The sequence below is a fragment of the Miniopterus schreibersii genome, assembly GCF_964146895.1.
Source record: "Miniopterus schreibersii genome assembly, chromosome: 4".
Taxonomy (NCBI): domain Eukaryota; kingdom Metazoa; phylum Chordata; class Mammalia; order Chiroptera; family Miniopteridae; genus Miniopterus; species Miniopterus schreibersii.
Genome location: NC_138105.1, coordinates 73,075,495 through 73,556,045, shown reverse-complemented (window position 1 = coordinate 73,556,045; position 480,551 = coordinate 73,075,495). Strand labels below are relative to the sequence as shown.

Genomic DNA, 480,551 nt, shown 5'->3' with positions numbered 1-480,551 from the left:
GTTTGGGTCAGGACACAAACCCAGGACCTTCTGACTGAAGTCTCTACTCTTCCTTCTGCTCAAAGCTATGTTATTCATGATAGTTGGTCTTAAAGGACCATGAGTTGTCAAGGTGTGTCTCTACTAGAGAGTCTGATTGGGAGAGAAGAGTGCCCCCATAGACCTCTGATATTCTTTTTTATTTTTTGAAGATTTTTTATTGAAATTCTTTTAGAGAGAAAGGGAGAGGGAGAGAGAGAGAGAAACATCGATGTGAAAGTGAAACATCAGTCGGCTGCCTCCTGCACACCCCCTACCAGGGACTGAGCCTACAACCCAGGCATGTGCCCTCACTGGGAATCGAACAGGCAACCTTTTGGTGCATGAGCCAACACCCAACCAACTGAGCCAAAATGGCCAGGGTGACCTCTGATATTCTTAGTGTCCTGGAGCCCTGAAGTTTTCCTGTTCCAGAGTGTCCCCAGGCTGGGGACTCTGGTGTGGCATCTCCCCAGAGTTGAAGAAGCATCTGGGGACCATTTCTGAAATCCCAGGAACCAAATGCAGGTCATTGCCCTCTGAACTTTGTCCTGCCCACCCAGCCCCATGCCTATTTCAAAGTCACCAGGGATCAGGTGATAGCATTTGTGAGGAAAATGGAAGCCTGTGTCCTCAGGACTTCTGGATGCTCTCATTTTCTTCCCCTGGTAATTTTTTTTCTCTTTTAAACATGGGCTTAGTCAAGTTTACCAATGTCAGGAGTGGGGCTTGATGAGGAAACAGCTCTCAGGTTGGGACCTAGGACATTCCCAGCCCTTGTGGTTTCTTGGACCTGCCAGTTGATTCTCTCCTTCCTCAAGGTGATCACTGCCATGGCCTCTGTCACTATAGGTGAATTTTACCTGGTTTTGAACTTCACAGAAATGGGATCACACAGGGTTTGCACTCTTGAATCTGACTTCTCTTGCTCCTCTTGTAGTGAGGAGCAGGTGTTTGAGCCTTTTCATGACTATGTAGGGGGAATGGGCACTTAATAACAGGACCACAATTGTTTAATGATTATTCACCTTACTAACTACAGATAAGAGATTTTCTTACAGACCCTGGAAACTGAAGGATGTGTTACAAGAAGGAGAACAGGCCCTGGAGATAAGGCAGCCTGGAGCCCTTAGGTCAAGGACAAAACCTATCTGAAGGGAGACAGTGTTCTGGGCTAATCTTTGCAGCTCTCCAGGCTGATCTTTGCAAGGACAATGAAAGAAGGCAGACCCTGGGAACTCACTAACTTCAAATTTTTTTTCCCACCCACTAACCCTATATAAGAGTTTGTTTAAAATGAAATGTCAGAGCAGAATTTCCAGGGTGACCGACTGCTCTCTCCACACTGCTGGCATTATTGGAATAAATGCTCCTACATGATTCAAACCTGTCTCTGCTTAATTTGGCTCAAGTAGTGACAAGTGGCCTCAGACCTGTTGTGTCTGGTATCATAATGGTCCTGAGTACTATTTTTTATTTTTATATTGTGGTAAAATACATATAACATATAACTTACCATTTTAACCATTTAAAGTGTATAATTCAGTTACATTTAGTACATTCACAATGTTGTGCAACCCTCACAAGTATCTAGCTGCATAACACTTTCATCTCCTTAAAAGGAGACCTGGCCGGTGTGGCTCAGTTGGTTGGAGTGTCATCCCATGCACCAAAGGGTCAGTGCACCTACCCAGATTGTGGGTTCGATCCCCAATCAGGAGGTAACCAATTGATGTTTCTCTCTCACATCAATGTTTCTCTCTCTCTTTCTCTCTCCCTTCCTCTCTCTCTCTCAAATCGATTTTTTTAAAAACAATATCACCAGGCTGGTGTGGCTCAGTGATTGAGCGCCAACCCATGAATCAAGAGGTAACCAGTTCAATTCCTGGTGAGGGCACATTCCTGGGTTGTGGGCTCAATCCCCAGTAGGGGACATGCAGGAGGCAGCCAATAGATGTTTCTCATCAGTGTTTCTATTTCTCTATTCCTCTCCCTCTAAAATAAATAAAAACATTTTTTTAAAAAAACTCCATATCCTTGGGTGAGGATTAAAAAAAAAAAAAAGTAGACTTCCTCCCCATCAGCAGTCACTCCCTATCCCCCCTCCCTCCAGCCACTGGCAACCCTAATCTATTTTCTGTTCCTCTGGATTTTCCTGTCCTGGACATTTTATATAATGTTTGGCCATTTCTATCTGGCTTTCTTTACTCAGCACAATATTTTCAAGGTTCATCCATGTCGCACATGTATGACTACTTTATTCCTTTGTATGGGTGGTTATCCACACATTGTGTTTATCCATTCATTCATTGGTAAATGGGTTGTTTCTACCATTTTACTATTGTGGATAGAGCTGCTCTGAACAAGTTTTTGTTGAGTACCAGCTTTACATTCTCTTGGATCTATACCTAGCAGTGGAATTTCTAGGTCATGTGGTAGTTTTATGTTTAGCTTTTTTTTAAAAAAAAAAATATCTTTATTGATTTCAGAGAAAGAGGAAGGGAGAGGGAGAGAGAGAGAGATACATACATCAATGATGAGAGAGTCATTGATCGGCTGCCTCCAGAACGCCCCCGACTGGGGATCAAACCCGCAACCTGGGCATGTGCCCTGACCGGGAATTCAACCCCGATCGCCTGGATCCTAGGTCGACGCTCAACCACTGAGCCACGCCCCACCGGGCTGTTTAGCTTTTTAAAAAATATTTTTTTTTTAATTTTGTGTGTGTGAGAAACATCCATGTGAGAAACATCAATTGGCTGTCTCCTGCACGCCCCCTACTGGGGATGGAGCAGGAAACACCGCAGGTGCCCCTGCTGGGAATCAAACCTTCTTCAACCTTTTGGTACATAGGACAGGTCAGTGCTCCACCAACTGGACCACGACCGCCAGGGCTCATGTTTAACTTTTTGAAGAACTGCCAGACTGCTTCCACAGCAGCTGTACCATTTTACATTCCCATCAGCAGTGTGTGAGGATTCCAATCTCTCCACATCTTTGCAAATAGGGTATTTTTTTTCTAATAACTGGGTACCAATTATTCACTATTTGTCCATGTCACCTGTTTGGTGGACATTTGGGCTATTTCTGGTTTTTTACTATCATAGATAAAGCTTTTTTGAGCCTTTTTACACATGTCTTTTGATGAATATATCCCCTTCTCCCCCCACCTCCCAGTAAATGCTCAGGAGTCGAATGGCTGAGTGATGGGGTGAGAAATGACCAGGCTGTTTTCCAAGTAGCCTATGTGGGAGGCTGTGCCATCCCATGTCCTCACCGGTACTTAGGTTTCAGCCTTTTTTTTTTTTTAAGAGAGAGGATGGAAGAGAACTTTTTTTTTTAAATACATCTTTATTGATTTCAGAGAAAGGAAGGGAGAGAGAGAGATAGAAACATCAGTGATAAGAGGGTCATCATTGATCGGCTGTCTCCTGCATGCCCCCAACTGGGGATCGAGCCCACAACCCTGGCATGTACCCTGACCGGGAATTGAACCTTGTTCTCCTGGATCCTAGGTCATTACTCAACCACTGAGCCACACCTGGCCAGGCCAGTCTTTTAAATATTCACCTTTCTTTCCTCCTTCCCTCACCTCTCTCACCAACCCTGTTGGTCAATATTCATCAAGCGTGTGTGTTGACAACACTCTAGTTCTGGGAGCTGGAGAGGGGAAGATAGCAGCTGGTCCTGGGTTGAATCACTCTTTGTGTGGAACAGGAGGGAGCCTGAGGTCCCCAAAACCATACGCTTTATGTGTTAACTCATTTCATCCTTGCAACAACTTGGTGCCCAGGCCCTGAGTAAACACATTTAATAAATGAAAAAGAGAGGTTCAGAGAGGTCAGGGGATAGATTCAGTGTCTAGCACCTTGGCCAGGATGTGAATTCAAGGTATCTGACTCCAGGCCTTGCAACAGGTATTCCATTCATTCAACACTTTCTGACAATCTTCCTGTACACCCAAGAGGTCTCAGTCCTGGTCCCAAGAAGACCCCAGCTCTTGCAGGAAGAAGAGCTGGCCACAGATGCCCCCAGCCTGTGTAATCAGGGCTGGGCTAGAGAATGGATCCTGGAGCTGGAGGAATGGGGAGTAGGGAAGTAAGGGTTCTCTCTGGGGAGAGAAGTAAGGTATCCTAAAAAAGGGATGTTGGAATTTGGCTTTAAAGGGTACACAGGAGTGCATCAGACATATGATGTACTCATTAATTTGACAAAAACCTCCCAAATTCTCTGGGCCAACCTCATCCCAAAGACACCTCCAGACACGGAGATTCCCTCACTCTCTCCCCACTGGCTCGGGGTCCCGTCAAGCTCCACCCAGAGACGGGATAGGACAAGACAGCACTATAGGCACCCAATAGTGGCTCAGGACACAAGCCCCGCCCCTTTTCTCCTTCAGGCCACGCCCCAAGCCAGGCTAGGGGCAGAGAGTTCGGAGCGAGGTCGCAACTAGACCTATTTATGTCCCTGGGGGCGGCAGAGAACCATTAAGTGGTAACCGGAGCCACCATCGAGCGCGTCAGTCTCACTAATGACGTGCGTCCCTTCCCTCTTCCTTTCCACCGACGTGTATTGAACTACGATTGTGTGGTAGACGCCGTGCTGGGCCAGCTGAGGGCGAGTCCCTTCCGCCCTCAGTCCTCTCAAGAGGGCTGAGGGTTCTCAATTCTTTGATACCAGATTAATTCATTAATTATTCCAGGCGACATAGATTCCTTGAGCACCTACTATATGCTAGGCGTAGGGGAAACAATGTTTTCTGAAAACCCTGTCCTGGCTTCTAAGGAGCTTGCTGTCTGATTGGGAGACGGACAGGAAAACTGGTATGAAAAGAACAGGGCGTGCGCTCTCCCCTCCCCCAGGAGCATGTCCGCGCCTTTCCCTTCTTCCTCTTCTTCCCCCCCGGGGCAAGTTACCTTTACCTTTCTCTCCTAAGCTCCAAGGGCCCTTCTTTTGCCTCAGTAACTTGTTTCCTGAGTCCATTTCTTCTACAGCGCACTTGTACTTCTGTGACTTTCTAAATAAACTTTCTCTTAAGAAGAAGAAAACGTGGGGTGCTGAGGCCCAGAGGGAAATCCCCCCCCCCCCCCCCCCCCCCCCCCCCCCCGCCTAGGGGGTCGGGGAAGATTTGCAGGAGGAGGGCCATTTAAAATATATATATAGCCCAGCAGGGGGTGGCTCAGCGGTTGAGCCTTGACCTAAGATCCAGTTGATCATGGTTCGATTCCCGGTCAGGGCACATATGCCTGGGTTGCGGGCTCAATCCCCAGTCAGGGGTGTGAAGGAGGCAGCTAATCAATGACTCTCTCTCATCATTGATGTTTCTCTCCCCCCCCTTTCCTCTCTCTGAAATCAATAAAGATATATTTTTTAAAAAATTAAAAAAATATATATATTTATTTTTTTTTAAGAGAGGAGGAAGGGAGAGAAAAACATCGCTTTGTTGTTCCAATTATTTATGCATTCATTGGTTGATTATTGTATGTGCCTGGACGGGAGATGGAACCTGTAACCTGAAAGGTTAGGGTTGGTGGTGTGCAGGCAGGCTAAATAGCAAACTCAGATGGTGGATAAAGAAAAATTAAATTTATTTAAGGAAAGGGGATGGAGGATGGGGATATCCCCAAAGGGAGAGCTACACAGCACTAAGTCAAGGGGTATTGGGTCCATGATGGCAGCAAAAATATACTTGAGACAGTGACACAAGAAAGACGGTAGAAGAAGCAACAAGAGAACCTAGGGTGGGCTGCTTTGGCTCACTGAGAAGTCAGAGAGAGAAGGGGACCTTGGAGACAGGTTCTGGGGGTCTGCCCATTGCTCCCTGGTTGCAAGTCTCATGGGGTCCCCTTGGAGGGAAGAAGGGGGATGGAGATGGCGCTGGCGCGCTCCCCTACTGGGGAGCCCGAAGTGGGTGCTAAGTCCTGAGGGTATTTATCTTTTTCTTGAAGGTGGGAATATTAGGGGAGGTCCCAGAGGAGGGTCTTAATAGAATATTCATCAGCTTTCCAGGTGTGTTCTTTCAGGGTCTGGTCTCCACTGATTAGTTGGCGTCAGGGCAGGTGGTCTTTAGTCAATGAATCTGGTTCTGAGGCAGCTAGGGGTGCCACTTGTCTGGTTTTGCCGCTTTTCTGGGCCGGGAGCTGAAATACAAGTAAGGCCTAGATGTTACCTTTAGGGAAGAGAAGCTCAGGGGATCTAAACTGCAAGGCCAGAGATATGCTGGGGGCCGATAGGTTTCCCTGGGGACAGGGTTCCTGTTTTGCCCCTTGCTAGGCACCCGGGGCTTTCTGCCCTGGTGAGTTTCTGTACCCAAGTTTTCTGTACCCAGATTTCTGTACCTAGCTCATCTAACACAAGCTTGGCGCATTGGGACCGCGCTCTAACCAACTGAGCACTGGGCGAGGGCAAAGAAGGGGTGATTTCAGTTGAAAGCAGGAGGGAAAGCAGCTTATCCAGGAGAAGAGAGAGGAAGGAGTGTTTCTGGCGGCGGGCACAGCGTGTGCAAAGTCCTGCGGGCTAGGTGTGTGGGAGCAATTAAAGAAATGGGAGGCCTAGTCTGGAGGAGGAGGCGAGAAAGGTGGGGAGGCGGAGGAGGGCGCGCAACCAGCTCGCTAGAAGGATCTTGTGGACAGAGCTTTCGATATACGCCCTCTCATTGGCCGTCAGCTGGTCCAATCAGAGGCGGTCACGGGGGCGTGGTCAGAGACGCAGCTGCATCCCTTCCTGCGCTTTCTAGTGCGGAGGTAAGAAGGCCTGCGTGCGCGGCTTGCAGTCTTGTGGTGGGGTTTGGAGGGGCCTGAGATAGATCCCGACCCAGCTTCTCACCCTTGTCCAGATCTGGACCCCCAGGCAGTGCTGTGTGCCGGCATCCAGACCCGAAAACTAAGCCAAAATGCCACCACTGTACCCTCATGTCCCATAGCACTGAAACACAAGGCTGAGTACAACACGGGAGTCACAGACGCAGACCCGAAGCCTGGCGGGGTTCAAACCGGAGCTGTGTCCCTCCCTAGCTGTGCCTCAGTTTCCCCATCGCTTGAACAGCCTCCACTTAGTAGGTTGCTGTGGGGATTAAACGAATTAAACACATTCTGAGCATGAACCAGCCTCTGTACGTGCTAATTGCTCACCAGTTAGTTATTCTGTAATTTATTTGTTTTGGAAATCGACTTGCCACAGGTAGCTCTCTTGAGTAGATGGCTGGCTGGGATTTGGCTGAGGTCTTCCCAAGAAGAGCATATCCACCCCCAGCCCTGTTTCTAGATGCATTGATGTTAATCCCAATAAAGTTGGCATCCTGTTCCTGAACGTAATTAAACATGGATTCACCTGGACATTGCTGTTCTCGTTTTGCATTCTGGAGCCAAAGTGTGTATGTATCTTGGGTCTCAAATGCCATATATATATACACTCACATATACATATATATGCATATATATATACATACATACATGTATATACAATTGATTTTTAAAAAGAGAGGAAGGGAGAGGCAGAGAGAGAGAGAAACATCAATGTGAAAGCATAACATTGATTGGTTGCCTCCAGCACACACCCTAACTGGGATTAACCCAGAAACCTGGGTATATGCCCTGACCATGAATCAAACTGTGACCTTTCAGTGCCCTGGACAACGCTCAACCAACTGAGCCACACTGGCCAGGGCTCAAACGTTTTTAAGACCCTGGAGTGCTTGGGATCCCCGGACACCAAGGGACTCACACTGCTTTGCTTGTCAGTGCCTTAATGGCAGTCCTAGAGGCATGAGAGGCTGGGTTCAAGGTGTAGCTGTGCCTCTTACTGCCTGCTCAGTCTAGGCAAATGCCTTGGCTTCTCTGATCTGCCGGTTTCCCTCCTACCAAAGATAACATCATTGAGGCCCTTTTGTGGAGGGATCTCAGCCCTCTTATCAGACTGGGTGTGAGTCCACAGTGTCTCCAGTTAGTCTAGTGTGGGAAAGGAGGACTCAGAGGGGTGGCATGAATGAGGGTGCAGCCCTGAGCTGGGGCACATTGAGGGGCTTGCTTAGGGGCAGCAGTGGCATCAAGGGCCTGGAGGTTGGAGACAGCAGAGGTTTGGGGTTCCCACTGGTCGCTCTCCTGAGGTAAACTCAGGCCTAATGGTAGATGAATCTCACATGCTCCTGGATTCTCACGTTGGATATAGCACCACCTTGACTCCCAGCATCACTCCTTTGTGCCTCAGTTTCCTCATCTATAAAATGGAAGTGATTGTACACACCTGGAGAGATAGCACATAAAAGGTACACAGCAAGAGCTCAATAATTGTTGAGAGGAAGCCCTTGCATTTTCGTTCTTAAAACTATCATTTTAGAAGATTTGAGAGAATGAGAGCCAGTAGAATGTAGGGGTTAAGGGGCAGAGCTGGGCTACCTGGGTTTGAATCCCAGCTCTGACATTTGCCTGCTTTGTGACCTGGGGCTCCTGACTTAATGTTTTTGTTCTCAATTTCCCTATCTACAGGGTGGGGCAAGAGTAGATTTACAGTTGTATCCACTTTTGATACAATAGTTAATAAGTAAAAATACACCCTGTGACCACATGGCCTGTGCCCATTGTTAAGTACACATGTCTGAAAACTTGCTTTATGACAGTTTCTTTTAAGGGTATTTGGACGATGGATTGTCCACTTGGAAAAAATATGCAACTTTATCTCACTTCACACTCCCCAATTAGTTCCAAGAGAGGTAAAAATTTGACTGTAAATAACACAACTCTAAAAATGTAGAAGATGCTATGAGAATATCTTTATGAAGCTGAGGCAAACAATAATTCCTTAAACAAGACATAGTGTGAGTACCGCAAAGGAAAAGATTGATCAAGTTGAAGAATTAATATTAAATCTAGAGACAGAAAGCAGATTAGCAGCATCCCGGGACTGGGGGAGAAGGGGGGGGGGAGTGACTTTCATGGGGACAGGCTTTCCTTCTGGGGTGATGGAAATGTTTTAGTACAAGTGGTGGTTGCACAATATTGTAAATGTACTAAATGCCACTGAATTGTACACTTTAAAATGGTTAAAATAAGAAATTTCATTGTGTGTATTTTACAGCAATAAAAAATTAAATTAAGAGATTTGTAGCCCAGCCTGTGTGGCTCAGTGGTTGAGCTTTGACTCAGGAACCAAGACGTCACCAGGCTCAATTCCGGGTCAGAGCACATGCCTGGGTTGGGGGCTCGATCCCCAGTAGGGGGCATGCAGGAGGCAGCGGATCAATGGAGTTTCTCTCTCATTGAGGTTTCTATCTCTCTATCCCTCTCCCTTCCTCTCTCTATAGAAATCAATTTTTAAAAAATGAAAACAGCCAACACAATAGCCATCCAGTGTGAGTGCCCTGTCTTAAACTTTACATAGAGGGTGTCCCCCAAAAAATGTATATACACACTTTAAATAATTATAAAGGCTGTGTTTATTAAAATACATTTCATTAAAAAAGAGAGAGAGAGCTTTGTAGAAACTCTGCTCCAGGAGGTGGAGCACAATTCCTTCTCCTTGAGAGTTGGCTGGGTTTAGCAATTTGCTAACAAGGAACAGAGTAGGGCAAGGGCGAAAAAATAGTAACTTACAGTGGATAAACCTGACAGGCAACACTTACCCAGGTGATCAAAGTTAACGTCACCTGTGACATCATGTGGGCATCAGGGACCTCTCGTATAATGTGACAAGGAGGGAAACCCATCTCTGTGACCTTCCCCCCAAATCCCATAACCTCAGTCTAATAATGAGAATATATCAGATAAACCCAAATCAAGGAACTTTCTACAATATACCTTACCAGTACTCTTTAAAGTGTCAAGGTGATGAAAAATACTAAGGAAATCACAGAGGGTGGAGACAAAGAGATAAAATGACTAAATGCAAGGTAGGATCTGGATTGGATCCTGGACTAGAAGGATGAAAGACAGGTGAAATATAAAGGCTGCTCTTTAGTTAATAATAAGTGCCTGTGCTAATGTTTTCATTTTGGCATATATACCCTATAACCCTGTGTAAGATGTTAACATTAGGGGAAGCTGGGTGATGGGTTTACAGGAGTGCTCTATCCCTTTACAGTTCTGTAACTCTGTAACTTTTCTGCATATCTAAATTTTTTCCACAATAAAAAAGTTATTTTAAAAATTAAGAGCTTCTGCTCTGGCGAGGTGGCTCAGTTGGTTGGAGCATCGTCCCATACACCAAAAAGATTGCAGGTTTGATTCCTGGTTAGGACACACACCTAGGTTGGGGGTATGATCCCCAGTAGGGGTGACGATCGGAGACAACCCATCAATGTTTCTCTCTCACATCAAAATTTCTCTCCCCACCCCCCTAAAAATCAATAAAAAAACATCCTCAGGTGAGGATTTAAAAAAAAAATTAAGAGCTTCTGTCCAGAAAATGACACCATAAATAGAATGAAAACAAGCCACACAATAGAAGATTTTTTACAACACATGAAATCAACAAAGGATTTGTATCTAACATGCATAAAGAACTACGAAATAAACAGGAAAAGAGTCAAATTTTTTAAATGGATAAAAAACTTGAACAGGCATTTTGCCCTAAAAAGAAACCAATAATCACATATAAAGTTTCACTTCATGAACAATCAGAGAGCAAATCTAAACCAAAATGAGGCACCAGTTCACCCCCCTCCACTTTGGCACAATTCAGAAAACTGGACAACTCAAAGTGTTAGCAAGAATGTGAAGCAACTGAACGCTTATATGGTGCTGGTTCCATGTAAATTGCTGGAGCAACACAGAAAAGCAATTTGATGTTATCTTGTGAAACTGAGCATGTAGGTGTCCTATGATCAGCCATCCTTACCCATGTTCACCAGCCAATATTTCTGAGAATGTTCCTAAAATCTTTGGCTGTAATAAACCCAAAGTGGAAACAATTTTAATGTCCACAAACTGAAGAATAGATAAGTAACCAATGGTGTTTTCATTAGAGCAAACACTATATGGCAGCAAAAAATGCATGTTACACGCACGACCTGGGGCAATGTTCTAGGCACTGGAAATACACAGTAAACAGGTTTTTGGGGCACTGGCCCACATGAAACATCCCAGCTAAATGTGTGGGGATGGGTGGTGATCAGAGCTGCGCCAGGGTCAGGGCCCAACCAGAGGAAGAGCTGGGGGCATCCAGAAAGTAAAGGCTCAGTTCGAGGGAATCAGGGAAGGCTTCCGATGGAGGGATGCTCGAACTGGGCACTGATGGATAAATAGGAGTTTTCCAGTTACACAAAGGAGTGAAGATGGGATCCAGTTCGAGCATGTGCAAAGATCCAGAGCCTGAATGGCTTAGAGAGAGAGTGAAACAGAGACACAGAGAGCGCGACTTGGGCCATGGCAGAGACACTGAGACTGGACAAAAAGAGGCTCAGAGGGAGACACATGATGGAGAAAGACATGGAAACAAAGATTCAGAGGAACAGAGAGACCCAGGGAGACAAAGAAATAGAGAAAGCGAGGCAAAGAGATAGAGACGTAGAGACAGAGGAATAAAGATACTCAGGGAGAACAGAGACAGCAAACGCACAGAGCGACTCAAGGAGAGAGAACCAGAAGGGACCCTGCGTGGGTGCGGCCGCCCTCACGCACTCGGCTTGGGGAGCTCCTACCCGGCTCAGGCCCTTTAAAGCCGCCTCCACCCCCACGCGCCTCCCGCCGCCCGCCGTCCGTGGAGCCCCAGCCGGGGCGCCTCCGCGCGGTCAGGCGTCCCCGGGCTCCGCCCGGCTGCCTCGCGTCAGCTACACGTCAGGCGCTGTCCGCGCCCCCGGTGCTGAACCAAGATGGCCGGCGGCGGAGGCTGGGCCCCGGCGTGAGCCGAGCGAGGGCGGCCGCCCCAGCCATGCACCAGCCCAGCGGCCTCTGAGCCCGAGCTGACGGAGCCGGTCCGCCGGCGGCCCCGGAGAAATGTCTCTACTTTGCGTTGGAGGTAGGAGGCAAGGCTGCGGGGCGGTGACAGGCGGACCCGATTGGCTTCGGGGTCCGTGTGGATGCGGCCGGGCTCCGGCAGGGGTGGGAGGGTGTCGAGCGGAACACACGCGGCTGGACTTTTGAAGGGGTAGCCCTCGTAGACGCGCCAGGGCGCCCGATCAGTGTAGACGCAGCTGGGCCCCCAGAGGGGTCGTGTTGGCAGCTGCGGGGGGTCGCGTGGTCCTGGCTGCACGCGGAGGCCCGTGTGGACGCCAGCAGGGACCCGAGGCTGTGTCTGGAAACGGGCTAGACCGGGGCGTCTGTGCAGAACAGGTTATCAGGGGGCTTGGGGAAGGGCAGTTTGAGCTGGGGAGTTCGAATAAATCATGAGGGGTACTTGGAAGGAGTCTGTGCTGTGGGCTGGGCTGCGGGTCCTCACCGACGCGGACTGAGTTCCGAATTCGAAGCGGAGTGCAGGAGGGGGGTCCCCAACCCCTGAGCGTGTAAGATCTGGGTAAGGGGGCTCAGCCATCAGGACAGCCGCCAGCTCTAGTAATCCCCCAGCGCTGGGTGTGGAGAGGACTGGGGAGGGGCTGCGGATACCACTCCCCATGCCCTAAGAGGTCTGTGGTTGGGGACTGGGAAGGGGCTGGGGATTCCACTCCCCATGCCCTAAGAGGTCTGTGGTTGGGTTCTTGGGGCGCTTTTTCAGTTAACTCGTTGGCTTCCCGAATTGGGGCTGGGGGAGTCGGCTGAGGGCCTCCCGGCTCCCCGCCCCCTCTAGCACTTCCAAACGCGTATTATTCGGCCTTCTCTGCAGGGAGCTGGCTTCTTGGAGGTGCAGTGTCCCCCTGCACCCCTCCCGGCCCATCCTCACCTCATCCATTTTGTGCATAAGGGAGGGAAAGAGAGGTGGAGTGAAGCTATTTTGGGGCCAGAACGCCATCTGTATACCGAGGTCCACGCCCAGGCCTGTGCTCTGCATTGGGGTGGAGGAGGGAGAGAGACGCGGGAGGGGCTTAGCGGTCCCCACTTCCGAAGGCTGGGGGGGGGGGGAAGCCAGCCCTCCAGGACCCAGGCGTCCCGGGCACTCCTGCCGAGAACTCGGGCTTCGGGAGACCTCCGACCTCCGGCGGCAGGGCGGTGGTGAACCCGGGCACAGGCTTATAGAGGCCTCAACCTTGGGTTTTAAGGACTGGGGTCCGCCTCCCCTACTCCCTTCAAGAAGGCTGGGGTGGGGGAAGAGGTGTGTCAGCCAAGTCTGAGATGTCAGGCTTCTAGAGACATAGGCAGTGTGTGTGCGTACGTGTGTGTGTGTGTGTGTGTGTGTGTCCTTCTGAGAAAGAGCTGAACCAGCTGGACCGCGGCCTCGGCCCAGACCCTGGTGGGCAGGCCCGGGAGCCTCGAACCGTCCCCGCCGCCCCTCCCCCTCCCACACCTCCCCCTCCGCCGCTCCATTCACAAACCCAGCCCCGCCCTCCTGCTCCCCGCCGCGGCGCTCTCCGTGTGCAGATCGCGCCTGGCTGGGCCGGCGTGAACCGCGGGGTTCTTAAAGGGACAGGGGCCTCCTTTCCCGGAGCTCGTTCCCGACGGGCGGGGCCGGCGGTGGCAGAAGGGCCCACAAGATCAAAAGACTACTCACCCAGCTCTTGGCCTATGGAGTTAGGGGAGTGAGAGGTGGAGGGGACCCCCCATGCAACTTCCACGGACTAGGCCTAAAGGGAGGGGGAGCTTAAGATCCAAGTCCCCTAACTGGCCTCTCCCCTCTTCTAAGTTGCCTAGCACTTGGGGGGAGGCGGGGTGGGGGTGAAGAGGTCGGGAGGGCTGGCACTGGAGCAGAGAGCCTATGTGGGTGTTCCTGACTGATTTTCTGCTCTTCCCACCCTGCCTCACATCCTCCGAGCTCGGTTCTTCTGGAAGGTTTGCCTAGTTAGGGAGGAGGGGGAGAATCTCCTTAACTCTGACGCAAACAGGAGGCTGGGATGCGGGGGTGGTGTGAAGGGGGGCAGCAGTAAGAAGGGTGAGGCTTCCTGAAAGGATGACTGGGGGAAGAATTATGTTGGATGATTCTGTGGAACTTACTGGGAGGGAGTCACCAGCAGAGTGGGGGGGGGTACCTGGGAGGGGCAAGGCTGGGGGTGAGGTGGGGCGGGTACAACCCTGAGGTGTAAGGGGAGCAGTATGATGCTGGGAGAGGCTGAGGGGGGAACTTGGAGAAGTGGGAAGAGGGGGAAATGCTAGAAGGGGTAGGGGTGACCTGAGGACAGTGGAAGGGGAGAATGGGAGGGGAGAGGACCAGGACAGCAGTGGAGCTGGGTAGGAGGGCTTTCCATGAGTCTGATCTTATTCTTGGAGTTGAGGAAATACCTGACCACCCAACCAGGGGCCCACCCACGTGCACCCATCCCTGCACACACATGAGCTGGCACCTTCATACCTAGACTTGCCCTGTGTGGACAGAAGTGCTCAGGATTGACCAAGGTTCCATGAAAAACACATCCCTGTGACTGCACACACAGACCAATGTGTGCATTCACAGGCCCGTGCAAATACATGCACATGCATGTATACAGGACACAGCCTGCTACCACAGACATAGTCCCTGCAATATAAGTGTGTGTTTGTACATGCACACACATGTATCCACATGTGTTTGATGAATGTTCACAATATCCATGTTTCATAAAAATCTGCTCATGCCTTAACATGCAGATATGTATCCATATATACATGCTAGGATCCCAAATCTCTAAGAAACACACATGTGTACACATAAGCACATGCCAAGCTATGTGTGTACACACATGACAACACTTGCTTAGACACTCAAAGCAGCCCCTTTGAACAGGTGAATGATGATGCATACAGACACATGCTCATGTATATAGCTTCACATGAGTGTGTACATGCATACAAGTAAACAAATGCACATGCCATAAAACTGCATCACACAGCATGTAACGCTGTCAACAATAAATTAAAAATAATAATTAAACAGACTACCCATCGTACTAAAATGTGTCTCTGTGTTGACATTTGAACCCAGAAATTGAAACATTTTTTCCCTTTTTATTTTTAATGAACTTATTGGGGTGACATTGGTTTCTAAAACCATATAGATTTCAAGGGTGCAATTCAATAAAACATCATCTGCACACTGATAAAAAACCTGCATCACACATACACACCAATGTATGTTTCTACCTGACACATCACCTACAAACCCACATGCATGTTCCACATGCAGTCACACCCTACTCCCCAGCACATACATGCAGACCCTCACCTGCATTCAGATACTGCACATGAGCACATGTCCCTCCACACATGCACACACACATCCATGTACACACATCTGCCTGCCCTTGTAGCAAAAGCAAATATACAGGCAAGCATACATAAATGCAAGCTTACTTCACAACACACGGGAGACCACTCTGTATAGGCCTTGCCTCTGCCCCCTCTCATTTGTTTTTTTATGTGGAGTCCCATTGTCTCCCCCCCCCCAATGCCCACCAGTTCACTTGCTAGGTCTTAGCAGAGTCCTGAGGCACAAATACCAAGTACCACCTGGTTCCTTCATGTAGTCATATATATTTTTTCTCAGCAAGCATTAATTGAGCACCTACTATGTGCCAGACCTACTGAGGCTCTGAGGACCCAGCCCTACTCCTGACCTCACGTTGGTGGGGTCAGAGTGGGAAGGAAATGGAAGGGCTGAGGGAGCCTGGGAGGGGGGCATCCAAGGCTCTCTTCCTCTGGGAAGCTTGCCCTAATATACCCACTGCCATTTGTTTGGTCTTCAAAGTTGAGGGGGACCTAAGAAGAAGGAAGGTGGTGCTCTAGGTAGAGGGAACAACACATGCAAAATCATGGTAGTGTGAATTCAGTTCTAGATCTTCCTATGTGCCTCATGGCATTTTGCCAGGCCACTCAGTGTTTTTTAAAATATGATTTTATTGGTTTCAGGGAGAGAAAGGTAGAGGGAGAGAGACAGAAACATCAATGATGAGAGAAAGTCACTGATCAGCTGCCTCCTGCACGCCCCCTACTGGGGGTTGAGCCAGAAACCCAGGCATGTGCCCTAACTGGGAATTGAACCATGACTTCCTGGTTCATAGGTCGATGCTCAACCACTGAGCCATGCTGGCCGGGGCGCCGCTCAGTGTTTTAAAGGCTCCAAAAATATTTGATGAATGAATTTTGTTTACAAATTAGCAAATGAGTGTAAGGATGAGTTTACCTCACAATTAATAATATCAATAAGAAACACCATTTCTTCAGCATCCTACAAACAATGTTGAGGACTTTTATGCTCATTGTGCTCTTTAATCCTCACAGCAAGTCATTTTACAGATGAGGAAAACTGAGGTTCAGGGAGGATCAACAACTGGCCTAGTGCCACAGAGTCAGAGGTGTAACTACCTGACTCCACAGCCCACTGGGAGGGGGTAAAGGTTCAGCCTCCTCTCAACCTCCAGAACCTGGGAGACACCGACGTCCCTTCCATGGGGTGAGAATCTGTGCTGGGATTGCCTTCCTTCATCCACTCAGTAAACAGCTTTGTCATGAACTACCATTCATCATGGCTATTCTCTTGCTTCTCTCCCAAGAGGCCTTCACAAGTCCCTCTGCTCCTGGATGCTCCTGATACCACCCACCCAGGAGGTGTGTGCATCTGGGTCTTTGCTGCCACCATCGTCATAGGATGCCCTTCAGGGTTGGCTCTGATTCGTCTTCAGGGTTGCAATCTTAGCCACTTCCATAACCTAGACCTCACTCTCCTCCCACATACAATGGACTTGCTCTGTGAGGTGCCAACCAGGACATACTGAGTCCAGCAGGTCTGGGTTTGAATCCCTAAGTCCACCACTTCCTGGCAAGTCCCATACCCGCTTCATTCCTCAATGTGCCCATCTGTAGAATGGGCACACTACTAGCACCCACTGCCTAGGTTTGTTGGAACTCTCCAGTGAGATGAGGCACACAGAGCCATTGACACAATGCTTATTCGTGGAAAGGTTTAATAAGTGTGAACCAAAGACAGAAAAAAATCAATGGTGGTGATTTTATTAACGGGGCCTAAAAGATTTCTTGAAGGGGTCCATAAGGGTAGGACATCTCCTGAGAGCTCACTGCGTTCTCACACCTGAGGACGGCTCAGGAGTACACAGGCGGCAAAAGAGGCGCCAAATTCTTTGAAAGCACACGGGCCAGACAGCGAATTCAGCACCGAGGACAACGCATGAAGGGCGAGTTCAGCGCAGTCAACAGCGGGCGGTGGCGAGGAGGGTTCAGCACTGTGAACAGCATGGGGGCTGAGGGTGCGTCTCGTTTCCAACCAGGGGCAGCACCGCTGGGCCAGGTCTCACAGCTGAGCTATGGGAAGAGGAAATGACGTTATTTCTTCATTTAACACTATTTAATGAGCACCTGGTATATGCCAGGCCTCCTTCTAAGTGGTAGTTGGTAAACAAAAAAGACAGAAACCCCTGTCAAGGTTCTTGGTGTGTTTGTTACACCGGAGGCTCCGGCTTATTTCTGTCTTTGATAAATGAAGAGTCGTCTCTCCCAGATGCAAAGCCAGCAGGGCCAGTGTCTTTATGACAAAGCGCATGTCTGCCATCAATATCACATATGAAACTACCAAACATTCCAATTTATTGCTGAATTCTCTAGGCTTCATCCCTTCCTTGTAGTTTCTTGAGGTGTTCAGACGTTTCTCTTGAGAGCTGGAATCCTCCACTCCCCACCCCCACCCCCAGGCCTGGCAGCTCATGGGCCACCTGCCCCAAGACCGGAGTCCACCTCATTTAGAATCCAGGGCCATCCAGGCCAGGGGCACATTTAAAACCCAACTAAATAAAAAAATAGTAATGATACTATTAATAATAGTAGCCCTGGCCAGTGTGGCTCAGTTGGTTGGAGCATTGTCCTGTCCACCAAAAGGTGGCGTGTTTGTTTCCCAGTCAGGTTACATACCCAGGTTGTCGGTTCAATCCCCGGTGCGGGAAGCAAACAATAGATGTCTCTCTCCCTCTCAAAAAAAAAAAAAAAAAATCAGTTAAAAAATAATAATAGTAGTAATGATAGTATAATAATGCTGATCCTAATAATGATGAAGAAGAAAGAGGAGAGGGAGAAAGAGAAGGGAAGACAGGAGACCAGCTAGCTCTACCTCTCCCCATTTCCCAGATGGAGAAACTGAGGTCCCGGGCCTGGCAGCGCCGGTGGGAGTCCCGAGCCCCTGCTCCCGACTCCACCGATTCTGCCGTGGCCAGCGTCTGCCTGGGCAAGCTCATTAATCAGTCCGCGTGGATGGGGCCCCCAGGGACCGCGGAGGCCGCGGCGCAGGCTGCTGACCCGGCCTGACCAGGTGTCTCCGGCCGCGCCTCCCGCCCGCGGGTCAGAGCGGCCGGCAGCGGGCACCGCCCCCACCCGTCACTCCCAGCCGTCGGGACGCCAGCACCCTCTACGCCCAGGTTATAAATAGCCTGATGCGTGTGACCAGGAGCTTGCGGGGGAGGGAGGCGCTTCCGCCCCAGTGACCCCAATGCCCGGCGAGGGGGGGGAAGGTGGGGGGCGCAGATGTGATGATGACGGTGGTGAAGGCGACATTTATTCGCGACCGTTTACTGACGAGAAGACGGGGGGGGGGGGGGGGACGGAATAGAAAGAGCCTCGGTTCCTTCGCGGAGCCCCATCGGCCCTTCCCCCAGCCCTCTCCTTCCCGGGCCGCTGTCCAGATCCCACCCGCTCCTCCGCGCCCCTCCCGCTTCCGGAGTCCCCTCCCCCACCCGAGCCCCCGGAGCCCCTTCCCTCACTCCCCTCCCCTACTCCTTTCCCTTACCCTGCGATGAGCTCCCTACCCCGCGGGTGCTCCTCTCCACTCTAAGCCCCTTTCCCTGACCCCCCCATTCCTTCCTGAGCCCCCTCTCCCACCCTGAGTCCCCGCGCCTTCCTCTGAGCCCCATGAGGAACATGCACCGGCATCCTTATGTTAGACTCGCTGAAGGCGCATGGGGACCTGAGCTGGCCTCTGACCTCGGAGCCGGACCCCAGACCCCAACGGAACCCACTGCCCTCTGGCCCTCAGAGGCTTCGGGAGCTGGAAAGTGGGTAGAGGAAAGGAGTGGGGACCAGAGATAGAGACCGAGGGAGAAGGGAAGGAAGGAGACAGAAAGACAATGACGGGTGGAAAGAAGCAGAATGGGAGGAAGACAGGGGAGAAACCACACCCCCTAACCCCCCCGAACAGGAGATGATGGAGGACAGATTTTGGACCATTGGCCTCCTCTCTGAGCCCTGTCCCAGATCTGTAAAAAGGGGATACAGTGGGAGCTGCAGGGTGGAGCCCAGGCCAGGTCAGGCTAGACCCCAGCCAGCCCCTGGATCTTCTCAGAGTCTGCCACCTACCCCCTCTCTTCCTCCATCCAACTCTTCTTTCCCAGCTCTGCCAATTCTCTCCCCTGCCTGCCCTTCCTTGAGGATGGAAATCTACATGTCTCTCCTTCTGTCTCTCCGTGTCTCTGTCTCTGACTTTCATGACTTGTTACCTCCACTCCCTTCTTCCTCTTTTTCCTTCCTCTCCCCGTGTTGGTCCCTCTGTGTGTGTGTTTTTCTCAGCCCCTTTCTGTGTCTCTTCCACCGTTCTCCCTCCCCGCTCTGTCCCTGCAGCCCCTCCATTCAGAGTCATCAGGTTTGGAAGCTGGACCTCCCCCAAGGAGGGAGGCCTCGAGTTCCTCGTGCACACAATCCTAAGTGCCCCCGGTTAGCTTCTCTCAGCCCCAGGGCTGAGGGGCTGTGTGGGTGAGCTTCTTGTGACCTGGGCATAAGAGGGGTCCAGTGGGATGGGGGCTGAGCACGCACCCAAGAAAGGGGTCTTTGCAGTGATGTGCCTCGAGTGGAAAGGTGAGGAAGATAAGACATGGTGACTGATTTTGGGTGTGGGGGAAAGAGACAGAGAAAGGAAATACAGGGGGGATACAGAAGGACACACACACACACACACCAGACCTAGAAAACCAGGGAGAGAATGAGTCATAGTGAGACAGAGATGGAAACCCAGAGACGGGAGTTCACTTGCCTGGAGTCACACAGCATAATAAACTGAACCTCATTCCACCAGACTCTACACTAAACTGGTACTCACCTCCCCCAATGCCCAGCCAATGGTCCATGGTCACCCTACCTCTCAAACCTAAACCCAGCTGGGGGTGGGGCTATGATGCCCAAGCATTTGCATTGAAGGCACTCATTCCTTCTCTTGCTCTGCACTCAGTGCTTCTGTGAGTCAATCCCACCTCCACACCCTTACCCCCCAACAGGAACAAACAGTCTTTACTGACAAGTATTTAGAACCACCCCACTTCTGCCCTTCATGGGAATTTTTTCTTCCCTGGCTCCATTCAGCTGTTTTTGCATGATGGAAATTCAAGTGATGGGAACAGAGACACGAACAAGACGGGAGGCTGTGGCATTTGCCCAGAAAAAGACCAAACTGACTTTCAAAAGAGGAGGAAGAGTAGAACCACAATTCTGTTCCTAAAAATGTATCCTCCAGCTTGCTTGCACACACCCTTCACAACCCACTGAAAAACACAAAGGTCCTGCAGGGGTGAAGGATGCTACTGTCTGCGCAGGAACTAAAATGACGCGCGTGTGCCACGGTTGCTGGCGCCAGGCCACCGCCAGCGCCTGCTGATGCTGATCGCACTTGGGAGGGAGACTGAGGGCTGGGCTAGAAAGAACCTTACTCTCGTCATCGTGTAATTGTTTTTATTAGTTTGATTTTGTAAAGTGCGCGTGTATTGCCTTCTCAAACAAAAACATTCATTTGAAAAGAAACGAAGGGAGGAGAAATGTGGAAAGGAGGAGCGCTCAGTTTGGTAACAAGTTAACAAGTTTTAGGTGGAGGTGGAGAGTGAATGGTGGAGAAAGTTGTTGGGGACAGCTGCAGGGTGCAAGAGATGTTGAAAGTGAATGTTTACTACCCTGTGAGAAAAGCCAGTGAAGAGTGAAATTGCTTTGAATCACTTAGGACTGTGGGTTATGTGGAATCTGGAGACTGGACAACATGGGAACCTGACATGTATTTGGGTTGCTCCTTTCGCAGGCGAATGGGACTGGGAAAGCTCTAATAACCTCTCAGCCAGGACTGGGATGTCCTGTTCTACCTCCTCCAGTGCCCCCTTTGAATATTGAACCCCAAATCTTGGGAGTGTTTGGTAGGACAGATTGAGCTGGACAATTGGGGGAGAAGTCTCCTCAGCTTGACAGGAGGATGAGGTCATTGGAAATTTGTCCCTCCTCTCTCCCCCTTCCCCTCCTCCTCCCTCTGTGGCAGTCCTGGAGGGCTTCCTGTGGGAGGCCTTTCCTGCCACCTGCCCAGCTCCGTCTTCTGAATCTTGTTCAACTGAGGGTCAAACCATAGCTGGAGGGGAGAAGCTTCAGGAGAGTTTAAGAGGGAGGGAGGAGGGGCAGGGGTTGTTCCCAGGGTCCAGATTCTTTCCACCCCTAGGTCTGCCTCTGCTCATCTGTCTGATGGCTTCTCTCTCTCCCTCTCATCCCTGCCTCCCTCCTGTCCTTATTTCTCCTCCTCTCCTTGTCTCTTTGTCTCTGTCTCTCATTTCACCTTTGTCTTTATCTTGTTTTTCTCTCCTGTTTGGTCTCTGCATCTGTCTCTTTTGCTCTCTACCCTTGCCTCTGTCTTCTCTGTTTTTTTTCTGTGTCTCTCTCCTCTGTCTCTCTTGTTATGTCTCTATTTTGGTGTCTCTCTCTGTGCCTCTGTCTCTCTCCTCCCTGCCTCTCTCCCCATCTCCCTTCCCTATCTGTCTCTCTCCACAGTCAAAAAAGCCAAGTTTGATGGTGCCCAAGGTAAGTGGCCCCTATGCTTGTCCTGTCCTGTGTTGTCTGTCTGTCTGTTTCTCCATCTCTTGGAGAGACCAGGAAGGGGGTCTGAGCCATTCATTGGTGGGGGACTTGGGCTCTGCGTCTGCTAAGCATCATGGAGAGGGTCAGACATGGCCTGTGGTCCCAGCAATCTCCTCAGCCATCCCCTGAAAACCCCAGGGTAGTTGGGGCTCACCCTGAGCCAATGGCCCTTCCTAGGCTACTAAGAGACAGGTTGGGGACTCTTAGATCAGTCTCCAGATAGGGAAAGTGAGGCTCAGAGAGGTAAGGGAGTTTCTTACAGTAACTTTTGTTCCTGTCTGGGGCCTCAGTCTTTCTAACTAAAAACCAAGGCTGTTGGACATAGTTATTTTTAAGCAGCAGGATTAGGCATTTTCAAATTCCATGTCTCCCTGCACCAAGGCCCCTCCCTTGTGCTCTGAGAGGCTGGTCATGGGGAAACATTGGGGGCTGGGCTGGGCTGGAAGGGATGCACAGAAGCAGAGCAGTATGTTGAACTTGGCGGCCCCGAGCACACACAGCACCTGGGGAATCGCAGCAGCTTGTCTAGAGCTTGGGAAGGGGCACCAGGAGTGCCTGAGCCCCTGCGCTAACTCCTTCTCTCACCGCCACAGAGAAATTCAACACATATGTGACCCTGAAGGTGCAGAATGTCAAGAGCACGACCATTGCTGTGCGGGGCAGCCAGCCCAGCTGGGAACAGGATTTCATGTTGTGAGTCTGATTGGTCCTGCACAGCCTCACCCCATGGCACCTTGCTGGTCCCATTGGGCAGAGGCAAATACCTGAGTATCATCTGGGACTTCCCTTCCTCCTCCCTCTACTCCATGTCCACCTATCAGCTTTGTCTCCAAACCACTTCCCAAATCCAGTCACTTCACTTTCTGGTGCTACCAGCCAAGTCCCTGGTGCCACCAGCCTCCGCCCTGGCCTCCTGCTGCAATCTGCCTCCTGCAATCTGTTCTCCAGGCAGCCAGAGGGATATTTTTAAAACTGCAAATCACATCCTGTCTCTCTCCCCAAATTTGCCTGTGGCTCATCAACCTCAGAACAAAACCCACACTCCTCCCCACAGCCCCCAAGGAGGCCCCTGTGACCTCCCACCAGTATCTCTCTCCATCTTTCCTGGCTCACCTGTCCCAGCCACAGCCACTTCTGCAAGGTTCCTCCAACACTACCAGCTTGTTCCTGCCCCAGGATCTTTGCACTTGCTCTTCTCTTTCCCTCCCTCCTCCTCCCAGCTGGCTCCTTCTGATCCTTCCTGTCTCAGTTCTGTCACCTCCTTAGGGAAGCCCTTCCTGACCACTACCCCAAGCTGCGATGGAAGAGTAATTTCAGGCCTGCTATCAATTGTTATTTTAGTCACTTGTGTGAGTTTTGGACATATTTATGGCCCTGACCCCCAAGAGTAAGCTCCAGGGGGGTAGAACCTAGTCCACCTGTCGCTACTCTGACCCCCATGCCAAGCACAAGGCCTGGCACTCCATAAATATTTGCCTAATCTCTGAATGAATTCATGGCCTGGACCCTCTTCTCAACCTAGAGACACCCAGGACCTGCCTATCTGATGATGGGAACGTGCCATGCTCTCCACTAAGGCTTTGATTAAATAAATTTGCCTGCAACACTGAGAGAGAGGATGCTACTGTAATCCTCATTTTACAGATGAGGAAACAGAGGACCAGAGAGGCTAAGCCACCTGCTCAGCGTCATGCAGCTTGTACCTGGCAGGGTTGGGATTTGGACCCAGGCAGCCCTCAACCCCTGAGTAGAGCCTGGCTGGGGACTGTCAGTGGTAGAGGCCATGAGAGAACCCAGTCAGGATCCTGGAGCAAAGAAGCATCTGGGGAAGGGATGTTTTGGCCCTACAATTCTTGGGGAGATGTAAATGGTTAGAGACAGGGTGGTCCCCAACTCCCAGAAAGCCAATTACTGAATGACTAGGTCACAGTCAACAGATATATTCAAGAACATTCCTTAAGATAAATCTTTGGCAAACTGACAAATTCAGTGAATTGGACATTCACCAAGGTTTCCCTCCAAATCTGCCTATGTCTAGAGTGGGGCCTGCAGGGAAAGTGCTCAGGTATAGGGTCATTCATATACTCAAGGGTGTCCCCATGCGATTGGATAGAGATGACACTGGGAAGGATGCAGGCACCCCAAATGCCCTTATCCTGGGATAATAAGGAGCCACAAAGGGTGTTTGGGCATCTTCCTCACTTAGCTAGCATTCTTGGGATCTGAGGGCTTGAGGAAGGACCGGGCAAGTTGGGGTGCAAGAGGTATGTGATATCTGTCCCAGCCCTTCCATCCCAGCTTGCAGACCCTGAGCATGTAACTTAGCCCTCTGGCCTCAGTTTCCCATCTGTAAAACAAGAACCACTGTGTTACCTTCCTGGCTAGGACTTACCCAGGCTTGGGTTTGAATTTCAGTTGGCCATATGTCCTAAGGTGAGTGAACTGACTTTTCTGAATCTCCATTCCCTCACTTCTGCCCCTTCCTGCCCCCTCCTCTCTCTCCACAGTGAGATTAACCGCCTAGATTTAGGGCTGACAGTGGAAGTGTGGAACAAGGGTCTCATCTGGGACACAATGGTGGGCACTGTGTGGATCCCCCTGCAGACCATCCGCCAGTCCAATGAAGTGAGTTGTGGGCTGAAGGTTGGGGAGGAGTGCCTGGGAGGGGCCCAGAGACCAGTGGCCTAAAGGAGATGGACATTTACCTCCTGCCCTTGACAATGTTCATGTCGACATCTGGGGCTGCAGTGGCAGCTCCAAAGTCACCAGGGTCTAAACCCTTTCCATCATATTTGCTCTTTCTTTCCCTGTGCTTCCTCATGGCCCAGGATGGCTGCTGGAGTATCACCATTACATTTGCATTACCATTAGGGGAGGGAAAGGTGATGAAGGAGGGAGTTTGCCCTCCAAGTTAATGGTCAAACCTGGAGGTTTCTCTTGGTACTTCACTCACATCCCATTAGCCAGAACTTAGTCATATGGCCTCATCTAGCTGCAAGGGAGTCTGGGAAATGTAGTCTTCAGCTACATAGCCCTGGGCCCAGCTAAAAATGTATTCCTATGGAAGAGAAGGGAAGGGATATTGTGGGCAATTAGCACTTTGTGCAGAAGGAAGCTTACAACAGGCCTGAAGGTACTAGACAATAACCTTGGCCTCCTGGCCTTAAGTTTCTTCCTCTCCATTCCTGCCCCATTCTGAGCCCAGCAGCATCTTATTACCCCTGGGCCCTTTCCTGACCTACCTCCCCAACTCCCTTGGGAGGCTTTCTTGATGGCACCTGCTAACATAGTCCAGGCAAGTGAATCCAAAAGGAAGCCTTGAGGATGACCCAAAATTTCCTCAGTGACCCCCCCAGTGGCTCATGCAGAGGACCCTGGACTACTAGTTTCACCCCTACCAGCCTCTCCCTGGGGCTGCAGAAAGCAAATTCCACAGGACATCATTCTCATTTGAGATGAAGAAACTGAGGTTCAGAGTGGACCCCACCTGCTGGAGGACTTATGTCCCTCAACCTAGGGGGACTGGTTTATTCACTTGAGGAGGGGTTTCCTTACTGGATTGTGAGAGCATCGGGACTTTTATATGAAGCTAAGGTCTGCGTAACTCCCATGAGGGATGAGGAGTGATTGTGTAATGCTAGGACTACCCCTGCTAACCCCACAGGGCCCTCTCTCTGGGTCCTTGACTCTGAGTTCCCTGGACCCACCATGTTGTCTGCAGTGGGTCTCAGTTTCCTCATTTGTAAAGTGGGGATGTGACCCTTCCTCTTGGGGCAGGAGGTGAGATGGGGTGAGCAAGACATCTCGTGTGAGCAGATACCTGATCCACCTTGCCTCAGTCAGGACCCTGACCCTTGTCATCCCCCACTCTATCCAGGAGGGCCCTGGAGAGTGGCTGACCCTGGACTCCCAGGTCATCATGGCAGACAGCGAAATCTGTGGCACCAAGGACCCCACTTTCCACCGCATCCTCCTTGACACCCGCTTCGAGCTGCCCTTAGGTGAGTGTTGGGGGCACAGGACCCTTGCCCAGTCCCAGGAGAATGGCCAGGCTTGGGTAAGTCCATACAACCCTCATTCTGAGGACAAGGCTTCCTCTCCCTAGAGGAGAGAGTTTTCTGGTTTTCAGCAAGTCAGTTGAGATGTGCACCTGCTGTTTACAGAGCACATTCTAGTTCCTACAGGTCACCAATGGGCAGTAAATGCTTCTTGACACATGGGACTCTAGTCTGAGCTCCCCTGACTGGTCCTTGGTGAGGCATTATGCTGCAGGGGTGAGCTGGGGTTAGAAGAGAGACAGAGAAACAGAGGCGTGTAGAGATAAACAAAGGCACAGACAAAGAGATACCTTTCCAGGAAGCAGCTTGGTTCTCCCGCTGTTGTTATGCAAGGATGCATCTTCTCTCCCATTCCCCAAGGCAGTGCTGGGGCAGGGAGGGATCAGGGGTATCACCCTATCCCCCACCCACCAGAGACCAGCCCAGTAGGCCTGCAGGATGCACTGGATGGATGCTGAGGGGCAGGAAGGGGCTTCCAGGCTCACAACCAGGGCTCCCCTTCCAGATATTCCTGAGGAGGAGGCACGCTACTGGGCCAAGAAACTGGAGCAGCTGAATGCCATGCGGGACCAGGATGAGGTGAGTATTGACACGGGGGCTTCTTTTCTTTTTGTGTCTGTGTCTCTTTGTCTCCCCAAGTCCTCTGCTCTCTGTCTCTGTTTCTCTCTGCTTGTCTTTCTCTATATCTGTGTCTCTAACTCTTTGTAACCTGACTAAATCAGTGACTCGTGCGGTCCAGTATCCAAGAAGGATGTCAGCCAGGAACATACAGTCTACTAACAACATAAGGGTGATGTCAATTGACTCAAGTTCTGCATTTGCCAAATACTCTCAAGGACATACCGGGGCTCTGAAGCAGTTCTCACATCCCCTCTCTGTCCCACGCCTCTCAGTTCCTCAAGTCACACTTTTAGACTTTCTCCTCTCCCACCAAACTTAGCCCCTGCACCTCTGCTCTTCCAGGCCACCCACCCCTTCTCCTTCTCGGCTCTATATCCCCACAGTGCAAAGACTCAATGTGGCCCAGAAGACAGTCTTTAGAAGGTGAGGGCAGGGAAGAAATAGCAGGCAAGACTACAACACTCTTTAGTGAGAGGTGGAGAGCAAGGGGGCAGTACTCACATGTGAGCAATTGTTGTCCAGCTTCATTTCTCTCTGCCTGTCTGTCTCTCCCTCCTCTCTCTGTCATCTCTGTTCTTTCCCTAATGTGTCTCTCCTTTCCCTCCCTATATCTGTTTCTCACTGTCTCTCTGTGCATCCTTGTCAACATTTGTATTCTCCTCTAGAGGGAGGAGATTTGGGAGGCACGGGGGAGTCAGGATGGAACACAACAGAGGACCATCCTGGTCGCCTGACTTCTGGCCCCCTCTGAGATGAACCCTCTTTCCTTCCCTCCCCTCAGTATTCATTCCAAGATGAACAAGACAAGCCTCTCCCTGTCCCCAGCAACCAGTGTTGTAAGTACCTGTCAATTCCTTTCTTGGCATCCCTTCCCCACCACATGGCTGTTGTGTGTGTAACAAGTCAACTCCCCTCCAGAGATATGGGACGTCCAGAGTGGACAGTATCTGTTCACAGTGTGGTGGAAAGAAGAAGAGATCTGGGACTTGGGTTTGAGTCCTGCCTTGCTATGTGGCCACAGGCATGCCAGTGTCCCTCTCTGATCATTGGAGTCACCCTCTTTGAAACAGGGCATCTGACAGCCTTTCACTTTGAGGGGTCCCAGGACATCTCAAGGCTTAAAAAAACATTTTGCAGACTCTTTAATTCCATTAATCAAATCCTGGATGAGGACCTCTTTCATGGGGCCAACACAGGCCCCCATGCAGCCCAGTCAGAGGGTGCAGACTGTCACCAACAATCCTGCCCACACATGTACAATAGGTGCACGTACAATGGATAAAGGCTGTTTCATTCACCCATTTTCTTAGATGAAGAAACTGAGGCCTAGGAGAAGAAGCAACTTGCCCAAGGTCACACACCTGGCAGGAGGCAAAGCTAAGATTTGAACCTAGGTCTGAAGGACTCTTTCCACTGCACTGCATCTATTAATGCTGCTGATGATAACCTTTCTCTGCCTACGGCCCTCCATCAAGGCTGGAGTTTTCAAGATTGTTTATGTTCCTTGGCCCTATGGACTCTCAGATGCACCCAGATCAGGTCTCCATGGGCCAAGGAGATGTCTTTTTCTTAAAAGTTCCTCCTGAGTCCTCTAGAATGGGGAGGAAGTGACAAATCATAGTCTCAGGGCAGACCCCAAACACGTAACAATTTGTCCCCACCCTGCACCTCAACCTCTTTCTCCTGTTCCATCTACTTCCTTATCCCCCTTTCCTCCTCTCTCACAGTCTCCCCTGTACCCATTTTCCAACCCCGCCCCCCCAGTATGCCCAGGATGGTGATGATGGAGCCTGGTGGGGGGAGGTGCTAGGGGACTGCCTTTGGGGGACCTTGTTCTGCCTTAACTTGGATATGTTACTGAGACAGCCCCTTGGCTTCCCTGCCTGAGGTGGGGGGAGTCATCACTTCCCAGAAGGATTTATAAGCCCCCTCTACCCATGAATGGAGTCATTGAGGATGGGGGGGGGCAGTCAAGGTGGAGGCAGGAGCAGATGACAAATAATACCTAGGCAGGTGGACTAAAGTGAAAGGCGGGTTCAATTTGGGATTAGAGACCCACCTCCTGCATTTACCTCCAAGTCCTCTTGGGAATATCTGATCACCCACATGTCATGGAGGAGTCAGCCAAGGCTCAGAGGAGCCAGGATTGTGGCCCAAGGCATTTTCCCACAATGCCAGGCGCTGGGAATGATGGGGAAAGATTCGGTTCTCTTCCTGGCCCTGAAGTTCAGATGCTGTGCGACTTTAGGTTGCTCATCCCACCTCTCTGAACCCTGTTTCTTCGCCTGTACAATGAGCAGAATGATGAAAAAAACCCACCCAACAGGCGTGTTTCAAAATTTAGGATTTCCAGTTCAATAATTCTTCCCTTATGCACGAGATAGGGAGGGGAAGCAGTAGGGGTGCTGACCCCAGACCTCAGAGTTAAAGGGCCCTTTTCCTAAATGCTCCTGTTACTTCCTGGCTGAGCCTGTGGCCTCCTCAAAAAATGGAGATACCCAGCCTTCCTCCCAAGGTGGTGAGGGACGGCATGACAAATGGCAGTGATTAAAGTGATCCTTGGGGAAGATCCGGTTTAGGAGGCACCTGGGGTCCTGGGTGGGAGAAGGTGACGGAGAATGAAGAGGCGGGGGAGCCTCCCTCCTTGTGTCCCCCCCTACCTGCTCCCTTTTATTATTTCTGCCCCTTCTCTTTGTAGGCAACTGGAATTATTTTGGCTGGGGTGAACAGCAGAGTAAGTACTCAGCTTGATGTCCTGGGAGGCCACAGGGAGGTGGGCGCCTTGGCAGCTCTGAGGCCCCCACCCCTCCACACAGGGAAGCGAGGAGCCTGTGCCAGCGCACTGGGGCCAGAGTACTGGCCAGACCCCTTTCGTGTCCTCTTGCCCCCTGACTATTAACATCTGTCTTGGGGGTCCTGCTCTGTCTGGTGGGGAGTGGGCCCTGCCCTTGGGGTGGAAGGATTCAGCTGGGAGGGGTGGTGTTTAGATGGGAGACTTGCCTGTCTCCAGCTGGGCTCTGTGACCCCATCCCCCCACTCCCCATGTATAACCTCATCTCCTCTCCTGTGACCCCTTCCTCTTTTCGTCTCCCTGTCTTCCTCCTCCACTGGAAATGTCACTCAGAGGGTGGTGGGTGGGGAAGAAAGAGGGTCTCAGAGAGAGCAGGAGGGCAGGGTTCCCCAGGCAGATAGCATTTCAGAAGCCTCAGCTCCAGGGCCCCCTCGCACACACCTTCCTCCAAGTTGCCCCCAGGGGAAGGAGTTGCCATCCCCCTACTTGGATGCCCATGTTGCTCCCTAAGGAAGAGCCCCCTTATCCCCGTGTCTTTACTCTTCCAAAGAAATCCAGTCCTTTAGTGTGAATATGAATCTTCATCCCTCTCTCTCCTCTACCAGCTGGGGGCTCCTCCGCCCCCAAGTGACCCCTGTTGGACAAGCTCCACTCCCCTCTCCCTCCAGGACCAGGGAAACTGCTTACACATACTTTGATCCAAAACACTTTGTCAAAAGCAAGTTGGTCAGAATCAATTTGTTCAGAACAGGCACTAGGCAGACAAGAAGACTTGGTAACAGCCAGTTGGCCACAAACAAACAATATTATCAAAAACAAAGATTTTTTGGTTAAAACCAATTTGGCTAAAGCTGATAACTGCATGAAGAGCAGAGACCGTTGGACCAAAAGCAGACCCTTTTGTCAAGACACAAGTTTCTGAAAGTTGGAAATCGCATTTTGCTCAAAAACTATTTGGTAAAAAGTAGAGTCCGGGTAAAAACAAAAAGAATACAATCAAAAGCAATTTGCCCCTCAAAAACAGTCTGTCAAAAAAAAATTGGGGGAACACACACACCAGCCTCATGTGATTTGGTTGAAAACATCTTGGCTTGGCCAAGGACAGTTTGGTAAGAACACCAGTTTGGCCAAAGACCCAAATAATTGGGTAGACAAATTGTCGAGAGCTTTGAAGGGGATCGTCCAGGTTTCAGATACCCCACTTCAGGCTTTTATAGGATCACAGTTTCACCCTGAAACCCACAAATCTAAGTCGTGGAAATTTGCATCTGCCTCTGTCTATAATCTCAGTGCTGACAGCTCGCAGTGCAGCAGAGGGTCGTCTGAGGACGGGGACAGGATAAAAAGCTTGTAGGTCATAGTGGCCCGGGTCAAATGAGAGACCGGGAAAAACAGTTACCTTGGAAGGGCCAGCTTTGCTAGCTGAAAATGAATTAAGGTTTTTCTAAAGGCAAAATAACTTAGGGAATGAATAACATTCTATGTGAAATATGAATTAATTAAATTTTTTTTTATCACATTTTAAAACTTGGACCTATTTGTCGTATATATGGAAACAGATACAATTAGCTGGAAAAGAATTAAAAAGTTAAAATAACAAAGAAAGAAAAATAGACAAACATCTGAGAAATGAGCAAAAATACTTAAAGGCATAAAAAGGGGCGAGCCACTCCCTTGGTGTTTAAAATCAGCAGTAAATTGATGGCATGGACCCCCCCAATCAGGGGGTTAATTTTTTTTTTTTGCAGCCCATTTTCAACCCAAGTGTTATTTTCTAAATAAATAGAGTCTCTCCTGTCCCACAACAATCTAACATCCCTTGACACCGTTTTCTCTTTACTGAGAAAGTAAGTCTGTTTTCCTTTCACTAAGGAAAACAAACCAAATGAAATAAAACAATCTTTAATTCTTATGTACTACTCAAAGTTTGGCAACTCCACCCTGTTCCATTTTAGTGATAGATTCTGTGTCAGTGGTGGTCTTGCCGACCTAAAGATCTAATGCTTTTTGAGGAACATGTCACCTTCTCAGGGCCCCTTCTTTGTTCCTGTGCATGTGAGTTTAGATCTGGGGTCTCCATTCTCAGATATGAAGAAATCTCTGAGGGTTAAAAGGCATTTGTACTCCACCTTGTCCTGATCTCCCTCCAATTCCTTTGAGTGTTTGCATGGCTCCTGTTCTGGGAAGCTCACTGCCTGATGGAAAAAAAACATTTGCTTTCAGCGAGCCTGGACTTCTGCAAAGTCCATTCTTACATTTGAGCTGAAGGACATCTTCCAATTTGCCACTGTCTTCACATTACAACACCTACCCTGGACCCCAGACTCTAGGTCCAGCATGACCCACATAAAGCAGCAAGGTTTTCACCTCCCTTATTCTAAAGCGTGTACCTCTATTTACATGACCCAGTATCCTTCATCCATTCTGGGAATGATTACTCTTCTTGGGTTAGCAGCCAGTGAAGATCCCCTAAGTCTGAGATACTGCTTTGGCCCCATTGTGTTCTCTCTTTCTCTGCCTCTCTCTCTCCCCCTCCCTTCCCTCCTCACTCTCTCCCCTCACCTCCTCTCTCTTTCAGATGATGACCCTGACAGTGCGGTGGATGACCGTGACAGTGACTATCGCAGCGAGACAAGCAACAGTATCCCACCACCCTATTATACTACTTCCCAGCCCAATGCTTCTGTCCACCAGTATTCTGTTCGCCCGCCACCCCTGGGTTCCCGGGAATCCTACAGTGACTCCATGCACAGTTATGAGGAGTTCTCCGAGCCGCAGGCCCTCAGGTAGCCACCGCGGAGCTGAGGTCCATGTATGTGTGTGTGCGTGTGTGTGTGCGTGTTTGTGCGTGTCCAGCCCCGTCTCCTGGAGTGAAGAGAGGACTAGAAGGCTGGAGGGGGCTGGGGGTGGAGGTAAGTGGGTCTAGAAAAGCAGCATTCGCGCTTTCTTGTAGGCAGTAGAGCCCTTGCTTTACCTGAAATTTTGCAAGAGAATTCCACAAGATTGATAAAAGTAGGTCTGCTTTGGCTGAAGAAAGAGGAAAGTCCAGCAGCCCCTGAGAGGTCCCCCTGAAATATGGGGGCTCCTTGCACTCTTTTATTTTTATTTTTTAAAGTAAACATTTTTTATAAAATATGTTTTTGTTGATTTTAGAGAGAGAGGAAGGGAGAGGGAGAGAAACGTCGATGTGAGAGTGAAGCCTCATTGACTGCCTCCTGCAGTGGGGACCCAAGCCCACAACCCGGCATGTGCCCTGATGGGGAATCCAACTGGCGGCCTTTTGGTGCATGGGACAACGCTCAACCAGCCGAGCCACACCGGCAGGGCTCCTTGAACCTCTTTTCATTATTATTATTATTGCTATTATTATTTTACCCTTGCCGAGGATACTTTCCCATTGCTTGCCAGAGAGGGTGGAAGGGAGGGAGAAGCATCGATACGAGAGAGACACGTCGATGGGCTGCCTCCCGCATGCGCCCAGCCAGGCCGGGCCTGAGCCTGCAGCTGACGTACGTGCCCTTGGAGGGAACCAAAGCCGCGACTCTTCACCCGCAGACCGACGCTTCAACCACTGAGCCAACCACCCAGGGCTCCTTGCTCTCCTTTAAAAAGCCACCGGTGCCCTAGCCAGTTTGCTCAGTGGTTAGACCCCACAAACTGAAGGGTCCCAGGTTCAATTCTGGGCAAGGGTACCTCAGTTGCAGGCTCGGTCCCTGACCCCGGTCAGAGCGCATGGGGGAGGCAACCAATTGATGTGTCTCTCTCACATCAATGTCTCTCTCTCTCTCTCTCCCCCACTCTCTCTGAAAAGCAATGGAAAAAATATCCTCAGGTGAGGATTAACAAAAAAAAAGCTGCCTGGCCGCATGGCTCAGTGGTGAGCATCGACCCATGAACTAGGAGGTCACAGTTTGATTCCCGGTCAGGGCACATGCCCAGATTGCGGGCTCGATCCCCAGCAGGGGCCATGCAGAAGGCAGCCGGTCAATGACTCTCATCATTGATGTTTCTATCTCTCTCTCCTCCCTTCCTCTCTCCGAAATCAATAAAAATATATATTTAAAAAGAAAAAAAAACAGCCACTGGTCCCCATGTACTCTAACTGGGTGGAGGTGGGGTGGGTGCAGGAAGAGATGACTAGTGATGTTGGGCAAGCAGCTAGCTGGTGGGCCCTGCCGTCCTGGTAGTCCCTGGCCCTGTCTTCCTGGCCAGCAAGCATGGGCACAGTGACTTGGAAGCTGCCCCTATTCTGTCCAGCCATCGTCACCACTCCTTTGAAAGTAGGCTGTCCCTAGACCTGTCTAATAGGTGGGTCCCTGGCCCAAGTGGGTCATACCACTGCCTGGTGCAGCGTGCTGGTCCTTGGGCCTGGGAGGTTGGAACTTGAGCCTGCTCTTTGGCCTGACCACCCCAGTCCTGGTTCCCAAACAGGACAGTAACAAACATGATATTAAACAGGTTGAATATTTGTTAAGCACTTAGATAAACAGAAAACATGTCTATCCTTGCCGAAAGTTCTATTGGACAATATGAACTGTACAGAATTTGGGTAAAACGTAATTCGAAGGAAAACTTCATAAATGCCTACTCAAACTTTAGCACTGACCAATACAATTTTTTTGCAAGTATTTGAACAACTATTATTTTGAATTTGTTATAGTTTATATATACCATAGAAAGCTTGGATAGTTTATAGATGAAATATTTTGGAAGGAACTTTTTAAACGCTGAGCATCTACTCTAGCCTCTATTTTTTAGCTCCAAGGAAATGAAATAACATATTCAAGGTAAAACATTTAGTGGCAGAAGTGGGATGAGACTCAAGGAAGGAAGGTGTTCCTGGCAGAGGGCACAGCAAGTGCAAAGGCCTGGAAGTGGGCACAAGTTTAGAGTGTTGGAGGAATGGCAAGAAGGCCAATGTGACTAGAGCAGGGGGAGAAAAGTGGGGACAGAGAGGGAGACGAGGGTGGGAAGGTTGGAGGGTTTGGGCCACATGTGGGGTACAGGGCAGAGCATGGGTTTTATTCCAAGGGTGCTAAGGAGCCTGGTAGGGTTAGGAACAGAGGAGGTATGTGATTGGGTTTATGATTCAAAGAAGCCCCTCTGGGGTTTCCAAGGGAAGCGGGGGCTGTTGGGGATGGGGGTGGATGTTGGAGCAGCATCTTATGGAGATGGCAGAGCCTGGACCAGGGTGGACCCCGAGGTGCAGAGAAGTGCATGCATTTTACATGTGTTTGGGAGGTGGAGCCAAGGGGACCCGTGGCAGGGCTGGCTGTGAGTGGAGGTTGAGGCAAGAAGTGGAGATAGAAGAGCCTGGCCCCTGGTGAATGAAGGGGCTCGGGGGTGGAAGGACCAGGTTGAGGTGGGAGACATTAAGAGCCAGGTACAACCATGTTCAAGTCTCAGGAGCCCTAGGTCTCCAAGGGGACTGTAGTGAGGACACTGACTCAGGGTCCCCAGCATGTGGGTGGAGCACTTGCAGCTTCCACAGGGCATGGACAGGAGTGGCACACAGTAAGGCATCAATGATCACTAATATCATCGACCTGGCCTATTTCCTGTCCACCAGACCACAAATGCCACACGAGAGGGGGTTTTGTCTCTTGTTCTTGGCTGTGTTTCTCTGGCACCTACAGCAGAGCCCGGTGCACAGTAGGTGTTCAAGCAATGCTGAGTGAATGACTGGTGTTGGGCTTGTGTTACTGGGACTGGTGGGGCTCTGTGCCTGGTCCCTGAGCCCCTCCTGTCCCCTCAGCCCCACAGGTAGCTACGCCTCCTCAGGGGAGCTGAGCCAGGGAAGCTCACAGCTGAGCGAGGACTTCGACCCAGATGAGCAGAGCCTGCAGGGGTCTGAGATCGAAGATGAGCGGGACCGGGACTCCTACCACTCCTGCCACAGCTCAGTCAGCTACCACAAGGACTCGCCACGCTGGGACCAAGATGAGGATGAGCTGGATGAGGAGCTGGATGAAGAGCTGGATGAGGACCTGGAGGACTTCCTGGAAGAGGAGGAGGAGGAGGAGGAACTTCCTGAGGATGAAGAGGAACTGGAAGAGGAAGAGGAGGTGCCTGATGACATCCGTGGTTATGCTGAGCACCAGGAGGTGGCCGTGGCTGAGCCCAAGGACTTCAAGCGCATCGGTCTTCTGCCGGCCGCCCCCGAGAAGGAGGACAAGGCCGCGACCATGCCTGCCGAAGCCCCCTCTGTGGCCAAGGTGGCCCCCGAGCCAGCCGTGCCTGAGGAAGTGCCCGCAGCTGAGCGGGCACCCGAGGAAGAGCCCCCCAAAGCTGAGGAGAGGTAATGGAAGGGGGCTGAAGGGCTGTCACAAGGTCACCATGGTCCGGGGTCAGTGGTGTCATGATGGAGTGAACTTAAATGTGGGGAATTGGGAGGGGGAGTTGTCATAGGGTCATGTGGTCAGAGGGGGTTCAGTGGGGTCAGAGGGGGTGAAGCTGAGTCACAAAGTAGTCTTAGGGGCTCTGGGGCTGGACGGCTTGTGGGGCTTGGGAAGTCACAAACGCACTGGCAGGGCCCTGGGTAAATAGGATTAGGAAGGGTCAGAGGGCCAGGAGGATGGGATGGGAGCCAGAGGGCCCAGAGGCGTCAGAGCGGCCATGGGCATGTGGGAAGGGGACGGAGCACTGAGATGGGTCAGAAGGGGGCACAGGTGGGCCACAGTGTCTCTGAAGGGTCAGGCATCACTCAGAGGGTGGAGGGTGGAGGGAGAGCTGGCCTTGGAGCCTCAGGATGCCCCTCACCCCAGTTTCAGGCCGCAAGAAGATGAGGAAGGCCAGGAAGGTCAAGACTCCATGTCCAGGGCCAAGGCCAACTGGCTGCGAGCCTTCAACAAAGTGCGGCTGCAGCTGCAGGAGGTGAGTGAGAGCCCTGCCCAGCTTACACCCACGCCCAAGCCCTCCCCATGACCATGCCCGGACTGGCCATGCCCACTCCCCACTCCTCTAATGCCCCCACCACCCCGGTCCTTTTCCTGGCCCCACCCACACCAGCCCATGCCATGCCCCATGGGCAGCTTGGCCATGCCCACTTCCCCACTCCATCCACCAGGCCTATGCCTCTGTACATCCTGGTCCTTCTGTGGCTCCGCCCACACCAACTTGGCCCTGCTTCTTCTGGCCTTGCCCTGACTCCACCATGCCTGGCCTTACTCACACCTGCCTGGTATTTCTAAGCAGGGAAGGAGTGGTGAGCTGAAACCTGGAGCTAGGTCATGGGTCATGGCCATGTCAGGGGTCAAGCTCATGGATAGGGATAGAGGTTAGGAATAGGGGTAGAGATCAGGATTAAGGCAGTGGTCAGAGGTCAGGGTTAGAATTGGTATTGGGGAAGAGATCAGTGCTCGGATCATGCTGGGTATCAGTGTCAGAGTTGGGGAAAGGTCTGAGGTCGGGTCAGTATTGGAGAAGGAATTGAGTGGAAGATACAATTAGCGTCAAGGTCAAGGTGATGACTGTTCAGATGGGCCACAGGATTGAGACCATGTACTTAGTCCTTCAGTCATTCAACCCGCTCTCGGCTAGACACAGAGCAGTGTTACGATCCAGGGGGACCTTACAAATTTGGGTGAGGCTGGCAAGAGGAGATCCAATCACATTCCCAAAGTCTTCAAGCACCCAATATCAGAGCCACAGAAAATTTCAAATCAAATTTCTTACCAGTTTAAAAAAATAATTTTATTTTGTGACTAAATAATATATTCACATGGTTCCAAATTCAAAAGATAGAAAAGAATTATACAGTGAAGTCTATTGAATAACTTTCACTACATCCACAGATTAATTGAAAAAACAGCAGCTACTGCCCTTGTAATGGAACTAGTGGTATGACAAGAAAAATAAACTTGGTCAGGCTCCCTGGGTTTTATAGATGGGACATAAAACAAATCCAAGGCAATCAGAAAAATTCCCTGGAGGAGATGACACTTAAAGTAGTCAAGATACTTTAATAATATCTCAGAAGAAAGTGTTTCCCAGCCCCCCTCCAACCACGTCACCTTTAGTTGTGCGGGGAGTGGGGGATGTAGACCCTGGGTCTATACTGAGACCTAAATGTTAAATGGACGCTGGTTGGGTTCAGAAGGTGGGAGGGCATACAAACAGGTGGCATAGCTTGGGCAAAGGCCCTGGGGCACAAAAGCACACAAGCAGGTGAAGCTGCAGGGAGTTTAAGGAATGACAGATTCTTATGAGTGTCTGAACCAGCCCCTGAGAATCCCAGGAGACTACAGAAGTATAAGCTCTTATTGGAATGGTGCTAACACATCCCTAGGTTTGACAGACGAGGAGACTAGCACCCACTAAGGTTGATGGCAGAGGGAGCTCCTCTCTCTCCATGTTACAAATGGAAAAGCTGAGGCCCAGAGAAACACAGTAAGGTCCCAAAGGACACACAGTGAGGACTGGGACCCAGGTTTCCTGACTCCCAGCCCAAAGGGGAGACAGAAGTTGGTGTGGAGCCTGCCTTTCCTCGGGGAGGGGCAGCCACACTGACCACATTTGTCTGTCTGCCCCACAGGCCCGGGGAGAAGGAGAGATGTCCAAATCCCTGTGGTTCAAAGGCGGGTGAGTAATGGAGCTTTGGGGGTGGGAGGAAGTTTTGAACCCAGGGCTTGAGGCTGGTTTGCACCATAGCCTCAGTGCAGCAAGGGCAGGGAGAAGTTCCATTTAGATAGGGCATAGATAGGACATGGAACCACTATCATAAGGCACTCAGGAGCCAAAGATAGTAACATGTTGAACCCTTCCAACAAACCCATAGTAGGGGCCACTACTCTGTTTTACAGATGGGGAAACTGAGTCCAGAGAGGTACATGCCTTGCCTTGCCCAAGCCACTCACATAATGCAAAAGTGCTTCCCCCTATGTGAGATAAGGGAGAAACCCATTTTCCCACAGTGCCCATCTGTAACCGTGGAGTGATTTTTTTGCTTTGATTCTGCTTTTAAATCCCACAGATTATTGCTTCAGCTGCTGGCAGTTTCATTAACAATAGCCATTTGGTCTTAAATGGAGCACTTTGTCACATCTAACTTCTTAAGTTACTGATTTTCAGGGGTGTTTTTTTCAGCCTTTGGATGGTGAGGTTAGAGGATGCAAAAGATATTTTAAATTACACCTAAGTTTTAAAATAGCAGCAGGAGAGTGACCTCCTTTGCAAACAGAGACAGGAGCTGTGATTCCCAGATGAGCAGGGGTGCCCCGGAAGCAGGGACTGAGGTGGGGGTTCCTATGTGTGTGACTGATAGACGAAGCTCTCTCTGGAGACACCGGTGTGGCAGGCAGGATCCGGCCTGGGAAGCAGCTTGAACCGAGATGTGGTTCAGGAGTCGCCAGGCCTCCACCTGATTCTGCAGGGGGTGCTCGAGCATGAATTGCATCCCAGAGCTTGTCCAAGAGTCATTGGCTGCCAGACATCTCTCACATTGGCCAGTCATTGGCCAGTGAGAACCTTCTGGAGAGGAGACACAGCTGAACCTTCTCAGGGATGAGTACACATCTCAGTAAAGAGAATTCAACAGGCCACTATGGCGTCTGCCACGGTGCTCATTCAATCTTCCAGCTACGGCAAAACTGCCAAGAGAAAGAACACAATTTCCAGTTTCCTCATTCCCACGGGAGTTGAAATCACCCCTTCCAGGACAGATTTTCAATAAACACGCATATATATTTCCAATTTTGAGCATAAAGAAAGATTTCATTGGTATCTTTATATATTATTTAGGTTTGCCTTAATTCAAATTTTCATTAAACATGGGCACCCGCATCATCTTCCCCCCTCCCAGACGAGGAAGTTGAGGCCCAGTGTCTTCATTTCCTGGGGCTGCTGTGACAAACGACCACAAACAGGGGGCTTAAAACAACAGAAATTGATTCTCTCACAGTTCTGGAGGCAAGAAGTCCAAAATCAAGGTGTGGGCAGGGCCACGCTCCCTTGACACCTGTAGGGGAGAATTTCTTCCTTGCCTTTCTAGCTTCTGGTAGTTGTCAGCAATTCTTAGTATTCCTTGGTTTGTAAATGTGTTACTCCAATCTGCCTCCATTGCCACACCACTGTCTTCTGCTTGTGTGTTTCTCTTATAAAAACACCAGTCATGTTGGATTGGGGCCCACTCTACTCTAGTATGGCCTCATCTTAACTAATTACCTCTGCAATAACCCTATTTCCAAATAGGTCACATTTTGAAGTCCTGGGGTTGAGAATTTGAATGTACCTTTGGGAGGGGGACACAATTAAATTCTTAATACCTTGGGAAATCACATGGCCCGCCCCAGCCTCAGGCGATGTCTGTTGGAGGAAGGGGGACTTCCCTGGGCCCTTGACGTCCTTGTGTGGTGTCTTGCAGCCCAGGGGGTGGTCTCATCATCATCGACAGCATGCCTGACATCCGCAAAAGGAAGCCCATCCCACTCGTGAGTGACCTGGTGAGTGCCTGTGCCTTCCCCCTCCCCCCCAGTGCTCAACCTGTACAACTGCCCATGACAGACCTAGGGCTGGGGGCTGACAAGGGCTTCTCTGGGACTAACGTAATTTAATTTCTGCCCTATGTGCTGCATGGACACTTCAGGCCATGGTGAGTGAGTGATGGTGACCTGGGCCCTGAGTCTCCGTCCCAGACCCCTCCACTGGGATCTTCCGAATGGCCCCAACCCATGGGTACTGAGGAGGAAACCTTGCGGTGTCCTATGGTTCACGGGTGGGGAAGAGAGCAGGTGACTCCCCGCCTTGGTTCATGGTGTGGCTGGTGGTTTTGCTCTGTGGCTGGTGACCATGGCCAAGTCTGGCTCATGGTGGTAGGGTATGGGTGAGTCAGGGGTGCGGGGCTGCTCACCTTTCAGGGTCCCTTCTAAACCGGAACCTCTGTCACTTTCCAATTCTTTGCTGGTTCTGTTCCTGCTGCTGTGACCTGTCTTATTTGTCGTGACTGTGGCTTGACTCTGGCTGGTGGTCCCAAACCATGGCTGTGGATTCTGCTCTCGGTGACAATCCCATGGGTGTCAATCAACCCCATGATTCCTTTGATGTCTTCCCCGCCCCAGTCCCTGGTCCAGTCCAGAAAAGCGGGCATCACATCGGCCTTGGCCTCCAGCACTTTGAACAACGAGGAGCTGGTGCGTGGGGTTGTAAGGTGGGCTGAGCTGGGGGCTTCTGGAGGAAGAGTGAAAGGTGTGGCAGAGACAGACATTCTCCACTCTCCAGGGGTAGATAGCTCGCCACCGGGTTAGCACCCTGTGTGCACAGGAACCTGTGAATCCCGACCGCGTGGGGGCGACGGAGGGACTGAGGTAGACCAGGCTTTGCGCAGGGTGAGGGCAGGGCAGGACAGGGCCCCCAGGTGAGGGCCCTGCGCCCCATGCCGCACCCCCTCCCTCCCCGCAGAAAAACCACGTTTACAAGAAGACCCTGCAAGCCTTAATCTACCCCATCTCGTGCACGACGCCGCACAACTTCGAGGTGTGGACGGCCACCACGCCCACCTACTGCTACGAGTGCGAAGGGCTGCTGTGGGGCATCGCGCGCCAGGGCATGCGCTGCACCGAGTGCGGCGTCAAGTGCCACGAGAAGTGCCAGGACCTGCTCAACGCCGACTGCCTGCAGCGTGAGCGCGGGGCGGGCGCGGGGCGGGCGCGGGGGGGGGGCAGGGAAGGGTGGGGCTGCGAGGGGGCGGGGCTCCGCGGGGAGGGGCAAGAACGGGCGGGACTGCGAGGTGCGAGAGGCTTGGGGAGAGGGGAGAGGCGCGGAGCTGTGGGCGGGGTGCTGGGGCGGGACTCCTTTAGGGGGGAGCCTGGGGGTGAGAGGAGCGGAAAGAAGGTGTGAGAGTCGAAGAAGGCTAGGGCGGGGCTCAGGGACCGGCTTAACTGCCAGGGACGGGGTTAAGGAGAGGCACCCATTCCCCTGCAGAAAACCGGGTTAGGGTTAGCTCAGCGCAGGGAGGGTGCTCAGAGTGGGGGAGAGGTATCAGGGAAGGGGCCGGGTCTTGGAGGGGGCCGGGGATTCAGAGGGGGTGGGTTCTGGAGGGTATAAAGCCTGGCGGAAGCGGGTATTCAGGGAACAAGTAGGAAGTGTAGCTTTTGGGGTGATGGACATGCCCCCCCTCCCCACGGCTTGAAGTGCCCGCAGCAGCGGCTGAGGGAGCTCTGGAGGTGGGGTGCCGGCTCGGGTGAGGCGTGCCCCCGGGACGGTGCCGGCTGCCCGCTTCCGCAGGGGCGGCGGAGAAGAGCTCCAAGCACGGGGCTGAGGACCGCACGCAGAACATCATCATGGTGCTCAAGGATCGCATGAAGATCCGGGAGCGCAACAAACCCGAGATCTTCGAGCTCATCCAGGAGATCTTCGCGGTGACCAAGACCGCGCACACGCAGCAGATGAAGGCGGTCAAGCAGAGCGTGCTGGACGGCACGTCCAAGTGGTCGGCGAAGATCAGCATCACTGGTGAGACCATCGGGTGGCCTCTGGTCCCTTCCTCCCAGTCCTCTGTGCTCCCTCCCAGGCCCCTCCCTTCCCTTTGCTGCGCGGACTGGAGCATGTCTTTCCCAAGTCCACGGGCAAGTGCATTTGTGCCCACAGGTGGACATGTATGCCTCCCAGCGTATGTGCATGACACTCTATCTGGGTGCATCTTGATAAGTGCCCCCAGAATCAGATCCCAGCAAGAGGAGTTGAGGGCACATTATTTATCTGGGAGATGATCCCAGGAAGCCCTGTGGGAGTTTGGAAGCGAAACTGGAAGAGAAGGAGCTCTGCAGGAGGTGCTAGCAGCAGGCAATGCTCTGACACCCGGGACCACTGGGGGAGAGTATTGAGCCCCCACTGCAGTTTGGTCCTACCCTAGGGGCATGGCCAAATCTCATTTGGATTTCCCAGGAGATAGACCCCAAGATAATTTCAGGGCACATGGGTGTCCAGGAGGTAGTCCCAGGAAGCCCTGCTGGGAGCAGGGAGGGAAGGTGCCCTGCAGGTGGGCACCAATGAGCAGGTGGTTTTGTAAATCAATGGAGGTTCAGTCCCACTGGGGAACTTCAGGGGCACAGTGTAGAGAACACACCTGAGAATATTGTGACCCTGGGGCACCTTCCTACCCTTCATTGACTGAGAGTTCCCTGGGTGTTAATTCTCTAGCAAGATCAGCATGTCCTCAGGCTCCGGTGGCCAGGTCACATCACAGGCATCCCCAGCAAGCACCCTGGAGTCCCTGGCAGTGACTGTTTTCAACATACCACCTTCCTTGAGCCCACATTTATATCTGTCCTATGTGTCTTCCAGTGGTCTGTGCCCAGGGCTTGCAGGCAAAGGACAAGACGGGATCCAGTGACCCCTACGTCACTGTCCAGGTCGGGAAGACCAAGAAACGGACGAAGACCATCTATGGGAACCTGAACCCTGTGTGGGAAGAGAACTTTCATTTGTAAGTGCCTGGCTGGGCCCCCGTATCCCATGCAGAGCTCCCTCCTGGGGCAGCCAGAGGGGCCTCCAACACTAGCCCAAGCCAGCTGCCTGACCCTTGCTCCCCCCTCCCCCTGCAGTGAATGTCACAACTCCTCAGATCGAATCAAGGTGCGAGTCTGGGACGAAGATGACGATATCAAATCCCGCGTGAAACAACGGTTCAAGAGGGAGTCCGATGACTTCCTGGGGCAGACAATCATCGAGGTGCGGACGCTCAGTGGCGAGATGGACGTGTGGTACAACCTGGGTGAGCAAGGGGGGGCCTGCAGGGGGCAGGGAGGGGGCCCCAGGAGCCAGCCAAACTGGGGAACCCAATTGGAGGGGAGAGACACAGTGTCAGGAGGGAGTCAGTCCAGGAGCCCAATCTGATGGAGGTGGCAGGATCTGTGGGCCCCAATCTGGTGAAGGAGGCAGAGTCTGTGATCCCAATCTGATGGCGGCAGGAAGCACCCCAGCTGAGAGGATGAACAGGACCTAGGAAATTTTTAGTTTGGTTTGAGAGGGTGAGGGAGAGACAGAATCTCTGTATTCCAGTCTCATGGTGGACACAGGAAATAAGACCTGGGGATCCTAGTCTGAGGAGAGAGGCACAGACCCAAGAATCCAACCTTGGAAGGAAGATTGAACTTGAAGAATCCAATCTAAGAGAGGAGGTATAGTCTGGGCATCCTAATCTGAGAAGTGAGCTACAGACCCAAGCACCCTGTCTAAGAAGCTGAGTAGAATCTGTGAGCCCAATCTGATGGGGGATGCAGAGTCTGTGAGCTCAGTCTGAAGATGTAGGAAGAACCCAGTCTGAAAGGGTTGAGCAGTCTAGGAACTTAGTTGGTTGGAAGAAATCTAGATATCCCATTTGGATGGGGGGGCAGGAAGCAAGACTTTGGGATCCTAATCTGAGGAGAGAGGCACAGACCCAAGAACCCTTTGTAACAAGGTGAGTAGACTCTATGGAGCTTGATCTGATTGGGGAGGCAGGGCCTGGGAGCTCAATCTGGGACAGAAGCAGTGCTTAGGACTCCTACTTTAAAAAGGGAGATGGATACCCAGGAATTTAATCTGAGTGAGGAAGCAATGTCTGGGATCCTGATTTGAAGGGAGAGACAGGGCCTAAGGAATTCTAGTCTAATGGGAGAGACACAAGTCTAGGGAGTCAATCTGAGGAGAAACACCCAGGCCTTAATTTCAGGGAGCCTGAGAGGGCAACAGTTATGCATACATTCAAATAGCCAAGGGCTTGATTGGGAAGTTCTGACACTGCCATCTCTTTCTGCCCTGCAGACAAGCGGACTGACAAATCTGCTGTCTCGGGTGCCATCCGACTACATATCAGTGTGGAGATTAAAGGGGAAGAGAAGGTGGCCCCCTACCATGTCCAGTACACCTGTCTGCATGAGGTGAGGCCTGCTGCTCCACCCTGCCTTCAAAGCTCACCATGATCTTCCACATTACCTCCACTCACAATTTCTGCCTGCCCCAGCTCTTCCTTCCTCTTTTTAGCCACACCATCCACACTCCCCTGGGCCTCTGAAGCTGTCCCTCATGCCATTCTCTCAGCCTGGAAAATTCCTCCCCATCCATCAAGGCCCAGCTTCAGGGTTCCCTTCTCTAGGAAGCCTTTTCTGACCTCCAGGCAGACTCTCACTACCCAGCTCCAGGTCCTCCTTCTGTCCCATCCCTGAACACTCAAGGTTGGGCTGTTTGTGTCTCAGTCTATCTCTTCTAACTGCCTGGGGGCTCCCGGAGAGAACACATTTGTTGCATGAATAAATGATTAAATAGATGAATGAGTGATGAGTGGATGAAAGAATAGATGGACGATGGAGGGATGAGCGGATGGATGAGTGGTTGAACTATTGGAAGTACAGATGAATGGATGGGTGAATTTGGGGGTAGTTGGATAGATGGATGGACAAACAGATGATGGATGGATGAATGGACAAGTGGGTGGATGTATAAATTGTTGGAGGATACATGGTTGAATGGGTAGATGGATGAATTATTGAAGGGACAGATTAAGTTGTAAGTTGTAGATAGAATAGATGGATATGTGGTTGAATTACTAGAAGGAAGAATAGAACTTGGAGATAGTTTGAGAGGGGAGTAGGTGAACAGATAGATGGGTAAATGAATGGAAGGAAGGATGAGTGGGTGGACAAATAGATGGGTGGGTGGATGGATGTATCATTTAACTATTGAAAGTATAGAGGTGTAATGGTTGAATATTGGAATAGTTAGAGAGGTGGATGGGGGAATAGATGCATCAACCGATGGATGATGGATGGATGGATTGATGGTTGACTGGATAGAAGGATGAATTTTTGGATGGACTGATTATGTTGTGGATAAAAGTATGGGATAGGTGGGTGTGTGGTTGAATTTTTAAAAGGGTGGATTAGTGGATGGGTGGTAAATTTTGGGATAATTAAGTGGATAGGTGGGTGGGTGAGTGGATAGATGGACAGGTAGACAGATGGGTGGGTGGATATATAGGTGGATGGAGGGATGGATGGATGGATGGATGGATGGATGGATGGATGGATGAACTGTTAGAAGAATGGATGAGAGATAAGTGAAATTTTGGGTAGCTGGATGGGTGAAAGAGTCTATAAGTGAATTAATGAATAAACAAGTGGACAGATAATGTAAGATGCCCTACTCCTGACCCCTTGCGCCCCCTTGCACTCTTTGACTGCTTCTCCCTTGTTTTGGCAGAACCTGTTCCACTTTGTGACTGATGTGCAGAACAATGGGGTTGTGAAGATCCCAGATGCCAAGGGTGACGATGCCTGGAAGGTTTACTATGATGAGACAGCCCAGGAGATTGTGGATGAATTTGCCATGCGCTACGGTGTCGAGTCCATCTACCAAGCCATGACGTGAGGCTGTAGGCTGGGGTGGACATCAGGGTGAGGTGCAAGAAACTAGGGAAGGGGGTCACCAAGTGGATACTGGTAGATCTGGGATGGAAGGGGTTCACAGAAAAAGGAGTCAGAGAGGAAGTGGTATGGTAGGCATTATATAATTCCCCTGGAGATTAAGACCGTGCCAGTGCTGGGGGCCACAGTGACAGGGATGAGAGCTGGAGTTAGGGGCAGACATGGGCAACTCAGAGAGGAGACAGAGGGAAATTCAAAGAACAAAATCAGGCAGAGGGAAAGGGAATGGTTGGGGGGTTGGGAGGAATCACTCACGATGCTGTCTTGGAGGCATTCTGGGGGAGGGGGCACAGCCTGTCTGGCTGGACACCAGGCCCAGTGCTTCCCATTCCCTTCCACCAGCCACTTTGCCTGCCTCTCCTCCAAGTACATGTGTCCTGGGGTGCCTGCTGTCATGAGCACCCTGCTTGCCAACATCAATGCCTATTATGCGCATACCACCGCCTCCACCAACGTGTCTGCCTCCGACCGCTTCGCAGCCTCCAACTTCGGGGTCAGTCCCAGGCACTGGGGGATGAAGGCGAACCCAAACCTGTGCTGGTGAAACCCTATGCAGCTCCCAGATTTCCAACTTGGACTTGATTTGCTGTGTGACTTTGCACCAGTCACATCTCTCTGAGCCTCAGTTTACCCTTCTGTAGAATGAAAATGGATGTTCTGAGGGTTCAGTTCAATGGTGGACGGGATGCCCTTACTATATAGTAAGCCCTCAGCCAATATGGCAGCCACCCTTCGCTGCTATGTAGTTGATGCCCAAGTCCCTGCTTCCATCATCTTCCTCTTCTGCTTCCCCAGAAAGAGCGCTTCGTGAAGCTCCTGGACCAACTGCATAATTCCCTACGGATTGACCTCTCCATGTATCGGGTGAGAAGTGCATGCATGATGACTTGCTTACCCCCATACGTGTGTGTACCCAAAGGGGACAGCTTCTAGCAGAAGTGCACATGGGAGGACCTACCTCAACATGTAGAGTGTGTTCCTCTAACAAGGATACACGTACATGAGCAGCAGCTTCCCGACTTACTTGGTGTATCCAAAAAGACCTCCCAGTTGCTTCAAGGTATTCTTGCTGACCCCCAACCCACCTCCTGAAACTTGGAGGCTCTTTTTTTTTTTTTTTTTTTTTTTTTAAATATGTCTATTGATTTCAGAGAGAGGAAGGGAGAGGGGGAGAGAGAGAGAGAAACATCAATGATGAGAGTCATTGATCAACTGCCTCCTGCATGACCCCTACTGGGGATCTAGCCCACAACTGGGGCATGTGCCCTGACTGGGAAACTCGAACTGTAACCTCCTGGATCATAGGCCATTGTTCAACCGCTGAGCCATGCTGGCTGGGCTTTTTTTTTTTTTTCCTCAGCAGAGAATATTTTTTTCATTGCTTTTCAGAGAGAGTGGAAGGGAGAGAGAGAGAGAAACATCAATATGAGAGAGACGCATCAATTGGTTGCCTCCTACATGCACCCCAACCGGAGCCGGGGATCAAGCCTGCAACCAAGGTACGTGCCCTTGGTCAGAATCGAACCCGGGACTCTTCAGTCCAAGAGCGGATGTTCTAACCACTGAGTGAAACTGGCTAGGGCATCTTGAGGGCTCTTATATCTCCCCTAAAATACTGTCTCCTATCCTCTCCTAACCTTCTTCCATAACCCCACCTCTCTTCTCCCTTCCAACAGAATAACTTCCCAGCCAGCAGCCCGGAGAGACTCCAGGACCTCAAATCCACTGTGGACCTTCTCACCAGCATCACCTTTTTTCGGATGAAGGTAGGAAAGGGAACCCAGTTCCATTAGCTCTCCAAGAAGGATTCTCTAGGACTCTTAGCTCCTAAACAAGTAGCATTTCTGCTGGAGAGCAGTGCCCTTTCTCAGTCACTCTCTTTTTTCATACTGCTACAATGTTTCCTTAAACCCAAAACCGCTTGTAGTCACTTCCTGGGCACTTCCTGTCTTCGCTTTACCCATCCATGCCCTTCTCCCTCCCTCCAGGTGCAAGAACTCCAGAGCCCGCCTCGAGCTAGCCAGGTGGTGAAGGATTGTGTGAAAGCCTGCCTCAACTCTACTTACGAGTACATCTTCAACAACTGTCATGAACTCTACAGTCGGGAGTACCAGACAGACCCTGTAAGGACTCCAGATGAGGCAGAAGGGAATAGTAGACACCACACCCTGGCCTAAGTCCCGGATCTGCTTCTTCCCAAGTGATTTACCTGCTCTGAGACTCAATGTTTCCCTGTGTAAAATAAGGCCATTAACCCACATATCAGGATTGAGAAAGAGATTCAATGAGATACAAGCTTTAGATAAAATATAGTTACACGCTTAGCACCTGATACACAATAGGTGCTCAATAAATTAGGTTTTAGTTAAACTTAGTTGAGTTTGGCATAATACAGTATGCCTGGAATTGAATCACTGTTCAATAAATGTTGAGTTGAATTGAATTTTTTAAAGATTTTTTATTGATTTTTTTTTTTTTTTTTTTAGAGAGAGAGGAAGGGAGAGGGAAAGAAAGAGAGAAACGTTGATGTGAGAGGGAAGCATCGATTGGCTGTCTCCTGCATGACCTCTACCAGGGATTGAGCCTGTAACCCGGGCATGTGTCCCGACCAGGAATTGAACAAGCAACCTTTCGGTGCACAGGACACCCAACCAACTGAGTCATACCCGCCAGGGCGAGTTGAATTGAATTTTTGTAGTAAAGTTCAGTTTTGGTCATTTCAACTCAATTTATTTGAGACCTTTCAACATGTGTTTATCTACGCATGTAATGTCCCAGGATTGTCAAAAAGGTTTCAAGGAGCTTATGCTCTATTTGGAAGAAAAGATGTATAAATTAAAACCCAGGATGATTAGCCTGAGGTGGCCCCTACCTCAGCTTGGGCTTCTGATAGGAGGTAACCAGATAAGCTGAATTCAGTTCAATTTTATTTCATTCTGTTCATTTACATTCATTTGACTTGAGTTGAAATCAAGTTGCTCTTAATTGAATTGGGTTGAGGTGAACTAGATTAAATTGAGTTTCGTTCAACTATAATCAGTTTAGTTCCATTTATTTCTATTCAGTTGACTTAAGTTAAAATTACTCTTGGCTAATTAGTGAGCAGCACTGAATTGGACTGAGTTTAATTTAATTGGAGAAAAGTTTATTCATTTCCATTCAGTTCAATTGAGTTGAATCTGTTCTTGACCGGGTTTAGTTGGCTTGAGTTAGAATGAGCTGGGTTGTTGGATTAGGTACAGCTGAGTTCAACTGAGTTGGATTCAGTTGGGCTCATTTCAGTTGAGTTTAGTTACACTCATTTCCATTGGTCAACTAAAGTTAGATTGAGTTGGCCTGAGCATGTTAGGTTGAGTTGGATTTGGTTGACTTGGATTGAGTTGGGTTGGGTTGAGTTCAGATCAATTTATGTCCATTATTTTTATGTAGGCTAATGTTGATCTTGGAGAAACTGATTAGGCTAAATTCAATTCAGTTTATTTGCATTAAATTCCACCCAGTTAAGTTTAATTCCACTCTATGAAGTATAACTGGCCCAAGTTCAGTTCCACTGAATTAACTCTGAGAACTGCCATCTGTTAAGCTAAGTGGGTGTGATTTATATTCACTTCAGTGCCATTTGGTTTAGTGGGCTTGAGTTTGTTCAACTAAATTCAGTTCCCTTCAGTTTTATGAGCTGAGTCTAATTAAGCTTCACTAAGCTGAATAGATATGAGCTCTGCTTAGGCCAGTTTACATGAGTTTAGTTCCTTCCCATGCAGACCTCCCATCTGAACCACATACATTTTAATGGGGCCCGTTCATCAGGAAACTCCTGCACCTCAGTAATGAACTGGCTAAAGCCCCCACCCCTGAACACTTTGTGACCAATATCTCCACTGCCCCATCTAGGCGAAGAAGGGGGAAGTTCCCCCAGAGGAACAGGGCCCTAGCATCAAGAACCTCGACTTCTGGTCCAAGCTGATCACTCTCATAGTGTCCATCATCGAGGAAGACAAGAATTCCTATACTCCCTGCCTCAACCAGTGAGTTGTGTGTCTGTGTACTTAATTATCTGGAGGTTATTGTGTATGTGTGTGCACAATTTTGTGTCTTATGTGTAAAGGCATTCATATCTAATTATATATAAAGTGATCACACTTTATATGTGTGATCAATTGTGGGTGTGGTTGTGCCTTGATGAAATATGGCATAATTTGCAAACATAAACATAAAATTGTGTGTATGTACACAATTACTGGTATAATCAGACATGTATTTTATATGTATTGATTTGTGTGAATAACTGTGTACATATGTATATAATTTTATATATGTGTGTGTAGGTTCATAAATAACAATAGATAATGTTTTCTAGTGTTTACTATGTGTAAAATACTCTTCTAAATTTTTTACATTTAAATTACATTATTTCATACATGTATGGATATAATTTTGTGTGTAGTTGTGGTCTGTGGGTTTGTGTATGTCTGTACAATTGTAGAATGGACTTTAATACGCAATATTGTATATTGTGTAATTATGTGTGAATGTGTGCACAGTTTTGGTTTGTGGATTTATATGTCTGTAGAATTTTAATCTCTGTTAGCTGAATGAGCCATTGTGTTTTATTTCTCTCTGAGGTGAATAACTCTGAAGTGCCATGATCTCTTGGTTACTTAGATATGGAGTTAAGATCAGGGGCATTGGATGGATGGATGGATGGATGGATGGATGGATGGATGGATGGATGGGTTGGTAGAAGGATGGATGGGTGGATAAAGGAGTTGATGTATGTTTGGATGAATGATTGGATAGCGGGATGGATGGATGGATGGATGGATGGATGGATGGATGGATGGATTAATAAGTAGATTGTTGGAAGAACGGGTGGGTGGATAAAAGGATGGATGGATGGGGAATGAAGGGAGAATGAATGAATGGATGGATAGACAGATGAGTGGGTAAATGGATGGGTATATGGATGGACAAGGAAGTAAACTGATGGATGGAGGGATATGTGGGTGGAGGCTCAGGAGAAGAAGGACCTCAATGCAGAGTCACTCAGCAAGTTGGTGGCTGTGAGGGAACTTGAATACAGATCCCGCTGTCTGTCCTGTATAACCCTTTGGCTGGGAAGGCCCAAATAGCCTGTGCCAGCCAACTTCTGTCTGTCAAGTTTTCATACTTCCATGACTTTTACCAGGTTTCCCCAGGAGCTGAATGTGGGTAAAATCAGTGCTGAAGTAATGTGGAACCTGTTTGCCCAGGACATGAAGTATGCCATGGAGGGTGAGTGCCCCACCCCTTGTCTCCCAGCCTGGCTACAGCAGATAGCTGTGCCTCAGTGTCTTCTCCAAGACTGTGAGTACCCTGTACCTCATGCCTGAGCTTGAATACCAATGATGGCCAGTGCGGGCACTGCCAAGACAGAGGGTGGCAGATCCTCCTGGCTGAGTAACCCCCCTATTCCCTGCTCTAGAGCATGACAAGCACCGCTTGTGCAAGAGTGCCGACTACATGAACCTCCACTTCAAGGTCAAGTGGCTCTACAATGAGTATGTGGCAGAGCTTCCCGCTTTTAAAGACAGAGTGCCAGAGTACCCCGCGTAAGTCCCCTGCCCAGAACCCAAGCCAGAACTATAGGCTGACACTAGACTGAGGCCCAAAGAGGAGAGCTCACCTATTCAGGGTTCCCTGGGCATTGGGGGCACAGGTGTGGCTCAAATCCAGTGTTCTCCATTCTTATTCATTGGCCTATGGACTCCTATAGCCAAACAATTAATAATCATAAGTATCAGGGACTGTGCTGAGCATTCCTCATCATTTCTCATTTAATCCTTTTGACATTTCTATGAGATGGGAACATCATAATTTCCATTTTGTGGATGAAGAAATAGAGCATTAAATACTGAAGGGTTTGTCCAAAGTGACATCCAATAAGTGACGTAGCTGAGGTTTAAACTTGGATTGTCCGACTTGCAAGCTGTGTTGGAGAGTGGGTTGGTGGCCACCATTTACTGAGGACCTACTAGGTGCTATGTTGGGATCTCAGAGAGTAAACTTATGTGCCCATGGGCAGTTTATCAACGAGGATTTCTGCAAGTCTGGCCTTGTTCTGACAGTGATCACTTGGTCCATTTCATGGGTGAAGTAGCCAAAGTCTGGGAGGGGAGGGGAGCAGAGGAGTGACCACCCAAGACCACAAGGTGAGTTCAAGCAGAGGGTTATAGAGAAAAGAGATGACAGGGTCCCACCCCTCTTTCCATTCCAGGTGGTTTGAGCCCTTCGTCATTCAGTGGCTGGACGAAAATGAGGAGGTGTCCCGAGATTTCCTGCATGGGGCCCTGGAGCGAGACAAGAAGGATGGGGTGAGAAGGCTGATCCACCACTAAACTTCCAATCTCCCCACAGTGTATTTGTTCCCTCGGGGGTCCATTGAAATACAATTTGGGGGCAAAAACTGCCCTTGGGATGAGGCCAATCTCTGAAGGGTGTCTGCAATCTTTGTCTTGTTCATGGTATTTAAAGTCTTTTGTTCGTTCAACAGATGAATGTGAGTTTATCAAGCCTGACCCCACTCACCCACCCAGTGGCTTCTGTATCTGGCTCTATGTCAACCTCACCCCAAGGCAGTTGGTCTCTGGCTCTCCTCGTGGAGAGTAGGAGGGCTGGGCTCTGAGGACTGTCTGACTCTGACCCTGCTCCTCTTTCCTGGCCTCTCTTACCCTACAGTTCCAGCAGACCTCAGAGCATGCCCTGTTCTCCTGTTCTGTGGTGGACGTCTTCTCCCAGCTTAACCAGAGCTTTGAAATCATCAAGAAGCTCGAGTGCCCTGACCCCCAGATTGTGGGTCACTACATGAGGCGGTTTGCCAAGGTGCAGAAGTGTGGGTGGGGTTGGGGATGGGGTCCAGGTGGGGGATGGAGTTGGGATAGGGTCAAGATTGGTGTAAAGTTGAGGTTGGGATTGAGGTCAGGGTCAGGGTTGGGGTTGAGGTCAGGACTGAGGTCAAAGTTGGGGTTGGTGAAATCATTGAGATTGAGGTTGGGTGGAGGTCTATGGAAAAACCAACCCAGACCACTGTGTTGGAGCTGGTCATGCCATAGAGGTTGGAGTTGTGGTTAGAGTTAGAGTTGGCAATATCATTGAGATTGGAGTTGAGGTTAGGGTTTGAGTTGAGATTGGATTGGTGATGTCATTGAAATTGGAGTTGAAGTTAGAATTAGGGCTTGGGTTGAGGTTGAAGTTGAAGTCAGGCTTGAAGTTGGGGTTGAGTTTGAGGTATAAATTGGGATTGGTGATATCACTGGGGTTGAAGTTGGGGTTGAGGTCAATGTTGGGGTTGGTTTTTCCATAGAGGTTGGAGCTGTGGTTGGGGACAGAGTTTGAGTTGAGGTTGGGGTTGATGTCAAGATTGTAGTTAAAATTTGAGTTGAATTTGGGGCTGGGATTAAGGTTGGCAATAGGGTTGAGGTTGGGGTTGGGTTTAGAATTGCTTTTAGGATTGAGATTTGCTTTGGTATTATTAGAGTGAGTGTTGGAGTTTATATGGAATTTGAGTGGGCCCTGGAGTGAGTTTGGAGGTAAACTATGTTGAAGTTGGGGAATTCAGATAGGAATCGAGATTTGGTTTAGGATCAGGTAATACTTGTGGTTGGGGCTGGGTTAATATGATGGTTGATTGCTCTGAAAAAGAGCTGAGTCTACATAAAATAATCACCTTCACGTGGTGGTGTCTCCCTTGATTGTGATGGTTATCCTGGGTGGAGAATTCACACAGCCCAGTGGTCCATCTTAGGCCCTAAAGTGGGTATGAGTTTATCCTTCATCTCACTAGTGGCTCTTGATGGGCCCGCTCAGCCCCAGACTTTCCTCTCAACCACCCTCTGTGTCCTATCCAGACCATCAGTAATGTGCTCCTCCAGTATTCGGACATCATCATCAAGGACTTCGCCTCCTACTGCTCCAAGGAGAAGGAGAAAGTGGTGACCTGCGGGGACCCTTGTCCTCCTTCCCAGCCCCTTTCTGCACCCCCAGGGTTCCATCCTTCCCTGGGCTCTGAAACCTTTGTCTGCCTGTGTGTCCAACTGTGTGTCTCACTGTGTGTTTGGGGGGATCTGGAGGTGTCACACAGCTAGTGTGCCACTGTCTGGTTGTTGCAAATGAAGCCTTCAGGGTGTATGTATGTGAGCATGCAAAGCCTTGATCCCATGTAGGAGAACATGGGTATATGACAAGAACTCCCCTGCTCTTAGAGGCCCAGCCCACTTACTTAGGTCCTTCTTCCCTCTGCCAGTCCCCAGAGACCATCTTCCTCAACACTCCCAGGAACCTGGTCCCAAATACTGTCTTTCATTCTCAGATGACCTTGTGGGACCCCAAGTTTCTCTAGACCTGGACCCTGAAACCATCCAGGATCCCTGGTGGTGGGTGGGGGAGACTCTGAGAAAGGGTCCTGAGCCCTAACTCCCCACTTTGTTCCCATCCCCAGCCTTGCATCCTCATGAACAACACTCAGCAGCTGCGAGTTCAGCTAGAGAAGATGTTTGAAGCCATGGGAGGGAAGGAGGTGAGGGGTGACCACCCAACCCATCCCTGTGGGCCCCAGAGCTCATACCTGATGAATTCCAGCTCAGCCACTACCTCAAACCCAAGCAAGTGGCTTCATTGCCTGTGTCTCAGTTTCCTCTCCAGCCCCTTGATGACCCTTTCCCTGGGTTGAGTGGGAAAATGCCCTAGACATGTGGATGCTCTATAAACCTGACCTGATGGATGTCCCTTTCCCTTCCTCAGCTGGATGCTGAGGCCAGTGACATCTTGAAAGAGCTCCAGGTGAAACTCAACAACGTCTTGGATGAACTCAGCCGGGTGTTTGCTACCAGGTGGGGCTGGGAGCAGGGGGAGGGGGCAGCTCTCAGATCTCTGAGACTGAGGCACCCAGAGACTCAGCAGATGTAGTGGGGAAGACTTCAGGCTTGGAGTTAGATGAGGTTGAGTTCAATCATGGCTTCACTGCTTACTAGCTGTGTGACGTTGAGTGAGTCATTTAACTTCTCTGAGCCTTAGCTTATTCATCTGTAAAATGGGGATAATGATAACAATAGTACCTAAGTAAGGCTGTGTGATGAAATAACATAGGTAAATGTCTTTTCCTGGTGGCCAGTTCTGCTATTATTAATGTCGCCCCCTTCAGTTATATGCCATGGCTCCCTGATGCTGATGATAAAAGGTCAAGGTCCACGGATCAGCATTTATTGCCTCACTGGGTCCTTCCTCCAGAGGCCAGGAGTCTGGTCTGAGCTTCTCCCTTTTATGCCTCCAGCTTCCAGCCTCACATTGAGGAGTGTGTCAAACAGATGGGTGACATCCTTAGCCAGGTGAAGGGCACGGGCAATGTGCCAGCCAGTGCCTGCAGCAGCGTGGCCCAGGATGCTGACAACGTGCTGCAGCCCATCATGGACCTGCTGGACAGCAAGTGAGCCATGTCAGGTGGACTGAGCCAGTGAGGGAGGGGCCATGGGTGGGGCCTCGGAGGCCAGGGCTGGCTTGGAGAGAATTGCTGGAGAGTCATGCTTGCTGGGTGGTGGTTGAAAGATTTGGATGGGTATGTGCATGGAGGCAATGAAGAGATGGAAAGATGGGCGGTAAATGATTGGGATTGGTGAGGAAATATTTGTATGGATAAATGGATGATGGTTGGATGGATAGATGACATAAGGGTTGGGCAGGTGGATAGATGGGTAAATTAAAAGATAAATGCTAGAAGACTAGATGGAGGATAGATGGATAAAAGAATGGATGGATGGACAAATGGGTAAATGAATGGATGAATGGATAGATGAGTGGATGGACAGTTGGGAAAGTATTTGGGTGGATGAATAACTAGATGGATGGATGATAATAATAATAAATGATGGAAGTGTAAATGGGGAGATGGATGGAAGGGAGGGAGAGAAGGAAGAATGGATGATGGATAGTTGGATATATGAAAGAAAGGAAAAGAGGGAGGGAGGGAGGGAGGGAGGGAGGGAGGGAGGGAGGGAGGAAGGAAGGAAGGAAGGAAGGAAGGAAGGAAGGAAGGAAGGAAGGAAGGAAGGAAAAAGAGATGGAAGGAGCATTAAAGTTGGGGGAGGGATCTTTTGGTGGATGGGGGTCAGTTGCTGGATGAATAATGGTAAATTGCCCTCTCCTTCAGCCCTCAAATATCCAATCACAAATTCTTTGTTGTTTGCCGTCTTCCTCCCATTCCCTTCCCCTTCCTCTTGAGCATGGCCCAGCCCCCTCACAGTCCCTAGTCTCTATGCAGCCTCCTAGTCCATTTATCCCCACTCTATTTTTTCAAACAATGTCTTTGTCTCTTTCTTGAATTCTCCATGGCTCCCCACTGCCCTCATTCTAAGGGCCAGGACTTCCTCCCAGACTTTGAGGCCCCACCCTGCCTGGCCCCTGCTGAGCTGTCCAGCCACCATTTGCCTTCCACATGTATCACATATCATAACTTCATCAGGCCACCCAAGGTCCTTGTGCAGACTCTGTGCCTTCTTGGGTGTCCATGGGATGCTTTCCCACCTTGCCAATATGTTGAGGGGAAGGGCCTGGTTCCACAGGTCAGGCCCAGCAGGGCCCTCTCTCAGATATGCCCCTCACCCCCAGCCTGACTCTCTTTGCCAAAATCTGCGAGAAGACGGTGCTGAAGAGGGTACTGAAGGAGCTGTGGAAGCTGGTCATGAACACCATGGAGAAGACCATCGTCCTGCCACCCCTCACTGACCAGACGGTGAGACCCACAGGATTCAGAGGGGATATCTGGGCCACCTTCCTTGTGGGAGCCCAGAGAGCTTAGTGCCAAAGGCATTGGGGTTCAGAGATTGTCCAGGCACAAAGGTCATCTAAGGGTAACAGAAGCCACCAGAGGTCAATGAGGACAAAGATCAGAGAGGTTACTCATGGGTCCAAAGTCTTCAAAGTGTCAAAGAGGTCATTCATGGGTCAATTAGTCAAAGGTCAAAGAAGTCAAGTAGAGTGAAATGACATCTAAGGGACTTAGAGTTCACGTTAGTCAAGAAGCCATTCAGGGATCAGAGATCACCCAGAAAACAGGTCACCTTGGTACTCAAGGCCACCCATGGGGCACAGAAATCATAGGGGTCAGTGGGCTTATCAGAGGTCCTTGGGGGTTCAATCAAGAGACAAGGAGGGGAGACACCATGGACTTCAAAGATCAAAGAGGAACAGAACAGAGGGCTCCCAGAGGTTGGTCAGAGGTCACCAAGAGCATCCAAGGTCAGAGAAGTCAAGTAGAAGTCTGTAGCCATCCAGGAACCAGGACTGTGCCTCTGAGACCCTTTTGGGAACAGCCCAGAAACAGTGATCCCCAAGGATCAGGCTGCCATGACATCTGTGGAGGGGTGTGGCTGGGCGTGGGTACCTCTGGGGAAACATTGGGGGCCTGGAGAGCCTTGGTACCTGGGTTGGTGGCTCAACACAGAGTGGGAGGGCACTCCTGGGTGAACATGGAAAGCTTGGGGATGGTGGCGGGGGTCCCCCCAAGCGGCAATGATGGTGCAGGAGGCTCAGACCTACCTCCTTCAGGCTGGGCTGGGGCATGGGGTTCGCCCCTCAGTGCCCTCTCCACCCTCTCCCTGGCCTTCCTGGGAGACTCATGGTGACTTATTCCCCCCTCCCTACCACCTGGCCCCCATCATGGCTGACAGATGATCGTAAGTAGAGGCCCTTCTGTCCGTCTGTCTGTCCGTCCGCTCTGTGTCTGGACTCGGCCCATCGCGTGGCTGCAGCCCCCCACCCAGTGCCCCCTCCTCACCCACTGCCCCCTCCACTGTCCCACCTCCTGCCTAGATGTGCCTGTGTCTGTCTGGGGTGGGGTATGGGGAGGGGGCGGGGCCTGGAGGGAGGGAGACCATGCCTACCACCCCACCCCATTATAAGTATGGAGACAGTGCCTCCAGGTTCCCCAAACCCCAGACCTAGCACCTTCACGTCTGCCCTAGTCCTTTAGTTGTGAGAACCCCCCTTCCATTATCAGACACCATTAGGGTATCTGAGTATCTCCTAGAAGCTCGGAGGTTCAAAGTCACTGCATCCCCTCTAACCTCCCCTTTGGTCTCACCACCCAGGACCCTACTCAGCTGCTTAGCACAGGCCCTCCATCACTCCTACCCACCCCACTCCCACTGCACATACAGACATACATGAATCCCAGACGCACACCCAAATACCCAGGTGGGAGATGGCATTTTGACTTTGGTGTCAGGCAGACTTGGCGTCAAATCCCAGCCCAGCCTCTCTCTCTCTCTCTCTCTCTCTTTCTTTGTATGACCTTGGAAAGTCACTTTACCTCCCAACCTCCATTTCTTTGTATGGAAAAAGCAGTTAATTGAAGCAACTGAGTGTTGTTGTCACAACCAAATGGGATGATACATTAAAGTGCTCATCCCCATGACTAGTGGAGGCAGTGCTCACTAAATTAGACCTAATGTTATTGTTTTGGTGGTGAGGGTAATATTTAGACACATACCAGGGCATAAATCAGTAAAACCACTTCAGATTCCTACCCTTTGTGAAAAAGACAAGGCCATTACAATATTTAATCTTGTTAAAGTTTACAGAGCTCATCTTATTTCTTGGCAGCTTCAGTGTGTGTCTTTGGCTGTAACCACCTGCTGGCAGTATATCCAACCACAGACAATGCTTTTGTGGGTGGGAAGCTAAGGGAATTGACATTTATTGATTCTATGTATGCCAGACCTCTTAGATGCAGTTTCAGCTCACCTTCATGACAACCTTTTGAGCAAAGTGGATGTTATTATTCCCATTTTGCAGATGAGGAAAGCTGAGACTCGGAGAGGAGAAGTCACTTATTCAAGGCCACATAGTAAATAGATGCCAGAGTCAGGATTCAAATTCAGGTCTGTCTGAATATGGAACCTTTCTGCTTTCCTGTTGACCCAAGAACCAAGAGCCTCATATTTATAATAAATGTAAATGGATTATATTTTGGCAGCAACTTCTTGCCTTTCTCTCTGGCTCTGTATTTCTATTTCTCCTCTCTTTCCTGTCTTTCTGACTCACACGTTTTAAGAATTGGTCATTAAGACACACACACATATATACCCTTGCAATACAGTCACCAGTCCCCTGTGCAGTGCAGATGGCCCTTACCCCCTCCCCCCATAAGTACATCTGTGATAGCCCTGGGTTCCCACCCCACGTGGCTTGCCAGGTTGATCACCCTGTGACATTGTCTCTGCAGGGCACCCTCTTGAGAAAACATGGCAAGGGATTAGAAAAGGTAATGAGGGCCTCGTTGGTGCTGAGGTTCTGAGCTCTGGTGTCTGGGCATGTGTGTGCATGTGTGTGTCCATATGCATGGACAGGAAGGTCAGCTGGGGGTCACAAGTAGAGGAGGTGAGGGTACTAATCAAGACCCACAAAACCAGAATTCAGAGATGAGATGGTTCCCCAGGGACATGGCTTGCAATGTGTGAGCTAATGTGTGCACATACAGTTCCCACCCTTTCACAACAACACCCAAAGGGCTTATCCCAGGCCTGTGCTAAGCTGAAATTTTGTGATTTCAAGAAGGGCCCAGACATTGAGCCACTGCCATGGACTGAGACATGTGTTGTTTTTTATGTAGATTTTTTTTGTTCTAATGGTTGTTTATGGTAAAGAGATGGGAGCTATAGCAACACATGAACAGTTGCCCTTGCTGTGTACTCATGCAGGAGCTATCACACCTGTGTGCACACAAGTGGGGTCTCCACTTTATGAACAGGGATTGTAGGACTTCCCTACTCCCTCATCCAGCCCTTTAGGGGATATATTCAATGTGCCAGGCACTGTACACATGTATCTGCATCCATGTGGGGGGGGGAGTATGTGGGTTTGGGTTTGTGACTGTGCACACATGTGTAAGTGTTTAGGAGTGCACTTGTATATTTTAGCATGTGAGTTCTGCTTGTGTGTGTCTTTGTATGTCAATCTGGATGTGTGAGTACATAAACTGCACACTCATGAATGTGCCTGGGTGTGTGTATGTCGAGTGAACTTGTGCTACCTGTTAGCACGTTTCTTTTAGAGTCAGACCTGCCAGGGTAAGGTCTTGGGAGTTGGGGGACAATAGACCTTGAGCTCTGTCTCTTTTCTCCCCCTCCCCAAGGTGCCCCATCCTGGGGCAGGCTGACTATGGGATGGGAATTTGTTCCAAGGCGATGGGCTGGTTCTAGGCTCCTGGCATGGCAGTCCAGGAGCCTGGCCCCAAGCCCCTACTGGGAAACAAGGGAAAGTGCCTAGCTGGGGAGGGGGTTCAGCATTAGACCCAGGACCTGGGAGGGAGCTCATGGGCTGGGGGTGGGACTGTGCTTTGAAAGGGCAGGAAAGTCCCACTGACTATCCTCCCAGCTGACACTTGAACTCTGACCTCCGCCTGATTCTCTTCACAGGGCAGGGTGAAACTGCCAAGCCACTCAGATGTAAGACCGACCTCTCACTGTCTGTCTGGGTCTCCCCAACCCCCACCCCAACCCATGCCTCCTTCTACCCTTGTGGTCTGTGCCATCTGGTGGCGTTCTGTGAACCTGTCTGTCGGTCTCTTCTTCCTCTGTCTGTCTGGCTTGCTTGTGAGGGGTGGTGGGTGGATGGGGGGGGCAGCAGGCAGGGAGGAGGGGGCGTCAAGGGAAACTGAGGCCTAAACAACTGGGCTCCTGAGTAACTGTGCCTCATTACAGCGTCGGGGAATCGCAGACCAGAAATATGAAGAGTAGGGACAGCCAGGGTGATGATAGCACTAGCAGTGCCAGGCTAACCGGCTTCCACGGGTCAGTTGGTAGATTGTCCATGTAATTCCAAACCTCCCTGCCAGTCCCAGCTGAGGCCCCCAGACGACCCCAGGACCCAGTCATTCAGGACTCATTTCATTGATACTCAGCCCCACTTCATCCCCCTAGGGGGTGTCCCTGTTAGCCAGGGGAGGAAACTGAGGCCCAGAAAGTGTCTGGGATACACCTCAAGTCACCCAGCATGGAGGAGGCAGGACAGGAGACTTTCAGGCCTGGACCCTGTCTCCCCCAGTACTGCCCGTGACTTTGAAACCAAGTGCTAGTAACAGTAAATATTGAACAAAGACACTTAGTTCCAGCTGAACCTTGAAGTGAATATGATTTCCTTCATCTAGATGGCAAAATTTAGACTCAACGAGGTTAAGTGACTTTCCCAGGGCCACACAGCAGAGCTGGGATTTGAGACCAGGCCCACTCAGCTTATTGGAACTATAACCAGGACACCATCTTGCTTGCTTGCTTGTCTGTTTGGGGAGAGGGGTATGTTGAAGTGTGTGTTGGGAGGATTCTTCCTTTAAAAGGCTAGACTAACAGTCTCCCCAGATTACTGGGAGACTCCTCCCACAGAGAGAATGGCCCTGAAGGGAGTGAGGGTTTCACTAGAGCCCATCCCATGGTTTCCTCAAGACCCCCTGACTTTGGGCTGGCAAGGCCCACAAACACCATCTGGGGCTCCCCCAACCCACTGCCCCTCCCAGCCTGCTCTCTCTATTTCTCTTCTCTGTCCCACAAACCTGGGGGCATGGTAGAGGTGGTAAGGGTGGATAGCATCCCCACAGGACTGGGATTTCTGGGGACAAAGTCACCACCTCCTCATCAGCTCCTCCTGGGGGTGGTTCCAGACCTCTGGCTCTGGGACACAACCCTGCTCAGAGCCTTTGGACAAGAACCAAGAAGATGTCCAGGGCTAGGGTGTCGTCAGGGCCTTGGGGACTGGGCTGGAAGACTCCCACCCTTACTTGGCTGTGTCTGTTGTTACCTGCAGGGAACCCAGATGATCTTCAATGCAGCCAAGGAACTGGGTCAACTGTCTAAACTCAAGGTGAGGTCAGGGGTAGAGGTAGGAGATCAGGGTTGGGGGTATTCTTTGGGAGAAGTCCCAGAATAGTGACATGCTTTGCAGGTTCAAGGGACAGGAACCCTATTCAGACTGGCTTAAGCACAATTTATTTGCTCTGGTGTGTTGGAAAGATACAGTTTGATCAAGGGTACAAATCATTTATTCAATAAATATTTATCTAGCACCTGCTGTGTGCCAGTCACATGCTGGGCACCGGGCACACAATGATGAAAAAGCAGATTCACAGTTTTACAGGGATTAGTACCATAGATAGGCGGATCCCTAATGAAAGGCCTGCTCTGCCCACCTGGCCCCTCTCTCTATTCATCTAGGACCACATGGTACGAGAGGAAGCCAAAAGCTTGACTCCAAAGCAGTGTGCAGTTGTTGAGCTGGCCCTGGACACCATCAAGGTGAGAGACCCCACCCCTGCCCATCCAAAGAGGGGAAGCAGAGGGTGTGGCTGGTGTGGACATGGACCTATGTTCAAACCCACCTTAATTCATTCAATTTATAAACACTCCCTGATGACCTTCTGGCAAGGTCCTGAGGAGCCCCAGGCTGGGGGGGGGGGGACACACGACAGTTGAATACAAACATCTTCAGTCTTGTGGGGTCAGGGTACAGTAGAAGGAAGGATGGGAGCTGGAGTAGCCCAGGGAGGGAGCAGCAAGGACTTTCTGGAAGAAAACATGTGGGAGGTGGGTTTTGACGAATGCATAGGAGTTCATAAAGCAAAGCAAACAGCATTCTAGGCAGGGGCCCAACCCATGCAAGAGCATGGAGTCATGAAAGGGGCTGTGGTCCCCATGAAATGAAAACTACTCTGAAAAAAATGTTTTGCTAAAATGGAGTTGGCAACATATTAAAGAAGTGTGGTCAAGGAAGGTGCCTTGAAACCTTAATCAAAGAAAGACAAGAAGCCAAATAAGATCAAGGGCCAGGGTGGGGATGGAGAGGGCCTCACCACCAGTGAAACAAGTGAGTGCAAAGGCCCTGAGGCAGGCATGTTCTAGGGAAGACAGTGGAGAGAAGTCAGGGAGGTTACAGGGTTAAAGTCACAATGGGCCTAGGGAGGGGCTGGAAGCATGAGTGTTATACTGAGGGTGCTGGGAGCCCACTGGCAGGGGTTAGGGCAGGAGTGGAGGTGGGAGAGTAGCAGCACCTGACTTGGGTGTTTTGGAGACCCTGGGTTCATCCAGTGCATCATTGCAGAGGGCAGAGGGATGGAGGAAAGGGCCTGGGGGCCCACCACAAGAGACAGGTAAGGGTGCCTCTGACCTCACCTACCCCACCCTGTGCCCGCAGCAATACTTCCACGCGGGCGGTGTGGGCCTCAAGAAGACCTTCTTGGAGAAGAGCCCGGACCTGCAGTCCCTGCGCTATGCCCTGTCCCTCTACACCCAGGCCACTGACCTGCTCATTAAGACCTTCGTGCAGACGCAGGCTGCCCAGGGTAAGGGGCAGCAGGGTAGCTCCAAGTGAGCAACCTCCCACAGGGGCAGCCCAGCCACGAGCTGCCATTGGCTCATCTGTGACATTTCAGGCGAATTAACAGATCCTTGGCGCTTGTGAACTGCTTGATGTCACGGGCCAATGAGTAATTCGCAACTTGTGGGATAATCGATGACGTCATTGGGCCGGGAGGTGATTGAAAGCTCTGGGAAGGGGCCTCTTTGACGTCAGGGACCAAAGCGGTTGACACATTCTAGGGGCACAACCTGAGGCACGATCGACAGCTTTGGTGACTGGGACGTATGTGACGGTGGGGGGGGGACTAAGGAGTGATTGACAGCTCTGGCATGGGTGGGACTTATGACGTCATGTGGCCAATGAGTGATTGGCAGCTCCAGAGGCGTGACCTCTGGAGGAAGGGTTGAAGGCCCCTGGGGAGGGGTTTCTGTTAGGTCTGGGGCTAAGGAATGATTGATAGCCCAGGGCTGGGCGGGACCCCAACCTGGAGAGGGTGTGGGGAGAGGAAGTTCTCTTTTCTCAAATTCTTTCTAATCTTGCCTCTGTCTCCTGTCCCTCTCTGAAATCACACGCCACAGCTGGGATTTGGGGACAGGACTCCAGTTCCCCTCCCCGGGTACTCTCTGCTTTTCAAAATTGGCTCTAAGAGTACAAACAAGGGAGAAAAGTTTGGCCGCTGACCCAGGCCGAATTCCAGCAGTGGAGGGGGGAGCGGGGTGGGGCCCCTTTCCTCAGCCCAGGGCCCTCCCTGGGGTTCAGGCCTCTACACTCAGCTTCCTGCCCAGCCCACGCTGCTGCTTTTAGTGTCCCTGGTGTCCCCCGGAGTGGGAGGCTGTCTGTCTGTCCATCTGCAGCTGACGTTTCTCTCTCTCTTGTCTCTCCTCCCTCTCACTCGCCGCCCCCTCCGCGCCTCCCCTCCCCCCACGCACACTCGCCCTCCATCCTCGCCCCGGATTGCTCGTCTCTGCCCCCCTTCCCTTTTTCCTCCCCCCTGCCCCGCGATTAGTCCATGGTGGAAAAGGGACTAGGTTTACCCTTAGTGAAGACATTTATCCTGAGAAGGGTACGTGCCCCCGCCGCCGCGCCCTCCCCACCCCGCGCCCGGTGCCCGGTGCCTGGTGCCTGCGCCCTCCCGCCGCGGCTAGTAAAAGGCCCGTCCTTCCGCCTCCAAGCCCCGGGCTGGGCTGCTGCGGGGCCAAGGTGGACAGGGGAAGGACGGCTTGCTGGTTCCACGTGGGGAAGGAGAGGCGATCTGAGTCGGCACCCTTTTCTCCTTAAACGCATCTCTTAAGCCAGACCCCAGCTCTGCCACTCCGTGGCTGGGCACCTAGGGCAAAGGTCGGCCACCCTGAGCCTCAGTTTTCTCATTTCTAAACTGGAGACAATCAAGGACCTTAATTTTAGAGCAGTTTCTGACATTTAATAGCTCGTAGCAATTTTTAGTTGTTATTATTGCTATTATTATGATTATACTTGATATCACTTTTCCGAGCATAGAAAACTAACTTTTTTTCAGGCTCTATGAGCCTTTGTGCCAAGCACTTCTCAAGGATTCTTACAAAGATTCCTTCCAATCGCCACACAAGAGGGTTCATCATTCCATAAATGTGGATACTGAGTCTCAAAGGAGAAGCCACATGCCCAAGGAACCTTACCCTGCAGGGGAGCCTGGGACTTGAGGGTGGGGAGGTGTTGGGAGAGTCACAGACAGGCCTACCAAAGACCCTTCCTCTTGGAGCCAGCAAACCACGGGATGGGGGCGCCCAGCACTGCCCCCCTCCCCCTTCTTACTAGCTTTGGCCTTGGTCTGACCCCTCACCCCTCCCAACCACTGTCCGACTCCCCCTGGCACCCTCAGTCTGGCCGGGATTGAGCTTGCAATGAAGCATCAGCCTTGGGTGGGGGTGGGGGAGGTGAGGCTGAGCATGTGACTGATGGGGGGGAGGGGGGAGAGCCTGAGATGATAAGGAAAGTGGCCTGGGGTAGCAGCGAAGATGGGGGGTGCACGCCCCAATACTGGGGTGCTGGGGGTCGGCAGGCTTCTACGACCCTGAGCCTCAGTAACTTCCCACCCCTCCCAAGTGACCTGGATCAACCTTGGACTGACCCATTCTCCTTCCCCACCCCCACTACCAACTTTGCTCCTGTTCCTCCCCCATGCATGGGGTGCACCAGGTGTGGAGAGCTTCCTAGGGGGCTGGGAAGGGGCCTGGTCGGTGTGCTGGCAGTCACAGGTCCCCAGGTCCCACAGGATGCCCTTCCCAAAGTCACAGAGGGAGGGACGGGGATAGAAGTTTTTAAGCTGCCCTTCAATGATCCTCATCGAAACCAATCAGGATGAAAAATAATAATAATAATAATAATAATAATAATAATAATAATAACCCAATCAGGATGCTTGAGCTGGCGAGAAACAGAAGTGCACTTCACCCTGGCTCAAGCAGACAAAGGAATTTGTTGGCTCTGGAACTAAAAGATTAGGGGTTGGGTTAGCATCAGGAATAGCTGGATCTAGAGTCTTCAACAATGCTACTGGTCACTGGTCTCTGCTGAGACCTCTGTGGGGTGGCCTCTGCCCTCACTTGGCAGAGACAGCCTTGCCAGTTTAGCACCAGAGGGACAGAGAGAATCTTCCTAATAGTTATAGCCAAAGCCCCAGGGCCAACTCCTACTGGTCCAGCTTGAGTCATATGACCATCCCTCAGCCAATTACTGCAGCCATGGGCAGGGAATGCTCTAACTGGGCAGCCCTGGTTCATTTAGACATACCTGAAGTGTGGGATGGATGGTGAGGGCATTTCTAAATGGAAACTTGGGATTGTCTATTAGAAGAGGAATGGTATGGAGGCAGGGAAAATAAAAGAGGAAGTCTGGCTGGAGCAGAATTAGCAAGGGTGAGAGTGGAGGGTGGTGAGGCAGGAGAAGTAACAGTGAGACATATCGAGAGGGACATTGCAGGTCACAAAAAGGACTTGATTACTTCAGAGTGAGATAGGAGGGTTTTGAGCGAAGGAGGAATGTGATCTGACTTAAAAGGTTTTCTCTGGCTGGTGTACTGAGAGAAGCTCAGAGGAGGATTCAAGGAGACAGGGAGGAGTCTACTGTAATATCCCAGGAGTGTGATGATGGGGACTGGGTCAGGATGGAGGTCAGGGAGGTGGGTGAAATTCTGGATGCATTTTGAAGGTAGAGCTGGTGGGCTCTTCTAATGTACCAGTACTTAGAGAGGAAGTGAAGACAAAGAAGGGGGTCAAGGACTGAGGTGTAGGGTGTCCCAACAGTTTGAGGACTGACAGAAAAGGAGGAAATGATAAAAGAGGGTGAGGAGTGACTAGTGTGTAGGGTGAGAACTTGGAGAGTGTGGCATTGTTGCAGCCAAGAGGAGAAAATGAGGCACAGGAAGCCAGAGTGTCAGATGCTGCCAAGATCACGATGTGTAAGATGAAGGCTTAGTTTTGACCTTATGGTGGTCAGTCAAAAGAGAAAACTGGGGGATAGACACATTAGGCTCAGAGAAGTTAAGAGATCTACCTAAGATCACAGAACAAGGCAATAAAAAGCCAGAGCCTTGGATTCTTGGCTTCACCAAGAGTATCTACCACCCCAGCCAACCCTCAGTGCCTCCCTGTCAGGGCTGTTGACCTGGTGCTGCCAGCATGTCGTAGGCGGGAAACAGTCCAGGTCCCTTCTGGTGGGTGGGAAAGAATGGAGCTGACACCAAGCATTCTCCCCTGACCCACCCAGGCTCCAGTGTGGAAGACCCTGTGGGTGAAGTCTCCGTCCACGTTGAGCTCTTCACTCATCCAGGAACCGGTGAACACAAGGTCACAGTGAAAGGTGAACAGCCTGAAGTGGGAAGGGGAGTGCCCCAGCCAGGATGTACTAGGTTCTAAAACAGAAACCAATCTCTTGACTTAAGCAACAAAAACTTTGTCATTAAGAAGAAAAAAGTTTTCATAAAACTGAAAATTCCAGAAGTATACCACCTCCTGGCTGAATGCAGGGGTGCAAACAGTGTTAGCAGGACTCAGTTACACTTTCTCCATCTCCCAGCTCTTCTATCCTTTTGTTAGCTTTTATTTTGTTAATTAGAATACAGATCTGTTTTAGCCAAGGCCTGGAATAACAATGGCCTAAACAAGATAGAATATATTTTTCTCTGAGTTGACTCCAAGGACAGTCAGCTCAGTGCTGACTCTGAGGCATCACAGTGTTGGGGATCCAGGCCCCTGCCATCTTTTGTTGCACTTTCATCTCTGTTTTCCTTCTCTATAGGGTCCCAAAGAACTCAGACCCCACCAGTATCTCAGTCTTCAGCTAGAGAGGAAAGAGAAGTTTAGGTCATTTTCCCTTGTAAGCCACAACCAGAAAGTTGTACACATCACTTCCTCTCACATCTCATTGGCCAGAATTTAGTCACATGGCTACACTTTGCTACAAAAGCATGCTGGGAAATGTAGTCTTTCAGTCAGGCTTTGAAAACCACAGCCCCATGCAGTACTGAGGGAACCTGACCAATCTTCCCCTCCATTTCCTCCAATAGTGGTAGCTGCCAATGACCTCAAGTGGCAGACTTCTGGCATTTTCCGGCCGTTCATTGAAGTCAACATCATTGGGCCCCATCTCAGCGACAAGAAACGCAAGTTTGCGACCAAATCCAAGAACAACAGCTGGGCCCCCAAGTACAATGAGAGCTTCCAGTTGTGAGTCTGGGGTGCTCTGGGGAGGGGGCATTTGCTGGGTTAACCTCAGCCCACTAGGCAGGAAGAATGTCTGATGGGCCAATGGTTCCAGGGCGCAGGAATGTGAGGGGTCACGTCCTAGGTGGAGTTGCTGGTTCCAGAAGCACCTTAGTGCAGGACTCACATCAAGGAGGGTACACTGAGATGGAGTTGACCACCTTGGGTGGCAGGCAGGTGTGATATAACATGATGAAGGCTTGTAAAGGGGAGGGAAAGTCTGGGCCATTTCTGGGGCTGGAGACTCTGGTGGTTAAGGAACGTGGGTGGTCATGGTGGGGGAGGAGGCGTGGGGGTGGGGACTCATGGAGTCAGCAGTGAGCCTTGTCAGAGCTGTTAAGGCAGGTCATCTGGAGGAGTCTCCTGTGAGGGGACAGGAGTAGACTGTGGCTTGGTCTAGGAAATGGGATTGCATGTCATGTGGGATGGGGGTGGGATCACATCTGGATTAGGGTTTCCTGGTGGGCAGCTGTGAGCTTGGTCAAGACATCAGGTGTCTAGAAGAGACAAACCCTGGGGGACATAAATAAATCTGATCAGAGGTACAGAGGGGTTACCTGGGGGTGGGGGTCAAGTCATGTGGGTGGATTTCTGGGTGAGCTGTGAACCTCACTGGGGCAGGGTAATGTTGGGGGCTGTTCTTGGGGGACAGAAGTGCAGAGGGCATCAGCGCTGGGGAGAGTTGGGGCCCCCAAGGGACAACAGTCAGTCCAGTTGTGTTAGAAGAGGGAGGGGCCAGAGGACTTTGGAGTAGTATGCCATCTGACAGAATGCTTGGGAGCAAGAACAGGACCTAGTGGGGGGCATGTGCCTCCTGAGGTGGGCTGGAGTACTTGAGGGGTAGGAGTGCTATCTAAGAGGGCAACATGCAGGAGTGGTGTGGGCATGGCCAAAGAGAGGGGCTCTCGATCAGCTAGCATTTGGGCAGTCACCTGAGGGGTAGGAGCCCAGCTTCATTAGGGATGTAGCCTGGGGGCAGGGGGAGTCATCTGGACTGGGAGCTGAGACCTAAGGGCAGGGTCAGGTGGGGAGGGCATCTTGGGGATCTAGGGAGCACGGGGGAGGGCCACATCAAGGGGAGACCTTGGGTTCAGGTGGGAGCCTGCATTATCTGGAGCAGCAGGATGGTGAGAGTTGGCAGCTCAGCCGATTAAGGGTGTGGACGCTGGGTATCGGGTATCACAGAGTGGTGGGAACATGGCCTAGCCAGGGGGCTCTGGGGAAAGGGTCACTGGGGTAGGTACATGATTTGGCCAGGCGGATGGGGTGCCGTTGGGTGGGGAGCAAAATGGAGGGAAAAGAGACGTGGCAGGGACATTCCTCGGTGGTGGGGGGAGAGGAGGGGAGTCAGCTGGTGTGGACTTGGCAGGGCGAAGGGCTAGAGAGCCAATCACCTAGGGCAGGGTCTGATGGACCTAAAGAGGGAGGTTATGAAAATGGCGGATTGCGCGTGGGTGTGGCGAGCACGGGGGCGGGACCACAGGGCTGATGGAGTGGGAGGGGTCTGGCGTAGGGCGGGGCCATCGATTAGGGACCTACCCTGACGCCCCACCCTCCGCAGCACGCTGAGCGCGGAAGCGGGCCCCGAGTGCTACGAGCTGCAGGTGTGCGTCAAAGACTACTGCTTTGCGCGTGAGGACCGCACAGTGGGGCTGGCCGTGCTGCAGTTGCGTGAGCTGGTCCAGCGCGGGAGCGCCGCCTGCTGGCTGCCCCTCGGCCGCCGCATCCACATGGACGACACAGGCCTCACGGTGCTGCGCATCCTGTCGCAACGCAGCAACGACGAGGTAGCCAAGGAGTTCGTCAAGCTAAAGTCGGACACGCGCTCCGCCGAGGAGGGCGGTGCCACGCCTGCGCCCTAGGCGGGACGCACTGACGGGCAGCACTGCGCCTGCGCGGAGAGCGCGGGGCGGAAGGCGCGTGCATGCAGGGACCCTCCTGAGGGCGAGTCTCCGGGTTCTGCGCGGAGGGCGGTCTGCGCCTGCGCTCTTGACTTAGCTTCCCACTCTGGGGAATTGTGAATGGACGGTGCCCCGCCCCTCTGGGAGGCCCAGCTCTAGGGCGCGGGGAAGGAAAAAGCCACATTCCCTCCTTGCGGCCACGCCCGCAGCGCCTACGGGGCCTTTCGAGCTAGGATGGGAGAACCCGCCCCTTATGAGGTCCCTCGGCTCTGGTCCCCTGCCTCCTGTCCCATGGAAAAGCCATAAGACGGGCCCCCAGACCCCGGGGCCCAAGACCAATTGCCAAGTACGGAACTTTCGGCTCCCTCGAGGGGCGGGCCCAGGGCAAGGGGCAGGGCTTCCCGGAGCGTCCCCTGAAGGGGCCTGGAGGCAGAAGGGACTAGGGCGGTAGTTGGAGGGCCCGGGTGGACCGGAGTCCCTTTTTACGTTTGTGTAAAAAATAAACTGGGAGAGGGAGGAGACTGGAATTTCAAAAGCACATGCGCCCTCCGGCGCCCAAACCCTGGGGGCCCAGGGAAGGGCTCTGGGGCACCCGCATTTACCCCCCACATGCCCAGTCCTCATCGAGTTCAACTCACTCATTTGACAGATGGCAAAACTGAGCCGCAGAGAGTTGCTGAGGCCCAGCGCTGGCCTGCCCCACTCCCTTGGGCATGTGTGCCCCATCCAAGGGTGGGCTGGGATGACCCGACTGAGCTCCCCGTTGCTGCTAACCCCCCTCAGGGGACCTCCCCCAACCCTTGTAAGGAATGGGGGTCTGGGCCAAGGCTACCACTGCCCCCTCCCACCTCTGGCTGCCAAAAAAAAGAGAAACCCCTGCCCTCAGCCGTTTCTGTTAGGACCCCATGGGAGATACCCTGAGAACTCTTAACCTCCTGCCAACAAAAAGAGAATTTGGGATTCCCTGGACCCAAATTTCTCTCCCAGAATTCTCTAGACAGAAAAGAACAGAAAGAGACCAGAAACTCGTGGGGGGGGGGGGGGGGAATCGGTTGAGGTGTGTGTCTGCGTGTGTAGGGTTCTCCAGCACCAGTCCGGGCATGTGATTTGGAAATTTGCTCCCTCTTTTCCTAGATAACTCTTACTCATCCCTCAAAACTCATCACAAATATCTCCTCCTGTAGAAAATCGTCACTGTTCCCCCGCAGGACTTCCCCACCTTCTTTCCTAGAAGCTGTGGGACTGGGGGTGTCTGTTACAGGCTCTATTTTCTCCAGACTGGGGTCTGAGGCTTCAAGGCCCACACAGGCTGGGCACAGAGATGACAAAGAAAGTATGCCTAGTTGAATTATGTCTTGGGGGGCATCTGTGTGTGCCTGCGCACCCATATGTGTGACTGTCCAGACAACCCCTATCAACCTTCCCCTCCCACACAGATCTGGACACACAGGAGGTGTTCAAGCCAGACTGTGGTTGGGTCACAAGACACAGAGTGAAGAGAAGATGAGGGGATGTGGAAGAGACAGGAGAGGAATCCAGGGAGCTGGAAGGGTTTGAACTCAGGAAGTTTCTGTATTGGAACAACAAGGCTCAGAGAGGAGCAGGGCTTTCCCCAAGGCCACCCAGCAAGTATATGCAGTGTCCAACCTTGGATGGCACTTCTAGGCTTTTGCCACCTCACCTGGGGTGGCCAGGGTTCTTAACCCTGATGGGGTCTCAGGGTTGCATTACATCTTGCTTCATGCCAAGAGCTGGCCCAAGTTTTTCCATGGATCAGGAAAAAGATGAAGTAGAGCGAGCCCCTAATGAGGTAGAGGGCAGACAATGAGGGACATCTTGGACAGAACCAATCCCCTCCCAAGAGGGACAGAGACATAGAGTAAGGACAGAGAAGGAGGGAGAGCTTGAGATGGAGGCTCAGAGATGGGGAGCTACAGACAGGGGAGAAAAGGCAAAATAGGTGACCTAGATGGAAAAGGGACTGGCTTTTCTGGCTCTCACCGGTCTCACCTAGAAGGATTTACCTAAAATGAGGAGGTACCTGGCCATGCCCTCCAATCTCTGACTCAGGCACCAGAGCCTGAAACCTCACCATGCCCTCATCAGAGATGCAAAAAAATACTTAACACCCAACTAGAAATCCTTGGGACCTCAGAGACCTTTTTGTCCCCAATGCCCAACTCCTGCGCTGTCCATCTTGCAGATGGGGACACTGAGGGGCAGGACAGAGCAGGAACATCTGGAGTCACCCCAAACTCTGCTGTCTGGGTGCAGAGGAAGGGGAGCTCACTGGGGACTTGGTTTGTATCACGACCCTGTCTGCCGCCCAAACATCCTTTCCTAAGAATTGTCCAGGACCAAAGTTGTCTTCGCTGACACGTGTTGCTTTTCTCTTTGCCTTTTATTTTTTTTTAAAGAGAGAAATCCAGTTGACGGTGTTGAGTAAGACTTCCCCCCATCCCCTGTCCGTCCCCCCCCCCCCGCCCGCCATAGTGACTCTTTCCAGGCTCAGTCACAGGCATAGGATTCCCCATGCATCCCTGGCCACACAGCGAGGGGGGGCTCAGACCCCACCTCTGGCCCCTCCCCTCAGACCCTGAAACCTGCCAGGGAGGTTCTTCCTCTACACACCTTCTCTTAGCATGTGGTTGCAAATGTGAAATCAAAACACTGTTTTAATTCCATCCCGTTGGTCTAGCATCTCCACAGATGCCCCCATTTCTCTGTAAATATGTGACTTGGAACAAATGTTTAAAACCAACGAAAAGTGGTCATGAATGCATGGTGTTGAGATGTTTTGCACTATTCTGATTTTTTGGTCTCTGTAAAAATATTTTATTAACAAGAGACATTAAAAAAAGAAAAAGCACCCAGCCTCAGACACATGGTGGTGGCTTTGCATTCCCAGACACGCAAAAATAGTCACATAGCACCTCTATGTGCAGATGCTGTCGAACATACTTCCTGCCCAGGAACCAACTCCCACAACTAGCATTGCCTCGTTTCACAGAGCAGGGGTTACCCAGAACTCAGCAATCCCACCCTTTGCCCACAAGACTTGCATGTGGGTAAGAAGACTGAAAGCAGCCTCAATTTCATGGTATTTTCACACAGGAATATTATACAGCTATAAAAGTAGGTGAACCACAGTTGTCTGCATGATGTCAGAGGGGCAGCCTCCCAGGAGCCCTGAGTGTCCCCGAACATTCTTGGTGACTGTGCCAGACTGCAGACCTTATCTTTTCCCCAAGACCCAGCAGTTTGTGTAGCAAGACAGGAGGGCCAGGCAATGTGACTTCTGTGTAACTGCTCACTCCTTGACAGGGAAGCTGGCTTGTTTGCTGCTTGCTACAAAATATGCTCAGCCCTTGGCCCCATGTCCCTCAGTAGGTGGGGTCCATCGTGCCACCCAGGGGCATGAAGACCGAGGTACATGCTGTTTGCTGTGCTGTGAAAAGTAAACCATGTTGCTCTGATCCTGAGTCTCAGAGTTGCACCTATGGACCAGGAACAGGTGTCCTTCTGCCATTTTCTGTGAAGGAGGTTCTTCTCTGACAAATGACACAAATGAATCTTAGAAATGTGATGTTGAGTGAGAAAAGTAAGTCCCAGAAGGCATCCGAGAACATGACACCACACTTACAAGGCTCCAAAACTAGCTATACATATTTACACCCACAAGATACACCCACAGAGATTTAATGATACATAGTGTGATTAATAAATAATAAACACGAAACTAAGGATTAAAAATTTGAGGATTCCACCTCACACCCATCAGGATAGCTACTATTTTTAAAAAAGTGTTAGCAGGGACGTGGAAAAATTGGGACCTTTGTGCACTGCTAATGGGAATGTGAAATGGTGCAGCTGCTGTGGAAAACAGTATGGAGGTTCCTGAAAAAATTAAAAATAGAATTACCATGTGACCCAGCAACCCAGCAATTCCACTTCTGGGTGTATGTACCTGAAAAAATTGAAAGCAGAGTCTCAAAGAGATACCTGCAAACCCATGTTCATAGCAACATTAGTCACAGTAGCCAAAAGGTGGAAGCGACCCGAGTGTGCACTGAAGGATGAAGGAATAAATGACATGGGGTCCATCCATACCATGAAATCAGCCTTAAAAAGGAAGGACATTCGGACATGTGCTACAGCATGATGAACACTGAGGACAGTATGCTGAGTGAAATACCAGACACAAAGGGACAAATACTGTGGGATTCCAGTTATATAAGGTCCCAGAGAAGTCAGATTCATAGAGACAGAAAGTGGAATGGGTGGGTGCCAGGGGTGTGGGGAGTGAGTGTTTAATGGGCACAGTTTCAGTTTGGGAAGATGAGAAAGTTCTGAAGATGGATGGTGCTAATGGTGGAACAACAACGTAAATGTACTAAATGCCATGAGATCGTACATTTGAATATGGCTAGTTTTATTTTATTTATTTATATATTTTTTTCCCTTTTAAATTTATCTTTATTGTTGAGAGTATTACAGGTATACCATTTTCCCCCGCAATTGACCCCCTCCACTTCGCTCCCACCCCCTCCCCAGGCCTTCACCCTGTTATTGACTGTGTCCATGGGTTATGCATATATGCATATAACTTCTTTGGTTAATCTCTTCCCACCCTCCACCCCCCCTTCCCTCTTTCCTCTGAAATATGATCATCTGTTGCATGTGTTAATGTCTGTGGATCTATTTAGTTCATCAGATTCTTTTGTTCATTAGCTTCTTCTTAAAGAAGACCCCTCAACATTTCCTGTAGTGCTGGTCTGGTGGTGATGAACTCCTTTAGCTTTTCTTATCTGTGAAGCTCTTTATCTGACCTTCAATTCTAAATGATAGCTTTGCTGGGTAGAACAATCTTGGTTGTAGTTCCATGTTTTTCATCACTTTGAATATTTCTTGCCACTCCCTTCTGGCCTGCAAAGTTTCTGTTGAGAAATCAGCTGACAGTCGTATGGGTGCTCCCTTGTGGGTAACTAACTGCTTTTCTCTTGCTGCTTTTAAGCTTCTCTCTTTGTCTTTAACCTTTGGCATTTTAATGATGATGTGTCTTGCTGTGGGCCTCTTTGGGTTCCTCTTCTTTGGGACCCTCTGTGCTTCCTGGACTTGAAAGTCTATTTCTTTCCCCAGGTAGGGGAAGTTTTCTGTAATTATTTTTTTCAAATAGGTTTTCAATTCCTTGGTCTCTTTCTGCCTCCTCTGACACCCCAATAATATGAATGTTGGGCCTCTTGAAGTTGTCCCAGAGGCTCCTTATACTATTTTCATATTTATGGATTCTTTTTTCTTTTTGCTCTTCTGGTTGGGTGTTTTTTGTTTCTTCATGTTCCAAATTGCTGATTTGATTCTCAGCATCCTCTGCTCTACTGTTGATTCCATGTAAATTATTCTTCATTTCAGTTCGTGTAGCCTTCATTTCAAATAGGTACTTTATTATGTTATTGATTTTCTCAGTTATTTCCCTAACCATCTGCTTAAACATCCTTATAACCAAAATTCTGAACTCTCTATCTGTTAGCTTGCTTGGATCTATTTCATTTAGTTCCTCTTCTACAGATTTCTTCTGTTCTTTCCTTTGTTACATTCTTTGCCTCCACATTTTGGCTGCTTCCAGTTGTTTGTTTCTATGTATTAGATAGAGCTGCTATGTCTCCTGGAATTTGTAGGGTGGCTTTGTGTAGTAGGTGTCCTGTAGGGTCCAGTGGCTCAGCCTCCCCAGTCACCTGAGCTCGGCCTTCTAGGTGCTCCCCTGTGTGGGCTGTGTGCACTGTCCTGTTGTAGTTGAGCCTTGGTTGCTGTTGGCATCACTGGGAGGAACTGACCCCCAGGCCAATCAGCTGTGAGGACCAACAGCAACTACAGCCAGAGAGCTGCTGTGCTGGAGACACCCCTATGGAGCAGGATTTACTTCAGTGGAGCTTTGGTTCACCAAGTGCGCCCCTTGAGTGTGTCACTCGTGGCTGTGGTAGGGTTGTAATCCAGCGTGGTCGAGCCTGACCACCGAGTGCACTGTCTCTGGGGCCTCCCTGGAGGTGCAAAGTCAGCCTCTGTGGGTGCCTTGCCCAGGGCCACCCAGCATGAGCTACACAGCAAACCTTAATTGGCTGCTACTTGTGCTGGGCTTGGAGGTGCCCAGGAGAGGCCAAGCTATGAGCCAGTGCAGGCTGCCGCTAGTGCCAGGCCTGGGGCCACTTATCAAGCCTTATGGGACCTGCTGCTGCTTGTTTGAGAGATTTGAGGAAAGTCCTAAGCATGAGGCTCACGAGGCCACTTGCACAGAAAAGCCCCTGGAAATGGCCTGGATGAGCTGCAGGTGGGAGGGGCGGGGCCTCCGGGAATCACGGGGCGGGGCCAAAGGTGTGAGTCAGGTGCTGTCGATTCAAACATGGCGCCTGCCTGCCGGCCGTGTGCGGGGAGGACTCCCCAAAGGAGCCATGGCCTCCGCCAGCCCTTCTGCCTGGGCGGAAGCCGCCCCTCCGCCTCTCGCCCGGATCTCAGGCAGGTTAGTTCCTCCCCGAGTGTCCCAGGTCCTTTCAGGCCGCTGCCCGGCGCTGGGCTCAGAGGGAGCGTCCGAGTGAGTCCGTGCCGGGCCCTTTGAGAGGAGCTGCTGGGGCTCCTGCAGCCCCCAGGACCCTCAGGGACAGTCCCCGCTGGGTTCACGGCCCGGAGTGTGGGAACATCTCTTCCCGGCCTGGAGCCCTGGGCTGGGGGCCTGCTGTGGGGCTGGGACCCCTCCCTCCTCCGGGAAAACTCCGCCGCCGAGATTCCCTTCCGGGTTTCAACCGTGGCACCAGGTGTGGGCCCGCGGCCGCGTCTCTGCGATTCAGCCCCGATCCGCCCGCCTCTGCGCCCCTCCTCCCGGTCTCGGTGCTTCTTCAGTTCCCTGGTTGTGGGGCTTCTGTTCAGCCAGGTTTCAGGAGGCTCAGAGTGATGGTGGTTCTGTATTTTAGTTGTAATTTTGATGTGGTTGCGGGAGGCGGCAGGTGCAGCTGTTACCTACGCCGCCATCTTGTTTCTCCTAGTTTTATTTTATCTGAATTTCACCTCAATTTAAAAAACCGAAACAGTCTGCCTGGGTGTGGCTCAGCAGCTGAGCACTGACCCAGGATCCAGGAGATGGCAGTTCGCTTCCTGATCCAGGCACATGCCCGGGTTGCGGGCTCCATCCCCAGAAGGGGGTGTACAGGGGGGAGCCAATCAATGATTCTCATCATTGATGTTTCTATCTCTCTCCTTCTCCCTTCCTCTCTCTGAAATCAATACAGATGTATTTTTAAAAACAAACAAACAAACAACAAAAACAGGTGGCTGGCCAGATTTGGCCCATGGACCATACTTTGCCAACTCCTCGACCTAATCAATTCTTCAACTGCCCCTCCTCACTTTTCCCAACCTTAGGCTAACTCTCCACCATCCTCATGCTCACCCACCCTCCACTCTCACCCGAACCCTCAGCCCCAGCCTCGCCCCAGCCTCCACTCCCAATCGCACCCCCTTAATCTACTCTAATCCCACCCCCACTTATTCATGCCTTTTCACCACGTCACCTGCACACATGGCAGGATCACCCAGGCAATGTCAACAAGACACACACTCAGTTTCCTGGAGGGTGTAACACAATTATGTGATTCATGATCTCTGTAAAATTACATTTCATTACATAATTTATTACATTGCATACTAATTACCCTGCTCCTAATCCTGCAGTTACATATAATAGTTTCTATGATTATGCATCCTACAATTACACAATCACTCTTATCATCCCAATACAATACAGAAATAAACAAGAAGGAGGTGGTGGGTAGAAAGCAGCCCCGCCGCACCCAACCCCTTTCCGGGCAGAGGCTGCAAAGCTGCTGCCATGCCCTCAGATTTCCATGTTGCCCGCCATGTGTTTGTGTCCACCAGAGGGAGGCGCCGGTGGGACTTTAAAAAGAAGGAGCTGGTGCTATCTTGTTTTTTCTCCTCTACACTCTGCCAGCAGCCAATGTTGGTGGGCATGAAAAGCAGTTGTGGGTCCTATTCTTGAATCACAGATAATGGGATATGTGCCTGAAGTTGGAGGTTTCAAGGACCCCCTGGCTTCCTGTCTTCCATGATTGTGGGCTCAGTTCCCTGGTGAGCCAGTTTTGCAAAATCATTCCTATAGGACCAGCTGGGGTCCTGCTCCTCTGCACCAGGATTTGGCAAACTATGGCCCCTGAGCTAAATCTGGCCCACTGTTTGTTTTTATAAATGAAGTGGGGGTTTTGATCAAGCCCCTAACCCAGGCATGTGCCCTGACCAGGAGCTGAACCGGCGATCTCTCAGTGCAGGGGACCATGCTCAACCAACTGACCCACACCAGCCAGGGCTATAAATGAAGTTTTATTAGCTAACAACCACACTCATTCATTCATTCAACTCAGTCTATGGCTGCTTTCATTATTCAAAGGCAGAGTTTAAAGTCTTTGCAAATTCCCTATATTAACCCCTTTCCTGTTAAAAGACCTCAAGTGGTTTCTCTTTCCCACCATAACTGTGCTATGATATATAATAAATTATGATACATCCATGGAGCCAGATAATTGCAGCTCTATTGAAGGCTGAATGGGGTGGACTGTATAATGCACGCCCCAAGATATCTATGTCCTAATGCTCAGAATCTGTGAATATTACTTTAAGTGGCAAAAGAAACTTTGCTTATGGGATTAAATTAAGGATCTTGAGATAATGGGGCAATTACTCTGGATTATTTGAGTGTAATCAATCACAAGGGTCCTTACAAGAGGAATGAAAGAAGGTCAGGTGAGGCAGATGTGATGATGGAACAAAAGGCTGGAATGATGCGGGAAGGGGTCATAAGCCAAGGGACACCAACAGTTTTCAGAAGCTGGAAAAGGCAAGAACACCAATTCTCCGCCTAGATCCTCATGAAGGAACCAGCTCTGCTGACACCTTGACTGTAGCCCAGAGAAAGTGATTTCAGATTTCTGGCCTCCAGAATGACATGAGAATAAATGAGTGTTGTTTTATTTTTATTTTTTAAATCCTCACCTGAGTACATGCTGAGAGAGAGGGAGAGACAGACAGACAGAAACATTGATGTGAGAGAGAAACAGCAATTGACTTCCACATGCTCCCCGACTGGGAATTGAACCCACAACCCAGGTAATCAAACCAGCAACCCTTCGGTGCCCTGGACCACTCTGAACCGAGCCACCTCCAACTGAGCCACCCTGTGTTATTTTAAGTCACTATATTGGTGGAAATTTGTTATTGCAGCCATACCAAGCTAAGACAATGAACCAATGGACCTACTGAAGGTTTTTTCCATGAACATGAATCACTTTTCAATTAAAAATAACATTAAAACACTCTGTATATGAAACATTACAGAGAGAATGATGTGGCTCTCCTGGAGGTTAAGAGAGAAAAAGAAAGATCTGAGTTAGATAATTGGATGGAGGGTGGGGCACTCAAAATGAAATTCAGATTCCCAGACACCACCACCAAGCTTCTAACCCCTTCAACCTGGAGGCAGAGCCTGAGAATCTATTTTAATCAGAGACACTTTGATGCATAAAAACCCACCTCATGCTGCAAAGAAGACCCTTCTAGAGACTCATGCCCCCCAAGAGGCTGAATGGTATTGGGTGCAGAGATTCTCGATCCTGGCTTAGTGGGCTTTGGGGGCCTGATCATTCTTTGTTACAGGGCTGCTCTGTGCCCTGTAAGATTTTTAGCTGCTTCCCTACCTTCTGTCCACTCGATACCAATAGCACCCACCCCAAGTGATGATCACCAGAAATGTCTCCAGACATCGCCCAATGTCCCTGAGGGACCAAATCACTCCCAATTGAGATTCACTGGGTTAAAAAAAGATTTGAAAACATCACGTGTAACTATAACACATGAGATGTGACTCCAGCATCCCATAAGAGTGGACTGGTTGCTAAATTCAGATCATCCACACGATGGGAATGAAGAGTTAGGTAACAAGAAAAGGAACTATAGTGGCTTCTACTGAAATACAAAGTGCATATTTCTATTAACCCAGCAATTCCAGCTGTTATCAATTACCTACTGAAATATAAACTCCAGACTTCTCCCCCGGATTCCTTGGTAATCTGTCAGTGGGAGGTCCTAGTTGCCAGTCCCTCGCCTTTTTCAGCCCCGCAGAGCCCTACTAGTCTCAGTTATGGTGAGTGGGGGGTGGGGTAGGGGTGGAGGTGGGGGTCAGGATCCCCGGTGGGGGTTCCCCAGGTGGTGGCATGTGGGGTTGGGAGAGAGAGCAGTCCGTGTGGGTGGCGAGACCCAGGTTGCACGTGGGGCCGCATCCTGGACACTTCCAGGCAAACTGGCTTCTGGTGACTAGGCTGGGAAAGCTGAGTTCGCCGGGCAGACTCCTCTTTGGTCTTGAAGATGCGGCCCGGGCACTGCCCTCGGTGGGAGTGGAAAGCCCTCTCAAAAAAAAAAACACAAAAAAACTCCAGCAGCAAAGATGTATGATACTGTTCACTAAGGGCTGTGATGTTCTCCAACCAAAATGGTCCAAAAAATGGTGGCCCACCCCATCACAGAATAGTCTATGTTACAACCCAAAAAGAACTGGTAGACATCTGTGTAGGTTAGGTAAACAATATGTTGTTAAATTTTGAAAGAAAATTGATTCCCTGTTTATGAAATATAAATGTGTTTCATGGGGGAAAAGAAAGCAGGTTGCAGCAGAGTTTATGTAACATGATCCTCTTTTATATATATATATATATGTTTTCATTGATTTCAGAGAGAGGGAGGGAGAGAGAGAAACATCAATGATGAGAGAGTCATTGATTGGCCGTCTCCTGCACGCCCCCTACTGGGGACCGAGCCCGAAACCCCGGCATGTGCCCTGACTGGGAATCAAACCATGATCTCCTGGTTCACAGGTCAACGCTCAATCGCTGAGCCACGCCAGCCAGGCAACATGATCCTCTTTTTAAAAATGTGTATAGATATGCTCCATAGATAAGGCTAGAAGGCTTTTTTACCAAAATGTTGTGTCTAAGGACGACTTAATTTTGTTTTGTTTAGTTGTATGTCCCAATTTTTCCACAAGGATCACACACAATGTGTTATTTTGTAAACGCCTCAGGTATATGTCTATGCTCCCTAAGAGCTTAAGAATCTTGAGAACCCTGAAGTATTTGACACAGAAAATCCAAATCCCTGAGGTGGGACCAGTGAGGTATCTGCTTGAGGCTGTTTCCCTGAGGTCCCCAGGTGTCCAACTGCTTGTTGGTGCCCCCTGCAGAGCTCCTCCTTCCTTGTCCCATGTCCCCACCTCCATCGGGCCTTCCTGTGGTGACCTCTTGCATACCAAATCCTCATCTTAGGGTCTGTTTTCTGGGGGATTCCAAACCATGAAAGTCCCCCTCCACATTGTCACCTGAAACAATCCTGCAGTTGAGCCCACAGGACAGAAAGAGTTTGGCCATTTGTCCCTGGGCTGTTTTGAGGATGTTTTATGGGACAGGCTGGGCCACAGGGCTCTCATTGCCCCCTCACCCACACTCCCTCCTCCCTCAGTCTCTCTCCAGCACCTGGTTCCATCCCACACCTTGGCAGCAACAGGGGTGGGGACTGGGTGTGGTATATTGGCAGTGAGCGGAGCACTGGGCCAAGAAGAGAACACAGCCCTGGCCGGGTGACTCGGTTGGAGTGTCATCTCGTACACCAAAAAGGTTGCAGGTTCAATTCCCGGTCAGAGCACATACCTAGGTTGCAGGTTTGATCCCTGATTGGGGTATCTATGGGAGGCAACCCATCAATGTTTCTCTCTCACATCAATGTATTTTTTCTCTCTCTAAAAATCAATAAACATATCCTCAGGTGAGGATTTAAAAAAAGAAGAGAACACAGACTTATGTGAAAAATCAACCAGGAATTTAATTAAAAAATAAGCAAGTTATCCAGGATCCGACCCAGCGAGCAGTGTCCATCCCCAAGAGTAAAGGACCACTGGCCGGCTCTGACATTCATTTCTGGCTGAAGGCACAGCAAGGCTGGAGGACATCCTGCGCAAGCTGCAAACAGCACCCCAGTGCTGCCGAGCCCGCCAAAGGCTTCCAGAGAGGAATGCCACTGAGCAGGCAGACAGCACGCCTACACCTGAGATGCGGGCTGGGAGGTCAAGCAAACAGGACCAGAGTAGGCAGGGGAGACCCAGCCCCCCTTCTCAATGTGCCCCCTCCAGGGGGGCTGGGGGCAGGAACCTGCACATGGCCATGTGGTTACTGGGACTAGCAGAAGGCCCTGGTGAGAGAATGGTCACCCTCCCTCCTGGGTGGTGATCTGCACACAGCTCAGGAGACTGGGGGACAAATAAGGACGCAAGCTCAGCCATTCTCTACCCCACTGGGAACCCACAAGGTCTGGCACACAGCAGGCACTCAATAAATGCCCAACACATGAAGAAATGAAAGGTAATTTTTTGTTCATCTCTGTGGCCTAGCACACGTGGGTGATCAAATACTGACTGAATAACTGTATACTGTTTTGTATCACTAATGCCTGGTGCACGCAGTAGGTGCTCTTCAGGTGTGGGGAAGAAACTAATTAAAGAGTGAAAAAACACCCTCCCTAGCACCAAGCTCAGCTCCTGGCACAAAGCAGACACTCAATAAAAGCACTGAGTCAATAAGAACTTTTGTGTCACAAGTACCGGGCACATAGTAGGTGCCTAATATGTTTGAGTAAATGAAAGTGTCTTGTTTATCTCAATATTCTCAGAGCCTGAAATGGTGCCCAACATTCAGTAGGCACTCAATAAATACTTAAATTAATTTTTAAAAAATGAATGTGTATCACTAGTGCCTGATTCTTGTGGGGGGTGTCAATAAATGCTTGATGACTGAGTCATCACTGAGGAAATTATTATGCCTCATTCACTGCCATCATGCATGAACCTGGTACACAGTCAATGCTTTAAAAATGTAAGGCACATGGAGAGATGAATGATGGCTTGTTCCCACCCAATCTCCCAGTGCCAAACACTATTCTTGGCATACAGTAGGCACTCCATTAATGCTGCCTGTGTGCACGATTGCTGAGCAAGAGCTGGCAGGCCACCACCCTGCATGGAGAGTCCTCCGCGGCCTGCCAGGGGTCCCCAGGGGCCCTGCTGTCCCCAGCAAGCTTCTGGAGGCTGCTGTGGTGCTTTAGCCACTGCCCCTCAGAGCTCATCCCGGGCAGCGCTGTCGAGCGGGGACTGTAGCACATCCGAGTTTTTGGCCTCTCGGCTCAATGCCTGCTGCTCCCTCATCTTCTGGGATTTGGCACGGTCCCAGTCAGTCTTGACGTGCTCGTTGTTCCACACGACCGAGGTCTCCGTGTCGCTCACATACCCATCATCCCCTGTGTAGTGTGTGGGGAACACTAGCAGAGGCTCCACAGAGAAGGCACGCAGGTTCCGGGGGGAGAAGTGGGCCTTGTACTCGGACCTGGAGGGGGGGTGAGTGAGGGGCAGCAGTGGGTTGAGAGGAATGGACAGATGAGACAGAAGGGGGTGGCATTCAAATGGAGCCAGAAATGGAGGGGACACACAGAGGAAGTGGGCAGAGAAAAAGACACCTTCCTGGGGGTCTGAGAACCTCACGCCCGCCCCCTCCAGGACAGTTACACAGTGAGACCACAGCCCCATTGCCCGCAGCAACCCCCTCTCACACTGGGTGCTTGTCGAACATGACTGGTAGGAACTCGTCGACGGGCAGCATCTTGGAGAGTGGCCGGGCTGCCAGCAGCTTGCGAGCGCCTTGCAGGGAGATGACGTAGGCCAGTGTCCAATAGGAGTAGTCGGCCTCCACCAGGTTTCTCACACGGGGCACAGCCTTCTCGGGATGCTCCACCTGCATCCGCTTCCGGCCCACATAGCTGGGGTGCAGAATTGAGACCCTGTCACCCTCCTTCCACCCACCAGAGAACACTAAACCAGCAAGACAGGGATCTAGTGAGCCCCTGTCAGGCCCTGGGGTGGGAGCAGGCTTGGCGTGTTTGGGGCACAACAAGGAGCCTATGTGGCTGGACTGGCAGGACCAGAGGGGTCTGTGGCCCTCAAGGAGGAGGGTAGATTTTTTCCAAAGGCACTAGGGAGCCATGGAAGGATCTGGAGCTGGGGAGAATGGGGTTTCTGGGATGTTTTCTGAGGCTGTGCCACAAGGAAGAAGAGTGGGGCTGAGAGGGAAGCTGCTCTGGGTTCAGAGGGCTATGGGGCAGTGGAGTAAGGTGCAAGGATACGGTGACCAGTCAGGAATGAAGGGATGCAGTTACTATTAGGGCTCTGCACACTGTGGGGGGGGGGGGTAACAAACCCCCCTATATGAGATCCCAAAGAACTGTTCCAGAAATATGCTGGCCACACCTGACCCATAGGCCTGAGGCCATGCTCTAAGCCCTGACTGCTCTCAGGTCCACCCCTCATACAGGCTACAAACACACACACAGAGTACCCCTTCTGCCATACTTCCAAGAGCTGGCTGGAGCTATTACCCTGAAGATGCCTTCAGACCTATATGTTCTTCTGAACTCTAGCACCACCCCCAGGTTCCAGCTCCACCCCACTCCAGACCACGCTCCTGAGCCCTGGTCCCAACCTACTCCACACCAGGCCCCTGAGCCCTATCCCCATCCCACACCTCTGAATTCTGGCCCCATCCCAAGCCCCAATTCCACCCCACTCCATACTTTACCTCTGGGCGCTGGCCATGCCCCAGTTATGCCTCTGCCCCAGACCATGCCCCCTGGCAAGGCTCCACCCCCAGGCTTCACTCACATGAGGTCCCAGTCCAGATCTTCCCTCTCCACATCCCGCATGAGGTTCATCAGGCGCCTCTTGAAGAAGATCTCGAAGCGCAGGTCATCCTCAAAGACCAGAGATTTCTGCAGTCCCCTGTCCACAACCTGAGGGAGACCAAGGCCTGGCCTAACCCTGAAGCCAGCTCAGCTTAAAGGCTCTGGGGCAGAAGGAGAGAAGAAAACATACCCCTCCCCGCCACCGTCAACTTCCCCACTGGACTACCACTTACTCAAACATTCAACAACAGACGCCTTGGCCTGGCTGCTCCTTCCCATTGCAGGGCCTGGGACTGTGCTGACACATAGCACCCTCCCCCATGCAATGGCAGGTAGACTACCTCTCACCCTCAGACTTCAGATCCAATGTCACCCACCCAGGAAGCCCTTCCTGACCACCACCCAAAGCTGCCAGCTGAGGACAATTCATACCCTTAGTCCCCCTCTCTAGATGTATCTCACTTATTTCACTCTGATTTATTTCTTTGTGGTTTATTATCAGCCCTCCCACTTCCCAGGGTTGTGAGCTCCCTGCAGGGGACTGAGCCTGTCCCAGTGGCTATCCTGACCCCAGCACCAGCACCAGGCCAGGAGCATAGTAGGTGCTTAGCAAATGTTCCCTGAATAAATGATCTTGAGAATCTTCATGACTGCCCCCTGAGGCCGCCATGACTGTCATATGGGGAAAATGAAGCTCAGGCTGGGAAGTGCCTTCCTGCTTACAGAGCTCAGCCCTCTAAGGGGCAGGGGTGGACTTAAACCCGACCTCCTCTGGCTTCAGGGCCTCTTGGGTACCACAACCTCTGCCCTATGCCATCCACAATGAATCTTAGAAAAGGAGGGCAACCCAAGTGAGCACTCATCACCTCAAATACCCAGACACCCCCTCCAGAGCACCCTCCTACCCTATATGTGGACGCCACATTGGGCTTCATGCCTGGCAGTCCCAGGTTCAAATTCCAGCCAGGCATCCTGACCTATCACAGCCTCTCTCTCCAAGTGTGGCTGATGACTAATAGATGGCTGTTACTTCTATTAGTAAATGTCAAGGCCAGATTCCAGGCTCTAGACATTTGAAAGAAGCTGGGTATGAAGAGGCCTCAATTGGCCTTGGACCCAACCTGTTTTGGAAACTGGGCTCACCCCTCTCCCTCCCCAGTCTCAGTTTCTACATCTGCACAATGGAAGGACATTCCCTAAAGAGAGGCCCTGGGTCCTGCTGCAGCCTTGGAATCTGCCTAGGGAGCAGGCAATGCCCTCCGTGAGCTTTGCGAAGGCTGAGGAGGGCCCTGCCCTACCCACCTTGCCAGACCCTCTACCCTGCTGGACCCACCTCCTTCCAGATGTTATAGTGGCTCAGGAAGCAGCCCAACTCTCCCTTGGTGAGGGGCCGCCCATGGTAGGGGTCCTGGTAGCCGGGCAGCATCTGAATGCCCAGTGCCTCCACCTGGCTGGTGTTCATGGCTCTGGAAGGGGGGACAGGAAGGGGTGAGTGGAAAACCCACTCTGTCTGCCATTCCACCACTAGTTAGTGCCCCTCCTGCTGAGCAGCTGCTTCCCTCTTTAATTACTGGTGCCTCCTCCTGGACCTGTGGCCAGGCGTGCAGGGGCTAGTCTACCCAAGTGTGGCTAGAAGGGTCGGACTCATTTCCCTTCCACCATGGCCCCCACCAGTGTGGTCTACATCCCTCCCCCAGGGTATGGCTCACTTGCCATCCATGACCCCCAGTGCATGGTCTACACCCCTCCCCTCAGAGTTGGACTCACTTCCCATCCACAGCCTCCACCAGCCGGAACTTGATCTCCTGTGCCCACAGTGCCCACAACATGCGTTCCAGCCTGTCCTGCCGTCGCTTCAGGTTGATCATGAAGACCTGTGGCACAGAGCCTCTGTCAAACTCTCTAGCCCTGTCCTCCACCCTCCCTACCCCAGAAGGTCTGGCCCACCTCGTCAAAGCCCATCTTGTCGGGTATCTTGGTAGGCACTGAGACAAACCGGGAGGGCTCTGCTGGGGGGTACTTCACTGCAGGGCAGAAAGAAACCAAGGAGTTGCTTGGGTCATGGGGTGAAGGACATTCCAGCCTCTTTCCATTGCCCCCTCCCTATCCCCTCCATGGCTCCATATCACCCTGAGCTCCTCAGCCTGGGGTAGGAGAACTGCCTGACCTGTCCCTATCCATAACATTGGTGCTAGTCTCTCTCACCTCCTACTCACTCTCCTGTTGGCACACCAAACTCACCTGTTCCTACCTCAGGACCTTTGTACATGCCGGGCCTAGGCCTAGAATACCATTCCTTCCTCCTCTTCCCACCCAGTTCTCAGCTAAGATGCCATGTTGAGGAGAGGCGAGTCTCCTGACTCCCTCAGGCTGAGTAAGATACCTCCTCCCAGCCCCCCCCAACACCAGGCTTCCATCATCAAACCTCCATCCTGCTATCCTAACTCGCTGTCTGTCTCCTGTGAGCCCCGTGGAATGAAGACCAGGTCTTTCCAATCACACTGGGTCCTCAGTGCCCAACACAGGGCTCAGCACACAGCAGGCACTCAATAATCGCTCACAGAATGAACCAAGGACTAGTAACAAGCTGTGTGACCTTGACCTATCTGAGCCTCAGATTCCTTATCTATAAAATGGGCTAATAACCTCTGAGAGGGTTATTCATGAAACGATGCCATGAAATCACACTTGTATGAGTTGAATGGTGTCCTCCCACAAAACTTATGTTGGTGTCCAAACCCCCAGGACCTCAGAATGTGACCTTATTTGGAAATAGTCTTCACAGAGGTGTTCAAGATAGAATGAAGTCATTAGAGTGGGCCCTAATCACTATGACTAGGATCCTGATAAAAATGGAAAATTTGGCCTGGCCGGGTGGCTCAGTTGGTTGGAGAGTCACCCCATACACAAGGATGCAGGTTCTATTCCCAGTCAGGGCACATATGGGAAACAACCGATGAATGTTTTTCTCTCACATCGATGTTTCTCTTTCTCCCCTCTTCTCTCTCTCTCTCTCTCTCTCTCTCTCTCCCCCCCTCCTCTCTTTAAAATCAATAAATACATACCCTGAGGCGAGGATTTTAAAAATGGAAAATTGGGACACAGAGACACACAGAGAGAAGACACACAGGGGGAAGATGGCCATCTGACTGGGTAACACGTCTGCAAGCCAAGCTTTGCCCAGAATTTCAGAGTAGTCATGACTGTTTCCCTTTTAGCTGCTGTGAGCAATGCTCAGACCACATACCCAGGGCGATCTTGATATATTCCTGATGGTTTCTCACAGAAGGATAGGACCTTCAGGTAGACATGAGCTTGCAGAGGTCCCTGCCTGCCCACCAGGCTGGCCCAGAAAAGCCCAGCTTGATGGGAAGTACGGTGTCTGCCTCACCAAGAAAAAAGTCCCCATGTGAGCCAAGGGGCAGACACAGGTCCCTCTGTCTGGAAGAGACCTGGGCAAGGCCCAGACCTGACCCAGAACCTTCCACCTCATAGCCTGGACCTCGTCCAACGCCACCACATCCCAGGGCTTCCTCCCACCCAGAACCCTTCAGCTCCTGGCCACCCCACCCTCCTTGGGAAAGCTGAGACCAAGAGCAGGACTTTGGGATCTTATAACAGACTCAAATCTCCATTGCTTGTCCCTTTCTGAGCCTGTGCTCTACCCCCACAATGAGGGGTATGAATGGTGAGAGCACCTACCTGTGGGGAGGTGGGATCTTGTCACCCTGAGCTTTTCTGCAAGTCTGAAATTTCTTTTCTTTTTTTTAATTTTTTTAAATATATCTTTATTGATTTCAGAGAGAGGAAAGGAGAGGGAGAGAGAAAGAGAGAAACATCAATGATGAGAGAGTCATTGATCGAGCCCGCAAACCGGGCATGTGCCCTGACCGGCAATCAAACCCCGATTGCCTGGATCCCAGGTCAACGCTCAACCGCTGAGCCACGCCCGGCCGGGCTGAAATTTCATTATAAGAAAGATTTTTTGAACACATGAAAAATCATGCGTACAGCCCAAGTCCAGGTACCCACACCCACATGGAGAGAAAATGTGGTTTCACTTGAACAGAAGAGGGACTTACACAAATATCTGAAACCCTTATGCCCTCCTTCCATCTGTTCTGTGTGCTCAGCTCTGGCCCTCAAGAAAGAAACAGGAAGATATTCATGCCCCTGTCATGGTCAAGTTGATAACAGCAGTGCTAATGGTTTCTTGACCAGAAACAATAAATATATGTGAAAATTTAAATTAGGAAAACTATGGCAGCCACAGGGATGCTTCTCAGAGTCCAGTCACAGGTGGGAGTTGGTGACAAGCCCAGTGGGGTTCCTGGCCTAGGCCTGAGCATCTGCATGTAACAGACACTTGGGTATTGTGGGGTCTCACCCTGATGACTTTGCAGCTTCCAGGTATCACCTCAAAAGACCAAAGTCCTTGCATCCACCCCACCCCCTCTAGTGGGGAGTGTGCCATTCCATCTTCAACCACCAGGGGGACAATATAGACACACACACACACACACACACACACACACACACAGAACCTTCTAGAAGCAGGTAAGAGTGGGGCAACTGAGACCAACCGCAGAAGCCCGGACCCTCCCCATACGTATAGTGGGGGGAATGGCTGTGTTGCCTTCCTGGCTTTCTCTGAGATGTGTGTAACAGTGAAGGGCAAAGCCCCCACAGAAGTGGACACGGTACCACTGTCCTCTTGCTCTGGAGACAGCCCATCCCCACTAGGAGGCCCCTCCTCAAGCAGTCTCGATGACAGCTCGGCCCTGTGCTCAACCCATCTCAGGAGCCCAGTAGAGGTATGGCTGCTAGTTTAATAATATGGATTTATTTGTTTATCTAATAGAAAGACATGAGCTTACAACTGTGGTAAAAATATGTATTTCCTTTTTTAAATAAATGTATTCAAGTAAAACAAAAGAGTACACATAAGATATATATTAAATAAATAATAGGTCTGAAGTTTGGAAATGGCCCCAAAAGGCTGTGGCCCAGACACTGCCAAGCACATAAAGGTTCATCAGTGAAAACCTGCTGTTCCCCCTGCTCTCATACCCTCCGTGGCTACCGACTGCCCCTGAGGAAAACACCAGTGTCTAAGGCCACTGTCCTGGCCCTGCCAGCTCTACCCAGCTCACTAGCCCCATTGACCTTATCTGCTCCCTGAGCTTATATGCCTTCCAGCCTCTCAGTCTCTGCATATAATGCCCCCTCTGGCTGCAATTCTCTTCTGGCTAACTCCTACTCAGCCTGCATCTTAATGCCACCTCCTCCAGGAAGCCCACCTTGACTGCCATGCATGGTTGCTGCAAGCCAGTGCTCCCTGAGAGCGGGGACCACTGTCCACCTTGTTCACGCCAGGTTCCCAGTGCCCAGCAAAGGCACTAGCACACAGCAGGTGCTCAATCAGTGTTCAGGGGATGGATGTGAGAAGACAGAGAAAGGGTGGTATGGGGGACTCACCCATAACCTCCAGCTGCACATGGGTGAAACTCTCAGCCTCATCCTGGAGGGTACTATGTGACCGCAGCGGCACTGGCAGAAAGCCATACACCTCCTTGTTGCACACATACATCTGGACCTCTAGAGCCAAAGAAACAACAATCAATATTGAAAACTGAGCAACAAAGTGGCAGTGGCCACCTCTGACCACTGCATCAGCATCACAGCCCAGCATGGGGCCCGAAATTTAAGAGTCCCGCCCACTGTTCTCAACCACCAGCAAAAACCCTTCAGATCTCCATCTAGGACTTGGAGCCAGAAAGAAGTTCCCGCTGGCAGGCAAGACATTGACAACCAAAACTGTTAACAAGCACCTTGCACCACGACTGGCACAGTCCCTACAAGATTCCACACCAACAAACTGCAAAACCGCAGGGGAACAGTAAAGATGCACATTTCGCCTGGCTGGAGTGGCTCAGATAGCCGAGCATCGTCCCATGTACCCAAAGGTTACTGGTTCAATTCCCAGTCAGGGCACATACCCAGGTTTGGGCTTTGAGCCCTGGTTGGGGCATGTACAGAGGCAATCAATCAATGTTTCTCTCTCACATCGATGTTTCTCTCTCTCTCTTTGTTCCTCTAAGTATGTCCTCCAGTGAGGATTAAAAAAAAAAGAGATGCACATTTCTGCACAAAAAGGGGATGCATTTGATGTTAGTAACATTACCTCCATCTGCATTTGTCCTTTTCTGGGTGGTTTAAATTTTTATATTGAGTGTGTATATTTTTTAAAAGGTTAATAACTCAATGAAAATAATTTCCATTTTAACTAGCTTTTTCCATAACAACCCAGATGGCATAAATATTTTAGGCTGCTGGCCTGACAGTTTCTGTTTCAACAACCCAGTTCTGCCTTTGGAACATGAAAGCAGCCATAGACAACACTTAAACAAATGGGAGTGGCAGTGTGCCAATGAAACTTTCTTCACAGGCACTGAAATCTGAATTTCATATAATTTTCAGATGTCACAAAATATTATTCTTCTTTTCATTTTTTCCCAACCATTTAAAAACATGAAAACCATTCTTAGCTTGTAGCCATACAGAAACAGATAGTGGGCTGGATTTGGCCTGCCAGCCAGTTTGCCAACCCCTGATTTAAAGTAAATGACAGGTTAGAATATGGCTGTGTTCTCTTTCTCTCTTTAAAACATTTTTTTCCACTAATTACACAATTAGGAAACAATTATGTTCAACTACAGAAAATTGGGAGAATGTAGGAAAATATTAAGTTGGAAATAGCCTTCAATAAATAGGTCCTAAAGACCTGAGAGGCAAAGACACTCAGCAAAGCCAGGACTGGAGAAAGAATGGGTCCTGGAGCCATCATCTGAACACCTGGATACATCCCCACCTGAAGCCACCCTTGCACCCTGCAGTTTTGGTTCTGTGAACCTTTTGTGGGCTCTGTTTGGACTTGTTCAGTATAGGTTCCAGAGAACCAGCCAAATGACACCCCTGTGACAGCAACCCCCAAGGGCTCACCTGCCTGCTTGCAGGAGAACGCAAAAACAATGATGTCATCGAAGGACCAGGTATAGTCAGTGTGTGGAGGGTAGAATGCCAGGTTCCTGGATGCTGCCTTCCGCAAGTCAATCAAGAAGGTCGAGTGCACCATGGGAACCGCAAAGCAGCCCTGGCGGTCCCGCTTTCGAATGGGGATGTAGGCGGGTGTGCGCTTGTAGTAGCCCTGTGGGGAAGGGGCAGAGTTCTGCATGGGGGTCCCTCAAGGTGAGGCTTGAGACCCAGGACAATGAGACACCGAACACCTAGAGAGCAAGACCCAGGGGCCAACTCCTGGCTATGGTGGGCATTCCCTGAGCACAGTGCTCTGGGCATCGTCAGTGACAGTCTCCACCCCCAGCGCCTCAGCTAATGGGACAATGGCAGATACAGGAAAAACGGTTGTCTACTTGCAGACTTGGCCCCACACTTCAGATCAGCATATGAAGGAGAAAATTAAAAACTGAAAAAGGTTTTAACATTAAACTGGCTTACAATTAAAAAACAAACCAACAGTAACATCCAATGTTCGTAGAATGCTAATTGTTACAGTGTTTGGGAATTAATATTGCAAAATTTATTAAAGTACTACGACTTATGCCCCAGAAAAATCACTTTGAGATTTATCCAATAGAAATAAAATGTGTATGTTCAGCATTGGCTTTAGTGGTATAAACCTAGTACAATGCCTATCGATTGGAGAGCTATGAAATGTTTTGTGGCTATTTTTAAAAATGTGTTTGAGCCCAGCTGGGTGTGGCTCAGTAGCTGAGCATCGACCTAGGATCCAGGAGATCGCGGTTAGATTCCCAGTCAGGGCACATGCCAGGGTTGTGGGCTTGATCCCCACTCCAGGGTGTGCAGCAGGCAGCCGATCAAGGATGATTCTCTCATCATTGATGTTTCTGTCTCTCTCTCTCCCTCTCCCTTCCTCTCTCTGAAATCAATAAAGATATATTTAAAAAAAAAAAAAGTGTTTGAGCTATGTCTATTGTTCTAATGGGATGTACATGTATATTGTTCAATGGAAAAATCAAATTGTAAATTGAAGCATATAATATAATCCAATTTTTATATGAAATAAATCCTACATGTTGTTTATATGTTTCTGGGGACATGAATAAAGGTGTGGAAAGACATTTTTTTTAAAAGCTGAAAAAGGGACTGGCCATTTGACATCCTTTGATTTACATAGAAATTTAACATCAATTCAATTTAGAAGAGAAGTTTTAAAAGCTTCTGGAACAATCCTGAATTGCCCTCTCTCTTCCTCAGACCCTTTACAAATGAGAACTGTTGGCATATAACATTTAGATTTCTTCTTTCTTTTTAAAATCTTTATTGCTGAAAGTATTACAGATGCTCCCTTTTTCTCCACTGACCCCCTCCACCCTGCATCCACCCTCTATAACATTTAGATTTCTATGACACATTTTTAAAGATAGAAACCTCTGAATTATTCACTTTAAAATGGTGAGTTTTATGTTTTCTGAATTGCATGTCAGTAAAAAACAAAAGACAGGGAGAAACAGGATAGGTCAGCCTCCTGGCTTTAGCCACCCAGCCCCTTTCCCCGGCATAGCGCCAACTCCAGCACCCATCCCTTTACTCGACCCTGGCTTTGCCCACAACCTCAACCTCAACCCTGGGGAAGGACATATGGCACAGGCCTGGCCAACCAGAGCCTGGTATGTTCTTTAGTAATTGGCTTCAGTAATTGGTTCAGGGGTAAGAGGAGAGAGGCTGGACAAGGCCCAGTCAGAGAGGACTTCAGCTGAGTGCTGCTGGGATCATTCCCCAAGAGTCTGAAAATAAAGCCACCCAAGGGATGGAGAAAGACAGGAATGTTGTTTGAACATCTGAATCAACCTGTGCCTGAAGTCCCATCCTGGCACTACCACTTCCTAGGTGTGTATGCTTAGGCAAGTCACTTCCTCTTTCTGTGTTTCTGTTTCTGCCTCAGTATTGGGAAGAGGTGAGGAAAGGACACAGTCAAGGACCCTGCCGGGGGCTGTTTAAGGATTATCATGATGGTGTGAAATGCTCACCATGGGGTGGTGTGATAGTAAGTTAGGCCCCCACATGCTTTGCCCAGCTCCCCCCCCCCCAGGCTCCCAGTGCTACCCAAGCAGCCCCCTGACCTGAGAAGTCATCCCACACCAGAAATTGGAGTACGCAGCCCGGGAATCCAGCATAGGCGCGACCACTGTCTTGTTCTCAGCAATGAGCAGCGTCAGCGTGTCAGGGTTCAGGATTAGGTTGTCTGAGTCCACAAACTACAAAACATCCAACAGGACATCAGTGTGGGCCACCTGAATGACCTGGGCTGGGCCACAGCTCAGAATGATCGGGCAGAGGCAGAGTCCTGGGGTGTGAACCTGGAATAGCACATGTGACCCTGGAAGCCACTGGGTGCCTCAAACCACAGCTCTACCCTTAACAAGCCAAGTTACACTCACAAAATGAAACAGGCTACTAAAGAAGGGGCAGGAATGGGCCACACAGCACACAGAAACACAAATGTGTCCCAGACATGGTGCTGTTGAGATACCAGAGATGACAGTGGGCATGCCATGTGGCTCCATTAATGGGAACTTTTACAACAGGCAGTGCTCATTGTAAAATGAGGACGGGGGGGCAGAGGCCACCTCTGTGAGGAACACACTTTTTTCTTTGTGAGTTAGATGCCAATAAAAAGTTCACAGAAATAGGAACTTTATTTTTCTTTAACACCTTGAATGTTGGGGTAAAAAGATGGTAACTTGTGCCCAGCCAGTATTGCTTAGCAGCTGAGCACTGACCCATGAACCAGGAGGTCACACACAGTTCGATTCCCAGTCGGAGCACATGCCCAGGTGCAGGCTTGATCCCAGGTGGGGAGGCACGCTGGGGGGACCAATGATTCTCTCTCGTTATTGATGTTTCTCGCTCTCCCTTCCATGCTCTGAAATCATGAACAGGATCACCATGGTGGGGTGCCTGCTGGTCCCCCCAAATCTGTGTGTCACCAATACCTTCCAGAAAATACCTTCCAGAAAGGCCACACCAGGATGGTTGCTGTTTGTCACATGAACTGTGAACAACCCAGGAGTCTAGCAGCATTTGAAGAAAAACTTCAGCAAATCAGCAACAGAAATTCTTGCGCTGTCCCATCACAATTGAAAGTCATGCCACAAAACTATTAGGTAAGGATATTCCTGTTTACTGGGTTATGAAAACATGCAGGTTACGGTACATTACAGAACTATTAGGAGATGGGTTTTTAAAAAATGTATCTGATCCACAGATATGTTTTCTGTTACCCAGGCAGGATTTTTAGAATGTTTGAATCACTTGAGGTAAACAACAGCAAAAACTAGAGTTCCAGGCTTCTTTGACACCCCGGGAATCCTCAGCTGGAGACAGGAGGTGGCTGCCCCTGGGACAAGCTGTGCAGTTCTGTTATGTTCCCCATCTGGCCCCTTGAAGACATTTAAATTTGTGACCTCTGAATATATGTGCAGTAAAAACAGCCAGAACAGTCCAGAAGGTCCTCAAAAAGTTAAAAACGGAGTTATCATGAGACCCAGCAATTCCACTCCTGGGGATAAATCAAGAGAACTAGAAACAGCCCAGCCGTGCGTGGCTCAGAGGTGGAGCATCGACCTAGGATCCAGGAGATCGTGGTTCCATTCCCCGGTCAGGGCATATGCCCGGGTTGTGGGCTCCATCCCCAGTCGGGGGCGTGCAGGAGGCAGCCGATCAATGACTCTCTCATCATTGATATTTCTCTCTGTCTCTCCCTCTCCCTTCCTCTCTCTGAAATCAATAAAAAGGGGGGGGGGGGGAAGAGAACTGGAAACAGGGACTCAAACAGATACATGAACACCTATGTTCAAAACAGCATGATTCACAATTGCCAAAAGGTGGAAACAACCTAAGTGTGCAACAACAGATGAGCGGATAAACAAAATGTGGTCCATCTGCACAATGGAATATTACTAGGCCATAAAAAGGAGTGAAGCACTGACACAGACTACAATGTGGATGAACTGTGAAAACATCATGCCGAGGGAGAGAAGCCAGACACAAAATGCCACGTGCTGCGTTATCCCATTTACACAAAATCCAGAACAGGCAGATCCAGAGACAGAAAGCAGATCACTGGTTGCTAGGTGGGGGAAGGGGGAACGGGGAGTGAATGCTTTTGAGATGATGGAACTAGATAGAGATGATGGTTGTACAACACTGTGAATGTGCCAAAAACCACGGAATTGCACACTGGAAAAGGTTAATTTTATGTTATGTAAATTGCACCGCAATTAAAAAACATACACAAAAGCCAGAAAGTGAGTCTCTCTGAGAAGTAAGATTACAAGGTTTGTTTGTTTTTTTCTTTCCTAAACTACTCTTATTTTTTCTTATATATTTTCTTACAAGTAACACCCATAGTATATGCAAAAAGAGAAAAAAGAGGCCCTTTTAATAATAATTTTAAAACATTGGACAAACTACTTCACATGCCAATATAGACTTCCAAAGTTCCCAATTTCAAAAATAATATGGTGTGTCAAAAGCTGCTTTGAGTTTTGAACCAACTCCTGGAGTTCTATCCAGGTTTGCTGAGGGGAAAAAGTGAAAACCAGCCAACCTCAAACCATGAAAACAAAACAGACAAGGTGGCCCTGTGTGGGATGGTTCCAAGAAGGACCAGTCCCACCTTTGTGTCCCACCCGGCAAACTGAAACCTCCCTCCCCAAGTCTCTACTTTCCGATCTGTAAAATGGTCTAAGGACCTACAGGACCCCCAGGAGAAGCCTTCCTCCTCCCATGGGATGGCTCTCTCCTCCCCAAAGGGCTCAGGCCAGGGGCCTGGTATCCTCCTGGCACCCTCACACCTAGTCCCCAAGCAGGTCTGAACCCACTGCCTTTCTCCACAGCCCATACAGGCCTCCACTCCAGCCTCCTGCTGCCCCCACTCCTGCCCCAAAAGGCCAGGATCCCATGGCAGCCACCTCACCCTGATTATGCCATCTGTTGTAGGTTGAATGTTGGAAGTCCTAACCCCTAGTATCTGTGACTATGACCTTATTTGGAAATATGGTCTTTGCAGATGTAATAAAAATGTAAGTTAAGATGGGGTCATACTGGATTAGGGTGGCCCTAAATGCAATGACTGGTGACCTTAGAAGAAGAGGAGACACAAAGGAGAGAAGTTGATGTGACCACGAAGGCAGAGATTAGGGTGATGCAGCCACAAGCAAAGGACACCTAGAGCCACCAGAAGCTGGAAGAGGCAGAAAGGATCCTCCGTTGGAGCTTTTTGGGGGAGCATAGTCCTGTTGACATCTGGATTTCAGACTTCCAGCCTCCAGAACAATATACTTCCCAAAATACAGTCCCCCCCAGTGTTTGAGACTTTGTTCCAGGAGCCCCAGGACACTGATACACCATCAATTGCCTTTCTACAACTTCATCACAGCGCTGGCTGCCTTCTGATGTTTCCTCACTCAATTTGGTTTTTCTGGTCACATCCACCTTTCCCAGGACACCAGCAAGGTGGGGCTCAGCCTATGTAGATTTTCACTGTGTCCCCAGGGCCAGGAAGAGGGCACTGGTAGGGGCTCATCAATGTGTGTTGATTGATAAATTAAAAAGGCACAGACCTCAACTCAGGGCCTGGCACATACACAAAACCAGTCAGATTGGCACCACTACGTTCAACCTCCCCAGCGGCCCTGCCATCAACACCCTCTCCATCTGCACCAGGGGAGGGAATTACACCCAGGTCAAGGGAAAAGGAAGGCCCGTGACCTGTGGGCATTTATCCAGCATTATTTCATTCAACACTTAATGTCCCCCCTTTCCCAGAGGTAACACTCGCCCAGGAGGAGGAAGTGAAAATCAGGCCTCAGCAGCTCAGTGTCACCAAGTTCCCCCAGTCCCCAACATATCGTCCTGCTTCTTGAAGTGACCCAGAGAGTGTCATCGAGGGTGTATGGAGATCTGGTGTCACTTGTAATGGCGATAAAAGTAGAGATGAACCAAGTGTCCAACCACAGAGGACAGTTGGGAACACAATCTAATGGTTAGGAGCCCAGGGACCCCAGATTGAATTCCAGCCCTTCCAACTAACCAGCTGGATTGCCTCTGACAATTCACATCCCCTCTTGTGCCTCAGTTTCCCCCTCTGTAAAACGGAGTTAAGGATAGTCTCCACACTCACTGCTCTGCCTTCCCTTTGGACACCCTAGAAGCCTCCTGTGATCCATAGGCAGGGAAACTCACCAAGATATAATCGGCCCACATGTCCCGGGCAGATTTCAGGGCTGCCTGGCGCAACTTCATGACGTGCTCGTAGCGTGAGTCAGACCAATGTTTGGGGCCCTCTTCATCTTGGTAGGACCTGAGGAGAGGCAGCTGTGATGTGGGGAAGCACAAGCACTGTGAGAGCCCAGAGAGGGCCCAGGCTGTGGAGTGGTCAGAGATGGCTTCCTGGAGGAGGGGATGGGTGAGCTGGATCTGAAGGCTGGGAAGAAGCAAGCAAGGGGAAAATGGGAGGGAAGTGCATCTGTAGCAGGGAACATAGCAAGTACCAAGGCCATGAGGGGAGGAAGTCCAGACAATCTACAGAGAAGGAAGAAAGCTCAGGAGAAGGGAGAGCCACTGGGAGAGATGCAGAACAAAAGAAAAATGGAACCTGAAGAATCTGTGAAGCTGAGGGTGGGTCAGAGTAGTCAGAGTAGCCATGGCTGCCACTTAAGGCTGCAGAATTGGGCTAGAATCAGGGGCTGAGGGACTAGGGTTTGGTTGCAGGACAATGGGGAGTCATGGAGGGTGTGTGAGCAGGGGTGCAACTGAGTCCATCTGGGAGGGCTCAGGGCAGGGCCTGGCACTCACCGGGGCTCCTCTGCTGGCCGCCACTCCACGGAGTGGTACAAACTCTTCACGGCCACCAGCCATTCCCGCAGCACTGCCGATGTGTTGTCTGAGTTGTGGTCTGTGGCCACCCTGCAGGTGGAGGGGGACAATCAGTGAGGATGGGGAGCCCAAAGCCGGATGGGGCATCAGCGCAGCGCCTGGGCTCTGAACTCTGGCTCAGCCTGTTATCAGCTACACAGTCCTGGGCAAGACACTTCCCCCCCTCCATGCCTCAGTTTCCTCATAACACAGGGTAAGGACACTTCACTAGCCTGCAGAGAAGATTAAATAAGCTAATTTTAGAAAACACATGAGACACTATTAGTACTGTTGAGCATCTAGGATCTTATAAGGTTATGTACTAAACATGTGCGATTTAATAAAAATACAACTACATCATACAGTTCCACCCCACCTTCCTCCATTCTCTCCTTTGAACTGCACCACCTCAGAGTAAGCTGTGCTCACTCATTCATTCAACAAACATTTCTTAAGCTCAACCGTGCACTTGGATTATCCAGACTAGGGAATCTAGGGTGGGAAAAAGGGACATTTGGGAATCTACTTTGACCATGGAGCCCAGAGCTATTTTCCCAAACGAACTGTTACTAAGTTGACAAGGACAGCAGTGCTAACAGTAATAATCACAGCAGCTCTGGTCGCTGAACGCCAAGCCATGATGCCCAGCACAAGGGCTTCACACCTATTAACTGATTAATCTTAAGAGACAAACCCAACCAGGGTTATATTAATACTCTTTTTTCCAGATGAAGGACACTGAAGCTGGAGGCAGGAAGTCACCAGTCAGACTTGTTCATGGCTGTATCCCAGTCCCCTTCCAGGAAGGGTCACTTACCCTGGGGCCATACGCCACCCACCCACTCCGGTTAGAAGCCTGATTCAGGCTGGTTTCAGGGCAATGCAGCAGAAGTGGAAAGATGTGCAGTTAGCGGAAGTCCAATGTGGGCGCCAGCAAGGCCCTAGCAGCGGCTCCAGGCTCCCTGGAGCCTGTGTGTATTCCAAAGGGGTTTAGAGGGTTAGGCAGGGCGTCCTGCCCTGGGTGTGGTCCTGGATCTGCCCTAACGGGGGGCCAGCAAGCATATCGAGGGTTCGGCCCATTCTTATGCAGGGGGGCGGCAGGAGACAGCAGGAAGAGGGCACCCGTGGGTCCGGTCCGCAGATGGGGACAAAAAGCTGAGAGCGCGCGTGGGTCTGGCCCGCCCTGCCCGGTGCCAGGCAGCGGGCAGGACGCGGCGCGGACACGCCGACGGGGCAGCAGGCCGGACGCTGCGGGCGGCGCCGCACTCACCACAGCGCAGTGCGCTCCCGCGGGTGGTTCAGCCGCTCCAAGGCACCCAGCGTGGCCGGCAGCGCGTGGGCCGCGTTGCGCGCCAGCAGCGCGATAAGCACGCGCGGCGCCTGCAGCGGTGACTCGGGGCTCCAGCGCTCCTCCGGAAAGTAAGCGGCGGCGCCCGGCGGGCCCCCTGGAGGCGGCAGCGCCAGCAGCAGCAGCAACAGCAGCTCTGGGAGCGGCCGCCCGCACCGCCGGCACGCGCGTGGGGCCGCCGCCATCGCGCCACGCGTCGCCTTTAAGCCTCTTTTCTGCCGGCAGACGAGGGCCGTGCCTTAAAGGGGCCGTCAGAGCCCCGCTGCCCTCGCGCGCCTTAAAGGGGAGGAGAGCGCCCGCCTTCCAGGCCCCGCCTCCGGACCGCCTTAAAGGAAAGGAGGGCTGTTTACCCTCGGTAGCCCCGCCCCCACTCCCGCCTTAATGGCTCAAAGTTCAGAATCTGCCCTGCCTCCAAGTGACTGATAGAGCGGGACCCGCTCTTGATGCCCATCCAACTTTGATTCGTACAACCCCCGGGTGTACCAGGCCGATCTGGATAGTTAGGACCTGGTTTGGGACCCAAAAGAGCTGAGCCTCAGTTTCCCTGGCTGCAACGTAGGTGTTACCACCCTGGGTCCCCGACCTCGCCGGGATGCCCTCAAGGCTTGCTGGGTATTAAGTCCACGGACACTGTCGTGTCCAGGCGCCCCGTGCGGGCTCGCTGTGTAAGCCTTAATACGTCCACCTGCACAATAGGCTTATACCAACCCCACGGGGTTGGCATGAAGGGGAACCAAGCGATGCTTTAAAGTGCTGAGCACGCGCTCTGGAGGCAGGATGGGCTTTTCCATAGAAATGCTACCAGGAGACTGTTTTCCAGCACTCGGATGTATTTTCTAATTGATCGTGTTGGGGTCATTCTTAAAAATTAAGTCTTAAGAGTGATGTTGAGATGTATATTTATTAATGTGTGTATGGCAGGGGTTAATATTGCTGGGTAAAATTCAGGGCACAGGTTGTGCGTCCTGACTGGCCATCAAAGGATGAATGTGGGGCAGTGAACTTGGCGAGGATAAACCCAAATCTCCCAGTGTGTCTATGGAGTCAGGTGATACTCGCCCCTCCTTCTCTTCCTGCTCCTCCCCTTGTCCATGCCCTTCCTTTCATTACTTTTCTCTCTTTTGCTTGTTTTCTGATATTTTTCTACAGTAATTATCTGCACAAGTTAAGTTTTTGGCTGAGTCTTTTAGAAATGCAGGCTAATCTTTACTGGTTACATGATTGAGAGGAGGAAAAGGGAGGGGGCCAAACTTGGTCATTGTTGATAGGAGCACAGGGGATCTCTGCTTTTAGGGCATGTTTGAAATTTTCCATAATAAAAAGACAAAAACAAGTTTATGCTCTATGGACCTGGCAACGAAAGATCTTCCATATTAAACAAGAAAAATAGAGTGACAAGTGCACCCTTGTCCTGATACACTGAGAAAAGACTGGAAGGATTTAGACTCCAGGGCAAACAGTGGTTTTCTCAAATTCTTGTTGCTGCAATTTTCCCAGAATAACTTCAACATCCTGGGTAAAAAGAAGCCAGCTGGACAAAGCTGTGAAGCACAAATGTATCTCAGAAGATGGTGGTGGAGGGGGAAAGTCAGGAAACATGAGGAAAACCATATTCTCTTGGGGGAGGCTTAAAACTCCAGGATAGAATGAGAGGAAACCATCTCTGTGGAGTGTGCAGGTCCCCCTCTGAAAGCTGAACCGAGAAGAATATTAGGGAAATCCCTCCGGAACCTGCTCCGGAAGCAGCTGGAAGGCTTGTGATGTGGGAAAGCTGCCAACCTCCAGTGAACAGATGACTTTTCTGGCAAGCAGAGAAGTCCGTAAAAGTTCTCTCACTGAGAAACTTGATACCAAGTTAAAATTTGGAACAAGTAAACAAACTCACAAGGCCCACAGCAAGCTGAGGAAAAAATATCTGTAACCTGGAGACAAAGTGTTAATATCCTTAATATACACAGAGTTATCAGAGATCAACAAGGATAAAATCTCCCGGGGAAAACAAGTAGAGAGAGCCACGAACAGTTCAATAAAAAAACCACGAACATATAAATGGCCAATAAACATATTTTTAGATTCATTTTAGTTATCAAAGAAATTAAAAATTAAAAAATGAAATATGTGTGCCTATCAAATTGACATTTTTTTCTTTTATGAAAATTCCTAATGTTTGGAAATGATATGGAGAATGTGCACAAATCCTGCTGGTGGGAATATGCACAAATCCTGCTGGTAAAAAGGCACAGCCTTTCAGAAAAGGAGTGAGGTGGAGGTGAGTTGGTTATGAAAGCCTTGAAATGGTTCATATGGCCCTGCTGGTGTAGCTCATAGATCCATGAGCCAGGAGATCATGGTTCAATTCCCGATCAGGGCATTTGCCCTGGTTGTGGCTCAATTCCCAGTAGGGGGCGTGCAAGAGGCAGCTAATGGATGATTCTCTCTCATAATTGATATTTCTATCTCTCTCTCCCTCTCTCTTCCTCTCTCTGAAGTCAATAAAAACATATATTTTTAAAAATGGTTCCTATGACTCAGGAATTCCACTAGTAGACATTTATCCATTGGTAATGAAGATGGTTGTAGGCAGATTCAGCTCTGGAATGTCCCTGGAGATGGCAGTGGGCAGGGCGGCTGGACCTCAGTGCAGGAGCCTGGCTGCTTGGAGCAAGTCCCTCTCTGAGCCTCAGTTTCCTCATCTGTAAGATGGAAAGTCATAAGGATGCCAAAAAACTGGACACATCAAATGCCCAGCACATAATAAATGCTCAGTAAGTGGGATATTAGCAATGAAAACTTAATTTGCCCAGCTGGGCATGGCTCAGCAGTTGCGTGTTGACCCAGGATCCAGGCGATCTGGGTTCGATTCCCAGTCAGGGGCATGCAGGAGGCAGCCGATCAATGACTCCCTCATCACTGATGTTTCTATCCCTCTCTCTCCCTCTTCCTTCCTCTCTCTGAAATCAATAAAGATATATTTTTTAAAAAAAAACACCTTAATTTATAAGCATCTAGAACATAAGTGAGCCAAGGAGAGGAACAGAAGAGCTAAAAACCACTCCTAAACACATGAAAAGATGCTTATTTTCATCTCCAAGAACATGTGTTCATTCAAACGAAGCCAAGACACCATTTTCCACCCAGAAGGTATGAGAAATTCCAAGTTAGCTGACAGCCTGGGCAGCCTGTGGGGAAATGGGCCACCTGGTTGTTGTGAGAAGCAACAACCAGGTGGGAACATACTGATGGAGAGAGCTCTGGAGACCACTGTTGAAATGACAAGCACACATGCTCTACACCGTGAGATTTCACATTGGGGGATTTACACACGAAGACCTGCACTTGCCTGAAAAGTACATTTGAGGTTATCCCCTGTGGTGTTACCAGTTAGAGGGAAAAACTAGAAGCAAAATCCACCATCATTTAGATTGTGGTTAAATAGATTAAGGAGTTCACCTACAATCTCTCATTACCAATTGCAAATCACAAAACATTCTGACACCCAGAAGTCTTTATAAGACTGTTTAATCTTCCCTCATCCCAGTAAGTGTGAATATTTATCAGTTTATCTGCAGCGACTGGCTATGGGATATTACCCTAGATCAGTATTAGTTAGCTATAGCTGCATAACAAATGCCCCCCCCCAAGTAGCAGCTGAAAACAACACAGATCTATTATCTCAGAGTTTCTGTAGGTGAAGAACGTGGAAGCAGTTTAGCTGGGTGGGTTTCCAAGGCTCTCATAACAGCAGTTCCCAAGGGAGCTGTGAGCCACTCTAGAATCCCTGCTCTCATCTCACAGAGCCTCTGCTCATGGTGAACCCAAGGCTCCCATCACCACAATCTCTCCTTTCAGTGTTGGGAACTAGTAGCTGCTGGGAGAGGCCCTGCTGAGTTTTGGCAAATGAGATGGGACACAAATTCACGTGCATGTCAGAGCCTATGCTTACAGGGTCCCTCTGTGGCACCAACACACTCCATGTCTCCCCACTGCTCTTGTTCACCATGAGTTTGGCCAGACCAGCCACATCAGAAGACAGGTGGATGCTGTTCCAGGAACCCACTCTTTCAACCTTCCCATACACCCTGTAAAGGAGCCCCCCTACCCCCCATCAATTCACTCGTATGGCCCAAGAACCTGTGAGGTCCTCACCTGCTCCCACCTGGTCCCATGGGGCCTCTGAGAAGCCATCCAGAGTACAGGACACACCGCTGGCACTGAGGGCCTTCTTCAATTCTAAAACAACAGATAACCTCCTGGAACCACCTGGAGAAGCCCCGCCATCAAAGGGCTTCTATGCATTCTCCCAAAGAAGCCACCAGAGGGCAAAGGATAGAGGAACCAGCTCAACCAGGAACCCTAAACAAATGGCTTATTTGAGCCTCTCTCCAGGCCTGTGCCCATGCAGACATTGCTAGCCGATCCTCAACATCTTCACTGAGCCAGATGCTACCAGCTCCACCTCACAACACTGCACTTCAAGCAGATGTCACAAATCCATTGAGGATCGAATCCCCTAAGGGCATGGAAAATCTCTGGAAATGAAGGTATTACTGTCTCTGGATTTTTTTTTTCCCAATCAGAGAATAGCCTTTTTTTATTTAAAGTGTCCTCTATTCGCCGTAGCCAGTTTGGCTCAGTGGTTAGAGCATCAGCCTGTGGACTGAAAGGTCCTGGGTTCGATTCTAGCCAAGGGCTCAACCGGGACCAAGTGCAGGAGGCAAACAATTGATGTGTGTCTCTCACATTAATGTTTCTATCTATCTATCTATCTATCTATCTATCTATCTATCTATCTATCACCTATCATCTCTCCCTTCCACTCTCTCTGAAAAGCAATGGAAAAAATATCCTTGGATGAAAAAAAGGGTCCCCTATTCAAGGGACTTGATTCTTTTTGTTCAGCTACCCTCAGATGGAGCCCATGTCCTCACCCTTACCCCCTGGGTCTCAGAACTCTGTTGTCACCTCTCAAACTGCTCTGTCTGTGTCCCTTCTTCCTCTTTGTGTCCTTCAAATACAGCCTCTCAGAGATGCCTCCCCTCTTCCTACACTCCATCCTCAGGTTGTGGCCCCTCCCTTGTACTCCGCGACACCCAGGCCACCAATTCTGGCACCTCTGCTCCTGCCTCATCCTCATCACTGGGCTTAGTCCTCCTGGTAGCTGTCCCTGCTCGGGCCCATCATTTGTTCCCAGGACCATGCCCTCAGCCTCCTCCCTCATTTTCAGTCTTGCCACTGTCATCCTCTGCTCACACACCCTCCATGACTCCCTATTGCCTACCCAAAAAAGTCTAAACTCTCTGCCTGTCATTCAAGCCCCTGCATGTCTGCCTTGGCAGCCGCCAGCCTCCTCTCCTTCTGTTGTCTTTCCCTCTCTGTGCAGGCCATGTGGATGCGGTGACATTCCCTGAATCACCAAGGTATACTGCTCAGCTCCAAGTTAATGCACATGTCTCAGAGGTCACAACATTGGGTCATGAGTGAACAGACAAGGCAGGAGGGAGAATAGATGGTTCTGGAGCCTTTTCCCAAGGCAAGAGATCCTGAGACGCCTACCCCAAGTCCAAGAACTTTTGGGGCCTCAGTGCCAGCCCACAAAAACACAGGTGGTGATTGTTGAATGACTAAATGTGAATGTCTATCTGAAGTTTTAAATTCTGCCTCCTTCCACTCATCCTGAGAAGTCCTACACACCCCTGAGAGCCTCATTCCCATGCCCTCACTCAGGGATCTTCTATCACTGCCCCTCTAGGCTAGTCCACCTCTGTCCCAGTCTGGACCCTGAGTCAAAAGGCTAGTGTTCACAGGAAGTGAGGCAATGGGTACCCTGGTAGGGCTCAGTATACACAGCCAGGGGTTACCAGGCTCCCCTGAACCATAGGGGGTGAGGCTCACCTCCATCTATCCTCTGCAGCAGGATCCCCCGGATGACATCCTCATAGATGCCCTCGATGGTCAGGGCAGGGCTGCCCACAGCAAGAACATCCCCTTCAAACTCAGGCAGCTCCTGGAATGGAGCTGGGTGAGGAGCTGGGCTGGAGGGGTGGGCTGCTTCGTAGGTGCCAGCTCTAGCTCTGACCCTAGGTACCTGGGTGGCCTTTAAAATGGCCTCCTTTACCTGTATTCCCTCAGGTTGCTGTGCAAATTGATAAAGCAAAGCACATCCCACTTCAACAGGAATAGCACAGGTGTCTCCCCTAGGACCCCCTCCCCCCAGCCACTTCCTCTCAGGAGCCTGTTAGCACCTGAGACCAACCCCTGCCTGGTGCCCCTGAGCCCTGTGCAGCCAGGCCCCTGTGACCTCTCCCCTCAGCCCTTTCCCACCACCTCACTCACCCACCTCCTGCCACACTGGTCTCACTGTTCCCCCAACACACCAGGCACAGGCCTGCCTCAGGGCTTTTGCATATGCTGTGCCCTCTGCCTGGAATGTCCTTCCTTGGGACATGGCTCATGCTTTCAGCTCACTGCCTCTCAAGTGTCATCTTCTCAGGGAGAGCCTCTATGACCATAGCACCCCCCCCAACACACGCGCACTCCCTCTCTGCCTCCTTCCTTCTCTGAAACTTGTGTCACCTGCTAGTATGTGATGCATGTGCCCTCGCCCCAGCTCTCAAGTGACAGGTATCAAGCACTGTCATAGGAGAAGCAGAGGGCATAGTGGAGCCCCAGAGCTCAGGGAACAAAAGTCTCTAACCGTCACAGTGGCTCGGTGAGTGAGCGAGCATTCTGTCCACTTTATAGAGAGACACAGATGCTTGGTCGCCCCACAGGACCTGCCTGCGTGTCCCCTGTTTGCTCACCGCTTTGCAGCTTGGCTCTAGCTGGCTCAGCACAAAAGGCAAAAAGACGCAGAGCTGCCACCCACGGACGAACTTCCTCTGCGCCGAGCCACTGTCCGACTGGAACTTCTGCATGACAACACAGTGGCCAGTCCAGTAGCCCTCTGGGCACCCAGGCCCATGTTCATGCCCTCCCCACAGGCCTCACCTTCAGCACACGCCCCCTGACTTTCTCCAGCTGCTGGGCAGCCTGGTTGCAGTCCAGGGCAGTGGTCAGACACTGGTCTGCCAGCTGCAGGAAGGTGGCCACGCCATCGGCCATGAGCTGGAGGAGGAGGAACTGGGATGACTGCCAGGTAATCCACTCACCGGCCTTATCAGCTTCATTCCCACCCGACTGACACCTCAGCATCCAATCTGCCCTACCAGCCACTTCTCTCAACCTCCTCCTGTCTCAAGACATAGTACCTCCTCTCAGGACCTAGGGATCATCCAGTCAGTGGGTACCTATGTGCAAACTGGTAGAAAGCAGCCTCCCCTCTGGAGGATGGTGCCAGGGTGCCCAGCCTGGGGAGCAGAGAGCCAGCCAGAGTTCAGCCTCATCAGCTGAGCACTCTTGAGCAGTATGCAAATTGAACAATTGTGCCAGGCAGCACTGGGTCTTCTTAATCCCTGCTTCCTTCACTTACCATGTCTATTAGCAGGTCCCATCCCCTTGGCCTTCAAAATATACCCAGCTTCTCTCCACCAACAGTACCCAACTAGTTGGGGCCTCCTCCACTCCTGCCTCCCATAGCCCATGCTCCCCAAGGCAGACGTGGCTTCTTAACTTTAAATTTGGTTACACCCCTCCCCTGCTCACAAACCTGCTGTGGCTCCCCATTGCCCTTGGGACAGAGCCCAGCCTCTTAACCTCATACTGAGGGCCCTGACACACCTCACTGGCACATCTCCCACCTTTCTGCCCTCCCTTGAAACCTACAACACAATGTCTCTAAATTGCTTTATTTTCCCAAAGGCAGACAAGCTTTCTCACTTCCCAGCATTTATACACACTGTTCCCTCTACCCAGGACATGGCTCAACCCCCATTCCTCTGACTGCTGCCCCAGCTTGGAAGTCTTCTCCTGGAAGTCCTCCCAACCCTTGAGATGGATCAAGCACTTCCTCAGGGCTCCCATGGCACCTTGTGCATCCCCACCCCAGCCCTGTTCATCACATTTGATCATTGCCTGGTCATGGGTTCATGTCTACATGACACTGGGAGCCCAGCGAGGGAAGGCCATGTCTTACATGGTCACCATGACCTCCCTAGCACACATGTGGCACCTGCTCAGTGAAGACTGTTGCCCTTGCCTCCCTCCTCCCAGCCTCCCACTCACCCTCACCTGCTGTGCGAGATCTTGGGCCCCAAACACCAGACTTCGTGCTCCAAGGAAGCCAAAGGGTACCATCAACCGCCCCAAGCGACCCCGGCTCCGCTCAGCCTCACGGTAACAGGTCTGCATCAGCTCTGGATCCCATGGCATCTCACCAAATGAGTAAACCTGTGCTCCAATGACAGTCAGGTGAGAAAAACACCATCAGCTGATGGAAAAGCAGGGCCAAGGACTTCACAGCCAATTCATCAAAGGAAAAACACAAATGGGAACACATCTTACCTTGGTTATCACCACAAAAATGCATGATAAAAGTAACAGTGAGGTATGGTGTGATGGACATAAAATGGCAATAAAATGTGGAAAAAAGATAATATGTGGTGCTGGCCTGACTGAGGGGAAATGGGCACACTCAGCCCTTTTGGCACCTATGCCCACCACCCGATGGCCTCTCTGTGCTGGGCCATCTGCATAAGTGGAGTAATCCAACACCATCTGTGCCCTCAAGGAGCTCACAGAAAAGTTTGGGGAGATAGACTGTAGGCAATCAACCGCAGTGGTGTGTAAATGCCTTCATAAGGAGGGAAGCTCAGGCGGCAGCAGATGCAGAGGGGCCAGGGAAAGTTCCTGGAGGAGGTGATTATGAAATGGATGCTTAACAAGTTGAAGGTTTCCTGATGCACAGCAGGCGCTCATTTAATATCAGAACTGAGCTGACCTGCATGGAGCAGAACTGTCTGGGGATGGGTGACCTCTGGCTAAACAGAGGAATAACAGGAGGAAGTTTGGGGGGAAGGTGACTCCACACTGATATTATTAAGTGATACTCTTGTCCTCTTACTCCTTTTCCCCACATTTAAACTGTGCCCCAATGACCATACCATGGTGGTCCATAATAAGTAAAAAGCAGCCTGGAAAAAAAGTTGTTTCGAGGTTTTTCAGAAGAGAAGGTTGTCAAACAACAAAGATGCAAGGTGCATGCAACTCTTGTATGAGTTAATGGCCCAGTGAACCCCTCACCAGCAAGACCTCACCTCTTTCCGCAGCCGGGCGCCGGAGGGACTCCCACGCAGGTGGCGAGACAGGCGGTCCATGCCCTGGGCTAGGAGGGTCTGCACCGCCGCGAGCGCTGCTTGCACCGTGTTCAGCAGAGTCTGCGTGACGCGAGGCAGCTGCTCGTCGACCTTCCCGCGCAGGCACGACTCCAGGGGGCCCTGGACCTCGGCTGAGAGTGCAAAACACTGGCCTGGGTCCCCTCAAGGTGCTGGGCAAATGGGGTCGTGGGGAGACCCTGGGCTCACCAGGGTGAGGTGGGCGGGACGCTGACTCGCAGCGCGGTCTCCACCCATTTTACTGAGAAACGGAGGCTTCCAGTGCGGGGGGGGGGGGGGGGGGGGCACAGACTCAGGGCTCAGGAGCGCAAGCGGGAAGGCAGAGTCCGGGTTCCAGCCGGTTCTCTGTAACTGAGCGGAGAGGGGAGCACCTCCGCCACCTGACTGAACAACCCGCGTGAAACGTGCCGCTACCTGGGCCTCGTGTCCTTTCCAGACCGAGTTTCACCCGCTCCATCCCTGGCTGGGCTCCTTTCCCACGGTCCCGCCCTCCTTCCTGACCCCGCCCCAAGCCACGCCCACTCCCCCACCTCGTCCCCTCCCGCCACGCGGCGCCCTCGGTTTCTCCAGCGCTGCCTCGGTCTGGTCGTCTGGTCCCAGACGCTAGGTCCCGCCCCTTACACCCACCCAGCTCCCCCTTTCCGCTCAGGCTCCCCGCGGGCCTCCGTCGGGCCCGCCTCGTCTAGACCCCGCCTCGCCAGGCCCCGGCCCCCGGGCCTCACCCCGCAGCTTCCCTGCCACGCGCCCCCGCAGCCTCAGCATCTGGTCCACGTCCGGCCGGAGGGTCCTCTCCAGGGCCGCAAGCAGCTCGTCCTTTTCGGGCTGGAAGGCGCGGAGCCCCGCAGAGGCCCCGGCCAGGACGGTGGCGTGAACCGCATCCAGGAGCTGCCCGGCCAGCCCAGGGGCCAGCAGCAAGGGATGGAGGGGTGGGAGCAGCGAGGACGCGGAGAGAGAGGGAGAGTTTAGGCGACGGTCGCGGGAAGGGCGAGGCTGGGTGCCCGGGTCTGGCTCCCGGCCCCTCCGGGCCCCCACCCCCGCCACCGTGTGTTCCTGCGGCACCTCCTACATCCCGCCAGGTACCTCGGTCCAGGCCCAGGCTCTGGCTCGGCCGGCCCCCCGCAAGCCAGGCTGAGTCTGGGCTCGCAGCCCCGGCAGCAGCTCCCACATCAGCACTGCGGTCAGCACCTGCAGGAGAGGGGGCCGTGGGCTCCGCGGAAGGCCGGGAGGGTTCCTGAGGGCCCCGGTGCGGCCTTGAACAGCACTGACCTCCGCGTCCGAGCCCAGCGTCATGTCGTCATGGCCAAAGTGGCCTTGGTGCTGCCGGTAGAGCCGTATGGCCTCCAGGAAGGCATGCGCGGCGGGAGCCTGACTCCGCTGCAGGACTGGGGGGTCGGGGGAGAGGCGGCTCCTCAGGGCCCGCTCACCCCTCCTCTGCTCTCATGTCTGCCGGGCTCCCCATCTCCCCGAGAGGAAGGAAGCCCTCTGCCTCCTCACCGGGTCCCAAACACCCAGGTCTCACCCACCTCCAGACCTTTGCACAAGAAGCGCCCTCCGCGGGGAAAACGCTCCTGCAAGACCATCAGTCCGTAAGGAGCCTTTATACGGTGTAGGGAAGGCATCCCCCGCCGGCAGTCACAGACCAGGCTGCACCGCATTCCCCGCTGCCCAGTTGTATATGTTGGTCCTGTTCCCTTTACCACATGGTCGGCCCCTCATCTTTTTTGGACCCCAACTTTGACATCTCCTCCTCTTAGAAGCCCTTCCTGATCCCCCAGGGGAAGCTCCCACAAGGCTGTCCCCCATCACAGCCCTATCCCATCTGTCTCCCGCCACAACCTATTTTATAGGTAAAGAAACTGAGACTTGGAGTGGATCCCACAGTCAGCAGGAGCAGAGCCCTCTGACCCCAAGCCAGGAGCCCCCACTGCTTGACCTTCCCCAGAACCCACCTGTGCCACGAAGCCGGATGCCACCCTGCAGGGCAAGCCTCCACGCACGCTGCGCCTCCCCTGTGGCTGCAGAGAAACAGAGATGCCTTCGGAAGGGGTGCTGCAGGAACAGGGGAAAGTTCACCGGCATTTCCAGGAGGGGGTCAGGCTCTTCCTGTGTGTGGTCTGAAAGCACACAAAGGTCACATCTTCATTCATTTGCTCTACAATCATTCATTCAACTAGGAGAAAATGACCATGAAATACTTAGAGGAGACCCTGGCGTGGGCAGTTGCTCAATATGCATAAACCATGCTCTAGCTGCAGTATCCTTATTCCAGCTCCGTCCCAAGGGAAAGGTGCCCGGGGCAGACATGAGCAACTCTTCCCAGCACTGTTTCTCAGCCTCTGCATCCTTCTCAACACACTGGCCTGGGCAGCCACCAACAGCCTATCCTGGTTGGCATGTGATCTGAGCCCTGCTTGCTGTGGGGTGCTGGAGCCAGCCACGCCCAAGTTCAAACTTAGCCAAGCCATTTTCTATACACAGGGCACAGTTTTTCATCTCTCTGATCCTGTAAAATGGGCTCAAAAGTATTATCAATGGCCTAGAATGGTTGGGAGGACGCAGTGAGTGAATTTAAGTTTGTTTAATTTATTTGGGGTCTCCTAAAATCCTCAGTGTTTTGTTCTGATTTCCAGAGTAGTACATACAGACCGCAGTAAAATAAAATAATCCAGAAGGTAGAAGTTCCTGGACATCCCAGCCCTTCAACCGCAGCCCCTGGGGATTATAATAGCTGTTAACAGTCTGGGGACATTATTCCAGATTTTAAAATCTGCACAAAGATGCATGGGGTGTATTGTTGTAACAAGATGGGGTTTCCTGGTCTATAAGTTGCCTTTTGGCTCCTGCATACACGTGGGACACCGCCAGCGGCTGCTCAGCTTTCCTTTCTAAGGGCCGGGCCATAACTTATTTAATCAACCCCAAAGGATGGGTATGCATGTGGTGGGTTCCACATCCTCAACATTTCTGTAGACTGTCCTTATTGCTGTATTTGCATCATTTGGTGGCAAGATAGCTCCTGAGTGAAGCCAAGGGTACAATTCTGGCTCCGAGCCTTACTAATTGTGAGCGACGGTCCTCAGCCTCAGTGTGTGCATCTGCGGAATGAGGTAGCTAGTGATGGGGCTGCCTGCTGGGTGGATTCGAGGAGATAACACGAGTCCTCATTAGATGCGTCCAGCCCAGTTAAGCTGCTCCTTTCCCTGTTCCTGCACTGTGTGTCATGGGGGGAGGAAGAGAGAGAGAAAGAGAGGAGGAGGGGGAGGGAGGGGAGGAGAAGGGGTAATGGAGGGAGGGAGTTAGAGAGAAGGAGGGGGAAGGGGAGGAGAAGGAGAGGGTAATGGAAGGAGAGAGAGAGGGAGGAAGTTAGAGAAAAAGAGAGAGAAAAAAAAGGAGGGGGAGGAGAAGAGAGAATGGAAGGGAGGGAGGAAGGGAGAACCCTCCAGGAAACAACTAAATGAACAATACACCCAGCACCAAGTTGCACGATTTCCCCCCACCAGTGCCCATCCCCCACATACTTGCTTTTACCCTTTGCTACTTTGATTCCGGTCCAGTGACCAACCTCTTTCACTCTGATGAGAGTGGGTGTTTCTCTTTCTAGAGTCAGGATGCTTACCCAGAAACAATGCTGTCCCCCAAGGGACACTTGGCAATGTCTAGAGACATATTTGGTTGTCACACTTGGGTTTGGGACTGCTATTGGTGTCTAGTGGGTGGAGACCAGGGATGCTGTTCAACACCCTGCAGTACACAGGGCGACCCTCACTGCAAAGAATGATCAGGCCCTAGTGTCAACAGCACTGAACTAGAGACGCCTGCTTTTGGGGTCCCCAGGAGCCTTACCCGAGGAGTCTGGGCAGAGAGTGTCCAACAGGTGGAGATATTCACGCTGGGAAGTCAGGACTGTGTACCCTGTCAGGGCCGTGGAGCCCAGAGGACGGCTCCCATTTTCATATTCCTACAAAAGGTGTCCAAAGAACCACTTTGGGACAAGTCTAAACTGTGGCTTCCATGCCTCATCATAGGATCAGGGGAAGGTTTGGGGTTAGCTGGGGAAATCCTCCACCTCCCCTCCCTGCCTCCACTGCTCTTTCCCCCTCCTCCATAGCAGAGCACCCAGCCTCCACCGTGTGCCGGGCCAAGTGCTGTTGAGGATTATCTCATTGGATCAGCGCAGCCCCTTGCTTTGTAGACCATCATCACCCATTTCACAGAGGTGGAAACTGCATTCCAGGGCAACAAGTGACCTGAAGGAATTCCCCAGCCGGGAAGCAGGGCACGGGTATGGGCATGATCCACGCAGGCCTAACATGGTTTCAACCTCGGCTCTGCTGACAACCATGAGGAAGCCCCTACCCCTGTCCTGGGCCTCAGTTCATCCACCTGGCACAACAGGAGATGGTCGCCCACTGCAGGCCAAGCACACAGGGCCCCTTGCTTGATTCAGGCTAGATGACTGAAGAAAGGAGAGGGGCTATGCTGATAGCTAGACCCCCAACCCCACTCTGGGGAGCGTGGGATGGAGAATCTGGAGGCCAAAGGGACACAGGTCACTCACTCACCTCCCTGTGGCTGAACCACTCCAGGTGGCCATCCCCACGCAGGACACAGAAGATCGGCTGCCACTGGGGCGGGTGGCCCCGCAGCTGGATCAGGGGTCCTCGGTGCTCACGGACTCGGGGAAGCTTCTGTGGAGGAGGAGCCCTTGGGTACTGGGGCACTGGCCAGTGTTCCAGTGTCCAGATCACTAGGACAGCTCCCACTGTGTCCCAGGTGCCACTAAGTACAGAGCGCGTGGGTGCTGCTATGTGGCACTCCTGTTCTTTATCAAGCACTCTCATAGCATGCACTTGTGTGGGGTCCTTCCAAATATGAACTGATTTATCTTCCACACAGCCCTGAGACAGGGCAGTCTTGTCATCTCCACTTCATCTGGAAGTGGACCCTTCCCCACTTGATTCTCAGATGAGATCCCAGCCCTGGCCAACACCTTGATTGCAGCCTGTGAGAGACGCTGAAAGAAAGGACTCAGAGAAGCTGCATCTAGATTCCTGATTCACAGCAACTGTGAGATAATAAGTGTGTGTTGTTTTAAGCTACTGATCTGTAGTATATTGTTACACAGCACTCACTAACCAATACAAGTGGTGTTGCTGGGTCATGGGGCAGGTGTAGTTTAACTGTATGAGTGAAGGCCTGGCCTCTGTCCACAGACCCCACCGTCAGGCAGGAGGACATTTTCTTTGTCCTGTTTCATTTCCTTTGTCACTCTTCGTACTACCTGAATTGTGTGTTTTGTGTCATCACTGGGTCCCAGAGCAGTGTCTGGTACATAGTTGGTGCTCGTTACATATTTAATGAATCAATTAACTGCAATTGTAATATTTTGATTCTTTGGTGGGATGGTGGGAACTCAGGTGTGTTTGTTAATGATTCTCCATACCTTTTCCCAGCTATGAGAATTTTCATAACAATATTTTTTAAATGTTATTATAGAAATTATATAGCCTGGCCAGTGTGGCCCAGCAGTTGAACATCGACCTATGATTCAGGAGATCATGTTTTGATTCCTGGTCAGGGCACTTGCCCAGGTCGTGGGCTTGATCCCCAGCAGGGGCCATGCAGTAGGGAGCTGATCAATTACTCTCTCATCATTGATGTTTCTGTCTCTCTCTCCCTCTCCCTTCCTCTCTCTGAAATCAACAATATATATATAAAGGAATTATATATAAAATAAAAACATATAAAATAAGTATTATATAAAATGTTCAAACTGAAGCAAGGGGAAGTCCCTCCACACTGCTTGAAACCCAATGTCAGCTGTGGCCTGGCCCAGGTGGCTGAAACCAGCAGCAGGTGGTGTAAGGTGCAGGTGGGGGTGACACCCAGGCCCCATGATGCCCCAAGAGGGACAGGGAGAGCCCTGGTTAGGAGGGGGCTCAGTGTCCACAGTGCCAGGGAGCCCCCATCTCAGGGCAGGCATAGTTGGGAGAAGAGGCATCTGAGAGAAGTGGGAAAACTCACAACCCTGATAGGGCAGGGGACCCAGTGTCAGTAAAGAATATGAGTCCAAGTGCAAATCATGCCTCTGCCTCTTGCTGACAGTATGACCTTAGGCAGATCACTTTGCCTTTCTGTGCCTTGGTTTCTTTGCTGGTCAAAGACCCATTTCTTGGGCTGGTGAGAACTGAGTATGTTGTGCCAGGCACAGGGAAGACCTGGGTGCCATTGCCAGCTCAGCAGACATGTGGAGCTAGAACCAAGCAGCTCCAGGCTCCTCTGTTCCATCCACAGACTATTCCTGTACTATGTGCAGTCACTGTGCGGGCATGAGAAGTGGGGATGAGGGGAAGAGAAGACTATGCCTGGCCCCTGCCCTAGCACAGCAGACCCCTGGAGGTGACTAATGTGTGACCTGGGGTTTTGCTGGAGAAGCAGTGAGATGGGGGTCTCAGAAGAAGCGCCCAACTCAGGCAGGGGCCATGGAAATCCAGGAAGGCTTCCTGGAAGAAGTGGCAGATGAAGTACACGGAGTATCCAGTGGCCTGGGCTGGACGCTGCGGACACAACAGAGACCAAGACATATCCCGTTCTGTTCTCTGCAGCTCACAGAGCAGCCAGTGCTGTGTCCTTGAATGTGGCACTCAGGGCAAGCTTTTTCCAACCTCAGGCTTTTGTACTGGCTGTGCCCTCTGCCTACAATGCCCTTCCCATTCTGGGCTACAGATCTGGCTCCTTCTCATCCTTTACATCTCAGATCAACTGTACCCAACTGTACCCAACAGTGCCCTTCCTCTTGATTTCTTAGCACCTATCAGAAGTTATCCTGCACCATGATATTAACTTTTGGGGGTCATTTTCCCCAATCAGACTGTGAGCTCCAGAGAACAGAGTGGAATATGTCTTGGTCTCTGCTGTGTCCCCAGTGTCCAGTCCAGGATGTGCCAGTGAATGTTACAGTCACCCTAGGTTTTGGCACCAGCAAGGACAAAGGTGTGAGAAGTGCCCCCCCCACACACACACACTGAACCAACGGCCCCTGCAGACTCGCTCACTCAGCAGCCCTCCACCTTCATTTGTGGCACCCACTTTGCTGTGCAGCAATTGGCATCCAGCCAGCTCCTGGGGGACTAGCTCCCGGGAAATCTGCTGCAGGACAGAGGCTGCCAGCTGCACGCGGTATTGGGGCAGGAAGTTCCTCAGCAGGGCATCCACCTGACCTGCAGGGACAAGGGAACAGCGAGGTGGCTGAATCAGGCCACCTACTCAAATCCAAAAGCTACCCCATGCTCCAAGTTCCATTTACCCTTAGCCCTCTGCTGTCTGTTTCCATCCACATGAGGGAAAGGGGGAGTTAAGGGGCTCTGGCTTAATTTGTAACTGATGCACAACAAACTTTAATTGTATAAAGCATAGAATTTAATGAGCTTTCACACATGTCCACCCCCAGAAACCACGATCAAGATAATGAACAGTTTCATTGCTCCTGAAAGTTTTTTCATGCCCCTTACCTAGAGAAATATTCAGAATCTTTTAAAAGCCTTACCCCAGCACAGAGAAACTTTCTGAAGTGATGGAAGTATTCTGTATCCTGTTCTAAGAGGTGATCACACAGGTGTTAAAGTTCTTCAAGCTGTTCCCTTAAGATGCACGCACTTGACTATATGTAAAACATACAGTCCATCCCGCTGCCTGGAATGTGGGCCTAGAATGGCTGGAGCTTCAGCAGCCTTTATGTGCCATGAGGTGACTTCAGGCACAGAAACCACTCATGGTAGAACCATGAGATGGAAGAAGTTGGGTTATCTAACTTTTACCAGCATATCTGCCACTGTACCCCCATAGGAGAGAGTACTAAATCTTTGCCTTAAGCTACTACAGAAAAAACCTGATAACTTGACTTTTCCTAATCTAGATCATGAGTTCATTATATTCCGTGCCCAGCACACAGTAAATACTCAACCATGTGTATGGGGGATGAAAGGTACTGGCTATTCTTTGTCTCAAATCAGAACTGTCACTCAGTCTCTGGGGTCCACACAGAGGGATCTATTGACCCCTGCCCACCTTGGGGGAAGGATTATCCCCCAAGATGTTTGGGCCCAGGGCACCCCCCACCTGACCCATGCCCCATACCCTAAACCCATGCCAAGTCAGGTTACCAGATTTACCAAATAAAAGTACATGACACCAGTTAAATTTTAATTTCAGGTAACTAAGGAATTATTTTTTAGCATAACTATGCCCTCATGCAAAATTTGGGACATATACTAAAAAATTATTTATTACTTCTCTGGAATTCACAATAGGGCACCCCATGTATCTGACAACCCTGAACACTCCTCCCCATCCCCACCCCTCCTGACCCTAGCTCACCCCTCAGGTGCTGCTGCTGCCGCTTGTCCAGGGGGCTTGAAGGCCGCCCGCCCATCTTGCTGCTGTGTCCAGGATCTTCTAGTGTGAAGCAGACATCCCTCTCCAACCCACAGCTCCCCAGGTTCCTCTGCTCAGGGACACCCTGGTATCAGGGCAGCCTGTGAGGATCCTGGATGCTGTGGCTATCAGTGTCTGGGGTCAGAAGCCAGAGCTTGGCCCCCCATTGTGTGTTGAGAGGGTGACGATGCCCGCCCCCTGCCCCACCCCACCCTGCACCTGCGTCCTCCCAACTCCCCTGGGGCCAAGGCCCCAGAGCTGCTGGTTTCTGTAGGGGCTGCCCCAGCAGCCTCAAGAGTGAGTGCAGGGGTGGGAGACAAATATTCTGGCTGGCTTTGGAGGAGGAATGCAGGGCAGATATCTGGCAGGACCAGGCAACCAGTTGGTGTGTGCAGGGCAAGAAAGGATGGGCAGGGATAGGGTGTCTATCCTCACCTGATGCCCACCCCACTGTGCCTGCCCCATGCTGGGCAATGTTGGAGGGATTCAGCCCTGGCTCAGCCACCAGGAGTCCCCAGGCTGGGGAGACAGAGCAAGCCCACACCCCCCGTCCCCAGGGTGAGTATTGGGACTGAGGGAGCAAGTGGTGGGGTCCCAGATGACGACGGTAGGGGAGAGGGGGTCGAGTAGGAGGCGTGGAGATTTAAGAGGAGCACTGGCTCCTCCCTCATCCCCAGCACCTCCCCCAGCCCCACCCACCAAGCATTCATCTCATCTCTATTTCATTCTTTAAGTGACTCTTAAAGGTGCCCTCACTCTCAGGCCCCAGCCCATCTCCGGCACATCCCAAATTCCAAGCCCTGACCTCTAGCACCTCCTGTGGTTCCCCATACCCTAGGGGGAAATGCCAGGCCCTGCAGAGCCCCCAGTCTCAATGGTTCCCTCCAGCCCACTCACTTCCCTGCAGCTGCCGCAGCCCCCATGGACCATTCTAGGCACGCCAACAAAAACTGTCAGGTAGCCGGCTGGGTGTGGCTCAGCAGTTGAGCATCAACCTAGGATCCAGGAGATCGCGGTTCGATTCCCAGTCAGGGCACATGCCCAGGTTGCGAGCTCGATCCCCAGTCAGGGGCAGGCAGGAGGCAGCTGATCAATTACCGTCTCATCATTGATGTTTCTCTCTCTCTCCCTCTCCCTTCCTCTCTCTGAAATCAATAAAGATATATTAAAAACAAACAAAAAAACTGTCAGATAATAAAGTTAAGGGGCAAAAATGGAACAGGACAGGACAGAAAATGCTAGGGGCAGGAAGGGGTCGGGATGAGATGCTGCACCAAGACCTGAAGGAAGCGAGGGCTCAAGCCATACAAAATAGCTGGAGGAAAGAATTGGCAGGGGGCACAGCACATGCAAAGACCCTAAGGTGGGAACAACACAAAGTGGGTGGGATGGAAAAGGGTGAGGGGCAGATGTTAGGAGAGGAGGATGGGGGTCACAGGGGCCACAAGGGGACTTATGGGCCAATAGGAAGGGTGAGTTTCACCCAAGGTGAAAAAGAACCACAGGCAGATCTGGTGCAAGGACAGCTGCTGTCATGAGGAGAGGGGCACAGGAGAGGTGACGCGCCTCAGGAAGGGTCCCACTTGTGGGGTCTCCGTGCCACTATCATTTTTCCTCTGCTCTGGCAACCCCTGCCCTGGACTCTGCTCCAGGGGTCATGGCCACCTGTGCTTGCTCAAGCCCATGGCTGGGCAGCCTTCCTTTCAGCTCCCCTCCCTCCTTTGCTTTTCTCAACCTATTTCCTTCCCCTCTGGCCCTGGACCACTTCCTCACTCTCACATCTGAGTGACTGACACCAACAAGTCGTTGAAGGAAACTTCTCTTTCTGTGGTTTCAACTTTGAGGTTTCAATTCCCATGTCCCCTTCAGATGCCTCTGTGGGACACCCCCGGGCACCCATGCTCCCTACACTCTGTGCCCACTAGTCTCCCACACTGAGGTCCCAGGAGCCAGAGAAGCTGGGTGGGCCCAGCAGATGAAAATGCTGCAGCCCTGGCACAGCTGTGACTAAAGAGGAATCTTGGTCCAGCTGGTGTGGCTCAGTGGTTGAGCATCAACCTATGATCCAGATCAAGGTTCGATTCCCCGTCAGGGCACATGCCCAGGTTTCAGGTTCAATCCCCAGTTGGGGCTCATGCAGGAAGCAGCCAATCGATGTTTCTCTCTTACATTGATGTTTCTCTCTCTCTCTCTAAAATCGTAAGAACATATAAATAAATAAATAAACACAATGGCTGTGTGCAGTAGGAACGCTGCCAGAGTGTGTGTAGTGGGTTGAACTGTGTCCCACCAGAAAGATACATCCACAGGTCACTATAAAAAAAACAGAAAATAACAAGTGTTGGTGATGATATGGAGAAACTGGAACCCTCGTGCACTGTTAGTGGGAACGTAAGATGGTACATCTGCTGTGGAAAATAGTATGGAGGTTTCTCAAAAAATTAAAAAATTACCATATGACCCAGCATTTCTATTTCTGGGTATATCCCTTAAAGAACTGAAAGCAAGGTCTCAAAGAGATATTTGTACACCAATGTTTATAGCAGCATTAGTCACAAGAGCTAAACCATGGAAGCAACCCAAGTGTCCACAGATGAATGGAAAAGCAAAATGTGGTTCATCTACACAGTGGAATATTATTTAGCCATAAAGAGGAAGAAAACTGTAACATATGTGACAACATGCATGAATCTGAGGACATTATGTTGAGTAAAATAAGCCAGACACAAAAGGACAACTACTGTATGATCCCATTTATATGATGTCCCTAGAATAGTCAAATTCACAGAGACAGGAGTAGAATGGTGGGCTAGGGGAGGGGGAGTTACCGTTTAATAGGGACAGAGATTCCGTTTGGGAAGATGGAAAGTTCTGGAGATAGATGGTGGGGATGGTTTACAACAGTGAGAATGTACTGAACTGGACACCTAAAAATGCTTAAGATAGTAAACTTTATGTTATGTGTATTTTAACACATACATACACAATATGTCCACGTCCTAACCCTGGAATCTCAGAATGTGACCATATTTGGAATAAGGGTCTTTACAGATGCAATCAGCTAAGGCTCCTGAGAGGAGTTCATCTTGGATTTAGGGTGGTCCTATATCCAAAGTCACTGTCCTTAGTAGAAGAGGACACAGAGAGACACATGAGAAAGCCATGTGATGACAGATGCAGAGACTAGAGCGATGCAACACCACCAAGGGTTGTTGGTCACCCCTAGAAGCCAGGAGAGGAGCCTGGGACAGACTTCCCCTCAGAGCCTCCAGAAGGAGCCAACCCTGCCGCCACCTTGATTTCACACTGCTGGCCTACAGAAGTATGAAATCAATCTTGTGGTACTTTGCTACACAGCCCCAGGAAACTGATTGAGGGTACCCATTCCTGTCCTCCACCTGCTGGGACAAGGGCTTCGAGTCAGCCTGTGAGCTCCTTGTCCCACTGGCCACCAAGTACCACAAGACAGTGGAGACTTGGAGCAAAGGCTCCTTTTAATATCTGGGAAGGGCTAGTGGACAGGCCCTGTCAGCACCATGTGGCTTTTCTAAAGTGAAACCTAGAGCATGACAGTGGAGGGGCCCAGCCCTAGAACGTCCCAGCCCCCTCAGGTCGCACATGGTCCCAACTGTGGTGTCCCTAGGGATCAGCTACAAAGTGGAATGCTTCTCGAACGGCACGGTCAAGAGTCGAGCTGCTGCCTCATCCAGGAACCAGCAGAGTTTCCCAGTGTGGGGCTGGACAAGGGCGGCAGGGAGCAGGCTGTCTTGCTTGTCCTCCAAAATGCGCTGCGTGAAGAGGGTATGATTGTGAGGACCGGCTGCACCCCTGGCGCTCCTCAGAGCTCTCAGGCCCCCCATGGACTAAGCTACTCTCTAGATGTGATGTCACTCTTCCAGCTGTCCCAGCTTAAAACGGCAGGGACAGGTCCCTTCCTTTCTATCATCTGTAACTATAATATGGGTTTGGCACAACTTTTCTGCAAAGACCAGAGAGTCACTATTTCGGTTCACATATGGGCATGTGTGTTCCAACAAACCTTTATTGGTGGACACTGAAATCTGAATTCTGTTGAATTTTCACATGTCCAGGGATATTCTTCTTTTGATTTTCCCTCCCAACTGCTTAAAAAGGTAAAAACTTTTCTTGGCTGGTGGGACTTGGCCCAGGGCCGTGGTGGGTCAATCCTCTAATGTGACCTCATGGTGAGTGGGCATTATAAACACTGCTTTTTGCCAGCTAGGCCTGCCCCAAGAACTCTGTGCTTATAATCAACTGGCTTCTGATCATGACCCTGTGAAGTCAACTCTGTTCTCACCCCATTTTACAGTCTGGGAAACTAAGGCTCCAGGAGGCCTCTCTCAGGGAATCCATGGGGAGGGGAGCCCTCATGACCCACCTTGTAGATGGGAAAGTTGAGGCTGGGGAGGGGGTGGTGACCTGAGGCCATGGTAGGCACCACTGGCAGGGACATGGATCTGCTGTACTCTTAAGAGTCTGTATCCCAAACCGCAACATTAGCCACCCCTGTGAGGACATCTGGGCCCAATGGTTTGGGAGAAAGAATTATTATTTATTTATATTTAAAAATATTTCTAGTTTCTCCTATAGTTGTTGGTCTTTTCAATGATGGCAATTAAAATATTTTTTCATTTAGTTTTAGTATCTTAATTTAGTTTATATTTTCCTAAAATATTATGTATAACTATACCTCCTTTCTTATTCCTACATTTGATTTTTCTTCTTCTTGATCAGCTTTGCCAGGGGGTTGTCTATTTTTTGGACCTCTTTACCATTAAATTTTTTAAAATATCAACCAATTCATTAATTTCTAACTTTGCTTTCATTTATTCCTTCTGCTGATTTTACTTAGATTTATATTATTGCTCATTTTTCTAATTCAAGAGTAAAGTGCTTGATTTGTTTATTCAACAGTTTTCTATTAATATTTTAAAAAATATTCTAATGCTATGAATTTACCTCTGAGTGTAGCTTTGGCCTCATCAATTTCATTATGTAATTATTCATTTCTAACTAGCCTGTAACGGCAGTTTCCATCTCCCCTTCAACCAATAATTACTGAAGTACCTTGGGATCTGGTACTTCCAGCACAATAACACCTGGGATCATATTCTATCCCTAGACTCACATGCCTGTAACCTTCCTGGGAATGGAGCCCCCAGCTTTACCTTCAGAACAGCTGCCTTGCCTTCTCCAGTTGCCACAAAGATGACAGTTCGGGCTGCGTTCAACACAGGAAGTGTGAGGGTCACACGCTGTGGAGGTGGCTTTGGGGAGTCACTAATAGGGGCCACAATCTTCTCCCGTTCCTGGGGGAGGGAGACCAGGTAGAGAGAGGAGGACAATGTCACTTCAAGTTCTTGAGTACTCATGCAAATCACGCATAATTCACCCATCATTCCATCCCACCCTACTAATCCTCTGGTACTTGATATAAGGCCCCTATTATAAGATGGGTAAACTGAGGCGCAGAAGGATTTAGCCCAGTGGGCATGCCTATTAGCAGAAGCTGACTCAAACCCTGTTTAGGCACCTCCTGGCCTCCCTCTGGAAGCCCCAGACAGCAGAGGCCAGAGCTCAGTGCACTTGGGGCCTGTTGGGTGCACGCACCTGCAGGAGGGGATGGTCTGGGAAGAGTGAGCAGGTATGTCCATCAGGTCCCACTCCCAGGATCAGCAGGTCAAAAACTGGGATGGAGTCCCCTTGAAAGGCCTGGGTGGGAGAAGACAGTCCACAGAGATTGTGAGGAAGGGGCTCGAAGAACACAGAGACAATTGTTTCAGAAAAAGAATCACAAGTAGATATAACAAAGAGAGCAATGCTCAGTCTCACCTGCATAAAAGGGACTCTAAATCTACGAGGTTCTACGTTTCACCTGCCCAACTTGCCAAGAGTCTGGGGACACAACTGTCTCCAAGATGTGAAGACCCAGGCCAGCTACCAGTGTGTCAGAGGTGAGGGCACCCTTGGGGACCCCAGGGCAGGGCAGTGGCCTATCAAAGGAGGAATTCTCAAAGGGGTCAGCCGACTGACCCCAGGGGAGTTTCTGCCAATGACAATCACACAGTGCTACCTACAAAGCTGCTGTTTCACTGGGAGTAGTCATCATGTGGACAAGGTCTCCCTTTGGCTGCTCCAAGGGACTCACCTGTCTCAGCTTCTTGGCATAGTCCTCTGCTGCCTCCTCCACTGGAAGCTGGGGGTTAATGGTGATCACCTGGCTGTCGGGGATGGGCAGCTTGGAGAGCAGGTGGGTCTGTGGCACATGAAGAGACAGTGTCACCAACAGTAATGCACAGGTCATGGAATTGTGGGTTTGCACGTGTGCCCACATGGATCATCCACGCCTGTATGAGTCAGGATCCGGTGGATTCCCAGTGTCGATCCGCCTGGAGACTTTCAAGTCCATTAAGACTGGGGGTTTCCTGGCCCTTGCTTTCACCTGTCTGGCCAACAACACTGTTTGAAAGCCCCCATGGTTCCTTGGCACTTGGGATAAAACCCAGCCCCTCTGTTCCCTCCACAAGGCCTTGCTGACGTTCTTACTCCAGCCTATACACAAGCTATACACTGGGGGAGGTCAGGCTGGGCAGGTTGAAACCCCGGCTCCCCCACTGGCCACTAGGCGACTCAGGCAGGTAAGTGCCCTTCTTCTGGTCTCAGTTACCCCATCTATGAAATGGAGGTACTGACAGCCACTGCCTCATAGGCTATTGTGGGGTTTCATGAGATGATGTGGATCAAGCGTTTGGTAATCGGTAAACCTTCCTTACCACACACACAAAAAAGAGAAAGAAAAAAAGGAAAATAATCACCTCAAGCTTCTATGCAAAAAGAATGCAACACAATCAGGACCCATGTGACCGGAGGCTCCTCTCCTGGTCAAGCCCATCCCTCCCACACCTCCCACACCTCCCACACCTCCCACACCTCCCTGGACAGGTTTTTCTCCTCCAGGCAGGAGGAGCGAACGCAGACAAAGCCGGGGAACCCAGGACAGACCACGGCTCCTCCAAGCCTGTTATCCAGCTTCTAAAACGCTGAGGCCGGGGTTCAAAGACAACCCGCCTCGGAGGTCATAACGCAACAAGTTGCATGGAGACCATGGAGAACTCGTCCAGGTTGTAGAGAAGGAAACTGAAGTGCAGGCTCCACGCCAGAACCCTCCAGCCTGGCTCTTTCCGTAACTCTGCGCTCGCACCAGGATGCGGCACCTGAACTTCCCTAGATATCTGGCATGGGCCACTATGCGTCACTCCAGCCTTTACCCAGACCGTTCCCTCAGCCTGGCTGCCCGATAAAGCACGAAGAGGGGCTTCGAAGCCCCTACCGGCCCATCCAGGTGGCACTGCGGGTGCAGCCTAGGTGGGACCTCAGGGCACCAGGTCGACCACTCCCAGCTCCCATCCAGATAAGAGGCTGAGGGCACAGTGTGATCCGCGGCGGCCCCCGTAGTCGCGCTAAGGCGACCGGCCCCCTGGGCGTGGCCCCCGGCGGCCCCCGTAGCTCTCACCCGGTAGAGGCCGTACGTGCTCTCGGCGTGCTCGAAGGGCACCAGGCGCTCGTCGCAGAAGCCCAGCGTCCAGTGCGTGAGGCTAGCTAGCCCGGCGGGGGCGATGGCGGCGGGCAGCTCGCGGGCCAACATCGAAACCAGGCTGCCGCCAGACAGGCCGAGCGCGAAGCGGGCGCGGGCGCCCGCCAGGCAGCACGCGGCCCGCTGTGCCACCAATTGCGCCAGCGATGCGCCGAGCTCTTGCGGGCTCGAGAAGACCGAGATGAGGCCCGGGGCCGACACGGCCATCGCGACGGCGGGAGGCGGAAGTGCTCCAGGCAGCGGCCAGTGCGCCTGCGCACCTGTTGGCCCTGCCACCCAGGGCTCCCTCTGTACCTTTGGGCCGCTGCCTCTGGCACATGCGCAGCTCCGCAAGTGAAGCCCGAGCAGGGCGGAGCAGTTGGACTCTCTCGGCTCATCGATTTTTTTGCTCGTTGGACCCAAGGTCTGTCCTGGGTTGGAGCTGGCAGAGCCGGCGCAATTGCTCCCAACCGAGTAGTGTCAGGGCGAGGCCAGAAAGGGGAGCCCAGAGCTGGGGAACCCTAAGAGGGGGACCTGGGGTGGGGTGGAGGAAGATGAGACTTCCTGAAGGAGGGCGCATTTTGAGTTCCTGAACCTTCTAACATATTTATCTTGTTGATAGTTGTGTTTCTTTAATTAACATATAAGCTCCATGAAGGCAGGGTTTTGTTCACTGATGCCTCAAAAGTCCCCTGAGTTATGCCTAGCAGAGTAGGAGCTGAAAACGTGTTGAATTCCTTGTGCAGATGCTCCCTGGGGACCTCTGTCTGAGGGCTCAGAGGCTTCCACCATAGCTCTTGCCTGGAGAAGCCCCCAGACTGGTGCAAATAGGATAGAGCTGGTATAAAATAGAGAGCTCTCAAGCCATGGAGGAATCCTAAATGCATCTTCCCAAGTGAAAGCCGGTCAAAAAGGCTACACATTCTATGATTCCAAGTGCATGACATTCTGGAAAAGGCAAAACTATGGAGACGGGGGAAAAAAATCAGTGGTTGTTTGGAGTAGGGGTGGAAGGGAGGGAGGAAGAAATGGGAGCATAAAGAATGTTCAGGGGGAAGAAACTTCTTTTTGACACTATAATGATGGATGCACATTATACATTTGTTGAAACAGAATTTACAGTGAACCCTAATTTAAACTGCAGGCTTGAGTTAGTGATGAAATCAATATTGATTCATCAATTGTAACAAATATAGCACTAATGCAAGATATTAATAATGGTGAGAAAGTAGGTGGGAACTCTGTGCTTTCCGCTTATTTTTCTGTAAAATGAGAACTGCCCTAATAAAGTCTGAATTAAAACAACATACAGCCTGATTTGTCATCAGGATTTTTATCACCATCTCAGAGGGTATTTCATTTTCTGCAGAAGAGTCACAGGCTTTGGGAACTCTCCAAGGTCCCTACCGGGCCACTTTCTCAACAGGAGACCCTGGCAATCACTTCATTCCCCTCCCCGTGCCTCAGTTTCCTCATCTGTACAAGGGGGACCATGATGACACAGAGGTGGTCATGACGTCCAAAGGGATGTTATCCAGGATGCACTTGCTTGTCAGTACACTAGGGGTGCCCCATGCCCATTGGCAGCAGACCCTTCTCCCACCCTCACTGGGTATCTTGGGAGGGCTCTACCTTGCCTCCCTCTACCTGCAAACTGTGGGCATCCAAGGACCTGCCCCACACACTGATGGTTCATCTAGCCTTGACCCAGCCAAGGCCTTGTCCATCCCCCGATACACCCCAGGATCACCCACTCAGTGCCCCCACCCAGACAGTGCTCAGTTCTCGCAAATATTTCTTCCTCTGTCTTCTGGAGACAAGATGAGACAGACACTAATACTGGAGAGGGGGCAGAAGAAGGTAGAAGTTGAGAGTTTAGACTCTGAAGCTTGATGTCCTGGGTTAATATTCCAGCAGCTCTCACCTAGAGCTACAGCCACACCTGCTGGCCCCATACACAGAGGGGCACCCTTCCTGGGGCAGCAAGACATGTTAAGGCACACCCTCTGTTCTGGGCCATCTCATGCAGCTGTTGGAACCCACAGGCAGATTAGCCAACACTTCCCTAGGACCACTGAGGCCAGTAAGGGCTTTGTGAGGCCCCAGAGGCAACAGGGAAGCTGCAAGAATGCTAATCCGAGTCCTCCTCTTCCCAGAGGCCTTGCAGGTATAAGAATAGGCAACAGAGAGCAAGAAGAAAAGGCAAAGTTTGCTTTGCTTGTGTCTGGTGGAGCATGTTCCCCCAGTGAAGATCCTGTCTTCTGAGACTCAGAAAGGGATCTGTGCGCCATGTGGACAGTGAACAACTGGGCTCCCATCAGGCACTGGATATTCTGCAGGTTTATTTCATAAACTCAACTAGAAAACAAAACCTTGGTGCTTGGAAAGGCCCATGCAGAACAATGCAGGGTCATTCGCTATTGGCCCTACCGTATTTTGTTCTAGGTGCTGGATGGTGCTGTCGGAGGAACTGACAGGCAGTCAGAGTGGCCAGACCCCAAAAACAGTACAGGATGAGCCACCAAGGAAGGCAATGGGGATATCCAAGCGGTCCCGGCTGGATTATTTAGGATGTCACCACCAACACAGAGTCCAGGCTGTCACTAGCAAGGCCAGTGAGGACATTCAATGACTGGAACCGCTGAGGCCATCTTAGATGCCACCAATGGCAGACCTCACCCCACCCGACTGCTGCCACTCCCGTGGGTCCCACAGCAGCTACACTGAGTGGGGACACCCAAGGGGCCTCTGCCAGGGTGAGTGTCTGAGTGGTAGGCCAAGCAGCCACTCAACACAATCTTCAAGGTCCTTTCAGCAGGAGCTCCGTAGAGATGCCTGAACAGGGGGATCGGGAGGGGCAACATCCAAATGGTCACAGTCAATTCTGGAAGCTTCCAGGGCATCAGGAAAGGCAGGCAGGGCAGGGGAGACCCACCAGGGATGGGAAGTGCAAAAGGTAACTAGCCCGGCCTAGAAGCGATTTCCAGCTAACCTAGAAGTCCCTTGCTGATGCTCCCTGTACTGAGTGGGGAAAGCAGACCACCCTGGCTCCTCCATTTGGCAGGTAAGGCGGAGGGCCTGCCTGGATTTCGCAAAGGGCTACAACATCTCGGAACCCAGCAGCCTCAGGAGGACTGGATTGGATGGGCTCCTTAAGGCACAGATGAGAGGTGAAGTGGGAAGGCCCTGGTCTGGGTCTAAGACCCAGCAGGGATGACGGACGGAGGCCCCAACCAAACTGCAGCTCCCAGGAAATGTCTGCTCTGCACTTCACAGGAGAACAGAGGAGGGGAGAGGGGAGAGGTGGAGGAAAAGAGGGAAAAGGTGAGTGAGGGCAGATGGGGACAGCAGGGAGGCCAAAGCCAGGAAGCAGAGAGAAGACACACACAGACACACAAGCAGAAGACAGGTGAGAGGGGCAAGGAGACAGCTCAGGGGACCAGGCAGAAGAGAATGAGGGCAGGGGAGAGACTCGGGTTCCTCCTGGGGGGGGGTGCAGTTTCTTAGCCCCAGGAGAGGCCAGAGCTATCTGGCTCCAGCCCACCTGGCTTGAGGGGCCTGACCGGGAGTCTCTGGTCAGCAAAGGAGGAATTTCAAAGGGAGAAGGAGCCTGAGCAGATTTGGGTGTAGACACCCTGGTCCAGGGGCAGGTAGTGTCCCTGCTTCAGGTCCAGGAAGAAGAGCCGGTCCGAGATCTGGCATGGGTCAAAGCCTTCACGCTGCAGACGTGTCTTCTGGATCTTGAAGGTGCCTGAGGGGATGCAGGTGGAAGTGGGGGGTAGGTACGAGGCAGGGGGCTTTCAGGAGCCCCCAACTCACCATCCTCTCCCATGTCTCCAGGCTTTTGCATATGCTCTCCTCTCAGCCGGGAACATTCTTCCCCATTTTGCCTGCCCAATTCCCCCTTGTCCTTCAGGTCCCAACTTTATGCCCCCTTCTCCGAGGGAGGCCTCTCTGACCACTCTCATCACTGCCTGAAACTGTGTACTCCCTGCCTGGTTACCTATCCACCCCCCATAAGGCTGAGGTCTGTCACATAATAGGTCTGGGGTCAGCAACTTAAAGCCCAAGGGCCAAATTCAGCCCACCACCTGTTCTGTAAATTAAGTTTTATTGGCACAAAGCCACACCCATTCATTTACACACTGTGTAGTCTGCTTTTGTAGTACTACAAGGCAGACCTGAGTTATTGGGGCAGAGCTTGTAGGGCCAGCAAAACTGAAAATATTTACTACCCAGGGTTTAAGGAAAAGTTTGCACTCCCTGCAGTGGACAATTAAAGAAGGGTTTTGTAAAAGATAAGGGTTAGGGTTAGTATTAAAAAGCAAGAGAGGGCCAGCCGGTGTTGCTCAGTGGTTGAGCATCTACCTATGAACCAGGCAGTCACGGTTCCATTCCCGGTCAGTGCACATGCCCAGGTTTCGGGCTCAATCCCCAGTAGGGGGCGTAGCAGGAGGCAGCTGATCAATGACTCTCATCATTGATGTTTCTATCTCTCTCTCTCCCCCTTCCTCTCTCTGAAATCAATAAAAAATATATTTTAAAAAATGCAAGGGAGAATACCTACATGCTCTAGAGTTGGTAAGTTCTGTTTTTTTGAAACAAAAATTCAAAAGCACAAACCAAAAGATTTTTTAAAAGGATAAGTATGGCCCTGGCTGGTGTTGCTCAGTGGTTAGAGTATCAGCCTTCACATCAAAGGGTCTCGGGTTTAATTTAGGGTCAAGGACACGTACCTGGGTTGCAGGTTCCACCCCCGGCCCTGGTTGGGGCAAGTGCAGGAGGCAACCAATCAATGTCTCTCTCTCTCTCACATCGATGTTTCTCTCTCTCTCTCTCCCCCTCCCTCCTTTCCTCCCTCCCTCCCTCCCTCCCTCCCTCCCCTCTCTCCCTCCCTCCCTCCCTCTCTCTCTAAAAATCAATGGAAGAAATATCCTCAGGTGAGGATTAACAAAAAAAGGATAAGTATGTGACAAAACTAAGGGTTTCTTTTCAACGAAAGCTACAGTGAACAAAGTTCACAATTAGACTCCCAAGAAGAGACTCACAATGTCTGAAATTGCTAAGGAATTAATATCCAGACCATTATGAGGAACTCTCACAAATCAAAAAGAAAAAGAGGGCGAGGCAATACAAAGATGGGCAAAGGATCCTAGAAAGATCAGAGGTATGAGATGATTTGCTCAAACTTCCATCAGAAAAATGGAGACAATGAAGAGACATACTGAAAATTGCAGGATGTCTAGTGGGTTTGGGAGTGAGGAATGGAAATAAATATGTAAATAAAATAAGAGAAGGGTCCTACACAAGCCCATAATGCCAGCTGGCTGTGAACCATTATGTCAGACTTGGCCCGAGGGCCTGAACTAGGACAAATAAGGGGGTGGGGAGGTACAGCGAACCTGTGGTGTCCACCTGGTGCAGGAGGCGCAGGAAGATGGGCCGGGCATAGGGTGCTAGCACCTTCTGTAGCTCCTGGTACAGTGCATTAAGGCTCAGCTGGCCATGGGGGTCTGCAATGGCTGCCATGCCTGCTTTGCCTTCTACTCCTAGAAACAGAGGCTCAGTTGAGAACACCATCCTTCGCCCACCATGGGACCAGATACACCCTAAAACAGCAGCCCCTGGCCTCTTATCTCCAGTCCCTTCCACCTGGACTAACACTGGCCAATGCAGAAAACATTTTATTGAGCTCCTGCTACACTCCTGCAACCCTGAGCCAAAGTCACTTTCATGATCCCATTTTCTAGATGAGGAAACTGAGGCTCAAATCACAAATGAGGAGTGACTCCAGTTCCAGTGGCACCCACCCGGGCTGTTGTGTGCAGTTGCCCAGGATGTGCACTGCCCAAGGGCACCTGTACCTCTAAGCTCCTCCTGGCCGGGCTCCCCTGGGGATGCCATACCCTAGGTCCACCCCCACAGCCCCAGCTTGCCTGGCACAGCCACCCCATACACAGCCACATCTGTCTGGCCCAGCAGGCGGCTCAGCACACCCTCCACCTCGGTGGTGGAGACGTTTTCCCCACGCCAGCGGAAGGTGTCCCCACTGCGGTCCCGAAAGTACATGTAGCCCAGCTCATCCATCACCAGCACATCACCTGGCAGAGAGGGGAGGGGCAGGTGAGATGACAGCCACCATCCCCACAGCCAACCCCCAGGGTGTGCACACCTGAGAGGTAGGCGCTGTCGCCCTTGCAGAAGACGCTGTGGGCAATCTTCTTGCTGGTGGCGCTCTCGCTGATGTAGCCATCGAAGCGACGCAATGGGTCCCGCTGGTTGATCTGGCCCACGAGGAGGCCGGGCTCCCCTGGGGAAGAGGCCACACACAGGTTACACTAAGAGGGCAGAGGGTAGGGACCCCAGCTCCCAGAGGACTGAGTGAGGACCCCACTAACCTGCCTGGCATGGGATACAGAGACCCTGGGCATCCCTCAGTAGTTCCATGGTGTCCTCATTGACCTTCACCAGCCGAATAGGGTACACATGGGGCAGGATGCGGCTGTTGAAGCCACAGGAGCCCACCTGGGATAAGGAGAACTGAGTTGGCAAGGAGCCCCAGGGTGGCACAGTGTCCTCCCCCATAACACATTGCCTTTCCTGCTCCAAGACCTGGAATAGCACCCCCAGTGTCACCCCAGCTCTGTGACCTTGGGTGTTCAGAAAAAGGGGGGTGTTAAGTAAAGTATTCTCCCAGTACTCCTCCTCTCACCTTCTCAGTCTCCCTTAGTCACAGGAGAAGACCTGCTGGCCTGCCACTTTCTGGTCCATAAAACCCTCTACACTGGCAGAAGTGGGCACCTGGAGTGACCCTGGAGCCATGTGGGGGCACTGGCAGAGCTTCTGCTTACTGCCCACAGAATGTCACCTTGCGTGGATCAGTCCTATGAGCAGAAATGCCTGTCTAATAGGTTTGTGCTGCTACAAACTGTTGGTTATGTTTATTACAATAGCAACCTGGGCTAGTGAGGCCACAGTGGCACCTGGGGATGTCCACTCAACAGATTTGCACAGTGGGGGCCAGGCCTTGTTCTCAGGTGCTGGGGCCCCACCAGCCAGTGAGTCAGAAGAATTCCTGCCACAGTGCTTGCTTTCTTATTACTCTCATCTGTTCTGGGCCTTGAGGAGGAGGGGATTGAGAAGGGAGAGGGAGCAAGGGCATAAAGGAGATAATTGCTTATCATGAAAGCATCTGTTTGCAGAGAGCTGCCAGTGAGGGGCGCTGCACTGAGCTCTCGATGTCTGGTGAGCAGAACACACCCAAACAGCTGTTAACCCCTTTTACAGAAGGGAAAAAATGAGGCCCTAGGAGCCTGAGAGACTTGTCCAATAGGAGAGGATCAGTACCCCAACCTCCTTCCTTGGGGCCCCTGGGCCCTGCTCTTCCTGCCACCTCCCCAGGTAGAAACTGAGGCTCCTAAAAGCTGAGGCACTTGCCTGGCACACACAGCCACTCCATAGACTTAAACTCAGGGGTGACAGTTATATAACTGTGCATACTAGAAGAGGGTCCCCGCATGCAGGGGGTGGCCCAGGAGCCCCCCTAACCCACCCTTGCACTCTGGGCTGCAGTGATTCCCAAACCCAGACTTGTGCCAGACATCCTGCCATGCTCACCTTCCCATCCATGTTGGCGATGCTACAGTTGCACTCGGTGGCCCCATAGAACTCGCCGATCTGGCGCACACGGAAGCGCTCAGTGAACTCCTCCCAGATGGCAGGCCGCAGCCCATTGCCCACGGCCAGGCGCACCTGGTGCTGCCCCTCTGCCTCCCGCACTGGCTGCTTCAACAGGTAGCGGCAGATCTCCCCGATGTACTGGACCACCTGGCAGAGAGGGAGTGGGCCATGGAGCCTGACACCCCAGACCCTGGGCACTAGAACAGAACAGCCCTAAGGTTAATGTGGGGAAAAAGCTCAGTCCTAGCAAGGGGCCTGAAATATGCCTTCTATACAAATAGATGTATTTTGTTCCTCATCAAGGTCCCTTCATGGTCTCTCTATTCCCATGACACTTCCTGGGGACACCTCATGTGCTTCACAAAGGCCAGGGAGGCAAGCCTCAGCATTGATGCCCACAGGGCAACCTCAGCCCAGAGCCCATGTGCTCTACTCTGTTCCCCAGAGCCTGGCCAGCTGAGCCCAAGCTGCCCACAGCGCTGCCCCTCAGATGGGACCACTGTCAGGCATGTGCTCTACACTGCCTCTCAGAATTACAGCAGCCGAGCTCCACCCAGCTGCCCTCCAAGTCACCTTCTCATTGACGCCCCCCACAGGGGCCATCTGGACAGGAGCTGGGAGCTGATCATCAACGTGAGACCCCCAGCTACAACACCCCGGCATCAGAATGATTTTGTACACCATCTGCACACCCCAGTAGATGTGGAGAGACAAAGGCACATCTTAACCATTTTTTCTTTTTTTAAAATATGTTTTTATTGATTTTAGAGAGAGGAAGGGAAAGAAACATCGATGAGAGAGAGGCATCAATCAGCTGCCTCCTGCACACCCCCTACTGGGGACAGAGCCCATAACCAGGGCATGTGCCCTGACCGAGAATCAAACCTGCGACCTCTTGGTGCATGGAATCATGCTCAACTAACTGGGCCACACCAGCCAGGCTTAACCATTTTTAAGTGAACAGTTCAGTGGCATTAAGTACATTCACACTGTTGAACAATCATCCCACCATTCATCTCCAGAAATTTCTCATCTTCCTAAACTAAAACTTTGTCCCCATTAAGCACTAACTCCTCACGTCCCTCCCCCAGCTCCTGGCACCCACTATTCTACTAACTGTCTCTGTGAATCTGACCTCTCTACAGATTCCATATAAGTGGAGTCAACACTATTTGTCTCCTTGTGTCTGGCTTATTCACTCAGCATAACGTCCTTAAGGTTCATCCACACTGTAGCATGCATCAGAATTCCCTTCCTTTTTACGGCTCAAAAATATTCTATTGTGTGGATGGACCACATCTGCTTCTCCATTCATCCACCAATGGACACTTGGGTTGCTTCCATGTTTAGCTATTATGAATAATGCTGCTATGAACATGGGTATTCAGACATCCCTTTGAGACTCTGCTTTTAAATCTTTTGTTTTAAAAACAGTCCTCACCAGACACAAACAGCTACACAGTATATGATTCCACTTACAGGAAATTTCCAGAACAGGCAAATCCACAGAAACAGAAAGCAGATTAGTGGTTGCCAGGGGCTCAGAGAGGGGGATGGGGAGTGACTGCTAATGGGGATAGATTTTCATTTTGGGGTGATAAAAATGTTCTGGAACTAGATAGAGGTGATGGTTGTACATCATTGTGAATGTACTAGACAATGAATTGTTCACTTTAAAGTAGCTAATTTTATGTTATGTGAATTTCACCTCAATTTTAAAAAACAGTCACCTTTCAGAGGTTTTACTGAAACATCTATGCAGGAAGCATGTTGTTGTCTGGGTGGCTTCACAATGATGCAGAAGGAGGGATTTGGGTGGGAGTGGAAAGGCAGCTGATGGCACCTGGAGCCAGTGACAAGTGTTCGAGAATCCCCTACACATTCCTGTCCACATTTATAAGCATTTGCAACCCTCGATAATTAAGTTAAAAATCCAGACTGTCTGCATTTCAAGATTCAGATTAGCAATTTCCCCCAAGATTTTCCCTAAGCAGAACATAAATCTTCAAAAGCAGAGAAGAGTAGAGTCATTGCCCTAAGTGGTCCCCCAGGATACCATGCCCAAAGCCCCTGCCCAGCTTTGTGACCTGAGAAAGTGGCTGAACCTCTCTGGGCCCCACCTGTCCACAGTGCGGTGGCACCTGCCAATTTGCCAGTACCATTCTCTCCCCACCTGCCCCTCCTTCCTCTTGGAGAAAGGTGCTAGCTCCTGTATTTCCACCCCCATCACAGGGCTGAAATCCTCCTCAAGAAGGGGAAAGGAGAGGTAGGGATGTGTCTTAGCCCCGTCTGCTATCAGGAACAGCAGATACCCTCCACCTCTGCCTCACGCTCACCCCACTTGGAAGCCCCACGCCTTGTGGCCTTAAACAGCCCAGGGTGGTGACTGTACCTGCTGCTCTCATTTCCATGCAGCCACCTGCAGAGAAGACCCGGGAAGGAAGGGGAGCGGGCAAAGGCACAGGGAGGTAGAGCCTTAGGGAGCTCAGACAACCTAAGCCCAATCGCAACTGCATTACAAGCTTGTTTCCCCATCTGCAAAACGGGTGTGATGCCTTTACCCACTCCCAAGCAGTTATAAGGCTCCAATGAGTTTATGCGTGGAAGCTTTAGCCCTGGGCTGGACATCAAGCACATGCTCAAAGAAACACTGGTCACCCTTCTGCCCCCATCAGGAGCCCTGGAGAGAGGATGGGAGAGTGGCCCATAATGGAGGGCCCATGGGAGGGGGCGGGGCCTGACCGTGCAGTTGTGCTTGACGCAGTCATCCCAGAAGCGGCTAGCTGAGAACTTCTTGCGGAGGACGACGGTCAACCCGTAGATGAGACACTGTCCCACACCCATGATGTTTCCTGCACAAGGCAAGCTTAGTGAGGGGTCCCTAGTCTCCCGCCCTGCCCCCATCCGAAGCACCCCGTGGTACCTGCGGAGTGATACAGGGGCAGGCAGTCGTAAAGTACATCTGACTCCCGCATACTGTAAGCATGGTGGCCAAAGGCTGCGATGCGGTAGTACCTGTGGGGGCAGGGAGTGCAGGGGCTGGGACCTTCATCCCCCAGGGTATGGGAAGGGGGGGGAGTGTGCTGGGAATGGGGGACACAGCAGGTACCCAGGCCAAATCAGCCCAGTTCCCAGGGGGCTTACAGACTGGCAGGAGAAGTACATGCAGCAAATAAAGAACCGTCCTTGGTGCTGCATGCCCTGAGGAATATAGTAGGGCGAAGGGACAGAGAGGAACTGAAGGTGGCACAGCCATGGCCGGTGGGGGATCCTGTCTGAAGAGGTGACACATTAGCTGAGGCATGGCAAGGAGCTGAGGGGGCGAGCTAGGGAAGGGTAACCAGACAGTGGGCGTAGCACCTGTAAAGTCCCTGAGGCCAGAGGAGCCCAGCCAGATTAAGGAACTGTGAGGGGCCAAGAAGACAGCAAGGGATGGAAAGGAAGAACACATCAGAGAAGTGGAAGGGCCCCACACATGAATGCGGGTTTTATTTTCAAGGCCAAGGCAGATATAGGGAAGTCTGGCACAGGAGAGGTCTGAATCAAGATTTTAAACCCTCCTGTGGCCACTGAGGGGAGCAGAGCCTTCAGGGACAGGAGTGGGGGCAGCAGGAGGCCAAAGCGGGACTGGGTGGAGTGGGGGGGGGGTGTGGAAAAAAGTGGGCATATTAAGGGGACAGGCCCTGCTGACAGGCTGGATGTGGGGAAGAGGTGAGGCAATGAGAAGCCCCAGAGCACCAGGAATAGGGCAGCACTACATCCTGAGATGGGTTTTATGGGGTTGGGATCAAGATACCCACAGACCCCAACAGCAGCTGGGGTTGGGGAATCAGGCTGTAGAGATGACCTGCAGTCATCCTCCGGGCTGGGGGCGCCATGAACCCCTCACCTGCTGTGCACGACAATGGCAGCCTTGGGTAGCCCCGTGGTCCCCGACGTGTAGATGTAGAAGAGTCGATCTGCAGGAGATGAGGGTGTTGGGGACCAGGTGCTGTGAAGGTGGGATGAGGGGACAGAGTGGGCATTGGCAGGGGAGAGAGGCCCCACCCTGGACTCACCATCCATGCCCTTCCCAGGAGACTGGGCCAGGGGAGCCGTGGATGCCTCCTTCAGCAGCGGGTCCAGGAGCTGGGTGTCTGGGCAGATGCCCTCAGGACCCAAGTCTCCAGAGCAGAACTTGAGCAGACTCTTCCCTAGCTGTCCGCTCACCTCAGCCACCACTGCAGCCCAAAACAGATGTGTCATGGTCAAGGATGGGCAGGCCCCTCCCAAGGTCTGGAATGAACTGTCTCCCTGCCCTGAGCACCCACAGGCCCCTGCCCACGACAATGCCCATACCAGCCTCACCTGCTGCCAGCTCCCCTCCGAAGATGAGGGCCTTAGCGCCCGAAGTGCCCAAGCAGAAGGCAAGGGGCTCGCGCCGCAGGTTGACATTGAGCAGAGCGGCCTCCACGCCCGCCTTGGCCAGGCCCAGCCACAACCCCACAAACTCAGGCCGGCCCTCCAGGAAGATGGCCACCACATCACCTGGCGCAAGGCCCAGCTGATGGAAGACGTTGGCCACAGCATTGGAGTAGGCGTCCAGCTGCGCAAAGGTCCAGCACACGCCGCTGCCTGCATCCACCAGGGCCAGCCGGTCAGGCTGCTGCCGTGCCACTGCCTGGAAGATCCCTGGGATGTTGTGGCAGGCTCGCTGGTGCCGCCACAGTTCCAGGCGCACTCGGATCAGCACAGAGAGGCCACTGGGCAGGAGGACGGAGGGGACGGCATTACTGGGTACCTGGCCAGGCCTCCAGGAGACCACCCCAAGCCTCAGTGTCCACATCTGAAGAAAGTGGAGGAAAAGGTCCCTGTACCCCTGAGATCAGCGAGGCTTCAAGGAGGACCCTTTGGTTGGTGGGTTTCTCAGGAACTAAGGTCCAGCTACCAACCAGCCCAGAAAAAAGTAGATTCTCAAAGGTGGCCAGGCCATGCAGTATAGATCAAAGTCACCCTGTCTTCCTCCACCCAGCTTTCTCAGTGATCCTGAGGGAGCCGAGGGCTAGTCCTGTCTTTGTTTCTCTCCTCTGGGACGTCCCAAGCACACTGAGCTGGACTGCTCATGCTCCACCTGCCCCAACCAGACCCTGGGGTCGAGGCATGAGCTGGACCAAGAGACATATTGGTGAGATAGGGGGGACCCAACTCAATGCACATTTGAAGCAGGTGTGTCTCACTTCCCCTTCCTAACCTGCTAGTGGATATGAGGGGATCGAGGGGATCAGAGGCCCCAAGGGACAGCAGGACCCCAAGAGGAAATAACCAGGGCCCTGAATGACTGTGTGGAGGTGAGCAGCCACCAAGGATGCCAGGCTGTCAGATGAGGGAGAAATGAACTTTTTTTGTTTTAAGTAAACAAAATTTGCTTTAGCTCACAGAAACTACTATATGATTAGCACTGTACTAACTTCATGGCCACCTTCCAAAGTAGGGTCCTAAGATCCCCATATGTCAGATGATGAATGAGCTGAGAGCTCAGAGAGGTAAATTAACACATCTGAGGTCACAGAGAGTAAGGGACAAAATAACCAAGAACCAGCTCCCCTGGCAGGGTCCCTAAGCTCCTCCTCAGGCTGGCCACAGAGGCAGGCCAAGTGCCCATGGCGCACACAGCAGTTAATCAATTCAGGTTCTTGAAGGAGAGGCATTGTACAAAGACTACTCTTAGAGATGAAGGAACTGGGACTCAAAGGGTCATGATCCAAGGGCCAGCAGGGGCAGAGCCAAAGTCCAGCTAGACACACTGACTCTGGCCACCAATCTACTAACCACCAGCTTACATAGCTACCAAGAAACCCACCGTTGACTGATGGAAATCAGCAGCAACACATCTGAGCACCTACTGTGTGCCCAGCTCTCCTCTTAGAGCTTCCCTGATAGAGCACCTGAAGAACTCCATAAGGTGGTACTATAGAGCATCTGAAGAACTCCATAAGGTGGTACTAGTGTAACGGCCATGGGGAGAGGGTCATCAGCGAGGTTTGGAACCATAGGAAGCAGCCCCTGCATAGGGACTCCCCGTCCACAGACGACACAGTAAGAAACAGGAACTGAGGCTGTGGCCAGTCACAATCAGATTACTTAAGCACTCAAGGTGTAAGCACTCAAGGCAGGGTCCATACCCTCTCAGCCTGTAACCAGTCCATCCTGCCCTAGTCCCCAGGCTCCCTGAAGCACACCCACACAGGCAAACAGTGGACATCAGTGCTCAGCTCCAGCCACATGCCTGGGCAGCAGCCCAAGCCATCCCCACCCTGGGGACAAAGAGGCTACTCTCCACTTCTGGGTCCTTCCCAAGACCTCTTCTCATCCCTCTGTTCCTTGTGCTGCCTCCTGTTTTTACCCGGGGCAGGAAGAAACCAACAAGGTTAAACGTGGTCAGATTTCATGCCACAGTTACAAGAGGAGTTGGAAGAACTGAGACAGGGTGCTTAAATATTTTCTGAACCCAGGGTCTAAATGCAGCTCCCACCACCACCCCCAGCACAGCACAGCAGCTAAGAACATGGACTCCAAAGTCCTGCCGCTCCCTGGCTATGTGTTCCTGGGCAAATGTAATCACCTCTCTGTGCCTTGGTTTACCAACCTGTAAAATAGGGTTCATAAGTATTTCTTCCTTACAGGGCTGACAGAAAGAATTAGAACAAGGCCTGGTGCATGGAGAGGGTTATACAAGCTGCATTAGTTACTGCTGCATAACAAATTACCCCCCAAATTACCAATGGAAACAACAAACATTATCTCACAGTTCCTGTGGTCAGGAATCCTGGAGTGGCTTAGCAGGTGGTCTGGCTTGGGGTCTCTCCTGAGGCTATAATCAAGGTATCACCTGGGGCTGTGCTCATCTCAAGGTTTTACTAGGAGAGAATTCACTTCCAAGTTCATTTATGTGGGTCTTTCCAAAGGGTTGCCTCACATGTGGCAGCCAGATTCTCCTACAGGGAGTGGCCCAAGAGAAGGCACTCAACAAGGAAGCCACAGTCTTTTTCATTACCTAATTTCAGAATTAATATCCTATCACTTCTACTGTGTTCCATTCAATAGAAGTGAGTCACTAGGTCCAGCCCACACTCAAAGGGAGGGGATCAGATAAGAGCATGAAGACCAGGAGGTGGGGCCATATGCGAGGCTGTCTCCTATAGAAGTGTGTCAAGCCCTGTTTCAGGGACTGAGTAGACCCCGCTCCTGCCCTGTCCCCAGGGAAGACAGGGCCAGGCACAGATACCCTGGCTCCATGGAGTGAAACGGGAGATTTAACAAGCCCAAGGAGGTACAGAGGGCCTGCCAGCCATGCTCCTGTGTGTGCAACCCTGAGTGGAGGCCAGGGCCAAGGCTCCATTTGGGCTCCCCAGGTTCCCAAGAGGACAGGGTACCTGTGAAGGCATCAAGCCAAGAAGACTCCAACAGCTTCTTTCAGCAAGCCCCTCAGAGACACCTCAGAGACCTTCCAAGGATGCCTGCACAGGACACCAGAATCCCTTTCCCAGAGATCCAGTCTCCAGAGACCACCAGACAAGCCTCAGAATACACAGCAACCTCTCCACAGACCCTGAACAACCCCCAAAGTCCCTCACAGAGCCCAAACTCTCAAACAGTACTTGGCCACAGAGAAACCTGTAAATAGCCCAGAGGAGGCACACACCCTTCAAATACTTAATAAGTCCTTTACAGATGCCCCCAGAAGCCCTTTCATTCCTCCCCCAAAAGCCCTAAATAGACCCAAAGTGTCTAGTCAGTCTGGGCAGCCCCCAGAGACCACTCTGTTGCCCCTGTGAGGCCCCAGGGACCTACCAGAGTCCCTAAGGGGCCCTCAGAGACCTCAAAACACCCACAGCCTCACAATCAGCCCCAGTTCTCTGGAACTCCTACCAGCTGTCCACAGACCCCCAAGTTGCTCTCAAGCCCCCTGAGGTCTCCCATGTGATCTCAAGAACCTTGAAATGGACTCATGTCCCTCCAGAGACCCTCAAGCCACCCCTTGCAAGTCCCTTCATTTCCCAGCCCATCACTTTTTCAGGCCCCTGCCCACTCGTAGCCCCGCCCTCACCCAAGCCCCTCCCCCCAAACCCTCAGGGCGTCCCCACGGCCCCCCTCCAGCACTCTACAGTTTGCCCCCAGGGAGCATGGCTGGGGACAAGGCCGGGGTTGCACTCACAACAGATCCCGCCTCGCGGTCTTGCAGACGATGCGCAGGAAACGCCAGCCGCCGCCGCCCACGTACACGCAAAGCGCCGCCGCTGCGCTCCAGGTCCACGGCAGCCCCAGCAGCCATAGCAGAACCAGCGAAGCCACTGAGGCCGAGCCCGCACCAGGAGCCCTCATCCTGGGGGGGCGAAGAGCGCTGAGGCCGCTGGCTGCTCGAGCTCCGCCCCAAGGCCAGGCAGGCCTCGCCCCCAGACTCCGGGCCCGGCCCCCAAGGGCGAGCCCAGGCCACTGGCTACGGGCCCAGCCCCACCCCCTCCTCAAGCCCACCTGCTCCAAACCAGACCCGCCCCTATGTCGCGGACTGGCCACATCCCGGACAGACTCCACCCCCGGGCCAGGGTTCCGTCACGACCCATGTTGGGCACAGGCCTCCTTGCTTCTAGCCCGACTCACACTTCTCTGCCAACTATTAGCACACAGTGCCGGTCGTGCCCCACACACAGCTCTTCCTCTCTCAGTCACTGTCAAGCCCGGTCCAATGCTTCGACCTAGTTGTGGGACTCCAGACCCAAGCTCCACTCTCACGACTTAGCCCTAAAGCCTGGGCCCACCGTGTCCATACCACAGACCCAGGCCTTTCCCAGTCACTTGACCAGGCCCCGCCCCCACTCCAGGACCTAGCTGCTGTGCTCGGTCCCAGGATTCACCCCCATTTCCAGTACCCAACCTGTACAGCCACAAGTCCTGGGTTTTCCTGAAGGTTCCGCCTCTACCACCTCGCCACTCATTGGGCCCCGCCCCACGTTAGGCCTCTGGCCCCGACCGTAAGCACAAGCCCCGGTACACTAGGAACCAGACCCCGTCCTCAGTCCTGGACCTGGCCCGCATTCCAGCCCCAGGTTCCACCCTGGCTACCGGCCCCGCCCCCACGCTCTGGCCTTGTCGCCACCCTCCGGACTCACTCCGGCCCACCTACAGCACCCTAGGCCCCTCCCAACCGGCCTTCCCAGTCCCACCCAAAAACCCCCTTCTGACCTGTGTGGCTAAAAGCTCCTTGGCCGCAGAGCCGAGGCCCGCCCCTTTCCGAAGGCCACAACCATAAAGAGGGCCCCCGGGCCAGAGAAGCAACTGCTAACGAGACCCTGGGGCTAGAACGGCCCAGCTAAGGCGCCCGCTGTCTCCAGGACAACCAAGCTCCGCCTGCCCGACGCCAGGCGTTTAGCAAACACGTGCGTCCGCAGTCGAGGGGCGTGGCCTCCGGGCGCTCGAGGCCCCCCCGCCCCCATGTTATCCAGGATTCCTACCCCGCAGACGTGGGAAGTCCCGGTTCACACTTGGGGCCTGCCTGTACAGGGCTTTTGCCCCAGCTTGTTCTAAATACAAGTCCCAAAGCTTCTTCGATCTTAAACACACATTCCAGGGACCTTGGGAGTCGTAAATTCACACCAGGAGTCCCAGAAGTTTCTATATCCAAACCGCACCTTAGTCTGAAAGATACAAGAACCCGGCTAATTCCAAAACTGTATCCCAAAATCTTGTCAGTTAAGTCTCAATATTAACACCCCAGGAGCCTAGGGAGAACACTATCCAGATCCCTACCCTCCCACAGGAGTCCTTTATTGGCACCCCAAGGTCCTAAATGCTCACCCAGAGGCCCCAAAGCACCCTCCAGATCAGGCGGGGCCAGCGCCGGCCTGGCTGCCCACCGCCCTGTTTCCTGGCTGACCTGCAGCTGTTCACAAGAGCCTGGCTGCTCCCTCGTGGGCTCCCAGAAGCTCAGGCAGGAGGCAGGCAGGCACAACTAACCAGGTCAAGATAGAAAACCCCAAACCTAGTCCCAGCTGGTGGATCCTCCGGAGGCCTCTGTTTTTTCAGACTCCCGGGTCTTGCTTTCCGGCTCTGTGCCCATGAGGGCTTCTGCCCTCTCCTCCTCTCCAAGCTCCCCCTCCTCTGCCCTCCTGCCCACCCCTCCCCTGCTTGTTTTCTTCCCTGCTTGGCAGACCTTCCCAGTGCAATCCTTGGAAGGTGGCCTGAGCCTGCTTCCAGAGCCATTTGGAGGACAAGGCTTGGCAGGCGCTCACCGCCGCCCCCCCTGCTGTCATTGGTTCCCGGTCGCCTCCCGGGGTGGGTGGAATGGGGCGGAGGAGGAAGATCCGGAGGACAGGCGCAGAGCCAGCCACGGGCACACTACTTTCTTGACCAGGGGTCAGTGGAGTCAGCAATGACCAGTAACTACAGCTGCACTCCTATCCTGCCAGATAGCACTATTGTGATTACCCACATTTTAGAGGCAAAAAACTGAGCCCTGGGACTGTCACGCCAGCTCGCAGTTGAGATTCACTCGTTCACAAATGTGGGCAGAGAGCTTGCCCTCCCTCCTCCCCCCCTTTCCTACTTCCCTAAACTTCTCTACCCCTTCCTCTTTTTGCCCCTTTTTCCCTCTTCCTCCACCCCCTTCCTCCCTCCCTCCTTCCTTCTTCATTCTCCTCCCCTTGTTTCTTCCTCCCCTCCCCCTTCCCGCCTCTTCCCTCTGCTCTTCTTCCCCTACTTCCCCCCTTCCCCCACCCACTCCTCCTTCCCCTTCTACTCCTTCCATCTCTCCTCCTCCCTACCCCTCCTCTTCTCTCTCCCCCGCCTTCCTGCTTTCCCTCCTCCTCTTCCTCCTCTCCTTCCCTCTTTGTTCCCTCTCCTCCTCCGATGACTTAAGGTGGCGACAGAACTCCAGCAGTGACCCAAGCTGTTTTCAGTGCACTTATCCCTTTTTATCCCTGTTTATTCCTTATTTATCCTTTACATAAGGGCTGCCCCACACCCCAGTGACATCACGCAACACGTGGCAGCTGTCACTCTCAGTTCCCTTCCTTAGATAGAAAAAATTCCCAGTTCCAAAACATGTTGACTTTAAACAGCTTTTTACCAGTAAAAATAGGGAACTGCAAAGAATTTCAATTCAGGACAAGCACGCTTTAGCAGTAGCCACAGTAAAGTTGCACAACCAAGGAAAGGAATGTTATTTTATAGAGAAAAAGGAGGAAGTTGGGAAGGGTTGCTTTGAGAGCAAGTCCATTGGAGAAAAACGAGAGTTCAGGGAAATGACAGTCTTTCGTTGGCTGGCTGAGTAACTGGGGTTGAGGGAACGTACTTTCCTTTCTGCTGAGGGTCTGTAATTTACAATACCACCCCTAACTGACATGGAGCAGTACTGTGTGAGAGTGCCCCCTGCTGGCCCCCCACTCCATTTTAGTGAGGTTTCCCCCTTATTTTCACACAACCTTACTTCACACAACCTTACAGAGGGATTCCAGATGAGCAATTAAGAAACAGCCTGGCCCTAGCCGGTTTGGCTCAGTGGTTAGAGCATCGGCCTGCCGACTGAAGAGTCCGGGGTTTGATTCTGTGCCAAGGGCACATACCTCAGTTGCAGGCTCCATCCCTGCTCCTCCTCCCTGTGCGTGTGGGAGGCAACCAACCAACCAATCAATATTTCTCTCACATCGATGTTTCTCTCTCTCTCTCCCTTTCACTCTCTCTGAAAAGCAGTGGGAAAAAATAGTTTAAAAATGTCCTCGGGTAAGGATTTAAAAAAAGAAACAGCCCTGCCCTGGCAGTTCAGATGGCTGGAGCTAGTCCAGTACACCAAAGGTTAAGGGTTTGATTCTGGGTCACAGCACATACAGAGGTTATCAGGGCTCATACAGGAGGCAACCTACGTGGGGTGAGGATTGAAAAGAGAAATGGAGGGGGAGGGGAGGGGAGGAGAAAAACAGCCCTATCCCTATTTCACAGAAAGGGAAACTGAGGAGGGCCAAACCAGGCTCTGACCTCTGGCTGGGTGGCCTTGGGTGAGTCACCTCTCCCCTCTATCTTGCTTACCCTCTGGGTAGTAACACTGACTCCTGAAGTGCTGTAAATGAAACATTAATTGCCTACCCACTGCACAAAGGCTGACAGTCAAGGAGGTTCTTATTTGGAGAATGAAGGGGCCAGGCACATACTAAGTGTGGGGGCACAGCCTGATGGACATCTCCCTCCCTGGGGCGACCACAGGGGCCTGCAGGCCACAGCAAAAGTTCTTCAAACTTTCTGGAAGGAGAAAAATGAAACATAAATTGAAATAAAATACTGAAAGATCATAGCATGGGTATTTCACTATAAGTTTAATATAACACTGTGTAAGAGTGAGCAATTTCTCTGCCATAGTCAAGTGCCCACCACAGTAGAGGTATGACTTTCCTGGGTCTGCCATAACAAAGTACAGTAAACCCTTGATTTTTAAGGCCTCTATTTAATGGACTTCTGATTTAATGGACAAAATTTCCAGGCCATATGTCATATGTGAAAATTAACACCCTGTTAATTTCAAAATGCTTTTAATCAAGATTTGCTTATAACTAAATTAAGAGGGGTTTTTAAATTATTATTTTACTGGTGTGTGTGTGTGTGTGCGTGTGTTTGTTTGTTAATCCTCACACAAGGATATTTTCTCCACTGATTTTAGCGAGGTGGAAGGGAGGGAGGGAGGGGGAAAGAGACAGGGGCAGGGGTCAAACTTGCAACCCAGGTAACTGCCCTTGACTGAGAATCAAACCCGAGACCCTTTGGTGCACAGGTCAGTGCTCTAACTACTGAGCCACACCAGCCAGGGCTAGGCTCTGTTTGTTTTTTATTTGAGCCCAGGTAGCCACCAGGAGCCCTTCTTAGTAGATGTTTTTTCTCAGAGTTCACAGACACATCTGGAAGGGACCCATTCATGAAGCCTTGACGTGAATTAAACTCTTGGCAATAAGGATTTTGTGGTTTTCTTTTTATTGTTTAATGCCAATAATAAGTTTCTTTCAGTCTCCCACATTTTCCTAGGCCCTGAAAAATCCTCTAGAACAGGTAGAACACCTGTTAGCTACTGCTACATAACAAACTGCCCCAAACTCAGTGGCTTCATACTGTTACCAGAAAGGGACCAGGACTGTACGACTCGAGTTCAGGTGATTTTGAGATTATATTTACTAAAGCTGGGGACAGTGAAGCAAAGTAAGGGCTTAAGACAGAAGAAGCAAGATCACAGCAACAGGAGTCAGCCTAAGGTGAGCTGCCTAGACTCAGGAAAGGAAGCCACAGTAACAAAAGTGAGCCACACTGAGCTGCATGGGCTCAGAAAACAAGTTACAGAGGCAAAAGGAGGGCCCTTGGAGACAAGTTCAGGGAGTTAGCCTGGGATGAGTTGCTGCTGCCCACTGCTTCCCTGGTTGCAAGTCTCATGGAAATCCTTAGGGATTAGGAATAAAAAAGCAAAGATACACACCTGAGGAAGAAAGGGAGGGCGTAGGTGAGCTCAGGGAGAGTGTGCACTGGCATCCTTTGTCTCAAGGGTTTTTATCTGTTTTCTTTTTTTAAATATGTCTACTGATTTCAGAGAGAGGAAGGGAGAGGGAGAGGGAGAGGGAGAGGGAGAGGGAGAGGGAGAGGGAGAGGGAGAGGGAGAGGGAGAGGGAGAGAGGGAGAGAGAGAGAGAGAGAGAGAGAGAGAGAGAGAGAGAGAGAGAGAGAGAAACATCATTGATGAGAGATCCTCACTGAGGATCCAGCCTGCTACCTGGGCATGTGCCCTGACCAGGAATAGAACCATGATCTCCTGGACCATAGGTCATTGCTCAACCACTGAGCCACACTGGCCCGGCTTTATCTGTTTTCTAAAGGTGGGAGTTTTAAGGGAAGTCTCAGGGGAGAGTCTCAACAGAATATTCAACAGCTTCCCAGGTGTATCCTTTAATATGCTGATACATCAAAATGAGCCTATAGGGGAGTCTGGGATCATTCTCTAGTCAGCTTCACTGCTTTACTGTTTTTTTTATACCCTCACCTGAGGATATTTTTCCCCATTGCTTTTCAGAGTGGAAGGAAGAGACAGACAGACAGACACATGGAGTGGTTGCCTCCAGCACATGCCCCGAGTGGGGCCAGGGATGGAGCCTGCAACCAAGGTACATGCCCTTGACCGAGCCTCTGACTGGAATCGAACCCAAGACCCTTCAGTCCAGGGACTGATGCTCTAACCTCTGAGCCAAACTGGCTAGGGTCACTGCTTTACTTTTATCTTGGATTTGTCTAATTGTGTGTTTTTTGTTATTATCCCCAACTTCATCCATTCTGGGGTTTGGCTGGCACTAATGGCACCATCTGGGTCTCTGTTATCTATCTGTCTAGGGTGATTTAAAATACTCATTCTCTGGTTGGGGAGGAGAAATATAAACCACTTGCTCCTAAGTGTCCTTGTTTAGAGAAGATCTTGTGATTTATTAGTTGGCTATTAATTGCTCGGCCTTGTTTGGCTATATGTTTCAGTTTCCCTCATTCCACTTGCCAAGGAATTTCCTAGCTTCTTATTAACCTTCCTCAATACACTTCTCAGGATACCATGGGTTGCTTGGGTGGTCAGTCCCTCTGCAACATTCTTTGGGTGGCTGGGCTAGAGGATGACATGTGTGGCAGGTGGTGCTGGTTGTTGGCTGGGCATCTAGTTCTATGTGGCCTCTCATCCAATAGGCTAGAAAAGGAGTCTGCAAACCACAGCTTACAGACCAAATCCAGCTTGCCACGAGCTAAGAATGGTTTTTACATTTCTGAATGGTTGAAAAAAGTCAAAAGACTAATATTTCATTACACATGACAATTCTATGAAGTTCAAATTTCGGCATCCATAAATAGCATTTTATTGGAACCCAGACACACAAATTCATTTCCATATTGTCTAGAGCTGCTTTGCATGACAGTGGCAGAATTTAAAGTTGCAACAGAAGACTGTATATCCCACAAAGCTAAAAATATTTATTACCTGGTCCTTTACAAAAAAGGTTTGTCAACCCCTGTGCTACATTGGCTTCCTTGTGTTAAGGGACTCAAAGGATTCAGTTTGGGGGATGCTCAAGAATGAGACATGGGGCCTAGGTGGTGTGGCTCAGTTGGTTGGAAAGTTGTCCTGTGCACCAGCCGCAGGTACCCCTTGAGAAGGGGCCCAGGGGAAGCTGCCTCCTGCCTTGGGAAGCTCTGCGGAATCAGGTCAGAATCAGGTCATGGTTTAGGCAGATTAGTGAGGTTCTAAATTGACCTCCTAAAGATTCCTAATCCTGGGATAGCAGCCAACCAGCAGGCCCAGGGCCATACAAAGTCCCTGCACCCTTTCTTCAGGCCTTAGCCAGGGCTGCCATGGCTTCCCTATTCTCTGGTCGAGTTCTGATCCGAAACAACAGTGACCAGGACGAACTGGATACAGAGCTGGAGCTCAGCCGCAGGCTGGACAACCGACTGGTGTTGCTCTTCTTCGGCGCTGGGTCATGCCCCCAGTGCCAGGCCTTTGCACCGCTCCTCAGGGACTTCTTCATTCAGCTTACAGATGAGTTCTATGTGCTGCGGGCAGCTCAGCTGGCCTTGGTGTATGTGTCTCAGGACAGCACAGAGGAGCAGCAGAACCTGTTCCTCAGGGACATGCCCAAGAAGTGGCTCTTCCTGCCCTTTGAGGATGACCTGAGGAGGTGAGGTGGGAGGGGAGGTCAGGGAGGGCTTCCTGGAGGAGGGGCTGTTACTCCTGGGAGTGAAGTATGTGTTTTTGTTTTTGTTTTATTGTTGACAGTATTACAGATGTCCCACAATTTCCCCCGTTGCTCCCCTCCACCTAGCCCCCACCCCACCCCAAGCCTTCACCACACTACTGTCTGTGTCCATAGGCTATGCGTATGTACATAAATTCTTTGGTTAATCTCTTCCAGTTCCCCCCACCCCCTCCCCTCTGAGATGCGTCTGTTCCATGTTTTTTGGTTTTTGTTTTTTTAATATATCTTTATTGATTTCAGAGAGAGGAAAGGAGAGGGAGAGAGAGAGACAGAAACATCAATGATGAGAGAGTACATTGATCAAGCCCATGACCTGGGCATGTGCCCTGACAGGGAATCGAACCCCTATCGCCTGGATCCTAGGTCAACGCTCAACCGCTGAGCCACGCCAGGCCGGGCTCTGTTCCATGTTTCCATGCTTCTGGGCCTATTCTGTTAGTCAGTTTATTTTGTTCATTAGATTTCACATATAAGTGAGACCAGGTGATATTTGTCTTTCTCTGCCTGGCTTATTTCATTTAGCATAATACTCTCCAGGTCCTTCCATGCTGTTGCAAAGGGTAAGAGATCCTTCTTTCTTATAGCTGCATAGTTTTGCATTGTGTAAATGTACCACAGCTTTTTTATCCACTCACCTACTAATGGGCATGTGGGCTGTTTCCAGATCTTAGCTATTGTAAATAACGCTGCTATGAACAAAGGGGTGTATATATTCTTCCTGATTGGTATTTTGGATTCTCAGGATATATTCCCAGAACTGGGATCACTGGGTCAAATGGTAGTTCCATTTTTAATTTTTTGAGGAAACTCCATACTGTTTTCCATAGTGGCTGCACCAGCAGTGTACTAGGGCTCCCCTTTCTCCACACCCTTGCCAGCACCTGTTTGTTGATGGTGCCATTTTGGCAGGTGTGAGATGATACCTCATTGTAGTTTTAATTTGCATCTCTCTGATGATTAGTGAAATTGAGCATTTTTTCCTATGTCTATTGGCCACCTGCATGGCCTCTTTGAAGAAGTGTTTATTCAGGCCCTTTGACCATTTTTTAAAATATGTTTTATTATTATTATTATTGATTTCAGAGAAAGGAAGGGAGAGGGAGAGATAGAAACATCAATGAGAAAATCATCAATTGGCTGCCTCCTGCATGCCCCCTATTGGGGATCAAGCCTACAACCCAGGCATATGCCCTGACCAGGAATTGAACCCATGACCTCCTAGTTCACGGGCTGACGCTCAACCACAGAACCACACAAGCTGGGCACTTTGCCCATTGTTTTAATTGGATTTTTGTCTTCCTTTTGTTGAGTTATTTATATTTTTTGGAAATTAATCCCTTATCAGATGTATCATTGGCGAATATGTTCTCCCATACAGTGGGTTCCCTTTTCATTTTGATGGTTTCTTTTGCTGTGCAGAAGCTTTTTAGTTTGATGGATAGTATTAGTTTATCGATAGAGCTCAACCTGGTGTTGAGCAGCTAGTCCATATATGGAGAACTGAGGGGCATAGAGCGCAGGGTGCACATATCTGTGTCCATCTAGCCTTCAGGGAGTTTACAACCTAGTGGAGGGACAGACATGAAACAAAGACTCAAGTATATAATAGCAAACTGCAGTAATGTTCTGGAGGAAAAGGAAGAATGCCATGTAGAGATAAAATGGGAAGACCTTGTTGAGATTTGGGGGTCAGGGGGTGCTCATTTAAGGAAGTGGCTTTAAAGAGAGACCTCTAAGGACAGAGAGGTTGGGAGGGCGGAGTATGAGGAAAGGGGAGGGTTTCTAGGCAGAGGGCACAACACAAAGGCTCCAAGGACAGTCCATTTAGGGAACTAGAAGTAATTCCAGGTGTGAGAAGTCAGCAGGTACCAGGTGGAGCAATGCCCAAATACCACCTTCACGCATGTGGATGTGATCCTCAGCATCTCTGGGAGCCACGGAGTGCAATGGAGCTGAGGGAGAGGTGGTTGGAATCAAGCTTTACAATGAGCAGCCCAATAAGTGATGTTTTAGTCTGTGGCTATTTTAGAACTTTTCCCTTTTCTTCACTAAGCCTTTCATTCTTTTTAAACCCCAACTTTTTATTACAGAAAATTTCAAAAATACCAAAAAGTTGGAAGAAGCATAGAAGGAAACCCTTGGCCATTGTTAACATTTTGCCATATTTGCTTTATTTGTGCTGAACTATTTGAAAGTGAGTTGCAGGCTTCATAACATTTTCTGATTTCATTCATTTTGTTGCACAAGTTGGAAGTTTCTGGTCATAGAGAACATTCTCCACCCAAGATTATCAACATTTTAACATTGGCTCACTCCCACTGCCCTCTGCAGCTGAGGGGGTTCTTTCCCAGAATTGGCAACATTGCCCTCCCCAAGGCAGAAATGCCAGCTGCCAGGGCATCACAGCCAAATGCTCACCTTGTTTGAGGCGATCCTCTCAACAAAATGAAAGTGAGCCAGTTTGCACTCTCCACCCCCACCCACAGGACTGCCAGATATAAGATGCCCAGTAAAATACAAATTTCACACAAACTATGAATACTTTTTTAGTATAAGTTTGTCCCACATATTACATGTGATATACTTATACTAAAAATTATTTGTTTATATGAGATTCAAATTTAACTGGGTGTCCTGTATTTTTATTTGCAAAGTCTGGCAACATACTCCTGTGGAATTTTGCAGGTACCATACGTTCTTTGTGTGGAGGCTGGAAAAGGGCCACCCAGGAACCAAGTGGGTAGAAATGAAGAACCGTGGGTGCACCTTTCCCTTCCCCCTTTTCTTGCCTTTCTCTCTCCTAAGCTCCAAGGGCCCTTCTGCCTCTGTAACTTGTTTCATGAGCCTACGCAGCCCAACTGGCTCACTTCTACCACCTCGGTAACTTTCTAAATAACCTTTCTACCATAATTTGAGGGGAAAAAAAAAAGAAAAAAAAAAGAACCATGGATGATGGACCTAGTCTGGCAGCTCCCTTTACTCCAAGATGACTGTGAGGGATTCTGGCCTAGATAGGGGGTTTGGTCCTGGATCTCCTGGGCCTGTGGATGGTTTCTCACTAGCTTTCTCCGGTTTCCTACTCATACTGAAAAGAAAATTCAAACTCTTCATCATGACCCTGTGGACTGTGTGATCAAGTCAGCACCTCAAACTCCCTCCCACCTCAGGGTCTTTGCATGGGCTGTGCCTTCTGCCTGGGACACCCTTCCCCCAGTTCTCCCCCTCCTCCTCCTGCAGATCTCAGCTCAAAAGTCACCTCCTTGGAGAGGCCCTCCCTAACCACCAGCCCCTTATCAGGATTTCTTTATGGCATTTATCAATATTCATTCATTCATCCCACACATTTCCGGAGCACCTACTCTGTGTCCCAGTTTCAGGCAATGGGGACACTAGTGAACAAAAACAGAAATCGGTGCCCCGGTGAAGCTACATTCTATTGTGGGAGAAAATGGAGAAATAAACTATGCAATGTGTTGGGTTCTGAGAGGCACTGAACAGCACCAGATCGAAAGGTAGGTGTTGCGATTTGAGGTTGGGTCTCAGTTGGCAGAGGACTGGGGAGAGTGCACCAGATAGAGGAGACAGACCAGTGCAAAGGCCCTGAGGGGGAGCGAGTCTGGGGCGCTGGAAGCTTCCCCAGCGCCCAGCCCAGGCCGTGCACACAGAAGGCGTTCAGTAAGTACTGGGCTGAGGGATGTGGGGCTCCCGGTCGGGGTCACTGACCTGCCCGCCCCGCAGGGACCTCGGACGCCAGTTCTCGGTGGAGCGGCTGCCGGTCGTCGTGGTGCTCAAGCCGAGCGGGGACGTGCTCACGCCCGACGCGACCGACGAGATCCGGCGCCTGGGCCCCGCCTGCTTCGCCAACTGGCAGGAGGCGGCCGAGGTGCTGGACCGCAGCTTCCTGCTGCCGGAGGACCTGGACGGCCCCGCGCCGCGCAGCCTCACGGAGCCGCTGCGCCGCCGCAAGTACCGCGTGGACTGGGCGGGGCGGGGCGGGGCGCACGAGGCCGGGCTGGAGGGGGCGATCCCGGGGCGGAAGGCGGGGCGGGGGAGCTGTTCTGACGGGGTGAGGGGGCGGGAGGGCCAGAGTGAGGCTCTGTCATGACACCTCCGAGGAGGCGGGGGGGGGGGGCTGTTCTGACCCCTTGGTGGGAGAGGAGCAGACGGACGGACGGTGGGGGGAGGTCTTTGGTGCACCCTCACCTCTCACCCGGTGGTGGGTGGGGCCGGGGCCTATTCTGAGCCCCCCAAGGTGGAGGGCTGGCTAGTGCGGAGTAATCAAAGAGCGTCACGGGTCCGAGGGGAGGGGGCGGGGCGGGGCAGGGCAGGGAGGGGACCATTCTGGGTTCCCACCGGGAGGTGCGCCCCAGCGAGAGACCGGAGCTGGGAGGCGGGGTCCTGGGATCCCCCAGGGCGGGGAAAGGCCGTAGGGGGAGTGGGCAGGGTGTTTCTTTCTTTTTTCTTTTTTCTTTTTTTGTTTTTTGTTAATCCTCACCGAAGGACACGTTTTCGATTGATTTTTTTTTTTTTAGAGAGAGTGGAAAGGAGGGAGGGGGGAGAGACAATGAGAATCGATGCGAGACACATCGATCGGTTGCCTCCCACACGCGCCCTACACACACCAGGGCGGTGCCCTTGGCCAGGCAGGTGCCCTTGACTACGAATCAAACCCGCGACCCTTAAGTGCGTGGGCCGCTGCTCTAACTGCTTAGCCAGGCGGGCCAGGGCCGGGAAGAGCCTTCCTGAGGCCCAGGGCGGGAACTGGAGGAGTCTGTTTTATTCTCCCGCTCACACCGGGCAGGCGACGGTGGGACCTGGGCGGGAGGAGGTCTCGATGTGAGACACCTTCACCTAAAAGGGGGCGGGCCCGGCCCTGTCCTGGTCCTCCAGAGGCCCGGTCTGAGCCTTCTGTCCGGGTCTCCAGAATTATTTTTAAAACCTGGGTGAGGTGGAATGGTTACTGGTTGCAAAATGGGAAAATGCAAATAAAGTCGAATAATCGTGCCGAGAATGCTCAGCCCATCTAACATTAAATGAGTTGTCCATGTTATGGAATTGTGCACCTGAAACACGTATAATTTTGTTAAGCAGTGTCACCCCCCAATAAAGTCAATAGAAAGGAAAAAATGAGTGGTCCGTATATTTAATATGCAAGAGTACAACAATTCTTTATAGTTTATATGGGATGCTGGGGTCCTGAAAATTCCTGGATAGACAACGGAATAGAGAAATAAAAAATCAAAACTTCAGTCTGGAACCACTTCTTGGCTATGTGACTAGGACAGTCACCTCCCCTCTCTAAGCCTCCTTTCTTCCTTCTGGAAAATGACACAAAGGCTAGGTCCTATCTGGCAGATCAGCCAAGAAGCCAGGGCTGGAGCTATCTTCTCCCACCAACCTCTCCAGGTTTTGCCTCTGGCGCCGCCTGAGGGCCGGAGGGTGAGCCCAGTTCTCGGAGGCGGAGCCAAATATGTAAATGAATGTAAACCGCTTATCCTGCGCCCAAGACCCAGAAAAGGTGAGGCGGTGCTGCTGTGGGTCTGGGAGGCCTGGGGACTGGACTAGTAGGCGCCTCATTTTATTCTCACCCTTAATCCACAATCTGCAGGTGAGGACAATGAGGATCAGGTTGGTGGTGCCACCTGTTTCAGGTTCCAGCCAGTTTTCCCTTTGTGGACCTCAGTAAGCCCACCTGTGCATTGGACCCTGCGTGATAATGGCTCTTAAATTCAGTATACCTAATACCAGGTTGCAGGCTCGCTTACAGCTTTTAAAATAAAAAGGTTTGGGGTTTTTTTAATTGATATTTTAGAGAGAGGAAAGGGGAGAGAGAGAGAGAGAGAGAGAGAGAAACATCAATCGCGCGTGCCCCAACTGGGGATCAAACCCACAACCTGGGTATGTGCCCTGATTGGGAATCAAACCCGCCACCTTGTGAGCAACACTAGCCAGGGCTAGAAAAGAAAGTTTTAAAATGTCCTTCCAGGGCAAATCACAGGACGCGTGACCCATCAATATCTTTATTATTATTATTCCCTCCAGCTCACAGTGGTCAGCCTTTCCCTCCTGGGCAGTGAGGCAGGGGAATCCACTCCCTGTCCTCTTGGGCTGTGTGATGTGAGCAAGTTGCTGGCCCTCTCCGGGTCTCATCCTTCCTGGTAAACAGGAGTCATGACCCTCCAGCAGTAGTGAGGAAGGGACAGCTTGGTGCCTGGCCAACGCAGACAAAATCACCCTCAGAGTGTCACCCACCGAGTGTCATCCACTTGCAGGGTTAACGTTCCAAATTGAAGCCAGACACCACCAAACTAGGAAGTCACCTACACACAAAGGGAAGGGCCAGGTCTTGGTATCTGTGAACCACCCTTCCTCAGGCCCCCAACAAATAATGGTGAACTCTAAGAGTGTTGTAATGACCTTTGGCCACTGTAGACTTGTCCCTTTACTTGTCCACTTAAGCTTGTATTTCTATCTCCCCACCAGGTCATTAGCCCCAGAAGGGCAAACTGGGCCTGCTTTAGTCACCACTGGGTCCCCAGAGCCTAGGAACAGGCACAGGGTGGGCTCCCCCTCAATATTTGTCGAATGAATAAACGTAACTGCCTTACGTCTGTGTATCTCCAACACTGAGAACAGAGCTGGGGCTTTGTTCCAAATGAGTCGCTGAACCCCAGCTACCTTAATTTGGGACTTTTCCTTACCTGTAAAACATGGAAAATTCATCCTAACTTTGGTAATGAAGAAAGAGTCTGGGTATGTTGGGCTGAAGCCTGGTAAATTGAATGAATGAACTAATTTTTGTTACAAATGAGGAAGCACAGGGAAGTTAGGGACTTGTCCAAAGTCACACAGCAAAGAAGGAGGCCACGTGGAGCTGTATACAGAGTCACCCATAGTTTCCCCCAAGGTCATTTTATCTGTAAGACACTAGGCTGAGGGCTCAGGGCCCTTAAACTCTTCCCAGAAGAGCCTCAAAATTTGAAACCAAAAAGACCCCCAAAATCAGAAGAGAGACCTGGAAATTCAAAACCAGTGTGTCTGTGAAATTGTATAGAGCAGTGGATCGGAGCCAGGCTGCTGGGTTCGAATATCACCCTGCCTGTGCTAAGCTGTGTGACCTAGGGAGTCAGCACACCTCCCTATGCTCAGCTTCCTCATCTGTAAAGCCCAGGTGATGACTATGCGGTCTTTCAGACCTGAATGCATTAAGGCAGGGGCCAGGACAACTCATTCACTCTATTCTGGATCTATCAGGAATGTGTTACCTGTGAAACCAGTTTTAGATTTAATATTTCACGTTTTGCAAGAATTCCAGAACAGGGGTACCAAGCCATTCATTCATTCATGGGTTCAGCAAGCATTTATTGAGGGCCTGCTGTGTGCTGAGTGTAGTCAGAGGCACTAAGGGAACACAACAGGTTAGTGGAACTAGGGCCACCTTCCTGCTGTTCTGGCACAGCCCACCAGCAGGGGGCGCCCGGACATTGGGAAACTGCCGGATGCAAAATGGGGGAAACCGTACAACGGGATTGAAAAATAAGCAAAGGGCCCTGGCTGGTATGGCTCAGTTGGTTGAGTGTTGTTTCCTGCACCGAAAGGTCTCCAGTTTGATTCCTGGTCAGGGCACATGCCCAGGTTCCTGGTTGGGGTTCGTACGGGAGGTGTCTCTCCAGTCCCCTCTCTTCAATTAAAAAAATAAAAAATAAAAAAATAAGCAAAGGATGTGAATAGACATCTCTCCAAAAAAGATACACAAATGGCCAAAAAGTCCATGAAAAGGTGCTCACCATCAGAAGCCACTAGGGAAATGCAAATCAAAACTGCAGTGAGCCCAGCGGACATGGCTCGGTGGTTGAATGTTCTGACGTGAACCGGGAGTTCTCAGTTCCATTTCTGGTTGGGGCAGATGCCTGGGTTGCAGGCTCAGTCCCCAGTAGGGGCCTGCAGGAGGCAGCCAATTGATGATTCTCTCATCACTGATGTTTCTATTTCTCTCTTCCTCTCTCTGAAATCAATAAAAATATATATTTATTTTTTATTTTTATTTTTTTTAATACTTTTTAAAAAAATATATCTTTATTGATTTCAGAGAGAGGAAAGGAGAGGCAGAGAGAGAGATAGAAACATCAATGATGAGAGAGAGTCATTGATCGAGCCCACAACCCAGGCATGTGCCCTGACCAGGAATCGAACCCTGATCGCCTGGATCCTAGGCCAATGCTCAGCTGCTGAGCCACGCCCGGCCGGGCTATATATATATATATATATATAAATGCAGTGAGATATCACCTCACATCAGTAGGATGAATATAGTAAAACAAAAACAAAATAACAAGTGTTGGTGGGGAAATGAATAAATTGGAACCCTGGTACACTACTTGTGGGAATGAAAAATAGTACAGCCACTGTGGAAAACGTAAGTTAAATATAGAATGACCATATGACCCAGCCATTCCACTCCTGGTATATACAAAAAAAAAACCACCAGGGACTCAAACAAATCGCTGTTCACACATGCTCATAGCAGCACTAGTCACAACTGACGAAAGGTGGGAAAATGTCCTTCAGAGAATGAATGGATAAACACAATATGGTCCATTCATACAATGGAATATTATTCAGCATAAAAATGAATGAAGGCCTACCCAGTTTGGCTCAGTGGTTAGAGTGTTGGCCCTCAGACTGAAGGGTTTCAGGTCTGGTTTCAGCCAAGGGCACATACCTCGGTTGGAGGCTTGATCCTTGGCCCCAGTCGGGGCGAGTGCAGAAGGCAACCAATGGATGTGTCTCTCTCACATCTATGTTTCTCTCTTTCTCCCTCTCTCTGTGAAAAGCAATGGAAAAATTTCCTAGGATGAGGATTTTGGGGGGGGAAGAAGGAATGAAGCACTGACACACACTACGTTGTGAATGAACCTCTAAAACTCTGCTGAGTGACAAAAGCCAGGCAGTGAAGGAAAAGACCACATTGGGTGTGATTCCATTTATATGAAATGTCCAGAACAGGCAAATGCATAGAGACAGAAAATCAATTAGTGGTTGCCAGTAGCTGGGGGAAGGGAGTGACTGCTAACGGGAGTCTCCTTTTGGGGTGATGAAAATATCCTGGACTTAGATGGAGGTGATGGTTGCACAACATTGTGAATGAACCAGATGCCACTGAATTTTTACTTTAAAACGGTGAACTTTATGTCATGTAAATTTCACCTCCATTTTTAAAACTTAAAAAAAAAAAAATAGCCCTAGCCATTTTTGCTCAGTGGTTAGAGCATCAGCCCTTGGACTGAAGTGTCCCGGGTTTGATTACAGCCGAGGGCACATACCTTGGTTGCAGGCTCCATCCCGGCCCTGGTCAGGGTGCATGCGGGAGGCAACCAATCGATGTGTCTCTCTCACATCGATGTTTCTCTCTCTCGTTTTTCTCCCCTCCACTCTCTCTGAAAAGCAATGGAAAAAAATCTCCTATCCTTGGAAGAGGTTTAAAAAATAATAATAATAATAATTTAAAAATAGTGGGGCAATAAATGGTGATGGAAGGAGACTTGACTTGGGGTGGTGAACACATACAGTGTACAGATGATGCGTTGTGGAATTGTGCACCTGAAGCGTGTATAATTTTGTTAACCAATGTCACCCCAATAAATTCAATAAAAAGGAAAAAAAAATAGTAACAACAAAAAAAGTGCCATGGTTAGAACTAAGCCTAGCAGCAAAGTACTAAGTGGGGCCCAGGAGGGCCTTGCCAAGGAGGCGACATTTCTGCAAAGCCTTGAAAGAGGGTGAGCAATCAGGAAATAAACAATCGCAAGGTCTGAAGTTAGAGACTAAGTTATCAAAGTGAATTATTTTAAAATTTGTTCAAGTTTATTTACTTAACCCTCAATGTTTATTGATTTTGGAGAGAGAGGAAGGCGGGGCAGACATCCACGTGAGAGAGAAACACTCATCAGTTGCCTCCTCTGACTGGAGATTGAACCTGCAACCTAGGTATGTGCCCCCCAGGGAATCCAACCGAAACCTTTTTGGTGTATCGGAAGACACGCCAACCAACTAAGCCACCTGGCCAGGGCCAAGTTTCTTTTTTCCTCCCCACCCCCCCATTGCTTTTCAGAGAGAGACAGAGAGAGAGAGAGAGAGAGACATCGATGTGAGAGAAACACATCCATTGGTTGCTCCCGCTCTGGAGCCGACCAGGGCCAGGGTTGAGCCTGCAACCTAGGTACCTGCCCTTGGGCGAAATCCAACGGAATCAAAGCCAGGACCCTTCAGTCTGGCTCTAATCACTGAGCCGGACCAGCTAGGGCCCAAGTTTCTTTTTAAAAAAACAACAATAAGCCCTAGCTGGTCTGGCTCAGTGATTAGAACGTGGGCCCTCAGACTGAAGGGCTCTGGGTTTGATTCCGACCAAAGGGGCACGAGCCTCGATTGCGGGCTGGTTGCAGCCCGGTTGAGATGCGTGCGGGAGGCAACCAATCCCCCCCCCCTCTGGGAAGCAATGGGAAAAATATCCTCGAGTGAAGATAAAAAATAAATTATTTAACAAATAAGCAACAATGAAACAGGTGCTTAGGCCAGCGATGGGGGGATACTTTAATGAGTTTAGGGACCTGTAGGGATCCCTGGATGGGGCCAACCCCGCCCCTTTTGGCCCCGCCCCGCCGGCACCGGAGGCCGGGAGGGGCGCCCGCGGGGTCGGTTGTAGGAGGAGAAAAGACTCTCAAGTTTTCGCAGAGCTCCCTCGTCCCCACTGCGACCAGTACCCCGAGGCCCCTGAAGCCCCTGAGCTTTCAAACAGCCCTGCGGCCCCGCCCCCTTGGGGGTCCCCGCCATTCCCAACCTCCCTGCCCAGGAAAACCTTTCTCCTCGACTGCCCTGGCCCGCAGGACCCCGCCATGACCCTCTCGTACAGCGGCCGGGTGCTGGCCGCGATGATCCTCCTGGGCGTCCCGGCGGCCGTCCTGGCGGCGCTGGGCGCGCAGCTGCTGTTCCAGCTGCAGGCGGGCCGCGCGGAGCTGCGGGGGCCGCGAGCGGACGGGCTGGGTCCGGAGCTGGGCACCGGCCCGGGGCTGCCCGAGGACGCGGCCGGGGCGCTGCTGCCGCTGGCGGCCGCGCTCGCCGCGCTCGCCCTGGTGCTGGGCCTCACCTGCCTGCTGCTCGCCGCGCTCCTCGGCCACCTGGGCGCCGAGCTGGCCAGGGGGCGGCCGGGCCCCGGCAGGTAGGGGACTGGCCCCTCCGCCCGGCCAGAGCTAGGCGAGCCCAGGCGGGCCACTGCCCCTCTCTGGGCCCCAGGCTGGGGGAGAGCTTCCCTTCCTTCCCCCACCCCTTGATCGTGACTCCTTGCCCCCTCCGTCTAGTCCTCCTCTACGCCCCCCTCCTTTCTGACATCCCCGCCTCCCTTCCAGTCTATATTAATTGCAGATTTACAGCAGGTGAAACTACTGCTGTGACCCCACCACTACCACCCATTTTACAGGTGTGGCGACTGAGGCTCAGAGAGGGCCCGGAGTCAGCTAGCTTTGGTGTTGAGAGTGCTTGTCATTTAGGGCACATTAAGCTCTTAGTGCAGAGGGACCGGGGATTGGGGTTGGGGTTGGCAGGTGATGGATGGGTGATAAATGCATGAGTTGGTGGATGGATGCATTTATGGGGCATGGTTAAATGGATGGGTAGCTGTATGGCTGAATACGTGAGGGGGATGGATGGATGGTAAATGGTGGTGAACATTTACCTGAAAGGACAGGTGAGTGGATGGATCCTCACACAGATCTTGTTTCCCCCAAAGCTGGGCTACCCCTCCCTCCCCAGCCTGCCCCAGCCAGCTCCAGCTCCAGCTCCAGCTCCTGAGTCCTTTCTCCCTGCCCCCCTTCATCCTAGGTCTGACTGGTTTTTCTACGACTGCCGCCTCCTCAGACATGTGGCCCTTGGCCTCTTCTGTTGCGGGGTCTCTGTCTACTTAGCAGGTGCGTGCTGGGGATAGGATGTGGGGTGTGCGGCCTTGGGTTGGGATGGCCAGGGCTAATGGTCCCATAATGAGGGTCCACTCCCGAGCCACCCTGCCTGTGTTTGACTCTTGGCTCTGACACTTTCTCACTCGGGGGCCTTGGGAAAAGCCCCTCTGTGCCTCAGTTTCCTTATCAGTACAATGGGATGATAAATTTGTTGCTCCATTGAATTGCTGAGAGGATTTTGAGTTAACCCCCATAAAAGCCGGAAGATGGCACCTGGCTCCAGTGGAGGAGGGGAGGGTTCATAAATGGTTCGTCTTCAGAACACTTCTGATCCATCAGTTTTCTACGTTTGCTTTGAACAAAATTTTCTACGTCCTTGGTGGCTTCGGGAGATAGAGTTTCAGAGGTTGGCATTAGCAAAAAACTGTTTCAGTTACAAATATCAGAATTTCCAGCTCAAGAATGGCTGGGGGGGAGGGGTGATATGATTTATAAACCAGAAATGCAATTTTAAACCCCCAAATATGAAGCAGAGTAAAAATAATTAGCTGGGTGCCAGAGGACACATCACCCTCTCTTCCCTGACTTGTAATAACTTTTCTTAGATCGCTGTTCTCTCACCCACACCTGCTGGTAAAGGCATCAAATCATTAAGTTTTTTTTAAAGAGACTCCTGACATCTTATATTTTGTTGCAATCTTGAAAAATGTGTTGATGGTCCGTAGACTCCATGCTGAGTCATACACAGATCCCCAGCTACCTGATAAACAACCTGTTTTACTGGAAGAGAAAATATTCAGCTGAATGAAAAACAGGGCTTTGCTATTATTTTTTTCTTAGTCCCACAGTAGAGAAATAGAAGTTTAGGAGATACAATTAAAATATGTATTTATGAGATGTGAGCCTAGGGCTCATTGTGCGAATTTGTATATAAAGTGCAGGGAACTCTGCATAACTTTTGCTGTTTGGCTTAATAAAATGCTCCAGATATGGTTTTTTTAAAAAGAGAGTGGATGGAGTGACTCTGGGGCTTGCTGGCCTCAGGTGTGACTGAATCCAGGTGCTCAAATGAGGCCATCAGAAATGCTTCGTTTCCCCTCTTCCCCTAAGACGGATGCTTGTACCTGTGCTTTCGACGTAGTGCCTACAACCTCCAGTCTTTTCATGAGCCAGCAAAAATGTTGGAGACTTAGAGAATAAACTATCCTCATTGTAAAATATGAGAAAACTCACAAAGGGAGACAAAAAGGTAACTATGTCAGTCTCATTAAGCATTAAATTAAGAAGAATTCATTCAACTCCCATCTAGATTCCTTCTGAGGTTAGGTGACAAGGAATTCTTCCTCCTTGGCAAGAATTCCCAGTATGTCCAGCCAATCCTCCATTCATTGCTAACCAGAGTCAAAGAATAATTATATAAAGACCTTTTCAAAAATTAGTTAGGGTGGCACACTCTTTGTCTCTCGAGCACACCTGTGCCTTTCCCCCTCTCCTTCCCCAGGCGTTCTCTTTTTCCTAAGTTCCAAGCGCCCTTCTTTTGCCTCTGTAACTTGTTTCCTAAGCCCACATAGCCCAGCTGGCTCACCTTTTCTACCTCTGTAACTTTCTAAACAAACTTTCTTATAATTTGGGGGGGAAAATGTTTAGAGCAAAAAGGTCTTTGGCCTCACTTTAATATGTCAGATGTGATGCAATGTGGCATCTTCAAAAGCAAGAATGCAGAGCCAAAGGCATAAAAACACCCCACAAAGTGCCAAGAGGTCCTCTGTCAGCCCTGGGCTTCTCTTTTACTAGTTCCCCAGGGGTTGCAGTAAGAAAATTCCTGGGTCCTCATATCCCAAGCAGAAGTCTTAGGGTTGACTCTAATTGCCTGAGCTTGGGTCGTATGAAAGCCCTGGACCAATCACTACAACTAGGGAAGCAATGTTCTCATTGGCCAAGCTTAGGCTCAGTAGTACATACATCACTGATGCCACAGGGGTGGGTCAGAGCTCCTAGACCAGCCACCAGGGTGGGGATAGGGACTGGACTGGCAGTTCTCAATGGGGGCTGATTCTGTACCCCAGAGGATATTTGGCAATACCTGGAGACATTTAGGGTCCTATTGGTATCTAGTGGGTAGACTCTGGTAAATGTTCTACAGTGCATAGGATAGTCCCCACAGTAGAGAATGGTGCCAACTGAATGCTGGGCAGGGTGACAGAGAACCAGTATAGGTCCTCAAGGTCAGGTCACCAACTGCCTTGTTCAGATCAGCAAACTGAGGCCAGAGAGGAGCATGATTCACTCAAGGCCAATCACAGGGATTCAGAAAACCTGAGATCTGGGTGGTTTTAATTGTGGTAAAGTACACATAACAAAACTTACCCTTTTAAGGTAAAATTGGCATCGTGATGATATATTTGTGGGCTGTGACAGGATTAGATGAGTTAATCCATGTGCCTACCATGTTGGACAGTTTTGAATGACTGCCCCCTCCTTGGGAAGCTCTCCTGGGGCTTGGGGAGCAAATGTTTGTTGACTGAATAAATGAGAAATATTTCCTTCCTCAGCACTGTCCATCTATGCCCTGCTGCTCTTTGAGATTGAGACGGGAGCAGCAGCCGCCTCCATCCTCGGCTTGGGTGCCCTGGCCCTGGTGGCCGTACTGACCCACACTCTGCTCCGGGCTGCCCGAGCCACCCGCCGTGGCCTCCATGAGCTGTCCCCACCGCACTTTGAAGACGACCCTGTCCGCTCCACTGAAGTCTCCAAGGCCAGCCCCGGGGCTCAGCCCCAGCAGGGTACCCACCACCAAACTCCCTACTCATTCTGCCTAGACCCTGGGGACCCCCTCAGACCCTCAGTCACTGCCTCGCTGCCTGCAGCTGTGAGGGGCAGCCAGGAGAGCAGCCTGCCTGCATCCCGCATGCACCGGACGTTGTTGGCTGGTGGTGGGCACTGGGAAGGAGTCACCCATGAGATGCGCAGCATGCTGGGCCACAAGCCAGGGGGTTCGGGGAAAGACTCCACACTGGTGTGAGCTCAGGTATCAGGGACAGAGTTGGTGTCAGGTAAAGAGCACTCTGTAGAGATATGCCCAGGATCAGTCACGGTAGCAATACAATTTGATTTCTCTTTCAGTTCACAGCATCCCTGGCTTTTGTCCTCAAGATTGCCTCATGGCACAAAGTGGCTGCCAGGGCCTTCACGTCCTCATTCAGAGAAAAGCAGAGGCCAGGGCTGGCTCAGCATCTTTTCAAAGTCTTCCTGAGAGGCCTTGGGGCCTTTCTGCTTATACTTCACTGACCAGAACAGTCACATGGCCACAATTTGCTACAGGGGAGACTGGGAAATGTAGCTGAGAAGACAAATGAGGTTCTATGATAGGCAGGAGGGGAGAGTGGGGCTTAGGCAGTGGTTCTCTAAATGTCTCCGTCCATTTTACAGATGAGGAAACCGAGGCCCACAGAGGGGCAGTGGCTCACCAAGGGTCCCCCGGCCAGTACTGAGCATCAGAGCCAGGTCCTGTAACCCCCATGCTGCTGACAGTGCAAGTCTCTGCGACTCCTTCCGGTCTGTGAGCGTTTGAAACCTTTGTGTGCAGAGCTCAGAGCAGCCCAGGGCCACAGCAGCCCTGAAGGGCTACACCCAGACTCCTGGCTGTGGGGCTGTGGCTGAGGGCTTCACCACTCCATGTCTCAATTTCCGTGTCTATAAAATGGGGACAGAATTGGTCCCTCTGCCTAGGGCTCCCATGAAACTCTGTAAGCCATTCCAGGGGCCTGTGCATAGTAGGTTGTCAATGTGTGTCAGCCTGTGCTGCTGTCAGTCGGGGCACCTGGTAGCTGGAAAAGATGGGCTGATGGCCAGTTTCTGGGGCTCACGAAACTGACAAGGCTTGGAGTGGATAACTCGGAGCCCTAGGAGTCTCCAGCGGCCCTTGCCTCACTCCCATCCTGCAGGACCTGCAAATAAACTAGCCCTCACTTTCTCCATGTCACTTGAGCCACATCTGAATGTGCTTTGTGGCCAAGCCCAGGCTTGGGGTAAGGGGTGGGGTGACAGGAGTGAGGGCGGGAAGGGCAGGAGTGGGAAACAGGGGGATTGCCTTGGGAACCATCTCCCACAAATCCTCATGCATGTAAATTTTATTGGGGGTAGGGATAGGCTGACCCCCCCTACTCCTACCCCAAATGTACAGATGTCCCCAGAAGTTTTCCAGCCTGCCCCTTTCTGAGCTACATGGGGACTCCAGGGCCACCGAGCAGTGGAGGCTCAGCCACAGCAAAGGAAACTTCCCTGGGACTCTTCCCAATGGGCAGAGAAGTGACAGCGCACAGCAGGAGGACTGGTCCCCAAGCCTGACCCTGGGTAGGGCCCCAGCTGATCACAGCCTTGGCCATCTCTCCCCTGGGTCCCTGGGAAGCTGCACAGACTTCCTCCTCACCAGTGGAGTGGGGTCAGGACATAATGTACGTGAGCATCCTCCGTGGCCTGACACGGGTGTCCAGTGAGCATGGGCTCTTGGCAGGCATGATGAGTAGCAACAAGGAGGGTAAAACAAGAATAAATGTTACGTTTTTATCACGCCTGGTACTGCAGGTGCTCGGGCCAGGTGCTTTCCTGTCCTCAGTTAATCTTCAGGACAACCCGCCTCACAAATGGGGAAGCTGAGGTCCGAGGAGTGAAGCTACACAGCAGCAATGGCTGGAACCCCATCACAGGGATCCAGGACAGAGCAGGTACCTGAGGATACTGAAGACTCCAGTTTCTGAGAACTTGGGGCAGCCTTGGGGACTGAGGGTGGAAGAGAGAGGAGAAAGAGAAGGAACGACCCTGGCTGGCGGCCAGTGCAGAGGGCCTCATCTTCTGGATTGGTCAGGGGAACTAGAAGCTGGACGCCTTGGCCTCATCCCCAGGGCCAGGACTAGGGTGGGAGTACAAAACATAAAGAGACCTAAAAGGATTGAAAACGGGTGTTCACACAAATCCTTGTACAAGCATGTTCACGGTAACACTAGAGACAATCACCGAAAGTGTTCATAAACGAATGGATGAACAAAATGTGGTCCATCTACCTAATGGAATATTACTCAACCATAAAAAGGAATGAAGCACTGACACGCGCTACAATGTGGGTGAACCTTGGAAACATCACACTGAGTGACAGGAGTCAGGCACAAAAGGTCACATATTGTATGATTCCATCTATATGAAAATGTCCAGAGTAGGCACATCCACAGAGATAGAAAGCAGACTGGTGGTTGCCAGGGGCAGGGAGAAGAGAATGAGGGAGTGATTGCTAGTGGAGTGTCCTGTTGGGGTGATGAAATGTTCTGGGAGGACAGAGGTTAAGTTACTACTCAGGGTCACCAGCACTGGAGCTGGGACTGTGTCTCTCCAGAAATGTCCCTCGTCCCTCTCGGTACCTAGGTTCCTGCAATGCCTAGCTCGCAGCGCCCAGGAGCGAGCAAAAGGTGGAAAAGGTAAGGCTTCACTCCCCCTGTAGCCCAAGCTGATGTCAGCTCAGCCTGGGGCTGTTTGGATTGATGTGGCCCTGAACCCTCCCAGATGCTATGAGGGTCCAGGCCTAGCAGGGCTCAGAGGGTTGGGATTTTGCAGGGTCATATGGCAGCTTGGGTCCAGTTAGACCAGAGGCCAGCACAGGTCATACAAGGGCCTGGATCACACACAGTTACCCTGGAAAATGATCCAGGGCTGGTTTCGGGGTGGCCGAGAAGGCAACCAGGGAAAACAAACAGCCTTTGCTTTCCAGCCAGATTGAATTCACAGGCTGGCGCCAGAGCAGCCTGGGCAGGACCTGGCAGGGGCTGGCAGAGTCCAGAGGGAGAGATGGGGGAGATATCTTAGCACCGGAGGCCTACTTTTCTCAAGGCAGCTAAGTGTGTGGGGGAGGGGGTACCTTTTGCATGGTCTCCCCTATTAGACCCTCAGAGCAGGGTTTTGCCTCCTTCCTCTGACCTCAGAGCAGAAGCTTGCCTCCCCCATCAGACCCTGAGTGTAGAACTTTGTCTCTCCTCAGACCAGGCAAGGGAACCCTCTCCCCTCAAACCCTTGTGCAGGGCAGTCCCCCTGCCCCCTCAGACTCCTGGGGCAGAGTTGTTAGACACAAGGGCCCAGTTGGGTGGTCCTTTCAGGCCCCGTGGGACCCATTCTGGCCAATGAGCTGTGAGCAGAACTTGAACAAGGTATTTCTCAGCCAGGGCAGTTAACTGATAGCGCAAGACTTTTCTGAGTCCATCCTGCTGTCAGGACGAGATGGTGGCTGCCCCCTTCAGGTGGATTTCCACACAACTACGACCAGCAGAGTCTGCTGCTTCACCACTGCGGGCACATGGTATGCATGGGAAATAAGCCTTAGCCTTTCTGAGCCAGAGATCTGGGGGCATTCCTGATGGCAGCAGAACCTGGGCCACCTTGATGCTACAGGGATGTGGGGGAGAGCAGAAAAGAGAGAAGCACACATGTGACAGAAAGACAGCCTGGGGCAGTTAATTTCACAAATACAGTCAACTCTCATTATTTGCAGATTCCATGTTTGCAAATTCTCTTACCAGCTAAAATTTATTTGTAACCTTGCAAATCAAAATACCCCTGGTGCTTTCCTGGTCATTGGAGGACATGCACAGAGCAGGGAGAAAGTTGAGTCTGGGAGGCACATGTTCCCAGCTGAGGTGGAACAAGGTGACACTGCCTTCTTGTTCCAGCTCGCAGATTGTAAACGAGTCTTTTTTTCAGTCTATTTTTCACATTTTTGTGCTTTTCCTTGGCATTTCACTGTTTAAAAAGGCCCCCATGCCTGGCCAACGTGGCTCAGCGGTTGAGCATCGACCTATGATCCAGGAGATTAAGGTTCGATCCTCAGTCGGGGGCGTGAGGGAGGCAGCCGATCAATGACTCTCTCATCATTGATGCTTCTATCTCTCTCCCTCTCCCTTCCTCTCTCTGAAATCAATAAAAACATTTTTAAAAAAACAAAAAAAGGCCCTCAAGTGTGGTGCTGAAGTGCTGTCTGGTGTCCCTAAGCTCCTAAAGGCTGCCACGTGCCTTCAGAGAAAGTGTTAGATGAGCTTCGTTCAGGAGTTGAGTTACACTGCTGTTGGCAGTGAGTTCAATGTTAACAAATCAGTATATATATATAATAAACAAGGTGTTAATCACATGACAAAAATGTGACCAGAGTTACTTGTGGAAACCCACTGTTTTCCCAAGGAACCCAGTATTCACTAACTCAGTTTTTGCCACAACCTTATAAAACAGAGCTACTGGGGATAACAAGGATCGACCATTTGCGTCCACAGCACAGCAGAGGAAAAGGGACGCACAAAACAGCTTTCTGGTTGAGAGCAGGCTCTGGGTTCGAATCCCAGCTGTGACCTTAGCAGTACCCTGCTTCAGTTTCCCTGTCTGTAAAGTGGTGACAAAACAGGAGCTTCCCACCAGGCTGTAGACAGGATTAAATAAGATGCCTTGCCTAAGGTGTTGCAGAAGTGGTCCCCATGATAAATGATAGCTGTTACTATTATTACTGCGATACACAAGGATAGAGGAGCAGGACTGGGTCTTCTTTGTGATCTAGAATCCTGGCACAGGCCCTCACTGAGCCTCAGTTTCCCATTCTGTGGAATGGGAGTAGCAACAGGGCCACCTCCCCTCCAAGATTTCACCCACTTGCTGGGTGCATGGCTGCCCTGGCTTGCACAAGGTGAAGACCACGAGCCACACTCAGGGCCAGCATCAGGACTCCAGACAACAGACAGCATAGTGTTTATTGCCCAGAGGACAGCGGTGTGGCCTTTGGGCACCAGAAAGTTTTGACACAAATGACTCGAAGGCACCAGTTCCCATCTAGCCCCCACCCCTGCCTTACAGGGCCTGGGGGCAGGAAACCCCATCACCAAGCAGCCAGGTCCATCCCCTTTGGGGTGGCAGCTCCCCATGTGCCTGAGGGTCCAGAATGCCCTGTGCTGCTAAGGTCCCCAACATGGGCTAGGGTGGGGCAGGGACCTCTTCCCTGGAAGGGGCAAGGGGCTATGACACGCTGGGGGGCAGGCGCGCAGCTGCTGTTTTCTCCACCACGAAGCCGTAGTTGTACTGGGGAGGGGGAGAGCACAGAGTGAGGGAGGGGCTGTGAGGGGTGCTGTGAGGAACATGGAGTGGGGGGCCACTTAGGGACTAAGTGATCTCCAGCCCTGGAGAGGTTGGGTACAGCTGGGGGAGACTGCGGTGGCCTGGTATGGGGGAGGGTCCCAGCACCTACCTCCTCCTCAATGTCTGCCAGCGACTTGATGGTCAGATCAGCAAAGGCAGAGAAGGCCTGGTGGACAGAGGCAGGTCAGTCTTGGGCCCAGGCCACCACCTGGTCCCCTATTCCCTCATCTTCAAGAAGGGCCCTCCTCAATATCTACCTGAACATCCCTTCCCTCTTCCTGCCACAGCCTCTAGCCACCAGCACTGAGCTGCCCCTCTTGCAGCCCGCATTCCAGACAGAGGCCCTTCACTCCCCACCGCTTGGTCTCCAGCCGCCACCAACCCAGGAATGTAGGCCTCAGTGCTGGGGGGCTGGGATAATGGTCCCTGCGTTCCCATGCTAGAAAGGTGATGGGCAGGGGCAGACCAGTTCCCCCAGGGCACAGACTCACCAGAGGGCCACAGCTCTTGCCCTCAAACCGGGGGTGCAGCGTGAAGGGAACCCCATCCATGGCTGAGGAAAGCACAGGGTGGGGGTAAGGAGCTGAGGGGCAGGGGGCTTGGGGCCTGCTGCTGCCCACCCCACTCCAGAGGCCCACCCGACATGCTCCCTTCCTCCTGCCCAGTCTTTTTTTTTTTTTAATCCTCACCAGAGGATATGTTTATTGATTTGAGAGAGAGAGAGAGAGAAACATAAATTGGTTGCATTCTGTACACACCCCAACTGGGGACTAAACCCACAGCCTAGGTACGTGCCCTGACTAGGAATCCAACCGAAAACCTTTTGGTGTAGGGGAGGACACTCTAACTAACTGAGCCACACTGACCAGGGCAGCCCCCCTGCCCAGTCTTTACAGAAAGAGGTGGAGCCAGGCCTGGTTTCAACCTTGGCCCCACCCTTTCCGGCTGTATAAACCTTTGGCCAGCAGAGCCCCACCCCCATGCCTCAGTTTCCAGCTCTGCACTCACCTGAGATGCCATAGAGGTTGGAGGCTTCATAGATAGAATCATTCCTCCGCAGGGTGGAGGCCCTCGATCCCAGTCTGGACAAAGTTCCCTCCGAGAAGCCACCCTTGCTAGTAGCAATGGGACATCCCAGGTCAGCCGTGACCCCCATTACTGCCCCCATCCCAAGCCCAAGGACTCACCTGGGCTGGCTGGGTGGATCCAAGGAGAGGCCCTGCATGTCCCGGCTGAGAGCTCGGGGCTTGGGCACTGGCCTAGGGGCCTTTGCCTTCTTGCACCAGATGGCAAAGCCACCCATGTCCCTAGATGAGGAGGGACAAGGGAGAAGGGTTCTGACCCAAGGAATAGCCAGGGTTGAGAACAGCCGCCAGGAGAAGAAAGGAGGAACCAGGCTTCTGGGTGATCCCAGCCTTTTAGGGAATTTTCCTTTCAGCATCTCAGCCCACATCTTAAGCAACTGCTGGGTCCCATCACTGTACTATATATACTTCAGACACACCAACTCATTTATTCTTCATGATGACCCTACAAGACTAGTACAACTGTCCGTTTTAACATGTGAAAACTGAGGCACAGAGAGCTGCCAGAAGGAATGGGAGGCCTCAGGGGAGTCCCTGAGGGTCAGAGCATACAAATGGGAGTTGGAGGGCAAGGAAGGCAGCCAGAGGCTGGGGAAAAGCCACAGCCTTTCCCCTCAGCTTCTTCTTCCCCCCAGGCGCATTACCTGTGCCTTTCTCTCTCCTAAGTTCAAAGTGCCCTTCTACTACCTCTTTAACTTTCTAAATAAACTTTCTCTTATAATTTGAAGGAAAAAAAAAAAGGCTGTACCCTACTCGAAGGTATCCAGGCACCGTCTTGGTCTTCCCGCTCAGCCGGATGTCAAACACAGCTGTGTCCACAGCCCCCAGGGGCACCAACTTCACACACATTCGTTTCTTCTTGGACACGGAGGCCTCTGGGAGTGGGGGCGGGGGGGGGGAGTAAGAAGAGGAAAAAGCAGAGAAGGGACCCAAAGATGGCTCCAAGATGACTGTTGCCAAGGCACTGTTTAAGGCAGTCACCTGGATGGTGTTAGGGTGGTGGTTAAATCATGAATGATATAGCCATAGGAGGGAACTCCATGCAACTTTTAGGAGCCTTTGAGGCAGGCTCATCTTTGGTGACATGGAGCATTCATGGGGTGACCATGTGCACCACAGTGAGGATGGATAGCTGTGGAATCAGACAGAACTAAGTGCCCATGAGCCAAATCCCACCCAACGTCTGTTTCCCTACAAATGGTTTTTACATTTTTAAAGGGTTGGGGTTGGGGAAAGAATATGCAACAGACACCACCTGGCGTGCAAAGCCTAAAATATTTACTATCTGGCCTTTACAGAAAAAGTTAGCTAACTTCAGCATCAATAGTTATACCCTGAGAATCAAAGATAAATGACAAGACACAGTGTGAGGCAGGGAGAGTCAGATGGTTAGAGCAGGGCCCTCAGGGCTGGAAGGGCAGCTCCAAGGCCACGGAGGGCCAGAAGAGGAGGGGTGCGGAGGAGGATGTGTTAGCTAACCCGAAGAGGAATTGGGGTGTGCAAAAAAAGCCTGGAAATGGAAACAGATAACCGCGCGTGGTTCGGCTTGCCTGCGGTGTAAGATGTAGTAGTAACAGTAATAAAACAGGTCGCTGTTGTTACTCTAGGTGAGAAACTGCCAATTGCACATTTTTACGCAGGGTAGGGCCCGTCACCCCGCCCTGGACCAGGGCTCCGAGTCCTCAGCCAACCCTGTGAGCACCCAGTGAATCGAGGGGGTGGCCGAGGCTCAGAAGCAAGCGCGCCTGTCATCCTTCCATCCCTCTCCCTGGCCCTCCCGTCAGGGGCGGGGATGCGCCCCCACCGCCACCCTCCGACGAGAGCCTCACTGGAGTCCAGGGGGTCGCAGACCGGGGAGAAGCCCGGTGGGAGGGGGCTCTTGTCCAACACGACTTGGATATCGGCCACCACGTTCTCCTGCGGATTCTGGGGGTTGGGTGGGGGAACACAGCGAGCGTCACCCAGCAGCAGGTACGGCGCCCCTGGCGCAGGGCCCCGCGAATGGACGGGGGAGTGGGCGGACCCCGGGGACCCGGAGGTGGGCGCCTCTTACCTCCAGACTGCCCAAGGTGCTGAGGCACAGGAAGTAGCCAGATTTTTGCGCGAAGCTTTTGCCGAAGCTGGCGGGCGCCCCCTCCACAGTGCAGGAGATCTACGGCGGGACGTGGGTCAGCGCCAGGCTCCTGCCCAGGCGCAGCCTCCGGTGCCCCTGTTCAACCCGCCCGCACTCAACCTGCCCCCCGATGCCGCTCACCGCACTGAATCCTCGCGGCGGGGGCGCCGAGGCCGACGACCAGGCCAGGCCAGCCAGCGGCGCGGCGTCAGGCCCGGGATCCATCCTCCAAGCCAAGCGCCCAAGGTGGTGGACCGGCTCGGACTTCAGAGCCGCCTCCGGGCAGCCGAGTTCGGTAAGGGGTCCGAACTACAACTCCCAGAAGGCCTTGCGAGGGCGGGGCTCCTAAAGCGCCGTTTGCGTGTGCTCGGAAAGTCGCGGTCCAATCGCATGGGGACGCGGAGGCACCGCCCCGTGCGTCCCCCAGGTGCGTCGCGGAGCGCAGACGTTTGCGGAAAACAACTGTCCTTTCCTTCTCTGCCCCAGCAACTTCCGCTGGAAAGACTCCGGCTCAGCGCCAGGAGACTCGCTTGGTGCAAGCCAGAACTACGTTCCCCAGAAGTCCTTGCGTTATTAGCGTCTGTGGAGTCTCTTCCTGGGTTTCCCGGGAAATTTAGGGGAGAAAAATGGAAAACCCACAATTCTAGTTCTGGGAAGTCATACCAAAGGAAACTTTCATGGGTTATGCAGCAATTAACTTAGGTAACAAAAAATACGGACCACCATAAGCCATGAAAACTTGGTATAACTTGAGGACTTGTTCACAGATACAATTAGTTTTATATGTATATATATATATATGTTTTTATTTATTTCAGAGAGAGGCAGGGAGAGGGAGAGAGAGACAGAAACATCAATGATGAGAGAGTCGTCATTGACCAGCTGCCTCCTGCATGTCCCCCACTGGGATTGAGCCTGCAACCCAGGCATGTGCCCTGACCAGGAATCGAACCGTGATCTTCCGGATCCTAGGTGGATACTCAACTGCTGAGCTATGCCCGGCCAGGCGGTTGGTTGATTCTTGTATGTGCCCTGACCAGGAATCAAACCTGCAGCCTTGGCACGTTAGAATGACACTCTAACCAGTGAGCTACCTGGCCAGGGCAAGAATGGTTTTTATATTTGTAAATGATTGGGGCAAGAAATCAAAAGAAGAAGAATATTTAGTAACATAGGAAAGTTACATGAAATTCACAAGTCAATACCCATAAGAAACATCCTGGAAAAGACGACCCAACAATGAGATACAGAAATGAACAAACCACTAGTTCCAATTGAAGTACGCCATTAGTTCCACTGCTTTAGGAAGAATGTTGGCTTGAAACTTTAGGAGTTCCCCAGGTGAAATCTGAAACTGGTCCCCATACACAAAGGTCACGCAGAGGTGGCTAAAAAGAGGCAGACCACTTCAGATGGTTAGGTGGCAGTTTAATAAGCAAGGGAATGCATATGAGGCTTGTCTTGAACACTGTAAGATGAGTAGATCTGCCCAACACCTGCCAGAATCTTAAAAGTTTACATAGAGGTCTTATCTGGGCTCAGACATGTATACCATCTAAACGGTCTCAACAACACATTACTCTCTCAAGTTTGTGCACTGAAGTGGCTCCTAGTGTGAAAAAAGTAGGCAGAGAGTACATCCCAAGTACAGGAGGGGGGAGGGAGTCTCTGATTACCCTGGTCTACCTCGAAGGTCAACTGGCAATCACGTCCTTTTGATGACCTCCACCAAACATTTCACCTCTTGTGACCACCTCTCAGCATCTTACGAGTTCCCCCTCTTCTGCAGTGTGCCCTGAGTGGCCAGCAAGGGCTTCACTAGCATGGATGTGGCTCATTTAGCAGCTATGCCACTGCACTGGAGGCAGATACCATAGCAACAATATAGGTACATGCAAGAGAAAGTACAGATTAAGATAATGAATCTCACCCTGGCCAGGTAGTTCAGTTGGTTAGAGCATCATCCCTAAATGCCAAGGTTGAGGGTTCAATTCCTGGTCAGGGCACATATAAGAATCAACCAATAAGCCCAGTGGGTGTGGCTCAGCAATTGAGCATCTACCTATGATCCAGGAAGGAAGGATGGCAAGGGGAGGGGAGGGGAGGGGAGGGGAGGGGAGGGGAGGGGAGGGGGGAGGGGAGGGGAGGGGAGGGGAGGGGAAAAGGAGAGAAAGAAAGAAAGAAAGAAAGAAAGAAAGAAAGAAAGAAAGAAAGAAAGAAAGAAAGAAAGAAAGAAAGAAAGAAAGAAAGAAAGAAAGAAAGAAAGAAGAAATTGAAAGCATGTCCTGAGGAAAGGGGTGCAGGAATGCTCAAGGGAGAGCACAAGCTAGTGCCCTTTGTCCTGAGAGTCATTTTTTTCCCCATTTTTATTTTATTTTATTTTATTTTTTAACATATCTTTATTGATTTCAGAGAGAGGAAAGGAGGGGGAGAGAGAGAAAAACATCAATGATGAGAGAGTCATTGATAGGCTGCCTAGCCCACAACCCGGGCATGTGCCCTGACCGGGAATCGAACCTTGATCTCCTGGAACCTAGGTTGATGCTCAACCGCTGAGCCACACCTGGCCGGCCACTGAGAGTCATTTTTTATTTAAAAAAAAATTTTTTTTTAATATCTTTATTGATTTCAGAGAGAGGAAAGGAGAGGGAGAGAGATAGATAGAAACATCAATGATGAGAGAGTCATTGATCGAGCCCGCAACCCGGGCATGTGCCCTGACCGGGAATCGGACCCTGATCGCCTGGATCCTAGGTCGAGGCTCAACCGCTAAGCCACGCCCGGCCAGGCCATTTTTTATTTTTTTAAATCCTCACCCAAGGGCTGTCCTGAGGGTGGTTTTTTTTAATCCTCACCTGAGGATAAGTTTTTACTTATGAGGATATGATTTTAGAGAGAGAGAGAGAAAGAAAGATTAATGTGAGAAACATTGATTGGTTACCTCCCGCAGACACCCGCATCCAACCTGCAACCCCGGGATGTGCTCTGACTGGGAATCGAACCTGCCACCTTTCAGTGCACAGAACGGCACTCCAGCCGAGCCGCACTGGTCAGGGCTGTCCTGAGGTTTTTTCTGTTTTCTCTAGGGGAGGATTGTAGGGGAGATTCCAGGGGAAGATCTCAGCAGAATATTCATTAGCTCTCCAAGTGTGTCCTTGAGCGCGCTGGCTGATGCATCAGAATGAGCTCGGTCAGTTTCACCTGTCTCGGGTTAGTCGTGCTCTAATTGATTTTCTGGCTCTAATTGTTTTTAATCCTCATTCAAGGATATTTTTTCCCATTCGCTTTTCAGAGAATGGAAAGAAGGGAGGGAGAGAGAGAAACATTGACCAGAGAGAGATACATCGACTGGTTGGGGCCTGGGATCAAACCCACAACCCAGATGTGTGCCCTTGACCAGGAATCAAACCTGTGACCCTTCCATGCTTGGGCCAAAGCTCTAACCACTGAACCACATTGGCCAGTGCTGAAATTGTTAATTGATCGTTATCTGTTTCCCTGACTAGGGTGATTTAAGCCATTCCCTCTTAGATATCTGTGGTTGGAGAGGAGAGATTTAAACCATCAGCTCCTAGGCATCTTTGGTTAGGGAGGATAGGGTCTTGTGATTTATTAGCTGGCTGCTAATTGCGCAGATGTTTGTTGACCTATTTGTCTCAATTTTATTTCACTTGCCAGGGAATTTTCCTAGTTTCTTACTAACCTGCCTCAGTACCAGTAGGAAACAGAACACAGAACGTGCCCGCCTCGCCTTGAGGAGAGGGAGATTGGCAACTTTTACTATCATGGGGCGGACTTCCTCTGTGCCCAGGAAAAACCATATTCTCAACCCACCTCTTGATAATAGAAAGGGAAGTTCTTACCACAATATACTGTTCCTTCGTGAGGCTCCACCGGTGGGCAGGAGTTCTGTGTACACTGCTAGGAGCTGTTGCTCTGTGGGGTATATATCTGGTTTCTGCCCCCTTCCACAGTCGGTACCAAAATGCTAGGGGAATTCTCTTCTTCTGTCTCTGCCACAGCACCCAACCCATGTCTTCTGGAGTCACAGACACATCTAACTCAAATGATAGCCCCACTTGGGGGATGCCCAGAGTTTTAATCTGCTTCACCAGTATTTTTTTTTCTCTCAAAGGTAGCTTGCTGGTCTGATCCCCAGTCCCACATATGTCCTTTCTTTACCAGGCAGTATAAGGGACAGAGGCACTATGCCAAGTGGGAAATAAAAGTCCCCAGAACTCCATGTCGTGGCCAGTGTTGCTCAGTGGTTAGAGCATCAGCCCACCCACAGAAGGGTCGAGGGTTCGATTTCTGGTCAAGGACATGTACCTGGGTTGCAGGTTCAATCCCCGGCCCTTGTCAGGGCACATGCGGGAGGCAGCCAATCGATGTGTCTCTCTGACATAGATATTTCTCTCTCTCTCCCTTCCACTCCCTCTGAAAATCAATGGAAAAAGTACCCTCAGGTGAGAATTAACAACAACAAAAAGTCCTCCAAAACTCCAAAATGGCTATAAAAACTTGTACCTCTTACATGTTCTTTGGTGTCAGATATGCCTGCACCTTATCAATCACAGCCTTTGGGAAAATGAACATCTTACCCAACCATGCAACTCCCAGAAACTTTATGGTGGTGCCTGGGCCTTGAATTTTCTGTGGTTTAACTGCCCATCCTCTTTCACTTGCAGATGTTCCAGCAAAGTTTGCAGTGTCCTGCACCAAAGGCAAGTTTTCACATGCCAACACTATCTCATCAATGTAATGAGCCCATTTTACTGATATGGGGAAGAACAGGGACAGGTCTCAGGCTACCATCTCATGACATTGTGGGGCTGGGTAGCCCTGGGGAAGCACTTGAAGGTCTATTATTTTTCCTTCCACATGAAGGCAAATTTATCTTGTGACACAGCAGCTAGAGATAGACTGAAAAAAGCATTTGCTAAGTCCAGTACAGCCTGGTACACTCCTGGGATCGTGGCCAAGTTATCTAAGATGGTGACAATGTTGGGCACAGCCACATGGGTGGGAGGCACCACCTTGTTCAATTCTTGGCAGTCCACAGTTATCTGCCATGAACCAATCGGCTTTTTTACAAGCTGTTATGCAACGTGCTGAGGTCCCAGAAAACCTCACTGTATTGTTCTTAGATTCCCAAAGAAGTAACTCAAAGGACTGGGTGTGAAAAACATTGGTTTATTAGGACTTACATGTGCACCGTGGAGGGCCAACTGGTGAAGTTGAACTGCTAAGTCCCATCCAGCCTGCAGACAGGTGCACCAGGGATGGCTGGCCCATGCTATTGTTTCGCTGCCACCCAGACTTTTCTAGTACCAGGTTTTATAGAGTACAGAAAACATAAAAACAGGGCATGCAGGGGAGGAGGATGGGTCTGTGTAAGATCAAAACTGCTAGCTGTTTTCTTGACTGAGGATCTGGTCAGGCTCCCAAGGTCTCACAGTCTACTTAGTGATGGCCTTCATTGTCTTCCCACAGGGTAGGAGAGGGAGTTGGAGCTGGGGAAGGGGCCCATGTTCCCATTTACCATACACAAGCCATACCCGGATATTAAAAGCACTGTGCGCAGGGCATACGCTACCCACTTGAACAGTTCTCAGATAGTTTCTCCTATTTCCTTATGCCCTCCACCCTAGGCAATTTACATTGTTTGAGTTACCACTCTTCCCAGCAGTGGTAGGCCTACTGGTTCCCAGTTGGCATTTCTCCACAGCACTGGTTTAATCACTCTAACAGGAGGCAGAATTCACCAACAGAGGGGTTGTATAGTCTTGTAGGGTACCATTGCTTTAAATGGTCTCTGGTATTGGAGAGATAAAAAACTCATATTCTTTCTTTTCTCAGATACAATCAAAAGTTTATTTAGAAAATCACAGAGGTAAAAGAAGCAAGCAGAATTTCTCTAATAATTAGCATACCTATAGCAGGAGCTATTCACCTGAAGGCCATGGGAGAAATGCAGGCCAGAAATAAGACAGAGTCAGAGAGAGCATTTCATTCTGCTCAGGGAGGTCCCCCTCATTGGGCCAAGTCTCCCAGCAGAATAACATAATCCCATCTAGAAGGGAGTGAGAACCTTAAACCCCCTGGACACTATGCAGGCACTGCCAGAGGGCAGGGTGTGTGGTAACATTGCTCATTTTCTCTGCCTCCTGCAGGTCAGAGAAAAGCCACCACCCCACATATCCCATAGCTGCACTAACTACACCTGACACTCTCCCTGGCCTTTTGTGGGAAGCGGGCTGCTACATCAGTAAGCTGGGTAGGAGTATACTCTCTTATCACAAACATTGCCTGAATTTGGGACTACCCAGTTGGCTGGGGTTGTTGCTACCGTTGAGGGGAGCAGAGTTCCCAAAATATGCCTTTGGAGATACTATTTTAAGTTCATTATTTTCAAGAAACAAAAGACTCAGGAAGAAACTTTGTCCTTCCTAACTGCCTAAAAGGAATTTAGAAGAGGACCTGCTCCAGGAAGGGTGAGACATCACAGATAACTATAGTTTACTGTGAACTAGGTGTGAAGGACAGAGGGGAAACTAGCAAGGCCCTTTTGATCAAAGTCCCATTGTTAAAGATGGCCCATCAAACACTTGTTTACCAAACATTTGCTTTTCCAAGTCCATGTGAATTGCCTTCTGACCCAAACCACAACTCCCCTTTCTTCTTAGCTCCAGATGGCACCTAAGGCCTCAAATGCCCAATCTGTCCTGGGGTCTCATGTTCTTATGGCACAATATAAATATGTAATAAAGTTGTCATATATAATAAAGTTCGTTGTTTTCTCCTGTTAATCTGTCTGGTGTTAATGTGATTATTAGTCTAGCTGGAAGAATTTAGAAGGGTTGAAGGAAAACGTATTTTTCCACCCCCACACTGTGCTTTTGCTTTTCTTGGGATTAAGGAGTCCAGTGGCATGGGTGCATCATCAATTTCCTCATCAGTGATCACAATACCCTCCTCTTCACTCATCACTTTCCCAGAGATTCTACCTCTTAGCTCCCAGTCACAAGTGCTTGGACCTCAACCTGAGCGAAACCCAGAATGGTGGCATAACTGTTTGAGAGGGAAAACCCACAAACTTTCTGTTTGCAGGGCCAGGACTAGAATGAGGAAAGTAAGGCACTCGCCTTGGTTGCAAAATTTAGGAGGGCACAGAAATTTTCTTGTTACCCCGGCCAGACATGGCTCAGCAGTTGAACATCGACCTAGGATCCAGGAGTTAGGGGTTCAATTCCCGGTCAGGGCACATGCCTGGGTTTTGGGCTCGATCCCCAGCAGGGGGCGTGCAGGAGGCAGCTGATCAGTGACTCTCATCATTGATGTTTGTATCTCTCTCTCCCTCTCCTTTCCTCTCTCTTTAATAAAGACATATTTTAATAAAAAAATAATTTTTTTCTTGTTATTATCATCCCCATTTTACAGCTGTGGAAACTGAGGCTGAGAGGAAATTGCTTGCCCAGAGTCCCAGAGGGAGGCAGGACTGTTCACACATAGCCTTGGCCTCTGAACTGCAATTGTGGCCCCAAGCTGGCCCTAAAGTTTCAAGGCCAGCACAGTGTGGCTCAAATAAATCAGCTTTACCCAGGGCTGTGTCTTTGTACCTGGGGTCCTGCTCTGGAAGGGGGGGCCCTGCTCATGGTACACACAAGCTCCTTGGGGACTCTTCAAGATCATCCCTCATCCCTTGTCATTTGGCTGTTGAGTGGCTTTAAGCAGTCTAGGCAGAAGGATATCCCTCTTCTGACACCCTCCGTGACTCCCTATGGTCCCCTCTGAGACAACAGGAGGGATGCTAAGTGAACTCCTGCTGGTTCACTACAGAGACCCCTGAACATGAAACCCGGCGTCTCAGGTGAGACCCTGGCCCTGCCTACCCCCAGTCCACCACTCACTTCTCAGCCTCAATTTCCCCAGCTGGGGACTGGACCAATGATGGCCTCTGCCTCTTCAAGTCCCAGTACACAGGAACACAAGGCTGGAATGCCCTAGGTTTTCAGTAACTGCAATTCTCATCCTCAGGAACACAGCAAAGGGCAGAGACTTATGATGGGGTCTCCCCTCCCACAAGAGCTCATGGGCCAGGACCCTGCCTGGAAGGGCCAAGGCCATAATTAGCACTAACAGGACATTTCTGATAAATGAAAGTGAAAGCTAAAGTGTCCTCTTCTGCAGACAACTCATTCCAGAATCTCTCGGCCAGCTCCCCTCCTATGCTAATGAAGGGGTGGGGCGGCTCCAGGCTTTAGAAGGTTTCAGCTTTCTTTCCAGACTTCCTACACCCCACCGGATGGCAGGCACCTTGTACCACCACTCGCCTGTGCCCATGGATGACCGCTCAAATAATCTGATGCTGTGGTGCCACAGGTGGCTGAAGTGGCTACTGGTGATCCCGGTTATGGTGGTTCTGATTGTCCTCGTGATCATCTTAGCTAACAGGCTCAACAGCATCACTTGCAAGGACGTCCTCGGAGCTGAGCAGGAGTGTCAAAACATCACTTACCTGGAGCACCAGCTGAACCAGGCCCAGAGAGTCTTACTGGAGACTAATGCCACTTGCAACCAGACTGTGGTAAGCCACTACCACTCCTAGAGAGGGCCCTGTGCTTTGGGGAACCCCGGGGTCTAGGTGGAGACTGAGATAGACCTTGAAACTGCCCCTCGACCCCTATATCAGGAACCTGAATTTCCCCACCAGGGTTTTGGGGAGCTCTAAACTCTCTCTGGGGTGATGGTATGGGGTGGGGCCTTAAATTCCCCAGAGCACCCAAGTAAGGGGCCTCAGTATCCCCACTAGGATGTGGATGAATCTCCAAACTCCAGAACATTGGTCTGGGGGAGCTAGAAACTCCCCCTGGGCATAATCTTGGGTAAGCAGAAATACCCTCTGGGGGTTCATATGGGGACCTCACCAGACTCTGAAGAAGGCAGGGGCTCTTCTTTTTTTTAAGCTTTTACTTATTTATTTTTGTTTTTATTTATTGATTTGAGAGAGAGAGGAAAAGGGGGGAAGAGAGATTGATTTGTTGTTCCACTTCTTTATGCATTCATTGGTTGATTCTTAGTATGTGCCCTGAGCGGGGATTGAACACACAACCTTGGGGTGTGGGGATGACGCTTTAACCAACTGAGCTACATAGCCAAGGGCAAGGCAAAGACTCTTGATACTTCCATAGCATCCGTAAGAGGCTGGAATTTTCACTTGGGTCTTAACATAGGGGTCCTTGAAACTCCCACTAGACATCTAACTTGGGTTCAGACATCCCACTGTGTTCTGGGTTTGAGGGAACCTCTAGCCCAGGGGATCTGGAAATTTCTTGTAAGATTTCGGCATGGAGAGCCTCCAAATTCCTATGGAGGGGCAGGGCTTGAAACTCCCATTTCGAGGATCACACCCCTTTCAGTGGCCCTGGGAGGGTGGGAGGTTTTGACCATTTTTCAAGGTGGAACACAGGTTCAAAAAGGATTGGAGGGAACCCTGAAAGGGGTTTGGACCCAACCCCCTCTGACCCCAGAGCCTGGGGAGGGGGTCAGGGCCAGAGACAGTAGCCTACCCTGCCTGGGACAGAACCCCAGTTTCCAACACCCTCACCCTTCCACCACATCCCAGGTGACCCTGATGGATTCCCTGAAAATGGAGCAGGCTCAGGGCCACAAGCAACAGCAGCTAGTGCAGAAGCTTCAAGGTGAGAAAAACACAAAACCCCAGGTTCCATTAAGACGGTTTGTTGGAGCAGTCAGGTTTTGAAGAGGAGGGAAGAGGGAGGGTCCCAGAGTTGGGATAGGGAGAGAGGGAGGGGACCAGAATCCAATGGAGGTAGGAAGGGGGCATGCCAGATATCCAAGGTACAGTAGGATGAGGGTGGGGCTAGAGGTGGGGTCCTGTCTCAAGGTGGAGCCAGTTGAGGGTTATGGCTACTGTGTGACACACTCTCTGTCCCTCCTTAGAGGAGATCAAGGAATTGAAGCAGAATGTGCAGAACACATCCATGGAGCTGGAGAGACTAAGGTCTGGACACCTACCCACTCCAGGGCACGTGCCCTTGCCCCTCCAGCCCAACCCCAAGACCCAGGATCCCCTTGGCTGGGAAAATTCCCATTGCTCTGGGGACAAAGTTTGAGTCCCAGCCTTGTCCCTCTAGTCACCCAACCATGGGTGACAACTGCCCACTCTCCTCCCCAGTGACTGGTGGGAAAGGAGGAAAGATTCTGAGGGGGCAACAAGCCCAATACTAGTGGAGCCAGGCCTGGCAGCTGCCTGAGTTATCCCCATCTCCACCCCAGAAAATGGAAAGAGACTTCAGGCAGGGAAGAAGACTCCACCAGCTCCGGGAACACCTTCAGCCTCTGCATGGTCATTGTGCTCCTGCCCCTGACACTGGAAGTTCTGCTGGCCTGAGGTCCCAGGAAGACAGACAGCTGGTAAGGAGGGGGAGCTGGAGAGGGATGGGAGGGAAGGAGGGACAGTCAGGGCCTGGGATGGTGGCCTGCCTGCAGCATGGAGGGCTGGGCACTGAGGAGAAGCGAGGGAGAGAGAGGAAGCTCAGCGAGGAGGGAGGGGTCCAGGAGTGGGACGAAGTTTATGGAGGGTGTGGGGCTCATGTTCTGTCCTGCTCAGTTCCTCCCTGAGTCCCTTTTATTGTCTCTTAGGCCACAACCTGGACTCATCTGTTTCCATCTTGGTTTCCCTGACCTGTCCAGTTCTGATTGGCAGCACGGTTGGGGGGAGGGGACAGCTGGGGAGAGGGCAGGGGGGCCAGGTGGCAGGGGGTGGTTCATGGGACAGCCTTGGGCCAACTCTGATGCTTCTCCCACACCAAGGCTGCCCCCTCAACCCCCAAGCCAGGCAAGTCATGAAGTGGGGAGTCACCTGGTTTTTGCTTTCATGGTCTGTGGAAGGTCACTTTCTTCTGGGTCTTTGGGTTCCAAAAAATAAACATCCCTTTTTAGGGGAACAAACTGACTCTGAAGTTCCTGGAGTATCACTGTGTCACCCCAAGCATCTGGGACCCATTGACATCTACACCTAGCCTTCCTTGCTCCAGAATGTTCCCAGAAACCCACAGGGTTTGGTCAGGTACCACCTCACTCCCTACCCAGCCCTCTTCTCCTCTGGGTTCATCTTAAAGGACTGTACACCTCCATCAGTGTTCACTAAGTGCTCAGCATTCTATTATCTCAATGATCTCCTGGTGCTTGTGGTTCCAATGAGGAAATGGAGGCTATGGGGAGAGGGACACCTTGTCCGGGTTCCTGATCCCTTCCCATGGAAAGTGCAGGGCTAGCTCTGGGCAGTGTGGCTCAGTTGGTTGGTCATCCCCTGCACTGAAAGGTTGCTGGTTCAATTCCTGGTCAGGGCACATGCCTGGGTAGCAGACTCAATCCCCGGTAAGGGGCACGCAGGATCCAGCCAATCAATGTTTCCCTCTCACATGGATGTTTCTCTCTCTCTTTCTCTTTCCCTTCCTTTCTCTCTAAAAGTCAATTTTAAAAATTAAAAAAAGAAAGAAAGTGTGGGGCTGGGACTCAAACCTGGATCTGCAGGCACATCCAGGCAGGGCCTTTGTCATAATTTTGTCCATCCCCCAAAATCTTATTTATTCTGCAGAACCCACCTCCAAAGAGTCTCTCTGCTTCTCCAAAATGGACGGCCACCATCCTGATAGACCCTTCGCCCACTCTCTTGGATTCTTCCACACCCCGTAAATGCTTCCTTCTCTGTTATCTTCCTTCCTCCAAGTTCTCCTGGAATCTGGCTATTGTTCAGGCAACTTCCTGTGCATGGCGTCAGGACCCCTGTGTCTGCCCAAAATTCTGCACTGCCATCAGGTCCTGCAGTCCCCAGAAGAGATGGTCAATAGACCCTCCCTCTATGGCTCCTGTTGCACACCCAGGGACCCCCAAACACCATTCCTGCCACAGGTTCCCCTGGCCCTCTTGTCCCCTCCCTTCCCCTGCTCACCACTCTCTACCCTCCCAGGCCATTTCTCTGCGCAGTTCCCTTCCTGCCTCATTTTGACTTTCTAGGGTGCAGTTTCTCGGCCTCTGCACTGTTGACCTTTGAGCTGGAGTGCCTTCTGTGGTGGGCTTTCTGTGGACTGGTAGGATGTCGGGTAGGAAGTCATGCAGTATCCCTGGCCTCAACCCACTAGGTGCCATAGCCTCCTACCCCCAGGTTGTGACAAAAAAATGCCTTCAGGTATTATCAAGTGTCCCTGGGGTCAGAATCATATGTGGTGAGAACTTCTGCTCTAGAGGATGAGGCTGGAGTGCCCCCCCCCCGCCTTCTGTATCCCCAGCTTGCGGGAGGGCTTAGTAGGAGCTTGTGAAGTCCCTTTATTATGACTGAGTCATTTCACTGCCCACTAATAACCCCATCTAATAAATGAGGAAACAGGTCCAGAGAAGTTTCTGGACTTGCTCAGGGTTCTCAGACACTCCGGGAATTGAACCCTTGACTTGCAACATGTTCCCTCCATTTCCAGGAAACAAACCCTTCCCACAGGACCACAAGACCTCAGTACTTCCTCCCTCCTCCACCATCCTCCACTCCCACTCCCAGCTTGTTCCAAAACAGTGTTGCTGGCCCCCACACCTGTACTGTGTTTCACTGATGAAGGGGGTTAGGTTTGTTCAATAAGATGAATTTGACCTGCTCAATTTCTCCCCCAAACCCCCACACAATGGCCCAATTATAAACTTTTCTCCTTCCTAAAAATGCCCCGCTTCCCTTGCTGGCTGTGGCCAAATGAACCAGAGGCTGAGAAGTCAGGACTGAGATCCTGCAGGTCCGTAAGGGTTCCAACTCCAGCAGGAATCTGGCAGTGACCAGTGGCTGCTGTATGTCCCTGGCCTGAGACTTGGCCTCTCTGGGCTCTGATTTCTTCATGCGGAATAAGAGGGACGGGGGTAGGGGGGTGGGGGGTGAGGACACTGAGATTCCAGTTCACAATGTTTACTCAGCTCACACCTCCTGTTCAACTGCTGTGTGCCAGGCCCAGGCTGGGGCAGTGGGAACCAGGCAGATGTGAGCTTTACTTTTTAGGGGTTCACCCAGTTTGGTGGGGGAGGCAGTTGGGACTCAGTCAATCACCACGTTCAAGTACAGCAGAGCTAAGAGAGCTGATCAAAAGGAGCCTGAGGTAGCAGGGGAGGGGAGGGTTCCGGAGGAGATACACCAAGGGACGAAGGATGAGAAATAGTTGGTCACAGAGAGAGATAAGGACCCTCTGGCAGAGGGAACAGCTAACGCAAAGCTCTGGGGTGGGAAAGCACTTGCCAAAAGGGCACTGAGGAGGGCTGGAGGGTCCCAGGAGGAGGAAAGGAAGTCAAAGATGCCCTGGAGGCGTTGCAGGGGAAAGAGAAAGAGGAGGGGGAGGAAGAGAAAGGGCAGAGCAAGAGTCAGTGGGGAGGTGAAGAAGAGGGAAGTAGGGAGGAGGAGGATGGGGGGGAGGGGATAAAAATGTAGGCAGACCATAAGGAGGTGACGCCAGGAGGGAGAAGAGGAGGAGATTTGATTCTGAGAGAGACTGTGAAACTGGCCTGGATCTGATTCACGCTGCAAGATTGCCCCCTGGCGACCCAGTGGAGAACAAGCAGGGAGATGGGGCCGGTCCACCCTTGCATCTACCCTCTGGCCCTCAGAGTTGGTCACAGAAAGTATGACAGCCTGACCCAGGCCGACCTCAATAGGTCGAGTAGCTGTTAAGTCTTCCAGCCTCGGTTTCTCCATGAACAGAATGGGGACAATATGCCCCTAGCCCCTTGCCAAGTGCCCCCTGTGCTGATGGGCCCTTTGCCTGGATGTGCTCAAGTGGTTGTCACTAAGTCCTAAGGACCTACTGCCATCCCCACTTCACAGAGGGGCAAACTGAGGCTCAGAGAAGAGCATGAGGAAGGCAGAGGCAGGACTGGAATGCAGGACCCCAGTCCTGTCCTGGATTCCAGGAGCCTGGTCTGGCCCCTGGTGGGGACCCAACCCCTCCCAAAGGACTTGAGAAACACGCCCTGGCTGGGTGGACCCGTGGGTGTCCCTGGCATCCTAAGGTGCCAATTAAATGCTTGTGGCCATCTGGGGCCAGAGCTGTGGATGGCAGCATGGCCGACCCTGGGCCAGAGCCTGGGTACGCTTGGCGGGTGCTTGCCCTGTGTGGGGCTGCAGTGTTTCTGGCAGCAGCTGCGGCTGGGGCAGCCCTACTGGCCTGGAATTTGGCTGCTGCAGCCTCCAGGGGGTCTTCCTGCCCAGACCTGGAGCTGGGAGTCAATGCCACAGTGCCCCCCTGGGACCCCAAGCCGGAGGTCCAGGAGCTGCAGCGACAGCTGGCAGAGGCTGCCCTCCGTGAGGAGGCTCTGGCCAGGCGGCTGGACAAGGCCGAGGGTGTCCATCGGGAGCTGGAGGAAGCTCTAAGGGCCTGTGAGGGCCACCAGGTAGGTGGGCAGTGTTGGGGGCTGGGGCATCCAGAATGGGGGGAAAAGAGGATCTGCACACACACACACCCAGGGATGCCCCCCCGTGCCTTGGTTTCCCCAATTCATTTTTTTTAAAGATTTTTTTATTGGTTTTGAGAGAGAGAGGAAGGAGGGTAGAGGGGGGGGGAGGGAGAGAGAGAGAGAGAGAGAGAAAGAAGGAGAGAGAGGGAGAGAGAAACAGAATGAGAGTGGAACATCGGGCTGCCTCCTGCATGCCCCCTACCGGGGATTGAGCCCCCAACCTGGGCATGTGCCCTGACCAGGACTCAAACCGGCAAACCATCAGTGTACAGGAGGATACCCAACCGAGTCACACTGGCCAGGGCAGTTTCTCCAATTCTTCTATTCGAATGAGAATAGCACCATAATCCCAACTCCTACAATGTCAGTTCACCCTTTAGTAAACCTTCTGATCAAGAAGGCCCCACTGTCCTCTGCTATTTGCCAGATAAACGGTGGTGGATAGAGAAGCCCCAGACCCGAGCCCACCTGGTGAGGACCTGTTTTAGCCTTTTCCCTAGGTGCCGATGCAACACCACCACCCTCAGCCAATGTCCCAGCTCTATTTTAGGAAAAGGACATTCATGTCACCTGTAATTAGGGGGCTAAAGTTGGCTTCTTGGAGGAGGTACCAGCCAGGTCCTCCCTTTTCCTCTGGCCACCACCTTCAAACACTTTCTTAACCCTTTCCAGCCCTACCTCACAGAAGAACCATCCCCATCCTCAAAGTCCCAACCACTCATATATATTAATTAATATATATGTGTATATATATTCTGTGCACCTCTGTGTACCAGGCCCAGCAGACGTTGGGCAGTGTGTGTATTTTAAAAATCAAAACAGACCCCTTACCTCCTTCCTGCCTACCTAAGGGAAGGGCCTGGGACAATCTAAGTTAAGAGCAGCCTGCCCTTGGTTCAAATTCTAATTTTGCCTCCTGATAGAAGATGCCCTGAGACTAGCTGCTTTGCACAATGCCTCACAGAGGTGACAGACAACCCATAAACCCAATCACTGCTAACAACCAGGTGGGCTTTTAAACCCCAGTCAGCAAATCTAGATGTAGCTGGGAAGAGAGCCGAAGTCTGAATGCAAAGCTAAACCCTAAACCCTTTCCACATTCGGGTGGTTTGAGGGGGGGAGGGCTAGGTGGAGACCTCCCTCCAGGCAGGCAGCTGTTGCCACGCAGCACCCCAGACTTCAGCGGCCATTACTGTATTTTACAACAACAGGACCCCAAAGGAAATTCCAACAAAGCTCAGGGAACATCAGTGTCATCTCAGTCTCCCCTTCTGCCCTCCCAGGATCCCCCCTCACCTCCCCTCCACTCCACAGAGCCGGCTTCAGGCCCAACTGATGACAATGAAGACTGAGATGGACGAGGCCAAGGCACAGGGGACTCAGATGGGGACCGAGAACGGGGCGCTGACAGGTAGGTGTGTTGGGGCACAAGGGTGCTGCGCAGGGCTAGAGGTGGGAGGAGCCTAGAAAGTTCCTGGCTACGCAAATGAGACGCACATGTGCAAACGTAATGCAAACGACATGCAAATGAACGCGAAAACTTATTAAAGACATGCACACAACATGCAACAGTCACAGAAACGCAATTGCAACAAAATATGCAAACGCCATGTAAACGACTTCCAAAAGCAATGCAAACCTAAGAAAACTGCAAATGACACGTAAACACCACACACATTTAATTCAAATAAAGCAAAGCACGCAAGTAGGCATACTAGAAACTCCAACGCGTGCACGCGCGGGGTTGGGAGCCCGGTCCCCTGCCTGACCGCGCCCGCTGCGCCTGCAGAAGCCCTGGCGCGATGGGAGGCAGCGGCCGCCGAGACCGCGAAGCTGCTGGAAGAGGAGCAGCGGCGCGCACGCGCGGCCGAAGCCGAGGGCGGAGCGTGCGCGGCCCGGGAGGCGGTGCTGCGTGAGCGCGTGTGAGTGAGGGGCGGGGCGGGGCCTCGGGGAGACGGCTGAGCCGAGGGTTCTGGGGAGGGTCCCGGAGCTGCAACCTAGGGGTGGTGATTCGGGGGGACACTCTGAGCGAGGGAGTCCCCATGTGGGGCTGGCACTCCGGAGGCACGGGCTCTTAGAGTCGGGCGTATGTGGGGGGCCCTGGGAGGGTGATGGAAAAAGAAGTATCGAGGACCTGGAGCAGAGCTTCGCGGGAAGGGGCTGGGAGTCCCTGGGGAGGGGTCCCGGCAACGGCCAGGGGTGAAGGATTGGGAGGAACAGTGCTGGGGGACCTCGGGGGTCGGAGGTTCAGGTGTCCACCGGCCCCTCCTCCTTCCCGGCAGTAAAGCCCTGGAAGCCGAGACGGACCTCCCGCGAAGAGTGCCGCACCCCCGGCCCCGCTCCGGGCCCCGGCCCCGGCCCAGCCCCCGCTCCCGCTCTCGCCCCAGACCCTCGGGGGGCTGCCGGCGGCCCGAGCGGCGCACGGGAGGGTGAGTCAACCCCCCGCAGGAGGTGGGCTCGAGGCCAGGAGGACAGACGCTCGGTCCTGGGGGGACACGCACAGAGGTGCCCACGCTGGATGCGAGATGCCCAGTCGGTATCCATCAACGATCAGCTTTAGACCAACCGCTCTGAAGGGAAACAGAAAGGAGACTCCATCCTATCTCCCCGACCATCCTGTGCTTATTCTCCAGACAAGAAACAGGCCCATTTAGTCATCAGCGAGACAGTGCTGATCTGCAACTAAAGGCCCCTCTAATGATAGTGTTGCCCTCATCCCGCAAACATGGGGCCTTAGGGGCCCAGCCCTGGCTTGGGAGTGTCCTGAAGAGGTCCTTTCTCCTCTCCCGGCCTCAGTTTACTTTGTAAAATGAGTGATTGGAATACTATTTAGAGAGTAGGCTTCTCCTTGACACCAAAAACTGCAAAGAAAGCACAGTAAGAAAACGACAGGCCCCTCTTCCTGTGATGGTGGTACAGAACTCCCAAATGGTATTTCAGCAAACAATACCAAGTAACACTTTTTAAACTAGGCCACAGCGACGGTGACTCATAGCTGAGACGCAGGGATGGTCCCCTATTCAGAAGTTTGTTAATAAAATTCGCCATACTGATGGAGCAAATGAACAAGGTTCAGAAAAGGCCACCAAATTAAGGGGCAAGGGGAAGAGAACTGCTGTCAAGTACTCGAGGAAGAGAATGAATAGGTCGACTCATATGAGAGCACTGTTTATACAGGTCAAAAATGAAATAATAATTTCATGTGGCACAATTTCATGTTATTTTTTTTTTTACCTTTATATTTGACACAACTTAAGACTTACAGAAAAATTGGAATATGAGTACAGAGTACTCTTGGGTACCCTTTACCCAGATTCGACACATGTTAACTTTTACCACCTTTGCTTCTCTCTCTCTCTCCCTCCCCCTCTCCCCCTTCCTCCCTCCCTCCCTCCCTCCCTATCTTTATGAAAAACTTGCAGAAATGATGTCTCTTTACCCATAAATACTTGAGTTCGCATTTTCTAAACACAAGGACATTCTCTCACATAATCATGGCATAATTATGAAAATCAAGAAATGGACATTTATAGAATACTGTTATTTAATTTACAGGCCTTAAACAGGTTTTTCCCAACTGTTCTGATAATGTCCTTTATAACAAAAGAGTATTTTGGCTCACACTGTATTTGTCAAGTCTCCTTCATCTCCTTTAACCTGTAACATTCCTCAGTTGGTCTTTGCCTTTCCTAATACTGCATTAAAAAAAAATGTTTTTGTTGTTAAGCGTCACCTGAAGATATTTTTCCATTGATTTTTAGAGAGAGTAGAAGGGAGAGGGAGAGAGAGAGAGACATTGATGTGAGAGAGACATATCGATTGGTTGCCTCCAGCATGTGCCCAGACCCAGGATAGAACCTGCAACCCAGGAATATGCCCTTGACCAGGAATCAAACCCATGACCCTTCGGTTCACAGGCCAGTGCTACAACCACTGAGCAAAACTGGCCAGGGCATACTATTGCATTTTTAAAAAGCCCAGGACAGTTGCCCTAGCCGATTTTGCTCAGTGGTTAGAGCGGGTTCTATTCCAGTCAAGGGCACATACCTCGGTTGCAGGCTGGATCCCTAGCAGGAGGCAACCAATCTATGTGTCTCTCTCACATCAATGTTTCTCTCTCTCTCTCTCTCCCTCCCTCCCTTCCACTATCTAAAAAGCAATGGGGGGAAAAATATTCTCGTGTGAGAATTAAAAACCTAGGCCAGTAACTTTGTGGAATCTGAGTTTAGGTTTGTGTGATGTTTCCTTATAATTTCAGGTTGGCAATTTCGTCAGGAATACTTGAGAAACAATTCAACCTAATAATATTCCCTGCTGTGGTATGATTTCATATATAGAAAACCCAAAAGAACCCAGCTGGTGTGTCTCAGGGGTTGAAAGTCAACCTATGAACCAGGAGGTCACAGTTGGATTCCCCATCAGGGCACATGCCTGCATTTCAGGGTTGTTCCCCAGTAGGGGGCGTGCAGGAGGCAGCTGATCAATGACTCGTTGATGTTTCTATCTCTCTCCTTTTCCTTTCCTCTCTGAAACCAATGAAAACATATTAAAAAAGAAGAAGAAGAAGAAGAAAACCCAAAAGAATGAACTGAAACTTTCCATATCTAAACAACTAGCTAGAAAATTCTTTGGAAGAAAGATCCGTTTCAGATAGCTTTTTTTTTAATACCCAGGAACAAACTAATTTCCATATTAAGTAAGGGGCTCTTGTAAGTTAATATTTAAAAAAATAACTCATAGAAAAATGGATAAAGAACATGGACAGTCAGTTCACAGAAGCATACCAAAAAAGATACCCAACCTCACTCCTAGAAAATAAATGCAAATTGAAACAACAATATGGTACCACTTTCCACCAATTAGTTTAGCAAAGATAAAAACAAAGACAGATTGAAAGTTTGCAAATACACTGTGTTGACACTGCTGTGGGAAAACAAGCAATCCTATATACAGCACAGGTAGAACTGCTCGTTGGTACAACCACTTGAGAAGGCAGTTTTCTAGAATCTCTCAAAATTAAAGTGCAAATACTATTTGACCCATCAATTCCCCTTCTAGCAATTTTCTACAACCATATTTACATGGATACAAAACGATGGATTAAGTGCAATGCAGAATCCTGGGTTGGATCCTCAACAGAAAAACACTTAGTGGGTAAATCAAATAAAACCTAGCGTTTAGTTAATAGTAATGTACTAAGGTTAAACTGTTTGTTTTGACAAAGAATCATGGTATGTAAGATGTTCACAATGGGCAAAGGCTGGTGAAGGCTATTCAGACACTTTGCACTATCCCTGCAAATTTTCTGTAAATTGAAAATTATTCCAAAATTTAAAATGTACTTTTAAAAAGGAGAGGGAGGAAGAGGACAGTATTACCACATTCTTGGTCATTGCAAAAAAATTTGGAAACAGCCCTGGCTGGTCTAACTCAGTTGGTTGGGCATCGACCTGTGCACCGAAAGGTTGCCAGTTCAATTCCCGGTCAGGGCACATGCCCGGGCTGCGTAAAGGAGGCAGCCAATCAAAGTTTCTCGCTCTCCCTATCCCTTCCTCTCTCTCTAAAAATCAATTAAAAATTTTTTTTAATTGGGAACCTCAAGTCAGCCAATTGGGAACTTTAAGTGAGTGTCCATTCACATGGTAGAATACTATACAACTATTAAAGAGGCCAAAGCAGATCTTCTGCGAGATGCATAATGTAAAAAGCATAAGAGCAATAATTCGAGGGAGATTTTTATCCAAATATTTCCAAAGGAAACACTGGTCACAGTTGTGTCCTCTGAGGTGAGAACCAGGGGGCTGGGGGTTGGTGGGGGAGGCAGTCTCATGTTTCTCTGTACATCTTTTTGTAATGTTTGCATTTAAAAAATCATGCACATGTATTACCTTTAAAAAATTAAATTTTGTTTTGAAAAATTCTGAAGAGATTGGTATAGGGAGAGGAGTGGGAGCCCTTGGAAAACTGATTCCTCCTCAGCCAGTCCTGCTCATTACTCGCCACCCACGTGGGGCTTGGTGGCGCCTGGTCAGGGTCTTTCCCTGAGGGGGGCCCGCCTGGATGGGGAGCTGGAGGCGGGGCCCTAACTGAGGAAGTGGGGCTGAGGGGAGAAATGAGAGGGTCTAGCCTCTGTGTTCCCCCGAGGGCCACCAGGGGTCGCCCCAGACTCCTGCCCACTTGCTGCCTGCTAAGGGCACAGAGCTTGGGGCTAAGGGTGGGTCTGAGAACCCCTCAACTGTGGCACAAATCCAGAAGTGAGCAGGAAATGGCCTATCCCTGTGGAGTCAGCCAGAGCTGGAGGCCAGGAGACTGGCCTTTGACTTAAGACGCCCCTCACTGTGCAGCTGTGGGGTCCAAGAGCTGATCTACGTAAAGGGCTGGGTGGAGGGCCGTACAAGGGACCTAAAACATTAGCATTATGCCCTGGCAGATCTGGCTCAGTGGTTAGAGCGTAGGCCCAGGCACCAAAGGGTTGCAGGTTTGATACCCAGCCCCGGTCGTGGCAACCAATTGGATGTATGTCTCTCACACAGGTGTTTCTCTCTCTCCCTTCCTCCCTCCCTTCCACTCTCTCTCAAAATCAATGACTGAGGATTAACAACAACAACAATTATTATTATTCACTTATTCTGCTGGCTCCACCAATTCTAGACCATACCTGTGCAATGCCTGAAACTCAGCTCTGTGGATGGAGGGAAATGGGGAGCCATGGCAGGTGTGTGAGCAGGAAAGGCACAGTCAGATCTGGTGTCAGAGAGGGTTGGGAAAGGAGAGAGGGCAGAGGGGACTTTGAAACCCTGGGGAGACACATAAGCATTGGGGGTGATTTAGAGAGAACAGGTCCAGGTGCCTAGCTGCACCAAGGCTCCCCAGCTGCCCAAGGGAGCAAACAATACTCCTTGGTGGGACCTGCCTCCTGGACCCCACCTGCTTTCCACTTCACAGGGCCAGCCCCTAATCTGACCTTGCTCTCTCCACCTGTCTAATTACCACTCAGAGTCTCTTATCTGTCTGTCTCTTGAATCTCTCTTTATCTCTGTGTCTCCAACCTGTCCCCAGCACACTTTCTCAAGTCCCTACCCTGGCCTCCCCTGTCCATGGTAACCCTGGAACCTCCCTCTGTGCTACAGAGACAGGAATGGGGGCATGAAATGAAAAACCTTGGTGCAGCTGTGGGCCGAGCCACCTGGGATAGCAGCAGGCTGACCTTGATAGCCCTTCAGTTCCAGGTAAGAAAGTGGGTCACCTTTTTTCAGCCGGGAACATGGAGGCCCAGAGAGAACAGGCTGTTCCTCTCCAGAGGGCTCTCTTTGCCTCCTCTGTCACCTCCAAAAGCACAAAACTTAATTTCACTTGAATTTAACCACACCAAACACATTGGCATAAATGTGGAGGGTTTTCTGAACTTTGCAGAAATTTTTCTTCGCCACAAATATCACTTCCTCAAAGACCTTCCAGAAGGACTGTGAGAGTTGTTGTTTTTAAACCTTTATGTCTCCAGGAGGACTTCAGGTAGTGACATAGTTGACTTCCTCATGACAGTTTTTCCTTCTCTGCCCAAACAAAGAACTGAAACCAAATTGATTGTTTTTCAGTTAAAAAACGTTTAAAATTGACACCTAATTTTGGGATGACCTTCTGAGGAAATTCAGACAGGTCCATGCACAAAATTTCCTGTGAACATAAATTATTTTCAGGAAAACAAACACTCACATCAGGGCCGATGCATTTGACTGCATGTGAATCCAAGGGCTGCTCTCCCCTCCTTCCTCTGGAATTTTTTAGACACTGCTCGCAGGGGTGTCGATGGAAACATCCTCTTTGGAGGACAACTTGATGACAGCTGTCAAAATGGAAACAACTTCTTTGTGACTGCTTTGGGACCCAGTGATTTCATTTGTGGGGATTTGATATCAAATCTTATTTTGTTTATTGGGACAAAAATTTTAGGAAAAAAAAATTAGAAACCGTCTAAATGCCCATTGGTCACTATTATGGTATTGAATGTAGTGAAAACCTAAACAGGAGGCAAAAGGAATTAACAGATCCCAAAGACAGAATATTGAGCAAATAGAGGAAGTTACATCATTAGTTTTTTCATTTAAAAAAAAATCTAGCTGAGGTTAGCTCTTTATTTCACCACGTTTTGTTGGAATTTGGGTTTTTCTCGCTATTTCTGGGCTATATGGTTCTTTCTAAGCTACTCTGTAGCAATTTGAGAGTTTTGAGCATCATGTTCCGCTTGAACCATTTGGGGGATCTAGGAGGAGCTTCTAGGCTTCCAGTGGACTCACCAAAGAAGCTCAACCCAAACCCGACCCCAGAGTCTTCTCAGATCCCTGGGAAGAAGCCGCAGCTGCCTCGCAACCTGCCTCAGGAGTACTAGCAAAAAACCTTAGTGACTTAACTCTCAACCCTAGGACCAAATTCTCTTCCCTCTACCAGAATATTCACCCCAACAGCAGGACAGAGAAAAGAACTTACAGGGGCTTGGCCCGGGTCAGGGTCAAGGCAAACTCAACAGGAAGAAGCCTGGAGTAAGGACGTTGGCATCTGTTTGGAAAGAAAGGACGCAGACAATGTTACAGGTTATTAGATGGCGTGCCCTGTCCCTGCTTGAAAAGACACACAGGGGAAGAACACTGTCATTGAATCAAGATTCAGAAGATTTAGCCCGGCTGGGTGTGGCTCGGCGGTCGAGCACGGACCTAGGATCCAGGCGATCGCGGTTCGATTCCCGGTCAGGCCACAGGCCCGGGTTTCGGGCTCGGTCCCCAGTCAGGGGCGTGCAGGAGGCAGCCGATCAATGACTCTCTCATCATTGATGTTTCTCTCTCTCTCTCCCTCTCCTCTCCTCTCTCTGGAATCAATAAAGATGTATCTTTTTAAAAATGTACTATAAGATTTAGATGCAGCTGAATCTAAATCATTATTGTCTGTATCACGGAGATCCTTCCGATCATGTTAGCATGGAGAATGTTTATGACATGGAGTCAACTTAGGCATAAGTCTTATTCTTGTACTGTTGTTTTTTTTCTTGCGAGTAACAGGATATAATGTAGCAGCTTGGAAAAGCAACTCTCTGCTAGGATAGACTGTGTACCAATTTTTGATAACCTACAATGTAAGTTCTGTGTTGTCTTTTTCTCTTGCATCTCTTTCTTGTCTACCTTGGTACCAGTACGTTATAAGGAATCCATGTAGTCTGTATTTGAATGACTTCAATTCCATTTTTTTTTTATTCGACCCAAAGAAGCACTAATAAGTCTTAAGTATTGCCAGTGTGTTGTAGAAGCCTGAAGCCAGTAAGATGAAACCCAACATCAAGTGTTAGAAGCAAGTAACTTGTGTAGAAGGAATGTAAAAAAGAAAACATTGAGTAGTTTGGCTAGAGTATAATTAACATAGGGTGCATTAACTAGATTCTCCGGTTTTTAAAAATTTGAATTGTAACAAATTATTTTTGATGTGTTATTTTAATTTTTAGTAGCAAATAAATGTGTATATAGGGTATTTTATTAAAATTTGAGGCATATTTGAGTACCTTTTTAAAACATTACAAATCAAAGATGTAAGATCAAATTTCCAAAAAGAAACAAATTTTTTATCTTGATACAAAGGCATTAGCATATATATTTAAAACTCTTGTCCTGACATTGTAACAATTGCTCAAAATTGTAGCACATCAGCACCATCATGTCTAGGTGGCTTTTTACTTTTTTGGGAGTTTTTGGTTGCCTTTCTTTTTCCTTTACAACAGACATCATGTTCATATATACATATATGCAACACCTTCAATGTGTCATGAATAGCCAAGATCTTTACTACACACAAAGACTACCCCACTTCTTGGTATTGGCCCAGGTACTGCCTCCATGCCCAACCTCCTCCACTGGACACTTGTGACTCACTCAGGCTCTACCCCTGTCATGTCCCTTCGCCTGTGTTCCCACAGGCCTGGGACACCAGCATCTGGAGGCAGTGCTCTCCCTTGTGACTCAGTTCCTCAGTCTGGTATCAGAGGCTGCACATGATCCATCCCCTCCTACTTAAAAAAAAATACCACCGTTTATTAAGGCTGAATGTCTGCCAGGACTGTGACAAGTGTTTTACAACTGGCTATGTTGCCTCCATTTTATTTATTTTATTTTATTTTTTAAATGTATCTTTATTGATTTCAGGGAGGGAGAGAGAAACATCAATGATAAGAGAGTCATTGATCGGCTGCCTCCTGCACGCCCCCCACTTGGGATCAAGCCCACAACTGGGGCATGTGCCCTGACTGGGAATCCAACTGCGATCTGGATCCCGGGTTGGTGCTCAACCGCTGAGCCACGCCCAGCCCGGCCGTTGCCTCCTTGTTAGATGGGAGAAAACTGAGGCTCAAGAAGGAGGTCACTGGCCTGAGGCCACGCGCTGGTAAGCAGCACAGCCAGAAGGAACTCCCGAGCTCTAAATTGTAACCCTGTATTCACTCCGCCTATATGGCCTCCATGAAGGAAGATGGAAGGTGTCCTTCTCCCACCCACTGGGGGCGGGGGGCCCTGGACTGTGTGTGGGCCTGGCCAACCTAGACGAATAACTGGTTGGGCACCATTTGCAGCCCCCAACCTTCCTCCCTTCGCTAACCAGCTGGGAAGGGTCTGGGAATCACAGGAATCAACGGGCAGCATGGGGACCAAAGGTCAGACAGGGGTTTCCTGCCTACCCCTGGGAACTTCCTCCTTCCCGACACAACTCCTGCCTCCTCGATGAACACCACCCTAGAGTACCCCTCCCCACTGTCAACTACCCCCCACTCCATTACAGTGGCTGATGGGGGGATGGGTCCTCCTGCAGGAACCTTTACCCTGCTGTGACCAGGCAGTGGACAAAAATTGTGTTATTGTTGCTCATCCAGGGTCTAGCCACCTTTCCATCTCCTTGACCATTTCCTCTTGGCCCCATCCCTCCTTCCTGCTACCCTGCACCCCAAGGGGCTAGGGGCTGTGTCCCACTCTGCCTCAAGCCCGAGAGCCCCTCCCAGCTGGGGCTGGGCTGATGCCTCTTGGAGGGCTCGGCATCACCCAGCATAGAGGGTTTCCCTGGAACTCCTGGTTCTGGGGTGACAGGCAGGAGGGCACACCCAGAACCCTTTGCTCCTTGGTTCCAAAATCTCCTGCATGCCCACCTGGGGGTGACTGCAATGAGGATCAGCTCCCACCTATCTGGCACTTTCTATTCACCACCTCACGGAGCCCCAAAATAGTGCTTCCAGCAGGAAATGATAGTAATGATAACAACAGCTTCCCCACATAGCCCTGTGGGGCATCATACATACCCCATCTCACAGAGGGGGAAGCCGAGGCACAGAAAGGAGAAGCCCTTCCCATGAGCTCACTAGAGCCAAGCAGGCTCTCCCTGGCTCCAAGTTCATTGCTGAGTGTGCTGCAACTCCCAGAGCACTTATTAAGCACCTGTGTGAGCCGGGATTGGGTGGGATAACAACTTGGGGAGTCCATGCCACCACTATCCACAGCCCTCCGTGAACTAAGCACTCTGCACAATTTAGCTCATTTAACTGACACTGCCCTTGAGGTGGGCACACATCCGTAGTCAGCCTGCTGGAAGGTGAACTGACAGCTTAAGACCCAGGGGTCCCTTCTCCTCCCTATGCCTCAGTTTTCTCCTCCCCAGGGTGGAGACAATGACCTGAGCTAACATGCTTTAAGTGCTGAGAACAGCGCCTGGCACAGAGCAGGAGCAGGTGGAGAAACTGAGGCTCAGAGAGAGCGAGGAAGCCCAGTCAGCCAGCTGGTGCCCAACCCAATGTTAATCAGAAAGGCCAGCTGACCTTGGTCCCAGCAGGGCCCTGCCCTGCCCCGCCCCACCGCCTTACCCCTACCCCACCCCAACCCCCTGCCCCGCCTTCCCTTCACAGCCTGGGTTGGAGTGTTGAGATAACCCACCACCCCCTGTTTCCTCCAGGCCAGGAAGGAGCCAGGCAGAGGAAGTATTAAGAAGAGTAATATAAACACTCCCCCCTGTGGGCGGCAGGGTCCAGAAAGGGCACAGCCACCACCCAGAGCAGACCAGTGAGCTGAGCAGCACCAGTGCACCGGGCGACCTGGGGAGATGGGCCTGGCCACGGAGCACGGCGGGGCCTACTCGCGGGCAGGGGGCAGCCCTCGCGGCTGCTGGTATTACCTGCGCTACTTCTTCTTCTTTGTCTCAGTCATCCAGTTCCTCATCATCCTGGGCCTGGTCCTCTTCATGGTCTACGGCAACGTGCACGTGAGCACGGAGTCCAACCTGCAGGACACCAAGCGCCGCGCTGAGGACCTGTACAGCCAGGTCATGGGGCTCACGGTCAGCCAGGCCAACCTGTCCAAGGAGCTCAACCTCACCACCCGTGCCAAGAATACCATCATGCAGATGCTGCTGAACGCCCGCCGAGACCTGGACCTGATCAATGCCAGCTTCCGCCAGTGCCAGGCTGAACGGGTAAGGCCAAGGGCCCAACGCTGGCCCTGGTGACCCCAGGAAAGTCAGTTCACCTCTCTGAGCTTCAGTTTCCCCATCCATGAGATGGGAGTCACAGACCCTACATTTTGCGTGAGGAGCCCTAGTAGATCAGCAATGCGTATTTTGTTTGTATAAGTATATCCCTTGCGATATTTTGGATATATTTATACTAAAAAATTAAAATATTCACCCTGGCTGGTTTGGCTCACTGGTTAGAGGGTCAGTCCATGGACCAAAGTGTTGAGGGCTCGATTCCTGGTCAAGGGCATGTTCCTCCATTGCAGGTTTCCTGGACTGGTCCGGGTGCATGTGGGAGGCAACTAATCAAAGTGTCTCTCTCGTGTTGATATATCTCTCCCTCTCCTCCCTCCCTTCTACTCTCTCTAGAAATCAATGGAAAAAATACCCTCAGTTGAGGATTTAAAAAAAAAAAATTTCTTTTAAGTATTTGTTTTCTATCCAGAATTCAAGTTTAACTGAACCTCAACCCTGGGCCCATGACTTAATATGCATAAAGCACCCAGAACACGCCAGCTGCAAATAAGAACTGACTAAATAAAACCCCAGAAAGTTAGGTTCTGGCTTAGTAATAAGTATCGATGGCTTCTATTTGCCTTATGCTGGTGTCCGCTTCAGAAATATTATCTCATCATTGAAGCCAAGAGGTAGAGAGGAATTATCAACCCTTTGCAGATGGGGAAATGGAGGCTTGAGAAGGCGGCTTTCCCGGGGGAGCAGAAGCAGGTGGCTCCCAGGAGAAAGTCACAGCAGCACACGTTGGTCTCATGGAGACTTCACCCCCTTGCACTCATGTTAACCTCATTGGGCAATTTGCCTATGTTTCCTCACACACACACCACACACACACTCTATCTGTGGAGGCCTTGGTACCAGAGACACTGAGGAGGGGTCCTCCTCAGGCCTGGCTGGGGTTGGGAGAGAGGCTGGGTGGGGGCAGCCTTGATTTTTCCCAGGAAGGGTCCTGGCTGGCTGGGGTGGGAGGCAGGGGCAGGGGGGAGAATAAGCCTCTACTGGATTCTCAGACCACCCAACCCTCATTGGACAGAAAGGCCTCCCCCATATCCGCTCCAGGAAGGACCATGTCTTTGCTTCTTGGACCCCACAGCAGGGCATTTCTCCTTTAGACTCCCAAAAAGGAGCAGGTCCCCCTCAGGCCCCCAGAGCAGAGAGGGTCTCCCCTCAGACCCCCAAAATGGGGGAGTCTCCCCACAGCCCCCAGGGATGTATGGGTCTCCATCTGACTTCAGAATGGGGGCAGGTCCCTTCTCAGACTCCAGAGCAGGGCGGGTCCCCCTTCAGATCCTCAGAATGGGATTTATCCTCTCTCAGACTCCCAGGGCAAGGCTGTGTACCCCCTCCCCTGGCTGGAGTGGGTCCCCTCAGATGTCTCACTTCCTGGGAATTAGCCAATTCCGATCATCCAGGACACACACTGCCATCCAGCCCAGGAGCAATCACACTTATCCCAGAATCCTGACTCCCTGTTAGAGAAGACTAAAAATCTAAGAATCTAGATCTTCACAACCTTAAAATTGGAAAATCGTGCTTTTTTCCCCCCTTTGAGTTGACAAATTCCTCTGGGCTTGAACCCCTCAGGGTTTTCTCTTAAGGGGATCCTGGATCCCATGCCCGCCCCCTAGGAAGGGGGTGCCAATGGCTGTGGGGTAGCCCCTGGACCCACCCCAGCCCCCGCTCCAACAGCCCCAGTGTCTGATGGTAGTGGATATGAATCTTGGTCTTTCCCCAATTTGGCAGTGCTAAGAAACATGATTTTTCTTAAATTTTCTGCAAATGCAACTGCATTTCTGGCCCTGAGACCCTGGAAGAGAAAGGAAAATTGAACTCGGTGATTTTTTTAGGGTCTGCCCCACCACTACCCATGTCAAGGCACCAGGACCCTGACCAGGATATGGTCAGTCATCCTGGGACCCCTTTTGACACTTGCTCTAACTGGAAGATACCTCTTTCTCACTTTATGTTTGGATTCAACTCACTTTGTCTCCACCTGCCTCCCTTCCCCTTCTATGGCTGAGGCTTTTGAAAGCAGAAGTCACTGGAACTTCCCGAACTGTTTCTGTGCTCCCCCTAACCCCAGGGCATTAGCACAGGCCCAGCTTCTTAAGGACAAGAAGTAAGGACAAGAAATGACAGAAAGACAAACCCCCTGCACTCTTCATATCTTTGTTATATTTCTGCGAAGGGTTTTGTTTCAAAGTTTGGAAGTCATAGCCTTTGTTGGATTGTAAAAACTTCATTCACATGCCATAAAATTGACCCACTTATTATTATTTTTAATCCTCACCTAAGGATATTTTTTCTATTGCTTTTCACAGAGAGTGGAGGGGGGGGAAGAGAGAGAGAGAGAGAGGGAGAGAGAAACATTGATGTGAGGGAGACACATCAACTCGTTGCCTCCTGCACTCGCTCTGACCAGGGCCCAGGATCGAGCCTGCAACTGAGGTATGTGCTCTTGGCTGGAATCGAACCCAGGACCCTTCAGTCCGCGGGCTGACTCTCCAACCACTGAGCCAAACTGGTTAGGGCTAATTCACCCATTTAAAGTGTACAGTTCAGTGATTTTCAAAGTACATTCACAGAGTTGTGCAGCTGTCATCACAAATAATTTTAGAATATTTTTCATCACCCTAAAAGGAAACCCCGTCCCCATTAGCAGGCACTCCACATTCCTCCCTCCCCCCGCCCGTGGGAACCATGAATCTGCTTCCTGTTTCTTATGGATTTGCTTATTCTAGACATTTTATCTATATAGAACCAGACACTGTGTGGCCTTTTGTGACTGACTTCTGTCACTCAGCATCATGTTTTCAAGATTTATCCACATTGTAGTGTGTGTCAGTGCCTCCATACTTTTTATTGCCAAATTGTATTAATTGTAACGACTTTTGAAGATCAGACCAGCTTTCCCTATAAAGGAGCCAGGCCCTCATGAACTGGGCCAAACTAGGCCACCTGGGCGCTGGATCTGGAGCCCCAGCCCTGAGAGTCTGAGCAGCCCCAAGGTCAGGGGGCCCATAGGCCCCTCTGAGCTCTGTCCTGTGTCTCACCCGAGCAGGTGGTCTACATGAACAACCAGAGGTATATGGCCGCGATTATTCTGAGTGAGAAGCAATGCCAAGAACACCTCAAGGGGACCAACAAGAGCTGCAACGGTGAGTGATCTGGGCAGCGGGGAGCCAGGGTGGTGGCCTCCCCATCCAGTTCCTTGGCAGCCCCCAGCGTTCCTGAGTCCTATCATCCTGTACCTGTAGACTTGTCCTTCATGCTGACCCAGAAGGCCAAGATGCTAGAGGGGGAGCTGGCCAAGGAGAAGGCTATGTGCACCAAAGACAAGGAGGGTCTACAGTTGAGCAAGCGGGTGGTGGAAGAGCAGCTGGCTGAATGCACCAAGGCCCGGGAGCAGCAGCGGCAGGAGCGACAGCTGGCCGAGAGTCAGCTGCAGAAGGTGCAGGACCTCTGCTTTTCACTGAACAAGGACAAGGTTGAGATGGACCTGCACAACCTCTGGCGGGACTCCATTATCCCACGTACCCTCGAAACAATGAGCTACGGCCCATACCATTTCGGCTCAGAACTGGCCTCCATCCGGAGAGCCTGTGACCACCTGCCTACCCTCATGAACACCAAGGTGGAGGAGCTGGCCCAGAGCCTGCGGGCTGGCATCAAGAGTGTGGCCCGTGAGAACTCGGACCTCCAACGCCAGAAGCTGGAGGCCGAGCAGGGCCTGCGGGCCAGTCAGGAGGCCAAGGAGAAGTTGGAGAGGGAAGCCCAGGCCCGGGAGGCCAAGCTCCAGGCGGAGTGTGCCAGGCAGACCCAGCTGGTGCTGGAGGAGAAGGCGGCCCTGCGGAAGGAGCGAGACAACCTGGCAAAGGAACTGGAGGAGAAGAAGCGGGAGGCCGAGCAGCTCAAGATACAGGTGGCTGTCAGCAACTCGGCCCTGGACACCTGCATAAAAGCCAAGGTGGGCTGGTAACCCTGGATTCAGATGGCATTGAGGTTGGATCTAGAGACCAAATTAGTGGTGATGTTAAACTTCGTTTTGAGGTCTGTTTGAGTTTGGGTTATTTAGGACTCGCTTGAGAGTTTCATTGACATTAGGATAGGGGCCAAGTTTAAATTGGGATCAACATTAAGGAGGAGTGTAGGGTTAAGGCTGGAGTTGGAGGTTAGGTGGCTGTAGGGTCCAGGGTTGAGTGAGGGGCAAATCTAGAATATCAGTTGCTTTGTGATCAGGCTGAGTTGAGGCATTGAGGCTGGACTTAGAATTTAGGGTAGGGTCACACATATGTGGTTGTTGAGTCTAGAGTTGGTTTAAGGATTATGGTTATGTATTCATGTAGGATTTTATTGGCCTTAGGATTGGGGTGGAGTTTGAAATTGGGAATGACTGAGAAAGGGTTAAGGATTGGGGTTGAGTTTAGGGCATTGGGATGGGCCTCAAAATTAGTTTGGGGTGAAGATTAGGGATTCATTGAGGGTTGGTGTCAGGGTTGAGAATTGTTTGAGTTGAATTGAAGGGTCAGGGGCAATGGGTTATGGTTGTGAGTGACACTGGGGCTATAGTGAGGGTTAAGGCAGGTCTAGAGAAAGGCTTGACATGTTAAATTTGGTTCTAGAGTTGGGTCAAGGTGAGTTCTTGGTGACTGCCATATCTAGAGTTGGTTTAGGTTAAGGTTAGGGCTCCATCTCATTAGTCTTAGATCTGGAATTGAGTTTGGAGTTTAGACCATAAGGAAAGGTTTAAAAGTTGGGTCAGGAGTTGTATGCAAGGCAGCTGTTGAGTCTAGGGTTGGATGAGGAGTGAATCTAGTATGTCAGTGGCTTTGGGATGGGTTGAGGTACTGAAGTTGGAGTTGAGGCCCAGGTGGGTATAGGTGGCTGGTGGGCCTAGAGATGATTAGAAGTTTGGGGCCAAGAGTGGATTTAGGATTTCATGGACATTAGAAGGGGCAGGGATTGGCACTGAACATGGGTTAGGGGTTGAAGCTGGGTTGGGTTTAGGATGGCTGGTAGGGAGTTGAGTTGTGCTGGCATTGGAATATATTTGAGGTGAAGGATTAGGTGACCCTGGGTTAGGATGGGGATACATTGGGGTTGGGGTGAGGCTCAAAGCTGGATCTAGAGTAGAAGCTGTGTGGGTGCTAATCATGGGGTGGGGCTGGGGTGGGGTTCTGTTTCAGGTAGAGGCTGGGCATCTAAGGTTGAGTTGGAGTTGACTGTTATCTTGGGAAGGTGTTTGTAGGTGTCCATGGTAGATCCTGGGGCTGGGGGAACTGGGTTGGGGATTGGATTTTTCATAGTGGCTGGGTCTAGGTGATGGGTTGGGGTCAGAGTTAGATCTAAAGTTACAGCAGATTAAATTTGTCATTGGGATTGGGTTTAAGTTGGATTTGATTCTAAGGAAGGCTCCATTTTCATGTTGGGATCGGATTTTAGGTAACTAAGTTCAGAACTGGTTTTGGATTTCAGGTTTGGAAGGATTGGCTTAAGGTTGCTCAAGGCATGGCATTGAGAATTGGGGTTGAGTGGTTTACAGAGTGGGTTGACTTCAGTCTAGGGGGGTAGGGTTGGGTGGATGGACTCAGTTGGGGTCATAGATTGGGGTCAGGTTGGTACTGTGGCTGTAATGGAGACTGAAGCAGGCCAGCCCTGCACAGTGGGGTCTCTGTGGAGCTGCCAAGCAAAGCCAGTCCCTGGAGTCCCCAATCATTTGAGGGCAAGTGGGCACAGGTGATGATTATACATCTATTGGCATATGTGTCCTCCATGAGTACCTGTCCATTTCTCCACCCTGGAAGGACCTCAGAGCCAGGTCTCCAAGGGCATGGAGGGGCAGGAATCTCCTTGGCACTCTGATTCAGGGGTCCCAACTTCTGCTAACTTCCCTCTCTCCTTCTTCTCACAGTCACAGCCGATGTCTGTGCCAAGACCTGCTGGCTCTGCCCTCAACCCCCCACCCATCGGTGAGTGAAGGGAGAGCCAAGAAGGGGGGCTGCCACCTATCCCTAGCCCAGGGAAGGGGGCTACTAAGGCAATAGGTTGGGTGTAATCCCCTCTCTTGGCAGACCCAGCTAGCCTGGAGGAATTCAAGAAGAGGATCCTGGAGTCCCAGCGGCCTTTTGCAGGCAATGCAGCCCCATCCAAGTGAGGTACTGGGCAGGTTGAGATGTTCAGTCTCAGTGCTTTGGTCTCAGGACTAGGGGTGGAGGGAGGCTCATCTCACACTTACTGCTTCCTTGAGTGCCTGCTGTGTACGAGGCCCTATTCTGGGCCTTGAGGACACAGCAATGACCAAGATGCATGCTGTTCTATTCACAAAACTCCCTGAGGAGTGGGCAGAAGAGACAGTGATAGAGCCATGATAAGAACAGTGACCAAGAGCCTGTAAGTTTTAGGTGCTTAGTGTGAGCTTGGCACAGTTCTAAGCATTGCACTATTAACTCATTCAACCTGTCAGTTGGTGAGTTACTGTTATTCACACTTTCTGGATGAAGAATGAGGCACAGAGAGGGTAGCGGCATGCTCCAGGTAACACAGCAAGAGAGGAGTAAGCTGAGACTTGAACCCAGACAAGGGAGAGCCTTGGTGAGCAGGGCACCTTTGAGCTGGAGGATGGGCAGAAGCAGCCTGGGGAGGGCAGTGCTCCAGGCCACATCAACAGCCAGGGCAAAGGCCCAGTGGTCAGGACTTGGGTGAGGGAGGGTGGCTGGAGTGGAGGAAGGGAAGGAGGGAGAGCATCTGAGAGTGACCATGGCCTCTCAATCCACCCCTCACTTTCTACTTCTACAAAAATGGGGGCCTCCGAAATCAAGGGCATGGAAATGCTTTGCCAGCTGTAAAGTGCTGTCCACCAATGGCTGGAGCAAGGGGCTTGGGGCCTCAGTGGGGAAACTCAAAGGCGCTTGGCACATTCTCAGGTCATGGCTCCATGCCTCTGCCCCCCTTGCCACCTCCCGGGACTTGGTTATCCATCCAATGACATCCGGTACATCATGGGGAAGGTGACTCAGGCCGCAACCCCAAGAACACCCTGTGCATACTCCCTCTTCAGTAACACACTGCTGGCCTAGGACCCAGGAATTGGCAGTCCCATTTGCAGTTTAGGACCTGAGGTCCAGGGAGGCACCCAAGATTTTAAGTCACATCCTTCTCACCCCAAAGCCTGTGGCTTCCTTCAATTGATTCGTGCCACCAGACTATTTTCTGCCTAGGTCTATTTTAGCGTCAGGGTGCTAAATGCAGGCCTTGGCCCAGACTTCCAGAGATCTGCCGTCAACAAATCAGGGTTCTCTACATGTGCCTCCATCTCCACTACACCTCTTCTTACACACCCTCTCTGCCTCCGAGGGGAGCTCACGCCTTTAAGAACTGGCCCCCTCACTCTGGAAGGCTCTTCCTGGGCAAAATTCCTCAGCCTCAGGCAGCCTGCAGAGAGGGAAACAAGAGGGTAGGGAGAAGCCCCTGCTCTGAGCAAACTGTTTTCCTTTCTCCATCTTGGCCTGGAGCCATCATGGCAAGGAAGGAGGTTCTATTATTATCCCCATTTCTCAGAGAGGGAACTGAGGCCCCAGGGAAGTGACCAGCCCAGGGCCATGCGTCAGCAAATCAGGGCCAGAGCCAGGGCTGTCTCTGTCCCAGCCGAGAACAGGGAAGCTCTTGACATTGTTTACCCCAAATGACGTCCCCCTGAAGAGAAAACAATGTGCTCTTAAGCCTGGACAGCCCCCCCTCCTCCCCGCTTCACTCGGCAGGGTTGCAGGAAGGGCCTCTGGCTCGCTGGGCTTCAGCCTTAACTATCCTTCCCTTGAGAACCGTGCCAGGGATAAGCAGGCCAGGGCCATCAGCCCTGGGTTCAAGTCCCAGCTGGGCCAGCCATTCAGTGGGAAACCGCAGGCGAGTCTGGCCAGAGAATCCTAACATCCAAATTTTCAATGCACCCAATCAGGGCCGAGGTCTGAGGTCCTGCATCAAATCAGCCACCCCGTGATCTGGGAGTTTATTTCCTTTCCACTTTTATTCCTCTGCACTTTGAGAAAGTTTCCACTGGTGCTAACTTGCCCTAAGGCCTCCCACACATGTGCTGCTCTCCCATGTTCACAGAGCAAAGGCAGACCCAGGGCCCAGCATTACCAGGACTTGAGCACAAGGTCTTGCTTCTTTTTAAAAAAAAATTTTTTTTAAATTGATTTAGAAAGGGTGAAGGAGAGAGAGAGAATCCTTGATGTGAGAAACATTGATCAGCTGCCTTCTGCATGTCCTATACTAGGGATCCAACCCACAACCCAGGCATGTGCCCCGACCCCGGTAATTGAACCGGCGACCTTCTGGTGCATGTGAACACACTCAACCAACTGAGCCACACCAGCCAGGGCAAGGTCTTGCTTTTAATTGCACTTTTTTTCTTTTTTGTTAATCCTCATCAAAGGACATTTTTTCCATTGATTTAAAAAAAAAAAAAATCTATTAATTTCAGAGCGAGGAAGGGAGAGGGAGAGAGAGAGATAGAAACATCAATGATGAGAAAGTCATCAATCGGCTGCCTCCTGCACGCCCCCAACTGGGGATCAAGCCCGCAACCCGGGCATGTGCCCTGACCCGGAATCGAACTGCAATCTCCTGGATCCTAGGTGGATGCTCAACCGCTGAGCCACGCCCGGCCGGGCTTCCATTGAGTTTGAGAAAGTGGAAGTGTGGGGAGAGAGAGAGAGAGAGAGACATCGATTGGTTGCCTCCCACACATGCCTTGACAGGGGCCAGGGATTGAACCTGCAACAAAGGTTCAATGCCTTTTTCCAGATTTGAACCCAGGACCCTCTAGTCTGTGGGCTGATGCTCCAACCACTGAGCCAAACCGCCCAGGCCAATTTAATTAATTTTTAAAAACATAATTGAGATAAAGACAAATTTTAATTAAATATTGGTTTAGGGACTATGTGGCTGGACACAGAAAAGTCAGGATGTGGAAGGTTGAAGATGGGAATTGCACCCTGTCTCTGAGCCAGGCACACAGCAAGCATTGCTCAAGTTTGTTGCTATCACAGTTATGACTTGTTTGTTCATTCAACCCATATTTCTTGAGCCACAGCTGGGTGCCCAGGACACAGGGAGGAGTAAGGTACAGAAACTCATGCCCTGTGGAGTTCACAGTCTTGTGGGGAGACAGAGAATAAACCAGACGAATGAGTCATTATATGGCCCCTTGGTGATGGGCAAGACAGAAAAGGGATGAGGAAGTGTGGGAAAGTTAGAATTTTCCACAGGGGGCCAGGGCAGGCTTCCCTGAGGAGGTGACATTTGAGCAGAGAACTAAGGGAGGTGAGGGGGAGCCATGGGAGGGAGGACATTGCTGGGAAGTGTGTACCAGGCAGACAGCACAGTCTATGCAAAGGCCCTGAGACAGAACCATGCCTGGTGAGTTTGAGCGAGGAGGCTGATATGGCTGGAGCCTAATGATTGGAGAGGGAGAGGAGTTGAGACCAAAGAGGTGACAAAGGGACAGATCAGGCAGGGCTTTGTGGCTGTGGTAAGGAAACTGGGAGCCTTGGGGTGGGCTGTCAGCAGAGGAGGATGTGACCTGACTCGGGTGTTGGCGCCCTCTGGTCATAGTTGGGGATGAAAGTGGGAGCCAGGGATCAGTGTTAAGGTGACTGCATTGGTTCAGGTCAGCAGTGGGAGCTTAGGACCCTCAGTCTGTGAAAAACGGCAAAGGGTGACCCACCCTGGTGGGCAGGAGTGAGTGAAGCGTGTGTCAGAGGCTGGAGACGGGGAGGGTGGACCAGAGCCAGCCAAAGAACGTGAGGCTAGGGCCCCAGGGAAGAGCCAGGGAAGGAAGGGAGGGGGCCAGCGGAAGCAGGACTTGGCTGTGGCCCCCTCCTCCCCCACCAGGAAATAGCGTCTGCGCCAACCCCTGACCCCTCACGAGAACCTCTGCCAGGACAAGGAGGGGGAAGGGCATTCTCCACAGCAGCTGGATGACTCCTGCAACGGGTGGGGGCAGGGGGAGTGGAAGCAAGGCAATAATAGTTCTTGGAGTTTGGGGGAACTGTGGCAGGATTTGAGTTCTTGAAGGGGAGGTCTGGTGGAGAATAGTGGGTGGAACCTTGAATTCCAGACCAAGAGGATCTGGCTTTGTCCTGAGGAGACGGGGGCGGGGGTGGAGAGCATGTGAGTAGGGGCAAGCTCTTTAGAAAAACCCTCCTGTGAATGAATGTGTGTGTGTGTGTGTGTGTGCGCGCGCGCGCGCGCGGGGGGTGGGGGGTGGGGGGGGTGGGGGGGGTGGGGGGGGTGGGCAGGGGCTTTAGGGCAAACTCCTAGGATCCCCAGGGCCTTAGGGAGTAAAGGTGAGAGGCAGACAGACTGCGGCAGAGGCCTGGAGGTGGCCTCTCTAAACCTCTGACTTTTCTTCTGTAATAATGAGGAGGCAGATATCTCAGTCTCACCATCCCAAAGAAGTTCAACAAGTAGGAATCTATGGGGGAGTTTGAGCCCTGAAAGCCAAGGAGTTCTTGGTAGCAACAAGGGGCTGGGGTAGGAGGAAGCAGCCCCCTGCAATGTTTGTCCTTCTAACAGTCTGATCCACTGCTGTATTCCCATCTCCTTTCTGCCCTAGTGTCTGAGAAAGCTCCAGGCCCTGGGGACCAAGGGTGGTCCCAACTGGCCTGTCTGCAGACCTGTGGCAGCAAGATGACCACAGCGTGGGATGCAGCCAGGCAATCCCTGGGCAAACGCACCACAGCGGGCGCCCTCGGCCTGCTCCCTCTGCTCGTCCTCACACCCCACCCAGAACCCCTAATACTCTCACAGCCCCATACCTGCACCACAATCCCTCACCCACAGCTGCCACAATAACATCCCACAGACATGGCAATGATGTCATACAGACGGTGACCTGACAGACACTTCTACCAAACCCTGACCCAGTATCACACCCCTCTACACACAGGCCAAGACCCCCACAGCATCCCCTCGCAGCCCTCCCTGTGCCCCTGCCACTCACTCTCCTGATTCCCTTATCTCCCCCGCGCTTCCTCACCCATAGTACTTCAGGCCTGGGGAAGTGAGAACAGGAAGACATTCACCTCCATCCCTGCAAGAGTTTCCAGGCCCTCCTCGCACACCAGGGAAAATGTGGTTCAAGGGCAAACATAGCCCACGGGCCCCCTCATAGCTAGCAGGGGCACTCCTTCACTCCCTCTCCCCCCATACCCAGCCTTGCCTGTGGTCCCTACAAAATGTTAGTGGCACTAAATAAATGTTATCAATCCCTTCAAAGATTCAAGTCATGATTTATGCTTTGAAAAGGCACCACCTGCCTTTGAGCAAGAAAAGACTAGAAAGAAGATAAAAGCTGAGAACCCCAGCCCCAACGACCCTTGGCCAGAAGACCCTTCAACTCAGAATAAACTTGGGGGTATACCACCTTCCCCCAAGGTCTGGGCCTCTCCGTGTGGGAAGAGACAACATTGTTGTCAATTTTATGTTTCTTTAAAACAGCAGATAGTTACGAGGCAGTTTCTTACAAAGCAGATTATCCATTTGTAGCCTTCATTTTTCTACATTTGCAAAGATTCCCCCAAGTCTTGACAACAGTGCTCTGCTCAGTTTACCACAGCCTGTCGTGAATTGCAGGAACTCCTCCTTGCCAAAATTATTCCAGGAACAAAATCACAAAAGTCTTAGGCCATTTGTTTTGTTTTGTTGTTTGTGGCAAGATGGGATGTCAGAAAGGACAGCAGTCTGCTTTGGGAGTGTTTCAACTCCATGATCACTAACCTAGCCGGTAGCTGGGGAAAAGCACGTTAAACACAGGGAAATCACACTGTACTCAGGAGACCGAGCAAGTTTAAAAGCCATAATACCTACTGCTGGGGAAGATGTAAAGAAAAGAGCGTTTTCCTACAGGACTGGTAGAAATGAAAATCTCACCATAGCTCCTCTGGAAATTAGTTTGGTGATATTTAATAAAAGCAAAAATACACCAACCCTTTGACTCAGTCACCCCATTCCTGGGGCCTTATCCCTGAAACATAAAAACTCCAGGAGGGGAAAAAAGCGCAAATGGCCACAGACGGAAAAACAACCTAAAAATTGTGATCTAGAATCTCAGCTTGTACCCCCCCCCCCCACCGGACCTTGATTCCCTCCCAGCCCATCCCCTGGGACAGAGAACAGGGAGGGGGGTGAGTCATGAGGAGCCAGGGCTGGCAACACACGCTTAGGGCAGGCAAGTCTGGAAGGACAAAGGAGCGATACTTCCTGGACACGGAAATGCGGGTGAGAGAAGCTGCTGCAGGAAACACTCGGCTGGGGTCCCTGCCAAGTTAGGGCAGGGGGGTTAGCCAAGCCAGGGCGCCCAGACGAACCAGTCTGGAGGCCCCAAGGAAGCGGGGACATCCCTGTGACCACAAGCCTACTGCCTGATCAGCCTGAAGTCCTTTCCAGCTGAGGCCTGCTAGTCCCAGCCCCCATAAGAGTTTGGGTTCTAGAGCCAGACATCCCCGATTCAAATCTTGGCTCAATCCATCTCAGCCTCCATTTTCTCATCTGAGAAATAAATGTGATATAATCATTATAAACTCTCTGGACATTGGGTAAGGGTCTATAACTCTTGGTTGGCCATACCCTCCATGGCCCCTGATTACCCTGGGCACCAAGTCCAGTTCCTCAGCTCTCTTGTGCCCCTCCCCCTTTGCACAATGAACCCTATCCTTCAGCTATCCTGGACATTTAGTTCTCTGACTAGACTGACTCTTTTTAAAAATACATTTTTTATTGATTTTAGAGAGGGGAAGGGAGAGAGAGAGATAGAAACATCAATGATGAGAGAGAATCATGGATAGGCTGCCTTCTACATGCTCCCTACTGGGGATCAAGCCCGCAACCTGGGTGTGTGCCCTGACGGGGAATGGAACCATGACCTCCTGGTTCATGGGTTGACACTTTACACTCAACCACTGAGCCACACCAGCTGGGCTAGACTCATTGACTCTTAATTGTAATTTGTGCTGTGCCCTCTGACAAGAATGCCTTTTCTTGCCTGACACATTCTTTTTCCTCCAAGGCCCACCCTCAGAGGTCCCACCTCCAGGCAGCCCTCCTGGATGACCCAGGTATAGCCCTGACTTCCCCTGGGGCCTCCCCAGCCCATCCCTCACTCTTTCTGACTGATTCTATAGCTCTGACTCACCCAGGCTTGGTGGCTCTCTGGGGAAGGGCAGGGATCGAGTACCAGTTGGGAGTAATTGGCAGACCCCCTCCCTGACTCTATGGTCCAGCCGCTGGGTGAGGTTCTGACTCTTTGGGGATTTCCTGTGACCTCTATGAAAAAAAACCATGGCTGCTTCCCACAAACCACCTCACCCTTCTTGGAAAAAAGGGACTGTAGCCAAGGACCTTGGTCCAGCCCTGTGCCAGGTCCTAGGGGGAGGCAGGCGGGGGCTCAGGCATCCTGCCCCAAGAGCCTCTCCCTCCCCACCTGGACCCTGCTCACACTTCCTGGGAGCCCTCCAGACCTTCCCCATGTTGTCACATCTGGACAACTACCCCCACTGGACCTACATTATTGCTTTTCTTCTCTGAGCATCAGTTGCTTTTCTGCAAAATGGGCGTAATTGTAATACCCATGGACCCGGCTCTCAGAGTAACCCCTTCCATCCAGTAGCTCTTCATTCAGGGGCCATCCCAACTGCTGAATAAGGAAAGAAATCAATAAAAAGTGACATATTTCCATGAAGTCCATGAAGACATGGTATTGGGGAGTACCCTTTAGTTAGTTGGGTGGTGGGAGCCTCCTGAAGATCCTTTCATACCCTTTGCGGGCCCTACACACCTCCCAGCCTCTGTTCATATGTCCCCTGGAATCTGAGATTGTATCTTCAACCACTGGAGGTGATCTTTCTCTGAGTCTGGAAAAGATCCTGACCTTATTTGAGACTCAGTTTTCACTTCTGGCAAGGGAAGTTGACCATTGATAAACTGCCTGGATCCCCGGGACCCTAGCAGGCTGGAGCCCTGGCGGACTGCCGGGCACCTTCTTTGTTAGAGCAAGGCGCCCTCTGCTGGCTTGTCATGACCATAGCAGGTCCCCCATAAGTCCCTGAATCACAGGCCTCACTGTCAGGCCTTCCTCCCCTGGAACTCACCTCCCTCCTCTCTCCCAGACTCACTCTGCTCCACACTGGCCACCTCCCTGTTCCTTGAACATAGGGCAATGTCCCACCTCAGTGCCTGTGCTGTACCCTTTGCCTGGGACACTCTCACAAGCTTCCTCTATTTGGTTTCCTTCTCACCATTCGGATGTCGGCGCATATGTCACCTCTGCTCTGCAGGGCATCCAGCCCACAAATCCCTGACCAGGCCATGTCCCCTCACTGTAAATTCACACAGTAGCCATCACACCTCACTGGAAGGAGCTATATCTCTAACAAGGAGAGGTGATACCTGCTTGCTTCTATCCATGTTCCCAGCACCCTGCAGTCAGCCTGTTGCACAGAAGACCCACAGTAAACTCAAAATAGAGTCAAGCAGACCTATGTGCAAATCCCAAAGCTGGGGACCTCCACCAACCAACTACTACTGAGTCTGTTTCCTGATCTGTAGAACTGTTCACCGCATTGTGTTGTTATGAAGATCCAGTAAAGGGATGTGTACAATTCTAGACTACAGAGGGTAAATACTCACTAAGTGAGTAAATAAACGAATGAATCAATGAAGACTTCTCTTCTTGAAAGAAGCCAGAGGTGCCCTCTAAAAATAGTTCGCTGTTCACTTGACCCAGAAAACCCCACAAAATCATGCAAATCAAGAGGTTCAAATCTTCGTGTTCACTTTAAGAACATTTGTGAAACAGCCCAGGCCATCAAGGGTACGCATATTTGAAAAGCTACCAAGTATCTGAAGGATGTCACTTTACAGAAGCAATGTGTGCCATCCCATCGTTACCATGGTGGAGTTGGTAGGTGTGCCCAGGCAAAACAGTGGCCCAAAAGGACTGCTGAATTTTTGCTGCACATGCTTAAAAACACAGAGAGCAATGCTGAACTTAAGGGTTTAGATGTAGATTCTCTGGTCATTGAGCACATCCAGATGAACAAAGCACCTAAGATGCAACATACAACTTACAGAGCTCATGGGCGGGTTAACCCATACATGAGCTCTCCCTGCCACATTGAGATGATCCTACTGAAAAAGAGCAGGTTGTTCCTAAGCCAGAAGAGGAGGTTGCACAGAAGAAAAAGATATCCCAGGAGAAACTGAAGAAACAAAAACTCATGGCCCAGGAGTAAATTCAACATAAAATAAATACTAATAAAAGTTAAAAAAAAATCAAAAAAAAAAAAAAAATCAGTGAAGACTAATCTTGGGCCCTAGTCAATTTGGCTCAATGGTTAGAGAGTCAGCCTGTGGACTGAAGGGTCCCAGGTTCGATTCTGGTCAAGGGCACATACCTTTGTTGCAGGCTCGATCCCCAGCCCTGGTCAGGGCATCAGGGCGCATGCTGGAGGTGGCCAATCGATGTGTCTCACATCGATGTTTCTCTCTCTCTCATTCTCTCTCTCCCTTCCACTCTCTCTGAAAAGCAGCAATGGAAAAAATATCCTCAGGTGAGGAGTAAAAAAGAAAGGCTAATCTTGGAAAGGAAGTAGGTCCCCCAGGGTTTTGCAAGTCACTTAAGATACAAGAGACAAAGTTTCAAGATTAATACTAAAAAAGGAATGACAACTTGCAAAGCAGTAAACACACAATGTATGTAGAATACATAAGACAAAACATATTTTACAGGTGCACCCACAAGTACACAAACACTCAAAGGAAGTTCTAGAAGGACACAAGTTATGCTGTGACATCAGTGGGGGTGAGGGAAGAGATTTCCGTGTTTAAACATTTCCAGGTCATCTGAGATTTTTTTCCTTTGGTATTTACAAAATACATTAAAAACTATGAAACAAAGACCCCTGAGATCCTTCTCCCTCCCTCCCAACCCTCACTGCTATTTCCCCAGGATCAGATGCCCAAAGGGACCTCTGTTCAGTCCCACTCCAGGGCCTGAACGCCCAGCAAGTCCCTGTGAGGGAATCTGGCCAGCTAGAGCTGGGTCACCACCAGCAACAGGGAGCTCACTCACTGTTTTGCAATCAAGTTCTTCCCCAAGGAAATGAGAAGCTCACATGGCCTAAGCTATTCCCAGATGTATCAAGGATTCTCAGTGTCCATACAGCTGGTCCAAGATTCAGCAGTCCCCTTACTTGCCCACGCAGAAGTCCCGGAAGATGATATCCAGGATCTCTTCAGTGCCCCCTCCACTGGTGAGGCAGGCCAGGTGCCCCCGGGCAATCCGCAGTGCCTCGGCTGCCAGAGCTACATCTTTAGCTTGCTTGTAGTGGCCAAGGGCGTCCAGGCAACCCTGGAGGTGATGCTGGTGCCTTGCCCGCGTCAGAAGTGGTGGGCCTGTGGATGGGTTTCCACACCTGCAAGAGATAAAGAACATTGTCTCTTAACTTCATACCAATCAAAGGAGGGGATGATTATATTCATTCTGCAGATATAGGAACTGAGCCTGCAGGCAGGTATGTCTCCAGAGCCATGGCTCAGCCCCCACCCTTGAACTTGGGTGGAGGCTGTGGGACAGGCAAGGTGAGGCTCACACTGCAGCCAACTCCTTCCTCAGTGCCTCCAAGAGGCCGTCTAGCCCCTCCCCAGTCAGGCAGGACAGCAGCAGGTGGGGAGGGAGTTCAGGACTGAGGTCTGGGCCCCCAGAGGGCAGCAGGTCCGATTTGTTCAGCACCAGCAACAGGCGCTGGCTGTTCCCGTTGGGGCTCTGAGCTATCGTGGGGGTGACAACCGTGTCCAGGAAGTCGCAGCTGGACGGAGATGCCAGGTCAGAGGCGTCCAGCACAGCCAGAATGAGGTCAGCCTGCTCCAGCCTGGGGAAGCAGGGAGAACCAACTGAGTGACCCCAGAGTAGGGCAATTACGGGCATTGGGTTGCACTGAGTGTGGGAACCAAGCAGAACATTGGGGGTGGAGCAGAAAATGTAGGCAGAGGCCAAAATCTAAGGGCTGCCCTCCCTAAATCAGAGTCCCCAGTTAAATTTCTGATTCAGGAAGAAAGAAAAATAAATACAATAGGGAGAGGAAGGGCCCCGTTTCCCACTACCCTGTCTGCCCACCCACCTCTCACGGGCTCGCCGCACACCCTCCTGCTCCACTGGCCCCTTGCCCTCCCGCAACCCTGCCGTGTCGCTCAGGAGTGCTGGGAACCCAGCCAGGTCCACAGGGATCTCCAGCACATCGCGGGTGGTCCCCGGCTCTGGGGACACGATGGACACTGGCTTCCGGCCTGGGAAGCATAAGGGGGTGAGAGAAACAGGCAGAAGTCAGTGAACACGAGGGAGCCCCTCTCCCAAGCTCCTGCCCCTGGCTGGACAGAGATTTTACCCTCCCTGGCCCCTTCCTGACACCTGAAGAGCTCAGGCCCTGCCCCTGCCCACATCCCACGCACTGAGTAGGTTTACTAGGCTGCTCTTGCCCGCATTGGGGGGTCCTGTGACCACTACGTGCGCCCCTGAGCGTAGCCTCTGCCCGCGCCTGGCATCTCGAAGATGTGTGTTCAGTGCCACCTCCAGCTCTCGCACTTGGCTGTCAGCTGTGGATGGAAGAAAGCAGAGAGGAGGGAGTGAGGGAGCTTCTGGGGGCTGAGATGCCAGGTGTCACCACCCCTGGCCCCCAGGCGAACACACCTTGCTCCAGGATGCCCTCCTCCAGGTTGTCATCCTCCCCAAAGTCGATATAGGCCTCTACATGGGCCAGAGCCTGGGAGAGGGGAAGTATATGGTGTTATCACCCAGAAACCCATCCCCCAGTCCCCTAATTTGCCCAGGTCCAGCCTAACCTAAGGGGTCATATTGGAGGTTCATAGACCAGAAGCTCTTACCCACGGGATGGACAGGTGGGTTCTCTGGGGCAGGGAAGGAGCAAATGGGGACTTGCCTTAGTGATGGTCTCGGCCCAGGCACAGCAGAGATGACCCAGCTCCCCGTCCAGCTGCCTCAGGGCCTGCCGCCGCTGTGCCTCGGTTTCCGCATGGATCAGATCCGCCAGCCCCTCCACCTCAGTCAGGTTCAACTTCCCATGGGCGAAGGCCCGCCTGGTGAACTCACCTGCCTCTGCAGGCCGCAGCCCTGGCACCCTGCCTGCGGGACGGTCCGGGTACTGAGCTGTTGGCCCCCCATCCAGGCCCACTGGCAGGGCCAGACCTCCACCCCAAGACTGTAGACTCACCCAGGGCCTGCAGGACGCCACTCACCACTGCCGGGCCTCCATGCACGTGGAACTCCACACAGTCCTCACCCGTGAAACTTTGGGGACCTAGTGTGGCGAGGAGGCAGAGGGCACAGCCTGGGCAACCGCTTGAGGTGGTCTACTGGGTCATGGGAGCTACAGAAGGTTCGGGATCTGGAGACCCTCACCTGGGAACCAGAGCACTAAGGCGCGGTCCAACGGCTCCCCAGAGCGGGGGTCGGTGAGCAGGCGCAGGCAGGCCCTGCGGGCCGGGGGCAAGTCCCGGGGCGCCGTTAAGCTCCGGAGGGCATGGCCACTGGCGGGACCGCTGGTCCGGATCACAGCGATGCCACAGCGGCCTTGGCCAGAGCTCAGCGCAAAAATGGTGGCCCCGGGTCCGGGAGCCAGGGCGCCGCTGCCCTGGCGCGTGCACGGTCTGGGGCAGAAAAGGGCAGTCAGTGTGCATCTCGGTGACTCTGCCGCAGAGCAGGCAGTTGGATCGAGGATTCGACGGTGGAGAAATACCGCTAGTGGGGGAAGGCTCTGCGGCTGGGGAATGGAGACTGGAGGGCATGAGGTCAGAGGGTGACCAGATTGAGGACTCTGAGGCCAGGTGACCTAGATGTGGGCTCTGCTGCAGGGGAGTGAATGGATTGGGGCATGGAAGAACTTGAAAGGTGTCTCTGCCGCAGGAAACTGAGCCCCCAGGCCCCGCAGAGAGGATTTGGGGCCCAAGCAACGCCCCATGCTGTCACACCCCTTCCCCCAGTATCCCACCTGAAAGGCCCACGTGCCGCCCGGGCTACCAGGGTCCAGAGCCCCCGCCACATGGATTCCAGCCTGCCCGCCCAGCCTAGGGGTTTGGAGTTCAGACAGGAGGCCCCGCCCACTCCACAACCGGTGGTACCGCACTCAAGGATTCTCGACTACCATTGGCCACCCACTGAGGATCTTCGTTTCTATTGGTTGGTGCCTGGGAAAGAGGCAGGGACTGCACATAGGGTTGCAGCGAAATGGCGTTCCCCCTGGCAACATTAGACCGAATGTTTAGGATCCTAGAGCCGCGGGGATCCGAAATACCGGAAATGAGCGGTGGGAAGAATGTGGGCACAGGGCGGCAGGAATTACCGAGAGGCGAGGATTCGAGTCCCGTTTTTCTACCAAGCTACTCCGTGGCATTAAGTGAAGCAAGAACATTTCAGTGGCCCAGGGGAGTGAGTTCCAGGAAACTCACCGGCGCTGGGCAAATCCTGTCCAAACTTTTGGGAAGGTGCCTACTTGTTTTCCTGGAACTCTCCAGGTTTTCACCCCTTCCCAGCTTTCTCTCCCGCCGCTTCCTCGGCCTCGAAAACCCTTCCTCACTTGGCAAATTCATCCTCGGGGCCTAGCTACAAGGTCGCCTCCTGCTCCGGCAGAGCTGAATGTCCTCAGTCTCTGGACACCCTCCCCCAAGTCAGAAACGTAAGCCTCGCGATTACTTTCAGGTTAATCCAGGAGAGCGCTGGATCATAGCGGAGTAAAAAACTGATGGAATTCCTGGCACTGGCTGGGCGGGGTCTCGGGGACGCTATCGCATGGCCAATTCTCTGGTTCTTGGTCGGAGCGGGCGGGCAGCGCACCTGCATTTGGGAAAGAATCAATCGGGCAGGCTAGAGTTCTCATTCCTACCACGCCGCGCCCTGCTCAACTTTTAAATTTGTAGAAAAGGGACGAACAATGTATTCGCTGTCACTGAGTTCTCCATCTGTCACAAGTATACACCAAGCGTCTACCGTGTGCATTTTGAGAACCAGAACAGGCGCCTGCCCTCGTTGGGCTCTAAGGGAAGAGGCAACTCAGGATGGGCAGAAGTTCTGGGTGCCAGACAAAATACAGGACGCCCAGTTAAATGTGAATTTCAGATAAGCAATTAATAACGTTGTGTCCCATGTAATATTTGGGACATACTAAAAATTTATTCTCTTATCTGAAACTCATATTTGTAAAAAGTGATATAAGCTGCCCTAGCCTGGTAATTCAGTTGATTAGAGCGTAGTCCCCATAGGCCAAAGTTGTGGATTCCATCCCTGGTCAGGACATAAACAAGAAGCAACGAATGAATGCACAAATGAGTGGGAAAACAAATGGATGTTCCTTCCTAGACTCTCTCTCTCTGTCAATTTTTAAAAAGTTAAAAAGCCTGGCCAGTGTTGCTCAGTTGTTGAGCGTCCACCAGGAACCAGGAGGTCACTGTTGGATTCCCGGTAAGGGCATATGCCCGGGTTGCAGGCTGGATCCCCAAGAGGGGGAGTGCAGAAGGCAACCAATTGATGATGTTTCCTTCTCATCCATGTTTCTATCTATCCCTCTTCCTTCCTCTCTCTATAAAAATCAATAAAAACATAAAAAATTTTAAAAATACCAAAAGTAATATAAACTTTTAAATGAGTCATTTTAAAATGGAGTGAGGAAAAGAAGAGCACAAAAAAATGAAACAAACAAAAATAAATAAAAACAAACCAGAGACAAAGGAAAAGAGAAAGTAAAATTAAAATGGAGTGGAAGCTGCCATCCCAGAGGAACTGAGGCATGTCTTATGCCTCAAACATTTGGAATGTTAAAACAGGGCAAATCTACCTTTTGGACTGGGTCTAAGCAAATTTGTTTTCCAAAGAAGTTTGCAAAGATAACAAGAAAGATATTATGACTACTGCACTGAAATTTTAAAACATTGTTTAGAGTTAATGTCACTATGTTATGTTATCCGCACCAATAGAAATGCCTTCCTGCCCGGGCCGGGGTGGCTCAGCTGTTGAGCATCCACCTATTATCCAGGCGATCGCGGTTGGATTCCTCGACAGGCACATGCCAGGTTGCAGGCTTGATCTCCAGTCGGGGGCGTGCAGGAGGCAGCCAATCAATAACTCTCTCATCATTGATGTTTCTATCTCTCTCCCTCCCTCTCCTTTCCTCTCTCAGAAATCAATAAAGATATATTTTTTAAAAAAGAAAAAAGAAATGCCTTCCTGCTATTGATGTAATTGTTCGCTTTCTCTTTCTCATAAATACCCATTGCCTTTGTTTCCTAATTGCAACATTATTTGGGCCTCTGCCCTAATCAGTCCTTCCCAAATAGCCATTCTTATTGATCTCAAATAAATTATTTTTGCTTCTCAATTAGAAAGGTCTTTTATTTTTAGGATAACATATCTAACTGGGAGGACTATATTTTTATTTGCTAAACTGGCAACTCTATCCAGTCCTTTCTGAGAAGGTTAGTTACATCCTGATGGATGCACGGGTGGACTGGAGGAAGAGGTGGTGAAGGACGTCTTGGGCAGTGTCCTAGGGCTTGGGCTAAGGCCCTGAGACAGGACCTGCTATAATTATTCACATTCCTGCTTTGGTAGTTGAAGTTATTACCCAGAATTTCCCCAGACCAGGCCTCCCCCTCTTAACCTCTTGTTGTAGTCAGCTCACGCCCTTCTCAGATTCCAAAAGCGCCTTTTCAGATGGGGAAACTCAGGCGGAGAATCTGGGGCGGGCGGAGATGAAACCCAGAATCTGGCTCAGGCGGGGACATGGAGGGAATGCACCTTCGGTGCGGGCGGGAACGAGCACCAGAGCGCGAGGTAGGCGGGCGAGAACCAAACCCAGAAAACAACTAGGGCGGAATCGAGAACCCGAGTGCGACGCGCGCTGGGCGAGCAGGAGACTCAGGTTCGGCGCGGGCGGGGACGAGAAGCAGCGCTCGGGCACGCCGGGACGGCGGCTGGCGCGGGCGGGCGCGGCCTTTGTTTCCTCCTCTGGCGCGCTACGCGGCTGCACCGGCCCCATGCGCTCGCGGACCCCCGGCGCCTCGGCCGCCCGCAGCCGCTGACCTGCCCTCCCCTGCCCTTGCCATGGCCGAAGCTACCTCTGGAGCTGGGGGCACGTCCCTGGAGGGCGAGCGGGGCAAGAGGCCCCCGCCAGAGGGCGAGCCTGCAGCCCCGGCGTCCGGAGTTCTGGGTAGGTGTGCGGCGGCTGCATCAGTCAGGGTTGCAGGTGCCTGGGGTACGCGCGGCGGCTGGACGGGGAGGGGAATTGGGGTCAGCTGACTCCGGCCTGGAGTCCAGTGGAGGGGCCTGGCACTGCGGCTGCGGCAGAGCAGGCGCCGCCAGAACGGTGCAGCGGGCGGGGGTCCCAGCGTAGAGACACGGACACGCCCCTCCTAGAGCCCAGACTCCAGGCTAAGCCCGGTCACTCTTTGGGCTACCGGATCGCAGCCAGGCAGGGATGCGCTTGAGAGTTCCCCTCCGCAAAGGGTACAGAATCATACAGTTTGGGGTTCGAACCCCAGCTCCGCTGTGTGACCTTGGGCGCGTGACTTAAATGCTTTGGACCTCAGTTTCCCCACCTATCTAATGGGGGTAAGAACCACACCCAGATGTGAGGACTCGCTGACATAATATGGTGAAGCTCTCAGGACTATGAGTGAGTGCCCCATCAATTATGGTTTCGGAGGCAGAGCTGGGCATCAAGAATGAGTAAGATTTGTAAGAGGTTCTAGGGGAAGGGCGTTCCTGGAGGAGGGTTCTGCTGGTGCAGGGGCTTGAAGGCAAGGAAACAAGCCAAGGCGAGAGCTTGCAGGGCCTTGAAAGCCAGGCAGAGTGCCCAGGAGCCCTGGCGAGAGTGTGAGCAGGGGCAAGGGCTGGAGGCCAGGCTCCTGGTCCAGAAGTGGCCTGACCCCGGTCTGTCCCCCAGATAAGCTTTTTGGGAAGCGGCTCTTGCAAGCGGGTCGATACCTGGTGTCCCACAAGGCTTGGATGAAGACTGTGCCCACGGAGAACTGCGACGTACTGATGACCTTCCCAGGTACCTGTGCCCACCAGCACAGTACTCAGACCGGGCTCCCCTGAGTTGGGCTCCCCTGAGTGGGAGTCTGTAAGAGGCCTCGTACCCATCCTGGCAAGAGTCATAAGCCCCTGCGTCCCTTGGCAGATACAACGGACGACCACACGCTGCTATGGCTGCTGAACCACATCCGTGTGGGCATCCCTGAGCTCATAGTGCAAGTCCGCCACCACCGCCACACGCGTGCCTATGCCTTCTTCGTCACCGCCACATATGAGAGGCGAGTCCCTGGCCCTGGCCTCTCGCTGACCCTGACACCCAGCTCCCTGCTTTTCCAAGCACCAACTACAAGGTCCAGCCGCGCTATGACTCAGGCGGCCGCCAGGTGCACCATCCCTAGCTCCAGGATGGTGAGCCAGGGTCTTCCCGTGATCCGCCTCCCCTGCCTTCCCGCAGCCTACTCCGAGGGGCCGACGAGCTGGGTCTGCGTAAAGCAGTGAAGGCTGAGTTTGGAGGGGGTACCCGCGGCTTCTCCTGCGAGGAGGACTTTATCTATGAGAACGTGGAGAGTGAGCTACGCTTCTTCACCTCCCAGGTGTGCAGGCTTAGCCCGCAGCGCACATCCTGCACATCCCTAGTCTGCAGGCAGTTACTCGCTGTACTCATGCCCTGTCCCCTGCAGGAGCGCCAGAGCATCATCAGATTCTGGCTTCAGAACCTGCGAGCCAAGCAGGGTGAGGCACTGCACAATGTACGTTTCCTGGAGGACCAGCCAATCAGTGAGTGAGGCGGGGCCCACCCTCCACGTGTGGTTAGTTGGGTGGGCCTCTTAGAGGACAGCCTATTACGGCAGGAGGGCGGGGCCTAGATACAACAATTGGGCTAGCAAAGAGCCGGGTGGGGCCTAGAGCCCACGAATTGAAGGGGCGTGGCCTTAGCAAAGGGTGGGGCTTATCCCCCAAGTGGCCATCCCACAAGAACCTTTTCTGGGTCTGGGATAAGGCAGGAGCAGGACCATGGACAGCACACTCTCGTGTATTGTGCTGTGTGGCCCTGGGCCTCAGTTTCCTTTCCAGGAAATCAGCCATTGCAATTCACCTTCTGATGCCAACTTGGCGCCATTCCTCAGACATACAGAGCAATGAGCCAGTGGCTTTATTTAAGAACGTGGTTCCCCACTGGGACCCCACCCTTCTAGGTTTCCTGTACCCTTTCCCACCTTTGCCTACATCTCCCAAATTCTGGAGGAAAACCAGATATTCCACCCACCCAGAACTCCTCCTCTGAGAAGAGCCTCTGCAGGTTTAAAAGCAGGCAAAAAGTTGTGACTTGGGTTTCAGCCAAAGGGGTATGGCTAGGCCAGGTACAGGCAGAGTGCCAAGGGTTACCATTCTTGTCTCCCAACAGTCCCTGAGCTGGCGGCCCGTGGGATCATCCAGCAAGTGTTCCCGGTCCATGAGCAACGCATCCTGAACCGTCTTATGAAGTCATGGGTGCAGGCTGTGTGTGAAAACCAGCCCCTAGGTGCGGCCTGGGCTGGGGGAGTGCAGGAATCCCAGGAAGAGGGCAGGGCTGACTGGGAACCCCTTCCCACCCACCCACCCCTGTAGATGAGATCTGCGACTATTTTGGTGTGAAGATTGCCATGTACTTTGCCTGGCTGGGCTTCTATACGTCGGCGATGGTATATCCAGCTGTCTTTGGCTCTGTCCTGTACACATTCACAGAAGCCGATCAGGTGCTGGGCATGGGCCAGGTGTGGGCTGGGGCACCTGAGACACCCTCCTCCCTGGGCCAGCCTGGAAAATAGCTGAACCCTGCTCTGCCACCCCCAGACAAGCCAGGATGTATCCTGTGTGGTCTTTGCCCTGTTCAACGTTGTCTGGTCAACACTATTCTTGGAAGAGTGGAAACGGAGGGGGGCAGAGCTGGCCTACAAGTGGGGGACACTGGACTCACCAGGGGAAACCGTGGAGGAGCCACGACCCCAGTTCAGGGTCAGTCAGAGGTTGCTGAGTCCAAGGACTCCCAAGAATGGGGGGTGGAGGTGGGGAACACTCTAAGAACAAAGATAGGAAGTGTGAAATCCAGCTACAGCATCAAAAAGGGTGTGCCAAGTGGCGGGGGGGGGGGAGACCTGCATACCCAGAGGAGAAAGGTGGGAAATTGGATTTGAGAGACTGGGAAGGGGGCACTGGCAAAGCAAAGACATATTGGAGGGAGATAGACTTCAAAGGATTGGTAAGGGTGTGGGGGGACGGGGCAGCCCCTCTGCCTCCAAGCTGGACCTGGCCCCTCCCTCCAACAGGGTGTGCGACGCATCAGCCCAGTGACCCGGGCCGAGGAGTTCTACTATCCACCCTGGAAGCGGCTGTTCTTTCAGCTGTTTGTGAGTGTTCCCTTATGCCTCACCTGCCTGGCCTGCGTGTTCCTGCTCATGCTCGGCTGTTTCCAGTTGCAGGTGATCTCCAGTCCCCAGCCCTGGCCCCAGCCTGGACCTGGTGACCACCTGTCCAGGTCCAGCCTGAGCCTAGAGCAGCTGCCAGGGTGACCCATGAACTCTCTGCCCCTGCAGGATCTGGTGCTGAGTGTGAAGGGGCTGCCCCGCCTTGCCAGGTTCCTGCCCAAGGTCGTGCTGGCCCTGCTGGTCAGCATAAGTGCAGAGGGCTACAAGAAACTTGCCATATGGCTCAATGACATGGGTATGACCTTTAAGGGAAGGTTCCTGTGGGGAGGAAGATCCTCAGTGCCCACAGGGAATCCAGGCCTCCCCTTCAATTGCCCCTTTGATCCCCAGAGAATTATCGGCTGGAGAGCGCCTACGAGAAGCACCTCATTATTAAGGTTGTTCTGGTGAGTGGTAGCCAGCAGGTGGGGCAGGGCAGGGCTCCTGGGGACAAGGGGCAAGAGGATGACCACCCAGCTACTTCCCACAGTTCCAGTTCATCAATTCCTACCTGAGCCTCTTCTACATTGGCTTCTACCTCAAGGACATGGAGCGCTTGAAAGAGGTGAGACCCTGACTCGAGGTAGTGCCCCGCCCCCATGGTGGCAAATGGTGGGGCCAGACCTGGCCCAAGGGGTCCACGGGCTCTCCAGCCCCTCCCCCTTCCTCCATCCCTTTCTCCTTTCTGTCCATCCGTCCATCTGTGTGTCCTCTCTCTGTCTGTTGCCCACCATCTGTCCATTTGCCTGTTCGTCGGTCCCTTCACAGCTCCTGCTCGTCCTGTCCCTGTCCCAGAGCCTCGAGCGGCAGCTTCGGGCGGTGCTGGCCCCGCTCGTGGCCCTGCGGTTCCACCTGCTCCTCCTGTCCCTCCGGGGCTCCTGCACCTGGCCCAGGCCAAAGTATGGGCAGGTGGCGAGCCTGAGGGGCCTCGCTGGGCAGGCAGTGTGGCTGTGCTGGGGGCCTCATGACAAGCTGAGGGTGCATGCCATGAGGGGATAGGGCTCCACTGGCTCGGTGCAGATGGCAGGGGTCACTCAAGGCCCTGGGCAGTGGCTGAGCTCCCAGGTGGTGCTGCAAGCAGGGTGGCCCTGAGCCCACAGCAAGATTGGCTAGGAGCACCATGACTGGTTGGGCTGTGGTTGGTGGCAGGTGAACAGTGATAGAGGCTGCAGAGGCTGGGGACTCTGTCCAGGGTTGTCCCAAAGGGCAGAGTTAGGAACTGAGTTCAGAGGAGGTGCCTGGAAATGTGCTCGGGGAGGGCGGGGGCCCCATCCTCGTAGCTTGTCCTGGTGCCCAGGGCCCTGCCTGCTCCCCACGCAGCCTCTCTGTGCACCTTTCCTGCCCCCAGATGCTGGCCACTTTGCTGATCACCCGCCAGTTTCTTCAGAATGTGCGCGAGGTCCTACAGCCACACCTGTACCGGCGGCTGGGCCGAGGCGAGCTCAGCCTGCGGGCCGCTTGGGAGCTGGCCCAGGCCCTCCTTGGCCTGCTCAGCCTTCGGCGCCCTGCACCCTGCCACCTTGAACCCCAGGCCGAAGAGGCTGGTGGCAGTGGTGGCGGAGGGGGCCGCAGGTGTCTCAGCGGGGGCTGCGGGGCACCCGAGGAGGAGGAAGAGGCCACAGTGGAACGGCGGCCCACAGGGGAAGGTGGGGAGGTGAGGAACGGGTTGAGGGGGGCCAAGGAGGAGGAGGAGGACGACGAGGACGAGGAGGAAGAGGAGGAGGAGGACGAGGACGAGGGTGAGGAGGGCGGCCTCCTGGACTGCGGGCTCCGGCTAAAGAAGGTCAGCTTTGCTGAGCGGGGGGTTGGGCGGCATCAGCCTGGCCCAAGTCCGGAAGCCCTCCTGGAGGAGGGGAGCCCCACGATGGTGGAGAAGGGGCTGGAGCCAGGCGTGTTCACACTAGCCGAGGAGGATGATGAGGTGGAGGGGGCTCCTGGCAGCCCTGAGCGGGAGCCCCCAGCTGTCCTGCTCCGCCGGGCTGGGGGCGAGGGCCATGACCAGGGGCCAGATGGGGGCCCAGAGCTGGAGGCCGGCTCAGGCAACTTGGCCCGGAAGCAGCGGCGGCAGAATCGGTCCTCTTGGATCGACCCGCCCGAGGAGGAGCACTCACCCCAGCTCACCCAGGCTGAGCTTGAGAGCTGTATGAAGAAGTATGAGGTAAGGCAGGTGTCTGAGGGTGGAGGCAGGGCCCTCAGAGGGGCGGGCACAGTCTGATGGTGGAGGTGTGGGCAAATAACGGGCCCTTGATGTAATCAGGAGCCTGCCAGAAGGGGAGGCTCGGGGTCCATATGGGATAACCTAAGGGAGGTGGACTTGACAGAGAAAGGTAGTCTAAGGGAGGAGGTGTCCTGGTCTGAGCAGGCGCCCGCCCGCAGGACACGTTCCAGGACTACCAGGAGATGTTCGTGCAGTTTGGCTACGTCGTGCTCTTCTCGTCTGCCTTCCCCCTGGCTGCGCTGTGCGCCCTGGTCAACAACCTCATTGAGATCCGCAGTGATGCCCTCAAGCTGTGCACGGGGCTGCAGCGGCCCTTTGGGCAGCGGGTCGAGAGCATCGGCCAGTGGCAGGTGTGGGAGGGCCAAGGGCTCCAAGCTGAGGTGCACAGGGAGATGGGGTGCACTGGGAAGGAGCACAAGGCCCAGAAAGGAGGGCTGACCCCACCTGAGCCCCACTGTGTCCCCCTGCAGAAGGTGATGGAGGCCATGGGTGTCCTGGCAATCATTGTCAACTGCTATCTCATTGGCCAGTGCGGGCAGCTGCAGCGCCTCTTCCCCTGGCTCAGTCCCGAGGCGGCCATTGTGTCCGTGGTAGTGCTTGAGGTAGGGCTGGGGGGTCAGGTGAGGAAGCTGGGCAGTCTGACAAGGAAGCCGGGCAGCTGGCGGGCATCCCCAAGCCTGCAGTCTCCAACCTTCTCCTTTATCACCTCAGCACTTCGCTCTGCTTCTCAAGTACCTCATCCATGTGGCCATCCCTGACATCCCAGGGTGGGTGGCCGAGGAGATGGCCAAGCTCGAGTACCAGCGCCGGGAGGCCTTCAAGGTACTCGGGATGGGGATGGGCTCTGCTCATTGGGCCATTTCCTTGCCTGGCTGGTGGCCCTGGCCTTAGCAGGAAGGCAAGTGTGCAGAGCCTGGTGTAATAATTAGTGTGCCAAATGGACCTGGTCCCTTCTGGAATCCTGGAGGCATCCAGCACCAGGCTGGTACTCTGAACATTCAGTCACACCAGCTTGTCCAGAAGCATCCCGTTCAGGGTCAGGGACACAGCTGATGCTTCCTAGAAGACCAGCCTCTGCCACATTCCTCAGAAAGCTTCAGAATGGGTCAATGAGCTCATGGGCGCCAACCCTTGGAGCTCTCCAAATCCAATCCACGGAGCTCTCCATAGTGATGGAAATGCCTTGTGCCTGCTGCCCGTGTAGCCCCTCAGAACAGCTGGCTAATGCACACTTGAATTAACATTGACAAAGCCACATGTGGCAACTGAACTGGCCAGTGTGGACTCTGTTCTGTGCCAGTCATGGCTCTGTCTCCTGCCAGTTTTCTAGAAAGCAGAAGACCACTGAGACCCAATATCTGTTTATACTCTACCAATTCGTAAGATGGTTTCTGGCACATGGCTGAGACAGTTGGCGGCCAGTAAATGTTCTTCTCAGTTTTCAGAAAGCACTGGTGTGGGTCAAGAGATGCAGTGAGCACCCAATAAGTGTTTAGATCTTTCCCCACTTCTGCAAAGAGCTCACACACCCTCTCTTCCCAGTTCCTCTAATGGCCCACTCTGCCGGCAGAGACACGAGCGCCAGGCCCAACACCGTTACCAGCAGCAGCAGCGGAGGCGACGGGAGGAGGAGGAGCGCCAGCGCCATGCAGAGCACCATGCCCGGCGGGAGCGTGACACCAGCGGCCGTGAGGAGACCCGGGCCGAGGGCTCTGGGTCGGACCCCGCTGCCCCTGAGAAGGCCTCAGCCAAGGCCAAGGGCAGTGGGGTGAGTGGCCACGGTTCCGAGCGGCCCAAGCGCCCAGGGTCCCTGCTGGCGCCCAACAATGTCATGAAGCTCAAGCAGATCATCCCGCTGCAGGGCAAGTTTTTGTCGTCAGGGGCCACGTCCTCAATAGCAGGCACTGGGCCCGGCCCCACCACGCGGCCAACCCCGGCTCAGTCACCCACAGGCAGCGATACCCGCCTGCCTGCCTTCCTCAGCTTCAAGTTCCTCAAGTCACCTGAGACCCGGCGGGAGCCCGAGCGCAGCCACTCGCCACCCAAGGCCTTCCATGCCAGCAAGCTCTTCCCCTTTGGCAGTGGGGCCCGGGCTGAGGCCGGGGCCAATGGGGTGGGCGGGCAGGTCCGGCTGGATGGGACCCCTGGTGGTAGCAGTGGTGGTGGCAGTGGCGGTGGCGGTGGCAGCGGCTGGGCCCAGCGCAGTGGGCCTGCGGACGAGGCTGCGGCTGAGGAGCCAGATGTCCTCCGGCCAGAAGAAGAAGGCTCAGGTCACAAGCTTTAACTCGGGGGTGGGGACTCTGGGCTGGGATTTGGGGGTATGGTAGGGTAGCCAGGCCTGGGGAGAGGGGCTGAAGGGGACAGAAGTGGCCTGGTCTCTGGTTTTGGTTGGGGACCTGGATCCATGGTACCTGAAGCCTCTCAGTAGAGACTGCTCAGTCTCTCCAGGACCCTCCAGTGCCTGGAGCCCTGTGCCTGACCCTCCTTACCCCAGGGAGGGATGCCAATGCCCCCTGTCCTGGTGCCCTCCCAGGGCACCTGGCCTGTCAAGCTCCAGTGCCAGCAGGGATGAAGGAGGCCCCTTCACCACCTGGCCCAGCCTCTCTTGCCCCCATGAGTCTATACCCAGCTCACTCTGGGGGTACTGGACCCCCAGGCCTCTATGCAAGTCCCCATCCTGAAGCCCAGTGTTCAAGGCGGCCTTCCTGGAGGTTGCCCAACCAGGAAGCTCAGCCAGCTTGGTCACAGGCTACACCCACCAGCTGAGCAGAGAGGCAGGCCTCACCCCTGGCCTCTCCCACCTCACCTGTCCCAACCCTAGCCAGGAGCCCAGCTGCCCATTACCAGGGAGCCCATGAGGTGGAAGTTGCACGACCAGGACTTAGGTCTGAAGTCAGAGGGACTTCCTCAGACTGACGTCTCCCCAGAGGGGGAAAGGCACAGTGCTGCAGGCAGGGGATGCACCCCAAAACTGATCAGAAGCAATAAGGCCCTGATGTGCCTAGAAGCTGGGAGGGAGTGCAGGCAGGGTTCTGAGTGGGGTCTGGTGACAGCGGGGCGGCATTCTCCGGAACAGCCCCTCTCACCTCCGCAGGGACAGCACTGGCCCCAGTGAGCACCCCAGCCCTTCGCACCCGCAGCAGCCGAAGCCCCGTGCCATCAACGCCAACGCCTCTGCCCAGGCCCCCAACACCGCCCGCCAGCTGTTGGCAGTGGGATGGGCCTTGGGGCTGTGGAGGCGAAGGTGCTGCCCCCCGCCAGGCCCCTGCCACCAATGCAGAGTGCCCGCCATGTGCCCTGGCTGGGCCCCCGCCAGCCCCCCAGCCCCTGCCAGGTGACACCAGCTTCTACAGCCTTGCGCCTCTGCCTCTGCCACCATCCTCTGAGCCCCCTGAGTCCCCTTCAGCCTCTCCCAGCCCCAGCCCCCAGGCTGCATGCTGGCCAAGTGGCTGGCATTAGCTCTGCCTGGCACCTTGCCTTCCTGTTCTCATGCAATAGCAGTCACCAATGGGTGGCCACTGCCCAGAAAACATGCTTTGGTCCTCTCAGCTCCCACTATTGGCCTCCCCCTCCTGGGGTGAGGGCCTGTTCCCCCTATCTGCCGTTTTCCTTTTGACTAGAATGGGGGAAATGAAACCCCCCCAAAACAACAAAACACACAGAACAGGCAATTATTTGTTTTTAATTTATTTTGTCATATTTTTGTAAAACGGCAGAAATGCAATAAAAAGTATATTTCAACAGTGCCTGAGGATGGAGCAATGGAAACACAGTTCAGGGGCCCCAGTGACTTGAGGCTGACACTGACTCTTGGGGCCTGGTAAGCCTGAGGTGGATGTTCCTCCTATTTTGTAACCTTGGTGCCTCCTCCTAAGAACTGGATCTGGAGGCCACATGAAAAACTCTGGACTGTACCACCTCTAAGACAGCCCAGATTTTGGGGTCAACTCCAGGCCCCTGGGAGGAGCTACTGAGCCTGCTATGTCTTCAGCCTCCTAAACAAAGGAAGAAATCTCAAATGCTGAAAAGACTCAGCTGTTTGGGTGCTAGGTCTGGGTCCTGAGCTGCAACCCTGCAGGGTGACTGGGCCGACACTGTTTCCCTTATCAGTTGCACTTCCTGGTACACCCACCTCCTAGGCTGCCATTTCAGGAGCCAGGGGTGGTAGGAAGAAGTTGGGGCATGAAAATCGGAAGGCACCTTGCCCCCGAGTTGAAATGTTGAGGGGATGGTGCATTTTGGAGATCCCTGGACAGACAGGGTGGAGTTGGGGAATGGCTAGGATGCCCTACTGCAGGATGGCTGTCAGACCATAGTCATTGGGACTTCCCTGTGTGATCACTCCTGCACACCTCACATGTCTCCACATCCAAAGTCTTGGAGCCTGAATGGGCCTAACCCCAGGGCTGGGGGAGCCAGTGTGAGGAAGGGGCACTGTGGAGGGCCATGGAAGAAAAATTGGGGTTCACTAGAGGCAGGAGAGCAGCCTGTGCAAAGGCACAGAGGTGTGGGAAGGCAGAGTTTGGTGTTTGGTGGAGCAGAGTAAGGAGGGACCTAAAGGCAGTATTGGGGGGAAGCCAGCTGAAGGCCTGCACCCAAGAAATATGGGTGGGGGTGGGGCATGGCTGTGGGACCCCCACTATGGATGGCACTGGCATGATTCAGAGGAACCAGGGCCAGGGAGGTGAGGGTGTGGGTGCTGCCTGCTCCTGCTCTGCCCAATGGCTTTGAAGCTGATGTCCCACCAGCTTCTCAGTTACTAACAAACAGCAATGCCAGCTGCCTGCCCATGGTCAGACCAGCCCTTGGGACTAGGGATTTCTAATGGGTCAGAGAGCCTCCAGGGACTCAGCCACCTCTGCACAAACACCATCAAGCTTGCATTTCCTGAGCACCTGCCTTGTAACCACAGGGACCCAACACTGAGCCCACAGTATGACCACCACCAGGAGCTGGGAGGCAAAAACCCTTGGCCCCATGAAACAACTGGATGGCCTACCCTGGAACCTTCCGCCAGAGTGGTGCTGGGCAGCCCAGGCCCAAGCAATCTGGCTCAGGAAGGACCCTCCATGAGGATAATCTGGGGCAGGCACCCCTTCCAGCTCCATGACCCAACCCCTCACCACCCTCTAATACCATGCCCCCATTCAGGGCTGGTGGAGGGAGAAGCAGCCCTCCCCTGGGCCCTGGGCCCAGTGCTGAGGACCTCAAACCTCTGCCTGGAGCCTGAACGCCCCCTTTGTTCCGCTGCACTCATGTGCATTCTCTTGGAGCAAGGGGCTTGTGAAGCCAGGCCACCTGGGCTGTCTCCACAGTGGCTGGTGGGCTGCTTGTCAATGTCCTGGATGTGGGATCCACCACAGCTCTGTCCTTGGTGGTGTGGACTGTCTTTCGGGGGTGTCCTGATCCTCAGGGACACTTGGCAGGTGAAGCAGAAGGGTGGGTCCAGGCAGGTCTTGGCTCTGAGCAAGATGGCTGCAGCAAGCCCACAAGAGAATCCAGCTGGTCTTGGGGGCCCCTCTTGGCTTCTCTTGGAGATGATGGGACAACTCTCAGTGGCTCCGTCCTCTGGAGCTGAGGCTCATGGAGCAAAGACTCGAGATCAAGTAGGAAAGATCCTTTTATTGGGGTGGACACGGAGCACGCACCAGTTCATGATAAAATGACTTAAGAGAAAGTTCCGAAAGGGTTGACTTCTCCCCATGGCGTACTCTCAGGCAGGGTCCGGGCACAGAATAGGTCCCGGTGGAACGGGAGTCAAGGCCAAGTCTGTAAGGCCGGACCAGTGGATGGAAGTGGGAAGAAGGGCCCCACCCGTCACCCAGCTGCAGCAGGGCCCATCTCTAGATTCTCGCAGACACACACTGGTTCTCCAGAAGAGGACTGGGGAGCAGGAAGAAGGGATCTTGGGTGGGGTGGGGTGATGAATAACAATGTTTTCTAAGAAGCATCTACCAACATCACACTACTGGGTCTGACATCCCCTTTAACCATCGCTCGGTACATTTTACAGCATAAATAAAGACTCAAGGAAAATAAATACATCGGCTCCTATGAGGTTGAAAGTGGTGTGCATGGCGGGGTGTGGGCGGGTGGGCCAGTGGGGCGGGCGGGCAGGGTGCTTACACACAGCAGGCGGGTGAGGAGCAGACAAAGACAGGAGGCACCTATAGGGGAGCATGAGTCTTAAGTGTCCTCGTGCATGTCTGGGCTGTCGGTCCGTGCCACCTTGCGGGGAGGCGCTGAGCTCTCACCCTCGAGGTCTACTTGCTCCTGGTCTCTCTTCTTGGCAGCGTTCTGGGGATGGGGAAGGAGAAGGGCTGTTGAGACTTCACTTAGGTGACTTCCCAAAATCCTGCTGCAGGAGTCACAGAGCTGGGCCTGAAGCAGGGCAGTAAACCCAGGGCCCCTGGCTGTGCATCCCCTCACCACACCTGCCCCACTAAGCCACAGTCCAACTGGAGCTGTGTGCCTGTAATGGGTACTACAAAGAGTCACCATGTCTCACGATGACCCACGTATGGCCCCAAATGCTCAGTGGAGCGATGCACTCTACTGAAGCACAAGGGCCTTTGTGAGCCCCCCAGGGAAGCCTATGCATTGCCACAGAAGAGGAAAGTGGCCCCAGTTTGGGAAAACCTCCTTTCCCCACTTTTGGGAATTAAGGCCTGTAGGGCTGAGGAAGGGGCCAGTGTGGGCCAGCTCAAGTTTTCTAAGCAGTCATTTCACCATGGGGTCCCCCTTCAGTCTTGCCCAGAGCAGGTTGCTGTCAGATGTTCAATGTTAGGCGAGAAAACAAACTGAGTTCATTATAAAACAACATGTAGAGCCCTGGCCGGTGTGGCTCAGTTGGTTGAGCATCGTCCCATGCACTGAGAGGTTGCTGGTTCAATTCCTGGTCAGGGCACATGCCCGGGTGGCAGGCTCGATTTCCAATAGGGGGAGTGCATGAGGCAGCCGATCAATATGTCTCTCTCTCTCAAGTCAATAAAAACATATTAAAAATAAAATTAAAAAAACGTAGGGATTTTCAATACAGAAAGAGAAAAATATCCTGTATGTTTAAAAAGGCAGTCTCTTGGGGGGACGGGAGGGGAGATGACTTTTCATGGCAACCACACCCTCTTGTATGGCCTGGATTTTAATCACCTATAAGTTTTGCCACTGAACAAAGATTCCAGATAATCACACTAGAGTCCATCTGCCACCAGGGCAGTGCTGGCTGCAGGCTCTGGGAGGAGGGCCTTGGAGGTGCCTGAGCCTTGGTATGGCTGGCCAAGGTCCTGCTCATCCCTGAGCTCTGTGGCCTCTGCACAGCCATTGCCTCCTCTGAAACACTCTTCCCTCTCTTGGATCACCTATCAAACTCCTGTTCAGACCTCAAGACCCCATTTGAATCCCCCATCTCCCAGACCCATGTCTTTCCCCCACTCAGAGCCCTTGTGCTGGGCACTGTGTTCCCCAAGTCCCAGCACCCGAACCCCATGTGCCTTACCTTTTTGTCCCATTGCTGATGTAGGTAGCGCAAAAGGATATTTGTTTTTTCTGTCACAATGACTGAAGAAGAAAGAGGAAAGACAAAGTTGCGGGAAGGGGCTACAGGAAGATGCTGCAGATGGCCCAGCCTCCCTCCTGGTCAGCATTGCCCCTCCCAGGAAGGTGCTCATCCCTCCTTGGCCTTTGGGGCCATCTCTGCCCTGAGTGGCCTTTCTGGGACTCGAATCAGTATCCCAACCTAAGAGATTTCAGGAAGCTCAGGGTTTTCCCTCCTGAGCCCACAGCCACTACCAGGAGCCTAAGACAGCTGCACTGGAGTCCCTCCTTCTCAGAAATTCAGAGTCCACTACTGCATTCTGGTTTCTACTCTGTGGCTGGGGAGGAGCTCTGGCATGTAGGCTAACACATGTCTTCCCAGGCCAACCAGGAGCACAGATCTACATAGCTGAGCCCCAGTGACCACAGAAGCCAATCAGCAGGGTCCATGTGGATCCTTTTTCATGATTAAAATAAAACACCACGGCCATGATAACCTCCCACACTGTAGGCTCCAGGCCTTTCCCTGCAGGCCTCTCCACCTAGACAACCTCCCCCCATGCTGCCCACCCCAGGTTGGGCTGGGCCCCTGTCCCACAGTACTCATTTCAGGGTGTTATGGAGCTGACAGGGGACACCTGACTTGATGCCAGGTGATGGGGAGGGGGCCAGTGAGCAGTAGATGAGGGCTGACTGGGGCCCCCCAAGGGGCTGGATATGGATGCCAGTGTGTGGAGATGAGGAGGGTTGTGGAGAAAGCAACACTTCCCACTATTCCCAAGAGCTGGGAGCTGACCAGCATCCCATGAGTCACCTCCTACATCACCTTCCAACCTTTCCTCTTAGCAGCCTAGATGACACAGAGTGTCAGAAGCCACTTACTCTGTTCGGATGGGTACTCCCTCGTGGGCAGGTAGACTGAGGGGCGTCGATTCTGCAGGAGGGTCCAGAAGACATGGGTTAGGAGTGCAGGTCTACTAGGGTCCCCTCACCCCTTGACTTGGCACCCACCCTCCAATGCAGATCAGAAGATGCATGAATATCTTAGGTGAGGCGAGGCTTAAAGATCAGCCTCTGTTCCCAGCGAGATGCTGATTGGGGTGGTGCACATCACCCCAGACCCCTGCCCCACCCCCCAGCTCACTGAACCTGCACTCACCGAGGCTTTACACACAGAGTCAGCATGAAATCGACTAAAATTGCTTTTGTTGTAGACTGGCAGTCCTTTCAAAAAATCTGCCTAAAAGACAGAAAAAAGGGTAAATGAGAAACCCTGTAGGGGCGAGCCCAGGAGAATGTGGGGTGGTGAATAGGGCTTCCAGGTAACTTCCAGTTGCCCTCTTTCTGTTCTAAGTTTCCCTGAACACATGCTTGAGATGGCCACCTAACCAGAAAAAAGTAACCAACCCCAAGGGAAGTACACATTCTACGTCAGAGTCCTCACAACAGCCCTGTAACATGTCCAGAGGTGGGAAAACTGAGGCTCAGAGAGCACAGGCCATTTGTTTAAAGTCACACCACAAGCAAGCAGCAGGGTGGGGCAGGGTGGGGAGTCAGACCAGGCCTGTCCAACTGTAGATCTGCCCGCTATGCTTGTGAATATTAAACTCCCAGTCTTGTCTCCATTTATTCACCTTCATTAGGTAGGCACCCAAAAGGAGAATGGCTTGTCCACCCTAAGAAATCCCACAGGCCAGGGTGGCAATAAATGGGGGTGGGGACCAGAAGGGGACAGAGTGGCTAGGACATGGGCTGCCACAACACAGAACTGGGATTCCAGGGTTGACTGACTTCTGAATTCCAAGAAAATTCAGAAATACAACTTCAGTGTGTCAGTGTCAGGTTTTTAAAGTTGGCTGGACTTTTCCTAATGCTATTTCCTAAAGCTGAGCAGACCGGGGTCAGTTCAGGGGCTGTTCCTGGGGTACCCACAACCCAAAGGCTGCCCCATGAAGCGGGGAGGCCTCCCAAGGTGAGGGCCAGAGACAGAAAAAGCAGACTGCTCCTCCCTGCCACCAGCTGCTTGGGGCAGAGGCTCAGCGCCAGAGGTTTCGGGCCCACAGGTGCTGGGGAGCCAGCAACAGAATTCATTCACTGCCCAACTCTTGAAAAGTCCTTTGTCCCTGACACTCTGGCGTCAGCTGGGAAAGCAAGAGCGAGGGCTCTGGAGCAGGAGGACCCTGACTCTGGAGATCAGGGGGGACTTAGACACAAGATGGACAAATAAAGGACAATTGAAGCCATGTCCACCTCAGGAAACTGAGGCACAAGAGGATGGGGGTGCAAGGGGAGGAATAAAGGCCAAGAGCTGTGGGCAGGGAGTGACTTCCCAGTAGATCAGGAGTGCAACACTGTCATCATGCCTGGAGTGGGACAGCCAGGGAGGGGTTTCCCACATGGCCTGCCCTGGGCCAAGAGCTTCCCTATCTGGAATCACCCTACCATAAGGATGAGGAAACTGAGGCAGAATGGTAACATGGCACTCATCTGGGATCCTCCGGTGCCAACAAGAAAATGAGGAAGGCAATATGAATCCAGCTTTGCCCAACCTCAGAAGCCAAGCTCCTGTTACGTGACATGTCAGTGGCTCAGTTTCCCTGTCTGAAATCCAAGGGCTCGGAACCCTAAGAGGCTACGTTAACCATCCCCTTGGGGGTGGGGGTCCATCCCCATGCCTGAGCCTAGGTGCTGCATCCTTGGAGAAGCCGCTGTTCAAGGGATCTGCCACCGTCTGGGGCAGGCAGGAAGCAGGTGTCCTCACCTCTGGTGGAGCCCCAGTAAGACCTTGGTGGTGTCCCAGCCAGGGACGCTGGAATGTGGACAGGCCTCCCACTTCCACCCAGGAGGTGGCTCTCCTATCTGGGTGATGTACTCCTCCAAAGCCAGTTCAAAGCCCCTCAATCCTGCCTTCCCTGACCCAGCACCCCTGCCCCAGCTCGGCCTGAGACTATGGGGCCAGCTTCATCCAGCCAGACCAGGCTTTCTCTGGCTCCTACTATGTGACAGGCCTGCACCAGGGCACAGTAGACCTGCTCTTGGCCCTAGGAGTACCCAATACAGGGGATGCAGGTATGGACCAAAGAGCTGCACAGTGAATGCAAAATGTCCCTGAGAACAGGTTACCCTGAGATGCTGTGTGAGGCCCAAGACAATGGAGAGAAGATCTGCTGGTCTTGGGGGATCAGGGAGGGCTGCCAAGCAGTAATGATACAAGCACAGAGACCTGAATCATAAGGAGGGGTCCTGTCCCAGCTCAAAGCCCTCCACAGCTCTGGCTGGGCTTGGTCCTCGCTGGCCTCCTGCCACATACACCTTCAGTCTATATTGTGCCACCGTCCAGGAATGCTCCTCTTTTCTCCATGTGGGAAACACCTACCAACCTCTACCTAGCTCAACAACCCCACCTGCCCCTTCCCTCTCCACACACCTCAGGGGCCTCTGCCAGAGCCACACTCATACCCCAAGGAGGTCATCTGTCTTCTTGTCTACCTCCCTCACTGGATTGGCACCTCCCTAAGGGCAGAGGGTAAGGCAGGGCTAACTCCACCCTGAGCTTGATGGGGCTGGCAGCAGAGTAATTAGAGGTTCAGGAGCCTCAGACCTGCACTCAGTCCTGGCTGGGCTCCTCTCTGGCTTGTGACCTCCCAGCCTGGCAGCCTCTCCAATGAACTAGGGATAACAGGGTCCCCTTCCAGGGTTGTTCTGAGTCTCAATAAGACAAAACAAGGAAAGAGCTTGGCACAGAACTCCCTAGAACGCACCTGTTAGCATCAATACATTTGTGCTGAATAAATGTATGAAGGCAGGATTCTGCCTGTACTTCCTGTCAGCTAAGCAGGAAAACAAGGCCTCAGACACAGGGAAAAATCCTCACCTCACACAGGTAAATCCTAAGCACAGCTGGGCCCAGAAGCCATCCATTGCCTCAGCAAACACTCACTGAACATCTGTGTGTCAGTCCCCTTTTGGGTAGCCCAACAGTGACCCATCCAAAGCAAAATAAGGAAAAGAAGTGGTGTGCTGCCCAGTTGGTGTGGCTAAGTGGTTGAGCATAGACCTATGAACCAGGTGGTAACGATTCGATTCCAGGTCAGGGCACATGCCCATGTTGTGGGTTTGATCCCCAGTAGGGGGCATGCAGGAAGCATCAGATCAATGACTCTCTCTCATCATTGATGTTTCTCTCTCTCTCCCCCACCCCCTGCCTCTCTCTGAAATCAATAAAAACATTTTTTTAAAAACCTATTTAAAAAGAAAATTTAAAAAGTAGTGTGTGCTAAGAGAGACACTGAGGCCACAGTCAGGAAGGGGCCCTCTGAGGAGGTGATGCTCATAGGAGGAAGAGCATTCCAAGCAGGCACAAGGGGGGTAGGGACTTGGAGTGTGAGGATGTGAAAACAAGGCCGGTATGACTGGAGCTCAGGGAGGGAGGAGTTCAGTGAGTGGAGATGAGGTCATAGAAGTGGGCAAGGGCCCTGGTGCTGGGGATTCATTTGGTTACAAGGAAGACCCAGGAGTGTTTTGTAAGTTAGAAAGCGTCACAATCTTATTTACACCTTTAAAAACTCACTTTGGTTTCAGGTAAATTACAAACTGCCAGGGGGGCAGGATGGTGGCCAGGAGACCAGAGAGGAGCCTGGGGCAAGCAACCAGGCAGGAGATGGCAACACCTGGACCAGGGTGGGGATCCATGGATGGATTCAAGATGTGTTCTGGAGGCAGAGCCAACAGAGCCCTCTTATGGACTGGGTGTGGGCAATGAGATTACAGTGATGAATCAAGAACACCCAGGCTTGGGTACCCACACTCTAGGAACCCACTTTCCCATCTTCCTGACCAGAAGTCTTCTTTTGCCCATCCCCCACTACATCCCAAGGACTGTGATTTGTGGGCTGGGACCCTGGGGTTTTGACTTATCCAGACAAAAGCTTCCATCATCTCATCAGCCCTGGGGATGCCAAATGTTGGCAGGTGGGGGGGGGGGAACTTCAGTCCAACTCTGAAGCTGGGTCACCATCCTACTTTGGAACCTAACGCCAAAGAATCACCATACTCAAATTCCAAGATAAGCAAGTGGCCTAAGGGGGATTTTAAACTCCTAACCACCAGGTGGTATCCCCACTTCAAAATGAGAAGACAGGTGGGAGAGAATGTCACCCATTCCAAGTCACCCAGCTTATCTGTTAACTGTTCACTGTCTTAAACCCTTTATGATGTCAGTTCCCTAAGCTGTCACAACCCTACGAGGTCTGGACTACTGCTACTCACATTTACCAGGGAAGGGATCTGGGGATCGGAAAGATGAAGTTGCTCCCTCTTAGGGGCACTTCGGGGCCGTGAATGGTGGGGGTGGGGTCAGGGCTCTGGGGGACCCAGACAGTCTGCGATGTCGCACTTCTTTTGGGGCATGTCATGATGACAAGACCCCTCTCCCGCCCCTCCCGCCCGGATGCCCAGACCGGCCTCCCAAAACCTGAATAGGAGAGGCCAAGGCCTGGCGCGCAAAGGACAAGGCCAGAGCTGGAACCCCATCCTCACCCCAGGCGATTTCCAGGGGACCCGGGACCCGGAAATGAATGAGGTGTCAGGGCCTAGAATCCTAGGTGGAGTGAGGGGTCGGAGAAGCCAGGGTGGGATCAGCAGGAAGCTCACAGCAGGATCCAGGGGTCGAAGGTCATAGGTCAGAGAGAGGGGCGGGGCCAAGCCTGAGGAGCCTGACAGGGAGGTGGGGGATTCAGGGATTCGGGGATTACTGGAGGTGGGTGGGCTCGCGGCGCCATTTTGTCGAGCGAAGGGGTCGTACGGGCCTGGCGGCCGCCCTTACCATCTTCTGCTCCCTCTGTCGCCGCCTCAGCTACTGCCTCAGCTGCCACCGCCGCCACCACAGCCGCCTTCTTAGCCTCCGCCTCACAGTAACTTCCAGCCACCGTACAGCCGACCGTGAGGGCGCCGTCGCCCTCCCGTCATTGGTCCGTCCTCTAACCCCGCCCCAGGATATGCGGCCTCTGCGCGCTCCCATTGGCCATATACTGATAAGTCACGGACCCATTGGCCGCCACGCCTCCTTTTTGTGGTCAAGTTCGGTTGAGGGAGCAAAACCCCGCCCGGGACTTGGAAGCGATAGGGCAGTAGAATCCGGAAGTGGGCGGAGGCCGCGCCCCTGAAGCCTCTTGGGATTTGCAGTCCGCAACTCTGGGAGGTTCAGCCGGTCTCTCCTTTTTCTAGTTTGTTTGCTATGCTTTTTCCTGTGGTGTCTCATCGGGTTCCCACGGCAGCCCCGGAAGACTAGGGGCCATCATAATACTTCCAGCCTCCCCGGGGTCCCAACCTCAGGTTTCGGCATATCTAAAAAGCTCCTGCCTGCCGGCGTGGCTCAGCCGTTGAGCGTGGACCTAGGATCCAGGAGATCAAGGTTCGATTCCCGGTCAGGGCACATGCCCGGGATGCAGGCTTGATCTCCGATGACTCTCTCATCATTGGTGTTTCTCTCTCTCTCCCTCTCCTTTCCTCTCTCTGAATCAATAAAGATATATTTAAAAAAATAAAAAGCTCCTGCACTAATTCTTTGAACTAAGTCAAACTGTCTTGTTCAAACACCTTCCCATGGCTCCCCAGCCCCCCAAGGATCCAGTCCCATCTCCTGGGCTCCAAATTGTGGAGCCTTCCAGCCTCCCTCGTCCACCTTTTATCCTGACCCCTGTCCAATCCTCTCTCCCTTTGGGCCCTTTCTAAACCCTGCTACCTCCTTCAGGAATCTTTCCGACTGTATTCTTCCAAAAGCCAAGTCAGGTGCCTTCTCTGGGCTCCCATAGCCCTGACTCTGCTGTATCCAGACTGGCTGGGTACAAATCAGGCCCCCACTCCCTACCCCTCGAGTGACAGCCTGGTGAGGACAAGGACCCAGTATGTTGGAAGTATGGAATAAGTTACTGACTGGAAGCTACTAAGTATTACTCCAACAAGAACACAGCAAAGAAGAAATACCTTATTTTATAGGAGCCAAATGAGCCTCAGAGGGCTAAGGTCTTGCTCAAGGTCATGCAGCATGTCCCCAAGGGGCAGGTGGAAGATTCAGACCCCTCCCCACAAGCTTTCCCAGACCTGTGAAAATCATGACATATATAAGACAGGTGGAAATTTAGATATTTAATGACATTAAGGAATTACTGACTTTTTGTGCGAAAAAGTTTTATGATTAAGTTTTAAAGGGTCCTTATCTTGGAGAGATGCACTCTTAAATATTTACATAAGTAATAACCTGATTCCTGAGGTCTGCTTCAAAAAACAGGAGAGGGGATGATGGCTTGTGGTTCATTGGTAGTCAGAAATGGGTGTATACACGAGATTCACTATACTATTCCATGAACTGTTGCCGTATGTTGGAAATTCTTAATTCAAAAGCGTAAAAAGGGACTTGGCAAGGTCTGACTTCCTACTCCCCCTTCCGGCCCAACTTCACACTTCTGTCCCTGGGCCAACCACGCAACTGGAGGAGCACTCATGTCTGAGTCATCCAACCTCCTCACAAAAACAGCAGCAGGAGAATCGAGGAAAATGTTTGGGGGGGGGTCAGGGGGGTCTCATCGGCAGCGTCGCGTTCAATGGCTCAGCGATTTTCGGCCCTTGAGCATGCGGCGAAGGATGACCTGGACACCAGCCGGCGTGCTCAAGCGCTTTATCCAACCGTGCTTGTGCTTCCGTTTGATGTTGCTTGGCTGGTACTCATTGCCCCGTGCCTTGCCCCGGCTCGGCTGCGTGACTGGGAGTCCCCAGGCGTCGGGTAGCTGCAAGAAGGCCTGGGGCTGGAGCCATCTGCAGGGGTACAGCAACAGCGAGAAAGGTCAGAGGGGGCGCTGTGTGACTTTGGCTCGGCGCTCACCCTCTCTAAGCCTGGGCTTCCCCATCCGTGCTGGGACTGAGCCTAACAGCAAAAGGCGCTCAGTAAGTGCGCAAGGCACTGGCAAATTGTGTGGTCGGTAAACAGCTGGCCCCAGCCCCCGACACCGGCCTAATTCCCGAGGACTCACCTGACACCCAATATCGCCGCCGACCTACTGAATGGACACAACAGGCAACTCCGGGATGTGCCCAAGAGAGCCATGTCTACCCTCGGGTCACGCCGTCCCGGATGTAAGCTATTCCGAAACCCACAGGCTTCGCAGCTGCGAAACGGAGACTTCTGGGAAATGTAGTTTCTCTAACAACAGAGCCCTCTTTGCCGCGGGGGCCTCCTGGAGTTGTAGTTCTACTTCCTGCGCACCAAACCCTTGAGCAGCCGCACCCGCAGGTGTGTGTAGTTTCTCCGGTGGATCAGCAGGGGCAGGCGAACCGCACGTCTCAGGTTTGCGCATGCGTACAAGCATGCCCCATGGTCTGCTGGGAGTTGTAGTTCCTTTTTAAAGTCGACTGGCAGAGGTTGCCCAGGGTTGGCGGTGGCGCAGCTGATGGCAGCTGCAGGAAATGGCTGGTTGTTCCTCCCACGGCCATCGGGAGCCCGGCAGATGGCACACAGCTGGCTGGCAGCTTTCCTCTGGCCTCAGGCAAGCCTTCTTGGCGGTGAGCCCAGGAGGCCTGAGTTGGAGTTGGCTGGATGTCCATCGGGTGATCCCTGCTCCTCTCTGGGATTCAGTTTCTCAATCTGTTAACTTGAAAGCTTGCCCTTGGCTGTGCCCCCATTCGAGCTCGAGAAGAATTTTTTAACTTTAAAAAAAATCCTCACCTGAGGAGATACATATATTTTTAAATTATTTTAGAGAGAGGGGAAGGAGGAGAAAGAGATGTGAGAGAAACATCAATCGGTTGCCTCCTCTACGTGCCCCGACCAGGGATCAAACTGGCAACCTAGGTAGGTGTCCTGACGGAGAATGGAACCTGTAACCTTTTGGTGCACGGGACAACGCTCTCACCAACGGAGTCACTAGGCCAGGGCTAGAAGGATTTTTCAAATACTCAGATCTGAGCCTCTTCCCTTTTCACACACCCTCTATGGCTTCCCATTGTCCCAGAGAAAATACCCAGCTCCTCCACACACCCACACACACACACACCCTATTTTCAGCCACACCCTCCACTGCCCGGTACTACCCTTTTCATCTTTTTCTTTCTTTTTTAAAAAAAATATCTTTATTGATTTCAGAGAGAGGAAGGGAGAGGGAGAGAGAGAGATAGGAACATCAATGATGAGAGAGTCATTGATCAGCTGCAGCCCGCAACCCGGGCATATGCCCTGACTGGGAATCGAACCCTGATCGCCTGGATCCTAGGTCGATGCTCAACCGTTGAGCCACGCCTGGCTGGGCTCATCTTTTTCTTTTTAATCCTCACCCGAGGATGATGTTTTTTCCATTGCTTCTCAGAGAGAATGGAAAAGAGAGAGACTGGGGGGGGGGGGGAGAGAGAGAGAGAGAGAGAGAGAGAGAGAGAGAGATCAATGTGAAAGAGACACGTGGATTGCCTCCCGACTAGGGCCGGGGATTGAGCTGCAACCGAGGTATGTCCCATCCCCTTGGTGGGAATCCAACAGGGGACCCTTCAGTCCGCAGGCTGATGCTCTAACCACTGAGCCAAACCGGTTAGGGCCCTTTTCCTCTTTTTAAAACCCTTTCCTGGTATATTGTCTCCCTAAGCGCTGCCCCTCTCTCTTGCCCAACCCTGCCCCACATGCTCTCCCCATACTCTCCCGGAAGCCAGGGCCCCTCAGGGGCCAGGCTTGGGGCTGAGTCCCTGCAGGCACCCCAGCATCTCCCAGCTTCAGGAGAGCGGGAAGTGTTTGCTGCAAGAATAGTCTCCCAGAAGCACTCGAAGTGGGCAGGAGTGGGTGGCTGGACCTAATCCAGCTCTGGCAGCAAATTTTAGGAATTGGGAGTGGGCAAGGAATGGTTAACCCCTTGTCCTCTGAAGCCCATCCTACCAGCACCGTCATTTAGCAAACCACTACAATACTACACCAGTACAATAATGCCAATAGTGTATGTATGGAGTGCTTACCATGCTGTTTTACCTGCATAGAGAACTCATGAGGGGATTAATTCCATAGAGATAAATAAATGGAGTCTCAGGAAAGCTACTTGCCCAAGCTGACATATCTGCAAGGGCAGAGGGTGGATCTGAACCCTGAGCTCTCTGACTCCAGCTGGGACCATAGAGTCACTGATTAAGTAGGCCGATCTGGAAAACTCCAATTCCCTAATTACTCATAGTGCCAAGCCTTCTGTTTAAAGGTTTAACGAATAAATTTCCAGGACTTAGAATCATACAAGCGTGGTTCCAAATCCCATCTCTGCCCACCCCCTCCACTAGCCTTGTGACCTTGTGCCCTTTATGAGCCTCAGTTTCCCCATCTGAACTTGGAAAGATTTGGAAGTCTCTAAATGGAAAGCTCAGCCCAGAGAGAAGGGCATGGAGGCTTCGTTTGGAGGGGACAGGGCAGTTCGAAGGCAGGGGCTGGCGGAGGGGATCCTATTCCCAGTGAGGGGGCTCCAGGTGCCGCCTCCTTGAGCTCCCCAAACCCGAACTTGCGACCCCTTCTCAGTCTTAGGCCAATACCTCCCTCTACCTCTGTAGGTCCCTGAAGCGGGCTAGGCAGTTGCTTCCAGAGGCCGCCCCCATTCCGAGATGCCGCTTCTGATTGATACTCTAACTAGGGCAGGTCAGTCCGCAGCTGCGATTGGCCAAGGTGCCCGTCCGTCGGCACTCGGCTCCGCCCCCCGGGGAGAGACTTAAAGGGCCGGTTTGCTCAGCAGCGGTGGGATGCCCCTTCCCTGACCACCCGGGTTCCGCGTAGATGTGCCCGGCTCGACCCGCGCCACCATGTAAACTGCTCCTGCAGGCAGACGCTGGCTTCTCCGCCCGGGACCCCTCGCCCTGCCCCGGGCTCGGAGCCTTCGATGAGGTGAGCGGGGAGTGGGCCCTGGGAGGGGGACATTGAGGCCTCTGGGGCTTCCACTTCGGAGGGGGTGTCTACAAAGCCCGCGCGCTCTGGCTCTTAGGAAGTCATGGAGCCCCAGTGGCCTTGACCCCCCCACAGTGCTGATAGGCACTCGGGAGGCAGGGGCCTGGCACTAGGGAGGGGGGCTGGCTTGGCGCATTGGTGTTCCCTTCTGCAGTCTGGGGTTGGGACCCCGCCAGAGGTGGGGGGTGCGGCCTGCTCCCCCTCCATCAGCAAGTATGGGCCGCCGAAGGCCTTCGGTGGCGTGCGTTATTTCCGAGGCGCCAAGGATGGGGATGGGGGAGGGGTTGGTCCCATCTCCAGGCCCTAGACAATGGGGGTGTGCTGCGCGGATATCCCCCTTGAGTTATGTAACTGCCTGTGGTTGCCATGGACACGGGAGGGGTGGCCCAGGGAACAGGATAGAGACCTGGAGGCCCCCAGGCAGAGCACTGACTCTTCCACCCTCATCTCCACCATTAGGGGCTGTGTGTCAGACCCCCAGAATCCAGTGTTTGAGCCTCAGCTTGTCGGTCTGTGAACACTGGGCAGTGCTCAAGCCCAGTGCCTCATAGTCTTGGAGAGATATGGACAAAGCCTCTGGAGCTTAGTTTCAAACCCTGTCCCCCAGGGCCTTACCTTTCAGGAGCCAGGTTTAGAGACGTGGGATTGGGGCATTTTTAAATGCCTTCAGAGACCCACAGAACATGCTAGTTTAATGACAGTGAGTTAATGAAAGAGTGCATGTGTGAATGAATTAATGAATGGATAAGTGAATGGGCTTAGGAAACCATAACTGCTATGAATCTGAGCCAGGGGAGGTCCTCAGGGCTGGGCCACATTTGCCACAATGTCCCCCCAGCCAGGAAGGCTCCCCTGACTACACCACTTTCCCTATGGACGCCTGTTGGGGTCAGCCATAGCCAGATCCTCTCCAGGATAGACTAGGGTGGCCAACCACCATGCAGGCACTGACCAGACAGAACATCTTGGTGCTTGGCTGGCTCTGGTCCTCCATAAACTGGAGCCTAGAAGGGGCCTTCCAGGGTGCTTACCTGAACCAGATGTAGGAAGTGGATGGTGTGGGGGTGGAGGGCTCCCTGCTTCCAGGGCCCCTGAGCTGTCTCCCCCACTCACAGGACACATCATGCTGACCGGGGTGACTGAGGGGATCTTCTGCTGCTTGCTGGGTGCACCACCCAACGCAGTGGGGCCACTGGAGAGCGTTGAGTCCAGCGATGGCTACACCTTCGTGGAGGTCAAGCCTGGCCGCGTGCTGCGGGTGAAGCACGCTGGGCCCGCTCCGGCCCCCACTCCACCTCCACCGCTGCCCGAGGCAGCCCAGGGGGGCCGGGCTGGCCTGGTCCGCTGCCAGCGCCGAATCACCGTGTACCGTAACGGGCGGTTACTGGTGGAGAACCTGGGGCGGGCACCTCGAGCTGACCTCCTGCATGGGCAGAACGGCTCCGGGGAGCCGCCGGCCTCTCTAGAGGTGGAGCTGGCGGACCCGGCGGGCAGCGATGGCCGTTCGGGCCCGGTGGGCACCGGGGGTGCTAGTGGTGGGCGACGGCGGCGAGCCCGGCGCCCCAAGCGGACCATCCACATTGACTGTGAGAAGCGTATCACCAGCTGCAAGGGCGCCCAGGCCGATGTGGTGCTCTTTTTCATCCACGGCGTTGGCGGCTCCCTGGCCATCTGGAAGGAGCAGCTGGACTTCTTTGTGCGCTTGGGCTATGAGGTGGTGGCTCCGGACCTGGCTGGCCACGGGGCCAGCTCGGCGCCCCAGGTGGCTGCCGCCTACACCTTCTACGCGCTGGCGGAGGACATGCGCGCCATCTTCAAGCGCTATGCCAAGAAGCGAAACGTGCTCATTGGGCATTCCTACGGGTGAGCCGACGCGGGGTGCGGCGGGGGCGAGGGGGTGGGGGCCCGCAGAGACTGCACGCACTATCACGAAACGCTGATCTCCCTCGTCGAAAAATCCCATTAACGTTTGCAACAAGACAGGGATTCCCACCACCAGCGCTATTGCCTAACATTGTTTTAAAGCAGTGTTTCTCACTGTTGACATTTTTGGTCCAGTAATTCTTTTCTGTGAGGGGCTTTCATGTGCCCTGTAGGATGTTTAGCAGCATCCCTGACCTCTACCCACTAGATGCCACTAGCACAATGGTCTAGTGATCGTGACAATTAAAAATGTCTTCAGATGCTGCCAAAGTTCCCCTGGTGGGCAGAATTACCCCTATCTGAGAACCAATGTCTTCAACCAAGTTCAAAATTGCTTGCCTTGGAGATCCCAAGGGCTCCAAGGAAGGGCTAATTGGAATCCCACAAATTCTCTTTACAAGGCACAGTTTGTTGTACTTCACTCTCCCTTAAAGGGGTGATAGGTAATACCATCTAGCATTTAGATAAGAGTTCACTCTATGGAAGGCTCTGGGCCTGGGTGCCTGATCACAATCAAGTGGTACCACTCCCTCCTTTACCCAGGAGGAAAGGCAGAATCCAATCAGCCAGCCAGGTTGAGAATTGTTTTAGTGGTTATAGCTCATGAAATTATACAAGAAAAAGAAGTGTTACATGAACTTCTGAAAGAAAGGAAGCCAGGCTGGAAGGTAATAGCTATTATTTGTTTATATGATAACAACCCTCAAAGTGGATGCTTATGCTAAATGATTCCTCCAATTAAATGATCACCCATCTGTGCTAGTTCCTGTGACCCCATAATAATGCCATGAGGTCAGCACAGTTACTCTTTCACAGGTGTGGAGATGGAGGCTCAGAGAGGTTAAGCAATCTGCCCAAGGGCACTCAGTGAGTCACTGGCACAGTCAGATCCACCCAACTCCTGCCTGTCCCATCATCCCTCTTTTTTTTTTTTAATTCTCACCCAAGGATATTGCTTTTCAGAGAGAGTGGAAGAGGGAGAGAGAGAAACATCGATATAAGGAGACACATCAATTGGTTGCCTCCCTCATGCGCCCCAACCAACCAGGGGCTGGGGAATCAGGCCTGCAACTGAGGTACGTGCCCTTGGCCAGAATCGAACCTGGGATCCTTCAGTCTGCAGGCCGAAGCTCTGACCACTGAGCAAAACTGACTAGCGCCCCATTGTCCCTCTTTATAGCATTGATTGGCAAACTTTTTCTTAAAGGGCCAAATAGTAAATATTTTAGGTTTGTGAGTCATATGTCAGTCTCTGTTGGAATTTCACTACTCTAATGTCATAGCAAGAAAGCAGCCATAATTGTAAACAAATGGGTTGGCTGTGTTTCAATAAAACTTTATTTACAAAATATTTTACAAATTTACAAAATTATAAACTTAGTTTACAAAAACAAGTGGTCAACTTTAGAGGGAATGAGTAACTGGACTGGGGGTCTTCTCAGGTTGTGCCCTTCTGCCTTACATAAGGCAGGCAGATGTGGCACACCAGAGGTCAGTGAGGGAAGGGATACACTGGAAACAGTGACCTCTGAGCATCCAAAGGGTTAATCAGATTTATTTAATCAGATTGATATCCCAACTATCTGCATTAAGTAATTCTTACCCCTTTGGAGGTCATGGTGACTTTGAGGATCTGATGAAAGTTCTAGGTTCAGGTCCTAAAAAAAAAAAAAAAAAATCTACCCTCCACACACACACACACAACCTCACAATTTCAGAACATTTAAAATGCCCCATCCATCCCTTACCCCCACCAGATGCCCATGGGCCCTAGGGGAAGAATCTTGGCCTTCAAGGAACTGTCTCTGGGGTCAGGGGTGTACATTAACCCCTTCACTGTCTTATACCCTGCTGACTACCACCCTTCAACCCCACCCACCCACTGGGCAGTGTCTCTTTCTGTACGTTCCTGGCGCATGAGTACCCAGACCTGGTGCACAAGGTGATCATGATCAACGGCGGGGGCCCCACGGCACTGGAGCCCAGCTTCTGTTCCATCTTCAACATGCCCACATGTGTCCTGCACTGCTTGTCACCATGTCTGGCTTGGAGCTTCCTCAAGTGAGTGACCCCGGTCCTGGCAGACTCTGGCACCACCCTGAGTTTTGTGGGAGGGGAAACTTTATAGTTGGGGCTGGCATGGGGGCACTCTTGGCGGGCTGGATGGCAGAAGGACTCCAGCAGTGCATCCCTACCACCAGGGCTGGCTTTGCCCGCCAAGGGGCCAAAGAGAAGCAGCTACTGAAGGAGGGCAATGCATTCAATGTGTCGTCCTTCGTGCTACGGGCCATGATGAGTGGCCAGTACTGGCCCGAGGGCGACGAGGTCTACCATGCTGAGCTTACTGTGCCTGTCCTGCTCGTCCATGGCATGCATGACAAGTTTGTGCCGGTGGAAGAAGACCAGCGCATGGCTGAGGTAGGGGCTCAGTACCCCAAAATCCCCCTTGTGCAACCCAGGGGGACTCAGCCATGTTTTCAGCCCCAGGGTCATGGGAACTTAGAGAAATCCAGAAAGTAGGGCTGCCCTGGCCAGCAATTAGGATTATGCACAATCCCCCTGCACATAAAAAGGCACTCTTCACATCTGGGATTTGTATAAGTGGCCAGTGAGTGGGGTGGGCTGTGGAATTCTGGAGGAGAGTGGGCCAAGGGGTCTTTAGATCAGAGATTGCCCAAAAGGGGTCTTAGGATCATTAGCCCTTAGAATAGCTCTGGACCAGTAGTTCTTAACTAGTGATGATTCTGCCTCCCCACCTCCACCCCAAGAGAAACTTGGAAATGCCTGCAGACTTTTTTTTGGTTGTTGTGTTGGGGGGGAGGTGCTACTGGCATCTGATGGTGGAGGCTAGGGATGCTGCTCAACGCTGCAATGAATAGGATGGCCCCACAGCAAAGAAGGATCAGGCCCCAAATGTCAGTAGTGCTGGGGTTGAGAAATCCTGCTCTGGATTGTAGAAGCGTAATAAATATGGAATGGGTGAATACTAAGTTGGGCTCCAGCAGGGTGACAGGTTCCCCTTGGGTGAATGTGGAGCAATGAAGGGTAGGCTGCAGCAGGGACTTCCCAATGGGCAAGCCATGGGCGGCTGGCCGTGCATGCCCTGAGCCTTTGTTCCCTGCAGATCCTGCTCCTGGCCTTCCTGAAGCTCATCGATGAAGGCAGCCACATGGTGATGTTGGAGTGTCCAGAGACAGTCAACACGTTGCTCCACGAATTTCTGCTCTGGGAGCCCGAGCCCATGCCCAACGCCCTGACTACTCCCCCAGAGAAGAAGTAGCTACTGGGCCAGCAGGGCATTGAGGAAGAGCAGGAGTCTGTGCTGGGTCTGCAGCCGAGACCACTTGGGCAGGCCTTTCGCTCTGGGGGGCGGGGTCAGGCCAGGGAGACGCCCCCAGGCTGGCTGGGCTGGGCGTGGCATTCGAGGGAGCCTGGTGGACACCACACTCTGCTTGTCCCATGGGGCCCATCCAGCCCATGGCAGGGACCCCCGCAGAGGATGACCTTGTACAGAACCCCCTCCCCACTAAAGCCATGGCCATGGCTGAGGAGGCATCCACCCCACTCTCTGTCTTACATGTCAGCCATGCTTAATCCAGGGACCCTAGGGGTAGGGGGCCACTCCATTACCAGAGGCCCCTCCACCCCCATTCCCTGGCGCTGGTAGCTTTTGTTGTCCAAGGGGGCAGGGATGGGGAGGCCGGCGCCACAGAACCTGCACATCTCAACTTGTAACTCAATAAAAAAGAAGTGACAATCCAAGCCTCTGGACTTGTGCTGGATAACTATAGGGCAGGGGTTCCCCTGAACCTTGGTTTCCCCACCTACATATCGGGCTGATGCAGGTACCTCCCCCTCCCACCCATCCAGGACTGCTTCCTGAATTTTCCCTCCCCTCTTAAAACACAGGGGTGCTTTGGCAGTATTCCCAGAGCAGAAAGTCAAGGGGTGAGCTCCTTGTCCCTGAAGGGGAGGAAGAGGTCCATTCAGAGGTTGAGGTGAGGATCACTGGATATCACACGGGATTAGAGCAGCCATAATGGAATACCAACTGTATACAGGGCCCCACACTGAGTGTCTAACACCTATGGGTTCACTGAATCCCCTTCACCCCAAGTCACACAGCAAGTCAGTGCCTCTTGCTATCCCATTTTATCTTTCAACTTGGTTTAGGGTGGCTTTTGTCACAAAGATTTTATTTTTATTTACTTTTTAAATGTTTTTATTGATTTTAGAGAGGAAGGGAGAGGGAGAGAGAGAAACATTGATGAGAAACATTGTTTGGCTGCCTTGGATACAGCTTGAAACCTGGGCATGTGCCCCACCTGGGAATTGACTGGAGACCTCTTGGTGCGTGGGTCCACACTCAGTCACTGAGCAACACCAGCTGGGCTTGAAGATTTTTATTTCAAAGCCACCAAGTCTGTATTTTTTGTCTGGTGGAAGGATTTCCCTGCCCCACAGCATGCTTTTGCTCCTCTATATTTTATCCTAATGTATTTTTATCCAGGTACAAGTGGTTTGTGAGGATGGTGGGAGGAGACAATTGTCCCCTTGGTTACCACCTCGGGTCCTTTCCCCACTGGTTTATGAGCCCACCTTAATCCAGGGGTTCCCACCAGGGGTTCAGCTGTCCCTTGGGAAATTCTGGAGACAGTTTTGTCACATCTGGGAGGGGGAGAGCAATAGTGACATCTAGTGGGTGGAGTACAGGGATGCCTCCTGACACCCTCCAATGCATCGGACAGCCCCACCCCCAAAATAATTTGGCCACAAGTATCAGTAGAGCGTAGGTTGGGAAACTGTTAGACAAATCCCATCTCTTTGGGGACTTTGAGGGTCTCTAGATTCTTTCCCAGCAACCAGTTTGTGAATTCCTGAGTAAATGGCACATTTTTTTTTTTTTGAATTTTTATAAGAGTTTACTTGAGCCTAACTAAGGACATATGCTGGGGAGCAAGATCTCAATGCTCCCTGGCACACTGTTTTAATTGCTGTGGCTTTATCAGGAGACTTGGTGTTTGGGAAGCTGCTCAGCTCAGAGAGAGGTTTCTTCAGTTCCCTTAAAATGGGAGAGCACAGGCCCCCTCCAGAGGCTGGGTCCCTAATTACAAAACCGGGTGGGGGTGGGGGTGGGGGGTGTTGTCATGAGCTCAGAAGTGGAGGAACCTAAGCTGGTAAACCTCCACCCAGGTTACAGTTGGTCCCCTGCAGAACTTGGTTAGCTAAGCTGCAATGAGGAGCAGGCAGTGAACCCAATGAGGCAGCGGATCTCCCCAAGTCCCTAAACCCACTAGACGCTTTCAAGAAATAACTTCTGAAAAACTTAAACGATCCCGCCAACATGTCACCAGAGCCACAGCCTGGCATTTTATTGAAATTCTTTGCAAATGTGACTAGTCTGAAATCAGAGCACCACCAGAAGTTGGGGTTATTGATCCCATTTTATGGCGGAAGAAACAAGTTCAGAGAAGCAATGCCAGGAACCTTGCGTTGCACAGTGACCCCAAGGGCTGGTGTCTTACACCCACAACCCACAAGCTCCCTAGCCCTGGCCTGTCACCACACACCAGTCAGTATCTTGAGAGCATCAGGGCACTTCCCTTCTCCTGGAGACTTTCCACCTGGGCCCCTCTGGCTCAGTGCAGGGCTCTGAGCCACACCCTCCAATTCCTACAACAGCCCCTGAAGTAGGACCTCACTGTCCCTATTGTACAACTGAGGAAACAGGCTCAGACAAGTTACTGGTCTGAAGGTACCACATCTGGCAAGCAGCAGAATCCAGCTCTTGAACTGGGTAGATTCCCTTCATGTGGCTCAGGAAGCCCCCAGCCCATGTGGGTCCTCTGTGTCTGGGAGATAAAAGTGGACTTTGTCCACACAGACAAGCCCAAACTGCCAAAACACTGGCAAGTTCCAAAGCACCAAATGTTTCAAAAAACCTTCTGGTCCACTTGTTCTCCCCGTGTGATAGGGAGTTCACTACCTCTCTAGCAGTTCCATCTGCAACAAAGTCTTCCCTTAGCCTGAGGGTGAGATCTTCCCTGCTGCTCACTTGCCACCAGCCTTCTAGAACTAGAGATGGAGGGCTGCTCTCAGCACAGGGCAGCTGGAACATTCAAACTCCCTGATCTCTACCCAGCCTGGATGGGCAATTCCCAGTGCTCAGCCACAGGCCTGGATGTCTTCAGGTCGCAACTCTCGCTCACCCTCAGCCAGGAAGACAAGGAGAGCGCGATGTAACAGATGCACCCCCAAGCGGCGCCGCCGCGTGGGTGACCAACTCGCCACCACTCCATAGCAGTGTCCTCGTTTCTGGTTGGTCAGTGTCCGGATCCCTGGAGAAATTGGGGGTAAGGTCACAGGGGCAGCCTCAGTGAACTACAGGTAGAAGCTGTGACAGTGAACCCACTGTGTATTCCCCTAAAGCAGGTATAAACCCATGGAACAAAATATGTGCACATGCAAGTACAAAGTTGGTGCTCAATAATTACTCATTGAACAACTGAACAGCCCTGAGAGGGGAGGGGTGAGGGAATTGGTAGATCAAGTGCCCTTCCTATGACTCCCACCCCATGAGCCAGGCACCCACCTAGAGCATCCACAAGACATGCCTCTCGAGTGTAAGCCTCCACAGCGACCACATGCTGGAAGCAATGCAGGGACACAACACCACGACCACTAGCCCAAATGTCCAAGATCTGGCGCACTTTGGGGCAGGCCTGCGGGGCAAGGGGAGGATCAGGGGTCTGCCTCCCAATTCCCTCCTTCCTCTACCTGCCCACAGCCTGGCTGCCCCTGCCCTGACTTATCCTCATACCTGTTTTCCTGACTGCCCACGGTAGCCAAGGGCCTCCCAGAGGTGAACATTTGGCCGGGCCCGTGTCCCCTTGCCCACATAGAAGATGGCATGGACAAAAGTCCGAAGGCATTCAGCTGGAGTTAGTGAGAAGGCTCGGGCTGGCAGGTTCTGAGTCTTCCTGGATGAAAAGGGTTTGCTCAGAGAGGAAAAATTGACAGGAGTAGCCCTGGAGAAAATCTCTAAGATCACAGAGTATATAGAACCCATATCCAGTGACCCACATTTTATAAGGCAAAAAGTGGTAGCTGCTCCCCAAAGTCACTCAGCAGCTTGAATTAGTTCCACCTGCCTTTTATAGATAAAACTTATGACCAGAGAGGGCCAGTTCCCTTCCTGAGGAAATACAGCATATAAGAAACAATCCCAGAATTTTCCAGCTCCCACTTCTGAGTACCTGGGGTCCAGCAGCAGATATATAAAACTGGACTTCACTATCCCCTCCCGCCACCTTCTGCTAGGATCTGGTTGTTCAAATTGCTGGGCAAGTGTATCCTCGTCTGCCTGGGCGTCTGGGATTCGGCCTGTCCTCAGGGCCTTAGTCAGCTCTGGGCTGTGCCCTGAAAAGTCTGGGCCTGGGAGGGGAAACTGAGTCAAGGGAGACAGAGGAAGGGGTGGTCCCCAGAGATGAAGAGAAAAGTGGGCTTGAGAGCTGGGAGTCTCTGGGGACTCCTGGAAGCTCCTTGAACTCTGGATGCCCAGAAGGGACTAACCAGGAACAGCCTGGGCTTCTTGTAGTCGTCGGAGGTAGTGTGGCCGTGTGAAGGGTGTGATGGGGCCTGGGCTCTCACCAAGTGCCCGGAGCCCTTGCAGCAGTTCCAGGTCAGACATGGCTGGGACCACCAGGCCCCAGCAAGAGGGGACTGGGTCCCTGCCACCTGTGGAGCTCGCCTCATCCTCCGTCAGCCAGAGGGCACCCACCTCACTGTCAAGGGATGATTGGTCATCTGTTAGGAAGTGGAAGTCGAGGAGTCCAGGCAGTGGTTCCCTAGGGGGGCTGTGGGCTGGGCTCCTGTCTGGGGGGGATGTGTGGGAGGGGGAAGTCAGAGTCAGGGCCTGCAGAAGGGCTTTTAATTCGTCCTCCTTGTCCATCATGACAGCTCCATGTTCCAGCTGTGGGGTGCCCGGAGGCTTTATCATCCTCTGGGCAGGTCGGATATGAGGTAGAAGTTGCTGCCTGGTCCGGGGCAATGACCCAGCCCAGGGGGATGTATTAGGGGCTGGGTCCTTGGCTCCAGAGGCCTCAACTGCTGTGACAAAGGAGGCATCTGAGCTGCAGTCCCAGCATCCTGGGGGGGACTCCAAGCTGCCATCCTTGTCAGCAACTTCAGGGTAGGCAAGGAGTCTGGGGGGTCCAGGGCTAGCCTCCAGGTCCATGTCCCTGCTGTCACTTCTGCCCAGTGCTATGGAGTCCAGCATCACATTGGGAGGTCCAGAGGGGTTGGCATCCAGCCCCTTTCCCTTGAGGACTGAGCCTGGAGCAGAGGATGAGAGTTGGGGTCAGAGAGCAGGGGAGGGGGAAGCCAGAGACAGATGGGAGTTGGATCAGACAGCAACAGGTGGTTGGAGTCAAAGGGAGAAGAGAGAAAGAGTGAAGGCAGAGAGAGCTGACCAGAGACACTGGATGTGAGACAGTCAGAACCAGTGGGAGACACTGGAAATCAGTGACAGAGACACCATAAGCTGGTCCATAGGCCAAGCCCCTGTCTACGCACGGGCCCCACTCACCGCTGAGCTCAGGCTCCAGCTCCTGGGTCTCTGCCCGGGTCCAGGTAGGAGTCCTAGTCAGCACTGGGAACTCCCTCAGAACTCGCACACAGTCCCGGTGCCCCTGCTGTTCTGCCAGGTCCAGCGGACTGAGTCCATCCTGTGGTGGCGCGATCGACAGGGGGCGCCTGAAGCCCCCCCCCCCCCCCCCACGCCCCAAGTCTGCTCTTCCACTCTTCGGGCAGGCTTACCAGATCGAGCAGCTGGGGATCCGCTCCCTGGCTCAGCAACAGTTCCAGGCCACGGCGACAGCCCCAGGCGGCTGCCACGTGCAGTGGTGTCAGCGCCTCCGCGGAGCTGGGGCAGGAGAGGAGGAGTGTGCTCGATCTTCGTCTCCCACCCCCGGAGCCTGGGCCCTCGTCCTGCATCTCCACCCTCCAGCCTGAGACACCCTCGTAATCTAGATCCTACACCCCGGGCCTGGGACTCAAATGCCTGCTCTCTGACCCTAGAGATTCTATCGCCACGTCTGAACCTTTGATCCCCACTTTGGCCCCGGTGCAACCCCATCCGCCACCCACAGTCTGGGACCCTAGCCCCCGCTCTAGGGCACTCAGGATCCCTCCCCTAATTCCCCAAGCTCCGCCCTGGGGCACTGAGTCTCCACCCTTGGAACATAGGATGTACTCTCTGGTACTCCCAGGCCTCGCCCTAGGACTGGGGAGACCCCTCCCCTGCACGGAAGGCCCGGCTCTGGGACCAGACCCGCCTCACCGAGCGTTGGGGTCCCCGCCTCGACACAGCAGAACCTTGAGGCAACGCAGAGCTCGCGGGTGCCGGGCTCCTGCCGCCAGGTGGACCGCCGCGGCGCCATCCGCCAGTACCAGGTTGGGGTCCGCGCCGCGGCGCAGCAGCTTCTCCACAGCCCTGCCATCAGGGGGTTATAGTGGACCACGACCCTTGCCCCCAGCCTCGGCCCGCCCCGGCCCCTGTCCTCACCGCGGCTCCTCCTCCCGCAACGCCGCCCGCAGCCGGTGAGCCAGCTCCGCCGCTGAACCCATGCCCCTGCCGTACCCCAGTCCTGTAGCCAGGCCTGCCAGTTTCAAACTTCCCGCGGTGACCTTGTGCGCAGGCGCCGCCCCGCCCCTGGGCTGTAGTCTCCGTACCCGCGGGTTCTCAGAGTACCCAGCCAAGCTGCCCTGCGCAGCCCACAGAGGGCAGCGGGACTCGAGAGCTTCCGTGCTCACCCTGGTCCGTGACCTCGACTGGTGCTCGGGGAGAGCCTGGGAGAGTGGAGGCCGCCGTGTGTGCCATTATCTGGTCTCAAATCGGGAACCGCCAACACATCCTGCCGGAGGGGGTGGAGCTACTACCCGGTGACTTTGTGGTGCCCACTGCTGGAGAGGTCTCCGGTAGCGCACAAATTCAATTATCAGCTCCCTCCTCCAACTCTGAGTCGCCCATTTCCAGGATCCCGGAGCCATGAGTCCGTGACTTTGGGGCTCTGGGCTCCTGAGGTCTTAGTTTTCCAATCTGCAAAATGGACGAAGAATCCCTTCCAGGTTGGTGTGATGTTGAACGAGAATTTCATCACAGGGCGTTGGCACACGGGTGCCCAGTAAATGCTATGGGAAGGAAAAGCTGTTGCTCAATAAAGTCATTTTAATTTTATATGGAACTGAGATTCTATCTGGTAAGCTTTTTTCACAATTGCTCATTATCCAAACAGATAGTTGAATGGTGGACCTGTTTGTTGTGCCTGTCCTGTCTCCCTTCTTCTGGGGAGCACCCACACTATTTCCTGGGCGCTGTAATCCTCCCCTTCTCAGGAGAGGCTTGATCCAGATCTGAACAATCAGAACACCCCAGAGCTCTGGGCCATGACCCAGGCAAGGACGGTCATAAGGGGGTGCTGGGAGCCCTCACTTCACCTGTGTTGAGGTTTGGGTAGTGGTCACAACTGCGGGTCATGGTGCCAATTCAATGCCAACAGGAATCCCCATTTGGGGTGCAGTGACAGACTATTCAGAGCAAACACCTCAATATAGAACACAGCCCTCCTTGGCAAATTGCTTCAGCTCCAGCCAAGGAATCAGTCTTTGGTGCAAAAATGAACAAGCATTCCCCAGCCATAAGGTGAAGGTATAGGAAAGCCCCACCCCTGGCCCTTAATTGGCCAGTTCTCATGCAAATAAGTACTCCAAATCCTCACAGCTTGATTGGCTCAAAAAGCACTGTTCTGACTGGTGGGAGTGGAGCCATTCTGATTTGTCAAAGATGCTAAGACTATAGTTGCAAAGCTCCAATTGGACAAGGGGGTTATCTCCATCCTATTGGTTGAAACATGATTCCAGGAACTCCTTTATAAGGGTTGGCTCACATAGCAGGAACACAGTGCAGGTGGGCAGGTATTTCAATGCAGAAGGCAGATAGGTTTTTCTTTCTGAAACTTGGCTTGCTGTGAGAGGCCCTGTTCAGCAATGGCTCCTCGGCTTTTTTTTTTTTTTTTTTAAAATATGTTTTTATTGATTTTAGAAAGAAAGGAAGGGAGAGATAGAAACATTGATGAGAGAGAAACATCAGCATCAGTTAGCTGACTCCTGCACATCCCCTCCTGGGGACTGAGCCCAAACCCAGGCATGTGCCCTGATTGGAATTGAACTGGTGACCTCTTGGTGCAAAGGTCAATGCTCAACCACTGAGCCACACCAGCCAGGTGGCTTTTTTGTTTTTTGAGACCAGTTAGCCACCAGGAGCTCCTCTTGGTAGGTATTTTCTTTCCTGGGGTCGACACAACTATCTCACCCCTTTCCACGGGTTGGGAGGAAAGCAGGGCACACTGAATACCAACCATACAGAGTATTTCAGCCCACCCCAATGGCAATGTTGTCCGTACAGCTGTAGATAGTCAAGCCTGAAGTTGCACCTTGGCTTTTCATCCACAAGAACCAAGCCATTCCCCTTCTTGTTCATTGGGCGAGTTTTCTGTCATTGCAACCAAGAAGATCCTAATTAACACAAGGTGACTGGTGTGGACCTGGGTTAGAGATTTCTCAGATTTTTATTCTGATGACAAAAATCACACAGGGAAAAACAAATTACAACAGACAAACTAGGGAGTGAGATATGAGCTGGGAAACATGGGGAATAGGTGTCCACAGTCCCTGGGATGCTTCCTAGAATCTTGGGCTTCCTCCCAGGGCTCCGAAGTAACTGACTGCTTCCTTGAAGCCCCCCAGGGGTCCCATGGAGTGGAGTTTAAGAACCAGCACTACTCTAGGCCAGGGGTTTCATTGTACAAGGCTGGATGCACAGGGATGGTTCAGACAGTGGCCTCAACTTCAGTGGCTTCATCCTCCTCCTCCAGCAGGCTGTAGGAGGCATGGCTCTGGCAGGGCCGTTGCAATGGGTGAGCCAGCAGCTTAGCCATACAGTTGTGCAGCTCAAGAGCTGGCCCAGCCAGTGCCACCTCATACTTGTAGCTGGTGCCCTTGGTATCCAGGCTGCCCATGAAGGCAAACATGTCCTGTGAGGCCAGGGAGGGGCTCTTCAGGCAAGGGTTCCCCTGGCAGCCCTTCCTTGCCCCTGGAGGGTTTCCCAGAGGAGAGGGCACCAGGGTTGGGTTCTGAAGGGTGAAGAGGAGTTTGCCAGGCAGAAAACATTCCTGCATTCAGCAAACATTCCCTGCTACCCACCCAGTGTTAGGGATTACCGAAAGGTCTCAGTCCTGGAGACAGTTGGATGTAGACTACCCCTGAGCCCCCATGCTGATCTTCCTTGAGCAGGGAAAGCTTCCCAAAATAAAGACTTTTGGTTTAAATATTGAGGTATGAGTAGGAGCTGGTCTCAACTCTCCCTGTTCACAGTTGGGTAAACTGAGGCTTAGAGAGGTAAGTAGCCCACTTGAGGTCCCACAGCTAGTTCAGGGCTGGGACGTGAATGACCAGCAGAGCTTGGGGGAGACAGGGAGGTAAGGGTGCTCCAAGAAGAGGGCACAGCCAGGACAAAGGCAGAAAGAGAGAGAAGCAGGAAGTGCTGCAGATGAGGTGGGCAAGACCCTACTTGCTCCCTAGGCCACTATCCCAACAGCCTCCCTGAGCTCCCAGCAGACATATGGAAATGGTTGTCAAATGACTGAATGACCAGGAGTTGGGAACCCCCAGACCAGGGTAGGTGGGTTCTGAGACATCCCATCTACACCCACCTGCCACCCACACCTGCCACGGCCTCACCTTCCAGCTCATCTCCTCCTCCTTCTCATCAGCGCCATTGTGGATATAAACAACATCAAAGAAGAAATATGGGCACTGGAACATTTTCTGCAGGGGAAGAACACCAGCCTTTGGAACTCAGGTCACCCTGTGCCCCATGACCATAATTCCCCAGCGTCTGCCTCAGACTCTGGGAACATGCCAATAGGTGCCCCAGCCTCCTAGTGTCTCACCACCCTCTCCCAGGCCTCAGTCACCTTCATGGGCTCAGTCAGAGAGAACTGGGGCTGGCAGGGCGGGCGGCTGTAGACAAGGATGGTACGGACCACATATGGGGGTGGGATCGTCTGCACATTCTCTGTGACTGGCAGCTCAGTCTTCTGTTGACTACACAATGAGGGGACAGGTCAGAACACACTCTGGGGGTCCCTCCTATCATCACCTTTGAAGAGCCCAGCTCCTTGCTGGGCATGCAAGGCCCCTCCCCAGTTCATTGCTGCCTCTGAGCCTTCCCACATGCTGTTCCCTCTACCCAGGATGCCATCCCAGCCTTACCCTCTGCCTGTTCCAGCAGAGAGGCTTTGCTAAACCCAAAGCTGGAACCTGCGCACTGGCCACCCTGAATATCTCCCATCACTTGGAGTTGGCCCTGCCCCACCAGGCCAGAAACTCTTAGGCAGGGACCTAATCTTATAGCTAAGTCAAGACACATTTCCCTATTCAGCCACAACTGAATCTCATGGGCAGAGGGCACTAGACAGAGGGTTAAGGTCCTTCCTATGTAAAAAGCAAATCTGATAATCTACAAGAAAAAAACAAACATCCTCATGGAAAAACAGGTAAAGGGGACAAATAGACAAATCACTGAGGGAATATCAAATGGCTTAAAGATGAATGAAAAAACGCTCAAAGAAAAGCACTACCACACAGGCAGAGCTTTCAGCAGTATAATCAATCCTGGTACCAGGGGAAATAAACAGGGTTAACTTCTGGGACAATACTTTGGCAATGTCTAACAAAATAATCCCCTCCTCCCTTAATCCAATATGTCCTCCATTGCAAATTTACCCCATGGGTTCACCTGCAAAATTTGCTGAGATGTTTGTACCAAGTTAATTATGATGGTAAAGACAACACAAGCTCTGTGCCCAGCATCAGGGGCTGGTGAAAACAGGGACTGGAATATTAGGGCCGAAAAGCTAAGAATGGGTTTTATATTTTTAAATAATTGGAGGGGGGAAAAATCAGAATATTTCATGACATGTGGAAATGACATGAAATTCAAATTAAAGTGCTCGTCAATAAAGTTTTATTGGCACATGGCCATACCCACTGTGTCCATAGGGTCTTTGGCTACTTTTGGATTACTAAAGCAGAGTCCAGTTGTTATGACAGAGACCATATGGTCTGCAAAGCCAAAAACATTTACCATCTGTCTTTTTATAGAAAAAGTATGCTGCCCTCTGGGTTAAAACAATGGTGTGGAGGACCATGAGGCCACCATAGGACTAACACAGAGGGCGAGGTACAGGGAAGGGAGGACTTACATGAGACTGAAGAGACCTTCTATATCTGGCAGGGATGCTAAGGAGAATGCTGGTAGCAGAGCATGGGTGGGAGGGTTAATGACTTCCCTCATCCTGATGCCAAGAGACCCCAGGTGCCTCAGAACCTGGTGCCAGGTACCACTGTCTGGAAAACCTGTGTGATCCTAGCCTAGTTGCCTCTCTGAGACTGTTTTCCCCAGCAGAGATCATAAACTAGGGGGCTGGTATCAGATACCCTGAAGACTGATGGTGATTCAAAACCCCCCTTTTCCTCAGGGTTAAGGACACTCTCCGTATAAGCAAAGAGCCATGGGTGTCCCTGTTTCCCTCCTCCCAATACTCATCAGTTTTCTAACTCACAGGGATGATATTTTATTTAAGTTTTGCGCTACATGTGAGCCTTTCATGTTCAAATTAGCATAAAGTGTGATGTAGTGGTGACTGTGACTTTTCAGTCACATACTGCCATTAATTGAGCAAATGGCACCATATGTATAATTGGCCCTGCATGGAGTGCTCCCCTTGTGGGTATAGATTTGACATCCAGAGTCCAAATCAGTTGGTTTTGCTTCTGTTATGACTTTACCTCCACAGCAACCATGGAGTAAAAGGTTCTCTGCATCCCATTTTACAGTTGAAGAAACTGAGAGCCTGGGGAGCATTCAAGATTTTGCTTCCTGGCAATGTCATCAGTTTCACTCAAATAAACTCTCATAAAAAGTCTAAAAAAAAAAAAAAAGAAACCGAAAGCCGGAGAGGTGACTGGCCCAAGCCTGATGCTGCAGAGCTGGGATCTGGATCTGAGCCAGTGTGAGCTGGCCACCTCCACAGCTCAGGCTTCCTGGGTTCTGGGTACAACAGGACAGGACAGACCCCAACCTCTGCCCCCTGTCCCACAGGGCGCCCCTGGAAGGATACTGAAGTTGGAGCAGGAGGCTGTCTCCAGGTCGTAGAGGCAGCTGCAGAGTTCACGGGGGTCAGAGGTCAGGCCAGACAGCTATGGGGAAACACAGGTCTCAGCAAGGTGCTCTCTGACCCCAAGGGACGCCAGGGCACCCAGCCTTGTCCCTGCCCCCAGGGTGCGCCAGCCTTACCCAGGCAGTGTCATCATTCACCACCACCAGGGCAAATTCATGGCTTTTGTCAATCTTGTGTTTTGTCCGAACAAACATCTCAATCATCTTCTGGGAGACATTGAGAGCATTGGTTTTGGAGCTGGGGAGGGACAGGGAATGAGAGAGGTGGTTAAGGACAGGCCTCCAGGCCTGGGTTGGGGGGACGTCTCCTCACCTGTCCATCCTGGGGAACCCTCCACCAGCCCCACAATGAGGCCCTGGCCCAGATCAAACAGCAGGGGGTGGCAGAGTCCAGTCATAAACCTAAGTCAGCTGACCTGCCCTCTCCAGCTCTCACCCTCTCCAAATGGGTCCCTCTGGCCAGCCTGGGGTCTCACATCTGATTCTTGTGAGGTGCCCCCAGACCACTGCTCAGCCATAGGTAGTAAAGGGTGCCAGCGAGGGGCTCAATATCTCCCAGAGCCCCTCAGGCCCTCTCTAGGCATTGCCACTCAATCCCACAGAGACCCACCTGCTCAGGGCAAGGACTTTGGGGTTAGCTAAGCCTGAGTCTGAATTCTGGCTCTGCCTATTTGCTATGAGGTCTAAGGTAAGTTACTTTGCTTCTCTAAGTTTCTAAGTCATTGCCGTGGGTGGCACGTGATAGCTCTCACATGCTGAAACAGAGCCTGATGGGCCACCACTGTATCACCAGTTACTGCTGCTATGCTCTGATACCGCCAGGCCTTGAGCCAGACCACAATAGTATGAGTCTCAGAGAAAGCCCTGTTTTTCAGGCTGCACTCCTCCCAGCTGTGGCTACACATTCAAGCCCTAAAATGTCCCTCTCACCCGTTGAACGACTCCAATTTTGGCAGTGACATTTCCTCCGACAGGTCCAGGCAGATGATCTGCAATGAAGTTAGACGGTGGTGAGAGCATTGTGACTGTCAGCACCTGGTGTCTGGATGTTAACGCCAGCCCCCATATGCCTGGCCCTCTTTAAGCAGACCTGACTGAAAAGGTGGTAAGATGGCCCCCAATTCCCAGCCAAGCTATCCACTTTGGAAGTAAGTAGCTCAGGGGAAAGAACACTGGACTAGAAGTCCAAGTTAATAAGTGAATAAGTAAACAAGAGAATATGTGACAAAGAAACATGGGTATAGTGGGTTGAACTGTGGCTCCCAGAAGATATGTTTGCCTAGAATCTCAGATGTGACTTTATTTAGAATTAGGGTCCTTAATGATATAATTAAAGAAATTAAGATCATATGATCCAATTACAAGTATCCTTATAATAAAAAAAGAGGAGACACAGAGACAGAGAGCAAAAGGCCATGTAAAGATGGAGACAGAGATCGGAGTGATGAAGCTACAAGCCAAGGATGCCTGGAGCCACCCAAAGCTGAAAGAGTAAGGAAGGATCCTCCCCTAGAGCCTCCAGAAAAAATGGAGCCCCTGCCAACATCTTGATTCCAGATTCTGGTTCCAAGGAATGTTGGAAAATAAATTTCTGGGGTTTTTTAGCCACCCAATTTGCAGTAATTTGTTGTGGCAGCCCAGGAAACTAATACAAAAGGGCTGTTTGCAGAGTGAGTCCCAAAAGGCAAGAATGTCAACCCAAAGTTCCCTAAAGCCTCAGAGCTGAAGGCCGAATTCCCACTTACCACCTTCTCCGGACAGTTGACCCTTGGCGTCCGCACCTGGACCTCAGGGACTGGCGGGGGCACCTGCCAGGGCTTGGAGCCAGCTCCCAGAGGGTTCGGGGTTCCATCATCAGCACTGGCCGCCTCACCCTCACCCTCACTGCGGCTGCCCACACTGGCCTGGGCCCCCAGTGCCCGGTCCTCAGCCCCCTCAGGGTTGGAACGTGTGCGGGGCCTTGGCTCCACTGACTGTTCCTCCTCCTCCTCCTCCTCTTCCTCCTCCTCTTCTTCCTCGGTGGGGCTGCTGGGCTCTGCCACCTCCATGGCTTCTGAGTGGCTAGATGAAGCAGAGATGGGGGAAGCCAGAATCCTGCCCTTAGGGGTTTCAGAAACATTTGGTTACCCAGAAGGACAGGGCACTAGATGCTTACTATGAGTCACTCCTCTCAGGGCCTCAGTTTCCTCATTTGTAGAATGGGTGCCTTTATACTTATCAGCCAAGTATCCACTCTGACTTAGGTAATAGCCTCCATTTTTTTTTTTTTCTGTATTGCTATCCCCACCCTCAGCCAGTGAACACAACTGGCTACCGCAATGGCTCAGAAATGGGGACAGTCCAGTGAGGAAGAGCTCTGGGATTTCCAATACTGCCATTAGGGGAGAGGGGCTCTTTAGAGTTGCAGAGCTGGGAAGATACAAGTCGAGAGTTGCTAGGAGGCTCTTTAGCCTCCAAGAAGGGAAAGAGCCTGCCTGAGTGATGCTCACCCAGAGAACAGCAGACTTCTGAGAGCCTGGATCCAGCTACGCCTGGAATCACTCTATGAGCCACTAACTCCCCTTTCTTGCTTAAGCCAGGTTGAGTTGGGTTTTCTGTAACCTGAAACTGAAAATGTTTTGGTGAATAAAGGAATAATAACCTCTGGGATTCTCCCCAGTGGACGCTGGGAGGCCTGGGGGGGGGGGGCGCGGTGGAGGGGTCTGTACACAGGGGTGTCTGCACAAGGGAGGGGCGCGGATCTCGGTGTTACAGGTCTGTTTGAGGAAAGATAGGACGCCAATGGAAGAGCCTGCCTATTTGGGCAATGGGTGCGGGCTGCCAAGGTTGGTCTCTGAGCGCCTTGCAGCCCCCACCGCCTCTAAGGAATTAACTGTATCACGAAGGATGAAGGCTAAGACTGCAGGAGAAACCAGAGCTGGAAACGGAAGCTTCAAGGGGGCAAGGGGCTAGACCTAGGGGGCTACGGGAGCTAGGCCTCGAGGGACGAGCCCCGCACGCTTTCAACACCCAACTTCTGCTCACCGTAGCCTAAGCCTCCCTCCGACCGGGCTGCCGACTCGCTAGAAAGCCGCCATCTTCGCAGCCGGACGTGGTGCGGCGCGGCCGCGATGCCTCCTGGGAAATGTAGTTCAGCAGGCCGCAGGCGAGCGGAACGGTGAACCGGCCCAGGCTGAGGAGCCTTGGAAGCTGATAGGCTGGTGCTCTACTAGGGGGTAAGGTTTGGGAGGTGACGGGCGGGAGTGGGACTAAGTGGGGCGGAGTCTGGGTTATGATTGGCTAAAAGCAAAATGAGGCGGAGTTTTTGTTTCAGGAGGAATCAGACGGCGCCGGTCAGCGGTTCTTTAGGCTGGGGTGAGGGGGAATGGAGCGGGCTTTGATGGACCTGGCTCAGAGGGATGGAGAAGGCCTAGTTTGCAATGTGAAAGGCTGAGTGGGACCGGATTGGACGGGATTTAGAAAAGGTGCGGCTGATTTGTGAGGGGCGGGTTTTTGCGGACTGAGGTGGGCGTGGTTCAGGCCCAAGGCCCCTCCCAATTACTGAATTCTTATTTTATATGTATTTGTAAAAATAAAAAATACTAAGAAGACTTGACTTGAGGTGGTGAACACACAATACAATATACAGATGATGTATTATAGAACTGTACACCTGAAACCTATATAATTTTATTAACCAATGTCACCCCAGTAAGTTCAATAAAAATTAAAAACAAAACAAAAGAACTAGCCTAGCCCTCGTGGCTTAGCGGTTGAGCAACAAGATCGCGGTTCGATTCCCAGTCAGGGCACTTGCCCAGGTTGGGGCTCGATCCCCAGTCGGGGACGTGCAGGAGGCAGCCGATCAATGACTACCCTTTCATCACTGATGTTTCTCTCTCTCCCTTCCTCTCTCTGAAATAAAGATATATTAAAAAAAAAAAAAAAAAAAAGCAGTGGACAAAAGCCCTGGAGGGATAGCTCAGTTGTTAGAGAGTTGTCTCATTTTGCCAAGGTTGTGGGTTCCATCCCCCATCAAGGTACATACAAAGATCAACCAATGAATGTATCAATAAGCGGAACAACAAAAAGGCAGCTGGAGCTGGTAAAGTCACCAAGTCTACCCAGAAAGCTCAGAAGGCTCAATGAATATTATCCCCAATACCTCCCACCCTAATGGTGGAAAAACTGTCTCAGAACTATCTGTCTTAATTGGTCATTTAAGGTTTTTTTTGTTGTTAATCCTCAAATGAGAATAATTTTTCTATTGATTTTTAGAGAGAGTAGAATGGTGGGGAGGAGAGAGAGAGAAAAAAAAATTTATGTGAAAGAGACACATCCATTGGTTGTCCCCTGCACATGCCCCCACCAGGGCCTGGGATCAAACCTGCAACCCAGGTACGTACCCTTGACCAGTAATCAAACCAGAGACCCTTTGGTACAAGGCCTGATGCTCTAACCACTGAGCCACATATGCCAGGGCTATGTTATTAGTTTTTGTTTTGTTTTGTTTTTTGTTTGTTTGTTTTAAATATATCTTTATTGATTTCAGAGAGAGGAAAGGAGAGGGAGAGAGAGAGAGAGATAGAAACACCAACGATGAGAGAGTCATTGATCGAGCCCGCAAACCGGGCATGTGCCCTGACCAGGAATCGAACCCCGATCTCCTGGATCCTAGGTCGATGCTCAACCGCTGAGCCACGCCCGGCTGGGCCGGTTATTAGTTTTTAAAACCAGTACTCTTTAATGGAAACAACTTGACCAAAAATCTGCCACAGAATTTTGAGAACCATTAAAACAAAGTTTAATGAAAAAACACACACTCTAAGTCTCAGTTTCTTTATTTCTAAGAGTCAGTTAAGCCTGCCCACATCAGCCAGGCTCTGGTTTAATGAGAAGCCAGGAGGAGCTGTGTAGACTAAGCCTTGAAGAGTGGAGAATATGCTGGAAGAACAAGAGGAAGAAAGGCGATCCAGGCAGAAGGCTTGGACAAAGGTCTGGAGGCTTGGAAGAGCCTTGGAGTGGCTGAGCCTCTCCCAGGCTCATATGGCTGGAGCAAGGCTTAAGAGTGAGGATTTCAATTTCCCTGGGTACCCCCAAGTCAGAGAAGTACAATTTTTCTCCATAAGCAGGAAGATTCAGCCTCCTAGGGTCTGTCAGTGGGACCAGGAAGATTCAGCCTACTCCAGTCTCTGCACAGTTAATCCAAGTGCAGAAGGAAGGACAGGGTGTTTCAGGCAGAGGTTACAGCCTGACCAAAGGCCTGGGGGTGTGAGAGAATTGAGAACCTTCAGCTGTTCATGGAGGGGGCCATCATGGCTATAGCATGGAGTTATACATGGGTGCAAGCAGCAGGTATACTTTTTAAGAACTTTGAAGGCCAGGTTGAAGGGCTTGAAATGTTTCCCAAGGGCATTGGGGAGCCACGGAGGGTGTGAGCAAGGAACACGAATAATCAGATCTCTGTATCTGGTGCCTGGATGGGGAAGGGAGTGGATAGGGGTGGGGGGCTAAGGAGCCCAGAGAGGGGGCTGGACTGGCATCAAGGTGGGACAAAAGAGGCTTGCTGTAATTATGAGTAAACAGAAGAAAGCTCATTAGAGGCGGATGCAGGGAAAATGGGCAGGACGTAAGGACCATGTAGGCTCTGAGGAATTCAGCATTTATGTAGGAGAAACAGCAGCTGGCAGAGAAAGCAGAAACAGGGCTCATAATATAGAGCAAGGAACATGTGGTGTGATTCAATTCCCCGACGGTACCTGGCCATGTGCAAATTTTTTGTTAAAACTCCAGGGCACTGTAGGTAAATGCTATATTTATCCCCCACTTACAGATAAGGAAATTGAGGCTCAGAAATGGAAAAGCTGTGGCATTAGAGTCTGAGGTGAGGAGGGACAGGCATCTCAGGAGCTGGACACATATCCCCTGCTGGGACTGAGGAAGGCGTTGTCCTTGAGAAGGAAACTGCACAATAACAAGTCATATGACCAGGGGAGGGGGCTTCCTGTTTCCCGGCCTCTCCCAGGCCAGCCTGAGTGGGCAGTGGCCAGAGTGACCCCAAAAGTATCCAGGGAATCAGGCCTCTGACCAAAGTGCTCCGGAGGAACAGAGAAGTAGAGTGGGCTGAAGGGACCCAACCCGAGGATCGGGTCCTCTGGTTAGGGAGGGCACTGGGGAGGAGAGAGGACTCTTGAAGTGCTCATTTTAGGTCCAGATAGGGGAGGGAGGGGAACACCAAGACAGTAAAAAATAATGGAGGCAGAAGAGAAGGGGGAGATCAGGTCAATCTTGGTAGGTAGTGAGCTGTCTGTCAACAGAGGCATTTAAATGTGCCAAATCAACATTGGTGACTTAAGACCCCTTCTGGAGGGGGAAAATCAATGCCCATTTCACAGAAGACGAAACTGAAGCTGTTATTTACCAGGACAACAAAGGCAAGAGCTGAGGTCAGGCTGTGGTTTTAGGAGGGGACAAAGGGAGGGATTCAGAGGACACTGATTTCTGGACAACAATGAGTGCCCGGGCCACACGGCCCCGAAGCCGGCGAGGGAGGCATGCTCCACCTGTAAGTGTCCCCGGTCCCTGACACAGACAGCTCAGCAGGACCCCAGGGCCCAGCCCTGCCTTGCTCAGAGCTGAACCCTGGTGGTCATTTGCAGGGTGAGCTGGACCCTGTGGCAGAGAGTTCAGAGGAGGCTGAGGCAGCCAGCGGAAGCTCTGAGCTAGGCCCTGCGCCATCTCAGGAAAGCTGCAAGCCTGAGCTGCTGGGCCCTGAGGCAGAGGAAAGTGGGCAAGGCCTGAAGAGCAGGTAAGGCCTGCTTGATCTGTGTCCCCCACTCCAGCTCTTTCCCACCCATAGCTCTGCCTGTGTCCCCCCCACCCCCCCGCTCACACACACACCATGGCTTCCCATTGCCTGCCTCAGCCTGATTTTTAAGGCCCTGCATGATGTAGTCTCAGTGCTTTTTTTTCCCCTCACCCGAGGATATTTTTTCCGTAGCCTTTCAGAGAGAGGAAGGGGGAGAGAGAGAGAGAGATATCAACTGATTGGTTGTCTCCTGTGCCAACCGGGGCGGGGACAGAGCCTGCAACCGAGGTACGTGCCCTTGGCTAGAATCGAACCCAGGACCCTCCAGTCTGAGGGCTTACTCTCTAACCACTGAGCCAAACAAGCCAGGGTGATGCAGTCCCAGTTTTTAAAAAAATATATTTTTATTGCTTTCAGAGAGAAAGGAAATAAGAGGGAGAGAGAGAGAGAGAGAGAGAGAGAGAGAAACATCAATGATAAGAGAGTCATTGATCAGTTGCCTCCTGCACACACCCCTAACTGGGGACCGAGCCCACAACCCGGGCATGTGCCCTGACCGGGAATCAAACCGGGTCGATGCTCAACCTCTGAGCCACGCTGGGCGGGGGCAGTCTCAGTCTTGACACACAGCCCCTGTGTGCCAGCCACCCCAGACATCCTCATTTTTAGACACTTCCATCGCTCGTTTCTTTGCAGAACTGACAAAGAGGCTAATGGGGACTCCAGCAGGGGACCGGCCCCAGCCCTCGATGGGCCCCATGAGCCTGCAGAAGAAGCTCACCATGCCCCAAAGGCAGCCCCATGGGAAGAGGAGATTGTCCTCTCTGGACCTGAGGCCCCTGACGTGTTTCAGACTCTCCAGCATGTTCTGAGCTCACTGGAGGCTGCGGCAGCTGCCTGGCGCTGCCAGCCCCCAAGCTGTCCTGGGTCAGTGGAGGTGGAGGGCAGAATCCAGGGGGAGCCAAGGCCCTGGCTGGAGCAGGAGGGGGCAGGCCGCTGCCAGCGGGAGGCGGCCCACCTGGCAGAGAGGAATGCCTGGCTGCGTTTGGCCCTGGGCAGCCGTGAGGATGAGCTAATCCACATGCAGGCCTCCCTGGAGGCCATCCAGGCAGAGAAGGAAATGCTGCAGAGAGAGGTGAGTGGGGCATTCCTGCTTCCCAGGGCTCAATGTCTGAGAAAGGAGGCAGCCTGGAATAGGAGATGTTCAATCATTTGTTCATTCGAAAAACTTTTATGCAGCATTGACTGCTGAGCCCCCAAAGATGCAGGTCCTTTGCAATCTTCATTAAGGCGATCACATAGGAGGTGACACTTGAATAAGACCACATGGAGGTGAGGGAGGAGCCATGCAAAGACAATTCCAGGCAGAGGGAATAGCGGAATAGCATATGCAAAGGCCCTGAGGTTGGAGTGCGATTGGCGGGTCTGAGGAATAGTGAGAAGACCAGTGTGGAGGTGAGTGGGAGGAGGTGAGGGCAGGGAGGTGATAGGGCAGTTCCTGCAGAGCTTTGTGGGCTGTAGGAAGGATTTGAGCTTTTGGTCTGAGTGAAGTGGGAACCACGGGGGGTTCTGAGCAGGGGAGGGTGGCCACCTGATGCAGGTGTTCATGGGCACCCCCTTGGCTGCAGTGGGAGGAACAGCAGTGGAGAGCGAGGGTGAAATCCTGGAGATTCAGGAGGAGGCACTGGTCCAGACACCAGATGGTGGAAGTTGTGGAGGTTGTGAGAAGTGAGCAAATTATGGGTGATGTTGAAGGTGGAGCTGGCAGGTTTGGGGTGAAGGCTAGAGGCCTCCCCAGCATGTGGATTAAAGCCACGTGCCTGACAGCAGTCATGGGGAGCAGGCATAATCTACAGCTGGCAAAACTGGGACTGCAGGAGGTCAGAGCAAGGGGTGGGGCCCATTCCCCTACAGAGTGGGGCTCATTTCCCAGGTGGGAAAAAAGTTTATCTATTTTTATTTATTTTATTTTTGAAATATTTATTCATTGATGACAGAGAGAGAGAGAAACACTGGTTTGTTGTTCCACCTATTTATGCATTCATTGGTTGATTCTTGAAAACGCCCTGATGCCCTGACCAAGGATCAAACCCGCAAACTTGGATATCAGGAGGACTCTCTAACCAAATGAGTGACTCGGTCAGGGCCTATTTATTTTTAATGTCACCCCCACTCCTCACCCCTGACAACCTCCAGTCTGTTCTCTGTATCTATGAGTTCAGTGTTTTGTTTTCAGATTCCACATATAAGTGAGGTCATACAGTAGTTGTCTCTCTCTATCTGATTTATCTTACTTAGCATAAGGCTGTTAGGGTCCATCCATGTGGTTGCAAGTGGCAAGGTTTCATTCCTTTTTAAGGCTGAGTAATATTTCATTGTGTATATGTAGCACATTTTCTTCATCCATTCACCCACTGAGGGACACATAGGTTGCTTCCATGTCTTGGCTCTTGTACATAGGGGTGCAAATATCTTTTTGAATTAGTGTTTTTGTTTCCTTTGGATAAAGTGGCAGCTAAAGATAATTGTAAGGGGCAACATGAGATAGGAAGCAAACAAAGCACACTATGTATTTACAAGACACAATTAACTTTAACCCCATGAGTTTTAGCTCCCTTCAGTGACCTCCTAGTGCACGGGACAACTTTAACTAACTGAGTCACATTAGCCAGGCAATTCTTAATTTTTTCGAGGAACTTCCATACTATTTATAATCCCAATAGTGCACGAGGGTTCCCTTTTCTCCATGTCCTCATCAACACTTGTTATTTCTTGTCTATTAAAAAATATATATGTTTTTATTGATTTAAGAGAGAGAGGAACAGAGAGGGAGAGAGAGAAACATTGATGTGAGAGAGGAACATTGATCGACTGCCTCCTGCATGCCCCCCGCCAGGGATCCTGCCTGTAACCTGGGCATATGCCTTGATCAGGAATCGAACCAGGAAGCTTTTGGTGCATGAGACAACACCCAACCAACTGAGCCACACTGGCCAGGGCATTTCTTGTTTTTTTGATAATAAGCATCCTAACAGGTGTGAGGTCATATCTCATTGTGGTTTTGATATGCATTTCTCTGATGACTAGTGATGTTGAGCACTTTCCATGTTCTGTTGGCTATCTGTATATCTAAAGAAAGAGAAGTCTTGAGTGGCTGAGTAACTTGCTGAAGGTTATATAGTGAGAGATTTGGTGCAGTGAGTATCTGGGGCTCCTGCTTCCAGCTGGGGCTCTTGCCACTGCCCCAAGAATAGGTCTTAGGGAGGGTGGGTGGGCATTTGGAGCTCCCAGGCCTGACATTCCCCCATTCCCACCCCGCTGCCAGGTTCAGGAGCTGCAGGCTTCCCTGCTGAGGCTGGAGTCCTTGCCACCTCCCTCCCACAGCCAAGTGGGTGGCTTGGGCAGCAGTTCCAGCAGTTCTGGGGCTGCTGGGGAACCCTGGACCACTCAGGTGAGTCTGGGAAGCTCAAAACCACTAATTTGAGATCTTTAGGGTTTGAGGCAGTGAAACCCAAATCCTGGCCATGTGATCCAACAGCTTCTGGGGTTGGAAAAGCCTAAACCCATGGTATTGGGCTCTTGTGGACAATCTGGGTGAATCAAGTCCCCTTTTGCTGGCAGGACCCCTTCTCCCTGTCTCACCCCTTGCTCCAGCGCCTCCAGAGTGATTCCAGTGCCCAGGTCCCTGGGCCTCTCCCCAACCAGCCCCTTGCCCCTGAGATACACATCATGGAAGCTCAGCTGGAGCAGCTCCAGGGGTAAGAGACAGAGATGCTGAGCTCTTAAAGGCACTGGCACCTCCTCTGCTAGAATATAAACCCAAGAGTCTGGAGCTGAAGTGGGGGTGAGGGTGGAAGTCTGCCAGGTCCTGACTGCCCTGAGAGGCCTCTCACTTTCCTTCTTCCTCACCTTCTGAGGCAGGAGCATCGAGAAGCTCAAATGCTTTAACCGTCTGCTGTTGGCTGTGCTCCAGGGATACAAGGGCCGGTGTGAGGGTCTCAGCATGCAGCTGGGCCAGTGGGAGGCTGAGGCCACAGCACTACGTCTGGCCTTGCAATACAGGTGAGTGCATCCCACCCACAATGACTGGGAAGAGAATGGGTGCATTTAGAAGATGGCCCTGATCCGCAAGGAGAGGCAGGGCCCCTACAGGAAAGCACTTTCCCCCACCATGGAATGCAATTTTAGTCCAAGTATGCCAAAGCGGTTCGTATGCTCTCTGGGGGTGGGGGTCAGGGAGAAGTGATAGACCCAGGAGCAAGTGAAAACATCACTTACATGGAAAGATGGGGCTAGGTGTTCTGGAGCACTCAGAACTATTGTCCCACAGTGAGCATTGTGAGGAAGTGTACGGGGTCCTGCTCACTCTCCGGGAAGCAGACTCAGGAGCAGAAGTGCCCAAGAATGACCTGGAGGCAGCTGAGAAGGAGGCTCAGAGGCTGCTAGCTCAAGAGGAGGCTGTCATGGATGGAGAGACACTGTGGGATCCCCAGCCAAGGTACTCCTGGGTATCCTTGAAACTGGACAGGCCAGTAAATGGGGTCCTGATTGGAGAATGGGCCTCCCAGAGCCAACCCCTGTGGAGACCTGGCTGGAATTGGCTGGTTGCTACTCAATAAATTTGTCATGGTAGTTGACAGCCATTGAGGTTGATATAGGACCCACCAGGGTTGGCATGAAGATAGGTGATGGTGCCCACTGATTATAACTGGCATGACAGTGCTTAATAAGGTTGGCATGATGCCACCAAATAGGATGGCAAGCTGAGTGATGATGCCCATCACATGGTGTGATGGTGTTCAACATGTTGGCGTGAGCAATGGTGCCCGTTGATGTGATGGTGTTCACTATATTGTCTTAATGGATAATGGTACCCACTGGGGTTTACATTTTAGTGCTCACCATGTTACTATAACAGTGCCCACCATAGATGGCATAAGATCCATCATGGACAGTAAGATGAAAGACCAGGATTGGCATGAAGTTAGCACAACCATGCCTGCCAGTGTTGACACAGGCCCCTCTTCTGTTTTCTATAGCCCTGAGGGCAGCAGTGTGGATAGGCCCACACTACAGGAGGTGGCTATCCAGCTCCGGGGCTATGTCCAGCGTCTCCAGGAGCGCCGTGCTCTGGTGAAGATTCTCCCAGAGCCTAGTGCCACCTTGGCACCCATGCCCACTGTGCCCCATGCAGAAGCCCTGGTGCAGGCCATTCTGGGGACTCAACCTGGCCCAGCCCTGCCCCGGCTGGAGAAGATGCAGATTCAGCAGGACCTGGAGGCCACACGGGTACACGTGGGGGGTGGTCACTATGTCAATCTTTCCTGGTGGGACAAAGCCCTTTGGTGAGGCTGAGGGATGTGATTAGGTACCCAAGTAGCAAGGGAAAGTTCTGCTGGGCTAGAGGCAGGCTTCCTGGAGGGAGGAGAATTGGGGCTGGGGTTTTGAGGGATGAATAGTTTGTCCTTTGGAATTCAGTTTCTCATAAGACTTTGAATCTGGCTTTCTAAAATGCATTTTTGTGGAAAAGAAATGGGGCAGGGGACACAATCTGAGTTTTATAGCCTGGCATGAAAGACCTAAGGTTCTGGACTCTTCCACTGAGCTGTTAGTTGACCTTGTCTAAAATACTTGCAGTCTCTGAACTGCCATTTCTACAGCTGTAGTTTTTATGGGAGGATGATATTTCTTACCACACAAGATCATGGTGAGGGTTTGAGTTCTTGCTTGACTAGCCCTCTTGAGGCCTCAGTTTCCCCAGAATTTGACCCTAGAGGCATAGATTCTTTGCCCTCTCCTTGGTTTCTTAGGAGACACTGGAGGACCTGATGCTGAGGCTACAGCTGGTGCGGCGGGAGAAGCGGGGTCTGGAGCTGCAGGAGGCTGCTCTCCGAGCCCAAAGCCCAGTCCACATGCTCCTGCTGGAGCAGCTGCGGTGGGAGCGGGCACAGCTCCAGACTTGTGGGGCCAACAGCAGTGGTGGTGGCAGTAGTGGCAGGAGCAGTGGAGATGAGGAGGCATGGTCCCAGGTGAGCAGCCATGCCTGGACTAGTAGGGATAGCATTACACTACTGGCTAAATGTCTCTGGCCAAGCCTCAGTTTCCATTTCTGCACAAAGAAATTAGTTGAATGGTAAGCTGCAGGTTAAAGTTCACACTTTGTACTTTGGGGTTTCTTTTTTTGAATGTATTGAGCCCAGTAAGTCCCAGGAGTATACTATCTTCCACTCAAACCAGTATCTCCTCCTTCACATCCCCCAAACCTATTTATATTCCTCCCTCTCCACTCCTTTAGCCCCAGCCCATGATTCATCTCTTCCTAAATTTTGGTTCTAGCTCCCTCCCTGAATCCTTCCTTTTTGCCCCTTTCTGTCAGGCATGTCTGCCCTCTGCTTAAAGCCTTCAGTAGCTTACAGAATCCTCTTTTGAATCATCTCTTCCACCTTTAAGCCACGTATCTGCTCTGTCCCTGCTAGGAACATGGTTCACTTCCTTCTTTGTCAAGTCCTTGAGCTCCTGCAGGTCTGAGTTTAGACATCATCTCCTTCAGGAAGCCTTCCTGAACTGCCTTCAGATGAGATCACCTGTTATTTATTTCCCTTGTTAGGGAGTAATTTTACCCGTACAAGGGCATCTCACGAGACTGGGAGCTCTGTGAGGGCAAGGACTATGGCTGCCACAGTCTAGACATCAACATCCAGCTTAAGTTGAGCACACACTTGGCCTAGGCCAATGTAACTTCCCTCCCATCTGCTTCCTTCAGGGTCCTGCTATACCTGGAGGCAGCAGGGGCATCGATGGAGGCCAGGTGGGAAAAGTGCAGGATCCAGAGGAGCTAGCTCAGGAACTGTCGGCATCACTCACCCGGTGTGTGCCTGGGTCCTGGGTTGGGGGATATTTGGCCTGAGAGGGTGGTCATGGTTTCATATGTGAGAACCCATGGGGATGTTGTGTACAGCAGCGGCAGGTGGGGTGTGCACCTGTGTACAGGTATGCTCCCGTGGAAACACTGTGGGCAGGTGGAAAGGTAGAAGGAAGACAGGATTGGCTATGGCTGTGAGCACCCTTCTCTCCCCACTCCTGCACCAGGGCCCTGGGCCTGTGGGAGCAGCTGCAGTTTCTTCGGGAGGAGCTGGAACAGGTGGCTCAGAAGGGGAGAGTTAGACGTGCTCAGAGTGCCAAACTGAACAGCGATTTATGTAAGGCTCACAGGTAGGTCCCCCTCCCTTGGTGACCTTAGAAGCATTCCTGGCTCATTCTGGGCTTCACTTTTCCTCTTATAAGGTGGGCTGTAAGTTCAATCCATCCTACATCTCCACTGGTGCCTGATGTGTCAGTTTCTGCTGAGTGACATGGGGATCCCAGGAAGACACAATCAGGAAATACATCGCTCCTGTCTTGGGTGGGTTGGGAGACTATATCCTGGCTCAGCCCTCTCACCCTTCCAGAGCCCTGGTTCTGGCTTTCCGAGGAGCCCAACGGAAGCAGGAAGAGCAACGGAGAAAGCTGGAACAGCAAGTGACACTAATGGAGGCCAGACAGGCAGAGGAGCTGGCTGTGCTAGAAGCCACCACAAGGGTCCTGGGGAAGTCCATGCCACCTGGCCCACCTTCCCAGTCAGGGGAGACCTTTCTGTAGGCCCTGTACCTGGCCATGTCTAAATGTACCAGACAGTGGTGGCAGGCCATGTCATAAACTGTCCTGGAGCAATGTCATGTGGTATGGCTTTGCATGTTGAGGCGTGTTTGGCTTGCTATGACAAGGCTAATATACTTGCGTGAATACACTTGGGTGTCTGGGTCCTGATGGATTGTTGGCCAGCACTTGAAAAAGATTTGGTGTCTTTCGCCTGGCACCATGGGGCATGTGAAAGGGGTCAACAGAGGCAGCATGGACTGTGGGGACAGGGTCCCCAGGGCTGGTTGGGGGGATTCAGGAGTTAATGAGGTTACATAGCCAGAGCTGAAATTCCAACTCTCACCTGTCTCTAGAAGCCAGGGAGGGGAACAAGGTGTGTGTATGGGGGGAGCAGGGCACACCTTCCTCTGCCCACCCCCTTGGGAGATGCTGGGTTTGGCCTGGCAGATGCTCGCAAGAGGAAGATGCCCAAATCCCAGGATGACTAGGGTCCCCATGGTTCAGGGCGTGGAATGTTTGCTGGAAGGGCGTAGTGCTCTGGGTGCAGGTGGGGGGAGAAGGAATCAGATACGGCTTTGGAACTTGCATGCAAAGAATGCGGAGCTAAGGTAATGAGCTTCAAAACCTGAAAGCAGAAACGCAGGGGTCTATACTGCAGGCACCGAGAAACTCAGAGTGTGTGCTGATGGTGAATACGAAGCACATTGGGACCTAGAGGATCTGGATGGCCCCCGTGAGACTAAATTCCAGCTTTCACCATCAGGCTAGGGAGCTGTGGGAGGTGTTAAGAGCCAGGTTAGTAACAGGCATCTGATTAGCGTGTCATTTGTATAGGCCACACTTCCCTGCCCTTCCAACTGGGTTTGGCGGGGTTGCAAAAGGAGGGCTGGGCTCCACCCAGCCCACCGGGATTAGTGGCCAGCTGTCCCCTCCTGGGCGGTAGCTGAAACCCAAACTGGGGATTAGCAAGGTTTCCGTTCTCAGCCTGGTGCTGGGGCCGGTTCTCAGGCCTCACCTGTGCATGTGTGCTGGGTGGTTGCGTCTTGGGAGGGCAAGACCAGCCTGAAGGGTCAGTCAGTGACCTGGCCTCCACCTGGTGCTCCTGAGCTACAGACGCCTTGGGGAGCTCTGGGGCTGGTGACCTTTGGACCCCTGAGCACTCTCTTTGGACTGAGGCAGACTTAGAAGACAGCAGGGAAACTGAGCGGGCAATGTTGCCTGTGCTATGGGCAGAGGAGCAGACCTTAACCCCTCTTGTCCTTCTCCCCCCTCCCAAGAGTCCAAGAATGACCTTAGCCCCCAGTCCCACCTGGCAGCCCATAGGGGAAGGGGGCAAAAGGTCACCTGCTGGAGGGTGGGGAAGGAGTTCGAGCTGGAGGAGGGGGCGGGGGCTGGTTCCCAGGCCTCCCAGAGCGGGGTCTGGCCGTTCCCACGGGTGCCCCCATGGCAGATGGGCCCAGGCCTCTTTGTCCTACCCTCCGCAGCAGCCACAAGGTCAAATGTCACCGCGGGGCCGCGGGCAGGGGTCAGGGGGGTGGATCTGGACCTGGAGTCGTCCCCCCTCCCTTGCAGGCGGGCCCCAGGGGGGTGGAGGGTCAGCAGAACTACTGGGAGGGGGCAGGGGAGCCGCCAGGGGTTGGACCTCCTTGAGGGTCTGGGATCTGCTGCGGACCTTCTAACCCTAGTCTCCAATCCTGCCCCAGACATGTCTCTCTCAAACCTTTTCCCTCCCTTCTTCCTTCCCCAGCCCCACTCTGACTCTGAAACTTCTCTCCCTTCTAAGCCTCCCTTTCTGAAACTCCCATTTCCCCAGCACGGATCCTGGAAGATCCAGGCCAGGGACCTAGGACCCTTGTCCTCACCTCAAATAACCAGTCAGCACCCCCACATTCCCAGGAAGCCCCAGAATCAAAGGGTCCTCTCTAACCACTCAGGTCGCCCTCCCTCAGCAAGGCTTACAGGGCAGAAGTCCACTCTAGTTAGACACATGGAAAGTCCTAGCTCAAGTCTAACCCTAGTCCTTCTTACTCTCTCTGTACCTGTTAAAACCTTCCCCACCTCCTATTTAGCCAGACCCTCCCTGGGAGACCCAGAGTCCCAGAGCCCTGGAGGACTGTGCTGGCTTTCCCAGGACCTTGGTATCTTTTTAGGTGTTGCAAGATTTCTAAGCACCCCCCCCCTCCCCAGGGTGCTTCTTCAGATGTCATCTAGAGAGAGGGTGCCTTTTCCTAAGGCCCTTTCCTGAGAAAGGAGGGCATTGGAGCCTCAGGGGCAGAGGGCACTGCTCTTCTGCCCCTACAACCCTCAGAGGCCCAGCCACGTGGCCTCGTGCCTGGCTCTGGGCAGGGTAGGGCAGGGCAGGGCAGGAGATAAGGCTTGGCGACTGGACCTGGGGGACTCTAAGGTGAAAGGTGAAAGGAAGGGCTTTTCCAACTGGTTAAACGTTAACAAGCCCAGAGCCAGGGGCTCCTGCTTCTCCTGCTAGAAGCAGCCTGGGAGCATTGAAAGGGTGTTTAATAAGTGCTGGTTGACCCTAGCCCAGGGTCTGGGGGGTGTTGTGGGCAGGTTTTGCAGGCAGGCAGCAACTGGGAGGAGAGCTTCAGGAGCCTGGAAGAGACAGCTGCAGTCCAGCCGGCCGCCCGGCCAAGCCCTTTCTATAAAGCACCGGAAAAAAAGGAAATTAAAGGGGAAGGGGCAGGCCCCGGCAGGGGTGGTGGGCATTCCTGTCGCCTCCAACCTCGCCGGGCGGGTGGGCGACCTGCCCTCAGAGGCCTGAAATTCTGGCGAGGGACCCCTTGACCTCGCGTCCCCGCCAGCCGCCGACCACCACATCCCTTCCCCCTGGATATTCCGAGCACCAGGTGTTCGCCCAAGCAGAGACTCGGTGGGTGGGGGTCGGACGCGGTGACTTACTGGAAGAGGAAGCAAACGCAATCCATTTTGCAACTGTGCAGTGCCCCCAGGGTGTACGGCGTGAGCGCGCGCTTGCGCTTGTGTGTATTGCACATGGTTATGCCACCCGGGTGCAACTGGACCCCCATTATTGCTTCTGCCGGGAATGAGGGGCTTCCTTTGAGGGCGGTGGAGCGAGGCAATGTCCAAAACAGGAGTGGAGGGGAGGGTCCTGTAAAGGTATCTTAGCGAGGCTGCGGAAAGGCTGAGGGCAGCGGCTGCTCAGGTTCCCGCCACGGCCGGGCAGGGGTTAAGGCTGGAGCGGGGGTGTACAGGGGCGAGGGTGAGGAGGGGGAGGGTCAGGCCCAGCAGCTAGGCGCTCCGCCCTTGCCCCTCCCGCCGGCGCCGGGCGCCGCGCACGGCCACCCATGCCCTTATAAGGGCGGCTGTCGCCAGGGCAACGAGTGCCCGCCCCCAGCCCGCGGCGCGCGCCCCTGCCCCCGCCCCCGCCCCCCGCCCGCCCCGCGAATGGAACGTTGTGTGTCAAACCGGCCGCAGCGCGAGGCCGGCGCACGGGGTCGGCGGTGGCGGCGAGAGAGAGGCTCGGGCCCAAGCTCAGGCCCAGGCCTGGCGTGCGCGGCCACAGCGGGGGCGGCAGCTCGGGAAGCGCCGGCCCTCGGCCCTGCAGGCCCGGAGCGGCCGCCGGGGGGGCCCCGGCGACCCAGGGGGCGCGGCGACCAGCCCCAAGCGTGCCCGCCGCCCCTCCCCCTCGCCACGGGCGGTAGCGCAACTTGCGGCCAAACTTTCCCCCCGGCCTCCCGCGCCCGGATGGCGGCCCGCTAAGTTGGCCGCAGCACCCGGCCGAGAGGCGGCCAGGCCAGAGGGCGACCCCTGCGCAGCCCGGGCCGGGCCATGGCCCGCGCGCCCCCGCCGGGGCCTCAGGGCGGCGGGGCGCGAGTCCCCGGGGCCCCTGGCCGGCGCCTCTAGTGCGGCCCCCCCGGCCCCGGGCCCGGCCCCGCGCACGCGTGGGAAAGTTGGCCTGGAACCGGCCCGACCAGTTCCGCCCGGGCGGGCGGACCGGCCGCAGGAAGTTGCTGCAAAACTTTTTTGGGGGGTGCTGCGGGTGCCCCCCGTGCGCCGGGGCTGTATGCGCACCGCGTAGAGTCCCCCGGGCCGACGGGTGCCCGGCGGGAGGAGCGCGGAGGGGGCGCCCCGGCCCCGCTGCCTTGGGGCTATGGCCATGGTGACCGGCGGCTGGGGCGGCCCCGGCGGCGGCGGCGGCGATACGAACGGTGTGGACAAGGCGGGCGGCTACCCGCGCGCGGCCGAGGAAGACTCGGCCTCACCCCCCGGCGCCGCCAGCGACGCGGAGCTGGGCGACGAGGAGCGGCCGGGGCTGCAGGTGGACTGCGTGGTGTGCGGGGACAAGTCGAGCGGCAAGCACTACGGCGTCTTCACCTGCGAAGGCTGCAAGAGCTTCTTCAAGCGGAGCATCCGCCGCAACCTCAGCTACACCTGCCGGTGAGCCCCACATCCGAGCCCCGCCGCTTGCACCGGGCCCAGCCTGGCCTGGGCCCTGACCTGCTCGGTCACCTTGGGCCTGGTGCTGACCTTCCTGGGCCTCCACTCTCCCTCTGAGGTAGGGGCACAGCCCCCTGCCCCCCTCTCCCTTCCATTCCTGGGAATGTGTATACAGTCGGCGCTGTATAGATGCTGTTCCTCCCATCAGGTGGTCCCTTGAGTCTTCCGCCCCAGTTCCTCACTGCTCTCTCCCTGGCTTTTCTCCAGGAGGGGGCATCTCCCCTCGAAGAGGTTTTGGGGTGCTGTCAAAGGTGGGACCTTAACCCCAGGACACCCGTTGGGAACGTCATTGTGCGGGGACCCCGCGGGAATTGAAGGTGGAACTTGGACTGTGCAGCTCGCAGCGTCCAGGGGCCATTGTCTGCGGCCTCAGGGATCGATACGGCGCGCCCTTGGGGTCAAATATCACTTCCAAAGTCGCCCTGGCCAAGGGAGATGTTGGCAAAAGTGAGGCCAGGGGGCACAGGGTGGCCTCCTTCCCATGGAGGACCCTATTGTTGGGGGGAGCCGGACCAGCCTATCCGTGGGCACCCACCCTGGGCTCACCCTGGGCAGTGGGTCACTGGAAACGCTGCTGGAGGGTGGGGAGGGCAGGTGGATTTGACCCATACCTCTGCTGCTCCACCCCAGCAGCCAGGAGTAGGATGAGACCTGGGACTCCTGGAAAATCCCTGAAACTTAGGTGGCTCCACTTAGGGTGGGGTGAATGTTTCCGAGAGGGCCTGGATTGTGCTAGGTTGGAGTCCCCATTAAGAGGGCGGGCTTTGCTAGCTTCTTTGGTTAGAGCTGGGGTTGGGTGTCCAGCCCAGGTCCCCCTTCCCACCACTCTTGGGTGAGCATTTTTTTTGCTCCATTGACAGGCCCCTACTCTGAGTCCCACACGAACATGCCTGGGCTCTGCAGAGCCATTATGGGGATCCCCATTTTCCATATGCGTAAAACTGAGTCTAAGAGAGGTCCTGGTGTCTGTTCTGGGTCACCCAAGGAGAGAACCTGCCCCAATTGGGGCTTAGCAAGGGGAACTGTGGGGTGGGGAAGAGAGAGGTGGCTAAGTTGGGGTCAGGGCCCTCCCCAGGGAAGGCTTGCTGGAGAAGCTACTGGGCAGATCCCTGGGCACCTGGAGTTTGGCCCCAGGTCTGAGGTCAGGGCTTGTCTGGGGTGGCTGTGCGTGCGTGCGTGCGTGCGTGCGTGTGTGTGTGTGTGTGTGTGTGTGTGTGTGTGAGAGAGAGAGAGAGAGAGAGAGAGAGAGAGAGAGGGAGAGAGCTGATTTCCTCCCTCCTCCAGTGCTAACTGGGCCACCAGACTGGCCTCATTCTTGCTGCTGGAATAACTGCCTGCTTTCTGGCCGGGTCTTTGGGGAGGGTAAAGGAGGGGCTCAGGCAATTTTGGGGTCCCAGAGGCTCCCTGAGGGCAGGAGCACCAAAGTGGGGGAGAGGAGACATTGTTAGGGGCTGACAGGTTCTTCCGAAGCTCAGGGCTGTCACCAGGTGACATCACTGCTCCTCAGCAAAGTTTCCTCAGGGCCCATCCTGGGTGGTGTGATGCCAGCCCCCCGGAGAGACTCTTGCTCCAAGCCCAGCCCTCTTATAGTCTGGTGGAGACACAGTGAGATGCAGATGCACAGAGCCTTTGGGGTCTGGGCTGGGCCGGGCCAAAGGGAGGGATAGTTCTGGGGTTTCAGGAGAGAAGACTGCCTGGAGGAGGGCAGCAGGAGATGGCCTTAAAGTGAGGGGTTTGGTCCAGGCAGATGTCCAATGGCAGGTTGGGGGAGCATTGTTGTAAGATGAGACCACTCAGGCATGGGAGAAGTTAGAATTGAGTGAGCCTGAAATGCTAGACTGAGGTTGCCACAGGGAGCCATGGAGGGTGTGTGAGCAAGGGAGGGCTCTGATCAAATTGAACTAGAAGCCATAAGTCCAGGGAGGAAGCTTAGTTGGGCCCTGGGGTTGGGCCAAGCATGTGCTTTTTAGGTAGGATAATGGAACTTTCTGTTTCCCCATCTGGAGAAACAGGAAAGCTGTCTTGACTTCAAAGCTGGGGAAGTTGAGGCAGAAGGTTCTGGGCCTCCCCTCAGGTGAGGGGGCCCTGATGTGGGCCCCTGCCTGCCCACCCAGCCACCCCAGGCCTGGCTGTTTCCAGGCTGCTGCCCCCAGCTTGCTGCCAGGACCCTCCCACTGCCTGCCTGCTGGGCTTTGTTCTGGTTCTGCCTGAGCTCCCTCCGCCTCCTCCTGGGGGCTGGGGCTGTTTAGGGGCAGAAGCCTGGGCTCAGAGGCTGCCACTTGCAGGATCCAGGCACTCAGAGGCCCCCCAGAGCCTCAGCTCTTCTAAAGCTGTCATTGGCACTCCCTGCTGGGGCCTGGGGCTTGGGGCCTGACCCTTCCCTTCCCCAGTGCATTTCATATGGAGCTGGCATCTGGCCTCCCATTTCCAAATGAGGAAACTGAGGCTTCGTAGAGAAGTTGCTGCTAGAGGGTCAGGGCTGTGTATCCAGCTGAGAGGTGATTTTTAACTTTATTAAGTGTTTTACTCTGTGATTTTCTCTGGGTGAACAACTTGGTGCTCAGCTGTTAGCTCAGGGGTGTCTGCCCCAGGTCTGGGCCCCAGAGAGCCCTGAGCCCAGGGTGGAGAGAGTTATGGAGGGGCAGGGGCCAAGGGGAAGAGGTGCTGGGGACATATGAAGAAGCAGCTCCTGAATCCTTCTACTTGTGGTTGACTCTAGACAGGGAGCTCAGCTCACTGCCTCTCAGGGCTGGGCTACCTGTCCCATACCTGGGAGAGGCAACAACAATCCCTGAGGGCCACTAGAAGGAAGCTTCTTGGGCTCAGTTAGGAGTTGGAAGGTCTTTGCAGAGGAAGAGACATGGGTATGGGGTCTTAAAGTGGGGACAGGAGTTTGTTCGTTCATTTATTCATTCAGTCATTCATTCATTGGTGGCAGCCTTGTGTAGGACAGTAATGCTGGCACCCCACAGTGCTGTGATCCCATAGAGGACTGCCCTGGTCTGGCCTGGCCTCTACTCTCTTAGTCAACTCATAAAGCCCAGCTCCCTGACTGTGTATCTTCTCTGCTGTCCATTGCCCTGGGACAAAGACCCCACCCCTTAGCCTCACAGTGACTACATAAAATGAAATGTTTAGGCCTCCATATTTTCACATTTCCAACTTTTTGCTCTCCTTGCACTCTCTCCTTATAATTGCCTTTCCATTCACCTCAGGAACTATTCATCCTTCAAAATCCAGTTCCAACATACCCTCCCCCATGTGCTGATCTACTTTGTGACAGACTCTTATTCATCCGTCAGCACCCACCCCCAATTGTCCTTTCTTCTTTGTAGACCTGCAGGCTTAGCCTCTGTGCCCCTTTGGGCCACCTGCCCAGCCTGGGGTGGGTGGGTTACCAGTGTTTCCCAGGTGCAGCCTTCACAGTTGGCTCATAGGGTGGCTTGGGGAGCAGGACGTGGGTGTCACAGTGACCGTGACCCACATGGTGACCTCTGCATCCCCACAGGTCCAATCGTGACTGTCAGATAGACCAGCATCACCGGAACCAGTGCCAATACTGCCGCCTCAAGAAGTGCTTCCGGGTGGGCATGAGGAAGGAGGGTGAGTCTCTGCTGGGGTGGAGCAGACAGAGGGTAGACAAATGGCCCGCCCTTCACTCTCTCTCTCGGGGTCTAGTGCCTGCTAACCTCATTACCACCGATCTGAGATCCCATGGGCCTCAGTCTGGCCCAGGGCTGGAGGAATCCAATTATCCGTGGCTGCCCAGTGGCTGTGCTGGAGCTGAGGCTGCAAGGGATGCCCTGACTTGGGCCCATGTTAGGACTGTTCTCTGGCCCCCCTGGCCTCAGAGGCAGTACTTCCAGGTGGGCCCTGGCCCTGACACCTCAGTGACCCCCTGCCCCCACCCTTAGCCTGGCCACTGCTTTCTGAACAAGGACATATTTTTCTATTTGACTTTCTCTCCCTCCCCACTCCACCCCTGCTTTATGTTTGCCCAAGGCAGGAACTTGCCCGATTAAGTCAAAGGGCAGCCTGTCCTTCTGCCTGACCCCTGGCCCTGGGAGCCAGAGGGAGGCCCAGCCTCTTGTCTCTGCCCTGGGGACTTGGGTGGATATGTGCTGGCAACTGGCCCTAGAACTCCACCCTTAGAATTGAAGTGGAATGTAGAGACTTCCACCAGAAGTCTGGGAACTCTAGAGCAGAATCTGGCCCCCATGCTAGGCGTCATGTCTCTGCCTGGACTCTCACAGGCCAGGCCAGCAGTTCTTTGCATTTAAATGGAATCTTTCCTGGTCTAAAGTTCATTTCTTCTCTGTTGGGCCTCCAGAAGGAGCTAGGAACAGCTGCTCAGACTCTGTTTCTTAAACCATCTGGTTATTCCCTTTGGTCCTGTTAAGTTTGAGGTGACTCTTCTGCCTCCTTCCCCCACCTAGATTTGCCTCTTCTTGTCCATTTGACCTAAAATCCCTCTGTACTTCAAATTGGCTTCAGATCTCCTGTCTCAGGAGTGGATACCATCATAATTGCAGGTCATGCCCCAAGCACAGTCCTACCTCAGGGCCTTTGCATGGGTTCTTCCTTCTGCCTGGCACGCTCTTCCCCCAGACACTTGCATGGCTTCCTCCCTCACTTCCTTTAAGGTTTGCTTAAACAACACTTCCTAGAGAAGCCTTCCTGACTACCCTTCATCCTCCTTGATTTTGCACCATTTACCTTGCTCTGCATTTTACTTGCTCCCTTACCAGAATGTCCACTCTCTGACGATGGACTTCTCTCTTGTTTTCTGCCATATCCCCAGTGTCTATAGACCAGGTCCTAGAACACAAAAGGTGCTCAATAAATGTTTCTTGGCTTGAATTGCTATCCATTGAGCCCTTACTATGTACCAAGTGCTGTTCTAAGCAAGTTAGATAGATTCTTATGTAATTCAGTGATGGGTATCATCATCTTTATTATTATCTCCTAAATTTTACAGATGAGGAAACTGAGCACAGAGCAGAGAGGTGAGGCCATTTGCGAGGATATGAGAGCAGTAGAGTTATGATTTGGGCTTGAACCCACACATTCTGGGCTGAATGAAGAGGAAGACTGGGGAAAGGATGCTCAGGAAGTGGGAACAGCAAGTACAAAGGCCCTGGAACATGGCCAAGGGATGGAGGAATAGTAGGGGTGGGGTTTAGAACCAAGTGAGCAAAGGGGTTAGGAGAACGTCCCCCAACATCCGAGAGCACGGCTTAACCAAGCCCCTGCTTCTGCCCCCGGCTCTGTCCATATCCCCCTCTCCATCTGCTCCATTGCAAGTTGACCAGAAGTTTATGGAGGTGGCAAGACAGGGCCTGCCAACTCAGTAAAGCTCAGTCTCTGCCTGGCACCCAGCCTAGCCTGCCCCTCTTTCCACCTACCTGGTCACTGGGGACAGTGGCTGAGGCCAGCAGTGCGTACTCCACCTCCTCATGGTCAAGACTACTAATGGTAGCTAATGTTTATTGTGCACCCACTACTGTCCAGGATTCCATTTTCAGCACTGGGGCCACTGCAGTGACCCAGAAAGACAGATCCTCTTGGGGGCCATGACCTGGGGGGCAGGGCTCGGAGCTAGAGAAATGACCTGATCTCCATAGGTGAGATTACTTGCTTATGGACAAGCTAGCCAAGGTCCCAAGTCCTGGGAAAATACTGTCTCCCTGGCCTTACTTTCAGCTCTGGGACTTCCTTGATTGATAGATAGGGGCATGATTGACAGGTCAAGCATCCCTGGCTGCTGAATGGAGCTCACACAGTCCAGTGGGAGAGGGCTACCTATGCTTGAAATTTGTCCCCACCCATTGGTCCCATTCCCACCCAGGAAGGTCCCCCCCCAATCATGGTCCTTCTCTGTAGGAAGTTGGGTGGGGTTGGGGGCTGGACAAGGGCTCAGGCTGGAGGCACAAGGCAGAGCAGGGAGGGGCCTTCAGAACCCTGGCCCTTGGCCTCCCAGCCAGCTGTGTGCCCATGGGGTGGGGTTGGGGGTTTCAGGGAAAGGCTAGGTGCGGTGGGCCTTAGAGGGGAGCCGCTGAGTGACCCTCCGATGACTTTGTCTTTCCCCCTTTATTTCTCCCTACCTGCTTACCACGATTCTCTGGATATCCACTTTCCCTATTCCTTCCCTCCTCCTCCCTCTCCCTGCCACCTCTCTTCTCCCTCTCTACCCTCCCATGTTCCTTCATCCTCCCCCTTACCCATTTTCATCATTCCTCCCCCATCTCCTTACCCCTCATCCCTTCTCTCCTCTCCTGTCTCCCCCATCTCCTGTCCCCCCTCTCTCCTCCCTCCTGCCCCTCTCTCTCCCCCCTCCCAGCGGTCCAGCGTGGCCGCATCCCGCACTCGCTGCCTGGTGCTGTGGCCGCCTCCTCGGGCAGCCCCCCGGGCTCGGTGTTGGCTGCAGCGGTGGCGGGCGGGGACCTCTTCCCGGGGCAGCCTGTGTCGGAGCTGATCGCGCAGTTGCTGCGTGCCGAGCCCTACCCCGCAGCGGCTGGGCGCTTTGGCGGGGGCGGCGGTTCGTCGGGCGCAGTGCTGGGAATCGACAATGTGTGTGAGCTGGCAGCACGGCTGCTGTTCAGCACAGTGGAGTGGGCACGCCACGCGCCCTTCTTCCCTGACCTGCCGGTAGCCGACCAGGTGGCGCTGCTGCGTCTGAGCTGGAGCGAGCTGTTCGTGCTGAACGCTGCGCAGGCGGCGCTGCCCCTGCACACAGCGCCGCTGCTGGCCGCAGCTGGTCTGCACGCCGCACCCATGGCCGCTGAGCGCGCTGTGGCCTTCATGGATCAGGTGCGCGCCTTCCAGGAGCAGGTGGACAAGCTGGGCCGCCTGCAGGTTGACTCCGCAGAATACGGCTGCCTCAAGGCCATTGCGCTGTTCACACCTGGTAAGATGCACTCCAGAAGGGGGACTGGGGGACTCTGTGGGGATGGGGGATGACCCCATAACCCTTCACTCTCTGACCCCCTGCCTGCCAGACCTGTGGCCCTGCACCTGCTGTGAGTGCTAATGGGGGCAGTGGAGGAGCTGATATAGGAGGTGTGATGCCCTGATGCCCCCATCCCAGATCCCAGGTCTCCCTATGAACTCGGATTCTGGTCCCTAGACCCCAGGCTGGGTCTAGACTGGTGACTCAGTTTCTAACAGCCTCTCTGCCTGATTTTTGGTCTCCCTGAGACACCCCCACCCCACTCTCCACCCTCTCTTCAAAGTGCTCTTTGTGGTCAATAAGCCCTGCCAGCAGAGAGGCGGGGTCACAGGAGGGGAGGTCCCTGATACCTGGTCTGGCCCCTTCTGCCCCCTACTACTCCCTGATCCGCAGGCCCCCAAGTCCTCTGCTGCTAGTTCCCCAGATCAGGGTGCTCTTCTTACTTAGCACTTATGAAGGGCTGCCAGGCAGGGGTGCCCTGACACCTGGTTCTGGGTCCTCCCCTAATTTCTGTGACCCCAGACCTCTGACACAGAGCCCCCAACCTGCCCCTGGGGCAGCCTCCAGGGCTGCACTGGATTGAGAAGGGGTGTGGCTTTGAGGTCCTTCCCATTGAGGAGGGGTGAGGCTGTCCTAATATCTTCCCTTCCAGTTGTAACTAACTATCCAGCTGCCAAAGCCCTACCTAATTCTAGGGACTGGTGGCATAGCTGGCACTGTAACCTGGAAGGTTCCAGACCCTACTAGGTGTCTTCTTGGGGCCAGTGATGCAGGAACCAGACCCAGGCCATTCTGAGAGGTGGCTTTCATGTGAAAAATACAGCTTTGCCTTCCTTCTTTCCCAAGAAGACTCCTCTGCCCCCCACCTTCAGGGGGCCCCATCTAGACACTGTCACATTCACTTAAGCCCCAGGTCCCTCTGGACCTTGCCTTCCTCCCCAAGCCCCCTCCCCAGTCCACTGTTTCCCTTGAACTTGATTAGAAGTTGCCTCCCTGACAAGGCCTCAGTTAGGGCCCCATCTACCCTTGAGGTATCATTGCATGCGCTCTTGTGTTATTGTCCTCAGATGAGGTCACCTCCATTATCTTTTGGGAAGTGACACTTTCTTAGACACCCCCACTCTTGCCCCAGGTCCCTATCTCCCACCTCCTGATTGCCCCACTCCCTCTATATCCATAGCCCCAATGGTGTCCCCAATCACCCCTGGGGCTGTGTGTCCTCTTGCCACATCCTACCCCATCTGACCTTGTCCTTCCAGATGCCTGTGGCCTCTCAGACCCCGCACATGTGGAGAGCCTGCAGGAGAAGGCACAGGTGGCCCTCACTGAGTATGTGCGGGCCCAGTACCCATCCCAGCCGCAACGCTTTGGGCGCCTGCTGCTGCGGCTCCCCGCCCTGCGTGCCGTCCCTGCTTCCCTCATCTCCCAGCTGTTCTTCATGCGCCTAGTGGGCAAGACCCCCATCGAGACGCTGATCCGAGACATGCTGCTGTCCGGAAGTACCTTCAACTGGCCCTACGGCTCAGGCCAGTGACTGGACAGGACCCAGGGCACCATGGCTGGGTCTGCAGACCTCAAGGGATGTGGCTGCTCGAGCCTCAGGGGCGATCCACAGACAGAGGACCCCAGCCTCTCTCCTCAGACTCCTATTTTTTAAAGACTGTGAAATGTTTGTCTTTTCTGTTTTTTAAATGATCATGAAACCAAAAAGTGACTGATTGTCCAGGCTCTGGCCTCGTCCTCCCTAGAACCTACTGGCCAAGATGGGGGGAGGGACTGAGGTTCCAATCCTTGGACAGTCTTGTCCCTCAGTGCCTCAGGCATGAACTCATGGGATGGTGGAGTTGGCTTCCTGCTGTGATGGACAGAGGCCTGGTGTCTAGACTGGAGGGGCAGCTGCAGCCAGGCAGGAGTCACGTGCACCAGGTAGCTTCTCTGTACACATGATCCACGTTGGACACTACATGGTAAATGAATCAAGGCCAATAATAAAGGTGTTTCCTACCTGCAGTCTCCGTTATTTTTTCCCCTGTTGATTTTTAGAAAGAGTGGAAGGAAAGGAAGGGGGGAAAGAGGCAGAGAAACATGGATGTGAGAGAGACACCGATTGGTTGTCTCCCGCACACGCCCCGACTAGGGCTGGTGATCGAATCTGCAGCCCCGGTACATGCCTTTGAACAGGAATCGAACCTGTGGTTCTTCGGTGTGTGGGCCAATGCTCTAACCACTGACCCACACCGGCCAGGGCTCCATCATCTTGAGGGGAGGGCAGCCTACCATGGGGACCCACTTCTGCCACCTAGAAAACCCTCAGTGTGACAACAGCCCTACTTGCTGTTTGTATTGGACAGAGTTGTGGGGAAACAGACTGGGGTGGGGTGGGGGGCTGAATCTGTAGAAGTTAAGCCTAGCAGATGGCTCAGGTTCAAATTCAGGCTCTGACTTCAGAGAGTGAGCCTCACAGATTCATACATGGCCTGGACCAAACACCTCATTGTTTGGTCAGCTCTTAATCGTGGCATCTGGCCCCGGTGTCCGCAGGGAAAACATCTGGGGCTAGTTCTGTCACTTGATAGCCCAGACAGGCCCTCCATTTCCCTGGCCACCATGATTGGTTTGGGGAGAGCATGTGGCCTAGAGCTGGCCAGTGAGATTGGATGGTGGGATTTGGAACTAGGAGGATACAATCAAAGTAGAGCCAAAAGAGGATCAACTTCCCAGAATGCCTTAGGAGCCCCTAGATAAAGCCATCCTGGGAACCCTTGGTTGTATCCATTCCATGAGCCCAGACTTCCCCATTTTGTGCCTGAGCCAGTTTGAGTCCACATGTAACTAAAAAACTTGTTTTGGAGACTGGCGTTTGGAAGGTGGGAACCTTTAAGGACAGACTTTGAAATGTGGACTTGAGTTGATGTGGAATGATGCAGATCACCAGGGACCTTGTCATCCTGGCTTCTAGTTTGCAGCCCAGCTCTATGATGTCAAAGGCACCTATGGGAGTTACTGCCAGGACTGTGGCTCTAGGGGGCAGGTAGAAAGGGCCTGGATGGTGGTGGGGGTGGCACCTTGGCCCTGACTGAGGTCTTATCAGACAGAGGGAAGCCCTCCATCAAAGATGTCCCTTTGAAGACAGGGAAGAACTTGGGTCTCACCCTGTAGGCTGGGCCAGTGCTTAGCCTTTAAGGCAGTCCCAGCCCTCCCAAAAGCTCCTCATTAGCACCCCAGCCTCCCCCATGTCCATTGTAGAGGCCTAGGAATTGATGAGAGTCTTGTGAGTATGCCCTGCCCCCAGAAGGGGACTGAAGTGGGAGTGGGATGGAGAGGCTACTGGGACCCCACTGGAGGCTGGACTGGTTCTTGCCCTGGGTCAGCATCTTCTGAGATGTCTTGTGGGTAAGTGAATGTATGTCCACTTCAGTTAGAACGGATACCAATGTCCCATTTCTCAGATTCACAGGACATCTGAAGACTGAGCAAGACCAATACACTTGTTTTGTTTCCAGTCCCCAGGCTAGAGACTTGGATGTCTGTCCACTCCTGACAGCTGAACTTCTACAAAACTCTATCCGTATGGCTGGCCCTTCCTGCAAGAAGTCATCTTGAGCCTCCCTGGTGGTTAAGATTGCTGTCAGGCCCTCCATCATTGCTCTCTCACATTGGGCCCAGGGCTGTCTTCCCTGAGGACAGGGGCTCCATGAGGATAGATTCAGGGACTGAGGCCTTTCTGTGACCCAGTGGCTAGTACTGCCTTCCTTGCCTGAAGTCCGCTTCCTTTATTGTCCCTGTCCCTTGTAGTTTTCCTGGAAGGCCAAGACTCAAAGAGGGCAGCTGCTGAGCTGCCACACATGGTTCCACAGGGACCCTCGCCCAGGGCCAGGCATGTGAACTATGCTCACACAGTGCCCAGTGTCAATCACTGTTCAGCTTGCAGTGCCCAGAAAATTGCACACACATTTATTTGGTTGGCATCAGGGTCTCCTGTAGGATCCAGTCTGCGTCTGCCTCCTTCAGGCGGTCCCCAGTATCATATCACATGAATTCTCTAGGAGGCTACACAAGAAAGACTCTATTGCTGAACCTGTGAAAACTCCTAGCCCCCAGGGCAACCCTATCACCTGGCCCTTCACCTTCCCACTGAAAGGGCCACTTGAGGATCTTGGAGGAGAGGGACCCTCCTGGACAGATAAGGGTTTATACCATACCCAGAAACCCCGGACAAAGCCATATCTTGGAACCTTGTTTTTTTTCCCCTCTGGAAAATAGGACAACTTTTGTGACAACGGAGTATTAAGCAGCTATGCATAGTATATATTTAAGAAATGTTTATTCCACTGGGATTGGAAAGCAGGACCTGCTTCCAGAGGATGAGTTGAGATCTAGGGCCCCCATGGGGTCAGGGTTGGGGGTCCTGAAGATCCTGGGAAGAATTCCTGGAGTAGGGATCATCAGAGCTAAGCCCCCAAAGCTGAGGCATTTACAATTAGAGTAAGAGCTAAGGGCTAGGAGGTAGAAAGAGAAACAAGGGCAAGGTGGGACCCCCCCCCCCCCATCCCAATGTGTTCCTCTGTCTGTCTGTCAGGATGCTCAGAAGTACACAGAGCCCTCGCTGTCTCCTCGGTTGTCGAATTTCTGGATCTGCGCCTTGAGGTGCCTTAGTTTGTCCTTCAGGTAGCGGCAGCGAGCCTGCTTGTCCAGAAAGCTGGGGTCCTGGGCAGGATGAGAGCCAGGGAAGTCCTTGTGGTAGTCTTGTCTATGGCCCTCAAGCTGCTTGACCCTTTGTTTTTCCTCTCTGAGCCTTGGTTTCCTTTCTGTGAAACTGGGTACTTATGGGAGTGTCAGGGATGCAAAGGTCAGTCTGTGGGATTCAGGAGGCCATGACTCACCGTCTGCTTCTTCTCAAATTCCCTCCAGACACGGGCAGCTACTTGAGCCTCCTTCTGCAAGGGGAGAAGGAGGAGGGAGACTCAGGGAGCACTGGACCCAAGAAGAGATGGGGAAACTGAGGCTCAGACACAGTGACTCATTTAGGAAGCACTTTAGGACTGATGTTGGCTCATGTGCTGTGGTGACTGCCCAGCCTGGAGGAAGAGGGTTTGGAGATCTAGACCCAATGGGTGTGCTAAAGGACAGTGTCTGGCCACCTGGAAGGGCTGTGGGACAGGGGTTTCCACCTGGTTGCTGACCTGGCTTCGGGCCGGGGGCAGTGAGGTCAGCAGAGCCTCCAGCTGCTGGAGTTTAGCCTGTGCAGAGTCCAACTCCTGCTGGAGCTCCAAGAACTCTGCATACTGGTCCTGGAACACAGCAGCGTAGCAACTCCGTTCCCTCTTACTACTCACTGCTGGGTACTTACTGCTGGGGGTTGGGGGTGGGGGTTGAAAGCAGGACAGAGTGTGAGTGTAAAGAACCCCCCTGCCTTTCCCCCAATCGGTGTAGTTTGTTTTTCTTTGCTCATGCTGGGCTCACTGCTCAAAATGCCCTTTTCTCTTACTAATTGGTCAAGTCTTATTCACTGGTCAAAGCCCCTTCCCTGTCCCCAGGCATCAGCAACCACATAGGGGACACTCACAGCTCATAGTCCGGCACTGGGTGGGACCTAGGCATATGCCCCCCAAGGATGTATCCAACAGGCTTCTTGGTGCCCTGGAGGGCCCGGGAGGGCAGTTCATCCTCAAATACAATCTTCTTGGGCCTTGCCCTGTGAGCTTCCGGCTGCGGTTAGCACAGAGAACGGGGACGCTGGTTTCGAGTTAACGAGGCTATCGGGAAGCCGGGATCCTCTAAACTGGGGGTAATGAATCCTCTGCCTAGGCTCCGCCTGGGGACCCTCCTCCAGTTCAGACTCACCGGGGGCCCCGGGCCAGGCGGGCGGAGCTGAAGGCCCCCCCGGGAGCCGTGGGTGTGGCGGGGCCCCCGGGTGGGCATCGACCTCGGGAAGGGGCCACTCGGGCGTCCCGGGGCCGACGGGCGGGTCCTGCGCGGGCCGTCGTGGCCCGCGCGTGGCGCGGGTGGTCTGCGGGCGGCCTGTGAACACGGAAGGACGCGCCTGAAGGAGGGCACCGCGCGAGGCCGCGCCGAGAAGCGAACCTGGTGACAGCCAGCTCTCCGGCCACTGGCAGGTTCCCCAACCCCGCTGTATTTGCATAGACGCACGCGATTGGTCCTCAGAGCTCGGCTGCATAACCCGGAAAGGCGCTATGCAAATGACCGAGAAGACGCAGAGTCTCCGGGGCCTCACTCAGGTTAATCACAGCGCAGCCACAAGCTCCCCGCTGAGGCGCACGGAGCCCACTGCTACCGCCCCTGAGAGGACCCCATGAGCCCCCCGCCCGGGTTGCGCGCCGCACGGACCGCTCCCGTCCGGGATCACCTGTCCCAGCGTCCGGGGCTCCGTGCTTGGGTCCACTCCCAGCGCAGTCTGAGTACGAATTGTGCCTTAACTGCAGGTGGGGTCGCTCCGCAAAGCCGGGGCGGGGCTGACGGGAGGGGCGGGCTGGCGGCGAGGGGGCGGGGCCTGGCGATGCAGGAAGTGGACTCACGTCCTGAAAACTCAGGTTTTAGTCCAATGGAATCCCGACCAGCTGCGTGTTTGGGATCGGTGAGTCACCCTCTCCGAGCCTCAGATTACTTGTCTGAAAACCGGTGGTTTTGGCGAACTTGCACTTAGAAATTATATTTTAAAAAATATTTCTCTAACTAGAGGTATATTTAGAAAGTTCAAATAATAGAAAAGATGCATAGGGCAGAAGTGAATTTCTCATCCGCCCGTCTCTAGAAGCATCAGTTAATTATGTCTTCTTCTGGAGAGATCCTGTGTCAATGACAAATATATTTTCCTCACTACAGATAATACTGCAAAAAATATTCACGTGCAAATTCCTGTGGCCGCATGTGAGGGGAAGTGGAATTGCCCCGGCAAAGAGACCTATGTATTTTAATTTGGAAAGATACTGTAAAGTTGTTTTTCAGAGAGGTTGTGCTGTTGATAGGACCAGCAGTGAAAAACACTGGTTTTCCACAAACCTTTGCAACTCAGATGTTATCACGGTTTTCTGCAAATGTATTTTCAGTTTTAAATCTCACTTAACCTGGTGAGTGAAAAAATTTAGAAACCATTTGTATTTCTTATTTCCTCCAAGTCGTTTTTGTCTTTTTTAGCTGCTCTTCCTATATTGAGGAAGTTAAACCAGGTAGTGTATCTACTTTGATGCTGTTATAAATGGGAATCTTTCAATATATTTTTTGCACATAGGAAACAAATTTATTTTTTCATTTATTTTATTCTTTTCCCCATCACCATTTATCCCCTCTATCCCCTCTTCCACCTCCATCCACCTTAGGAAGCTAAATACTCATTAAGTCCCTTGCTAGTTTAATTCTCTTATTAAAATAGCTTTTTAAAATGGTGATGGAAGGAGCCATTGTGGCTCAGTTGGTTGAGTGTCTTCCCATGCACTAAAAGGTCCCAGGTTCGATTCCTAGTCAGGGTACATGCCCAGGTTGTGGGCTTGATCCCCAATAGGGGTCGTGCAGGAGGCAGCTGATAGATGATGCTTCTCATCAATGTTTCTCTCTCTCAAAATCAATAAAAACATATTAAAAAATAAATGGTGATGGATGGAGAATTGACTTGGGGTGGTAAACACACAATACACTATACAGATGATGTATTATAGAATTGTACCCCTGAAACCTATATAATTTTATTAACCATTGTCATCCCAATAAATTAAATAAAATAGCTTTTGTCTTTCATATAGTCATATCATCTGTAAATATTTTGTTTCTTCTCTCATTTTTCAGTCTCATGTATTTTCTTGTCTAGTGGCATTGATCCAACACTTCCCTGCCCTGCCCAGGCTATAGTCTGATCATTTCAGACAAGAACTGGAGGGCACTAGAGTTGGGCACAATTGTAAATCGCTGGGGGAGGTGGGTGGGCTGTGGGAATCCCCACCTCCTCACTTTGATGGCAGAACTTTCAGTATTTGCCCATTAAATTCACTGCTGCCTTTGGCTTGAGGTTTTTGTTAAATGAGGAAAAAGTCCATCCCTTCCTTATTTTGTATACTCTTTTGTATATTGTTCAGCAACAGAATGAAGTACCATTTCACCTGTTTACTCCGTGGTTTTGTTTTCTGATGCAGTCATGTGGCTATTGACAGGTTCCCTAATGCTGAACTATTCCTGGGTCTCAGGTATGCGCCTCCTTTTTATGGCCTGTTTTTAAAAAGCTGCCACTAGAGCTTCTATAAAGCTCTACCTGGTCGTTTTGCATCCGTGTCCATGGAGTTCCATGTGGGCACCTCCATGTGTATCCCAGTGCCTGCTCATGCTCCCAAGGGTCTGAAACAGACACTGTACACCTGTCACCTGTCCACCCTCCTTTACTGAGCTGCCCTGGTCACCATCCTCACAGGCTTTGCCCTCAAAAGTCTGAACTGGGGGTGGGCAGAGGCCAGGACCCAGTTACCCTGAACTCACTCATGATCCCTTCCAGGGTCCCAACTCCAGTGCCCTCCTGTTCTTGTCTGAAATGATCAGGCTATAGCCTGGACAGGGGAAGGTCTCCACCAACCCTCCTGTTTGCTGAATGACTGTGTGAAGCACCTGCAATGTCCTGGAAGCTTAGGCTGTGCTGAGCACTGTCCCTAAATGATCACCTTCAATCACAAGGAATGGTCCAGCCCTGATGCCCGCTCCCCTCCAGGCATGGCTCCATTTCTTCCCCACCCTCCAGGCCTCATCCTGACTCCACAGGGCTGAAGGCACTGTATTTGGCTCCGACTCTACCAAACTGAGGGCTCCTGGGGCTTCTAGGGGCCCCACCTTGTCTAGGGGGAAATGGGAGGGGGATTGCTGAGTCACTACCCCTGTCCCAAGCCTGATCTTCCCCCACTGCTCATGTAGTCTTTGTGGCTCTTGGGGGCCTCCAAGGGCCTTTCCATCTTGTCCACCCCAAAGGGTACCTCTGGACAGGGGTGGAGGGCAGATAGCAGACAGATGGGGTGCGCAGGCAGGGTCTTTATTTGAGTTTGGGCATGATGCGGATGAAGAGGATCATGCTGATGAAAATGAAGCAGACAATAATAAGCATTGCCCAAAGCAGCCAGTTGACAGATTTCTGTGTGTGCTGCTCCAGCCGTTCTGATTCAGTCTTCAGCTTCTCCAGGTTCTGGTCGGCCATCTTGAGTGAGTGTGACAGGGTCTATGGGTGGGGTGGGGAGAGTATAAAGAGGACTGGGGTTGAGTGTGGACTCTCCTAACTTCCTGGGGCAAGTCAGCACCTCTTGGCCTTTGCTGACGCTGTTTCCTCTGCTGGGAATGCCATTTTTGTCTATTACTAAATTCCTATTTATCAGGCCAAGTCCCAGCTGCAATGCCCCTCTACTGGGAAACCTCTGATGCCCCATGGCAGAAGCTGCAGAGTTCCCATAGTCCTCATACCTGGTTGTCCTTCTTGATGACGCTCTGGGCGGCCAGTGTGTTGGTCTTAAGGCTCCGGGCCAGGCCTAGCATTTCTTCTGCCAGCTTCTCCTGGAGGTTCTGGTGTTGTTGCAGGACAAGGTCTAGCTCAGCTGCTGACTGCTTCTCATCCCCTGGCCTGGGACTTGCCACACCACTGACCTCACACATGAGGACAGGTAGACATAAGACAGGGTGAGGGAGGGGAAGAGACAAACATGTTCCCAGGGAGCCCAGAGGTTATGGCTGCAGCCACCACCCTACTTGGGGCTCAGTTTCCCCTTCTTTGCTTTGGCTTCTGGGTAAAGCATTCCCAGAAGTGCTGTCTGATGGGTGATTTAGACACTCATGGTGGCTCCTCAGTGGTCCAAGATTTGTCCAGCCCTCCTCCCCCCTAGTGCTGCCCAAGGGCTGAGGACACTCACGTTCTCTTTCTCACGTCCAGCTTGGGCTCTGGAAGACGAACAGGCCAAGCAGAGAGGAGAGAATTGGTTCTCTGTGTTCTAGCTTCTTGACCATTACCTGGGATAGGTCTGCTACCCATAGGCTCTTTCCCAACTTGTCTGCTGCCCAGCCGGCTCCTGATCACGCCTCAAAGCTCTAGCTCAAATGCCCTCTTGTCTGGGATGTTTTCCTTACTCCAATGGGGGCTTTCCCAGCCCCAGGTCCCTCCCTCCAGTTTCTTCTGGGGACCACTTCCTCTTTCCTAGCTGCCCCCTCCAGACATGACTTGGTGATGCCCTCGGGGTCACTCCCTGGGCTGTGGCGGACCCTGTGGGAGCCAGATGAAGCACAAGGGATGGGGAACAGCAAGGATAATATGTCATATCCCAGGCAGCTGGAACTTGAGTCCTGTTCTGCTCAGGGGAACTCACCTCCAGCAGAGTCCTGTGGAAAAAAGGGACAGGCAGGAAGTCATCCACCTTGTCATCCCCCAAACCTGTCCTTTCTGCTCTTGGAACTTCTGTACTCTTAGTCAGGGCTCCCGACAAGTCCCACAACCTCTGATCCTTTCCTCATCTATTATCTAGTAATGACAACAACTTGTATTTTGAATGATTTAGCTAATCTATGTAAAGTGCTCAGAAAGGTACCTGTCATCCTATTTTACAGATGAAAAAAATCTTGTGTATATATGGCATGTGGCAAGTGGCAAACCAGGGGCCAAATCTTGCACTGGGCCAACTGTGTGGCTTAAGCAGGTCACTTCTGCCTTGTACCAAACAAATGCCTATTCCTCTATCAAAAGCCTGGCCAGAATGCCCCTCTGTTGCGAACCCTTGTTTTATGGCCTGGGACAGAGCCCCTAGGGTCCCTGTATCTGATAGTATTTGTTGTTCTGGCCACGCTCAGGCACTGAACTCCAGTCCCTGATGGAAGGGTTCCCAAGGACCTGAGAGGGAGTCCTACCATGCCTAGCAGCTCACTCCGCATCTCGCTGGTGTACCGTGCCCGCGACTGCAGATGTACCGTCTTGGTGGCGGGCACCCGCTCCCTGGCTGTGGTTGGCACACGGCCAGGGGCCAGGAACTGGTTGGCTAGTGCCTTCTCTGAGGAGGAGGTCTACAAAAGAGGGAGATGTCACAACAGGAGCGGATCCTGGGGACTCAGGAGAGCCTAATGAGGGCTGAGAAATGTGAGGAAGAGAGGTTCCTGTGCTCACCAGCTTCTCCGCCTGCAGCATCCCCTTCAGAAAGTCAACCTTGCGGGAATATTCATTGATCACCTCACAGGCCGGTTTGCTGGATGGCAAGAGGTAGAAAAAGAAAACCTGCCCGCTGTTTCCAGTTCAGAGAAGGGTCCCAGCAGGGACTGGAGCCTAGAGGACCCCACCAGAACCTGGCCTCTACTCCCCCCACCTCCATAGGAAGCCCTTCTGCACTTACCTCGCTTGGGCTTTCAGGGCCTGCAGCATGTCCTCGAGGGCTCCCACGTACTGGGGAGAAAAGGTGGGTGTCAGCCGGGCACCCCCATTCCTCCCCATCTTGCTCGAAGGGAGCAGAGCCAAAAAAACCGGGAGAGGGCCAAAGCCAACGAAGCGGAGCCAGCTGTGCCCCAGGTACGAGGGCGAGGTAGCCGGTGGACGTGGCGGACCCCACCGAAGGGGCGTGGCCAGAGCGGTTGGTGGGAACCGGCTGTTTGTCTGCTAGTCCCCAGCACCGCCCTACGGGAGTCGAGCTATCAGCAGCAATGCAGGGTCCCCGACCTTTTCTAGACGCCACTCATCCGGGTCTCGCTTCTCTGCTGCCATCGCCTCGCAGCGGCACAGCAGCCGCACCAGGTTCAGCTCCAGCCTCGACGGGGACATGACCGACCAGCGGTACCCCGCCCCTTCCGCCGGCGCCATCTTAAGGGAGGGCGGAAGTGCCTTCACTTGACCTCCTTCCGGGTGGGCGTGTCCCTCTCGTTTGTTGTCCCATATTTTGGGCGGGAGTAATTTGTTTCAAGGAGAGGCCATCCGGTCTGTCCAAACTTATGCGCTATGTGCTTCTAGGTCCCTGACTCTGACTCAACCCTCTGGCCCTTTCTTGGGAAATGGGCAGTGAGACAGCGTCCACTTCAAGCGGAACACAGGTTAATCCTTGGAGCAAGAGATGGGGCTGGGTCACCCTTAAGGCTCAGATCCCCCATGGAAAGGACCCAGGCCCCCCACGGAGCCAAGGCTCCTCTTGCAAGCCCTCCAGGAGCAGACGGGGTGAAGATGGAGGTTTCACATAGATGACCCTGGAATGCAACCTTCGTATCCTCCCAGCCCTCAGGTCACCTGTGTTCTAATCACACCAGTGGGCCTGGTGTCCTCACAGGATACCATGGATGAAACCAAACCTAGGATGGATAAAGGGAGACTCTAGAGGCAGACTCAGTAGATTTTGACTCCCAGACATGCTCCATCACAGCATGTGACTTTGGATAAGCCCCTCAAACTCTCCCACATGTGTAGTCTGGACTGTCTCCCATCTGCCAGACAGTTCCCACAACTGCCCTTATGTTTGCAGCTTGTGAGCTTGCGTGTGGGGAGGTTGCTCCTGGATCTGTTAGGCCCACCAACAATTGCCCCCCACCCTCAGGGTAGATGCCCCTGGCTGGGGCAGGCTGGGTGCTGAAACAGGGTGACAAGAGGCAGCTCCCAGGACAGCAGGCTTCAGGAACTCCCTGCTCCCTCTGGTTTCTGGATTAATATGCATGTACCTCCAGCTGGCCTAACTTCCTCAGGTGATGGACATGTGAAATTCCAACACCAGTGTTTGTTTGGAGGATCAAGCCAGGTCCTTCCAGAAGGCCACAACCCTACTGCCCCATGCTCCTCCAACCCAGAGCAGGTATCACATGCAAACACCTCTCAGGCACTTTTTCTTTATTTCACATGGTTTGTAGGACACTTCTAGTCCCAGACCTGGGGCCATCAGTCCAGGTGTCCAGGGAGTGAGTGGAGCCTGAGAGAGAGGACCCCACTCTGGAGATCCCCAGGCTGTCACTGTAGGGATGTGCAAACTCAGGCCTTGCCCTCCTCGCCTGTGAGCAGTCCTGAGTTCCTGTTCTGCCACATGGGGCAGGCAGTGCCAAGGGCAGCTTCCTCCATTCAGGGAACAGTGGACAGAGTGATGGCCACATTCGAGTCACCCTGGATGTGAGGTCTGTGGTGCCCCAGGTGAAGGCTGCCTCCCACCTCATGTCCTCACTCGAGCCAACAGCCTGCATCACCATGGAAGGTTGCACTGCTCCTTTGAATGCACTTGGGCCAGGTGGCTGCTGGCCAGGCCTGAGGACGAGACCCAGACAGACTGGGGGCAGTCATGTGCCCCACGTGTCCAAATCCTTGGTCCAAGCCGTCCTCACTGTGGGCCTGAGCCTTAAGGTGAGGTGGCCATGTGGGTTTCGCTCTGAAGTCTGTCCAGGTTATAAAGGCGAGGCAGGGCGTTAATATAAAAGTTTGTACGTACACATATAAAAAACAGTTTGGTCTTCTGTTAAGGCTGTTACAGTTTAAAATTATGTAAACCAGGCACAAAGTAACAGTTAACTGTAAAACCGTACAAAAGGGGGATGGGAGAGGCCAAGCTGCCTGCCAGGATTTGGGGCTCTGGGCGGCGTATCTGTGTGAAATTGGGGCTCAGCTCTGGCTGGCCTCTCCCTGCTGGACTCCGCAGTTGGAGCTGGTGCCCACCTCACATTTTCGTGGAGCTTTTCATTCCAGATCCTTCTTGGAGAGCTGAATGCTAGCTCTGGAGCTCTGGCACAGGGCCATCTTCAGATGTTCAGACTCTGGTACTGCGGGCCCTCAGCCATTGGCTTGGCCTGAGGTGGGGGGCAGGCAGTAGGTTGGGGGGTCTGAGTACCTCCGTTTGGTCCCAGGTGGCTGGTCATTCTTGTCCAGGGGCTCCTGAGTGCCCTGCACAGGCAGGTGTGCACCCGGCGTGATATACACAGAGTGCACCTGGTCCGGGCGGCGGGCAGGTGGCTCCCGGCGCCTCACTGGGGTGGCAGTCTCCTGGGTACCTGGTGCCTGGCCAGGAAGGTAGGAGGGCAGGCCAGGTGGGAGCTTGATGTTGGCCGTGGGCATGATGGGGGTCCGCCGGGGGGTCTTCACTCTGACCGTCATGAAGGACGACGGCCTTCGTCTTGGAGGGGCGGCCACCTCAGGGAAGGGACTTGGGGCGGGTGCACTGGGGCAGGGGAGAGCAGGTGCGGGGGGCCCTTTTGAGAGACAGATGGCAGGGTTACTGCAGCTTCAGGGTTGGTAGACAGACCCTTGCCCGGGGGCCTGCCGGGGGTTGGACATGGGAGGAAAAAAGTAGACGCTACCTTAATACTGACCTTCCAAGGTCCCCCGCCCGGCCCGCTCTTCCAATAGACTCTCAGTGCTGGCTGATGTCTCCGAGTCCAGGTTCTCCTCGTCAGAGCCCCGAGGGTCCAGCTCTGGCAGCCGGTAGGTGATATCCTCCCTGGGGATAAGGGGGGGTGACATGTCCAAAGCTGTTCCCATGATGGAAGACCACCCCATGGAAAGTGCCAGGACAGTAGGGGACAGAGCAGGCATCCTGGTCCTAGATGGGACTCCCTGCCCTCATAACCCCTAAATCACACCTGGCCCCAAATGCCCCTGGCCCTGCAAAGCTCACAGGAAGAAGGTGTGAGGCTGCTGAGGGAAGCCAGACAACTGGCCTAATACTGAGCAAGTGAGGAGCTCCTGCCTTAGGACTTTGCATGTATTGTTCCCTTTGCCTGAAGTGCCCTGCTCTGTAAGACTAGGGTGGCCAGGTGCCCTGGGTCACATCCGTTCTCCTGGCACAATTTTTAAGTAGCACCTACTTTCACACTCATATCTCAACTGGACACAAATTGATCAGTCACCCTAGCTAAGGCCACCTTCAAGACAAAGTTTGAACATCACCCTGGTGGCCCCTTCTCTCCCACTGGGCCACCATGGTTTCCTGCGGTAAAGCATGGAATTTAAACAGAGCCCTAGTGGTGTTTTAGGATAGCAGCACTCCATGAGGTAGGTACTGGACAGCAGGACTGGGCCTGTCCTGTTGGCCCTGAAACAGCCAGGTTTCCTATGCATAGCGGAGGGACTGGTGGACGGGGGCTGATGGTGCAGACGAGTGGGAAAGGGAAGGGGGGACACTTGCTTCTCTTCCTTGATGGACTGGATCCGTTCGATGAGGATCTCCTTTTCCCGGTCTTCATCGTGGCTGGCTGCCTCCTCCTCTGGCAGCACCCCCAGCTCCTCTGCGCCACTGCTGCTTCCCCGGGCCGTGGGGCTCTTGTTCTGCAACAGAGAAGCAGCAGGTTTGGCCAGCCCCTCCAGGTGGGTGGAGTCAGTTCTTATGGGTGGAGAGAGGATGGCATGCGCAGCTCCAGGGAGGTTAGTTCTGCTGTGGATGGCTGGGCTTAGTGAGGCTCCTCCAGGGCCACTCTTGGACCAAGTGGCCCAGGCACATCTGGTTAGTTGTCCTCAGCACAGGTGGTCAACAGGCAATAGGCCTCCCCCAGCATGCACTTCGAGGTTAGGACATGCTGGGCCTATCCTACGAGGACCCTGGGTGCAGAGGGGAACCCCAGCATGCACTGCACGGAAGACATGCAGGGTAAGCCCACCAATCGAGTACATACCAGGACCCCCTCATAGGGAGACGAAAACCCCAATTTGAGAGGCCATGGCTGGGGGAAGAGATGAACAGAGGGTGACCACGTGGGACCACGACAAAGACACTAGTTGTGTTATGGTCACTGAGCCACATCTGACTGTGGGGACAGGGACAGAGTCCTCCCATGGAAGCCCAGGACCCGCCCTCTTACACCTCCCCAATCTGGGGCCACTTCTATGGGATCAGTCTCCTATGGGTGGGGCTCAAGTCAGCAAGGACCAGGGCTAGAGAATGAAATACCACCAAGTGAGTGCAGGTCTCCCACTGCCCTGAGGGGGCAGTTGGCAAAGAGACAGGGCAGCGGTCACGGGTTGAGGTAGGAATTGGCCCCTGACCAAGCTGCAAAAGGCCCCTGGCCAGGCTGACTATGGCCAGGAGTGTTCAAAAGGGAAGTGAAGCCTCACCCTGATACCCAAGCCCTGCTCACAGGGCCACTCCCACCCAGGCCATATTTCAACCACACCCTTGCTGAGGACCCCACTACACAGAGTGTGCTCACAGTGTTCTGTCGCAGGAGCGAGAGCCTGCGGAAGGCAATGCTCTCGGCGGCCTCCAGCTGGCTGATTTCCTCCATCTTCACCTTGTACTTCCTCATCTGCTCCTTGATCAGCATCTCCACACACCTGTGGAAAAGGCCCATGGAGAGGTGACTCAGCATCCTTAGGGATGGCTGCCTTGGGGACTTGGTATCCAGGGAGGTACCGGCTGGAGATGGCACCATGGCCAAGGCAGAGACCCATCCAGAGACCAGGAAGGGCCAGTGACATGGCTGTAGCTCCCATCTTGACCCCAGCTGACTGTGTGACTTCAGACGACTCACTCCACATCTCTGAGCCTGAGTTCCCATCTCAACAAGCCTCCTTATGTGAAGGAGAAAGTGTGTACAGAGGGTTGGAGTGAACTGACTCCCTGGTCACCCTGCAGGGTGGGGATTATCTCATTTCACAGAGAAGTATGAAGTGCAGGGAAGCTGGGTGACTGTCCTAAGGACTGCAGGCAGCTGGCCCCAAGGGCTCCAGAACATGCACTCTAACCAGGAACTCATATGCTCCGTAGTCAGGGCCAGCCTAGAATGGTCGGTACAGGAGGGACTCAACCTGGGGTATTCAGTACGGAAGGGACTCAGCCTGGACAGAGAAGAAGTCACAACTCAATTTTCCCATCACAAGCACATAAGAAAGAAAGGAGCAAAGACTGTGCTAGATGAGGCTGAAAGCAAATCTGTCAGGCCAGGCAGGCTCCTCTCCTCACTGCCTGTCACTGTTCATTGTGACAAGCATGGCCTAGGGGCTGTACTGTCAGGCCTTCTTGGTGTATTTGTCTTGTGAAACCACCTACAGTGACAGGTTCTTGTTTTCTCAAGTCACCTAAACTACATCCTCTTAGTGACCGATGTCTGACGTCTTTCTAAGTTCTTTTGAAGAACTTTTGAAGATGGCTCAGGGGAGAAAAGAAACCTGGAGACCAGTGCTTCTGTTTGCTGCTAGCTGTCACTGCTACCAGAGGCGGGGAACACATCTGACTTCACATCTGCTTCTCACCCTGCGATGAAGGCTGAGGTCTTTCCCTCCTTTATAGTTCTTTAGCCTCAAAAGAACTCAGAGGGGTCCCTGGCAGGGCCATCTAGAGCAGGTGTGGGGGTGGGGCTGGACTGGCACTCACGTGGTGATCTTAAGGACATCTTTCATGCTGGTTAACGGGTCTGAGTTGTCAGGGCAGCGCAGGAGGCAGGGTGCGAAGATGATGGCCAGTGCGCTGGGCGACATGCGGTTCACGTCTTCAAGCAGGGCCACCCTGCGCAGCGAGCAGTAGTTAGGGGGCGGCCGGGGGATCTTCCCAGACCCCTCAACATGGGCCCAAGTCCTGGTGCAGAACCAGCAGAGAACACCCGCCCAGGAGTGGGCGGTGAGGGCTCCTGACAGGGACCCCCATCCCACAGAGAGCAGCAGCGGGCACTTGCTTGACCAGGTGGAAGATGAGCCGCTCCAAGGAGTTGTGATTGGCTTCCGGCAGGTGCTCCAGGACGGCGTAGATGGCAGCCAGCTGCTCCTGCTTCTCTGGCAGTTCTAGGAAAGCCAAGGTAATAGCTCCCCATGAGTCCCACCTCGACACACTGTGGGGACAGGAGAGCCTCCCGCCATGTGGTGCAAGAACGCAGGGCCACAGAAGGGTCCTGATCCCACCCCAGGCCTTGGTTTCTCAGCTGTGACTGGGTGGTCCTGCCTCCCTGGCTGGCCACAGCATGCTCATGGCTATGACCCCGACATCAAAGACCTGCCCATCCTTGCCACTGTCACGGGACTCACCCACGGCTCGGAGGAAGTCGCCGTACTGGGCAAAGGTCATGAGGGGTTCAGGCAGCTCCCTTAGCCACTGCTTGAGCACCCCAGTGATGGCGTGGATGGGGAAGTTCTCCAGCTTGACTGTCGAGGGGTCTGAGAGAAGGGTGGGCAGGGCTGGTGAGCATAGCACAGGCAAGAGCCCTGCATGGTGCCCACTTGCCCTGAATACCTACCTGTATGTAGGCCCCACCTGCTGTATCACCCACCTGTCTGCAGTGCTTGCCGGAGCTCCCGCGTGCGGTTGGCGGCGCCTGACTTGCGGTATAGGCCCTCCGTGTACAGGCCATGCATCTCGACGTGTTCCAGAAGCTTCTCTAGTACGATGGGCACCGAGGCCTTATCACTGGTCAAGCTGTCCACACACACGCCAAAGTGGCCTGGCTCGGCACCTGGCTCGCTCTGCAATGCCGGGGATGGGGGTGAAGCCTGGGTTAGTCGTCCTCCCTGGTTGCCCCTCAGGCCTCCTCTGTGGGCTCTGTCCCTTATCCCTCCTTGAAGGCTGCTGACTACACTGGGCTGCATAGAACAGCCTAATGGCTGTTGGGCAGAGGCACACTACGAGGAGCACCCATGGTACTCTCAGAGCAGTAATAAGGACCCCGCTGCCTTCCTCATGGGCACAGTTCGGGGGGATTCCCTCCACCACCCAGAGGAGGGAAAAGCAGGGCCAGGGTCTGAGATGCAACACAAGCCTGGCCCCTGCCTTAGGAACTTAGGCACAGCCAGGTGTGCCTGGTTGGGGGCACCTGACCCTGAACCTAGTGCTGTTCTGGAAAGCTCCTGGACGCGGTGTGCTCACCTTCCTCCCACATGGATAGGAGCAGTAGGTCTGAATCTTGTGCATACACTTCTTGTGGCAGGTCATCTTGCACACTAGGTCATGGTGGGGTGGAGGAAGAGGGTGGTCACAGGCGGAGCATCAGGGACCCTAGGCTCCTGTGGCTGCCTGTCCTAATGGGCGGGGGGCAGGGACCTGCAACTGAATTCTAAACTGGTATCACACAAACCCTTGCCCTGATTTCCAGGCAAGGGGGCTGTGTTGGCAGGTGTTCATAGCTGGTGGTTGTCAGTGGCCTCAGAGTCAGCCTGGCCAGAGAGATAGGAGCAAGGGTTTAGGGGGCCTATGCCTCAGTCCTGCCAGGAGGCAAGCCCTGGGGATTTGGCCTGTGACGGTGGTATGAGCGATGTTGCTTTTGTTTCTGCCAACGACACCAAACCCCAGACTACAGGAATGTTATGCAAGGAAAGAAGAAATCAGCTATGATAAAGAGGAGGTGGCATCTGGGTGTATCCTTATCTCAGCACAGTAATAACTGCTGATGTTTATGGCAGATGTGGGATGAAGAACTGTTCCCCACACATGGCCCAAAGGGAGAGGAGGAAACCCTGTGTTGAAAAGAAAGCCAGGCTTGGCTGATCCTAGGAAAATGTAAGTGCTAGAGGCCTATTAGACCTCACGAGGCTTCCGAGGGCCAAGTGGTCTCCAGTCATGGCTTGGTTACCTCCTGTCCACCTGACCGAGGGACAGCTGGGCCATCCTGGGCTGTGCCTCTCTCTCAGGGTTTGCTGATGGGGAATGACTGGATTCCCCTGGAATATGCAGGAAGGGCCAGCAGCTCAGGCAGTGTGTGACCTGCTCTGGTGGACCTTTGAGTAGGTGAGATGCGGCCGGGGTAGTGTTCTGGAAAGATCCATCCTGTGGCTGGGGTGAAGACCCTGGCACTCAGCAAGGGGTTAGGGGGGTACAGGGGGGTACAGAGGGGGGTCAGGAGGTATAGTGGGTAATCTGGAGATTTGGTGGAGGGATGGGGGCATGGGGGGGTCAGAGGTACAGTGGGGTGCTGGGGCTCTGGGACACTCACCGCTGCAGAATAGGGCCTTGTCCATGAGCCAGATGTAGGAGAGGCACTGCTCGCACGACTGCGGGATGCTCACCTGGTAGCTGGCAAACACGTGCCCATTGTGCTGCTGGACCTGGGAACCGAGGAGGAGGGTACTTAGAAACATCTCAGGGCCAGGGGCTACTCATTCACAACTAGGTTTCTTTAGGACTGGGTGGGAAAATACATGTTCGTCTGTGCGAGTGCACACACTTGCATGTGCACACTCATACTTACAGCGCGTTCCTGCTTCCGTTTCTTCTTCTGAGCTTTGCTCTGCTGTGAGGGAGCACAAAGGCGGGTCTGTGTGGGCTCCTGGAGTAACCCTTTCCCTAGCCGGCCCCCCACACCATGCTGGCACCCTGCCCACACTCAATATGGCACCACCCACCTTGGGCTGCTCAAAATCATTCTTGGAGTGCCCGCGCGTGAACTCGTCCAACAGTGACTGGAAGAGGTTGAGGACCAGGTTGGGGTCCTTCTCGCCGCGCTCGGCTGCCAGGTTGCTCACAACAATCTGGTAGTTCTCCATCAGGTCCTTATAGCCAACGTGGATCTTCCCGTTCTGCAAGGATGAAAGGTGTGACCTCACTGGACAGACTGACTGGGGTTGGGTGGGGCAAGGTGTGTCTTGGGGAAGTCTGGGTGATAGCCAGGCCCCTTCTGGGGTTGGGGGCTACACATACGGGGACAGAGTACATGGTCTTGAGGTTGCTCCTGAACTTCTCTGTGGCCTCAATGAACAAGCTCTCGATGGGCGTCTTCTGGGAACGCAGGTCATTTATCTGTAGAGGTGAAGGGAGGGAGAGATCCACTGACCCTGTGTCCCCTCACACTGAGCATCTGAGTGGCGAACACTCTGATCCGTCCCAAGCTCTTCCCTGGTTCCCCTGAGCTTGCAGGATAAAATCCAGGCCCTCTGGCCAACCCTGGTCTCTCCAGTCCATTTAGCCCAGGTTCAAACTGTTGACATTTGGGGCTGGCTCACTTGGGGGTGGGGAGCAGCACTCCTGGTATCTACCCACAAGATGCCAGTAGCACCCCTCAACTATGATGACTAAAAACACTTGCAGACATTGCAAAGTGTCCCTGGGGGCAAAATCGCCACACTGGCACTTGATGCCCTAGCCAAGCCCCAGGAAAGGCTGCCTCGAATGGCCTGATTATTTCACGATGCATCCACCATTTGCAGGGTCCCTGTCAGCTTGCTGTGCCTCTGAGAAGCTCCCAAATCCAATTCTGTATGCTGTGGAATTGTCCACAGCTGGAGCCATGAACACCATGAGGCCATGGCTTATTCACGTCAGCTGCACAAGTAAGTGCTCAATCAGTATCAGCCATAAGGCCCAGTGCATTTTGTAAAAGCTTACTCTAAATAAAATGAGAAGTTTATGGCCATGGCTAGGCACGACTGGGCCATATCTGAGCCACAGTGAGGCTGGTGGACCTAGAGACAGCCTGGTGGGACATAAGTGTGTCCTGCCCAGAAGGTTATTCTGGATCTCGGTGTTTCTGTCTCCTGTGTGTGTGAGTAAGTGTGGCAACTGCCCCCAGGGTCACTGCAATACAACAGATGAAGTGTCTTCTAACTGAAGATTTCAAACGTCCTGGGCTGGAACCACAGGATAAAATGCATCTGCTGGGTACCCAACTCCCATGTTTGTGTGCATGCACATGTGAGACAGTTCCAGCAAAGGTCACAACCCGTTGCCACAACCCTTGGGACAGGCTCATCCCAGAATCAGACACCTTGGATTGTAACACGGTCCTACACATTGTGTCCAGCCCAGATTGTAACACGGTCCTACACATTGTGTCCAGCCCCTAAGAAGACCCACAGAGATTTTGCAGTGAAATGTAAATAAAGTTGGCCTTCCATATCCGTGGGTTTTGCATCTGTAGATTTAACCAATTCAGAAAACAAAAATAAATCCCAGAACGTTCCAAAGAGCAAAACTTGAATTTGCCACTTGCTGAACACTACACTGAATCTACATCAGTGAAGTGATGTGTAGGATGCTCTGCTGTAGTGTAGATGAAAACAGAAGGGACTTGAACATCCACGGATTTGGGTACCTACAGGAGTCCTGGAACCAATCCCCTTTAGATCCTGAGGGACAACTGTATCTGCATTGACTGAGATGAATGTACATTACAAATAGTCTGGCGTGGGCCCAGGCCAGGTTTTAAAGAAAGCGCCCCTTTCTGTGTGGTATAACTGTGCACCTGGACTTTCTGTTTCCAGCCTGCTAAGGTGGCTCTGAAAACTATTGGGTGGTGACAGCCTGGGGTAGCCCAGATCTGAGCCTGTGCACATACCCCCGCCCTGTGCGTGTCCCCTGCCCCTGTGAACTCTTGCCAGCCTACCTTGTTGAGGAGGAACTCATCCAGGTACTTGAGCTCGTTGGCATTGGTGATTTTGCGGAACACTGACTCCCGCCACTTCTCTGACACCGTGATTCTGCCAATCTTGAGGTTTCGGTTTTTCTTCCCTTTGCCTCCTGTCTCCTTGGTGTGCTTCTCGCCCGTGGTGTGGCGGTGCTGGTGGCCTGATGGGGCTGTTGGGGAGAAGGAATGGCTGGTGAGGGTGGGTTCTGGGGAGGATGATGGTTGGCCTCTTGGGGCATGATCACAAACACAGAGAGCCAGGACCCCTTACTGCTGTAAACTGGGGTCCACAACCTGAATGTGCCTCCAAGGGTGGAAACTAGCCCTGAGGCTTGGGCCCAAGGCCCCACCTGAGGATGGATGTCCTCAGGGGCCCAGTGGATCTGCTGTCTATCCCTGAGGCTTCAGGTGACCAACCTTCCAGATTCTTCTTCATGGTGGCGGCTTCCAGCACAACTTGCCCAGGGACTGAGTTCTCCGTCTCCTCCACACCCTCCAGGCTGTACTTTTTATCCTTTGTCTTATGCAGGAAAAGTCTCTTAAATGTGGACCTGAAGGAGAAAGTAAGGGGTTCTGTTTAAGCCTCAGGAAATGAAAACAGATGTGAGGCCAAAGAAAGGGTCATCTTACCATAAAAAGACATATAACCCTTTTCTTTGTTATCGACGGAACCAGATGTTACTAAAAGGTCAATTTTTGTGAACTGACAGAGGAGTTAGGTGATAAAGCAAGATGCTGACCCCATTTTCATATAAAAAATAAATAAAACCACTCCGTTGTCCTTATGTATTTTTATGGCACAAAGTTAGGGAAAAAAATGAAAAAAATAAACACTAAGTTATGCACTGTGGTTACTGAGTGTGTGGTAAGGTGAATAGTGGCCTCACAGAAGTTGTGTCTATGTGCTAACCCTCAGGGTCTATAAGCATGGTCTTATTTGGGAAAAGGGTCTTTGCAGATGTGATCAAACTGTATGTGTGTGTCTCCCCAAATTCAAATGTTGAAGTTGATGCCTTGTGCCTGTTCTCCAGGGGTGTCACCTCAGAAATCATGACAGCCTGGGCTTCTGACAGGATCAACATGCCTTTGGCTAGAGATTTACTACATCTGTTCTTGGAAGAGGAAAAGAAAAAACAAAAAAAGAAATGACGAGTTCAACTCAAATTCTTCTTTTATGGATATAAAAATGTCCAGCTTGCTACGAGGTCCCCTGGTTTTCAGTCATGCTGACGGTGGTTCTTTGTGTAGGCTGTTCAAGTGTTGTGCCAGCTGACAGGAGGAATGGCTAGGCTCACAGAAGGGTGATCATTTAGAAGAAAGCAACACTAATAATGATCCACACAACTTCCTGAATTTGTATTATATCACAGAAAACCTTATCAATTCAGTAATTCTAGTTAATCTACCAAGATAATGTAATTACATTTAATTTTGTAAGTATACAACAGTGATTTCCTATTTGGGTGTTAGTTTTTCAATAAAGTTTTGATTATGGGAGAAAACCCTCCCCAAAACATGCTGAAGCCTAACCCCCCAATGTGATGGTATTAGGAGGTGGGGCCTTTGGCAGGTGATTCAATTGTGAGGTTAGAGCCCTCATGAACGGGATTAGTGTCCTTATAAGAGACCTAGGGGAGCTTGCCCTGGCTCCTTCTGCCATGCGAGAACAGAGAGAGAAGATGCTGCCTATGAACCAGGAAGCGGGTTCTCACCAGACACCAAATCTGCTTGGTACCCTTGATCTCTGAAGTCTAGCCTCCAGAACAGGGAGAACTAAATGTCTTGCTGTTTAAGCTGCTCAGTCTGTGGTATTCTGTTATAGCAACCTGAATGGACTAAGACACTAAGTGAAAGATCTCAAGATGAGATCATCTGGATTACCCAGATGGGCCCTAAATCCAACGATAAGTGTCCTTATAAGAGACATAAAAAAAGATGACACAGGAGAAGGTCACGTGATGACAGAGGCAGAGACTAAACCAATATGTCCATAAGCCAAGGACACCTAGAGTCCCTAGAAGCTGGGAGAGACAGGAAGGATGCTCCCCTGCCTCTGGAGGAAGTGTGCCCCGTGACACCTGGATTTTGGACTTTTGGCCTCTAGGACGGTGAGGGAATAGGTTTCTGTTGTTTGAAGCCACCCTACTGTTGGATCTTTGCTTTGGTGGTGGGGTTTCCACACAGTGGGCACTCTGCCTCCCACTACAGACTGTTCTTCACCTCCTTCACCTCTTTGGATCAAAGCTTCCCTATTCCGTAGCCCATCCTCTCTGCTCTGGGACGGAATCATCCACAGCACTTGGGCCGGAGATTCTGGGGACAAAGCCTTGGCCTAGATTTTCTATCCAAGGACCCAGGAGGTATTGGAGATAGGGACGGGGCAGCTGGTTCTGAATCCATGAAAAGCCAAATGGAACCCATCTGTCTGGACCCAGAGGTGACACAGATGGGCTCTAGGCTTCAGTGGAATTGTTTCACCCCGATGTTACCAGCACCTGGGCTCTATGAGGGCCTGTTGTCACAGAACTGCTACCAAGCAAGCATCTGGCTCAGTTTTGTAAATGTTGTTGGTTTAGGAGACCAGACCACTCCAAAACTGGAGGCCTGAGCCCACCCCCAAGCCCCATACTCACTTAGAGTCAGCCTGGGGGCCTGGGGACAGCCCTGAGTCTGCACCAGTAGATGCATCGCCCGACTTCTTCTTCTGGACGGCCGCCTTCTTCGTGCTAGGCTCACCATCCACGCTTTCTGACAGAGGCTGTGAGAGAATGGGTCCGGGTAAGCAAAGGCAGGTAGCCTCGTTGGGTCCCTGCATCACTGTGTGCTGTCCACTGACTCCCCTTTTCTCTTAAGCTGCCCTTTGGGGCAGAGGTGAGCCTGGACCCTGAGGGGAGACAGCTGCAGCCTGAAGCTTTACCTGAGTCTTGGCCTGGGCCAGGGCTGGGAGGAGCTTGGAGACGTCACTGGTGGATAACGAAATGCGCCTCTCCCTGCAAGATCACAGAAATGTGGCTTTTATTGACAAGAAGGAATTCAGATATGTTTTTCATTGTTATAACTGGAGGGTAATTTTATTGGCATCTGGTGGGTGGAGACTGGGGATGCTGCTTTGTACCCTGCAGTGCATGGGACGGCCTCACCCAGAGAGGGAGCTAGCCCCAGCTGCCAGCCCTAGCAGAAGCCTCCACTCTTTTTTCCTTCAGCCAAGTGGGCCTCTGGGACGACAGTCTGGTACTTGGAATCCCCGATATTTAAGTTAGGGTCAGGCAGCGCATATCGACAGCTGTGTGTTTCTCCTCCAACACATGAGCAGGTGTAGTCACCCCCATTCACTGATGAGGAAACTGAGGCCCAGGTAGGGTGGGGAGTGGGGCCCTTGACCAGAGGGGCCTGGTCCCTTTAGTCCAGGTGCTTTCTGAGTGAACACAGCTTATATCAGTGGGAAACCCTAGGGTCTGGGGTTCTGTCAGACCCCAGCTAGGCAGCCTCAGGCAGGTGCCTCATCCTTGCTGGACCTGTCTCCCTCCTTCAGGGCCCCATACACCTGGTGTTAGCTCTTGGACACAGAGCTACTCTGTTCTGGGGATATCTGTACCCTACAGTGTACACGGTGGCCCCACCCACAGGACAAGTAGACTCCAGGTACTGTTGTATGCAGCCAGTCCTGCTGCCAGGCCTTTGGCTGTGAGTCCCCTGTCCTGCCTGCCCACTGTGATAGGACAAAGAAGGGTGTAGGGCTTACTCTGTGGGTGTGAGGGAGGTCCCCGTGGCCCGGTGCCGCTCGCTAAGGTCCAGGGACTGGCTCAGCATAGTGCTGGGGCCAGCAGACATCAAGTTCTTGCCCCGCCACAGCTCGACGGCACTGGCCAGCCGCTCAGAGGCAGGATCCCGGTACCGCTGAATCTGGGTGGAGCTTCCAGGGCTCCCGGGCTGGTCCTGTGCCCTTGGGCCACCACTTGGCTTGCTCTCGTCCTCAGGGTTCTCGGGGGTGGTGCCGGGGGCCAGTGTGTTGATCCTGCTGTCCAGAGCCAGGCTGGTGGGCTGTTCCACGCAGTCCTGGGGCACCTGTGGGGTTTCGTTGGGGACATGGCAGACTGGTGTGGCTTGAGGTGGCCCCTCAGGCTGATTTTCAGGGGCAGAGTTCTCCATCTCCGTCCCTGTGTCTGAGAGGGCTTCATCTTCTCTGCTCTCCTTTCTGTCTTGAGGGAGGTGCTCCTCCTGCTCCAGAGAGACCATTGGGGAAGGTTCTCTGAAGGTGTTCTCATCCTTACAAGACTGGATGTGTCTGTTCTGGAGTTCCACGTGCTCTAGTCCTCTCTGCCGCCGAGACTCGCGCTTCTCCCGGCTGCTGGGCACTTTCTCGTGACTTTCAGGGGCGTTTTTCTGGGATGAGAGAACTTTCTCTGGGCTAGGGCTTTCCTTCTCAGGGTGGAAACTCTCTGCAGGGGTCCTGTGGCTCAGCCGCACCTCGGGCTCCAGCGTTAAATGCTCGCTGTCCTCCGACAGTTCTGGGCTGGGCCTACCCGCTGCAGTTTCTTCCCTTGAGGTTTGCAGGGCTTCCCTCTCCTTATCTTCCGCCTTCTGCTTCTCTGCAACCATCTGGCGAAAGCTGGTGCGAGGAGAGTAAAGGGGGTGGATTCAGGAACAAATGTACCTGCTGCCCCCAGAATCCACCCAGGTTGTTGGGGGCCTTTGAGCCATGCTCTGGTGGGACCCCCTTGCAGCTTGCAGGCTGGAGGGCCAGGCTTGGTCTCTGGCTCTCAGAAATGCTTCTGGAAAGGCAGAACCTCCTCGGCTAGGAAAGGGGAGGAATACAGGGGAGTGGCCCTGTCCTCATGGTCATCTCTGCCCTAGGTCTGCCTGGCTAGTTCAGGGGTATCTTCATTAGGTCTGTTGTGGGAGAGGCCTGTTTAGAAACCCCGGAATTCCTCTGGGACCCTTGGTGGACACTCAAGCTCCATGTGTGAGTGTGTTGGAAGGGGAGCCCAGGATGGCCTGAACCCTCCCCCTCTGATTCCAGGTGCTCCACTGACAGGCCTGGGGTGGGCAGGTGCAGGGGTGTCTGGTGGTGACCCAATGCAGATGATGGTGACCTGGGGCTTTGCCATAAGCACAACACACTAGCCCCGGAATGTTTCTCTGGGACTTGTGTACCGAGATGGCTGGATTTCCACCAGTCCCTCCCCAGCCTCCCTGTATTCTGAATGACATTCTGACAGTTCTATGTGTATCTCAGGCAACTTTAGAGTGAGTGAACTTTCTGGCTTCTGGAACATTCTGGGGAGCAGAGCCCTATTCTGCTCACCTCTTGCGCTGTAGGTGCCCCCGGCAGAGGCTCTGCAGGTGGATGATGCTCTGTCTCTGGCGCCGGTAGGCCGCCCGATGCCGGTAGCCCCTCCACATGGCCTGGAGGTATACGGCGGCTTGTGTCCTCTCCAGAGCCCGTCGAACACGGTAGGACCTCCAGCAGGCCTGAGAGCAGGGCAGGTGTTCAGGGGCCACGTGTGAGCCACCCTGTTCACCTCCCATACCTGGGCCCTTTGGCTATGCGATACCTGGATGGTGATGGCCGCCCGCCTCATCTGTAGGAAGTGCCGGCGTTCCAGCACCATCCGGAACCAGCTCTGCAGGAGCAGGATCTTCCGTACAACTTCTCGGTGCAGTGTTTCCTGCAGGGCCTGCCGCTCTGTCTCCTTCAGGAAAACCTGGGGGGGTGAGCACAGGAGGGGTCAGCAAGGCCCCCAGAACCCCTGAGTCTAGGAGGTTTGCACAGCCACCTTGAGAGTGAGTGCTGACTGACCTGGCCAAGGGGAGTGTTTTTTGAAATGTGCTGAGATGCAATCCATGTAACATAAAATTAGCCATTTAAAGAATTTAGCAGCATTTAGAACATTCACAATGTTGTGCAACCATCATCTCTATCTAGTCTAGAACATTTTATCACCCAAAAAGGTGATGAAATGTCCCAGTGAGCAGTCACTCCCCATTCCTCCTCCTGTACACCCTGGCAACTACTAATCTGCTTTCTGTCTTTATGGATTCGCTTATTCTAGATATTTCATCTAAACAGAATCACAAACCATGTGTCCTTTTGTGTCTGGCTTCTTTCACTCAGTGTAATGTTTTCAAGGTTCATCCTTGAATCAGGGCTGAGAAATATTCCACTCTGTGGATGAACAACATTTTGTGAACACTTGGGTTGTTTCTATCTTTTGGCGACTGTGACTAATGCTGCTATGAACATGCATGTACAAATATTTGTTTGAATATCTACCTGTTTTTGGTTCTTTTGGGTCAATATCTAGGAGTGGAATTACTGGGTCACATGTGCTGGGGAACCATGAAGGGATTTTTCACATTAGGTGAAGTTATAACAGGGAGCTGACCTTGGCACTTGTTGGACAAGAAGTAACCAACATACATCCAGAAGTGGGAGATGGTTTCTGGAGGGAAGATGAGTGAAGGAAACCTGCCAGACACTACAATGGTTACTGCCTGGCCCCTGAACACCCTGTGGAATTATGTGATTGTCTGTAGCCTACATGTGAGGAAACTGGAAACAGGGCAGATGCTTGAGCCCCAGGCCCACAGGTGCATCCTTTGCCTTCCAAAAAGAAATAATGTGCTGGGTCCCAAGAAACACAGCAGAGCCCCTTATTTTTCAGTGTATGACCCAGGGCTGTGGGAGGACACTGTGTATGATGGAAGGTGGGTTATAGGTTTACAGCCACCCCTGGTGGGGGTAACACTGACCTTGGTCTTTCCAATCTGGTAGCTCCTCTTGTCGACGTTCATCTTCTCCAGCAGGGCAGAGATGACCTCCCTGCAGGGCTGGGTGTTCTTGGGCAGTAAAACCTGGAACTGCTCTGTGAAATCCTAGGTGATTTTGGCAGAAAAGAGAATCCGACTAAGTGCCATCAACAAGGGTGGCAATTCCCTCATTAAGCCATTTCCAAAGCCGAAATTTAGTTTAACGTAAACAGTACTGATGGAGCTAAAATCTTGGAGTTTCTGAAATAGTCTAAAACTTAAGACTGTTGCAGACACAGAGCACTGGATCTTTTAGTCAGTTGATGAGTGGCTATCGAGGGCCTGCTTAGTGCTGGCATTGTTGGGGAGAGTGCCCAGGAGATGGGGCCACCCTCAGGGGGCTCACAGTCTACGGTTCATTAGAGAGCTGAACCACAACTGGAGGCACGTGCCTTTTAAGAAAACAATTATGTTAAATTTTAAGAGCTAGTCATTAGTAAAACACACTAGCATTTTCTCCCTTTTCTGTAATTTTGCCTCCCCTATTTATATAAGGTCAGAAAGATATTATTTCCATGCTGTGGCTGAGAAAAGAGAGGCATATAATGATGAAGTCACGTCCTCAAGGCCATGCAGGTAAATTTGAATAGGGACTAGGTGTTGCCACCTCTGGCTTTGGAGCCAGTGCTCACTCAAGCACCACAAAGTTGGTGCCAGCAAGGGTTATGAACCCAGGGTTCTCAACCCGGGCCATGCTGACCCATGGGGACATTTGGTGATGTCTGGAGACATCTTGAGTTGTCACAACTTGGGGGCAGGGGGTGAATGTGCTGCTGGCATTGAGTGGGTGGAGGCCAGGGATGCTGCTCAGTACCCTACAGTGCACAGGATGGCTCTACCATGGAGAATGATCAGCCCTGTGTGTCAGTGGTATCATGACTGAGAAACTGCTCTACAATTTGGTCTCCTCCAATGTGAGGTTACTCATGATCCCTTGTGTTTTGAGAATGCCCAGGAAGCCATCTCTGAGGTCATTACTTCCCTGGGCCTTAGTTTCTGTATCAGGAACATAGGAACCAGGCCCTCTTGCTGCTGGTTGGCAGAATAAAAGAGTTGGGTATAAAGCATCTGTCATAGAAGGTGCTCAATAAAGGGCAGCGCTGCATAGGGATCTGCTTGTGCAAATCCCTCTTCCTGGCTTGTTTTCACACCTCTGCATCATTGAAGGCTTGGCTTGGGCCCAGCCACCTCTTCTGAGGAAACCTGCCCTCCTATGACAGAGAATGATCCAGTGGTGCTGGGTGGATAAACCATGGCATAAAATAACCTGATGGGTTCATGCTCCAGAGCATCATTCTCTCTGGAAGTGGGAGGTGGCTGGCCCTCAGCCCTCCACTGTGTCACAGGCAGCCACATGTGTTCAGCCTACCTGGAATGTGTACTTGGCACTGTACCCTGACCTCCGGATGCGTACAGTCTCCAGCATGCCTGTGTAGCGCAGCTGTTGCAGCACCAGCTCATCGTCGAAGCACAGCTCTTTCTGAAATGGGATGCAATCGATCAGGGCAGGTGCCTGTGGCCAGATGTCCAAGCCTGTAGGCGTTTGGGGACGGGGAGCTGTGGGACAAGGTTCCAGCACACATATAGGCTCTGGCTGGTCTGGAACTGTCCTTAGCATGCAGCTATGGGCACCTAAGGATCTGCCTTTCCCTGCTCAAGGACATGCTTTTTGGAATAAAGAGGTGAGGCCAGCCAGCAGTGGTGCTCAAGGCATTTATTTTTTCTAGAAAACCTGATTATCTGATCTGTACTAATCCCTGTTGTCCAGAAGACAGATGTCACTCCTTACTGCCTAATTCAAGATAATATGCTGCAGAGTTCTTTCCTAAGGCCCAAACCAAACCTGGGCTGAACTTGTACTCTGTGCCAGGTATGAGGGATTCTACAGAGAGAATGCAGTCTGGGAGTGGGGAGCCACGTGCATACATGAAGGGGTGGATGCTGCCGGGGTCCCTGTGAGAGGTGTCATAGGAGAGGGGACCCTGGACTGAGGGCTGAGGAGGAGGGTGGGGGTGAAGGCCCAGAGAAGGAGGGGCTGACAGGGATGTAGGGAGATGCCTGCTGCTATAGAGATGAGGGGAAGGAGGGTCTGGGAATGATATGGTCTCCATGTTAATGGGTGTTATTTTAAGTGGATGGAGGGGAGGGAACAGCATTGGGGACGGGGTTGCCACAACTGGGTAGTGGGGGGGTGGTGCCACTTTCAGCATCTGGTGGGCTCTACAAGGCCAGAGATGCTGCTTAATACCCTGCAATTCACAGGACAGCTGCCCCACCTCAAAGAACCATCTACTAGCATGGCCCTTGCCCAGAGCAGGTGTTGATGGAGCATTTCCTGGGTTGCCCAAAGTTGAAGTAAGAATCCCTGAGAAGTAGGGCCAGATTCTGTTGCTGGAAGAATGGGGGGCAAAGACCTTTTCTGAGTCACCATTGGGAGAACTGGAAAGCAGGAAGGGAGAGGAGGAGAGGACGGAAGCCATGGCACCTGGCAGGGAGAAGCCAGGCTTGGATGCTAGCAGAGTGTCCCAGGAGCAGGGCAGAGCCAGAGAAACAGGAAGAGTAGAGATAAAGGGTAAGGAAGAAGAGAGCTGCCAGGGTCCTCTGCCCAGGGGTCACTTGTGCCAGAGAGGGAGCCTAGATCCCAAATGGTCCCCAGCAAAGTACCAGTGGACCCCTGGGACAAAAGAAGCCAGCATTGAGGGCTGAGTCTGCAGTTAGAGCCCCACCTTTAAAGAAATTTCTGGATGAGCAGCAGGGTCTGGGCTCCTGCTGCATGACCTCAGCCCCTCCCTTCATTGCGTACTCACCACTGTTGGGCTATATCTGAAGAGCACTTGAGACCTGTCCCTCCTTGAGCAAACCTTCTATGGGGCCCCTTCATATTCCAGATGACATCCCTGCTTGTGGTTGTCCTTGCTGCCTCCTGCTGACCCCCACCCCTCACCCCCCACCTCTGGCCATGGCACTCTGTTTATGGTTCCCAGAACTTATATGAACATTTGGTTCCTTGAGGCCTTTCCTGCCCCACCCTCCTTGGCCACCAGACCTCGGCCTTCACTTCCCCGACACAGGAGCTCCTCACCTTCTCAGCGTTGGAGCGGATACAGCGGATAAAGAAGGGCTCTGCCTTTCCCAGCGCCTCCAGGAGCTTGTTAAGGGATGTCTGGGGAAAGAGAAACAAGGTGCTTAGCTGAGGCCCCCTGAGGCATGCATCTCAGTGAGAGGGGATCCAGGATGCCTGCATCACCAGAGGAATCTGGGGTAATGTGGGATATGGGAGATTATAGCTGGACATTCTGACCAGAGGCTGCGCTACCCTGGGGAGACCCTGAGGGAGTTGTGGGGTCCCTGTGGCTGCCATCTTCCTAAGGTCATCCAGCTCTTTGCTTCGGATAGAAGGTGGGGAGTGGATCAGATAAACTCCTTCTGGGGATTTAAAACAAGTCGCCTCAGAAGGGACTATGTATATAGTGATTTTGGTCTCTGGTCTACTGTTTCCAAAAAGGATTTGTGGGAGCTCCTACATGAGGTAATTGTAAAAAAAGCCAAGGTGGGACAAGAAGACTCAGATTGAGAAAACAGTGAAGGAATAAAAAACGTAATGGTGAGGTGCAGCAGCCATTGGACTCTCCCCAAAAGGTATTCCTGATAGCCGGGGGAAAAAGGGAAAACGTGAGCTAAGGACACAGCTCAGTGGTTACATTAACTCACATGCTGACATGTAATTGGTTTTAAACTCGTTCTCAACCAGGGGCAATTCTGTCTCCCCTGGGGTATTTAGCAGTATCTGGAGACTTTTTGGTTGTGTCACAACTGGAGGATGCTACTGGCATCTGGTGGGTGGAGGCCAGTGATGCTGTTCAACATTCCACAGTACACAGGATGGCCCCCACCTGGGAGAATGACCCAGCCCCAGATGTCAAGCAGTGCCGGTGGGGATGGGGGTGGGGGGAACCTTGGGATAGTGATCAGCTGCCCATGTTGAGTTTGTTTTGGCTGAGCCAGATGAGCGTCGGGGCCACCCACCTGGAACTGGGCGCTGATGCTCGGGGGCTTCTTCTTCTTGTGCAGGTGCAGCAGTGACTTGGTGGTACGGTCGTGCAGGGTCATACTGATGATGAGCTTCAGGGACTTGGAGTCCAGCAGGTTCTACGACAGACATACAGTGTCTGGCCTGCCCTCCTGAGGCTCCAACGGGCACCAGGAGGCATTCATTCTGGAGCCAGGACAATGCCCCTGGGGATGGCAGCTCTTAGTATTGGTTTCATGACTGTGCTACTGGAAACTGGGGCAGGTGGGCCTGGCGGGACTGAGCCTGGGCTGTGCCTTGTGAATGGCACTGGCGCCAGGAAGGCTGATTACAGCCTCTTTTGTGGCCCAGGTGCCCGGAAGGCAAGTGCCATGAGCATAGCCTTCCTTCTGTGCAGCTCAAGAATTGCTGACCCTTACTATTGGCTGATGAGAAGGACTCGCACTGTCCCCTCTGCTAACTAGACTAGAGGCTGCTCTTACTCTTCTACAAACTTCATAATCTGCCCATATGCTGCATGTGGAGATGAGACAGAACACCTGGGTGCATGTTACCCGCAGCCAGTTGCTGGGGTCTTGGCTGCCCCTGCCTGGAGGGGCCACCCTGGTTGAAGGGTCTCCTCTCCCTGGATACTCAGCAGGTTGCATCTCCTAGAGGTGGCTGGTAGCTAAAGACCCATTATGTGGGGTATGACAGAAGGGTCTGCTGCCTCTGAGTAGCAAAAACTCTGTGGTGCTATTCATGCTCCTGGGCTCCCCATGGACCAGGATGAGCCCACCTCCTTGCTCAGTCCTTCCCCAGTCCACTCTCAGGCTTTTCCTGGGACTTCCCCCATATTCCACTTGTGCAAATTCTACTTCTGAGAAACCCAAAGACACCTTCAAATCATCTCAACAGGAGTATTTTTTTTTTTTTTTTTTGAGAGGGGGAGAGAAGGAGATGAGGGAAAGAGGAAGGAAGGAAGCCAGAGAAGTTAAAAGCCAGCCCCCCATCCCCATTTTCTGGAAAATAACTTGAGCCAGGTGCTCTAGACAGATAAAAGCAAGGCAGCATTAGATGGCGTCGCAGGTGTTTACCTTTGGAATGATCTGCTTTTGTTTGGTACCTTTACTTTTCCTGTCAAAAATATTAAAAATGGTTTTGTGAACAGAAGGAACATGGGGTCTGGATCTGGGTTAGTTCAGCAAGCCACGCCTGGCGGTTAGACGGAGCGAGAGCAGAGAGAATGGAGAGTCGAGAAGCACAAGTGCAACGAGGCCACCGCCACTGCCTCTCCAAGGACCAGGTGGGGCTCTGTGCACACTGGCTTCCCTGGGTGACAGGAGCATCTGGTCTGGGGGCCACCTGGATGTCCAGGGAGCAGGAAAGGGGGGCTGGTAATCTACACAGCAGAACATGCATCTGCACAGTGCCAGCTATGGGGCAGCTGATGGATTTCACAAAATGATGGGGATACCCTGAGTGGAGCTTTGAGGGACACTGCAAGGTTCCAGTGCCTACCAGGTGTCTCAGCTCTATCTGCTACACGTTGGCAAACTTGAAGCAGGCCCACAGAACCCCTTCTGGGTCCCCCCACCCTGCAAAACACTGAAATGGGGCCTTGGGAGGAGCGCCCTTTGAACTTGTGCTGGCGCAAAGTTAAAAATGAAAGTCGATCTTTTGGCAGAGGAAGGAGGGACAGCCCCCACCAGACACTATGGAAACAAAAGAAAAATTTCTTAAAAAAGTTGCAGCATGGCTCATTTTTAGGACCAGCTGAGGCGGTAGGGCCCCACAGATCTGCACGAAGCATGGCTGTGAGGGTCTACGTGTGTCAGGTTTCATCTTAATTCCCGTGGGGTGGAAAAAAGCCTGATAAAAATGTATTTGGAAACTGGCTGTGTTGTACGTACAAACTGTGCTCTCAGCCAGTCCCAATTGTCTGCCTGGTGCTGTGGACATGAAAATCATCATCCCTGCTTTGTAGACAAAGGTCGGGTGGTGAGCAGGAGGGATTCCGGGTCCAAACCTAGTTTATGGGGCTTCTGGGTCCTTCCTACCACATCACACCGCCGTCCACACAAAGCAAGGATACGAAATCACACGTCCTACTTCCAACAGCTTCTTTCTGAGCTCAGTAGCAAAAGAAGGAAGCAAGACTTGTTCTGCATGTCTGGGGTAGAGACTTAGACCCCGTGGGAGGAGTGCTCCTATGAAGCTGCGCAGGACACCAGCTAGCTGGTGGGGATTTGGGCCACAGCAGACCCTGGGGTGGTGTATTATGAGGGCCATGGAGCTGAGCAACTGCTGATGTGAGAATAGAACCACAAGATAGAGCAAAGTCTTTATAGCAGCTGATTCAGCATTATGGGTCCCGGGAGCAGGGGAGGCAGTCGTTGCACTTGTTGGGGGGGGAGGTGGCACCCGCAGCCTTGGGGGGACTCACAGGATGAAGGTGCGGGGTTTCTGGAGCCGACTGAGGGACTGGAGAAGCCTACGGGGGTCCTCACCCTGCCAGGGCAATCCTTTGATGGTCTTGATGATTTGGTCATGCAAATCGCTGAGAGTGAAGGGGTAAAGGGGCACAGTGACAGAAAGGAGACCAAGTTAGAGCAATGGGCCCCCCACCTGGGAGTCCCTGGCACGGTCGGGATTGTCCCCAGGCCACTGGAACCAAAACATGCAGGTGGGGGAGCCTGCTCACTGCTGCCTCTCCCTCTAGCACCAAGAAGGTCAGGGGGAGGTTCAGCCAGGAGTGGCCCCCACCCAAGAGGCTCCCCCTCCTCTGGGGGCGCTGGGGCCACTTCAGGCTCAATGGATATTCCAACATGGTTTCTCATATCATTGAAAGAGGCCTCATATTGAAAAGCCTTCTGGAATCTGTGAAAAGTATCAAGGGAAGGCTGCGAATAGAAGTGGGCTTCTCTGAGGGAAGCAGATTAGTTTCTCTTAATGATTCTGTGGCCACATGCCAGCCTCCTTGTTGCCTTCAAAAGAGGCCTTAGGAAGAATAAGTTGAAATTCACACAGGGGTTCTCAAACAGGGTGATATTGTCCACTGTGTCGTCCCCACTAGGGGGCATCTGATTGTCATGAGGGGGAGGAATTGGGGGGTACTACTGGCATCGGGTGGGTGGAGGGCAGGGATGCTGCTCAACCCTCTATGGTACACATGATAGTCCCCAACCCACAGAGTGACCAGCACAGAGCAGAGGGTGGGAAACACTGGCTGAAGGATATCTTAACCCCAAAGAATTCAACCTTAGCTACATTTTGTTCAATGGCTGTGGGTTCAGCTTCAGATCTGAGAGTATGTTCCAGGCCCAAACTCTGGCACTGGTATGTGACAATGAGAATAATTTAGAGGCGAAAACAGAGTGCTCTGAAAAAACATATTTGTGAAGGACGTCTAGATGACAAACGTCTCTGGTAGAACTTTGGAAGTGAGGAAGAACTGACTACAGAATGAAGATGGGAAGTTCTGGATTTTGTTTGTTCTGTTTTTGTTTTAAATTCCTTATTCCAGTTATTTTAAATACATGTTTAAGCTCTGGGCAGTTGGCCTGGAAAGACCCCAACCGGCATCCCCTTGTGTGTTCCATGCACCATGCCCGGCTGGACAGCCTCACTTACCTCTGTTCCCTCGCCCTCCAGGGAGGCACAGAGGGCAAAGACAACAGAGTGGTCAATCCACCTCCACACCCTGAGCAGTCAGTGCAGCGGCCAGGGCTCTGGACAAGGCCTGTGGCTTCCACCTGTTGCCCCCTAACTTGACTAAATATGGTGAGAGCGCCCTCTGCAGGACCCAGTGCCTGGTGGCTCACCAATCCCCTTGCTCCTGGCCCTGGACGCTGTACTGAGAGCCTAGGGACCAGCTCCTCTGTTGTGCCTCCCTGGTCTTGGGTTCGAAGGCCCTCACTCTACTTACTTCTTGCTTTCATAGAAAGCAAAGATGTCCTCAAAAGCGTTAATATCGAACTCCTCAGAGCCGTCAACTGAGAAATCTAGCATTGAGCAGCTGAAAGGGAGAATCTGTATAAACTAAATGCGCTCCAGGGGTGAGACCCACAGCCCTGGGGCCAGGCCCTGGGGAGACTGACATTGCAGTGACTGCCAGTCAGGGGCCACCTTTCGGTCTTTGCAGAAAAAACAACAAACAAACAAATAAAAAAACCCCTATAAGCAAGTGGGGGGGCAGGGTAAGTGATTTTTTTCTTATCCCCTTTTGGATGAAGAAGCCAATTTAAAAATGTACCTTTTTAAAAGCAGGAAAACGACACACTGTGCTTTCAAATGATAGCCAGTCACTTACCCAGGTGCTAGTTCTGCCTTCACACACACACTTTTATGTACCTCTTAAAGTTATTACAAATGGCACAAAATAAAATAACATTTTGATGTTCAAAAATTTAGTGACTTTCTCCTTGGGGATTTGTGTCTTGAGAAAAAAGTCAGGGACTTGGTAGCCCCAGAGCCTTGGCACATGCTGCCCCCATTGCTAGCATATCTGCCTGCCTTGTCTGGCTCAACCGGTCCCTCCTCTGGCGTTGTCATTGCCTCAGTCATCTGTCTGATGTGGCCTTTTTCACCCCACCTTCCTGGGAGCACATGTCTGATCATTTTTACACTTAGTACAAACTGGGGTATGTGAAGAGCCTTTGGTCATTCCTAAGTGGCCACAAAATACCCATAATCTCATGTGCAACAAGGAGGTATCAGCGTTTCTGACTGTGAATGAAGTAAGTATCTTAGTAGATCTGCTTTCAGGACACCAGGGCCAGGCTGAGGGAGGAAGTGCTTTTAAATCAAGCCTGTTGCTTGGAGGGCACCACCAGTGACTCCTTGGCACCACCCACCAACTGCCACAACCCAACCATGAAAAGGATCCTTTGTAAACTGAGCTACCCCAAATGTTCCTAAAGCAGATGGCCTGGGTGCAGAAAAGTAGCAGCCAGGTGCTGTTTGCTTCTGGGTCTTTTTGGTTCAAGCACTTGCTGGGTAAGGTCAACCCCAACCTGGGTTCAGGGTGTGGGGTTTCTGGTACCGTTTTAATGCTGCTGCCTACCAGCTTCCATTGGACAAATCAAGGTCTTGCTCACCGGTACAGCTTTTCCGAGGGGGTGATGGCTCCTCTCTGTAGCTCTCCGAGGTGACTTCGGGCACCAGGGCTGCCCAGACATGCTGGGGACACAAATAAGATGGAGTTGGGGACATGGGATTGCCTAGAGCTGGAAGGCCTTTGTCTTTTCTAGGAGGCTGTGGTCCTGACTTGAACCTATCTTTATAAAACAACCTGATACTCAAATGTGGGCAGAGTAGGGAACTGTGAAGTGTCTGATCCCCAAACAGCAACCATTTATTCCTATTTTTCTAAAGGCCTTAATCTTTTGGTCCTCCTGTTAATCAATGCCCTTTGTAAAATGGAGTCCCATGGCTGGTGTCTGGAGCCCAGTGATCCTAAGAGAGCCACTTAACAATTCTGGGCCCCAGGTTGTCACAGAAAACAGGATATGCCTTCCTGCCTTGTGAAGGTGATGATGTTAAATGATACGCCTTGTAGAGTTTCTGTTTGGGATGATGAAAGAGCTCTGGAACTAGGTGAGGGTTGCACATTGTGATGTGCTAAATGCCACTAAAAGGTGCACTTCAAAATGGGCTCTGAGTGTACCCCTTTTGAAGGTGACATGGAACCCCCCTCATACCTGCAGCCTTTTCAGCCCTCTCGGCTCGCAGGCGTCCAGCCTCCCGGAGCACGGCCATGGCGCGGATGGCGGCCCGGAGCATGGCCCAGCGGAACACTGCCACTGGGTCCATGCCAATGAGCTCCCGCACATAGGAGCTATCACTGCCCCGCAGAAGTGCCACAATGTCTGGCCGCATGTAGTCCATGTTCTTTTCCCGGAAGTCCTGGCGGGGAAAAAGGCAGGCAGTCACTCATAGGTGCTAGGACGGGAAGGGCTGGTGAGGGTTTGGGGACCCATTGTAACAGAGAGTGGTTTCTGCCCATGCAGTTGGGGATTCTGGGATTGGGGACTGGGTCTGAGCACCCTGCTACTTTGCCCAAAATGACTGATCTAAAGGGGATGGACTAAGTAAGCACCAGAGAGAAAAGGCCTCCAGGTCACCCACGTGATCCATTTCCCACCTCCTGGTCCCCGACTCGTACCTTAATCTGGTATTTAACCTTCCCTGCGAAGTGTTGAATGATGAATGCTGGCTCCATGATGGGGGTGCCAAGGAAGTACCTGTTGTCCTCGTGCTGCTGTTTGAACTTGGCCAGCAGAGTCTGGCTCGTGGCATGGGGGAAGCTGGGAAGAAGATTTGAAATTGTTAGCTGCAAGAACGGTGGCCAATCACCTGCTCTGCATGACAGGTTGCAGGTCCTCTCCACTGAAGTGGGCAGGCAGGCAGGTGCTTGGGCTGCTCTGAGTGTTAAGGCTGAGGGCCAGGAACCTATTGCCTGGTATGAAGGGACCACGGGAGAAAGGATGCATTCAGGGCTATGGAGTGAGCTCAGAGTGGCAGAGCAGTAAGACTGGGACTTGGACCTACTACGGGCAGCTCCTAGGAATGATCCCAGGATAGGGTAACTCTGGCCCCAGATTCACCTATACCTGGATGCTGTGTCTTGGAGGGGGTCTTGCCTGGGCTCCCATTAGTGGGAAGGGAGTAGGGACAGAATAAAGCACCCACTGTACCTGGCTATTTCTGCCTCCCAGGAAAGATATGCTACGACTGGCTTTGGCATGCCCTGCCTGTGTCCACCTAGCCTTGCTGCAAACACACAGTACAACATGCCTTTGAATCCCCTGCTTAATGGGTAGGGGCGGGGGGTGTCAAAGGGGAAAATCCTATAGCTACAAAGCACATCATTTCCAGGGCTGGGGAAAGGATATGGAAAGTGAGGGACCCATACATATAGTTGTCTGGATAAATATTTTAATACACTATTTTAGAAAATACAAATCAATGTAAAAAGAAATCCCTGAAAAACCAAAATGGGCAGATTTTAAACAAAGACAGATCTGACCCTGCTGGGCCTGGTCTTGTCTCCCCCACATGCAGGTCTGAGAATCTCCTAGGAGTGATGCTTTAGCTAGCCCTTCCTAGCACCCTGCCCTTGCTCTCATCTGAAGGTTTTCTCTTTGGATTACGGTGTGAATGAATGTGTCTGTCCCCATCCTGGATGGGGACTTGGTGTGAGGCAGGAGGTGAGCCTAATTGTTCCAGCCCCACAGAGGCCTCAGCAGCACACAAGGGCCCAATAAAGAGGTGTTAATAAAAAGACATGTCCTGATACCTGGAAGCTATGAATGTGACCTTATTTGGAAATAGGGTCTTTGTAGGTGAAGTTGAATTAAAATGAGGTCATGAGGGTGGGCACTAATCCAATATGACTACAGTCTTTATAAGAAAAAGAGATGAGACACTGACAGACAGAAGAGGTGGTGATGTGACCACAGAGGCAGAAATTGGGGCAATGCAGCCAAAAGCCAAGGATATCTGGTGCTGCTAGAAGCTGGAAAGAGGCAGGAAGGATTTGCCCCTAGAGCCTTTGGTGGGAGTGCGGCCCTGCCAACACCATTATTTCAGCCCATTGATACTGATTTTGGACTTCTGGCCTTTAGAACCACGAGAGAATAAATTTCTGTTGCTTTAAGCCACCCCCTTTGTGGTCATTTATTACAGCAGCTGCAGGAAACTAATTCAGTAAGTGAATTTTAGTGACTGCTATTTCAGTGACTGCAGCTGGGTGACCAAGCATGAGGCACCTTATAAATATTTCTTCCAGCCTTCACTGCATCCTATGAACAAGGGGTGCCAGGCTCTGCAGAGAGTAGGCATCTGGGCCCTCGATTCCACATGCTGCCCTTTGCAAGGATGCACCAACCCAGTTCTTAGTTTCTAGATTCAGGTCGCACAACCTTTCCCAAGAACTCCCTGGTGGGCGTGTTTCAGAGTTGTTATTGCACGTGTTAATATTTCCATGGTGAATGGCATATGCATTCTGAAAATGTGAGGTCAAGATTTGTGGCCAAATGAGTATGATGAACTCAGAAGTTCTTGGGATGTTTGGATTTGGGGTAAAGCTCTGGGGACTGCAGAACTAGATTAAGGGTTTGTGGACACACTGGGACATCGACACTCACTTGCTCTCTTCATCCAGCAGATAGAAGAGACCAGTGGGCTTCTTGCTGATCAGATGGATACAGCCGACATTGTCCGTGTAGTCAATATTGTGCCATGAAATCCCTTCACTCTGGTACTCCTCCTGCAGGGTTTGGGTGGGGTATCCAATAAGTTCATTATTTCATGGCTTTGTTAATTTTCACATAGCACGTTACATATGAACATGTTATACAGGGATGGGCAAAAGTAGGTTTACAGCTGTGAGTACACTGTGCCATTGAGTTAATAAAGCTATTTAATAATCATAACCTGCATGTCTTTTTTCCACATGAACAAGTGTAAACCTACTTTTGCCCACCCCTGTATTTATGTATGCATGTACATATCTATATATAGATGTGTAAGTAACAGAATACGTATTATTATACCTATAGAAGTACATTAGTAACTATATAAGGTTATTACATAAGTTAATAATTAGCAACATGAACAGAATGCACATTTTCAAACATCTATCATAGCAAGGTGCTTAACATCACACTTAAAGTCACTTTGGAGTCAGCAAACTTTCTTTGCAAAGAGCCAGACTGTAAATACGTTAGCTGCAGGAGTTAGATCTTATCTGTCACAATTACTCAGTTTTGCAGCTGTAGCTTGAAGCAGCCAGGGATGGTATGTAAATAAATGGGTGTGTCCATGTAGAAATAAAGCTTTATTTATAAAAACAGGCAGTGGGGCTGGACTTGACCCCTGGGCTCCTGCTCTGGAATTGCAATGTCTATAATAGCTATATAATGTAAGTGACCTATGTAACTTCAAATTTACTTAGAGTCACACTTTAAAATGTAGAAAGAGCCCTAGTCAGTTAGGCTCAGTGGTTAGAGTGCTGGCTCACGGACTGAAGGGTCCCGGGTTCGATTCTGGCCAAGGGCATGTACCTAGGCTGCAGGCTCAATTCCTGAGTGCCAAAGGCAACCAATCTATGTGTCTCACATTGATGTCCCCCCTGCCCCTTTTGCTCTGTCTGAAAACCAATGGAAAAAATATCGAGTGAGGATTCAAATAAAAAAAAAAAGCAAAAAAAGCCCTGGCCGGTGTGGCTCCGTGGTTAGAGCGTCAGCCCCCCCCCCCCCCCACAGAAGGGTTGTGGGTTTGATTCCTAGTCAAGGGCATGAACCTGGGTTGCAGGATTGATTGATCCCCAGCCTGGTTCAGAGCAAGTGCAGGAGGCAACCAATCGATGTGTCTCTGACATCGATGTTTCTCTCTCTCTGTCTCCCTTTGTCTCCCCTTCTCCCTCCCTCCCTTCCACTCTCTCTAAAAAAGCAATGGAAAAAATATCCTTGGGTGAGGATTAACAAAAACAAACAAACAAAAAACATAAAAAGAAATAGGTGGCCCAGTCGGCAAGGCTCACTGGTTGAGTATCGACCTATGATCCAGGAGCTCGCAGTCTGATTCCCGGTCAGGGCACATGCCCGGGTAGCGGGCTCCATCCCTAGTGGTGGAGGGGCGTGCAGGAGGCAGCCAGTCAATGACTCTCTCTCATCATTGATGTTTCTATCTCTTTCTCCCTCTCCCTTCCTCTCTCTGAAATCAAATCAATAAAAATAGATTAAAAAAAAAAATGGGTGAAGATAACTTTAACAATATACTTAATTTAACCTTATATATCCAAATCTTTGCGGTTCACTGTGTATTTTGCTCTTCCCACACAACTCAATTTGGACCGACAAACAGCCAGAAAGCATAAATAGTAAAATCAACTAAATAACTTCATCAGTTTTCCTTGTCAGAATTATCAATGTGAAGGGTAATATGTGGGTAAAGATGGCTGAGTATTTAATATTGAAAAGACGTATATGGTTTATAAATATCGTTAGCCTTATAAGGCAACTCCATTTCTCTTCCATTAAAGAACTTTCACTTTTGAGCAGAGAAAAGGTGCAAAATTCACCTGTGGCCGAAAACATCCCTGACAGTTTGCCTCATTCCAGGCTGGGCAGAATTTTCCCTGGACTTTCCCTTTTTGCAGAGAAAAATTCTGGGGCAGGTTTGATGACAAACCAGGCCCCTAGGGAGATCCCGGTTCTAGCACATCCTGTCCTCCCTTGGGCTGGATGGGTGACAATGGCACTTCCTTACCTGCTCTAGTTTGAAAATGTGCTGGTTGAAGTAATACTGGAGCTGCTCATTCGCATAGTTGATGCAGAACTGTTCAAAACTGTTCCTTTCGAAGTCCTCAAACCCAAAGATGTCAAGGACCCCTATGGATAAGCACTAGGGAAACAGAGAAAACAGTTGTCACTGGTGGGTCCTCCCTTGGGAGCACCTGTTCTGTCATGTCGCGAGGGCCCTGTGCTTGGCTGAATGCTCTGCTGTTGCTGCCTCGGAACCTGTAATATTTGAACAAGGAGCCCGTGTTTTCATTTTGCGCTGGGCCCCGAGAACTGCATCCTGTCCTGTTCCCTGGGCTCGGAGGAACTGGCTTCTTGCCTAACACTGGCTATAGCCACCTTGGCTCCTGATGTCAGAGGCCATCCACCTGTGTGGCAGCAAGGGCACAACCTTTCCCAGCGCAGCCTGGCTGGGTGGTGGGGTGGGGGGTGGGGCACTCACCGAGACAGACTCTTCCATGTCTTTCTTATTGAGGAGGGCATGGTTAATGCGCAGCACAATCCAGTCGAACAGGGCACTATACAGAGACTTGGCCATGGAGTCTCGGGCGGTGATGGCCTATGGGCATAGAGGGGGGAATTATACCCTCAGCAAGGTGGGCCCCGCATGCACCACCCTAAGGTCAACTAACCCATTGGTTGCCTCCTGCAGGTGAACAACTGGGGCTGAGGATAGATCAATCTTGCAACCTAGGTACGTTCCCTTCACCGGGAATCGAATCTGTGACCCTGCAGTGTGCAGGCTGATGCTCTAACCACTGAGAAACCTGGCCAGGGTAAGGCAGTGATTTTAAACAGCCAGCTCATCCAACATTCCTCTTATCACTTTGCATGCCATCCTGTCAGCTTGGACACTCTTGCACACTGAAGCATGATCCAAAAGGCCTTGACCCAGCAGCCTGTGGTTCAGCCAAGTCTTTCTCACGTACCAGCTCACTCCTCAGAGCTACCGGGGACTGATAAGGTTGGAAAACAGGCTCAGGAGAACTCTGGGCCTACCAGCATGGGAAACTAGCTAGAAGGCCCAGTTGGTTCAAAGCCAGGCCCCCTGCTGTTCTGGGAGCATCGAGGGGCCAACATTGTAAAAGAAGTAATGACTTTAACAATTTTTTTAAGGCCTTATGGAGATCTAATTTACATACAAGAAATTCCATATATTTATGTGCTCAGACCTAAATTGTAACATATTTGGCTGCAATCAAGATCTAGAACACCCCTCTGTTTTTGTCTTTCTGGGAAGCCACTGAAATGGAGCCTGGAGAATCTCAGCCTAGCATCTTTCACATGGTGCCTGTGAGGTAGCTGCACAGCTGGGGTCTCAGGGATCTTGGATACTGCAGGGCACCTTTGCCTCTGGGGGCTCAGACTGTTCATGCTATCTGTCTGAGATGCCCAAACAGCTTCTCCCACCAGCAAAAAAATCCCTCCTGTGGCTAGGTGCTTTCCTGTGACCAAGCTGCAAGCTGAGGTCACACTGCTCTTGACATGTAAAAAAGCAAGAAAAACACACCATAAACACCCAGGTTGGGGCAAAGGCCAGAGAGAGGCACCTTATCAATATTTAGAGACCCACATAATGGTTGTAAAGGTCATGCTCTAGCAGTGGGATCTGCAAAGTTTTTCTGCAAAAGGCCAGAGAGCCCCCATTCTCGGCTTTCGGGCAGATAGGGCCTCTGTTGCAACTATTTGGCTCTGCTGTAGCAGGAAAGCAGCATGTAAATGAATGGGCATGGCTGCAGGCCAATAAAACTTTATTTACAAAAGCAGGTAGTGGGCCAGATTTGGCTGCAGGTCTCACTGCTTCTGCTGGTGAGAACCAGCATGCCCACAAAGCAGCTAAGAACACAGAGGTGAACACATGGGGCCCAAGTTCTGACTCTTAGGATGCAGTTTGCTGTTTAAGCTGGTTTGTGCTGAGCCTAAGTTAATGTGAGAATCAGAGGCACCACAAGGGTTCTCCTCTGTCACTTTGGCAGGGAAAAGATCACACCCATGCTACCTGTTTCCAAAGGACCTTGAAAGCCCAGGGCAGTGCTCACCTCACTGAGACTGTAGGGAAGGATGAGCTTGTCGTTGGCAGTCACTGTTTTTCTTTTGGTCAGAACCTCCACCAAGATTTCTCGCTTCACCTGTTTCAAGGTCAAGGAGGGAGATAAAGGGAGGGTGGGGGTGAAGAACTTGTCCAGTGGGTTCTCATGTTATTGAGACAAGGCCTGAAGCATGAGGAAGATCAGAGGACCCCCAGGGGCGGTGCCAGGAAGTGGGCTCAAAGACTGAGGGCAGGGCTTCTCAGCCTCAGCACCACTGACATATGAGGCTGCATTACTCCTTGCTGTGGGGTGGCCATCCTATGCATTATATGATGTCAAGCAGCATCTGTGGCCTTCCCCCACTAGATGCTAGTAGTCCCCTAAGTTGTGACAAACAAAAATGTGTCCAGACATTGTCCCTCGGGTTGAGAGTCAGAGGACATGGGGATGGCAGGTCCGATGAGAAAATGACCTCACTGATCAAACTATGGTTTTAAAGAGCCTTTTGCATGAGGAGCTGAGGTGGGAAGTGTCCCTGCCCAGGAGGGAGTCCCTCAGAAATGAGGAAGGGACTTTGCAGAGATGGTGGTGAGGAAGAGGCACAGGCCCCGGTTTACAGAAGCACAGCCAATGCAGGAAGTTCTGGGTCCTCTGAGGCCACAGGCCCTGAGCTGACCCAGCACTGTCCTACGGTGGCCGAGAACAGAGAGTAAGTAGTACCTTCAGAAGCTGTGACAGTGTGTCCAGCACCTCGGGGGGCCCGACCTCCAGGCCTTCGTCTCGGCCTGTGGCTCTCTTCTTGTATGTGACATTGCCCAGATACAGGATGGCTGAGAGGACAGAAAAAATCCTGGGAGAGAAAAGGAGGTTCAATTGGGGTGGTTTCCACAATTGTGAGATGATAGAAGGGTCCAGTCAACTGGGCTAAATTTGAAACAAATTCTAGTCAGAACACATGAAGTTTGAAAAACATTGAATCCCTTTGTTGGGGACTCTCTCTGTGCAATGCGACTCAATAGACAGATATTTCTATTTTTCTTTGTAAGGGGGGGCTAAAAAATATTTTTATGGAGGCATAATGCGCACATGCAAAAACTATACAATTCCCAAGTGTAGAGATGAATTGTCACAAAAGGTACAGATCCCTGTTAATTAGCACTCAGACTAAGGAATATAACATGCCAGGCCGTGGAACCATCCAGCCCCACAGGGAAACTTTTGTCCTGACATCTAACATCATCCATGAACTTGATGTCCAGGAAATCATCTTATGTACTTGTATCTGGCCTGTCACTGAAAACTGTGATGTGGGGGTATGATGCATGTTACTGCATGTAGTCTTGGTTTGTTCCCTCTCAATGTTACAGACCAGCACGTCTCAGCCTTGGCACTGCTGGCACCTGGGACCAGATTATTCTTTGCTGGGGGTGGAGGGTGTCCTGGGCACTGTGTGATGTTGAGCAGCAGCATCCCACACTCATGCAGTGTCACAACCAAAAATGTCTCCAGACAAGGCCCTTCTGAGGACAGAATCGGCATCTCCAGTGACAACCGCTACTGTGTGTAGAGTAGTCCAGGAGTTGGCAAACTTGGGCTGGTTTTTGTATGGCCCCTGAGCTAAGTTTTTGGTTCAGTTTTTAAATGGTTGTTAAAAAGCAAAGTGCAATGCAGAGAAGAACATGTAACTGAGACTGTCTGGCTCACAAAGCTGAATATATTTACTATCTGGCCCGCCCCAGAATGTTTGGATAGATTGACATTTGTTTATTTATGTAATCTCCTGTTGGTAGGCATTTTGGGGGGGGTCCCAGGCTTTGGGGCTGTTATAAAGGAGGCTGTTGTGTGCATCTGTGTGCGTGTCCTTGGGTGAGCAAATGTATGTGTTTCGTTGTGTACACACAGCTGTAGTAGAAAACAGCCAAATGGTTTTCCAAAGTGGCTGGCCCAATTTGCACCACCCCCAGCAGTGTGAGGGTGTTCTTGCTGGATATTCTGGCAGGTGTGGAGAGTACCCTGTGTGGTTTTCAAACATTAAAAACCTTTTTAATGGTGTAAAATATACATTATATAAAATGAACCATCTTAACCATTTGTAAGTGTACAGTTCCATAGTGTTAAGTACGTTAAACACGGTTGGGTAAAAGCCCCTGTGGTTTTAATTGGCATCTCCCGATGACTAATGATGAGTCCCTTTCCATGTGCTTATCATCACTGGCTATCTTCCTTAGTGGTGTGTCAGTCAGATTTTGATGGGGTGTCAGTCACATCTGACAGAGTGACCAATAAGATCTGGGAAAGCCCATGCGGGAGACAGCGGGATGGCCAGCCAGCCTACTTACTGTTTTTTGGTGGCGGGGAGGAAGCCCACCATCTCCATGGCCTGCTTGAGTCTTTCAAAATCATGCTTTAGGTCTTCTCCATCTTCGATCTTCAAGTTATGCTAAAAAACAAGTCAGCGACACTGGGTATTTCTGGGTCAGAGAGGGTGGCGTGTGGGAATGATTTTGGCTAGAACTGATGGGGCAGGGCCCAGGACATGGGGAATGAATGGGCTCCTTTATGCTGCCTCCTCTGGGCCTCCTTAGAGCCAGTTTGGGGGCCGGAGAGGGCCAAGGCAGACGGCCTCTGACCTCCTCGAGGAGTGTAAACAGCCCACAGGGAACAGAGGCAGTGATTGTGGCTAGGGCTCAGTGTTTACCTGGTTGAGGTAGAAATAATCTTCAGGCTGTTTGAGCTGAAATTCTTGTCGCTCTTCCTCGCTGACGCCAAGTAACAAATAATAAAACACGTGGTAGTTTCTGCAGGTCAAAATTAGGGGAAAAAAGTCATTTTTGGAGGCGAAGCAACAGTTACTTTTCAAACCACTACTAATATTACTTTGGAGACCACACCAGGGAGGAAAAAGCACCTCAAATATATACCAATTTAAGACAATAAGTGGGTTCTTAATACGTTAAAAAAAAAACCTCCCAAAACATGAGCTTCTCCAGTGAGATTTCTCGAGGGTGAGGTGGGGTGGGTAGGCATACGTCTCCCTCACAGGGCAATCAGAGATGTATCTAATCTAACCACATGGGTAAAAGCCCTAGGGAGGTACAAAAAGAAGCACAAAAGGTGACTTAGGAGGTATGAGCACAAGGCTTGGGGCCACTCAGCAGGCCCGCTCCATGGGGAGTTGTGTCATGGCCTCCTGGGAGAGTTCCCTGATCCCAGGATGTCTGCTTCTCTCCTCTGTAGGGAACAGATGCAGATGCTCAGGGAGGAGATTTCTTCCTACCTCTCATCCTTCTCCTGAGAGACCAGGCGAGACTTTTCAAGCAGGTATTTTTCAACGACAGCTCTGTCATTAAAGGAAAAAGAGTAAAACATTCCATTTTAATAGTTTCCTTAAAGAACTAGAATAATTTGTTACCCATGATAAAGCCAGCTGCGCATTAAGTTCCTTAAGTACAAAATATATACAGGCATGTAAATATAATCACCCAGAATGTTGTAAATCATCCTAAATGTCACAAACACCACCCTAAATGTTGTAAATACAATCAACCTAAATGTTGCAAATACAATAACCCTAAATGTTGCCTTAACCTATCACTACCATCTATAAAAATAAGGAACTTGGGCTGGCCACTTCTGTCCCCCAGACCAGATGCACAGAAGCCTGGTGGTATCCTGTGGGACCCGCCTCCAAGGAGGCAGGAACTAGAGTGATTGCATGTGATCTTGAATGTTATACGAAGGTTTCCCCTGCTCCCACCATCTCCCCAGCAATGAAATGTTTCTCCAATTGATAATCTAAATAGAATAAATTCATTTTTCTTTTAACATATTAACATATTCAATTATGTTAATTGAATATGTTAATTATTCATGAACATATTCAATAGCTTTATTGAATAACCGGTACATAAAGTGTGCAATAAGTTTTGACTAGGTCCTCTCATAATCCTTATCTTTATTTATTTTTAATATGTTTGTTTCTTTTTTAAAATTATTCATTTCAGAGAGAGGATGGGAGAGGGAGAGAAATAGAAACATCAATGAGTCATCGATGTGCTGCCTCCTGCACGCCCCCTACTGGGGATTGAGCCCAAAACCTGGGCATGTGCCCTGACCAGGAATCTAATTGTAACCTCCTGGTTCATGGGTTGATGCTCATCCACTGAGCCACACCGGCTGGGCTATTTATTTTTAATCTTCACCCGAGGATATGTTTTTATTGATTTTTTTTTTTTTAGAGAGGAGAGGAGAGTGAGAAAGAGACATCAGTAAGAGAGAAACATCGATCGGGGCCTCCCCTATGTGCCTGCAATCTAGGTATGTGCCCTGACCAAGAATCGAATCCATAACCTACTGGTGCATGGGATGATGCTCCAACCAACTCAGCCACCTAGCCAGCACCCATATAATTTTTTAAACAGCTTTATTAATAGTAACTGATGCATAATAAAGTGTGAGATCTGATGAGTTGTGACAGATGCAAACACCCATGAAACCCACCACCATGATCAAGATAGTGAACACATCCACCACCTGGAAAAATTTCCTTGGTACCTGTATATTTCTCCCCACTCCCCACCCTCAAGCAGCCACTGATCCCCCACTTTAGATTCATTTGGATTTTCTAGAATTTTAAAGAAATAGAATCATTCAGTATGTATACTGTGTCCCCACTTTCACTCAGCCCAATGATTCTGAGGTTGACCACACTGTAGCATTCCTATTTATGGCTGAATAATATTTTACATATGTGGGCACACCACATTTTGTTCATCCATTCACCAGTTGATGGATATCTGATGGATGGGTCCATGAGGCTATGTGGATGTTGTGGCAGGGACCGGGCACCTCTATACCACACTATCAACACTAAGAGCAGTGACGGCAAACGTTCCAGGCACTGTTTCATAGGATTTGACACCCTGAATCCTCCCATCCCTTCGAGGTGGGCACTATGGATCCTGTTAATGAATGAGGTACTAAAACTGGAGAGGCCACATGCTGCTGGGGACTCCACAGGAGGGAGGTGGCCCAGTAGGGAACTGAGCCTGGCATGGGCCCTGCTGCCTCCATACCAACTGGGGTCGGAGTTGCCTGCCTCCTATGGGATCCACTATTACCATGGGAGCTGGGCGGGTGTGCCGGCCAGCTTCATCTGAGCCCATCCTATTTTACAGGAGAGGCAGCTGGTACTCAATGGGTGGCAGGACTGGGCCCCTTGTTCATGTCTTGCTGGATGCAGCTTGCCCGTCTCTCCAGGATGGCGGTCGTCTGTCTGCAGCCTTGTACAGGACACATGCATACACCATGCACAAGTGGGTTTCTAAGGGCTTGGCCTGTATGCTCTCTTCTTTCAAACCTATGTTTTCTTCTATTCTTGCCACTGATTAGTAACTGTTTTAGTTAGCAGTAGTTTGTTTTTCTGGTAAGGGAGGCTGCTCTAGTTCTAGAATCAGACTACTGTTGGAATTTCAACCTGTGGCCGATTTCTTGGGCTGTGTCAGCATATGAGGGAGAATGGCAACTCCTCCCCAGCACAGAGCTGTCATTTCACTGACAACAGCCTCTTTCTTTTTCTGATCATCTTGGAGACCCAGGCTCCCACGGGGGCTAATAGGGGACCAAGGATCCCCTGGCACTGAGCCCTTCAACCCACGGGAAGACTAGGTCTTACAAATTGGGGAACTGGGAGAAGGCTTAGACTGCCCTTGACCCTTGGCCTCGGCAGGAAATGGCACCAAGAAGTGTCACCTGTCTAAAAGCAGAACAGGGTCTGGGACCGATTCCTGAGAGCTGGCTGTAGCTGCTCCCTAGAAGGGAAGTATACCTCCCTCCTCAGAGTGTGGGCAGGCCACAGTCGTGGGCCAAGAGGGACTTCCTTTCCTGAATTCAAGACCACAGATATGACTCTCAAAAGCTACTCTATGAGATCTGACTACTCAGGGCCACTGGCCTGATCTTGATTGGTGCCTGTAATGGCTGGACTATTTGGTTGACGGCCAACCCCTGCTGGTATATTGGGTCAAATGGTGGCCCCCAGAAGATACGTGTGTACACTTGGAACCCGTGACTAGAATCTTATTTGGAAAATGTCTTCATAAATGTAATCAAGTGAAGGATCTCAAAATAAGCTTATCCAGGATTATCTCCGTAGGTACTGAATCCAATGACAAATGTCCTAAAAGATAGAAGAGGAGACGCAGGGAGACAGAGGGGAAGGCTGTGTGAAGATGGAGGCAGAGATTGGAGTGATGCAGGCACAAGCCAAGGATGCCTGGGGACACCAGAAGCAGGAAGAGGCAGAAAGCAGCCTCTCCTAGAGCCTACAGAGGAGGCGTGGCCCTGTCGACACCTTGATTTCAGACATCTGGTCTCCAGAACCTTGAGAGAAGAAATTCCTGTTGGTTTAAGCCACTGGGTTTGTGGTGCTTTGTTACAGCAACCACAGGACACTAAATGGAGACAGCGTGAAGGAGAGCGTGGGGAGAGGATGGGGGAAGCAGTGCCCAGTGGGAGCGAAGACTCTGGTGTCTAGCCCGAGGCCTGCAGAGCCAACCCAGAATCCAAGAAAACACACATTCAATGCCTTGGGGACAGCAGGTCACTGACCTACACTTTCCCCCACCTACATTTCCCACTTTGACCCATTGCTCAGATCTTCACATCAAGAACTTAAAATCCTATTGGCTTCCTTGTATGATTCACAAATGTCACTCTTGGGATGGCTTCCCACTGCAGGGATGCCCAGGATCCCAGACTAAGGCTGCAGTACACAGTGCAGGAGGCTGCCAACTCACCCTCTCACAATGCCACTCTCTAGGTAGTTGACCTGGATGAATTTTCCAAATCGGCTGGAATTGTTGTTGTGGGCCGTTTTGGCGTTCCCAAAAGCCTGCAAGGAAAACAAAAACAAGTTTTCAGATGGTGAGGAAGAAATTTCTACAGGCCTCAGCCTGGAGCCTCAGAGTTCCCTCTGGGCATCTTGGACACCTGCGGGCTGGAAGTTGCTCTGCACCCAGGTGACAATTGGAGAACACAAAGGTTGTAGTCCAGGCATGCTCCAATGTACTCAACTCATTCTCAGTTTGGGTTGTGGGAGGGGCTCAAGTTTTAAGAGTCAGACATTAAAATGCCAATCATTATTATTCTTTCCCAGACATAACTGTTCACACAGCATACTCTGGCCCGCGGGCCAAATCCACTCTGCTGCATTTTTTACTGCCTATAAGCCAAGAGTGTTTTTTACATTTATAAGTGGCTTTAAAAAACCCCAAAGAAGAGTAGTATTTCCTGACATGTGAAAATTCTATTCACGTCTCAGTGTCCATAAATGAGGTTTTCCTGGCACACAGTCAAGCCTGTTCATTAATGGATTGTCCACGGCTGCTTCTGAGCTGCGAAGGCAGAGTGGCTGAGATAGAGACCATCTGGCCTGCAAAGCCAAAAATATTTACTACTTGGCTCCTTCCAGAAGAAATTTGCCAGGCGCTGGGATGACATGAGCTCTGGGCTCCAGGAGGGCACCAGGCTAGATGTGAAGGAGATGTGAGGACAGGTCCCACCCTGGAGAGATCCTGCAATTCTGTGGGATGAGAAGCAGTTCACAGCAAATTATTATTATTTTAATTGTTTAGTTTTAATAACATAAAACTAAAGAATTCAGTGGCATTTAGTACAAGCAGAATGTTGTACAACTACTACCTCTACCTAGTTCCAGAACGTTTCCATCACTCCAAAAGGAGACCCTGTCCCCATTCCTCCTCCCTCCACCCCTTGCAACTACTAATCTGCTGTCTCTATGGATTTGCCCTTCTGGACATTTCACATAAATGGGGGCATACACTACATGGTCTTTTATGTCTGGCTACTTTCACTCAGCATGTTTTCAGGGTTCACCCATGTTGTAGCATGAATCAGGGCCGCATTCCCAATATGAAGAGAAAAGTATGCATAGTGCACAGAGCCTGCAATCTGGTAGGGGCCCCTTAGGGACTGCCATGGGACCACCACCCATATTACAGATGGGGATACCCAGTGCCCCCTTCCCACACAGAACCCACTGCCTCCGAGGGGTGAACAGACAGGGAGAGGGTAGGATGCAGCCTTGAGGGAACACAGGGTAGGGAAGGTTCCCTGTTTCAGGGAGAGGAAGGCTGGCAGAGGTGGGAGTGGTGGGGCTGGGGAAGGAGTGACGGGGAGTGGGGCGGGGAATGCCTCAGAGTCAAATGAGGAAAGGAAAGCTTGGTGGCAGTGAGAAGGGTGTTAGGCTGACTATGGGCAGGGGCAGTGGGGAGAAGGTGGCAAGGCCACTGTCAAGATCTGTTGGTGGGGCAGGGTGGTCAAGGGCAGGATGGAGAGAGGCAGCCACTTGCAGGAAAGCCAGGCTCACAGGAAAGTCAGGAATAGGGAGATGTGCTGACACGGAGAGGAAGCTGGATTTTCTTGAAGGCTTCATTCTGCAGGGGATGGATTCAGGTGGATCATTGATCAGAGCTCCTGATGGGGCAGCCTGAAGGCAGAAACCCCATAAAAAAGCTTCTGTGGGAAGGCCCAGGATATATCCTTGGAGAATGGCTCCATTCAGCACAGCTTGAGAGCAGGACAGGAGCCCAGCGTGGCTCCATGTGCCAATCATGCTCCTGACTGATTGGGTCATGGGACCAGTGATTTCCTACCCCATTGCTCCAGGGGCTCCAGACCCAGGGAACAGACCTCCCTGTAAAACCTGAGCAACAGCCAAGTCATCAGGTAGGAGAGTGACAATGAAAGAGAGCCCTGGAAAGGCGACCTGGCCTCATACTATGAAGGGGGGCGCTCAGGGTGGGGGCATCAGCTAGGTGCTTTGGGGGGCTCCAGGTGGCCTTGCAGAAGTGAACCCAACCTGAGAAAGTGCTTTCCTGAGTCAGACAGCAGCCACAGAGCCCAACCCTCTTCTTCACAAATGGTTTCTCAGGACTCATCACTTGCTGGGTTTTGAAAAAGCCTTTGGTGGGACTGATAAAACCCTGGGGCTTGTCACCAGGTCCTCACACATGTGATCAAGCTCTTCGTCAGGAGCTGTGCACCAGCCTGCGCTTCTCTCTTGAATGTCTGGAACCCAGTGCAGGGCTCCCAGCTGGGCACTGCTGACACTTAGGGCCATCTTGGGCACTGTAGGATGTTGAGCAGTGTCCCTGGTCTCTACCTGCCAGATATCGGTGCATGTGGGACAACCAAAAATGTCCCCAGAGATGGCTGAATCACTTAGGATGAGCAGCACTGCTATATACTGATGCAGGTACAAGGGATTTGCAGGGCCAGGCGGTCTGAGCCTCGCTGGACTCTTCCTCCAGTTATGAGGGCCCCACATACACTGCAGGTGCTGAGAGCTCCTCTGGGGAAGAAAACAGTTTGTTGTTTGGGGCAAAGCCCTCGGTTCTCAAGGCACTGGTCGTGGAAATGCAGACAGCAGATCCAGCTACTTCCATTCCATGCTTACCAGAGCCTGCAGGGTGGCATCTGAGCTGAGAATAGGCCTGCTCTGTGCTAAAATGAACTCCTGTGGGTGAGCCTGCAAAGTCCTGCCTGTCCTAACTACAAGCAGATGGTGAAACGATGCCCAGCCCTGTGTGGGCTCCTTCTTGGAGCAACGGGCCTCTCTCTATGCTGGGATCCGAGCAGCACCCAGGTCCAGGGCCTGCCACAGAGGCAACCCAGAAATGCACATTCACACCCTGAAGAACCAGTGGTCCTTTTTGAACTCAGGACAAGTGTAATTTCTTTCTTCGTGGTAATTTCTTTTTTAAAAACCCTCACCCAAGGATATTTTTTCCACTGATTATTTTAGAGAGAGTAGGGGGAGAGAAGAGAGAAACATCGGCGTGAGAGACACATTGACGGGTTGCCTCCCACATGCTCCCCAAAGGGGAATCGAACCTGAGACCCTTCAGTCCGTGGGCAGATGCTCTAACAACTGAGCCAAACCCGCCAGGGCCATCGTGGTGATTTCTAAGGAAACAGTCAGGCCTGGCATCTTGGGGACAAGAAGGAATGTCTTGGGGATGTAGGGCCTACTTGCTCTCTGGTTCTGCGATTACCAGTGCAGGGCCCAGTGACCTCACACGTCTGGTATGTGGTCTCAGCACACTGCAACTTTTCAAAGCCAATCTAAAAATATCCGGTTGGTGCTATTATACATTGGAGGAGGAGGAAACGTGCTCTCTTGGAGGGGAGCTATTGTGTAGCTGCTCCTGGGGCTGGCCAGGAGCACTTGCATGGCCTCCATGCACAAGAGCGGCTGGTGTGCCTGGTGGATCATGTGAGCCTGGGGGTGACAGGAGAGAGGAAGCGGGAACTGGGTGCCAGCAATGATGCGATGTAATCTGGCCTTGGGTCTGAGGAGGCCACATGTTTATGCCATCTGCCCACCAGGCCAGAAAACCCATAGCACTGGGTTTTGTGGGAAAGGTCTCTACTTCCTCGGAAACACATTTTACCCCTTTATAACATAAAATACACATTTCTAATATAAGTGTACACTTTGGAAAAAATATATGGAACTACGCTAAAAGTTTACCCAAAAGAAGAAAAAACATAATGATAACCCTATAAATCAACCCTGCCCCCAGTCATGGTTTCTAGGTAAAACTAAAGAAGGTCCACCCACCTTCCTCTGATGGGGTCCCAGGGGGGCACTGTGTGCCCAATAGGTAGTCCCCACCCTGTCAAAGATGCTGAGAAAGGGGAAGGGGATGTATGGCCGTCCTCCAACTGTCCTTGTCTTTGAGGTTTGTTTTTTTTAAAATATATCTTTATTGATTTCAGAGAGAGGAAAGGAGAGGGAGAGAGATGGAAACATCAATGATGAAAGAGTCACTGATTGGCTGCCTCCTGCACGCCCCCGACTGGGGATTGATCCTGCAACCCGGGCATGTGCCCTGACCAGGAATCAAACCCTGATCGCCTGGATCCTAGGTCAGTGCTCAACTGCTGAGCCAAGCCTGGCCAGGCTGAGGTGCTTCTTGAGTCAAAAAAGCTTTTAAAATTGAAGACATCCAGGGTTGAGCATCCTACCTAGCCAGAATTTTTAGAAGGTGCATATTTTATGTAAACAGGATGGCTCTTCTCTCAGGATGTACGGTAAATATTTTAGGAAGAATAGTAATGATATACAGATAATGTATTGTAGAATTGTATACCTGAAACCTGTATACTATTATTAACCAATGCTGTCCCAACAAATTTAATTTAAAAAAAAAAGAAAAAAAAGAATGGTGATAACATTATACAATGACTATGGCATGTACCAACCCCACACCAGGATCACTGTGGCTTCCCACTCTTCCCATTGCTTGCACTGCTCTAAGAAACAGACAGATGTGCCATTCCTATTTCAGATGAGGAAATTGATGGCAAAAGTCAGCCAACCTCCATGAAGTCTGAGAGCAGGTTGTTGATGTGGCCCTGGGCTTGAACCCAGCACCCCTACCCCAGCCCACACCCTGCTTGTCAGGCTCTCAGTCCCTGAAGCCTGGGCTCCTTCTTCAGACCCATTCTCAGTGCCTGGAGTCAGGCAAACTGGCCCAGGACTTTTAGGGGTGCCTACCACCCTGGCCTGATCCCTCTGAGTTCACACCTGGCCCCTGGAGCATCCAACACAAAAACTGAACAAGCCTTGAAACAGATAGTATTAGGCAAATAACGTTGTGCTTTCAGAACCCAAAGCCCTGTAGAATGAGCTAAAAACACAATCGCACTCGCCCATCTCCCATGTCAACAGGTGAGCCCTGGGTCAGGATCCCCTGGAGAGAAGTTCCCCAGCCTTGCCATGCAAGGTGGGCGTCCTTCCAGCCAGGCTGAGATGGCCAGACCTGGAATAACATCATCGCCTCCAGATTCACCTACATCTATCCTTTCTCGTTGGAAACTTGCAGGTTGTTCTTGTGGTTTGGTCTGGGTTGTGGGGTTGGCCTTCTCTGTTTTCCTGATCTTATAGCCACAGGGACCTCATTTCCCAAGTGTTTATGGTTCACATGCAATCTCATTCATTCATTCACTTGATAATTTATTGACCAGCTGCTGTGTGCCTGGCACCATTCTGGCCTCAGAGACTCCACCTTCCCTGAGAGGCTCTGACAGCCCTGCAGGTTCACTTTGGCCAAGATTGGGAGCCCCTTAACCCACCTGTTCGGCTGCCACCTCCTGTGGCCTTGATGCTACCGCTACCTCTGCAATGCCACCATTGGGTGAAGCCTCGGTTTCCCCCTCAGCCCATGAGCCACAGAGAACTTCAAGATCTCTTATGTCTGGTCAGGCACCTAGTTGGAGGAATGACTGGTGTTGCGCGGGAGAGGCTGAGATTGATAAAAGAACACTGGCAAATATTAGGGCACAATGGAGCATAAAGATGGGGTTGTCAGAGTGAGATCATCCCCTGCTTCCTGGCCACCCGTTCCAGCCAGGTGGGGAGAACAAGACACCCAACAGCAATTGGAAGCTGCTGCTGGCATAGTGGCCCCATTGCTTGGAACCCAAATAATTTTTCTCCCAAGTGTTCTCCATGTTCCTGGGTACCTTTCTACATAAAAGCACTTGGCCCAAGCCCACTGACAGGTGGTGCCCATCTGGGGACATGGACAGTAGTCAGACCCTGAAAGAGGTGGCCTGAGAGGTGTCCTACAGCTGTGCCAGGCCTGCATGGAGCAAGGGGCTGTGTGGGCAGTGTCCCCGCCCAGGTGGCCCGTGATCCAAGGACGCTGGAGGACCTGTTCTACCTGGTCTGCTAAGCAAACAGCCCTGGGACATCAAGTCAGGGCTGGGGTTTTCCTGCGTGGAAATGTCGAGAAATATCCCCTGGCCTTCGTGGGAGGGCTGGAGGTATAAGGCTACTGTCAGCTGTGTTAATTGGGACTAACTGGTTTCAGATTCCTCTCCTGTAACATTAGGGAGAAAACCCCTGCCTCCCAGGGCTGACGATGAAATGACTGAATCAGGGGCCTGCAAACTTGTTCTGTGAAGGGCCAGATAATAAATATTTGGGCTCTGTTGCAACAGCTCAACTCTGCTGTTGTAGGGTGAAGCAGCCACAGATGATCTGTACACAAACAGACATGGCCGCGTGGAGGACACCCTCCAGGTGTGGGGGTGAGGCAGGCTTGGACATGGACTTCTACGGGGGTTGACAAGTGACGGCCAGCTACTTGTTTCTGTTTCTCCTGTGAGCTAAGAGTGGTTTTAACATTTATTTTTAAATGCTTGGAAAAAAATCAAAAGAAGAATATTTTATGACATGTGTAAATGATATGAAATTCAGCTTTCAGTATCCACGAATAAGGTTTTGTTGGCATACAGCCACATCTGCTTACACATGGTCTGCGTCTGCTTATGACTAAAAAGCACAGCTGAGTCGTTATTGTGTCAGAGACTTCCGGCAGAGCTGAAAATACTGACCCTCAAACGGGCTGTTTACAGAAAAATTACACCCCCTTCTCCCTGTGGGGACTACGGCAGTGCTGGGAGAAGACGCCGATACTCAGACACATGATGGGTGAGGATGAGAGGGCGTGAGTGTCACACAGGCTGACTGGCCTCCCCGAGCACAGCTGGAACACTGAGAAGACACCAGAGACAGACAGAGAAGCCTGATCCCTGGGAATTGGAGGGGGCAGGAGGTGGGGAAGTGAGACGCACAGCTGATTTGCTTTCCATAGGGCTGGTGTGGAGGGAGCATTGGGTTTAGGAGGGGGCGGCCTGTTCCAGGAAGGGAAGATGCCCGGTGAGGAAAAGGAAGCAGGGCAGGAAGTGGAGGAGTCTCCCCCAACCCCATGGCTCCCCAACTCATAGATGATAGAATGGAGGCTCTCCAGGACCTGGCTGACACCCAGCCTCTGGCTTGGTTCTGTTCTCTTCCGGTTGGCCATGGGGCTTGGAGCACTCAGCACCCTCTTGACATCCAGTGCTGGCTGGCTGGACAGATGAATGGATGGACAGACGGATGGGCTGAAGGCATGTACAGAGAGTCAAGAGATGATGGGACATGATGCTCACCCACCTAGTTGCCCCCAGTTCATTACAGGCTCTGTCAGAATCCAGAATGGTACCGACTATGAGACACATAGATAGAAATGCTGAAAATACAGAAAGGACTCCTGGGGCAAGGATATTCACCAAGGGCCAAAGTTTCAAGACAAACTGTGACAGGAGTGGGGGTTGGGGTGAGGTGGGGCAGGGGAATCTTAAAAAAAAAAAAAAGAGAAAAGAAAAAAGAAACCAAGTAGAAACAAGTTATTGCATTTCATATTTCCCAAAGTTTTGGTTTAGGTTATGATGAAACCATGTGCTAGATGACAGAAGAAATAAAAAACCGATCAAGCTTTGGGGGGTGGGGCGGGGCCGTCCTGCCTCCTTCTTATTGCATCAACAGTGTGAGGAAGGCATCAAGGTCCTTGAGGGCTCATCCATTTGACACCCAAATCATTCTCTTTGGGGTTTGCTGGGTTCTTTTTCTCAGGTTTTTGAGTTGCAAAATAAATATACTTACTGTTTTAAATATATCCTGTAGATTCCAATAATATTGTTTTTGTCACTGACTTTTAGAAAATCTATAATTTTGGTTTGTAGATCCCCTTTCATCCAAGAATTACTTAACAGAAGTTTACTTTTACTTTTAAAAGAATTTCCATGTGGAATGGCCTTTAAAAAATTAATTTCTAGTTTTATCACATTGTTAAGAATGCCGCTTGTAATATTTCTACTTTTGGAAGTTCTAGATACTTTCTCTGTGACCTTATAAGGAATGAATTTTGTGAATATGCCATGAATACTTAAGATTTATTCTCATATCAAAGTGGAGGGTTTGCAATATGGCCACATAATCTTAAGCACGTGGTCTGGCTATCTTACATCCTTGCCTTTTGCTGTCCACTCAACCAGCCTTGCACTATACAGGGTGGGGCAAAAGTAGGTTTACAATCATGAGTACGTGAAACACAGTTTATTCCTGTATTATTATTTACTTATTATTATTATTTTCCATATGAACAACTGTAAACCTACTTTTGTACCACCCTGTACGTTTGTATCTGTTTCTCCTGGTATCTTCTACAATTTCCACTTTGTAAAGGCAGTGGCTATGTTGTTTGATGGATACATATTGACAACTATTATACCTGGAGTATAAACTGAGGTTTTTGGCACTGTGATGAATCTTGTTGCATGTGAAGTTCAGAGGCCCAATTTCTACTTTCTCCATGTCAAAATTACAGCTCTGCTCCTTTTTTCTACCTGCCTCTTCCACCCCTGCCTATCCCTTTATTTTTAGCTTCTGGAACCACTTTGGTTTAGATGTGTCTTGTTAATAAGGCATGTAGTTGAACTTTGCTTTGTGAGCCAAGGTGAATATCCTCTCCTTTTAATAGGTGGATTGAGCCCATTTAAACATCGACTCATTCCCTCCATCATCAGCTCTCTGTCTTCTCTGCTACCTGTGAGTGTGGCTGAGTGACTGGAGGCTGGAGCAATTCTCCAGGCCATTTAAAAAAAAAAAAAAAAAAAAAAAAAAAAAAAAATATATATATATATATATATATATATATATCTTTATTGATTTCAGAGAGAGGAAGGGAGAGGGAGGGAGACAGAAACATCAATGATAGAGAGTCATTGATTGGCTGCCTCCTGCACGCCCCTGACTAGGGATCGAGCCCGCAACCTGGGCATGTGCGCTGACTGGGAATTGAACCCTGATCGCCTGGATCCTAGGTCGACGCTCAACCACTGAGCCATGCCTAGCCGGGCTCCAGGCCATTTTTGATGACTTCTTAAAATCCTGCACCCTTTGCAAGACTTTCAGCCTCACTTTGCAACTGATTTGCATTCAGGAGAGAGGACCCACTGGTTCTGGTGGATGGACAGGAATGAGCTGTGTTTAGGCTGAGCCAAGAGGGGAGTGTGAGTGAAGGGCTCATTCTGTAAGTGGGTGGCTCATTATGGGACTTTTCTCTTAGGATGACATTTGCTTCCCTACATAATTCCCACGCTGCACGGACTCTGGTGCTGGTAAGAAGAAGAGCAAGGCCTTCTGGTACATTATGTGCAGCAAAACCAAGCATCTGCACTCATGAGGAAAGGGAAGCTCCCTGGGATGGGCTGCAGGAGAGCCTGTGGTCTCCAGAGCATCCCCTCTACCCTCCCTACAGATGCTACATACAGTCTCTCTGCACCCTTGGGGAGGGGGTTGGCAAATCTGTCATCCTGGGGCTCCTTGTCCCTTCTCCCCGTGAGTCAACACTACCGTGTGGCTCTGGTGGTTGGGGTGAGAGAGAGAAAAGGTTGAGAATCCAAGTGGAGGCTATAGGGGCCTGCTAAAGATACAGTCTTGGGTCCCCTCCCAGACTTGTAGAATTTCTGGAAATGCTAAGAAAACTAAATTCTTAAACCAGAGATGGAGGGGGTTCTTCAGATTCCTGGAAGGGTAAGAACTGACTGCTCTAAGGTGTATTATGGGTGTGAAGTCTCTTTGGGGAGAAATAAAGCACAAGGATGTCTACTTATACCACTCCCTCTTTCCTGAGCATCTGAAGTAGGGGTCAAGATAGTCAAGGACTGGACAGAGCAGAGCTTTATCCTCTGTATACTTAGTTTAATCAGACTGCTTTCCTAATGCTTAGCCCTGAGAGACAGGAAACTTTCATACTCCAGGGCTTCATACCAAGATCAGCTGCTTCCCACCTGCACCCTGACCTCAGGTGGGTCCAATCCTTGTCTGTCACTCAATGGCCTTGATCTGCCAAGCACAGTAAGGTGAAGGGTTGAGGGAGCAGAAACCAGGTCTCCATGATGATGCAGAAACAGGCACAGGAGAAGAAACCATTGCTGAGAGCTTGCCTCTTGGCTTTGCATCCTCACAGCCCTGAGAAGCAAGGGTCTGTCTGCCCATTAGACAGGTAGGGAAACTGAGCTCAGAGGTGTAAGTCCACTTCCTTGCAAGGGACTGCACTGCATCCTAACAAGGGCTCAGCCAGTCTGGTGCTCTGGATACCACCCCAGCTGCAGGACGCTATCACCTGTACACATCAGTGGGGCCATGTGGCCAGAGCCCAGGAAGTGGTAGAAAACATTTGAGAGGATGAAACAACAAAATATGGTGACAGCGAAGAAAGATCAAAGACCACTGGAGATGGCACTGCTGAATGAAATGGCGAAGTGGGAGAAGGTGAAGGTGTGTTACGTTAAAGTTCAGTTTGCCATGTCCTTACCTGCCTGAGATTTGCTTTACACACCTCATTGAGGTAGTGGGAGCTTGTCTAAGCTGGGGGTCCGCAAACCTGTTGACCAAATCAGGCTTGATTTTTTTTTTTAAATAAACTTTTTAGATTTACAGGAAAGTTGTAAGAATATTACAGCGAATTCCTGTATACCCGACATTCAGTTTCTCCTGTTGTTAACAGGATAATGATGCGTTTGTCATGACCTATAAACCAATATTGATATGTTATTATTAACTAAGTTTACACTTTGTTTATTTGGATGTTCTCTGTTTTTCCCTAATGTCCTTGCTTTTGGGTCCTTGATAGTTTTGAGGACGGTCAAGTCTTTTGTAGACTATCTGTCAATTTGGGTCTGTCTGATGTTTCTTCCTACTGCCTGTTTTCTAAATCAGGTTTTATTGGCACACAGCCCCACCCATTCACCACGTACAGTCTGTAGCTGCTTTTGCTCTACAATGTAGAGCGAGTAGATGGAGAGCTGAGTTGTTGCAACAGAGACTGCATGGCCCTAAAATCCGGAAATACTAATTACGTAGCCCTTTACAGAAACAGTTTGCAGATCCTGGGGTTAAGTTACTTTATAAGGCATTCAACTTAAAACTGTTTAATCCAGGATACATACCTCAAGAACGACCACTGCAAACCACTCTAGCTGATTTTATCACTCAACCTCAGGAGTTTCATCAATGAGCATAACGAATGTCTGAAGCAGGTTTCCATAGATGAAAATGGTGATGCTCAAGACAGGTGGGCTGGATAAAACATTTTGGAGACACTTGCCACCCTTGTTGGAGAAATTTCATCTATGGTCAGTTCCTTAGGGATAGGGCTTAGGTCTGACCCCAAACTAGTCTCATGTCCCACTGCTTGATCAGGGGCTCCAGCTGGGCTCTGAGAAACGGTGCTCAGGGCCACCAAAGAGGCAAGAGCTGACAGGATCAGGTCTAGGAAAGCTAGGCTCCTGTCTGCTAATACAGCACGTCTGACAGAATTTGATGGAAACTTGCATGCTTTATAACCCTCTCTTCCCTTGCTACTGATAGCAGCAAGACACAAGCTCTGCAGGAAGAAACCTGGAAGTTGGATGTGGCAGGTCCCAACAAGGACCACTCCAGATGGGGAGCATTCCAGATGTGTAAAGTCCACTCTGCATTTAATTGTCCTAAAGTTCACATAACATAAAATTCACCATTTTAACCATTATAATGTACAATTTGGTGACATTTAGTACACTCTCTATGTTGTGCAACTGTCACCTCTATCTAGTCCCAGAATATTTCATAACCTCAAAAGGAAACCCTGTACCCATGACCAGTCACTCACTATTCTTCTGTCCCCAGCCCTTGGCAACAACTAATCTGCTTTTTGTCTCTATGGATTTACCTTTTCTGGACATTTCATATAGATGGGGGTCATAGAATACATGACCTTTGGTATCTGGCTTCTCTCACTCAACGAGTAATCTCCATTGTATCCACTCTGCTTTGAAAAGCGGCAGTAGGAGCCTGTTTGCCCTGTGTGTCACTCCATCTTCCTTGTGTTAGGGAGCCATCGCTGGTGCTAACCTGAGTCCAGGAGGACCACTGTATCCAAAGGCCGTGCAATAACCCCAATGGTTGGGGTAAAGTGCCCCCGGACACCTCTTTTTTGGGAGGATGCAATTCTCTCTTTGACTTTCCATCACGAACCTACTTCCAGCCTTTGCTTCTTTGGAGAGCCCCTCCCTGGCATCTACCATTCTCTTCATGGGGCAGCTGTGGAATGGGCATGGAAGCCTACCCATGCACAAGAGGACTGCCCTGGGATCTCCACAGGTGTCCCCCTCCCTTGGTGTCACCGTGGCCTCATCTCAGCATTCCTGCTCTTCCACAGCTGACACCCGGGCTGCTGAGTTAGATTAGCTTGCTATAAAAAACAAATGGTTCCTGAACAACAAATGGCCCTTCAGAGCATAAGGGTACAGAGTAGCAGGAAATGGCCACAGGACATTCCAGATTTCTCCCAGCAGGCCTTGGGGCAGGATTTAGCTAGATGACAGTGGCAAGAGTACTCCAGACTAAGGAATTCCAGCACGTGCACAAACGCCCTGAGACTGAAGAGATCAGGGGGCAGAGCAGAGAGGTTGATTTGCTATAGGTGACAAAGAACATAGGCAGCTGAGCTGGGCTGCCTGGTCCCACTCCTGACTTCCTAGTAGGGGGCAGCTCTTGGCCCTGAGGTTCTACAGGTGGTAAACCAGTCCAGGCACTTTGGCAGAATTGGAGATCTTCCCTTAGGAGCTGTGTGTCCTTGTCATCTTCTCTCCCTTCCCTACAATCTCACCGAAATTCACCAATGAGTAGCTCTGTCCAGGTTATGGGGTCTTGTGGCTCCCTGTACTCTGTCCAGAGCCCCAGGCCAGATTTTCAAATGCACATCCTAAAGGTGCCTAAACTAGAGCACATTTCTCAGCCTGTCACCCCTGGCATTTTTGGCCCTGGATCATTCTTTGCGGAGGGGGCTGCCCTGTGTACTGTAGGATGTTGAGCAGCATCCCTGGCCTCTGTCCAGTAGATGCCGTTCTCCAGATGGTGCCAAATGTCCCCTGGGGGCAGAATCGCCCCTGACTGAGAACTGAGCCTCAGACTCAGTTAAAATTGGCTGCCCTGGAGATCCCCGTGTGGCCATGAAGGGCTAAATGGGACTCTATAAATTCTCATAGGTTGCTGTGACTCACTCTGCTATAAAGCGGTGATGATAACACTTAGTCTTTCCCCAGGAACCCGCCCCACCTGACCACTGACAACTAGGGCCACTCTCTCCTCTACCCAGAAGCACGGTCAGCAGCCACAAGCCAGGGTCATAGGGCTGGGCAGCGACTGGGCAGGTGACTATAAGCTTCAGACTTGGCTCCCTGGCCTTCCCAAAGTCAGACCACCTCTGGAGGCCTCGCGTAACCAGTGTCTTGGTGGGCAGCTGACTGACACAGAAGGAAACTTCAGAGGGCAGACCTGTAACTCTGGGGACAGGGCACTGGAGCCACTTCATCATGGATAATAGCTAGAAAACAAATGGGCCATGAGAGCCTGTGGTTGTTCAATGCCCGGCCACATTCCTGCCCCAAACAGTGAGGCAAATACAGCCAATAGATGGACAGATACTCCCACCTACCACCCAGCCCTGGTGCAACAAAGCATCTGGAACATTTGGAAAGGGCAGTGGCTGTGGGATATCTTGGGCCCGAGTGACGCTTCACCTTTTAATCAACTCCTGCAAATTCCAAGGAGGCCTTTCTGGGTGCCTAAAATATACCCCATAATTTCACTCTTCTCTTAGACACAGCATTCCCAAAAATATAACTTCCCCCTTTCTCTAAAATAGCCTTAGATCACTGCAAAGAGTCAGGGCTCTGCGCTTTTATGCAGCAGGCCAGAAAGGCAGACTCAAAGCTCTGCAGGGCACAGGAGAGGCCACCCTTGTGGCCTTTTGGATGGTAACCCCTTCTCTGGTGATCCCAGGGGCTCTCGACACCCCAGTCCTCTATGTATTCCCCCATGGACACCCTCTCATCCTTCTCACTCCCTCCTGCTCTGGTGTGGCCCCACTTTTCAGCTAGGCAGTCTCCTGGCAGTCTGTACCTGTCTGTTCCCTCCTTTTCACACAGGTGGCCCCTAAGCTGCTCCCTCGTTTTTCTGCATTTTGTGACATCCTTATGGTAAGACTGAAATACCCATGCCGACTGGTTGGTATTAGGCACTGGGCTGGGAATGCCGCCTCCACCAGGGGCCATGAGAAGCTTGTCCTCATGTTCCTTTCTCTGGCTGAATAATCCCCCTCCTCCCTGCCAGCCGTGAGCTTCTAAATACCCTCCTGTTCACATATCCACCACCACAAACGCCAGCTTCCTCGGAGGGTGCCAGGACTCTGGGTGCACACTTCTGCTCTGGTCCTGTCAGCCCCAACCTCTCCCAGCAGCCATAGTGTCTTCATCCTGTTGTGCCCCCAACATACTGTGTTACCCCACAGGAAGGATGCAGGTGGCCTCCGGGCCCAGGGCGCAGCTGGAAGCCCTCAGAGATGGGGAGGAGCCCCCCACACAGCCCCTGCCACCCTCAGGCAGAGCTGTAAAAACACTCCTAGCTGTCTGTGGGACAGAGAGCTAGTGAGCCCCACACAGAGCTGAAAGGCAAAGCCCGTCCTGCCAGGATCTACATCACAGATCTCCTTTCCAGTCCATCCAAAACTGCTTTAAAACCCTATAATCCTCACACCAATTCTGACAAAGGGTAGTTATTTCCTACACACCAAGCAGTTCTCTGACACCAGCTGGGTGTCCTACAATTCAACTCAATTCTGATACTATCCACCTGGAGATAGTGTCAGATCCCACAGGTAAGGCTTCAGTTCCAAAAGACTGCCTCCCACATCCCCTTCAGATGCCAGTTGCATGTCCAAGTTGTAACCTGTGCTTCTGACCAAATGGGTATAAATCAGAGGTTCCCATGACCCTCTCTTTAGATTCTATTAATTTGCTAAAGCAGCTCACAGGACTCAGGAAACCAGTTTACTTACTAATCATCGGTTTACTGTAAAATGATACAACTCAGTAACAGCCAGATGGAAGAGATGCACAGGGCAAGGTACGGGGAAGGGGCAAGGAGCTTCCACGTCCTCTCTGCCACCCTCCCAGTACCGCCACGTGTTCACCAAATCAGAAGCCCTCCCTTTTTTGGGGGGGGGGGTTATGGAGGCTTCATTACACAGGTATGATTGTTTAAATCACAGGCTATAGGCTACTAAGTCAATCTCTAGCCTCTCTGCCCTTCCCGCAGGTCAGGGAGTGGGACTGAAAATTCCAACCCCCTAATCATATGGTTAGTTCTGAGAATTGGCCCCATCCTTAGGTACTTTCCAAAAGTTACCATTAACATAATAGAAGACACCTTTCTCACTCTCTCCACTTAGGAAAGTGTAAGAGTTTTAGGAGCTCTGTGCCACCCTCCCAAATATTTCTTACTATAAACCACAGTAGCACAGACCCTCATGAATAAATGTTTATGGATATATGTGTCTATACATGGCACAAGTATAAATGAAGAAAGATTTGAGGTGGTGATACAAGTCATCTGGAATGAGGATGGGAAGCTTTACCTTACATTTAGGAAGACAGCTCAGCAGAAGGTGGGAAGAATGACTGCAGAAACTGTGGAATGATCTAGAATGTTCAACGTGTACTCATAGGTATAAGGGCTCAGCAAACTTTTCCTGCAAAGGGCCAGGTGGTAAATATTTTCAGCTTTGTAGGCTGTATGGTGTCTGTCACAACTGCTCTGCTTTGCTGCTGTGGCCTGAAAGCAGCCACAGACTATTTATTATGTAAATAAGTGGGCATGGCTGTGGGCCAATAAAACTATTGAAACAGGTCAGACAATATGTGAGGGGTGTGTCTGTGTGCCAATAAAACTTTATTTATAGAAATAGGCAGATTTGCCCGGCCGCGCGTGGCTCAGCGGTTGAGCGTCGACCTAGGATCCAGGCGATCGGGGTTCGACTCTGGGTCAGGGCACATGCCCGGTTGAGGGCTTGATCAATGACTCTCTCATCATTGATGTTTCTATCTCTCTCTGTCCCTCTCCTTTCCTCTCTCTGAAATCAATAAAGATAAATAAAAAGAAAAAGAAAAAGAAATAGGCAGATTTAACCTGTGGGCTGTAATTTGTCAATTCCTGGTATATACAAAAAGAAATTAAACCTCAAATAAGAAAAAAGACACTAAAGACAAATGAAACATTATATAAAAAAAGCAGGGAAAAAGCACTCAGGCGGAACTAAAAGTGATAATAAAATGTACCACATTTTTTTTTTTTTGCTTGGCCGGCATGGCTCAGTGGATGAGCATCGACCTATGATCCAGGAGATCTGGGTTCGATTTCTGGTCAGGATACATGCCCAAGGTTTCGGGCTTGATCCCTAGTAGGGGGCGTGCAGGAGGCAGCTGATCAATGACTCTCTCATCATTGATGTTTCTATCTCTCTTTCTCCCTCTCCCTGAAATCAATAAAGAACTATTTAAAAAACAAAATAAAATAATAAAATGCGTCACATTTTTGCCCAAGTGCAGTGGTCCCCTGCAGCAAAAACCACCACAGCAGTCCTGGTTTGTTTCCTGTTGGGGAGATGCTTACAGAAGAGCAGTTCAACCAAGCCAACACCTGGCATCAGGCTCAGAAAGTCACCCCACGAGGACAAAGACGGAGGGGTGACAAAATTCCAGTGCAAAGAAATAAGTGCTTACGGCATTAAAAACCCCACTAAAAGTGCTTTCATTACGTTCACCTGCAAGAAACCCCACAGGGAGCGTGTGACTTTTTAGTTCTGGGGGTCCTCAAATCGGCCACTGCATTTTCGGGCACTGATGAGCAGCTCTTAAAATAATATTTTAAGAAGTTGCTCAGTTCTCCTGGAAGACCAAACTTGGATGGAAAAGATGATACTTGCACCCAAGTGTGCTTCATTGGCGATGGATGGCAAAGACCCTAGGATATTTCTGGTTGTGGGTGGGCAGTGACCATTCTCTTGGCTGTTGCTGGCCTGGGGGTGGGGGTAGGGAGTAGACCAACACCAGTCACCTCTTCCAGAAAGTGAATGAGAACATCAGCTGGAATCGCTCCCTGGCTCGCCAGCCTCCACGAGATGCAAGGGATGGCACTAAATACAGTTGGGTTGATGTATAACAATAGCAAGATGTTACCAAAAAAAATGAATCTGAAACTACTTAGGCATAGAACCTTGAACATCTGTTAAACTAAAATCAGTCTCTGCATGCAGTTGGCCTGAAACTTATTCTCAACTGGTATGATCTGCCCCTCTAGGGACACTTAGTGATATCTGGAGACATTTTTGGTTGTCACAACTGGGGAAGGAGGTGCCACTGGCACCTGATAGGTAGAGGCCAGGGCTGCTGCTCAATACCCTACAGCGCACAGGACACCTCACCCCAGAGAAAGGATCCATCGGAGCCTAGATGTTGGTGGCGTGGAAGCATGGCCTTTGTCACTGGGTGTTTCTGTCTGAGGCCTTAAGTTGACATGAGGCCTTATTCACCCTCCCGTTCTCTGTGATTTGCCTGTCTTTGTCCCCCTCCTGCCCGGGGGCTCTGGCCTTAGCACCTACATCCTTTGGGCTGCTCTGTCAACCTGAGGCCCCCCAAACATCCTGGGAAGGCCACATAAGGGACAGAAGCAGCCAGAGATCCCATCTCCCTCATGGGCTCTCAACAGCCCAGCGTTCAGGACACAGGGCATCTTCTCTTCCTGTCCCTGCTCCACCATATCTCCCTATACTATCCACTCTCCTGGGATCCCATCCTGGATCTCCCTCCCACACTGATGGGTGACCCTGATGTTTGTACTGCTGAACTTCCAGCCAACCACCCAGCCTCTAGGATGGCCCAGGCCAGCCAGAGCCTTGATCATGGGCCAGGGGGTGGGGAGACAACTTCTGAGAGCTCTAAAAAGCAGATGGGTGATTATCAGGGGCTGGGGGGAGAGGAAATGAGGAGTGGCTGCTAATGGGGTTTCCTTTTGGGGGTGATATAAATGTTCTAGAACTAGAGAGAGATGCTAGTTGAACAACATAGTAAATGTGCTAAAAAACAGTGAGCTGTTCACTAGATATTGGTGAACTGTATTTCAAAAGAGCTGTTAAATAAAAACCCTAATTGCAGAGGTACACTTCTCATTCCAGAACCTTCTATCTCTGTCATCCTGGCTGAGTGGCTTCGCCTGTGTGGTCCCAACACTGGGCAGTGGTTGGCCCTGTGGAGGGAAGATCATCTGGGTAGGTGTCTGTAAGGGCATAGGTCAAGGTGGATGATGACATGTGGTTCTGGGTGACCTGCCTAGGCTGGTGCCTTGGTGTTGACAGAAGATACTGGGAACAGACCCAGCAGCCCAGCAGGTGGAATGGGGCTGGGTACAGTCTGGGGTCATGTGAGACTGAGTCTGTGGGGCCTTAAGTGTGGGTTGATGCTTAGGACCAGGTTTACACAGATCCCAGTCCCAGGAGAGGCTCCTCTGGGGCCCCCACAGGCAGGTTAGAGGCAGCAGCAAGCTCCAGGGCCTCCTGGGTCCTATATCTCGCTTCCTCCGGTCACCAGTCTCCTGTGGGTATGCTGGGCAGTTTGGAGCATCACTGTGTCTCAGCTTCCTCTCTCTGTGTGGGCCAGGGCACAGTGGCTACACGAAGGCCCTGAACCCTGGCACAGAGTAGCCTCTGGCCACTTGGGAAAACAGCCTGACTAGCAAGGATCCTCATTTCATTTCTGCTTTCGAAATTAAAACCCTATGCTCATTTATGAATGCTGGTGGCATTTGTTATAGTTCAGGAAAGACAAAGAAAACCTGGGCCTTAGGCCCTCCGTCTTCAGCCTTGATGCTGAGGTCTGCGGCCAAGGAAGAGGCATATGCCCTGGGAGCATTTGTGGCCAGCCCAGTGGCCAATGCCATAGGCTGCTGCATCTGGAGGGGTGAGATTTCCTGAGGGCACCTGGGATGGGTGATGGACCCCAGTGCGCAGGAAGAACACCCCAGACTGCTCACTGACCTAGTGAGACTGCCGTCTCATCTTCACCTTCAGTGTTCCTGAACTTGGGCAAGTCCCACATACATGTCCTGTTTGGGAAGGGGGCTGGTTCAGAGGGCAGGCTGCAGCGTGCTAAGCACAGCCAAGTGACATTGTGTGAAACTGTGACAGTAGCAGTTAAGTGTAGCAGGCGACGAATCAGCTGATTGGAACCGGCTTTCCACAGTGCCCCCTTCCTGTTTTCTGGTCAGAATTGCACAGTGAGGCTGCAACCCGCGTCCGGGGAAGTGGGGGTGCAGGGAGGGGGAGGTGGCGCCTGGTGACACCCAAACCTCAAAACAACTCAACTTCTCCTTTCGTGGAGCTGTAAAAAGTCCCAGACACTGCCAGTGGTGCCGATCTTCAGCTGAGGTGAGGGAGGAGAGCCTTCACGAAGAGGCAGGGAGATACCATGAACTCAGGCTCGTGCTCTAGCTGGCTTCCAACCCTAGTCCAGCTGTGGCTGCCGGCAGTATGGCCTGGAGAACACAGGCTGGAGTGGGTTGATTTGCGTCCTCCCCCCCCAAATATGTCTAAGTCCTGATCCCTAGGACCTGTGAAAGGGTCCTTATTTGGACATAGGGTCTTTGCAGATATAATTAGCCTAAGTATCTAAAGGTGAGATCATCCTGGATTTAGAGTGAGCCCTAAATCCAATGACAGTGTCCTCATAAGAGAAAGGACATTAGAGACACAGAGACACATGGGGAGAAGGCCATATGGAGACACAGGAAGAGACTGGAGTGATGTGGCCACAAGCCAAGTAATGTCAAAGGGTTGCTGGAAGCTCCTAGAAGCTGGGAGAGAGGCCTGGGACCCATTCTTCTTCAGCCTCCAGAAGGAGCCAACCTGCCCAAACCTTGATTTTGGACTTCTGGTCCCCTGAACTGTGAGAATAAATTCCTGTTGTTTTAAGCCCTCTAGTTTGTAGTACTTTGTAATGGCAGCCCCAGGACACTTGCACACCAGTGCACCTCTCTGTGGCTCAGTCTCCTCATCTTTAAAACAAGCAGAGTTGTTGTGAGGGCTCAGAGAGATGAGAAATGCAAACTGTGACACCTGAAGCTTGACACTCAAGTGGGTTCGAAGGACGATAACAAATTATTCCTATTAGAAAGTGCCTATTGGCTTAGCTCAGGGTGGCTAGGGCTTACTTATGGACAAAATGGTTGGCACCTGAAAGAAAGTGACTGGGTTTCATGGAATCACAAGCTGTTCTCACCCAGGAGAAGATTCTGCCCCCAGGAGACACTTGGTGATGTCTGGGTACATTTTTAGTTGTCATAATTGAGGGGACGGGTTGCTATTAGCACTTGGTGGTTGGAGGCCAGGGCTGCTGCTCAACACCCTGCAGTGCACAGGATCCCCCCCCCCCCCCCCCCGAGAATGACCTGGCTCCAGACACCAGCAGTGCCTCGACTGGGAAGCCCAGCTCTAAATTAAAATAAACTTCTCCCTTTCCAAAAGGTGGCCCCAGGAAGCATGTTTATAGCCGTGATGTGGATTTGGCTCAAGCCGGTTTTGGAAGCGGGTGTGGACACCGCCCTCCAGCAGATCCTAACTGCTGGGGAAATTTGGCCTTGCCCACTCTTGCTGAGGCTCAAGGGAGGCAGCCAGGCGAGGTCAGAGGCATCTGACTCACAGGGTGCAGATGCCTGCCATGGAGAGTGACTAACAGCCCTCCAAGAATGGGACAGGATCCCTTGGGGCAACTGCAGGGGATGAGCAAGGAGGCCGAAGGGAGACACTGTGGGCCTCCAGGATGACTGCTAAGCCAGGGTGGCCCTCAGGGAAGAAGGCACCAGACACCGCCAGCTGTCACTCAGTGAGGGCTGTTGTGTGCTAACTTGTGTCCCCAAAAATCATGATCATGTCCTGATCCTCTAGAACCTGTAAACATAGCCTTATTTGGAATTGGGGTTGTTGCTGACGTAATTAGGATGAGGTCATCCTGAATTAGGGTGGGCCCTAAACCCAATGACTGGTGTCTTTACAAGAAAAGGCAATGTGACGACAGAGGCAGAGATCGGGGTGATGCAGCCACAAGCCAAGGAATGCCTGGAGCCACCAGAAGCTGGAAGAGACAAGGAAGGGTCCTACCCTAGAGTCTTTAGAAAAAGCGTGGCCCTGCCAATGCCTGGATTTCAGGCTTCTGGTCTTCAGAGCTGTGAGAAAGTAGTCAGCCCTCTGAATCTATGGGGTTTGCATCGGTGGATTCAACCAACAGAGGATCAAAAATATTAGGGGAAAAAATTCCAGAAAGTTCCAAAAGCAAAACCTAAATTTGCTAGGTACTGAGCACTATGCTGAATCCACGTGAATAAAGATAGATAGGCTGTAGCCTATGTAGCAAACATAGGTTATCTGCAATGACTTCCATTTTATATAAGGAACTTGAGCATCTGGGAGTTTCGGTATCCGTGGGGGTCCTAGAACCAGCTTCCTATGGATACTGAGGGACAACTGCAAACTCCTGTTGTTTGAAGCACCCTGTCTGTGGTACTTGGTTATAGCAGCCACAGGAAACTCATCCAGGTGCCCTGGATGGTCCTTAGCTAGAAAAGGAAACTATACCCTGATGCCAATCCTGTGTCATGTCATGTTGAGATCTCGGAGCTCAGTGTCCTCACCAAGCATGGGCACACCCACCAGTCTGCCAGGTTCCATGAGGAGTGAATGACCACTTGGCAAAATGCTCCACTTGATAAACATTGGGTCTGCCCTCACATTGACATTCTTAATTTCTAATGTCACTGACTGCCTGCAACATTTTATTCAGGTCTGTGGTGCCAGGCACCAATGCATTGGCCTAGAGCACCTGTCATGGCTCCTGATGCTTGCTGGGAGGACCGTCAGGCCATTGGCTTCATCACAGCTGAGTTTCAGAGCTGGGATGGAGCCAAATTCAACCTGGGACACCCTCCTTGGCTCCCATGTCACATAGAACCTTCCCTGTGGCCCACAAGGCAATGAATGATTTGCGTGTCACCTCTCTGCCCCCACTGCCTCCCACTCTGCCCCTCATTCACCCATTCCTGGGCCCTTGCCTTTCCCCCAACACACCAGGCATGGCCCAGCCTCCCAGCTTTTGCACTGGCCATGCCTCCTCCTGCATGGCTCACCCCTCTTTCCAGGCCCAACTCAGCATCACCTTCTCGCCTCCTGCCCCCTTAATCCTTCTTCCTTGGGCCTGCTGGCTATTCTTATTGGCTCCTAGCTCTGAAATGTAGCCGGTTATTTCTCTTCCTGCCCTCTTGTCATTTGCGTGACAGTTCTGCTCAGGCAGACCTTTGTGTCCATTGTGGCTACCACATAGCCCAGTGCCTAGAACGTGCCTGGCACATGGTAGACATGTGTGTGGAATATTTGTAGAATGAATGGGTGATCAGAATAGAGAAGGGAACGCACACGGGGTACACAGTATTAGAGAGAAAAGTGTCCATTTTGAAGCTGGGTTACTCAGTAGTTTTTAAAACATTTACACAAAAAGTGACAATCTTTACATTACATATATAGGAGAAGACAGAAACAGGCTACCCATAATGGCACCAGGCCATACAGCCCCAATGAATTTCTCACTGATAATCTCAGAGATCGTCAGGGCGAAAGAGGAACTGAAATATAAGCAGCAGGCGCAGCCTAGATGTGATTTCAGTGAATTTGCACAACAACCCTCCAAGGCAGCTGCCTTGGGCCCTCAGCTTGGGGGTAATGGCAAAAGCTGGAGGTCAACGCTCCGAGGTAGGCGAGACCCCCCATACCCCCAAGGAGAGGGGGCCTGGGTTCCTGTGGACAGACAGGTTATGGCACATCTAGATAATGAGGTGTTAATTGGCAAATGACATCTCAAGCCACAGAAAGACATGGAAGAATCTTACATGCACATCCCTGAAAGGAACTAATCTGAAAAAGGAAAAACAATGGAGACAGTCAAAAGATCAGTGGTTGCCAGGAATTTGGGGGAGAGAGGGATGAACAGGCAAAGCATGGGGGATTTTTAGGGCAGGGAAACTACTCTGTATGATATTGTAACAGTGGATATGTAACACTATATGTTTGTCCAAACCTATAGAATGTATAACACAGAGTAAACCTCAAAGTAAACTGTGGACTTTAGTTTATAATGTATCAATATTGGCTTATTAATTATAACAAATGTAACACATGATGAGGGAAAGTGTGGGGAATGAGGAGGATATAGGGAACTCTTGTATTATCTGCTCAATATTGCTATAAACCTAAAACTGCTCTAAGAAATACAATAATTTATATTGAATAAAATTAATTACTAAAGATTAAAATTACTTATATGTAATTATTTGCTGTAAAGTCTTATTAAAAAAAACAAAGTCCTAGATGCCAAACCCAGAGGTACAGACCTCTGGGCCCATACATTGCCCGCGCCCTCACCAGGTGACGACGGTTAAGCTATGTTCTAAAATGTGGATGCCTCTTGTCTTAAGATCCCAAGAGTGAGGAACAGTGTGTGATCATTTCTGCTGCCATGGCATCCAGAGGGCTTACCCACAGCAACACATCAATGGCTTTCATGGAGTTTGGTCATGGGATACTGGACAGAGGGTGGAGAGTGTTTTTTCCCCCACTGACTGTACAGCACGGCCAGGTGGCCCCCTCCCATTGCCTCACTGTCCCTTAACCCCCAGGCCTGCACTATGTCTTGCTGGCTTTCTTCCATGCCACAGCCTCACTGGAAACTCTCCATCATGAACTGCTCAGTTTGGACATGCCATCCTTTTCGTTCTGGGACCTGGAGTACAGACTCCTGCCTCTCAGACATCAACAGTGTATTAATCAGGCCTTTTTCTTTTCTATATTTTGATGTTTTGACATCTAGAGCCTAGCTGACCCTGGAGGGACTGCCCCTCCTGGGGTTAGCCAATTCCCAGAGAGGGCAAAGGACTTGCCTTTGAGACATCTTCCATATGCAAACCCACCCAGCCAGAGCTCACAATCCTACCGCCCCCTCTATCAGGCTTTCACACTCAGGGCCACTATCCACCTGCCCTGATCACCCCAGGGCCAGATACTAGACAACGTGGGCAGCCCCTATACCCAAGAGCCATGAAATTATTCAAACCAGCCAATCCTAAACCTGCTCACCCTGCCTCACCCACCCCTTCCCATGAAAACCACAACAGGGACTCTTTCCCATGATTTCACCTCACACCTGCTGTTCCTGACCAACCCTGGTGCCTCCTTGTGTGGCCCTGCACAGTGTGCTGAGCCTCTTATTTCTAGCAAAGCTCCTGTTTCTAGGGAACTGTGAGTATAACAAACTATCTTCTCTCAATAATAAAACCCACATGTTAAGGCCCCTTCTGATGACTGCCCTACTCACCTCTAGCACGGGGCCGGCGCCCAGGATGGTCCTCTCAACACCACTGGCATAGCCTTTCTGACTCAGGGCAGTGAGGCAGTGGATCAGGAAGTTGGTGGTCTGTGTCTTGCCTGAGCCGCTCTCGCCTGAGATCACAATGCACTGGTTGATGCGTTTCCGGAGCATGGCGTAGTAGGCCACGTCGGCCAGAGCGAACACGTGTGGCTCTAGCTTGCCCAGCTGCTGGTTCTCATACATCTTCACGTACTTGGGATTGTAGATGGGGAGGAACTTGAAAGGGTTGACAGCCACAAGGATGCTCCCCGCATATGTGTAGATCTTCTGCTGCAGAAAGCGGTGCTTGAGGTTCTTCAGGAGGTTGGCCTCAGTCAGCTCAGGGAGGTTGCACAGGTCATCAAAGTCCGCCTGCTGTCGCGGCAGGAGGCCGCGCTCCACTAGGCGCCGGGTGGCTGTGGCCTGGGCCACCAGCTGCATGTGTACGTACTTGATGGCCCCATCTGAGTCACGCTCTTGCAGCAGGAAGTAGTAACCATCTTCCTGCGGGTGCTCATCCTGTGCCCGTCGAGGCCACAGCAGCACGCGGTGCACAGGCGAGTCGTTGGCGTCCAGCACCCACTCCTCCCCGCCTGTCTCCTTGACCTCCACCAGCACATAACGCTTGGTTCCATCCAGCCGCAGGCTGGTGATAGCGTCCTGAATGACGTCGGACGTGGTGCTGTCCTTGGTGGCTGTCACACGGCATGAGGCCTGGCTCTCGCTGGTGGTCAGCTGCGGGTAGATGTGCAGGTGGTAGGCCGCCTGCCTCTGGCAGCCGGAGCTGCCTGCCTCGTTCACACTCATCCTGCCAGCCGCCTGGCTTCAGCATGCCTCCCGGGCTCAGGGCGCGTGACCTGGAGCTGAAAGGGAGGGGGTGGCACAGTCAGAGTGGTGGGGTAGTTGTGGTAGGGAACACTGACACCCACCCCAGACAAACCACTCCAGACCTGAGGCCCAAATACCCTACCCTTGACAGGGCTCTCCCAAAAAGCCAAAGGGTGGAAAGAGCATCAGTCTGTCCTTAAATGTGACCTCTGTGGCCCTTGCAGAGTGACAGCACAAGACCCCCTCCTCTCCAAGATCAAGCCCTTTCCCTGGAGTTTATTCCATCTCAGCCCTATCCCTCCCCACCCAGGGTCAGCCTCTCAACCTGCAAGTCCAATGGTCATGGCGACGTCTCAGCTAAGCCTTTGCCAGTCCACATCCTTCCTGGCTTCTCCTCTTGGACAAAATCTCCCCCGCCAGCTCCCCAAGATGAAGACTTGGCCGCACAGGCCTTGGTTACATCCCACAATATACCAGGGAGAGCAAGAACCTGCCCTGAAACTCAGGGACTCTGAAACAGCAAGTTACCCCAAACTCCAATGACCCCAAAACTCACTTGAGAAAACTGTTCAGAGTGTATTTGCTTCTAGAAACCACAAACCCAGTCTCCTGTAAAGAACATCAGATAGATGCCCAGTCAGTCCTCCTAAGACTGCTAAGGTCAGGAGCAACAGGGAAAGACAGAGGAGACATGATGACTAAATTCAACAGGGCTCCGGGACAGGGTCCCCGATCAGGGAGAGCATAGGAATGGAAGAACTAGTGACATCTGATAATGTCAGGAGGTTAGTTAATAGCAGTGTATCAATGTAAATTTCTTAGTTGTACAAATGTGCCTGATAATGTAAGATGGTCACAACAGGGAAGGGTAGAGAAGGGATACAGGGAACTCTCTGTACTGTCTTTGCAGCTTTTCTGTAAATCTATGATGACTTCAACAGAAAAAGTTTACTTTCAAAAAATGCATGTTTCTGAAGACATTTCAGGAAAGAAAAAATGCAGCCAGTGTTGGCAACAGCAAATGTGTCTTGGAGCAAGAGGCATAAATGTGTGTGGGTCAGATGCGGACTCACTGTGTGCCACCTAAGCGTGGCTGAGGATAGAAAGATGAGCCAGACCTTGGCTCAGAGCCCAGTGGGAGAAAATGCTATGCAAACAAATGTGAGAGAGTATAAACCACAAAGACGCACATGCACGAGCACACTCATATGAATATACCCATAGTTGTGCACACATGCAAGCACAGGACAAACATGAACACATGTGCGTGCAGTTTCATGTGAACACACCCACACTCATGCACTCAAAGAACACAGGTGCACATTCACATACACGGAAGCACACACACAAACATGGACACGTATGCACAGTACTTTCATATGAACACACACATACAAACATGCACAGAGCCAGGACTTCAGGCAGAGATGACCCCTCTGTGACTTGCACTCGTGGAGATATGGCTGATGTGAACCACAATTTCCGGTGTGCAAACTGGAGGAGGTGTGAACCAGCTCACAGGCTGGGGGCTTTGGGCTGTCTCACACCCAAGCTGCCTGGATGCAGGTGGTAGAGAGGTCACATGAATGAGCCTGCTTTTTCCTTCCAGCAGACGCCAACCTAAGCAAGCAGCCATCAGAGGCAAGTTACATGATCCTGCTCCTGCAGCCTTCACCACCTGCCCTGACAAGGGTCTGACAGAGGCCTGGATGGGCTGAGGGCCACGTAGCCACCTGCACTCAGGGCCACCCCACATCCTCCAGAGAAAGCTGATCATCAGGTGCTTTTGGAGCCCTGTTGTGAACAGAGGCCTGTAGGAGACACTTACAGCTCTGGGCCCCTTGGTGGGGTTAGCAGGAGACCCTGCACTCAAGAGAATGGAGATTGGGGGGAGCATTAAAGAACTAGTTGATGCATGCCCCACCCCAGGCCAGGAGGAAGTAGATAAGGCTAGCTTAAGGCAGTGGCTGATAGTCAGGGCTGCAGGAAGGGGGAAAGCCAAAGAAAAGGGGCAGGGCCAAAACCAGCTGGGGCCCCTTGTCCACCAAAGGGTCCACCTGACTGACCTGCTGCAGCTACCGCTCTAGACGTTGTCAGAGTCCACCCAGGCCCACCATGTCTGCATCCTAGAAAATTCTTCTGCCAGACCTGTCTGGGTGGCCCTTACCTGCTTAGCCCAGCCTCACCTGGCCCTTCTCCCCATAGACCCACACTCTCCTCCCAGAGGAGCCCTCTTTTCCCACTCTCCCAAGGCTTTTAGGGGGAGGACCCTCCCATCAAACAGCTCATGTGCATTAAAGCCAGAGACACTAAGGGTAGAGCCCACTAACCTCCTTGCTTCCATGCAGCCTAAAGCTAGCCTTTCCCAGTCCCACCTGCCCCTTGGTCCACTGTCTCCACCCACACCATGGAAACCACTGCCCCCTTCCCTCAGAAGGTGCCATCAAATTCCCATTAGTTAGCACCTCTGCCAGCAGACTCTCCCAGTCCTGCTTACTTGCTGTGCAGCCAGTGTCACCTGTATCTGCCCTAGTGCAGGGACCCCTCCTGCCCTGCACCCCCTCAGGGACTGTACTCACGCCCAAGGACACCTGCCTCACCTCCATCTCACCATAGCCACCTCTTTCTGCCCTGCCTGGAACATCCAAAAGGCTAGTTCCCTGTTCTTCCCATTGACCACATCATGTCTGCTGTCAACATGTCCCCAGAACTGCTGTCTTGTCTCATCAGCCGGCCAGGAGGTCCTCCCATGGAGCCCCTAGATGCATTGGTCTAAATGTGGGTGTCCCAGCACAAAGCTCCTTGGGGGCACCCCATGGTTGGCCCTCAGACCCCTGGTCGGCAGGCCCAATACAGCATTGCCACCCTTCCGTCTCCACAATGGCTGACTGGCACACTGTGGCCACTCCCAACCCAGACCAAGGCCAGGTTCATAGGCCAAACCTTGCAGGTCTCTCCAGCCCAACCACAGAGCTGCCCAGAGCCCCCTGACCCACAGGAGGATGTAAGGTTCTCCGGTGGATCAGACACCCATTCACCTACCCCCAGACCCTGCCCACCACTTCACACACCCAAGTCTCAGAAGGGGGTTGGCCCCACCCTGCTGCTTCCTTGCGGTGCCATTCTTGACCTCAGGTTGGAATGTCCCTCAAATCCCTCTGCTGGATCCCAGGCAACAATGCTCCTGGTACAAAATCTCAGGACGCACCCTCAGGCCCAGCATCCCTCATTCCACAGGTGGCATCATTTTACCTATAACATTCTGCTGATCAGATTCTCACTGGGCACAGAAGAGCGTCTTATTACTTACATTTCTTTGTCAGGCTGTATTTTTAAAAAATTATGCCTATTGAACAGCTGTTTTTCTGTTTTTGTAAGTTGTTCTTTACTGTTGCCCATTTTTTCCCACTGAAGCACACTATTGCTTTGGAGGAGCTTAATGTTTTGGAGGAGCTCTTTGTATAAGAAGGCTATTAACTCTGCCATGTCTGATGAAACTAATTCATATCAATTTACTTTTGCATATGGTGTTTTCTGAGAAAAATATTACATTTTCAGGCAGTCATATCTGTGGATAATTTTTTTTTTTTAATATATCTTTACTGGTTTCAGAGAGAGGAAAGGAGAAGGAGAGAGACAGAAACATCAATGAGGAGAGAGTCATTGATCAAGCCCGCAACTGGGCATGTGCCCTGACCAGGAATCGAACCCTGATCGCCTGGATCCTAGGCCGATGCTTAATCGCTGAGCCACGCCTGGCCGGGCTGTGGATAATTTTTTTTATATCTACTATCCATTTCTTTCCTAGATCTGATTTACACTGGACTACACCTTCCTCTCCATTCCCAGATTTATTATTTACATTTAAGCCTTTATCCATTTGGAAATCATTTTGAAAGGTGTATGAGTTCCTCAGAGCTGCCGTAACAAAATACTACAAACCGGGTAGCTTAAAATAACAAAAATGTATTGCCTCACAGTTCTTGAAAAGTCCAAAATCAAGACGTTGGCAGGGCTGGCTCCTTCTGGAGGTTCTGAGGGAGAATTCATCCCAGGCCTTTCTCCCAGCTTCTGATGGCTGCCACCAACACTTGGTGTTCCTTGGCTTGTATTTCACTCCCATCTCTTTCTCCAACCTTACATGGTGCACTTGTCTGTCTGTGTCCTTGCCTCTTCTCATAAAGACACCAACTGTTGGATTCAGTATGAGTTTATCTTGAGATCTTTAAATACATCTGCAAATGCCCTGCTGGGCGTGGTTCAGCGGTTGAGCATCGACCTAGGATCCAGGAGATCGAGGTTCGATTCCTGGTCAGGGCACATGCCCGGGTTGCAGGCTCGATCCCCAGTCGGGGGTGTGCAGGAGGCAGCTGATCAATGACTCTCTCATCATTGATGTTCCTATCTCTCTCTCTCCCTCTCCCTTCCTCTCTCTGAAATCAATGAAGACATATTTAAAAAAAAACAAAAAAAAACACATCTGCAAAGACCTTATTTTCAATCAAGGTCACATTCTGAGGTTCTGGGTGGACATGAATTTGGGGGATACTAATCAACCAAGTAAAGTGTGAGAGGTTAAATGGGGATCCAGATGATTTTCTCCAAAGAGTGAAGTAATTGTTTTAATGCCTTTTATTAAAGAATCCTTCTTCCTCTGACCAGGAGCCCCCTCTGTTTGATAAATATATGTAAGTTATTTGACACACATGGGTTTGCCTCTGGGCTGCTGATGCCTGCCTGGTGCCGTGCTGTTTTGATGATCACAGTTTCAGAGCTGTGATAATTCATTATTAATTAATGGTCAATATCTCCCTTGGAGGGGCTAAGCTGTTTTCTTTGGTTTCCAAGTATGTCTTCCTCATTGAGTCTTAACTGAGTCTGAGACCTGGAAATCAGTCACGCTGTGGCTTAAGGTCCTTGTCACAAGTGGATGTGAAACCTGTGCCTCAAGAATCCCTGGGCTGCGTTGGAATGAAAGGAAGTAGGTCTGAGACTGAGGAACTGGGGGTGGCAGGTCCTGGGAGTGGAGGGTGATGGTGGGGAGACACAGCTTCGTCAAGTGGCAATTGCAGGCTGCAGTCATGTGTCAGAGGCAGCCTGCAATTGCCACTGAAAACCTATGTGTCCATCCTTCATCTAAACCATGTCACCAAATATCCCAAAGTTAAAACGCCATTCTACCCTCCAATAATACAGACAATGTGCTACAGAAGAAGTACGCTCAATGTGAATAGAAGTAAAACATCCCCCTACAATAATGGAATCTGTCTCTCCAGGACTTGGGAGAACTATGCCCTTGTCACCAAATGAAAATCAAGCTGGCAGACTATAAAATTCCCACTGAGAGGACCAAAAGATGGAAATGAAATACTCATCAAAGGATGAAGAATAAACAAAAGGTGGTCCATCCACACAGTGGAATATTACTCAGCCATAAAAAGGAATGAAGCACTGATACATGCTGCAATATGGATGAACTTTGAAAACATGCTGAGTGAAAGAGGGCAGACACAAAAGGCCACATGGTGTATGATCCCATTTATATGACATGTCCAGAACAGGCAAATCCATAAAGACAGAAAGCAGATTAGCGGTTGTCGGGGTGGGGGAGGGGAAGGGGGAGTGACTGCTAATGGGGATGGGGTTTCCTTAAGGGGTGACGTAAATGTCTTGGAACTAGACAGAGGTGATGGTTGTACAACATTGTGAATGCACTAAGTGTTACTAATGGTGGATTTTATGTCATGTGCCTTTTACCACAATAAAAAATTCCCATTGTAAAACCTGAACTGTGAAAAATTAAGGCTTTGCAAATGCCACACTGATATACTTTCTGCCCTCTGAGAAGACATGAACCTCAATTCAGGGTCTTTCTCTCATGCTCTTAGAGAAAGGAGACACAGGAAAGAGGGGGAGGCAACCACAAATTCGGCCCCAGGGGTGGATGAGTGGACAAATGTGAATGAGCTCAAGCAAGGCCTGGCCAAGGCCTTATGCATGAAAAAGCAAAGTTCTGCCTATAGGTTTGGCGAGCAATTTGGAATTTACTGGAAAATAAGGCAGATGGGGCCTCCAGAAAGTGTAGTGTAGCTGCTTCGTTTATATAAGGCCATAATTTGCAGCCACATGTTTATCAGATGAAATCATTCTCAAGCTGAAAGGAGGAGGCTGGCATGATTGTAGAATCATGTAGGAGGCACCACTTATAACACAGAGCATTTCCACGTTCCCATGTGCACGTCCTTGAGCCCATTAGGTTTTTTAGGAAGAAATGATCATGTGAAGCCATTGGGAAGATGGATGCTCTGAGAAATAGCTACAAAATATGTGTGTTCTTGGTCAATGCTGGAGGACACTTAGGTTTCAAATTGGGGTAATGCAACAGGGCCACAGCCATGAGAGTGCCTGGAGCCCCTAAAGCTGGAAGAGGCAAGGAAGGGTCCCCCCTGGAGACTTTGGAGAGAGACATGGCCCTGCTGACACCTTGCTTTTGTGCCCCTGGCCTCCAGAACTGTGAGGGAATAAATTTTTATTGTTTAAGCCACTTGGTTTGGGTTACCAGCTTACAGCAGCTCCAGAACACAAATCCAGGTGCCCAGTACAGAGGGTACTGGATGCTCCAAGCACAGACTCCCTTGCATAATTGTTGACTATGTACCTTTCTTCCCTAAGACACAGCCCTCAGGCTTTCCAGTCTGGCCCAACCGGTCTGAGCCCTGGAGAAAGCCCCTCCCCCAGGCATGTCAGTTCATCTGCCCCCCGAGACCTGTCCTTCTCCCAGGGGTTTGTGGCTACATCCTTCAACCTGTCCTGTCAAGAAATGTTTCTCCAGTCCCTACCCTGGCCAGGCCAGTTGCACATAGGAGAGTGAGAATGTCAAGGTGTCTTGGCCTTCAGGCAACTTGACCACAAACCCACGAGCAGAGGCGTTTCTAACCCGGTGTGATGGTGTGCAAATACTAGGCGATGGCAGGAGACATTTTTGGTCCTCACCACAGTGGGGAGGGGAGGTGCTACTGGCATCTGGTGGGTGAAGACCAGGCACACTGCTCAACACCTTACAGTTCACAGTATGACCCCAATGCAGAGAACGATCCAGCCCCAGATATTAGAAGTGCTTTCGTGAGGACAACAATTGAGGAGGGCAGGGTGGTTACTTTGGACGAGGAAGCAGGGAAGCGCTTAGAATAAATAGTTGCTGAGGCCTGTGCAGTGAGAAGGGGCAGACAGGCGAGCGCTCGGGGATGGCGGCCCAGTGAGGGTGGTGAGCTCCAAGGGCAGGGGCAGCCTCAGAACAAGGGGACCAGTGTGGCCAGCAGAATGAGGCAGGAGGGGGAGGGGCCGGGGTTGAGGAGGTCAGATCCTATCCAGTAGGGCCTGGCGAATGTGGGATGTAGTTGAAATTTTCATGCAAGCTTGACAGGGAGCTCTGGCTGGTTGGGCACAGGGAGCACCAGGACACGAATGACAAAAGGACGAGGTCGGTCAGCCAGCCAGCATGTGGCAGCTGGACTATGAGGGAGGGGGGGAAATCCTTATTGGGTGGTTCCTACAGGAGGGGGGGACTGATGGTGGCTGAGTCAGGCACATGGGATGCAGGTGGATTCTGGATACAGGGGGACAGAGGGATGACAGGCCTTTGAGGCTGGGCTCTGGGTCTTTTCCAGATGAGTGCTGGGAGCATAAAGACATGGAAGGCCACCTGGGAAGAGGGTCTAGACGGGCAGAAGAGACCCCTTTGGGATTCCCCTCTCCAAATCACACAGTCTACCTGTTATGCTCAGGTGGAAAGCCACCTTGAGAACCTCCTGTGGACAGAGCTACAGTGACAACACACAAAAGCCCTTCTCTTGAAACCTCGACTCAGCAGCCCCTGGAGAATGAGGAAGCCCCACTCTGCTTTTAAGACAAATCCTCGAGGGCTCCAAGTGGGACTTGAGAGGGCTTTGGTGCCAGTCCAGTTGCTCAACATGGGTCAGCCGCTTTGGTCCACAGGAACCCCCCCCCCCACCCGGGACATGTCCCCATGGAACCCCTGATGCAGATCTATGGGACACTCTGCTTGGGGAGCGGGTCCTGCCTCAAAGGTCGCAATGTGGGATTTGGGCAACAACCACCATGGAGCTGTTAATCTCATGCTTGGAACTAAGTAGCTGCTCAACAACACTGGCTGTTTCTGAGCTCTTAGCAGATGAGATTTTTCACAAAAGCCATTGGTTGTCTCCCACCAAGAGCCTCTGTTCCGGTTTCTTCAATAACCCTCCTTGGACTTGATTTTAGAACATTCCCACCATCACAAAGAAACCCTGAACCCTTTAGCCATAGCCTCATCATCGTAACAAGACCCCCACATCCATCCCTGTTTTCCATTCCTGACTTTGCCCACCCCAGCAGCATGGGGTACTCTCTGCCCCAGAGTCACGCCCTCCCATCTGCTTGTGGCCCCTGGCCTTAGGGTCTTAACATGGGCAAGGCCGCCTCCTCTTGGCCATGAAGCACACCCCCTGCCCAGTTTCTGACACAAAGATCTGGTTCCACGTTCAGACCCAATGACATCTTCTATCACCCAGATGGCTAATGGTCCAGAGTTTTGACTGGTCAATAACATCTGATTACAGCCACCAAACGGCTCCCTTCCCAGCCTATCCATGAATTGTCCTGCAGGCAGAGAGTAAAGGTGATCCTGTAGGCTGGCCACAGGTTTGACAATACTCAGGACAGAGACCCTAGCATGGTCCGATTATAAACTTTGGCTGTTCCCTAGGGGGGCGTGCACATACACATGGCCCCCCAGGCCTGGCTCTAAATATGCCCCTTGTAGAATCTGAGATCCTTTCCTTCCTAAGCCGGATCCTCGCCTCTTTACAGTCACCTCAAGTGTAAGGAAGGACATGTCTGAGATCTGGAAATTTTCCTAACAGGGAGCTCCCAAAGTTGATGTGACCAACCAGTCCACCACCCCTAAAATGTTTACTTAAATGAACTCACTCTCTATTAATCCAACTATTTGTCCAAATCCCTTTACTAAATAAAAATAAAATTTGTCCCTTACCCAGTGTTTTGGGCTAAATTGTGTGTCTCCATCCCCTCCAATTCATTATGTTGAAGTCCAAAACCCCAACATCTCAGAATGTGACTATATTTGGAAACAGAGCCTTTATTGTTTATTTATTTATCCTCACCTGAAGATATGTTTTTTTAATACTTTTTTTTTTGAGAGAGAGAGAGAAAAGATGAGTTGGGGGGAAAGAGAGACAGAGAAAGAGAAAGAGAGAGAAACATCAATGAGAGAGACAATATTGATTGGTTGCCTCCCACATGTACCCCAACTGGGGCCAGGATTGAACCTGCAACCCATATATGTGCCCTTGACCAGGAATTGAACCTGAAACCCTTCGGTGCTCAGGCTGATGCTCTAACCACGGAGCCTCACCAGCCAGGTCTGGGGTACTTTTTTATGGCAGCTCCAGGGAACTTGTATACCCAGCAGTGACAATGCTGAAAGGCCCATTCTCGAGCACACAGCCCTGTGAAGCAAGGCAGAGCTGGGATATAAATGAATGAGTCAGACCAGGTCAGCTTATTCATCACTCTGACTAATGCACAGGCCAAATGCTTGAATCACTACTTTATTTATCATTGGGATCCGGCGAGGAAAAAAAGTCTTGACGAGGAAATGCGTAGAACCCAAACTCATCCCTGCGTTTCTGAGACGTGCCTAATCTCTGAGGCCCTTTCTGGGTCAAAATGAAAATTGGAGAGGTGAAGTGACAGAGCTCTGTGCAGTAGCCGGCAGGCAGCAGGCTGACTCTTCAGGGGCCTGGCAGTGCTCAGACAGAACCCTTTGTTCTGCGACTCCCTCCATCCAGGAGGAGGACAGAGAGAAGGGCCTGTCTTGCTCTGTGGGGAGGCCGAGCAGGGGCTGCCTGGCACAGTTGGTTGGGGACTTGGGGACATACAAAGGGCTGGTGGGTGGGGAGCGAGGGGAGGGGAGGAACAGCGCCCACAAAGGGTCAGAAGGCCCCAGAACGTGCATTTCCTCCCATGGAGGTACAGCAGCAATGTCACAGTCGGGGAACAAGCAGAGAAGCATGCACGAGGCACAAAAGTTAGACAGTTTGTCTAACATTTTTTTGTCTTGAAGATGGACTGGTGTCTAGAGCCAAGAGGGCAAACGTGAGAAGATAATGTGGCTTCAAGAGCCACCTTGATCCGGGATCACCTCCAAAGTAGCTCTTGAAAAGAGAATCAAATACCTCTAATCTCAGAAAAAAGCAACAATTTGTGCCAAGGCAAGGACGGTTCCTGCAGAAATCCAGGTCAGTGGTAAGACAAAGCAGGGCAAGACAATGGCATTGCTGTCTGGGCGAATGCAGACAGCCCCCACTCATCTCCTGTTCCTCCTCTGCTGTCCATTTTTGAGGAGTGTTGCCCAACTCCCCCTTGGTCCATTCCCACTGGTGCCTCCTTTTTATCGAGTCTCCAGATTAAGAACTGACTGGACGGCAGAATTCAGCTGCTGGCCTCTTTTCCCCACTCCTGCTCTTAGCAGCAGCTCATGAGGAGCTCAACTACACCAAAGATGCATCGAGGCAATGGTGAGCCTGGGGCAGGAGCCGGATTTTACTACAGAGCATAGGTTCTTCCTGGTGGTGATTCTGCCCCCAAGGACATATGTCTGGAGACATTTTTGGTTGTCACAATTTGAGGGGTGGGTGCTATTGGCATCTGGTTAAAGGAGGCCAGGGATGCTGCTCAACATTCTATAATACATGGGACCCACTCCCCCAACCCCCAGCAAAGAATGACCCAGTCCCAAATGTGAATGATGCTGCAGTTGAGTAACTCTGCTCTAGAGATTTGGTCCTCACCCATTTGAAGTTACTCATGATCCTCTGAGTTTCTAAAACACCTAAGGAGCCATCTCTGAAGTCATCACCCCTCTGAGTCTTAGTGCTCATACGGGGAAAATAGGAACCAGGACCTCACTGTTCTTGGTTGGCAGAATAAAAGAGTTGGGTATAAAAGTATCTATCACAGAAGCTACTCAATAAAGGGTAGAACTGCACAGGGATCTGCTTGTGCAAATCCCCCTCCCAGGCTTGGTTTCACACCTTTGTATCCTTTAAGGCTCGGCTTGAGCCCAACCATGTCTTCTGAGGAAACTTGCAGGAACCCCCAAACCCTGAAGCTTGCACTGGTTATCTCTCATTCTATTCCTATAACTTCTTGGGCTAGCTCTGTTGCTAAACTGTCTGCCCACTCAATTTCATTATTCCCATAGTGGGCAGCATGAGGGCTCATCTGAACCAGTCCCCAGCACAATCAGCCCTTGCTTAACTGAAAGCTAGGCCCACCTAAGACACGATTTCGAGGAGATGAGGAAAGGGAAGTAGCAAGTTAACAAGCCCCTGTTGGGGACAGAGAACAAATCCTGCAGCTGAACAAACAGGAGATTCTCATATCTCACCTGTTTCTTCAAGTCATAGGCCTGGACCTGAGGGAGGGTCTCACCCAGTATTTTCCAACCACAGGATGCAGCTAGAGCTTTGTCAACAAGTGTGATGTGCAAAAGCATTTTTGGCACTGCAAACTTTCCATTTGGAAAATAAATAAATAAATTTGGATATAAATTGTAGAATGGAAAGCTGAGCCAAACTGGGATCACTGCAGCGGGGAGGGGATCACTAGTTGGGGGGCTGCATAAAATCCAAGGGGGCTATGTGCTGGAGACACCAAGATTATCGAGAGGGGTTGGGTTTCAAAGTTGAGAAATGCTGATTGAGGCCAACTCAATCATTTTGCAGGTGAAGAAACAGACAAAGAGACTTGAAGGAGGTCAGAACCCCCAACACAGGACCCTCCAAGAGAGCCTACCTGACCATGCTCCTGGTACAAGGAAGAGAAAACAGCCAGGGCCATACCAGAAGATTCTGGTCCTGTTTATATGGGGGCTGTCCTGGCCAGGGCAAGCCCACGCTCAATGTCTGCAGAAGGCATAACTATGGGCTCTGATTGAGTGTCCCGGAGCCACCTTCCATAAGGGCCAGAACATTTTGGAAGTGAAGGGGGTAGCTATCTTTCTGTGGCCTTCTTTATATTCAAGCTATCCAGATTCATCTCCTGCATGAGCTATAAACCCAGGCTCCCTGGTCCTCTGGCAGACCCCAGATAAGGTTCCCCACAGTCAGGAAAGACGAGAGATTAATGCTGATCAAAACTGTCCTATGCAAGGCCCTTGCCTGAACTGGGCCCATCAGATGGTGAAACAACTTTCCAGCTGCCCTTGTCACCTCCCACTGCTCCTGGATGGCTTAAGAGCCTGGAGACTCCTAGACCAGAACACAGCTCAGCAAGGTAGGAGCTGGGACTCTGCAACTGTAAGGCAAAATGTCCCCACCAGCTACCACCTCAGACAAGAGTGCGGGAGAGGCTTTCCCTTTGAGACCCCTGGCCTACAAGCTCACAGGAGAGAAGCAGGGCACACTCGATACCTCTGGGGCTGAGCTCACAGCCGCTGGAGGACAGATTTCCTGTATGTCGTTTTACCCATTTAAGTCCAAGGATGCAACTCTGAGGAGGTGGTGACAGCCTAGCACACAAGGGTGCGTGCACATACACTCCCTCCCCTCTGAAACCCAGTTCCGGTCCCAAGGAGGGCCAAGGGCCTGCTTCCTTGCTCCCTGGGACCCCCAGGCTCTAGCCAGCCAGGTCTTAGCAAAAGAGTTGTGTGGTTTTCCAGTCTGGAGTCCCAGAATCCTGGCCCAGAGAGGGCTGGGACTCACTCAGGGTCACCCAGAGGCTGGAGGGTGAAATCAAGATGAATCAAGAAGTGCACCCCCCCACCCCAGTCTCCATGGGCTGCATCCCAACATCTGAATGGGTTCACTATAGTCCCTTCCTTCCTTCCCCTCCTCCTCTGGCCCTCAGTTCTTGCCAAGGCTTCTACCCTATTTTTGCCTCTTTCCACCCCCCATGTTCCCCTTTCCAATTCGGTGGCCCACCACAACAGTGGGTTCAGAACCTCTCTGCATTTATGAACACCCAACTGAGTCCCAAGTGCCTCAGGCACCATTCTTCCACCCCTTCAACCGTGGGCAGACGCCCTCAGGCTGTCCTGCACCCCTTCCCTCGATCGCACCCAGGCTGTCCCGCCCCCACAGGCCTTGCCCCTCTTCCCCAGCGTGGGCCTCTCAACACCGCCTCCTTGCCTCTGCCCCTCCCAGACTCGTTTCCTGCGACCCCTCAACTACCACTTAAGCCACGTCCTCTTCAGAGAAGCTGCTCACAGCCACAAGACCTACCACCACCCCCACTCGCCCGCAAACTCCCTTACAACGCCCATCCTACCAACTTTCTCCTGTTTCGTCCTGCTCGCACACCGCCCCCTGCAACCCCTCCGCGACCCCCAAACTCGTTCCCGCCCCCTCTACCCCGCCTTCACACACTCCCGTTACTCCTCAGCTCCGTCCCTTTACACTGCAGCCCGCCAAAGCGAGCTTCGAGATCGAGCCCCCCATCCGCGGTCGGAAGCACTCACCTGGACCTCGGCCGCCGCGCGCCGCCGGTCCCGGGCCGGGTCCCCGGCCAATCCGCCCGCTCGCCAGACGAGCCTTCGGCCGCTCTGCTCCGCTCCGCCCCGCCGCGCCCGCCACTCCCCTGCGCGCTCCCGCTCCCGCTTCCGGGTCCCGAAGGGGCGTGGCCGGGGCGTGACGCCAGCGCGCCACGGGGCGTGGCCGGGGCGTGACGCCAGCGCGCCACGGGGAGGGGCGCTCCAAACCCCGTCCCTACTGGGCGGCTCCCCCGCACACTCCCTCTTCCGGGGGGCGGGGCCTGGGCGTGACGCCAGAGGGCCACAGGGCGGGAGAGCCATGAAGCCCCGCCCCTAAAGGGGCCTGGGCCACTGCCTCCTGCACTGGTGAGCGATACCAAGTGTGGGGGAGAACCGAGAGGAGCGCGCGCTGGAAACGCCCGCTCCGCCTGCATCTACTCGTCCCTGTGGCCCGCGGCCACCCCTCCTGAGGTCCCGGGGCCAGAGAACTTGAAGAGCCCGCCTTTGAGTTGAAGGCGGGAAAATGGCGGATTCCTCGGGGCGCGGCTCTGGGTGAGTTGAAATACTGCAGGTCTGGATTTTGTGGTTGCCGGACGGCTGGGGGCAAGGGGTAGCAAAGTTGGGAAACGGGGGCCCTGGGAGTGAGTCCAGACCTGACCCCTCTAGAAACCACCAAGGATGCCCAGGTTCTGGGAAACCCCTGGGATGCGAGCGCTGCGCATGCTCGGAAAGCGGGCTGTTGACTAAATCGCGAGTTCAAGTCCCGAGTCTGCCGCTTCGATCCGGAGTCATCTCCCGCAAGGCACGTGACGTTAAACTCTGCCTCGCTTCCTCCGCTGCGAAATGGGGCTGATGATGTCACCGCTCAACCTGGAGGCCTCATGTGAGCCTTCAAAGCATTTAGAACGTGCCTGACCCGTAAATATGATCTGTCGCTGTTAGAATAATCACTTTGTAGTGGACAAGTGCTGGGCCACTAAAATATCTTCTTTAATCCTCCCATCCGCCTTTTTATATGTTTCCCATTTACAGATGAGATGATGGAGTCTTAGGGAGGTAAGGTTATTTGTCCAGAGTCACACAGCAAGAACAACAAGAAAGACGTCGAACGCTTACATGGTGCCAAAAGTGATTCCAGGGCTGTGTTTTGTCTTATTTGTTCATTCTGCTAACGTTTATTGTGCCAATGAGAATGAAAATTAAATGGGCCCCTGAAATCACTTGTGTTTCCTCCACAGCCCTTTGCCCGAACTGTGAGATTGGTTAGTTTTTCTGAGCTACAGTATGGGGGTGGTACCTGAAGCTAGCACAGGTGTAGTGACCCCCAACCCCAACCCCAGGCTCCTGCTTGTTTGGTCTGAGCTCATTTTGTTTGGCTCCAGAGCCCAGACTTCGATCTGAGGGAATCCTTGCTCTGTCCCTTTCCAGCATTGAGACTAACTAGGGGTGACCTGATTAAGCCTTTGGTACTTGTCTGGAAAACAGGGATAAAGCAGGCCAACAGTTAGATATGTATTTGTAGGATTGGAGCTGCCTCCCACCATGGCCTGGGTCTCACTTTGGGGTCTTCCAAGCCAGCTACACAGAAGGTGGCTACAGTGAACTGAGCAGGTGACCACCGCTGCTTTGACTAGTGGAGCCTGTGATGTCAGCAAGAATCAAAGTGCCCAGGCCTCAGCCTGGCCCTTCAGTGTGCTTCTCCTGCATTGTTGGTCTCTCATTCCTGGCATCCCCTCCTCTTTCCATTTGCCCAGACTGGAAACCTGGGAGGCACTGCCAGACTCTTCCCGCACCCTACAGCTGACTTGTCAGTGATTCCTACCTCACTGTTTCCTCACCTGTTATGTCAGGCCTCATTCTTTAATTGCTCACCATTGTAAGGTGAGCAATTCCATGGCATGAAGACATTCACAATGTCGTGCAACCACCACCTCTTTTGTCCTAGAACATTTTCTTCAGCCCAGAAGGAAACCCTGTATCCGTTAGCACTCTCTCCCCATTCTTCATCCACCCCACTCTGCTCCTGGCAACCACTAGTCAGCTTTCTGCTTCTGTGAGTTTGCCTGTTCTGAACATTTCATGTAAATGGATTCGTATACTATATGGCCTTTTGTATCTGGCTTCTTTCACTCAGCATCATGTTTTTGAGGTTCATTGTTTTAGCATGCATTAGTGGTTCATTCCTTTTTAAGACCAAATAATATTCAGGCTTTGTTATTTTTTTTTCCTTTTTAAAATTGAGATATAATTGACATGACATTATGTTAGTTTCATGTGTGCAGTGCAATGATTTCATATTTCTGTATATCGCGAATTGATCACAGTAAGTCCAGTTAACATCTGTCACCATACAAAATTTTTTTTCTTACGATAAGAACTTTGAAAATGTACTCTTCGCAACTTTCAAATATGCAACACAGTATTCTTACCTATAGTGACCACAGGTTGTACATTACATCCTCAACACTTATTTATAACAGGAAGTTTATACCTTTTTACCCTTTTCATCCATTTCATGCCCTCCCATCCCCAACTCTGGTAACCACCATTCTGTTCTCTTTATGAGTTCAGTGTCATCTTTTGTTTTGTAGATTCCACATGTAAGTGAGGTCATATAGTATTTGTCTTTTTCAGTTTGACTTCCATGTCTTGTCTATTGTAAATAATGCTGCAGTGAACATGGGGTGCAGATATCTTTTAGAGTTAGAGTTTTTATTTGCTTTAGGATAAATACCCAGAAGAGGATTACTTGATCAGATGGTAGTTCTATTTTTAGTTTTTTGAGGAACCTCCATATTGTGTTCCACAGTGGCTGTACCAGTTTACATTCCCATCAAGGGTTCCACCCCCTTCACATCTTCTCCAACACTTGTTATTTCTTGTCTTTTCATAATAGCTATTGTAACAGGTGTGGGGTGATATCTCATTGCATTTCCCTGTTGCTTTGTTAGTTTTGGTAGGAGTTCTGGGGCAGCCTTCCAAGCTCTCTGTGTCTTCAGTTTCATGCTCCTGATTACCTATTCATTATGGCAGGGGCTCTCAACCATGACAGTGTAGACATGTGGAACTCAATCTGTGAGGGGGGATGTACTATGCATTATAGGGTGTTGAGCAGCATCTCTATCCTTGACCCATTATGCCAATAACATCCCCCTCTGTTGTGACAATCACAGATGTCTTCAAATATTGCCAGATATCTCCTAGAGGTCAAAATTGCCCTTTAGTAAGCACTCCTGTTATTTGTATGACAAGTATATACCATGTGCCTCCTGTCTGCCAGGCCGTTATGGACTGAATATTTATGCACTGCCTCTTCCCCCAGTTCATACATTGAAGCCCTAAGCCGCATGCGATTATATTTGGAAATGTAGCCTCTATGGCAGTAATGAAGGTTAAGTGAGGTCATAAGGGTGGGGCTCTAATCTGAAAGAATTGGTGTCCTTATAATAAGGAACACTAGTGAGGTTCTAACTCTCCCTCTTTCCCCCTCCCTTCCCTCATCACTCCCTCTCTCTTTCCCAGTGCCTACCTACCTTGCTCACACCTTGATCTTAGACTTCCAGCCTACAAAACTGTGAGAAATAATGTCTGCTGTTTGCCCTGGCTGGTGTAGCTCAGTTGGTTGAATATCATCCCATACACTGAAAGGTTGCGGGTTTGATTCCTGGTTAGGGCACATACCTAGGTTGTGGGTTTGGTCCTCAGGAGGCAGACGAGCGATGTTTTTCTCTCACATTCATGTTTCTCTCTCCCTTTCCCTTCCTCTCTAAAATCAATAAAAAACATATCCTCAGGTGAGGATTAAAAAAAATGTGTGCTGTTTAAGCCTCCCAGTCTCATATTTTGTGATGGAAGCTTGAACAGATGAATACATAGGCACTGTGGAATGGTGAGGAGCAGACCTGGTCCCTGTCCTTCTAGAATCTTAGAGCCTGTCTTTTTCCTGGCCGCCAGTAGTCTTCATGAAACATGGCTCTGACAGTGTCTGTTCCCTAGGGCCTATGGGTGAAAGCCAGAGCGCCCCCTTTTTTTATATGGCTGGCAAGCTGAGAATGGTTTGTACATTCTTAAATGGTTGTTAAAAAACATCAATAGAAGAAGAATGTTTTGGACACATGAAAATTGTATGAACTTCAGATGTCACTGTGTATAAATAAAGTTTTATTGGGACATAGTCACATCCATTTCTTTTTGCATCATCCATGCCACGATGGCAAGATTGAGTAGTTGTGACTATGAGCACATGGCTGACAGAGCTGAAAATATTTACCACCCCACCCTTTACAGAGAAAGGTTGCCAACCCCTGGGCTATAGGACCAAGTCCCAGTCCTTAAGGTGGGTGTTTGGAACTGCCAGCCTGGACCAGCATGCTCTCCTCCTGATCCCATACCCCTGCCAGCTATAGAGCTGATCAATTCTTATTTCCATGTCATTCTCCTCTGCCCTTTGTCTTGCCCTTCGTCTTATTGATCCCTGTCTTAGAATGTCCTTCCCCGTGTACCTGAGCAAAAGGTGTTTTATTGCTCACCTCCCCTGACCCCTGGGGGGAGTGCCTGTCTGGGGTGCCTTCACATTTGCCCAACAGAAAAATGCTGCTCTTCACTATCACAGAAGGAGCTCCATCTCTCATTCACCCTGTATCCCCAGTGGCAAACAGCAGGCACATAACCACCTGCAGAATTAATGAGCTCATGACTTAAGTTGAGATCTTTGAGGCTTGGCAAAAATGTGTGCTCTTCTTGCTCTGTGGGGCTACTCTGTGTCACCCAGACGATGGGACTCCATGTCCATCTTCCTGTTGAGGTGGCCCAGCTTCGCAGAGAAACCTGGGCTCATCACTGGCTTCCCTCTGCTTCTTGTCAACTACATTAACAAGACCACACCCCCTCTCTTTTAGGATGCCTTCTGCGGGGGTTCCCAGTACTCCCAGTGGCCCTAAGCCGAAAGGAAGACGAACACAAGGTGAGTCAAGTTATAATCTACCTCATGAGCCCATAAAATAAAAAGTGATTTTGTTTTCTAGTAAGTGCTTTTGGGGGAGAAAAAAAAAAGAGAGCAGAGCAGGGGAGCTATGGCTTTACCTTCTTCTGGTCACTCCTTGGGAGATTTCTAGTCTGGTCACCCAGCCTTACTGCAGCCAGGGTTGTGGCAGGGCTGGGTGGGGTTATTTCGGGCTATGCCCAGGACTTGTCACTTGGAAGTGTGGGTGATGAGAGCCTGAGCTGAGTTCATTATTAAACATCAGTTTCCTAACTCTCCTCTCTGAAAGCATATTAGTCCTTTGGGGGTGCCCCCATGTCCACCTGAGTGTTTGGGGTCACTGTGAACAGCACCCCTTGATTCTTGGCAGTGCTCAGTTGACTCTTGAGGATCTCCCATGTTGGAGCTCAAACCTCTGAAATGACGTATTAAAGTGTGCTGTGTGGTGCTGCGTTTCTCAGAGAACTTAGAGCAGGATCTTGTCTGTAACATCTCTTCTATTGACACGCGGTCTGATTCTTGAACACAAATTATATCCTTCACTGTAACGCTGCTGCTGTGGAAAACCCACCACCGAGTAAAACAAACAGGTGCATTCTAGTTTTCTGGAAACTTGAAACTGCTTTCAGCTGTCCAAGGAACCCAGAGCCTCAGATTTTTCCTAGATGTGCAACACCCTTTGCTAATGGTATCAGAAAGACCCAATGCAGGATGGCCACGCCTGCTTGGAATGAGGGGTTCCTTTGTCCCAATCCCTCATGTCCAGTGCAGACCTTTGGGTGGCTTGATTCTCTTCCCGGACCCTGCCTGGTCCTAGCCTTGACCTTAGTTACCTCCTTTCTGATTGCCTGTGCCCACTTGCCCTGTAGGCACAACTCTTCCCTTCCTGGGGCTCAGGGTGACCACTGCCTCCATTGCCCACACCAGGCTCCCCGTTAACTGTGGGTGTGCCTCCTTTCCTCTTGGCGTGACATCTGCAATCCTAATCTCCAATGGAAGATGCAAATCATGCTATGAAGATTCAGTTGAAATCAGTCTTGCTCAACCAAACTGAGCTGTGGATGTTGACTGTGTCACTCTCTCTGGGGAGACCCTGAGCTCTAGAGGCACCTAGAATATGCAGAATCATGCATTTGATCAGTTAAGCACCTACTCCCTGCAGGGTGGTGGGATATAGCAGCAAGCCAAACAGACACTAGTCCCTGCCCTCAGGGAGCTGGCTGTCTGGGACACAGGCAGTGCAACGAGTGGAAAAGTGAGGAGACCCAGGGTGCAGAGGATGATAACAGAAGCTGTGGCAAAAACAGCAGGATGGGGATAGTTTCTGGGTCCACGGGAAGTGCTAGGCTGAGCAGAGTTGGGAAGGGGGTCAGGTGCGGGAGCAGCCTGTTGGAGAACAGCAAAAGGGGGTCATGATCTAGGGAACAGAGTCACTGAAGGGAGTGAGGAGGTGACTTGGTCAGAAGGATGCCCTGAGTTGTGTGGACCTGTAATGGGCCTGGAGGTGCTCAGGCTTCACCAGCTGGTGGAGCTGCAAGATAGCCTGTTGTCAGCCACCAGGGGACAGCCAGCCTGGAGGCCACAGGTTATTTGAAGAGGAGGGGGCACATGAGCGAGCACTGTGCCCGGTGCTGCTGATGCCTGAGGATGGCTGATGGAATTCAGAGCAGGGAGGTCTTGGTGGTCTTGCTGAAATGAGTTTCTTCTGTACAGTGCTGGGTGTGAGAGCCAGGTGTGTGTGTGGGGGGATTCAAGGGAAGAGGGAGGAGAGAAGGAGGAGCCAGCACCGTAAAGGGAAGCAGAGAAGTGGGGGTGAGCCCAACAGGGTGTGTGGGGGGAGATTAGCAGTGTGACCTGTGGAGAGGAGCAGGAGTGGTGTTAGGGGTGAGGAGGACAGGGGTTTCCAAGGCAGTTTCCTTATGAGGTGGGGGCTGGGCTCTAACAGCAAGAGTGTGGGTTCTCTTTACCCAGGAACAGAGGTCCCTCCACATGGTGGGGTCAGGATGCTGCCCTGAGGTTGGGTGGTGGCTGGATGCCAAGGAAGGAGGGTCTCCTGAGGCCACTGCTGTCTTCCCAGCGAAGTAGATGGTCCCCAGCTGACCAGAAAATGGGCCCAGAGGAAAAGGTATAAGGGAGGGTCCGGGAGAGGGCATGGAGGACAGAACAGAGGAATGTGGGTGATCGCTGGTGGGGGCTGCCTGTAGCGAGAGCCCCTGGAGGTTGGGAGGACAGGTGGGGTTTCCTCCATCCATGTTCAGTGCCCCAGGGGCAGGCGTGGAAGGGGACCTGGGACTGGACTGTCACAGGGAGCTGTGTCTGAGAAGGGCCTTGGTGCTGAGGGTGTTCAGGGGAGTGGGTGATCTAGGAGAGGTGGGGTGAGGGTATGTGAATGGTAGTACCGTGGGTCGGAGACAGTGGGGGAAGGGGCAGTTGGGGTCATGACCACTGGAAGTGAGCTGGGAGAGAGGAGGAGGCAGCAAACAGGTGGCTCTGTGTGGTAGGTCTGTCTTCCTTTCCCTGCCCTGCCCCTGAGTCCCCTTTCTGCTCCTGTGGATCTCTGTGGCTCTGCCCCGAGCCCAGGGACTTGTATATAGTAGATGTCTCATACAGTAGGTGTCCCATAAATGTTCTTGCTCACAGTAGGTGTCCCATACATACTTGAGAGTACTGAAGAACAGGATCTGAGAGGAGCAAAGGGGATCAGCTCCCCCATTTCTGCTGTTGAGCTGGGGGGGCCGAGAGCACCTGGCTCTGGGGGCGGTAGTAGGGGTCCGTGGCACATGCTGGGTCTTCACACACCACTATTGTAGGTTTGTTATAAACCAACAGTGTGTTCCCCAACAGGCGGAAAAGTGGTCGAATCCCGATACCTGCAGTATGAGAAGAAAACCACCAAAAAGGTAACACATAATGTTTGAAACAGTTCTGAAGGGCGTTCTAATGAAGTTAGAATTCTGACACAAGTTATTTGAGCCAGGCATGGCCTGGTGCCAAAGGCAGCATTTTGGGGATTTTGCCCAGTTGCCTTTGGGGTCATTGTGCCCTTCATGCTGAGTCCTATGTCTCTTTCGTGAGCTGCCAATCTCTTTGAGAATCCTTTTGCAAAGCCATGATCTCTGTTGAAACCTAAAATTGTTCTGCTTTTCAACCCCGTCATTCCTTTCTGGATTCTCTCCTGGAAGCAGCTCTGGTGAGTGCCCAGCATACGGTCCCTGGCCTTAGCTGGTAGTTAAAAAAATCCCCACAGGGTTATAGATAACGACTATGGGAAGAATGCTGTGCCTGAAACACCAGTAGTAGAGGAGGAGCTTCATGAACTACCTGTAGTCACACCATGAAAATGATGAAATCATTGAAAATGATGGCATGAAACACTTAACAGCATGGGAACACACTTTGTATGATGTTTAATGAAAACAGTATGTTACCCAATTATATATTTTGTTTCAGTGTGTACCTACTGAGTGAGAATGTGTTGAGGGGAAGGTCGTGCTCTCCCTCTATTTTCGGAATAATTATTTATTGTAAAACTTAGTTAAATATTCATTTCCACTATCTTTTTAAACCTGGATAGGGTAGATGGTGGGTTCTTAAAAATGTGACTTAAGATCCAGCCTGAAGAAAAAGGATAGCTTTGCAAAAACTGTTTGATAGAATGCTTCTTGGAGTGATTTTTTAATGGAATTTTTAAAAATTAATTTTATTGGGGTGACATTGGTTAATAGGATGATAAGGTTTTCAAGTGTACAGTTCTATGATACAAGATCTGTATATTGCATTGTGTGCCCACCACCCAAAGTCAAACTGTCTTCCGTCACCATATATTTGGCCTCCTTTATCCCCCCAACCCCAAACCCACCCTTTCTCTCTGGTAACCACCATACTCTTGTCTGTGTTTATGAGTTTCAGTTTTATATCCCACGTCTGAGTGAAATCACATGGTTCTTAGCTTTTTATGACTTATTTTGCTTAGCGTAATATTCTTAAGGTCTATCCATGTTTTCACAAATGGCAGTATTTCATTCTTTCTTATGGCTGAGTAGTATTCCATTGTATATATTTATCACATCTTCTTTGGACTTTTTTAGAGCAGTTTTAGGTTCACAGCAATATTGAGCAGAAGATACAGAAATTTCCCTTGCACCTCCCCACCCCATGTATACATAGCCTCCCCCACTATCACCATCCTGTACCAGAGTGGTGTATATTTACAATCGATGAACCTGTGTTGACATATTATCACCTAAAATCTGTGGTTTACAGTATTGAAGTGATACTTAACAAAGGATCACAGTCCACATGTCATAATTTTAATGTTGTCTTGCAGACTTGGTTACAGCGCCCCCGTGTGTCTACTTGCCGCATGTAGTATTTCCGATCTTCAAGAGCTTCCCTGTTTTTATTTTTTGCATCTTTTAAATTAAGGTAGAGTAAGTCCTCACTTAATGTGTAATGAAACCAGTTTTACCATAGGCTGTTGTAAGCAAGAGTAAAGTTCCTATGGCATCTCATCAAGTGTATAATGAAACAGTGTTATTCAAAGATCTGCTGTATAATGTACATAGAGTAAGCGACACTCTTTCTGCATCCAGTTCTCTGAGTTTTCACAAATGCATCCAGTCATGGACCTACCACAATCAAGATGCAGAACAGTCTGTCACCTCCCAAAATTCCCTTGCGCGTTGATGGAGCCAGCCGCTCCCCACCCCAGGCAACCCTGATGTTTTTTATCCCTGTAGCTTTCCCTTTTCCAGAAGGTTATTTAAAAAGTGTCACATAGGGTACAGCCTCTTGTATCTGCCTTCTTTCACATAAAGAGCTCACTGGACCTCCCTTCCTGTCGTTGCCCGTCACACTTAGTGTTGGTCCCTTCTGATGGCTGAAGAATAGTCCACTGTATGGATGGACCCCAGTGTGCTCAGTCGGTGAAGGACATTTGGTTTGTTTCCCATTTTTGGTGATGTTGAATAAAACCACCTTAAACATTTCTGTGCAGGAGTCTGTGTGGTCATGTTATCATTTCTCCTAGGAGGAAAATGACTGGGTTATAGTGTAAGCATGTGTGTGACTCTATAAGAAACTGCCCAGCTGTTACCCGAAGTGGCTGCGCCATTTTACATTCCCACCAGCCACAGAAGGTATCAGTCAGTACTTTAAGATTGAAGCCGTTTTAGTGGGTGTAAAGTGGTATCTCATTGTGGTTTTAATTGCATTTCCATAACAACTTACGATATTGAACACCTTTTCTTGTGCTTATTGTCCATTCTTATATCTGTGGTGATGTGTCCATTAGAATTTGGCCCATTTTTTAATTGGGTTGTTTATTTTCTCATTATGGAGTATTTTGTTTGTTTGTTTTAAAGAATAGCTTATTGATTTTTAGAGAGAGAAGAAGGGAGAGAGAGAGAGAAATATCAATGAGAGTATAGCATCCATCAGCTGCCTCCTGCACAGTGCTGAAACCTGGGTATATGCCCTTGACTGGAATCAAACCAGCAACCTTTTGGTTCACGGGATGACACCCAGCCAGCTGCGCCACACTGACCTAGGCTCCCCTTATGGAGCTTGGAGAGTTCTTTCTACATCTTGGATGCAAACCTTGTATAGTGATTTGCAAGTATTTTCTCCCACTATGTGGCTTGTCTTTTTTTTTTTAATTAAAAAAAATTTTTAAGTGTATTTATTGATTTTGGAGAGACAGGAATGGGAGGGGATGTGATTTGTTGTTCCACCCATTAATGCATTCATTGGTTGATTCTTGTGTGTGCCTTGACTGTGGATTGAACCTGCAACCTTGGCTTATTGGGATGATGCTCTAACCAGCTGAACTGCCTGGCCAGGATATGGCTTGTCTTTGTGACTTCATTTTCTTAAGTGCCTTGTGAGGAGCAGAAATTCTTGATTTTGATGAAGCCCAATTTATTGATTTTTGCTTTTATGGATTGTACTTTTGGTGTCTTATCTAAGAAATCCTTGCCTAACCCAAGATCAAAAAGATTTTCTCCCATATTTTCTTTTAGGAGTTTTATCGGTTTAGGTTTTACATTAAGGTCTGTGATCCATTTTTAATTTTGATATCTGTTGCAACAATGGAATTGAAGTTCATTTTTAAATGTATGAATGTTCTCTTGTTCCAGTACCATTTGTTGACTTTCCTTTCCTCATTGTATTGTCTCGTCACCTCTGTCAGGAGCTAATTGCCTGTATATGTGCATCATTTCTGGACTCTGTTCTTTTCCGTTTTTCTACCTGTCTGTCCTTAGGCCAGTTCCATGCTGCTGAGATTATTGTTAGTTTCGTAGCAAGGCTTGAAATCAGTAGTGTGAATTCTCCTACTTTGTTCTTTTCTAAAACTCTGTGACTCTTCTAGTTCCTTTGCCTTCCCATATAAATTTTAGACTTAGCTTGCCATTTTCTACTAAACCTCCTGCTGGGATTTTATTATTTTTTTGGTTAATCCTCACCCAAGGATATTTTTTCCATTGATTTTTAGAAAGAGTGGAAGGGAAGGAGGGAGAGAGAGAGTGGAGGGGAGGAAACATCATTGTGAGAGAGACACATTGATTGGTTTGCCTCCTGTATGTGGACTGGGGGCCAGGGATCAACCTGCAACCCAGGTACGTGCTCTTGACCCGGAATTGAACCCTAGACTCTTCAGTGCACGGGCCAGTGCTCGAACCACTGATCCACACCAGCCAGGGCCCCTGCTGGGATTTTGACTGTATTGAATCTATGCATTAAATTAGGGAGAACAGCATCTTAAAAACACCAAGTCATTAAGTCCATGAACATGGTGTACCTCTCCATTTATTTCGGTCTTCTTGGATTTCTTTCAACAGTGTTCTGTGTTTCCAGTAGACGGACCTTCCCCATGTTTTGTTAGGTTTATACCTAAGTGTTTTTTAGTTCTATATACATGGCACTATTTTCTTTGAAATATGTTTTTATTGATTTTAGGGAAAAAGGGAGAGGGAGGGGGGAGAGAAAGGAAAGAGGGGAAGAGAGAGAGAGAGAGAGAGAGAGAGAGAAACATTGATGAGGAGAAACATTGATCAGCTGCCTCCTGCATGCCCCATCTTGGGGATCGAGCCCCACAAACTGGGCATGTGCCCTGACCAGGAATTGAACTGGTGACCTCTTGGTGCATGGGACAACACTCAATCAACTGAACCACACCAGCCATGCTACTTGGTACTGTCTTTTAATTTCAATTTCCAAAATTGTTCTTTACTAGAAATATAATTCATTAATTTTTTAAAATTATATTTTGCAACCTGTAAGTTTTGCAGCCTTGCTAAACTTATTAATTTTAGTAGCATTTTTAAATGTTTTGGAATTTTCTATATAAGGAATCATGTCTGAAAGAAGAGAGTTTTATTTCTTCCTTTACTACCTGTTTGCCTTTTATTTCTTATTCTAGGACAAAGTTGAATAGGAGTGATCTCTGTGCATTGAAATATTCTCACTCTTTAAAGGTTTCTTTTTTCTTTTACATTATTATATTTAATGGTTTGCTAGCTACATGTGTTGCTTGCCTTTGTGTAAGTTTTGAAGATTAATACCTGTACAAAAACTTTGTTTTTCCTGATGACCAAAGTAATATAGTCTTATCTACAAAATTGGCAAATATGAAAAAGTATACAGAAAATCAGTTGTCTGCAATCTGCCACATCAGAGATAATCACTGGCAAACATTTTGGTGGTTCCCTATGTTCTATGCATGTGAGGGTATCCTTTTTGACAAAATTAGCATGTCCTGTATATATGTAATTAAATGTCAGAACTCCTTAAGTCTGTCCCTTGCCTCAAGTAAGAACAGATGCAAACCTTGCAGACCGTGAAGGGGCCCCTTCTCATGAAGGGAAGGTATCTCGTCCCCTGAGTGTCATGTGTTCCCTAACAGGCCCCTGCAACAGATGCTTTAAAGACCAGTGGGAAGATACCTGAAGGTGGAAGGAAACCCAACTCACTCCAGAAGAGCAAAGGTGTGTAATGATGGAGGGAGGGTAGAAAACAGCTGTGGAGCTCAGGAGTGATGAGCGTGGTGGTGAATTATATTTTCAGATATGCTAAGTTAAAAGTCCTTCTTTTCTTTCTTGGAAGCATCAGAAGAAAGAGCTGGGCAAAGTGTTCAGTGTAGGGACAGATTTGGGGCATGCGGGGGAGCTGAAAGGAGATGGCAGGGGAGTGGGGGGAGGTTACTTCCTTCCTGTGTGGCCCCAGAGAAGAGCCAAGTTGCCGTCATGGCTCTTCCTTGTAGCACCAGTTCCTTAACCTTGTCACTGTTTCCTGCCAGAGCTCTAAGACCAGGATCAGAAAAGGTGTGAGGCCTCATCCTCCTGCCTGTCGCTGCCTTGGTTTTTTGGTCTTCCTTGTAATGGTCTCCCTATATCTTTTATCTAAAAGCTGTCACCAAAGTGATACGAAATCTTTCAGTTTTTCTGATGATAGATGTGGCATATGTTCATTATAAAAAAATGGAAAATGTAGACCAAGAGGGAAAGTTCCCTTACAATCTACCACTCAGACCATCACTGTTGGCGGATTTGGTTTTCAGTTCTAGTCAGTGTTCATCTAGAATTCTGGGAAGGCCCCTCCCTCCATAGCAGTGTCCACCTCTTCAGCAAGATTGGGTAGATCTTTTGCATGAAAACAATTCACAAAGAGCAAAACTGTTATTTGGCCCTCACCTCTTTGTTCAAAATGGTGACAGCTTTGAATTTTTCATAGAAAATTTTAATTTTTCATAGGAAAAAATTAAATGTGTTTTCCTACAACTTAGATTTTCTACTGTATTCAGATCAAGGGTCAGCAAACCTTTTCTGAGCCAGATGGTAAATATTTTAGGCTTTGCAGGACAGACACTCTCTGTCACAAAAACTAAACTCTGCCATTTGCAGCATGAAAGCAGCTGCAGACCATACATACACGAATGGTCGTGTCTGTGTCCCAGTAAAACTTAACAAACAGGAAGTGGACTGGGTTTGGCCTGCAAGCTGTAAGTATTCTGATACTAGTTTAGATGTTTGTCAGAATTTGCACTGTTCCTTGACACAGGCATGATTGAGGGAAGCAGGTACCACTTTCGAGTATTTTCTTATGCAATGAGTTGAGCACCATGCATGAAGCTGAGAAAATTGGCATAGCCTGAGGGGTCAGAATGTGGGCCAGCCACATTTTAAAATTAGGGTTCTCACTTGGGGGCAATTCTGACCCCCAGGGGACACTGGACAATGTCTAGAGACATTTTTGGTTGTTGCGAAGGAGTGCGGAGCTATGCTACTCACATGTAATGGGTGGAGGCCAGGGGTGCTGTTCAACACCCTGCAGTGCACAGGACACCCTGTAGTGCATAGGACAGCCCACAACAAAGGATTATCCAGCCCCAAATGTCAATAGTGCCAAGTCTAAGAAACCATAATTCAGGCATAACCATGGTTTACTACCTTTTTTTTCAATTTTCACCAGAGGATATTTTTTCCATTGCTTTTCAGAGACAGTGGAAGGAAAGAGAGAGAGAAAGAAACATTGATGTGAGAGAGACACATCAATTGGTTGCCTCCAGCATGTGCCCAGACTGGGGCTGGGGATTGAGCCTGCAACCAAGGTATGTGCCCTTGGCTGGAGTCGAACCCAGGACTCTTCAGTCCTCGGGCTGACACTCTAACCACTGAACAAAACATGCTAGGCCAAGCATAACCATGGTTTAGAGGGACTGCTTTATCAGTTCTATCATATGGCTTTATAGGAAATTACATTTCTTTTTTTTTTTTTTTTTGACTCCTCACCCGAGGATACTTTTTCCATTGCTTTTCAGAGAGTGGGAGGGGGAGAGAGAGAGAGAGAGAGAAAAACATTGATATGAGAGAGACATATCTATTGGTCGCCTCACTCACTCACCCTGACCAGGGCCGGGGATCAAGCCTGCAACTGAGGTATGTGCCCTTTGATCGGAATCGAACCCAGGACCCTTCAGTCCGCAGGCCAATGCTCTAACCACTGAGCCAAACCAGCTAGGGCGGAAATTGCATTTCTTAATAGAAATACTGTACGTGCAGATGACAAAACATTTAACCTGTGCAAAAGCCATAGGAATAAAAAATCACCATCTCCCTCCTTAGGTTTCCAGCTCCTCACCCAGGAGGCAGCTGCTCTTGATAGATTTTTGTCTATCTAGAATTTTTTAAAAATTTTAACACAAGTGATACCATGCCCTACACATTATTGTGACTTTGCTCTTTTTTATTTCCACATATTTGTTTTCTCAACTGCATAGTTATTCATGAAATCGTTTTCTGTTTTAGCTCCTAACACAACAGTGTGTCTTTGACATACCGTCTGTTCATTTTGCAGCACTCTGGAGCCCCTGCCTAACTAAAGCATGTAGTACACCAGTGCCCATTTTAGATGGTGTAAGGCATAATTTCACATTTCTAAATAGAGGCTAAAAGATGAAGGGAACTCCTGGGGAAGATGAACAGTTCAGAAGCTGCCAGAGAAAGAAAGAGAAAGGACTGAGGGCAGAACAAATATATGGCATGTATTAGACTCATGTTGTGAACACAGCAGCTTTTATTAAACTAAGTGGAAAGTCATACTTGCATCTTTGGGTTTTACAGAATGCCTCTCTTGTCTAGTTCTTTAAAATATATTCAAGCTGATGGCTGGGAATTTCCAAACGTTTTGTGCCTTCTCTGCTACCTAGCAAGAAGCTTAGATTTGGAAGCAAGTGGTAATGTCCAAAGGTTGCCTGCTTCCTGGCCTAGGTGTAGAGCATCTTAGTGACTGTGATGACTTCAAGGGATTCTCATTGGGCCCACAGAGAGCAGTGGAATCTTCAGCAAAAGTGACCTGCAATCCACTTTGCTGGAAGGGCACGGCACTACCCCACCGTTTCTGGATCTCTCAGCCATTAATGGTAAGTTGTTCATTTCACCCCTTATTTTCCCAGCTGAGGGTTGTAGTGCATCTCAGCAAGCTGCCAAAGTATGCTCTTCTCACCTTAAAAATGCTTTCCTTGATCTTAGACAAAAGTGTGCTGAGAAAGACTCCACAATTAGAAAAAACAATGTCAAAGAAAACTGATTCGACATCATTTTCTGCCTCGCAGGAAAAGGACCCAGTAAGTGGATGCAGTGAGGGGGAAGCTGCTAATGGGTTGGATAAACCTGATTTAGCTTCTGCCTTGTGCCAGGTGCTGTGGGAAGTCTGGGGTTCCAAGAACGTGTCTTTTAGGACAAAACCAACACACATTCTTAGATCATTTTGTAGAATTTGTTTCTATAACTACACATACAGGAGTAGATACAAATGCGGATCATGTAAAAAAATGAGATTGGGACCTTGTATGCGGTGCCATGCTAGGGAAGGTGCTAGGCCAGGCCCTGTTGCTGGCAGGAAGATGTCCAGGCTGTGGTCTCCCTGGGGTGGGAGTTTCGAGTCCTGGTTCCAGAATGGCACCTAGTGCGCGAGAGCCCTCCAGCTGGCCCTTGACCCCGAGGAGGAGCCAAACCATCCTCTGTCTTCTCACAGAGCACCCAAAAGTACTAAACAAGATAATAGAAACAGCAGGTGGTTATACAGTAGCGAACTATTAAATTACTGAAATAAAGAACGTGTGGATTAGGGTTCTTTCCCTCCCGGGGGAGAGAGCTAGATTTATACCAGTTCTTAGGGACACAGTATCTTTTCTTTCTCCTTAAGGATCTCTTCGAACTGATGGAGTCCCAGACGTTACTCCTGACTCTGCTGGCCGTAAAGGTGAAAACAGAAGCGCAGTCACGTGTGACGTGGGTGGAAGGCCGGCCTCTATCTGCCAAGAGGGGGTGTCCCCTCGGGCTTGAGCTCTTGTTCTGCACTTAACAGATGGAGAACGGTCTCGCCGCATTTGAAGAAAAGGCAGAAGGGAATTTATTAACGATGTGCCAAGAGAAGGAGAAGCTCCTAACAAAGTCTCACGAGCTAAAGCGCAAACTCCTGCTCTGTCAGAGGAAGCGGGAGCTGGTGGATGTCCTCAACCCTCAGGTCAGTTGTGGCCACAGTCTCTGAGCTGTGCATCTCAACTGGGTCATCGTGATGTGTGGAGGGATTATTTACAGTGGTCGTCGCTCTTCACCTGGCTCTGAGTGTGTGCTTGGCTTTTGACACCACCAGGTGTGGGTATGTGACCGTTTAGAAGAGGATGTGCCTGTAACGTGAAGTACTAACCTAGAATAGGGACCTGTCCTTTCGGCTTACACATGCACATATCCTTCAGGCACCCACGGCTTGTGCTCAGGGATAGGATGACATGCTTCAGGCCTGCCCAGGGGGCCAGGGTGCTGGTGGGAGGTACAGTCTTGGCATCATATGGTCAGTGCTGGGACAAAATCATCCACACCAAGGAAGGTCATGGAGCAAACTGTTGGAACCTAGAAGGGCCGATCGGGGGATGTGGCTTCTCATGCAGTGTGTGCATGTCCCGGGGTTGCTGTAACAAAGCCCTACAGACTGGGCAGCTGAAACAACTGACATTCTTTCTCAGTTCTGGAAGCTGGGGGTCCGAGATCAAGGTGTCAGCAGTTTGCTCCTTCCAAGGGCTGTGAGGGAAGGATGTGTTTTAGGTCTCTCTTTGGCTTGTAGGCTGTCTTCTCCCTGTGTCTCTTCTCTTAGTGTTCTCCCTGTGTGTGCGTTTGTCTCCAATCTCCCCCCTTTATAAGGACATCAGGCATATAGATTGGTGCCCACTCTAATGACCTCACCTTGACTTCATTCCCTCTGTAAAGACCCTGTCTCCAAATCAGGTCACATTCTGAGGGGTTGGTGGTTTGGATGTCAACATAGGATTTATGGGGTTAGAGGAACACAGTTCAGCCTGTGACACCTAGTGGTGCATGTGTTCCTGTTGTGGCCGGGCTGCGGACTGAGAATGGGGTCCCTGTCCTCATGGAGTGGAAGGAAAAGAAATGACAATCCTTACAATGCCCTGTGAGGACCTAGAAAGTGTGTATGAGGGAAAAGGGGGTTGGTTGGGATGGCCTTGAGGTGGGACAGGCTTTTCAGCTCAGTGCTCCAAAGCAGGAGGTCACAGCCTTCCTGGGTCCACAGTGAATGTGCTGGAAGGCGGGTGCATGCGTTTGGCAAGGTGGGCGGCCAGGAGTGAGGGTAGAGCCTACTGCACCCGCTGAACCTTCTGGAAGATTTCCTAGGAGATCCTGAAAGAACAGCCTGTGTCTTAACCACACGTGCATCTGTGAAACTTCCACGGCGGTAACTTCAGGGTCTCGTCTCATAGGCCTCTTTCCCTCCTTCCTGCAGATTGAGATGCTCAGCCCCTATGAGGCTGTGTCTGAATGCTTTAAGGAGCAGTACAAGACATTCGCGGCGGCCCTGGACACCACAAGGCATGAACTGCCTGTGAGATCAGTTCATTTAGACGGAGACCCGCAGCAGTTCTTAGGTAGGAAACGGGGCCTCTGCTGGGCAAGGAACAGGAAGAACCGCCAGTGGGTATTGGCACTTCCTGTGTGCCGGCACCTTTATTCCTTCGTGTGATCATCACAAGCCTCCTCTTAGGTAGATGGCGTGTTCCCTTTCAAATGGCAGAGAATGCAGGGTGCTGGCAAGACTAGTTTGTCCAGGGTGGCGCCCCAAGTAAGGACCATGCTGGTACTGGAACCCAGATCTATGGTTTCCCCATTGATTTCCCACCCTGCTGAAAGGCATTCTTGGGGAGCAGCCTGCAATCCCCCAGTGTTGGGAGGGGCTCTGCAAAGGTGCATTGTTGACTGGGGCAGTGATAGGGCTGCAGACCCCCATCCTGTCCTGCCTTCTACAGAGAGCCAAGGGATCCTTTTCCTGCAGAAGGGTCTCATCAGGTGTGAAAACTGCTGTGCTTGAGCTTAAAATTCTCTTTAGAACAGGTATCTTCCCAAAGCAGGTTTTCGGCTGCCCTAGAGTTTGGTTATTTCTAAGCAGAGCTCTCATGAGCCTCTAAATATGTTTTGCTTGCAGCTGATGTAGCAAAATATTGCCACCTAAAATCAGGTGGGCTTTTCCTGCAGAACTTTTGCACAAATGCAGTTCAGGATCACAAAGGGTGTTGCTGTATTGGCAGTCTCAGAGACTTAAAACAAAAATTTTTAACACCTTTATTGATATATAACTCAGACACCATACCATTTGCCCATTAAGGTGTACAATTTATTGTTTTTAGTATAGTCACAGAGAAGTGCAACTATTACTACATTCTAATTTTAGGACATCTTTGTTTCCCAAAAAGAAACTCAGTATCTATTAGCTGTCACTTCCCATCGCTACCCAGCCCTAAGCAATGACTGATTAACTTCCAGACAGAGATGATTTTTAATAAAATCAAACCTTTTCCAACATGAAATAGTATATGTCTGACATGGGATCTTGAAAAATGAGCCTGTTGAATGATTGTGTGTCTGGTTTTCCTTTTGCATAGTTATTGCAGTCAGTGGCACATCTGTAACTCTTGGACTCCATTTCTGAGAAGTTCCTTAGATAATTGCCAGGAGTTGGGATTAAGGAGTGTATTAGTTTTCTGTGGCTACTGTAACAAAGTACCATAAACCAGGTAGCTTAAACCAACAGAAATTTATTTCCTCTCAGTTCCAGGAGCCAAAATCAAGGTGTGGGCATGGTTGGTTCTTTCTGGAGGCTCTGAGGGAGAGTCCATTCCAGGCTTCTCTCCTGGCTTCTTGTGTTGCTGGCGACCCTTGGCCTTCCTTCGCTGCTGGCAGCATCACTCCAGTTTCTGCCTTCATCTTCGCATGGCCTTGTCCCTTGAGTGCCTCTGTATCTAAATTTCACTCTTCTTAGAAGGGCACCAGTTATTGGAGTAGGCCCTACCCTGTGACCTCACTCTAACTCAGTTATATCTATAAAGATCTCATTTCCAGTAAGGTCATATTCACAGATACTTGAGATCAGGACCTGAACATGTCTTTTTGGGAGGACACAATTTAGACCACATCAGGGGAAAGAGGATGTGTGTTTGTAAGAACCCTTATAAGGTTCCCAAAATGTTATAATGTTTAGTTGTGATATGTGTACATGTTTAGCTGGTAGATGGGACATGTGCCAGGATTGGAGACATGCTGCTATTCCTAGAGCAGGTGGGTCACAGTGCAGTTGTAGGCAGCACTTTACTGGGGTGGGAGGTGCAGAGATGCTGAAATGAAAGGAACCATGGGATTCTTTCTAAATTACTCACAGCACAGGCTTTCTCCACTTTTTTTGCATTCGTTTCTGTTGGGGACACAATGCATTCCAGGTCTGTTCTAGTGATTGCCTGGATGGCGGACACGCCTGACCCATGGTCTCAGGCCGTCATGATCTCAGGCAAAGGGGCACAGAGGTGGTACTAGTGCACAGATGTCTTCCTTCATGACTCATCCTTAGAGCTCTTCTTAACCTTGAGAGCATTTCAATAAATCAAGAAAACTTTAGTTAGCCACCTAGCTCATGCCTGGATTGCTTGGGGCACTTTGAAGCCCCTGGCTTATGACCTCTCCTTACCCCCCTCCAGATGATTTGCAGAGGGAATTGATGACCACACACCATCTGCTGGGAGAACTTGGGGTCTGTAGTTCAGAAGAAAGTGGGAAAGTGCTAGACCTGCTGGGTGAACTCAAGGAAGTGACCCAAAAGAAGGATCTGGAGCTCCGAAGGTATTTCAGAAAGTATTTTAAGAAAAAGCACCCTGACCAGTGTGGCTCCGTTGGTTGGAGCTCTGTCCTGTATACCAAAAGATTGTGGGTTTGATCCCCATTTGGGGCACGTACAGGAGGCAACCAATTGGTCTTCTCTCTCACATTGATGTTTCCCTCTTCCTCTCTCTCTCTCTCTCTCTCTCTCTCTCTCTCTCCTCCCCTCTCCCTCTCCCTCCCTCCCTCCCTCCCTCCCTCCCTCCCTCCCTCCCTCCCTCCCTCCCTCCCCTCCTCCCCCCTTCTCCTCTTCCCCCCTCTCTAAAATCAATAAGCATATCCTCAGGTGAGGATTTAAAAAAAGAAAAGGACCCTGGCTAGTGTGGCTCAGTTGGTTGGGCATCATCCTATATACCTAAAGGTTGCTGGTTTGATTCCTGGTCAGGGGACATTCCTGGGTTTGCAGGCTCAATCCCTAGTAGGGGTATGCAGGAGGCAGCCAACTGATGCTTTTCTTCCTCTCCCTTCCTCTCTCTCAGGTCAATATAAACATATCTTTAAAAAAGAAAGAAAGAAAAAGATAGCAAAAAATTACACACACACACACACACACATTATTAAAAAAAAGAAGAAAGAAAAATAGCCCCCATTGGCGCTGCACACACACACACACACACACATATATTATTAAAAAAAAGAAGAAAGAAAAATAGCCCCCATTGGCGCTGCACACACACACACACACACACACACACATATATTATTAAAAAAAAGAAGAAAGAAAAATAGCCCCCATTGGCGCTGCACTGTGCAGAGAGTGGGCAGCTCTGGCATTTGCAGAGGCTGAGCGTTCAAGGGTCCAGCAAGGCAGGGAGAAGGGAGTGGGTAAAAAGCCTTCAGCCAACTGCAACCCCAAGTGAGTTCTCCAACAGCCAAAATAGAAAGGGGAATAGCATCACCCCTCATTCCCTTCCTCAGAGCAACACAGCTCTTCAGGCGCCCTTGGATCGGTCTATTCACGTTCTAAATGTTTTCTAGGGTAAGAGCTTGGGGTGATCTTTTTGGAACTTCTTATTGAAGTATAAGTACATATAGAAAAGGTGCAGATTGTAGTTGTACAACTTGATGGGTTTCACCAATGTGCGCCTACGTGGAGCCCCAGGTCCAACATAGCCCAGGCCAGCCCCCTGAAGCCCCCCTGCTTCCTTCTCTCACTCTCCTCTGGGGATTTCTAACCACAGGGCTTTCTTCCACATCTTCCAAAAAGAATCTTGTTTTCTTCTCCTTTACAAGAGAAGTATGCTAAACATACTTCCTGAGATGCCTAAAATATTTGAAAGGTACTCATGAAAAACAAATGCCACCCACTGTCGAGTTACCTTCTTCTACATGTGTCCCAGGATGAAGTCAGGACACACCAAAGCATTCTGGATTGCAGGGGTCACAGGTTTGAGTGGTCAGACATGCTCGTTTAGCACCTATTTCCCCACCACCATTTACTTCAAGGGCGGGCTGGGATACTGCCCCATTCACAATCTGTCCCTCGTTCCTGACACGGTATTGATTCTCCCTAAATATTTCTTGAACAAATGAATTTTTCTTTCACGCCTGCTTGCCCCTGTTCTTGAGGGCTTCCCTGTTTGAGTTCTGTTCAGACAGCTTATTGATCTGTGCTTTCCCACGAGTACTCAGCAGGAATCAGCCTGAACCCGCTGCCTCCATGCTGCCACCATGGTGAAGGCAGAGGCACAGAGGCAAGAAGGCGTCATCCCTCTTATTATTCCCACAGGAGCTTTGCCCAGGTGCTGGAACTCTCTGCTGGAGTGAGTAAAGAGGCAGCTTTAATCAACCAGGAGGTCTGGGAAGAGGCCCAGGGCCCTGTGGCCTCCCGCCAGTGGTATTTCAATGAGGAGGGCACCCCAGGGGAAACTCAGGGAGAGACCATCAGCCCACTCCTGTCAGATGCTGACAAGCCGTGTGCACTGTGAATCCACGTGCAGGCCATGACCCTAGCCCAAGTGGGGACCTTCTGCAAACCTTTGGGAAGAAATCACATTCAGTGCCACTTGTGCCAGAGCGGAATGGGTATGATATTCTAGAAACTCAAGCACTTTAGTCACCTAGTTCAGCAGTGTAGCTGTTTTTGTGTGATAATCTCTTGATATTTAAAAAATAAAACTGTTTGGCAATTGGGCTTGGTTTCTATATGTAAGGGAGGGGAGCAGAAGAGGGCCTCTGAGACATGAGTATTTCAATCTCAAGGTGATTCCTGTCCTTCAGTCACGGCTGTTTTGTTTAATATCCGACAGCAAGTTAGGAGTTGGTCCTCAACTGGAAATTCTCCATCCAGTTCAATGTCCCAGCAGTGGTCGCTGGGAGACCACCTGCGGGCTTTGGCCATTGCTCCAGTCTACACTCCACACTGGACTGTGCCGCAAAGAATTTGCCTGGCCAGCTCTTTAGCTCCTGTCTGCACCACATGGTTCCCATGGACATACCTTTTGCATTGCAACACCGGGGAGGGGTACAGCGCCGAGTAAGATACAGTATCCATCCCCGTCATGCATCCTGGGAAGAGAGATGAGATGCATCTTGATCTAAAACATGTCCAAACAGGCACACTTTCATCCAACTTTCACCTTAATCCCACCAATCCTTACCCTCTTAACAGGCTTTCTGGGGACTTCATCAGTAGGTTTGGGATCTATAGTTGCAGGTAGGGAAAACAGTCCCCAGTCAGACATAATAGCCATTCCCACAAACCATGCAGGTCAGGGAGACACAAGCTTTCCCCATAAGGTGGGTTTAAACCTTCCGGTTTCCATCCATACTACCAGCCCTTTCATATCTGTGTTTCCAAGTCCATTGAGGGCCTCATTAGGGATTCCCATGGAGTACCTGTATTAGAGTCCCAGAAACTTCATCCTCTGGCTCACCGCTCCCATTTGTGTGCAAAAACCTTTGGGGCCGTAGAAGGGGACAGACACTCCAGGAACCCTGGTCCTTTTGTCAGTCTTAATTAGCTGGATTAGTGCCACATTCTCATTATAATATCTGCCTTCTAGCTTTTAAAGTTTCCCAAAACAGGTAAAAACAGTGGACTCTTGGGGGCCCTTGAGCGTTCAGGGACCAGCAGGGGGTCCCCTATCCCACTCACTTCCATAATGCTGTGTTCAAACCTTCGCTTCAACCCTGTCCAATGGGCACTGGTGTACTGCATGCTTCAGTTAGGCAGGGGCTCCAGAGTGCTGCAGAAGGAGTCAATGGTATGTCAAATACACTCTCGTGCTGGGAACTAAACTTAAAACTCCTTAAGGAACAACTCTGCATCATGAAAATGAATCACATGGGAAGATTACCATGATTTTAAAAAATGAAGATAGGTCAAAATGTGTGGGGTACAGAACAGTTTGTGTTAAAATTTCTAAAAACCTAGAAAGATAAAAATGTGTCCGGAGAGGAGGGATCAGAGGGCGGGGGACCTTGACCTGTTCACGATGCTTGCTTGTTATTGTTGCATTTTGCATTCCTTTAACATTTTGGTTAACTGTTTTCTCATCTGTGTGTATTACATTTTCATTAAGAAATCCATAAAACAGAACTCAGCGAGCAGGCTTTCTAAATTATCATGCTCGTGTGTAAGTCACTGTATCTCAGCTTCGGCACTGTTGATTTTTGGGGCCAGATCATTTGAAGTGAGGGCCATCCTGTGCATTGAGGGATGTTGAGCTACATCCCTGGCCTTCACCCACCAGGTGCCAGCAGCACTCTCCCAACCTAAAATGTGTCTGGACATTGCCCAGTGATCCTGGGTGTTAGAATTGACCCCCGTGTGAGAACCCATATGATGCTTCAGGTCCAATCTGGCCCCTGCTTCAGCCACACCATCTTTCTCAGGTTCATTTATTGACTTCAACCCAGTTTCTGAAGAAAATACTAGAATACAGCTCTGTGGCGGCTTTTCAACTATGCCTGGGCTGAGAATTAGCACAAATTCTGAAAAAGATATAAACCAGGGTTGGCAAACTACAGACCTCAAGCCAAATCCATCCTGTTTCCTCTGTGTGTAAATAAAGTTTTATTGGCACACAGCCACACCCATTTGTGTACGTGTGCCTATGACTGATTTTATGCCACAGATGGCAGAGTTGAGTCTTTGGAGACCATCTGTTTTGCAAAGCCTAAAATCCTTACCATACGGCTCAGAGGAGTTTGCTAACCCTTGATCTGAATAATAAAGTAGGAAATCTAACTTATAAAAGAACATATTTAATATTTTCCTATGGGACTCAAAAGCTGTCACCATTTTGAACAAGGAGGTGTGGGCTGAGAAACAATTTTGCTTTTTGTGAATTGCTCTCATTCAAAAGAAAAACTGTCTACTTGTGCTGCAGAGGTGGGCATGTGAGGTGCTGGATGAGGTGCTGCACTGGAAGGAGGCTTCAGAGACTTTTTTTTTAATCTTCACCCAAGGATACTTTTTCCATTGCTTTCCAGAGCGAGTGGAAGGGAGAGACAGAGAGAGAGAGAAACATCGATGTGAGAGAGACACATTGATTGGTTGCTTCCTGCAGGTGCCCCAACCAGGCCGGGGCTCATGCCCTTGGCCAGAATTGGACCAGGACCCTTCAGTCCGCAGTCCGACACTCTAACCACTGAGCTAACCTGGCTAGGGCCAGAGACTTCTGGAATGACTTCAGAGACTTCACACTGACTAGAACTGAACACCAACTATGCCACTAACAATAGTCTGAGTGGCAGACCCCTCCTGGTCCACATTTCCCTCTTTTTCTGAGAATTTTTATGAGTTTATTTGAGTGAAACTGTCAGTATACACCAGGGTGCAAGATCTCAAATACTCCCCATTTTTTCCATTTTTTTCATACTGAACAAATGTTACATCCAGAATCTGGGAAACTACGGTTTTCATATCAGTTTGGTGACAGCTTCTAGAAGGAGGGGTGATGAGAAGACAGGAGATGAGAAGATGCAACCAGAATCCTCCGTGAGAGTTGGTAGGGAAACAGTCAAAACGAACTGATGTCAAAAGGCACTGCCATCACGGTGACACAGCTCTTTGGAGCACACAAGGAAGGAAGTGATGCTCTGTTTGGGGAGGTGTTAGAACCTCCCACTTCCCCACTATCCTTCCCCGCACCCCAAATCTGCCGTCGCACCAAAACTCTTCCAGCAACTCTGACTCTCCCAGTAAGGAGAGGGAGTTGTAACTTCACATACCTGAAACAAAATTTACCGCTGCGCTTGTCACTTCCAGAATCAGAGCTATTTCATACCCTTTGCAATTCACTCCTAGGCATATACCTCAAAGAATTGAAAGCAGGCTGTCTTAGTTCAGGCTGCTATAACTGAATACCATAGTCTGGGTGGCTTATAAGTAGCAGAAACTTATTTCTCACAGTTCTGAAGACTGGAAGTCCAAGATCAAGGCATTGGCAGATTTGGTGTCTGGTAAGAGCCTTTTCCTGATTAATAGATGGTCTTTTTTTTCCAGTGTTCTCACATGGCAGAAGAGGTGAGGAAGGGCTCTGGGGTCTCTTGTATCAGGGCACTAATCCCACTCATGAGGATTCTACCGTCATGACCTATCAGCCCCAGTGGCCCCACCTCCCAGTACCATCAACTTGGGGGTTAGGGTGTTAACATGAGTTTTGTGGGGACTCAACCATTCAGTCTGTAGCACAGGGACTAAAAAACTTACGCATAAATGATTGTAGCAGCACTATTTACAGTAGTCAAAAGGTGAAAACAATCCAGATGTCCATCAACAGATGAGTGGATAAACAAAATGCTATATCCACACAGTGGAATATTATTCGGCCCTAAAGGAGTGAAGCGTGGACACATGCTACAATGTGGATGAATCTCGAAAACATCATGCTGAGTGAGAGAAGTCAGACACTAAAGAACAAGTATATATTTTTAAACATTTTTATTGATTTCAGAGAGGAAAGGAGAGAGAAACATCAATGAAAGCTGAATAAAAAGAACAGAAATGAAAAATAGAAGAGAGAGATTTAAAAAAAAATTAAGATTCCATCCAGGAGTTTCCATATCCGACTAGTGGGAATTGTGGACAGAGGAAACAGAAGAGGAAAGTATAAAAGAAATAATACCAGATTGCCGAGGGCCCACTGAGGGCGCACACAGCCCACGGAAAAGGCCCACATGGGGATGTATTAACTACTTATTACTATTAACAAATTACCCCAAAACATAGCAGATCAAAACAATATACATTTATTACAGATCCTCTGAGTCAGTAATCTGGGTGCAGTTCAGTTGGGTCCTTTTCTTCATAGTCTCATGAGGCTGTAATCAAGTGCCTGCTAGGGTCTCATCCAAAGGCTCGACAGGGGAATCATCTGCACCTAACTTCTTGGTGGGATTCAGTTCCTCATTGAGGGCTGTTCCACTGAGGGCCACTGTCTCTTGCTGGCTGTTGCTGATGATGTCCCTTGCTGGAGGCCACCTTCACTTCCATGCAAACATCTCCAACACTGAAGCTTGTTTAATCAAAGACAGCAGGAGAAGGAGTTGGATAGCAAGATGGAGTGGCCATCTTTAGAACCCTGGTCACGAAAGAGACATTCCTCAAAATGGCCTTATTCTATTTCTTAGAAGAAAAGCCCTTGAGGGGAGGGGATAACACATGGTCATGAGAACCAGGAAGTAGAATCAGTCTGGTGCTGTGTTCAAAGCTGCCTGTCAGCATACATTTCAGAACACTAAGGATTAAAGATTTGTAAACTTGCAGAGAAAAATACAGGCACCAACATTAGTGGTGTCCGAAAGCTCAATAGCAACATCGGGAGCTTGGAAGACAGTGGAGCCAGGCTATATGTGGGGGACACTCAGGTTTTTCAAAATCATAAAAATGTGAGGGCTCCACAGACAGGTGGTGGAACTGACAAAAAAAAAGAAAAGAAGAATCCCTGCCTGGTTTGACTCAGTGCTTAGGGCACTCGCCCCAGGACTGAAGAATCTGGGGTTTGATTCCCAGTCAAGGGCACGTATCTCAGTTGCAGGTTCCCCTTCCTGGTCTGGGTGTGTGTGGGAGGCAACCAATCAGTGTCTCTCTCACATCGATGTTTCTCCCCCCCCCCCACTCTTTCTGGAATCAATAGAGAAAAAGCCCTCAGGTGAGGATTAAAAAAACAATTGTTAACTCAAATTTATGATTACTTTCAGAAAGGAAATTTCAGTCCACCTTGTGGCGAGGGTGGGAGAGGAAAGCATCGCTGAGGGACCACTGCTGGGCCAGGTCTTCCAGGAGGAGATGAGGAGCGGGGGCTTGCAGAAATCAGGGCATAGCACAGAGGAGCCTTACTCAGCCCTTCTGCCTGGCTTTAATGAATCCATCTTCTGGTCCTGGTGCTGGAGATTCTCCCTAAGGCCTGTAGGGGGCAGCAGTTCCCCCAGCTCACCAGCTTCCCGGTGTCTCAGCTCTCTGGTCAATTCTGCCCATCATCAATTCAGATGAAATTGTTCATGTCTTTGCATACTTAAAAGAAATAAAGTATCATCACTCCCAGACTAAATTAGTGTTTTAGTATTTTTTCTTTCTTTTTTTTTTTTTTTAAATCTTTATTGATTTCAGAGAGAGGAAGGGAGAGGGAGAAGGAGAGATAGAAACATCAATGATGAGAGGGTCATTGATCGGCTGCCTCCTGCATGCCCCCGACTGGGGATCGAGCCTGAAACCCGGGCATGTGCCCTGACCAGGAATCAAACCATGATCTCCTGGATCCTAGGCTGACTCTCAACCGCTGAGCCACTCCCCCTGGGCTAGTATTTCTTTATTGCATCTTGGTGCACTTCTTTTGACAAGTTCATTGTAGAAAATTGAGATAGTCACAGGAGAGTTAGGAGTCATCCAGAATGGTTCCAGTGAGAGGCTGGCATGGTTTGCATTTTGGAGCATGTAATTTTAATAGAATTTCAGACACAGTGGAGTGGAATTGTACATTTGTAACCCGACTCCCTTTCATCTGCAGTATCGTGGGCATCTTTTTGAGTCAAATATCCTAGAGTGTCATAGCTTCTAATGGCATCACACTTTGTTTCATATTTTGGTGCTGCACCAGCATCATCCTGGGCGAGGTATGAGTCCCAGCTCTCCTGGAACTGCTCAGCTCAGCACTCTGGACTGTCACCTAGCCTTGTCCCTACTGCCCAGCTATGTCATGTGGGACATTTGAGCATTAGTTATCTGTGGTGGAGGCCACAATTCTGAGGTTGTTGGTCTTCCAAGAGAATTCTGCATCATGAGAAGGTTGGGTCAGTTTGGGGCACTATGTGAACAGGAAATAATGAGAATGAGATTTGCCCAGAGAACTTATAAGGCTCAGCTGGGTCTTCAAAGAGAATGTGCTTGGGGGCTGTAGGCGAATGAATGATACCCCCAACCTCAAGTTACATCCACATGGAACTTGGACTCCCGGAACCTGTGACTGTGACCTTATTTAGAAAAGGGTCTTTGCAGATGTAATTAAGTGAAAGATCTTGAGATGAGCTCATCCTGAGTTATCCAAGTGGGCCCTAAATCCAATGACAAGTGTCCTTATAAGAGAAAGGCCGGGGAAGATTTGAGACAGAAGAGGAGAAGGCCATGTGAAGATAAAGGCAGAGATTGGGGTGATGTGGCCATAAGCCAGCAAATGCTGGGAGACCCCAGAGGCTGGAAGAAACAAGAAGGCTCCTCCCCTAGAGCCTTCAGAGGGAGCATGGCCCTGCTGACACCTGGGTTTCAGACTTCCAACCTCCAGAACTGGGAGAATAAATTTCTGTTGTTTAAAGCTATTTCCTGCAGTCGCCCTAGGAAACAATTATAGGGTCCAATCAAAGACATGGAAGGGCTTCCATGGGAAAGAGGTTGCTATGGCTGTGGTTTCAGGGACCTATTTCTATGGGGCGGCCCAGGCTGGGCCTCCTCTCCTGCAAAGAAGCTCTTTCCCCTGCTCCAACCCCAGCTTACGTTTCTGCCTTTTAGTTAATTGGAACTGATTGGGTTCCAGGCAGTTCTGTAAGTCCCTAGTTGGTGATCACAGAGACCCTGATGTTTGAAGATTAGTTCAGTGAACCTATGACCCTGATCAATTTAGAGCACTTGCTGGCACTGTGAGCACAGCCACTGTGGACCTGGAACACAGGTCTGGGTGCCCTTGTGTGGGAAATGCCTGTGTCCAGCCCATCCCCGTCACGAGGGACCCAGGCAGATCTTCATCTTTCCTCACCCTTTGTGCTTCTCTTCCTCACTCCCAGTGCTGAATTGCAAGGTTCTGGGGGGGAACCTCTGGGAAAGAGTCGTTTAGTTTTCCTCTCACTTTTAACATTTGGGCAAAATGAGACTCCTGGGGAATGCTGCCTTCTCCCTGCCGGTAGTCTCTCTGTATAGTAGTTCTCCCTGCCCCTGAGGTTTTGCTTTCCAAGCTTTCAGTTTTCCCTGGTCAACCGTGGTCTGAAAATATCAAATGGAAAATTCAAAAAGCAAACAGTAAGTTTTAAATTATGTACCATTCTGAGTAGTGTGATGAAATCCTGCATCATCCAGCTCCATCCCGCCTGGGATGTGAATCGTCTCTTTGTCTAGTGTCTCTATGCTGTTTATGCTTCCTGATCATGAGTCATTTAGTAGCTGCCTCAGTTATTAGATCGGCCTTTAAATGTTATGTTTATGGGAAAAGGGACTTTGCGGACATGATTACATTAAGGATCTTGAGATGATGGGGAGATTATCCTGTATTTGCAGGTGGGTCCTAAATGTAATCCCAAGTGTCCTTAGGAGAGGGAAGCAGAGTGCAGTTTCACATGGAAGTTGTTGATGTGACAATGGAAGCAAGAGGTTAGAGTGATTCAGGAAAGAAGAGGTCACGAGCCAAGGAACTCAGGCAGCCTCAGACACTGGGAAAGGAAGTGTCTCCCCTAGATCCTCCAGAAGAAACCAACCTTGCTGACACTTTGACTTTAGCACAGTAACACTGATTTCAGATTTCTAGCTTCCAGAACTGTAAGAGAGTAAATTTGTGTTGTTTTGAACCACCAGGTTTGTGGTAATTTGTTACAGCAGCCAAAGGAAACTAATAGTGACTATTTTTGCAACAGTTTCTTTCATATAACAATCTACCATATATTTTTCACATCAGCATATATGGCTCTTTTGCTTTTATTGTGAGCTGCCTGATATCTCATTGTGCAAAGGTTACCATATTTACTTGGCCATTCTGATGGCGTCTCTAAGGCTTCACAGTGGCCCAGCCCGACTTCTAAAAGTGTTTCATCACAGCATGGTGTTCAAGCATTCATTAACTGCATTTGGTCTCTCCTCCTCTTTTTGATTGATTAAAAATGACTCGTGTGTTCCTGATGCAAAGGGCCTTATCGGCCACCCCCCTCCGCACCCTGCTCCCTCCACAACCTTGGCCCAGGACGCTTTCTAAACAGCTCATTCAGCAGATGCTTGATGATTTCAGAAGGCGAAAGGGTCACAGGTCGCGTCCATCAGCTCTCTGCAGAGCCCCCTAGGACTGCGCCCGCCCTGTTGCCGAGCAAAGCCAAATTGGGAGCGTTGCCAGCATCATGACCACACGGGTTTCCATTTTACTGTCTTTTCAATCACTTCCACAGCGGGTTAGCTTAACTTACAAACCAAACACATATTTTTCTGTCAGCACCACACTTTCTCCCCCGAAGAGTTAGAAGCCTGTGGCCTCTGGGTCCAGAGCTGACCTGGCCATGGGCCAGCGATTCATGTAGTCACACAGCAGCGTCCGCAGCAGCCTCCCAGAGCTGCCTCAAGGGACATGGGGACACAAGTCTGTTAAGAACACTGTCCATAGGCTGGCGTCAGGGTGGGGGACAGATATGTGGAGTTCCAAAGGGGACCTGGGCAGTGGCTGAGCAAAAGCACTTTGCAATTATGCTGCAATTATGAAGCAGACTATTTCTTAAACATTTCTGAAGGCATTTTATGCAAAATGATTTGTGAAATGACACAATGTCCCTTGAATAGAGAGACAAAAACCTTTATATGCTGTCCTTTCTAAATGCCTGTGACCCAGTCGCTGGACGGAAGCCACACTGGGGAGAAGGTATTTGGAGCACTTTGCTCTGAGCTCTTTCCTGTAATTCTTCCTCACCCCCCCACCCCCGATTCTTCCTGTAAATCTTTTCATCTCACATCTCATTTGACAATGAGGCATCCAGGTGAGCCCTGAGCCCTGGGGACTGAAGACCCTATTTGCAACAGAGGTCACATTCACAGATTCCAGGGCAGGGATTAAGACTTGGACATAAATCTGGGGAGGGGGACACACTTCAATTTTAATAGCATTTAATTTTTTACTGACAAAGTTTTTATAACAGTAAATTAATCTCAGTATTATAAAACAGAACATTTGTGGCTTATTAATGGTAAAGAAGAGATTTTTTTCTTAGAGATTTGATTCTTAATAGAAGGATTGTAGATTTAAATTGGAAACTCAGTTATACTATTCTGGCAAAATAGTCAGTGGGTGACTTAAATTGCAGCATGAAATACAAGGTTTAGCTTGTGCACTAATACCAATAGAGGATTTAAAAATTTTTAAAGATTAGTACATCAGACTGAAGAACAGTGCCTTGTTTCTCTTTTCCATTTTGGGGGGTAGTGGTGAGAACATTTAAGTTGGGGACAAATTCTTTGCCTAGTTCCCAGTCCCAAGGCTGCCATTTTGGGCAATGCCCCCCACAGGTGCAGGGGGGCTGCCAGCCATCCCCCGACCAGGAAGGAACCGGCCATGCAAAGGCTGCTGGTAACAGCCCTTCAGGCTAACAGTGCAAAGCCAGGGACAGAAGGGAGGCTCATTGCTGGGGGTCAAGGGCAACGGAGGGTGGGGAGCGGTGAGATCCCAGTGACTGTCCTGAGGACTGGGGACAACAGCTGTCCTTGCTCAAGGTGGTTATGGGAAAAACAAACACAAAACATAATTCAGACCCAGCACATGGTGCTCACTGTGGAAAGGCCAACTGCTCTTACTGGTGCTCTTGTCCTTGTTGCTGGTCTCTTTCACTTCAGGGACTTTGAGGCCCTTCCCTGGCCTCAGCAGAAATACGGTTGGTTTTCTCCACCGAGTTTGATAAGCTGGGAAGAGTGCCTCTGGCATGAACCTCGAAAACATCATGCTGAGTGAAAGAAATGAGTCCCCAAAGCCCACATGATGCATGATTCCATCTACATGAAATGTCCAGAACAGACAGATCCACAGAGACGGAAAGTGGATTAGTGGTTGCCAGGGTGGGGGAGGGGAATGGAGAGTGACTGCTCATGTGGACAGGATCGCCTTTGGGGGTGATAGAAATGTTTTAGAAATAGGTTATGGTGATGGTTGCAAAGCTCTGTAAATATACTAAAAACTGTTGAATTGCACATTTTAAGTGGGTGAACTTTACGGGAAGTAAATTTTATCTTGATAAAGTTGAAAGAAAAAGAAAGAAAGAAAGAAGAAAGAAAGAAAGAAGGAAGGAAGGAAGGAAGGAAGGAAGGAAGGAAGGAAGGAAGGAAGGAAGGAAGGAAGGAAGGAAGGAGAGAGAGAGAGAGAGAGAGAAAGAAAGAAAGGGAGAAAGAGAGAGAGAGAGAAAGAAAGAAAGAGAAAGAAAGAAAGAAAGAAAGAAAGAAAGAAAGAAAGAAAGAAAGAAAGAAAGAAAGAAAGAAAGAGAAAGAAAGAAAGAAAGAAAAGGAAGGAAGGAAGAAAAGAAGGAAGGAAGGAAGAAAGAGAAGGAAGGAAGGAGGAAGGAAGGGGGAGGGAGGGAGGGAAGGAAGGAAGGATGCTATGGTAGAGGAAGGAGGTAATGAGGCCTGAGGTGTGCTCCCCGGAGCTAAAGCCCATTGGAGATGCCCAAGTGACTAAGGATGGGCTGGGGGGAGGTGGGAGTGAGCCCACTTGGCTCTCAGGGCAGTGGGAGGCCAAGTGCCCAGGGTTGGGTGGGGTGTGGCCTAGGGAGCCAGGAGGGCGAGGGAGCCTTGGAAGGTTTGTACAAAGGAGCAATGAAATGTTTCCTCCTACAAAGCAGTGTGTGGGAACTGGTCCCTCCCGCTTCTGGCTGCCTGGCCCCAGTGTCACACCTGAGAAGCTCCCACCTGCACAATGGGAAGAGGCGCCCTATATGGGCTCTCAACTAATCCCTGGGCTCAGGCTGGCTTTACATCAGGTTCCAGTCCCCACTGTTGCCCTGTGATGTAAGTCCTACCATCAGAAGATCCAGAACCCACTTGTTAGAATGGATTTTCCTAAATATTGTGAGCTGCTGAGAGCTAGACAGCCTGGTCTATCTTTGAGCACCTTGTTTACCTGGTGGGTGGTGTCCATAGACACAGGATGAGAGAAGGAAAGAAGGGGAGGAAGTAGTCACTTCCTGTCTACACCAGCCCACCTTACCTGGGGGCTGTCTATACCAGCCTACCTCACTTGGGGACTGTCTACCTCACTTGGATTGGACATGCAGTTGGCCATGTGACTGTCCCAGGCTCTGCCCCCTGCAGACCCATTCCCTGCAGGGCTGAGTGAGTCCACCACGGGGAGCAGAGGGTGCCCCCCCCCAGAACCCCACTGTATGTTTGGAGCTGCTCGTGGCCTGGTGCCTCCTCAGTCCTTCCTGGCCTAGAGTGCGTCCAAAATATTCCTGGCACTGAGTTGGCATCTTCCCCAGGACAGAATTGGCTGGCATTGAATTTGCATCTTCCCAAGGCAGGCCAGGGCATTCACTGTGGTGCTTTTATTTCCAGCCCTGTTTGCCCAGAAGACGTAAGTTGCCAGGGCTCCCATTTAGGGCTGAATCATCTGGGCATCAGTTTTCTCATCAGTCAAACATCAGCACTGGCCCAAGTGCTGTCAGAGGCTGCTCTCATCTCATGGGAGCCTCCAGTGAATAAATGGTGGGGCCCAGGTGGCAGCCTAAGAAACCAATGAAGATGCCTGGAGGCGTCTGACTCCAAGCCATGCTGGGGGCTCTGGTGCTGGTAAGAAGGGCTGCAGATGGCACCTCCACACTCTTCCTAGGACAGACACACATGCACACATCCCACAGGTGCATGGCCCCCAGGTGAGGCTGGCAGGTGCAGACAGCCTCCAGGTAAAGTGGGCAGGTGTAGTCAGTGTCCAGGTGATGTGGGCAGGTGTAGACAACCCCCAGGTAAGGTGGTTGGGTTCATGACTCTGTAGGTGAGATGGGCAGGTACAGACCACACAGTACAGGGACTCATTTGGAGGCATAGCCACCCAGCTGAGGGGGCCTCCTGCAAGGGGCTTCACAATGTCAAAGCCCCTGGACAGGGCCTGAAAGATGAGAATGAGCCATATGGAAGCACAGGGCAGATTAGTGAGTGGCCTCCCCAATATTACATGCGATATACATATGCTAAAAATTTTTGTCATTTATCTGAGATGCAAATTAAACTCTATTTTTATTTGCTAACTCTGGCAAACCTACACCAATTTCATGCTTTTTCTCTGCTGGAAACATTGCTATTTAGCCCAATATTTATTTACAGTCTCTCTGTCTTTCAGGTGTATACCCAAAAGCGGAATAACTAGACCATATAGTGATTCTATGCTCCTCTTTTTGAGGAACTGCCAGACTGTTTCCACAGTGGCTGCACCATTTTACATCTCCATGAGCAGTGCACATGAATCTTGATTTCTCCACATCCTTGCCAACACTTGCTATTGTCTGTTTTTTAAAAATAATACTGTTGTGTAGGTGTGAAGTGGTATTTCATGGTGGTTTTGATTTGCCTTTGTCTGCTGATTAGTGATGTTTCACCTGTTTGTTGGCCATTTTTATGTCTTCTTTGGAGAAATGCCTGTTCAGAGTTTTTGCCCATTGTTGAATTGGTTTATATGCTTTTTGTTATTGTTGCATTGTGGGCACTCTTTATATATTCTGGATAGTAATCCCTTACCAGATATATGATTTGCAAATATTTTGTCCCATCCTGTGGGTTGTCTAAAGTCCTGTTGTTTTAAGCCATCAAATTTATGGTAATTTGTTCCAGCAGGCACAGGAAATTCATCCTGTGCTCTTCCTCCCGTGCTTCTACCAGACCGGGAATGCATGTATGGCGTGTATACACACACAGACATGCACCAAGACATTACAACCATTGTTGGGAGGGTGAATGCATGTTCCTCTCCATGTGCATCAGGCAGAGTGCTGGACAGATTTGGCCTGGATTTTTCTCCATCTGTAAAGGTGTCCTGGAAGGCACTTTTCTGCTCCTAGGAGATTCCCAGCAGCTTTTGCATCTTTCTCCTGAGCAAATTTTCCTGCTGGCTGTTGCTCTTTTCTGGACACCTTGAAATCCTTGAGAAGATATTCAGGTTGGCTCTCTGGACCCTTTGGACTTGGGGAAAACCAAAAGCCCTCTTGCTGTGCTCGTTGCTGAGATCGGGTAAGACCAGAGGAGGAGCCTCCCTCAAAGCTCACACGGGACCCTAGGTCTCTGCTCCTCCAAGGAGTCAGCAGCCCTGGTCCTCATGTGCTGGGGCCTAGGGGACACAGGGGCCAGGAAGACCCCCCAGTCCCCCTTCCTCAGCACCTGGCTATGCCCCCCAGGCAGCAGGAGGTGAAAGCCCTTGAGTCTTGTTGCAATAGCCTCCCTGTTTTCCTTTCCCTGCTCTGTCCACCTCCCGCTCTTGTCCCCCGCTCCTCACTTTTCTTGCTCACGGGCTCACATATGGCACCTCCTTCATCTGTTTGTCCCTCGTCCTGTGGACGCACAGGCTGCCTCTGGTTGTTCACTGCCTCTCACCACCTGACTGCTTGGCTGCGTCACCTTGGTTACACCCTTTTCCTTTAGTGGGGTCAAAGGTCACATGAAGTTTTAGCTTCATTAGTGTCGCTGGTGGTTCCCCAAGTGACATCGTAGCTGTGCCTGCCTGGGCAGGAAGCATCCCATGCCACAGCCGCCCCTGCACACAGGCATGCCCTGCTTTCCCTCTGGCTTTGGGGGCTGGGCTGGGTAGGGCAGACACGAGCTATGAGGGTTTTATTAGAAGATCCTGCTTGGTGACCGAGTGCTTGTAGGCTGGCACCTCCTCCTGGTCTCTCAGCACCGCCACTGCCCACGCTGCTCCCTCGCCTACTCCGGTTCCTGCGCTGCCCCCTCCTCCATCATCTATGGCAGATCCTGTGTGTCCTGAAGGCCCCCTGCCTGCCCAGGGCTTGGTCCGAAGCCTATGGGGAAGGCTGGCGGAGGAGGCTGCCTGGAGAGCCCACCGTGCCCGGGAGCAAAGAGGGTCCAGGAAGGAGCAGGACTGGGCAGGCACAGGAGGAGGGTGCAGGGGCAGAGTCTGAACAAAGGCAGGCAGTGGGGTCAGCACAGGGTGCAGGAGGAACTAGGGTGAGGCTGGGCCATCAAGGCAGCCTCAGGGCAGCCCCAAGTTTGGACTTGGTCCCCATAAACACTAAAGAGGCGTCAGGCCAGTTGTAGGGGGTGATACTGGAGGGAGTGGGGAGAGGACTTGAACATGACATTGAAAGGAGGTGCCCCCACCAGAGGGACCTACAACAGGGGGACCATCTTTGAGCTGGAGACACTGGGAGAGGCAGGAGGGGATCCCTGCCCTCAAGAGAAGAAGGGGTGCTGGCCCACCTCTGCTGTTTGTCAGAGAAAAAAGGAGATTCAGAGAGGAAGGGGCCTTGCCCAGGGGATTTGCAGACCCCTGGGATGGGGAGAGGGCAGAATTGAGGAGAGACAAGGACCTGGAGGTAGCTGTGAGTCTGGAGGGTTGGCCCCCTAGCCAGCCTTAGCTTCTCCAAAGGGCTCCGCTCCTCAAGCTCTGCTCATGGCACAAGTCTCCAGGGTGGGGGCGAGGGGAGTTTGGGGGGACACAGCAGGCCCTGCATGGTGGGGGGTGAAAAGGGCACAGAGCCGCCCCACCCCTATGCGGGGCGGGGACGGGTCCATGTCCACGGAGGGGCCTTGGGTTGGCGGCTTGGGGGGCGGACCCACAGGGTGGAAGCAAGGACAGTGCGGAGACGGGGGCGGGTTTGGGGAGGGTATTGGGCCGCGGCGGAGGGGCAGAGGGGATAGGTCGGGTCGCTGAGGGGAAGGGGATGGGCCGGGACTGGGGGCGCATCCGGGCAGGGGGCGGGTCCCGGGAGCGAGTGGGGAGAGTCTGTGGTGGGGATGAGTTCGGGGCGGGACAGGCAGGGGCGGGGAGGGGCGGGGCGCGCGGGGCGGGTCCGGCCGAGGCGGGTCCGGGGAGGGGGCTGGTCCCCGCTGCCCCAGCCTGGCCGGGCTCGGAGCAGGGCGCATGGCGCAGGGCGCAAGGCGCCGGGGCTGCGAACAAAGGGCCCCCGGCGGCGCAGCGGGGACAGAGGCGCTCGGACCCCAGCCCCAGTCCAACCCGGTCCTGGCCCCCTCCCTGGGTGCAGCGTCTCCGCGGAGCCGGAAAATGTGGGGAGCCCTACTTGGGCCGCTGCTCCGGCTCCTGCTGCTGCTGTCGCCGAGGGACGGCGTGCACGCCGCGCAGCCCCAGGCCCCGTGAGTAGCCCCGGGCGACAGAGAAGGCTGGCCGCCTTCTCTGGGTGGGAGTCTCGGAGATTGGCTCAGAGAGGTGCAGCGACCAGTCCAAGGGCACACAGCCTCTGCGCTGGGTGGCACCTAGATTCTAGTCCCCCAATACTTACGGGTCGGACTGGGAAACAGGGAACTCTGAGGCTTCACAAGTGGCCCCCTGGAGGTACAGGGACTCACCAGAGCTCAGGCTGCAAGCCCACCCACCTCACCTCTCTCCCTTGGGTGACCGTGGCTGTCATCTGGGGTGGTGATTTCAAGTTGTCCGTGGCATGAAGGTAAGAGGTTCGCCTTTTGGCTGAGAAATGGGAGAGAGTTCGTTTTCCTAGGAAGGGTGTGGTGGTGGGGGAGGAAGTGTTTGTTTGGTTTCCACATTTTTCTTGGAGTTCTCTTACAGAGCTTCTGGTGGACTGACACAGTGAGGAGGTGAATTAACTAGCTGCTAAGGAGAATTTCCCATGAGCTGGCTTCATAGGGAAATTTTCCAGACCTGCTCAGTTCGGGTTAGCCCTGCAAGACTGTGGGTTCAGGGGGGCTGCCTCCAGCTGCCCAAGCTCAACCTTTTCATTCAGCTCAGCCTTTATAAGGTGGTTTGTTCAAGCAGCCCTTGTCTAGTTCCCAGAAAACAGGGCACCAGTGGGTCTGGGTGGGTGGCAGCGCCTCCAGCCACACTGCTCCTTTGGGATCACAATTTGAAAAGACACCACACTGCACTTCGAGCAATGGGATTTTCCTCCCCTGGACCTTGTGAAGTTGGAATCCAGCAAACTTTTGTGCTGATGTGACACCTTTTAGAATATCAGTTCTCAGCCAGGGGGTGATTTTTGTCCCCTTGGGGTCATTCAGCATTATCCAGAGGCATTTTGGTGTTGTCACATCCAGGGGGAGGAAATGCTGCTGGAATCTACTGGGCAGGAGATAGAGATGCTGCTAAACATTCTGCCACTTATGATGAGCCCCCAACACACAGCATGACACAGCTCTAAATGAGAGACCCTGCCTTATATGGACCAAGTTCAGAGTCCCTTTGTTGAAGAGTTTCAAACAGGGTTTGACGAAATGAGCCCTGGGATCTTACCACTGTTGGGTGAAATGGAACCCATGCTGGGAGACACAGTGATGGACTTGGGGTTCAAGATTAGCTGGCCTCTGAGCCTCGGTCCACCGGCCTGGAGGATCTCACTTTAGGAAAAGCTCTGGATTGTGCCCCCATGTGTTTTTTGCATGAGAAATCCCTGGACCCAGAAAACAGCATGGATTTGCAAGAGTTGTAAGATCAACACTGCACTTTACCAAACACCACTTTTTTTCCAGGTCCAAAAGATGAGAAGCCAGTGTCAGCCCAAATATCAGGGTTGACAGTGATTGGCTGGTGAGCATACTACCAGCTGAAGCTCCTGACCTACAGGGAAAATTCATGTGGTTCTCTGGACCTTTGGGTGAAGAGGCTAAGACCTGGATAAGGGCTCTAAAGGAGACCAAAGAAAACAAACATGTGGCTTGTATATTCCCCAGATGCTCTTCCACACTCAGCACATACTAGGTGGGAGGCCCCATGGATCAGCTGGGAGCTGGACGAAAAGACTCTGTTCTAATTGCGGCCACATTCCAGTGCAGCAGCGAGACAGGACACAGGAGCTCAGGGTCACTGTACGCCCGGGTTGATGCTGGAGTTAGATAGTAACAGCATGTCCCTAGGGTGACTGTGTGCTCTGGACAGTATAGTACTCAGGATCATTGCATGCTCTGTGCACCGCTGAGGCCAGCACTGCACAGGGGATCTCAGGGTCTTTGCACTCTCTTGTTGGTGCAGGAACTGGACACTACACATCACATATGAAGCAAGGGTCTTCCCATGCTTAAAATGGTCCATGTCCATTCCCAGCATCACTGCATACTGGGTGCTGGAGTCGGACAGAATACAGAATAAGATCCAGGGTCAGTACACATTCGTGTCAGTACTGGATCTGGACATCCACGAAACCCAGGGCCACTGCACGCTCCAGAAGATATAGTTACATACCCAGCAACAGTGCATGCTCTGTGCATGGCTGGGGCCAAACAATGCACTCAGGAACCCAGTTGGCAGGCACTTGTTGGTGCTGGAGTCAGACAGAACATTACTCCTTCCAGTCATTGCTGGGTCTGGCCAATGTACCTTTGAAATTAGGGTCTTTGCCCACTCTCATTAGTGCCAGAGTCATATAGGAGAGGGTAGGTCCTCGAGATCCTTGCAGGCTCTGGTTGGTCCTGCAGTTGGACAGTACACATAGGAACCCAGGGTGCATGAACTCTGGTCATTGAGCCAGATAGAGCACAGCAGGCTCCCAGTGTCAGTGCTGCAGGAACCCATTGTGTCTTTTGAAATGCCAGACTTTTCATGAAGTTTTAATGAGTCATTTATCAGTGATTTCTCTGATGGACTGGGAATGTGCTGTTAGTATCTTATTCATGAAATCTTTGCCCAACACAAGTTCACAAAGCCTTTCTCCTGTGTTTTCTTCTAGTGCTTTTATAGTTTTACATTTAGATCTCTGACCCATATTGAATTCATCTTAGTGTTCAATGTGCGGTAAGGGTTTAAATTCATCTTTTTGCATGTGGATGTCAGGTTGTCTCAGAGAGGATTTAGAGAAATGAAAATCTCTCCTAATCTCAATGCCCGGCTCAGAGTTTTCTCTTTCGCCTCTTTCCTTCTGGTGCCCATAGTTCTACACAGTTGGAATTGGACTGCCTTTGCTGCTGGTGCTCTTGGCACTTGTTGCATTGTGAGCAGGTCCTGTGGTTATGGATGAGCCTTTGTAATTTTCAGTGGAAAGCTGCAGACTATGAGGAGGCAGGAACTCAGGTGGGCAGGGCTGGGACTCAGGCCAGGTACCCCAAGGGCACCCAGGGCCTTCTCCTGCCTGGCTGTGTGATCTGGTGCACATTCCTTCTCCTTCTGCAAGGCCAGTTCTCCTGTCTGGAAATGTGGATAAGGATACCTTTTTTCCAGAAGTGTCTTCACAGTCAAGCTGAGGATTTTTAGAGGGATGTTTTGATTCCATGGTTCGCGGAGCTTTTCCTGTGTCAGGTCATTTAGTTTGTTTTCAGAGTTTTATTCTTAAAATTAATGCTGTGGGAAGCTCCTTGCTTCTTTCCACTGGGTTCCATTCTGGCTGCCTGGGTTCAAATCCTGGTCTCTCACTGACTCAGGCACATGACCTGGCTTCTCCAGGACTTAATTTCTGACTCTGTAAATGGGAGATGTTCGCACTTCTCACAGAGTGGCTGGGCGGATGAAGTAGAGTCCTGCCCATTAGCCTACAGGGAAGAGTATTTTAGACTGCATGTGACAAGTGAAAATGTCCAATGGCAGAGAAAAGGCCAGAGGCCAGAATGCGGATATCGAAGGGGGTGTGTGTGGTGCTGGGTAGATTCAGAGAGGCCAGATTCTTACCTCATGAGGGCTTTAGAGGTGAATAAGCCAGTCCGTGGTCTTCAGGAGCTCATAGTTTGATGGGGAACATAGGCACATAAAGTGACCATGCTCTCGGGGTGTGGTCAGGCTTAGGTGGGAGTCAGCTTGGGGTGCACCCTGACCCTGCCTGTGTAGCAGGGAAGCCACGGGTGGGTCAGGCAACCCTTGGCCTTCACCATGGTTCTCCTCTCCTGCAGGGGCTATTTGATCGCTGCACCCTCTGTCTTCCGCTCGGGAGTGGAGGAAGTCATCAGCGTGACCATCTTTAACTCCCCAAGGGAAGTCATGGTCCAGGCTCAGTTGGTGGCCCAGGGCGAGGCAGTGGCATGGAGCCAGGGAGCCATCCTGGGTAGGTCCCTGCGGAGTCTGACAGGGGCTTCCTCTACCTTTGCACAGTGGAGCAGTTTGCTGGCCTTCAGGGCTTTGGCAGGGTGGGCACTGCTTTGCTTCCTCCCATATTACCTCCCCAGAACTCCAGCAGGAGAGGGAGGGCAGACTGAATTCTCCCCATGTCACAGATAAAGAGAGTAAGACCCAGGAGGGACAGCCACCTGCCCAGAATGGGAAATCAGAATACTTTGCTCCTCAGCAGCCCAGGTTCTATGGGTACAGATATGGATGGAGTAAAGCACCCTTTTGTGTCAGCTTTGGCTAGAGGTGGGATGGGGGCCACATCAGACCTTTCACTGAGCTTTGACCCCTCTCCCCACCCCTCATGTGGTGTTGGATCTAGACCTGGGCTTACAGCTGAGTGGAGCTTAAGCCCTCAGCCAGCCTCTCCCACAGTTTCCTTGGTAAACTGCAGATAACAACAGCACTGGCCTCCTGGGCAAAGGTGGTGAGACCAGGGCCCTGCCTTGGGGGCACCCAGTCTGGCAAAGTGGGTCACTCATTCCTCATGTGGAGCATGAACATGATGCAGCCACAGGAGACACAGAGATGATGCTGGGCTCTAGTGGGACAGCACCTGTCCTCTGGGGGGACATGGGGAGGCTGGCCTGGCGTGGAAACTAGGAGAAGGGACTGGGTGGGCAGGAAGAGTGCAGGCAGTCCCTATTCCACTCCAGTGGCCAGCCCTGAAACCCAACTCAGGTTGGTTTCAACAACAGAGTTTTAGGGGCTCTAATAACTAGAAAAGTCCATGGACATTTCTAGCCATCTCCTGGCCCCATTTCTGGATGGGCCTGTGTCTCCTCAAAGCTCAGAGGAAGTGGTTGTGGGGTTCCCAGGATTCCTTCTGAGTGGCCCATCTTAGGTCATATGCTCAACTCTGACCCAGTCCCTGTGACCAGGGAGAAGGCCTATGCTGATTGGTTCATTTTGGGTCATATGCTTAATCTTGACCCAATCCTTGTGACCAAGGTCAAGGCCTATGCTGGTTGGCCTATCTCGGGTCATCATGTGCTCAACCCTGAGCCAATCACAGTGATCAGGGCCAAGGCCTATGTAGATTTGCAGGGACCCCCACCGAATGACATGGACTGGGAACTGGGCAGATGGTTCCCACAAGGAAATCAGGGTTTGGCTAGCGAGGAATTGATTCTGGGAGACAGAAGCAGTAGATGCCTAAATAGGGCTTGAAGGCCAGAAAGCCCCGAGAGGTGTCGGAATAACAAATGACTCCATTTGGGTCGAAGAGAGAGGTGATGGGAGATTAGTCAGATCCACTTGAGCAAGGTCCACTGGGGACCTCAGTCTCCTCTTCTTTCCCCTGTTCCTCTTCACTGGAGTTTTCTCTTTGCTCCTCTCACAGCTTACCTTGGGCAGAGGCCAGGGGTGAAGTGAATCAAGTTTGCAGGCCGGCCAACTTTCCCCTGAATAGCTCAGCTTTGTCTGTCCCCTCCGGCCTTTAGCTCTCACCAGTTTGGAGGAAACCTCTCACTTCTGCCAATCCCAGCCCAGCCCAGCGTGACCCAGAGATTGTCCATAGAAAATCTCTCTGGGTTGAGAAACTCCTGTTTGTAAGGCCGCAGCCCAGGGAGGTTGGGCAGGAAAACACAGCTTCTGATTTAACCCTTTTTTGTTTATTTTCATTTTTTAGATAAAGGGACAATCAAACTCAAGGTAAGCTATGAATTTTTAAAATCATAAACTCTACCTTGGAAATAAAGAACTGAATTGGAATGGAACAAGAGAAAAGTCATAAACAGGAATGTAAAATTGATTGATGAGGAAAGAATTTATCAAAGGAGAAAAGTCACCCATAATCCCTTTCCCCATACTTTTCACTTTTTCATGTTTCCTGCAAAACCTTGTCTATGTGAGGATGTTTTCTTTCATATTTGCAATGAAAGGGTATCCACCATGGTGTTCCCTGTTGTTTTCTCTAAACACACCATATAAACATACTTCTATGATTTCAAGTCTCTATAATTGTATTTTGCATCTTGTTGTAAACAACACCTTATTGCATCCCTTTTGTATACTGTTGATCCTTGAACAATGAGGGAGTTACTGGCGCAATGCCCCCATGCAGTCAAAAATCTGTGTATAACTTTTGATGCCCTTTAAGGGGGAAGGAAGAGAGAGAGAGAGAGAAACATGGATTTGTTGTTCTACCCATTTATGCACTCGTTGGTTGTTTCTTGTATGTGCCCTGACTGGGGATCGAACCTGCAACCTTTGTGCATTGGGACGACACTTTAACCAACTGAACTACTTGGTCAGGGCAGTTTTGCTCTGTTTTAAAAGACACAGCATGGCCTGCCCATGGCACCCCCTTCCCCCATACATTAGAGACCAAATTTTCCGCAGCCTTGTTGGCATTGAATATTGTTATTTAAAAACTTCTTTACATACCAAACTACACTGTAGGTAATTCTCTGACGTGGGTTTTTAAACTGGAGTCCTTGGATTTTCAGGGGTTTGTAAGCACTGAAATTGTAGGCGTTTACTGAGTTAGCTAGTCCTTAACTTTTACCAGATGCTCAAAGGAATCCCTAAATGAATGGGCTAAATTGAAAGTCATTGTTAATTATAATGTGCCCTCTGCCAGTGATCAGAATGAAGTCTGAGGTGGTTCCTCTTCCAGCGGTTGTGTCATTAGTACCTAAGAGCTGTGGCAAGGAGGTCAATTATAGAACTCTTTTTCTCTCTGTGACATTTGGCAATGACTAGAGACATTTATGGATGTCCCAACGGTGATGGTGGGGTTGCTGCTGGCATCTAGTGGGTAGAGACCAGGGATGCTGCTCAACACTCCACAGTGCCCAGACCTCCCCACCCCAGAGAACAAACCAGCCCCAAATGTCAACAGTTGGGAAACCATCAAGAAATACCCTCCAGCCACCCTTGCCAGCCTCCTCTGAGCCGGCCTGCTTCTTGTGAATCAGAAAGCAGGGCGGCCCGGACAGGGGTTAAGCTTATATGCTGCCCCCTACCACCACACACAGGAAGGCACTCTTCACAGGATCGATGGGGATTTGTGTAGGAGACCAATGAACTCTGGGAGAGGGAGCCAGCAGATCTTAACCCACTAGATAGATGCCAATAGCACCTTCATCGCCAGTTATGACAATTAGAAATGTCTCCAGACACTGCAGGGTCCTCCTTCCCCGCCCCTAACCCAAGTTGAGAAATGCTCATCCAGAACTATTCTAAGTGCTACGGATCCAAGACCCTTCTGGGATCTCTAGTCTGTTGAGCAGCATCCCTGGCCTCCACCCTCTAGATGCCCTCCACTGAGCTGTGACACCCCAAAACGTCTCCAGAAACTGCCAAATATCTCCTGGGGGGCACAATTACCTCGGGTGAGCACCCTCACCCTAGACCTCCACACTGCTTTTCCAACACCTTGGTCCCTTCCAGGGTGACATCCTATTTCCAATGTTCCACGCTCTGCCTACAGGTGCCCACAGGCCTCTGGGGCCAGGCCCTCCTGAAGGTGTGGGGCCGACACCAGCAGGCAGAGGAGAGTACCCTCTTCCACAATCAGACCTCAGTGACCGTGGATGCGCGGGGAGCCTCCGTGTTCATCCAGACCGACAAGCCAGTGTACAGGCCCGAGCACCGAGGTGGGTGGCTGGTGCGGGTTGGGGGAAGGGCTGGCCATGGCCTGGAGCTGCTACATGTCTCTTTCCTTTCTCCTAGTGCTCATAAGTGTCTTCACCGTCACCCCAGACCTGAGGCCCATCAGTGAGAAGGTGAGATTTGCTTCTAAACCGTGTGCCTGGAACACACCCACCTGAGATACCCTGGCCAGGGCCACCATCAACAACTGGCCTTTCTCCTCTGGCCTCTTACAATTTTTACCTCCAATTTTGGTTCCTTCCTGGGGCTCCACTTCTCCTGGGAGGCCCAGAAGGTGGTCTGTGCGGCAGAAGGAGGCAAGAATGCTGGTGGGTGCACTGTTCCTCGATAAGGGACACCAGTGGCCCCTGAAGTGGCCAGTACCCTTTCCTGCAGGCTTAGGAAGGATTTAAGTAGCTATTGGTTATCATTTGAACTCTTAGTAGCCCTGCATTTATTAGAAAGAAAATATAACTGCACAGCAAACCCATCATTTCTCCTTCGAAATAAACATATTCACAGAAAGAAGGCAGTGTTTTTTTTTTAAGCTTTTATTTGGAAATAACTTCAAACATACAGAAAAGTTGGAAGAACAGCATAGAGAGATCCTGTATGCCCTTCATTCAGCCCAGGGATTGGCAAACTTTCTTTAAAGGTCTGGGTAGTAAATATGTTCAGGTCTGGGGGTGAGAAGGATTCTGTCACAATTACTCAGATCTGCTGTTGTTGAACAAACTCAGCCACAGACATATGTGAATGAATGGATGTGGCTGGGTGCCAATAAAGCTTTATTTACACAAATAAGCAGAGGGCCAGATATGGCCGGAGGGCTGGAATTGACCAAGTAAGTCCTGATCTGGAGCAGTGGTTCTCAAATTTGAGTGTGCATCAGATTGCCCTGGGGGACTTGTTCAAACAGATTCCTGAGCCCTCCCCAGAGTTATTGATTCAGTAGTTTCTAGGGAGGTGCCTAAGGATCTGTGTTTCTAACAGGTTCCCAGTTGATGCTGCTGCTGGTCTAGGGAACACACTTTGAGAACCACAGGCCTAGATTCACCAATTACAAACATTTTGCTACATTTATGTGCTCTCGCTCTCTCTCTGTATATACACGTATGTACATATGTACTTATAAAATTACTTTAATGATAAATTATTTGAGCCCGGCCGGGCGTGGCTCAGTGGTTGAACATCGACCTAGGATCCAGGCGATCAGGGTTTGATTCCCGGTCGGGGCACATGCCCGGGTTGTGGGCTGCAGCCGATCGGTGACTCTCTCATCATTGATGTTTCTATCTCTCTCTCTCCCTCTCCCTTCCTCTCTCTGAAATCAATAAAGATATATTAAAAAAAAAAAAAAAAAGATAAATTATTTGAGAATAATTTGTAGTTATCACCCCTGAGCACCTATAGTCTTTAAGAATAAAAACATTCTTTTATCTAATCAAAGTACAGTCATCACATTTGTTGTCATTTTTTAATTTGACAACCTAAGGGAAAAGAGGATATTGCTCCTGACTAAATAGTCAGGTATTGCATGTTTTAAAATTTCTTGGGGCGCACTGGTTGAAAAGCACTGCTCTATGCATAGCTGTGTCTAAATCACCCCTTCTTATAAGGACACCAGTCCTATTTGATTAGGACCTATTCTAATGACCTTATTTTAAGTTGATTATCTCTATAAAGAACCATCTCCAAATACAGTTACATTCTGAAGTAGTAGGGATTAGGAATGTCAGCATATGAATTTGGTGGGGTGGGGAGGCACAATTCAACCCATAAGAGCAACTCTGGGTGTCCCATGGGAACCAGGCCATGCACAGAGGGTTGGGGGATTTTGGAATGGGGGTTGCTCACTGCCTCTGTTTGTCTTTGTTGCAGCTGGAAGCCTATGTCCTGGTGAGTGGCCTGCCCTCCTCGGCTTTGACTCTCAGCCTGGTTAGCTTTCTCTCAGCAAGACCTGATCTGTCTTCACTCACTGCCCACCCACTGCTCCCCTCCTGCCCAGTGCCTCGAAAGGATGGCACCTGGTCCACACTGGCCCCTGGGTCCACTGTGGGACAGGCCAAGCGTGTGTCTGTCTGTCTCTTTGTAGACTGCACACAGATTCCTAACTGGTGATCCCTAAATGGTGAGACGGGGCCGGGCTTGTCCCCAAACAAGTCCCTACTGCATTCCAAGCTCTTGTTTGCTCCCATGTAAATGGCTAATGCGGGGCTTGCCCTCCATGCTTATCCTGCCCTGGAGGGCTCAGAAGGCCCACGCAGTGCCCAAGCACATGCTAGCTGCTCTGCCTTCACTGTGTGCCCCCGCAGGACCCCCAGGGCTCAAGGATCATGGAGTGGAGACGCTTGGAGCCCGCCTGCTGCGGTGAGCCTCCTCCCACCCTCTCCTCTCTTCCTCTGTGGCTTGGGGGCTGCACCTTAGGGTGGCAGGTGCTATAAACCTTCAGGAAAACAGGATGTGCTTTGTCCGGGGACGCTCCGCCTCTGTTTCTCTGTGCCTGGGAGCCAGCTGGGGCACCTGCCCGTTACTGGGGACCTTTCTAGAACATTGGGACCTCATTTGTCGGCACCCCCTAATCTTCCTCCCACGGTAGGTCTTCCACCCCATCGTACCCCACCCAGCACGAGATGGCAGAGGCTCTGCTTTGGCTGAGAAGCTGGCATTTTCTTCTTTCTCTATGACAATAAGGGCTATGTAACTGATCTCTCCCTTTTAGCTTTAACCCTAAGGGGAGTGGAGCCCTGAGAGAGGGGAAGTGGTAGGTGGGATTTGGGGGGACTGAGGAAAGCTGTGCAACCTCAGCCTGGAAAATACACACATGTGACAGACCATGTGCCTCTTCGAGCCAGACGTGGGGTGTGGGGCCTCTAGTAGGAGCATGGGCCATGGTGGTTTTTGCAGTGTCAGGCCTCCTAGTCCCTTGGGCTGGCCTTGACCCCTCCCCATGTCCACCCTTCTCGGGATTCTGAGGGCTGCTGAGAAGGGACAGGGCTGGACAGGGCGTGTGCAATCTCCCTAACCAAAGGAACGACTCAGGTGGGGAGCAGATTGAATGAGCTGAGTGTCCGTCCGCCTCCCTGGCTGATCTAGCTCCTGGCCTGCCTCACCTTGGCGGCAGGGCTCTCCCAGGACTCCCAGACGCAGTCTCTCGTGCTTCCCCCAGCCTGCAGGGGTGATTATTCTGCTGGGACCCACCCAGCCTTGGTGTGGTCTCCGGCCTCCCTGAGGGGAAGCTTAGGGTAGGGCGAGGCACAGGGTCCCCAGAGTGCCTCTACCTTGACTTCACTGCTCCTGGACACAGGGCCCAGCCAGCTCTCTGCACACATACTTGCCCTCTCTTGACACAGGCGTCACCAACATGACCTTCCCATTGTCCGACCAGCCGGTGCTGGGAGAATGGTTCATCTTTGTTGAAATGCAAGGCCACATGTACAACAAGTCCTTTGAAGTTCAAAAGTATGGTAAGTTGGAGAATCTAGGATTCTAGGATTTCAGATCTGGGAGAAACCACCGATCCAGGGGAGGATGTCGGGAGCCCCATACACTGAGGGCTCATGACGGCCAGGCTCGGTGTGGAGGGCTGGCCTTTGTCATGTCTTTTCTAAGAAAATGGTGGTAAAATATAAGTAACATAAAATTATCACCTTAACCATTTCTGAGTGGACAGTTCAGTGGCATTAAGTACATTCACATTGTGCAAACCTTCATCTCCAGAACTTTTTCATCTTCCCAAACTGAAACTGCCTCCATTAAACACTAACTCCCTGTTTCTCCCTCCCCCAGCCCCTGGCACCCACCATCTACTTTCTGTCTCTATGGATCTGACTCCTCTAGGGACCTTGTATAAGTGGGATCACACAGTAGTTGTCCTGTTGTGACTGGCTAGTTCGCTCAGCATAATGTCCTCAAGTTCATCCGTGTTGTAGCATGTGTGAGAATTTCCTTTCCTTTTAAGTCCATCATTTTCTTTTTTTCTTTCATCCTTGTTCTGACTCTGTGGGGGTATCTCCACTTTCCAGATGGGGAAACCGAGGCTGAGAGAACCATTAACGAAAGTGCTTAAGTAACAAGAGGTAGGGAGCGAACCTGCCAGAGCCAGTTACTTTGCTTCTGTGCTAAAATCTCCCTACGTGGTCAAGGGCTTCTCCTTTTAAGAAGAAGATCCTGGAAGGAAAAGCTATAGAGGTCAGGGCGTGGGTTGCAAGCAACAGAAGCCCAGTGAATAGTAAACAAAAGAAAAGGAATTTGTGTGTGTGTGTGTGTGTGTGTGTGTGTGTGAATTCTCACCAGGGGATATTTTTTCCATTAATTTTTAGAGCAAGTGGAAGGGAGGGGGAGAGAGAGAGAGAGAGGGAGGGAGAGAAACATTGATGTGAGAGAGAGACATCGATTTGTTGCCTCCCTCATGTGCCCCCACTTGCCCCAGCACGTGGGGATCGAACCTGCAACCCAGGTACATGCCCTTGACTGGGAATCAAACCCTCCACCCTTCAGTGCCTGGGCTGACACTAACCACTTAGCCACACAGGCCAGGGCAAAATAAAAGGAATTTATTGGCTTGTGTAACAAGCTTTTGGGACCAGGTTTCCTCAATGCTGCTCCCTGGGAATTGGTCCCTCCTCCCCAAGTTGTGAGCTGCACAGGGTGACCAGAAGGCTGGATGCTCTCAGGGTTGTTGTGAGCAAAGAGAGGCCCCTTTTAGGCATAAGCACCCTCAGGATGCCCCTAGTTGGTCCAGGAGCCACTGGCTCACCCCTGGGATGGGATGGGATTTGTTGTACTCAAAGCATGTGGATCCCTGACAGAAATGGAGTGCTGGTCGCCCAAAAATAAGAAATAGAAGTGACTGGCAAATCCCCAGAGAGCTGCCAGTGCTCAACAAAGGGTGGCATGGATTCTAGTAGTGTAAGTGTGCAGTGGCAGGGCTGTCATTCCTCTGATACCTCCAGTGCTCCTCTGAGGCCAACCCAGTGGTGGAAGCCACCCGCTTCCCTCCTCTGCTCTCTCCCTTCAGTGCTGCCGAAGTTTGAGCTCCTGATTGACCCACCCCGCTATATCCGGGACGTGGACGCCTGCGAGACTGGCACTGTGCGGGCCAGGTGAGAAGGGGGACCCCTCCTACCCCTGCCCCCACAGCCCACAGGCATACCCCTCCCGCCAGGGGTGTGCCCCTCCTCCTGTGGGATGCCCCTCCCTCGTGGGCATGCTCCTCACCTGCTGCCCGAGGGGTGTCTCCTACCCTGCTGCTGTGCTCCTCCCCCATAGGCATGTTCCTCCCCTTTGGGACATGCTCCTCCCCCGAGGGAGCAACCTTCCCCAAAGTGGACCCCTCCCCCTAGGGTATCACCCTCCCCCAGGGGCGTCTCCTACCCTGCTGCTGTCCCCCTTCCCCATAGGCAGCACCCACAGCTGGGGGGCTGACCTGACGGATTTCTAGAGGAGGTTGCCCCCTTAATGGCTGGGCCTTTGACCAAGCCCGAAGTGCGGGGCTGAACAGAGGTCATCAAGAGACACTGTCCCTTTCTGGGGCTCCAGGGAGAGCCCCTCAAGGCCCTTATTCGCACTTCACCTCTGCTCCCTGCTGGAGGTTGTGGCCTGGCTGAGGCAGCTTTCTGGCCTGTGTCTCCTCCAGCCGTGTGTGTGTGTTAAAATACAAGGATGTGCTGGATATGCACATGTTTTCTAGTTTAGAAAATAAGGTTGAAGTGCCTGGCGTTATTTTTTTATTACTACAATCTCCCATTTTGCTCTGTGCCCTGGTGTCCCCTCTGCATCAGGCATGACATACATAAATTTAAATCTCACCAACATCCCTGAGATGAAAGTTTTATTCCCATTCTCTGGGTGGGGAAATGGAAGCTCAGAGAAGTCAAGTCCCTAGTTCAAAGCTGAACTTAGGACCAGGCCTCCCTCATGCTCCAGTGGTGTCACCAACCCCAGTGGTTGTCTCTTACATCCTGGTCCAGAGTTCCTCTCTGACTCTGTCTGTTTTTCTGTCAAGCGTGAGGCTTGGTACAGAGGATTGCACTGCCCTGACGTTACCTGTCCTGACTCAGGGCTGCAGGAGGGGCTGTAAGGTTGGAATGTAGGATGGAGAAGCACCCCTGTGTGCAGGACACGACCTTGGCACATGTCCTTGAGCACTTCCTGGTAATAGTCACTAGGTAGCCTTGGACCACTCTACCCTCGTCCAGCTATTGTACCAGTGACCACACTTCTGCTTGTGAAATTTAACTACCGCTGTCCTTTTGTTCCAGGTATACCTTTGGGAAACCTGTCTCTGGAACCTTAATAATCAACATGACTGTGAATGGCGTGGGGTACTACAGCCAGGAGGTGGGGTGCCCCGTCCTCAGAACCATGAAGGTGAGAAGGAACCGCAGGCTGTTCACCCAGCAGGTCCCTTCCCATAGGGCCTGCCCTCAGCTTCAGCTCTATTGTCATCCATTTTATTTTAATTTCTAAAACAGTACAGTATAGGGAAGGGATTTTCCCGATGATAAAATTCTTGTGGGCTGAACATAGAGACTTTAGACATTTTTTTAAAAGAAAGAAAATAAAGATGACTTGTTCTCCAATAGCCTGACACAACCATTATTGATATTTTGATGTGTTTCCTCCCAGGATATTGTATGTAAAGTTTTTAAAAAAATAGTTTTATTGAGATATGATTCTGTACCACACAATTCAAACACCCAGATAGAGTGTACAATTCAGTGGTTTTTAGTATAATCACAGAGTTGTGCACCCATCACCACTATCTAGTTTTAGAATGATGCCACCAACCCTCCCAAATCTCTCATGTCCCTTTGCAGTTAATCCCTTTTTCCATCTCTAGCCCCTGGCAACCACTACTCTACTTTCTATGGACTTGCCTGTTTTGGACATTTCCTATAAATGGGCTTATGGCCTTTTGTGCCTGGCTTCTCTCATTGCGCATCATTTTTACAGGGTTCATCCATGTTGCATGTATCAGTGCATCATTCCTTTTTAACAGCTGAATAATATTCCACTGTATGGATGGACCACATTGTGTTTATCTATTCATTCATTGATGGGCTTTGGGTTGTTACCACTTTTTAGTGATTGCGACTAGTGCTGCTCTGAACATTCATTTATAAGTTTTTGCATGGCTGGATGTTTTCATTTCTCTTGGGTGTGGCATTCCTGGGTCGAGTGGTGTGGGATTAAATGAAAACCACCTAAATAAGGACAAAGTTTGCTGTAGCAAGGGAATCAGCCATCAGTTGCATTTGGCAGAGACTCAATGGCAGGCGGAGATGTGGGAAAGCTTTATAGTGAAAGGAAGAGGAAGCAGCTTCAGGTGTGCCCCGTTGGAGGCTGGTGACCCAGAGAAGCTGTAGGCAGCTATATGAAGCGGGCATCCAATACAGTGGGTTAGGAACACACATTTGGCTTTCTCCAGTTGGTCCTTGGTTGGAAGCAGGAGTGAAAATCAGGGAAATTTTCAGTTATTAATTAAGTCCTGGCTGCTGGGGGCCAACTGTTACAGGTTATTATTTAGTTGCTAGAGACTGGGCCTGACTTCAGGCAAGTCTGATCTGTAAATGATGGGTCGGCTTCTAGGGCTGGTGACTGCTGACTGGGGGTCAATGTTCTCTTTTTCTACTGAGCTGGCCATGGTCTGTTTGTCTATTTGGTCTGTCAATGGTGACTCTGTGTTTAGCCATTTGAGAAACTCCAGACTGTTTTTCCAAAGCGGCTGCAAGATTTCACATTCCCGTGTATGTCAAGTTTTATAATCTGGTTTTTGTTTTTCTTTACATTGTGAGTATGCTACAGTGTACCTGCTCGCACATCCTGGAGATTCTGCGCCTTTGTGGGGTCCTCCACCGTTGAACCCTGTTAGCACCAGCTCCTCCCCACCCCCACCCAAAGCTTCTCTCTGTCCCTTCTGTTCTCCCTGGGGGCTGCCGCTTGTGGTGGCCTCTCTCTTAATTCTCTCATTTACTGAGTAATTCATTCCACAGATGTTTCTGGATGTGAATTGGCCAGGTCCTGACTGGCCCTAAGATAGGGGTTGAATGGAGGGGAGTTCTGTGCCCCGGGAACAGGAGGGGAGTGAGTGTACCAGAGTGGAGCTGACCGGGTTCAAATCCCCGCCCTGCCATCTGGCTGGAGGGCAATTGTCTCACCCTCTGATCAACAGAGCAAACAGGGACATTCTGCATATCCAGCAGGGATCCATCTGTACACAGTGACCCACAGTATAGATTGGGTATGTCACTGAGTGTCCCTTGGCCCTACAGGTGGCTGGAGAGTCCCGTACTTGAGATGTGTGTTTGCAAGTCCTCCCTCGAAGCCACTCCAAGTGAGCACAGCCTGTTTGTCTCCTGCCTCCAGATTCATGGCTCCCAGGACTTCAACATTTGCGTGAGGGACATGATCCCAACTGACATCCCTGAGCACTTCCGGGGCACAGTCAGCATCTGGGCCACGGTGACCACCATGGATGGAAGCCAGCAGGTGGCCTTTGACGATTCCACCCCGGTCCAAAAGCAGCTGGTGGACATCCGGTATTCCAAGGTCACCAGGAAGCAGTTTAAGCCCGGCCTGTCCTACGTGGGGATGGTAAGCGCTGGGGCTGGTGCCCAGCAGGGGCCATCTGAGGTCACAAGCTCTGTACTGCCTCCATCCTAGCTCCTGCCTGAGGGCCACTGAAAAACCACTACAGTAGGGTCCCAATTGCAGCTGGGATAGGCAAAGCCAGCAGAGCCTGGTTTCACCTCAGGGGGAAGCTGGCCACACCCCTGTGCCCTCCTGCCTTCCATAGGTCACTCACAGGCTCACGATGGTTTGTCCTCACACTGTGTCCCCCTCTTGCTCCACTTTGGGACCTCCCTCTCTCTTTGTGCCAGGATCTCTGTCACCATTGACCCAGGCATGGAGACACAGCCCATGTGCCCCTTGATTTTAGGATTCCAGCATGGTCAGAACATGTATGAAGAAGGGGCTTGGGGCTGTCGAGTTGGGAAAAGGGGAACATTTCATGTGCAGCTGAGAAATTACCCACTATCTGCATTAAAGAACAGAGCTGTTAATGGGAATCACGCAGGCTGAGGCCTCCATCACTCCGTCACCAAATACCTGCACAGATGAAGGGCTGTTCCAGGGTCCCTCAGGGCCCACTGACCATATTTCTTTCACAACATCCATGTCTTCTGAACCCCTCATTCTGACCGATTGTTCTACCCACCTGAATGAGTGAAGTCTGAGAGTCACGAGGAACCGTCCATAGCACTGCCCACCCTGTTCGTACCCTGGCATGGCGTGAGGCTAACTTACGGCCACCACCTATTGATTTGCACCTTGTGACTGCTTTGCCAAGTCCAAGGTTATGAGGTTTTTTTTCCTGTTTTCTTCTAAGCATTTTATAGTTTTAGCTCTTATTTTTAGGTCTATAATCCATTTGAGTTAACTTTTCTATAGAATGTGAGATAGGGGTACCACTTCATTCTTTTGCATGTGGAGATCCAGTGGTCCCAGCACCATTTGTAGAAGAAACTATGCTTTCCCCTACTGAACTGTTTTGGCACGCTCGTCGAAGATCAATTGGCTGTAGTAGATATGTGGGTTTATTTCTGGACTCTCAATTCTATCCCGTTGATCTCCATGTCTGTCCTTATGCCAATACAACACTGTCTTGATTGCTATATCTTTGTAGTGACTTTTGAATTGCAACATGTGAGTTATCCTTTGTTCTTTTTTTAAAAAAAAAAAAATCTTTATTGATTTCAGAGAGAGGAAGGGAGAGAGAGAGAGAGAGAGAGATAGAAACATCAATGATGAGAGAGTTATTGATTGGCTGCCTCCTACACTCCCCTGACTGGGGATGGAGCCCACAACCTGGGCATGTGCCTTGACCGGGAATTGAACCTCAATCTCCTGGCTCCTAGGTTGATGCTCAATCACTGAGCGACACCAGCCAGGCTCTCCTTTGTTCTTTATCAGGATTGCTTTGACTACTTGAAGCCTCTTGCAATTCCTTGAGAATTTTAACATTAGCTTGTCTGTTTCTGCAAAGAAGCTGGCTCAGGTTCCAGTGGGAATCAGGTCAAGTCTAGGTCATTTTGGGGAGTATTGCCATCCTAACCACCCTAACCATGTTGACTCTTTGGTGATCCCTTCCAGGTGGAGCTGTCCTACCCAGATGGCAGTCCGGCTGAGGGAGTGACGGTTCAAATCAGGGCAGAGTTGACACCAAAGGACAACATCTACACCACTGAATCTGTATCCCAGGGAGGAATTGTGGAGTTTGAAATCCCCTCCATTCCCACATCAGCCCAGCATGTGTGGCTGGAGGTGGGTGAGTCACTTGGACCCTTGTTATTCAGCTAGCAGGCACCGACTCAGTGGACCTAGGGACTCTCCCTATCCCCAGGGAGTTCAGCCTGATGGGGGAACCCAACATGGGAACAGATAACTCAACTGTCCCAGGGCAAGGGAGGAGGCTGCTTCTGGGAGGGTGAACAATATATGCAGAGGCTCAGAGGACCACAATCATAGTGCAATTGTGTCCTGCAAGTACCTAGCTGGGCTGAGCCATTTCAGAAAGATATAGAGGAGGGAGCCAATGGGGCTAACCCCCACCTCCCAGGGATGCTTGGGGTTCACCCAGAAGGTAGTGTCAGGGGACAGAGTGATTTGAATTTTAACACCCAGCAACTGCTCCAGTGCTCGGAGTGGGGAGTGGCTGGGGGACCACAGGTAAGCACATAGGATATGATGGTGGGGAAGGCACCAAGCCTGGAGCTGCTGAGGTAGAATCAGTAGGACTTGCTGTCTGATTGCTAGAGGAAGGAAGAGCAGGCGTGATAGAGGAGGGGTCCCGGCTCTGTGACGACCCCGTGAACATGGGGATGGTGAGGACAGGAGGTAGCTGAGAACAAATATGCAGGTGGGAGCTGAAGACACTTGTGGTCTCTGTGTCCCCTGTGGGCAACATGTCCTTAAAGATTTTTTGTTGTTAATCCTCACTGAGGATATTTTTTCCAATGATTTTTAGAGAAAGTGGAAGGGAGCGGGGGAGAGACAGAGAGAAATATCTATGTGAGCAGACACATCGATTGGTTGTTTCCCATAGGAACCCTGACCCGGGGCCGGGGATTGAACCTGTAACCCTAGCCAACCTCCAACACCCTGTGGCCAGTCTTGGCCACTTGTTTCCCACAGAGCTGGGGAGAACAGGCTGGCCACACTAAACCCCATTGTCTGAGGGGGTTCCTGAAAGGGAAATTGGAGACTGAGAGGGTCTTGCTGCTTGGCTGGGCAGGCAGAAGCATCCCAAAGATTCCCTTCTTACTCCAGGCACCCAGGTCTAACTAAGTACCCTCTCTTCTTCAGACCAAGGTGACGGCACTCAATGGAAAGCCTGTGGGGACCCAGTATCTGCCCAGCTACCTGTCTCTCAGCAGCTGGTACTCCCCAAGCCAGTGCTATCTGCAGCTGCAGCCACCCTCCCGCCCCCTGCAGGTAAGGCTTCTAGCTGTGCTCATTCCCAGGCAAGACAGGGCCCAGGATGCAGTGTACACGTGCCTCCAGGGGACCTGTACATGCCCCAGCAGGGCTGATGCTGATGCTGATGCTGGAGTCCCTGTCCCTCTAGCAAGGGTATATTCCTTGGAATGAATGCCCGTATTTTATTTGTGATGAATATTAAGGTCATGGCCCAGGATCACAGTAATAAACATCACTCTTGCCCTTAGGGTGCTGCTGCTTCCAGGCCTGAGATGGGACCCCTGCTGTTGGCCTGGGTTCCCCACTATCTGGAGGCTTCCACTTCTTGTGTGAAAGCACCAAGACTTTCCCCACTCAGGCACACTGAGTGAAAAGATGAGCTGAACTTGGAGCTGGGTGTCACCTTAGTTCTTTTCGAGTCTGTTATTTCACGATCCCAGTTAAGATGCATGGAGTGGTGTGTGGAGAGGATCTGTAAAAATTGAGCAGAAGGTTGGGAGAGTTCTCATGTGCCCCTGTTCCCGTGCACAGTTTCCCCATTAGTAGCACCTTGAATTAGTGTAGCACATCTATTACAATGGATGAGCCACTATCGGTGCATTATCATTAACTAAAGTCCACAGGGTACATTAGGGTTCTCTCTTGGTGTTGCACATTCTGTGAGTTTTGACAAATGTATAATGAAATATATCCACCTTTACAGTATCACACAGAATGATTTCACGTCCTAGAAATCCTTTGTGCTCCACTTACTCATGCTTCCCTCCCTGATACCCCTGGCAACCACTCACCTTTTCGCTGTCTTTATACATTTGCCTTTTCTAGAATGTTGTGTAGTCAGAATTATGTAGGATGTTGCCTTTTCAGTTTGGCTTCTTTCACTTAGCAACTTGCATCGAAGATTCCTCCATGCCTTCTTTTTATTTCCTCCATGGCTTTTAAAAAATATATGTTTTTATTGATTTTAGAGAGAGTGGAAGGGAGAGGGACAGAGAGATAGAAACATTGATGAGAGCATGGCCCAAAGTCCCCACCATGTCATATTGTCACTGTCTGGTGTGGCCCAAGACTGTAGGTAAACAATGACACTTTTTAGGCAGCACATTTCAGTGGCTTAGAGATCACCTATTAGGAGCTGGGGACAAAGGTCAGACCTCTCTTTGGGCCAAGTTCAATTCTTTGTGAAACAATACCTCATTGAGAGCTACCATTATCACATTTCATGTGCACTAAAGCCCATTTATAGAGCAGCAGCTGAGGCTGTCAAGGGGACATGGCCATAGCCAGGACAGGATACTGGGTGACTTGCCCTATGGCCAGCACTCCTCTGTTAGCCTTACCAGCCTCCCTGTGGCCCCAGAGTGGCCGTCTCCCTGGGTAGGCGGTGGCATTTGTGCCAGGCTGTGGGTGCCAGGCAGGGCCTGCCATGCTCTATGTTTCCTGCAGGTGGGGGAAGAAGCCCATTTTTCCATGAAATCCACATGTCCCTGCAATTTCACCCTGTACTACGAGGTGGCTGCACGGGGCAACATCGTGCTCTCAGGCCAGCAACCTGCCCACATCACCCAGCAGAGAAGCAGGCGGGCAGCTCTGGACAAACCGATTCGCTTAACACACCTTTCTGAGACAGGTGAGCCGGGTCGCAGGCTGGAGGTACTGTTCTTCCTTCTGAACCACTGAGGCTGGAACAGGTGCCCCAGAAAAGAAGGGTAAGCCAGACACAGCCAAGAGGGGAGCCTGCCTCACGGCGGAAGACATATACCCCTGGTGAGACAGGGTTGGTGCCAGGGTGGCAGGAGGGACCAGCTGCTCGAGATGGAGACGTCCTCTCAAGGCCATCCTTACTGTGTATCCACAGGGGCAGGGGCAGGGGCAGGCCAGCAATAGGTGGGAACTCTGCACTGGCCCACATGCTGCTATGTTGCCTTCGGCCAGGCCCCTATCAGCCTTTGACCAGTGAGTTCTTTTTTCCCCCTCCTTGACTCCATGTGCTCCTCATGAGACTCACCTCTGTCCCAAAGTCTTCCCCAGGCCCCTCCTTTCCACAGCCCTTCTGCCTAAAGCAGGCTCTCCAAAATGGGGACTAGGGACATTTGAGGGCAGGTCATCCTCTGTGGTGGGATGTCCTGGACACTAGAGGGTATGGAGCATCCCTGGTTTCCACCCACCAGATGCCAGTAACAACACATCCACACAGAGTGTGACAACCTAAAAGTCTCCGGACATCACCAATGTCCCTAGGGGGAAAAGTCACCCTGGGTGAGAATCCCTGAGATAGATAGATGGATAGATATATAGATTTATATATAGAAAGAGATGGTGGGGGAATGGATGGATGGATAGAAAGACAGAAAGTTGGATATATGGATGCATGGAAGGAAGGGAGGGAGGATGGAAGAGGGAAGGATAATTGGATGGGTGGATAGATGGATGGATGCCCAAACAGCTGTCCAGAGAGATTGACTCACTCATGAACAGAAACATAAATTCATAGGTAGACAGTCTCTCTCTCATGTTAAATCACTTTCTCCCTTGGCCCTACTGATGTTTTGGGCCGGATCATTCTCTGTCCTGTGCACTGCAGAGTGTTAATCAGCATGCCAGCCCCCACCCACTAGATGCTGGTAGCACCTCCAAGTTGTGACAACCACAAATGTCCCTAGACATTGCCAAACGTCCCCTGAGGTGCAGCAGCGTCCTGGGTAAGAGCTTCTGGCCCGATGGGGATTTAGGCACTGTTCCCCTACATACTCTGGGGTTTCGCCTCCCTTCCCTTCTGGGTGAAACAGTGTCCGAGGAGCACTGGCCCTGTACCAGCACCTCCCTGCGCTGTGCAGCTTGGGGCATTGGTGTTCTCACTGTAGGATGCTGGGTTCTCACACCTCTCCCACCTTTGACTTGCCTTAGAGCCCCCTCCAGCCCCAACAGCCAGGCTCGATGTATGCGTGACCTCTCTCCACCTGGCCGTGACCCCCAGCATGGGCCCCCTCAGCCGCCTGCTGGTCTTCTATATCAGGGAGAATGGGGAAGGGGTTGCCGACAGCCTCCAGTTCCCCGTGGAGACCTTTTTTGAAAACCAGGTAGAACATGGGGATCCCAGCCGGGGGACGTGAGGGGGTACGGGGCAATCACTGTCCGGGGCTGGGAGCCCCAGGGTGTCAGTGCCGGGGTGGGTTGTGCACAGCTGCCACATTGTGGTGTCACTAGCAGGATTTGTGATGGCTGCCCAACCTTCAGGAATAATTAGAACATAGTCGCATCTTAGGCGGAGCTTCTCCAAAAGTCACCCGGATGGGGATTGCATTCATCACACACAGGGAAAAGCAGTCAGCTGTTCTCTGTCCCCACTGGGCTCCAGACCTAAGGAACACCTCTTATGTCCCCAACCGCAGGCTCAGGCTTGCTCTCCCTCTCCCTGCACCCTTTGAAGCTGTCTGCAATGTGCCCTCGGCAAGCACCGTCTCCCCGCTCCTCCCCTCCCATCCTCTGCACAGAATGCCCCAGTTGCACCAGCCTAGTTCCTGTCACTCTGCCTCCCACTTTTGTCCTCACCTGGATGACAAAGTCAGGGTTCTGGCTGAGCTAGCGAGGGCTGACTCTCCTTGGCAGGTGGAGAGGGTGGGTGGGTGGTTTGGGAGGGTTTGGCCAAGCTCCTGATTTCTCTGCTGTGTTTGGGTCCAGGTTTCACTGACGTATTCAGTGAATGAGACCCAGCCTGGGGAGGTTGTTGACTTGCGGGTCAAGGCCGCAAGGGGCAGCTGCGTGTGTGTTGCTGTGGTTGATAAGAGTGTCTACCTGCTGAGGTCTGGTTTTCGGCTGACTCCTGACCAGGTGAGTGGGGCCCTTGGGTGCCGGGTTCCAATACCTCCACAGTGCTCTCTTGCTTTTCAACAAGTGAAGAGCCCAGTGTGAATCCAGATAGTCTCTCTCCATTGGGTTCATTTCTCAGTGAACCCACTCCTTGTTGCTGCTTTGGTGCAGTTGAAAGATCAAGTCAAATTCAGAAGACTTTATCCAGGTTCCACCTCTCCAGCTCCAGTTTGCCCATCTTTAAAATAGGCTAATGCCAATACTAACCTAAAAATAAAAGGAATTTCTAAGTGAGAAAACAAGCATTTATTCTATATCAATAAGAATAGCTATTTGGGACATATTGATTCGGGTAGAAGCCCAAAGAGTGTCCGGTTAGGAACAATTACATCAATAGAAGGAAGGCATTTCTGTTGGTGCAGATAACATACTGATGCTAATTCTAAGCAGTTTTTAAAATTTTTCCGTCTGGTAATCATAATTATTGTTATCTTTGCAAACAGTTCTTTGAGGCACAATGTTGCTTTAGGCTCAGTCCAAAGGTTATTTTGCCCAGTTTTAATATTCCAAAGGTTTGAGGCATAAGTTGTGCAAGGCAGCTCCTCTGCATGGTGGTTCCTCAGCATGGCAGCTCCGGCTCCATTTTAAAGTTGCTCCATTTTATTTATTTATTTATTTACTTATTTATTTATAATCCTCATCCAAGGATATTCCCCCCCCCCATTGTTTTTCAGAGAGAGAGAGAGAGAGAGGGAAACATACATTGATGTGAGAGGGACACATCGATTGGTCACCTCCTGAACACACCCCTACTGAGGCTGGGCATCAAGCCTGCACACGCCCTTGGCCAGAATTGAACCTGGACCCTTCAGTCCGCAGGCTGACACTCTAACCACTGAGAAAAACTGGCTAGGGCTGCTTTAAATAATTTTTAACACCACCAATGCCTGTCTTCTAAGACTGCCTCCCACTGATGCATGGGAAGGGAGGTTGAGATGGGAGCATGCCAGACCCATGAGAGCCAGTTTGGGCTGAAAAGAAACCCTTAGCTGACTGATCCCCACTCCCCCCATTGCCTGTAGGTTTTCCAGGAATTGGAAGATTATGACGTTTCTGATGCCTTCAGGGTGTCATGGGAGGACGGACCCCTCTGGTGGGCTGGGCTGACCTCCCGACGACGACGGCGCTCCTTCATCTTCCCGTGGCTCTGGGGTGTCACCAAGGACTCCGGGTTTGCCTTCACCGTAAGGAGAGGTGGTCTTGGAGCCCACTGCCCACTTCTGTGCTCCTCTCATTTTGAAACAAAGGGTCTCAGGGATACAGAGATGGGTGGGGGTGGAAGCTTTCAAACTTCTATTGCTGCAGAACTCGTGTGCGATTCTCCCCAATGAAAGCTCATAAGTGGACCCTCCCAATGTGCTGGGCGCATGTGTGTAGAATGGTTATCAGCGTGGGCTGACTTGAACTTGATAGGGAGCAATGATGTTCAGGTGCTTTGCTGGCAGGAAAACCTTCACATTGGGAGCAGGTGGCTGTGTTCTCAGGCAGCAGGCTCACTTGCAACGACATTTGTAGCTCCCTCCCATCCCTCTCCTTCCTGGCTACAAGGGCGGAGATGCTGCCTGCAGCTGCAGTATGCACAAGTGTCAGCCTAGGTCATGCTGGGCGCCCACCTTAGCATGCTGACGCTCTCCACTCGAATGCATGGCCCATCTGAAGGTGCTTTTCGTCCCAGTTTAAAATCATCTTTACTATGGAATTTTTCATACATATGGAAAAGCTGAACAAATTTATAAACACCTGTATACCTACCAACTAGATTTCACAATTAACCTTTTGCCATATTAGCTTTAAAAATTATATATATATATCTCACATAGTATGTTTGAACAAATGGCTTATTTTGCTATATTAACTAAAATATATTTATTATATACCTATCTATATCTACATATGTATGTCAGAACAAATGATGCTTCAAATGTATGTTTGTTGAATTCCTGGCGACTTGAACCCCTGGGTCCTGCCAGCTTTTGAAATTAAGAGGTGATGTTTCTGAGTCAAAGGAATTAGGTTTAAATTTCTATTCACAAAGCAGTCAGACAGTCTCCTCAACCCAGTTGTTTTCAATAATTAGTAGAGTGATGAAGATAATTATAAGTCATTGGCCCTTGGTCTGCATCATGCACTGCAACAATTTTTTCGTGTGTGTGAAATTCACACAACAGAAAATTAACCCATTTGAAAGTGAACAATTCAGTGGCATTTAGTATATTTGCAATGCTGTGCAGCATTTCCATCACCCCAAAAGGAAACCTCATCTCCATTAGCAGTCACTCCCTATTTCCCCTCCCCCAGCCCCTGGCAACCACCATTCTGCTTTCTGTCTCTCTGGATTTGCCTGTTCTGGACATTTCATATAAATGGAATGATATAACATATGGCCTTTTGTGTCTGAGTCACAAATGTATTGGCCTTTCCTCTACTCTGCCCTGGATGGTCACTGGGTGCCATGACCCCCTCAGTCCATGTCACCAAGCCGGCAGCATGGCCTTGACACAGAAACAATGTTGGATCAGTGGCCTCAGGGTGAGGAGAACTGTTGGGAACATCACATCCACTTCCCCACTGTGGGTCTGGATGTTGTCTGTTGCCTAGGAAACAGGACTGGTGGTGATGACTGACCTGGTGAGCCTGAACCACCGGCAGGATGGTGGCCTATACACCGATGAGGCTGTCCACGCCTTCCAACCCCACACGGGGAGCCTGGTGGCAGTGGCATCCTCCAGGCAACCTCCCAGGTAATTGCTGCTGCCTCAAGGAGAGTTTTCTAACTTCATCCTGTTGATATCTAAGGCTGGGGCCAGATCATTCTCTGTAGTGAGGCTGTCCCATGCACTATAGTGTGTTGAGTAGCATCCCTGGCCTACAGCAGGGCCATGACACTATCAGATGACAATAGCATCAATTTCACCCAGTGTAACAAGCAAAAATGTTTTCAGGCATCACTCATTGTCCCTTTGGGAACAAAATCACCACTGACCTAGTGGGCTGGGGCACTGAGCATTCAGCCCCACCCATCCCAGTTCTTGGCCCTGCCCCAGTGCATGGGTTGGGGGCACAGAGAGACAAAGGTCTATCAGGGGAACAGACCTGCCTAGGGACAGAAGGATCAGGGCAGGGAGGGAAGCTGGGGCTTGATCCTCCAGCTCCCATTGACTCTGCTTAGAAAATTCTATTACCCTTCCTCTTTCTTCCTGCTTCTTTTTCTCTCTTCCTCCTTCCCCTCCAACCCTCTGTCTTCTCAAATTGGACACCAAATAACTACTTTACAGTTTTTCTTATTTTAACTCTAAATGTTTAAGCCTTTTGAAGGCTAGGAATTTCCCTCAGAGTACTGCTTTGGCTGCACCTGAGTTGTGCTGTAAGTGTTTCCATTATAGCTCAGAATGTTCCCTTTCTGTGCTGTGACTTGTCCAGAAGTGTTTTAAATTTTCAAGTGATTTTTTAAAAATGTGTTCTGTAAATTTGTTTCAAATGTGCATCATATCCAATGACCATGGTCTGTATGATATCCACTGTCTGGTTTTTATTTTGGAGACTGACTATATTGCCAGTGTTTGTAAATGCTCATGTCTGTTTGAATATCCAAACCCCCATCATTGGGTACAGGGCTCTCTATGCATACTTTTGCTCAAGACTACTGATGGTGGTACCCAGATCCTCCATATCCTTACTCATTTTTTGTTTGTTTGTTTGCCTATTTATCAATTACTGAGAGAGAGGGTCACATATCTTCCTCACATTTGTGGTTTTGTCCCTGGAGTCATGGAAACTTATTTCATAGGAGGTGATGTTTTCTCCTCTCTCCTGTTCCCCCCTTTGTCCCCTCCCTTCTGCTCCCCTACTGCCTTTTTTCTCCCACCTCCTTCATTCCTCTGCCTCTGCCACTGGCTTGTCAATCACAGGCCTCAGCCAGCCAGCTTAGGAAGGGGAAGAATGCTCTGGAGACTTAGCCTCTCCACTCTCTCTAGATTTAAGGGCGCATGAGCTAGGACAGGGGAGGCAAGCCTTGGCTTTCCTCTTTCCCACCTACTCCTCTGAGAGAGGGCATAGAACCAAAGGGGACCAGGAATGGGGTCAGTGTGGTCAGCAGTCCCTCAGTATCTGGGTCTCTCCAGAGACTTTGAGCATGGGCCCCAGACTTCTCAACCCTTGTTCTGAATCAGAAGTGGACCAGAAGGTCTTCCGCTCTGGTGGGCCTATCCACGAAAGCCCTCTTCATCTTTCAAGCTTTCTCTGCCCAGATTGAAAACCTTCCCAATCCCTAGTCCCCTCTGCAGTGGTTCCTGGGTCCTTGGGTCCCCTGGGTTCTTCCTGCCTGGGCCACACATTTACCAGGAGTGGGGCAGGCCCATAAGGATCTTAGTTTCCAAATTCCAAATCAGGGCATGGGCAGACCAGGCTTTTCCTACGGTAGTTTGGATGCAGACAGATGCATTTCTAAGATGTGGTTGAGTGAGGGAAGTGGAATACTGGCCCCTCAGTTCCTACCAGTCAGTCATTGCCCCAACGGCCTCGAGAGTGTGGCCTGGAAGCAGCCTTCTGAAACTCAAAACCACAAAGGTAACTGTAAATCCCAATGAGAAAGGCACAAGAAATGCCTTAAAAAGCAGCTGTCTGTGCCTTTTTGTAATTGGATAACATTCTTAATTCAAGGACAAGATATTTTTCATACCTGTAAGCATGTGGTTAAAAGTTTTTCAAACAGTATGGAAGGTTATACAACGAAGCAGAGTCTCTCACCTCCAGAGCCTCTTATTCCCTTCCTAGAGACAACCATGGTCAATAACTTCTTAGATATCCTTCTAGAAAGTTTTTTGTGCATATATAAAGATTTTTACTTCTTTTTTTCATTGTTTTTGTTGATTTCATAAAGAGGAAGGGAAAGGGGGAGAGAGAGAGAAACATCAATGATGAAAGTCATTGATCAGCTGCCTCCTGCACATCCCCTACCCGGGATCGAGCGAGCAACCTGGGCATGTGCCCTGACCGGGAATCGAACCGTGACCTCCTGGTCCATAGGTCAACATTCAACCATTGAGCCACTCTGGCTGGGCGATTTTTACATTTTTTGTGCGTATTTAAGGATTAAAAAAAACATAAATGGGAGAAGACTATAATACTGTTTTGTACCTCATTTTTATTTATTTATTTATCATTATTTTTTAAAATATATCTTTATTGATTTCAGAGAGAGGAAAGGCGAGGGAGAGAGAGAGGTAGAAACATCAATGATGAGAGAGTCATTGATTGAGCCCGCAACCTGGGCATGTGCCCTGACCAGGAATCGGACCTGGATCGCCTGGATCCTAGGTTGACGCTCAACTGCTGAGCCGCGCCTGGCCGGGCTGTACCTCATTTTTAAAGTCAACAATAAGCCTTGGAGATATTCCATATGCTTACCTCACTCTTTTTCACAGACATATAATATTCTACTGTATGAATGTACTATCATGTGATTAACCAGTCTCCTGCCTGATGGGGATTTCGGCCTTTTGCTAATTCTCACAGGGCTGCCATGAACTACTCCCTCTGTCTTTGCACAGGTGTTTGTGAGCATTTCCAGGGCGCATTCCTATTATAGGTTGAAAGAATCTGACAATTTTTTTAACTTTGAGAGGTTTTGCTAAATTTTGAGTAGGACTTTTTTTTTTTTAAGTGCAGGGACAGCCCCCAGGGAAGGTGGGTTGTGAGGCTTCTGAGGATGGACCAAGAATAAAAGGCACTCTTTAGGAAATGGGAGGGGTTGGGGGTGGTGCACAGCTCTTGTGATGGTGCAGAAAAACAGGACAAACCCAGGGAGGGAAATTAGCCAAGGGGAGGGTTTGGGGTAGTCCCTATGGCCCTTCTTACCTCCTAAATTCAGGCAATGAAGCACCACTGTCATTTTAAGGTGATTTTGCCAAGCCTTTGGCGACTCACTTCTAGTCCTAATTGAGTAGAATGTTAACTGGCAAGAGAATTAGCACATTAAGTCCTAATTGAGTAGAATGCTGACCTGCCAGGTGACAGAATTAAGTTATGTCCATGAGACTTCAATCACTTCGTTTTGTGTTTCTTTCTCTTTTTTTCATAGGGCAGAGAAGAGGAAAAGGACCTTCTTCCCGGAAACGTGGATTTGGCACTGTCTCAACATCAGGTGCAGTAGACCCCTTTCCTTCGCTGTCTTTGTGGGCTGACTCTGAGGCACTCACTAAGTCCAGATTGTTCCCAGGGGATTTGCCTGCAGATCTGACACCCACATCTGAGTGAGACGTTGGCCATGTTTTTCTAACACGTAAAATCCCTGAATCCTGCTACAGCCTCGGACATCCGCCCATGAAATATAAAATGCAAGGGCTTTGTGCCTCTTATGACTCCCTCTTGGGGTAACTCTATCCGCTCTGTTTGCATAACGAGCTCATTAAAACGATTACAGTTCCCTGGAACATGAACTCAACCCCACCTACCTCCTCCTTGCTCCTCAGGGGACTCGGACTCCTGCCCGAAAAACAGGCTGCTTTTCTCAGCACATTTCCTTTCCACATTCTCTCTCCTTTTAGTTCTTGAAGCAGCAGTGCCCCGCCAAGTTCCTGCTGGATGCAACTGGCTTTTTTCTTTCAATGCTCAGTATGAGGCACCAGTGGTACCAGTAGAAGGTAGTGTGGCCTGCCCTGGGGAACCAGTGAGGCCTGAAAGTTCAGACCCCTGGGCCCCCGGGTGGCCCACTCCTGAGCCAAGTCCCCCTTGTAGGCACGAGGTGCCACAAGGCACATGGCATGTGCACCGCACAGAACCGAGCACACCGCAGGGGGTTCCTCAGGCTGCTTTCACAGATGTGTGTGTCCCCATTATGGGAAGGCTTAACTCCTGGTCAGAATAGATCCGGATTATTGCATTTTGCTCCGGAATCCCAGATTTTACATGGGCTGCCATCATCATTCAAATGTATCTGCTTTCTGGGTGCCAGGTGATGTTTTTGGTGCCAGGAATGGTGTCTTGAACAAAGTGGGCAGGGTCCCCTCACTCAAAGAATTTACTATTTATGCCCTAAGAGGCTTCATGCTTCAGTAGCGTCGGTGTTCTCATGGTGGGCGGGGCCAGGCCTCGAGAGGCAGAAGAGGAGCCCTTTGGAGAAGCTGGAGAGGCGCCCAGGGCAAGTGGAGCCCCAGCTGAGTCCCACAAGGTGGATGGATAATGAAGAAAAGGAGCGTGTCCACATGGCAGGCCCAGCAGGGGCAGGCCAGGGGGGTGGGAGCAGCTGGTGGGTTTCCATAAAGTTGGAGTGAGCCAGGAGGGGCCGAGAGGGGGCATGAAGGTTGCATGGCTGTGGGGGTGGGGTGGAGAGCCACATAGAGGTGCAACCAGGGATTTGAGACTTGAGATTCAAGGTGTTCCCTGGAAGTGGACAGAGGTGGAGCGGGCGGGTGAGGAGCAGCAGCCGGGCTCCCTGCTAGCCCAGGTGTGATGCCCGCTTCAATTCTTGGGCTTCTCCTCAGGTTGTAGGTTTTATTTTCCAATGAGACTTTTGCACCAAATGCTAAGACAAATCTCTAAAGGACATCTTCGGAATGCAAAGGAGACAATAGAGTTTGTCCCCAGAGCCATCCTAGAGTGATCAGTGTGCCATTGGCAGGGGCAGGGAGAATCTGGCATGTTTCCTGAGCAGCGCTGTATGATGTAATTTCAGTCCCTAGTGCCGTGCCAAAAAGGGTAAAAAGAAACAGGTGCCCCAAATACTGTTGTTTCATGTAATCAATTTAAACATTATTGATAAGACTTTTTATGTTCTTTATGGTCTTTGTTTGTTTTTTGGGGGAGGGCAGTAGCACATCAGGTTCCTGGGCCTGCCGTGACAAATGATCACAAATTGGAGAACTTAAAACAACAGAAATTTATTCTCTCAGCTCTGGAGGCCAGAAGTCCGAGATCAAGGTGTCAGCAAGCTGAGCTCCCTCCGGAGGTCCTAGGGGAGGATCCTTCCTGTCTCTCCCGGCTTCTGGGGGCTCTAGGTGTTCCTTGGTTTGTGGCAGCATGACCCCAATCTCTGCCTCCGTCTTCCCATGGCCCTCTGCCCGTGTGTCTGTCTTGTCTTCACATGGCCTTTCCCCCTCTGTATCAGAATTTCCCTCTTCTTATAAGGATACCTGTTACTGGATTAGGGACCACCCTGCTCCAGCATGACCTCATGTTAACTAGTTACATCTACAAAGACCTGTTTCCAAATAAGGGCACATTTACGGGTGCCAGACATCAGGGCGTGGACATCCCTTTCTGGGACTCATAAACATTCCCTAAGTGACTGGTCCCCTCGAGTCAGCATCTTTCTCTCCTAAGCTGGACAGAGCACTCACCGCTCAAGTTTGTACCTCTGAACCTGTATTTTGGGGGCCTGTGTCCACAGTTGCTCTGAGAGCCATTCATGTTTCTGATTACAGCAACTCGGGCCAGAGGGATGGCTTTCTGCTGTCCCACGTTCCATGATGTTGTAAATTTATTATTTCCAAGCTGCAAGGGACACTTCCCTGGGCCCCAAGGCCGTGTGGCTAGTTATCTGTTCCCACCTAGCGTGGCCCTGAGTTGTCTGTTCCCACCTAACATGGCCCTGGAGAAGAGCCCATGGGTTGTCCATCTTTCTGCAGTGACTCTTCTGGCGAGGAGACATTCAGTGTGCAGGTCCCTGACTCCATCACCAGCTGGGTGGGCGAGGCTGTGGGTCTGTCCTCTGAGTGGGGCCTGGGCATCGCCAAGCCCTCCTTGCTGAAGACCTTCAAGCCCTTCTTTGTGGACTTCACGCTGCCCCTCCATGTGGTCCGCGGGGAGCAGGTCAAGATCCCGCTCAGCATCTATAACTACATGGGCACCTGCACTGAGGTACCGAACCTGCACCCCTGCATAGCCTATCTTGTTTCAGGGGCAGCATCCATGATGTCAGGAGGGGGGATGGGGTCATCCAGGAGGGTGTTGGAGGGGGCATGGCATCTTTGCTATCAGGGAGGCAGTGGTGAGATGGGGTCATCCTAGGGAGGCCGTGGGGTGAGCATCTGTGATATTGAGGAGGTCTGGGAAACGGGGTTATCCTGGGGGGCCATGGGATAGCACCTTTGATGTTGGGGAAGCAGGGGGGTACTATAGGGAGCAGCATCTGTTGTATTGAGGACACAGAGGCAGGATGGGATTGGCCTCTAAGTCACCAGTCATCTAAGCTTGGGTGAGCTGGGGTGGGTATGTGTGCCTGGCAGGTTTGGGGGGTGACAGATGTGATGGAGCCAGCATCCCTGACTCTTGGCCTGTAGGTATGTAATGGCATGGAGCAGGGGTCAGCACACTTTTTCCGTAAAGAGCCTGGCAGTAAATATTTCAGTCTTTGCCGACCAGATGGTCTCTGTCGCAGCTACTGAACTCAGCTGTTGTAGCAGGAAAGCCTTCATAGATGATATGCACATGAGTGGGCATGGCTGCATGCCTATAATCTTTATTTCTGGACACTGAAACTTGAATTTCACATAATTTTCATGTGTCACAGAATATCATTCTAGTGCCTGTGGGGGTGTGCAGTGGGGCCAGGGCTCCTTCTTAGAGGAAATAGAAAAGGCTTCTGTATCAGTTTCTTGTCGGGGCAGTTTCTTGTAGGGGCTCAAACTCTCAGAGTTCCAAGGGCCAGAGTCCAGGGTCAAGGTGTGGGCAAAGCTGGCTTCTTCTAGAGGGTCTGAGGGAGAGCTTGTCCCATGGCTCTCCTGGCTTCTGGTGGCTGCCGGCAACGCTTGGTGTTCCTTTTGCTGTGGCTGCATCACTCCCATCTCTGCCTCTGTCTTCAGGTGGCCACTTTCCCTCTGTGAATGTCTGTGTCCACATTTTCTCTTATAAGGAAGCACCCCAGTCATATTAGATTAGGGTCCACCCTAAGACCTCATTGTAATTTGATGACCCTATTTCTAAATAAGGTCATATTTACAGGTAGTGGGGGTTAGAACTTCAATATATCTTTTTGGGGGACACAGTTCAACCCACAACAACTCCCCTGGAGGAGGCTGACTTTGGAGGCTGGGGATTTTAGAACGTGATGATGGGTAGGGATGGCAGGTGAGGTGGAGGGATCCATGAAGACCAAGATCAGGTCGGGGCACAATGGGAAAGGGGTGTTTGGGGGCTGTGCTTTTGGTGCAGCTTGGGTAGACCAGGGGCACCCGTCCTCCCTGACTTTTGTCATCTTTGAGCCCCACCTCAGCTTGGATGTCAGCTGGCGGGTGAGAGGAAGGGAGAGGAAGAGGGCTCCCCATGGTTAGAGGCAGCTCAGGGCCAGGGATTGTAAACTGAGGCTGGGACAGAGAGGTAAGTGAGGCACAGGGACACGAGTCCAGCTAGGAGCAAGCCTGCTGATCTCTGCAGGTTGGCCCAGCGTTCTGGCCACAGGTTTTAGCTGCACCCCGGCCAGCTGGGCACTGGGGATATGGCTGTCCTTTTACTGGCCCTGCCCATATGCACAGGGACCCTCAAGGCCTCTGGGTTATTTTACACTGATGACAGATATGAGCTACAGCCCCAAACCTGAGACACTGGAAACCAAGAGACTTTACCCCCTCCAAAACAGATTTCTGGCTTTTCCTGAAAATTGAGGACATCTGTTGAGGGAGTAGTTGGAATTTGTGACCTGAAGGGCGCCGAGGCTACTGGGGGTTTAGGTGTGGTCTCAACATATCTGTGTCTCACTGTCTTCAGAAGACCTCTGGGCTTTAGCTTAGCTAAATTACCAGCTCATTTTGCCTCAGCTTTCCTATCTAAAAACTGGGCATGAGAGCTCAACCTGGCCCCACTCGCTCCCACAGGCTTAGTGTTTCATTCACTTCTGTTTCTTTAGCTCCTAGCAGGGCACCTGTACCCACTAGGTACTTCATATATGCTGGCTGGACAAACGTGGAGCAAAGAGCCTATTCTAGATTGGGGTTTATAAAGACACGTACACAGAGACATATATGTGCACACATATACACACAGAGCTCTGTTATGATGCTGTAGACCTCAGTGGTTGGAGTGGAGGGTCAGAGGACTTACTCTATGGGGCCTGCAGGGGGGAGTGGTTCATCATTCGATGCCACAGGGTGGATGTGGAGAGGTTGCCCTTGAACTGGTCTTGGTCCTGAGGGGGAAATGGACCTGTGGGATGTGGGGAGCTAAGGGAGGAAGGGGGCTCCCAGCAGGACTATGGTGAGTATTGGTTCTGTTTGGTGGAAAGGGTGCCTTCCAAGGAGGGCATAACTTTTGGAGAGGGCTGACAAGGCTGATGGTGGGCAGTGGGTGGTGGGATGGCTGGGGAAGCACAAAGATTCTAGGCACCATGAGCACACCCTGCCTTCTGCAGGTATATGTGAAGATCTCTGTTCACAAGGGCATCCGATTTGTTGGGCATCCTGGCAAACGTCATCTGACCAAGAAGATGTGCATGGCCTCCGGAGAGACTGAGCCCACCTGGGTGGTTCTGTCCTTCAGTGACCTGGGGCTCAGCAACATCACAGGTGAGAGCCCTGTTCTTTGGACACCCCCTCCAAGCCACCAAGGGGCCCAGGCGCTGACCACAGGCACTGGGAGGGGTGGGTGGGGCAGCAGGTGAGGTGAGGACCCTCTTGAGGGATAGGACAGCAGCTGGGGAAGCAGGCCAGAGGGAATGGTCAGGAGATAGGGGGAGGTAGCCTCTGAGGGTGCCTGCTAGTGCCAGGTTCTTAATGTGCCAAACCATTGTAACACACATGTGCACACATGCATATGCATACTCACATGCACAACATGCAACTTTCGCACATGCATGTGCACACATGCACACCTGGTACAAGGGGGACAGGTCAGCTCCCTGCTCTGAGAGCAGCACTGAGCACTCACATCTCTGCAGCCAAAGTCCTAGCTTATGGAGAAACAAGCTGCTGCCGGGATGGGAAGTCCATCAAACACACAGAGGAGAACTACATTGACAGAAGGGTCCCCATTGGGAGGGACCACATCAGGCGCAGCGTGGTTGTTGAGGTAAGCCCATGCCTTCACCCAAGGCACTTGGTCAGGGCTCGATTCCCTAAGGAATTTCCTGGTTTCTGTCAGCAGGGAGGCAGCTTGAGTGTGTGGTTCCTGCCCAAGCCAGGGCCAGGGCAGTCCCCACAGGTTCCTCTGTAGTTTGAGGCAGGTGAGACGGCTTCCCTTCTAGAAGATGGGAGCATCCAGCCCCTCTCCATGGTGCAGAGCAAGCTGTGGTGAATCAACCTGGGATTCTCTAGGGCTGCAGGGATGTGTGGCCCCAGCTTACTAGTTTGGTGATATAAAAGAGGTATTGAAAGTTGAGAGCCCCACAGGACTGTGCCGGTCACATCAAACTCTAAGAACCATATTGGGTTCAATTCTGGGTGCCTCCTTTTTTAAAAAAAATGTTTTTATTGATTTTAGAGAGAGAGAGGAAGGGAGAGGGGGAGAGAGAGAGAAACATCAACATGAGAAACTCTCATCGACTGCCTCCCACACGCACCCTAACTGGGGATTGAGCCTGAAACCCAGGCATGTGACCTGACTAGGAATTGAACCAATGATCTTGTGGTACATGGGACAACGCCCAACCGAGTCACACTGGCCAGGGCATGGGTGCCTCCTTTCAAGAGAACAATCTGGCTGCCTTCTATTACTTGGGAGATGTTTCTGGAAGGGGCAGAAGCAAGAGCATGGATGGAAGAGATGAGATGCTTCGTACAGACAGTAGGATGGAGAACCTGTCCTTGGAAGACCGATGCTAAAGGACATGAGATGGGGCCTTAGGTCATGATAGCCTTCATGTAAAAGTGTTCCCTGCCCAGAGAGGGAAGCCAGGCTGGGAGTCCAAAGGAAAAGTATGTTCAGGAGAGCAGGTTGCAGTGTGGGGAGTATGACAAGTCCAGGAGTGGTTAGTGAGTTGGTTTGACTGTAGCCCAGGGAAGGGGGAGGGAGTCTCAATTTCTTCACATGGGCCTGGGAGGTGGGCAGCCCAGTCCTTTTCTGTGTACCTGTGAAGTTGGCATCACTCTGCATTGTCCAGAGCAAGAGCCACTGCTATGGGAGGGTGGCCACCCCCTGCACTGACTGCCCCCCCAACACCCAGTTTTCCCCATTTCTCTGTTTCAGCCTGAAGGAGCCCCCCGCACATACACCTACAGTGCTTTCTTCTGTCCCAACGGTGAGTCCCCAGGCCCACCCCACAGAAGACTTTGGCCCTTACCCCTGCAGTGTTGTAGCTCTCCAGCTGCTAAGTCAGCATCCTCCCTCCCTGGGGGCTGAGGAGCTAGCAGCAGAGAACTGAGATGTCCTGCCTGGGGACAACCATAAGCCAGAGTGAGGGCTGAATACCTGTTATGCAGAAAGTGAGAGCACCAGATCGTGGACTAGATGCCAATGAGAAAAGAGACTGTGGTCAGAAGTAGTGCTGTCCTCAGGGCCCTGAAGTAAGGAGCCCAAGGTCCAGGGAAGGGAAGTCTTAGATTTACATCAAGGGAACAAGGGAGACCCAGAACCCTGGCACAGCAGAGGACATGGGAAATTAAAGTGAGTTCCAGAAGGTATGGGGTCTGATGTCTTCTTTGACCCTACCCCTTAAATTAGCATTATACCTGCACATGGTCCATGAACAGGAAATGGCTACAGAGAGTGTCCAGTAGGTGGAATGGCCAGAGAAGGGCCATCCATACCTCTGCCTTGGAGGAGTCAGGGAAATGCTGGGCAGAATGTCAGCCTGGGCTGCCTGTGGGGCAGTCTGTCCCTTCCCTGTCCAGTTTGGAGCTCAGGCCAGGCTGGGCACCAGGCAGTCACCAGGGGGCTTTGCCAGGAAGCAGAGCTGAGGATCTGGAGTCCTTGGGTGATATCCACCCCTCAGGTGAATGACCTTCCCATTGCCAAGGCATTTGGCATGAATATGTATTCTGAATACTAGTCCTTAATCAGACCAATACTTGACAAAGATATTTCTCCCAGTCCACAGCTTGTCTTCATTCTCTTAATAGTGTCTTTCAAAGAGCAGAAGTTTTTTATTTTGATGTGGTCCAATTTATCAATTTTTCTTTTATGGATTATTTTTTGTTGTATCTAAGAAATCTTTGCCAAATCCTACATTTTCTTCTCAAAGTTTTACAGTTTTAGGTTTTATATTTATAAAATGGCTATGACCCATTTTGGGTTAATTTTTGGAGACCACACAAGGTATGGTTCATTTTTCTGCATCTGGGTAGCCAGTGGTTCCAACACCACCCCCCCCCCCCAGGGGGGAAAAAGAGAGAGAAACCAATTTGTTCTACTTATTTATGCATTGATTGGTTGATTCTTGTATGTGCTCCGACCCGGGATCAAACCCACAACCTTGGCTTATGAAGATGATGCTCTAACCCACTGAGCTACCTGGCCAGGGCTCTAGCACCATTTCTTGAAAAGACTTTTCTTTCTGTATGGAATTGCCTTCATAGCTTTATTGAAAGTCAGTTTTTCATACATATGTGAATCCATTTCTGGATTCCCTGTTTCATTCCATTTAGTATTTGTGTATGTTTACACCAAAACTACACTGTTGTGATTCCTGTAGCTTTAGAGTTAGTCTCAGGCAGGGTGAATCCTCCAACTCGATTCTTCCTTATCAAAGTTGTTTTGCCTCTTCCAGGTCCTTTGCATTTCCATGTAAATTCTAGAATCAGCTTTGTAATTTCTCCAAAGGCCCTGCTGGGATTTTGTTGGAATTATATCACATCTATAGGTTAATATCTCGGCAGTATTGTCTTCAGAGCCACAAACAGTCTGGCTCTCCATTGCTTTGGGTCTTCTTTAGTTTCAGTAGTATTTTGCAGTTTCCAGTGTACAAGTCTTGTGCATCTTTTGTAGGAATTATCCCTGTGATAATTGTCTTTTCTGTGCTATTGGAAATGCCATCTTTAAGCCAGCAGCCCTACCTCCTGAAGCTGCTGGCTGAGCCACAGTGAGACCCATTCCCCATTGTCCCAATTCTCAGCTCCAGGAACAGGCACAGGCGCCCCACAATGCCCCCTCTTCCTTTCCTCCATCCAGAGAGAGTCCATATCTCCACGCCCAACAAGTACGAGTTCCAGTATGTGCAGCGACCACAGCACCTCACTCAATTCAACCTGGCTGTGCGAGCCCACAATGACGCCCGTGTGGCCTTGTCCCCCGGGCCCCAAGACACAGCGGGGATGATCGAGATTGTCCTGGGGGGACACCAGAACACCAGGTCCTGGATCTCCACCAGCAAGATGGGTGAGCCCGTGGCCAGCACACACACGGCCAAGATCCTCTCCTGGGATGAGTTCAGAACATTTTGGATCAGCTGGCACAGCAGGCTCATCCAGGCATGGCCGGGCTGGCCTGGGTGGGCATGGGAAACTCATGGTTCTCTGATGTTTGCCTCTTCCTGCTCTGTGTCTGGCTCTGGTGGGGGATGGGGAGGAAGGAAGACAAACACAAGACACCGCCTCAGGCTGCTCACAGTCTTCCTGGAGTTGCCTTAAAAAAAGTGGTTAGACCTATGGCCTGAGGAAACACCTGGGGATCTGGGAGAAAGAAAGCGGGTATGAACAGGTAAAATGGTGGCTGGGGGCACTTTCTGAGCCAAGAAGAGGGGACATAGAAAAGGAACAGCTAACACAGCTTCCTAGAGGAGGGACATAGTCAAACAGGGCAAACGAGGGCAAAGAATGTTCCAGGCAGAAGGAACGGCATGTGCAAAGGCCCAGAGGTTCCAGGGAGCCTGGTTACTTTGGAATCTGTAGATGCCATGCTTGTGTCTCTGTTGACCATTGAATGGATGGGGTGACTTCTAGTTTCTCTGATCTCGACCCTGTAGCCGGTGTCACTGCTACCTGAGTGCCACTGCATGCTTTCTTCAGCTTCCAGCAGCCTTGGCCTCTTTTTTTCAGGTTGGCTATGGTCCAGAGCCATCCAATGAGTCTGTCATCATGACCTGGGCCCTCCCCAAGGCACCAGAGGTCCAGTTCATTGGCTTCTCCACTGGCTGGGGCTCCAAGGGAGAGTTCCGCACCTGGAGGAAGGTGGAGGTGGATGAGAGCTACAGTGAGGCCTTCACCTTGGGGGTCCCACACAGCGCCATCCCTGGGTCTGAGCGGGCTGCCGCTTCCATCATAGGTGTGTCTGCTCCACGGCCTGGTTCAGAAGGGCAGGGGCAAGATCCCAGAGGGCAAGGTGGCTACTTTAGGCTGAGTCTCACACTGGGCTTTGCTGGGAACATGCCCCTGGGGCCTCCAGCCACATACCCACTCACCTGACAAGTAGTTTCTAGTGCCTTCTCCATGCTGAGCTCTGGGGACAATCCCAGAGATGACCCCAACCCTGCCCTTGAGGAGCTCCTTGCCTGGCCAAAAAGGCAGGTCCACACCTACCCGGTCCAAACCCTGTGTAGGGGCAATGGATCTGGGATGATATTCAAAGGCCAGGTGAAGCCAGCCAGGTACAGGGTGGGGAATGGGGGTCCTGGGAATCCTGGTGAGGGGGGCAGGCATTTAGAACATTGGCTGAATAGGGGTAAGAGGCTGTGACCAGGGGTCTCTAGGGCTGTGCATTGTCTTCTGTAGCCCAGGCATGGGAGTGGAAAGTGGGGACTGTATCAATCTAACGTTGGGAGTTGGAAGGATGAGGAGAGGGTGAAAGGCCAGGAGGAGGCAGATGGATCTGAATGAGAGAGCCTCGGGCCTCTCTGACATCACAGAGTGGAAACCCTGGGGCTCAGGTGGGTTGGTGGTTGTGGCTGGATCAGAAGATATTGGAGTTTATGATTTCTGAAGCATGAGGTCAGGTCAGAGGTGGTTGAGGAGACAAGTGGCCCAGATAAAGGTGAGGAGGCACGTGGGCAGAGATGGAGAGGAGGTGAATGCTGGACTTGTGTGCCAGTGCCTTCAGCACAGTAGGGTAGGAGGGCAGAGAAGAAGCTGGGAAACCCAGAGGAGATTGATGAGAAAGTAGCCAGGCAGCCCCACCACTGGAAGAGGCTGCAAGAGCAATGGCAGCCTCAGTGCGAAAGGAAGAAAGGCCAAGGAAGGAAAGGAGGTGTGATTATGGAACAGTGGGGGTTCTGGAGGGCCCATCAGCAGTTTTGAAGGCAGAGGCCAAGAAGAGGAAGACACAGTGCTGAAGGGATGAGAACACAGGAGACCAGAAATAAAAGAAAAACTTAAAAATGCACCAACAAAACTACACATGTCTGGAAACTTTTATTAAAAATCTAAATACTTCCTTGGCTGTGTAGCTCAGTTGGTTAGAGTGTTATCCCCATATGCTAAGGTTGTGGGCTTGAGCTCTTGTCAGGGCACACAGAAGAATTAACCAATGAATGCATAAATCAGTGGAACAACAAATCCATGTCTCTCTCTCTCTCTCTCAAATCAATTTTTAAAATAACTTAAAAAAACCTGAATACAATTAAGAAAATCACATTTTGTATTAGAAGTTAGAAAAAGTATTTAGAATGATTTAGAATACAATGGCTGTATTGGTACACTAACATTTGTGAGATGCAGCAAAGTCATACTTAGAGGGAAATTCATAGCCTTGAATGCACCTGTTTAAAAAGCCAGAAAGAAAAAAGAATTCAGCATAATAAAAAGTCAGAGAAAGAGTACCTGAGTTAAAACCAAGGAATGCAGCCCTGACCAGTGTGGTTCAGTTGGTTGGAGCATTGTCCCATACATGGAAAGGTCTCAGGTTCAATTCCCAGTCAGGGCATACACCCAGGCTACAGGTTCCCAACTGATCAATGTTTCTCACATCTCTCTCTCTCCCCCTCTCTCTTTCTCTCTCTCTCTCTCCCCCTCTCTCTTTCTCTCTCTCTCTCTCTCTCTGTGTCTTCCCCCCGCCCTCTCCCCTTCCCTCCCCCTTCCTCTCTAAAATCTATCAATAAAAAAATAAATTAAAAATAAAACTAAGGAGCACAGAGGGAGGTGGCCACCAGAGCTGCGAGACCAGATGGGCTGAGTGGACCTGATGCAGTCCAGTTTCAAAGGGCAGCACAAGCAGTCAGAGGTGGGGGTAGCCAGTGTTAGGCCACAGGTAGGCTCCCACCTCCGTGGAAAGCTGTCCCTAACACAGCCAGGATACTGGGCAAGGCCAGCCTCCAGCCCAGCCCTCTTTTCCTTCTCATCAGGAGACGTCATGGGACCCACCCTGAACCACCTCAGCAGCCTCCTGCGGCTGCCCTTTGGCTGCGGAGAGCAAAACATGATCCACTTTGCTCCCAATGTCTATGTCCTGAAGTATCTTCAGAAAACCCAGCAGCTCAGCCCTGAGGTGGAGAGGGAGACCACCGATTACCTGGTACAAGGTAAGGGTGTGGGGAGGAAGGCAGCCGTGACTGCTGGGGGCGGCCCACACGCCAGGCACAATGGATGAGGTGGAGGGAAGGAAGTGGGTGACTGAGGCCACTCTGGGTGGCCTGATCTGGGCACTGTCAGCAGGAGCCTGGCATCCACACCTGAGTGCTGGTAATCAGCCATGGGGAAAGGAGCAGCATCTTTTAAAAATGTAGATTTTTTTTTTAACAATAAGAACAATGTAATATCCTTGAAAACATTTAGAATATTTAAAAAGTGTCCTATAACCTCCCTGTCGGCGTTGAATCTGGGTTTACTTTCCTGCCTCAGCACAGACTAGCTTTGCTGCTCTCGGCGCTCTCTCCCACGGCGTCCATGGCACGTGCCCACCCTGCACTGTGTGCGTAAGATTCGCCCAGCCAGCCGGGGCGGCTGTGGTCCTTTCGCCTCCTGTTGCTGTGTAGAGGGACCACAGTCAGCCTGCCTGTTGTCTGGCGCTGGAGCAGTTTCCAGTTCAGGGCTTTTAGAATGGTGCTGCCACAATTTGTCCTGTTCGTGGGCTAGGTAAAGATAAATCTGAATATTGCTGGAGTAGAATTTCTGGGTCTCAGGATCTGTTCAGTTCATAGCCACTCTTGAGGCTCACAGAGCCCATGCCCCCTGCTGCCCTTCCAATAAGACCAAACGCCCAGCTTGGAGGCCCCAGTAGTTGCCTCACTTCCCTCCCTCACCCCCGTCCCCCGTTGCTCCCCTGCTCGGCCACGCTGGCACCTTCTGTTCTCCTAGTACACCAAGCCTCGGCTCCATTGAGTGCAGCAGCCCCCACCCCTGGGTCAGTGAAATGCTGTCTACCAGGCAGGACTGAGGGCCAGTGTGTGACCAGGAGTCACAGAGGTATGTCAGGGAAACAGAGGGATAAAGCAGAGGTTTCGGCCACTCCTGATGTGACATGACGGGGCAGTTTCAAGGATCCCAGATGTGGCTGTGGCATTGTTGTCAGTCTTGGGGTAAGACATTAGCCAGCCCGGCCCGGGCCATTCAGCAGGATGCTGTCACTTCTGCTTACCCCACAGGCTACCAGCGGCAGCTGACCTACAAACACCAGGATGGCTCCTACAGCGCTTTCGGGGAACGGGACGCATCAGGAAGCATGTGGTGAGTCCCACTCCCAGCACTGCCACAGTGACTCCTCTAGGTACAGCCATGGCCTCATGTCCACAGGACTTGGGGCCTGCTCCCTAGGGTGACAAGGAGCCTGCCCGGGAAATGGAGACAGTGTGGTCCTAGTCCCAGAGTTTAGAGGATGAATGCAGGAGGCTCTGCCTGGCCCTAGGTGTGTGTGGGCAGGGTGATGGTTACTGTTACTCTTTCCACTGTTGCCGCAGCCCCTGAGGACCGAACCCCTGTTCTCCAGGCTCTTGGGAATAGGTCCTGGGCACTCTAGGCCTCCTTAGGGTCCACTAGCCCTGAGAATGGGGGTGACTCTGAGCAGGAAGGGACGCGCTGGGAGAAGCCTGGGTCAGGGTGTTTGGGAGGAGTGGCCTGGCATCCGGTTTCCCTTGCAAGTGGCTCCCTCTGACTTTTAGAGTGACCAGGGCAGGGAGAGCCCAGTGAGGGGCTAGGCAAACCTGGGTCTTGGTCTCTGGGATCCTTGGACCATGGCGGTTCGTGGCATCATCGTGGATTTGCCTCAGCCACTTTGGGGCTTACGAGACTGTAGGGCACCCCCAACTGTCCCCAGGGGCCTTCCTTTTCCCAAAGTGCCAATCTGAGGGCACTGGCAGCAGCTATGAGTGTGGAGACTGCCCTGTCCTTAAGCCAACAGTGTCCACTGCACAACCACAGTGCCTGGGACTGGGGCAGTGGGGATGCACCTGGCTGAGCCCTTCGGTGCACAGTGTCGCTCACTTGGCTCCAGAGGGGCCCAAGCTTGGTGACCTGCCCAGTCTCCCCGTTTTGGTCCCAGGGCCCCATCCTGCTGGTAGCCCTTGATGCAAGGCCCCAGTAACACCCTGGAAAGCAGAGGCCTGCCCCTGGGTGGCCAAAGCCATTGATTCATTCTTCAGCCCCCAGCCCCCAGCCCCTCCGCCGGTCAGAATAGTGCACTGTGACTCATTACACACCTCCCACTGTGGACACACACGTGGTGTGAACAAGACCAGCTCCGTTGTGGTCATGACACCCAGAAGCCAGACAAGGAGCAGACCTGGGTGCTGCTGAGGTGGGAGGGTCTGGCAAGGAGACTAGGCTCCATCATTGGGCCAGCTGGGTGCCCACATACTTCCACTGAGTGCTCCCAACCACCCTAGAAGGGCAGACTGGACTCACTTGTCTAACAGATGAGGCAGTGGAAGCTCAGGGTAATTCAAAGAGAATGCCACAGTCCCTCAGGGGGCACATGGGAGGCCCTTCTGGTCCTGTTTCAGGCTCACAGCCTTTGTCCTGAAGTCCTTTGCCCAGGCGCGAAGCTTCATCTTCATTGATCCACGGGAGCTGGCAGCCGCCAAGGGCTGGATCGTTCGGCAGCAGCAGGCGGATGGCTCCTTCCCAGCCATAGGCAGGATTCTGAACAAGGACATCCAGGTGAGCTGCCTCTCGGGCCTCCTTGCGATGCCTTGGCCCTGCCTTGCCTGCTCCTGGTGCTTCCTGGGGCCTGTGCTGCTGGAGCTGTCCCCTCTGGCTCGGGGTGAAGCCCAAGAACCCTCTTGCAGGGTGGGATCCATGGCTCAGTCCCGCTGACGGCCTACGTGGTGGCTGCACTTCTGGAGACAGATGTGGCCTCGGAGGTGAGCTCGGGGCCTGAGACATCAGGCAGAAGGAATGAGTGAGTGGTTTCCCCTGCAGGCCTGTGTGGGCCAGCCTGGGGTCTGGCTCCCCTGCTGTGTCATTCCTGGCACAAGCCCCAGGAGGGACATAGTACATCTCCACACCACACTTTGTAGCAGTCCCCATGCTTTTTCCTGGTCTAAAGATGGAAAGCGTTGGGAGGGCCTGCTTTCTGCGATCTTCAGGATACTAAAGCAGAGTCATCTTCACTTGGTCCACCAGTGCCCACAGGAACACCATCGCTCATTTGCTAAATTCATTAGTGCTTCTACTCACTCATTTTTCCACTAACCATTATTAGTGGCCAATTTCTCTGAACTTAGCCCATCATTGGACAATAAATTGGGTTTCTGTCCTCCAACAGCTCACATTGGGGTAGGGGTGAGTGTGATCAGGGTTGGTAGACTCTCTGGAGGAGGCAACAATTGATTCGAGGCCTTGAAGATGAGAAAAGCCCGAGTAGGGGGTCGTAGAGGCCAGCTTGGTGATGAAGTGAGGTGTGTGGGGGGGTGGTCAGGGCTCTGTCTGTTTTCTTAGAGCTTCTCTGGGTCGATCTGCTGTGTTCAGACTTCATTTGGACAAAACTGGCACCAACATAAAAGAAAGGGGATGGGGTTTTGAAAACCTGGGCTGCAGGCAATGGGAGCCCCAGAAGGATGCAAAGCAAGGGGCTGTGAGCCGTCCAGCACTCTCCCCTGGCATGCAGGTGGGGGGGGGGTGAGGGCAGATTGGTCTCCCAGGGCTCCACTTTCCACCCATCCCACAGGAGGAGAGGGGTGCCATTGCCAGAGCGCAGCACTTCCTGGAGTCCAGAATAGCCTTGGCCTTGGACCCCTACATCAGTGCCCTGACTGCCTACGCGCTGACCCTGCTCCGCAGCCCCGCAGCCCCCATGGCCCAGCGGAAGCTCCGCAGCCTGGCCATCACTCAGGGTAGGTGTCTTCCACCTGCCACCCCAGTGGCCCCAGTGTGGGGCCCACCCACGATGGCCCCAGGGAACAGTTCATGAGCACATACAGAGTGTAAGGAGGCATCTTATTTTGTTTATTATATTATTCATTCATTATTGCATCTCCTAGTGGCTTCATTTGATGATGTGGTTTGAGCCATCACTTTCTTCCCCCATGAAATAGGGAACACTCATCTCCCCCCATGAGGGAGGACACTGCTCAGGGTCCCCCAGGCTTCCTTAAATCACCCCTGGCAGGGTGCTGGGAGGCAGGGGAGGGCTGCTACTGGTCCATCACTGGGTGAGCTTCAGGCAGCCTTTCTGTCTTCAGGGTATCTGTCTCCCCAACTACAAAAGGACTGCTCCTTGTGTTCAGGGAGTGCCAGTCACTGAGCTGTGACTTCTCTGAATGCCCCAAACTGAATCCCCTCCCCTGCCCCCCCCTCCCCCGCTTCCCCCCATATTCCCTGCAGCTGCACTGGGGCTGAGCTTCCATTCTGGCTTTTCTGCTTAAGACATCACCCGAAAAGGGGGGAAACGTTAGAAAGCAAGACTCTGAAACCAACCAACTGGATGTTGCTATCTATTTGGGACTAAATGCTCAGGACAGGGAGGGGGAGTGGCTGGTTCTCTCAGGGTTTGAGGGCCTTTTACAGCTCATGTGAGTCTTTGCAAGGGGGGAATGACTCCATGGGTGCTGAGTGGGGACACCTAGGGACACATCAGGGCTTAGCCAAAGGAGAGACCATTGATTAGTGATGTCTGCCAGGGGTATAGGAAGGGCTGGGTCTGTCACATAGTTGCAGATCTGAGACAGCCCCAAGGCTTTTCCTGTCCCAGCCATCTCTGCCTGGCACCCTCCTGCCACTGGGTTCCAGTCTTTGAGACCACGTGGTCTGGTGCACACCATGGGATGCCAGGCTGAACACAATGGGGTGTGGTCTCTGCCCTGTCCTGGCCTTGCAGATGGGGTCACCCACTGGAGCCTGATGGGTTCCCAGGACCGGGACAAGGACGCCTTCCTGGGCTTCAGTGATGGAATCTCACGGGCAGGTACTGCCAGCCCTTCCCCCACTGCCTGCCTTGGTGCTGGGTTTTGGGTCCTGGAGTCAAAAGGGCCCCACCCACCTCTTCTGTTGCAGTGGTCTCAGCGGACGTGGAAATGACAGCCTACGCCCTGCTGACCTACACCCTCCTGGGCGATGTGGCCATGGCCCTGCCTGTGGTGAAGTGGCTGTCCCAGCAGCGGAATGCACTCGGGGGCTTCTCTTCCACTCAGGCGAGCTGGGCAGGGCCAGAGGAAAGGGGCTTAGGTCCAGGCCAGGTCACTACCACCCAGGCTCAGGGCTCAGAGCTGGCCAGGAAGCCACTGGTGCTTCAAGTCCCAGGAAGGCCCCTTGCCTGCAGCCCCTGGGGACATGGAGTCCAAGAGGAGGCCTGAGGGACAAATGTACTTGGCTCTGGGACCAGGGATCCAGTCCCAGCCTCCATGGAGATGCCTGCCCACTGTCTGGGGCCCCAGGTCCATGGGTGCCCGCACTGGATCCTTTCTCCATTCCAGGCGCATGGATCCCTGGCTTCCAGAGAGGGTCCATGGTGCCCCTGATTTGGGCCAGACCTCCCGGGAGGGGGAGTAGAGGGACTGCTAGCCAACCTTGTCCTGGCACTGAGAGCATCCTCCCCTTCTGTCCCCAGGACACCTGCATGGCTCTGCAGGCCTTGTCAGAGTATGCCATCTTGTCCTACGCTGGTAGCGTCAACCTCACCATCTCACTGGCCTCCACCAACCTAGACTACCAGGAGACCTTCGAGCTGCACAGGGCCAATCAGAAGGTTCTGCAGACAGCAGTAGTGAGTGTTCTCAGGGCTGGGGGTGGGGGCAGCTGCTGTCCACCCATGTGTGTCTGCAGGCGATCACGGCGTCTTCTCTCCCCAGATCCCAAGCCTCCCCACAGGGCTGTTTGTGAGTGCCAAGGGTGAAGGCTGCTGCCTGATGCAGGTGAGGCTTCAGGGAGAGTGGGCTCACAGTGGCATATGGACCCCTGGACCCCAGGAGGGGTGGGTGGGCGGGGGCTCTGAGCTCAGCATTCAGGGTGGATATGTATGCTTGAGAGACCCCAAGACAGACTGTCAGCAGCCCAGCCTGACCAAGGCAGAGCCCAGTGAATGTGACCTCGTGTCCCCTTGTGTGTGGGGTTCTTCCAGGAAGATCCATTTCACTGGCTTCCACATGGTCCTCCCTCTATCACTAGGTCCTGAGGTTTAGTTGAGCTCTGGGGTGGGGCAGGACAGCCTCACAAGCTCTGGAGAATGGTGAGAGGGCAAGTCTGCCTGGAGACCTTCGCAGCCTCAGCCTTCCCATCTCTAAAATGGGAACTCAGATGGCATGGTGGGTAGGAGAGAGAGTCCTGGAGGTAGATAGACCTGGGCTTGAGATGTGTAAAAATGGGATGGTGGTCTATCTAAACAGCTCTGGCCGTTTCAAGGCTAAGTGGAATAACAGCAGTCCTTGGAACTGTTGCTGATGGCACTGTCATCATCATTCTGGCCATCTTCTACCTGCTCCTGCCTTGCCTCCCCCCACCCACAGCCCCCAGAGCCCCTAAGACTTGGTCCTCCCACCCACCCCAGATTGATGTCACCTACAATGTGCCAGACCCTGTGGCCAAGCCGTCTTTCCAGCTGTTCGTGAGTGTCCAGGAGCCCGAGGCTGAGCGGTCCCAGCACCCAGCACCAGCATCCTCAGCTGATGATGATGACCCAGCAGCTGACCTGCATTCCCAGGAGTACCAGGTGACCCTGGAGGTGTGCACCAGGTAAGGCCATCTGCCCTGTGCTTGTGTCAGTCCCAGCCTATCAATAGTGATGGTATTGGTTACAAGCACCTGGGATGCTCACTTGGGCCCCTAGCCACTTGCTGCCAGCCCCACAGACATTTCCTCCGACAGGCGCCAATGCTGTGGTTGCACTGGCCCTGTGGTTCTTTTTGTGATTGTAGGATGCACCTCAGTTACAACTGTCAGGGAACAAAAAAACAAGGTTCATTGCTTACAGGTCTTAGAGGATACATGGCATGCCTGGGCCACACAGCAGAACTGTGAGGACAGAGAGAGAGAAAGCACGGACCTGGGGCTCTGCTTTTGTTGGGTGGGGTGCCTAGGGTTTTGCGGGTTCACTCTTTATTGGTGAATTTAAAATATAAGTGGGAATTAGGGTGCAGGAAGGGAGAATTGGGGTTACTCAAGCAGTCAGTTTTCCAGCTCACCCAGAGCGTTTCTGAAAGGGGACCTTCTTGGGTGGGGGTGGCTTGGCTCCTTACCTAGTTGTTTATCAGTAGCTATGTCATATAACTGGCAAAAGTTTATTCGAGAGCAATGCCTTTGAAATAGATGCCTCCACGATCAAAAGTATAATGTCACCCTCTTACATCACAATCAGAAAGCTTAATGTTAGTCACTTACACTACAGATGGTTTTTGAAATGAGTGAAGGAAATGGAGGCTTCTGAATGGATGGAGCAGACCCCAGGGACAGCAGCCGGTGGGGATGACTGCTTGTGGCCCCTGCAGGATGCACCAACCATCTCCAGCCTCTAGGTTTCCCAAGGGTGACCCCAGGGCTGTGCCACCATGGTTCCTTAGGAGGGGCACATGCTGCTGCTTATGAGGATGCTTATTGCCATGACAATGATTTGGGAGCCTAAATGTGGGTGGTTGCCATAGCAACCACAGCCCTTCTAAGCACCTGCCCTGACCTTGGCCCTCAGCCTGTTGGTGTTAGAAAGAACCCACTGTGTGTGCCATCTGGGTATGGGCTCGCTCAGGCCTCAAGCCTCAGGAAGCCTCCCCTGCCCACCCCAGGGCTGCGGCTACCCTGTCCTCTCGGGCCCACAATCTGCAGGTTTCTCTCTGAATGTCAGCCTCCCTCCCATCACCAACACCAACACCAACACCTGGCATGTAGCAGGCCCCAGAGGCCAATTACCACACTCCATGTCAAAGAAGGGGAAACTGAGGTCTGGCACTGGGGAGTGACTAGGTTTCCCTAGTCACCTGGCTGCCCGTGCTAGGGGCACAGTGTGGCGTTCCGGACAAAACTCAGCCCAGAGTCCATAGGTCTGAGTCAGGCCCAGAACCCTCAGCAAGGCCCTCTCCTTATGGCCTCAGTCTCAGCTGTGAAATGGGCTGACCGAGGACCCAGCAAACTGTGTGCAGATAGCCTGCCAGTGAGGCCCAGGGCAGGATGTCAACCGTGGGGGGGCGGGGCAGAGGCGGCCGTGAACTCCACCTGGGACTTGAGTTTGAGGCCTGTTCTCTTCTTGGAAGGTGGCTGCATGCAGGCTCCTCCAACATGGCTGTCCTGGAGGTGCCCCTGCTGTCGGGCTTCCGGGCGGACACGGAGAGCCTGGAGCAGGTAGGGCGGCGCTGGCAGGCAGAGGCCAGGTAGGGTCTCCGGCTGGCGGGCCTGCCCAGAGTGTCAATTCCCAGAACTTAGTAAAACAAAAACAAACCTTTTTGTTTGTTTGTTTGTTTTCCCTTTCTGGGCAAAGTTGGTGCTGTTGGGCTGGCTACCTGCTGAGGAGCCGGGGGTTGGGGTGTAAGGGGGTGTGGAGGTGTGGGGGGGTTCTCCTGTAAGGTGAGTCTCCCACTGGGCCGTCCATGCAGTAGAGGGCTTCAGCAGACTTGTTTTAAGAGAGACTAGTTTCATGTCCCCTTTTGTGGGGGAAGGGGGAGGTGCACAGAGTGGGGGGCTGTCTTGCCTGGGTCTAAGGATGTCTACAGTGTGGGGAGAGGGTGATCAAGGGGACTGGAAGGAGAACCATGGGGAGGAGGAGACCAGCACAGAGGATCTGGGCTAGGGAGCTGGCAGGGCCTGGGAGCGCTGATTATCATCCCTGGACCCTGCCTATGGGGACTTGTTGATGACAGTGAGCAAACCCTTCCAGCCTTTGGGGCCTCAGCTCCCCTGGGCCTTCCTCTCACTGACTAGTGTGTGTGGCGGGGGACAAAGAGACTGGGGAGGAAGCAAGCATTGCAGGCAGAGGGGCTGGGAACCTAACCTCTGGCTACCTCACCAGCTGCTCCTTGACCAGCATGTGGCACTGAAGAGGTACGAGGTGGCTGGACGCAGAGTTCTCTTCTACTTTGATGAGGTATTGCCATCCAGGGTGGTGGGCAGGGGCCTCCTCAGCACCCATATTGGTGAGGGCACAGCGGTCATGGCCCAGTATGGTTCCTTCAACTAAACTGGGAGAGTAAATTCCAGCATAGCTGATGTTGGTGTGCCCCAGCCAGCTGGTTTCTATGGAAAAAGTTGGGGGTGGTGGTGGAATATAGTATTCAGCCATAAAAAGGAGTGAAGTACTGACACACGCTGCAATGTGGATGAACCTCAAAAATGTGCTGAGAGGCCAGACACAAAAGACCACGTAGTATGTGATGCCATTTATATGAAATGTCCAGAACAGGCAAATCCATAGACAGAAAGGAGATTTGGTGGTTGCCAAGGGATGGGGGAGGGGATAGGGAAGGGAGGAATGGAGAGTGACTGTTAATGGAGACAGGGTCTCCTTTAGGGTGATGAAATGTTCTGGAACTAGACAGAGGTGATGGTTACTCAACATTGTGAATGAACTAAATGTAACACACACAGAGTGAAGGAGGGACCCTGCTGCAGGACTGGGTGAGTTGAAAGGCCAGCTGAGACTTATTTGCAGGTGGGATGAAAGGACCCACAGAACTGAAATGGGACTGAGTTTCTGTGTTTCACCCCTCCTGTGTACCCCAAAATCAGCTAGTCTGGGCCCACAGTTTGGGGAATCAAAGAGCATGGAGGCCTGAGCTCAGGCCCTGGGCCTAGTGGAGCCACCAGAGCCTGAGCTGCCCGCTGCCCTGCAGATCTCCAGCCGGTGCCTGACTTGTGTGCAGTTCCGGGCGCTCCGAGAGCATGTGGTGGGCAGGACGTCTGCGTTGCCCATCTCGGTGTACGATTACTACGAGCCTGGTAGGTCCGCGCCGCCCTCCTGCACCCCAGCTCGGCCCCTCACCCTGTCACCCTATCACATTGTCACCAGTCCCCCTCGCCCCGCAGCCTTTGAGGCCACACGCTTCTATAATGTCAGTGCGCACAGCCCGCTTGCCCGGGAGCTGTGCGCAGGACCCACGTGCAACGAAGTGGAGCGCTCTGTGGCCCAGGGTCCTGGTGAGTGTGCGTGGCCACTGCCCCACTCCCCGTGCACCAGGGAGGGCTGTCTCCTTGGAGCTGAGATCTGAGCGGGCTGGCCTGGCAGAGGAGAGGTCAGCATGGTAAGGCAGGAGGACGGAGCCATGGTCAAAGGCCTGCGTTTTGTGCTAAGGGGCAGGGCTGGGTGGGGTGGGGGCGTGGGGACCTGGGGTGTGGGGGGTGGGGGTTGGCTGTGTATGAGACCCAGGCTCGGAGGAGAGCCCTTGCCTCCCCCTCTTCCACAATCCTGAGAGTGTGGGGACAATGGGCCCTCCCCATGAGTGCAGGGGGTGGCCGCAGTAAAGGTCTGGGTGGGGCTGGGGATCCCGTGGCCTTTTATTTTCCAAACTTCTTGAAATACTTTTAATTTAAATTTTTTTAATTTAAAGTTTATTTCAGTAAGTACTATGCAAATACTTGAAAGTAATTACACTAGGTCAAGGCTCAGAGCCTCCCGTAAAGGTAGTGCACCGGTGCCCACACTTAGGGAAGGGCGGTCCTGGGCCCTCAGGGACCTGTCCCAGATCCAGACACAGTGGGACACGCAGACCTTGTGGGAATGGGGTCCCCTGGGTTCTGCCGACTTTGCCGCATTCCCCAGGCTGGTCCCCTGGCGAGAGGGGCCCTGTGGCTGACCCGGAGGAAGGGGCAGCAATCAAGCGCTGCGACTGCGCGGGAGATTGTGGCGCCAGCGGGGACCCGGTGTGCGGCTCCGACGGCGTGGTCTACACCAGTGCCTGCCGCCTGCAGGAGGCCGCTTGCCACAGGGGCGTGAGGTTGGAGCCCGCGCCCCCTGGCCGCTGCTCCCTTGGTGAGGACCCACACGCGCCTGGCCTCGGGGATCCTTACCTTGCCCTGGAGTGCCTCACCCCACCTTCTCTATCAGGGCTCTCATCTCTCCATCACCTCCTCCCCAGCACTTCCCCTTCTTCCCCATCACCTCTCCATCCTGTCCTGCATCACCCACCCTCTCCAATTCCCTGCCCTCCCCTCCCCTTTCCTCCCCTTCCCTTCTGGTCACCGCCTGGCTGAGCAGCCCCTGCTTCCATGTCCCTGGCGAGGGCCTCTTTCCCAACTCCTGGTTCCTGCCTGCCCAACTCTCGCCCCCCCCCCATCTCTCTTCCCACTTATTTTTCTCTCTCTCCATTTCGCTGCTTCCAACTCTGTCCCTCGCTTCCTGCCCCTCCCCACCGCATGGGTCTGTGTCTCTCCTCCCCCTGCTGAACCAGGCTCTCCCACCTCCCTCCAACTTTCCCATTTATTTGTGGCTTTGTCTACCACCCAGTCTCCATCTCTCTGCTCCTTTGGCTTCCTGTCCTCCCCCATCTCAGCTTCTTAGCCTATGGGTCTCTCTGCATCCCCTTCTCAGTCGTGTTAAATCTCCTGCCACCCCCACCCCAACTTTGAGCCTTTCTGCATCTCCCCACCTCTGACCTCTGTATCCTTCCGCTCTCTCATGACCTCTCATGTCCTCTCTGTTGCTCTGGGCCATACACCTCCTCTCCTTGGTCCCTCTGGGCTGTGTACCATCAAGTCCTCCCCCTCCAGCACCCTTTACCTACTAAGTCCCCCTTCTTTCCAGAGCAGCCGACGCCAGCCTCTGCTTATAACTACAACTATGACCCGGTCCCCCTGGACTCTGGGCACCTGTCAGTCAGCCATGAGGCCATGGACTTGGAGGGGGAGGCAGAGGACAGGTGAGAGCTGGGTCTGCCCCCAACCTCTTCCACTAGCCCTGGACCCAGGCAGAAAGTAGGAGTGACAACGGAGGGGTCAGCGTTCTGGGTCTCCAGGACAAAGTGAGGATCCCATCTCCCCCACCCACATCCATCTAACACACATCAGAGAACAGCCCGTCTTGCAGGATGAGGCTGTGTGAGCCCTCTGGAGGACTAGACCCCAGGACAGACCTGTCCCTGAGACCCACTGGGCTCGGGACCACTGTTCAAGAAAATACTCAGGACACAAAGAAAGCGCTATTCAAGGAAGGATTATTAGGTGGAGGGAGTCTTGCAGTGGGGAGAGAGATTGGACCCAACTCCAAATACAAGAAGTGGGGATTTATGGCCAAGGAGCAGGGCAGCGGTGGGTGGAAAATTACGAAGATGAAATGTCAGGGGTAAGGGGGAACCTGACTAAACCAACCTGACAGGATTTTTGCTGAGGGCAAGCTGGGTGATCAGACATTATCCCCTGGGGGGCAGATGGTAGATGGGGGGCAGGGCAGGATCCTGATTGGGTACGAAAGTGATCAATTATGTAGGGTGGGGACTCTGGCTAAACCGATTTGGCGGCTTCTTCCAGTTGGACCGCACCAAGATGAACACAGCAGTCCAAAACTAGAGACCTAGTTGAAAAGGCCCAGAGGAGCCTGAGAGGAGTTTGGTCAGGGAGAGAATCTTTGTCAACCCAGTGGAAGTGGTCAGACCCGAGAGCCTTGTGGGGCGAGCAGACTCCCTGGAAGGGGCCTATCTTTTGGCTGTAAGTTAACAGCAAACTCAACTCAAGACGTATAGCAATAGGTTGATTTATCAGCTCAGCTATGTGTCAGGTCCTTGGGGCTGGCTGTACCAGCAGGCCTCAGGCTCTGTCCTCTGAGCCCTGACTCCCTCAAAGAGGATCTTAGCCACCCCCATGCCAGTGTCAAAGGCTGCTTCCAACCCTCCTCAGTAAACCCAGCAAGAATGTTTTTCCATCAGCACCCACCAAAGTCCCAGAGCTTCAGGTGTTCGTCATCCCACCTGTATTTAATATAATTATTGAAAAGGCTGGGTTTAGGGCTACTGTTGGAATATTTTTGTTTTGCCCCATCTGTTTCTCCCTTCATATTCTATTTGGGATTAATTGAATATATTTTTTTAGAGTCCCATTTTAATTTAGCTAGTGTCCTTTTAACCTTATCTTTTTCGTGGTAGCTCTGGGGATTACAATATATATCCTTAAATTTTTCAGTCTACTTGGGGTGAATTGTACCACTTCACCAAAAATATACCACCCTTGAAGCTGTGTCTCCCCATTTTTTGTCCTTACTCCCCCCCCCCTTCATTGCTGTAATTGTCATTAGTGCAGCTTTAAATGCTCCCAAGTGTTGGCACCCTCTTTGGTAGCTGCCAGCTCTCTCCAGTGCCTTCTAAGGGGTCTGCTTTTGTTTTTGTTTTGGGGGGGGTTGTTAAACTTTTTTTTTTTAATGTTTTTATTGATTTTGAGAGAAAGGGGGAGAGGGTGAAGGAAAGAAACATCGATGTGCGAGAGAAACATGGATTGGTTGCCTCCTGGGGTTCGAACTCACAACCTAGATATGTGCCCTGACTGGGAATCGAACCCGCAACCTTTTGGTTGCCACCTGGCCAGGGCCAGTCCACCCATCTTATTCCTACGTCACCACTTTCACATGCGCTCATTTGCAATTGAGACCGCAAGTTTTCCTTACGTATAGATTTGTGTAACCATGACCCCAGTCAAGACACACAACAGCTCGACACCTCAGGGATCCCTATTGCTGCTGTTTTATAACCACCCTCACCACTGCCACCACCTCCCCTCCTCAGCCACTCATTGGTTCTCCCTGTAAGTTTGTCATTTAAGGATGCTATGCCAACGGAACTCTAGAATATGCAACCTTTCGAGATTGGCTTTCTTACTCAGCAGAGTTCCCTTTTGCTCTGTCGTGTGATTGGGTGTATCAACAGTTCCTCCCTTTTCACAGCTGAGTTGAAGTCCTCAGATAGTTTTTCGATTTGGTGATTGCCCTGTCCAATCATTGTGGCCCAGTAGGAGTGGGCAGGGGCCTGAGGGGCTCGGGCCCCCTAGGTGAGGTTCTGCTGTCTCAGTGGGGGGGCAGCTGGGCTGAGCCACGTGGAGGCCAGGTCAGGGAGGAGCACACAGGGCCCCTCAAGACCTGGCAGCCCACACAGTCTTTCATCTTCTCTCCCCACCAGTCAGAGTGGCTTCTCTTCCTAACGCTCAGAGCAGGTCCGGATCTGGCTGCTTCCTGTTCCCGTCTGCTCCCCAGGAAGGAGGCCACTGACTGCGGAGCTCCCTTGATTGCCTGGTGGGCTGGTGGACCCCGCCCCAGGCGGCCCCCACCTCCAAATGAACCCTATAAACAGAACCACAGAGTCCTGACCTGCCCCATGGATGACTGGCCTCCTGGGGGCCAACCCCCACCTCCACAGGAGGGAAGGCATTTGTGGGGGTGACTGGAGACCCATTGCCCCCACCAACTCCCCAGCTGCAGCCGGAGCGCTAGGCACCCCAGCCTCCATCCGGGGCGGGGCATTCCTTTTCTGCGGACCAGAGCAGTTCCCTCAGCTGGACATTCTGCTCTGGGGAGAAGGGGTGTTTCTGGGAAGAACTCATGGTCTAAGGGCTATTTCTGAGAAGACACAACTCTGGACAAATCAAGGACGTAGCATCCATGCCCTCATCAGCAACTTCAAAATGAAACAGGCTGCCTTTCTCCAAAATGCAAAGCCCCAGCCTCCCTTTGGGAAACCCCGGCCACTGAGCACCTCCCCAGACCTGGAATTGTGCCAGGACTGTTGCAGTCTCCACACACTGTGCCCCAGTCCTGCCCCAGGGGTGCCTGTTTAGTCCTGGGCAGATGCATCTGGATCTTACTGCTGTCAAAGCCTCATCCCCTGAACCCCAGGTTCCCTGGCACCCCACCTGGAGGACCATTCCCCTCTGAAGCCCCAGGGAAGGGAGGGTGACCCAGCTCCACAACCCACTGAAGCCTCACGCTCAGACCTGCCTTCCTGCCAGGACTCTCCAGCTGTGGTCTGATTCATTTCTGTAAACCTCTCACATCCGCCTGTCTCCCCACTCCACCCCCACCCCCATGTGGTATTTATTTCAGACCAACATTCAGAGCAGCACAGAGACCCCTCCAGGACCTGAGGTGGCTGCCCCGACCCATGAGGTAACCGTTGTGCAGCACCAGCAGTTTCCCATGCCCCTGACCCCTGCCAGTCTACAAGGGACAGTTCACTGGCCAAAGCCCTGTATTCCAATCACTAGAGGCTGCTGGTATAATAAAAGCTCATTTCCACAGAGTCACTGGCAGGTTTTGGCCTTCGGGGAGCATCCCCAAAAGCTAAAGCCCCAGTTCCCATCTGGCCCCCAGGCCTCTGTTCCTTCATCAACTGCCCAGCCTTTCAGAGCAGGGTGGGGAGGAGGGTGTTGCACACGTGCGCCCCAAGATAATTAGGTTCCCATGTATTTGTAAGAAATTACACCAATACAGAGAGTTCCTAGTACCTCCACCCAGATTCCCCTAGTGGTAACATCTTAGAAAACTAGTACACACCAGGCTACTGGCATTGAAACACTTTGCTGATCTTACACTTCCCCAGGTGTGTGTGTGTGTGTGTCCCTGGGCTGCTCCCTCACCAGCTCATTTTTCCCCAGACCAGAGACATAGGCTCAGTGTGAATCCAGGAATGACCCCCACTCCAACTCTGCCTTAGGAAGTTTGCTGACCCCACAGTTGATGGCTTAACGGCTCTTGACAACCCACGCTGCTCTCCTAAGAGGAGGGGGAGAGTGGCAGCTGCCTTTCTCCACCTGGTGTCCTCCTCTCACTCATTTCAGAATAGGCTGTAAACAGCTGGGGTGGGGGTCAGAGACTGAAGGCGCCTGCCCCAGGCACAGCATTCTCCCTTTAGTGGGGAATTAACATCAAATGAGAAGAGAAATTGGAAGTCAGGTTAAAGGGAAGAGGTGACACCTTGCAACCAGGGGACAGCAGGAGACTGAGCCCTGTGGCTCCTAATGATGGGTTGCATGAGGCTTTGGGGAGCAGAGCCGGGGTTTCCACAGTGATTGCTCAGAAGACACCCTGGAGCCAGAAGCTGGGCTTCTGAGAACAAGAACCCCTAACTAGATTCCCACTGCCTGGGCCACCAGGGGGTGGGAGGGCCTGAACCTTCCCCTGGGCGGGGTTCTCCAGCAGGTCCAGGGCAACATTACCCTTGTCACATCCCCACCTTGGACATGAGGGAGCTAGCTGGGCTTGGGAATCTGCATTTAACTTCTGTCTTGGTTCCCTGGGGCTGCTGTAACCAAGTACCACAAGCCAGGTGACGTAAAACAACAGAAATTTATTGTCTCAATTCTGGAGGCCAGAAGTCTAATATCAGGGTGTTGGCAAGGTTGGGTCCTTCTGGAGGGCCTAAGGGAAAGTCGTCCCCCCCCAGGCTGCTCTCCTGGCTTCTGGAGGCTGCCAGCAACCCTTGGTGTTCTTAGCTTGAGGCTGCGATCTCTGACTCCATGGTCACATGGCCTTCTTCCCCTGCTGTGTCTCTCTCTTATAAGGACATCAGTCATATAAGGCTTAGGGCCAACCCTACCCAGGTGTGACCTCATTTTAACTAATTACACCTGCAAAGACGCTATTTAAAAACAAGCTCACTAGAGGTTCCTGGTGGACATGAATTTGGGGGGAGACCCTATTCAACCCAGTACAACCCCTCTTCGTTGACCTGCCTCCTGAGGGGCTGTCACACAAGCGATGAAAACCTGGTTCCCGTCCCTGGGCTCCCCTCCTCCCTGGAGGCCACGGTGGAACTAGGCACCCAGTGGAGTATCCCCTCCCGCACCTTTTCCCTGAATTCGGTCGACACGTAGTAGTAGACAAAGGGATCCACGCAGCTGTTGAGGGTGCTGAGGGCCAGGCTGGGCACGTAGGCAGCGTACAGATTCCCCCAGGCCCCCAGGCCCGGATCTGAGTAGTGCAGCAGCAGCAGCACGTTGCTGGGCAGGAAGAAGGCCAGGGCGGAGGCCAGCACCAGCGCAGTCAGCCTGAGCGCGTGGCTGTAGCGCCGGCCGCCGGCAGCCAGTGAACACAGGGTGGCCCCGCAGCAGAGCAGCATGGCCAGGAGGGGCAGGAGGCAGCCGAACACCGCCAGGCAGATGAAGGTGGGCCGCCAGTAGGAGGCCTGGGTGCCCATGGGCAGCACGTCGTGGCACAGCAAATGATCCGAGTGTGACAGCCGGAAGGTCTGCTGCTGTAGTCCCAGGGGCAGCGCCAGGGTGGCCGCCACCAGCCAGGCCACAACACAAAGCCCAGTGGCCAGGCGCTGGCCTCGCAGTGCGCGGGCCCGCAGCGGGTGTACCACGGCCAGGTAGCGGTCCAGGCTGATGGCAGCCAGCAGTAGCACCGAGCAGTACATGTGGCCATAGAGTGCGGCTGTGTCCAGACGGCAGGCGGCCTCCCCAAAGGGCCAGTGCTGGCCCCAAAGATGGTAGGCGATGCGGGGTGGCAAGGCCAGGGCCAGCAGCAGGTCGGCAGCCGCCAGGTTCATGAGCATCACCGTGGATGGCAGCCGAGGTACTCGCGTGGCAAGCACCCACAGTGCCAGGCCATTGGCAGGCAGCCCCACCACCAGGGCCAGCCCGTAAAGAGCGGGCACCAGCCTTGTGGGCACCCAGCCTAGCAGCAGCGCCCGAGAGGTGTCCCAAAGCTCCAGGATGTTGCTGTTGTTGGCACAGGGCCAGCCGGGGAAGCTGCGAGGGCGGCCTTCAAGCTCCAGGGGGCAAGCTGTTGCCCCCTGGGGCTTGTTCCAAGGTCCCAGCATGCCATCTGGGGGAGGGAAGAGGGATGGAGGTGCTGAGAACCCAGGCATCATCCCCCGCCCTTCAACTAGCCCTCCTGCTGGATGGTGGCCCCCAGGGGCTGCAGTCCAGGCCCCAGTTCTCAGGAACCCCCAGGTTGGTCGAACAGAGTTGGACATGGAAACCCCCATTCACTGGGCTCAGGGCTAGGCTGGAGGGCCCCCCAGCCCCCCGTGTCCTCCTGCCCATCTATAATGCCCTCCTAGTACCAAGGCAGCACCTGGGATCACTCACCATCTTCTCCTCCTGTGCTCTCGCTTTCATCGTAGACACTGGGTGTCTGGCTGCCACCTTCACGGCTGAATCCCAGTGCCAGGGGCCACAGCAGCAGGAGTGCCCACATGCTATTGGGGCTGGGTGCCAGCTACTCTGGACTTCAGCCAACTGGCCTTGGGCTTCCTATCTGCTGGACCCCCACCCCCAGCTTCCTGAGTACAGGCGGAGTAGACAGGCCCAGTGAGATAAACTAGCCCCTGCCCCCAGCCAGCCTGTGAGAGGCCCACAGATGACCTAAGGTGGCCTGGTGGCTGGGGCCACTTTGTCTGGCAGAGGTGCCTCACGGGGTACAAGTGCTGGGCCAGTAAGATGGGGAGGAAGTCTCAGGCTGCAGCACCCCCACCAGCCCCTGTCCTGCCCAGGAAGCCTCTGTAGGCCAAGTGGAAACTTCCTGCTAGACAGTCACAGCTCCAGTTCTCACAGCAGCCCAGTTCTCCAGGTCACATCCCCCAACAGGAGCTCTTGGCCCTTCCTGAAACCTCTTGTCTTTCTCTGGTGGGCAAGACTAGAGTCCTGCCTTCTAGGTCATAAGTTAGAGAAGGTAAATCCCCCTCCCTCTTGCACATGCATCCAACCCCCGGGTCCTCTATGAGGGCTGCCCCGCCTTCTCACTGCCTCACCTACGCCCCAGCAAGACCCCTTGGGCAGGCACAAAGTGAGGTGCAGAGACAGGAAGGCACCTTGTGAGTTGGGTCTGTTGGGGATAGCTGAGGAGGTATGAGCCTTAGCCAGAACCTCTGACACTGACCACGTGCTGCCCTGAATATCTGAGGGGAGCCTGGCACAGCTTTCTCTGGGAGATGTCTATCCTCGGTTCTCAAAGTGCCTTCTGTTCCTGCCCTGGCCCCACCTCAGCCTGGGGCCCCAAATATGACTGGGAGAGATGGTCACATCCACGCATGAGCCCAAGGGAGGCAGCCAGGCCAGCCCAGGTCGGAAGGCCACCTGAACCACCTCCCAGGGGCTGACCTTCCTCTGACCCTTCCACATTCCTACATTCTGATGGGGGCCCCACTATGCAGATGAAGAAACTGAGGTTCAGAGAGGAGGTACTCCTCTCTCCTGCACATAACCCCGCCCCCCCATTCCCTTCCAGGGCCTAGAGAAGCCTCCAACATTCCTGCCCTGAGGAGCCGTGAACTGGGGGGGGGCTCAGCCCTGTGTGGTCAGTACTGGGCCATGATGGTGGGGGGCCTGTGACTGGGAGCAGGAGGACCCTAAGGAGGCGGTGGGGGTCAAGGAAGAAAAAATGAACTAGGGGTGGGAAAGGGGGTCAGATGTGGTGTATCTTGGTGCAGCAAGCCCTAATCTAGTCACACTCAGGGACACAGGGACCAGCAGGAAGTGACTGAGCAGTTTGGACAGTGTGGCCAGAGGCTGAGATGTTGAGGTCCCTGGCCCCAGCCCAGGGGTGAGGGGGACCGAGGCCTAAAGCACTCTTGCTGGGGCATAGGGTTTCAGCCAGGAGCCCATCTCTGAGCAGTTTCCACCAGTAACAAGTTCAGCCCATGCCTATGTCTCTGGGCAATGCACAACCGATGATGCCCTCAGCACAGGAAAACCAGGCTGGGGACCCCCTGCCACCCTCTAGGAAACTTGTGCAGGAGATGCTGGGGACTGGGGACACTGGGACAGGGCAGATTGGAACCCCCAAGGAGGGCAGTTTGACTCAGGAGTTCCGCGTCTAGGAATTTATGGCGAAGGACGCACATGTGCAGGAAGGCATCTGTACAGGGGATAGATATTACCAGCAATACGGGGCGGGGGGTTGCCCATTGACATCCCCCCCACCATGAAGACAACTCTGTGCCAGCAGAACAAAGGGACCCAAGACAGGGCAGGCAGAGGTACGGACTGCTTTCCTGTCCCAACTGGGTGACAAGCTATGCAGAGATACTTCCCCTGGGGACACTCGGGCTGCTGCCTTTGGGGAGAGGGACTTGGGCCCCTACTTTTCTCCGTGTGCTTCTTTGTACTACTGGAATTTTCTGTGTATGTGTCACTTTCCATAGACTTCTATTTTTTAAAAAGCAGAAAGGTAGCTTCAAAAAGGAAGGGAATTCTGACACATGCTACATGGATGAACCTTGAGGATGTTATGCTGAGTGAAATAAGCCAGACACAAAAGGCAAATACTGTGTGATTCCACTTACATGAGGTCCCAAGTCAGATCCATAGAGACGGAAAGTAGAATGGCGGGTGCCAGGGGCTGGGGGAGGGGCATGGGGTGCTGGTGTTTAATGGGACAGAGTTTCTGTTTGGGAAGAGGAGGAAGTTCTGGAGATGAAGGGTGTGATGGCTGCACAATGTGAACGCACTTGATGCCGCTGAATGGTGCACTTAAATGGTTAATGTGGTAAATTTTGTTAAGTGTATTTTAGCCCAATTTAAAACTTCTTAAATGATGAATAAAGTGACAAACAGGCCCAGCTCAGTCACTAGTCCTGGGTTTTTTCACCCTCAGCCCTGCCAGGAACTCTGGAAGGCAATTCTCCCCACGGCCCCTCCCTCACCTCACTGCCTGCAGAAGATGGGTGCTCTGTAAGTCCTTCCAAAGCAACACTTCTCGGGGTGGCCATCTTTGTGGAAGTTGTGTTTTCTTTTCTTTTTTTTTCAAATACTCACTGGAGCCCAGCAGGCATGGCTCAGCGGTTGAGCATTGACCTAGGATCCAGATTATGGCTCAATTCCTGGTCAGGGCACATGCCCAGGTTGGGGCTCGACACCCAGTAGGGGGTGTGCAGGAAGCAGCCTATCAATGACTCATCATTGATGTTTCTGTCTCTCTCTTTCCCTCTCCCTTCCCCTCTCTGAAATCAATAAAGATATATTTAAAAAAAAACAAAGTCCTCACCAGAGGATATTTTTTCCATTGCTTTTCAGAGAGAGTGGGGGAGAGAGAAACAGATGTGAGACACATCCATTGGTTGCCTCCTTCATGCACCTCGACAGGTGCCGGGGATTAAGCCTGTAACTGAGGTATGTGCCCTTGGCTGGAATCGAACCTGGGACCCTTCAGTCCACAGGCCAACACTCTAACCACTGAGAAAACCAGCCAGGGTGAAGTTGTGTTTACTTTATGTTGTATTTTGAAGCCAGATGGGCACTCATATGTGCCTATACCTCCCCTCATCCTAGGCTAGGCCTCGGCCTGTGAGCAGGGACATTAACCCACTGGAGTGGCCCAAGAAGAAGGGGCTATGATCTGCCTTGCTTGGTGCCAGGGTTTGAAGTCTGGCCCTCCCAACTCCAGATGCCCTGTGCTTCCTCCCCAGAAACCCAAATCTGAGTCTGTTCAATTGTACCATGGCCTGGAGCTCCCACACTCAGGGCGAAGGTGCTGGAGAACCTTGGGCAAGGTGTAGTTGGGATTTCTAAGGCCCTCATTCATAGAGACCTCATCTCAAGTCCTGCAGGCTCCTACCAGGCAGTTCCTACCCCTACCTGTCCTACCCCCACCAGGGGCCTTCTGAGACTAACTCTAGGTCAACTTGCTTTTTAGAACAATCAGACTCATTCTCAGCCAGGACATCAGGTGTAAAGTGCTAGTTGTACCTAACAAATAGCCAGCAAGACAAACACCCCTCTAATGACAGAGTTCACTGGGTCCCACCTGACCCCCACTGCCTCTCCACCACACCGGGGAGGGGCAGGCAGCCCATCTGGTCCTGCAGCTCCCCTCCCTACACTCGGAGGTGCAGGGAGGCTCAGGGTAGTGAGGAAGAAGGGCTGCTGTATGAATTCGGGCTGACCTGTCACTGGCCTAATTCATTGCCGGGGCGACTGGCTTGGAACAACAGGCTTTTAATGGTGCTTCCCTGGGTGAGGAGTCCAAGCGGCAGGCTGGTCCTCCGCTCAGGCCCCGTCTTCATCTGCAGTGGTCCTGTTCCCTCCCAACCACGGAGCTGCCGTCTTCCAGGCCAGCTGGAGACCCTCTCTTGAGTCACTGTTTAGGAACCTCATCACAGTCACAGGCCACTGAGGGCAGGGACTAATAGAGGTGTCCATCGGGGTGGGAATCCCGG

The 480,551-nt window shown here is 51.5% G+C and overlaps 26 protein-coding genes and 1 pseudogene across 97 annotated transcripts; 13 read left to right on the top strand and 14 right to left on the bottom strand.

The window, feature by feature from the left end:
* Positions 1-11,945: 11,945 nt before the first annotated feature.
* UNC13A (unc-13 homolog A) lies at positions 11,946-72,639 on the top strand (the record flags this gene model as incomplete). 3 transcript variants are annotated; one of them, XM_081135562.1, is made up of 42 exons in its annotated part: positions 11,946-11,967; positions 21,795-21,824; positions 22,475-22,574; positions 24,389-24,506; positions 25,759-25,882; positions 26,445-26,518; positions 27,342-27,396; positions 29,259-29,294; positions 31,930-32,137; positions 35,107-35,649; positions 36,116-36,224; positions 37,885-37,931; positions 39,712-39,790; positions 40,406-40,477; positions 40,746-40,965; positions 41,571-41,798; positions 42,630-42,771; positions 42,890-43,059; positions 44,091-44,206; positions 45,525-45,688; positions 46,091-46,241; positions 46,544-46,612; positions 47,425-47,514; positions 47,737-47,871; positions 49,640-49,773; positions 50,934-51,019; positions 51,210-51,336; positions 52,002-52,098; positions 52,463-52,606; positions 53,632-53,712; positions 54,222-54,299; positions 54,524-54,612; positions 55,053-55,205; positions 56,384-56,507; positions 59,001-59,039; positions 60,193-60,222; positions 61,574-61,630; positions 61,981-62,061; positions 62,957-63,104; positions 66,866-66,958; positions 67,665-67,824; positions 69,422-72,639. In XM_081135562.1, 42 exons carry the CDS (start codon positions 11,946-11,948, stop codon positions 69,720-69,722), a joined length of 5,124 nt encoding a protein of 1,707 aa, XP_080991688.1. In that variant the 3' UTR covers positions 69,723-72,639. The 3 variants fall into 3 exon arrangements, with proteins under 3 accessions (XP_080991688.1, XP_080991687.1, XP_080991689.1); XM_081135561.1 differs by having other exon boundaries at positions 53,632-53,715; XM_081135563.1 differs by lacking the exons at positions 59,001-59,039; positions 60,193-60,222 and having other exon boundaries at positions 53,632-53,715.
* A 9,021-nt stretch (positions 72,640-81,660) lies between these two features.
* On the bottom strand, positions 81,661-100,170 carry COLGALT1 (collagen beta(1-O)galactosyltransferase 1). 2 transcript variants are annotated; one of them, XM_081135733.1, is made up of 12 exons: positions 99,814-100,170; positions 98,484-98,594; positions 97,872-97,989; positions 93,746-93,880; positions 91,587-91,791; positions 90,063-90,182; positions 86,532-86,608; positions 86,352-86,458; positions 85,918-86,050; positions 84,565-84,692; positions 83,460-83,666; positions 81,661-83,236 (listed from the first exon to the last, which is right to left on the bottom strand). In XM_081135733.1, the coding sequence occupies exons 1-12, from the start codon at positions 100,074-100,076 to the stop codon at positions 82,969-82,971; spliced, it is 1,872 nt and encodes a 623-aa protein (XP_080991859.1). In that variant the 5' UTR covers positions 100,077-100,170; the 3' UTR covers positions 81,661-82,968. The 2 variants fall into 2 exon arrangements, with proteins under 2 accessions (XP_080991859.1, XP_080991860.1); XM_081135734.1 differs by lacking the exon at positions 93,746-93,880 and having other exon boundaries at positions 99,814-100,145.
* Positions 100,171-101,938: 1,768 nt separating this feature from the next.
* Positions 101,939-117,719, bottom strand: NIBAN3 (niban apoptosis regulator 3). The gene is made up of 15 exons (XM_081135834.1): positions 117,537-117,719; positions 116,250-116,380; positions 113,723-113,848; positions 113,004-113,118; positions 111,110-111,274; positions 110,427-110,542; positions 110,241-110,345; positions 109,883-110,045; positions 109,083-109,273; positions 108,058-108,216; positions 106,879-106,995; positions 106,692-106,799; positions 105,784-105,895; positions 104,038-104,121; positions 101,939-102,584 (listed from the first exon to the last, which is right to left on the bottom strand). The coding sequence occupies exons 1-15, from the start codon at positions 117,589-117,591 to the stop codon at positions 102,478-102,480; spliced, it is 1,854 nt and encodes a 617-aa protein (XP_080991960.1). The 5' UTR covers positions 117,592-117,719; the 3' UTR covers positions 101,939-102,477.
* Positions 117,720-120,331: 2,612 nt separating this feature from the next.
* PGLS (6-phosphogluconolactonase) lies at positions 120,332-126,479 on the bottom strand. The gene is made up of 5 exons (XM_081137238.1): positions 125,128-126,479; positions 123,763-123,870; positions 123,225-123,326; positions 122,783-122,923; positions 120,332-121,381 (listed from the first exon to the last, which is right to left on the bottom strand). The coding sequence occupies exons 1-5, from the start codon at positions 125,413-125,415 to the stop codon at positions 121,244-121,246; spliced, it is 777 nt and encodes a 258-aa protein (XP_080993364.1). The 5' UTR covers positions 125,416-126,479; the 3' UTR covers positions 120,332-121,243.
* A 1,035-nt stretch (positions 126,480-127,514) lies between these two features.
* SLC27A1 (solute carrier family 27 member 1) lies at positions 127,515-152,400 on the bottom strand. Of its 19 annotated transcripts, none has more exons than XM_081137219.1 (14): positions 142,778-143,062; positions 142,356-142,538; positions 141,062-141,229; positions 137,215-137,609; positions 136,926-137,087; positions 136,757-136,826; positions 135,791-135,882; positions 135,610-135,719; positions 132,805-133,014; positions 131,586-131,712; positions 131,360-131,497; positions 131,124-131,288; positions 130,590-130,736; positions 127,515-128,938 (listed from the first exon to the last, which is right to left on the bottom strand). In XM_081137219.1, the coding sequence occupies exons 3-14, from the start codon at positions 141,226-141,228 to the stop codon at positions 128,781-128,783; spliced, it is 1,941 nt and encodes a 646-aa protein (XP_080993345.1). In that variant the 5' UTR covers position 141,229; positions 142,356-142,538; positions 142,778-143,062; the 3' UTR covers positions 127,515-128,780. The 19 variants fall into 19 exon arrangements, with proteins under 19 accessions (XP_080993345.1, XP_080993350.1, XP_080993362.1 ...); XM_081137224.1 differs by having other exon boundaries at positions 142,699-143,003; XM_081137236.1 differs by having other exon boundaries at positions 142,087-142,538; positions 142,778-143,003.
* On the top strand, positions 147,743-152,716 carry NXNL1 (nucleoredoxin like 1; the record flags this gene model as incomplete). Its single annotated transcript, XM_081137239.1, is given in 3 exon segments — positions 147,743-148,576; positions 152,393-152,639; positions 152,642-152,716. Coding segments are annotated over 3 exon segments (648 nt in total). The 5' UTR covers positions 147,743-148,250.
* Positions 152,717-159,546: 6,830 nt separating this feature from the next.
* Positions 159,547-163,683, top strand: TMEM221 (transmembrane protein 221; the record flags this gene model as incomplete). The annotated part of the gene is made up of 3 exons (XM_081135268.1): positions 159,547-159,869; positions 160,529-160,614; positions 163,155-163,683. The coding sequence occupies 3 exons, from the start codon at positions 159,547-159,549 to the stop codon at positions 163,622-163,624; spliced, it is 879 nt and encodes a 292-aa protein (XP_080991394.1). The 3' UTR covers positions 163,625-163,683.
* Positions 163,684-168,349: 4,666 nt separating this feature from the next.
* MVB12A (multivesicular body subunit 12A) lies at positions 168,350-172,319 on the bottom strand. The gene is made up of 9 exons (XM_081136264.1): positions 172,096-172,319; positions 171,895-171,993; positions 171,671-171,767; positions 170,590-170,716; positions 169,944-170,063; positions 169,765-169,871; positions 169,248-169,309; positions 168,866-168,922; positions 168,350-168,699 (listed from the first exon to the last, which is right to left on the bottom strand). Exons 1-9 carry the CDS (start codon positions 172,177-172,179, stop codon positions 168,637-168,639), a joined length of 816 nt encoding a protein of 271 aa, XP_080992390.1. The 5' UTR covers positions 172,180-172,319; the 3' UTR covers positions 168,350-168,636.
* Positions 172,320-180,204: 7,885 nt separating this feature from the next.
* Positions 180,205-182,931, top strand: BST2 (bone marrow stromal cell antigen 2). The gene is made up of 5 exons (XM_081136088.1): positions 180,205-180,541; positions 181,580-181,655; positions 181,918-181,978; positions 182,254-182,391; positions 182,620-182,931. Exons 1-4 carry the CDS (start codon positions 180,260-180,262, stop codon positions 182,366-182,368), a joined length of 534 nt encoding a protein of 177 aa, XP_080992214.1. The 5' UTR covers positions 180,205-180,259; the 3' UTR covers positions 182,369-182,391; positions 182,620-182,931.
* A 3,135-nt stretch (positions 182,932-186,066) lies between these two features.
* On the top strand, positions 186,067-190,082 carry CCDC194 (coiled-coil domain containing 194; the record flags this gene model as incomplete). The annotated part of the gene is made up of 4 exons (XM_081135534.1): positions 186,067-186,396; positions 187,774-187,870; positions 188,249-188,381; positions 188,742-190,082. The coding sequence occupies 4 exons, from the start codon at positions 186,067-186,069 to the stop codon at positions 188,890-188,892; spliced, it is 711 nt and encodes a 236-aa protein (XP_080991660.1). The 3' UTR covers positions 188,893-190,082.
* An 8,293-nt stretch (positions 190,083-198,375) lies between these two features.
* On the top strand, positions 198,376-209,700 carry PLVAP (plasmalemma vesicle associated protein). The gene is made up of 6 exons (XM_081134397.1): positions 198,376-198,942; positions 202,058-202,154; positions 202,254-202,963; positions 204,908-204,965; positions 205,068-205,151; positions 209,612-209,700. Exons 1-5 carry the CDS (start codon positions 198,574-198,576, stop codon positions 205,148-205,150), a joined length of 1,317 nt encoding a protein of 438 aa, XP_080990523.1. The 5' UTR covers positions 198,376-198,573; the 3' UTR covers position 205,151; positions 209,612-209,700.
* A 4,008-nt stretch (positions 209,701-213,708) lies between these two features.
* LOC308555800 (large ribosomal subunit protein uL22 pseudogene) lies at positions 213,709-214,286 on the top strand (annotated as a pseudogene). Its single transcript has one exon. The product of its transcript is annotated as a large ribosomal subunit protein uL22 pseudogene (transcript).
* A 956-nt stretch (positions 214,287-215,242) lies between these two features.
* Positions 215,243-218,168, bottom strand: GTPBP3 (GTP binding protein 3, mitochondrial; the record flags this gene model as incomplete). Its single annotated transcript, XM_081134396.1, has 9 exons — positions 218,058-218,168; positions 217,469-217,716; positions 217,281-217,367; positions 216,990-217,192; positions 216,740-216,812; positions 216,502-216,645; positions 216,174-216,339; positions 215,646-215,924; positions 215,243-215,468 (listed from the first exon to the last, which is right to left on the bottom strand). The coding sequence occupies exons 1-9, from the start codon at positions 218,108-218,110 to the stop codon at positions 215,243-215,245; spliced, it is 1,479 nt and encodes a 492-aa protein (XP_080990522.1). The 5' UTR covers positions 218,111-218,168.
* Positions 218,169-220,976: 2,808 nt separating this feature from the next.
* ANO8 (anoctamin 8) lies at positions 220,977-230,497 on the top strand. 3 transcript variants are annotated; one of them, XM_081135324.1, is made up of 18 exons: positions 220,977-221,267; positions 222,003-222,113; positions 222,240-222,372; positions 222,549-222,687; positions 222,775-222,871; positions 223,500-223,616; positions 223,703-223,830; positions 223,928-224,089; positions 224,401-224,553; positions 224,668-224,794; positions 224,890-224,945; positions 225,029-225,103; positions 225,887-226,696; positions 226,915-227,106; positions 227,227-227,358; positions 227,468-227,578; positions 228,327-229,026; positions 229,851-230,497. In XM_081135324.1, exons 1-18 carry the CDS (start codon positions 221,162-221,164, stop codon positions 230,213-230,215), a joined length of 3,714 nt encoding a protein of 1,237 aa, XP_080991450.1. In that variant the 5' UTR covers positions 220,977-221,161; the 3' UTR covers positions 230,216-230,497. The 3 variants fall into 3 exon arrangements, with proteins under 3 accessions (XP_080991450.1, XP_080991452.1, XP_080991451.1); XM_081135326.1 differs by having other exon boundaries at positions 220,981-221,267; positions 226,915-227,136; XM_081135325.1 differs by lacking the exon at positions 226,915-227,106 and having other exon boundaries at positions 221,070-221,267.
* Positions 230,428-240,256, bottom strand: DDA1 (DET1 and DDB1 associated 1). The gene is made up of 5 exons (XM_081135328.1): positions 240,114-240,256; positions 235,449-235,529; positions 235,172-235,223; positions 234,252-234,313; positions 230,428-233,053 (listed from the first exon to the last, which is right to left on the bottom strand). The coding sequence occupies exons 1-5, from the start codon at positions 240,114-240,116 to the stop codon at positions 232,943-232,945; spliced, it is 309 nt and encodes a 102-aa protein (XP_080991454.1). The 5' UTR covers positions 240,117-240,256; the 3' UTR covers positions 230,428-232,942.
* Positions 240,257-241,420: 1,164 nt separating this feature from the next.
* MRPL34 (mitochondrial ribosomal protein L34) lies at positions 241,421-242,433 on the bottom strand. The gene is made up of 2 exons (XM_081135537.1): positions 242,317-242,433; positions 241,421-242,101 (listed from the first exon to the last, which is right to left on the bottom strand). Exons 1-2 carry the CDS (start codon positions 242,388-242,390, stop codon positions 241,888-241,890), a joined length of 288 nt encoding a protein of 95 aa, XP_080991663.1. The 5' UTR covers positions 242,391-242,433; the 3' UTR covers positions 241,421-241,887.
* A 2,554-nt stretch (positions 242,434-244,987) lies between these two features.
* ABHD8 (abhydrolase domain containing 8) lies at positions 244,988-250,925 on the top strand. Its single transcript, XM_081137175.1, has 5 exons — positions 244,988-245,180; positions 246,356-247,103; positions 249,054-249,224; positions 249,365-249,581; positions 250,288-250,925. The coding sequence occupies exons 2-5, from the start codon at positions 246,364-246,366 to the stop codon at positions 250,441-250,443; spliced, it is 1,284 nt and encodes a 427-aa protein (XP_080993301.1). The 5' UTR covers positions 244,988-245,180; positions 246,356-246,363; the 3' UTR covers positions 250,444-250,925.
* A 492-nt stretch (positions 250,926-251,417) lies between these two features.
* ANKLE1 (ankyrin repeat and LEM domain containing 1) lies at positions 251,418-257,020 on the bottom strand. 2 transcript variants are annotated; one of them, XM_081135697.1, is made up of 9 exons: positions 256,729-257,020; positions 256,504-256,656; positions 255,981-256,086; positions 255,751-255,889; positions 254,736-255,497; positions 254,420-254,597; positions 253,984-254,143; positions 253,756-253,885; positions 251,418-253,501 (listed from the first exon to the last, which is right to left on the bottom strand). In XM_081135697.1, exons 1-9 carry the CDS (start codon positions 256,788-256,790, stop codon positions 253,329-253,331), a joined length of 1,863 nt encoding a protein of 620 aa, XP_080991823.1. In that variant the 5' UTR covers positions 256,791-257,020; the 3' UTR covers positions 251,418-253,328. The 2 variants fall into 2 exon arrangements, with proteins under 2 accessions (XP_080991823.1, XP_080991824.1); XM_081135698.1 differs by lacking the exon at positions 254,420-254,597 and having other exon boundaries at positions 253,984-254,139; positions 254,944-255,497; positions 256,729-256,856.
* Positions 257,021-258,245: 1,225 nt separating this feature from the next.
* BABAM1 (BRISC and BRCA1 A complex member 1) lies at positions 258,246-265,679 on the bottom strand. Of its 29 annotated transcripts, none has more exons than XM_081135718.1 (10): positions 265,489-265,599; positions 264,954-265,071; positions 264,210-264,563; positions 263,395-263,453; positions 262,582-262,702; positions 262,406-262,484; positions 261,488-261,512; positions 260,198-260,327; positions 259,962-260,048; positions 258,246-258,714 (listed from the first exon to the last, which is right to left on the bottom strand). In XM_081135718.1, exons 3-10 carry the CDS (start codon positions 264,510-264,512, stop codon positions 258,526-258,528), a joined length of 993 nt encoding a protein of 330 aa, XP_080991844.1. In that variant the 5' UTR covers positions 264,513-264,563; positions 264,954-265,071; positions 265,489-265,599; the 3' UTR covers positions 258,246-258,525. The 29 variants fall into 29 exon arrangements, with proteins under 29 accessions (XP_080991844.1, XP_080991845.1, XP_080991843.1 ...); XM_081135719.1 differs by having other exon boundaries at positions 264,210-264,558; XM_081135717.1 differs by having other exon boundaries at positions 264,210-264,525.
* A 236-nt stretch (positions 265,680-265,915) lies between these two features.
* USHBP1 (USH1 protein network component harmonin binding protein 1) lies at positions 265,916-277,037 on the top strand. The gene is made up of 13 exons (XM_081136102.1): positions 265,916-265,928; positions 268,908-269,008; positions 269,103-269,251; positions 269,948-270,386; positions 272,577-272,702; positions 272,873-273,009; positions 273,173-273,313; positions 273,582-273,749; positions 274,291-274,540; positions 275,062-275,280; positions 276,015-276,118; positions 276,341-276,463; positions 276,700-277,037. The coding sequence occupies exons 2-13, from the start codon at positions 268,955-268,957 to the stop codon at positions 276,887-276,889; spliced, it is 2,100 nt and encodes a 699-aa protein (XP_080992228.1). The 5' UTR covers positions 265,916-265,928; positions 268,908-268,954; the 3' UTR covers positions 276,890-277,037.
* A 3,268-nt stretch (positions 277,038-280,305) lies between these two features.
* On the top strand, positions 280,306-290,321 carry NR2F6 (nuclear receptor subfamily 2 group F member 6). Its single transcript, XM_081134675.1, has 4 exons — positions 280,306-281,302; positions 284,871-284,965; positions 287,703-288,269; positions 289,571-290,321. The coding sequence occupies exons 1-4, from the start codon at positions 281,016-281,018 to the stop codon at positions 289,843-289,845; spliced, it is 1,224 nt and encodes a 407-aa protein (XP_080990801.1). The 5' UTR covers positions 280,306-281,015; the 3' UTR covers positions 289,846-290,321.
* Positions 290,322-292,618: 2,297 nt separating this feature from the next.
* Positions 292,619-294,769, bottom strand: OCEL1 (occludin/ELL domain containing 1). Of its 2 annotated transcripts, none has more exons than XM_081135409.1 (6): positions 294,679-294,769; positions 294,156-294,332; positions 293,878-294,020; positions 293,495-293,663; positions 293,195-293,248; positions 292,619-293,018 (listed from the first exon to the last, which is right to left on the bottom strand). In XM_081135409.1, exons 2-6 carry the CDS (start codon positions 294,231-294,233, stop codon positions 292,896-292,898), a joined length of 567 nt encoding a protein of 188 aa, XP_080991535.1. In that variant the 5' UTR covers positions 294,234-294,332; positions 294,679-294,769; the 3' UTR covers positions 292,619-292,895. The 2 variants fall into 2 exon arrangements, with proteins under 2 accessions (XP_080991535.1, XP_080991536.1); XM_081135410.1 differs by having other exon boundaries at positions 293,495-293,660.
* Positions 294,770-297,317: 2,548 nt separating this feature from the next.
* USE1 (unconventional SNARE in the ER 1) lies at positions 297,318-300,125 on the bottom strand. 3 transcript variants are annotated; one of them, XM_081135763.1, is made up of 8 exons: positions 299,980-300,122; positions 299,660-299,709; positions 299,437-299,515; positions 299,184-299,336; positions 298,649-298,661; positions 298,199-298,226; positions 297,756-297,930; positions 297,318-297,516 (listed from the first exon to the last, which is right to left on the bottom strand). In XM_081135763.1, the coding sequence occupies exons 1-8, from the start codon at positions 300,118-300,120 to the stop codon at positions 297,334-297,336; spliced, it is 822 nt and encodes a 273-aa protein (XP_080991889.1). In that variant the 5' UTR covers positions 300,121-300,122; the 3' UTR covers positions 297,318-297,333. The 3 variants fall into 3 exon arrangements, with proteins under 3 accessions (XP_080991889.1, XP_080991890.1, XP_080991891.1); XM_081135764.1 differs by lacking the exons at positions 298,199-298,226; positions 298,649-298,661 and having other exon boundaries at positions 297,756-297,935; positions 299,980-300,125; XM_081135765.1 differs by lacking the exons at positions 298,199-298,226; positions 298,649-298,661 and having other exon boundaries at positions 297,756-297,912; positions 299,131-299,336.
* Positions 300,126-301,107: 982 nt separating this feature from the next.
* On the bottom strand, positions 301,108-379,405 carry MYO9B (myosin IXB). 13 transcript variants are annotated; one of them, XM_081137033.1, is made up of 42 exons: positions 379,296-379,404; positions 364,895-365,790; positions 340,486-340,580; positions 336,966-337,028; positions 336,387-336,486; positions 336,028-336,128; positions 334,409-334,538; positions 333,698-333,787; positions 332,101-332,217; positions 331,627-331,761; positions 329,502-329,623; positions 327,518-327,659; positions 327,054-327,258; positions 326,451-326,532; positions 325,280-325,369; positions 323,798-323,911; positions 322,449-322,488; positions 321,369-321,491; positions 320,425-320,505; positions 318,712-318,822; positions 317,286-317,408; positions 316,088-316,237; positions 315,838-316,004; positions 314,275-315,141; positions 313,450-313,522; positions 313,166-313,290; positions 310,950-311,083; positions 310,512-310,702; positions 308,831-308,929; positions 308,536-308,709; positions 308,382-308,423; positions 308,127-308,238; positions 307,064-307,137; positions 306,471-306,663; positions 306,229-306,357; positions 305,883-305,988; positions 305,585-305,716; positions 304,422-304,545; positions 303,888-303,935; positions 303,400-303,543; positions 302,577-302,712; positions 301,108-302,468 (listed from the first exon to the last, which is right to left on the bottom strand). In XM_081137033.1, the coding sequence occupies exons 2-41, from the start codon at positions 365,732-365,734 to the stop codon at positions 302,578-302,580; spliced, it is 6,123 nt and encodes a 2,040-aa protein (XP_080993159.1). In that variant the 5' UTR covers positions 365,735-365,790; positions 379,296-379,404; the 3' UTR covers positions 301,108-302,468; position 302,577. The 13 variants fall into 13 exon arrangements, with proteins under 13 accessions (XP_080993159.1, XP_080993158.1, XP_080993169.1 ...); XM_081137032.1 differs by having other exon boundaries at positions 302,589-302,712; XM_081137043.1 differs by having other exon boundaries at positions 301,108-302,277; positions 302,589-302,712.
* A 207-nt stretch (positions 379,406-379,612) lies between these two features.
* Positions 379,613-402,135, top strand: HAUS8 (HAUS augmin like complex subunit 8). 2 transcript variants are annotated; one of them, XM_081137046.1, is made up of 12 exons: positions 379,627-379,859; positions 384,206-384,270; positions 387,133-387,188; positions 391,709-391,763; positions 392,192-392,273; positions 395,111-395,206; positions 395,316-395,410; positions 395,992-396,048; positions 396,154-396,312; positions 397,585-397,726; positions 399,824-399,965; positions 401,731-402,135. In XM_081137046.1, the coding sequence occupies exons 3-12, from the start codon at positions 387,166-387,168 to the stop codon at positions 401,927-401,929; spliced, it is 1,050 nt and encodes a 349-aa protein (XP_080993172.1). In that variant the 5' UTR covers positions 379,627-379,859; positions 384,206-384,270; positions 387,133-387,165; the 3' UTR covers positions 401,930-402,135. The 2 variants fall into 2 exon arrangements, with proteins under 2 accessions (XP_080993171.1, XP_080993172.1); XM_081137045.1 differs by lacking the exon at positions 391,709-391,763 and having other exon boundaries at positions 379,613-379,859.
* Positions 402,136-417,240: 15,105 nt separating this feature from the next.
* CPAMD8 (C3 and PZP like alpha-2-macroglobulin domain containing 8) lies at positions 417,241-475,126 on the top strand. Of its 3 annotated transcripts, XM_081136987.1 has the most exons (42): positions 417,241-417,483; positions 421,174-421,325; positions 423,018-423,040; positions 424,824-424,989; positions 425,066-425,118; positions 426,866-426,883; positions 427,300-427,354; positions 428,338-428,451; positions 430,005-430,089; positions 431,248-431,356; positions 433,355-433,582; positions 435,143-435,313; positions 436,355-436,483; positions 437,915-438,098; positions 439,376-439,548; positions 440,150-440,299; positions 441,361-441,522; positions 442,937-443,079; positions 446,418-446,480; positions 448,963-449,194; positions 451,680-451,833; positions 452,205-452,335; positions 453,452-453,503; positions 455,372-455,670; positions 456,238-456,463; positions 458,475-458,651; positions 459,714-459,795; positions 461,067-461,223; positions 461,352-461,426; positions 462,233-462,398; positions 463,382-463,468; positions 463,558-463,694; positions 464,111-464,266; positions 464,352-464,414; positions 465,047-465,231; positions 466,740-466,827; positions 467,492-467,566; positions 468,312-468,417; positions 468,505-468,615; positions 469,238-469,447; positions 470,219-470,333; positions 472,575-475,126. In XM_081136987.1, exons 1-42 carry the CDS (start codon positions 417,254-417,256, stop codon positions 472,594-472,596), a joined length of 5,514 nt encoding a protein of 1,837 aa, XP_080993113.1. In that variant the 5' UTR covers positions 417,241-417,253; the 3' UTR covers positions 472,597-475,126. The 3 variants fall into 3 exon arrangements, with proteins under 3 accessions (XP_080993113.1, XP_080993111.1, XP_080993112.1); XM_081136985.1 differs by lacking the exons at positions 417,241-417,483; positions 421,174-421,325; positions 423,018-423,040; ... (2 more) ...; positions 426,866-426,883; positions 461,352-461,426 and having other exon boundaries at positions 427,305-427,354; positions 472,575-475,125; XM_081136986.1 differs by lacking the exons at positions 417,241-417,483; positions 421,174-421,325; positions 423,018-423,040; ... (2 more) ...; positions 426,866-426,883; positions 472,575-475,126 and having other exon boundaries at positions 427,305-427,354; positions 470,224-470,327.
* Positions 475,127-475,136: 10 nt separating this feature from the next.
* F2RL3 (F2R like thrombin or trypsin receptor 3) lies at positions 475,137-477,430 on the bottom strand (the record flags this gene model as incomplete). Its single annotated transcript, XM_081136988.1, has 2 exons — positions 476,485-477,430; positions 475,137-476,218 (listed from the first exon to the last, which is right to left on the bottom strand). Exons 1-2 carry the CDS (start codon positions 476,591-476,593, stop codon positions 475,137-475,139), a joined length of 1,191 nt encoding a protein of 396 aa, XP_080993114.1. The 5' UTR covers positions 476,594-477,430.
* Positions 477,431-480,551: the final 3,121 nt, after the last annotated feature.

Bases quoted from the DNA above. Each gene is read 5' to 3' on its own strand.
- ANKLE1 (XM_081135697.1), bottom strand. From the start codon at position 256,790: ATGGGTTCAGCGGCGGAGCTGGCTCACCGGCTGCGGGCGGCGTTGCGG. The intron at 255,890-255,980 runs GTAAGCCTGCCC...GCGCCACCACAG, and splicing joins ATCCCCAGCTGCTCGATCTG to GATGGACTCAGTCCGCTGGA. The intron at 253,502-253,755 runs GTGGGTGCCTGG...CAATTTCTCCAG, and splicing joins ATGTCTTGTGGATGCTCTAG to GGATCCGGACACTGACCAAC.
- COLGALT1 (XM_081135733.1), bottom strand. From the start codon at position 100,076: ATGGCGGCGGCCCCACGCGCGTGCCGGCGGTGCGGGCGGCCGCTCCCA. The intron at 93,881-97,871 runs GTGAGTTTCCCT...GATGTTTTGTAG, and splicing joins TGTGGGCCGATTATATCTTG to TTTGTGGACTCAGACAACCT. The intron at 86,459-86,531 runs GTGGGCCAGACC...TCTGTGCCACAG, and splicing joins ACAAGATGGGCTTTGACGAG to GTCTTCATGATCAACCTGAA.
- BABAM1 (XM_081135699.1), bottom strand. From the start codon at position 264,512: ATGGAGGTGGCAGAGCCCAGCAGCCCCACCGAGGAAGAAGAGGAGGAG. The intron at 260,049-260,197 runs GTGACTGAGGCC...CTTCCCCTGCAG, and splicing joins CTCTGACTGAGCCCATGAAG to AAAATGTTCCAGTGCCCATA. The intron at 259,355-259,961 runs GTGAGGCCGTGG...TTCACCCTTCAG, and splicing joins AGGAGGAGATGAGCTGGAAG to AACCCAACCCTGGTGCCCTC.
- NIBAN3 (XM_081135834.1), bottom strand. From the start codon at position 117,591: ATGGGCGGGCGGCCTTCAAGCCCCCTGGACAAGCGGCAGCAGCAGCAC. The intron at 116,381-117,536 runs GTGAGCTAGGGT...TTGTCCCTGCAG, and splicing joins GCAGCAGCAGCACCTGAGGG to GTCAGGTGGATGCCCTGCTG. The intron at 108,217-109,082 runs GTGAGGTCTTGC...ATTGGAGCACAG, and splicing joins GCGCCCGGCTGCGGAAAGAG to GTTTACTCATTTGGTGAGAT.
- USHBP1 (XM_081136102.1), top strand. From the start codon at position 268,955: ATGAGTGCCCGGGCCACACGGCCCCGAAGCCGGCGAGGGAGGCATGCT. The intron at 272,703-272,872 runs GTGAGTCTGGGA...TTTTGCTGGCAG, and splicing joins GGGAACCCTGGACCACTCAG to GACCCCTTCTCCCTGTCTCA. The intron at 276,464-276,699 runs GTAGGTCCCCCT...TCACCCTTCCAG, and splicing joins GATTTATGTAAGGCTCACAG to AGCCCTGGTTCTGGCTTTCC.
- MRPL34 (XM_081135537.1), bottom strand. From the start codon at position 242,390: ATGGCTCTCTTGGGCACATCCCGGAGTTGCCTGTTGTGTCCATTCAGT. The intron at 242,102-242,316 runs GTGAGTCCTCGG...GTACCCCTGCAG, and splicing joins GCGGCGATATTGGGTGTCAG to ATGGCTCCAGCCCCAGGCCT.
- USE1 (XM_081135763.1), bottom strand. From the start codon at position 300,120: ATGGCGCCGGCGGAAGGGGCGGGGTACCGCTGGTCGGTCATGTCCCCG. The intron at 299,516-299,659 runs GTAAGTGCAGAA...CTTGCCATCCAG, and splicing joins GCCCTGAAAGCCCAAGCGAG to CAAACCGGCCTGTGAGGTGA. The intron at 299,337-299,436 runs GTGAGCACAGGA...CCTCTTTTGTAG, and splicing joins TGCTGCAGGCGGAGAAGCTG to ACCTCCTCCTCAGAGAAGGC.
- BST2 (XM_081136088.1), top strand. From the start codon at position 180,260: ATGGCAGGCACCTTGTACCACCACTCGCCTGTGCCCATGGATGACCGC. The intron at 180,542-181,579 runs GTAAGCCACTAC...ACCACATCCCAG, and splicing joins CCACTTGCAACCAGACTGTG to GTGACCCTGATGGATTCCCT. The intron at 181,656-181,917 runs GTGAGAAAAACA...GTCCCTCCTTAG, and splicing joins GCTAGTGCAGAAGCTTCAAG to AGGAGATCAAGGAATTGAAG.
- PLVAP (XM_081134397.1), top strand. From the start codon at position 198,574: ATGGGCCTGGCCACGGAGCACGGCGGGGCCTACTCGCGGGCAGGGGGC. The intron at 202,964-204,907 runs GTGGGCTGGTAA...TTCTTCTCACAG, and splicing joins ACACCTGCATAAAAGCCAAG to TCACAGCCGATGTCTGTGCC. The intron at 204,966-205,067 runs GTGAGTGAAGGG...CTCTCTTGGCAG, and splicing joins CCTCAACCCCCCACCCATCG to ACCCAGCTAGCCTGGAGGAA.
- ABHD8 (XM_081137175.1), top strand. From the start codon at position 246,364: ATGCTGACCGGGGTGACTGAGGGGATCTTCTGCTGCTTGCTGGGTGCA. The intron at 247,104-249,053 runs GTGAGCCGACGC...CCCACTGGGCAG, and splicing joins CTCATTGGGCATTCCTACGG to TGTCTCTTTCTGTACGTTCC. The intron at 249,582-250,287 runs GTAGGGGCTCAG...TGTTCCCTGCAG, and splicing joins AAGACCAGCGCATGGCTGAG to ATCCTGCTCCTGGCCTTCCT.
- CPAMD8 (XM_081136987.1), top strand. From the start codon at position 417,254: ATGGCGCAGGGCGCAAGGCGCCGGGGCTGCGAACAAAGGGCCCCCGGC. The intron at 459,796-461,066 runs GTGAGTCCCACT...GTCCTGTTTCAG, and splicing joins GACGCATCAGGAAGCATGTG to GCTCACAGCCTTTGTCCTGA. The intron at 466,828-467,491 runs GTAGGGCGGCGC...CTACCTCACCAG, and splicing joins ACACGGAGAGCCTGGAGCAG to CTGCTCCTTGACCAGCATGT.
- OCEL1 (XM_081135409.1), bottom strand. From the start codon at position 294,233: ATGCCCACCCGGGGGCCCCGCCACACCCACGGCTCCCGGGGGGGCCTT. The intron at 293,664-293,877 runs GTGAGTGTCCCC...CCCAACCCCCAG, and splicing joins CCAGTGCCGGACTATGAGCT to CAGTAAGTACCCAGCAGTGA. The intron at 293,249-293,494 runs GTCAGCAACCAG...CTCCCCTTGCAG, and splicing joins TGCCCCCGGCCCGAAGCCAG to AAGGAGGCTCAAGTAGCTGC.
- NR2F6 (XM_081134675.1), top strand. From the start codon at position 281,016: ATGGCCATGGTGACCGGCGGCTGGGGCGGCCCCGGCGGCGGCGGCGGC. The intron at 284,966-287,702 runs GTGAGTCTCTGC...CCCCCCTCCCAG, and splicing joins GGTGGGCATGAGGAAGGAGG to CGGTCCAGCGTGGCCGCATC. The intron at 288,270-289,570 runs GTAAGATGCACT...TTGTCCTTCCAG, and splicing joins CATTGCGCTGTTCACACCTG to ATGCCTGTGGCCTCTCAGAC.
- PGLS (XM_081137238.1), bottom strand. From the start codon at position 125,415: ATGGCCGTGTCGGCCCCGGGCCTCATCTCGGTCTTCTCGAGCCCGCAA. The intron at 122,924-123,224 runs GTGCGTGCACCC...TCCCTCCCCCAG, and splicing joins CAGACCATCCCCTCCTGCAG to GAACGGGAGAAGATTGTGGC. The intron at 121,382-122,782 runs GTAAAGCTGGGG...CTCTTCACGCAG, and splicing joins GCAAGGCAGCTGTTCTGAAG to CGCATTTTGGAGGACAAGCA.
- ANO8 (XM_081135326.1), top strand. From the start codon at position 221,162: ATGGCCGAAGCTACCTCTGGAGCTGGGGGCACGTCCCTGGAGGGCGAG. The intron at 224,554-224,667 runs GTGATCTCCAGT...CTGCCCCTGCAG, and splicing joins TCGGCTGTTTCCAGTTGCAG to GATCTGGTGCTGAGTGTGAA. The intron at 224,946-225,028 runs GTGAGTGGTAGC...TACTTCCCACAG, and splicing joins TCATTATTAAGGTTGTTCTG to TTCCAGTTCATCAATTCCTA.
- MYO9B (XM_081137032.1), bottom strand. From the start codon at position 365,734: ATGAGTGTGAACGAGGCAGGCAGCTCCGGCTGCCAGAGGCAGGCGGCC. The intron at 340,581-364,894 runs GTGAGTAGGGCA...TTTTCCTTGCAG, and splicing joins GCGCCGGCCCCGTGCTAGAG to GCTTTTGGGAACGCCAAAAC. The intron at 320,506-321,368 runs GTGGGTGGCCCC...CTCTTTCCCCAG, and splicing joins GCATCAGCGCCCAGTTCCAG to ACATCCCTTAACAAGCTCCT.
- MVB12A (XM_081136264.1), bottom strand. From the start codon at position 172,179: ATGGATCCCGGGCCTGACGCCGCGCCGCTGGCTGGCCTGGCCTGGTCG. The intron at 170,717-171,670 runs GTGAGGCTCTCG...CCCCACTCCCAG, and splicing joins CTGCGACCCCCTGGACTCCA to AGGCCTCCGTGTCCAAGAAG. The intron at 170,064-170,589 runs GTACAGCCTTTT...CTCCTCATCTAG, and splicing joins CCTGGATACCTTCGAGTAGG to GGACATGGGTGGCTTTGCCA.
- SLC27A1 (XM_081137235.1), bottom strand. From the start codon at position 143,103: ATGGCTCTGGAAGCAGGCTCAGGCCACCTTCCAAGGATTGCACTGGGA. The intron at 133,015-135,609 runs GTCAGGCCCCGC...CCTCTCTGCCAG, and splicing joins GCGTCAAGCACAACTGCACG to GTGGTCCAGTACATCGGGGA. The intron at 131,498-131,585 runs GTTAGTGGGGTC...CCTCTTCCCCAG, and splicing joins CTGTATCCCATGCCAGGCAG to GGGAGCCCGGCCTCCTCGTG.
- DDA1 (XM_081135328.1), bottom strand. The intron at 235,224-235,448 runs GTGAGTGCAGGT...ACCCTCCTGCAG, and splicing joins ACTCTGTGTGTAAAGCCTCG to AATCGACGCCCCTCAGTCTA. The intron at 233,054-234,251 runs GTAAGGCACATG...CCCCATCCCCAG, and splicing joins ATCAGCAATGGGACAAAAAG to AACGCTGCCAAGAAGAGAGA.
- HAUS8 (XM_081137045.1), top strand. From the start codon at position 379,831: ATGGCGGATTCCTCGGGGCGCGGCTCTGG. The intron at 397,727-399,823 runs GTAGGAAACGGG...ACCCCCCTCCAG, and splicing joins AGACCCGCAGCAGTTCTTAG to ATGATTTGCAGAGGGAATTG. The intron at 399,966-401,730 runs GTATTTCAGAAA...TTATTCCCACAG, and splicing joins AAGGATCTGGAGCTCCGAAG to GAGCTTTGCCCAGGTGCTGG.